We start from the raw sequence: 567,477 nt of genomic DNA, 5'->3' as shown, positions 1-567,477 counted from the left end.
ACTAATTCTGTGTGTGTCTTATATCCTTAAGAAGAGTATAAACTCTCAAAGTAAAAGACACTCTCTTAGACTCCTTTAAAAAAAGAAACCAGAAAAGGTGCCTGGCTGGCTCAGTCAGAAGGGCTTGCTACTCTTTGTCTTGGGGTCATGAGTTTGAGCCCAACATTGGGTGTACAGTTTCCTTAAGTAAAACTTAGGGATGCCTGGGTGACTCAGTCTGTTAAGTGCTGGACCCTTGGTTTTGGCTCAGGTCATGATCTCACAGTTTGTGAAATAGAGCCCCACACTGGGCTCTGTGCTGACAGCATGGAGCCTATTTGGGATTCTGTCTCTCCCTCTCTCTCTGTCCCTCTCCAGCTCCCCTGCATGCATTCTCATGCACACGTGCTCTCTCTCTCTCAAAAATAAACTTAAAAATAGATAAAACTTAAAAAAAATCCCCATAAAGACTTAGCACAAGCTCTGTTCTTTGTAGATGCTTAATATGAACCTTGAGTAATAGATTACTTTTTTTTTAATGTTTATGTATTTATTTTGAGAGAGAGTGGGGGGGGGGGAGGGGCAGAGAGAGGATGAGAGAGAGAATCCCAAGCAGGCTTCATGCTGTCAGTGCAGAGCCAAAGGTGGGGCTGGAATTCACCAACTGTTAGATCATGATCTAAGCTGAAATCAAGAATCAGATGCTTAACTGACTGAGCCACCCAGGCCTAAATTACTTATTTAAAAACATAGACCACTTTATTTATTTTTAAATGGTTTTTGAGGGAAGAGTTCTGACTAGAAAAACATTATATTTTAATTGTAAAAAATTAAAAACATAAAGACATTTAAATTAAAACATAACATTAAAAACATACAGAAAGTAATAATCATTTTAAACATATTATCCAAAGACAACTACTATTAATATTTTATGTAAAATACTCTTAATCCTTGTTCTAAGTATAAACATGTGGATTTGTTAAATTTTTGGTAAAAGAGATCATATATTTTTTTTTTTTTTAAATTTTTTTTTTTCAACGTTTATTTATTTTTGGGACAGAGAGAGACAGAGCATGAACGGGGGAGGGGCAGAGAGAGAGGGAGACACAGAATCAGAAACAGGCTCCAGGCTCTGAGCCATCAGCCCAGAGCCTGACGCGGGGCTCGAACTCACGGACCGTGAGATCGTGACCTGGCTGAAGTCGGACGCTTAACCGACTGCGCCACCCAGGCGCCCCAAAGAGATCATATTGAACATATTTTTGTGACACTCTTTTCATTTACAAATGCTGTATCATGAACATAATCCTATGTCATTAGATATAGGTTTTCAACATTATTTTTAAACTGTTTCATTGTATTCCATTGTTGTACCATAATTTATTTAGCTGATCCTGCACTAATGGACACTTAGGTTGCTTCCAAATGTTCACTATATAAACAGTGTAATGATGAATATCTTTATACTTAGAACTTTACATTGTGTGGTCTTTTCTGTACAATAAATTCCTTGAAATGGGTTAACATGTTTGTAAGACTTGAAGGATATGTTGCCAAATTGTCCTTTGAGTGTGAAACTATCCCCATCTAGGGTTTGAGTTTCAAAATTCTTTTTTTTTAACGTTTATTTTTGAGACAGTGAGAGAGCAGAGAGAGAGGGAGACACAGAATCTGAAGCAATCTCCAGGCTCTGAGCTGTTAGCACAGACGCAGGTCTCGAACTCACAAACTGTGAGATCATGACCTGAGCTGAAGTCGGATGCTTAACCGACTGAGCCACCCAGGTGCCCTGAGTTTCAAAATTCTAATTGAAGTTCTTTAGAGGCCAAATGCAGAGACCTATGACTTTTTAAAAATAAAAATATAACATGTATACATAAAAGTTCATAAAACTGAGCTTGATAACATTTTATAAAATGAACACACATGCACGAAACCCAGACAAAGAAACAGATAATTAAAATCACAGAAGCCCTCTTCTGCCTTCTAGTTACTACACACCATACCTACTTTCTTTCCAGGAAGTTCTCTGTAAATGCCTAAGCATGGCATAGGTACTAGTGTCTGGACATTTCTGTCCAATATAGGCCCCCCCTATGCTGGTCAGGATTTTCTCAGAGCTACACCTCTGTCTGAGGCTCTTCCTATTCAGTCCTCTTTACTTTCCCTTCTCCTTGTCCACATGTCAGACCTGCATCATGGTCTAAAAATCTACTCTGACTACTCCTTTAATAGATGTTACCAGCAATAAATCTCTTGCAATTCTAACTCTGCCTGATGTCTGCTGCCCAGAGAACCATCAACACAGATGGTACTAGAAGTGATCTGAAATGACAAGCTCAGTTTGGGGACTGGACCACATACCTCCCTGCTGGCATGGAGGACCCCATCTAAGTGGTATGTGGGCACAGACAGTCTCAGACAAAAGTGGTTGCCCAATTGTTAAAAATAGTATGTCACTCCCAGTAGTGACTTGGGAGTGACATCCCAGTGGAGAATACCCTGGTGGGTGAGATGATTTGAACATTTTTAATGCAGGCTGTCAGAGGAGGGAGAGACTACACATAAGGATAGTGGAATTGGCTGGATATTAAACAGTTGCATTGACATCCTACAGAGGAATAATTGAAAATGGAGGGCAGCTAACAAACATTTATGGTTAAATATGACAGCCAGCAGGCCTCTTTCATAGCTTATAAAGTAGAAAAGCTAGTGCAACTCAGGACCAAACTCAGGACCTATTAGTTAGGATCCCCCAAAACAGTGGAATTCTGTGCCATGGTAGGTCTGTTATACCCTGGTTCAGAAAACCTGGGACCCTGAGACATGGGATGGGAACATCTGGATGGATATCCTCAAAGATACTGGCTCTGCTGTCTTCCCTGAACCTTCAAAATCTATAGATGTGACCAACCCCTCTTTGTGCAGGAAGATATTGCAGAAGCCTCTCATCAAGGCAACAGATGCCCCCTCCAGAGCTGTGTCCACCTCCTCTTCTGGCTGCCAGGTTGATAATTACACTTATATCTCCACATAACTTGACTGGGACAGTGGACCTGATGAGGGCACTAGAGTTACTCCCTCAAGCTCATACCTCTGGCTGTAGTGGGCATCCAGTATAATCAGCTGAAGGAGGAAAAAGTCCAACCTTGGTTTACAGATGGGTCAGCTCAATTGTGGGTGCAAACTTTGTCATTGGAACTGGCACAATGGATACATGAATGGAGTGGCCATGGTGGCAGAGACAGAATCTATATATGGACTTAAAAGCATGGACTCCCACTTAGCAAAGCAGGTCTCATTATTACCACCTCTGAATATCTAACCTTTCAGCAACAGAGACCAACACCCATCCCATTATATGGCTCTATTCCTTGAGGAGACCCACCAGCAATAAGTAGACTAAATGGGTGAGAAGAATAAGAAGGATGGAGAGGAAGAAAGAATGGAGAGGCCTAGAGTAGTAAAAGGCAGGGGGAAAGGCTTTTAACCCCTCCACTTAATGGAAACTTTAGTACCAGGACCTTACCTTTAGATCAAGGCTGTCCAAAAGAGATATAATGTATGTCACACATTTAATTTATGTTTTCTAGTAGCCACATTAAAATTTGTTTTCTAAAAACAAGTGAAATTAATTTTAAATAATATATATTTAAGCCAACATATCAAAAATATTGTCATTTCAACATGTAGCCAATTAAAAAGTAATAAGCTATTTTACATTCATTTATTTTATGTCTTTGAGATCTAATGTATATTACATGGACAGCAAATAACAATTCAGATGCTCATTCTATTTATATTTCACAAAATTTTAAATTGAAAAAGTAGTTTCATAGATGATTGTTCAAAATATACTTAAAATTTTTCAATAACTGAATCAAGTATCAGTTTTTAAATTTAAACTAAACTTAGGGGGCACCTGGGTGACTCACTTGGTTAAGTATCTGACTTTTAACTTCAGCTCAGGTCATGATCTCACAATTCATGAGATCAAGCCCCACTTCAGGCTCTGTGCTGTCAGCACAGAGCCTGCTCGGGATTGGTTCTCTCTCGCTTTCTACCCCTCCACTGCTTACTCTCTCTGTCAAAATAATTAATTAATTAATTAATTAACTAAAATAAAAGTTAAATTAAAAAAAACTAATAAAATAAAATAAAAAACTTAGTGTTTCAATCACAGTAACTGCATTTCAAATGCTGATTAGCCATGTGTGGCTAGGGGCAACCATGTTAGCACAGAGAACATTCCATCAGCACAGAGTGTTATAGGACTATGCAGGTCTAGATGATTCTAGCCTTTGGTGTAAACTTAACTCACTACTTAGTCAAACAGAATCAGGGAAATGAGTTATGTACATAAAACAGGTTCCTTAACTTTCCAGAAACCTTGGGATGCCTCTCCCTTGACTCTCAAATGAACTTCTCCAGGTGCCTTCTCCCACTCTACCCCACCCACCCTGAAGCCAATAAAGAGCAAGGGCTCTGGAGTCAGAGATATCAATTTTAATCTCAGCTCATCACTTAGTGGTTGACTTCCAATAGTCAGTTAACTTCTCTGAGCCTTAGTTTTCTCATTAATAAACTGATGACAATATTTTAAAGGATTGTTGTACGAAGTAAGAGGTAATGTGCACAAGACTTTTAGCACACTGCCTGCCACTCAGAAAAGAATAAATGGTAGTTATTAAACAAAAAAACTCACTGTATATGCTTTGTATATGCTTCCACCACTTCCAGCCACCCGTGCCGGGTTACTCTTTGGTACTCTTAAGCAGAGCAGGAGTTAGCGAGGGTGGCGGTGAGAAGTGGGGAAGGGCCCTGGCATCTAGGTGCTGGCATGTGCCACAAGTCAACACTGTGGTTTAGGAACAGTGTTTGCTGCTACTGTTATCCTCAGCTCTTCCCTCCCCCTTATCAGTCAGATGGCTTTTGCTCTAAAATTCCAAGTCCCACATGGCCCCCCTCTTTCTACTCTGTACTAGAACAAATGATTAACCACACGAAACAGCCATCTACCCTCTTTCCAAGGACATCAGTGGCCTCATTAAGTCCAAGCTAAGGGGCACTCTTCTCTTCATCCTCTCTGCAGTGTGTGACACTGTTGCTTCTCCCTCCCTACCCTGGTTCTCCTCTAACATCCTGCAGATCATTCCTCCTCCTCCTCCCCCCTCCTTTGGCAAAGGCAAATCTCTTTACTGCTCCCCAGGCCTGAGCCTTCCCCGGGGCACAGTCTCATTTACTCCTGGGCTCGATTCCCCTAAATGGATGGCTCCCAAATCTATACACCAGCTTCCACTTCAACTTCAGGCCTAACTTACTGCTCTCTGCTAGCCTGTCCTCCTGTAAGACCCACCTCTGAATTCATCCTTGCTCCCCTCAAACAAAATTCCCAGGTTGCTCTCAGGGGGGAAAGAACACACACACTGATTCCAAGCTCCTGTGTCCATACCCTGTGGTAGGTGCTTCATTTAATCTTCACAACAACTCTGTGAGGAAGGAACTGTGATCTGCATTTTATAGCTGGGGGGCAAAAAGACTCAGAAGAAGAAGAAACCAAAATCTAGGTCTGTCTGAATCCAGACTCCATGTTCTTTCCAGTCCATAGGACCACCTCCCATAATTCATTCAATGAATTGATGTTCTCTGCCAGGATAAGTAATATACCACCTATCCCCTAATGATTTGTGGTTTAGTGAGAGAGACAGAGAAGATACAGGAAAATACAGTGGTGTGGTAGTAATATGATAGGCGATGTGGTTTGAAGTGTTGGGGCTCGAAGCCAATGGCCAAGAAAGAATTCTTGAAATGTCTTTGGTGCAAAAAGGTGGTTTTATTAAAGCACGGGGACAGGACCTGTGGGCAGAACGAGCTGCACTGGGGTTGTGAAGAGTGGCTGATTATATACTTTCAAGTTCAGAGGGGCTTAGGGACAGCACAAACCTCCAAGGTAATTTGGAAACAAGGTTTCCAGAGTCTTGAGGGGGCTAACTGTCATTAGGAAAAGGTCATTTATTACTCTTTAGTAAAAACTCAGGCATGAGACCCTTCAGATTTGTATCAGTGGGCCGTACATTTGGAGGACAATTGCTAACATATATTTGAGGGGTGGAGATAAAGGAAGTTTCCAAAGGAATTTTTATATGTTAAAGTAGACTTATAGGATCCTGGAGGTCAGGATAATGTTAAGCTAAATTTGCCTTTTGCCCTTAGCAAAGTGTCATCAGCAAGGCAGCTGAGTTCCTAGAGGAAGGCCACTCTGCCTGTTTCAAGGACTTGTCAATGGGCTGTAGGCAGTAAGGAAATTTGATTTTTCATTTGCCTTTGTTTCCCCCATCAATAGAGGCCTATGGTAATGCACAGAATTGGACCCTAACTTGGGCTTTGAGGTCAGAAAAAACCTCTACCAAAGAGAAAATACCTCTGCTGCATCAAGAAGGACTAGTAGGAATTACAAAGGAAGAGAACAGGGTAGGAAGCATGATCTCAGGCAGAGGGAGTAGTGAGAGAAAATATCTCAAAATGAGGGAGAGAGAGTTGGGAAGCTGCAAGCAGTTAATTATGGCAGGAGCCAGACCAGAGGTACTGTGAGACAGAGGTGAGCAGAAGCCAGCTGGAATCTAGGTGAGGTTACAGGAAACCATTAAATCCTTTTAGCAGAGGAGAAGCAGGTTCAGATTTGCATGGGAGAAAGAATCACTCTGTCTGCAGCCTAGAGAATGGACTCAAGAGGTAACCCAAGAGGGGAGGGCAGGGAGACCAGTTAGCAGGTCACAGTCATAGTCTAGATAAGAGATGAAGACAGTGCAAATAAAGGTAGTGGCCCCCTACATAAGAAGGAATGGAAAGAAATTCAGGATGGAGACTGCATGGGACTTGGTAGTTGTTGATTAGATGTCATAATATGTGGAGAACAGCTAAGGAATCAAGGATAATATTCAAAGTTGGAATATTGGGTAACTGTGTGGATGGTGATAGAGTCATTGAAAGAGAGATGCACAAGAAAAAACAAGTATGAAGGAATGTTGATGCATTTCACTTGAGATGTGTTGAGTTGAGGTGCCATTGGGACACCCAGATCAGGATGTCTGATAGACAATGGTCTATTGGTTTCTAGCTGAGGAGAAGGAACTGTTGGGATAGAGACAGAGGTTTGAGTTTCATCAACAGTAACTTAAGCAATAGGAGTATGTGAATACTCCAAAAGAATATAAAATGAAAGGAAAAGCAGGTTGAAGAAGGAACTGAGACATACCGATATTTAGGAGGTGAGTAGGAGAAGAAAGACCTTAAAAGAGACTGAAAAGAAGCCAGAGAAGCAGAAGGAAAACCCAAGAAAGTATATTTTTGTGGAAGCAAAGGGAGAATAGTAGAGGTAAAGATGCTGACAGTATAACTAGTTTCAACAGTAAGGAGGTTATGGGTACCCTTATTGAGAGCAATCTAAGAGTGTCTGCAGTGAGTTGATATTTGGATGGTAAGCAAATGTAGACGGTGAACGTAGAACACTCCTTCAAGATATCTAGTTGTGCTAAGTTCACTGTAAAGGTTAAATGAGACGATGAAAGTATAGCAGTTAACAGCCCATGGCACATCACAATAATTCAGTAAATGTTGGCTACTACTACTAATATTAAGGAATATATCTTAAGGAAGAGAAGAGACAGTAGTAGCCATAAGGAGGTGTAAGTTTAGGGAGGATATTTTTTAAGGCCTCTCTCTTTACCATATTGAAAAAAAAGGGGAAAAAAAGCTTTTAAAACCTCATCACTGGCACCTGGGTGGTTCAGTCAGTTAAGCATCTGACTTCAGCTCAGGTCATGATCTCACAGCTTGTGGGTTCGAGCCCTGCAGCGGGCTCTGTGAGTACAGCTCAGAACCTGGAGCCTGCTTCAGGTTCTGTGTCTCCCTCTGTCTCTGCCCCTCCCTGACCTGTGTTCTCTCTCTTTCAAAAATAAACAAACTTAAAAAAAAAATACCATGTCAAAGAAATACATGCAAATGATTCAAAGAAGCAACAATCTCTGAGCCACTTTTTGCCAGCCCAGAAGAAACCAATTTGAACTGCTTCTGTGTTATGGTAACCTCCTTATCACTAATTAACCTCCTAATGACTGTTTCTTGATTTATCATTCTTAAACATTATCTGTTAACTTCCTGCTATGCTGAGAATTTAGTTCACTTATACTTCTCTGTCATCCAGAGTAGTTATGTCACTATCCACTGGCCACCTTCAAAACCTACATAAGCTCTATTTTTCATTCCATTAATCACAGATAGCATTTCTTGACTCCCAATGTTTAAGATGAGGATTTTTGTAGCCTACTCTCCCCACCATCTCTCAATGGGAAAGATTTGTTTTTGTTTGTTTTGTGTTTTAAATATGAGAGATTATTAAATAGGATTAAATGGAAAGGAATCAATGAAAGTGAACAACTGAAGATAGATGGCAAAACAGTTGTTGCCCTGAGGTGCCTGGAGAGGTAGAAGAGGATGAGTTCAGAGTCCAGTATGGGACATCTTCTCCATAATGGCACCACCAATGTCCTAGCACAAGTCTAGGAAACTTCTGGAATGTGTGGAGCTCCTTTCACCCTAGATCCAAACAGCGATAAAATTCCATAGATTCCAACTCTTCAGTTACCATCTTTCTATTCATTTCTCTTCTGCCTATGCTTTTAGTTTGGCCCTTCAATATTTGTGACTTGGACAGTAGACTTCTAACTGATGTCTCTTTCTCCTCACTTTCCTCATTCACACAGTGTGTCCCAGCCCAGCATGGGGTATTGAAAAGGTCACCTGGGAGGAATGAGGTGGAGGCCAGTGCATAGTTTCATAGAAACATAGTTTCTCAAGACTGCCCAGTCATCAAGAGCTTCAGGGCCTGACCAGAAGAGGTAAAGACTGGTTAGGCAACCCGAAAGTGTCCATTGCAAAGTGAAATAACCATAGCATGGGCTCTGGTTGAGAAATTCTCTTAATGTTTCCTTCAGAAAATCACAAAAGAAGAAATACAACAGCCAATAAACATTTAAAAGCTCAACATCACTAGTCTAGAGTGACAGCCATGAGAAAATGTGTGTGCTGTCTTTTTAAAGGTCTTCCTTTGTGTCCATTATTAAATTAAATTAGTAGCTGGACAGTTTAGCTGGCAGCTGCTTTCCCCTCCTCCTCTGGTCTCAGTCCTTTGGGAACTGGATATGCCTGGCATAGGGCACTATGGAGAGCATGTGAGGCATGTACCTCTGTGTCACGGAAGCTCTGACAGTGAGCAAGATTATTTTTAGAGGTGACCTTCTAGGTACCAAGGAAAAGTAAACAGACAGATGCACATGATTTCCTCTGAGAGACTCACAGTAAACAAATTGGCATGTGTGCACTTTCTATTATCCCGTGTTCTGAATTCTCATCTCTTAAAGAGCAAGTTCAGGTGAAAAGCTTTATTGAAAACTCGAAAGCAACCAGAATGAAGAAAGGGGTAACTGAGTGAAAGTTCACAGTTTCTAGCTACTGGGTCAGAAAACCGTAGATGAAATGCCATATCTAGTCTAAATGCTTGGAAAACATGTTATTTAAAAATTTTTTTAAGTTTATTTATTTATTTTGAGAGAGAGATAGAGTTGGGGAGGGTCAGAGAGAGAGAGAGAGAGAGAGAGAGAGAGAGAGAGAATCCCAAACAGGCTCTACACTGTCAGCATAGAGCCCAATGTAGGGCTTGAATTCACAATCCATGAGATCATGACCTGAGCCAAAACCAAGAATTGGATGCTTAACTGACTGAGCCACCCAGGCACCCCATGTTTTAAATAAAATTTCAGTACTTTCTCATAAAACATGCTAAAACTTATTTAACTTAATCTCTTGTTTTTATTTTGTATTATTCTGTTTTACCTTTGTTGATTGTGCTGTGTGATGTTTATTATCTTTAAGTGAATGTCTGTGTCACTTAAAAAAATGTAAAAAGAAAAAAATCTCCATAATCCTGCCTGTTATTAATACTTTGCTCTGTATCCTTGAGATTTTTTTTGCACATACTTCTATCTATATATCAACAAAAGAAAAACATACTGTCATTTATAACTTTCTTTTGTCATCCAGTACTATATCTTGCCATCTTTTCATGTTCATATATATAGGTCTTTCTCATTCTGTTGATGGATGTTTAGGTCATTTGCAGTGTTTCACTGTTACAAACAATGCATAAGTAGGCATTTTTGCACAGATACCTTGAAGCACTTGCATGAAAGTTTCTGCTGGACAGCTTGTGGGAAAGAATTTCTGGATCAAAATGTTAACATATTTTTAAAGTTTTAGTTTAGTTATTGCTCTCTACTTGTCCCCTGAAACATGAAAATAAGTTAATTGCTCATGAAGACTTAGCACCTAACACAATGCTTGGCACATGTTCATTAACTGCTGGTTATAGTAAAGCATCAAATATTAGTTATTGTGAAAAAGTGATGCCTTTGACACTATTAAAACACATTTCCCTGCCTGTACTCTTTTCTTGGCCTAGACAACTGAGGTAAAATGTTAAATTCACAGTAGTTATCATCATAATAAATATTATAAAAAATAAGTGCATACCAGAATACATAGCACTTCTGATTGTCTCCTTGGTGACAAGCCATTGTTGTCACCTGAAATCATGGCATTCAATCATAGACAAGAGTCTAGACATCAAATAGTGTATTTTTGAAAAAATATATATGAATAAGTGAAATCCCAGAGAGGTAGTGATTGGTCAAAGGTTTGAGAACTAATAGATTCTACTTAAAACACCTCTTATTTTCCACTGTCCTTTCTTTACTTGAATGCACATATTTAGTATAATTTTATTACATTTGACTAGGTCATATAAACAAGGCACATTATTGACTGAGATATGTTTCCTCAAGTCTTCTTGGTTCTGTCAATTACCTGCCTAGAGCTTTCTTTCTTGCCCTTCTCTAATTTCCTACTTCAAGTTAGTCAAAGATTGGAAATAAGATAGGTTTAATAGAATGATATGTCAAGTGGTGGGATCTGCATGTGAGTCCAAGGTTTTCCTATGAGTGAAACATGGGAATCTTAGTATAACTTTTTGATAGTTATTTTAGCTACTCAGGAAAGCTTGTATGTGTGTATGTGTCTGGGTCTGTGTGGGGATGTAAGTACATATGCACTTCCCAAGTTTTATCAGCTTAGGAACATGTTGCCATGTTCTGGAAAGATGAGATGATATTGTATATAAATATTTATATAGCATATAATATCTGGAATATCTGGAAGGTACTCAGAACCTTTTAGATTTTTTTTGTATTTTTTCAATTTTTTTTTAAATTTCTTTTTGAGAGAGAGAGAAAGTAGGGGAGGGGCAGAGACAGAGGGAGACACAGAATCCAAAGCAGGCTCCAGGCTCTGAGCTGTCAGCACAGAGCCCGACACAGGGCTCCAACTCACAGAGCATGAGATCATGACCTGAGCTGAAGTCAGATGCTTAATGGACTGAGCCACCAGGTGCCCCAGAACCCTTTAGAATTAAAATTTTGCCTAATTAGGGGCACCTCAGTGGCTTAGTCAGTTGGGTGTCCAACTTTGGCTCAAGTCATGATCTTCCAGTTTGTGAGTTTGAGCCCCATGTCAGGCTCAGTGCTGACAGCTCAGGGCCTGGAGCCTGCTTTGGATTCTGTGTCTCCCTCTCGCTCTGCCTCTTCCCTGCTCGCATTCTGTCTCTCTCTCTCTCAAAAATAAACATTAAAAAAAATTTTTTTTTAATTTTGCCTAATTCTAAGGAAACAAATAGCCAAAGAGTTTGTTTTCAAATGCTGTTAGCATTTGGCCAAGGTCTATTTAAAGGACAGTGAAATAATCTTTTTCCTTCCCTTTGCTGATATATAATGCCAACTTTGATTTCATCATCAGTAATTTCAGGAATAGTATCTGTGGCAGGCAGAATAATAGCTGCCCAAAGACAACCATGTCCTAATTCCTGAAATCTGTGAATATGTTACCTTACGTGGCAAAAGGGACTTTGCAGATATGATTAAATTAAGCATCTTGAGATGGGGAAATTATCCTGGATCATGCAGGTGAGCCCAGTGAAATTACAAGGGTCCTTAAAGAGGGAGGCAGGAGAGTCAGAGTCAGAAAAGGAAATATGTTGACAAGAGCAGAGGTCAGAGTGATACTATTGCTGGAGGAAAAGACCATAAGCCAAGGAATGCAGGTGGCCTTTAGAAGCTGGAAAAGGCAGGGAAATGGATTCTCCCCTGAGAGCTTCCAGAAAGGAATGCAGTCCAGTGCCAACACCTTGATCTTAGTTCAGTGAGAACTTTTTAGATTTCTGAACTCCAAAACTGTAAGATGATAAATTTGTGTTTAAATCCCTAAGTTTATGGTCATTTCTTGTAGCAGCAATAGGAAATTAACACAATGTCTTACCATAAGGTAGTGCAAGTTTGAATTTTGACTGAAGGACAGCTGTTCTTTTTGCATTTTAATAAAATATATAAAGAATGTTTAAAGAAAAAAAGTTGAAAAAATAACCATATGATAATCGTTAATATTTACTGACCACTTACTATAAAACTGACCACTTACTATAAAAGGGCGCCTGGGTGGCTCAGTCGGTCAAGTGTCTGACTCTTTTTTTTTTTTTTAAGTTTTATTTACTTATTTTGGGAGAGACAGAGACAGTATGAGTGGGGAAGGGGCAGAGAGAGAGGGAGGGAGGGAGGGAGAGAGAGAGAGAGAGAGAGGGAATCCCAACCAGGCTCTGTGTTGTCAGCGCAGAGCCCAATGCGGGACTTGAACTCACAAACCGTGAGATCGTGACCTGAGCTGAATCCAAGAGGCAGATGTTCAACCAGCTGAACCATCCAGGTGCCCCAAGTGTCTGACTCTTGAATTTAATTAACTTTAATAAGCAAAGACATTAGCTGAACTCTCAAGTCGAAAGTACAGAACTCCATCTTCTCGAATTAAGAATGGAAAAATTGAAAGTAGTTACCATAAAAATTAGGCAAAGGTAAAATTTACAAGGGATAGATGATGCCCTGGGTTGTAAAAACAAATCACATCTGAAATAGTTTGAGTACCTACTACATAGTAGACAGTTCCCAGCTATTACAAAGGCCCAGCTTGTTAACTGGGAGACTGGGTAGAACCCTCAGACGGTACACCCCTTCCTCTCCCACCTAATCTCCCCCCATCTGGAATCTTTGACCAATAACCCTGAAACCATACATAACCCCATCTCAAGCCTTTGACTGACAACCCTGAATACATCAGGTTAACAGTGCCAAAATAAATCTGTTCCCCTTTCCATTGGATAATGTACTCGGTAATGATTGCAACCCCAAATAACATACACATGCTGAAGAAATTATGATCATTTTAATGACACCTTGTATTTATAAGATGTAGTAACTTTTAACTCACTTGTTGCTTGTGTATATATTCTCTGTATTTACTATATTTGATACATTTTAGAGAATCTCACAGGTTGGGGAGAAAATCTGACATTACATTGATTTTTAATTGAAATACTTAGGATTTGACCAATTAGGCATATAGTGAATATTTAAATGCTTAAGGGATATTGACTTAATGTATAGGTTTGATTTTTATGCTGCACAGATGCCTAAGAGAATTTGATCTAGTAGATTTACACTAACACTGTAAAATCTGTTGAGCATTTATTATCTGCCAGGTACTGTTTTAAGTGCTTTGCATGCACTAGCTCAGGTAAGGCTCACAACAACTCTGAGAGTTGTGTACTCTTGCTACCCCCACTTTCAGGTGATAAAGCAGAGGTACAAAAAGTTACATGACTTAACCAAGGTCACGTAGCCAGTTAGTAGTAGAGCAGTCTGGCTGGGAGCCCACACTCCTAACCAGTGTCCTTTCAGTGCTCAGGAAGACTCTTAACAGGAATACCCTGTAAGTGCTCTGGACTGGGCAGAAAATGGGCCAAGATGATTTAGGGTATAAATCTGCCTTGTTAGGGGTATGAAGTACCTGAGACAATCAGATACAGCACTGTGTGAACTTTACATAATTTAAGGGAATTTAAAAATTAAGTTTATAAACAGCATAAACGTGTAAGACAATTTGTTGCATTTGTATGCTTTTGTTACTTTAATAGGTAATGCTTAAGAAAATTCTATCACTTATAAATAGTGTTTAAATGAAAAGTCTAATATGTCAAATTTATAAGCTTACTGAGGGGCACCTGGGTGGCTCAGTCATTAAGCATCTGACTTCAGCTCAGGTCATGATCTCGCGGTTTGTGAGTTCTAGCCCCGCGCTAGGGACTCTGTGCTGACAGCTCAGAGCCTGGAGCCTACTTCAGATTCTGTGTCTCCCTCTCCCTCTGCCCCTCCCCTGCTCACACTCGGACTCTCTCTGTCTTTCAGTAATAAATAAACATTAAAAAAAATTAAAAAAAAAAAAGTTCACTGAGCATTAATCAAAGAACAAGTCAAAGTGTTTCATTTTTAACACAAAATTGATAGATTTATAAATGAATTTGAGATTTGTGTTTACATACTTAATAACAGCTTGGCTTAAAATTTACAACACTAATAAATTAAATATCGATTAAAAACCAAGCAGCTTTATGGGCTCTTTTCCATGCACTTTTGCGCAAAAAGTCCACTCTGATATTTAAAATCTCCACTGACAGTTGGTACAGTTATAGACCTATTTTGCAGAGGGGAAAACTAAAATAAAGAGAAGTAACTTCCCAAGTGGGAAGTGGAAGATCCTGCATTGCAGCCCAGGCAACACCAGATTGTCAAAGCCTGCACATTCAACCATTTTCCCGTACTGCCTCAGTGTATGGAGAGTCCATTTTTACACAAAACAATGTCAGTTCCGAATATATAACCCGGAGAAATATACACTAATATAACAACAGTGGTTTTGCCTGAAGTGGAATTCTAAAGGGCTGTTATTTCAATTTCTGTGTCACTGAAGATTTGAGTAAAAGGAGTTCTCTACCCCTTCACCCCATTTTCAACTTACCTCTTTAAAATTAATAGAATTCTGTACCTCTTTGTATTCTAATTTCTTCTGTTTCAATCGGCATTTTGTAGTCATTTATTGATATCTACCTCATGAGCTTTTTAAAAATTTTTACATTTCTCCTTGTGCTTCATATACCCCATCAAATGGACACCATTACTGAGTTAAATCCTTTCTTATGCCATTATCCCCATAAAACTGATAGAATTAGTCACTCCTTCAGTTAGGCTACTTTTGTACCTAGCATATGCTTTTATTAAACACGTTAACACTGAATTATAGTTGTTTTTCTATTTTTCTGTCTTCCCTATTAGTGTCTGTGATATATGTCTCTTTTCCCTGGGTCTAGCACAGAATTTGGTTGGTTAAACCAAACATATTTTGCAGTTACAGAAGCTGAAGTATGCTTCAGTCAAGAAAGCTTAAGTGTGAAGTATTTTGTTTTTATTTTTTTTATTCTCTAGGAAGATTCTTTCCCTTTTATTAAAGTCTCTGAATTATATATATATAATATATATTATATTTTCATCAGGGTTATTTTGGAGTCTGTTCAGAGCCAGTAACCAAAGACAATGTGGCTGTGGTTTATGAGGTATTAGAAGAGATGCTTAACAGTGGGTTTCCATTGGCTATTGAGTGGAACATCCTCAAATCCACTCACTATCCTTTGAGCAGTTGTCAACTCCATAATAGGTATGGAGGAAAGGGAAATCAACAGAAAGCTGCTGCTTAGTCCAGTGTGGCTTAGTCCAGTGTTGTGCATTGTTTCAAGTGCTTGTCTTTGGGAGTCTCAAATGTCAGGCGCTTTAATTTTGTTCTTTATAGTTTTTGAGTTGAAATGTGCACAAAAAACTAGTTTTTTCCCCCTTAAAAAGCTTATTAATCTGGGGCACCTGGGTGGCTCAGTAGGTTACGCCTCAGACTCTTGATTTTGGCTCAGGTCATGATCTCATGGCACAGAGCTTGCTAGGGCTTCTCTCTCCCTTTCTCTGCCACTCCCCCACTCACGTGTGCTTTCTCTTTGTCTGTCTCCCTCTCTTCTCTCTCAAAATGAATACACAACTTAAAAAAAAAAAAAAAAAAAAAAAGAACCAGGAGATCCTGACCAAAATTTATATTAAAAGAAAAAGGGGGGGCGCCTGGGTGGCGCAGTCGGTTAGGCGTCCGACTTCAGCCAGGTCACGATCTCGCGGTCCGTGAGTTCGAGCCCCGCGTCGGGCTCTGGACTGATGGCTCAGAGCCTGGAGCCTGTTTCCGATTCTGTGTCTCCCTCTCTCTCTGCCCCTCCCCCGTTCATGCTCTGTCTCTCTCTGTCCCAAAAATGAATAAACGTTGAAAAAAAAAATTAAAAAAAAAAAAAAGAAAAGAAAAAGGGATGGAGGGGTGCAGCGATGGACCTCAGCTCAGGTCATGCTCAGGTCATGATCCTGGGTTTGAGCCCCAAGTCAGGATCTGTGCTCACAGTGCAGAGCCTGGACACTGCTTCAGATTGTGTCCCCCTCTCTCTCTGCCCCTCCCCAGATCGCGCCCTGTCTCTCTCTCTCTCTCAAAAATAAACATTTAAAAAACTTAAAAAAAAAAAAAAAAAGGATTATTAATCTCTTTTGGTCCTTTAGCATTGGGGTAGGTGATACAATCAAGACTTAAATTGAACTAAAAGTGGAGGAATTCAGTTATGCTGTTACAAAACTAGAAAAATTGGATTATCTGAAAACAGGTATCATTTGTAAGGAGAGAGAGTGGAGCCAAATCACATTTTAACAACTTGGCAGGGAGGAATCTTGTCTTTGCTTTCCTGAGGTGCGCCATGTCCAGCTGTTTTCAAATTAGCCCACCCACCACATCTGGTATGTATTTCTAAGGGTCCAGTTTTCTATTTCAAAGAAGAAAAGGGCAGTTAATCACGAAGAATATTTTCAGATAGTTGGGGACCGGGAATACTTCAGTTACTTATCATGACCCCAGTATATTTGCATTTTATCCCGGACTGCTTCATTGGTGGAAACCCTGGGGTAGAGTTTTGGATGGTACAGCCCTTACAGACCAACTAGCCACCACACCACTGCCCCTGTGGAGGTGGTGACACGGGCGCTGGTCCTAGCCACTTTCTCCGCTCCAAGTCTGCAGGCCCCATAGGGAAAGTGAAAATGGAAACTGAAGCTACCCTGACTGTCTACGCTCCGGCTGGCGACCCGTACTGGTCCCTTAAACTATGTGGGAGGATGGGAAGCGCCGCGAGTTCACGGGCTGGTGACCCTCTTAAGAGTCTCCCTTTTCCTCTGGATAGTAGGAAGTCTCCTTTCTTACTTCGCGTACTAGTGCAGCTAGCACGCCCATTTTGGGCTCTGAAGACCCCCGCTCCAGCAGGCTGGCTGTCCCGCCCCAATAAGTCTCCACCCCGAAGAGGTTCCGCCCGCCCCCTGCTTCCGCCCCCGAGGCCACGCCCCCTGGAGGCTAAAGGGCACGAGGGCCCGACGAGCGCGGGCGGGGCTTCAACAAGGGCGCTTTCTTTTCTTCCTCATCTACTGGTCTCTCCTCCTTCCCGCTACGGCGGGGTCGCGGGATCCCGAAGGCCTGGCAGAGACTGGGTCCAGGCGAACCCACAGTTTCTCATTAGGGCCCTGTCCAGGCCTCGCCACCCCGCGGCGGGTGGCGTTGGCGTTGAGCGTTGAGTTTCTCCCGGGCGCATCTCTGCGCTGAGAACCTGTCCGGGAGGGCGGATCCTGAAGAACCGCTTGGGCACTTCTTCCTGGTGCGCCAGCACCACCCAACTGGAAGTGTTAAGGGGAGGAGGTAAATAGATTGTTGAAAGGAAAAGAATGCCCCTGAATTACGAAGTGCCTAGCCAAGTGCCTAGCCGAAGAAAAATCCGAGAGCAAGGACATGAGAGTGCTAAAAATATTTGAGGCAAATTCACAGTCAGTTAAAAAATACAAATGGTTAGAATTACCATTTCTAACCGCCTCTTAATTAATTACAACTAACAGGACGCCTGTTAATTACAGTAGACACCAGGACTGATACTTAGAGACCAAGCTCCGATCGGATTATTTAGAGAAATGCAGGTACGAAGCAGGAAACTGGGGTATTCATGTTTTCAGAATTCCTTTCAGGATTCTGAAAGATAGCAGGGCCGTGGCGGGGTGGGGGTGGGGATACCGCCAATGAATGTATACCCCAGACATAATCAAGAACAACCTAAAGCCACCATCATCTACGTTTCTCCATGTCTCACATCAGATTGTATTTATAAGTTATTCATTGGCTGGTGTGAGCCCTTACGATCAAAATGAAGCCAGATGATTTAGCACAGTTGTTTGCTTATGTTCTCAGATGCTGAAGAATGTTGCGTACACATTTGTAGGGAGTTTAAAGAGAAACACCTGCTTCATGTGCTCAGCCTTGTACTTGAACAATTATAGAAGCTATCACTTAGCTTCTGTGAATTTTTGCCCAAGTTAATGTGTAGTTGTGAGATTTACTTCATAATTACCTATTCCTAGTGAAACTTTGTCCTTTAGAAATTTTTTGGCAGTGGTAGCAGAGTGAAAGGTACACACAAATGTATCATATCTGTCAATGCTAACTAGGACACACTGAACATTCTGAGAGTTGTGGGTAAATGATATATAAGATCATGCTGTGTGGGGCACCCAGGGGTGGTTCAGTTGGTTAAGCATCTGACTCTTAATATCAGCTCAGGTATTGATCTCAGGGTTGTGAGTTCAAGCTGCGCATTCAGCTCCACACTGGATGTGGAGCCTACTTAAAAAAAAAAAAAAAAAAAAAATGCCATTTCTCCAGTTCCTTCTGCCTCTGACATAAAGAGTAAATGAATATGGCAGTCCCAGGAGCTTCAGGAGCCATAGGCTTCATGCAGACATGGTCAAGTCCAAGAACCACACGATACACAATCAGTCATGAAAATGGCACAGAAACGACATCAAGAAACCCCAGTAACAAAGATATGAGTCTCTTAAGGGGGCAGACCCCAAGTTCCTGAGGAACATACACTTTGCCAAGAAGCACAACAAGAATGGCCTGAAGAAGATGCAGGGCAACACCATCTAGGCCATGAGTGCTCGTGCTGAGGCTATCAAGGCCCTAATGTAGCCCAGGGAAATCAAACCCAAGATCCTAAATGGCGGCATCCACAAGTGCAATCAACTTGCCTACATTGCTCACCCCAAGCTCAGGAAATGTGCTGGTGTCATATTGCCAAAGGCCAAGGCCAAGGCTCAAACCAAGGCCCAGCCTATGGCTGTGCCTCAGGTCCCCAAAGGTGCTCATGCTCCCATGAAGGCTCCAGTGTAGCCTTGGTTTCTGTCTGCCAATGTAAGGACTACAGGTCTGGTGTGACCCCCTGAGCTTCTGACTGCAAGGGGCTGGTGTCCTCCTGTGCTATTTGTACAAGTAAACATGAGGCAGGATGTGTCAAAAAAAATAAATTAATATGGTGAACACTCAGAAGTGAGGAACAAAGGATGAATTCATAAATTTCCATTTGAAAGAACCCAGCTAGAAATTTAGAAATACAAAGTTAATTTTTTATCTTACCTAGTAATAAAAGGCAAATTGAGAACAGACTGTATTCTAGACACTTACTGTTCATTATTTCACTGTACTTTTACAATGCTGTGAGATCGCCTTCATCATTGTTTTACAGAGACAAGAATCAAGGCTTTGAGAAGTTAAGGTAACTTGCCAAAGGTGACTAGTAAGTGACCAGTTTAGGATTGAACTCAGGTCACCCATCTCCAGGTTAAAAACCATGCAGCATGTGGGTGTATCATTTATCTAAGTTCATCACAATGTACAGTTTAAATGGATACAATTTATATAAATTATACTCGTAAAGTTAATTTTAAAAAATAATGCAGAGTGGATGTAATGTTTTTATGATAAAGAAACAACATTATGGGGGCGCCTAGGTGTCTCAGTTCATTAAACATCTGTATTTGGCTCAGGTCATGATCTCACAGTTCATGAGTTCAAGCCCCACATCGGGCTCTCTGCTGACAGCTCAGAGCCAGGAGCCTGCTTTGGATTCTGTGTCTCCCTTGCTCTCTGCCCCTCCCCCCTCCCCCCCCCCCAAATAAACATTAAAAAAAAAAAAAAAAGAAACAACATGATGATTTCATACATGACAGTTTCAGAGGAAAAAGAGATGGAGCTAATATATATATTTATATATATTTATAAATATATATATATATATATTTAAGATATACACTGAAAGATTGATGATACTATAGTCAAGGATTGTTCATTTAGTTGACCTTCCTAAACTTAAGAAACAGATTTATAGAAATATCAGCCAGGATGCTATTGTGGGTAAGGGGCATGCAAGTCTGTTGTGGAAATGAATCAAGCAAATTTTTCAACAAAATTAAAAAAGACCTCTGAAGTATGTGATACCAAGTTTGTCTAACAAAAATATGTTCAAGTACAGTACATTAAAAAGTTAGCTGTCTCTCAAAATAAATTAATAAACTTTAAAAAAAATGTGGGGTTCCTGAGAGGCTCAGTTGGTTAGGGGTCAGACTCTTTATTTTGGCTCAGGTCATGATCTCAAGGTTCGTGAGTTAGAGCCCTGAGTTAGGCTCTGTGCTAGCAGTGCAGATCCTGCTTGGGATTCTCTCTCTCCCTCTCTCTCTGCCCCTCCCCTACTCATGCTGTCTCTGTTTCTCTCAAAATAAACAAATAAACCTAAAAAAAAAAGTTAGATATTTTTGCTGGTGGTATGCATTAAAGTCACATTTTCTTTGTATAATAATGTTTTATACTAAGCATTGTGATTATAAGCTGTGCAGCAGAATTTATACATTTTTATTTTCAGTGAAAACTTACTTGAAAAGTTTGTCACAACAATCAAGGCACAAAACTGCTTTTGTGTTTAAAGACTGTATTGGGGTGTTTCAAGAGAATATATTGACTCCTTTTTCATTGTATGATGTTCCATTTTGAAGTTTCACCAATTTCAGAAACATGTTGAATTTAAGGCTTTAATTAAAATTTACAAATCAAATATTTTGTGAATTGGGTATTCTGAACAATTATAGTTGCCCATACATATGTAGAAACAGGGCACAAAATAGCTCAGTTCCTTCCAAACTTCCTAGGATGCTTAAACTGCTAGTGACTATCCCCACCCAATACAGATATTTAACAGCCCCAATAATGGCAAACTCCACAAGGCCTCAGAACAAGATGTGACCAGTGAGATCCCACTGTTAGGAATTCTGCACAACCTTGAGTTTTCCAAGAGAATATTCTCTTCATTGGCCATCATGAAAACACTGACCTATCTTGAGTGAAAAAGAAAACGATGGTGAGAGAAAGCATGAGTCTTAAGACAATTTTATCAGGATGCATATTTAGCACCCTTTGTGAAATGCAGGAGGAAACTGACCCAGCAGCTTCCATCAGGAGAGTGTGTGAGTTTGAGCGTAACAATAAAAAATCACCACTCTTGTTAATTAGATATAACCTGGATGGATTGTTGGGGATTAGCACAGAGCCTGAGATTTCTGTGTGGAGTGCACCCAGCCTTCCTGATGGTTGTTACTCTCTTTACTATTTTACTACTTTAACATCTGTTTAAAATTAGTACAGCTTAATGACAAAGAAAGCAGCTGTGTCTTCTCAGACATGAATAAGCCTATAATTGATAAACTACTAAAAATGTTTCTACTCCAACTAATTTCTAGTATAGTTTTCTTAATTTATTCATAGAATTTATAATCATTAATTCCAGAAATATACAACTTACTAGAAACTGAACAGGTGGCAGCAACTTTAATACATGGACGTGTTATCCATAATAAATGCACATTTTTTTCCCCCGTCCAGCAGCATACCACCTTGAGTTCCTATATCTGCATGATAAAAATTGAAATAAAGTTTCAAAACTATACTTTAAATTCTTAAGCTACTTTTTGGCAAGATATATTAAGAATCTTGGGGCACCTGTGTGGCTCAGTCGGTTAAGCATCTGACTTCAGCTCAGGTCATGATCTCACGGTTCAAGCCCCGCTTCGGGCTCTGTGCTGACAGCTCAGAGCCTGGAGCCTGTTTTGGATTCTGTGTCTCCTTCTCTCTGTGCCCCTCCCCCGCTCATTCTCTCTCTCTCCCTCTCTCTCTCTCTCCCAAAAATAAATAAACATTGAAAAAATTTAAAAAAGAAGAATCTTTAGGGGTGCGTGGGAGGCTCAGTTGGTTAAGCATCTGACTCTTGATCTTGGCTGAGGTCATGATCTCACAGTTCATGGGATCGAGCCCAGAGTTGGGCTCTGCACTGACATCGTAGAGCTTGCTTGGGATTCTCTGTCTCTCTGTCTGTCTGTCTCTCTTTGCCCATCCCCCACTGGCTTTCTTTCTCCAAATAAATATTAAATAAATAAGTAAATAAATAAACCTAAAAAGACATTATAAATAAAAATATAATTTTTATGGAAATTTAAAAATGTGTTTCAAATTCATGTAATCTTATAGACTATCATCCTAAATTTGTAAAAATGCATATATATGCATAGAAAAAGAACAAGAAGCAACTACATAAGAATATTATCTGTGGTTATTGCTGAATAGTAAGATTATGGGCCACTTACATTTTCTTTATCTTTTAATTTTTTTCATACTCTTCATAGTGAACATTAATTTTTTATAGTCAGGAAAATAACAAGTGCTACTTTTTAAAAAGAAAATGATTAGAGGGCTTAATAAACACTTCTTGATTCATAACTAATAGAATTAATTATTAGTGCTTATGCAGGTAAATAACCCAGAAATAACTTCAAACAATGACTACTTTATTTTTTTTTTTAATTTTTTTTTTTTCAACGTTTATTTATTTTTGGGACAGAGAGAGACAGAGCATGAACGGGGGAGGGGCAGAGAGAGGGAGACACAGAATCGGAAACAGGCTCCAGGCTCTGAGCCATCAGCCCAGAGCCCGACGCGGGGCTCAAACCCACAAATCACAAGATCACGACCTGAGCCGAGGTCAGACACCTAACCTACTGAGCCACCCAGGCGCTGTCTCCTTTCATTCATTCTTATCCCGGTCTAGTTGTTATAAAAATGTTTCCTCTGGTTGAAAGCCTATTCCTAACAAAGTAGAATAGTATAAAATGAATTAAGTCCAAAAGCTTATACCTACATAAACCTAAAGTGCTAACTTAAAAAAAGATTAATAACACATGCCCCCAAACACATGTTATGTATCATGACATGTTTCCTTCTTTCTCAAAAGCCTCAAGGCCCTGTGCTGAATACAGCAGAATTGCCATAACTGAGGTTTTTTTCTATTAAAATACTCATATACATTTACTTTTAAATGTGTCCTAGGAAAATGTCTGGAAGGCTACACTTTGATGTCAAGGTGTATTAAGTCTCTGGGTTGGTAGAATCATTAGTGTTCAGGACATTTTTTCAGTATTTTCAGATTATTCTATAATGTGCAAACATGGCTGTTTGTGGGGGAAAAAAATATTACCCAGAGCTGTCAGAATTAGTCTCTTTGAGACCTTCCTAACTTGCAATTAGGAAAACAAATGGCCAATTATACTATGGAGTTTTGACAGACTAAATAATATAGCTTTATATTTTGTATCTGCCCAGAACTTGGGAAGAAAAAGAAATAATTCCTTTGCACTTATCTATGAAACAATTTAGGAAATCCTCTTGGAAAATTCAGTTGTGCAACAACTATTTGAAGAGATTAAATTAACGTCTTCCATTGGCAGTTGTTTCAGTAGACACATACATTGATGAATGATTTAAAACAAGACGGGTACTCCAACAGAAAATTAAACAAACACAAAATACCATAGGGAAACAGACAAGTTTCCTAAAAGAACAACATCAAGTTAATAACTATAGTGTTTAAATAAAAACATCTGGGACAATTCTGCATGTCAGAGCTTTTAGAGATGGAACATTACCAGTGGGCTGGTAACAAGGTCCATTTTACAAAGTATATTAGCACAGAGTTTGACATAAAGTAGATGTTCAGTATCTTCTTATAAAAATCTATTTTGTTCAAACCTATGCCATAGAAAGTGATTCCTAAGTTTAGTTTACAAATTAAGTTTGATTAGTCACTGAACAAAACATATGGTGCTAAGTTTTTTCCCTAAATTTGAACATCTGGAGGAAAATTTTCAATCAATTTAGTACACACCTAACAAAATGAAACAAAGCCATTAAGATGGAGGCACTATGAGGGGCACCTGGGTGGCTCACTTGGTTAAGTGTTGGACTTCAGGTTATGGCTCAGGTTATGATTTCATGGTTCGTGAGTTCCAGCCCCACATTGGGCTCTCTGCTGTCAGCGTGGAACCCCTTCAGATCCTGTGTTCCCACTCATCCATCCCTGCCCCTCCACTGCACATTGCGTTCTCTCTCTCAATTCTCAAAAATAAATAAACATTTAGCAACAACAACAACAACAACAAAAAGATCGAAGCAATATGACACACTAAAAAACACCTTGAACACTGGAATCTACTCCGAACTTCACAGCTAACTAGCTTGTAACCTTGAGGTTCATTTGCTACTACAGTAAAGTAAGGTGATTAAACAGGATCATCTCCAAAGATGTCTTCATTTTTTAAGTTTGCAATTTGAAAACAAACATAGGAAGATTCCAAAAGGTAGAGGGGCACCTGGGTGGCTCAGTCAGTTGAGTGTCCAACATCAGCCCAGGTCATGATCTCATGGTTTGTGGGTTCATGCCCCATGTTGGGTTTTGTGCTAACAGCGTGGAGCCTGCTTTGGATTCTCTGACTCTCTCTCTCTCTCTGTCTCTCCTCTGCTCGTGAATTCTCTCTCTCTCTCAAAAATAAACATTTCAAAAAAAATCTAAAATGTAGAGAGAAGGTAGATTAACTAGAGACGTTGGGACCCAAGACACAATAGAGGGATGAGTCTTCTGCATTATCTTTCTGCCTCATATAACCTAGACTTGGAGCTATAGAAACTAGCAACTAGCACAAATTAAAGGAAAACCCCAGGGCTACCCAGCTGGCTCAGTGGGTATAGCGTGCAACTCTTGATTTGTGGGTCCTCAGTTCAAGCCCCATGTGGGGTATAGAGATTATTTAAAAAAAAAAAAAAAAAGAAGGAAAGCCCCACCAAAACCTTCTTTCTTTAGCCAAAGGACCTGAAAAAGGGCAGCCTAGCAAGACAGAGCTTTAGGCAACAAGAGCTCTATTCCATCCAGACCCCAGCCAAACATGATAGTAAAACAGTTTGGTCCCAACCCCACCCATATTAGTAGAGGCCAAGTGGAGAGTTCAGACTTCTACTTTTGCCAGGCTGTAATGAAGTGGCTTAACCCTACTCCTGCACCACCACCACCAGTGTGGAATCAGAGGAAGCCTAGTGGAGAGTCAGGACTTTTATAACCACTGGTAGTAATGAGGCCAGAGGTCACTCACCACACTTCAGTGGTTGTCAGTGGAGTCCACATGAGGAGTAGTAAGGCCTAGTAAAGAGCTGGAACTCACATCTCCCCCATAAATAATGAAAATCACCTCCACCTCAGGTGCCAACACAGGCTGAGTAGAGGCTGAGAGAGTCCAGTACCCAGTCTTCTACCCCCCAACTGGCAATTATGAAGTAGCCACTCCCCTATCCCCATCCTTCTCCTGTTGGAGCAGTTTCAGAAGAAGCCAGCAAAAAACATAAGGTTTAAATGAGATCCATATGGTCTCCTTTGAAATACAAAAGTTTTAAATTTTGATGAAGTCAAATTTATCTTTTTTTTTTCTTTTGTTGCTCATGCTTTTGGTGTCATATCTAAGAATCCTTTGCCAAATCTCAAATCATGATTTTCCCCTATGTTTTCTTGAAAGAGTTTTATAGTGTTACCGCCTACATTTAGGTCTTTGATCCATTGTGAGCTAATTTTTGTGTATGGGGCAAGGTAAGGTTCCAACTTCATTCTTTTGCCTGTGTCTATCTAGTTGTCTCATTATTTGTTGAAAAGAACATTCTTCCCCATTGATAGTCTTGGCGCTCTTGTCAAAAGTCAATTGACCATATATATGTGATTTATTTCTGACTATCAATTCTATTCTATTGATCTGTGTGTCCCTCCTTGTGTCAATACCACATTGTCTTGACTACCGTCAGTTTGTAGTAAGTTTTGAGATTAGTAAACATGATTCTTCCAACTTTGTTCTACCTTTTCAAGATTAATTAGGTTATTCTGGGTCCCTTGCAATTCCATATGAATTTTAGAATCAGCGTGTATTTTTTTTTTTAATTTTTTTTTCAACGTTTATTTATTTTTGGGACAGAGACAGAGCATGAACGGGGGAGGGGCAGAGAGAGAGGGAGACACAGAATCGGAAACAGGCTCCAGGCTCTGAGCCATCAGCCCAGAGCCCGACGCGGGGCTCGAACTCACGGACCGCGAGATCGTGACCTGGCTGAAGTCGGATGCTTAACCGACTGCGCCACCCAGGCGCCCCTTATGTTTATTTATTTTGAGAGAGAGAGAGAGAGAGAGAGAGAGATCGGGGCAGGGGCTATGCTGTCAACGGAGAGCCTGACATGGGGCTTGAACTCACTAGCTGTGAGATCATGACCTGAGCTGAAATCCAGAGTCTGTTGCTTAACCCACTGAGCCACTCAGGTGCCCCTAGGATCAGCTAATAAATTTCTACAAAGAAATCAGTGGGGATTCTGATAGGTATTGAGTTGAATCTTAGGTCAATTTCAAGAGTATTGCATCTTAACAATGTTGAGTCTTCTGATCCAAGAACAGGCATTTTTCCATTTCCATAGATTTCCTTTTATTATTTTAACCAGTGCTATTTTCAGAATAGAAGTTTTGACCTTCTTTTGTTAAATCTCTTCCTAAATATTTAATTATTTTTGATGCTGTGTTAATGGGATTTTTTTCTTAATTTCATTTTGAATTATTCATTAAAATTGGATAAAACTACAGTTAATTTCTTTGTAACAATCTTGTGTCCTGTAACCTTTTGAAAATTTTTTCTAGTTCTAATAGTTTTTTAGTGAAGTCTATAGGAGTTTCTATATATAAGATTATGCCATCTATGAATAGAGATAGTTTTATTTTTTCCTTTCCAATCTGGATGCATTTTATTTCTTTTATGTATGTGTGTGTGTATTTTTAATTCTATTTATTTATTTTAAGTAATTTTTACACCCAATGTGGGGCTCAAACTCATGACCCTGAGATTGAGAGTCACATGCTCTTCTGACTGAGCCAGAATTAAGAATTAAGACACCCCAGTTTAGTTAATAGTTTTTTTTAACGTTTATTTATTTTGAGAGGGTGAGAGAGAATGTACGTGTGAATGGAGGAGTGTCAGGGAGAGAGGGAGAGAAAGAATCCCAAGCAGGCTTTGTGCTGTCAGCACAGAGCCCCACATGGAGCTCGATTCCACAAACCATGAGATCGTGACTTGAGCCAAAAACAAGAGTCAGATGCTTAACTGACTTAGCCACACAGGAGCCCTAGTTTTTTTGTTTGTTTGTTTTTGTTTTTTTTAATTTTTTTTAATGTTTATTTATTTTTAAAGGAGAGAGAGAGAGCGAGAGAGAGAGAGCAGGGGAGGGGAGGGGCAGAGAGAGAGGGAGACACAGAATCCGAAGCAGGCTCTAGGCTCCGAGCTGTCAGCACAGAGCCCGATGCGGGGCTCAAACTCACGAACGGCGAGATCATGACCTGAGCCGAAGTAGGACGCTTAACTGACTGAGCCACCCAGGTGTCCCCCTAGCTATTTTTTTTAATTGACTTATTGCCCTGGCCAGAATCTCACAGTGTTGGATAAACTGGTCACAGAGTGGAAACCATTGTCTCATTTCTGATCATAGAGGAAAAGCATCTAGTATTTCACCATTGAGTGTGATATTAGCTGGGATTTTTGTAGATACCCTTTATCAAGTTGAGGAAGTTCTCTTCTATTCCTGCTTTGCTAAGTGTTTTTGTTTGTTTGTTTGTTTTGTTTTGTTTTGTTTACAACATGAAAGGGTGTTGGATTGTGTCAAATGCTTTTTCTATATCTGTTCAGGTTGCCTTAGTCTGCTTGGGCTGCCATAACAAATTACCATAGATTGAGTGCATTAACAAAAGAAATGTTTTTATCTTAGATCTCGAGGTAGGGAGTGTAAGGCAGCAAGATAGATTCTGGTGAGAGCTTTCTTTCTGGCTTGCCTTCTTGCTGTATCCTCCCATAGGAGAGACAGACCAATTCTCTGGTGTTTCTTCTTATAAGGGCCCTAATCCCATCATGAAGGCCTCATTCTCATGACCTCATCTAAACCAAATTACTTCCTAAAGGCCCCATCTCCAAATATCAACACATTGGAGGTTAGGCCTTCAACATGTGAATTTGGGGGAGACTCAATTCAATTCATAGCAGAGATGATTATGTGATTTTTGTTTTTTATTTTATTTAAATTTTATAAAATGATTATTAGTTGATTTTCAGATGTTAAACCAACATTATATTTCTGGGATAAATCCCATTTGGTCACAGTGTATAATTCTTCCTATATGTTGTTGAATTCGCTTTGCTAGTATTTTGTTGAGGATTTTTGCATCTATATCATATGAGATATCGGTCTATTCTTTTCTTGTGATATCTTTGTCTGGTTCTCATATAAGGGTAATACTGGCCTCATAAAGTGAGTTGAGAAGTGTTCCCTCTTCTATTTTTTGAAAGATTTTGTGAAGAATTGGTATTAATTGTTCTTTAAATGTTTGGTAGAATTCAGTGGTGAAGCCATTTGCTTCTGGCTTTTCTTTTTATTTTGGTCTTATTAATATACACATTATTTCAGTTTTAGGTGTACAATATAGTGATTTAACAATTCTATACATGACTCAATGCTCATCACAGTAAGTGTACTCTTAATCCCCATCATCTATTTCACTCATCCTCTCACCTGCCTCCCCTCTGGAACCACAAATTTGTTCTCTGTAATTAAGAATCTGGTTTTTTGTCCCTTTTTTTCTTTGTTTTGTTTCTTAAATTCCACATATGAGTGAAATTATATGGTATTTGTCTTTCTCTGACTGACTTATTTCATTTAGCATTAGATCCTCTAGATCCATCCATGTTGTTGCAAATGGCAAGATGTCATTCTTTTTTTTTACAGCTGCATAATATTTCATTATATGTGTGTGTGTGTGTGTGTGTGTGTGTGTGTATGCACACACACACGTATATATCACATATTCTTTATCCATTCATCTATCAATGGACACTTGGGTTGCTTTCATAATTTGGTGATTGTAAATAATGCTACAATAAATGTAGGGATACAGGTATCTTTTCAAATTAGTGTTTTCATATTCTTTGGGTAAATACCCAGTAGTGGAATTACTGGATCGTATGGTATTTCCATTTAAAAATTTTTTAAGTTTAATTATTTATTTTGAGAAGGACAGGGGCAGAGAAAAAGGGAGAGAATCCCAAGCAGGCTCTGCTCAGAGTGGAGCCCAACATGGGGCTCAATCTCATGACCACAAAATCATGACTGAAGCCAATATCAAGAGTTGGATGCTTGACAAACTGAGCCACCCAGGCACCCCATTTGTGATATTTTGAGGAAGCTTCATACTGTTTTCTACAGTGGCTGCTCCAGTTTGCATTCTCACCAGCAAAGCATGAGAGTTCCTTTTTCTCCACATCCTCACCAACACCTGCTTCTTATGTTTTTTATTTTAGCCATTCTAACAGGTGAAAGGTGATATCTCATTGTGGCTTTGATTTGCATTTCCCTGATGACAAGTGATGCTGGGCATCTTTTCATGTGTCTCTCACCATTTCTTCTTTGTAGAAATGTCCATTTATGTCTTCTGCTCATTTTTAAATTGGATTGCTTTTGGTAATGAGTGGTATAACTTCTATATTTATTTTGGATACTAACCCTTTATTGGATATATCATTTGCAAACATCTTCTCCTATTCCATAGGTTGCCTTTTAGTTTTGTTGATTGTTTCCTTCACTGTGCAGAAGCTTTTTATTTGGATGTAGTCCCAATAGTTTATTTTTGCTTGTGTTTCTTTTGTCTCAGGAGACATATTTAGAACCATGTTGTTATGGCCAATATCAGAAATTACTGCCTGTACTCTCTTCTAGGATTTTTATGGTTTCAGATCTCACATTTAGGTCTTTAATCTGTTTTGAGTTTATTTTTATATATGCTGTAAGAAAGTAGTCCAGCTTTATTTTTTTTGCATGTTGCTGTCCAGTGTTCCCAACACCACTTATTGAAGAGACTTTCTTTTTTCCATCGCATATTCTTGCCTCCTTTGTCATAGATTAATTGACCATATAATTGTGGGTTTATTTCTGGACTCCCTATTCTATTCCATTGAACTTTGTGTCCACTTTTATGCCAGTACCATAGTGTTGTGATTGCTAGAGCTTTGTAGTATATCTTGTAATCTGGGATTGTGAACCTTCAGTTTTGTTCTTCTTTCTCAAGATTCCTTTGGTTATTTTGTGGTTTCATACAAATCTTAGGATTATTTTTTCCAGTTATGTGAAACATGCTGTTGGTATTTTGATAGAGATTGCATTAAATCTGTAGATTCCTTTGGGTGGTATGGACATTTTAGCAATATTTGTTCTCCCAATCCACGAGGATGGAATATATTTCCATATGTTTGTGTCATCTTCAATTTTTTTCACCAGTGTTATAATTTTCAGAGTACAGGTCTTTCACCTCTTTGGTTAAGTTTATTCCTAGGTATTTTATTATTTTTGGTGCAATTATAAATGGGATTGCTTTCTTATCCTCTTTCTGGTGCCTCATTATTATTGTATAGAAATACAACAGATTTCTGTATATTGATTTTGTATTGTGAAACCTTATTGAATTCATTTATCAGTTCTAGTAGTTTCTTGGTGGAGTCTTTAAGGTTGTCAATGTATAGTATCATGTCATCTGCAAATAATGTTTTAGTTCTTCCTTACCAATTTAGATGCCTTTTATTTCTTTTTATTATCTGATTGCTGTGGCTAGGACTTTCAGTACTATGTTGAATAAAAATGGTGAGAGTGGATATCCTTGTCTTGTTCCTGATCTTTAAGGGAAAAGCTTTCAGGTTTTCACCATTGAGTGCAATGCTAGCTGTGAGTTTTTTATACCTATCCTTTATAATGATGAGGTATGTTCCCTCTAAACCTGCTTTGTTGAAAGTTTTTATCGTGAATGGATGTTGTATTTTGTCAAATGCTTTTTCTGCATCTATTGATCATGTGGTTTTTATCTGTTCCTTTGTTGATATGATGTATCACACTGATTGATTTATGAATATTGAATCACCCTTGCATCCCAAGAATAAATCCCACTTGACTGTGGTGAATTTTTTTTTTAACACATTGTTGAATTTAGTTTGCTACTATTTTGTCAAGAGTTTTTCCATCTATGTTCATCAGCAACATTGGCCTGTAGTTTTCTTTTTTTGTAGTGTCTTTATCTGGTTTTGGTATCAGGGAAATTATGGGTTTATAGAATGTATTTGGAAGCTTTCCTTCCTTTTCTGTTTTTTGTTGTTGTTGTTGTTGTTTTGTTTTTGTTTTTGTTTTTGTTTTTTGGAATAGTGTGAGAAGAATAGGTATTAACTTTTCTTTAAACCTTTGGTAGAATTTGCCTATGAAGGTCATAGATGTTTGTTTGTCCCTGGTTTTTTGATTACTGATTCAATTTCATTACTAGTAATCAGTTCAAATTTTCACTTTCTTTCTGATTCGGTTTTGGAAGATTGTATGTTTCTAGGAATTCATCCAGTTTTTTCTAGGTTGTCCAATTTGTTGGCATATAATTTTTCATAATACTCCCTTATAATACATTGTATTTCTGTGGTGTCAATTGTTATTTCTCCTCCTTTTTCCCCCATCTTTTTCTTTTTTTTTTCTTTTTAGTTTATTTATTTATTTTGAGAGAGAGAGAGCACGCCCGTGTGTGTGCACACAGGGGAGGAAGGACAGAGAGAGAATCCCAAGCAGGCTCCACACTGACACTGGGCTAGATCTTATGACCCTGAGATCATGACCTGAGCTGAAATCAAGAGTCCAGGTCTTAACCGACTGAACCGCCCAGGTGCCCCACCCCACCTTTTTTCTAACCTCATTTTCCACCAGTCATCCCTGTACACTGTTGCATACTGTCTTTCATGCTATTTTTATACACCAAGCATATCCATCTCTTAGAACCTTCATATTTTCTGTTCCCTCTGTGCAGAAGACACTTCCTCTAGATATCTGCAAAGTTTCCTCTTGCTTTCAGGTCTCTGATAGAATGTGATGACTACCCTATCAACCTAGTTGCTTTCTAGCTCCCTGTTTCTACATAGCACTTACCAACACCATTACATATCTGTTTGCTTATCATCTACCTCCTTTACTAGATATTAAGTTCCATGAGGGCAGGGATTTCATTCACTACCAAATCCCTGGAGCCTACGATGGTATTTGGAACATACAAGATGCTCAGTATATATTTAGTAAAGAATGAGTTAAGATAATAGGGGAAATGAAGCACTAGATTTTCCATAGAGGCTGCCAACCAGAAAGAAAGAAGTGAGAAGAACATGAAGGAAAAATCATACCAATATGCATTGAATATGCTTAAAGTGAGCAGACTACTGCCTGAGTATCAAAGGTCTTGTTCCTGCCCTAAAGTTCAGGAGTTGACAAGATAATAGCCTGATAATATCTATAACAGAAGTAAGACCAATGTATAGAAGTAATAAAATTTTGTGAGACAATGGAAGTATCTGTTTATGTTTTTAGTAAATATTTCTATGGAAGTAGAAATGGAGAGGTATGAGGAAAAAGCTTGTTTTTGGTTTATATAATATTTAAGACAATTTGGTGTGATGGTTATGGCCATGGCTTGACATAAACTTTGGTCACGTTTTCTGAGTAGTTTTGATTCCTTACTAAGGATTGTGAAAGCAAGTTTGACTGATTTCACTAAAGTGACACCAGCTTCCCAAGACAGCAGTAAGCCACCTACTTCATACCAGCATCACCTACTTTTAGACTAATTTCTAGGCAGGTGGATGGTATTAAGGTCCTCCTGCAGGTGATTCTTGGACTTAGTATATTTATGACTGCTTCTGATACCACATTCCAGCTCAGAACTACTGGAATACCTCACAGCCTTAATATTCAATGTCCAGTCAAGCAGTAAATGTCATAGAACCTCTGGATCTGGAGGATCCAGAGCCAGGATCTAACCCAGTTGAGGAGTATAATTGACTCAGATGGCTCAGCAGCAGCTCTGTTTAGAAAGGGAAGTGATTTGACCCTGCCCTTATATTACTTAACTCTCCTAACCTTCAGCAGTTCATTAATGATAAGGTAAAGTATAAACTCCTACAACATCAGGCTTGTTTGTACCTATGGCACATATGTTTGGTGGAATTCAGTAGTGAAATCATTTGGGTCTGGGCTTTTCTTTGTAGGTAGTTTTTATTACTAATTCAATCTATTCACTTGTTGTAGATCTATTCAAATTGTCTGTTTCTTCTTGAGTTAGTTTTGGTAGTCTGTATCTTTTTAGGAATTTGTATATTTCATCTAAGTTATCTAATTTGTTGGCATACAGTTGTTCTTCGTAGTATTCCTCCTCATCATTTATGGCTAAACTGAAATAAATATTCCAAAAAATGGCCCATGGCTTCCTGCCCTTTCATTTTTTGTACTTGGAATGCACTCAACTTAATCTCTACCTATTAAAATGTATTGGATATCTACTGGGACCAAAACATTCTTCAGAGTTCTCTAGGGAATGCATGAACAATAGTTATGATAAGGTTTTGGCTTTGTTATAGATAGCTGTCAACAACGTCAAGTGCTGCAGAGAGGTCAAAGAGGCCAAGAAATGGCATTTAGATTTAACAATCTTGAAGTCAATGTCAGTTTTCAAAAGAACAATTCCAGGACAATGGTGGAAGCAGATAAGAAGAAAATAATGAGTAAGTAGAACAATACATGAGCTCCAAGAAGTAGGGATTTTTGTCCCTTTCATTTACTAATGTTCCCCATCCTGTAGACTATACCTGATATATTGAAAGCTCTCCATAAATATTAAGTGAACATTAAATAAGTGAATTAATTAATACATTGATAAGTGGTGGTAAAAAAGAAAAAAGTAGAGGCAATGGGAGTAATAAAGGAGAGACTAGAATAATGATGCAGTTGAAGAAAGGGGCAAGTTGAACATGCTTTTAGGTAGAGGACTCCAACAGAAAAGTGGAAATCAAAGATGTAAAAAAAAAAAAAAAGTAAAATAGTTGGGGTGCCTGGCTGGCTCAGTCAGTAGAGCATACAACTCTTGATCTTGGGGTTGTGTGTTCGAGCCCCGTGTTGGGGCTAGAATTTACTTAAAGAAAAAGATGCAAAATAGTGGAAACCAATGCCACACTATCATTAGAGCAACAAGGTCACAAATAGGAATACAAAGAGGCAAGTTGAATGGGAAGAGGCAAGTCCCACTTAATGTATGAAATGGACTCAGTTGCGACTCTTTGCAAAAAAAATTATTCCTCATTATGGGTTCCATATTGTCATTAACTGTGTGAAAATCCACTCAAGCATGCAAGCTAGAGACTCCAGTTTTCTTTAACACCTCCTTCTCTTTCATCTTCTTCAGTGCTTATAAGTGCTTTCATCATCTCAATTCCACTTCTGTAATGCTCCATTTCCACTCCCATCTTCCATCCACACTGGCCCTACCCTACGTAAGTCATTCAACATTTTCATGCCTGGAATGTGTTAATGATTTTCTGAACTATATTCTGAATTCAGAAGCTTTCAGCTCTCAGTCCTTTCTTTATACTGCCATCAGAACTACGGTCTTAAAACACAGATATGATTATACCATTTTCCTCTTCAAAAGAGCAGCAATAGACCATTCCTATCTATTATATTTCTTCATTTATTGAGTGCTTTGCATATGCTAGGTGCTGGGGATACACTGGTGAGTTATAATAAAGGGGGCATTTCAAACTAGGGGCAGAGAAATGAAATGGCCACAACAAAATGAAAATACACTTAAGAATGAAATGTCATGGGAATGCAAGCTGGTGCAGCCACTCTGGAAAACAGTATAGAGTTTCCTCAAAAAATTAAAAATAGAACTACCCTACGACCCAGCAATTGCACTACTAGGTATTTATCTAAGGGATGCAGGTGTGCTGTTTCAAAGGGACACGTGCACCCAATGTTTATAGCAACATGATCAACAATAGCCAAAGTATGGAAAGAGCCCAAATATGTCCATCAGTGGATGAACAGATAAAGAAGAGGTGGTACACACACACACACACACACACACACACACACACACACACGCACAATGGAGTATTACTCAGCAATCAAAAAGAATGAAATCTTGCCATTCACAACAACGTGGATAGACCTCGAGGGTATTATGCTAAGCGAAATTAGTCAGTCAGAGAAAGACAAATATCATATGACTTCACTCATATGAAGACTTTAAGAGACAAAACAGATGAACATAAAGGAAGGGAATCAAAAATAATATAAAAACAGGGAGGGGGACAAAGCATAAGAGACTCATAAATATGGAGAACAAACAGAGGGTTACAGGAGGGGTTGTGGGAAGGGGGATGGGCTAAATGGGTAAGGGGCACTAAGGAATCTACTCCTGAAATCACTGTTGCACTATATGCTAACTAATTTGGTTGTAAATTTTAAAAAATTAAATTAAAAATAAATAAATAAAATAAAAGGTATTGGAACAACAACAACAAAAAAGAATGAAATGTCATTTTTTCTCCTATGAGATTAGCAAAGAAGAAAAAGAATGAAAAAAGTCATTGTTGGTAAATATGTAGGAAAACAAGCAACCTTATTCACTATTGGTGGAAGTTATTAGATACAAACTTTTTAGAGGGCAATTTAGCATTATTTGTTAAAATTTTGATAATACCAAATTACCCTAACAATAGTTATATCCAGGTTGTGGAATTATGAAAGACTAACTTTCTACTTCTCACAGTATTATTCACTACTCCTCATAGTATTTAAGTATTTATAATGTATACTTATATTTATTTTTTCATTTTAAAAAAGGTGAGGCACAAAACTGGAAAAATATTTCTTTCTTTAATGGATTCACACTTTTTTTTAGGTCAACATTCAAGGCTACTCAAAATGAGTCCCTTACCCAGTCCAGCCCCACCTCCACCATTCCCATTTTTTACCAAGGACTGCCCCAGGTAGTGCTTTTCACTCTTCTGTGCCTCTGATGTGCTTCTAACTGGAATGCCTTCCTCCTCTTCTCTATTAATCAAAACAGTACTCATCTTCCCAGAGCAACTCCAGAGTCACTTCCCTTTCTCTGTGGAGCTTGTCCTCCCATCTGGTTTAAATTGCTCCTCCTTGGTGCTGAGGGGGTAGTTTGTTTACACTTCTAACAGAGCACAGCTTGGCTTGCCTTGTTACTTGTGTCTGGTGTCTCCCTTGCCATCTTTTATTACCCACTTTATTTGCCTTTTCTGTGAAATAAATGTTAATTTCAAAATATTACTCAGATTCCTGTATGTTCCATACATAAATCCACACTTGAATTATACAGTCTTTGGAGATGCATATCTCAGCCATGTGGGTAATTTCCTTCAAGTCGCAAAATGCCACTTTGTATTAATTTGTATTTGAAGAGAGTGCAGGAATTAATTAAACATGTCTATAGATGCCTGGTGTTTATTCACTGACAATGAGCCGGAATTATTACCTCACTTTAAGCCTTTCTCTAGTGATTTGTTGACAGAGAGTTGTGCTAAATAGCTGAATTGTTGTCATGACCCTTTGCCTAGATCTTTTCAAAACAGTCATTAGACTTGAGTTTTACATAACACACACACACACACACACACACACACACACACACACTCATATCAGAGAGAGAAACTGAAAACATTTCTTAGAATTTTAAGCTTGAGCTGCATTAAGGTTGGACTTATAGTAATAGGCATAGCCCATAATTTTGTAACTCAACAACAATTAAATCTGACCATTTATAAGTGCTGAAGTGTCTGTGGTTGCCAAACTGTGATAAAGTGTAAAATGAAGTAATGACCTTCCATGAACTTGATCAATAGGGCTCGTTTCAGTAAACCAAAGAATTAACCACTTTTTGCTTTTTGGTGACTACATAGTCACAGGTTCCCAAGTGGGAGTAGCTCTTAAAGCAAAAGTGGCAGCCCCATTATCATTTGTAAATTTCCACTAACAAGCCAGCCTTGCAGTGTCTGTTTGCCGCGCAGGCTGTGACCTTTCTAACAGCATAGTATTTGTCATTGTTTTGCTTAGGAGCATCTATATCTGCCGTGGAAATTCTGGGGAAAGTTTCAAAAAGAGAAAACTGAAACTAAGAAGGACATCAAAAGTAAAAAGCCAGAAATGACTTCTTTAGCTCTTTCTTTATGATCTCAGGACTTCAGGGACCTTGAAAAATTGATTTCCTCTCACTCAAGTTTCTTATAAAATTAGCTTTGGCTCATACATTTGTAACACAGTAGTTAATTTTACAAGATAAGCAGTACAGGGGAAATGTATCTGAGGGGAGAATCAAGTGCTGGGAGCTCAAGAGACACTTATAAGGTCACAGAACAAAGCTGATAAGTAAAGTGGTCCTACCATAGACCTGCAAATAGCAAAGGGTCTGCTTTGGGTTAATTTCAGTGTATCTTTCATCACATTTCACTTTTCTTCTCAGCCAGTATTAAATATAAGTGGGCCTACTCAAACCTGTTCCATGAGAGTCTTTTGAATTACTCAGTCACAGAGCAATTATGATTTAAGTCATGAAATTTGAACTTTGTTTTATTTTTTTTTTTTTTAATTTTTTTTTTTTTTCAACGTTTATTTATTTTTGGGACAGCGAGAGAGACAGAGCATGAACGGGGGAGGGGCAGAGAGAGAGGGAGACACAGAATCGGAAACAGGCTCCAGGCTCTGAGCCATCAGCCCAGAGCCTGACGCGGGGCTCGAACTCCCGGACCGCGAGATCGTGACCTGGCTGAAGTCGGACGCTTAACCGACTGCGCCACCCAGGCGCCCCTGAACTTTGTTTTAGCATCTACTTCTCTGTAATGGTCCCAGAGGCTGTACTAGCCACAGTAATGAGTGTATTAACCAGGAATTCATGTTCACAGTTATTTATGCCATTTCTAGAAACTAAATGTGCTTTTGGATAAGCACCATTGGTTATCTGAGCTGGAGGGAATATTACAGTCTTTTAATTCAATCCTTTCACTTTATAGAAGAGGTTTCTAAGGCTCAGAAAGACTCCTAAAGATGAAGTAGTTTGCTTAAGAGCAAGGCTAGAATTAGAACCAGGTGTCTCAGCTAATCTAGATTCCTAATCTAGAGCTCTTTATACTCACAGTGAGTAAACGCCAGAATAATTTCTCACTTATACAGAGAAAGTCTCTATGAATTAATTAATCTTTTTATTTGGATATGTTAATCTTTTAAAATATGCAGAAGACTCATTTCAATATATGTTAGCACTGGGAAAATGCTCATAAATAAACTGCCTTATGAAGCATCCTAAGAGATCCCTTCTGGGGTGCCTGGGTGGCTCAGTTAAGTGGCCCACTTCGGCTCAGGTCACAATATCGCAGTTCGTGAGTTGGAGCTCCGCATCGGGCTCTGTTGACAGCTTGGAGCCTGGAGCCTGCTTCAGACTCTGTGTCTCCTTCTCTCTCTGCCCCTCCCCAGCTTGCAGTCTGTCTGTCTCTCTCTCTCAAAAATAAATATACGTTAAAAAAATAAAAAAGAGAGAGATGCCTTCTAAGTTAGATGGGGCTGGCCTGTAATACGGTCCAATAATCCACAAATTATGAATTTTCAAGAGAACATTAACTGGGACGATTACATTTCTACCTGATTATCGAACTGCTGTGTTGATTAACTTCATCAAAATTCCCTTCAAGTCAGTCATATCACTGAAGTTCCTCTCTATTGTACTTCAACTGGATGCAGCAGTTCCCAGGCAAGTTCTGAGAGGTACAGAATTCCTGTGAAACACACAAGGCTACTTATCCTCACCTCATCTTTTTATTAATTAATTAAGTAGTTAGTTAATTTTTAAATTTACATCCAAGTTAATTAGCATGTAGTGCAACAATAATTTCAGGAATAGATTCCTTTCTTTTTAGTATATGTGCTGTCAAAGCGAGCACTCAAGAGTGGATTCCTTAATGCCCTTACCCATTTAGCCCATCCCCCCTCCCACAACCCCACCAGCAACCCTGTTTGTTTTCTATATTTAAGTCTCTTGTGTTTTGTCTCCTTCCCTGTTTTTATGTTATTTTTGCTTCCCTTTCTTTATGTTCATCTGTTTTGTATCTTAAATTCTTCATATGAATGAAGTTATGTGATATTTGTCTTTCTCTGACTAATTTCACTTAGCATAATACCCTCTAGTTCCATCCACGTAGTCGCAAATGGCAAGATTTCATTCTTTTGATTGCCGAGTAATACTCCATTGTATATATATACCACCTCTTCTTTATCCATTCATCCATCGATGGACATTTGGGCTCTTTCCATACTTTGGCTATTGTCGATAGCACTGCTATCATATAACATTGGGGTGCATATGCCCCTCAGAAACAGCACATCTGTATCCCTTGGATAAATACGTAGTAGTGCAATTGCTGGCTTGTAGGGTAGTTCTATTTTTAATTTTTTGAGGAACCTCCGTACTGTTTTCCAGAGTGGCTGCACCAGTTTGCATTCCCACCAGCAGTGCAAAAGAGATCCTCTTTCTCCACATCCTCGCCAACATTTGTTCTTGCCTGAGTTGTTAATGTTAGCAATTCTGACACGTGGGAGGTGGTATCTCATTGTGGTTTTGATTTGTATATCCCTGATGATGAGTGATGTTAAGCATTTTTTCATGTGTTGGTTGACCATGTGGATGTCTTCTTTGGAGAAGTGTCTATTCATGTCTTTTGCCCATTTCTTCACTGAATTATATGTATTTTGGGTGTTGAGTTTGATAAGTTCTTTATAGATTTGGGATACTAACCCTTTAATATGTCAGATAAGTCAGAAGACTGATCTTCTCTCATTCCCTCGGTTGCCTTTTAGTTTTGTTGATTGTTTCCTTCACTGTGCAGAAGCTTTTTATTTTGATGAGGTCCCAATAGTTCATTTTTGCTTTTCTTTCCCTTGCCTCTGGAGACATGTTGAGTAAGAAGTTGTTGCAGCAAATGTCAAAGAGGTTTTTGCCTGCTTTCTCCTCGAGGATTTTGATGGCTTCCTGTCTTACGTGTATGTCTTTCATCCCTTTTGAGTTTATTTTTGTGTATGGTGTAAGAAAGTGGTCCAGGTTCATTTTTCTGCATGTCGCTGTCCAATTTTCCCAGCACCACTTGCTGAAGAGACTGTCTTTATTCCACTGAATATTCTTTCCTGCTTTGTCAAAGATTAGTTGGCCATAAGTTTGTGTGTCCATTTCTGGGTTCTCTATTTTGTTCCTTTGATCTGAGTGTCTGTTTTTGTGCCATATCCTCGCCTCATCTTATTACTTTTCCCTAACACATGGATTGACATTTCCCAAGTGTGTCCCTTAAAATGTTAACTTAAATTTGAAAAAATGGTTCAGGGGCTCCTGGGTGGCTCAGTTGGTTAAGCACCCACTCTTGGTTTCCTCTCAGGTCATCATCTTATGGTTTGTGGGCTTGAGCCACACATCAGGCTCTGTGCTGACAGTGCACAGCCTGCTTGGGATTCTGTCTCTCTCCCTCTCTCTGCACCTCTTCTGCTCACTCTCTCGCTCTCAAAATAAATAAATAAATAAACATTAAGAAATAAAAAAAGGAGCACCAGGGTGGCTCAGTAGGTTAAGCGTCTGACTTTGGCTCAGGTCATGATCTCTCAGTTTGTGAGTTCATGCCCTGCGTCGGGCTCTGTGCTGACAGCTCAGAACCTGGAGCCTGCTTCGGATTCTGTGTCTCTCTTTTTCTCTGTTCCTCCCCTGTTTGCACTTTGTCTCTGTCTCTCTCTCAAAAATAAATAAAAACATTAAAAAAAATTTTTTTAAAGAAAGAAAAAAGATGGGGCGCCTGGGTGGCGCAGTCGGTTAAGCGTCCGACTTCAGCCAGGTCACGATCTCGCGGTCCGTGAGTTCGAGCCCCGCGTCAGGCTCTGGGCTGATGGCTCAGAGCCTGGAGCCTGTTTCCGATTCTGTGTCTCCCTCTCTCTCTGCCCCTCCCCCATTCATGCTCTGTCTCTCTCTGTCCCAAAAATAAATAAACATTGAAAAAAAAAAAAAAAAAAGAAAGAAAGAAAAAAGAAAAAATGGTTCCATGATCAAGTAAATTTAAGAAATATAGTTAACTTAGGGGAGCTCCAGGTGTCTCAGTTGGTTGAGCCTCCCACTTTGGCTTGGGTCATGATCTCATGGTTAGTAGGTTCCAGTCTGACGTCGGGTTCTGTGCTAACAGCTTGGAGGCTGGAGCCTGCTTTAGATTCTGTGTCTCCCTCTCTCTCTGCCTCTCTCCTACTCGTACTCTGTCTCTCTCTCTGAAAAATAAACATTAAAAAAATTATAGAAATATAGTTAACTTAGTTTCTTTTATTATGCTAATATGAAAAAATATTTATTCAGTACATACTATGTGTCAGACACTGTTTTAGATGCTTAGGATACAGGAGTGAAGGAAAAGGACACAATTCTCAGTCTTCACGAGGCTCATAGACAACATGATGTATGTAGCTTTTTTTTTTCTATTGAATTAATTCTTAAGTTAGTGCCCTCTTAAGAGTTAATTCTGTTAAGCATCTCACTCTTGATTTAAGCTCAGGTAATGATCTCATTGTTCGTGAGTTCAAGCCCTGCATTGGGCTCTGCACTGGGCATGAAGCCTACTTAAAGAGTTAAAAAGAAAAAAAAGAATCCTTAAGTTAAAATCCCAGAAATGAGACAATGAATTGCATAATTAATAATTTGCAGTAATGATAAGTGCTATGACAGAAAAACCCAAAGTGGTATGAGAGGATATAATAGGAGAATTTATTAAGGACTTATTACCTGTGGAGGGTTGCTCCCCTCAATGAGATTCTGAATCTGCCTGTGGATAAAGAGAACTTGGTAATTTAAAAGCCCCTCCTGACGTTTCTGGTCCCTTCCACAGCCCTCCTTTCCTCTGTAAGAACCCTCCACCACATCCTGGAACTCCATTCCTTGGCAGGGTAAAACCCCAGCACAGCCAGCTACTGTGGCCTCAGGAGTTTCTTGCTACCACCAGCTATTCTAGATGAGCAACCAATAACAATTGGCCCTGAAAGCAGGGCCAAGTGACAGAAATTTAAGCAGGAGAGAGTGACTCAAGGCTCTCACCATTAAAGACTGACATTTCTTTTTATTTTATTTTTTTAATTTTTTTAATGTTTATTTATTTTTGAGAGAGACAGAGACAGAATGTGAGTGGGTTGGGGCAGAGAGAGAGGGAGACAATCTGAAGCAGGCTCCAGGCTCCAAACTGTCAGCACAAAGCCCAACGTGGGGTTCCAACTCACAAGCCATGAGATCATGACCTGAGCCGAAGTCAGATGTTTAACTGACTGAGCCACCCAGGTGCCCCTGACATTTCCTTTCAAACTTGACATCTAAGCAAACTTCTTCTGAAATGTGAAAAATATTCACTTTTGTGTCACAAACCATGGAAGTGCTCACACCCTTTGATTCAGCAATCTCACTCCTGGGAATTTCACTTGAAAATTAATTTAACAGAAGAATAAAACTACATATACCAACCTGGTCATTGTAATGTTAGGGACAATAATAATGAAGGAAAAAGCAAACAATGTAAATATTCTGCACCTAGGAAGTTGTTAGATTGTGTTATATTAACTTGTGGCCATTCTGTGAATGGTGGAAAAATATGAATGAAGTAATGGCAAAATTATATGCTAAGGAATGTAAGCTACATAAAAATGGGTATATAAAACATAGGTGGCAAGGTAAAATGGAAAAGTGGAATCAATTTACTCGGGTAGTAGGACAACAGGATAGAAACTCATCATGAACTGGCTTACGCAAACAGGAGAAAATTCATTGGCTCAAATTACCATGTTTTAGGTAGAGCAGGGGTGGCACTGGCCTCAAGGATGTCTTTGAAAGAGGAACACATTGTGTCAGTGGGACTTTGTATACCCCTCTTTCTATTTTTCTCTATAGGAAAACCTTTTTTCTCTCAATCCAGCTTCTTCCCAGGATGAGATCTTTATCTTTCCACAATAAGTTTTGATCACCCTAAACTCACACTCATATCTTCCAACTAGGATGAGTTTAAGAGCAATTTAAGAACTCCAGTTTAAGAACAATTCTGGGAGTGGGTTGTGATTGGCCTGGCTTCAGTCATACGCCCATCCCTGGTCTAGTAATGGCCAGGTTATCATGATTGGTACCCACCTATCAACCTACCATATGGTCAAAGAATCTGGGTCATTTAAGAAGACAGTCACTTCTGTTAGGATCCTGTGTCTAGAAGAAGAGGGAAGCATTATCCTAAAAAGAAAGAGGTGCTAGTCTCAATGGAAATTAATTTGCCTGTTGTTCAAGTTAACATTTTATTTTATTTTTTAGTGTTTGTTTATTTTAGAGAGAGAGAGAGACAGAGGAAGGGGAAAGGCAGAGAGAGAGGGAGATAGAGAATCCGAATCAGGCTTCAGGCTCTGAGCTGTCAGCACAGAGCCCGACGCGGGGCTTGAACTCAAGAGCTGTGAGATCATGATCTGAGCCAAAGTCAGACGCTCAACCGACTGAGCCACCCAGGCACCCCTAATTTAACATTTTAGAAAGATACCTTATTCTGTTAGTACTATTCCCAATAGCAAGTTGTGATTTCCTAGTGCAGCATGTTTTATTATAAGGCCACATGGTACAGCAGAAGGAGGACTACAGTGAACACCAGGAAAATGGATTCTCCTAGCTCTACCATGAATCATCTGTGTGTTCTTGGACTAGTCCTTAACCTTCAGAATGGTGTCATCTCCATGAGGGCAGGAACCAAGTCTGTGTGAAATGGAGATTTGCATTTTGTAACAACCTCTGGGGCTTGGGTTGGGCAGAGGAAGAAGCTGAACTATGATATGGTTGCAACAAAGGCCTCTCTCTAATAGTCATGGGGAGCCCTGGACTTAGGACCATCTTTCATAGTTGTCACAAATTTCACCAAGTGGGCCTACTTTATATCCCCATTATAGACCAGATGTGCATGGTCCTCAGGGAGGGACCTTAAACTTGGGTGAGGCAATTTCTTGAGGCTTACACAGCCCTGGAGAAGGATTCAGCTGAGAGCTGTTGGCAGTTGATAACCCCAGCTGCTGGAAGAATGAGTGCCTTGGTCCTGAAAGAAGATCTGAGCACCACACTATCTCACCTACAACAATCAATATATTCATAGCACCAATAGGTATAATGCCGGGCACAGGGTAGGTGCTCATTAATTATTTGTTAAATGAATAAATTATGTAAAAAGAAGGGTGTGGATTAGATAATCCCTCCTGGAAATATTGTATACCTCTGTTTGTCTCCTAGAGGATATATGGAAAGGGTGGCTAATTAGAATCCTCACAATTTTTGTTATTGTTCTTTTTAAATAAAGGAGTGGGAATAGAACTAGGAGAAGAATGTTTACTAAAATTAATGTTGACTGACCTGTTTGGCTAGAGAGAATAAAACATTCTTTGTGACTGAGTTAGTAGTAGAAAGCATTAAGGAAGCAATTACTATAGATACTACATAGAGCCATACTGTGCTGTCCAGTACAGTAGCTTCCAGCCACAGGAGGCTATTTCACTTAAACCAATTGAAATTAAATAAAATAGCGGCGTTCACTTTCAAATGTCCCCTCTCTGTAAAGAGAGCTTTCCTACTATTCTTCCGTTCTAATCTTATACTTTAATAAACTTTTGCCTGATTCTCAAATAAAAAAAAAGAAATTAAATAAAATATAAAATTCATTTTCCCAATCATCTCACGTATCAAGTGCCCAGTAGCCATATATGGCTATTGGCTATCACATTAAACATGCAGAATGTTTCTGTCATCACAGAACATTCTACTGAACAGCATTGGTCTACACTGAGTAGTTAGTTCGTTACCTCCATTCAATAAAAATCTAATTTACTCTCATGAATTCCACTGTTCATTATAGCGATTGCTGGAACCGGAGGCAAAACTTTGAAAGGCTTGGTTGAAAAGGATTGCCCTATATCTGTGTTTCTTTTTGGAAATACAAATAGCACAGGACAGTATTAAAATGGAATATTTATTGTCATTTCATCCTGTTCCTGCCATCTGCATCATCTGGATGTAACTGGAACTAAAGCCCTAGGCTGTGCTCTGCTCCTGGCTCCCCACAGCAAGGGAGACATGAGTGCTCCTTCAAGCCTCAAACTGTCCAGATTTAGACATTCAATAACCAGATTTGTGTTCTTTTTAAAATGTCTCCTAGGAACACCTGGGTGGCTTAGTTAGTTAAGCATACCAACTTATTTTTAGTTAAGTGTCCAACACTTGATCTTGGCTCAGGTTATGATCTCACGGTCTGTGGGATTGATACCATGCTGAGCTCCCCCCTCCACCCCTCACAGAGTAGAATTCTCTCCCTCTCTTTCTGCTCCTCCCCTGCTCACACTCTAAACAAACAAATAAGTAAATAACTTTAAAATGCCTCCTAGAATCTAGGCATTAGTTCTGAGTCTGATATATTGAAACCCAGAGAAAATGTTGTCCCTTTCTTCTCTATTAATTTTTTGACCTGTTATATTATTGAAAATTTGGAACATGTTCAAAAGAAGTAGGTTCATGTAATAAATTCCCAAGTACCCCTCAAACAGTCTTAATAATTATCAACCTGGGGCACCTGTCTGGCACTGTTGGTAGAGCAGAGCACGTGACTCTTGGTCTTGGGGTTCTGAGTTTGAGCCCCAGGTTGGGACTAGAGTTTATTTAAAAAAAAAATAAATGGGGTACCTTGGTGGTTCAGTTGGTTGAACATCCGACTCTTGGTTTAGGCGGAGGTCATGATCCCAGTGTCGTGGGATCAAGGCCTACATGCTCAGTAGGGAGCCTGCTTAAGATTCTCTGTCTTCCTCTGCCCTCTCCCCTGCTCCAGCTCTCTCTCTCTCAAAAAAAAAAAAAAAAAAAAAAAAAAAAAAAAAAAATTATATATATATATATATATATATATATATATAGATAGATAGATAGATTTCTCTTTCCACCCAGACTTAATTAATTTTTTATTTTTTTTAAGTTTATTTATTTTGAGAGAGAGAGAGAGAGAACACGAGCAGGATCTGCACTGTCAGTGTGGAGCCCGATGTGGGGCTCAGATCATCACCTGAGCTGAAACCAAGAGTTAGGTATTTAACCGACTGAACCACCCAGGCGTCCCTCCACCCAGGATTAATTTAAAGTTAATTTCAGACATCATATTATTTCATCTGTAAATGTTTTCCTATATATCTTTAAGAGATAAAGATGTTTTTTAAAAATAATATTAACAGCAATACTATTATAATGTCTTAAATTCCTTAATGTCTTCAATATATTTGGATGTCTTCCAGTCATCCAAACAAGGTCCATCTAATGCAAAATGGTTGATATGTCTTTTAAGTCTTTATTTACTTTTCTTTTCTTTTTTTTCTTTTAAGTCTTTAAATCTTTCAGTTCTCTCCCATCTCTCATTTTATCCTTCCTAGGACTTTTTGCAGAGGAAATCAAGTCTTATGTCCTATAAAGTTTTCCAGAGCTGAGACTTTGTTCATTGCATCCCCATAGTATAATTTAATATGTACCTCTATCTTCTTTATTTCCTATAAATGGGTAGTTGGACCTATCTCAGATTCAGGTGTGACTTTTTTTTCTTGAAAGGCATTTTTATACATTGTGTGTGTCCTTCTGTTTGGTTGAAATACCACATAATGATGTTATCAGTTGTTGCTAATCATTGCCTGGATTTGTTAATTCCATTTAAGCTGCCAAACTGTGATATTCTAATGCTATCATTTTCTTCATTAGCTGGAACACATACATAAAAAAGACACTTCCTCTTATTAACTGTTCAGTTATCCAGAGGTAAAGTTAATATTAGAAAGATAGAATAAATGCTTGATTTTTTTTCTCTTCATTGCCAGTTTTCAAATGAATAAGTTTATTTTGGGGGAGCCTGGGTGGCTCAGTCAGTTGAGCATCTGACTTCGGCTCAGGTCATGATCTCATGGTCTGTGAGTTCAAGCCCCGTGTCGGACTGTGCTCTGACAACTCAGAGCCTGGAGCCTGCTTCAGATTCTGTGTCTTCCTCTCTCTCTACCCCTCCCTCACTCACACTCTGTCTTTCTGTCTCTCAAAAATGAGTAAACATTAAAAAAAAGCTATGCCAGGGGCGCCTGCGTGGCTCAGTCGGTTAAGCGGCCGACTTCGGCTCAGGTCATGATCTCACGGTCCATGAGTTTTGAGCCCCGCGTCGGGCTCTGTGCTGACAGCTCAGAGCCTGGGGCCTGTTTCAGATTCTGTGTCTCCCTCTCTCTGACCCTCCCCCATTCATGCTCTGTCTCTCTCTGTCTCAAAAAAAAAAAAAAGATTAAAAAAAAAAGCTATGCCAAAAAAATTATTAAAAAGTCAATTTCTTAAAAAAAAAAAGAAAAAGTTGATTTTTTGCCATCCTCCAGAAGATTACTGTAAGTTTTTATTCTCTTAGTATCAGAGGTTGTAACATATGTAACATGTTTGGTATGTTTTAATATATTGTAGTTATTTTTCTTACACAAATTGTTCCATCTTTGGCCATTGGGAGCATTTTCAAGTTGTCTCTAAAGTCCTTCTGGCATGACCTCAGCAGTCTTTGATAATTTCTTTACTATGTGTTGTAACAATGTGCACCATTTTCTAATCTGTTTGCTTTGATATCATCCCATATTCCTCTGCAAAGACACCAGTCACTCATGACTGTGCAGTCTCAGAAACCTGAGATATTTCTTGGATAAGAACATAGAGATGCAGTGCTTGTATCTTCAATACATTATGAATAATTCATATTCATTTATTTAACAAACAGTTATTGAGAATTGGCAATGAATCAGGCACTAGTACAATTCTCAGTCCAGCAGGAAAGACAATAAAAAATTATGTAAATAATTACATGTAATGGTTATATGCAAGCATGTTACAGTGACAGGCACTATAAAAGAAAAGGAGACGGCAAAATGAGAATGCATGGTGCTGGGAAAGGCTTTCCTGCAGAAGTCACAGAGAAGTCGAAATGTGAAGGGGAAGTAGGATGATGCAAAGGGGTAGAGACAGAATAGCATGTGCAAAGTCTGGAGGTGGAAAATACTGTATTTGGGGAACAGGAAGGCTGGCACGAGTTGGACTGTGGTGAGGAAGAAGAGGTACATGATGGAGCTGGAAATGCACACAGAAGTCAGATCATTCAGGGCCTTGTAGATCAGGGTAAGGATTTTAGACTTCATCCTAAAAAGGATGGGATGCCACTGGAGTGTTTTAGGAGAAAAACAACATGATCAGATTTCCGTCTTTATGAGGCCACTATACCTGTTGTGTGGAGAATGCATTGGTAGGGGCAAGAATGAAAATGAAAATTGAGGGTAATTACTGATGAAAAATCATAGTGTTTTGAAATAAGGTGATAGCTCTGGAAAACAGTGTGGAGGTTCCTCAAAAAATTAAAAATAGACCTACCTTATGACCCAGCAATAGCACTACTAGGAATTTACCCAAGGGATACAGGAGTGCTGATGGGGCACTTGTACCCCAATGTTTATAGCAGCACTCTCAACAATAGCCAAATTATGGAAAGAGCCTAAATGTCCATCAACTGATGAATGGATAAAGAAATTGTGGTTTATATACACAATGGAGTACTACGTGGCAATGAGAAAGAATGAAATATGGCCCTTTGTAGCAACGTGGATGGAACTGGAGAGTGTGATGCTAAGTGAAATAAGGCATACAGAGAAAGACAGATACCATATGTTTTCACTCTTATGTGGATCCTGAGAAACTTAACAGAAACCCATGGAGGAGGGGTAGGAAAAAAAAAAAAAAAAGAGGTTAGAGTGGGAGAGAGCCAAAGCATAAGAGACTCTTAAAAACTGAGAACAAACTGAGGGTTGATGGGGGGTGGGAGGGAGGGGAGGGTGGGTGATGGGTATTGAGGAGGGCACCTTTTGGGATGAGCACTGGGTGTTGTATGGAAACCAATTTGACAATAAATTTCATATATTAAAAAAAATTAAAAAAAAGAAAAAAGAAGAAAAAAAATGAAATAAGGTGATAGCCATGAAAATAGAGAGAAGCGGATCAAGAGATTTATGGATGTCCAAAAGCCAGCTCTGTGCTTAATGGGGAAACAGCAGAAGCATTCTAACTAAACTGAGTGTTTTTAACTGAGTGTCTTTTTTATAGGAGTAGAGACAGAACAGCATGTACAAAGGTCTGGCGGTAGGAAATACTTTGTCACATTCAAGGAGCCGTAAGGCCTGCTTGAAGGCCTGTGATAAGAGAAGAGAGGGTCTGTGTTGAAGCTGGAAAGGTAGTGAGTCCGTAAGTAGCGAATGGACAGTGAGGCAGTGGAGGCCGGGAATTCAGGCAGCTCTGCCAGGAAGAGTGGCGCTCGGGAGTAGGGTGCTAGCTGGTATTTGCTTAGTGAGGGAAGAACTCAGTCAGCCCCACCCCCCCCCAACTCCCCCCCAGAATCCCTCCAAGAGGGCAGCAGGGATTCTTCCCTGCTACCTTCAGGGCAATGCTATAGACAAACCAGACCTTCACAAATGCCTCCTGAGATCACTGGGCCGAAGGGCCTTGCTCCTTCCTGGCTCTCACTGGAAGCTGGTGACTTAGTAGTGTGTTTCTCAGCCCTTCACAGGATATATGCTGTTCTCTTCACAAGACATCCCCACATTTGACTTAATACCAGCAGGGGATGAACTTGGCATTGTTTATCCAGGAATGGGAGGCGTGCAAGAAACTCCACTCTCTCCAGGCCAGCCCTGCAGTGGTGAAATCTGCTGTAGATAGACCCGAAAGCCAGCTTATCCCAGGGTGCAGATTGTGGTTAGGAATAGAGGAAAGCTAACCTGATGGTTGAACAAGACCCTAACCTCATTAACCCAGTATCCTGTCCAAGAGAGTTAACAAGGATGTAGCAGTGTAGACCTAAGAAATGCAATTTAACACACCTAACTAATGCCTGATTTCCTGTCCCAGAGAAACTTGGGCCCTGGGAAGGTGACTTGAAATCCATTTCCTGAAACAAAGGCACACAGCAGTCCTGCTTCTTGAGCTGCCAAGTAAAACTATCAGAATCTATTTAAGAAAACCAGGCCAGTCTGGTTGTGTTTAGTGAGAATAGCCATATGAGACAAAGAAGAAAAGAGTTTTCATTCAGTTCATTCATAGATATTTACCAAGTGCCTGCCATGTGCCAAGTCTTGTTCTAGCTGGTAAACTTGGAGAAATGAGCCAAGTAGACAAAACCGTTGTCCTCACAAAGCTTACGTTCTACTAGGGGGAGAGACACAACAAAGATAAGAGACAAAATATGTATATATTAGGATGTGGTAAATGCTAAAGCTTCAGTTAGCATAAAAAAGTATATTTAAGGGGTGCCTGGGTGGCTTAGTCAGTTAAGCATCCGACTCTTGGTTTCGGCTCGGGTCATGATCTCATGGTTTCATGAGTTCAAGCCCTGTGTCAGGCCCTGTGCTGACAGCTCAGAGCCTAGAATCTGCTTCGGATTCTGTATCTCCCTCTCCCTCTGCCCCTGCCCCACTCATTCTCTCTCTCTCTCTCTCTCTCTCTCTCTCTCTCTCTCAAAAATAAATAATAAACATTTTTAAAAAGTATATGTAAAGCATTTTTAGGACACAAATGGATATTGGTAAAGAGTATAGATAAAGTGAATATTAGTTATTATATTAGATATTAGAGTGGTCAGTGAAGAGCTTCCTGAGAAGGCAATATTTAAGCTAAATATTGAAAGATGAGAAACCAGCCTTGTGAAGAGTGACAGAGAGGGAGAAATGTTACAAAATCCTGCGTTAGGCAAGAACTTGGAATGTTCAAAAGGCAGAAAGAAGGCCAATTTCTTCAGTGCACGAAGCTAGGGGAGAGATCCTAAACAGAGGACTGGGGAGGCAGGCATGCCATGATAAGGCATGTGGGTTTTTCCTAATTCTCTGTGCTTATTGTGGCATAATTATCTATTCCACTGTAACACTGCCTACTCAGAATTCACTGGCAAGCTCTGCTGCCTGGCCTTACCTCAGAGAGAGGACATCTTAAGAAAGTCCCAAGAATGGCCAAAACAGACATAATAAAGACCATACACAACATTCCTGGGGAGCTTCTGGGATTTTCATTCAGGTTCTTTACCTTCCTGTTGAATATCCTTTTAATAAATTTCCTTATCTGATTTCTAAGCCCGCAGCAGATTAGAAGGGTAGGGAAGGGCAGGCACTCTGCTCAGTTGACATTTTAATTTAGTGAGTCATTTTGCTTGGAAACCACCTTTCCCCATGACTGACCTCATCCTGTACTGAAGGACTCCAGGATTCATCTGAACACCCTCATGACATGTACATTTACTACACCATGATGCAGTGGTAAGAACACTGATACACATTAGTCTTGGACACAAATCCTGACTCCAGCATTCATAATTCTATGTCCCCACTAGGTTGTGAATGATTTAAAGACATTGTGTCTTAGTCAGCTTTGAATTCACCCATAACCCATCCCCCTACTCCAAGCTTGGGGTATTGCTAGTCATGTAATAGTACTTGATAAATGGATCTTGAATGAATAAATTAAAGTATGATTGGATAAGTTTTCCTCTCAGATCCTCAATTGCCTCATCTATAAAAGGATGAGCTTCCTTGGAATGTTAAATAACAATATACGTAGAAAGCACAATGTAAAGTGTAATGTGCAATATAAATGCAAGGTATTTTGCTACTCCGGGCTGAATCAGCGGTGTCCTTTCAAAGGGTCAAGGGAACCTTTAGGTCCTTGTGTCTATGACATGAAGTAGTTGCCACTAGATGGCAATGTTTTCTTAAGGCACATGAAGCCATTTTTGAGTCTACCTTAGTGGCCTTAAAACTGGGGGTTCTCTTGGGGCGCCTGGGTGGCGCAGTCGGTTAAGCGTCCGACTTCAGCCAGGTCACGATCTCGCGGCCCGTGAGTTCGAGCCCCGCGTCAGGCTCTGGGCTGATGGCTCAGAGCCTGGAGCCTGTTTCCGATTCTGTGTCTCCCTCTCTCTCTGCCCCTCCCCCGTTCATGCTCTGTCTCTCTCTGTCCCAAAAATAAATAAACGTTGAAAAAAAAAAAAAAAAAAAAACTGGGGGTTCTCACACCACTGGGAATACAGAATGCTTTCCAAGATGTGCTCAATTATGGATTGTTTTTTCCAGTTCTCAACTTCTATGTGTCTTCTTTCCTAAAACTAAACTGCTTGGGGAAGTACCAACTTTTCAAAAACAAAGACATACCCATTTATTCATCCCAAATCATATTTTATGGCACTAGCAGGTGAATAATACCCACCAGGGCATCAAACAAAATGGAAGTCTCCTTCACTGATTAACAAGGAACCAGTGTTTCCCTATCTTTTACATACTTCTGTGAAGAGTGAAACTTGGCTTTAGAAATGGGGTATTTTGGAGCATCTGGTTAGTTGTCAGTGGAGCCTGCAACTCTTGATCTCGGGTTGTAAGTTCAAGCCCCACGTCGGGTGTAGAGATTACTTAAAACTATAAAACCATTAAAAAAAAGTGTTACAGGAATGGGGTATTTGGCTCATGTTGTTAAGGTCTAAATAAAATATATGGTACAGTGGGGTGATGGGAATAAGGTTTCTTCCATCCCCTAAGAATTATCAAAGAAAACATTACTGGGACACTTGGGTGGCTCAGTCAATTAAGCACCCAACTCTTGATTTTGGCTCATGTCATGGTCTCCCGGTCATGGGATCAAGCCCTGCATCTGGGCTTATGCTGATAGTGTGGAGCCTGCTTGGGATTCTCTCTCCCTCTCCCTTTGCCCCTCCTCCCTCTCTCTCTTTCTCTCTTAAACTAAATAAATTAACTTAAAAAAAAAAAAAAGACATTTATTGTTTATTTAAAAAAAAGAAAGCATTTACCTTTAGGAAGCAAAAAGCACAGAGAACATCTTTTTTAAACATTCTAAACAGTCGTTTTTTCACATTCTTAAAATATTGTTTTCATCTATTCTCAATACTTATTCCAAAATTATGTCATAAGCAGGAGAGAAATATGTTGGAATGGCCCAAGTAGTTGATTACTTTAATTTTTTTTTTAAATGTTTATCTTAGAGAGAGGGAGACAGTGGGAGTGGAGCAGGGGCAGAGAGAGAGGGAGACACAGAATCCAAAGCAGGCTCCAGGCTCTGAGCTGTCAGCACAGAGCCTGACACGGGGCTTAAACCCACGAATTGTGAGATCATGACCTGAGCCAAAGTCGGATGCTTAACTGACTGAGCCACCCAGGCGCCCCAGTAGTTGATTATTTTAGATGTAACTAAAATATTTTTTAGGAAACCAAAATTTTCATGACCCATTAGTTAAAACCAAGTTTTTACATGGTCTTTTTCAAAGAGACTGGTACATTCTTCAATAAGATAGTTACAAACTATTTTTATCAAATCATGTGATATAATATTTTTTCTAATATTGATGATTTTTATTTTATCTTATTTGATTTAATATTATCTATTTCACATACAAAAATACAATTATGGAACACCTGGGTGGCTCAGTCAGTTAAATATTGGACTCTTGATTTCAGCTCAGGTCATGATTTCACAGTTTGTAGGATCAAGCCCTGCATCAGGCTCTGCACTGACATTGTAGAACTTGCTTGGGATTCTCTTTCTCTTCTCTCTCTCTGCATCTTCCCTGCTTGTGTTCTCTCTCTCTCTCTCTCAAAATAAATAAATAAACTTAAAAAGATACAATTCTATGTTACATGCAACTACAATTAATTTTTACAATCTGTACCTTCCATTTCATCAAATCATGGAAACATTTTATCACAATGTCTTATGAAATAATGGTGCTATTTCTTTTTAAAAAATTTTTAATGTTTATTTGTTTTGGAGAGACAGAGCACAAGTGGGGGAGGGGCAGAGAGAGGGAGACAGAATCTGAAGTAGGCTCCAGGCTCCAAGCTGTCAGCACAGAGCCTAATGCAGGACTCGAACCCATGAACCGTGAGATCATGACCTAAGCTGAAGTTGGATGCTTAACCAACTGAGCCACCCAGGCGCCCCATAATGGTGCTATTTCGGATTTTTATCTTGAGATTTATTTATTGTCAAAAGCAGAACCTCCGAGTTTGAAACAGAGAGTTACACCTGACCAAAGAAATATAAGGATTTGTATCATACTCCTTACTTTATAAATAGCTTATAATTTGGCCATACATAACATTGCAGTATTACAAGTTAGGCAGTGAAGAATAGCATATTGATTTGTTACTTTTTCTAAATTTAAAGGTTGATTAATTAAAAAAAGAAATAACTTCTATTAAATCTATCTTATATTAATCTTGGCCATTTTTAATCCTTATAACAACCCTTGAAATAGGTCCTATTCTTTAAAAAAAAAAAAATTATTCATTTTGAGAGAGAGAATGCAAGAGGGGCAGAGAGAGTGGAAGAAATCCCAAGCAGGCTTCACACTGTGAGCACAGAGCCCAATGTGGGCCTCGAACTCATGAACCATGAGATCATGACCTGAGCCAGAACTAAGAGTCAGATGCTTAACCAACTGAACCATGCAGGTGCCGCCTTCTTATTTCCCCCAGAGAGGTTAAGTAATTTATCCATTGTCACAAAAGCAAAAAAAAAAAAAAAAAAAAAAGGCCTCTGAGGAAGCCAATATAAAAGTTACCATTACTGTGTATTAAAACTCAGGCAAGTTATACTTTATATATTCCAATTTTATATAATAAAATAAACTTGATCATGTGGTTTCCAAGCTCACAGAAGAGTAGAAGAAAACTAGAAGTGGGGAGCAGATCTACTAGGGACAAACATTTTGGGACTAGTGAGAAATGATAGTCAATAACTAATAGCAAAGAAGAAATAAAAGAATAAAAGATAAAGCAATCCTCAAGATGAAAAATGGAACTATTTTAGTGATGGTACTAAAAATCCTACCCTATATTGTTGTCTTAAATTAATATTTAATATCTACATTATTATGACTATAGAAATATTTTTTTATTCAAGATTAAAAAAAATTTATTTTAAGGAGAGAGGGAGCAAAAGCCAGGGAGAGGGGCAGAGGGGCAGAGGGAAAGAGAGAGAATCTCAAGCAGGCTCCACACTCAGCCTGATGCAGGACTCCATCCCATGACCCTGGGATCATGACCTGAGCTAAAATCAAGAGTCATATACTCAATCGACTGAGCCACCCAGGCACCCCATAATATTTTTTATTGAGTCAAGCACCATACAGTTAATTAAGCTGGACAATTTATTATTTTCTCTGGAAGTAATAATTGCCTTATCTTTTCCATTACTTAGTTTTCTAGATACCTATTACTGATTAATTCTCAAACTCTGACGCTACTAGAAAATATATCACAATGCAATCAAATACTTGAAGTAATGTTTCATTTTTTTCTTAGAAACATCCTTCTGGAGACTTTCATTCTTCTGCTCCAGTCTGGATGGGTTCTCTGCCTATTACTCATCTTCCCTTCTAGGACTTATCATCACTGTTGTCCTATGCATTCTTTTATTTGTCCTGTGTTTAATCCTTTGTTTCTTGGATTCCTTCTATTTCTTGGCTTAATCTCTTGTTTTGGTGGAAGACATTGTCCAATATCTTCCTAAGAAATAAAGTGTAAGAGGTAATTTATTTGAGACTTTATATGTCTGAAAACAGCTATATTCTGCTCTCAAACTTGTTTAATAGTTTAGCTGGCTATAAAATTCTTCAGAATTTTGATGGCCTTTTTCAGTTGCCTAATACCAGTATTATTTACTTTTAAAATCAGATGCTGTCCTGATTCCCAAGACTTTACGTGTTACTGTTTTTCTCTATGGAAGCTCCAGGATTCTGAAGTTTCAGGATGATGAGTCTTGCTTTATTGAGATATTATATACTCAATAAAAAATACTTTTATAAAATATACTGTTTAAAATATATAGCTACAAGAGTTTTTTTTAAGTTGATTTGAATTGTCATCTCTTTGTTTTTAAGTTTATTTATTTTGAGAGAGAGAGAGAGAGAGAGAGAATAAGTGGGGGGGGGGGAGGGCAGAGAGAGGGGGAGAGAGAGAATCCCAAGCAGGCTCCATGCTGTCAGCACAGAGCCAACTCAGGGCTCAATCTCATGAACCGTGAGATCATGACCTGAGCCAAAATCAAATGTCAGACATTTAACTGACTACAGACTACAGGTACCCCTACAAGAATTTTGATACATGCATACAGTAATATAATCTCTACCACATCATTGATATAAAACATTCCCAGCGTCTCCCTTTGCAGTTAATCCCCTACTCCCAATCCTTGGTGCTTAGAAACTACCAATTAGTTTTCTATTACTATAGTTTTGTCTATTCTAGAATTCCATATAAATAGAATCATGAAGTATGTAGTCTTTTATATATAGTTTCTTTCCCTTGGCATTCTTTTGAGATTAATGCATTTTGTTTTGCATATCAGTTGTTTCTTTACATTTGTTGCTGAGTAGTATTCCATTTTATCATTATACCACAATTTATCCATTCACCAGGATATAGACATCAGGGGTATTTCCAAATTTTAGCTATTATAAACATTCACGTATAAATCATTGTGTGAATCTGTTTTCATTTCTCCAAAGTAAATACCTAGGAGTGAAGTTTCTAGGTTATTTGAAAAGAATATTCTGTATATTTTCCCCCAAGTTTTTATTTAAATTCCAGCTAGTTAACATATATTGCAACAATAAGTATGTATTAACTTTATAAGAAACTGCCGAACTGTTTTCCAAAGTGGTTATACCATTTTGCATTCCCATCATCAATGCATGAAGGTTCCAGATGCTTCGCATTCTTGTCAATATTTGATATTGCAGTCTTTTGAGTGAAATATTTAGGGTGAGGTCCCCAAATTAAGGTGCTTCTGACCTTATGGATTTGGGGATCCAGTACAATGGCACATGAAAGTGTTTTGGTTCCCCAACCTAGAAGCTCTCTGAACCCATCTTACAGGGTTTTTATGGAGACTTCATTACATAGGCATGGTTGAGTAAATCATTGACAGTTGTTGATTGGATCAGCCTCTAGCCCTCCTTGCTCCCCAGAGGTCAGGAAAGGTGGAGGCTGGGAAGGAAAATTCCAGCTCTCTAATCACATGGTTTGTTCTCCTGGCAACCAGCCCCCCATCCTTAGGTGGGGTCCCAAAGTAACTCATTAACATAACAAAAGATACATTTGTTGTTCTGACCACTTAGGAAATTCCAAGAGTTTTAGGAGCTCTGTTCAAGAAGGGAGGACAAAGACCAAATATATATTTCTCATATATACTAGGAACTACCAGCAGCTAGAACAAGCAAGGAAGGGTTCTTCCCTGGAGACTTCAAAGAGAATGTAACCCTAAGTTTGGACTTCTGTCCTCCAAAAATGTGAGGAAACATTTCTGTTATTTTAAACCACCTTGTTTGGGGTAGCTTGGTATGTCAGCCTTAGAAAACTTATATAGTTCAGGGGCACCTGGGTGGCTCAATCAGTTGAGCGTCTGACTGTGGTTCAGGTCATGATCTTGCAGTTTGTGAGTTCAAGCCCTACATCAGACTCTGTGCTGATAGCTGAGAGCCTGAAGCCTGTTTCAGATTCTGTGTCTCCCTGTCTCTCTGTTCCTCCCCTACTCATGCTGTTTCTCTCTCTCAAAAATAAACATTAAAAAACACCCTTTTTTTATTTAAGGAAAACTAATACAGTACAATTTATCCTTTTTTTTTCATAGTTCTTGCTTTTTGTGTTCTACTTAAGAAATTTTTGCCTTACAAAAGTGACTAAGATTCTCTTTTTTTTCCTCTAGAAGTTTTATGGTTTTAGCTTTTACATTTAAGTCTATGATCCATTTCACATTAATATTTTTTTTAATTAAAAAATTTTTTGGAGGAGGGCACCTGGGTGGCTCAGTCGTTGGGTGTCCAACTTTGGCTCAGGACATGATCTCCCCGTTCATGGGTTCAAGGCCCACGTCAGGCTCTGTGTTGACAGCTCAGAGCCTGGAGCTTGCTTCAGATTCTGTGTCTCCCTCTCTCTCTGCCCCTCTGCTCTGCTCGTGCTCTGTCTTTTTCTCTGTCTTTTAAAAATTTTTTAATGTTTATTTATTTTTGAGAGAGACAGAGATCACGAACAGGGAAAGGGCAGAGAGAGAGAGGGAGACAGAGAATCCCAAGCAGGCTCCACACCGTCAGTGCAGAGCCCTATGTGGGGCTGGAACTCACAAACTATGAGATCATGACCTGAGCTCAAATCAAGAGTTGGACACTAGGGGCACTCAGTCCCTGAGCTGGGTGACTTAGTCGGTTGGGCAGCCAACTTTGGCTCAGGCCATGATCTCACGGCTTATGGGTTCGAGCCCCACGTCAGGCTCTGTGCTGACAGCTTGGAGCCTGGAGCCTGCTTCAGATTCTGTGTCTCCCTCTCTCTCTGCCCCTCTCCTGCTCACACTCTCTCTCTCAAAAAATAAATAAACACTAAAAAAAAAAAAAAAAAAAAGTTGGGCGCTTTACTGACTGAGCCACCTAGGCGCCATAATTTCGTGTTAATATTTTATATGCTATGGAGTAAGAATTAGGGTTAATTTTTTATTCCAGCATTTTTAGTTGAAAAAATGTATCCATCCCCCATTGAATTACCTAGGAAACTTAGTAAAAAGTTAATTAGCCATAATTCTGTGGGCTTATTTCTGAAGTATTTATTCTGTTCCCTTGATCATCTTTCTACCAATATCACAATGTCTTGATTTCTATAGCTTTATAATAGGTTTTGAAGAAAAAAAACAGACAGTATAAATCCTCCAACTCTGTTATTTTTCAAAATTGTTTGGAGTTTTTCTAGGTCTTTTGCATTCCCATCTAAATTTTATGAACGGCTTACCAATTTTTATAAGTGGAATTGCATTGAATCAGTGGTTCTTAACTGAAGGTAATTTTATGCCCAAGGGGATATTAGACAATGTCTGGAGACATACCTGGCTGTCATTTGGGACATACCTGTCTCATTTGGGAGGTGCTACTGGAATTTAATAGGTAGAGGCCAGTGATGCAACTAAACATCCTACAACGTACAAGACAGCCTCTCATAATAAAGAATTATCTGGCCCCAAATGTCAATAGTTCTGTTGCTAAGAAACCTTGCATTGAATATACAGATCATTTTTAGGGGAAATGATATCTTAAAGATATGGAATCTTTTGATCCATAGGCATGTTGTTTCTCTCACTCTACTTAAGTCTTTATTTTTCTTAGCAATGTTTTGTAGTTTTGGGTATACAAGTCATGGGCATTTTATGTTAAATTTATCACTACCAATGATCACCACTATCTAGTTCTAGAACATTTTCATTATCCCAAAAGCTCTACCCGTTACACATTTGCTCCCCCTCCCCCTCTATCCCCTGCCTCTGTCAACCACTGCTTTCTGTCTCTATGATTCTATACAAATGGAATCATACAATATATGACCTTTGGTGTCTGGCCTCTTTCATTTAACATGCTTTCATAATTCATCAACTTTGTAGCATGTATCAGCACTTTATTTCTTTTATGGCTGAATAATATTCCATGATATATATACCAATTTTGCTTATCCATTTATTAGATGATGGACATTTGATTGTTTCCAGCTTTTGGCAGTTGTGAATACAGCTTCTATGAACACTGATATTTAAGCTTTTGTTTGAATACCTCTTTTCAATTCTTTTGGGTATATACCCAGGAGAGGAATTCCTGGGTCATATGGTAATTCTTTGTTTAACTTTTTGAAGAACTGCCAAACTCCTTTCCACAGTGGCAGTACCATTTTACATTTCTACAAGCAATGTACAAAGATTCAGTTTTCTCCACATCCTTGTCAACTCTTGCTGATTTCCTTTATTAATTTTTTTAGTTTTTAAAATCAGGGCACCTGGGTGACTTAGTCAGTTAAACATCTGACTTTGGCTCAGGTCATGATCTCATATTCTGTGAGCTTGAGCCCCACGTCAGGCTCTCCACTGACAGCACAGATCCTACTTTGGATCCTCTTTCCTTCTCTTTGCCCCTCCCCTATTCTCTCTCTCTCAAAAATAAATAAACACTAAAATTTTTTTTAATTTTTAAATTTTAATTTTTTTAAGTAAGTTCTATGCTCAGTGTAGGGCTTGAACTCACAACCTGAGATCAAGAGTTGCATTCTCTACTGACTGAGCTAGCCAGACCCCCATCCTTTTATTTTTTTAAATTGTCATCCTAGTGGGTATGACGTATCTCATTGGGGTTTTGATTTGCATTTACCTAATGACTAATGACGGTGAACATCTTTTCATGTGTTTATTGGAGATTTGTATACCTTTTTTTGGAGAAATATCTAGTCAAGTTTTTTGCTCATTTCTTAATTGGGTTATTTGTCTTTTTGTTGTTGAATTGTAAGAGTTTTTTGTATATTCTATTTCTAGACCCTTATCAGACATATGATTTGCAAATATTTTCTTCCATTCTATGAGTTGCCTTTCACTCTCTCAGTAGTGTCCTTTGATCCACAAAAGTCTTTAGTCTTGATAGAGCCCCATTTATCTATGTTTTGTTTTTTTTTTTTTTTTTTTTTTGTTATTTATACTTTTGGTGTCATATCTAAGAAACCATTGTCAAATCCAGGGTCAAGAAGATTTAGCCCTATGTTTTCTTATAGGAATTTTATAGTTTTAGTTCCTATATTTAGGTCTTTGATCCATTTTAAGCTAATTTTTGTGTTGTGAGGTAAGGGTCCAACTTCATTCTTTTACATGTGGATATCCAATTTTCCTAGAACCATTTGATGAAGATTATTCTTTCCTCATTGAACAGTGTTAACATTCTTGTTGAAAATCATTTGATCATAACTCTATGGGTTTATTTTGGGACTCAGTTCTATTCTATTGATCTATATGTCCATCCTTATGCCAGTACCACAGTATTTTGATTACTTTGAATATAACAGTACCACACTGTAGCTTTGTAGTAAGTTTTGAAATTGAGAAGTGTGAGTCTGTCTGTTTTGTTCTTTTTCAAGACTGCTTTGGCTATTCAGGTTCTCTTGCAATTCTATATGAATTTTGGAATTAGCTTTTCCATTTCTGCCAAAAAGGCCACTTTGATTTTAATGAATTACATTCAGTCTTAGATTGTTTTGGTTATTTTTGCCATCTTAACAATATTGTCTTCCAACCTATAAACATAAAAGTCTTTCTCTCTTTTTTTAATGTTTATTTATTTTTAACAGAGAGAGACAGAGAGCAAGCGGAGGAGGGGCAGAGAGACAGGGAGACACAGAATCTTTTTTTTTTTTTTTTTTTTTTTGAGACACAGAATCTTAAGCAGGCTCCAGGCTCTGAGCTGTCAGCACAGAGCCCAACAGGGGCTCGAATCCACGAACCGTAGATCATGACCTGAGCCGAAGTTGGATGCTTAACTGACAAAGCCACCCAGGCACCAAGAAATCTACTTATGTATCTTTTCTTTAAAATTTTTTTAATGTTTATTCATTTTTTAATTTATATTAAAAAAATTTTTTTAATGTTTATTTTTGAGAGAGACAGAGAGAGTGTGAGCTGGGGAGGGGCAGAGAGAGAGGGAGACACAGAATCTGAAGCAGGCTCCAGGCTCTTTGCTGTCAGCATAGAGCCCGCGGTGGGGCTTGAACCCAGAAACCTTAGATCATGACCTGAGGCGAAGTTGGATGCTTAACCAACTGAGCCACCCGGGTGCCCCTGTATTTCTTCTTTAATTTGTCTCTGTAATATTTTATAGTTTTCAGTGTACAGGTCTTGAACATTTTATATTAAATTTATCACCAAATGGTTCATTTTTGATGCAATTGTAAATATTTTTTATTTTAATTTTTTAATTGTTTGTTGCAAGTATATAGAAATAAAATAGCTTTTTGAATATTGACCTTGTATCCTGTGAACTTGCTAAATTCATTTATTAGTTCCAATAGTTTTTTGTAGATTTTTAAAGATTTTACATAGATAACAATGTCTTATGTGAATATAAAGAGTTTTACTTCTTTTTTACTTTGTGGAAGACAAATGGAAAAAATTTAATTTCTTTCTCTTTCTTTTATTTTTTCTTTCTTTATTTTTTTTGCCTTATAGAACTGTCTGGGACTGTCTCACAATGTTCAATAGATGGGACTAAAGTGGGCATTCTTGCTTTGTTCTTGATCTCAGGGGGAAACCATTTAAATTACACCATTTTTTCCCAATCTTACACCATTAAGTATGATGTTATCTTAGGTTTATCATAGATGCGCTTTACCAGGTTGGAGAAGTTCCCTTCTGTTCCTAATTTGCTGAGAAAATTCAGCCAAATAGAAGTTAAATTTGTCAAATGTATTTATTTTCATCTATTGAGATGATCAAATGTGGTTTTTTCTCCTTTAGTCTATCAATGTGGTGGATTACCTAATTGATTTTGAACATTAAATCTTACGTACCTGGTATAAACCCCACTTAGTCATAATGCATTATCCATGTTATATGCTAATGGATTCAATTTGCTAATATGTTGTTAATGATTTTACATTTGTGTTCATGAGGGTTATTGGTCTGTAGCTTTCTTTTCTTGTGATGTTCTTTATAGTTTTGGAATCAGGGTAATACTGACTTCACTGTCCTGGATTGGATACTGTATTAGAAAACATTCTTCTTCTTTCATATTCTGGAAAACTTTGTGTAGAATTGGTATTATTTCTTCTTAAAAATCTGATAGGTGTAGGGGCGCCTGGGTGGCTCAGTCAGTTGAGCGTCTGACTCTTGATATCAGCTCAGGTCATGATCCCAGGGTTGAGGGATCAAGCCTGGAGTCAGGCTCCATGCTGAGCGTGGAGCCTGCTTAAGATTCTCTCTCTCTCCCTCTTCTCCTCTCTCCTGCTTGTGCTCTCTCTCCCTAAAAGAATAAAATAAAATAAATATTTCCTAGGTTTCTCAGTGAAGCCACCTGGGCCTAGCATTTTCTTTGTGGGAGGGTTTTTTTTGTTTTTTTTTTTTAAGTTTATTTAAGTAATCTCCACACCCAACATGGGGCTTGAACTCACTATCCCAAGATCAAGAGTCAGATGTTCTTCCAACTGAGCCAGCCAGGTTCTCCTGTGGGAGGATTTAGAACAAATCGATTTCTTTAGTAGGTATAAGGCTAAATTATAGATTTTGTTTTTCAATGCACATTGGTACTTTGTGTCTTTAAAGGAACATGTACGTTGTATCCAAGTTGTCAAATTTATTGGCAAAAAGGTTTTATGATATTATCTTATCATCCTTTTAATGTCTATAGGTTCTATAATGATGTTTTTTCTCTCATTCCTGATAGTGGCAATTTGTGTGCGCCCCCCCTCCCCTTCCACCAACCCCTCAATCCCATGAATTTGGTTAGAGGCTTATCAGTTTCATCCCTCTCTCAAAGAATCAGCTTTTTGTTTCATGATTTTCTCTATTATTTTTATTTTCTATTTCACTGATCTCTGCTCTTATCTTTATTATTTCCTTTCTTCTATAACCTTTGGTTTTAATTTGTTCTTCTATTTCTAGTTTCTGAAGGTGGAAGCTGAAGTCATAGATTTAAGATTTTCTTTTCTAATATAAGTGTTTAGTGCTGTAAATTTCCCTTTAATACTGCCTTAGTTGCATCCACAAATGTTGATAGGTTGTCATTTTCATTCAGTTCAGAATACTTTCTAATTTCCCTTTTGCTCTCTTTTTTGACCCACAAGTTATATAGAGTATGTTTAGTTTCTAAGAATTTGTAGGACTTTACAGAGACCTTTCTGTTATTTAATTCTATTTTGGTCAGAGAAAACACTTTGTGTGAGTTAATTCCTTTTAAATTTATTGAGACTTGTTTTATGGCCTAGAAGAAGACAGGAAATATGATCCACTTAATGGGAGAAAATGCAGTCATTATTATGCTAATACAAGGACTAAGGTCTGAACAACAACTGAGCAACAATTTTCTCCTTCCTTCCTTTCTTTCTTTCTTTGATTTTATTTTTAAGCAATCTCCACACCCACTGTGGGGCTTGAACTCACAATCCCGAGATCAAGAGTTGCACACTCTACCAACTGAGCCAGCCTGGTGCCCCAATATGTTTCTTATCATAGTTCATATTGGAGTTTAGATTTTACACATCAGTCTGTTCAGCTTAGTGAATATGAGTTCCTTACTGAGAGAACAAGCTACCTCTTGATGTTCATTACATACAATGGCAAAGATCTTAGGTGAAAACTGAACATTTCAATCTTCCAGGTATTTTCAAATATTCATATGTTTTTATTCATATATTTGTTTTATCTTTAAAACATAAATGATGATTTTAGGTCTCTAAATAAATTGTCCTTTCTTGAATTACTTTATTTCTCATCTGAGAATTGAAAATTAACTCAAGTAAATTTAATTTACTATATTTATACATAAATGTATTTTGAGAGGAAATGTGGTCCACGTGGCTCAGTATCTCTGATTCAACAGCTTAAGTGGCCGGTAAATATGTAGAATTTGAGCCTCCTTGGAATCAGTCCCAAAGTTCTGTTCATGAATATATTGAAATTAAGTATTTTCAGAACCATTAGATGGTATGTAAATACATTATTGACACAGGATATTTTTCAGTGTGCTATTAGGGGTCATAACCGCAATATCTGAATAAAAATAATTGGCCTATTTAAAGAAGTTGCTGCGGGGTGCCTGGGTGGCTCAGTCGGTTTAGTATCCGACTTTGGCTCGGGTCATGATCTTGCAGTCCGTGGGTTTGAGCCCCGTGTTGGACTCTGTGCTGACAGCTCAGAGCCTGGAGCCTGCTTGGGATTCTGTGCCTCCCCCTCTCTCTGCCCCTCTCCCGCTAGCACTCTCTCTCTCTCAAAAATAAATAAACATTGGGGCGCCTGGGTGGCGCAGTCGGTTAAGCGTCCGACTTCAGCCAGGTCACGATCTCGCGGTCCGTGAGTTCGAGCCCCGCGTCGGGCTCTGGGCTGATGGCTCAGAGCCTGGAGCCTGTTTCCGATTCTGTGTCTCCCTCTCTCTCTGCCCCTCCCCCGTTCATGCTCTGTCTCTCTCTGTCCCAAAAATAAATAAACGTTGGAAAAAAAAAATTAAAAAAAAAATTAAATAAATAAACATTAAAAAAAAATTAAAAAAAAAAAAGAAGTTGCTGGGGCACCTGGCTGGAAGAGCATGTGACTCTTGATCTTGGGGGTCACAAACAAATAAGTACATTTTTAAAAAGTAAAAAATAGGGGCGCTTGGGAGGCTCAGTCAGTTAAGCGTCCAACTTCAGCTCAGGTCATGATCTCACAGTCTGTGAGTTCAAGTCCCACGTCAGGCTCTGTGCTGACAGCTCAGAACCTGGAGCCTACTTCTGATTCTATGTCTATCTCTCTGCCCCTCCCCCATTCATACCTCTGTCTCTCTCTTTCTCTCAAAAGTAAATACACATTTAAAAAAATTTAAAAAGTAAAAAATAAAATATTTTATTTTTTTATGTTTTATTTTTTATTTTCTAAAACATATTTATTTGTTTGTTTGCTTATGTAATCTCTATGCCCAATGTGGGGCTCCAACTCATGACCCCTAAGATCAAGGAGGCAAACCATAAGAGACTCTTAAATACAGAAAACAAACTGAGGGTTGATGGGGGTGGGAGGGTTGGGGGGCAGGGAAAATGGGTGATGGGCATTGAGAAGGGCACTTGTTGGGATGAGCACTGGGTGTTGTATGTAAGGGATGAATCACTGAAATCTATTCCCAAGGCCAAGACTACACTGTATACACTGTATGCTAGCTAACGTGACAATAAATTGTTTTTTAAAAAAATTTAAAAGAACCAGTTACATAACAAAACAGAACAAAAGAAGTTGTTGCCAGTGTCAAAAACCAAAGCAAGACAAAAGAAAACCAATGAAAAAAGTGATCCTCTGCTTCCCCCATAAAGCAGAGGGGAGTGGTCAGGGGAAGAAAAGCCTTGTCCTTCCTACACTGTCGCTGTCCTCGCAGCCAAGATTTAGCCTCTTCAGTGTACCTCTAGCCCTCTTTCTTTACGTGACTGGGGTGCAAATTCTTAACTCTGGTTAAGAGGGTATAGTGACAGTAGGATCAGTTTAACTCACCAGCCCTTGTGAAATTATTTTCTCTTACAAGGCTATCTGGCAATTTCAGCTCTAATTTTCAACACTATTTTAATGTATGTATGTAGGGAGCCAAACACCCTACGCTATAGGAGGCATTGGGTCTTTCAGTTGCAAACTGTAACACTATACAGAAACCTAAGTGGCACAGCACCAGCTCATAGGAACCAATCATCAGTTTGGGGAGGGGAAAGACTTTTGTTCTAAGATAACTACAAGTCTGGGGGCACCTGGGTAGTTCAGTGGGTTAGGGATCCTACTTCTGCTCAGGTCATGATCTCACCAATTGTATGAATTGTGAATTGGGCTCTGCGCTGGCAGCTCAGAGCCTGGAGCCTGCTTCAGATTCTGTCTCTGTCTCTCTCTGCGTTTTCCCTGCATTCACTCTCTCTCTTTCTTTATCTCTCTCAAAAATAAATAAACATTTAAAAAAATTAAAAGTAAAATAAAATGAAATAAACTAAAATAAGCACAAGTCTTGGGGTGCCTGGTTGGCTCAGTCAGCAGAGCACTGAACTGCACAATTAAAAATGGCTAAAATGGTAACATTTATGTTATTATATATTACCACAATAAAAAAAAAAAAAATGCCTGCACATGAATCTCCCTCAGGGTCTTTTTCTCTAAGGAACCTAACCAAACAACCTAGGTGAATATGGCAAAGATTGCTAGCTTTCATCGATAGCTATCCTTTCTTTCTTCTCTAGTAATGGAACTCAGCCTGAGACTGCAGGCAGTCTTGCTGCTGGTCATGGGATGTCAGACACGTGACTAACTTTGGCCAATTGGATGTGAGAAGTGATAAGAGCTACTTCCTGGTCCTGCTCTTAAAGTAATAGGCATACCCTCCACTTGTCTCTGCACTTTTCTACTGGCTGTGATGCAAATGCAGTGGCAGGAGATGGAGCCAGAGATGGAAGCCACAGATAGAGGATGACAGAGCTACCCTACCAACCCGAGGCTGATTATCTCTGGCTGTTACAAGGAGATAAAAATCAACTTCTGTATTGTTTAAGCCATGGAATTTGAGGTATCTTTGTTACAACAGGTCAGCCTGTATCCTGACACTTTGATTGACTCCAAAATCCATTTCTCTAATCCTAACTCCTTTTACATGCAGCTCCTATTTCACATCCCCAGTTTTGAAACTCAGCATGTCCACACCATAATTTATCCTAAACTCTGTTCCTTTTTTTGTTCTTAATTTCTAATAATGCCACAATTTCCTGCTTGGAAAGAGCCCTCAACATTCACACAGTGGAATACCATTCAGTCATTAAAAAGGAGGAGGCAGAAATCCAAGATACACTGATATGGAACAGTCCCCAAGATCTGTTAAGAAAGATCTGTGAAGAAAGCAAAGAGCAGTATGATGTCTGAATATACCACTATTTGTGTTAGGAAAAAAAAAAGACTACCTTTGTAAATTTTTGTATGTGCATAGAATATCTTGGGAAGGATAACCAAAGACTTGAGTTGCTGCTCTATTTTATTTTTAAATTTTTTATTTTTTATTTTTTTAAAGTAGTTTCTACACCCAACATGGGGCTCAAACTCATGACCCCGAGGTCAAGAGTCTTATGCTCCACTCACTGAGCCAGTCAGACACCCCTATTTGTGTCATTGCTCTAGGTAGGACAGCTGGGGGACAAAGTGACAAAAAACCTAATTTCTTACATATACCTATTGGAACCTTTGAATTGTGTGCTGTGTACAAAGTGCTGCTAGATTGTACAACCCCAGGGTGCACTATTCAAATTCTAATTTGTGTAACTGGTACCTCTGGAGTTGTGCTGTGTGTGGCCTGGGCAGCTGTTCATATCAGTCTTGTTATGCATGTTTTACATACTCAAAAACAAAGCTCAAGAAAATACACTTACTCTTTGTTCTATAGTTTAAATAGCACAGCTATTTTCTGAAACTGTCTCATTTAAAATATCCTAGGATTTCATAGATTTCTGTCTGGATTGTTATTTACATCTCTGTTACCAACATCAATTTAAAATGAGCTTTTAGGGGCGCCTGGATGGCTCAGTCAGTTAAGCATCCGGCTCTTGGTTTCAGCTCAGGTCATGGTCTCACTATTCAGGAGAATGAGCGCCGCGAAGGCTCCTCGCTGCCTGGGATTCTCTCTCTCTCTCTCTCTCTCTCTCAAAATAAACATTTAAAAAAATAAAATGAGCTTTTAATTTCATTTTAAGAGTTCCTATTTAAAAAAAAAAAAAAAAAGCGTTCTCACTCTTTTCAGGAACTTCCTTCAGCACCAAAATAACCAGGCCGCTCTTTCCTCCAAAGAACTCCAAGGTGAGATTGGGACCTCAAGATTTAACCCCCATAATTATCCTTCTTCTGGGAGCTATCAATGTTCAAGTATTTAATATGGACTGAGAACCTGAAAAATGTTCTTAACTTTTGATCCTGCAAATTCTGCTGCTATGAATTTCCCACATATCCTAAGGAAAGCATAGCCATACACACCAGATGTATGTACCAGAATGCTCACTGTAGCTTATTTCTCTTGTCTGAAAACAAACTAAAGAGCCATAGGTATAGGGTTAGTTAAATCTAGTACAGTTCATGTAGGTAATGGAATTCCAGATGTTAGAAGAATAATAAAACAGGGAAATGAGTATATTATATTGATAAATGATAAAAGCAAATTGCAAAGCAGTAGGTAAGAGTATTATCCTTAGACTATGCCAATGTTTTGTGTGTTTTTTTCTTAATTAAAAATTTTTTTTATTTTAAAAAGGCTCCCCACCCGACATGGGGCTTGAACTCACCACCCTGAGATCCAGAGTCACAGGATATACCCACTTGAGTCAACCAGGTAACTGCCCCCCCCCCCCCCCCGCCTTTTTAAAGTAAGCTCTGGGAGCCTGAGTGGCTCAGTCACTAAGCGTCAGACTCTTGATTTTGGCTTAGGTCTTGATCTCACAGTTGGTGAGATCGAGCCCCGTTTTGGGATCTTCACTGACAGCATGGAGCCTGCTTGGGATTCTCTCTCTCTCTCTCTCTCTCTCTCTCTCTCTCTCTGTTCTTCTCTCTCTCTCTCTCTCTCCCTCTCAAAATAAATAAATAAACATTTTTAAAAAAAAGAATCTGTTTCTTAAAAACATGAATAAGTAAATAAATAAATAAATAAATAAACAAGGAAATAAATAAAATAAAATAAAATAAAATAAAATAAAATAAAATAAAATAAGCTCCACACCCAACTTGGGGCTTGAACTCATGACCCTGAGATCAAGAGGCACATGCTCTTACCCAGTGAGCCAGCCAGGCACCCCTGCAATTTGTTTTTTAAGCAAAGTGTATAACTACATCTGGAAAAGAGATTCACCAATACGTTAATACTTCTTTGGCAATTGGGCTTATTATAGATTACTTTAATTTTTTTCTTTGTGCTTGCCTGAATTTCTGAAGTTACAATTAATCCATTTTCTCTCACAATTAAAAAGATATTACCCCCACCCAAAGTCAATTTGGGGGGTTCTATGAGCACTTCAGTGTGTTTCTCATTAGTCTCCCCTTGTACTCCGAGGCATATATACAAATTTTAAATGAGAAATATCGATTCTGGGTTATGTAGAGAATTTTTCCAATTCGATTATGTACTACAAGGAGGAGGTAAGTAGAGGGGTGGCAGATGGTAAGGGGGTGGGGGTGGGTAAAACAGCTTAAATGGTGTTGTTACCTTTGTTGTAAGTTTTCCTTCTAGAAAGAGTAACTTAATGATTTTCTAGCTAAATGAGCTACTTTACATTTGTAGAGATGACAAATTTCACTATTCACTAGGACCATATGCTTTTTTGGTATTCTTATAGGCTTTGAAGTCTAAAATACATGCTGTTTAGGAATGTTAGTCTAGACCAGAGAACAATAGCTCTCCCCTATATAATATAGAAGTATCTTTTTAAATTAGCCTTGGCGAGAGGAAATTTTAAAAATAGAAAATGTGGGTCAGAATCAAGTTCTATAAATTAGTGCATTCCTTATAAAACATTTATGGACTTGATTGATTATTTTAAAAAATTTTATTTAATATTTATTTATTGTTGAGAGACAAAGTGCGAGCAGGGGAGGGGCAGAGAGAGTGGGAGACACAGAATCTGAAGCAGGCTCCAGGCTCTGAGCTGTCAGCACAGAGCTCAACTCAGGGCTCGAACCCACGAACTGTGAGATTATGACCTAAGCTGAAGTCAGATGCTCAACTGACTGAGCCACCCAGGCGCCCCTGAAGGATTATTTTAGACACATTTGGTATAGCATAAATACAAATTAAATGTAAAAAAATTTAATAATGAAAAAGCGAGTCCTAAAAAGACCAGCAGGTGGCATAAATAATTTATTTAATCAAAACTACCTACATATATATATATATATATATATATATATATATATATATATATATATATGGTAAAAGATACCCTCCCTGACCTTTCCCCCATGAAAAAAATCTCATGAATATTTAGACCAAAACAACCAATTAAAGCATCACTAAAAAGATTAGCTTAGTTATAAATACAAAAATTAAAATTATAGGAGAGAGAGAGATTTCTTAGATATCAACCTGAAGCTAGATTGTAAACTTGTGTGCCCAGGTCTATCATTAAACTGAAACAACAACAAAAAAAAAACACAAAATAATGAGAGCATCTAACCTGGGTGCTCCACCCAGCACACTTCAGCATCTCTGAAGTAGGAAGAGTGTGCTGACCTCCAAGACTCAAGAAAATAATGTTTTTAAAAGCTGCGTGGGTGTACCTTCCCCAGTTAATTACTCTGCAAGAACAACATTAAGCCTCTCCTCCTTTCAGATACAACTGTAATGTTGGTCTCAACATTCAGTCTTTTTTTTTTTTTTCAGTTTATTTATTTATTTTGAGAGAGAGAGAGAGTGCACATGCATATGAGTAGGGGAGGGGCAGAGAGAGAGGGAGAGACAATCCCAAGCTCACTGCGTGGAGCTCGATGCAGAGCTTGAACTGACAAACCACGAGATCATGACCTGAGCCGAAAGCAAGAGTTGGACACTTAACTGACTGAGCCACCCAAGCGCCCCTCAGCATTCAGTCTTAACTGGGTACTAACAAAGTTCCAAGACACCCACCTATCAGATACCTGTTGACTGCCTTGTATCTGAAATAGGATATTTTCCTCATTCACCAACATCTGATAAAGTGACCAACAGGAAATGTTTGTCTCTTCTTGCTTTTGTACTTGCTCCCCTGAACATAGCTCCCATCAGAGAGACATGTGCCAGAGATATAGTTGTCCATGTGGTGGGATTGGCCTTGAATTACACTAGAATAGGAGACTTTGTCAAGGATGGTCCTGCAGGTTCTTGATTCTCAGTAGCATGTAGCTCAGAGGCTCAAGTCTGTGCAGCCAACACATCACCTAAAACGTCTAGAGCAGCGCTTCCTGATCTGGGACCCTCAGCTGGAAGGCCGGGGGCACAAACTTATCACCATAGGTTAGAATCCAGAATGTGTAAAGTTTAGAGCAAACTGTATCAAACTATTAATAATGCTTTCTCTGGAAGGTGACTTTATAGGATACTATTTTATGCTCGCTCTTCTATCTTTACTGCCTTGTCTAGAGTCACATACTTTAAAAATTTTGTAATGTTTATTTTTGAGAGAGAGACAGACAGACAGAGTGTGAGTGGGGGAGGTGCAGAGAGAGGAGGAGGCACAGAGAGAGAGGGAGACACAGAATCTGAAGCAGGCTCCGGACTCACAGCTGTCAGCACAGAGCCTGATACAGGGCTCAAACTCACAAATGGTGAGATCATGACCTGAGCGGAAGTTGGATGCTTAACCGGCTGAGCCATCCAGGTGCCCCCCTAGAGTCTGATACTTAGTAGGAACCAAATAAATACTTGTTGAATGAATGACTGCTTTTCTGTAATGTTTTAATTTTTTTTTTGAAATCCTTGTTACTTCTGAAATCATGATGAAAATAAAGGTTTTCTGGCATTCTCATACTTAAAAAGTAAAGAATCACTCTTTGAGAGAATTTTCCTCCAGTGAAAACCTCATTATTTTTCTTCCACAGTCTTTATTTTAATGAATTAAATTTTGAGTGCAAATATTACTCAATATGTACAAGCTTGACAAAACCCACCTAACCTAAAGAAGTGTCTAAATCAGATAACTATTCAATTATATAAATCACCAATGACTCATTTCAAAGACCTGGGTTTCTCTACTACCTGTTTCAGTAATCATGCCCCAGTGTTACTACACTGTTTGCTTTTCTGGGGACACCTTACACACAGCTGCATTTTGAAGCATTGCCTCTCACGGTCGTGGCCCCTTCCCCATATTTGCCAGTATCTTTCAATACTGAAAGATGGCCACTTTTTCTCAAGTGGGACATTCACTGTGCTATTCTGTGTTCCTTGCAACCTTGCATCCCAGGTAGGCCAGATATTAACTGGAAGGTGATTGGGGTAGAGGGATGTAGAACAAAGTTTGCTTTAAAACTGTTATAAATAATGGGGCACCTGGGTGGCTTAGTTGGTTAAATGGCCGACTTCAGCTCAGGTGATGATCTCACAATTTGTGAGTTCAAGCCTCATGTCGGGCTCTCTGCTGTCAAGGCAGAGCCTGTTTAAGATCCTCTGTCCCTCCCTCTCTCTACCCCTCCCCTGCTCACTCTCTCTCTTTCTCAAAAATAAACATTTAAAACAAGAAAAAAATTTAAAAAAAAACTGTTATAAATGATTAGAATCCAAGGCCAACCCTCAAAATTTGAATTTACACATAATAAAATTGAAACCGTTTAAATTTTGTGTATAGATAGAGTAGGCACTCAGTATGTATTTGCCGAATAAATGAATATTGGTAGTGCTTCTTAGCAAGAGGAATTTATATACGCTGAGACTCAGTCTCACTCTGCCTGCTCAGGGAGGCACTGCCTTTGTTCTGAACACCTCACAGCTATTGATACTGGAAGGTATCACAAGGGATTGCAAGTTGGGTGTTGATAACCAGGGAGATGCCTGTGTTGATTTCTTAAGCAAAGATCTTCTGGTTGAAAGTAACTTGAGGGGACTTACTTTAAGGGCACTCGCCTGGTGGTGCTCATACCTTCAGGTGTGGGCAGTTCTCAGAGAAGGATGGTTGTGAGCTGAAAAAAAAGAAGTATTTATTATATTTGGAGTTTTAGAGCATCCCATCATTTTAGTTTAGACTCATTTGGTGTTAAGGAATTGAGATTCACTAATGTTAGCTAAAATAAAGGGATTTATTGTAAGGAGTGATCACAAGTCTACCATTAATCCAAAAGGAATCATCACCAGGCTTCCTGTGGCTAGGGTGGAGCCTTTTGTGCTGATGCTCCTCCATTAATATGCTGTGAATACACATCTGCCCTGTTCCACCTGCCTCCCCTTAAAACTGGCAGAACCTATGGCATCAGGCAACAGGGTGAAGGTCATCGGTTAGTATGAAGATTGACAGCCCTCTCTGATGAATCAACTGTAACCCAATAGGACAGGGTGCACGGTCATGGAGAATAGATCATAGCTGTCTAGCAAGGAGGACTATGGGTGACCTTAATTTAATATCTCTCTTGAAACCAATAGAATGTGGCAGAAGTGACACTGCCTGACTTCTGGGTCAAAAAGACCATGCAGTTTCCACTAGTTCTCTTGGAACACTTTCTCGCAGGATGATCCCTTTCCTTGTAGTTATGAGAAGCCAAGCCACATGGAGAAGCCATCATAGGTGTTCCAGTCTAGCGATCCCAGCTGAGGCCAGCCTTTGCATCATACCAGCCCAGGCACCAGGTATGAGTGATGGAACCTTCAGATTAGCACAGCCCCCAGCTATTCAAGTCACCCCAGGATCTGAGTTCCTAGCAGAGGGCCCAGGTACCATTTATAAAATGTTTTACAAGACATCTCTGCTGCATCCGACCCACATTCCTGATCCACAGAGTTTGTGAGCATAATAAGATGGTTTTGGTTTTATGCCACTAAATCTGGGGTTGTTTGATATACAACAATAGAAACCAGAATACAAATCATGATACAAAGAGCCAAAAGAAAGTGGTATGGCAGACAAACGCAGGCTCTTACTGGATACCTGAAGTAACAACCATCTCTGCTGTTTTCTACTATGAGAAGTCAGAAATCAGATAAGGAAGAGAAAGGCAAGACCATCTGAAACAGGTGTGGTTGGAAAAATTATGGAGATGTAGCTTATACCTCTGTATTATCCCTAAACCAAGCAGAACACATTATTCACTTTCAGTCTTTCCCATTGAACATAGAGATAAATACAGAGGCCTCTGGTTCTAGCCAGGTTTTCTCTACATCAGCCCTATAGAGCAGGGAGGGCCCCACCAGGGCGGCTCTCACCCCACTCTGAGCAACCACCCAATAGGCATCTCAGCTGGCCCTCCACATGTCTCTGTTCTGCAGCTTGCTAAAGCCAGGCAGCTGCTGCAAACTCTGGCTGTGCGGCTGCTCCATCCCACCTCCAGCAGAATCACCACTCCCCCTCCTTAGTGGCCCTAGTTCTCTGAACACTGGAAAAGAAAAGGCAAGAAATTTTGTAGTTTCTTTTGGCCCAGATATGATTCCCCTGTCCCCTGGGCCATTCTACAATGGGCATCAATTTCAAGGACACCTTGCTGCGACTCACTCTACCCTATATTAATTGTATGGCTTTGTGTGAATTGTAAATCAGGAGGCATTAGATCTTTAGGTCATTTGCACATGGTTTTCACTTTGGAATGCACTCAGGGTGCAGGGCTAATGCCTGCTGACCCCATGTTTATTTTTTCAGCTGGCGATTGAAGTTCTGGTCCAGTTATAATAGATGGGAATGCCAATGTCTTGTCCATTTCCAACTTTAGTGCAAATCTTGCATTGCACAGGGATCATATTTCTACTCAGCATGTAAAATAGAAGTAATTTTCATGTATATGTTTCCAAAGTAAATATCATTGTGTTCACCCTTCCACCTCCACCCCTCTACATAGAACTGTTGTGTTGTTTTTTTTTTTTAGGACATGAACATGGAAAAATAATATTCCAAGCTTCTGGGGGAATGTTATTAATATAGGAGGCTTTTCTTTTAATTATAAAGGCTTTTAAATTTATTTATTTATTTAAATTAATCTTTACACCCAACATGAAGTTTGAGCTCACAACCCTAAAATCAAGAGTTGCACGTTCCTCTGACTGAGCCAGCCAGGAGCCCCATAATTATAAAGGCCTTTTAAAAAATATTGTACCCTAGGGGCGCCTGGGTGGCTCAGTCTGTTAAACATCCAACTCTGGCTCAGGTCATGATCTCAAGGTTCATGGGTTTGAGCCCCGTGTCAGACTCTGTGCTGATAGCTCAGAGCCTGGAGCCTGGTTCAGATTCTGTGTCTCCCTGTCTCTGTGCCTCCCCCTCTCTCTGCACCTCCCCTGCTCACACTCTGTGTGTGTGTCTCTCTCTCAAAAATAAAACATTAGGGGCGCCTGGGTGGCGCAGTCGGTTAAGCGTCCGACTTCAGCCAGGTCACGATCTCGCGGTCTGTGAGTTCGAGCCCCGCGTCGGGCTCTGGGCTGATGGCTCAGAGCCTGGAGCCTGTTTCCGATTCTGTGTCTCCCTCTCTCTCTGCCCCTCCCCCGTTCATGCTCTGTCTCTCTCTGTCCCAAAAATAAATAAACGTTGAAAAAAAAATAACATAAAATAAAATAAAACATTAAAAAAATTATTCTACCCTATAATCTGTGACCACTATTCTGCCTATAGTATCCCACACTTTCTTAATTGAATAGCACACTCATTCAACAAATATTGATTGAGTACCTACTGTGAGTCACATATTGGAGATTCAAGAGTGATCAAGATAGATAAAATGATGTACTTGTCTTAATAACAATGGCATATTTGGGTTCAGGGAGACAGGCAGTAAACAAGTAAGTAAATAGATAAGGCAATTTATTTTTATTTTTTTTAAGTAATCTCTACACCCAATGTGGGGCTCAAACTCACAACCCTGAGATCAAGAGTCACATCCTCTACCAACTGAGACAGCCAGGTGCCCCAAATAAGGTAATTTCACATTGAGAAGAATACTTTGAAGAAAATAAACAGAAGTAATGAACAACTAACATCACTTTAGGTAGAGTGGTCAGAGAAGGCCTCTCTGAGTCCTAGAACGAACCTATGAAGGAACCAGTCATGCAAAGAGCCTGGGACAGGAGCCGCAGGCAGAGAGAACAGCAAGTACAGAAGCCCAAGAGTTTGGAAAGAGGTTGGAAGAAGTCAGAAGGAGCTGGAGAGGTAGGCAAAGGCCGGATCATGAAGGATCTTATGGGCTTCCCCACTGAGGTGAATAGATCTATATTTTTATTTAGTTTTTCTTTTTTTTTCTTTTAATTTTTGAGAGAGAGCATGAGTGGGGTGGGCAGAGAGAGAGAGGGGGACAGAGGATCTGAAGTGGGCTCTGCACTGACAGCAGCTGGTCCCATGAGGGGCTTGAACTCACAAACCGCAAGACGACAACCTGAGCAAAGTCAGACGCTCAACAGCTCAACTGACTGAGCCACTCAGGTGCTCCCAGATCTATAGTTTTAAAGTTTCAGAGCTTTCTTTGGCTGATGTGAGGAATGGATGGGAGTAGGTTGGGGCTAATTCGGGAGGCTGGAGACCAGTGACAAGACTACAACCATCCATAAGAAGAGGCTGCTTCTCTTGTGCCATCAGCAACGTGTATGTTTTGAGTGTTTTTAGGCAGTGTTACAGATTTGCATTGATTATTTCACATGTTGGCTACTGCTAGCTGACTAGTCAGTACTCAATACATGTTATGTCCCTTCTCTTAACATCTTTGGTTCTGTGTTTCACCAGCTGAACAAATCACCATCTTAAACCTCTGAAAATGCAATAAAAATATTATTTCAGTGCTACAAATGTTTTGAGCACCTGGTATGTGTAAGGCACTGTGTTAAGATTTGGATATTCAAAAATAAATGACACCTGGTCACAGCTCTGCAGGAAGCTACAGTCTGAGAACAAGGCAGCCTACCGGAGGCAAGAATCAGTAACAAGATGGTGCTTTGCTTTCCTTGTGGGAGTAGAATAAACCCTTCAGAGCCCTGGGAGCAGAATGATTCTACAGACCTCTAGATGGGCTGGGGAGAGAAGAAGGATCAGAAAGACCCAGTTTATGTCAGAAATGAAAAGAGAATTTGTATCCTCAACTTCATTTCATCTATGCATCTCTCTCTGGAGTGGAGCCCTTGCACGCACCTGGTGTGGTTTTCTTTTTACTTCTTGATATCTGGAATGATAGAATTCAGTGAAAAACAGAGGTTCTCTGGCTTCATGGAAGTTTAGAGCTGGCTCATTCATAAAAAGTGACTTCAATCAGGGGCGCCAGGGTGGCTCAGTAGGTTAAGTGTCTGACTTTGGCTCAGGTCATGATCTCATGGTTTGTGAGTTTGAGCCCTGCCTTGGGCTCTGTGCCGATATCTTGGATCCTGGAGCCTGCTTTGGATTCTGTGTCTCCCTCTCTCTCTACCCCTCCTGGCTTGTGCTCTCTTTCTCTCAAAAATGAATAAACATTAAAAAAAATTTTTTTAAAGTAACTTCAATCAAAATATTTCCCACAATGCAATGCTACATGTGCTTCCCTTGTCAAATAAAAACTTCCACAAGTCATGACATTTAAAACATACTTTAAATAAAAAATGTATGGAAAAGCTCGTTTTGAAGAGGGACGCCTCCCCAACACTACAGCAAGCTAGAAATGGAAGTCTGCCACACCCCTTTGCTCTTAGCACTTCTATGTCTAAGTCTGTAAGGCAGAATTGAACTTGCAACAGTTTTTAACCCTGGCCACATATTGAGATCACCCACGAAGCTTTAGAAAAAATACTAATGCCTGGATCCCAGCCCCAGAGATTCTTTTTTTTTTTAATTTTTTTTAACGTTTATTTATTATTGAGAGACAGAGCATGAACAGGGGAGGGGCAGAGAGAGAAGGAGATACAGAATCGGAAGCAGGCTCCAGGCTCTGAGCTGTCAGCACAGAGCCCGATGCGGGGCTCAAACTCACAAACTGCAAGATCATGACCTGAGCCGAAGTCGGACGTTTAACCGACTGAGCTACCCAGGTGCCCCTAGAGATTCTTATTTAATTGGTCTGAGGTATGTCCTCAGCATCAGTATTTTTAAAACCTCTTTTCAGGTGATTTCTAATGCACAGCCAGGATTGGAAACTACAGGTCTGCTAGCCCCTCAAAGATTTGCTCTCAGGGCCAGAAACTAAAACTATAGACTCAAAATGTAGCAATTTGTTTCCACAGACTAGGTCTGGTTCGCAGTCATCATGCACTTCTGTAGTTCCCTGCAGTTTTCCTTCTTGGGATTTAAACAGTTTGTGTGTGTGTGTGTGTGTGTGTGTGTGTGTGTGTGTGAAAGAGAGAGAGGGAGATTGCTGGACTGTTAGTCTTCTCATTGGAATGTAAGCCTCATGAGGGCAAGACATCTGTGTACCAAGGCCGTACAGCATTGTGGTTAAAAATACAAGTTCTAGATGGGTGCCTGAGTGGCTTAGTCTCTTGATTTCAGCCTAGGTCATGATCTCAGGGTCAGGGGATTGTGTCCCGCATCGTTCTCTGTGCTAGGCATGGAGCCTGCTTAAGATCTCTCTCTCTCTCTCTCTCTCTCTCTCTTTCTCTCTCTCTCTGTCTCTCTCTCTCTCCCCCCTCCCTCCCCCTCCCTTTCTGCTCCTTTCCCTTGCTCTTGCTCTTGTTCTCTTTCTTTCTAAACAAACAAACAAAGAAGTTCTAGAGTCAATCTGCTTTGGAATCTCAATTCCATCACTTACTAGCCGTGGGACCTTGGATAATTTCTTAATTATCTGTATCTCAGTTTCCTCAGGTACAAAATGGGATTGTTAGAAAATTAGGGTGGTTGTAAGAATTAGATGAGATATGTGGTGGTTTTAAAATATGTCTGCAAATTCTTCAGCACTCTTCCCTTTAAATTATGGAGCTGAAGTACTCTAATATGACAGAAGTGATAGTGCCTTTGAAATTAGGACATAAAAGGCATTGTGCTTTGGATCACTTGCTCTGGGGAAAGTCAGCTGCCTTCTTGTGAGGATTCTCAATCAACCAATGGAGAGGTCCATATTGTGAGGAACAGAGACCTCCTGCCAACAACCTTGTGAGGGAGCCATCTTGGAAGTGGATCCTCCATTCAGTCAAGCCGTTAGATGTCTGCAACCCCTACTGACATCCCGACAGAAACCTCCTGAGAGACCCTAAGCCAGAATCAACCTGCTAAAGCACTCCAGATTTCCTTGCCCATTGAAAATGTGATAATAAATGTTTGTTGTTTAACCATTGTGTTTTAGGGTTATTTTTTACCCAGCATTAGGAAGCTAATACAAGATGATAATGATAAAGCATTTAAACATATACAGTGAATATTCAGTAAATGTTAGTCATTGTTGTTGCAGCTTTGTTCTTCCTTTGTATCCTTAGCACCTAACACCTGCTACCTGGTAAGAGCTTAAAAATATACAGCATGCGAGTGAATGAGTAAATGAATGGACACACAAAGTTAAATGAAGGGTTGAGGCAATCATCCATGGCAGTTGTTTCTGATGTTATTTGAGCAAGGACATTTCAAACAAAATATCATCCCATGTTATCAAGTCAGGGTTGAATAAAAAAAAACAAACTACTTTGGATATTTCAAACAGAGGAAATTTTTTTAGTTTTTTTTTTTTAAGCTTATTTATTTATTTTGAGAGAGAACATTGAGTGGTGGAGGGGCAGAGAGAGAGGGAGAGAGAGAATCCCAAGCAGATTCTGCGCTGATAGATCCCACGAACCATGAGATCAAGACGTGAGCTGAAACCAAGACTCGGACACTCAACCAACTGAGCCAACCAGGCGCTCCTCAAACAGAGGGAATGTAATAGTAGGAATTGGTTACATAGGCAATGGAAGAGTTGAGAAGCCAAATGGAGGAATGAGGCAAACTAGAGATTAGCTAGAGCTAAAGAGACAATGAAAGGAGCTGATACTGCCAGTCCAGAAGTTGGAGCTATCCATAGTGATACCCTAGAAGGAGGGTTGTTGGGCCAGAGCCGTGAGAGAAAAGCCACCTGAGTCGGAGACAGAGAGGAAGAAACACCTTGGTTTCTTTCTTTCTCTTGCCCTCCAGTCTTTCACCAGTGCATCCCATTGGCCAAACTTCCTGGAAAGCAAGCTAGCAAAGAAGTCCTGGAAAATGAATGTATTTCCTATGAAGCAGAGCAGGAGAGGGAGAGGAATGGATCTGAGAGCAAAGTTAGGTGTACGTAGTAATATTTGTAATAATACATGTATACTTGTGTTTATGTATATGTATGTATATAAATATATAGAAAATGATAAAGCAAATGTGGAAAATGACCAACACACACCAAAAAAGAAAACAGATAAAAGCATTATTTTATTTCGTAGGTTAAAATGTAAAGTATTTATGCTTTTTGTACAATTAATGAGAACACATGTGGAGCACCTGTTTGGCTCAGTTGGTTAAGCGTCCGACTTTGGCTCAGGTCACGATATCACAGTTCATGGGTTTGAGTCCCACATTGGGCTCTGTGCTGACAGCTCAGAACCTGGAGCCTCCTTTGGATTCTGTGTCTCCCTCTCTCTCTGCCTCTCACTCTGTATCTCTCATTAAAAAACAAAAAACAAAAAACACCACGTTGAAAAAAGAACACATGTTAGGGTGCCTGGGGGCTCAGTTAGTAGAGCATGTAACTCTTGATCTCAGGGTCGTAAGTTCAAATCCCATGTTAGGGTATAGAGATTACTTTAAAAAAATAAAAATAAAAATCTTAAAAAAAAAAAAAGAGCACATGTTAATATACTGTTAGTCTCCAGTGTGTTAAATTTTAATATGTTGTATATTTGAATGTGTTTATAGTTTTTATTTTTAATTTTTTTGAAGACTCTATTTTTATTTATTTATTTATTTTAAAGATTTTACTTAAAAAAAATTTTTTTAAGTTTATGTATTTATTTTGAAAGAGAGAGAGACAGAGAGAGCACGCAAGCAGGGGAGGGACAGAGAGAGAGGAGAGAGAGAGAATCCCAAGCAGGCTCCACACTGTCAGCATGGAGCCCAGTGCAGGGCTCGAACTCACAAACTGCGAGATCATGACCTGGGCTGAAACCAAGAGTCAGACGCTTAACTGACTGAGCCACCCAAGCGCCCCGAAGTTTTATCTAAGTAAACTGTACATTCAATGTGGGGCTTGAACTCATGACCTCAAGACTAGAATAGCAAGCCCTTCTGACTGAGCCAGCCAGGCACCCCTTATTTTTAAATTTTAAATATAAATCCTAGCTTTTGGAAACCACTGATCTAGATGACCAGTCAAAACATTTTTACCCTAAAAATTATTTTTTTCTTTGGTGGAAAGTGACAATATTAAGATACTTGATAAAATTCAAATAAACTCTTGATTTGAATAAGAATATTATCAGGATATAATATTATTACTTCCTGATTTGTATAATAGTGCTATGCTTGTGTAAAGAACAACCTTGTTTTTTTGGATGTACACATTATTTAGGGGTAATGGAGCATCATCATATATGTATCATGTGTGTCAAACTATTCAGAAACAAAGAGTATATATAAACGAAGTATAAATATATTTGAGTTTAAACAGATTTTATTTAGGTATACATTTATTTTGTAAAAAATATTATACTAAAAATATTTATGTTTGGTGAATCTGGTTAAAAGGAATTCTTGTACTTTCTTGCAATGTTTATGTAAGTCTGGAATCATTCCAAAATATAAGTTAAAAATAAAAGATTTTTGCTTAACTTGCATGTGATGGAGTTGGGGGGAGAGTTTGGGAGGGACTGATTAATAAACCTGTTAAGAAAAATAAGAGAAGAAAGATAAACTTTTAGCCAAATCTGAAAGAGGTCCAGTATGGTGTCTTTCAATCTCTGGAAAGCCACATGGTGTCTGCAGCTTTTTTTTTTTTTTTTTTTCTTAATGTTTATTTATTTTTGAGAGAGAGAGAGAGAGAGACAGCACAGGTTGGGGAGGGACAGAGAGAAGGGAAACCCAGAATCCAAAGCAGGCTTCAGGCTCCAAGCTGTCTGCACAGAGCCTGACACAGGGCTCAAACCCACAAACCATGAGATCATAACCTGAGCCCAAGCTGGACACTTAACCGACAGAGCCACCCAGGGGCCCCACGGTGTCTGCAACTTGCAGCTGATGGCCAGGGAAGTTCCTACAGCTGCTGACATCTTCAGCTCTCCACCAGCAAGCCTCTGAAAGGTGAAGATGGAGAGCAACAGCCTGGCAGGATTCACAGAGCATTCCAATGCTCTTAGCTCCCTCCCTACTGACAAGTCTCAAAATGAAAGACACCAGACCAGGGGAAGAATTTTGAGAAATATAGGACATTTATAAATGTAAGAAGATGAAGGAAATATGATTCACTTGGCAAGTAGAGGGGAAAAATAACCATAAATGATCTAGTAAATGTGTAAAAATGTGGGACGAAGCTTAAAACTCCAGAACTAGTCTTCATAAACCCAAAAGGCCACCAGCATATTGTAAATAAAATTTCCTGAAAGATCATCCGGTATTGAACTAGTATTCAGCATATGTGAACTTCATATAGGGGCAAAGAGCTTTGTCTGCTATAGGTTAAGAATGTTAATCTAGAAGTTTTTTTTTTTTTAATCAAGATGTAATATCTGAAAGCAAGGCTCAAAAATTTATCAACCACTATTTACCAATCTTTCAGAAAATAATGGCCACCCAGAAAAAATGTACGAAGAAAACCAATAGGCAATTTACTAAGAAGTGCAAAATGCCAAAAAAGACATAAACTTGCCTAATAAAAAGAAATATAAATTTATGCAATGATGAAATAATATTTTTATTAATAAATCAACAAATTGCTTTTATTTCTCAGTAAACTCTACACCACACATGGGGCTCACACTCATGACCCCAAGATGAGAGTCACATGCTCTACTAACTGAGTCAGCCAGTCCTTCCCCACCCAGGCAAATTGCTTTTTTAAAAATGTTGATATCCGGTGTTAGTAAAGGTGGGACAAAGGAATATACATACTTAATATACATACCAAGAAAGAGCATGAATTGGTGCTTTCTGGAGTGTAATTTTCCCAAATAGTGTTTTTTCCCCAAACAGAAAGAGCTGGAGATGCTTCTTAGGAAGCATGGGAGGGGCCACTTGGGAAGCTGAGGTCCCCAGCCCAGAAGACCAAGTCAATAAAGAGATGTAGATGGTGCAGGGTTTGGACAATTTGGGAAATTTTGAGAATTTATGAATTGGGAGAATCAGGAAATACGTGAGCATAGGAATCCTGGGATGCTCCCTCATTTAGGAAAAAGAAACTCAGGCCTTGACTTTTAAAATTGAAATCAAAGATGGGAGTGCTCATTATCATTCTTGGTACAAATCCTGAGTTTAATTGGCCTCTAAACTAGTTTAATGAAAACATATTTTTCCAAAATTATGTTACTAAAGTCTGAAAAGGAAGTTAAGTGCTCTAAGCCTAGGAAACTATTCACATACTTAACCGAGAGATCATATATAAGAAAGAATACGTTTTTTTAAAGGTTCACTTGAATAAAATCAAACCTCAAGTACTACCAATTTATTTAGACTTCCAAAGAACAGAGAGAAACAACACAATTCATTTGGGGTCAAAAAACTTCCCTGGACCACTCATTCTCTGCCTGGTCTTGAAAACCTTTCCAGACCCTTTCCAGAAGTCATCCTTTCCCAGCATACTCAGAGGTAGGGTGCTGAGGGGTAAGGCCCGTCCTTGACATCCTCAGAACTGTAGCCTAGCACAAACTTCTACTCAGAAAGAAAATCTGAGTATGATAGAAAAATCTCCATTCATCCTGAACTGGAATCAGAAACCTAAGCCATTTCTCCATCTTGGAAGAGATATTCAGATTTCCCAAAGACATGCTTGAAGAAATCAATTCCTCAAAACTGAAATTGTTACCCTCAATCTGGGAAATTTAATTTCATGCTTCCAAATGGATATTATGCTTTTTTTTGCAGGGCACACATAGCTCTAATTATACGGAAACTGTGCAAGAGGGAACCACATGGCAATCATCATGCAATTGGAGAGTAATTATCAGTTCCCTTCTGTTGTCTAAACCACCGCCACAAATAAAATATTAAAATTGTAAATAGTATAGTAATTAATCTGTCAACTCTTTGGGCAGTGTTTTACCAGGTGTATGTGCCTTGGGAGAGTGAAATATTTAATCATAAAAATTTCAATTTTCCCAAACAAAAGAATTTCAAAACAGAAGGAAAAAATCCTAAAATCCTACAAAGCATCTAGCTTAAAAAAAAAAAAAAAAAAAGCTGAACTGCCTGTTTTTTGCCTTAAGGAAACTATAAAGTATTAGACATCCAGCTTTGGAGACAATGGAACCAGAATGTTAGTCAACACTGTTAATTTTGCTAATTCATTCCAAATGAAAAGGATCCTACCCTGGAAAATGGGATCAGTCAAAACTGATTTGACAATTGAAGTGATTACTGTGTAAGCCTGCCTCAGGAGCTTTCTCCCTAAACTGTTTTCACACTCCTCTCAACTCTCCAGATATTTGTTATTCAACAAATATTTGTATTAAGAACCTACTAAAATGTCAGGTAAGGAGATTCCTAGAGAATTGCTTTGATCCCTCCAATTGCCTGGTGCAGTGCTAAACACAGAATAAGAGTCCCCAAATGGGTCATGGCAGGAAATTCTAAGATATCTGCTGTTAAGTTTCATGCCAGCTGTCTCAGTCACTGATTACATTAAGCAGTCGGTTTTCACTCTGTCTATCCTGGCCAAGCACTGTAGATCGATTGAGCCAATCAACTTGGCATTAGCTTTTTGGAATGTGGAGCTAGAAGTTAGACTTTTCTGTCAAAGCCTGCCTCTGATTCTGTGTCCTAGGCAGACAGCATGCATTAACAGGGCACCAAACTTGGCAGAAAGACCTGCATCATAGACATGCATGAGAGTAGAGAGTCTGAAAAACATAGTTCCGATGCTGTAAGAGTTTACAGCCATGCGAGAGATTAAGAATTTGGGTACTACTGTCAATTATGTTACAGAAAAACTTAAAGAAAGATGGGTGCCTGGGTGGCTCAGTTGGTTAAGCACCCAACTCTTGATTTTGCTTCAGGTCACTATCTCATGGTTGTGAGATCGAGCCCCACATGGGGCTCTACACTGACAGCATGGAGCCTGTTTGGAATTTTCTCTCTCCCTCTCTCTCTGCCCCTCCCCAGCTCACTTGCACGCATGCTCTGTCTCTCTGAAGGAAGGAAGGAAGGAAGGAAGGAAGGGAGGGAGGAAGGGAGGGAGGAAGGGAGGGAGGAAGGGAGGGAGGAAGGGAGGGAGGGAGGGAGGAAGGGAAGGAGGAAGGGAGGGAAGAAGGGAGGGAGGGAAGGAGAAATTGGTGCTGGAAGGGACTTTAGGGATAAAGAGATCAGTAAGATCAGCAAATAGGATTTAAAGTCCCATACTCTTGGGGTGGTCATTCACTATGCATGCCTACCTCCCACCCCTGGCCAGTCCAAAGGCTACATAAATGTTTGCTTCCATTTTATGTAAGTTATTCCATATTCTTATGTAGGTAATCCACATATTAATTTCAAAAGGCCCAAAAAGATATAGAGGAAAGTGTTTCCCTACCACTCTTGGTCCCTAGCCATCCAATTCCCCACCTCAGAAGCAACTCATAATAAAACTTTCTTGCATGTAATTGTAGAGATGGCCTGTACATCTATGAGCATGTGCCTGTGGAAGGAAGATATGGAGGTAGATGTATACAAAATAGTATATTATGACTACTCTTCTGCTCCTTGATTTTTTTCACTTAATTTGAAGATTATAATCTTGGAGATTCCATATCACAATTTATAGGCCTTCCTTATTTTTAAATTTAATTTTCTTTTTTTTTTTTTTTTTTAATGTTTATTCATTTTGAGAGAGACAGAGAGAGCCCACAAGCAGGGGAGAAGCACAGATAGGGAAAGACAGAATCCCATGCACACTGTCAGTGCAGAGCCCAAAACTTGAACTCACGAACTGCAAGATCATGACCTGAGCCAAAATCAAGAGTTGGATGCTTAATCAACTGAGCCACCCAGGCACCCCAAATTTAATTTTCTAATAAGAAATAGTTACAATGTCCAAAATGAATTTAAAAATAAGTCTCTCTCTCATCCATGCCTCCAATCACCAAGAACTAACCTTTATTATTTGTTCTTATATAACTTTCCACAATTTCTTTAGGCTTATAAGGCAATGAATTTCCTTTATTGCCCATAGTTTTACAGAAAAGGCAGAATACTATACATACTCTTCTGCACCTTCCTTTTATCCTTTAAAAATATATGGGGTGCCTGGATGGCTCAGTCAGTTAAGCATCTGACTTCAGTTTAGTTCATGGTCTCACAGTTCATGGGTTTGAGCTCCACATCGGGCTCTGTGCTGATAGCTCGGAGCCTGGGGCCTGCTTAGGATTCTGTGTGTGTGTCTCTCTCTCTGTCCACCTCCCCCTCCCCGCTCATGCTCTGTCTGTCTCTATCAAAAATAAATAAACATTAAAAAAATTAAATATATATATATACATACACCTTTGGCAGAACTCTGCATTTCAAGTTGTGGACAGCCCCTTCCTTCTTTTGTAATATTTCTATAGTATTCTATTACACACTGTACCATAATTGATTTGCTCTCACAAGTAATGCTATAAGTTAAGTAATCTTGTACTTGTGCAATTTCCTACATATGCTAGTATTTGTAGGTTAAATTTCCAGAAGAGATGGGGCACCTGGGTGGCTCAGTTGGTTGAGTGTCCAACTCTTGATTTTGGCTCAGGTCATAATCCCAGGGTCATGGGGTCAAGCCCAGTGTCAGGCTTTGCGCTGAGCATGGAGAGTATTTGGAATTCTTAATTTCTCTTTCTCCCTCTGCCCCTCTCCCCTGCTTGTGCTCTTTCTCTCTGTCTCTCTCTATCTCAAATAAAAAAAAGAAAAAAAAAAAAAAGAAAAAAAACAGTTAAATTGGTATCCATTTTACTTTTTTCTAGATAGCTACCCAGTGGTCCTAAAATCATTATTGAACAATCCATATTTTCCCCAATATAAATGTTACTTTATCGGGGTGCCTAGGTGGCTCAGTCAGTTAAGTGTCCAACTTCAGCTCAGGTCATGATCTCACTTCTCTGAGTTCGAGCCCCATGTCGGGCTCTGTGCTGACAGCTCAGAGCCTGGATCCTGCTTCAGATTCTTTGTCTCCCTCTCTCTCTGCCCCTCCCCCACTCACGCTCTGTCTCTGTCTCTCAAAAATAAACAAATATTGAAAAAAAATGTTACCTTATCATATATCAAATCTCTATATGTATTTGAGCCTATTCCTGCACATTCTATTTTTATACTTTGATTTGTATGTCTATACAGGCATCAGTGCCATAAATTGAATTACTGAGGCCTAATAATATGGTTCCTGTTCAGAATTTTCAATATTCTTCAATATTCTTCCTGTTCAGAATTTTCCTGGCTATTCATGTTTATTTATTTTTCCATATGAACTTTAGAATTGGCTTGTCAAGTTCCCGGAAAAATAATCCTCTTGGTATTTTTATTGGGATTGTGGTAAATATTTTTAGATTAACTTAGTGAAAATTGATATCTTTATGATGTTGAGTCTTCATTCCAAGAACATGGTAGTCCTATCTGTGAAGCCTTTTGATACTCTCTGAAGTGTTTCTAAGTTTTATTCAAATAGATCCTGTATATTTCTTGTTCAGTTTATTCCTAGGAATTTTATCTTTCTTTTTTTTCCTTTGTGCAAGTATAAATAATGTCTTTTCTCCTTAAATATTGAATATTTAGGACATATGTACATCTGTGACAATATTCTCTGATTTCATACATTGTATTATATCTCTGAAGCAAGGTGCTATCAACGCCAAAGCCTTCCAGGGTGTCTCAAATTATGAAACTTTCAAAGTTTCAAGCTAAATAAGTTTTAATTGATTTTAATTCTTTTAAATCCCCACCTGTTTAGAACCTGGCTTTAAAACTCAAGTGTAGGGGCGCCTGGTGGCTCAGTCGGTTAAGCATCCAACTTCGGCTCAGGTCACGATCTCACTGTCTGTGAGTTCGAGCCCCGCGTTGGGCTCTGTGCTGACTGCTCAGAGCCTGGAGCCTGTTTCAGATTCTGTGTCTCCCTCTCTCTCTGACCCTCCCCCATTCATGCTCTGTCTCTCTCTGTCTCAAAAATAAATAAACATTAAAAAAAATTTTTTTTAAATAAAACTCAAGTGTAACAACAACAAAACCATCTCTAGGTTAAAAAAAAAAAAGGTAAAATCAATGAAAACTTCCTTTTTTAAAAAATGTGGGATGCCTGGGTGGCACAGTCAGTTAAGTATCAGGCTGTTGATCTCAGCTCAGGTCATGATCACACAGTTCATGGGTTCGAGCTCCACTTCGGGCTCTGCACTGATGGTGCAGAGCTTACTTGGGATTCCTTCTCTCCTTCTCTCTGCCCCTTCACCCCTTGTGCTCTCTCTCTCTCTCTCTCAAAATAAATAAACTTAAAAACATAATAAAAAAAAAACAAAGTAAATAAAAATAAGTTTTTATTACCATGCCTCCAAGCATCCCTAGAGACAGGGGTCTTCTTAAAATGTAAACTGGATAGGGGCGCCTGGATGGCTCAGTCAGTTTAGTGTCTGACTTCAGCTCAGGCCATGATCTCACGGTTTGTGGGTTCCAGCCCCGCATTGGATTTTCCACTTTCAGCGCAGAGCTCACTTTGAATCCTCTGTCTCCCTCCCTCTCTGCCCCTCCCTCGCTCATGCTCTCTCTCTCAAAAATAAATAAACATTAAAAAAAAAAAACTGGACAGTTTGATTCCCATGCTTATCTTCAGTGGCCTCTCATTGCTCTGGAAATAAAATCAATATCTAAGCAGACCTGCAAAATCCCATTGAAGATCAGCCCCTTCCTACCTCTTGAATTTCATCTAGCTTGTTCTTGCCTCAGATTTTTGCTTCCTACTGCCTGGAACATTCTTCCCCATACTACTGCTTTTCATTCATGGCCCAATTTAAATGTCACTCTGGAGGCTTTGTCTAACCACATCTAAGGAGATTATTCTCTCTTAATGCTCTATGGCAACTCTTTGTTTCCCTCATCACAGGGATCACAATTCTTAATTACTTTATTTTACCTGTTGGTCTTTCCATTTATTCCTTGTATCTCTCTGGACTGTGAGCCTTGCATGAGCAGGGCCTTTTGGGTCTTCCTCACCCCTGTACCCTCAGCAACAAACACCTGGCCTCTAGTACGTACTAGAGGTTCGATAAATAATTGTTACAAGAGTAAATGCATAGATTCTCAAACAGGTCATCCATTTCCATTCCTTGTTATTTTTACTCAACTTCTTCCCCAACTTTCCCTTTGCTGTCTAAACCCTGCTCAGCCTCCAAGGTCCAGCTCAAAGGCCAGCTTCTCCAGGACTCTACCCTTGATGACTTGTTTACTAGACATTCCTATCCCCACTTTCATGCCAGCTGAAAAACTTTCCATACGCTTTCTTTTAGTCCCCATGACAGCTATTTTAACCCTTCACTACTTGTACAAGCTCCCAACCCTGTCGCCCATGGGAAGGACCTCCTACCTCTCTTAGATAATAGTTTTTAGGGCAAGGTCCTCTGAATATAGTAGTTTCTTTCAATATAATCATTCTCAAGTCTCTTCCATCATAAATACAAGCAAGCAAACATATAAACAAACCCTCTCCGTTTGTTTCCCCCTTGTGTGAGTTATCCACTACTGTGTAACAAACTACCCTAAAATTCCATGACTTAACAACAATCATTTATTTTCTGCACAATGCTACAATTTGCACAGAGATCAGCAGGGAGAGATCATCTCTGCTCCATGTGGCATTAGCTAGGCTGGCTCAACTTGGGGACAGAACGGTCTACTTCAAGTTGGCATGTTAATACTGGCTGTTAGCTAGGGCTATGAGTGGGGCCCTGGCTCTTCTCTACATGGACCACTCCACAGGCCGCTTGGACTTCTCACGAACATTGTGGCTTCATTCAAGAGTAAGTGTGTGAGGGGTGCCTGGGTGGCTCAGTCGGTTAAGCGTTCAACTTCAGCTCAGGCCATGATCTCACAGTCCGTGAGTTCAAGCCCCGCATCAGGCTCTGTGCTGACAGCTGAGAGCCTGGAGTCTGCTTCAGAGTCTGTGTCTCTCTCTCATCCCCTCCCCTGGTCATGCTCTGTCTCTCTCTGTCTAAAAAATAAATAAAAACATTAAAAAAAAATTAAAAAAAGAGTGAGTGTGTGAGACAAAAAGTAGAAGATACCAGTTTCTTGATGTCTGAGTCCAGAAACTTACTGCATCACTTCCACCATGTTCTAATACTTAAGAGTCAGGAGATGGGGGTATAATCCTACCTTGTGATGAGAGAATTGTCAAAAAATCTATTCTTTTTTTTTTTTTTTTTTTTTTAATTTTAGAGAGAGAGCAAGAGTGCACATGAGTTGGGGAGAGTGGCAGAGGGAGAGAGAGAGAGAATCTTAAACAGGCTTCACACTCAGCGTGGACCTAGACTCAGGACTTGATGCCACGACCCTGGGATCATGACCTGAGCCAAAATCAAGAGTTGGATGCTCAAACAACTGAGCCACCCAAGTGCCCCTAATTCTTCATTTAAAAAAAATTTTTTTTAATGTTTGTTTATTTTTGAGAGACAGAGCACAAGTGAGGGAGGAGCAGAGACAGAGGGAGACACAGAATCCAAAGCAGGCTCCAGGCTTTGAGCTGTTAGCACAGAGCCTGGCATGGGGCTTGAACCCACAAACCGTGAGACCATGACCTAAGCTGAAGTCAGATGCTTAACCAACTGAGACACCAGGCACCCTCCTAATTCTTCAGTTTTAAAGCCATGACATCCTTCTACATAAAGCGGGTTCTCTCCCCACCCCTTTTCCAGCCAATCAGGGTAGAACACTCATAAATGGGATTAGTCTTCATATAAGAGGCCAGAGAGGTAGCCAGATTTCATTCCACCAAGTGAGGATACAACAAGAAGTCAGCAGTCTGCAACCTGGAAGAGGCCCTCACCAGAACCTGACCATGCCGGCATCTTGATCTTGGGCTTCCAGCCTCCAGAACTGTGAGAAATAAATTTCTGTTGTTCATAAGTCACCCAGTTCATACTAGTTTGTTATAGTAGCCCAAAATGACTAAGACAGATGTCAAGGATCTAGCCCAGGTTACATAGCTGGTAAATAGCAACATCAAGAATCAACGCAGGCAATCTGGCTTTGGAGTCTGTATGCTTAACCACTACCCTGCACTGCCTTTCCAAATACCTTGACCATTTTAATAGCTAAATAGTATTCTAATGAGTTAAGAGGCAACAATTTTGGTAACCAGTCTCCTATCATTTTACACATGTGAAAATTAGCTTTCAGAGATGTTAATAACTTCTACTTGCAGCATAGTTGGTGAAGGACCCAGCTCATAATAATAGCTCATGGTCATTATTTATTAAGTGCCTGCTATATGCCTGGCCTTATTTTAGGCCCTTTGAATTCTTACTCTTCTATGTGATTAGTGTTAGATATAAGGAAACAAAACCCCAAGGAATTAAGTAATGCTGAAGAGCACACAGCTGGCAAGCATAACTTCCAGGATTAAATTCCAGAACCTGTGCCCTTTCTCTCTGCTACACCATCTCCCAGTTAATCACAGGCACTCTGCTTTTCAGTAACATTTTCATGAAGGGCCCTCTCTTATACAATGCTGGTGACAGTATAAATAGCTGCAGTCACCACGGAGGGCAGTTTGGCAATATCTGTCAAAATGACATGTGTACATTCACAGCAGTGTAAATATACTTAACACTACTGAGGTGTACACTTCAAAATAGTTAAGATGGTAAATTTAGGTGTATATTTTACCGCAATAAAAAAAAAAAAAACAGTAAAAAAAAAAAAAAGACATACATACATACCATTTAACCCAACAATGTAACTAGCAATTTATCCTACTGGTATACACCTATGTGGAAAATGATGTGTCTTCAAGAATATTCATTACAGGGGCGCCTGGTGGCTCAGCCAGTTAAGCAACTGACTTCGGCTCAAGTTATGATCTCACAGCTGTGAGTTCGAGCCCCACATCAGGTTCTGTGCTGCTAGCTCAGAGCCTGGAGCCTACTTCGGATTCTGTGTCTCCCTCTCTCTCTGCCTCTCCCCTGCTCACACTCTATCTCTCTCAAAAATAAATAAACATTTAAAAAATTAGAAAAAAAGAATATTCATTACAATATTGTTTGTATCAACAAAAGATTAGATGTAAGTGTCCATCGGAGGGAGACTAGTAAAATAAATTATGGTCCACGATACAATGGAATAACATGCAGCCTTTAAAAAGGAACAGGAAGATGTTTATACTGATAGGGAATGATTGCCATGATGTACTGTAAAGTGAAATGAGCTAACAGTTGTATAAACAACAGGTAGTGGGAGATTAGGGGATAAGAAGGAAGAGGAAGAAAATATATGCATATTTACTTGTTAGACCATAAATATAGACAGATAGTTTCTGAAAACACGAGAAAAAAATTTTTAGTTTTTTTAATGTATATTTATTTTTGAGAGAGAGAGAGAGCGTGAGTGGGGTAGGGGCAGAGAGAGAGAGGGAGACACAGAATCGGAAGCAGGCTCCAGGCTCTGAGCTCTCCAAATCTGTCTTTAAATGCAGATTTTCAATTGGCTCATGATATTTTAGTAAGGATCAGACCTACCAAATACTGTGGAAGGATTGTTGACCACGTTTTCACATTCCTTCCATTAAATACTTTCCTGTGTTAGCTTTTGAAAGAAAATCTTTTTTCTTTCCAGAGGAAGCATAGAGTTGAGAAAAGAGAAACAAGTTTCAAATTAGGAGACCCAACTTTTGAATCTCCATCTTCACCATCTACTGGCTGAGTAGTCTTTCCTTCATTTATTCGACACGTATTTGTTGAGCCTACTCTGTGCCAGGTACTGTTCTGGGTACTGAGGATAGAGCAGTTAACAAACAAAAGTCCCTACTCTCATGGAATTTACACTTGGTGGGGAGAGACCACCAATAAACAAAGTGAATAAGTAAAATATATGTCATCACCATAGAAGGTGATAAGTGCTATAGAGAAAAATAAAGAAAGGAAGATAGGGAGTATGGAGGGGCAGAGGGTGCAACTTTTAAGTAGAGTCAATAACATTTTTCTTGACAAGACCAAACTGATAAAGTGACAATTGAGTTACGACCCAATGGCTGTGAGAGAATGAGTCATGTGGATTTCTGGGGACTGAGAGAGCAGCAAGTGCAAAGGCTCTGGGGTTGTAAGTGGGCTTGATGAAGAAAAGCAAGGAACTAGTATGGCTAATGGGAAGTGAACAGGTGAGCAGGGCAGGGGAGTTCAGAAAGAGAGGAGGCTGTGAGGGGCTGGACGGTGACCTGTGACTGAGTGAATTAATTTCTGACAACTATAACAATTCCTTGTTCTCTGAGGTTTAAATAAAGTAATATACATGAAAAGTGTCTGTGGCAGACCTGAGCAGATGGAAATAAATTTAATTGCCTGCAAATCTTTGCATCTGTTTTTCAGGTTGGGGGGATCATTTTTTTCTAATAATTTATTCCCTGTGATTAGAGAGATGTCTGTTCTCAAACATCTTCATAGATACAAAAAAACAATGTGGCTGATGTCAATTATGGTGTTGGCCTGTATCCCAGAGTTGATGTTTTACATCTAAAAGATATCTGCAGATTACAAACCCACTCATCTGTGGCAGAGAGAATGCTTCCAGGATACCCTCCTTTAACAGAAGCCAAAGGTGAAGGAATAAAAGAGAAACAGTGGCCCATGGTCACTGGGAAATGACACAGAGCAATGTAGTTGATTCAGTGGAACATCTAGTCAATGAATGTATCTGACAGATTAATTCCTGCAATGTGGGCTGAACACTTTATCTAAGACTAGAGTATCCAAACTACAGTATTGCCTGACCAAAATGGGTTTTTCTCTACTACTCTTTCTGTTTATTTACTGAGAGCTCAAGATTTTAGTTAAAGAACAGGGAGAGTGGCAACCTGAGCCTTCAGCAACCAATCAAGTGACATTTGTCTGAGAACAAAGATGAAAGGAAACCAATGGAAAAGCCTGTCCCTGATTTCCAGATTCTAGAGGGCACAACTGCTTTCAATTGCTTCCTCCAAAAGCCCTTGTTTTCTGGCCTGTAGAATAGCCCTGCTGTTCTATCAACAGATAGAAACCTAGGTGGATTGAATTAATTTTGTTATCATCAATCCATCAATCTCAGGTCTGTTAAATATTAATGCCTCAGGCCAAGATGACTTCAAGTTCTCCAAGAAGTATCCAGTTAACACAGTTCAACTGCATCAGCAGCTAGAACCAACCTAAACACACATAGACACGTGTGTGTGCACCCACACACACACACACGGAGCTATATTGACAGATCATGAACTAAAATTAGTTATTTTAGGGCAGTAAGATTATTTGATCCTCTTTTTCAAAATATTGCTTTTGAAATTAAAAAAAAAACCAAGGTTTTATTAAATATGGATTACCAAAAACATGGGTAATTAATTTGTCTTAAAACTCCAAACAGGGTGCTTGGGTTGCGCGGTCAGTGAAGCATCTGATTCTTGGTCTCAGCTCAGATCATGATCTCACGGGTTCCTGAGTTTGAGCCCCACATCAGGCTCCATGCTGACAGCATGGAGCCTACTTGGGATTTTCTCTCTCCCTCTCTCTCTCTTCCCCGCCCCTGCTCATGCAAGCGCAGGAGCACTTTCTCTTTTTCTCAAAATAAATAAACTTAAAAGTTTTAAATAAAAACCAAACAAAAAAACCCTCTGCTTCCTACCTGTCTTCTCACTCTTAGCAGCTGATCTGATTTCAGAGAAAAGGAGAATCCATTTAGTTTCCTGCATCCTTCCCTAACTTGTCTATTCTTTTTCGAAGGGAGCGACCCTATATGTTTGCAATATCTGGGACATACGTACACTAAACAAATGATTCATTATTTATATCTGAAATTCAAATGTAACCAGGTGTCCTCTGTTTTGGGCAACCCTACTGAAAACAGATTCTTAGCTATCTTTTATCCCAAGTAAACACACCAAAACAATCTTAATTCCTCATTCACCTCCAAAAAAATCGATCACTGAACCAGGAGATGCCTATCATGCCCACCACACCCATGTCTCCTCCCAAGGAAAACTGTGAAGACAAAACCACCATCTCCTGTTGCCCCCTCCCCCATCTCCTGTTTGAATGTGTCAAAATCTGGCCTCCACGGCTGATTGGAGACTGGTCTAAGGAATTACTGATGCCTCCACGTCGTCTGAGCACATTCACTATTCTGGCCAAACTCCAGCTGCACCCCCCCCCCCAGGTTGTGGTGGTTTCAGTACACTAGGAGACCCCCCCCCCCATGGGAGACCCAACACCCATCACCCTTGGTTACTATCAAATGCAGTCTCTGCCTGACTCAGCACCTCTCCTTCATAACCCTGATGCTCATAGCCCCAGGAAAAATGAACTTTGTCCTGGGCTTGCTGCCATTGTTAGTGAGGTGGGGGGATGTATAATCACCCTGGAAAGGACTGGGGCATAGTGAATATTCCTGGGAAAATGGGGTTTGTTCCACACCTTAGAGAAAACAGTATTACGCTTGTTTTCCATGTCTGTCTTTCCTGTTCTATACATTCCTTGAGAGCAGGAGCTATAACTTTTATATTCATATGCTGAAAACAAGCCTGGATAGTTTTATCATGAATAAATGAATGAATCAACAAATAAACCAGCCAACAACAAGGAATAACTAAGCAAACTGTGACACCTTAGCTATGTGAGATACTACATATCTACTTAAAATAAGAAATAAATATATACTATGTTAATACATAGAAATATATGTGAAACCAATTAAATTCAGAAAATAGAATGTTAAATCATTTGTATTCTGGTTATAATTATGCTAAAATCTGCATACAGACCACAATCAAGACTGGCAAAAAATTTGGAGTTGTAAATAGTTTAGAGTATAGTACTTGTAGGGGATTTTTCTATAAATTTGCTTAATGTCAAAATAAATATTTCCTTACAGCTGAGAATCAAGAGGGACCTCAGCCCCTGAAGCAATGGTATAAATAAATATGAAGGTCTCAGAATTTGAGCTTCTATTAAAATTGGCTCAAGCTAAGATTTTCCTTTTCAGGGGGTACTGTTTGCTCTCATGCTGCCCATACACCAACGTGATAGAAACAGTATCTTTTCAACACAAAGGATACATCTAGCCATGACTTTGTTAGTTTGACCAGTAAAAACTCAAAGCGTGTATTTGCCTTCTACCAGATATTCCCTGTTGTCTTTTTGCATTTTATATTTGAATTTAGACTGTATTTAAGCAGTTAGCTTAGTTCCAGAACTATGGTCCTGTAGATCCATGTGAATCTCTCTCAAGACTGTTTTCCTCACGATCCTTTCCCAAAGCCCTTGATAGCTCCAGATTGCCCAATCCAAATTCTTTAGCCCAGCAGACTCCTACAGCAGCTGATTCCAATCTGCCCTTACAATCTTATCTTTCACTAATCTCTTCTGCTATAACTAAATTTGCCTCCGGTATTTTACTCATAGAAATGCCTGCTTTCTTTGTAAGCTCCTCTGGTCTTCCCAATCAGAAGAGACTTTTGGATCTCTCCTCCAAATTTCTCTGAATAGCATTTACTTCTGTATCTTCCTTCAGCTCTTATCACTCTTCTGGTTTGTATTGTTAATATTCTTTGTGTGTGTTCATTTGGTCTTTCCAAATAGATAATATCATCATTGAAGGGTAAACAAGCTAGCAAAATGATCTTCACGAGGTGGATTAATGGACCACTGGAAAGGTAGAGAAATTCAATTATGCACATACCCATAATCCAAGTAGCACATTACAATTTCCAGAGATAATCTATGCTCAAGTTCTAGGAGACTGAATCATGCTAACCAAAAGCTCCCAAGAAACTTTTGATAAGCCAGCTTCTTATTTTGCAGTGGGAATGGCCATTTGGGTAGGCTTCTTTCCTTCTGATAAAAACCAGATTCCAAGCTCTCTCTACACTGGGTTTGGTAAAAAAAAGAAAAAGAAAGAAAGAAAGAAAACCAAATTATAGATGAGAAAATAAGTATCTAGTAAGCAGAGATAAGGAAAAGAAAAGGGAATTGGTTCTATAACCACGTATTAGTTTTCTATTGCTGCTGCAACGTTTCCACAAACTTAGGGGCAACACAAATTTACAATCTTACGTTTCTGTAGGTTAGAAGTCTGACCAAGTGTCATTGGATTAAAATCAAGATGTTGGCAGAGTTCTATTCCTTTTTGCAGATGATAGGGGAGATTCTGTTCCTTTGCCTGTCCCAGCTTCTAGAGGTGTCTGCATTCCCTTGGCTAATGCCCCCCTTCCTCCATCTTCAAGGCCCGCAATGTCATTGCTGATTTCTTCACACCTCCCCTTGCCACTTTTAAAATTTTGTGATTAAATTGGACTCACAGGTTTTGTTTTTTTTTAAGTTTATTATTTATTTTGAGAGAGTGAGCATGAGCGGAAGAGGGGCAGAGAGAGAGGGAAAGAGAGAATCAAAAGCAGACTCCATACTGTTGGTGTGAAACTTGGGGCTCCATCTCACGAACTGTGAGATTATGATATGAGCTGAAATCAAGAGTCAGCCACTTAACCAACTGAGCCACCCAGGCACTCCTTACAGTTCTTAATCACATCTGTAAAGTCTCTTTGCCCTGTAAATGAACAAAACTGCATTTTCTGGGGATTAGGACATAGCATCTTTGGGAGGCCATTATTCTGCCCACCACAATCAAATTTCCAAAAATATATTCACATGAAACTTATGTATTGTATTTGGATTCTAACATATGTAAAATAAGGAAATATTACTTTTATTCCCAAATTTTGGCTCCCATCAGACTAAGGTGATGGGAAATTAATTAATAATCATTGTTGATTGCACTTTATGTTGTGCCTGAAATGCCAAAAAAAAAAAAAAAAAAAAAGTGATCTCAAGCCATGTGGTCCCCTAAAGTACAGTAGCACTCTATTCCCTGAGGTACAGGCATTTTTGCCCCAGCAGGACATCTTGGGCTTCTGTCATCCTAGATGCCCCAGTCCACTCTGAGGTGTTGACCATTTCCTGGGCCCCCAAAATAGTAATGAAATTCAGGCACCTGGGTGGCTCACTTGGTTAAGCAACCAACTCTTGATCTCAGCTCAGATCTTGATCTCAGGGTCTTAAATTCAAGCCCCATGTCGTGCTTTGAGCTGGATGTGAAGCTTACTTAAAGAAAAAAAATAGTAATGAAGTTCATGGTATTCCAGTATTCCAGAACCTTCCTTTTCCTATCCCAAGCAGATGCCTCTCTCTTTCTTCCCTCCTCTTCACTGGGCTTACACTTTTATGAAAAGACCTGAAGAGCACTTGGCTTTAAATTGCTTTTGACTTTCCCTCTTGCAGAAATTTCCAGGAAAAGATTTACAAAAGACCTAGGTACAGAGGACCTGTGAAGAGTGGGGTAGGGTGGGGTTGTATACAGGCTGAGAAATAATATAGTGAGCAAAATACATTGCTACATTTAACAAATTAACATCTCAAAAAATGATCCTATTTCATAAACATAGCCTACTATTCCATCTTTTTCTATAAGGACCTATTTCTATTTAGATAATTTCTTCCATTTCATCTTCTTTATAAATAGTTCTGCAGAGGCACTGGTAAATTCTGACTCTTTAATGGTCTTTTTTTAAATTGAGGTATAATTGACATATAACATTATGTTTGTTTCAGGTGTACAACATAATGATTCAATATTTGTATGTACTGTGAAATGATCATCACAACGAGTCTAGTTACCAACCATCACCATACCAAATTACCAAAAACAATTTTTTTCTTGTGATGAGAACTTTTAGGATTTACTTTTTTGTCAAGTTTCTTTTTCTTTTTTTTTTTAATTTAATTTTATTTATTTTGAAAGAGAGATAAAGAGCAAGTGCCTGACGTGGGGCTTGAATCTGTGGGGCTTGAACTCACAAACCACGAGATCATGACCTGATCTGAAATCAAGAGTTGAATGCTTAAACTACTGAGCCACTCAGGTGCCCCTCTTGGCAAGTTTCAAATATTCAGTACGGCATTATTGACTATAGTCACCATGCCATACATTACATCATTACATCCCGTGACTTATTTATTTCATAGTCATGGTCTTTTTTTTTTTTTTTTTTTTTTTAAGATCTGTATAAGCCATGAAACTTCTGTTTACATATGTCATTTTCCTGTGAACATTTCTAATGTGAGTTTTTAATGATAGTTTAACCTAGCTTCCCCCTTAAGGAATTTGGGGACACTCTCTAATCTATTAGTGAGATATTTATAAACCAAAATTAGGATAGTTTATTCTAGCTGAAGGTAATGAGTCCTTATTTGTGTGTGTGTGTGTACATGTGTGTGTGTCACATGTTTATTTTATTTTTAGATTTTTACAAGTTGTGGTAAAATATACATAACATAAAAGTTACCACTTTAACAATTTTAGAGTATTCAATTCAGTAGCATTAAGTTTTATGTTGTGCAACTATCATCACTCTCTAGTTGCAGAACTTTCCCATCACCCCAAACGGAAACCCTGTATTCATTAGTCACTTCCCCCCAATCCTTTATTTATAGAGTTTTTATGTTAATTTTTTCACTTGATATAATACATTCACAAACAATATAAAATGCATAAGCAATATAAAATGTAAAATAAAAAGCTCTTTCCTGTCCTGTCTTATCGGTTTCTCTGGAGTATATGCTTCCAGGGTTTCTTTATACATAAATAAGCAAATTTTCTCTCATTCTTACACAGAATGTACCATTCTATAAATAGTTCTGTACCTTTCTTTTTTCTTTTTTTTTTTTTTACCTAAAAAATATATCCTTATAAATTGTTGTAAAAGCTAATATGTAGGGGATCATAAGTCCTAATTTGCTTGAAATAGTCTCTGTTATGCCTGTTTTACAGGTGTTTGGATGACAAAATATATGTTCATCATATTTATATGGAGTCTGTGGCCCACTTTTTACCAAATACAAATAATCATTTTGGGATAAGGTCCATAATTGACTAGGTAATATATATTTGTTGACTGATTCACCAAGAATCCCAGGTGATTCCTAAATCAGACTTTAAAAATGACTATTCTAGGGGCATCTGGGTGGCTCAGTTGTTTGAGCATCTGACTCTTGATTTCCACTCAGGTCATGATCAAGTCCCATGTCAGGCTCTGCAATGAGCAGGGAGCCTGCTTAAGAGCAGGGAGCCTGCTGAAGATTCTCTCTCTCCATCCCTCTGTCCCTCTCCCCACTGACACTCATTCTTTCTTGAAAAGAAAAGAAAAGAAAAGACTATTAAAAAAAAAAAAAGATGGAAAGAAAGAGACTCTTCCAGTGAAATATATAGTGCACAAGTGATCTTTACTCCATCATTAATCTTATTTATTTATTTATTTATTTATTTATTTATTTATTTATTTTGAGATAGAGTGGGAGTGCAAGCAGGGGAGGGGCAGAGAGAGAGGGATAGAGAGAGAATCCCAAGCAGGCTTGGCATTGTCAGCTTAGAGCCCAATGTAGGGCTTGAACTCACAAACTGAGATCATGACCTGAGCTGGAACCAAGAGTCAGATGCTTTACCAACTGAGCCACCCAGGTGCCCCTGGTCTATCATTAATCTTGAAAATTAATTGGGATGGGGCACTCAGCTGGCTCATTTGGTGGAGCCTGTGACTCTTAATCTCAGGGTTGTAAATTGGAGCCCGACACTGGGTGTAGAGATTATTTAAAAATAATGCCTTAAAAACAAAAACAAAAAAAAAGAAAAGAAAATGAAGTGGGATGTGTTATTTATCTACTGCACAGAGGGTCTCCAGAAACAAAGTATGTTATCAATTATATTTGAAAGTACTACTTTTTTCTGGAAGGCAAGTTGGCTATACTTATGACAATATTAAATACACATACCCTCTGATATTGGAAATCCTCTGTTAAAAATTTATTCCACATATATATTTACACAGATATTCAAATATTGTTAGAGAAACAATCTACATGACCGTCAAGAGGGAACTGGTTAAACAATTTAAGATACTCAATGAAGTGCTATGGACCCATTAAAAAGAATAGCATCAAGAGAATGAGAAGACAAGTCCCATACTAGAAGAAAATATTTGCAAAAGACACATCTGATAAATGACTGTTATCCAGGGTGCCTGGGTGGTTCAATCAGCTGAGTGTCTAACTTTGGCTCAGGTCATGATCTCATGGTTCATGAGTTCAAGCCCCACATTGGGCTCACTACTATCAGTGTGGTGCCTGCTTAGGATCCCCTGTCCCCCTCTCTACCCTTCCCCAGCTTGCGTTCTCTCAAACAAACAAACAAACAAACAAACAAACATTTAAAAAATGACTTTATCCAAAATACACAAAGAACCCTTAAAAGTCAACAATAAGAAACTAAGCAACCCAATTAAAAAATGGGCCAAAGAGAGCACCTGGCTCTGTCAGTGGAACGTGCAACTCTTGATCTCAGGATTGTGAGCTCAAGCCCCATGTTGGGCATAGAGATTCTTTAAAAATAAAAGATTAATAAAATAAATAATGGGCCAGGGTGGCTCAGTTGGTTAAGCATCCAGCTCTTGGTTTTGACTCAGGTCGTGATCTCGTGGTTTGTGAGTTTAAGCCCATGTCAGTCTCTGTGCTAACGGTGTGGAGCCTGCTTGGGATTCTCTCTCTTTCCCTCTCTCTCTGCCCCTCCCATGCTCTTGTGCTTTCTCTCTCTCTCTTTCTCTCTCAAAATAAATAATCTTTTAAAAAAAGTCAATAAAGGGGCGCCTGGGTGGCTCAGTCCGTTGAGTGCCTGACTTCGGCTCAGGTCATGATCTCACAGTTTGTGGGTTCGAGCCCCACATTGGGCTCTGTGCTGACAGCTCAGAGCCTGGAGCCTGTTTCAGATTCTGTGTCTCTTCTCTCCCTGCCCCTCCCCCTCTCGCACTCTGTCTCCCTCTGTCTCAAAAATAAATAAACATTAAAACAATTTTTTTAATAAATAAATAAAGTCAATAAAAAAATAATAATGGGCCAAAGGCCTGAACAGGTGCCTCACCAAAGAAGATGTACAGATGGCAAGTAAACATATGAAAAGATGTCCAACATAATATGTCATTAGAGAATTACAAACTAAAACAATAAAATATCATTGCACACCTATCAGAATGGCCAAAATCCAAAACACTGACAACACCAAATGCTGAGAAGGATGTGGAGCAACAAGAACTCTTATTCATTACTGATGGAAAATGCAAAAAGATACAGCCACTTTGGGAGAGTTTGGCAGTTTTTTACAAAACAAACATATTCTTAACATACGATCCAGCAATCACATTGCTTGGTATTTACCCAAGTGAGTTGAAAATTTATGCCCATACAAAAACCTGCACATGGATGTTTATAGCAGTTTAATTCATAATTGCCAAAACTGGGAAGAAACCAAGATGTCTTTCATCAGGGGAATGGAAAATAAATTGTGGTATATCCAGATAATGGAATATTATTCAGTACTTTAAAAAAAAAAAAAAAAAAGAGCTATCCTGCAATGAAATGACATGGAGGAGTCTTAAATTCCAACACTGAGTGATTCCAATGATTCTGGAAAAGGCAAAACTATGAAGACAGTAAAAAGATCAGTGGTTGCTAGGGGTTGGAGGAGGAGGATAGGTAGGGATGAATAGAGCACAGTGGATTTTTAGGGCAGTGAAACTGTTCTGTATGATACTATCGTTATGAGTACACATCACTTGACATTTGTCAAAACTTATACAATATACAACACCAAGGGTGGACCCTAATGTAAACTATGGACTTTGGGTGATAATGGTGTATCAGTACAAGTTCATTATTTGTAACGAACATATTACTGTGTGGTGAGATGTTGATAGTCTGGGAGGCTGTGTGGATATGGGGACGGGATATATGAGAACTCTCTATATTTTCTGCTCGGTTTTGCTGTGACCCTAAAACTGCTCTAAAAAATACAGCTTATTAATTGAAACTTTTTTTTTTTTGAGTGTGGCACACTGGTAAGAGCCATGCTACTCAAGGTACAGTGTTGCATGAATAAAGGAAGTTCAGAACCATGCTTTTTGATGTATCTTCCTATTTTCTGTAGGAATAAATAAATAAATAAATAAATAAATAAATAGGGGGAGAGAGAGAGAGAGATTGAGAGAGAGAGAGAGAAATGGGTATGCTTAAATACACCCAGAATATAGACTATGGAAGGACCTAAAAGGATTTGCTAACAGGGGTTTCTTCTGGAGAGTGGGTTAGGGAATCAGGAATGGGGAATTTGATTTCCTTTAATATACAGATCAGAATTGTTTTGAGAGAGAGAGAGAGAGAGAGAGAGAGAGAGAGAGAGAGAGAACTTTAAGCAGGCTCTACTGTGGAGCCTGACTTGGGGATCGATCTCACGGCCACCCAGTTGCCTCTACAGTTTTAATATGAGCATGTAGTTCTGGCTTTCCCATGATTATTTACTTTAGTTATTTAAATAATAACAAGTGGATTTTTTTTTTTTTTTTGCAGAATATTCTAGCAATTCAGGTAGTGTAAAAGTGCTCTTGAACTTCCTCCACCTAGTTCTGTCCCCCTCCCAGGAGAGAACCTCTGCTAGCAGTTTATCTGTATCCTTCTTTTATGATTTTTAAAGGCATATGTAAATCACTTTGAGCTGCTTGAATCTCTGTGTTTACTATTAGTTGTAAAAGTCCCTAGTGACCACAGAAATACTCCTTACAGGGAAAGGGAAGTTTTAAAATAGGGGAGAGACAGTTTTTGTCACAAACCAGCCCAGCAGCAGGGAAAACCCCAGGCCTTTTTTAGATCTCGGAGAGCAGAAGGATGGCTTGAGGTGACCGGCCAGGAGCTGGGAGCAGACAAAGAAAGGAAGCCCAGAACAATAGGGTCCCTCCACCTCTGCCCTTAATGGAGGCGAGGCCACTAAGTAAGTGTGGAGTTGGCCTTATCAATGTAATTTAGGGATTAGAAAGCTGCCAGAGTTAAGATTTTAAGTTATTACTTTGAATTCTAAGGTAGGGTATAGTGTGAAGAGTTGAAAAGTCTGAGGGTCCAAACTCATCACTGGTGAGAAAGGGATATGGAAGATAGTGCCACTTCAGTTCCTTTGCTCCTTTACGATTGTTATAGGGGGTAAAAATACATGTGTTCTAGAATCCTGTCATTAAAGAAGTTGCTTTCTGGGGTGCCTGGCTGGCTCAGGCAGTAGAGCATGGAACTCTTGATATCAAGGTTATGAGTTCAAACCCCACACTGAGTGTGAAGTCTACTTAAAAAATAATAATAGGGGTTCTCGTGGTTCGTTAGTTCTAGCCCCGTATTGGGCTCTGTGCCGACAGCTAAGAGCCTGGGGCCTGCTTTGGATTCTGTGTCTCCTTCTCTCTCTGCTCCTCTCCCACTCACACTCTTGTCTTTCTCTGAAAAATAAATAAACAGGGGCGCCTGGGTGGCGCAGTCGGTTAAGCGTCTGACTTCAGCCAGGTCACGATCTCGCGGTCCGTGAGTTCGAGCCCCGCGTCAGGCTCTGGGCTGATGGCTCAGAGCCTGGAGCCTGTTTCCGATTCTGTGTCTCCCTCTCTCTCTGCCCCTCCCCCGTTCATGCTCTGTCTCTCTCTGTCCCAAAAATAAATAAACGTTGAAAAAAAAAATTAAAAAAATAAAATAAAATAAATAAATAAATAAATAAACATTAAAAAAATAATTTTAAAAAATAATAATTTTAAAAAATAAAGTTGCTTTCTGTGTTATTTTTGGATTATAAGGCCATTTACCCAAAATATTAATTTATTCTCCGATCATAAAAAAAAAAAAAAATCACTGAATTTTACCCTGTTCAGTAGATATGTCTAGAGAGCTGGGAAATTCCTAATCAGGGCCTCTGATTCAATGGGAAAAACTTGTGGCTTGGACCCGACTTCTGTCCCTCACTATTGTGTGATCTCTCACTGAATTGCTCAGTGCTTCCTTCATCTCATCTGTAAAATGAGACTGTTGGTACAAACTATTTCTATCATCCTACAGCTTGAAAATCTATTAGTTGAACCCATCTAGTTAATATAAGACTGTCAGACTGAATCATACATTGAAAATGAAGTGGGGAGCTGGATCAATGGTATGGATCATTCTGGAAAAAAATAAAACATAAATTGGACCTTGATTAGATATGTTTCAGGCCAAATTGTGTGTTCTGTTTTATTTTTCTGAGCCATGAGACCAGAATCCTACCTGATGGATCAACACAACTTGCTTGTTCTCGGCTCCATTTCACCTAGGTTGTCCCCCCAGATATTCAAACGTGTATACCTAAAAATGCCAGGCATAGTTTGCTTGCTCTATATATGTGCTAGAAAAACAAATGCGTTCTTTCAGCCTTAGTACTGACCAGGTCTCACATATAGGGTGTTTACCACCATTTACCTAATCAGCCCTTCTCAAACTTTAGAGTGCCTATGAGTCACCTGGGAATCTTATAAAATGCAGATACTGATTCATTCGTCTGGGGGGAGGCTCGGGAGTCTGTATTTCTAACAAGCTCCCAGCTGCTGCTGCTGCTGCTGCTGCCGCTCCTGCTGCTGGCCTGTGTTCTGCACTTGAATCAGCAAGGGGCTAAACCACCAGCCCCTTTCTGTCTTTTATAATCTTCTTTTCCAAATGCAAGCTATTTTTGATGAAAAATAATTAACTCCTTAACTGATAAAACCAATGCTGCTTTCAGATAGTATTTGTGAAATAAAGCCAGAATTAAGGTCATTCCTAAAATAAATGTGTTGGGTCTGGATGCATAACACTTTGTTAATAGGATAGGAAACTTACAAGCATGTTTCTTTTTCTTTCATTTTATAGATAGATACCGTACACAATAGCAGAGACTTATTAACATATATAAATCCCTTGCTCCAGAAAAAGATTCAAGGCAGTAGGCTGTGAGGCTTACTGAGATAACCTATGTGAAAAATCTTAGCCTCGTGCCGAGTACTTAAACAATAACTAACCAAAAGCTATATAACCAAGTAAGGAAAAACATATGAAGGAGCATTTCATGGAAGAGAAATCCAGTACGGTCAATAACATATGAGAGATGTACAACCTCATTAGCAGTCAGGGAACTGATGATCACTTTATGACCTTCAGATTGGCAAAATGAAAAAATCCATATACTAGCACATGCTGCTGAGTATGTATTATACTGCTTGTGGAATTTAAGTTGGTGCAATTGCTTTGGAAAACAATTGGGCATTACTTGAGAACGTTGAAGAATATAAATATCCAATGATCCAATAATTGTAATCATTGCTACAAATCTGAGAGAAACTCTTACACTATCCATCAGTAGACAAGCACAAGGAAACTCATAGTATCACTGTTCATAACAAAACAATGGAAACATCCCAAATGCTCATTCATGGTAGGGTAAGTAGTTTTCTATTGATGTGGTAGATATTACATAACAGTGAAAAGTGAAGGTACTACAGTCACATACATCATCATGGATGAATCTTACAAACTTAATGTTAGGGGAAAGAAAAGACAGAGAAGAATACATGAAATATGAAAAACACAAAATGAAAACAAGAGTTATTTAAGAAGGCATATATATATATCATAAAACTGAAAGAAAGTAAGAGAATGTAAGTATAAAAATCAGAGTAATGGTTTTACTGGGGTAAGGAAGACAACATGACTGAGGTTGGGCACCATGAGGCATTTCAAATATATTGACGATGATTGCTTTTTTAAATGTTGGATGCTGGATACATACATTTTTCTATGCAATTATTTTTTTTAAGGTTTAAATAGACTTTATTGTTACAAGGAGGGCCCTACCAGGCAGGGCCTTATAAACCAATATATGTGGTCCCAGGATATCACCGTGGAGAAATCAAGAGGTCATGATTGCAGAAGAGGTCACTGCAATTGAAGGGCATGATCCAGGAAAGGCCAGCCAGGAATGTAGCAGACATGATCAGGACAGGACGGGGGTGGTCAGGTGACAGGGTGAGGGACAGGCCAGCCCCCTTCACTCCCACTTCTTGCAATTCTCCAGATGTGACAGGACCCAGCCCCATGGTAAGAGGAAACACAGGAAGCAGGAGGTGAGCCCAATGGCGACATCCATCGTCCTGAGCTCCTCCCAGGATGGCTTGGAATGGATCTGGGCATCGGCAGCACCGGGAGCCACTGGGTTAGGCCTGTCAGGCTCCTCCACGGTGGCATCAGCCCAGACATGAACACACAGAATGACTACAGACAGTGGCCAGCTACAAGGTCAGGAAGTCAAAATGACCTCTATGGCAATTCTTTAAAAAAAAAATTTTTTTTAATGTTGATTTATTCTTGAAAGAGACAGAGAGAGAGAGCGTGAGCTGGGGAGGGGTAGAGAGAGACACACACATACACAGAATCTGAAGCAGGCTCCAGGCTCTGAGCTGCCTGCACAGAGCCCAACGTGAGGTTCAAATGACCTGAGCCGAAGTCAGAAGCTTAACTGACTGAGCCACCCAGGCGCCCCCATATGGCAATTCTTTAAATAAATAATACATGTATTTTATTTGTACTCATATATATAATATAATTCATAACAAAACTTTTAATATGCATATAGCCATATATTAAAAACACAGAAAGAATGAAAGAAGAGTATAAATTGGACCTCCATAACTTTTGGTATCATTGCGGAATATTTTCATTTATTCTTTTTTCAAAAGTATAAATGTATGTTGAAGCTTTTCCTTCCATCCCCTGTGTGTGTGTGTGTGTGTGTGTGTGTGTGTGTGTGTGTTTTAAGATTTTCTTTTTAAGTAATCTCTACACCCAAAGTGGGGCCCAAACTCACAACCCCAAGATCAAGAGTTGCAGACTCAACTGATTGAGCCAACCAGGACCCCCTTGTGTGTGTGTGTGTGTGTGTGTGTGTGTGTGTGTGTGTGTGTTTTAATAATTATAATCAAGGGGCACCTGGGTAGCTCACTTGGTTAGGCATCCAACTCTTGGTTTTGGTTCAGGTCATGATCTTGCAGTTGGTGAGATCATACCCTGCATCAAGTTCTGCACTGACAGCATGAAGCCTGCTTGGCACTCTCTCTCTCTATCTCAAAATAAATAAACTTAGAAAAACCCACCATTCCTACTTATAAATAAATAAATAAATAAATAAATAAATAAATAAAAATTAAGAGCGCCTGGCTTGCTCAATCAGTGGAGCATGCAACTCTTGATCTTGACCAGGTGTACTCTCCTCATTTTACATTCAGGCTTTCTAAAACAGAACTTATCATAGAACTGTCCCCTGTCTCCCACTTCCTACATTACAGGTAGTAGAAATGTGAGAAACCCAGGATGGCCAAACCCTGGTCCTAATTCCTGGAAATATGCTGCCAGAGAGAGACTGTCCAAAGTGGAGATAGGATCTCTCTCAAGGGCCTAGATTTTCTTTGGAAAAGCACACCCTTTCTCATAGAAGAAGGCATTTTAACATTATAATCAATACTAATAATGAGCATTTAGTTGGCACTTATTATAGGTCAGGCACTACTCACAATGCTTTACATTTATTAACTGTCAAATACTTCTAGAAACTCCACTATTTTCAAGGATTTGTAGAGCTTCAGTGATGATGCTAAAGAAACTATATGCTTCTCCCTTAATTAGCATCATATATGTTACTATTATTTTGGGCTGTGGTGAGCTTTATTCTCATATATATATATGCATAATTTTAATTATAAACTCAATATATATTCATTACAGAAAAATCATAGGCAAGTCCCTCTCAAATGACAAGCAAAAAATTTCACAACATTAAAAAAAAATGAGATCAAACTACTGTAAACAGTTTCTAAACTTTCATCTGTGAATATATATGTACTCATTTTTTCCCCTTTTACTAAAATGGAATCATGCTGCATAGACTGTTTTATAATTGCTTTTCCTACTTGAAAATTTACCACATCAGTTCATACTGACACTTACACCCTATTCTTCATAGGCCAGACCCTGTTCTAAGACTTTATATACATCAGCTCATATAATCCACACAACCACCCCAGGAGGGTTTATTATCATCTCCATTTTACAGCTGAGGAGATGCCGCTAGGAGAGGATCAATAACTCACCCAGGGCCATGAGGCTAGTTAAAAAGCAAAGACTGGGTTTGAACCCAGGGAGTTTGGCTGGTCCAGTGGCCCAGATTCTAAAGAACCACTGAACCTGACCTCTCCATAGGACTAAATTGTTGATCGTTCCTCCTTCTTGAAATTCTTGTCTTTTAGCTTCTACACCACCTTCTTCTAGCCCCCATGCCCCCTTTTACTGCTCCATTTAAGTCTCCTTTCCTTGCCTCTGTTCCTCAGACCATCACTAAAATGTTAGTCTTCCTCAGGGCCATCTCGCCAAGATCTCATTCACTCCATGATTCAACTGCGTACAACAAAATGACCCCCAAATCTCTGACTTTATAGTCCCTTTCTGTTGAAATCTGTTTGGGGGAGGGGGAGGGTTTGTTTGTTCTTTAAGTCTTCCTATGTATCTTTACATCAAAGTGGTATTTATTAACTGTGTACAACATTAAAGTGATTATGCTCACTTACCAATCTGTATCCTTTTCCTCTTGTCCCAAGCTAGACAGTTTGTTATCGTTGTTTACTCCAACCTATGCCCACATCATATCTGTTTCCTGCATTATCTATCTCAGTAAGGACACCATTAATTCTGTCACCCACACCAGAAATTTGGGGGTTGGGGTGCCTGGGTGACTCAGTCAGTTAAGTGTCCAGCTTGTGCCCAGATCATGATCTCACGGTCTGTGAGTTCAAGCTCCTCATGGGGCTCTCTGCTGTCAGCTTGGAGCCCCCTTGGGATCCTCTGTCCTCCTCTCCCTCTGCCTCTCCACTGCTCATTCTTTCTCTCCCTCTCTCTCAAAATAAATAAACTAAAAAAAAAAAAAAAAATTTGGAGGTCACCTTTGATTTCTCATCTCTACCTCAGCTACCATATCAATTATCAAGTTCTCTTATCTAAACATTTCTCAGATCTCTTCCTTCATTTCAGACCCCATCAGCACTAACATGTGTTAGGCCCTCAATCAAGGACTATTGGAATCACCTTCTAATTTTTCTCCCCAAGTCTAATTTCTCTCTCCAATCTTTCCCTCTATCCGTTTCTGTGGCCAATCTTTCTAAAGTAAAATCCATTATTATTCCTCCCCTAGAAATCTTTAAGAGCTCCCTGTTGTTTTCAGAATAAGATGCACACCCTTGGGGCGCCTGGGTGGCTCAGTTGGTTAACCTTCTGACTTCAGCTCAGGTCATGATCTCATGGTCCGTGGGTTCAAGCCCCACATCGGACTCCATGCTGACAGCTCAGAGACTGGAGCCTGCTTCAGATTCTGTGTCTCCCTCTCTCTCTGCCCCTCCCCTGCTCATGCTCTCTCTCCATCTCTGAAAAATGAATAAACGTTAAAAAAAATTTCAAAAGAAGCACACCCTTTATCACAAAAGAAGGCAATTTTTTTGTTTTATTTTGTTTTTTTTTAAGTTTGTTTGTTTGTTTTGTGAGAGAGAGAGAGAGAGAGCACGCGAGCAGAGGAGGGGCAGACAAAGAGGGAGAGAGAGAGAATCCCAAGCAGGCTCTGTACTGTCAGCACAGAGCTCCATCTCACGAATCATGAGATCATGACCTGAACCGAAATCAAGAGTCACTCAACTGACTGAACCACCCAGGCACCCCAAAGAAGGTGTTTTAACATTATAATAATTAATACTAATAACAAGTATTTAGTTGGCACTTACCATGGATCAGGCACCACTCAAAATGCTTTACATTTATTAACTTATCCTTACAACAACGCTATTAGGCAGGTGTTATTATTATTATGTGCATGGCCCATCATGGATGCTCAATAAATCCTGTTGGATAAGTGAATTCCTTTTTTACAGATGGGGAGGCAAGGCTTGGGATGTTCAGGTGCCCCAGATTTCATTGCTTGTAGTGGTAAATTAGTTACACAGGGCAGTCTGCCTCCAGGGCCTGTAAATGTCACCCACTCTACCTCAAGTCTCTTTAAAATTGGACCTTAACCTACTTTTCTGGCCTCCTCTCTGGATACTTCCAGTGTTCTTTTTCTATCCTAATGACCATCCTACAAATTTATGAAGCTAGAAGTTCCTACTGGCCCATCTGTATTCAGGCTCTTGCTCCAGAGTGCCTTTCTCTTCTTGACTCCTGTTCAGAGCTCTTCTCAACCTGTAATATCCAACTTTCTTATGCCTGTCTCTGAGAAGCCCTCCTTTGCCCTGAGGCCCAATTACTCTCTCCCCTCCTTTTGCACCCATAACACTTTATTCATGCCTCTAATTACAGACACTAACACTATATTATGATTTATTTATATGTTTGCATTTCACCAAGTTGTGTTCTCCTTCAGAGCAGAGACTGGGTTTCATTCGTTGTTTGTATCCTCAGCCTGGCATGTAATCAGGATTCAATAAATATTTGTTAAATGAATGAATAAATGGACGTCTTTGATTTGACTTTGCAAAAGAAACAGGAAATATTTCTTTGAAAGGACATTTCTTATAATCACCTTTCTATAAAAACTAAGGGCATAAGATTAAATCTTAACTTAGCAAAGGCTTTTGGCAGGAAACTATTTCAGTATCAACAAGGTTTCTTGCTTTCTGACATAACTTAATACAAGGGTAACAAGGAATAGTTACAAAGACAAATCTTAAGTGCACTTAAGTGGAGGAAGCTGAATAAATACATATGAATGGTTGGCTGATAGTAGAGTCTAAAGAATGAAACTTTAGAGAATTTACAAGCCAAAAAAGCCTCAAATATTTTATCTTTTAAATTTTAGACAAAGGAGTTGAGAATAGAGAAAAAAAACTACTAGGCATCTTGTGCTACATTTGATTTTATGACTTCTGGTTCAAATGCCTTCTCTAAAATATTTAGGACATCAAATCCCTTACTTTGGATTACGTTCTAAATCTTCTTTGTCTATGAGATGTGGATAGCAACAAATTCAGTTTCAGAGACCATTTAGTAGGTTATTTGGATCCCTGGGTCTCTGACAATTGTTAATTCCTGCCAACCTGTCTTGCTAACTACCAGCTTCTCAAGAGATGCATCTGACTCACCACAGATCCAGAAGTTGGGCCAACCTCTTCATTGTTATCCTGGTATAACACTTGACAATTATTCCAATATTATTTTCAGTAACTTGGTTAAGTATTTCCACCTTTCTCCTCCCCACCTTTTTGTGTAACCAAAAACATCAGTGGAAAAACTCTCAAAAGAACCTTGTCTGGAGGCACCTGGGTTGCTCAGTCTATTAAGCGGCTGGCTTCGGCTCAGGTCATGATCCCACGGTTCATGGGTTTGAGCCCTATATCAGGCTCTGTGCTGACAACTCAGAACCTGGAACCTGCTTCAGATTCTGTGTCTCCCTCTCTTTCTTCCCCTCTCCTGCCTGTGCTCTCTCTCTCTCTCAGAAATAAACATTACACACACACACACACAAAGAACCTTCTCGTAATTCCATTTCACAAACATGACCCAAAGCATCAACTCCATGGTGATTAAAAAGCTCCAAAAGAACTCTTTGCAGAGAGATTTCTTCTAGCTATTTGTCACTGTTTCTTTGGTAAACTTAATTGGCTTTCCAAAAAGAGCCAGAATAATGAGAAGAACGCTTGGGTCTGTGAGCACAGGAGCATCATGGACAGGAGCCTTTATGCTGACTCCATGGAACTGTTGAATTATAAGTGACCATGTTAAAGATTCGTGAACCAGAGAGAGATGCAAGATTCAGAGAGAGAGTTGATTAACAGGGCGAAGCCCAAGAGAAAGGGGGTGTGGTGTGTGATCCACAGCATAGGTGGGAAAAAATAGCCTTAATAGGTGGAAAGGAGGGATGTTATTTTGGTGGCAGGAAGTCGGGGGAGTTCCTTTTAGCATTCTGTTTTAGCTCAAGTAGGAGGTGAGGTCATTCTTGGAGAGTGAGGTGGGAGGGTCAGAGATTGTGGAGGTTTGAAAAGACTGTTGTGGATAATGGGAAACACTTCAGCCTGTCAGCCCCAAGGGACCCTTTGCAAGTGGAACCACAGAAAAGCAAGGGAACAGAGGGGTTAAAGTAAAGGGCCAAGAGCTAAAGGCTGGAGAAAGAAGAAATAAAGGCAGAAGGAACTCTGCCAAAAGGAGGAGAAAGGGGAGTAGAGGTCAAAGAATCCTGGTGAAAAGCAGTTGAAAAAAGGACAAGGTGCCTGGGTGGCTCAGTCGGCTGAGTGACCGACTTCAGCTCAGGTCATGATCTCACAGTTTGTGAGTTAGAGCCCCGTGTCAGGTTCTGTGCTGACAGCTCAGAGCCTGGAGCCTGCTTTGGATTCTGTGTCTCCCTCTCTCTCTGCCCCTCCCCCACTCATGCTCTGTCTCTCTCTGTCTCAGAAATAAGTAAACATTAAAAAAGAAAGAAAGAAAGAAAGAAAGAAAGAAAGAAAGAAAGAAAAGAAAGAGAAAGAAAGAAAGTAAAAAGGGCAGGGTGGGGGGAAGTTTGGTCAGAGACTAGGATGTCCAAATTATAATGATCATTGTAAGTGTGAAAAAATAGTATCAGTTTGAAACAAGATGAAATATATTGCAATTTTGTAATCCTGCATTTGAGTATTGGTTTTATTTGTGGATTGTGTTTTTCTTTCTTTTTTAAGTTTTATTTATTTATTTTGAAAGAGAGAGAGCAGGGGAGGGGCAGAGAGAGAGAAGGAGAGGGAGAATCCTAAGCAGGCTCCACACTGTCAGCACAGAGCCCGATGAGGGTCTCGAACTCACAAACCGTGAGATCATGACGTGAGCTGAAGTTGGTTGCTTAACCAACTGAGCCACCCAGGCACCCTACAAAACAACTTTTTCAGTCATCTACCTTGACAACAATATTGACAAGAAGGCCTTAAACATAATTCAAGGCAAATGTGGAGCACTTTATCTTTTTAAAAACTTTCACATACACAGGCTCAGTTGTCCCTCTAAGCGATCCTGTGCAGGGCTGCCTTATTCATGGATAAGGAGTCTGGGGCTCAAAGTGAGGGACATGACCATATACAAGACATACACTGGGGCACCTGGCTGGCTCAGTCTGTAGAGCTTGTGACTCTTAATCTCAGGGTCATGAGATTCATGTTGGGCATGAAGCCTATTAGAAAAAAAAAAAAAAAGAGGGGCGCCTGGGTGGCTCAGTCAGTTAAGCATCCAACTTCAGCTCAAGTCATGATCTTGCGATTTGTGGGTTTGAGCCCCGCGTGGGGCTCTGTGCTAACAGCTCAGAGCCTGGGCCCTGCTTCAGATTCTGTGTCTCCCTCTCTCCCTCTCTGTCTCTCCCCTGCTTGGGCTCTGTCTCTCAAAAATGAATAAACGTTAAAAAAATTTTTTAAAAGACATATACTGACCAATGTTGATTATGTCACCCTTTTTCTGATTCCAGCTCCAATGCTCTTTCTGCTACCTCTAGCATAAAGAGTTACAACATTCAAAGAAGGCATAAGCCTGATGAAGAACTTACTATGCTGGTCTTCCCCCCCCCCCCCCCCACTAGAGTTTGCTTTTAAAAACTCCACAGTTAAGAAATAAAGAGTGAAATCAACTCATAAGCTTTCTGATATTGGTAAAAATGAAAGAGATGAATCTGTCACCATGAGGCATTATTCATAGGGACTAACCAGAATCAGAACTTAACGAATTCAGCAGCTGGAATTGTCTGTCTCTCTAATATGATGGAGGTTAAGACATTCTTCTTTTTCAATGGATTTTTTATCATACTTTACTGAGTTAGTGAACTGAGTATTTTTTTCATTTCAGATTTTACCTAATGTAACTATGAAACTATGAGTTTGTTTTTTATAAGGTTTTTTTTTTAATGTTTATTTATTTTTGAGAGAGGGAGGGACAGAGTTTGAACGGGGGTGGGGCACAGAGAGAGACACACACAGAATCCGAAGCAGGCTCCAGGCTCTGTGCTGTCAGCACAGAGTCCAATGCTGGCCTTGAACCCATAAGCCGTGAGATCATGACCTGAGTCAAAGTCGGATGCTTAACCGACTGAGAGAGCCACCCAGGTGCCCCCAAACTTTGAGGTTGTTAGTAATGGGTTGGAGTTACTGTTTCAGCTTTGTAATGGCTTCCTACATATTCTTGTGGGAAAGGAGGAGTGACAGGGGTGTGTGAGGACTATGTGCAGAAATTTAAAATAAAGGAAAGTTGCTGATAAATACACTTTGTTTACTAGAATAGTTTTTAATACAGAGTTTACATAAGAGTTTGGGTTTACTAGCTCATTCCATTTGTCCTTTTACATATATATATATACACACACACACACACACACACACACACACACACACACGTATATATATACATTCGTACGTATATATATATATATACATATACATATATACATATACACACACACACACACACACACACACACACACACACACACACACACTGGGGCACCTGGCTGGCTCAGTCTGTAGAGCATGTGACTCTTAATCTCAGGGTCATGAGATTCATGTTGGGCATGAAGCCTATTAAAAAAAAAAAGAGAGAGAGAGAGGGTCGCCTGAGTGGCTCAGTCAGTTAAGTGTCCAACTTCAGCTCAGGTCATGATCTCGCAATTTGTGGGTTTGAGCCCTGCGTGGGGCTCTGTGCTAACAGCTCAGAGCCTGGGGCCTGCTTCAGATTTATAACGGATTTATAACGTTTATAAATAATAAACGTTAAATGAGCAGTGGAGAGGGGCAGAGGGAGAGATGAGAGAGAATCTCAAGCAGGCTCCATGGTGAGTGTGGAGCCTGATGCAGGGTTTGATCCCAGGATCCTGACCTCAGCCAAAATCAAGAGTTGGACACTCAACCAACTGAGCCACCCAGGTGCCCCCATTTGTCCTTTCTTGACAAACTTTATTCAATTCTATTGGCTGAACACTCTGCTGGGTATTTTTTCACCCTGCTGTTTTTAATAACTTCCATACACCTGAGAATCTGCATCTACACTGTCCCAAATTATTCTATTTTGTTCTTTAAATTATAGGGGCGCCTGGGTGGCGCAGTCGGTTAAGCGTCCGACTTCAGCCAGGTCACGATCTCGCGGTCCGTGAGTTCGAGCCCCGCGTCGGGCTCTGGGCTGATGGCTCAGAGCCTGGAGCCTGTTTCCGATTCTGTGTCTCCCTCTCTCTCTGCCCCTCCCCCGTTCATGCTCTGTCTCTCTCTGTCCCAAAAATAAATAAACGTTGAAAAAAATATATTAAAAAAAAATAAATTATAAAAGGATTTATAATTGTAGAAGGCTTCAAAGAACACAGAAATGTAGAGAGCAAAGCAAAGGAATTACATGGTAGAGGCTTTATGACATTCTATAGCAGACTTTCAAATATGCGTCATTGGGGCACCTAGCTAGCTTATTCGGTGGAATATGCAACTCTTATCTTGGGGTTGTAAGTTCGAGCCCCATGTTGGGTGTAGGGATTACTTTTAAAATTTTTCAAAAATTATGCATCAGTATAGTATTTTTTGCCTGTATTCTTATTTTTTTTTTTTTCCTTTTTACAAACTGTAATCAGTTATCCTAGTTACAAATGATTAAGACCACAAACTCTGGAGCCAAACTGCCTGGGTTTAAGTCCTGCCCTGTCACTTTCTAGCTATATGGATGACCTTGAACAAGTTATTTACCCTCCTTGTGCCTCATTTTCCTCATTAGTTAAGTAGCATCTAATAGGATTAAAATGAAATGACAATTAATTGGATTGATATACTTAAGGAATTTAAAAGAGTTCTAGGCAGAGAGTATATTCCACATAAGCAATAGTTTTTATTAGAATTACAAAGTTTTCCCTATTATGTTGTTTACCTCTTGTTATTATATATCGTCTTCCTATTTACAGTTGAGTATATTTCTGGGCTACTGATTTATCTGTTTAATCTTGCACTTAAACCACACTATTTGATTTATTATTGCATTATAATATATGTTAAAATCTGTTAGAGTGAAATCTACCCTTATGACTCTTTTGATTTTAGAATTAAAACACATGTATATGTGTATATCCTTGATTTGTTATTTTTATACATGAACTTAATACTTTCTCAAATTTTAAGTTATATAGTTTTGCTTTAATGGCATTAAACCTATGAAATAATTTGATAGGGGTGCCTGTGTGACTCAGTTGTTTAAGCGTTGGGCTCTTGATTTCGGCTCAGGTCATGATCTCACAGTTCATGAGTTCGTGTCCTGCGTCGGGCTCTGTGCTGACAGCATGGAACCTACTTGGGATTTTCCCTCTCCTCTCTCTCTGTCCCTACCTCTCCTCGTGTGTGCACACATACATTCTCTCTCTCTCTCTCTCAAAATAATAAATAAACATTAAAAAATAATTTGATAAGTGGTCACTTTCAAATATGTAATTTCCTCATCTAATAACCTGGTCTGCTTCTATTTATGCAAGTCTTCTTTTAATAATGAAGACTTGAATAAAGTTTTATATTTTTCTTCATATAGGTCATACTCTTACAAAATTACTTCTACTAGGTACTTTGTATTTTGTGTAGTTATTATAAAGAAAGTCTCTTTTTCATGTTTTCTTATTCCTACTACATAGAAATGGTCTTATTATATGCATTTTATCTTATATTCTTATTGGACCCAACACTATTTTCCATTTCCTTTATCTGTAAATATTCAATTGATTTTATTAATTTGAATCAATTTTTAAAGTTATCTAGCTACATAATCATGTTTAAATAATGATATATCACCTTCTCCTTTTGAATACTTTTATATCGTATCCAATACGTGTTTGGTTGCCTTGCTTAGACCTTCTAACACAATATTACGGAAAAGTGGCTGCAATTTAGGGAATAGGCAGAAGCTAAACTCCTTTGTGTAGAAAAAGCTCCTATTGAATCCGGGGGGAAAAAACCAACAAGAGAAAAATGGACAAAGGATGTGAATAGACAGTTCAGAGAGAAGGAAATACAAATTCTTAAACATAAAAAGAAGTTCAACTTTACTTATAATGAAAAGAATGCTGCAGTACCATTTTTCAGTCATTAGATTGGCAAATAACCAGAAGTTTCCTAACACTCTGTGTTGAGAGGCTGTGGGAAAACAGGTGCTCTCATCCACTGCGAGTAGGAATGTAAATTGATTTAATCCCTATAGAGGACAATTTGGCAATATCTATCCAAATTACAAATACATCTATCCTTTGACCCAGCAATAAACACTACTCCTAGGAATTCACTCTGAGGATGTGCTTGCACACGTGCTAATTGACCTATGTATGAGACTCTTCATTACAGTATTGTTTATAGTAGTAAAAAATTGGAAACAATCCAAATGTCTATCAATAAATAACTGGCCAAATAAATTATAGTGTATCCATGAAATGGAATACTATGCTGCCAATTATGTACTGATGATACAGAAAGATCTTCAATATATATGTATATCACTAACTGAAAAAATAAGGTGCAGAATGGTGTGTATGGTATACTATCTTTTGTGAGGAAAAAAAAGATGCCAAGTAAGAATATATATGTTTTTCTTTGTATGTTCATACAAATAAAATACTTAAAAGAGGCATTACTTTTTTGGCAATCCGGGTTATGAGCCAATAGAAGACAGGATCAGGAGACTTTTAACTGTAACTGCTTACTTTTTTAAAATGTTTGAACCATGAGAATGCATCGTCTCTGTTCAAGAAAAACATGCAGAGGAAAAACATGTGGATGCATTACATACTCAACATCTGAATTTTTTAAATCAGTTTTTATATTGGCTATTATGGCTTTTAAATTGTTAGCAGAGCATAGAGAAGTGGCTGGACATACTGACAAGGACTCACTGTATCAGCTGTTGTGTCTCTGTGTAGCTTTCTGCGTTGGTGCCAGAAGACTGGATAAGCTAGGCTCAAATATTGGTTGTGGTCTTAGGCAAGTTTCTTACCACCACATGGGGTTGTCATGAGGATTGAATGAGGGAAATAATGTACCATATAGATTTTAGTTCAGAGCCTGGCATTTGCTAAGTGGAAATGCTTGGTTTCATGTTTTCTGATAGTTGCAAGGTACCTGCCACCCACTTCCCTTCAAAGCAATTATGCTGTGTGGTAGCAGTTTGTTCCCAAGTCTGATCTCTTGAAGGCAGACCCCCCCCCCCGCCCCCCGCGTCTTACTCAACTCTATTCCTGAAGTACGCAACACATAGCCTTGTACGTAGTAGACTGGAGTGTGCATATAATAAATGTGTGTTCCTTCACTCAACAAAGATTTATTGAAGGGCGCCTGGTTGGCTCAGTGGGTTGAGCGTCTGACTTCAGCTAAGGTCATGATGTCAAGGTTCTTGGATTCCAGCCCCTCGTCAGGCTCTGTGCTGACAGCTCAGAGCCTGGAGCCTGCTTCCGATTCTGTGTCTCCCTCTCTGTCTCTGCCCCTACTCCACTCATGCTCTCTGTCTCTCTCAAAAATAAACAAACATTTTAAAAAATTTAAAAAAAGATCTATTGAGTACCTACTGTTTGGCCAGGTACTGTGCTTGCTGTTGAGCATTGAAGAGACATGTGGTCCTGTCAACAGTCCAGCAGAGAGACAGGCATTAGGCAGATACTTGATTGCAGTGGAATGAGTGAGAAGCACAGTGTCTCAAGTACAACGAGACCCTGCAGGGAGAGGCTAATCTGGGAGAGTCTCCCTTAGGAACTGGTTTTTACAGTAAGAACTGAAGATAAGTAGAATTATTTCAACTAAGATTTTGAAGAAAGTGTTACAGCCAGAGGGAACTGCCTCCCCAAAGAAAAGAGTTTTATGCCCTTAGGGAACCAAAAGGCCAGCTAACCCTTAGGGATTGAGGGGAGAGAAGCATCTGCAGTGGCCCTGGAGGTAGACCTAATAAAATCAGTTAACATTGGTGTGCTTGATACTGAGAACAGTGGGTTTCCAGTGAAGGTTTTTAGACCGGAGAAAAAATTGACTAGATTGGCATGTCTTAAAATCTTTCTGGAGGCTCTCGAAAGTTTAACAGGCTTTTATAATTGTTGAGGATAGTGATAGCGACGAAGTATTAAATAAATGAATAGATGAACACCAAGCAACAATTCATCACCAGCTAATTCATATAGAATATAATACAAATTTATTGGTTTGCATGTTCTTTTATATTTCGTTGAGACCCTGTCCTCTTTACTTTAGATCTGGGAATCCACAGATCTTTTCAAGCTACAGATTATTAACCATTTTTAGGGTGATTACCTCCACTGATGGATCTTATTACCTGTTGACATAATTGTGCTGCAGAGTAATCAAATCTTGAAAGTCTTGAAAGACCTTTCCATCTGCCCGTGTGCTCTGGTGGGTCCCACATGTCTTCTTTCCATCCTACCCCACCTGCCACAACCCCTCCTTGCTAGCACTGCATAGTTCCTCTACTCCTGAGAAGACTCAAAGGACTTTACAAGAAAAATAAGTGTGTAGTTCTGGCAGAGGAGCAAAAGCAAATGTGGAAACTGAGGAATATTGGAGTAAAGCCAGTTTCTATGTTAATTAGTGTGATTTTTACAGTAACTCTTTGGCTGCCTTAAGCATCTGAAATCAATCTGAATAACAGTTCAGAAAGTGCTACTCTTGGAATTCTAATGTCATTATAATGTTATTAGGGAGTTTCTTTTCTAACAATAGCTGTTAACTTGGCTAAAGTTAATAGAATTAAAGTGATGTTAACAACAGATTCCATTCTTAACAAAATAAAAACAAATTAATGCATAGTTTAAAACTCTGAAATCATTTTTATTCTGTACTTCATTTTATAAAGCATTTGACCTTATAACATAGGTTAGCAATAGTTAATAATGTTTGGAACATCTCTTTAGAAGGTTATGACTTTAGGGGAAAATATCTTTTTTTTTTCTTCCAGTGACTTTCTAAAAAAGGGGGAAAAACTTTGTTTTATGATATAATTAGAGCTGTAGATATCAAGTGTGATACTTCAAGCTGTGTAAATCTGAATAAATAAAAATTCTAGGGGCACCTGGGTGACTCAGTGGGTTGAGCATCCGACTCCTGATTTCAGTTCAGGTCATAATCCCAGGGTCGTAAGATCTAGCCCTCCCTGCATTGGGCTCCATGCTGAGCACGGAGCCTGCTTGGGATTCTCCCTGTCTCTCCCTCTGCCCCTCTCCCCCACTCACACACACACTCTCTCTCTAAAATAAAATGTAAAAAAATTCCAAAGACAAAGATTAAGATTTTAAATGTCTTATTAAAACACATTTCCTCACCAGAGGGAAGGCTGTAAACACCATCCGAGCACTGGAATCTCCTGTCAGGGTGACTTGATGAGGTTGATAAGCACCCTCTGTGACAAAATCATTCTTTGAATCTGAGAGGTATCTATCTGGTATTATATAGAGGTTGGGGTTTTTTTTTTTTTGCTTTTAAACCAAGGGAAACTGTATTTTGATGAAGTGGCAAACATTATATCTTACTACTATATAAAAGCCAATTTGTCATGGTTATAATTCATCAACAAATAAAAGATGAGTCATGACAGCAGTGTGTCTTTGTAATGCCTGAGAGTGCCTGGTACCAGGGACTGTACACAGACATTCCGAACTGTCTATCCCCACCTACTGACTGGTAAATCATCGTCGTCATCATCATCATCATCATCATCATCATAGTAGTAGTAGTAATAAATGTATTGAGTGCTTAACAAATGGTAGGTACTTTTTAAAGTTTATTTATTTAATTTTAGTACTCTCTACACCCAGCGTGGGGCTCGAACCCACAACCCCGAGATCAAGAGTCACACGTTATTCCAACTGAGCCAGCCAGGCGCATTGGTAGGCACTTTGATATAAACATTACAAGTATTACGTGTGTTAACCACCAGTTCTCACAATGACCTTATGAAGTAGGTTTTGTTATTATCCTCAGTTTGTAAATGGGGAGGCTAGGTCAACTTGCACAAAACCACAGAGCTAGAAGGTAGTGGAGCTGGGATATAAAATCAGACATCTGTCCCTAGAGTCTTTAATCACAGTACTGTTTCTTTTAAATTTTTTTTTTTCAACGTTTATTTATTTTTGGGACAGAGAGAGACAGAGCATGAACGGGGGAGGGGCAGAGAGAGAGGGAGACACAGAATCGGAAACAGGCTCCAGGCTCTGAGCCATCAGCCCAGAGCCCGACGCGGGGCTCGAACTCACGGACCGCGAGATCATGACCTGGCTGAAGTCGGACGCTTAACCGACTGCGCCACCCAGGCGCCCCAATCACAGTACTGTTTCTTAAATGTGGGTTGACTGAAGCTGAGGTTTTTAAGCAGCAGGCCATAGCCCATCACTTCAGTGGGTCTTTTAAAACTGAAATCGGATAGAATAGAACTGAAAATATCAGAGTCCATTGCAGTAAATGTGGAAAGCAATGTTTCATAGAACTACCATCCTGTTTCAGTCATTTATATGAGACATGTGGATTGGGTTACAATGTAAAATGTATTTTTTTTTTCCTTGCTGTGGGTTGAAGTAAAAGATCTTTGCAAGCCCACTAACCTCAAGTATGGTTGATGTTATTTTTGTAATTATCATATCAACAATATTGAATTGACTAGTCTCTTAAATTTTCTTTACAAAATAAATTGTAAAAAAATTGAGAAAGGTCATTTAAATTTTATCTACCATTTAAAAACTTGAGGGCGCCTGGGTGGCTCAGTCAACTGAGCCTCCAGTTCTTGGTTTCGCCTCAGGTCATGATCTCATGGTTTGTGAGTTCGAGCCCCACATCAGGTTCTGTCTGATAATGCAGAGCCTGCTTAGAATTCCCTGTCTCCCTGTCTTTCTGCCCTTTCCCGACTCATGCTTGCTCTTGCTCTCTGTCTCTCTGTCTCTCAAAATAAATAAACTTAAAAAATAATAACAGTAAAATAAGATAAAAACTGGAAGTGCCTGGGTGGCTGAGTCAGTTAAGCAGCTGACCCTTGATCTCGGCTCAGGTCATGATTTCACAGTTCCTGAGATCAAGCTCAGTATCAGATGTGCAGCCTGATTGGGATTCACTGTCTCCCTCTCTCTCTGCCTCTCCCCTTGCTTGTGCATGCATGCTCTCTCTCTCTCTCTCTCTCTCTCTCCCCCCCCCCCCCTCAAAAATAAATAACTAAACATTGAAAAAATAAAAATTTGACCAACTAAAAGTAAAAAAGCAAAAAATGATCAAACAAAAATGCTAGAACTAGGCAAAAAAATTAAGACCACAAAAATTAATAATTGAGAGTTGATATGGGGAAGCATTTATCTTTCAAATAAAACAAAAGTTTGAACATCATAGTCCAAACTGTTCCCATCTTTGGTCCTTTTTGTGCTTTTTAATATTTTCAAGCAAGTAAAGTTGGAGTAATGCATTTTTAGGTTTAATTTTTCAGGTAAGATAATGTAGTTGTGATAACTTCCCTTTTTGGAAAACTGATGATGTTAGGTGACAATTAAGTTTTATAATGTACTTTTTTTGTTTGCTACTGTGTGGTAGATTTTTTCCATATTTTATTTTTATTTTTTTAAATATTTATTTATTTTTGGGAGAGAGAGTGAGAGAGGGACAGAGAACGAGTCGGGGAGGGGCAGAAAGAGAGGGGGGACAGAGGATTGGAAGCAGGCTCCGCTCTGACAGCAGAGAGCCAGATGCAGGTCTTGAACTCGCAAACCAAGCCCATGAACGGAGCCATGAGATCTTGACCTGAGTCGAAGTCAGGGGCTTAAACGACTGAGCCACCCAGGTTCCCCTGCTTGTTTTAAAAATAATCTATGCTTCTTTTTCAATTTATCACCAGGAGTTATACAAATGGAAAAGATGGATTAGCATTTGTGACTTTGTTTCTTCTTTGTGTGTATGATTAATTAAGACCTTGTTTGAAATGTTTTTGACAGGATATTGAACTTCAAAATTTAAACTTTTGTCATCACTTCTTTGTGGAAATAAATAAGTAAAGGTTGAAGAATGAATGAAAGCTTTCATTATGTAGGCTAAATGTGTTCATTATGTTAATTGTTAAGATTATTGCTGATTTCCAAGAGCAGGTTATTGATTAATTATAATGACCTCCTCTACCATCTCCAAAACATCTCTTTGTGGTTTGGTTTGCCCTGTAACTTCAGGAATTATAGTTCAATATTTTATGAGTTACAAGAAGATTTCCAGAGGGAATCTGAAAAGTATGCAGGATTTTTCTCTGCAGAAAACACAGAACATCATTTCTGACATTTCTGACATATCTAAGTGACAGGATTTCTCCAAACAGATATAGCACACAGCATATAGTAATAGCATACAATATACTTTTACATTGCTTTGGACAAGGAATCTCTATGTAACAGGATTCTATGTGGCCAGTTGCACAGACTTTTCTCTTGGTACAAATTGTGTAAAATGAGATCCTTTTAAGCATTTACTTTAAAATAAGAGTCTCCAGGGGTGCCCAGCTGGCTTAGAAGGAGCAGTGTGCGACTCTTGATCTCGAGAGCACAAGTTTGAGCCCCACGTTGGGGGTAGAGATTACTTTAAAATATAAATAAAAACTCAACAAGAAAAAAAAATTAAAAAATAACAGTCTCCTTTCTTCCAAAGGGTAATAGGAAATTTTAGACCTACATTATATTTGCCTTTTTTGACAAAAATACCCCATAAGCTAACTTTTTCGGTCCTCTTTTCAGGCCTAAGATGACTACTTTGATAAACGTTTTTTTCAGTCTTTTCTAAATCCGAGTTGAGTTAGTTATATGTTTATTTGTTTGCTTTTTAAGAGTAAGGATTTATCAGCTCTACCTGTGGATAACTATAAAGTTTCATTCATTCATTCACTTATGTATTCAACAAATATCTATTGAACACCTAATCTACAGGTAGGCACCATAGGTAACTTAGTGGAATAAAAAAACATATTCTGCAGTATTTCTGATCTTCAGAAGTTTATCAGTCAGCTGGGGAGAGAAGATGTATAGCCAACACCACGTTAAGTTGACATAAACCTTAACATTTCCTGCCATCCCTAGAGGATGCTGCATCAGTTCAGCCCATTACCAGCTCTTCCTTGGTTTTCTGCAGTAGTCACTCTAACATACCTCCTTGTCCCCAGTCTTGCCTGTTTTTAATCTATTCTTTAAATGATCTTCCTTAAATGCTAATCTAATTACCCCCTTTGCCAAAACCCACTGGTGATTTGCTATTGTCCTCAGGATAAAGTCCAAATTGTCAAACTCCCTGGATCTCTTTTTGCTTCTCTCTTTTATCCCATTTCTAAGTATTCACCTTCCTCAAATATATTTTCCAGCCATTCTGAATTCCTTTCAGGAGCCCTAATTCACCATGCTTCTCTTCCCTCATGTTGTTCTCCCTGCTTGGAATGTCATCTGTAGATATGTGTTCATTAATTCATTTATTCACTCAAGACATCTTTTATTAAGGATGTCTACATGTCCAGTCCTGTGCACCACCCTGGAAGATGGTGTGCAAACATCGGAGAATGAACAGATGAACGGGATGGGGGGAGGCAGGGCACAGTCACCAAGGGCCTTGCCTGATGTGTTAGCGGGTTGGGGTTTCTTTTCTTGTGAGATCTGGGGTCACCACTGAAGAATTTTCTTTCTTTTTTTTTTAACTTTTTTTTTTTTTAATGTTTATTTATTCTTGAGAGAGAGACAGAGTGTGAGTGGGGGAAGGGTAGAGAGAGAGGAAGACACAGAATCCGAAGCAGGCTCCAAGCTCCAAGCTGTCAGCACAGAGCCAGACACAGGGCTTGAACTCACCGAATGTGAGATCGTGACCTGAGCCGAAGTCGGTTGCTTAACTGACTGAGCCACCCAGGCGCCCCAAGAATTTTCTAAAAGTGGAAGGGCGCCATCACATTTGTTTTTTAATGTTTATTTATTTTTGAGAGACAGACAGACAGAGCATGAGCAGGGGAGGGGCAGACAGAGAGGGAGACAGAATCTGAAGCAGGCTCCTGGCTCGGAGCTGTCTGCACAGAGCCTGATGAGGGGCTCAAACTCACGAGCCATGAGGTAATGACCTGAGCTGAAGTCAGATGCTCAACCTACTGAGCCACCCAGGTGCCCCTCCACTCAGAGCCTGCCTAAGATTCTCTCTTTCTCTCCCTCTGCCCCTCTCCCCGACTTGTCCAGCCCCCCCAAATAAAAAAAGAAAAGAAATATTTTCAAATACTTAAGATTTCATAGATCTCAGGATAGGTTAAACATTTTCAAATATTAAAACACATTAAAATGCTTTTTTACAGAATATGTTCAATAGGCTGGATCTCTATAGGCAAAGAAAAGTGTCATGAAATAATTATCTGGATAAATCAGGAAGAAATCATTTTAATTTGAATTTATACTGTCATACATTTTCTGTGTTCATGGAGTTATGGCTCAACCCAAATATCCCTGTATATAAGTATTTTTAAAATCTTGCTTTTTATTTTTTTATTTTTACATTATTTTTTATTTTTATTTTGAAACAGAGAGAGAGAAAGAGTACAAGTGGGAGAGAGGGGGGGAGGGGCAGGAGAGGGAGAGAGAGAGAGAGAGAGAGAGAAAGAATCCCAAGCAGGCTCCACATTTAGTGTGGAGCCCACCGCGGGGTGGGGCTTGAACTCTGGAACCGTGAGATCATGATCTGAGCAGAAATCAAGTCGGTTGCTTAATCAACTGAGCCATCCAGGCGCCCCAAATCTTGCTTTTTATTTTATCAAACATTCGAACATTTAGAAATTTGAGTTACCTCTGGCCTTATTTCTGACTTATCACTATTTACAAATATAAAGCATCTGGCAAATAGTAGATGCTGAAAAATGGTAAATTTACCAGGCAATTTTCTTATAAACAATTATTACTATTTGATTTCCAGCAGATGACTGTATCCAACTAGAAAAAACAGTAAACACTTTGCTACCTCCAAATGTATTGTAGAGATTTGTTGTTGCTGTTGCTGTTGTTGTTAAGTGTTGAGTAAGAGGAGAATTTTCATCAGATTTCTTCAATTCCATGAGTGCCCTCTCACTTTTTCTCTGGTTTTCTGAAAGTGTGAAGATGGAGAGAAAGAATGAATGTATGTATGTGTAAAGATTTTTTCTACTTCTGTTCAATTGAACAACTGTTATTAAAGGAACTTGTAGAGGAGGATATTATGATCTCATGCTTACGCATATATATCATTTTCTGCATTTCTTAGGTAAGTGGCATACAGCCTCATCCACAGAGGATTGGAATTACTGAAATTATGACTATAATAATCCATATAGTTATGTAACATTTTTCACTTCTCTTTTCATGTGAAAAGTGGTTTAAATATTATTCATTTGAAAATCTTCAGTTTCTAGTTACATTACAAATAAAGTGTTGTACTGGCAAGTCATACCAGATCATTCTTTTTTTTTTAAAGCTTATTTATTTATTTATTTAGTTAGTTAGTTAGTTATCTCTACACTCAACATGGGACTTGAACTCATGACCCTGAGATCAAGAGTTGCCTGTTCCTTTGACTGAGCCAGCCAGGCATCTCAAAAATATTGTATTTAAAAAAAATGTTTATTTATTTTTGAGAGACAGCACAAGTGGGGAAGGGGCAGAGAGGAGGGGCAGAGAGAGAGGGGGACAGAGGATCCAAAGCAGCCTCTGTGCTGACAGCAGACAGCCTGACATGGGGCTCAAACTCACAAACCGTGAGATCATAACCTGAGCTGACATCAGATGCTTAACCTACTGAGCCACCCAGACACCCCCAAAATAATGTATTTTTAATGAGCCCAGTATGAATTTGCACATACCATGCCCCAAACATCGTTTTGGGGACCCTCTCAGTACCAATTCTTAAGGAATCCCTGTCCCCATCCCACCCCAACAAGACACTACAATGGCATAATCTAGTGCCTTATTACTCAAAGTGTGGTCCATGGACCATCAGCATTAGCATCAGCATTTCCTGGGAGTTTGTTACAAATGCAGAATTTCAGGCCTTTCCCCAAACCTACTGAATCATAATCTGCATTTCAATAGGATCCCCAGGCAATTCATACATACAGTAAAATTCAGAAACATTGATCTAGTTGAGGTTCAGCTTTTTCTTTCCTCCATTGAACCAGGATAACTTCAACTATTTTATACACAGATCAGGGTTCCTCAACCTCTGCGCTACGGATTTTTTTTTTTTTTTTTACGGATGGTTGACACACAATGTTACATTAGTTTCAGGTGTTTCACAACACAGTGATTCCACAACTCTATACATTAGGCTCTGCTCACCACAAGTGTAGCTACCATCTGTCCTTAACACACATGCACTATTGAGATTTGGGGCCGAATACTTCTTTGTTGTGGAGGCCCGTCCTATGCATACAGGATATTTAGCAGCACCTCTAGCAGCAACCTACTAGACGCTAGTAACACCCTGTCCCCAGCCACTTGTAATTACCAACAATGTCTTTGTATTAGTCATTATTGCACTTGTTTTTATTATTACCTTCACCTTCTGATCTATCTAGGCTTATAATGTGCTGTGCCTGATTCTGACATTGGCTGACAATGTTGTTTTGTGAGGCAACGTTTAATTGCTAAACAAAATTGCCCCCTGTAGAGAATCACTGAAATAGATTCACTAATTTTGCTAGCTTCTTCATGTCTTCTAAAGTAAAAGCATGTGACAGAATATTTTTTATTGTTGTTATAATCTGCTTTCACATTATTAGATGAGAAAAAGGTTTTGAAACTTAATTTTTGACAAGATATTATCAGAATTTGATATTACTATTCTTGTTTGATTTTCAAGTTTTCTGCTAATGGTGATAATACCTGAACTTCTTATGATCAGACAAATGAATCAGACCTATTAAGTGTAGAATTAAAGGAAGTCAAATGGGCCTTCCTTGAAGTGGCAACTAGTGGCCTCTCTCCTTTTATTCAGAGTTCTGGACTTATGCAATTTTATATCTGGTAACATCTTCTCATAAACATTAATTTCCAGGACTTCGTTTTATTTTAAAAGCTAAAAAGATTAATTTGTGAATTCAACAAATATTTATTAAGCACAATTTAGAAGTTGGCACAAAGCCCCTTCCTTTAAGGAATGTATGGGTGATGGAAAATTGAGATCCTAATTCTGCCACACTCCCCCGAACTGTCCCTCTTGCAGCCAATCTCAGAAAACAAGAACTCCACCCTTCCAGTCACTGAGGCCAGACTCCATGGAGTCGTCCTTGGATCCTCTCTTTCTAACAGATCCCAGTCCAATCCTGTAGGAAGTCCTTTGATTCTACTTTCAAAATATATTTGGAATTTGAGTACTTCCATGACTACCACTCTGGGCCAAGCCACATTCAATCTCTGGATGAATGCAGTCTCCTAACTGGTCTCCCTAGTTCTACCCTTGCTTCCAGGCTATTTTTATCACAGCATCTAGAGTGATACTGTTAAGATTTGAAGTCAGGTCAAGTTGTCATGTCTCTGTTCAATCACTTGGGTGGTTTCCAGTCTCACTGAGAAAACAAGTCAATGCATTTACAGTGGCCTACAGGAAGGCCCTACACCATCTGCCTCCGTACCTGGCCCCTTTATTGCTATGACTTCATCTCCCTCTTGCTCAATCAGCTCTGATCACAACTCTGGCCTCCTCGATAAAGATTTAACAAGGGGTGCCTGAGCGGCTCAATCAGTTAAGCATCCGACTTTGGCTCAAGTCATGATCTCATGGTCCATGGGTTTGAACCCCACGTCCTGCTCAGAGCCTGGAGTCTGCTTCAGATTCTGTGTCTCCTGCCCTCTCTGCCCCTTTCCAACTCACACTCTGTCTCTCTGTCTCTCTCTCAAAAATAAATAAACAGAAAAAAATAAAAGATTTTACAGAAAAAGCTCTGAGGAGAAAAAGTCATGAATTTTAGCTGACTTCTATAAAATAAGTACTCCTACCATGGCCAACGTCAGACTACCAATATGATGTCACAATACGTGGAGAGATGCACAGTAGCACATCATTACATAGTATTTCCATCATGCCAACACCACTGATGTAAGTAACCTCAAGAGCATAGGTAATAGTAAAGTGCAGTAACATAATCAGGAAGTGATGACTTTTGAGGATTTATTATCTTTGTAATATAGTTTATTTAACAGTAAATTTATAGAATTTAATTTTTTTTAATTTTTTTAATGTTTTATTTATTTTTGAGACAGAGAGAGACAGAGCATGAGCAGGGGAGGGGCAGAGAGAGGGAGACACAGAATCCGAAACAGGCTCCAGGCTCTGAGCTGTCAGCACAGAGCCCGATGCAGGGCTTGAACTCACAGACCAGGAGATCATGACCTGAGCCGAAGTCGGACGCTCAACCGACTGAGCCACCCACGCGCCCCTAGAATTTAATTTTTTATACAGCAATGCTTGACAACCAGCTTGCGAAATTCCTGAAAACTTAACAATTGGCTCCCAGGTCCGACTCTAGCTCACCACTATAAATAACCCACCAAACATGCTGCTGCCTCAGGCCCTTCATTTTTCTATCTGCCCAGAAAGCTCTTTCCTAAATAGTTGCAAGGACTTCCCCTTTCATCTCCTTCATGTCTTTTTTTGAGTGTTATCTTTTAGGTGACACTTTCCCTAGCCACCTTGTCTAGGGACTTCCAACTCCTCATTTCAATACCTTGATTCATTTTTAACCTTAGCACTTATCTCCATACAACACACGATTTCTCTGACTTATTTGTTATTTACTTCCAGTGTCCTCTGTTAGACTCAAAACTCATTGAAGGTAGGGATTTTTATAGGATTTGTTTCCTCTCAAATCCTCAGCCTTTAGAACAGCGACCACTAAATGCTCAATATAATATTTGTTGAATGAATGGATTAGTGTCACTTCATTTCATTTTTCTAACTTTTCTTTTTTTAAATTACATTAAACTAAATTTTATTTTATTTTTTTAAGAGAAAGACAGTGCAAGTGAACAAGGAGCAGACAGAGAGAGAGAGAGAGAGAGAGAAAGAGAAAGAGAGAGAAATGATGCTCACCCAAAGCGGGGCTCATGCTCACCTAATGTGGGACTCAAGCTCATAAACTGTGAGATCATGACCTGAACCAACGTCAGATGTTTAACCAATTGAGCCACCCAGGAGCCCCTAAATTTTATTTTAGAGAGAGCACAAGCAGGAGAGGGGCAGAGGGAGAGGGAGAGAGAATCTCAAGCAGGCTCCATGCTCAGCGTGGAACCCAACAATCTGTCTCGATCCCACCACGACCCTGGGATCATGACCTGAGCTGAAATCAAGAGTCAGACAGATGCTCGATAGACTGAGCCACCGAGGCACCCCTTAACTTACTTTTCTTATGCCCATTGCCTAATAGATAATGATACATTTGCATGTGAAAGAAATGGCATATCTTTCCAAGCTACAGGTACTAATTCCACCTTCCCTAGTGTTTTGTTTTGTTTTATGTCTGACATATTTTTATTTTTGGCTTAGAAATACAGCTCTGTGGTTTCCTCTATTGTGCTTGAGAATGATCCTAGTTAAATGATATTTCATTTCTCATTTCTCCATGAGTAAGAGAGTCTGAGACCCATTGTTGAATGTCACCTAACAGAACTGTATAAATTTCTGACAGTCAAACTATAACTCTGAGACTTAGCAGCCTTGTCAGATTTTTTTGCTATGTTCTCAAAAAGGCAACAACTCACTTTCAGACAGTTGCTGATTCTGCTCCTGATTGATTGGAGGTTTCACAGACTGCATATAGATTATTTGCTGAGCTCTTGGACACAGAAGAGAATTTAGCTCTGCAAACAATTTATTCATAATTCTCCATAAACATTGTAGACATTGTAAATTGAGGTAGATAGGAATGGGGTGGTAACCTGGACTATGCCTTCCCAGGTTAATTTTTTCTTGAAAAGGGTATCCCTTCTCTCCCACCTCCATCTCTGAGCATCATACACAATTATGCTGCTGTCCAAGTTACATGAGTAACGTTTTTAAATCTATGGTTGTGATGTGATGTACTATTTTATGAAGCATTTTTTTTATTTTTTTTTTAACGTTTATTTATTTTTGAGACAGAGAGAGACAGAGAATGAACAAGGGAGGGGCAGAGAGAGAGGGAGACACAGAATCCGAAACAGGCTCCAGGCTCTGAGCGGTCAGCACAGAGCCTGACGCGGGGCTCGAACTCACGGACCGTGAGATCATGACCCGAGCCGAAGTCAGACGCTCAACCGACCAAGCCACCCAGGCGCCCCTTATGAAGCATTTTCAAGAGCAAATAGAAAAATAATTATTGCCGTATAAGATATTCACAGAGAAGTATTATTTCTTCCAGTGTTTCCTTTCAGGTCTTACAAAGTTACAGTCATGCCCTAGAGATTCATTGGAATAAAAAGCCCATGGAATTGTCAATTTGTGCTCAAGACATGAATACACCCAGTGAGTCACACTTGTGGTATATTCTGTCCAATGCCCATTTTTTGCTTCCAGTGTCCTCTGGTGGGAAGAAATGCATGTTGGAAGATCACTGCTGTATCTCTGAGTGCAAAGTGGTATCAGTTTTCTCAAAAAGAGTGAAATGACCAATTCTATTTTAAGATAATATAGTTTTTCCCTATCCTTTAACTTTTTTTTTTGCTGTATTATATGGACATTTAATCTTATTATTTATGCATTCCTTGAAGAGCTCACAGGGGAGATTGTCTTCAGAATCAAAAGTTTAAATACAATTCAAAGATTGTTTATTTGACTCTGGTGTGATCATAATAGCAAATATTTATGGCTTTGACAGGGAATAAACAGGTAGTATTCACATACTGTGGTGGGTATGTAAATTGACACAACCTTTTCAGGGGATAACTTGGCAGTACCTATCACAATAAGAAATATACGTACCTTTCATATAGCTGTTCCACTTTTAGGATGTTAACCTAGAGATGTATTCACATTTGTGCCCAAAGATTAATGTACAGGGGGCACCTGGGTGGCTCAGTCGGTTAAGCATCCGACTTCAGCTCAGGTCATGATCTCACTGTTTGTGAGTTTGAGCCCTGCGCCAGGGTCTGTGCTGACAGCTCAGAGCCTGAAGCCTGTTTCAGATTCTCTGTCTCCCTCTTCCTCTCCCCTACTCATGCCCTGTCTCCCTCTCTCTCTCAAAAATAAATAAACATTAAAAATTAAAAAAAAAGATTAATGTACAGGGATACTCATTGCAGCATTATTTCTAAGAGGAAAAACTAGAAACAGCCATTGGACTCAGTAGGGGAATGGTTAAATCATTTATGGTACTAAGAAGATGGGGAAGGCTATGGCACTGTTAACAAGGATGAGGTGGATTTATATATTCTGATCTTTTAAGTAAAAAGCAAATCACTGAACAATATGTATGGTATGATGTCATATATATATTGAACAAAACACAAAGCAAATACATTTGTAAATGCATAGAAAATACCTCAAAAAACACACTACACACTTAACGATGATTATTTGTGGGCAGGAAAAAGAACTGGGGGGATATACAAAGGGAACTTTTACTTTTTGCTACAGATACTTCTTTATAGTTTGAGTTGTTAGCCATGCTCATATATTTTTAAATTAAAAATAGTTTTTAAAAATAGAAATAAGTAGTGTTAAAAAGGAATTTAAGAGTTTCCATTTCTCTTACTTCCGATGAATGTTGTTTTGTAAGACAATGTGAACTAGTACAAAGAACACAAACATAGGCTCTAATATTGACTCAACCACTGTGGGGTGGTGTGTACCTGTGTGTATGTATATGCATGTGTGTTTGAAGAGAGGGAAATAAGTGTGAAATTGCAAAATAATAACTGACAGGATTGCTATGAGAGTTAAGTGAAATATTGTACAAAAAAGTCTCAGCCTGCTAGACAGCTGGCAGGCACTCAATACAGTTTACTTACATTTCCTTATTCATAGCCCACTCCAAGGTTTGAAATCTGTTTGATTCCAGTAAATGAAGGTAATGAAAGCAGTATCAAATGTGTCAGACCTTTGTTCTGAATCTGATCTTGAAAATACAGTCATCAAATATCTGCTCCTGTCACTTCTTTTTACACTTGTTAATAACAAGTTGATATTAAATACTCCATTTTGGTTAACTCCAGGCAAAAATGATGGGCTAAATTTTTATATCTGATTCACAGAGAGGACCTCCTAGGGAGGTATGATTTAAAGATGGGATAAAAACAGACAAAGGGAGGGGCGCCTGGGTGGCTTGGTCGGTTAAGCGTACGACTTCAGCTCAGGTCATGATCTCACGGTCCGTGAGTTCGAGCCCCGAGTCAGGCTCTGTGCTGACAGCTCAGAGCCTGGAGCCTGTTTCAGATTCTGTGTCTCACTCTCTCTCTGCCCCTCCCCTGTTCATGCTCTGTCTCTCTCTGTCTCGGAAATAAATAAACGTTAAAAAAAAAAAAAAAAAAAAAAAACAGACAAAGGGACAGCAAACTGAGACTATTTGAACTTTACAATCCACACAGTACTTTATGGGTCACACTGCTTCTTCATACCCATTTGATCCTTACATGGATAAGACAGGCATTGATGATGTCAGCCTCATTAAATGGGTGAGATGGGTGAGAAGGAAACCGAAGCCCAAAGAGGTGAAGTGACCTGCCCAAGGGCACACTCTGAGTAAAGCCAGTTCTCACTCCCAGTTTTTATTCCTATTATTCTGCCACCTAACAACAACAAAAGTGGCCTGGTACAAGAGCTGAAAATGTGGAAGGAAAAAGTTTTTTAAAAACAGGACAGGGGCGCCTGGGTGGCTGTCAGTTAGGTGTCCGACTTCCGCTCAAGTCATGATTTTGGGATTTACGGGTTTGATCTCCACATTGGGATCTGTGCCGACCGCTCAGAGCCTGGAGCCTTCTTCAGATTCTGTGTCTCCCTCTCTCTGCCCCTCTCCCACTCTCTCTCTCTCTCTCAAAAATAAATGAAAACATTAAAAAATTTTTTAAAAAAGGACAGCTCCAGTTGTCCAGTTGTTATAGAAGTATTCCAAATGACTAGTGTATGTTATATATTATGGTTTGATATTATTGTTAGGCAGTGAGTAAAAATCTTAGGTGTGAAATATTATGTTGGTAAAATATTATTTTGGTAAATCCAAGAGTTGAGTTACAATTTTTCTTTATGTGAGAATGAGGGAGTTTTTCTTAAGTAGTGCATTAGTGTTAGCTATTGTTGATTGTAATGAATATTTGCTGTTGAAATTGTGGCTTAATAAATCATGATTAAACCTCTCGGTGGCACAATGGGCCTAGAAGATTTTGGTGGGTTACTTTATGTTTCTTAAGAAAAATCAGTAAAGCTGATTTGGAGGGCAGTTGGGGACAAACGACAGGCAACCACGTGAAAGGCCACGTGCATGTGACTTTCAGGGAAAGTCACTATTTGGGATGATGAAGAATGTGAAGGGCAGCTATGTTGAAAAGAAAAGTCAAGGGCACCTGGTGGGAAGCTGTTGGCATGCACCCTAACCCAGCAAAAATACCGGTTACACCAATTACAGAAATTATAGTTAGTGTCTTAGTTTCTAGGAAGGGTTAGTCTTGGAGCAAACTCCAGCCTGGAGACACCTCGTTAAAATTTGAAGGAGCCTTCAAGAACCACTCAGGTACCTTTTCCAAGGCTCTGAGAAGATCACCAGGCACCAAGAGTGCACGCCCCCATATCTCACCCCAAATTCCTTCAAGGTTATTCTCCCCCTCAACTCCCTGGCCCCAAACGTAGGCCTTTAAAATGGCCTCCCCTCCTCCCTCCCCTGCGTTCCTTTCGCTCTTTTTTGCCATCTCCACCTCCTCGATTAAAAAAACAACTGAGTGTGCTCTCCATTCTCAAAGCGCTGCGAGGAGGTGGGTCCCGGTCACTGCGGGCTCGGGCCCCGCAGGTTGGCGGGAGCAGGCAGGGGCGGGCCAGCGCGGATCCGGAGAAAGCCGAGCGACTGCAGCCGCGCGCCGCGCTCAAACTCGCGCCGCCACCAGCTCACGAGCTGCGCCCCACCCTCTCCGTCACCAAAGGCGCCAGCCAATGAGCGGATCGGAAAGGCCGGGCCTGAGGGCTGAGCTTTGGGAGGGGGAGCAGCGGGAGGGGAACGGGAAGTCGAGGGCGGGCTGCGCTTGATTGACAGGTCGCTCGAACCAATCCTCCGCGCGGCTTCTCTTTGCTCTCTTCGCTGGGTACAGCTCTCCGTCCCACCTCCTCCTCTACCCCCCTCCTCACTCCTTTTCGACCCGCCCCACTTCCCTTCCCCCACTCTGCAGGCAAATCGCTGCTGGAAAGAGGCGGGGGCCGAAGCGGCGGGCTCGTGTGGAGACTTGAGGTGGGATTGACGGGGGATCTGGCCAATAAGAGGTAGGCTGATGGCGCGGCAGTGGCTGGAACCGGCCAATGGGCAAGCGGGCTGGGGGCGGAGGCCCAGGTTCCAAACGCTCCGCGGCGCCATGGGCTGAAAACTCAACCGAGATGGAATCTCCCAGTCTGAACCGGTTTCAACCGGTTCCGAGTTTGAGGCACTAGGAGGAGGGGGAGAAGCGGCTGCAGCGGCCGCGGCAGGAGCAGCGGGAGCTACAGCATCAGCAAGAGCAACAGTAGCTACAGCCCCGGCGGCGGTGCCTGTTCCAGTCTTTGCTGCTGCAGTCCGTGCAACCACCCAGAGGGGGAGGGGGGAACCACCAGTCGCTGAGGAGCAGGAGAAGGGGGGAAAGTTTAGGCGAGCCTGGGTGGGGGGGCCCAGCGCCGGAGCCGCGTGAGAGAGGGAGCCGTATTTTGGTAGGGGGGAGTCGGACTGCAACTGGCAGCAGAGCGTCCCCCGACCTTGTGGACTCTATACCCCCTACTCCTGCCGCTCCTGCTGCCGCCTGTGGCTGGAGGGTCCCCCTGGGGCTGAATCTTTGGGACTTGACCCCTTTCCCCTCCCCCTTCCCTCACTCCCCAGCCAGGCGCGAGCATTTATTCCACGGATTAATTCCCCTTCTTTTTTTGGGGGGGGCGGGTGGGTGTGTGTCGTGGGGGGTGTCCCTGAAATAGTAAATATTGTTGAGCTTTTTTTTTTTTTTTGCCCTTATCCTCGTTTTTTTAATTTCCTTTTTTAAGGTGGGAAAACTGTGAAACCCACCTTGATTTCCTCCCCTCTCCCCCCTCCCCACCTTCCCTCGCCCTAATCCCCCGACAAGGAAAGAAGAAGCAGTTGGTTCAATCTCTGGGTAAGTCGACTGTGTCTTCAGGGCCGAGGGTCGGGCGGCGGCCGGGCGGGAGGAGGCCGGCGTGGGGCGCGGCGGCGGCGGCGGGCCCACAGCAGAGCCTGCGATTGAATGGAGCCGCTTCTGCCGCTGGGGGATGGAGGCGGGGAGGCGGCCGCGGGAGGGTAGCGCTTGCTGGGTTATTCGCGTGTGCGGGTGGCGGTGGAGGAAGGCGAGGAGCGTGTGATAGTGAAGTGGAGCCGGCGTGGGGGTGGAAGGGCTTCCCCAGCCCAGGGGGCTGGGGAGAAGTTGGGGTGATTTCAGGAACATCTCTGTAAATTATTAGGAGTGGAAGTTTCCAGAAATATTTAGTGCAGCAGCATTGAAACGTCCGCCTGCATCACGTGGCCCCTCGGTGGAGAGCTTGGGATCGGGGGAGGGAGGGGCCGTTGAGTCCCTCCTCCTCCTGCAAGGAAACTCAAAATCTTTCTGGTTTTTTTGCAGGGTAGGATTAGAAGTAGGAGAGGTTAGTTGATTGTTCAGAGTCCTGCAATTGGGATTCCGTGCTGTAGTTTGTTGGGGGGGGGGGGGGTTGAGTGTGTTAAGTGATCGAATCGCTTGCTGCTGGCTTTGTACGGTGGATGATGCCCTGATTCTCCTTCATTTCGAGGTCTTCGAGTTTGGGGTGGGTGGGAAGAAGTGGTGTAGTAGAGGAAGCTTTAAAGATTTGCCCACCCCGGACCTCCTCTGATCACGCAGAGGCCATGCTGCATAGAGAATGGGGCGGTGAACTTCAGGCGCCTGGTCTAAATGCCTCCTCCGAGTATGGGCGGGGTGAGTGCGTGCTCCGGTATGCTATAGTTAGAAGTGCTGCAAATCGGTTCGGGTGGGAAGCGAGGGGAGGGCGGGCCTTAGTGAGGTGTGTTTCTACTGAATGAAGCAGGCATTTGCCCACACATCTAAGTAGCAGTCTCTCCTTGTAGCGACTTGTTTTTTGACCTACTACTTAGTAATCATAAAGCAACGGTTATAGTTTGGATGGGAGCTGGCAGTGTGTAGCTGCTTGCTTTTTCAGTTTGAAGTGGCACTGAAGGTATTTTGGTAGTCACTTGTAGAGTCACATTGCTGGATAATCCCTTGTATATGCTATCCAGTGAGTGGATTTTAGGATTGAGTGTCCCAAGGAGAAAAGAAAGCGTTTGTGGTTTCACCTCTCCAGCGATGGCTGTTTGCTATCGGGCTGATTGTGTATCGTAAGCGTGTGGGACACTGCTGTTAGTGGAAAGAATGTTTTGGAAGCTGTTTGATTTGGGGGACTAAATGTGCTTGGCATTGACCAGAAAGCCGCCATTTCTGTACAGTTCAAGAATAGGTAGGTCATTTCGAAGATAGTCGGTAGTTTTAAGGATGGCAAACTACTGTATTTAACACAAGCTTCTATTCTAACCCTGATTTTTCACAAGAATTTATCCAGAAGAACTCTGTAAGGACAGTGTACTTGAAAGTGAAACTTTTTACAGTCAAATTGTTCTTTTTGTTTGGGTTATTAAATTATGATAGGACTACTTAGAAAAGTTCGTTCAGTTTTTAACCAAAAATTGAAAACTTTTGTTCTGTACATCTTGGTGCTTTGTGGGGGCATTGTTTTTCAGCCTCAATTTTTAGACTGTTCTGATCTTACTGTACTTGAAGCGAGGAAATTTACGTTTGTTGGTGGAATATATATATTTTTGCTTTGATATTAGTATTTTAGTATTTAGAGCAAAGATTTTCATTAATGTGTGTCAGGCATTCTGTTTGTATTGAAAACCTTAAATGCTATAAAAAATTTTGAAATCTTAACGAGTTTTTACTGTCAGTAATGGGCTGAAAGGCGTCAAAAGAATAAAAATCCTTGAACTCTTCATTTTCACGTCATCTATAACTTAACTGACTCATTTTTTACACTTCTGGGTTTTTTTTGTAACTGGCATTATCATTAAGTAAAACATTTGAGTTAAAATTGAAATTGCTGCCATTGTTACAAACATTTTTAAATTGCTATCAAGTAGCCAAGAAATAATGTCTCTTTTCTACCAGCCTACTTTGTACAAACATAATCAAGCCACCCACCCATTTCCTTATCCTGGAAGGTTTTTAAGAGGGGGAGAAGTGGAGGTGACCATCTGAGCTTTTTAGGTCTAACTACAGTAAACCAGGGGTTCTTAACCTGAGGTTTCATGCATGGCTTTCAAGATGTCCTGCATTTTCTGTAATTGTATACAATATTGTGAGTTTTTAAAATTTGGCAGGCACCATCATGTTCTTCTGATTGTAATGCATCTTGACCCAAAAAGGTTAAGGAGTACTGATTTAGTCAGTCAGACCTTGAGTAGCACTGGCTTTGAAGAAAAAGCAAAGGAAAGATCTTTATAATGCTGGGCAATAAAAATGTGAATGTGTGCCAGCATCTTGATTAGAATCGTCTTAAAAAGATAACGTTGCATATGAACTGGTAGGTTTTAGCCAGTATATTATGTGAGGTGAAGAAGCTCATTTTTCTGTTATCATAGAATTTGTATTTATTTGGCAGATAGTTGGCAGGCTTTTATAGCTTTTCACCTTGCCAATGAATACCTGGAAGTTAAGAAAAAAATTCTTCTGACATATCATAAAGTATTTTTTAGACATACGTATGTTCAAGGAATTTGTACACTTGTAATTTTAATCTCCAAAATCATTGAGGGTTGAAAGAAACAAAATATATATAAAAATTTTAAGTATAAGTATACTGAGTATAAAAGTATACATAGACTGAGTATAAACATTTTAAGTTCTGTTGAGTATAAGGGTACCATATTTGACTTGTGGTTCTTGCCAATTATTGGTATATACAGTAGGAAAACTCGTATACCATGTTTAACTTTTAGCATCTTCCTATTGTTCTTCCCAGCATATCTTAAAAATTAAGGTAACATGCAATGCAGGGAAAGGAGTTTTACTGAATTAAAAGACCCTACTTAGGAAAGGGGAAATCCACTTAAACTTCATCTGTACCTAAAAATTTGAGATTAAGACTTTGAACTGTATCGATTTTTAGGGCCATAAATTCCTAATAGTTTCATTTAAAAATAGGTTGGGGGTGGTGTCTAGGTGGTTTGGTCAGTTGAGCATCCAACTTCGGCTTGGGTCATGATCTCACTTTGTTAGTTCCAGCCCCACATTGGGCTTGCTGCTGTCAGCGCAGAGCCAGCTTTGGATCTTCTGTCCCCCTCTCTTTGCCCCTCCCCCACTCCCACTGTCTCAATAAAAAAGATCTAAAAAATAAAGTAAAATAGGTTAGGAGTAATTCTTTATTTTTATAGTTAAGGTTTATTTTGAGAGTGCGCACATGCATGAGCAAGGGAAGGTCAGAGAGGGAGAGAGAGAATCAGAGGCAGGCTCTGCACGGATAACGGATAACGTAGAGCTCCATCGGGCTCAATCTCACAAACTGAGATCAGGACCTAAGCGGAGATCAAGAGTCAGATGCTTAACTCACTAAGCCACCCAGACACCCCCAGGGGTAACTTTTTTTTTAAATATAAGTAGAACAGTAAGAGTTTTCTGTGGTCTTAAAATAGATCTTAATAACTAAAGCAGTTACAGTATCTTCACCACTTATTTGCTTTTACTATTTATTTAGGTAGCCTTTAAAATATTTGTTAAAATATTTGCAAGAACATGGTTGAAGTAAAATAATATGAATAGAAAGTTCTGACTGGTAATATCAAAACTTAATAGGCACCTTAAATTTTTTTCTTTATTTACAGTAATCTATGCCAGCAATTATGACAATGTTAGCAGACCATGCAGCTCGTCAGCTGCTCGATTTCAGCCAAAAACTGGATATCAACCTTCTAGACAATGTGGTGAATTGCTTATACCATGGAGAAGGAGCCCAGGTAAAGTAGCTGATCAAAACTTTATAACATTCTTGTAGTATAATGAAGTTGTTCATTTAGAATTAGATTTTAAATTATTACCTTTTTAAAAAGTGTTCCATAGTTTGTATTAACTTGGAAGTATATATCAACCAATGAGAAGTGATCTGGAGGAATTGCAGTATAATTTGACATGGTTAGAGTGAGATATTTTGGAATATTATACTCGTTCTATCTTTCAGAAACCTTTACCGCCATTTAATGAAAGACCCCCCCATTTAAAATATTTATTAAATGCTTTGTAGATATAAAGGCTGTACATATTTTATGTGTGTAATATATTTGGAGTAAGGATTCTTGTATTTTTGAAATATGTAAATTACAGAAATACTTCACAGGTAAAACTTGTTTTAAAATTCCCAGCAATACAGAGCATCTTAAGTTATTTGAATTTAAGACTTGTAAAAGTGGTACTGTTAATGTAGGTAGTTATCTTACATATCCATGTTTTGAACAGTTGAAGGTTTGGGGATTTTTTTGTTAAAAACACCCAGTTGAAAGAAAGACGAGAGAGGAATGTTCATAAATGTTTTAATTGTTTTACGTTACAAGAAATTAGGCAATCTTGAATCTTCACTGGAATTAATCACAGAGTTTTAAATCAGTAAAGTTTTCTCTTGTTGGATTTAAGTCTTTTAAGGTGATGTAACAAATATTAGTACAATTTTGTTGCCAAAGCGTTATGTTTCTAGTAGATAATGTCTAGTACTTTTGAAGTTACTTATGTTCAAGAGATTAGTTTATATTTGTGTAAACCCTGAGTGCTATCATAACTTTAGAAACCTGAAAGGTAGAAATTCTTTCTTTTATGGACAGTATGAAAAACAGGATGTATAAGTACCAGCCTATGCATAAGTATTTCCATTTCTTTTTGAAATCTAACATTTGTGGTTTCGCTGTATATAATAAAGAGAAAATTTAAAAAGGGGGCCATGAAAGTTGTATGAGCAGTAAAAACTATTCTGCAGACTTTGTGATAAGCTTGTTGGTCCAGTTTTATAACTCCTAGGGGCTTTTGGTCAGCATTCTTGTCTCCAAAAGTCTTCCTGAAAAGTTATTCCATCCTTACCATGTAGTTGTTTCTTTGTGCTGTGCATTCACTGTGGAGCTGTAAGCTTCATTTCATTCTAACATGCACGTATGGAAAGCAGCTGCTTTTGGAAGAAAGTATGGAAGTAAGGTTGGGCTCAACTTTGAATGTATTCGAAGCACAAGTCTTGTCGCCTTTAGAAAGATGGGCATTTAATTTTGTCACGTTGCTCAGCTGCTACTGCTGTTTAAATCTTTGTTGTTTTTTAACATGGCTCACAACATCTAAAACTATGATGGATAAACAAAGAGACTGGTGTTTTTCTAGGCTTAAAACTAAGAAGTAGCAGTAATTTTTTTTTTTTTTTTTATCATGAAGAACATATTGGTACTGGGATACCTGGCTGGTTCCGTTGAGTTCAAGCCCCATGCTGGGTGTAGAGATTACTAAAAAAATAAAGATAAATACGTATCAGAGGTGATGCCACTTTTGGTAATGTTTCACAGTATTGAGAGTTAATGATTTGTTTTAAATTTGACTTTTGAGTAAAATGTAGGCCTAGAAAAGTTTTCATATTTTCTAATTTCTTTCTTTCTTTCTTTCTTTTTTTTTTTGAGAGAGAGAGTAGGACAGGGATAGAGAGAGGGGAGACTGAGAATCCCAGCCCGGCTATCAGCACAGAGCCCGACTTGGGGCTCAAATAAACCATGAGATCTCAACCTGAGCTGAAATCGAGAGTTGGACACTTCTGAGCCAACTGGACACCAACTGAGCCACCCAGGCACCCTTAAATTTTCTATTTATCAAGGCAAAATAAACTTTCCCCAAAATAAGAATTTTATGTTTAGTTATATCATAAGATGAATAGGTTGCATAAAGATAATTGCAAACTGTTATATTGTAGATAAGGAAATGGAGGCTGAGAGCTTAAAGTCAGCTGAGAACTTTTTTCTAAAAGTCATGTTTTTTAAATTCTAGTTCAGTGTATTTTACATGTGCCACCTTTTGAGGGTCTTATTTTGAATGAAAAGAAGCATAAAGCTGTTGTGGAAAACATGTTTTTAGTGATAGAATCTTGATTTTAGTCCAGTAAGGTTTCTAGTCACTACTCTAGAGTCTCAGCCACAAGGTTACCAACTTACTGAAGACAAAGATAGTGGGGTTTGTAAAACTACCTGTTATAGTACCTGATACTTACAAGGCATTCTATTTAAAAGGTACTTTGGGAAGTATAATGAAGATTTACCATATGTGATGTAAACTCATTGTGTTTTTGTTTTGTTTTTTTAATTTTTTTTTTAACATTTTTATTTTTGAGACAGCATGAGCAGGGGAGGGGCAGAGAGAGAGAGGGAGACGCAGAATCTGAAGTAGGCTCCAGGCTCTGAGCTGTCAGCACAGAGCCCAACGCAGGGCTCGAACTCACAGACTGTGAGATCATGACCTGAGCTGAAGTCGGACACTCAACCGACTGAGCCACCCAGGTACCCCTAAACTCATTGTTTTAAAATACAGTAAGGTTTCTTAATTTTTTCCAGTTTCAAAATAATGTACTAAAAAATGGCAACTAAAGGACTACATAAAAGTATTTTTCTATTTTTAGCCAAGTTAGGCAGCCAGGGGGGAAAAAGATATATAGAAGAGTTGGGTGTTTTCTCCAGTATTGTGTGAGGTGACTTGAACTCAATCTATTGCTTAGCAACTAAAATACTTTCACCATTCAGTAAGTAACACAGGGAGATAACAAATTTTCTCTTCCTTTAGTTGCCTTTTTCTTTTTTAGCTCCTTTTGGAGTTTTAACTTAATAAAAAAATATTATAGAAGGATAGTGTGGCTGGGGCAAAATTAAGACCCTAAGATGGAAATACTAGAAATAACTTCAGAGAGTAAAATGACCACTAAAAGGAAGGGACATGATTTATGCAGAGTTTTAATGAATGGTTAATAGTGTAGGGAGTATTCACTACGTGCACAATTGTCATCACTTCAAAAGTTCTGACAGTATCTTAACAAAATATTATTAGGCATGGATCTTTGGTATTCTTATTCTCTTGATATTTGTTACTATTTTATGTGCAAGACTATAACTAGTTATGGGGCGCCTGGGTGGCGCAGTCGGTTAAGCGTCCGACTTCAGCCAGGTCACGATCTCGCGGTCCGTGAGTTCGAGCCCCGCGTCGGGCTCTGGGCTGATGGCTCAGAGCCTGGAGCCTGTTTCCGATTCTGTGTCTCCCTCTCTCTCTGCCCCTCCCCCGTTCATGCTCTGTCTCACTCTGTCCCAAAAATAAATAAACGTTGAAAAAAAAAAAAAAAAGACTATAACTAGTTAGAAATGAATAGATCTAGTTAGATGCTCTCAGGGAGAGAATCAAAACATTTCTAAAGTGTGCTTTGGCCCTAAATAACTCAGTTCACTATTCTTTTAGCTTTTTGTCATCATATAGCATAATTATAACTCCATAAAACTATTAGTCCCTTAATGAAGTCAGATCCAAAATACTTACATGATAAGAATTTATACTCTGGCTTTAACCCTATGTATATTTTTAGGTTGCAACCCAGGCAACTGGTTTTCCTTCCAAGTTACATGGTGGTTCTGGTGGTGGTGTCAAGGTGCAAAACCACTACTTAACATAGTTGGGTGTATATTTCTCAGTTCTTCTAAACAGTAAGCAGTGTCTATTGCTATTGGGTGGTAGGGAAAATCACTGTATTTGCTACCTAAGGAAAATAATGCTTAACATTAAAGCCAAAATAAGGAGCATGATTTTTTTTCTTCTGTAAGTTTGAATAAAAGCTAAGTTAAAGAAGATTATGAGGTGTCGGTCAGAGAAGGTTCCAATTGGAAGGCTTCTTTTCCCCTTTTTGATGCTTGCTTATAAAATCTTAACCAAGTTGAATCAATCTGACAGAAAGGTAATTGGCATTCTAAAGCCATCAAACTTTTTGATTTCATGTGTTAGAAACAGGTAAAAGGTAATCAGGGAGGATCCAGTTGAGCTACAAAAGTGCCTTTAAAGGTCAAAAGATTAAGCTCTTCTTGAAAAAAAAAATCAGAATTAACAGCCTTTGGTAAAATGTGTTCATCTCCTGAAAAACTATAATGATTAAAATGAAGATACATAGTATCAATATGGCGAGATCTCAAACTCCATTGTCAGTCATACCTTGCAATAAAGCTGAAGGAAAGTGTCAAATGAAAAGAGCAAATTGTAGGATTTTTATAGTATGTTATTTATGTAAAATTTAGTGACCACACAACTGTATTGTTTATGAAATTTATACACATGCTGTGAAGACATGGACAGAAAAAGACACCAAATTCATGAAAGTGATTACCTCTACAGAAGGAACAAAGGAAGGAAATGGCATTGGAGAAAGGTATAAAGGTGATTGCCAAAAGTTTTAGATCTTCTACGTTTAAAAGAAAAACAGATACAAGTAAAACAAAATGTCAGTATTTATTCTAGATCATGGCTATATACTAGGTTTTTACTATTTCTGGGTTTGTATTTTAAAGATAATGAAACGAAGTTTTTGAAATAAGATCGGATTTAATATGACATTTAGAGGAATTTGAGAGAGTGTAAAACAGATGTATTTACCATAAACTTAGACTTTTTAAAAAGGGTTTAAGGATCTTCATGTTTTATATATATCTACAGGTATTTGAGGTTTGTGGCCTTACTTAGACCTAGTTTTTTTCAGTCTTCCTATGAGATCTATTTTTATAGTAAAGTTTGTTAGAGGTATCTTGGTAACTTGTAAGGCAGAGTGTACCATTACATAATTTATCTAAGTATCTGAATTTTTATATGTTGCTTTTGGTTGATTGTAAATGCTGAGAACTCATTTACATTAGTCTTTGTTAGCATTGGTTGAACTTAAGACCCATTTTGAGGATACCAAATAAAGTAGATTGCAAAAAAAAAAAAAAACCTATTGTTTCAAAGGGGTGAATATTCCCATTTTAAACTGAAATTTGGGACGACTAGGTGGTTCAGTTCTGCTCAGGTCATGATCTCATGGTTTGCTTTGTGAGTTCAAGCCCCACATCGGGCTCTGTGCTGACAGCGCTGAGCCTGCTTGGAATTCTCCCTCTCCCTTCCCCCATCCCCTCTCAAAATAAATGAATTAATTTTAAAAAAAGAAATCGGATTTTAAGAGTGATAATGGACATATTTATTTGTATATGGACTCATTAATTTCTTGTGTTTCAGAAAGTTAATAGAATCACTGCCCCATTGGGATTTGTGCCTTGCTCGGTACCATTTTAATGAATGATTAAAAAGAACAAGTGAGCTTAAAATTATTTTCATGTAATATTTTAGCAAAGAATGGCTCAAGAAGTACTGACACATTTAAAGGAGCATCCTGATGCATGGACAAGAGTCGACACAATTTTGGAATTTTCACAGAATATGAACACGAAAGTAAGCAAGTGGTGGTTTTAAAATCCATTATTTCTTCTTTTCTTCCAGTCATAAACTTTGAGGAAGGTATCTCATTTTTAGTATTAGTGTTTGTTATCTCAAACATTTAATATTGTTAACTTATTTCAAAATTTAGTCTTAAACATAGAATTAATTCTTGCAAATAGTCCTAAGAATTATGAATGAAGTTTTGTAATTGGGACTAGAATGCAAGGTGGCTTTTTTTTTTTGTTGTTTTTTGTTTTTGTTTTTAGAGTATGTATACAGATCTAAGTAGCATAAATTCTGGATGTTACTCAGATATGAAACATAACATCAGAGGAATTTTGGGCAAGTAATCAATATAATACAGGTTAGGCACCTCCAACACGAAGTTGTGTGGGCGCAATAAAACCCTGCTCCATGGTAGCAATGCTCTTAATGGGACAGCACTCAGTTTTTATTTGCAATTGAAAAATGTTATAATTTGGGTCCTTTTTTCCTAGTTTGAACAGAAGGGTTGATCAAAATGTGTTTTGACTGTTTTAGGCTTGATGATTCACACTTCTCTTTAAACTGCCTTGAAGTAATAAAATACCATGCATGGCATTCTGTTTAATACACACAAGATTTCCACTTGGTATACATTGTGTTAAAACAGAAAATAGCCATTTTCACATCTGTTTCTGAAATCAGACTGTATTAATTAACAGTTTTAAAATATTGATTAGTTTTGACATCTTGTAAATTTTAGAGCAAAAATACAGTCCAGAACTTCCTCAAAGTGCTAACCTTAAGTAACATAATAGTGTTTGCCTGTTTGCTTGCCTGGTAAATTTTGCTTTTTATACTGACAGACATTACTAATGTTTAAGTTGATTTATCAACAGTATTTTTAAAAACTCAAATTTGTCTTGTGAAAAATGAGATGATTAGAGGAACAGAAAGAAAGCAACAGGTAAAGAATTCTTCAATTTACATAAATTACAAATGATTTGGTGCTAAATTTATGCACTATGACATTTGGCTTTTATGCAATCATTTTTTTTTCTTTAAAGATGTTAACACTACCTGATATTAATCATAATGTTCCATTATGTTGATTGCTTGTAATAGGAAGAAAAGGGGTGTCTTCCTGTGCAACTGACACAGCTAGGCTTTGACGGCAGGCCTCCACAAGGTCTACCCTTTTGATTCCCTTTAACTGAATTCTGTTCATCAATTGTTTTTGTTTCATGGGCGGTGGGAGGGGAAAGGGGAATTCAATGCATAAAATAAGTATTTCTAAGGGCTCAGTAGAAATTTCTACCATAGGGATCATTTCATGCGTTTATTTTTTCATTTAGTCTTTGCTGTTATCTGTCCCTCATCTTCATAACTCAGCAGTGGATTTCTCAGGTCCTGAGATGTGACGCAGATACGTAAATAATTATTTCGAATGATGTTTGGATTATTTATCAGTATCTCCAAAGTAGTCTTTTACTATTGGCCCCCAGATTTGGCTAACACTTAAGATTTTTAATCAAAATACTCTTATTTCAAAAAAATGTGGGTTCTCTTCATATGTAGAGTCTTAAGGTCTAGGAGAGATTCGGTTTTGGGATATTATGATGATCTTTGTATCCCTTTGACTTGTGAAAGCTTTTATTGGGCTTAACTGCTTCAGCCAGGAGGGCAGAATGAGGAAAATATGAATTGTATCCTCCGCAAGCTTATGCTATCTTTTTACAGTTGGGGAAAGGACTTAGAGGTTAGTAAATAGGTAACTTAGGTAACAAAGTATCAAACATAAAGGAAGCAGGGTAATAGCCTTCAATTAAAAAGTGTAAGCTGGAAAATATGGGCTAAATAGGGCGAAGTTAAGAGATTTTGCTTCTTCCTGGTATATGTATGGTGGATTTTTAGTTTTTTAAAGATCTTTTTAATTGCTTGAGAATTAACAATATTCCATGTAGTAAGAAGTGCATTGTTTTGACTTAGCAAAACGTTGACAGTCTGATTTCGTATCTAGAAAATTAAAATTTTTAGGGTAGTATGTTCTTAAAAGTTAATTTAAAATTTCAATCAGAATATCACCTTTTTTTGCCTATTTTTCTGAGGTCTAGACCTATAAAGGAATTATAAATGAACAGGATAGAAAGTTTCCCTATTTACTGCTGATTATGAAACCCTTTAATGGTATCAAATTTGTAATTTCAGAATTTTGCTTTGGCTTTTTTATTTTGGAAGTCTTTTTAAGGAATGTTCTGCAAATGTAGGATTTTAGTTGAAATGGCAAAATTTTCTTGAAAAGTATGAAATGTTAAAATGAAAGAAAACAGCAAAAACGTTTACTATTTGAGCACAATGTAGTTTGGGACAGTCTATATTGTGCTTTGGATAAAATTAGCATTCACATGATCCCTTTGGTTGAAATACTAATGCTCCTATTTTATTGTGTGATGACTAACCATTTTAAAGATGAACTCTTATTCTCAGCCAAAACTTGCAATCTGAGGTTATATGTCTATATATGAATGAGTTTATCTTTCAGGTATTATAACTAATTCTTCCCTAATTCAACCAGTTGAGACGTACCACAACAGTTTTGTCCCTTTTCTTCCTCCTGTCTATCCACACTAATTGGTCATGGTAATAATTTTGTGTAGTAACTTGTATAGCATTATAAATTGTTGTGAACATTATTGACTATTTAGAGTGAGTAATGAGCAGGAGGGACAAAATGGCTTGAAAGTGGTATCTGTATTTATTAACGTACTTATATTTTTAGTAATGACTTTTATATTTAGGAAGGAATACCTGAAAGATAAATACAGATTGCAACATGCGTTTGTGTATTATTTTTGACTGTGCACAAAAGTTTATCTTTAAATTAGTAGAAATAGCAACTGTAAGGGTGGGATTAAAATTGAAAATTAAACCCTTGGGCTGTCTTGCTGCTCCTTAAGTAACACACCAGTGATGTTTGTAAACACTTTCTATAGAAAGTATCTGTGACAATACTTTAATACTTGGCCAAGAGCTTACAACTCCTAGAGGATGGTAGGGAGCTTGAGAGCATCCAAGCTGCTAAATTCTTAGGAGCCTGGTCGTGTTAAAGTACGTGAGCCTATGAGCAGTCATTTATGCTGTGAATTCATATCTGGCTGCTACTTTTCCTTCTACAGATAAGCCCATTTGGCTGCTAAAGGGCTTTTTATTTGGTTCTTCCTCCTGGTGTGAGCATGTATAAACAGCAGGACATTAAATAGAGTAGTAAACAATAAAATGAGGAAAATGCATGAAAACTCAGTATATGGGTGAATAGATCCTTGTTTAATATATGTAATTAAACTTGGTAGCATAATGTTTTTGAAACTTTAGATGTAAATGTGTGAATGTCTGTCCATTTGTGAATCCTGAAAATTGCCAGTCTTATAGCAATATGTTCACATGGTTCTATTCTCCAATTTTCAGTATTATGGACTACAAATTTTGGAAAATGTGATAAAAACAAGATGGAAGATTCTTCCGAGGAACCAGTGTGAAGGTAGGAAAATGCTTTGAAGAATTGTAAATCCAGAATTTTATTATTTTTGGCATTTGTATTATAGTTGAATATCAGATGGGGGATTGTTAAATCTTTAGTAGTTTATTATGCTTTAATGGAGATTATGGCTTTTGTCATGTAGCAAAGCAGGGGGAGGAATTAGTTTACCTTTTGGGGGAAAGAGGAGGCCAAAGTGGTTGAACTGTTTACAATAAGTACCGTGATAAAAAGTATATATCAACTTCTAATTAATTGGGACCATGTTTGAAGTGAGTGAAATTTGAATGTGTGTTCTTATACATGGGTTTAAGTTTGCCAAATGGTAACTGACAAGTGATAAGTACTGTAGTACCTGAAATAATACGTCAATTTAACAAAGCAAAGGAAAAATGAAGTTTTAAAAGTCACAAGGCTTTACCTTTGGAAATTCTGGGCGAGCGCTAGAAGATATGGACTTCTAACTTAAGGAAAGAAAAGAAAATTAGGATGTGATGATGCTTGCTATTCATATTTAACTTTTGCCTTTGTACTGTCTCAGTAACAGTCCTGTTTAAGAAACTTGGGGCAAGCTTAATCTCTTGGAGTATATTGATGTAGTTACTTCCAGTTTTCATATACTGCCTCTGTCACCTATTTTATATCCCTTGTTAACCTCTGAAAAATATATAAGTACAAGCCTGAACTTTATAATGGGGAGTATGCTACTAATGGTGGCAGTTTTTTCTGTTAAAACCAGTCTCCTGTCTTGGACTGTTGATCTTTAATATGTCTTTTTTCACTTGCTTTTTCATGTCTTTTTTATGGTGAAATAATGACCTGGATTTACTCAGCTGGTCTTTCTCTAGAAAACTGACATCTTTCTGGCATGTTTATAGGTGAATAAGACAGTTTTTAATGGCAGTATCCTTAATGTACCATAAGCCATAGAGTAAGAATGAGAGTACAGGGGGAAATACTGCCTTCAAAAAAAGTTCCTATTTCTTTAAATATTTTATTTGGGGTTGAAACTATTTTAGATCATGTTGTGTGACCTTCTCAGAAGTTAGTAAGTCCAGTTTGTTTGGACCAAATAGATCCTTCATATCTCGTCACTGCCCTTTAGGGATCTTCGGAGCACTTCTCGTTCCTTTGCTGCTGTTAAGTCCCTCTTTTGTTTCTAAACATATAGTCCTCTGCCTCTTACCACATAAGGATTGCACTAGATGATTCTTCGACATTTTTCTGACTTTAAAATGAAACAATTTATAATGATACTAGCTGATCATGGTTCTCCATGAAGAAATTTCTGCATGAAAAAATTGGAGGCTAAAGGGTTCTCTGAGGATTTGACATTTTTAGCCTTCTGCATGAATGAGAGTAGTAGTAAGTTTTGGTTTTTATCATAAAGTCCCAGTGCTTCTCATGTTTATGTGTGTCAAATGTGCACATACTCCAGGGTATGTAAAACTGTTTACTTTTGAAAACCTGTCATGTTTGAAAAAACCGGAGAGAGACATGGTGATTATTCTGCCTGTAACATTTCTAGACAAAAGAATATTATTAAGAAAATTGAAGTGAATATATATTTACAGTATTATACTGTATATAATTTTTTAAATGCACATATGAATGGACCCATCCACTTCAAGCCTGTGTTGTTCAAAGGTCAGCTGTTATCTATAAAATGATTTATCAGGGGCACATGGTTGGCTTAGTCAGTTGAGCATTTGACAATTTTGGCTCAAGACATGATCCCAGAATCATGGGATGGACCCTGGAGTTGGGCTCTGCATTGAGCATGGAGCCTGCTTAAGATTCTCTCTCCCAAGGTTCCTGGGTGGCTCAGTCAGTTAAGCGTCTGACTCTTGATTTTGGCTCAGATTGTGATCTGACGGTTCATGAGTTGGAGCCCCATGTTGGGGTCTGCACTGACAGTGCCCAGCCTGCTTGGGATTCTCTCCCCCTCTTTCTACCCCTCCCCACTCGTGCTCACTCTCTAATTGAATAAATAAAAAACCTCTCCCTCTGCCCCCCCTTGCATGTGTGCTCTCTAAAATAAAATAATAAAGATTTATCAGAATCCCCTTTCCCCTGGTATTTCTCTTAAAGACTAATGATAACGATTAAGTGGGATCTAAACTTTATAAAAACCATTCACATGATGGTTGCCATTGTCAGTGAGGTCATTACATGGAGGAAGAAGTGGTATAACTTCTAGGATCTTTCACAGGCTTGTTGGAAGAGCATGTAATGTGCCTCCCAGAGAATGTGAATTCCAGATTTAAATAGGCAACAACTTTGCATGATGCATTTAGTGTGATCGTGTTTTTAAAGTAAAACATTGGGGGGGAAATTCAGTACTCTTCTGAATTTTATAATTAATTTAAACGTTGTCAATCCTGGTAGGGTTCTCCAATCTTAAGCTTTCTTATCCCCCAAAGTACACTAAGTTTTCTGAATGTTACTTTTATTTCATCTTTAAGTAACTTAAGTATTGGGAATAAGTTTGTGTAACCCCCAAAATAATGTATATTCTTTTTATCTACAACTGTCATGTTTTTTAAAGCTGTTGTCTCCACTTGGTAGCTATTCCTTGTCCATCTTCCTTAGCATATATATTTATTTACCTAGTACATATATTGTGTTTCTGCTTAGTACAAAGCATTAGTTGGTATTAAGTCTATGTAAATGTATCCCTATACCAACATGCAGTAGTTGGGAAGATATAGAAAAGTTAAATAAGGTATATATAATGAGTGCTACTCTCACTGTAAAAGAAGGGGATGATGATCAGGTTGAGCCCTTTAAACCGCTCCTTCATGTAAATGGTAATACTTTAAAGGAAGAAAACATTTGCACAGACAGCAAGCCAAAATAACTTTTACATTTTCCCAAACTAGTTTTTTTTGTTTATGTTTGTTTGTTTGTTTTGAGTGAGAGAGAGAGAGTGCCTGAGCTATGGAGGGGTAGAGAGAGAGAATTCCCCAAGCAGGCTCCGTGCTGTCAGTGCAGAACCCACAGAGACTGACACGGGGCTCAGTCTCAACAACCATGAGATCATGACCTGAACCAAAATCAACAGCTGGATGCCTAACTGACTGAGCCACCCAGGCGCCCCAGAGAATTTTTGTTTCAATTAAAATTTTTTTATTGAAGTTAAATTGACACACAGTTTCAGGTGTACAATGTAATGCCATGCTCACCATAAGTGTAGCTTCCATTTGTCACCATACAATGTCACATATAATATCATTGAGTGTATTTTCTATGCTGTACCTTTCATCCCTATGATTTATTCCTTCCATACTGGAAACCTGTACATCCCAGTCCCCTTTAGTGTTTTATTCTTCATTTTTGAGAGAGAGCATGAGCAGAGGAGGGGCAGAGAGAGGGGGAGACACAGAATCTGAAGCAACTCCAGGCTCTCAGCTGTCAACATAGAGCCTGACACGGGGCTTAAACTCACAAACCGCAAGATCATGACCTGAGCTGAAGTCAGACGTTTAACCAACTGAGCCACCCAGATGCCCCACCCCTTCACCCCTTTACCCCTTTTGCTTCTGTGTAACCATCTGTCCTCTAGGTAGCACTAGTTTTCTCTTTATATATGGGTATGTTTCTGCTTTGTTTTGTTGGTTTATTTTGTTCCTTAGGTTCTGCATATAAATTAAATCGTGGTATTTTGTCCTTTTCTGACTTAGTTCACTTAGCATTATACCTTCAAGAACTCATTCTTTTTTGTGGCTGAGTAATAATCCTTTGTGTGTGTGTGTATTTAACCCCACATCTTTGTCCATTCATGTGTCGATGAGCACTTAGGTTGCTTCCGTATCTTGCCTATTGGAATTAATTGCTGCAGTAAATACAGGGGTGCATAGATCTTGTGAATTTGTGTTTTCCATTTGAGTAAATCCGCGGTAGTAGAATTACTGGATCATACGGTATTCCTATATGTAAGTTTTTGAGGAACCTGCACATACTTTTTTCCACAGTGGCTGCACCAGTTTACATTCCTACCAACCATGCAAGAGGGTTCTTTTTTTTCCATATCCTTGCTGTGGATTATTATTTCTTGTGTTTTTGATTTTACCATTCTGACAGATGTAAGATGATCTCTCATTGTGGTTTTGGTTTGCATTTTCCTAATGATTAGTGATGTTGAGTATCTTTCCATGTGTTTGTTTGCCATCTGTATGTCTTCTTTGGAAAAATAACTATTCAAGTCCTCTGCCCATTTTTAATCAGATTATATGGGGGATTTTTTGATATTGAGTTGCAGGCTTTTATGTATTTTTGATGTTAACCCCTTATTGGATAGATCATTGGCAAATATCTTCTCCCATTCAATAGGTTGCCTTGTTTTGTTGATGGTTTCCTTTGCTATGCAAAGTTCTTTTATTTTGGTGTAGTCCCAATAGTTTAATTGTGGTTTTGTTTCTTTTGCCTGAGGAGATATCTGTGCTAGGTGTAAGAGATTACTGCCTATGTTTTCTTCTAGGAGTTTTAGATTCATGTCTCATATTTAGGTGTAACTCTCTGTTAAGGTGTGTGTGTGTGTGTGTGCGCGCGCGCGCGCGCGGTGTAATAAGAAAGGGGTATAATTTCATTCTTTTGCATGTAGCTGTCCAGTTCTCCCAACACCCATTTGTTGAAGAGACTGGTTGCTAGACACTGAAGTAATTAAAGGTACACTAGGACTGTTAGTGATGTTGATTATCTGGGCTGCACATCAACATCAATTTTTCCAGCTAACCCTCCTCCTTTTTTAAAAATGTTTGCTTTTGGATTAGAAAATTCTAATTAGAATTAGAAATTCTAATTTGATCCTCCCTGGGAAAAAAAATTTATCTGTATAAAGATAGCTTTATGTTTTGTTTTGTTTTGTTTTGTTTTGTTTTGAACCAGAGGATCATGATTTAATCTGTTAAGGCATATGGCTTACATGTCCTTTCATTTCATGAGATAAGAACTTACTATAGTTGAAAAGTCGTGGTCAATTTATGAGTAGTCCCAAGTGATAAAGTCATAATTGGACATTTTGAAAGTTTGGGTGCTTAATTAAAGGTAGTTGGGCAATTAAGTTCCTGAGTTGTATACTTCTGTGTTTTAATTTGAGTAAGTTGACAAATCCAGTTACCCAAAAGATTTTTACTCAGTGCCCTTCCTATGGAATGAGGCATATGGTACATTTATTTGTTTGTTTTAAGTTTATTTATTTTGAGAGAGAGAGAGAGAGCAGAGGAGGGGAGGAGAGAAAGGATCCCAAGCAGGCTCCGTGCTCCCCACGCAGAGCCTGAACCAGGGCTTGGACTCACAAACTGTGAGATTGTGGCCTGAGCCAAAACCCAGAACCGGACACGTAACCGACTGAACCACCCAGGTGCCCCCATGGTACAATTATTAGTGTGATCTTTATGCAAAATATTTTACTCCTCTGAATCTTGACTGCTTTGCAACCATTTTGGGATATGATAGAAAAGGTAATGTGTATAAAGCCCCTGGGCCCTTCTAGGTGCTAGGTATGAATAAACATCCGGCATGTGTTTCGCCAGTCTCTTTCCACAAAAATGTATTCGTTTCACCAAATAACCTTGAAATTTCTGCAGTAGCTTCCTAACTAGGCTCCTTAATACCTACTTTTGTGTGTCCCCTATATTTACCACAAAGGATTTACCCATGTTTCGTTTATTATTTTCCCAAACAAGGGATTTTAGTGCAGAGAATTGAGGGGGTTGGTAAGGCCAGGAGAGGGCCATTGAGGTAACTCAGATGTTAGTAAACACAGGAAGCAGCTACTAACCTTAGGGAAGGGGGAACAAAAGGAAAGAGATGGTTATCAAAACCTAGAAGCTGTTCACTTATACAATTTGATAAGAAGTTTGACTTAAGCATATACCCATGAAACCACCACTGTAATCAAGGTCTTCATCTTTGTGATTGCCTTCTTTTTTACCCTTCCTCCTCCCCAGTCTTTCTGTCACTTACTTGATTAGCTGGAGTAGAATGGCTGGATAATATGGTAGGTGCATGTTTAACTGCCAAACTATATTCCAAAATAGTTGTATCATTTTACATTCTCACTAGCAGTACAGTTGACCCGTGAACAGTGTGTGTGAGGGGTTAGGGAAGCTGACCCCCTGGCAATCACATATCTGTGCAAAACTTTTGATCCCCCAGAATTTAACTACTAATAGCCTACTGTGTGTTGCCTCATTTGATAACAGTTGATGAATACATATTTTGTATGTTGTATGTGTTTTATACTGTATTCTTAAAGTAAGCTAGAGAAAAGTGTTAAAATCATAAGGAGAGTACATTTACAGTACTGTACTGTATTTACCTAAAAAACCCACGTATAAGGGGATCTGTGTGGCCAAACCTGCATTGTTCAAGGGTCAACTGTAATCAATGAATCTTAAATAAACGGTTGTTTTGTGATAAAATATACATAAAGTATACATAACCATTTTAAGTGTGTAGTTCAGTGTTTGTAAATACATTCATAATATTGTACAACCATTATCACTATCAATCTCTAAAGTTTTTTCATCCCAAATTGAAACCCTACCCATTAAACATGAGCTCTCCCATTATACTGTCTCCCCAATCTCTGTTAACTACTTAACTACTGTTATGCTGTCTCTGTGAATTGCTTATTCTAAGTAACTCCTGTAGGTACAATCATTTTTATGTGTGTCTGGTTAACATCACTTAGCACATGTTTCCAAGGTTTGTCCATGTTAGAGCCTTCAATATCTGAATTTCATTTTTTTAATGACTGAGTAATATTCTTTTGTAGTCTATACCACATTTTTATTGGTTCATCTGTGGGTGGATGTTTGGGTTGTTTCCATCTTTTTGCCCATTATAAATAATGATGCTATAAATGTAATAAAATTTAAATTCCTTATGTATCCTTTATAGTTCTTGTTCAATATCTGAGGCCATAAAACCCTTTTAAAGAGTGATCGATGTTCTGGGGTACCTGGGTGGCTCGATCAGTTAAGCTTTGGACTTTGGCTCAGGTCATGATCTCATGGTTCAGTTCATGAGCTCAAGCCCCATGTCAGGCTCCACACTGGCAGTGCAGAGAGTCTGCTTGGGATTCTCTCTCCTCTATCTCTGCCCTTCCCCACTTGTGCTTTCTCTCTCATTGATCTTACAGCTTGTTCCTCCTGAAATTACTAAACATGCAGGTAATAATCGTTCTAGCCTATCTGTGTGAGCCCTGGGTTAAGAATTCCCGCTTTTGAGGGGTGCCTGGGTGGCTCAGTTGGTTAGGCGTCCAACTTCAGCTCAGGTCGTGCTCTTGCGGGGTTCCTGCGTTTGAGCCCTGCGTCGGGCTCTGTGCGGGCAGCTGAGAGCCTGGAGCCTGCTTTGGATTCTGTATCTTCCCCTCTCTCTGTCCCTACCCCACTCGCACTTGGTGTCTCTCTCTCTCTCTCTCATTCTCTCTCTCAAAGATAAACATTAAAAATTTTTAAAAATTCCCACTTTTGAATTGATTTAGCTGTCTGTCATTTTGCTGTTTGTTATCTGAAGTATTGAATTGAGTGAAGAGTAGAAACCATACTCTGGATTCATCTGTACAAGAAGGTGTAAAGAGGATAGATAACTATATTTTAGTGTCTGTCTTTCTGATGGTCACTGTTGGTGGTTAGATGGACAGATATTTGTGATAAATTTATGGCACAGGGAAAGAACCTTACTTTCAATTAAAATGGCTCTGAATGGAGAAATGTACCAAACTTGCATTGTTAGAGCTTAAGAATGTAAAGAAATATTTAAAGTGGAATTGGAGGGGCACCTGACTGGCTCAGTCAGGAGAGCATATGACTTGATTTGAGGGTTGTGAGTTTGAGGCCCACATTGGGGTAGAGTTTACTTAAAATAATAATGCATAAATAAATTTATAAAGTGGAATTGGATACTTTTAAGTATTGCACAGTGGTTGGAACTGGGGTGAACTCAGTTTTGTCTGTAATTTTGCTTTTATAATAAAAGTGTGGTGAGATTTTGTTTTCTGTAATATGTAAAAATTAGCCACTGTGAAAGAGGAATCAGAATGTGCAACTTTTTTTTTTAAATACTTATTTTTTTTTTTTTTTTTTTTTTAAATTTTTTTTTTCAACGTTTATTTATTTTTGGGACAGAGAGAGACAGAGCATGAACGGGGGAGGGGCAGAGAGAGAGGGAGACACAGAATCGGAAACAGGCTCCAGGCTCTGAGCCATCAGCCCAGAGCCTGACGCGGGGCTCGAACTCACGGACCGCGAGATCGCGACCTGGCTGAAGTCGGACGCTTAACCGACTGCGCCACCCAGGCGCCCCTTAAATACTTATTTTTGAGATAGAATGACTGGGGGAGGTGCAGAGAGAGAGGGAGACAGGTATGAAGCAGACTCTGCACTGACAGCAGAGAGCCCGTTGTGGGGCTCGAACTCAGGAACTGCAAGATCATGACCTGGGCCAAAGTTGGATGCTTCACCAACTGAGCCACCCATGCACCCCCAGAATGTGCAGCTTTTTTTATTCAACATATTTTATAATTTGTCTAGGAATGCAGTTTTTCTTAGTAGGTAGAATCATGTATTTGGTGGAAAAGTTGCTGACAATCTTATCACTGACCAGATAGGATGCTAAGGTAGAACCTTAAGTAAATTTTGAAAAGTAAGTCTTTTGCTCCCAGGGGAATATGACACCAACAGGAAGTTGTAGTCAGTAATAAGTTCTCATATTTTAAAGGTTTTAGTGAATCCTCTTTATGAAATTCAGGTTTGGTAATGGATTTCTTTTACCCTGTCATTATCCACTTTTTGGAAGATATTCCTAGATGCAAGTAGCTTGCAAGATGATGTGTAACTTCTAAGGCAGGATGATGTTTATTTTATATTTTCTAATGTTTATTTTTGAGAGAGAGAGTGTGTGAGCAGGGGAGGGGGGCAGAGAGAGAGGGAGACACAGAATCTGAAGCAGCCTCCAGGCTCGGAGCAATCAGCACAGAGCCTGGACACAGGGCTTGAACTAAGAAACTGTGAGATCATGACCTCAGCTGAAGTTGGATGTTTAACCCACTGAGCCACCCATGTGCCCCAGGATGAGGTTTATTTTAATCTTACCTTTTAACTAGCTAAAGTTGACATGCTCTCTACTTTCAATAAGTTTATGTTGACTGTTTAGCATTGCTTGTTTTTTTATTTTAATGTTTATTTTTGAGAGAGACAGACACAGCGTGAGCAGGGGAGGGGCAGAGAGGAAGGGAGACACAATCTAAAGCAGGCTCCAGGCTCTGAGCTGTCAGCACAGAGCCCAATGTGGGGCTTAAACTCATGAACTGTGAGATCATAACCTGAACTGAAGTCCGACTGAGTTACTGAAGTTACTGAGCCACCCACGCACCCAAATTGTTTATTGTAAATAAGACTGTCAGAAGACATTTTTCTTTACCTTGAGAAAATAGATTATAAGAGATAAATGCATAAACATGGATTTGAAAATTTTGCATCATAATATGCTTTTCCATGACTAGTTTGCCATTTTTATGCTAGTGTAGATTTTAAAGAAAACATACATGGCCAGTCTTTTTTAAAAAACAGCACTTAAAAAAATAAAATAACACTCTTCAGTACTTTGTAGGTTAATTTAAACTTTGGAGGTGAATTTTTGTTCAAATTGAGAAGAATAGAATGAGGAGCTATAGATAAAAATTTGTTAAAAGTGATTTTATGAATCCCTTGAAAAGCTTGATGACCTAGTAACAAGAACATAATTGTGCTGAAATGTTGATTTTTCAAAAACTTTTTAATTTTATCTATATTTGTGTGTCTTATCGTTTCTTCATTCCCAAAGAGGAGCTTAGAAATCTGCTGGAAGAAATATCCCAGGTTCTTCACATACACTTTCTGAATGATAGGAAACAGATAATTTTATATTAATAGGTTTTGACAGATAATAAAGTTTTATATGAATGTGTATAGGGAGTGCCTTATTTTAAGAAATTTATATTATGTGAATGTCTCTTTTGCACGTGACAGACATGAATTCGTTTGGTACAAAGAATAAGACACTGAGAATATATAATTTTCTGTCAAATCTCAGATAATTTTCTGTTAAGTTTCAGAAGCTGAGCTTCTCTAATAGTTGTCAACATTTGGCTTTTCTGCCTTGATAAGCACGATGTCATTGTGCTATTTCTTTAGTTTTTATTTAAAAGTTTTTTTTTTTTTGTTTTTTTTTTTTTTTAAGCTTACTTGAGAGAGAGACAGAGACCATGCGAGTGGCAGAGGGCCAGAGAGAGAATCCCAAGCAAGTTCCACAATGCCAGTGTAGAGCCTGACTTGGGGCCCTAACTCACAGAACCGTGAGATCATGGCCTGAGCCAAAACCAAGAGTCGGACACTTAACTCAGCCACCTAGGCGCTCCATTGTGCTATTTATTTACAGTTGTAAAACTCCTCCTCATGGAGCTGCTTTTTTAAATTTTGGGTAAGCCATGGAATGTACTTGGGGAAGAAGTTAGAGTACTTAATGAAATAAGCTTTGTACCTAGCAATAGGAGATTCCAGACACTTTATGTGCAGCAGTACTTGATCAGAAAAGGCGTTGTTCCGGTGTTCTGAAGGGATTGAAGTACTGTCATTTCAGAGTGACATTAAATTAAATTAATATTATATTGTCTGTGAGAAATTTCCATTTTTGTTTTCCTACTATTTTCATCATTTACGCTTTGCTTCATCTACAGGTGAACCTCAGACCTCTGAAAACAGGGAGAAGATACTTAATTGATTTAATTGGTAACAGAAGAGTTGAAGGATCTATTTGATCCTATTTTACTGTTCCCTGAGGCTGAGAAAAGCCTCCAAACAGATAATATGTGTTCCAAATAGAGGCAGCAATAATGGTTTTAGACATTGTTTCATTCCTTATGACAGATTAAGAAGAAAACTACTAAATCTCATTATATGGTATTGTCTCTCCTTTAACAGAGAAGGCAATATATTTGTTTCTGTTTTTAGGCTGTTTCCTGTGTTAAGAGGATTCAGAGGGATGTTTATTGTTGTTCATATTTTTTTAGAATTGTCATTTAATTTTTTAAAGATGCCTTAGTAGTAGTAATTGATGTAAAGAACAGAAGGACCAGCGATACCATATTTACGTTTTGGTTAAACCTCCTGGACACTAAGGATATGTGGGATTGTTTTGTGGGTTAGCCTAAATAATTGGTAAAATTTAGCTTTTTTTTTTTTTTTTTTTTAAGGTTATTTATTTTGAGAGAGAACACTGGGGAGGAGGGAGGGAGAGAGAGAGGATTTCAAACAGGTTCCATGCTGTCAGCACAGAGCTCTACACTGGGCTTGAACTCACAAGACTCTGAAATCATGACCTGAGCTGAAATCGAGTTAGATATTTAATCAACTGAGCCACACAGGTGCGCACCTAGCTTGTTTTTTAAAACTGATGTATGGTTGTTAAATGATTCATGTACAGAAGCACTTGTTTTAAAATAAGTTTGATACTCAGAGCACCTGGGTAGCTCGGTTGGTGACAGTGCAGAGCCTTCTTGGGACTCTCTCTGCCTCTCCCCTGCTCATGTGTGCTGTTGCAGTCTGAAAATAAATGTTAATAAAACAAATTTGATGATCTTATTTCCTTTTTTTAGTAGTCTTATTAAAACTAGACCTGATTTTGTGTCCACATAGCCTTCTTCTTGTTTTAAAATAATTTTAGACTGTAGAAATGTTGCCCAAAAAATATAGAATGCACTTAATACCTTTTGGTTTATTCTAATACTAACAAGCTTCTGCAACCATAATAAAATTATCAGAACCATAGCAGGGGGGGTGCCTGCGTGGGTGGCTCAGTCGGTTAAGCATCCGACTTCAGCCCAGGTCATGATCTTGCAGTTTGTGAGTTTGAGCCCCGTGTCAGGTTCTTTGCTGACAGCTCAGGCTGGAAGTTGCTTCACATTCTGTGTCGTCCCCCGCCCCCCACCACCGTGTACTCCTCCCCGGCTCAATGTTGTCTCTATCTCAAAAATAAACATTAAAAAATTTTATCAAAACCATGAAAAGAACATTGGTTCGGTACTATTAACTGAAACATGCCCATTTAAATTTCACGTGTTTTTTCTAAAGGCCTTTTTCTGTTCTACAGCTTAGTGTGTTTTTTTTAGTGTTCTTATGTGTGATGGTTCTTAATCCTTGCTTGATACATCTTTGACACTTTTGATGAGTTTTGATCATTTATTTATTTTGTAGAGTGTATTTCAGTTCAGGTTTGTCTTAATTCCTCGGGATTAAATGGAGGTTCCATGATTTTTTGATAAGAATGTCATAATGGTGTTGTATGTCCCAGGTGCCTGGGTGGCTCAGTCGGTTGGGCATCAGATGTTGGCTCAGGGTCATGATTTCACAGTTCATGGGTTCGAGCCCTGCGTCTGGTTCTGTGCTGACAGCTCAAAGCCTGGAGCCTGTTTTGGATTCTGTGGCTCCCTCTCTCTCTCTCTGTCCCTTCCACACTCATGCTCTCTCTCTCTCAAAAATAAATAAAACAATAAAAATTTTTTAAAAATAATGGTGTTGTGTCCTTAGTCCACCAAGACAGGGTATGTAATGCTAGTACATTTATTTATTATTAACATTTATTATCTGGTTATGGTGGTTCCTGCTGTTTTTTTAACAAAATTACTGGGTTTTTTCCTTGAAAACGATCTTGGGATAATTCAGATCACACTGGTAGCTTATTTTTTCTGAAAGGTTTTCCCATTCTTTTTTAGCATTAATTGATTTTGTCTGCAGCATTTAGTATTGTGGTCTTTGCCTAGGGTAGAACTAGCTTTTAAAAATGTAAATGAAGAGTGCCTGGGTGGCTCAGTTGGTTGAGAATCCCGACTTCAGCTCAGGTCATGATCTCATGGTTTGTGGGTTCAAGCCCCATGTCAGCTGTGCTGACAGCTCAGAGCCTGGAGCCTGGTTCAGAGTGTGTGTGTGTGTCTCAAAAATGAACAAACATTAAAAAACTTTTTTTATTAAAAAAAAACGTAAATGAGATAGTTTAGATTGTATAGAACAATTAAATTTTTGGCACTTATCAAACAGTTTTTTAAATGTCTCTTAATCTGTGAATATTGATACCTTTAACATTACGTTTTCAGTTGATAAATAGCTCTCGTGTGACTTTATTGGACTAGTAGTTTTTTTACAATAAGGAAATTATTTACATAATTAGTGTATTTTAATGTTTAGTTGCTTGGAATATGAAAGAAAATGGAGGAACAAATAGAATAAATTTAATACTTCAGCACATGAAGTATTGAGATGATTTTACAATCAAATCAACATTTTACTGCCTTCATGTCAGCTGTATTTCCTGCTTAATATTATGGGTAAATTTCTTAGCAAATCCCCTCTCCCTGAGTTCCAAATTTGTTAAATAAAGCTTGGGGCAACATAGTTCCAGAAGCTCTTGAACTGTATTTCCAAAGGTCATAGCTGTCAAAGATGATGATCGTTTGGTACCAAAGCCTAAATTAAATGTGAGAATAGTTTTTATATGGTAGGAAATCATAATTTGTTTATTTAAGGGTCCTACCTCTCAAACCCATTGGATGTATTGATGTAGGAGCACTGTGTAATTTTAAAACTGAAGGGAACTTACAATAGGTGTTCTGTAAATTTTGAATGATGTGAATTAAAATCACAGGCAAGAAGTCTTTGTTGTTTAAAGAATAGGTTGTACTATTAAGATATCCTTAAGTGGGGCGTCTGGGTGGCGCAGTCGGTTAAGCGTCCGACTTCAGCCAGGTCACGATCTCGCGGTCCGTGAGTTTGAGCCCCGCGTCAGGCTCTGGGCTGATGGCTCAGAGCCTGGAGCCTGCTTCCAATTCTGTGTCTCTCTCTCTCTCTCTCTGCCCCTCCCCCGTTCATGCTGTGTCTCTCTCTGTCCCAAAAATAAACAAACGTTGAAAAAAAAAAATTTAACGTTAAAAAAAAAAAAAGATATCCTTAAGTAAATAACATTATAAACAAAGCTTTCTCCTTAATTCTTGTGTATTGTAGTGGAGAGGACAAGTTAAAATCATTTCCACCTCAGGAGCCTGGGTGGCTCAGTCGATTAAGTATCCAACTTTTGATTTCAGCTCAGGTCACGATCTCCCAGTTGGTGAAATCAAGCCCTATGTCAGGCTCTGCGCAGACAGTGAGGAGCCTGCTTTGGGATTCTCTGCCCCTCTCCTGCTCAGGTGTACTTTCCTCAAAATAAAAAGTTTCTAGGAATACCTTAATGTTACAATTAAATTTGTAAAGGGAAACAACATCTAATCTTGATTTAGAAATATTTTCAATAGGGGCGCCTGGGTGGCTCAGTCGGTTAAGCATCGGACTTCAGCTCAGGTCATGATCTCGTGGTCCATGAGTTTGAGTCCGTGAGTTCGAGCCCCGCGTCAGGCTCTGTGCTGACAGCTCAGAGCCTGGAGCCTGTTTCAGATTCTGTGTCTCCCTTTCTCTCTGACCCTCCCCTGTTCATGCTCTGTCTCTCTCTGTCTCAAAAATAAATGTTAAAAATTTTTTTTCAAAAAAATATATTTTCAATAAACTTACTTAGAATGCTTTTCAGGGGTTTTGTAGTTTTAACCTTATAAAAATAAGTTTATGTTTATTTAAATGAGCAACAAATTAATCCCTGGTGGGGGTTTTTTTGTAATTACATGTTGACTGATATAGCATTAAAGAATATCTTAGAATATAATCTGTAGTCGTTAAACCTATACATGTGGTAAAGTTAACAAAAGTTAAAATTTAAAGGGTAGTACACAAAAATGATGGGCATCATTCAAAAAGTAAATATTTCTGATGGGATTGGGGTTTATTATCTGACCTTTTATCTTCCCCTTCCTCGGTTTTTTGTTACTGATGATTTATTGGCGTGCTATGAAAGTGTTGAATATTTTTTTTTAATAGGAATTAAAAAATACGTTGTTGGCCTCATTATCAAGACGTCATCTGACCCAACTTGTGTAGAGGTAAGACCATTTTTGGAAATTAGTGTGAGAATTTAAAATCATTTAAATAATGAATCTTCAGCTTAAATCTACTGTCACAGACATACAAACATAAATGTACAATCATTTACAGTAGATCTGCATTCATTTTTTTCAGAAGAATTCCTTTGCTTGTGTTCTTACTATTTCTTATTTTAGACATTCATTTAATCTAAACTTTTTTCTTTTCTTAGAAGGAAAAGGTGTATATTGGAAAATTAAATATGATTCTTGTTCAGGTAAGCTTTTACTTGATTTACTGTTTTCCATAGAATAATTAATGCTTCAGTTAGGCTGATTACTGGAACAAAATATTCAAACCTACTTGGTCAAATAGCTAGACTAACATCTTAAAGTAATAATAGTTTTTACAATAACTATAATCTACCGTTTTCGCATTTGAAATTGTAATTTTGCTATGGTTGAAAACTTTATATACTGTAAGTTCATCACTTCTATGGCTCCAGTATGGATCAGACCCATTACAGTTTTTTCATTTGCCTGTTCCTGTGCATACTTTTTTTCCATGTCATCTGTCTCCATTTTAATTCATAAATCATTGCTTTTGAATTCAACATTCCTTAAACCGATCTCTACACCTAGTCTGTTTTTCAAACTTATCTAATAATCTCACTTTTGAATTTTGTATTTACATATTTTTTATAATACTGCAAAAGTTTTCCTGAGAACATTAATTGGTATGTGAGGAAAAAATACAGGTTTTTCCATTTAGTAAGTGATGAAAACATTTGGGCTTTCATTAAGTTATGCTTTTATCCTGGGGACTTTTTGATGTCAGCCTATCTTTGGGATGGAGAGAAGTACAAAGAAGTTAGTTACCTCTTATAGTAACAGGTACTATATGGAATATCTGGTTGGGAAAATCCTACTATGCATAATATATAGTATAGACTTTAAAATGTAATACAGTTCATTAGACTTTGATCAAAGATGATTCCATCCCCAATTATACTGCTGCCTTCCAAATTTATATGAGAAAATGAGCCTCTCTGCCCATCATGTTTTTACTGCTTAGAGTTAGATCTTTATATCTACTAGGATAATATGTACGTGTGTATCCAGCTTGTATTGATATGCATGCGTATTAGAACCAACTAGACCAGGGTACCTGGCTGGCTCAGTTGGTGGAACACGCAAGCATGCATCTCTTGATCTTGGGGTTATGAGTTCATGCCCTATGTTAGGTGTACAGATTACTTAAAATCTTTAATTAAAAAAGAAAAAGGAACCAGACTAGACCAATTGGGAAAACTGAGAGGAGTCGTGGGCATTTGAAGCCGAAAACTTTATCTGTGTTATACTTTATCTATGTTATACTTTATCTAGTTGATTCTATAGAGGCTGGCACATTTCAAGGGGGAAAAAATGAAAAGTGGTTGTTATTCACTCTTGCTTTATCTGCCATTGAGAAGTAAAATGAAATTAACATTTCCTATCTTATTTCAGATACTGAAACAAGAATGGCCAAAACACTGGCCAACTTTTATCAGTGACATTGTTGGAGCAAGTAGGACTAGTGAAAGTCTCTGTCAGAATAATATGGTGATTCTTAAACTCTTGAGTGAAGAAGTATTTGATTTCTCTAGTGGACAAATAACTCAAGTGAAAGCTAAGCATTTAAAAGACAGGCAAGTAATTATTTTGCTTTAGAATTTAAGCTTTTCTGAAAGGGTGTCCAGGAATTTGGAGGTAGATTATAAATTTTTGAGATTGTAAATATGTTAAATTGCTTTTAATTGTTTTTGTGTACAAATTTAAATAGTCCTAGAGTGGACCTAATAATTCTAAATCTGGAGCCTTGAAAAATTAATGTGTGATGATAAAGATAGGATGTCATACTTCATTGTCCAAAATAACTTCATACATCTCATGCAAAAGGAGTATAGGTGTGGAGTTTCTAGAAACCTTTGGGATCTGTTTTTATATGGTGACTAAATATAATTCAAGGAAATGACTTGGGTCCAAATGTCAACTGAATTGTTACCAGTCCTGTGTCCTGGGAAGCAGGCCACTTTATTTTTTCACTTAGTGATAAAAATTTGTTCTCGTCGGTAGGGCACAGCAGTATTTCACATTTATATATTCAAACTAGCTTCAGACTTCACAAGTTTGTCTCTGTTTTGGTGTATAAGCATATTTTAGGATTTAGGATACATATATATAATGCCACCCCTCTTATTTTGCAGAGTTTTGTTTCAACTGTCTTGATTTAAAAGACAGATTGATTTTAGGTGCTTGGCTGGGTCAGTCAGTAGAGCATGCGACTCTTCTTGATCTTAGGGTTGTAAGTTCACATCTCATGTCGGTATACAGATTACTTAAATAAAATCTTAGGGGCGCCTGGGTGGCTCAGTTGGTTAAGCACCCAATTCTTTGTTTTCAGCTCAGATCATGGTTTCATGGTTCATGGGACTGAGCCCTGTGTCAGCCTCTGTTGCTGACAGTACAGAACCTGCTTGGGATTCTCTCTCCCTCTCCCTCTCTCTCTCTCACTGCCCCCCTCGCATTCCCTCCCCCACTCCTCAAAATAAACAATTTTTTAAAAATAAAAAATCACTAAAAAGACCAGATGGATTGAAATTACTCACATTAGAGGAAGACAAAAATCTCCACAAAATCAAATTATGTGCTCTTTATAGTATTCTTTATGGGTAAGCTTTGAAAGAGTTATACTACATGTAGTTTTAGTAGCTTTTGTAGCTTTTGATGAAGTTATTGATATTTGTGTTTAAATAGAAGTGACTCAAATTTTTAGCGACCAGATTGGTGACATTTTTAGTAATTTTCTTACTATGTAAATAATTACAGTGTTTGTGTCTTCTAAACAGTTTACTTTTTTCTTTTAGCATGTGCAATGAATTCTCGCAAATTTTCCAGCTGTGTCAGTTTGTGATGGTAAGTGCTTTTGATTTCATTTTTTAAGTAACAGTTAATTGTAGGAAGAGGATTATTTACCAGGTATGTTTTCATTAATAGGAAAATTCCCAAAATGCTCCACTTGTACATGCAACTTTGGAAACATTGCTCAGATTTCTTAATTGGATTCCACTGGGATATATTTTTGAGACCAAGTTAATCAGCACATTAATTTATAAGGTATAGTGAATACATTTCAGTTCTTTATCACTGTCTAGTTGGCATATGTTCATAATTTGTAATGCTCTGTGCTATAGAAAAACCATTTTGCATTTATAGGTATAACTAGTGTTATTTCTAAGATGAGAAAACTGCTCAGGAGAATTTTTCATTAGTTGCAGCTGGTAATTCTTTGAAATGGTGTCAGAAATCTTAGAAATCCATGTGAACCACTGTTTAACAGATGTGATTTGATTTTAGTTGATTGTATAGATCACAATAAGGTAAATCAAGGGACATTTCTGTAAAACAAAATCTGGGTTTTTTCCATTTTGTTTTTTTTTAAACCAATAGTGTGTAATGCCTAGCCTATATGAGGTCTTAATAATTGTTCATCCAGAGATGACTGGGTACCAATTGGTGTATTGTTTTTCCAGATGTTTTCTTGGCAGATACAATGAATAAATTTGTATGCCTAATTGAGGCCTTATTATAACTTAACATTTGAGGCTTTATAGTTCAGTTCATTGAGGTAATACTCTGTTCTAATATGTGAATTTATAATACTTGAGACATTGTATTGGTAGACAATTATATATAAAACTTATTGTCAGTTGTACTGCAGAGGAAACATTGTTAAATAATAATGACACAATCTACTTTTCTAAATATTTATTTTGCATAAATTTTATACATGTATCAGGGCAATAGGCATGTCTGTTATTTCTTTTTTAAGGTTTTTGGTGCTTACCAAATTGCCATCCACAAATGGTATGCCAATTTTATCACACGTTCGTTAATCCTAGGTGTGCTGCCCATCTCTTAAAATCCTAAGTAAATCCTGGGACTTTCTTAGACTATGGATAAAACATAATGTCCTTAATTAAGGCATATAATAGATTCTGGGAAAGTCACTAAGCAACTTTGTGTTTTAGATGTCTGAAGACCTATCAAAATAAAGCACAGTTTGCTCCTGAAGCTTTTACTGTCTATTGGATGTATAATGAAATTTCCTCAAAATATATGTGCAAACAAAATGTATCTATCCATTTATCTGTTTTTTTTCCCCTCTTATGTTCTCAATTGTTAAAACCTTTATTTTTTTAATTGTTAATAAAGTATTAATGGCCATTTAATTTTATGCTTCGTTTATTAAAATAGTTCCTGAATGTTCCAATGTTTCGAAATGTCTCTCTGAAGTGCCTCACTGAGATTGCTGGTGTAAGTGTAAGCCAATATGAGGAACAATTTGTAACATTATTTACACTGACAATGATGCAGCTAAAACAGGTAATACAACACTTAACAACAGACTAAATAATTTTAGTGCTTTGGAAAAAGTTGGGTTGAACTGCTTTGTCACAACTAATCAACCATAACAGATCTGCTATAATGTGATTGTGTGTTTATTATATAAAATAAGATTAGGTAGAGGTTTTAGTGAACGTTTTGAAAATTCCTTGAAATAAAGATTCTGGGAGTATCATAGTAATGTATTTAAACAGAATTTAAAAACTTGGAAACCTGAGGTTTAAGTATTAGCTTTTCTTCTGAAAACTTCTGTCTCTAAACTAAAGAGATGGTCCAGTACAATCTTGATTAGGTATGTAGGAAATTATTCGGAATGTTACTCATAATACTACATAACAGTTTGTGTTTACAATACAAATGAATTACTTGAATATTTTTGTTTCTAATAACATTAAGGAAGGAAAAGTCTGATAACGGAAAAATTGAAAAGAAATCTTATCACTTGTAGCATTTTTAAAAATCAGAAGCCAGAACACAAAAACAACTATAAAGAACCAAAGGTTTCTAGTGAAGAATAATCTATTTAAGTCTATGGTTTAATATTAGTAACAAGGAGATCAAATTTTGGGCTTAGAAATAATGTCTTTTGCGGGTTTTAAAATACAGGCTCAGACTAATGGTCCATATTTAAACTTGTAGATGCTACCTTTAAATACCAATATTCGACTTGCGTACTCAAATGGAAAAGATGATGAACAGAACTTTATTCAGAATCTCAGTTTGTTTCTCTGCACCTTTCTTAAGGAACATGGTCAACTTATAGAAAAAAGGTTAAATCTCAGGGAAACACTCATGGAGGTAGGCTTTATGAAGCCTCTGGCTTCTGAAATTCTTCTCTACATAATGAAAGCTTTTTCAGAAATGCCTTTGTTCTCAAATGTCTACCCTTTTATTAATGTCTGTACCTTTGATGTATCTTCTTACCTCTTACTCGTCAGTGCATAAAAATATGTTCTGAGTTACAAGCTGAATTTGCTTTTTTATATTCTCAATAATGCCAGATCAGTAATTTTATTATCAAAATTAAATTCCTAAAGGGTACTCAGACATTTCTGAGATGGAGTCTAAAGATAGTCTTTAAAATTGAAGTGTGATGCATGTAACGTAAAACTGTATTTTATAGTGTACAGTTCAGTGACATTCACAGTGTTATCAACTGTCACCTTTTCTAAAACCTTTTCATCACCCACAAAGGATGACATACCTATTAAAATAATCCTTCATTCTGCTCTCCCCCCAGCTACTTAGCAACCACTTATTTGCTCTCTGTGGGTTTACCTATTCTGAACCGTTCATATAAATGGGCTCATGGTTTTTGTAGTTAGCTTCTTTCACTTAGCATGTTTTTAGGGTTCATTCATCTTGCAGCGTATATATTTCATTTCTTTGTGTTTCATTCCATTATTCTTTGAATAGTGTTCCATTGTGTGATTGTATCATATTTTGCATGTCCACTCCTGAGTAGATGGATATTTGGATTGTTTACACTTTACTATTGGTACTAAATGTCCATACCTTTTTAGGGGACTTAATTAACATATGTATTGGCTAATAACTACATAAGGTTTTTGAAGTATTCCAGGACCTGTCAGAAGACACAGTTTGGGGTCCTTGGGTGGCTCAGTCAGTTAAAAGTCCTAACTCCTGATTACGGTTCATGAGATTGAGCACAGAGCCTGCTTGGGATTTTCTCTCTCTCCCTCAAAAACAAATTAATGAAACATTAATAAAAGGAAGAAGAAGGGTACCTGCTTTGCTCAATGGGTTAAGCATCCAACTTCGTGCTTAGTTCAGGTCATGATCTGGCTTGTTGGTTGAGCCCCGTGTTGGGCTCTGTGCTGACTGCTCAAAGCCTGGGGCCTGCTTAGAATTTTGTGTCTCCGTCCCTCTTTCGGCCCCTCTCCCACTTGTTCTCTGTTTCTCTCAAAAATAAACATTTAAAAAAAGGGATGAAGAAGAAAGCACAATTTGTTCCTACAGAATATCTGTAGTGTGTTAGATGAATGATGAAACAGAGTTGTGTAAAATGAAGCATGAATTTTTATTTCCTGTTAATGTAACGAGTGGAAGGCAATTTGTGGCAGGATAATAATGTCTAAGGATTATTTTGATAGTTTTGGTCTTCTTTGTAGGCCCTTCATTATATGTTGTTGGTATCAGAAGTGGAGGAAACTGAAATCTTTAAGATTTGTCTTGAGTACTGGAATCATTTAGCAGCTGAACTCTATAGAGAGAGCCCATTCTCTACATCTGCTTCTCCGTTGCTATCTGGAAGCCAACATTTTGATGTTCCTCCCAGGAGACAGCTGTATTTGCCCGTGTTATCCAAGGTAACTCAATTGGGTGGTTGATTGCTCACTCTTCCTTTTCCTTGCTGTGATTTTGAAGACTAAATGCAAATGGTGGGTTTTATTTTATTTTGGCTTTTATGATCTATCCAAATAAAAGAGTTGCAAAAATTGAATCCAACTTTTTCATGCCCGTTCAAAACTAGACCATTGAAAAGGGATTGGTTTAAGAGCTTTGGTTTTTAGTAGTGTGGCCTTACGAGTATACTGCATCAGCACCACCAGTGAGTTTGTTAGAAATGCGGATTAAGAGGTGCCTGGGTGGCTCAGTGGGTTAAGCGGCCTACTTTGGCTTTGGCTCAGGCTCAGGTCGTGATCTCACCTTTTGTGAGTTCAAGCCCCGCATCAGGTCCTGTGCTAACGGCTCGGAGCCTGGAGCCTGCTTCGGGTGCTGTCTCCCCCTGTCTCTCGGCCCCTCCCCTGCTCGCACTCTGTCTCTCTCTCTCTCAAAAATAAATAAACAGGGGCGCCTGGGTGGCGCAGTCGGTTAAGCGTCCGACTTCAGCCAGGTCACGATCTCGCGGTCCGTGAGTTCGAGCCCCGCGTCGGGCTCTGGGCTGATGGCTCAGAGCCTGGAGCCTGTTTCCGATTCTGTGTCTCCCTCTCTCTCTGCCCCTCCCCCGTTCATGCTCTGTCTCCCTCTGTCCCAAAAATAAATAAACGTTGAAAAAAAAAAATTAAAAAATAAATAAATAAATAAATAAATAAACATTAAAGTTAAAAAAAAAAAGAAATGCAAGTTAAGAGATCACTTACCAATCTAGTGAATCAATCTCTAGATGAGACACAGGAAACTTAACAGTAGATGTTTATTCATGATAAATAACATTAGAAAACTTACTGTAGAATTCTATTTTCTAAATGTCTATATTTTATATTGTGAGAACAATTTTGGGAGGTATGTTGGTCTAAATATAAAGTGCTTATTCTTAATTTTTTTTCCTATGCTGGATGTGGCTGATTTCATAGAGGTAACAGGTTTTTCTTGTGTATTTGTTGAATAGGTCCGTTTATTAATGGTTAGTCGTATGGCTAAACCAGAGGAAGTATTGGTTGTAGAAAATGATCAGGGAGAAGTTGTAAGAGAATTCATGAAGGATACAGATTCCATTAATTTGTATAAGAATATGAGAGAAACATTAGGTAAGTTAATAAATGCTGTCAATTTAATCTTCATCTTTGGAATTCTCTTGGGGTGAAAATACTAGGAAATGTATAGTTTTCTGAATTTGTCAACAACCATCTTTATTAATGTACTGTTATTTCTTAGTTAATATTTCTATTCATAGAGTTTTGCTATTTGACGTTTTGGAACCTTTTCCCTTCCTTTATAGTTTATCTCACTCACCTGGATTATGTAGATACAGAAAGAATAATGACTGAGAAGCTTCACAATCAAGTGAATGGTACAGAGTGGTCATGGAAAAATTTGAATACATTGTGTTGGGCAATAGGCTCCATTAGTGGAGCAATGCATGAAGAGGATGAAAAACGATTTCTTGTTACTGTTATAAAGGTATGCAAGTGGTAGCAACTGGAACCTTTAGGTCACTGTATTTTATTCTAAATGACTCAAATTTCTCTTGTTTTACAGGATCTATTAGGATTATGTGAACAGAAAAGAGGCAAAGATAATAAAGCTATTATCGCTTCAAATATCATGTACATAGTAGGTCAATATCCAAGATTTTTAAGAGCTCACTGGAAATTTCTGAAGACTGTAGTTAACAAGTTGTTTGAATTCATGCATGGTAAATCCTCTTTAATATATATTACTTAGTTATTCTATGCTTCTTGAACAAAAACATTTTTTCTTGAAAATCTTATGATAAATGTTTTTGTTTTGTTTAGAGACCCATGACGGAGTCCAAGATATGGCTTGTGATACTTTCATTAAAATAGCTCAAAAATGCCGCAGGCATTTTGTTCAGGTTCAGGTTGGAGAAGTAATGCCATTTATTGATGAAATTTTGAACAATATCAACACCATAATTTGTGATCTTCAGCCTCAACAGGTATGTAGAGCTCTGAGTATATCTCTCTTAGAAAATGACTACTGTTTTAATCGGAATGCATTTAATGGGAATAGGGAGTTCCTTACATCACTCAGGACCCATCATAAGTACACGTGTTAATCCTCCTCCCTATTTCACCTATCCCTCCACCCACCTCTCTGTTGGAGTGGTTAAATGTTCATAATGAGACAAAAATTTAACCAGAAGTTTGTTAGGCTATTTGTCTACCTGATGCAAGTTATTTCTCACACTCATAAAATGAGTTCCACTACAAACATGAATTGCTTTCCTTATGATGCATTAAAGTAAAATATCTGGGGGCACATGAGTGGCTCATCTGGTTAAGCATCTGACTCTAGATTTCTGCTCAGGTCACGATCTTTGTGGTTCATGGCTTCGAGCCCCATGTCAGTGTCTGTGTTGACAGAGTGTAACCTGCTTGAGGTTTTCTCTCTCTCTGCCCCTCCCCTTCTCCCGTTCATGTGCTCTCTCTGTCTCAGTCTCCTCCCTGCCTCCCCCCCAAATAAATGAACTTTTTTTTTTCTTAAGTAAAATGTCTGCCTTTTTACATAGGTCCATACATTTTATGAAGCTGTGGGGTACATGATTGGTGCACAAACAGACCAAACAGTGCAAGAACATTTAATAGAAAAATATATGCTACTTCCTAATCAGGTTTGGGATAGCATAATCCAGCAGGCAACCAAAGTAAGTTTTACTGCTTTTTTTCAAAGTTCTAATGGAATGTAAGACATGTTATTTACAAAAAGTAATGAATTCAGTACCTTGGATGTGTATTCGTTATCCATGAATGGTTTCTGCATTTTTGCACATTAAAAAGAATTACACTATAATCTTACTCTGTTTTGATGGTTTAGTGGGACACTTTCTATTCTTGTAGACATAGGCAATAAAGATTTTTGTATTTGTTTTACTCTCAGATTATAAATGTGCGGGTGGTTTGGAGTAAGGTGTAGGTAGTGTTTTTTCCTTTAGTAATTACAAAGGTAAATTTCATGTGATAAATGAAATTTTGTTACTTGTCTTTCACAGAATGTGGATATACTTAAAGATCCTGAAACAGTCAAGCAGCTCGGTAGCATATTGAAAACAAATGTTAGAGCCTGCAAAGCTGTCGGACACCCCTTTGTAATTCAGCTTGGGAGAATTTATTTAGATATGCTTAATGTATACAAGTGCCTCAGTGAAAATATTTCAGCAGCTATCCAAGCTAATGGTAAGTGATTCTGAACTTTTGTGGAGTGGTGTATGACAAGTCAGTTCTTTAAACATTCATTTCTCACAGATTTAATTTAACTCTCCCAATGTCCCACATGACCCCAGACAATTATTTTTAACCAGTTGAATTCCCTTTCCCTTGTAAAATTAGTCTAATTTTGTTTTCCCGGTACATTTATTTCTGTGCCTCTGTCTTTAAGTTTTTGTGTGGTAAATGGGAGCTAATAGTGTCTGAAACAAACTACTGATGTAGAATTTTAGTTGTCAAGTTGGATTCCACTGGATTGTATTTTTTAGGTGAGATGGTTACAAAGCAACCGTTGATTAGAAGTATGCGAACTGTAAAAAGGGAAACTTTAAAGTTAATATCTGGTTGGGTGAGCCGGTCCAATGATCCACAGATGGTAAGTGAAACGTTACACTTTTTGTTTAAGTGGATGTTGTATTTTCCTATATATGCATATTGCCCAATTAAAGGTAATTTCGATGCACATATTGGGGGGGATTATTTTAGTGTCCTATTTTTTTGGTCGTCAAATACTTTAAAATATTAGTTAATATATACCATGTTCCTAAGAAATTGCTCTTAGTGGGGGACAGTGGTGATATGTAACAAGGTGGTAGCTCAAGCCATTTCATTTTTCTACGGATAGGGTAAAATTTTTTGTGTTCTTTTGGGATTTTTCAGAGCAATTTACAAAGCTGTCATTAGTTTGCCTCTGCAGTGAGAGTAAGTGCTTTCCCAGTTAGAGGGATTAAAAATCTCTTTTTTTAGGTTTTTTGTTTTGTTTATTTATTTATTTTGAGAGAGAGTGTGTGCGTGCAGGGAAGGGACAGAGAGAGAATCCCAAGCAGGCTCCACACTGTGAACGCAGAGCTGGACTTGGTGCTCAAGAACAAGACCATGACCTGAGCCGAGATCAAGAGTTGCATGCTTAACCAACTCTGCTACCCAGGTTCCCCACTTCTTTTGGTTTTAATTGGTTCTCAGAAATTAAACCAGGATCTATATGCCTCAACTTGGGAAAAAGTTCATTTTTTTTTAAATGTGTATTCTTTATTTATTCTACCATTTCATTCTCTTTCTTTGGAACATTGCAAAAAATCCTTTTCTGTTCATCATTGCTACGTGGAAACACTGGTTGACACATGTGCTGTTTACTTTCATAATGTTGAAATTTCAGTGTTGTTCCTTAACATATTTTCAGGAAATTTGTTCAGAAAACTGTGCAGTTCTCACGATAAAATACTGAAAAACACACTGAAGATTCAGTTTGTGGAAAAAGAATTATTACAGTGTTGAGAGTAAAATGAGAAACCAGTTCTGGTCTAAGAACAAGTGGCTTATTGGAAAAATAATGTGCTTATTCTTAAATTTTTACTAGATCTGTTTTGTATGGTAGGACACTACTAACACTGGTAATCTTCAGTTACAAGAAACATTGCTTGTATTTAATGTCCATGTCTTAGTAGAGAAACTATTAAAAGCATGTAAGTTACACCTTGAGATCCTGTTTATTGAGACTCATGGAAACCCATGGTCTTTTCTGGTACAGTTCCAATTCCTTTTACAAGTGTAAGGGATGGTTATTATTTTTGTTCATTAAGATACTTACCAGTTAGTATTCATTAAGTTAAAAAAAATCATTGAATGGGTGTCTATTTTTTATTATATATGAGCCTGCATGGTTTTTACAGATACTATGCATTGACGAAACTGATAGTATTGGTTAGGAGGAATTTTCTTTCCATTTAGCTAAGTTATCTCACATAGGATCCTGGTCCTATCATAGTAACATGGAGCCACTTGCTTGATATGGGGCTGCAGTTGCCTTGGTAATAACAAACTTGTAGTCTACAATAGGTTGTTGGCTCTTCCCAGCCTATTACAATTTCTTGGTTTCTTTTGCTAAAAAAAGTTTTAGTCTCCAAAACCAAATTAAATTGTGCAGTTTTCCAGTCTTAAGCAGATACTTAACTTAAATGTCAGTACAACACCCATCTAACTATATTAGTTAGCAAATACACATAGAATATAACTTTTTTTTTTTTTTAACAGGTAGCCGAAAATTTTGTTCCTCCTCTACTGGATGCAGTTCTCATTGATTATCAGAGAAATGTCCCAGCTGCTAGAGAACCAGAAGTGCTTAGTACTATGGCTATTATTGTCAATAAGTTAGGAGGACATATAACAGCTGAAATACCTCAAATATTTGATGCTGTTTTTGAATGCACATTGAATATGATAAATAAGGTATGTGGTTTACCTTACAGTTGTAGTGAGGAATTTTGCAGTATGTATCCTTGTAATTCTTGAAAGCATAAATGATACTTATGTGAATCGTATAAGTTTTAAAATCTGGAGTTAAATATTTGAACTTGCAGACAAGACAAATACTTTTTAAAATTTTTTTCTGTTAAAAGAGAATCTTAACAGCCAAATAGGGGTAAATTTGATAGGCTGTATGTAACATTCAAATAGCAGCCAGCATTTATGCTTATAAGAAATGGGAAAATCTATTAAGCAAGAAGGAAAAATGTAGATGTAAGTCTGAATTTACACAGTAGGTAAAATTTCAAATCTCTATTAGCAGTCTCAAAGTCCCTATCATAAAGTGGTAGTAATACTCGGAGTTACTAGAAAATGTGATGTTCTTTATGTGGGTTTTTTTGTTTTGTTTACTTTGAGAGAGAGAGCATGCACATGCTAGCTAGCATGGGAGGGGCAGACAGGTAGAGGGACAAAGAGAATCCCAAGCCGGCCCTGCACTGTCAGGGTAGAGCCTGACACCTGAGATCTTGAACTGAACCTAAATCGGGAGTTGGACATTTAACTGACCAAACCACCAGGGGGCCCCTAACAACTCCAAACTTTTGTAATAAATTAGTGTTTACTTCTTCTGTCTTACTTAACATAATTAAGGCATTGAAACTTTGTTCTCACCATTTATTTCTAGGACTTTGAGGAGTATCCTGAACACAGAACAAACTTCTTCTTACTACTTCAGGCTGTCAATTCTCATTGTTTCCCAGCATTTCTGGCTATACCACCTGCACAATTTAAACTTGTTTTGGACTCCATTATTTGGGCTTTCAAACACACTATGAGGAATGTTGCAGATACAGGTAAATACATAGAAATTAGGTCCTTTTATTCATTTGCCCTACCAATACATAACCTATAGACTCTTACAGGTAGGGCTGTATTTGTAGCTAGGTAGCTAGCACTTGTTATCAGGGATTTGTTTGAATGCATCAGTTGTATATATAGGTTTAAGAAAGTCCTAAAAGCAGTTTAATTATCTCTTCCATAGTGAGTCCATAGGCAGGATTGAATTATGGGGAAATGGGCATAAAATTCAAAGTAGAGGAACCTCTCTTATCCACTGTTTGTTTCCTTTTCCCTCATATGCTTTGCCTCTGTGCCACTAAGGGTCAAAATAAGGATAAACCACGACATCTTTAGCAGGAAATTTGCATCTCCTGCTAGAGATGTCGTGGTTTATCCTACTTATTTTTATTTTAGAGAGAGGGTGCAAATTGAGGAGAGGGAAAGAAAGCTGTCATCCTGAGCAGGCTCCGTGCTCAGTGTGGAGCCCAACACTGCTCCATCCCACAATTCTTGGATTATGACTTGAGCTGAAAATCAAGAGTCTAATGTTCAACTGATTAAGCCACCTGGGTGCCCCTATTTTGTTTTTAAACAGTAATTGGTTTCTGTAATAGATGTGTACTTGGTAATGCTGTTTTTAGAGTTGATAGGGAGAGAATTGACTTTTTTGGTCAATTTTGGTGTTCTATACATTTCAGGCTTACAGATACTTTTTACACTCTTACAAAATGTTGCACAAGAAGAAGCTGCAGCTCAGAGTTTCTATCAAACGTATTTTTGTGATATTCTTCAGCATATCTTTTCTGTTGTGACAGACACCTCACATACTGCTGGTAAGCACATAAACCCATGAAAATGTTAAGGGTTTCCATTGCTATTACATGATGGAGTTTATAATGTTCTTTTTATCAACAGGCTTGACAATGCATGCATCAATACTTGCATATATGTTTAATTTGGTTGAAGAAGGAAAAATAAGTACGCCATTAAATCCTGGAAATCCGGTCAACAACCAAATGTTCATTCAGGAATATGTGGCAAATCTCCTTAAATCTGCATTCCCTCATCTACAAGAGTAAATATGCTTTTTTTTTTAAATGTTTTTATTTGTTTTTGAGACAGCATGAGGAGGGGAGGGGCAGAGAGAGAGGGAAGACACAGAATCCAAAGCAGGCTCCAGGCTCCGAGCTGTCGGCACAGAACCTGACACGGGGCTAGAACTCACGGATTGTGAGATCATGACCTGAACCCAAGTCGGACGCTCAACCAACTGAGCCACCCAGGCGCCCCAATAAATATGCTTTTTTTTTTTTTTAACGTTTATTTATTTTTGAGACAGAGAGAGACAGAGCATGAACAGGGGAGGGTCAGAGAGAGGGAGACACAGAATCCGAAACAGGCTCCAGGCTCTGAGCTGTCAGCACAGCGCCCGACACGGGGCTTGAACTCACGGACTGCGAGATCATGACCCGAGCCGAAGTCGGCCACTTAACCGACTGAGCCACCCAGGCACCCCTAAATATGCTTGTAAAAAAAAAATTTTTTTAACGTTTATTTATTTTTGAGACAGAGAGAGAGAGCATGAACGGGGGAGGGGCAGAGAGAGAGGGAGACACAGAATCGGAAGCAGGCTCCAGGCTCCGAGCCATCAGCCCAGAGCCCCATGGGGGGCTCGAACTCACGGACTGCGAGATTGTGACCTGAGCTGAAGTTGGACGCTTAACCGACTGAGCCACCCAGGCACCCCTAAATATGCTTTTTAATACGCGTACATTTTTCATTTTAAAAATAGTGATTATTTAATTGTTGTGTTTTGATTTGCAGTGCTCAAGTAAAGCTCTTTGTGACAGGGCTTTTCAGCTTAAATCAGGATATTCCTGCTTTCAAGGAACATCTTAGGGATTTCCTAGTACAAATAAAGGTACGTATTTTCTTTGCACTTGGCAGAAGTATTAAGACTGAATATGATTAGTTGTTGCTTTGTGGAATTAAACACTTTTTTGTGAAGCAAAATGGACTTTTTGAATAATATTCAGGTTTACCTAGTTTGAGACTGATTCACAGTGAATAACTATAAAACATAGTTGACAAGAGGATAGGTTTAAAATGTTTTTGGAAGTGTGTTACTAACATAATTCATTTTAGATGATATAAAGGTCTGTTGCAATATTGTGAATATATCCTACAGATGATTTTTAAATTGTGGAAAATGGGGGAAGAAATATATTGGCAGTCCCTTTGAGGATTTATACCCATTTGGTTAGTTAGGAGTCCATTTTAGGGAATTCTGACAAATTAGGTAATTTTTTTTTTAATTATTCATTTATTTTGAGAGAAAGAGGGACGGGGGGAGGGAGAATACCAGGCAGGCTTTACACTGTCTGCACAGAACCTGACACGGGGCTTGAACTCACCGCAAACTGTGAGATCATGACTTGAGCCAAAATAAGTCAGATGCTTAACCAAGACTGAACCACCCAGGTACCCCATGAAACAGGTTTTTAAATCTTTGTTTATGAAGCATATTCTGTATATGATATCAGACATGCCTCTTCTTATATAACCTTTTTTTAATCCCCAGAACTGCCACCCTTGGTTTTAATTTAGCTACACAGAATTGTATAAATATACCATAAATTAAACCCAGCCAGTGGGGGCACCTGGGTGGTTCAGTCGGTTAAGCCTCTAATTCATTGATTTCAGCTCAGATCATGATCTCACAGTTCGTGGGATCAAGCCCCGTGTCAGGCTCTATGTTGACAGTGCAGAGCCTGCTTGGGATTCTCTCCCTCTTTCTGTACCCTTCTCCTGCTCTTATGTGTACCATGCACACGCATTCTCTCCCCCCACCCCCAAAATAAATGAAAAAAAAAAAAAAAAAGAAGAAAGAAAGAAATTCAACCAATGGAAGGATAAATTCTATTCCTGTGTAAGCAAAAGAAGGTGCTTGTCTATGCTTTTTTTTTTTTTTCCAAAGCAGGTCTTTTTCCAAAATTGAAGTTTTGGTTTTTTTGACCGCTCAACTATCTTGTTTTCACAGGAGTTTGCAGGTGAAGATACATCTGATCTGTTTTTGGAAGAAAGAGAAACAGCCCTTCGACAGGCTCAGGAAGAGAAACATAAACTTCAAATGTCTGTCCCTGGCATCCTTAATCCACATGAAATTCCAGAAGAAATGTGTGATTAAAATCCGAAGTGATGCTGGGTTTTTTGGGGTTTTTTTGTTTTTGTTTTTGTTTTTTTTTTTGGGGTTTTTTTTTTTGTTTTGTTTTTGTTTTCTGGTTTTTGTTTTTTTCCCTCTCTGCAACACTTGTTAGCAGAAGAAAACAACAGCATCTGGATATTTGTCGACCAAAATGATGCCAATTTGTAAATTAAAATGTCACCTAGTGGCCCTTTTTCTTATGTGTTTTTTGTATAAGAAATTTTCTGTGAAATATCCTTCCATTGTTTAAGCTTTTGTTTTGGTCATCTTTATTTAGTTTGCATGAAGTTAAAAATTAAGGCATTTTTAAAAATTTTACTTCATGCCCATGTTGTGGCTGGGATGGGGGGAGGAGGTAAATTCAATTTGAACATATACTTGTAAATTCTAATGCAAAATTACACAATTTTCCTGTAAACAGTACCAATTTTTAATTAGGGAGCATTTTCTTTCTAGCCTGTATTTCAGCCTAGAAGAAAAGATAATGAGTAAAACAAATTGCGTTGTTAAAAGGATTATAGTGCTGCATTGTCTGAAGTTAGCACCTCTTGGACTGAATCGTTTGTCTAGACTACATGTATTACAAGTCTGTATGGCAAGTTTGCAGCAAGATCATGTGCATATCATCCCATTGTAAAGCGACTTCAAAAAATATGGGAACACAGTTAGTTATTTTTACACAGTTCTTTTTGTTTTTGTGTGTGTGTGCTGTCGCTTGTCGACAACAGCTTTTTGTTTTCCTCAATGAGGAGTGTTGCTCATTTGTGAGCCTTCATTAACTCGAAGTGAAATGGTTAAAAATATTTATCCTGTTAGAATAGGCTGCATCTTTTTAACAACTCATTAAAAAACAAACAAAACAAAACTCTGGCTTTTGAGATGACTTATACTAATTTACATTGTTTACCAAGCTGTAGTGCTTTAAGAACACTACTTAAAAAGCAAAATAAACTTGGTTTACATTTATTCTCTCCCTTTATTGGCTCAAGATTATTCCTGTATTAATGAAAGTGGTTTTATTACGTGTTTTACATTTTAGGTAACATTATTAAGTGAAGTTTGACACTTGTTGGTTTACAAATATTATCTCTAGGGTTTCTGGAGTTAAGGGGTAACAAAGAGAATGAGAACCCAAGTGTAAGAAGCTTGCGGATAGCCTTAATTGTATTCTTGTAAAATCTAACACTTCGAAAGTTGCCATATCCCTTTAAGAAAGGGAAGAAAGAGGACAATGTGTAGATGTCCTGTAAAACATGAAAGGGCAACAACTAGGGGAATAGAAACAGAAAAGTGGCTTGGGTGAACCTGTTTCCAGAGGATTGAATCTAACCATCTATAAACTTAAACCAAAAGGTAAACGTTTGAAGTGCCTCATGTTCATGCAGAGTCAGCAATATTGTGTAATTGCTGTACTCCTCTTAATTTTTATAGGCTTTGGCAAAACTATCATTTCAATGGAATACAATCCTGCATAAAACTTTTTTCCAGGGCAATAAATGGTAAGAGTTTAAATATATTAAAAGAACATTGGAAAACTTGTAGACTTTAGCTTTGTTAAAATCTTTGCTTAGTTCACATTGGTGTTTGCTTAAAAACACCTTTTAAGAGGTTGTCTTTGATCACACAAGAGTTTAAGTTCAGATTGTTGTGTTTTTGTTTTTTTTTAACATTTATTTTTGAGACAGAGCATGAACGGGGGAGGGGCAGAGGGAGAGGGGGAGACACAGAATCTGAAACAGGCTCCAGGCTGAGCAGTCAGCACAGAGCCCGATGCGGGGCTCGAACTCACGGACCGTGAGATTGTGACCTGAGCCGAAGTCGGCCGCTTAACCAACTGAGCCACCCAGGCGCCCCTAAGTTCAGATTGTTTATGCTGTATTTGTGCTGTAAAATCTATCGTTTCTGAATAGCTGTTACCATTTCTGCCTATAATCATACAGAATTTTCTTACCTTCCAGCACATCCACTGTGTACCCCTCCCCCCCCACCCCCCCCATGCACTCTTGGTAGGTTTTAGATGTTGCATGGAAACAGGCCTTGGCAGTAGTCTGCTTTGAATTAGAAATGATTGGCAACTTGACTCTTTAATGTTTTTTTGGGTTTTTGTGGAGAGAGAGATAACTTCCCTCCCATTTTTTTGGATTGAGAATAACTTACCTCCCATTTCCTCTTCTGACTTCTGTTACTGTCCTGTATTTTAATAAACCCTGCATATTATTTTGAACTCCATGAGATATTAAATGTATACCTTAATAAGGGTAATTAGTTACAGAACCATAGCCTGGAAAAAGTATTTCTTCAATGTTTATATAAAGTAAATACATTCAATGAGAATCCATAAATTGAACTAGAAGCCTCAAACTTGTTTTCTTTACACAAAGATTTCATCAGAGGTATGCTCTTTCCCATAGTTGAGTCCCTTGCATGAAGCTTGTGTTAGCTATTGAACAAAGAATTGACCAAAACTAGAGAAAACTAGTGATAACAAATTTAGACTGGACATTTCTTTTCCTTGCTTGATTTTATTTTGATCATATTTGGATTACCCTCAAGGTATTATACAGCAAAGCACACTGATACTGGCCATTTTGAGTATTTGGCATGGTGCTATTTAACTTAAGTTTTCATTTATTTTGAGAGAGAGCATGGGGGCAGGCAGAGACACGGGGAGAGAATCCTAAGCAGGCTCTGTGCTGCCAGCAAAGAGCCCAATGCTGGGCTCAAACTCATGAGCCATGAGATCATGATCTGAGCCAAAATCAAGAGTTGGACGTTTAACATACTGACACCCCTGGCACCCCCCAGTCTCAATTGTTGTGAGGGAGAAATGGAATTATCTTTCATAGTCAGTGGCACTGAATCATCGTCTAGGCGCTCATTAGATGGACAATCTTGGGTAACTCATGTGAACTTTCAAAAATGGGAACCCAGAGCCAAGTCCCTGGATGGTTCGGAGGATTTATATAGAAACTTGCCAATATGCCTGATGCCATAGATAACTGTAGGGTGCATTTTTTCACATTTTAGTTGCTCTGAAATTGGAGTATATCTGGGTTGTGTGTGTGTGTGTGTGTGTGTGTGTGTGTGTGTTTTAAGTGTTTATTTTGAAAGTACAAGCAAGGGAGGGACTGGGGAGATAGAATTCCAAGCAGGCTCTCCTGTCGGCACAGAGCCTGATATGAGGCTCAATCTCAAACCATTGAGATCATGACCCAAGCTGTATTCAAGAGTCGGGACTCGAAACTGAGCCACTCAGGTGCCCCAAATTAGAGTATATCTTAACAGTCCATGCCCTCTTAATTTCTGGTATCCCAGCAATACCACTTTCTCCACATGTGAACTTAGTCATCGGCTTTTGTGTGTATTAGTTTAATTGCTAAGTGTCTTCAGAAGGAGGTCCAACATCAAAATGTTAACTTGTATGTACAAAAAGGCACACAGAAGCAGCAGGGCATAAACGTTATTAAGGAAGGATATCTTATTGTTCAAAGGGTAACCACAATTCTGTATTTTTGTGCAAAGTGGCAACCAAATTTTTCTCGAGGCCTGAGCAAGGGAGCTGTCCATATCTGTAATGCAAGGAATTGTCTACCAAATACCAAGCAATGCATTTTTATTCATGAAAAGTGTGAACAGATGGATGAAATTTCAAAAAGAGGCTGCTGTAGCCAATTTATGCATTTTGCAGGACTATCAGATACACTGAGTTGGCAGTGTTTTCTCATTCTTGGTACGTGTTGCAGCTGATGTCCTCTTCGAGTTGTAATAAAGAAGTGAGTAAATCACGTGTGAGTTCAGTCTTCACAGGCATTTCCTTATCTCACTTGGAGTCTAATTATTTTGGTAGGCTTACATAGGATGCAGACATTTCATGTTTGATGCCAGCACAGATAGGCAAGCATGGGTTTGAAAAACATTATTAAAATACCAAGAGGAACTAAATGGCCGATTTGGTAGTGTGTGTTCAGTTTTCCTCCAAAAAAGTTAACAGCAGAATTCATTCTGTAAAGTTGTGAAGGTAAATCTTTATGGAAAAGAGGTTCATAAAAGAATCCGTCACAGGCTGCTGTGAAACATACAACTCTGGGTCTCAGGTTGTGAGTTCAAGCCCCACATTGGGCTTAAATAAAGGGGCATCTGGGTGGCTTAGTCGGTTCAATGTCTGTTGATTTTGGTTCAGGTTGTGATCTCATGGTCGTGAGTTAAGCTCCATGCTGAGTGTGGAGTCTACTTCAAATTCTCTGCCCCTCCATCACTCGCGAACACACGTGCTCTCTTTATCTCAAACTAATAAACTGTAAAATAAAAATACATAAAGCATGTTTACCTACTACTTGTTAGTACTTTTTTGTTTAAGATTTTATTTTTAAGTAATCTCTGCACCTAACGTGGAGTTTTAATTCAACAACCCTGACATCAAGAGTTGCATGTTCCACCAACTGAGCCAGCCAGGTGCCCCTATAAATAGTACTTTTGATAAGTGCTATTCTGATAAAGTTTCCCTTACCATCTTTTGTTTTTTTTGTTTGGCAGTTCACATTTTTAAAGATTTACTTATTTTTGAGAGAGAATGTGAGCCAGGGAGGGGCAGAGAGAGGGAGACAGAATCCAAAAGTAGGCTCCAAGCTCTGAGCTGTTAGCATAGAGCCCAAAACAGGGCTTGAACTCACAAAACCGTGAGATCCTGACCTGAGCTGAAGTTGGACACTGAGCCCCCCAGGTGGCCCTCCCTTATCTTTTGTGCTTTCCATTTCTATGAGACATGCTGGGTAAATTCAAAAAATTAACAGTAATTCCATAATCTCTAGTCCATGTTCAGGTTTCCCCAAGAGTTCCTAAGAATGTCTTTCATGGCCTGTGTTCTTCCAAATGGGAGTTCAATTTAGGTTTATGTTTTTTGCATTTATAGTTAATGAGTTTCTAACTTTAGTGGTATTTTTTTTCTTAAAATTTGTATTTGGTTATTTTTTCATTATTTTTTAAAAGTGTCTTATTTGTCACATGTATTATAGCATAGCTTGCATTTTATATCCTCCACAACTCAGACTGATAAAAACCTTCTGCCCTACCTCTCCACTGGTAACCTTTAAAATTTCATTGTGGGGGCCCTAGGGTAAAAACAGTGGCTAGCAAAGTGTTAGTATAGTAGTCCCCCTTTATCTGGGTTTCACTTTCTGTGGTTTCAGTTACCAGAGATCAACTGCGGTCCGGAAGCACGTGATCCTCCTGACCAGTCCTCAGAAGGTCAGTAGTAGCCTAACGCTAAGTCATAATGCCTGCATCATTCACTTCCCTTTATTTTCACATCTCACATTATCACAAGAAGGGTGAGTACAGAACAATAAGATAATCTGAGAGAGACCACATTTACTAATTTTTTTAAGGAATAAGTTTATATTATAATTGTTCAATTTTATTCTCAATCTCTTACTGTGCCTAAGTTTTAAATTGAACTTTATCATAGGTATGTATGTATAGGGAAAAATCTAGGGTTTGATACTATCTGTGATTTCAGGCATCTCCTGGGCATCTTGGGACATATTCCCCTCAGATAAGGTGGCACTGTTGTATATTTAAGAGAGATATATTACAACATATTGTTATATATATTTTTTAACTTAATATTTTTTTTGAGAGAGAGAGTGTGCAAGTTGGGGGAGAGGGGCAGAGGGAGAGAGAGAGAGAATCTTAAGAAGGTTCCCTGCTCAGCTTGGAGGCCCACATGGGGCTTGAACCCATAACCCTAGGATCATGACCTGAGCCAAAACAAGAGTGTTGGATGCTCAACCTTAAGGGACTGAGCCATCCAGGGGTTCCTAAGAGAACGTTCTTATAAATAAACATTTTAATGTGGTTCCCCCCTCCATGTAACAATAACAATGACAATGTTTATTTTTCACTTGTGTCAGTGAAGTCCAGAGTTAAATAATATAGACCTTGTGAAGCTAAGCTTTATGATATCACTAGAATTCTGGCAATTTAGGAATTTTTTCTATACCCAACATCAAATATGGCTGCAGGAATTTCAACTACTGCATTTGCATTCTAGACAGGGAAAAAGAAACTTCCCCTTTTAAGACTTCCAGTCTCAGAAACTCCCAGAACACTTCCAAGTACATCTCCATACCCCACCCAACAAGAGAAGCTCAGAAATACAATCTTAAACTTGGATGCATTGCTGTTCTGAATAAAATCGGCACTCTATTTAAGAGGAGGGGATTGGGTGTCTGGGTGGCTCAGTCAGTTAAGTGTCTGACTCTTGGGTTTTTGGCTCAGGTCATGACCTCACGGTTTGTGATTTCCAGCCCCATGTTGGGCTCTGCACTGCCAATGTGGAGCCTGCTTGGGATTCTCTGTGTCTCCCTCTCTCTGCCCCTCTCTCAAAATAAAAACACTTTTAAAAATAAATAAATACAATTAAGAGGAGGTGGGAGAGTGAATTGAAGAAACTAACATCCTCTACCACAAGTTCAAAAAGTATTAAGTGAAAATAAAGGAAAAAAGGCAGTTGACTCCGTTTGAAAGGCAAAATCTTCCCTAAGCATTCAAGTACTGATAATGCCAAAGAAATTGCTCCTGTGGCAGTGACAGCTGCCTTTGTCATTCACTGACCATGATTTGAAAAAAGCCCCATCTCTACAGGGTGGCAGACAAAACCATTTATTTACTTCTGGTCTTCGTTACTAATTGCTGTGTCCGTTTTCAAGATAAGTAAAAAGAGTATTAAAACTAATATCCTGACTTTACAAATGAAAACTTCAAAAGCTTCCTAAAGGAAAGGAGAACTTACAGAGTTTGGAGGGGAAAGGGTCCTAAGAGTTAGGGAAGTTTATTTGGGAAGTCTTTTATTTCCATTGCAAAAAAAAGGCCTTTTGAAAATTCCAAAATCCTTTCTGTGGTGCACTCGTAACTGACCTAATGCCCAAACAGTACCACTGCTCTCTCTACTCTGTTTGGATACCCAAGAAAATTGTGCCTTTTACCCAGAGTTTGCCAACTAAAGTAGGCTTTTCTCTTCTGACATGGAAGCCACTTGATCCACTTACAAAACTTTCTTTAGGGCACCTCGCTGGCTTGATTGACAGAGCATGTGACTCTTGATCTCAGGGTTGCGAGTTTGAGCCCCACGTTGAGTGTAGAGATTACTTAAAAAAAGAAAGAAAAGGGGCGCCTGGGTGGCGCAGTCGGTTAAGCGTCCGACTTCAGCCAGGTCACGATCTCGAGGTCTGTGAGTTTGAGCCCCGCGTCGGGCTCTGGGCTGATGGCTCAGAGCCTGGAGCCTGTTTCCGATTCTGTGTCTCCCTCTCTCTCTGCCCCTCCCCCATTCATGCTCTGTCTCTCTCTGTCCCAAAAATAAATAAACGTTGAAAAAAAAAATTAAAAAAAAAAAAAAAAAAGAAAGAAAGAAAGAAAAGAAAAGAAAAAGAAAATCTTCCTTTGTCCTCTCACCCTAGGAGGATTTCTTTGGAGCCTATTATGGGTCAACATGCACTTCAATTATTAAGTCTCTCTTCTTAGCCTATTGAACAAGACTAGAGTTTTATGCAAGCTAGGATATACTATATTTTGTACTACAGGAGGAGTACATAAGAGATCCAGCTTGAACATTAATTCTCTGAACTTGGTACCTTAACAAGTCTCTGACCCAGAATGTCCTTTTCCCTGGGTCTTGAGTCTCATACACTGCTGAGATCAGATCTTCAAAATGAGATCAGCCTTATTCAATATGTCCAATCAGTTAAGAGCAAACTATTCTTTTTTTTTTCTTTAAGTTTATTTATTTTGAGAGAAAGAGTATGAGCAGGGGAAGAGCAGAGAGAGGGAGAGAGAATCCTAAGCAGGCTCCATGCTCAGCGCAGAGCCCGATGTAGGGCTCAGTCTCACGAACCTCAAGATCATGACCTGAGCCAAGGTCAAGATTCAGACGTTTAACCAACTGAGACATCAATGGGGACATCTTTAAAAAATAATAACATCATGGGGTGCCTGGGGGGCACAGTCAGTTAAGCGTCGGTCTCTTGGTTTCGGCTCAGCTAATGATTTTGCATTTTTGTGAGTTCAAGCCCTGAGTGGGGCTCTACGCTGGCAGCATGGAGTCTCCTTGGGATTTTTCTCTCTCCCCATCTCTCACTCTGCCCCTCCCCCACTTGTGCTATCTCTGTCTCTTTAAAAATAAACACATTTAAAAAAATAATATCATGATACTATTCAACAATTTAAAAGAAAGAAACCTGCTGATACATGCAACAAAAGGGATACATCTCAAAAACAATATGTAGGCGGAGTAAGCCAGACATTAAGGAGTATATATGTACAGGAGCACCTGGGTGGCTCAGGTTCAGCCTCTGACTCTTGGTTTCGGCTCAGATCATGATCTCACGGTTCATGAGTTCTAGTTCTACATCAGTAGAACTGACTGTGCAGAGCCTTGGAATTCTCTCTCTCCCTCTGTCTCTGCCCCTCGCCTGCTTGCTCTCTCTCTCAAAATAAATAAACTTAAAAAAGGAATTACATATGTACAATTGCATTACTATGGTATTCATGAACAGACAAAACTAATGTAAGATAATAGAAAGTGATTATATGGGTGTTGTACAACTTTCAAATTAATCAAAATGATACCTGATCTGTGCATTTTATTTACATTAATTGTACCTTAATTGAAAACTGCAATAAAAGTTAAAATATAAAGCATGTTTCTATGCATGCAGTCTACTTGTACAATAAACCATTAGGAATAATGACCTCCAAGAGGTTATCAATATATTGATAAAAACAACAAAAAAGGTGTGTATTTACCTATGTTTGTATATATTTAAATATTTATTTTTGAAAGCGAGAATGCATGCAAGTGAGCGCACCCATGCTCGCATGTGAGCAGGGGGGGGGGCGGAGAGGAAGGGGGAGACAGAGGATCCAAAGAGGACACTACGCTGCCAGCAGGAACCCAATGTGGGGCTCAAACTCATGAATAGTGAGATCATGACCTGAGCTGAAGTAAGTAGTTTAACCGACTGAGCCACCTATAGGCACCCCTGTTAATATATGTCTAAATGTATATATATAGAGTACGTACAAATTGACTTTTTAATTGGATAGTTAAGATAAGTGAAATTGGACACTCAGATATAAAATATTTTTTTAACAAAGACTTCCAAAAAATAGAATGTACATATAGTGTATCATTACAGTCTAGATTATAAGAAAACTTACAGAAAAACATATATCAAGATGGTAAAATTCCATCATTATGGATGAGACTTCAGGGGCGCCTGGGTGGCTCAGTCAGTTAAGCATCCAACTTTGGCTCAAGTCATGATCTTGCAGTTGTGAGCTCACGCCTGGTGTCAGGCTCTGTGCTCACAGCTCAGAGCCTGGAACCTGCTTCGGATTCTGCGTCTCCCTCTCTCTCTGCCCCTCTCACGCTCTGTCTCTCTCTCTCAAATATAATGAAACATTAAAAGAAAAATTTGTAATGAAATAAAAGTTAAAGCATTGTAATTATTTACCTTAAAAAATGGAGAAACAATATATAAAATTATTTATTGAAGTTCAAAGCAAAGCTTTAAGATAATTTAAGGTTATTATTGATCTTATGAAAATACTAGAAACATCTAAAATAATATTGAATTTTGCTGTTGCTGTAGTAAAAATGAGTTCATTGAGAAACTTTACATAAAATTCTGATTGAATTTTACACAGAACAGGTCAGTGTTAGACAATCTGGATTTTCAGCCAAAAGTTTAGAAGACTTTTTAGATATTTTAATTCGGCACTAATTCACTGTATTCACCTATCTCTGGATGATGTAATAAAAGATGTAAATCAAATAAATCACTTTTTTTTTAACTTTATTGATTCATTTTGAGAGAGTGCACATGTGAGTGGGGTAGGGGCAGAGAGAGGAAGAGAGATCATGACCTGAGCCAAGATCAAGAGTTGGACACTTAACCGACTGAGCCAGCCAGGAGCCCCTAAAATAAATCACTTTAAATAGTGTTGAATGTTTGATTTTATACCATATATAAAATAATCAAAGAGAATTAAATTATATGGTTGAAAAGCAGGGAATTGTGGTGCCTGGCTGGCTCAGTCAGTGGAACTTGAGACCCTTGATCTCGGAGTTGTGAGTTCGAGCCCCTCATTGGATGTAGAGATTGCTTAAAAATAAAATTAAGGGGCATTTGGGTGGCTTAGTCGGTTAAGCATCTGACTCTTGGTTTCGGCTCAGGTTATGATCTCGTGGTTTGTGAGCTCAAGCCCTGCATCAGGCTCTGTGCAGGCTTGGAGCCTGCTTGGGATCCTTTCCCTCTCTCACTCTGCCCTCTCTCTGTCTCTCTCAAAATAAATACACCTAATTTTTTTTTAATACGTAAAAATAAAATCTTAGAAAAGAAAAGCAGGGAATTGAAATAAGACATATCAGAATATTTGGACCTGGACGACATCCTATGCTGCAAAACCTTAAAAGGCTGTTCAGACATTGAGTCAAGCCTTGTATATTTGGTTTAATAGAAATTATGAAATTGAAGTAAACCTTTGGAAAATGAAATTTTCTTTAAAGATTTGGCTCTAATAATAAAAAAAAAGACTTGACTCTAATAAACAGTATTCTAACAGATGTGATTTTTTTCCCCCCCCCAGCTTCACTGGAAGCTAGTTTTGGTTATTAAGGCTGACATGTTAATCCAATAATTGGTAAAAATGATTAAATACATAAAATTAAAGAAAGGAAACTATAAAAGACAAGTAAAAGATGTTACAGAAATGAAGAAATATGAAATATAAAACAAATACTCGATTCTATGAAAATTAAATTATCCAAGAAATTATATGAACATGCGTTGTTGTTTGATCATTAAAGTGAAATGAAAAATACAATGAAATTTCAAATTCTTTCAGTCTTGGCCAAATTATAATTATGATGTGTTGGGGATTGAAGGTGAACAAGAATCAATAACATTAAGCTAAGTAATTAGTTATGGGATTCTAATAAATGACTTTTTGACTTAGTTGATAGTAAAACTATTATACATAGATTTCAGTATTATAAGGATTAAAACATTTCTTTTTTATTTTTGAAAGAGTACAAACAGGCGAGGGGCATAGAGAGAGTGGGGAACAGAGAATCTGAAGTGGGCTCTGTGCTGACAGCCGTGAGCCCAACGTGGGGCTTGAACCCACGAACCATTAGATCATGACTGAGCTGAAGTTGGACGCTTAACTGACTGAGCCACCCAGGTTCCCCTACGATTTTTCATTTTTAAGTAATCTCTATACTCAGCATGGGATCAAGAATCATATGCTCTACCAACTGAGCCAGCCAGGTACCCCAGTTTGAACATTTTCAAAGCATTTTTTTCTTTTCTTTCTTTTTTTTTTTTTTTAACATTTATTTATTTATTTTTGAGAGACAGAGGAGTGAGAGAGGAGCAGAGAAAGAGGGAAACAAAGAATCCGAAGCAGGTTCCAGGCTCTGAGCTGTCAGCACAGAGCCTGACGCGTGAGATCACGGTCTGAGCTGAAGTCAGACGCTTAACCGACTGAGCCACTCAGGTGCCCCTGAGTATTTTTTAATATAATTCCGTAGAAGCTGAGCTATAAATTCTCTACGTCTTGAAACTATATCATTGGCTCTTGATTGAAGGAGGAAGTTTTTGGAAGAGTCTGACTATTCCCTGTGTTAAACCATTGCAGGGCTACATTTATCTAAGTAACAATTGTATCAAACAAAAAATAACATGATAATTTCTCAAAATCAACCAAAGACTTGGCAATTAGGAAAATAATTTCATAGGACACCTGGGTGGCTCAGTTGGTTAAGCGTCTGACTTTGGCTCAGGTCACGATCTCATGGTCCGTGAGTTCAAGCCCCGCGTCAGGCTCTGTGCTCCGAGCCTGGATCCTGTTTTGGATTCTGTGTCTCCATCTCTCTCTGCCCCTCCCCCGCTCATGCTCTGTCTCTCTCTGTTTTTCAAAAATAAATAAAACATTAAAAAAATTAAAAAAAAAAAGATGATTTTATTTCTTTTAGGTGCCTGGGTGGCTCAGTCCCTTAAGTGTCTGATTTCTGCTTGGGTCATGATCTCATGGTTCATGGGTTCGAGCGCCACATTAGGCTTGCTGCTGTCAGCACAGAACCTGCTTCAGATCCTCTGTCTCCTTCTCTCCCCCACTTGAGAGAGTGCTCTCTCTCTCTCTGTCTTTTATTTTCATTTATTTATTTTACTTGAGAGAGAGAGAGAGAGAGAGTCCCCATGGGGAGGGGTGGGTAGAGGGAGAGAGAAAGAGAATCTCAAGCACTTAGCACAGAGCCTGACTCTGGGATCAATCCCGTGACCCTGGGATCATGACTTGAACCGAAACTGAGAGTTGGATGCTCAACCAACTGACCCACCCAGGCACCCCAAGATTTTGGTTTTAAAAGGTCTCTACACCCAATGTCGGCCTGAACGCACAACCCCGAGATCAAGGGTCACACACTCCACAACTGAGGCAGCCAGGGGCCCATCTCTTTTTTTTTTTAAGGTGGCTTTTTGAGGGACGCCTGGGTAGCTCAGTGGGTTAAGCGACCGACTTCGGCTCAGGTCATATCTCAGTTTGTGAGCTTGAGCCCCACATCAGGCTCACTACTGTCACTGCAGAGCCTGCTTCAGATCCTCTGTCCTCCCCTCTCTCTTCCACTCCCTCCCCCTCAAAAATAAACATGTAAAAATAAATAAAGTGGCTTGTTGACTGGGATGTTTTGAGAATTTTCAAAGACAGAACTGAGTCTGATAAAAACTACAAATTACCTTGCTTTCATTTGGTGCTTTATCCATTTGACTCTGCTGTATTTTCAAATTGCACATTTTCATCTTCATATGCTTCTTTGCTGTTATCGCAATTTGGGATCTTTCAAATCAGTTGAATAGCTAATAGCGTCCACACATCACAAGTGAATTCACAGTCTCATGTTATCTTTTAAACTTATCTAACAAACTGCAAGTTTGCTGTCATTCTCTGCAACCCAAAAGTGGGTTGGTGGCCTTATGGTCGTGGCCAGACCGCTATGGCAGCAATATGAGCCCCCGAGATTCCTGAGGAGGTCAAGTTCAGGAAAATGCTTGGTGAGTAAATGTTCTTCAATTCTACAAATGTGTACAGACTAATTATATGCTGGGTCCTGCAGTTGCAACAATGAGTAAAGTAGCTAGGGCCCAGATAAATATTAAAGTGCTAAGTGCTATGATAGGGGCAGGCACAAGCTGCTATGGGGTATGAAGGAGGGGCGCCTGACTCAGAAGTGACTGGCTATGTTGGGGGAAGGCAGGGAACATTATTTTGAATAGCCTTAAAAAGTACCACCAAGAAGTCAGCTTTTCATGAAGAAGACAGAAAGGGCAAACAGGAGGAGAAAACAGCAAGAGTAAATGACCCAAAGCAGAGTGTCATGATGTGTCTGGGAACACAGAAGTGAAAAGAAGGAGGCAGAGCGTGACTCCTCACCTTCCAGTCGGCGATCCCACTAGGCAGATCAGGTTTTCACTTGCCTGTGGTGACAGAATTAAGGAGTGACAGAGCAGCTAGGATGCAAATCCAGACCTTCTGGCCCCATGTACACTTTACACCATTGTTACCTAGGCACAATACAGTCCGAGAGAGGAGGACTATTCTGAGTTAACATCTAACAGGAATACAAATACAATGTTACAATAGTGCTTTGATGTCAGATCTGTCTGAAAGTGATGGCATAAAGTCTTTTAACAATGATCTGTGGTTCGGGTGCCTAGCTGGCTCAGTTGGTGGACTGTGTGATTCTTGATCTTTGGGTTGTGAGTTTGAACCCCACGATGGGTGTAGAGAATAGTAAAAAAAATAAATAAGCTTTAAAAAATAAATAAACAATGAGATAGCGTTTCACAAAGAGATTAAAAAAGTCTGGTAAGACCAAGTTTGGTGAGGATGAGAAGAAACAGAAAGTGTTGTGTTTGCTGTGGAGAGTATGAAGTAGTGAATCCACTTTGGAGGGCAATTTAGCAATACCTGGAAAAGCCGAATGGGTATATATTCTCAATCCAGCAATTCCAATTATAGGTATATATTCCCGAGATTCTTCTGCACACATATCCAAGGAGACATGAACAAGAATGTTCATTTCACCATTGTTTCTAATAGCAAGAACTGGAAATAAACTAAATGTCCAACAGGGGAATGGACAAATTGTGATATATTCATATACAGGGACACCATACATGAGTTAAAATGAATGGGTCAGGGACACCTGGCTGGGCTCATTTGGTAGAGTGTGTGACTCCTGATCTCAGGGTGGTGAGTTCCAGCCTCATGTTGGAGTAGAGTTTACTCAAAATAATTTTGTTTAAGAGCACGTGGGTGGCTCAGTCGGCCAAGCATCTGACTTTGGTTCAGGTCATGATCGCACGGTTCGTGAGTTCGAGCCCTTCAACAGGCTCTGCACTGACAGCACAGAGCCTGCTTCGGTTCCTGTCCCACTCTCTCTCTGCCCCTCCCCAGCTCGTGCTTTCTCTCTGTCTGAAAAATAAATAAAAACATCAAAAAAAAATCAAAATAATTTTTAAAACAATATGTGTTAAAAAGGGGTGCCTGGCTGGCTCAGTCAGAAGAGCATAGGACTCTTGGGGCACCTGAGTGGCTCAGTCGGTTAAGCGTCTGACTTCGGCTCAGGTCATGATCTTGTGGTTTGTGAGTTTGAGCCCCATGTTGGGCTCTGTGCTGACAGCTCAGAGCCTGGAGCCTGCTTCAGAGTCTGTGTCTCCTTCTCTCTCTGCCCCTCCCCCACTTGTGCTCTGTCTCTCTCTCTCCCTATCAAAAATAAATAAATGTAAAAAAAAAAAATTAAAAAAAGAGCATAGGACTCTTGATCTTGAGGTTGTGGGTTCAAACCTCAGTCTGGGTGTAGAGATTACTAAAAAAAAAATAAACTTAAAAATATAATAATATTTGTTTAAAAAATTAAAATAGAATGAACTAAGCTACATCAGTCAATAAGCATAAATTTAAAAAATATGTTGAGTGAGGATGGGTCACCTGGGTTGCTCAGTGGGTAGAGCATGGGATTCTTGATCTCAGGCTCCTGAGTTCAAGCCCCACATACAACTTAAATTAAAAAGATAGGGGCACCTGGGTGTCTCAGTCAGTTAGGGGTCTGACTCTTGATTTTGGCTCAGGTCATGATTTTATGGTTCATGAGATTGAGCCCCATGTCAGGCTCTGCACCTGCTTGGGATTCTCTCCCCCTCTCTCTGGCCCCTCCCCACCTCTCAAAATAAATAAATAAACTTCATAAATAAATGAATGAATGAATAAATAAATAAATAAATAAATAATATGTTGAGTGAAAAAACCAATTTGCAAAACATGTAAGGTATGCCATCTACATAAAACTTGGAAAATAAAACTCATTGTGCTATATATTTTTAATTAATACAATCCTTTGGATTAATAATATAAAGACACGTGTGGGTATGGGAAAATGCTGAGTTTAGATAAGAGATTATGATTACTTGGGGGAGGTGGGAGGGAGAAAGGCTAATGGAATAGGGAGATAGATGTTTTATTTCATTAAGAAAAATAAAGCAAATATGGATAAAGAACTTAATAGAAGAGTGGTTGATAAAATGGTGTTTGTGTTATTGTCTGTATTGAAATACTTTACAAAATTTTGAAAAACAAGGAAACTAACAGTTTATCTGTAACATGAGGGTGTTGCCTTATCAATGTTTTCTAAAACACTAGTTTGCAGCCCATTAGAATGTTGTGAAATCAATTTAATATTTTTTAATTACTAATTTTTTTATTTTTTATTATTTGACATATAACATTGTATAATTTTAAAGCTTTTTAAAATGTTTTATTTATATTTGAGGTTGAGGAGGAGCAAAGACAAAGAGGGACAGAGGATCCGAAGCAGGCTCTGAGCTGATAGCACTGAGCCTGATGCTGGGCTGGAACTCACAAACCTTGAGATCATGACCCAAGCTGAGGTCGGATGCTCAACCAACTGACCCACCCAGGTACCCCTAACATTGTGTAAATTTTAAGTTTACAACATGGGGGTGTTGTCTGTATTCATTCTAATGTACATTAGATCTATAGTACTTATTTACCAATGGATGCAATTTTGTACTCTGAAACATCTCTCCTATTCCCATACCTCTCAGCCCATGGCAATTAGTTTTACTCTGTTTTTATGAGTTTGGCTCTTTTAGATTCCACATATAAGTTATATCATACAGTATGTCTTTCTCTGTCTGACTTATCTCACTTAGCATAATGTCTATAAGGTTCATCCACGTGCTGCAATGGCAGGATCTCCTTTCTCAAGGCTGAATAATATTCCATTGTATGTATATACCACGTCTTTATCTATTCATCCACTGACAGACGCTTAGGTTGTTTCCGTATCTTGGCTATTGTGAATAATGCTGCAATATACCTGGGAAACTTTTCATTTCCTTTGGGTATATACCTAGAAGCTGATTTGCTGTATCATATGGTAATTCCATTTTTTAAATTCTTTGAGGAGCCTCCATATTGTTTTCCATAGTGGCTGAACCCAGTTACATTCCTATCAACTGTATACAAGGGTTCCCTTTTCTCCACATCTTTGCTAACATTTGTTATCTCGTCTTCTTATGCTATCCATTCTCATAGGTATGAGGTGATATCTCACTATGGTTTTGATTTACATTTCCCTGATGACTGGAGATGCTGAGCATCTTTACATGTACCTGTTGGCCACCTGGAGGTCTTCTTTGAAAAAAAAAAAATTTAATTTCTTTGCCTATTTTTTTTCTAGATTTTATTTATAAACAAGCTCTACACCCAACATGGGGCTTGAACTTACAACTGAGAGATCAAGAGTCGCATGCTCTGTTGACTGAGCCAGCCAGGTGCCTCTCTCTGCCTATTTTTAAATCAGATTTTGTAGTGTTATTAAGTTGCATGAGTTCTTTATTTTGAATATTAACCTTTTATGCCGTGTATGCTTTACAAACATTTTCTCCCATTCAGTAGGTTGTCTTTTCATTTTGTTGATTGTTTCTTTTGTGGTGTAGAAGATTTTAAGTTTGATATAGTTCCACTTGTGGACTTTTGCTCTTGTTGTTTGTGCTTTTGGTGTTATTTAAGTGACTATTAAAATAAAATAGAAGATAGGAGCTGCATTGCACATAGTAAGGATAAATAGCTCTTGAAAATTTTGTTTCAATTATGTATAGATTGTGTGTGTGTGTGTGTGTGTGTGTGTGTGTGTGAAGATGTGTGGGAGGATAAATACATGTCCTGGTTGGCCTGTGAAAGTCCTAATTTATGCTTATTAATACAGGGTGATTTTATTTTTTATTTTATTATATTTTTAAAATGTTTATTTTTGAGAGAGAATGTGAGCAGGGGAGGGGCAGAGAGAGAGGGAGAGAGAGAATCCCAAGCAGGCTCTTCACTTGTCAGCACAGAACCTGACGCGGGACTTGATCCCACAAACTGTGAGATCATGACCTGAACCGAGATCAAGAGTCAGACATTTAACCTACTGAGCCACTCAGGTGCCCCCAGGGTAATTTTTAATAGTGTTCTCTTTCAGTCTAAAAGTTTCTGGTTCATATCCTCTATCTCTCTCTCCCTCTCTCCGCCCTTCCCTTACTCATGTTCTCTCTCTCTCAAAAAAAAAAAAAAAAAAAAAAAAAAAAAAAAAAAAAAAAAATTAAAAAAGAAAAAAAAGATTTAAAAGAGTCCTGTTTTAGGGCAATAAATTATATGCTCACTCTGGTTCTAGATCTTGATGTAAATTTACTATGGAGTGCAGTTTAAAGAAAAGGACATGAAAAAAACCTAGCTTAGATGACATCTGAAGCACCATTCTTTCTACACATGAGTGGGATTGCACCAGAATTCCATTGTCCAAAATGCAGAGGAAGTCCATGTATCAAAATGCTAGGCGGTGAAATCTCCTACAATCATGGGTCATATTTACATATTTATTCATTATGTGCATATTTTCTAACATGAATAAAAGTTCTCATTTACTGAGTGCTTACAATATACTAATTATCACGCAGTTTTTTTACATGTATTATCTCAATTCTCACAAGTCCTCTCACACATGGATTCTATTCTTTTCCCCATTTTACAGATTAGGAAATGGACACAATCAAATGACTTACCCCAAATCACACAGATGGTATGTGGTTGAGCATCTGACTTTGCTGTGAAATATCATTTTGGAGTAGAGGGGAATTTCTAATGAGTCCTTAGAAACTGGGGCGCCTGGGTGGCGCAGTCGGTTAAGCGTCCGACTTCAGCCAGGTCACGATCTCGCGGTCCGTGAGTTCGAGCCCCGCGTCAGGCTCTGGGCTGATGGCTCAGAGCCTGGAGCCTGTTTCCGATTCTGTGTCTCCCTCTCTCTCTGCCCCTCCCCCGTTCATGCTCTGTCTCTCTCTGTCCCAAAATTAAATAAACGTTGAAAAAAAAAAATTATAAAAAAAAAAAAAAAAAAAAAAGAAATTATCTTCCTTTGGAATATTATAAGGGTTGATTGTCTAAAAAGTACCCATCACCCTTACATGAATGGTTCTGGGTTGGAATCGTCCAAAAAAGATTTGGTGAAAAACGGGTGGAGCTTAAGACTCTTGATTTTGGGGTTGTGAGTTCAAGCCCCAGGTTACCTGTGGAGACCACTTAAAAATAGAAAGAAAGAGGGGCACCTGGGTGGTTCAGTCTGTTGAGTGTCCAACTTTGGCTCAGGTTGTGATCTCACAGGGAGTGAGTTCAAGCCCTGCGTCGGGCTCTGTGCTGACAGCTCAGAGCCTGGAGCCTGCTTCAGATTCTGTGTCTCCGTCTCCCTGCCCCTCCCCCACTCTCTCTCAAAAATAAGTAAACACAAGAAAGAAAGAAAGAAAGAAAGAAAGAAAGAAAGAAAGAAAGAAGAAAGAAAGAAAAGAGGGGAGGGTATGGGGGGGGAGGGAAGGAAAGAAATATGTGGTGGAAATGAGGCTTGCTCTCTGAAGGCTATCTTGACTAGATAGAGATGGTGAGAGACAGGGATTCCAGATCGTCCTTTCCTTTTTGCTTGGACTCATGCTCTAGTTCTTGCCTGAGGGCCCTGCTGACCAATAGTGACCCCATTTTGACCACCAGATGCAGAGTCAGTAGTCTTTGCTGCTTCTCCCACAATTATGGGTGCTCTTGTTCTTATAATGAATCCATTAGTTCATAATATTCATAGTGGTTCTGTTCCCTAATTGAATCCTAATTGAGCTATGGGCTTTATTCGTGTAGCTTAAGTATGAACAAGAACTTTTATTGTTTTAAAACTATAATAGTAAGACTTCATTGTAGAAAGTGTGCCAAATGTAGAGAATCAAAAAGAAAAAATATTAACTGTAATCCCTCCAACAAAAGTTAACTGTTAACTTACTGTTAACCCATTGTTTCTCAACCTTTTTTTAATAGAGTGGAACCATATAGTTCATACAGTTTCATTTATTTATATTTCTTTTATTTTTATTTTATTTATTAATATTTTTAAATTATTTTTAATGTTTATCTTAGAGAGAGAGAGAGATGGAGAGAGAGAGAGAGAGAGAGAGAGAGAGAGGGAAAACATGAGCAGGAGAGGGGCACAGAGGGGAGGGGGACAGAGGATTCATAGTGGGCTTTGCGCTGACAGCAATGAGCCTGAGCCCGATATGGGGCTTGAACTCACAAACCGCAAGATCATGACCTGAGGCAAAGTCAGATGCTTAACCAACTGAGCCACCCAGGTGCCCTAATTTATTTTTATTTTTTAAATTTTTCTAATGTTTATTTTTGAGAGAGAGCGAGAGAGAGCAAGTGAACAGGTGGAAGCAGGGGAGGGGCAGAGAGAGAGGGAGCCAGAGAATCCAAAGCAGGCTTCAGGGTCTGAGCTGTCAGCACAGAGCATGACGCGGGACTTGAACTCATGGACCGTGAGATCATGACTTGAGCTGAAGTCAGATGCTTACCTAACTGAGCCACCCAGGGGCCCCCCAATTTATTTTTATCTTTTAAAATGTTTTATTTATTTATTTTGAGAGAAAGAGAGATAGAGTGTGAGCAGGGGAGGAGCAGAGAGAAAGAGAGTATCCGAAGCAAGCTCTGAGCTGTCAACACAGAGCCCGATATGGGATTCGATCCTACTAATGGTAATATGATCTGAGCTGAAATCAGAAGTCAGAGGCTTAACTGACTGAGCCATCCAGGAGACTCTGTTTCATATATTAAAAAAAAGTTGTATGCATTACTTATAACATATTTTCAGGTTATTAAATACTATGCAACATCTATTTTAGTGACTGCATGATATTTCTTTGCAGGAACATGTTTTAATTTACTTTACTACTAAGACATTTAGATGGCTGCTGGTTTTTTACTATTTAAGCAAAGCTTTCATGAGCATTCTTATAACTAAGTCTTAGCTCTCTGTCCTTAGATAAATTACTAGACAGAATTTCTGGGTCAGAGCATATATAAAGTTAAAGACTTTATCTATTTATTTATTTATTAAATGTTTATTTATTTATTTTGAGATAGAGAGAGTGAGCATATGCGAGCAGGGGAAGGGCAGAGAGCAGGGGAGAGAGAATCCCAAGCAGGCTCTGCGATGTCAGTGCAGAACCTGATGAGAAGCTTGAACTCATGAACCATGAGATCATGACCTGAGCTGAAATCAAGAGTCGGTGCTTAACCAACTGAGCTACCCAATCGCCCCCCAAATTAAGGACTTTAATACATATTGCCAAGTTTCTCTCCGGGTAAGTTGAAACAATTTTATATTCTCACCAATAACATATTACAGTTTGTGATTTCTCTCTACCTCAGCCCAAGCTAGGAATTATCATTAAAAATATTCTTTGAGGGGCTCCTGGGTGGCTCAATCGATTAAGCATTCAACTTGGGCTCAGGTCATGATCTCATGGTTCATGGGTTTGAGTCCTGTGTCAGGCTCTGTGCTGACAGCTCAGAGCCTGGAGCCTGCTTTGGATTCTGTCTCCCTCTTTCTCTGCCCTTTCCCTGCTCTCTCTCTCTCACAAAAATAAATAAACATTAAAAACAAAAAATTAAAAAAAATTTTTTTTCTTTCATGGTATCTAATAAGGTTGAATTTTTTTAAAACTTTTGTTTTTAATGTTTATTTATTTTTGAGAGAGAGAGAGAGCTCGTGCAAGTCAGGGAGGGGCAGAGGGAGAAGGAGACACAGAATCCAAAGGAGGCTGCAGGCTCCAGGCTCCAAGCTGTCAGCACAGAACCAGACACAGGACTCAAACCCATGAACCATGAGATCATGACTTGAACTCACTAACCGTGAGATCATGACTCATGACCTGAGCCGAAGTTGGATGCATAACAGGCTGAGCCACCCAGGTGCCCCGAGGTTGAATGTTTTTTACTTAAGAAAATATAGTTCCAATTTATGCCAGCTTATTTTTTGTCGTATTTAGGTTTTTGTACTTTGCGTTTACTTGTACAAGTGGAATAGTATTTGTAATGTTAGAATAGTTTCCTCAGTTTCTGGGGTTTTTTTCAATTTTATTTATGGTGATTAGATATACAGAATTTAAAAACTTTTATTTTTTTATTTTTTAAGTAATCTCTACACCCAACATGAGGCTCAAGCCCACAACCCCTAGATCAAGAATCACATGCTTCACCTAATGAGCCAGCCAGGACCCCCATATAAACAGCTTTTTTCAATGTAGTCAAATCTAGAGGCATCTGGGTGACTTATTGGTTGAGTGTCTGACCCTTGATTTTGGCTCAGGTCATGATCCTGGGTTGTGGGATTAAGCCCCACATCCAGTTCTGGGCTTACAGTGTGGAGCCTGCTTGGGATTCTCTTGTCTTGCAAATAAATAAAATGACAGAACATATTTTAAAAATGTAGTCAAATCTATCAATGTATGGATTTTATTTTTCTTTTTTTTTCTTAAAAAAATTTTTTTTTTATGTTTATTTATTTTCTGAGACAGAGAGACAGAGCATGCGTTGGGGAGGGACAGAGAGAGAGGGAGACACAGAATCAGAAGCAGGCTCCAGGCTCCGAGCTGGCAGCACAGAGCCCGACGCGGGGCTCGAACCCACAAACCGTGAGATCATGACCTGAGCCGAAGTCGGTCACTCAACCGACTGAGCTACCCAGGCGCCCCTGGATTTTATTTTTCATGTCATGCCTAGAGTAAAGGCCTTCTACAATCTAAGATTATTTTCTCTTGGATTTTCTTTTAGTACCTTTACAGTTTAATTCTGTATTTTTGGTAAATGGTATGGGAAACATTTTTCACCCCAAAAGACTAAGCACTTTCCCCCTAAGCCACCTTTTTAATAACGTCTTATATACATATTCTGTTTGAAGATTGTCTACTTCTTTGCTTTTTTTTTCTATTTCTGTATACATATTACTGTTTTATACTTTTTAAATTTTAATGTTTATTCATTTTTTGAGAAACAGAGAGAGAGACACAGCATGAGCAGGGGAGGGGCAGAGGAAGAGGGAGACACAGAATCCGAAGCAGGCTCCAGGCTTTGAGCTGTCAGATGAGCCTGATATGGGGCTCAAACTCATGAAGTATGAGATCATGACCTGAGCTGAAGTCGGATGCTTAACCAACTGAGCCACCTGGGTGCCCCTACTGTTTTATACTTTATTCTTCATGTTAGTATTTATTATGTTCTAGTCAATACAGGAAATTTTGTAGTAGGAAAATTTGCCTTTAACAATTTAATATCAGATGGCTCAAGAGGCACCCTTGGGGCACCTGGCTGGCTCAATCTATATAGCATGCAACGCTTGATCTTAGGATTGTGGGTTCGAGCCCCACCTTGGGTGTAGAGATTACTTAAAAATGAAAAAAAAAAATCTTAAAAGAACAAACAAGTAAATAAAAAGAAGCTCCCTTGACATAAATTCTACCTTTAAATGGATCTTTGGATGAGTTTTTTGTTACAATTGTCCTGGTACCCTGCTTCCTATTTAACTTGCTTTGGCTCCTTATACTAAAGAAAAGAAAAAGAAACCTCCAGAAGTGTGGTCTTGTTGAGTTCATTGACAAATTCTCTGCCTCCTTTGCTTCAGTTCATTCACCCAACCCCACACAACAAACACAAACCCATGATAGCATTTCAGAACTATTTTTAGACATTAATTCTTTTTTTTTTTTCAACGTTTATTTATTTTGGGGACGGAGAGAGACAGAGCATGAACGGGGGAGGGGCAGAGAGAGAGAGAGGGAGACACAGAATCAGAAACAGGCTCCAGGCTCTGAGCCATCAGCCCAGAGCCCGAGGCGGGGCTCGAACTCACGGACCGCGAGATCGTGACCTGGCTGAAGTCGGACGCTTAACTGACTGCGCCACCCAGGTACCCCTTAGACATTAATTCTAATGAAAGCAGTAGCTTGCAGGAATCTCTATTAAGCTTCTAGCAGAATTAGAGGAAATGAAAAAGAAGAAACAGTCTCATATCTGTGGAAGCTCAAAAAACTTCAGTTATGCTGACATGAAGAAATATTTCTTTATTTAGGTTTCAGTTAAGGAAAAGACTAGGCAGAGCAAGAGTGGAAAAAGACTTAGAGTGAAAGTATTAAGAGTAAAAGTAAAATTATGACAAGTGTTCAGAAATGAAGAGAGATGGATCATGTAGCAACTTCTATGTTGAATGTTAATTCAACAAATGGTAAAAGTTTATTTTATTTTTAAATGTTTATTTATTTTGAGAGAGAGTGAGAGAGTGCACACACACAAGCGGGGAGGAGCAGAGAGAGAGGGAGAGAGAGAATCCCAAGCCGACTCCTTGCTCAGTGCAGAGCCCGACACAGGGTTGACCTCACAAACCATGAGATCATGATCTGAGCTGATATCAAGAGTTGGATGCTTAACTGACTGTGCTGTCTGGGTGCTCCCGTGGTAAAGTTTAATTCATGGAATGTGCTCTGCTGTTCAATTGGGCTGTGGTAATTAATTTAACGACTGTTAAAAATGGTCCTCAACCTTTAAAAAAATTTTTTGTTTTTACATTTATTTATTTATTTATTTATTTATTTTTTTAAATTTTTTTTTTTCAACGTTTATTTATTTTTGGGACAGAGAGAGACAGAGCATGAACGGGGGAGGGGCAGAGAGAGAGGGAGACACAGAATCGGAAACAGGCTCCAGGCTCTGAGCCATCAGCCCCAGAGCCCGACACGGGGCTCGAACTCACGGACCGCGAGATCGTGACCTGGCTGAAGTCGGACGCTTAACCAACTGCGCCACCCAGGCGCCCCAAAAAAATTTTGTTTTTACATTTATTTATTTTTGAGAGACAGAGCACAAGTGGGGGAGGAGCAGAGAGAATGAGACACAATCCTAAGCAGACTCCAGGCTTCGAACTGTCAGCATGGAGCCTAATGCAGGGCTCGAACTCACAAACCATGAGATCATGACCTGAGCCAAAGTCTGACACTTAACCGACTGAACCATCCGAGCGCCCCAACCTCAACATTTTGATCAGTAATGAGATATACTTATTAAATTTTCAGTTGTTTTACACATACTGAAAGATCCATTGTTTTTATCTGACAGTAGCTGGTGCCTAATGTCTCCTAATAAGGCCAGGTGAAATAAAGCTGAAGTATTGTTCCCTGAATCACGGATGAAATTTAACATAAATTGGTCTTGGACCAACCAAACAGAGTACTTTCTAGAAATATCTCACATAATAACCAACTATTTTTTTTTAAGTTTGTTTGTTTGTTTAAGTAATCTCCACACCTAATGTGGGGCTTAAATTCATGACCCTGAGATCAAGAGTCACATGCTCTTCTGACTGAGCCAGCCAGGCACCCTAATCTACTTTTTTTAGCATGGATTGAGGAGTAGAATTACAGCTAGGCATCACATCTTGATTTAAAGGGTAGTATAATTTAAATTTTATTTTCTGCCTTATTCCAAATTTCTGTTACCAAAGATAGTTCTGCTATGTGATACATGAAGGCAGTGAATTTGTAGAAAATAGTTAAAATATATCAATTAGTTCAGAACATTTTTACTAGAGAGTTCTTCATAATTTAGAATCACAGACTTTAAGGAAAGCGCCTAGGAGGGCATTTACCCCAATTTTCTGTCTGACACATTTCAGCTCATTGGTCAGCTAGCCTATGCTACTACTGCATGCCTCGCTAATGCATTAACCTGTTGCTACTGTGTAGTCCAGGGGCAAGTTGTGATCTTGGATCAGTACTTCAACATGATGAAATTCCTGGGACAAACATTTCTAAGATCCTTCTTGAATGAAATGAAGTGAGAGCAGTTTTCTTTTCTTTTTTCTTTTTTTTTTTTTTTTTTTTAGTGAGAGCAGTTTTCCAAACACTACAAGTTTGACAGTTCTAAAGTGTTTATTGGGCCATTTTATTGGGTCCCTTCTCTTGGCCTCAGTCTCCTTTGACCCATCTATAACCATAGTTTGGAGTTTCTGTTACTTATTTTTTCAGCATTTAGAATTCCTTTTTTAAAAATTATTTATTTATTTATTTATTTATTTCAATGTTTCTTCATACTTGAGAGAGAGAGAGAGACACACACACACAGAATCTGAAGCGGGCTCCAGGCTCTGAGTTGTCAGCACAGAGCCTGCCTGACATGGAACTCAAACTCACCAACTGTGAGATCATGACCTGAGCCGAAGTTGGATGCCTGACTGAGCCACCCAGGTGCCCCAGGATTTAGAATTTCTAAAGGAAGGAAACAGGAAGCAGAACATAAGAAGATGGAGGAGAGCAGTATGAAGGAGATGAAAGAATTTAAGTGTAAAATGTATGAGGACAAAGTAATCAATTGAAAGCTAAAGGAACTCCTTTTTTTTGTGCTCCTACTGTGTACAGTAATTAATTACTATGTAGTGCCAGGAGAAACTTGATTGTTGTAACTTGTGTACATTGGACAGCTAAACAAGTGAGAAAATGGCAACCTCATCAGGCCCTGGTAAATAGTATATTATAATTAATATGCTTAATTAGATTCACCTCAGTAAGAACTATATCCCATTGAATATAGGTTCAATTACCTTTAAGTTTTGCTAGAGTAGGTGTTTGATGAGCCTTCCAGAGGTTTTTATTTGATTACTAACAGCCCCAGGTTTCATTGGCTTATGATACATTTCTTTTTCTTTTTTCTTTTTTTTAAGTTTATTTGCTTTGAGACAGAGTGAGGATGTGCAAGTGGGGGAGGGTCAGAAAGAGGGACAGAGAGAGAATCCCAAGCAGGCCCCGCACTGAAAGCACAGAGCCCGAAGCGGGGTTGGAACCCACAAACTGTGAGATCATGACGTGAGCTGAAGTGGGACGCTTAACTGACCGAGACAAATGAGGCACCTCTCTTATGACACATTTCTCACTCAAGTTGCAAGTTAAGTGCGGCCCTGCTCCATGTGTCTGTCATTCTGCAGTTCAGGCTGAGGGAGGACTCCTTCAGTCTCATGGCAGGGGAAAAGAGCAATGATAGAACTATGTGATCAATGACTCCTCAGTATAGAGGAGGATTCTGCTACTCAGAACTGAAATCACTACATTCTATTGGCCATAGCAAGTCACAGTCCAATGCTGCCATAAACAGGCAGAGGAATTCTCTTCTTCCCATAGGCATCCAGTGTAAGTCACCTGGAAAGGGCAGGGAAGAATATTTCTTTAACTGGGAGGGTGGGGTGGTGAACATTGGGAACAATAAGGCAATTTATCAATAGCAGTGTGTTGACACCAGTTTGCTAAATAAGCTTTTTTTCCAATAAACTATTAGATAACATGGTGAGTTTTTTCACAATGCTTTTATGTACCTACTGTGTGCCAGACACATACTTTCTGTCTGCAGTTGACAAACTCTCCTTTTGATGACAAAGGCGGATAGTGAAAAAGATAATCTGCAATAAAGAATATGAACAAAATACTATGGGAGCTACATGGATTCTACTGCACAGGGCTGCCCTGTGCATTGTGAATTGTTTATAGCAGGATACCTGGCCTCCACACACTACATGTCATTAGCACACCTCCTTTCTTGTGACGACCAAAAATGTCTCCAGACATTGACAATGTCTCCTGGGGAGAAAATATCTTGGGCTGAAAATCACCATGTTAGAGGAACAAGGTGTTTAGTCAGGCTAGGGTGGAATGAGTGAGGAGGAAGTGGTAGAGAACTTCGAGAGGGGAGAGAGATCAGATCATGAAGGGACTTACAGGTCATGGCAAGGAGTAAAAACAGAAGCCATTGGAAGTTTTGATCAGAGAAGTGGCATTATTCAATTTGTAATCTAGGCAAGAAGTGATTGTGTGGTTTGCACTAGGGTGGGAGTACTAAGAAGTGGCCAGATTGTGGATGTATTTTCAAAATTGGATATATCTTGAAATCCTGTTTGATGCCAACAGGATTTGCATCACAGATGGAACATGAGAGAAAGAGGAGTTACTCAAGATTTCTGGCCTAAGCAACTGGTTAGATGAAGTTACCATTTATTGAAATGGGGTAGGTTTGGCAAAGATCACCAAAAGTTCAGGGGCACCTAGCTGGCTCACTTGGAAGTGTGTGTGACTCTTGATCTCAGGGTCATGAGTTTGAGACCCATGTTGGGTGTAGAAATTACTTAAATAAAACAAAAAAAAAAAAGTGCAAATTTGGACTTAAGTTAAAAATACTCCTTAGGTAAGTGGAGATTTCAAGACAGCGTTTAGCTTCAGGGGAGAGGATGGGTTGGAGATATGAATTTATTAGTTGTTAGGTGGTATTTATTTATTTATTTATTTAAATTTTTAAAATGTTTTATTTCTTTTTGACAGAGAGAGAGAGACACACACACACACACACACACACACAGCATGAGCGGGGGAGGGGCAGAGAGCGAGGGAGACACAGAATCCAAAGAAGGCTCCAGACTCTGAGCTGTCAGCACAGAGCCCAACGTGTGGTTCGAACTCACAGACTGAGAGATCATGACCTGAGCCGAAGTTGGACACTCAACCGACTGAGCCACCAGGTGCCCCAAGTTGTTAGGTGGTATTTAAATCCATGGGACTGGATGTGATCGCCCAGTAAGTAAATGAGAAGAGGTTTAGCACTGGGCCCCAGGCACACCAGTGTTCAGAGATGAAAAGAAGCCAACAGAGGAGACAGAGAACAAACATCCAGGACACAAAGGGTCCATTTGAAGATGGTTGTATTCAATAACTTTATTGCTAATATTTATCCTAAGAGAATAAATGAAATAGTACACAGAGATGAACATATTAGTTTATTGTGGTATTGCTTATGTTCATCAATTAAGTCCAGTTTAATGAAATTATTTTGACTATATAATGCAATGTTATCCTATGGGCAATAAAAGTGATATGTATCTGTACATGGGAACATGAAAAAAAACTTAATGTTTATCTCATCTAAACAGTTTAGTCCCATTATAATAAAAAGATTTACATGCCTATTAAAGAATGAAAGGACGTGTGTCAAGATGTTGATAGTACCTATGATTGGGTATGGGATAATAATATTTAGTTTCTTCATATTTTTCTATAGTTTTTACAATGAGTAATATTACTTTTATAAACAGAAAAGGGGCTACAACAGGAAGAAATCATTGAAAAATATTGCAAGTAGTTAAAAAAAAGCAATTGCACAAATATAAGGAAAAATTTGGTTTATGGGCAGGACATGTGGAATATTTTATATTATATTTATTTTATATTAAATATTTTATTCAGTGTTTCAATACTTATTTATTTTAGAGAGAGAAAGAGAGCAAATATGAGCAGGGGAGAGGGGCAAGAGGAAGAGAGAGAGGGACAGGAAGAATCCTAGGCAGGCTCCATGCTCAGTGCAGGGCCTGACGTAGGGCTTGATCCCACAACCCTGGGATGATGACCTGAGCCAAAATCAAGAGTTGGATGCTTGACCACGGAGTCACCCATGTGCCCCAAGACTTAAATATTTTAATTAACTAGAGAGTGGCCAAATATTATGTGGCTACATTAATTGAAGTACATTGTCCAGAACAAGAGAGATTATAATTTGATGCTATTGTATGCTGTTAGACTATATTTCTAGGTACCATGTTTTGTAAAAACATTGCTATTCTCTAGACAAGGCTTAATTTCTCCATCGGGTTCCTGTATAGAACTAAAACCATATTATATGAGGAGAAGGTAAAAAAAGTTCTGGATATTATGAGCCAAAGAAAAGTCGGTTACAAGAGAAACCAGACCTCCTACTTTCAAATATAGGGAAGCGTATGTTGAAGAAACTGGATGAAACCTATCTCAACTGTTTCTCATAGCATCAGGCAAGGACCACCTATACCAGAATTACCTGGAGTGCATGTTAAAATAGTTGACTTCTGGCCCCAGCTCAGGCCTACAGAGATCAGACCCTGCATCGGGCTCTGTGCTGACAGTGTGGAGTCTGCTTGGGATTCTCTCTCTGTCCCTTCCCTGCTCACTCTCTACCCCCGCCCCAAATAAATAAATAAAATATAAGCATTTAAAAAACACAAACAATAGAAACAGTATTTTATTGTATAGCTTTAAAAATTTTAATTATTTTACTTTATTACTTTAGTTATCTAACCTGTAAGATGTTCCAAAATGTATTTTTTGGTGTCTTTAATATTCCTCAAAATATCCAAATCTATAAAATATACATTATAAAATATATATTTATTAATTTGAAGAATGAAGCCAGACATTTTATTGGTTTGATTTGGCTTAGTTGGCAGTGAGGAATGACTTTGTCAATTATGTTAACATACAAAATATATATATTTTATACATTTATATATATGTGTGTGTATATATATATACATACACATACATACATAGAGCTCAAGTGTATATATGTATGTGTGTATATATATGTATGTATATCAAGTAATATATGTATGTGTGTGTGTATATATGTATATATATATACACACATATAGAGCTCAAGCTTTCCTTGAGCTCTAAGGGTGGCCATGTGACAGAGTTCTAGGTAATGAGAAAGTAAAGTTAGCCAGAGGGGCTTCTGGAAAGTTTTTGCTTTCCTGATAAGAGGGGACAGCTGAGGGAACTGGTTCTTTGGTTGTTCTTCATGCCTAGAACTTATAATGCTAGAGGTATAGCAGTTATCTTTCCCCATAAAGAGCTACCATGCTAAGGATTGATTTTATATTTGCAGTCCTGAGTTTTATTTTGAGCTTTAGATTCAAACAACTGCCTGGTCAACAACTCCTAGTTACCTCACAGGCACCTCAAACTGAGTGCTTCCAAAATAGTACTTGTCATTATTAATCCCATCTCCCTCTGGTCCTCCTTTAAGTGATCCCTAATGTGGTGAATGGCAGCATCATTTACCCAGTTGGGCAAATCTCTTATTTGGAGATAGCCCTGATACTTTCTCTCCCCATACCTATCAATCAAGTCTTGTTCTTTTCACCTCTAAAATGTTCTTAGAATGGACTCCCTTTTCTCCATTCTTTGTTATCCTAGTCCAAGCTTATCATCATCTTTCTGGATTAATATTAATAACCCCCAGTTGTCCCTATCTTTAATCTACTCTCTACATATTAGTCTGAATATTTTTTTTTTTATTTTTATTTTTTCCCAACGTTTATTTATTTTTGGGACAGAGAGAGACAGAGCATGAACGGGGGAGGGGCAGAGAGAGAGGGAGACACAGAATCGGAAACAGGCTCCAGGCTCCGAGCTGTCAGCCCAGAGCCCGACGCGGGGCTTGAACCCACGGACCGCGAGATCGTGACCTGGCTGAAGTCGGACGCTTAACCAACTGCGCCACCCAGGCGCCCCTAGTCTGAATATTTTAAACAATTTTTTTTTTTTTTAAGTAGGCTTCATGCCCAGTGCAGAGTCCAGCACAAGGCTTGAACTCATGACCCTGAGGTCAAGACCTGAGCTGAGATCAAGAGTCAGATGCTTAACTGACCGGGGCACCCAGGTGCCCCATTAGTCTGAATATTTTATTTTATATCTTTATTTTTTAAATGTTAATTTATTTTTGACAGAGAGAGAACCACAGCATGAGGGGGGGTGGGGGCGGAGCAGAGATGGAGGGAGACAGAGGATCCGAAGTGGGCTCTGCGCTGACAGTGGGGCTCAACCTAACCAACTTCGAGATCATGACCTGAGCTGAAGTCAGATGCTTAACCAATTGACCCACCCACGCACCTCTAGTCTGAATATTTTAATAAAAACCTGATTGTGTTGCTTACACACTTAAATGCTTTGTATTGCTTTTAGGATCTAGGCCAAAATCTTAACAATGTTTGCAGTGCTCTGTTAAGTCTGGCATGGGCCTTCTCTCCCAACTATGTTCTAGTCATACTGGCTTTATTTCTGTTCCTAGAAAGAAGCAAGGAATTTTGTATCAGGAGTTTTGCATATGCTATTCTCTAGATCTGCACATCACTTCTATTAGTTTTCTATTGCTGCTGAAACAAATTACCACAAATTTATGGCTTAAAACTAAATTTAACAAACATCGTTTTACAGTTTTGTAAGTCAGTAGTCCAACATGGGTTTCATTGGGCTAAATCAAGATGTCAACAGGGCTGGCTGGGTTCTTTTCTGGAGGCTGAAAGGGAGATTGTTTCCTTGTCTTTTCCATCTTCTGGAGACCACCCACATTTCTTGACTCAAGGCCCACTTCCCTTCATCTTCAAAGTCAGGAATGTTGCATCTCTCCAACATTTCATTTCATTTCAATTCATCATCTATCTTGAAAGAGAGAGAGAGAGAGATCACGAACTGGGGAGGGGCAGAGAGAGGCGGGGAGAGAGAAACCCAAACAGGCTCTGCACTATCAGTGCAGAGCCTGACATGAGGCTCAATCCCACGAACCCGTGAGATCATGACTTGAGCCCTAATCAAGAGTCAGATGCTTAACCCACTGAGCCACCCAGGAGGCCCTCTCCAACCATTCTCATGTAGTCACAGTCACAGCTCCCTGTGCCCAAAGCTGGGAAAGGTTCTCTAATTTTAAAGTCTCATGTAAAAAATTGAGTCCACAGGAATAGAAAATAATCTGTCTCAAGGTCCTTATCTGGAAAGTCCCTTTTGCCACTTAAGGTACCATATTCACAAATTCTGGGGATTAGGACATAGGCATGTATGGGGGTTGGGGACATTATTTTAACTACCACACTATTTTTCATGACTGCATTTAGGCTATAAATACTTTATGGTGGCTTTAGAGTTTTGTATTTGTTAGATAACCAAATATCTTATGCAGCAACAAGTAGGCAGTTGCTAGCACCGATTCAGCAGCTCAGCAAAGCCACAAGGGACTCAGGCCTTTTCTTTTTCCACTCTGCCATTTCCGGTGCCTTGGCGTTTGCTTTTTGCTCACAGGTTTATTGTTTCAAGCTGGCTGCTGTTCTCCAGATTTTCGTAACTATATTCAAGAAAGACAGAAGAGGGAAGAGGGGTGTACCAGATCCTGTCACAGTGCTCTGCTCATATCCTCTAGTTCTTATCACTTCAGCATACAGTTGGTGGCCAGACTTCCAACTGCTGGCACCTGCATCTCTATGCCTTCCTGGTTGAGCAAGGAAGCCTGCTTTGCTGCCTGCCCACAACCCCTCCCCTAACAACAATTAAAGAGAGTACATGTAAATACCCAGCTTCCTTGTCCCTTGGGTAGGAGGTTTTGTTTTTTGGGGTGGGTGGAGGGGGGTAGGGTAAGACGATTTTAAGGCACATGTTTTATATTGGTTTGCAGAATTTACCAGGGGGATTAGGCTTCAGTTACCTTTAGGATTAAGGGGCTTGATAATGAATCTTTTATTGGACACTTACTCTCCCAGTTCCTATCTCATTTCTCCACTATCCTACCAATGTTTCTTGGATGCTAACAAAATAAAACTATTTTCACTTGTTATTTCAGGGCTTGCTTTGTGGGGAATCCAAACCAAGACAGACCATCATCATCTTTCCTCCTTCTTTCTTTAAAGCAGACAGTTGGTGCCGTAGTGGCCAGTTTACAACTAGGAGGTGACAAACCAATGTGTGGAAGGTGAAATGGAAATAAACAACTTGGGTTCATAACCTTGAGCCACTGTACCAGTCCTGACTGAACTGTCTACTGCCATTCTTACTTTAAAAATTGTTTATTTGCAGTCTATGTCCCCATTACAAATAAACAGAAATAAAGTAATAATAAAGGTTAGTAAGAGCTGTGAAGGAAACGAAGAGAGTATTATAGAATATTCTAGGGGAGGGGAGTTATTTTTTGAGATGATGTCTAAGTTGAAACTGTGAGGACACAGCCATTTCAAAATTAAGACAGCATGTCCTAGGAATAAACAACATTCACCAAGACCCAGAGCAGAAAAGATTTTATGTTTGAAAGCAGACCAGTGTGGCTGGAATGTAACAAGAGTGAGGTTGGAAACCACAGAGGTTAGGGAAGGCTCAAATAGAGTTTATTCTAAATGCAACAGGAATATTGAAGGGTTTTAGGTAGGGAAGTGTAATAATCCAATTTATTTATAAAAACAATCACTCTAGCTAGTTAAGAACCAAACAGTAGTTTGCTGATCTTATGCACAAAGCATTGGGCTGGGTGCTGTGGAAAGAATAAAATAGCATACTTGCGTCTAATAATGTTCCTAAGTTCCACAAAACAGGGATAAGTGTGGGTGTGAGGGACAAGAGTAAATTCTGCGGTAACTCTGGCCTCTGACAGTAACAATCAGGCTTTAACGCCAAACTCCCGACAAAATCCTGTATTCAGCAATAACCAGAATGCTACGAAGGGCAAATAATTTCTATGGCAAGATTAGTTTTCCAAAGCTGTTTACGTGAGGCTGGTTTTCAGGTAAGGAGCTAGGAATATACTATGTATATATTACAAAACTCAAGAATTAAAAATTTCATAGATTGTATAATTTTACTGAAAGCATGATTCTACCACTAGATGGTGACATGTATACAAAGTATTGAAAACAATCTTAGCTGTTGAAGGTGTATAGTCATTGCTGATTACTGGTCGGAAAATCCAGATTTATAAGGACTTAGGGGTATTTTAGCAGAGATTCTGCTTCATCATACTTTTAGAATGTACAACTTTCAAATACATTAAAATGTCTTGTTGATACAGATACTAAATCAGCACAGAAGAGTGAAAATTCTAGTTAGAAGGCAATCTTGTTTTTCATGGTCTTTTATGCTTTTCTCTGTTAACAAGCAGTTGAAGTAGATAAAGGGTTGTTGGTAAACTATAGCCCATAGGCCAAATCTGGCCAGTTCCATTTCTGTATGGTTTGCAGGTTAAGAATGGTTTTCTATTTTTAAATAGTTGAAAATATCAAGAGAAAAATAGTATTTTGTGACACATGAAAATATGAATTTCAAATTTCAGTGTAAGTTAAATTTTATTGGAACACAGCCATACTTTTTTCACCACGTACTGTCTATAGCTGGTTTTGTTCTAACAGTTGAGTAGTTGTGATAAGGAAGTTGGCTTGTCTATAAAGCCGAAACTATTTACTATCTGGCTCTCTACAGAAAAAGTTTGTTGAGCATTTAAGTGGTGACTGAAGAGCAATGATCATTTATGACAACAATACTCTAGATTCTCAAAGCATTTTATTATTTTATTTATTTTAGAGAGAATCTTAAGCAGGCTCCACGTTCAGCACAGAGACCCAACGCGGGGGCTCAATCTCACGACCACAAGATCATGACCTGAGCTGAAATCAAGAGTTTCAGAGTAGGAGGCTTAACCAACCGAGCCACCCAGGCGCCCCTGTCCCCTTCTTTTATTAGGAATGGGCAATTCTTTCCAAAAGATCCACTCTGCAGATTTCTGCTCACGTTTCACTGGCAAGGACCCAAACATAGGTTCAGCCCTACCATGACTGTTTTAAACCTGTAACAAGTACTCCTTGGGGCTTTCCTGCCAGAGACGAGTCTCTAGCTGCCACCTGAAAAACAGAACAAAATTTGGGTTTGGCAAGTTTCCTTGTGGGCAGGTAAGAGGGGTGGGTGGGAATGGATGCTGGCTGGTCCATCTGCTACGGATGCCAAAAGTCAACTGTGCAGAAACCCGAGTTTTACAGTAAAGATGGGAAGAAGGGGAGAGGATGGCAGAATCTCTCTACAGCTCGGAAATCTCACCTGCTCATATGGAGCAGTGTAAAACAGGTGGGCAGAAACTTTGTAAGAACACTGGCAAGGTGGTCCTGGCATGGAACGACGGTGGGACCCAACCTCGACACAACCTTTAAACCAATTACTAGTCTTAATAGCTGCTTGGGTGACACAGTTATAAGATTACGTACACGCCCTTTCGGTCTCTTCAGTCACATCTCTATAAAACGTACTGGGTATGGAAATCAGTGAGGACGTATTAAGGGCTGGTGTGAGGAAAATTTTCCTAATGCTAACTAGTTAACACTACCAACTTGAGCGGAGTGTCCCCTTTCCTTCCGGTTCTTCATTCTCCGTTTCCCATCTTAATACCCTGGCGATCTGCTCTTCGCAGAGAAGAATGTGCTATTTCAGGTGAAGAGTTGTAGAGTGGCAGGCAATTGGTGCGGGGCCCTCTCGCGTACAAGGGAGGCGATGCCATGTGAACGCTCCTCACTCCGCCATTTCTAGTCACGTCAAGGTGTCTTACTGCTCGAGGACGGATGAGCCTTACAGAATCGAGGGTAGCGATCGACATGCATGCAGGTTACGCCGCCCCTGGGCTGTTCCATTCTCACAAAGCCCCGCGGGGAGAGGGCCGTGTGCCCCAACTTGGGCTGCGGCGTCGCTTCGGCCCGGCTTCTCCGTGAACCCCCTGCCTCCCCCACCCCCCAAAAACCTGAGCGCTGGGAGGGAGGAATCGGCATCAAACCCCCCCTTCGTGGGCCCGGAGGAAAAATGGCGAAGCGCAAGGGCGGGGAACAGGGCGGCGCGAGTGACCCGGCGCTCGCCGGGACCTCGCAGCCCGCGGAGTGGGCCGCTGTGGGCGACGCCGCGCAACCGCGAGCCGCTCGGTGCCTCCGCCATCTTCCCCTACTCACTCGGACTCCCCCCGCGGCCGCGCTGGCTTCGTGTTTCCCTTCCGGCCGCTGACAGAGATCCGGGCTGGGCGGGGTGGGCGAACGCGCCGAGGGGGTGGACCGAGGGCGGGGAGGCCAGACGGAAGAGGAAAGGGAGGGCGGCGAGCCGGCCGCGGCGGGGTGTGGAGCGTGCGGCGTGTGTGCGGAGGGAGAGGTGGGAGGGCGGGAGGCGAAGCGAGGGAAGGAGGCGGAGGAATGAGAGCGCGAGGCGTTTCTCGTCGGCTCCTTCGCTCGGGCGGAAAGAGCCGAGCGCAGCCCGAACGCTCTATTAAAATGGCGGCGGCGTCAGCGGTGGCCGCGGCGTCTGGTCGGTGAAGTGACTCTGCTGCTTCTCTCCCCACCCGCCCCCTCCCTCCCTCTCCCCTCCCCCCGTCCTTCCCCCCCTTCCCCGCCGCCGGCGCCTCCGCGCCCCTCCGGCCTGCGCACCTCCCCTCGCCCCCCTCCTCTCCCCCGCCCGCTCCGGGGACCGCCGGCCCCCTCCCCCATACTCCTGCTCTCCGCCCCGTCCCCGCCGCCGCCCGCCCTCGTCGCCTCCCCGCCCCGCCGGCCGGCCGGCCCCCTCCTCCGCCTCTCTCCCCTCCCCCCCGCCGGTCGGGATCAGTCACTGCGATCCGAAGCGGGGGAGGGGGGGGGCGGCGGCCGAACGATGTGCGAGAACTGCGCAGACCTGGTGGAGGTGTTAAATGAAAGTAAGTAGCCGCGGCGGCGGCCTGTGGGGGTGCACGGTTTGGGGGCCCCGCGCAGCTCCCCGGGCTGCCGCGGCCTGCGGGAGGCGACGGCCGAGTCAGGCGGCGTGCCGGCCTAGCGCCCCGGGAAGGTGCGCGGTGGCGCGGCCGCCGCGGCGCCTCGGGCCCAACCCGGCCCGGTTACCTGGGCGCTCGAGAGGGGGCCGCCCCGGAGCTTTGGCCAGGCAGGGCCTGAGCGGTCTCGCCTCTCGGAAAGTTTCCTCATTACAGGTGTCAATTAACGAAGGCACTAATGAGCCTTCGCCTCCCTCGCCCTGCCGGGAAGGTGAGGGGAGGTGGGGTCCGAGGACGAAGCTTTCCTCCGCAGTCCGAACCTTTCGGCCCTCCGGCCGCCCTCTTTAAATTTCAGCGTGCTGCCGAGGCCTCTCTTACCTGCTAATTTTCATTAAACTCCCTGGGAGGAGGTTGGTGGTTTTCCTCTCCCTTGGGGGTGTGTGGGTGTATGAAACCCTTCTACCGGCCCTGAAATAGCTGAAAATGAACTGTAATAGTCATGATTGGAACCTTCATACCTATTTTGTAAAAAATTAATGATGGTTCTTCGTGTACCGTTCGTCATTTTAATGGTAAATTTTATTATATTAAGGAGAGCACTGTACTACAGATACCATCCCGGGATAGTCATGGCCTGTCTCCTGGAATGAAAGGCCTATTCCTTATACTTTTGATTGTTAAAGAGCGTACCCTGATCTTTTCTAGCCAGATACTTATATTTATTTTATTTCCGACCCTCGTAAGATAGTATTTGAGGCTAAAGAAACAAGCTGTATTGCAGATTAACTACTTCTGGGCCCAAAGGCCTAGTTGGACGAGGTGCATTAGATAAGATTAATTTACAAAAACTTGATTGTTGAGAAAATGCTCATGTAAAGAACTGCTTATGTGGGTTTTGGATTTCTGTTCTGATATTTCCGAAGATTTCCAAACTACCTCTTTTCTAATACGATTCTTTAAAACAATGGTTTTAAAAAATGTTTGTGTTTGAATTTCACTTTATTTATGTGCTTGAATTTCACTTTATTAACCAAATGCAATAAGAAAAGTGTTAGAGTTCTAGTTTACTTTCAACTGGGCATTTATTTTCTGACAGGTGGAAGCAGGTTTTGCACATACTCAAACTGTACTTTGCAATATTTGTGTTACTGTAAATTTTCCTAGAATTTTAAGGTTGTTTTGAGATACTTTTGGTGCAGGTGATTTATGATATGATGATTACATAAGTCTTTAGTACTTATTTCAGTAAACTGTATTTTATATCCCAAACATAAGTTGTGTGGTTATTGTTATAGTAAATTGGGAAGAGCATTATCTTTGCTGTCTAATAAAAAAAATAAGTGCTTTTAATAATGTTTTGGTGTTTTAAAAGTTAACTAGGAAAACCAACTTTAAACATAGTATCTAAAGAAACTAAAGTCTGTTAATCTTTATTACGTTGTGAAAAGAGGCATCATGATAGTTGTTATTGAAAATTATTTGGGAAACCCCTAGAACTTTGCTTAGGAGCACTCAAAAATGCGATGGATTTATGGAAACTTAGAAATGTAGAGAATCTTGAAGTAGAATTTAACTTTTATTACCTTTAGGTATATACAGTTAGTAGAACCAGGTTTGTATAAGCCAGTGGTCTCTAAAAATACTTAAGACGACTTCTTAATATTTCCTCTATTTATTTTTTTATTGTAGAGAGAAAGAAAGTGCCCACACATGTGGGTGTGGGGGGCGAGGGACAGGGAGAGAGCGAGAGAATCCCAAGCCACTCAACGCGGGCTCAATCTCCTGACCCTGGGGTTATAACTGGAGCTGAAATCAGGTTGGCCACTCAGCCAACTGAGCCACCCAGGAGCCCCTCTTAATATTTCCTTAAAAGCTCAGTTTAAAAATTTGCCTCCTGAACACTAATCTCACAATGAAGCTTCCTTTTTTTATTTTTTTAAAATTATTTCAGCAATTTTATTTGTAGGTTATACCAAACTATTACAAGTTGCTTTTTTTCCCTTGTAGTTTTAAAATTGTTTTCATTTTTCTTTTGTGTTGTATGCCAAACATAAGATGTTTAAGTTTCTTAAGAACAGAGGGTATTACTTTATCTCATTATAGTAATAACATTTATCCATGACTGGATAGGAACATGATGGTTGGACCTTGATAAACTTGTTGAATTGAAGTAGGTTATATGTCTTTCTTGTAATCTTGCTCACAATAATTATTAAGTCTGTCCTTTTATTCCCCTAGAGGTTGTGCAAAGATGAGCATCAATTCATCTTTGATTAGATATTCAGAACTAAAGTCCCCAAATAATGTGCTCAGAATTCATCTCTCAGTATATCTCCCCATAAGAGTTTAACCATGACAAGAAAGAAAATGATGTATGTGATGTGTTTCAAGTTGATTTTGAAAAAGAATTATTTAAAAGATACTAAAAACCTATTTCTTGTCAGATTTAAAAATACTGATGAAACTGAAAAGTCTGCCTGGACATATCAGTGTAATATAAAAATGTAGTGTTTTAAATGAAAGGGTAGATAAAATGTGGATAGTATTGTTTTGTATCTTGATGTGCAGAGAGATTTTAATAATGGTAGGGACTTCATATGAAGTGTTTACTTAAAAATCTGGCAGAATGTAATTTAGCTAAAATAAAAATTGGTAACAAAAGGTTGTAAATAGTTTCCTTTTGTCATCAGTTTTTGATGAGAGAATTAACATTACCATTTATATCTCTTGTGCTGGGAATCTGAAGTTGTAAACTCTCCCCATGGAAACATACAGGTACACAGACACAATTTTTCATGCACTGTGAGGACTAATTGAAACCTGTCCATGGAACCAGGCTAAGAACCCCATAATAAGGATCCTTACATCCCCTTTTATTTTTTTATTTTTTTATACATTTTTTTTCTTTTTTTTAACGTTTATTTTTGAGACAGAGAGAGACAGAGCATGAACAGGGGAGGGTCAGAAACAGAGGGAGACACAGAATCTGAAACAGGCTCCAGGCTCTGAGCTGTCAGCACAGAGCCCGACGCGGGGCTTGAACACACGGACTGTGAGATCATGACCTGAGCTGAAGTTGGGCGCTTAACCGACTGAGCCACCCAGGCACCCCTCTCACATCCTCTTTTAAAATACGGTCTTGATAGATATCCTAAAACTTAAAATGACATTTCAAAATAATTTTTGGCTTTAATGTTAGAATAAGCAATCCCAGCACTACTAACATGCTTGAATTTCTCTTTCCCTTCAGTGCTTTGTTTTTAAAAAGACATTGTCAAGGCTTGGGATGTATTAATTTGGCTACTATCAGTTTGTGGGTTCACATTCAGTTTAGGAAATAATTTTCAGTTTTTAATCCTGTGCTTGTTTGGCTGAATTTGTATATTTGCTGCTTTTCTAGATTTTTTGTGAACCACTTTAACTCCAGAGCATTTCTGGATGTTGATGAGAAGTTGGAGGCCTGAATTTACGTTTTGGACCATCATCATAGCTAGTTCACTAGTAAATTGAGGTCATTATTTGCCTTGGTAAGGTAAATTTCTTTGAGAGAAGAGTGAGAATGGCTTAAAAATTTTTTCTTAATGTTTATTTATTTTTGAGAGAGAGAGAGCAAGCAAGCAGGGATGGGGCAGAGAGAGAGGGAGATACATAATCTGAAGCAGGCTCCAGGCTCTGAGCTGTCAGCACAGAGCCTGATGCGGGGCTTGAACTCATGAACCGTGAGATCATGACCTGAACAGAAATTGGACTCTGAGCCACCCAGGCGCCCCGAAAATGGTTTTAAATATAGATGTTATTCTGTGTGTGTGTTTAGTAAATTACAGTTTACCAAATGTAGCAGTTAAGTAGACAATTTATTTGCCCCCCTCCTTAGCCTTGGAGATAGGCAGGAGCAAGCATTGGTACCTAAGTTTTAGAAGCAAAGAAATTGAATCTCTGAAAGGCTAAGTGGTTTGCCAGATAAAGGTCACCTGTTACTTGCTTAGTTAGTAGCCCTATCTAAGCTTGAACTCAAGATACTGTGATAACAGTATTTGCAGAATAATTCTGTTTGTATTATTTTTATTTTTTTTATTATTTTTTTTTCAACGTTTATTTATTTTTGGGACAGAGAGAGACAGAGCATGAACGGGGGAGGGGCAGAGAGAGAGGGAGACACAGAATCGGAAACAGACTCCAGGCTCTGAGCCATCAGCCCAGAGCCTGACGCGGGGCTCAAACTCACGGACCGCGAGATCGTGACCTGGCTGAAGTCGGACGCTTAACCGACTGCGCCACCCAGGCGCCCCTGTTTGTATTATTTTTAAAGCAGAATACTTTATTGAGCAGTTTGTGTTGAGTACTTTATCAATTCTTTGAGGTAGGTACTCACTCTATCACCCCTTCCAGATAAGAGAACCTAGATTTAGAGTTTACATAATTTGCTCAGAGTCACATGACTGTATTTGGTGGAGCCAGGATTTGAACAGGACTTAATCTCAGGTCAGGCTAAAAAAGCCCATGTTCTTAACAGTTATGCTATGCTGTGGAAACTTTGTGATGATCTATTTGAATGGAAGACATTATTATGTTTAACTGACAAAAAATTAGTGTATATTTATGTATTTTAACAATTTCAGGCATGATGTTACTGTAGTTGTGGTAAGATTTTAAAAGTGGTGGTCCTGGGGTGCCTGGGTGGCTCAGTCGGTTGAGCCTCCGACTTCGGCTCAGGTCATGATCTCAAGCTTGTGAGTTTGAGTCTTGCGTTGGGCTCTGTGCTCACAGCACGTAGCCTGGAGCCTGCTTCGGATTCTGTGTCTCCCTCTTTCTCTGCCCTTTCCCCACTTGCATTCTGTCTCCGTCTCTCTCAAAAATAAACAAACATTAAAAAAAAAAAGTGGTGGTCCTTATGTAGCTGAATGGAATCTAAATGTTGTCTGTCAGCAGGGAGCCCTTTAGTAAACCATACATTTCTAGAGTTTTTTTTTTATATCATAAGTATATGAGTGCTAAATAGTTAAATCATTAGTAACATAATATTTTTTGGTTGACCTAGTAATTCTAAAATTTGAACTGATTTTTAAAATTGGAAATCGGATTTTACTATAGTATGAAGTCCCAGATTATGAATTTTTATTTGATGATCTAGCTAAGTCTATATCCTCTTAAACTAATTAATGTTTGAAGTAGTGTTCGTGATTTCAATTCACATATTTTTCTAATATAACTTAGAAACCATAAAGCACTACAAACGTGCAGGATATTACGTAGGCTATCTGCATTGTCAATGATAACTGTTAATAATTAGCTTTAGCACTCTTCGTGAAACATGTTAATGTTACTTGTATGTTTAATGATAGTACCTGTATATCTGATTTCAAAGTATTTGTAATGTGTTGTGTATTATTAAGAATTTTTATATTTTCAGAAAGAGAAAGAAACTTTTCAATCATAGCTTGACCAAGATGTGACATAATCTAGCTAAATGGGTTGGCCTACCTTCTTCTCTCTTTAATTTTTTTGTAATTATGAAGATTGCGTATTCTCATTGTAGACATACTGAAAACTGTAAATCTCATCATCCAGTGATGATTCCTGTTGATGATCACCTTGAAATACTTTTGGTACACATTTATTTTTGGTACACATTTTTAAAATGTTTATTTATTTGTATTGAGAGTGAGCAAGGGAGGTGCAGAGACAGGGAGAGAGAGAGCATATCCCAAGCAGGATCTGTGCCGTCTGCACAGAGCCCATTGCAGGGCTCAAACCCCTGAACTGTGAGATCATGATGAGCTGAAACCAAGAGTCAGACGCTTAACTGACTGAGCCACCCAGGTGCTTCTACACATTTACGTTTAAAAAAAAAAAAAATTTTTTTTTAAAGTTTATTTTTGAGACGATGTGAGAGACAGGGTGCAAGCAGTGGAGGGGCAGATGGAGGGAGACACAGAATCTGAAGTGGGCTCCAGGCTCCGAGCTGTCAACCCAGAGCCTGACGCGGGGCTCGAACTCACAAACTGTGAGATCATGACTTGAGCCGAAGTCGGATGCTTAACGAACTGAGCCACTCAGGTGCCCCTACGCATTTACATTTTTAAGAATGAGATAAATGTAGTTCAATATGTAGCTTGTTTCACCTAATGTTTTATTTGATTGTTTCCTTTATTAACTCTTTTGAAAATACATTTTTTGTCTGTATGGTATTTCATTTTGTATTAGATTTAACTTCTCATTCTTATATGTTTTCAGTTCTTTTATATTATAAAGCTGCAAATGAACATCCTGTACATAAATTTTTAATAACATTTTTTTTAGATAGATTGCAGAAGTGATCACTCAGTCAAAAATATAAGCATACTTTTGTTTATATTGTCTATTTGCCTTTTCAGAAAGGATGTATTGATTTCCACTCTTCCGTATGGGCACTTGTACTGAATATTATCCTTGAAAAAGTGTTATTTTGGCAAAAATTGTAATAGCCAAATACTAGTAAGTTTAAACACTAATGGATGCCTGGGTGGCTTAGTCAGTTGAGCGTCTGACTTTAGCTCAGGTCATGACCTCATGGTTCGTGGGTTCGAGCCCTGCGTGGGCATGGGGCTCCGTGCTGACAACTCAGAGCCTGGAGCCTGCTTCAGATTCTGTGTCTCCCTCTCTCTCTCTCTCTGCCCCTCTCCCTCTCATTCTCTCTCCCTCTTCTCCCGCTCTCCCCCCCCCCCGCCTCACTCCCTCTCCCTCCATCTCCCTCCGTCTCACACACACACACAAATGAACATTAAAAAAATATTTTTTCAAAAATAAAATTATAGAAAAACATTTTTATTGGCTATTTGCATTTTTTAATACATTGCCTGTGTTTTCTCATTTTTCAGGTTTTAATATTTTGTGTTATTACCTGATAACGAGTTTGGTCACTTATTTTTTTTTTTTTTTTAACGTTTATTTATTTTTGGGACAGAGAGAGACAGAGCATGAACGGGGGAGGGGCAGAGAGAGAGGGAGACACAGAATCGGAAACAGGCTCCAGGCTCTGAGCCATCAGCCCAGAGCCCGACGCGGGGCTCGAACTCACGGACCGCAAGATCGTGACCTGGCTGAAGTCGGACGCTTAACCGACTGCGCCACCCAGGCGCCCCGGTCACTTATTAACAATAGCAACCCTTGGTCATATTCACCACATATATTTTTTTCCAGCCCTCCCCTTTATTTATTTACTTACTTAACTTATTTTTGATATAGTGAGAGTTGGGGTGGGGCAAGGAGAGAGAATCCCAGGCAGGCTCTGTGTTGTCATTGCAGAGCCCCACGTGGGGCTTGATCTCACAAACCATGACATCATGACTTGAGCCAGAATACAAGAGTCAGATGCTTAACTGACTGAACCACCTAGGCACCCCCCCCGCCCTTTTTAAAAGTAATCTGTACACCCAGTGTGGGGCTTGAACTCATGACCCTGAGATCAAGAGTTGGATGCTCTACTGACTGAGCCAGCCAGCTACCCCTTTGCTGCTTTTTTTGTGTGCTTTTTCATTTTTGTGTTTTTAATTTATAGATCTTTAAAAAATGTTTTATGTTACAGCTTCTTCTGCAGAGTTGCCTAAAACAATATATGATTATCACATTACCTGCTTAAACTGTTCTAGATCTTCATTGCTTGAAGAAACTAACTTCTTAGTGTGACATATATCATGCATGGCACAATTTGGCCGAAACTCCTCTTCCTAGCTTCACTTCTCACTTTTTTGGTGAGGCCTACTTTTTTTTTTTTTTTTAATGTTTATTTATTTTGAGAGAGAGGGAGAGACAGAATCCCAAGCAGGCTCTGACTGTCAGTGCAGAGTTCATTGCAGGGCTCGATCCTAGAAGTGGTGAGATCATGACCTGAGATCAAGAGTTGGACACTTACCTGACTGAGCCACCCAGGTGCCTCTTGGTGAGGCATTGAACCTTTCCCAGCCTCTCTTAAAATGACTTATATCCTTTAGTTTAGATTAAGAACTTAGATAATAGTCCCTCTTCCTTTTTTTTTCTTTTTTTATTAAGTTTACTTATCTTGAGAGAGAGAGAGCACACATGCGCATGTGCACAAGTTGGGAAGGAACAGAGAGAGAAGGGGGTAGAGAAACTCCCAAGCAGCCTCCGTACGGTCAGCACAGAGCCCAAGACAGGGTTCAAACTCATGAAATGAATTCTGAGATCATGACCTGAGCGGAAATCAAGAGTGGGATGCTTCACTGACTAAGCTACCCAGGCGCCCCTTTTTCTTTCTTTTCTTTTTTTTAAATGAGAATTTCATTTTAATTTTTTTTTTTAATTTACATCCAAATTAGCATACAGTGCAACAGTGATTTCAGGAGTAGATTCCTTAGTGCCCCTTACCCATTTAGCCAGTCCCCCCTCCCACAACCTCTCCAGTAACCCTCAGTTTGTTCTCCATATTTATGAGTCTCTTCTGTTTTGTCCCCCTCCCTGTTTTTATATTTTTGTTTCCCTTCCCTTATGTTCATCTGTTTTGTCTCTTAAAGTCCTCATATGAGTGAAGTCATATGATTTTTGTCTTTTTCTGACTAATTTCACTTAGCATAATCCCCTCCAGTTCCATCCACGTACTTGCAAATGGCAAGATTTCATTCTTTTTGATTGCCGAGTAATACTTCATTGTGTGTGTGTGTGTGTGTGTGTGTGTGTGTGTGTGTGTGTGTGTGTGTATATATATATATATATATATACCACATCTTCTTTATCCATTCATCCATCGATGGACATTTGGGCTCTTTACATACTTTGGTTATTGTTGATAGTGCTGCTATAAACATGGGGGTGCATGTGTCCCTTCGAAACAGCACACCTGTATCCCTTGGATAAATGCCTAGTAGTGCAATTGCTGGGTCGTAGGGTAGTTCTCTTTTTAGTTTTTTGAGGAACCTCCATACTGTTTTCCAGAGTGGCTGCACCAGCTTTCATTTCCAGCCCCCCTTTTTTTTAAAATTAACAACAGCTTTCCTTCCTGAATGATGAACTCCTTACAGTCAGGGCCCATGTTTTCTTCTTTTCCGAGTCCCTCCTATAGTGCCTTGTACAGACTAGGTGCTTAGTAAACATTTTAGTTCATGCAGGGTTTTTGTAGAAGAAGAATGTGATTGCCTAGTTAAATCAGTATTCTTAGGCCTATAGTCAGTAGTGATTTATTTATTTTTTAAACTAAGCTCTACACTTTTCGTGGGGCTTGAAATTACAGCCCCAAGATCAAGAGTTGCATGCTTCACTGACTTGAGCCAGCCAGGTGTCCCTAGTCAGTAGTGATTTAGATATGAGAGTTTCTGGCTGAAGTATGCTGTAGGTGAGGATTATTATCATATATACTGGTTTAAATTATCTTTTTTTGTGAATTACTAGGTATATGCTTATAAAAAAATATCTATCCTAAGTAACTGTTTTCTAAATTAATATGCATTGCAGAAAGGCAGAAATTAGTTGTTTTTATGTAGGTGGTGAGATTTGTGACTGTGGCATGAAATTTAACTAAATTACTTTTATTTAGGAGTTTATATATGAGGAAAACATTGGGCTTTTTATCTTTCATGTGATTAACACTTGTTAATGATATTTTCCTCTCAAATTCCATAGAAATTAAAAACTATCTCCAAAGGTGTTAGTTGAGAATTAATGTAGTGTAAACTGGGCATCTTCTTGCACTTCCCTTACTGTGGTTGAAGACTGGGTATTCTTCCTATCCTGGCTATAACCTCTTCCAGAAAAGTTAAGTTGCTTATATTCTCTGGAAGAACTTAAGCCAGCCCCCCCCCCCCCCGCCCCGTTGCTAGCTATTGCTGATTGGATTCCAGATAGACTCCTGACCTGATGTTGATCAATCAGATTTTTCTTGTGAGAATGTTTGAACTAAAGAGTGAGGTAGCTGTGAGCAGCTGAGCTAGAGTGGGTGCTTTTGCAAGCTGATGGGTAGGAGCAGAAAAGTTGAGGAAGTAGAGACTGCTGTTTGCAGAAGAGAATTGGGGCAATCTGTGGAAATTGTTGACACCGAAGCTCCGTAAAGAGATGGAAAATAATACCGAGGCTAGAGCTCCTTTTGAACTGTCTCCCTTATACATATCATTTGAGTTAATGTTCAAGCAAAAGAGTTTTGATTCTAGTATTGTACCTTGATGACCTCTCCTTATTGGAGCATATACCTAGTGATTCATGAATAAGGTAAAAAAAGCAGTATATATGATATAATCCTCAGGTACAGCATACTTCAGCCAGAAACTGAGTGCTTCATTATAATCTGGTGTAAGTTCTTGGAATGTGTTGGGCAAGTGTCATCAGTAATATTTGGTGGCAGGAGAAAACTTAACTCCTTTTGTTAATTACTTACCTCTCTACCAGGATATTTAGTCTTTTTTTTTTTTAACGTTTATTTATTTTTGAGACAGAGCATGAATGGGGGAGGGTCAGAGAGAGAGGGAGACACAGAATCCGGAGCAGGCTCCAGGCTCTGAGCTAATGCGGGGCTCGAACTCACGGGCCGTGAGATCATGACCTGAGCTGAAGTCGGACGCTTAAGTGACTGAGCCACCCAGGCGCCGCTGTTGAGTCTTTTTAAAAATAATGCAAGTAGCTTTGTTTTTTCTAAAAAAGATAACTGCTTTTTTCAGGAAAAAAAATTTTAGTAAGAAAATTTGGACAATCCGAAGCTCTGCCTACCAAAGAAATTGTTCATGTTTTAGTAAGCATCTCTTTTTTTTAATTAAAAAATTTTTTTTTAACGTTTATTTATTTTGGAGAGAGAGAGAGAGAGGGAGAGAGCATGCCTGTAAGTGGAGGAGAGGCAAGAAAAGGAGACAGAGAATCTGAAGTAGGCCCCATGCTGTGAGTGCAGAGCCCAATACAGGGCTTGAACTCATACGAACCCGTGAAATCATGACCTAAGCCGACTTACTAAGAGTCAGCTGCTTAACTGACTGAGTCACCCAGACGTCCCTAGTAAACATCTCTTAAGTCATTCTTGCTTTCCTTATACATAGCTTTTCTTACATATTTTATGTAAATAAGCTAATTACATGTTATTATTTATTTCTATATCATTTTATTAAGATGTAAGCATCTTTTTATGTTAGTATGCACTTACATTATAATTTTTAATGGCTTCACTGTAATACTCTGTTATTTGGTCCAACTGTAACCTAACCAGTCCTCTGTTGATGGGCATTTGGGTTTTGGTAGGTCTTTGTATAATTGTCTGAATATTACCTTGAATATAGTGTGTGAAGTCAGATTGCTGAGTTGCTCATATAGCATATCTGGAAGGAAATCTGATAATATGCTAAAACTTAACAGTAGGGCATCAGTATATATACTTTATAGTCTTCAAGTGTTTGATTCCAAGGTCTGTGGGGCTCTTTTAGCAATGAACATTAGCAATTCATTAATGTGCTGGTTTTAGGCCACCATAACACAAAATAGGAAGGTACTCATTCTGATTACCGAGACAGGCTCAGTAACCAATCATGAATGTGGAAGTATATGAGCACAAGCTCAATAAATTTAGACTTAAGAAAATGCTAAGATAATAGGGAGTTTGAAGTTGTGTTCGAAGTAAGAGTATAAATAAGGGGACAGTGGGCCCACTGCTTGGTAGAGTGGTATGAAAACAGCAATGGTGGTCAGTAGAATGTTTTTTTATTCTAATCTTATTTTGTTCCCATTTTCCCTTCTAAGAGGAGTCCCCAGACCTATAGGATAAATCATATATTAAGAGGGAATTTAACCTCTAGATTGGTAAGGAATGGTGAGAGCTTTGTTAGTGGTGCTGAGTTAAAAAATCTCCAGGTCTGGGCAGATTCCATCCAGTGAAGATGATAGAGCTTTGGTTGTGTGTGAGTGTGAAGCTGTAGCTAAGTTTCCTGGAGAGCAGAAATTGGCAAATATTGTGAGGTTATTTTTTTCCCCCTTATTTTGGGACTTACAAGAGAAACTTGGGACTTACAAGAGTACTTCCCAGTACTGAATAATCACTTAGTAGAGAGTGAAATGATAATAAAAAATTGGCATGGCCATAACCTAAACCAGTGTCATTTTTTTTTTCTTTGCTTAAGGAACCAATATGATAAAACATGGAAATGCTACTATAGTTAATTTGATTACATCAGTGTGATTGACGGAATCTGCTGCCATCCTGGTGGAAGAGATGAGATGTATTTTGTACATCCTAGATGTATTTTGTCATCCATAGAGGGACTTGACTGACGGCAGGCCACAGGATCTTCTCTTTAGGATTTTCAGTAATGATCCTTGGTTTAGGAACTGTTCCTTGGAGGGCTGGTGCTGGCTGGCTTAGTAGAGCATACGACTCTTGATCTCGGGGTTGTAAGATTGGGTGTAAAGTGGTGACAGGCACATAGGTAACCTGTGTATAGAGTTTGGTGAATCTTCATCTTCCATGATTTCTGGACATCTGCACACAGAAACAGTATGGGACATTCATTGTTACTTTGGCCCAGAAAGCTTTGTTGAGCCAGGTGTCAATGTGCATGTCTGGAGTTCTAATCTCTGGGAAACTTGTGGGTCTCTTTGAGTGCCCAAGGATCATACGTGTTGAAGTCCACACCATAGATGGACTTGTTGATGGTGTGTTCTGTAGTCACTATCTTGTTGATGGCAAAACAGCCCGCCTTCTCCCCATCCTTCTTTGTGGGAGCCTTTCTGCTGGGCCCAAGATGAAAAGTTGAAAACCATTTCTTTTTTTGCTTTTTTGAAAACTATTTCTTAATGTTTGATTTACTGAGTACATTATTTTGTGTGTCTTACTTTCACTTTACCTTCACTCTATGTTTAAATGTTTTATTCAATATATAAAAAATATATTGAATGTTTACCATACGTAAAGCATTGTGCTGGACACTGTGGTAGATATAGAAATACATTTAGATGGATCTCTTATCTTGAGGAGGGTTGGAGTCCAATACAGATGAGGCAATAGGATGGTAATTGAGAGATTGATGTCTGGAATCTGATAGACTTGAATTCAAATGCTATTCATGTCATTTATGGCATCTCTGGCTTTGGTTAAGTTAACCTTTTTGTGCCTTCTTCCTTACTTGGAAATGAGGATGATAATACCTTAATTACATTTGATAGGGATTTTGTGAGGATTAAGTTAGATAATGCATATAAACAATTAACACAGTGAGATATACTGGGATAAACCGTGTGTGTGTGTGTGTGTGTGTGTGTGTGTGTGTGTGTGTGTGTGTGTGTGAGAGAGAGAGAGAGAGAGAGAGAGAGGGAGGGAGGGAGGGAGAGGGAGGGAGGGAGGGAGAGAGGGAAGGAAAAAGGCAAATTCCATAAAGACATGTATAGCTGAAGTGCAGTGGGAGGAGTTTAGTTTTTGGTAAGATTGGAGAAGGCTGCATGGAATTGTTAGAATTTTAGTTGATCTTTGAGCAACTTTTTTTTTTAATGATTAGAATTGGAGAAATGGTTAGTCAAGTTTTGAAGGAATAATAAACATACTATGACTTCTGTGAAACTTAACTGTTTCTGGTTTGTTTTCTATCATTCCTCTAAGATCGTGCACTTAAGCTGTCTCTTTTTTCCTCCAGTGCCTTAAATTCTCTTGAAGCTTCTGCAACCTTGCTTCTGCTTTTTGCCTAAAAACTTTTTTGTCACAGGTCACCAGGGGCCTCCAGTTGGCCAAAGCAAATGGGGAGGTTTTTTTTTTTTTTTTTTTAAGTTTATTTATTTTGAGAGAGCGAGAGAGAGGGAGAGAATGAGCAGGGTAGGGGCAGAGAAAGAGCAAGAGAGAATCCCAAGCACTGATAGTCCAGAGCCTGATGCGGAGCTCGAACTCATGAACCACGAGATCATGACCTGAGTGAAAACCAAGAGTTGTATGCTCAATTGAGTGAGCCACCCAGGTGCCCCATGGGGAAGTTTTTCATATAATTTTTCACATAACCAATGCTTTTCCTTTCTGTTTCACTTAATTAAAAAAAAAAATATGTTTATTTTTGACAGAGAGTGAGCAAGCAAGGGAGAGGCAGAGAGAGAGACCACATCCCAAGCAGGCTCCACACTACCAGTGCAGAGCCAGAAGTGGGGCTCAAACCTACGAACTGTGAGATAATGACCTGGGTGGAAATGCTTAGCCAACTGAACCACCCAGGCACCCCTCACTTAATTTTTTTGGTGTTTATGATTGTATATATGATAATTATATACATCATATATATGGTAAGTTTCCCCATATGTATGTGGGAAGTTTGAAAAATACTGACATACATCAAGAAAACATTTGTAATTACTCTGTTAAAATTGTGGTATATGAGGGTGCCTGGGTGGCTCTGTCCTCTAAGCATTTATTTTGGCTCGGGTCATGATTTCATGGCTCGTGAGTTTAAGTTCCATGTCGGGCTCTGTGCTGGCAGCTCAGAGCCTGGAGCCTACTTTGGCTTCTGTGTCTCCCTCTCTCTTTGCCCCTCCCCACTTGTGCTCTGTCTCTCAAAAATAAATAAATGTTAAGATTTTTTTTGGTATATGTTTATCATTCTATTTTTCTATGAATATATAAAATTGAGTTCATATGTACTGTTTGCTTTTTTTTTTAACGGGCATTTTCTCATATCCTTATGTCTAAGAACAGAATTTAATGGCAGCCTAATTCTAGTCTTTCAATGTAACACGTATTTCACTAGTGTTTTCCTATTAAAAAAAAACCTCTAAACCAAGAAATAACAAAAATGTCCTTAAGCATAGAAATCCGGATTATATTCTGGGTCAAAGGGTAAAAAAATTTTAAGGCTTCTGATTACTAAAAACCTAGAAATATTATACTAACTTATACCCCATCAGTAGTATTTGAGGGTGCTTTTTTATTTGTTAGATATTCTATTTGAAAAAATTCATATAGTAGGGGAAAAATGGATACAGTTACTATCTTAAATTATTTGGTTGCTGCAAGAGTTTGGATATTGAGGATTATTGCATTACTTATATTGACATATTTGGTTTCTGAGTTACAGTATTGAGTTGTCTGTTATTTAGAAAGGCTTTTCTTGGGGCATCTGGGTGGTTAAGCATCTAGACTCTTGATTATGGCTCAAGTCATGATGATCTCACAGTTTGTGAGTTCGAGCCCTGAGTGAGGCTTTGTGCTAATAGTGTGGAGTCCGCTTGGGATTCTCTGTCTCCCTATCTGTCTGCCCTTCCTGGCTTGCTCTGGAATTTATTTTGTTCTAAGTTATGAAGTGGGATCTAGCATTTGCTTTTCCAAAATATTACTCAGTGGTCTTAGCATCTGTCTCTTTCCCAGCAATTTGAAATGCCATCTCTGTTTTACACAGAATTCTTGAGTGCATTCTGGGTCTCTTTTTAAAACTTTTTGTTTATTTTTTTGTTTATTTATTTTGAGAGAGTCCGCACTCAAGGAGGGGACCAGAGGGAGAGGGAATCCCAGGCAAGCTTTGTGCTGTTGGCGCAGAGCTGGTTGTGGGGCTCGTTCTCAAACTGTGAGATCATGACCTGAGCTGAAATCAAGAGTAGAACACTTAACTGACTGAGCCACCCAGGCGTCCTATCATGTGGTTTTAATTTAATCGCTGTGTGTGTATTTTAGTACCTGGTAAGGAGTTATGTACTTTTTTATAAAGTTTTAAAAAAATAATTATTTTTGAGAGTGCACGCGGGAGAGGGGTAGAGAGAGGGGGACAGAGGATCCAAAGTGGGCTCTGTGCTAACAGGCTGACAGCAGCAAGCCTGATGGGGGGCCCGAACTCAGGAACCATGATACCATGATCTGAGCAGAAGCCGGACTCTCAACCAGCTGAGCCACCCAGGTGCCCTAGGAGTTGTGTATTTTTTGAGATAAAACTTTAAAATCCTTTTGTTTGGAGCAGTGTGGGGGGGAGGGGGCGCAGGGGTTGTACAACATTCTCTTGGAATTTTTACTGAAATGCATGTTTATAAAGAGGGACATGAGTTGATATCTTACAGAAATAATCCTGCCCCTTCAGGATGCATGATGTATTTTCCCATTTATATAATTTTTTATATTTGTGAAATTCTGTGGGTTTTTTCCTTTACGTAGGTTCTGCGCATTTCCTTTACATTTATTCCTAGGTATTTTTGTTTCTTGCTTTTATTATAATTCATATATTTTTATTCTTATTTTACTTTATTTTTAGTAACAACTTTATTGATAAATATACTTTAGGTTCACCTATTAAAACTCTACAACTGACTGGTGTTTACTATATTCACAGAATTCTGCAACCATCATCATAATCAATTTTAGAATACTTTCATCACCTCAGAAAGAAACTCCATACCCTTTAACTGTCACCCTCAATCCTCCATCCTTCCACCGTTAAGCAACAATCTATTTTCTCTATATATTTTCATATAAATGGAATCATAATATATTGTCTTTTGTGACTGACTTCTTTCTCTTAGCACATTTTCAAGATTTATCTGTGTGGGAGCACATACCAGAATTTCATTCCTTTTTATGACAATAATATTCCACTCTGTGGAGTTGACACATTTTGTTTATTCATCAGTTGATAGACATTTGGGTTCTTTTCGATATCATAAATAATGCTTCTATGAACATTTATGTAAAAAGTTTTTCTGTGAACCTGTGTTTTCATTTCTTTCCTGTCTGTATCTAGGAGTGGACTCACTAGGTCAACTAGTAATTGAATTTAACTTTTTCAGAAACTGCAAGATTGTTTTCCAAAGGGCTACACCATTTTATATTTCCTTCATGAGTGCATAAGGGTTCTAGTTTCTCCACATCCTCACCAGCATTTTTTTTTTTCAAATCAATATTTGTTTATTTGGTGGGATTTTTTTGTGGGTGAGTATACTGAGGCAGACACTTGCTATTTTGAGTATTCTAGCCATCCCAGTGGCTATAAAGTGGTATCTCATTGTGGTTTTGTGTATTTTTGGAGAAATGTCCATTCAGATTCTTTGCTCACTTTTTAATTGTTACTTGTCTTTTTATTACTTACTTGTATGAGTTCTTTATATGTTCAAGACATAAGTCATTCAAAAAACACGATTGAGAAACTGAAAAAATAACTCACAATATGAGAGGAAATATTTTCTTAAAAAATGTTTTTTTAATGTTTATTTTTGAGAGAGAGCGAGAGAGAGAGCACACATGTGTGAGAGGGGGAGGGGCAGATAGAGAGGGAGACACAGAATCTGAAGCAGGCTCCACGCTGTGTGCTGTCAGCACAGAGCCTGATGCAGGGCTCAAACCCGTGAACCATTAGATCATGACCTGAGATGAAGTCGCATGCTTAGCTGACTAAGCTCCCCAGGCGCTGCTGGACTTTCTTCATATACTTTACTAAAACCATATATAGCAACAGAGAAGGCAGAAGCACTTAATGAGAATCCACCGGTTTTCTATTAAGCCCAACCATTAAGAGATTTTTAAAAATTTAAAAACTTGTCACTCAAGTCACTGATTTTAATAATGGAAACTAGGCAATGAATTTATTGTTTATAAACTAATGAATAAGTAAATATTTCTAAGTTTTAATTTATAACAATAAATATTGCTATAAACCATGTAAACATAAGCCCTTTGAAGTCTTCTTCTAAGTATGTTGTAAAGGAGCCATAAAGACCAGAAGTTTGAGAACTACTGGCCTTCATAGTCTTTTTTTTTTTTTTTAATTTTTTTTTTTTTTCCAACGTTTATTTATTTTTGGGACAGAGAGAGACAGAGCATGAACGGGGGAGGGGCAGAGAGAGAGGGAGACACAGAATCGGAAACAGGCTCCAGGCTCTGAGCCATCAGCCCAGAGCCTGACGCGGGGCTCGAACTCACGGACCGCGAGATCGTGATCTGGCTGAAGTCGGATGCTTAACCGACTGCGCCACCCAGGCGCCCCCATAGTCTTAAAATTTTATTTTTCCTTACTTCGGGTTGTGTTATTCTAATCCTTTAAGTGTGGAGATTATCCAAGGTTTAGTCTTTTGCAGTGTATTTTATGAAGAAGTTGAAGGAAGGATTCCTTCATAACTACCATAACTTTATCATCTATTAGTCAACTTTAAATATATATCTAACCCTGGCCAATTTTCCAAGCATCAGTCCAATATCCATAATTTAGTGCTGGACAATTCTATTTAAGTATCTTCTTTTGTTCTCAAATTTCAACAAAAGTGAAACCGAGTCCTTCATCTTGTACTCATATAGATCTTGTTTGCTTTTTTACCTGCATCTAAGTTAAGTGAATTTCTCCCACTGCAATCCATTTTATTTGCAATTTATTTTACTACTTTCCAGACTTTAGTGCCTCTGGAAATTTAATGTACATATGAATCACCTGGAGATTTTCTTTAAAATGCAGATTCAAACTCAAGCAGTCTGGAATTTTGCCTGAAATTCTTTATTCTAATTGTTTTCCAGATGATGCTGATGCTATTGGTCCTTGGAACACTCTTTGAGTAGCAAGGCCATAGAATACTTTAACTCCATTTATTCCATTCCAGTCTTTCATACTGCTGTTACAGTGTTCTGTTTTTTAAGTTTACTTATTTTGAGAGAGAGCGTGCACGTGGAGGGCAAGGGAGAGAGGGAATCCCAAGCAGGTTCTGTGCTGTCTTCACAGAGCCCAACTCAGGGCTCGATCTCACAGACCATGAGATCATGACCTGAGCGAAACCAGGAGTCAGATGCTTAACCGACTGAGCCACCCAGGTGCCCCTATGGTGTGTTTTAATTACTTAGATTTTTAAAATTAAGACCTTATTAAAGTTAATATTTATTTAGATTTACTCTTTCGATTGCTCTTCTTTATTTCATCTTTGGGTTTTCATCTGGGATCATTTTTCTTTGAGCATTTCTTTTGGTGTGGTTCTGCTGTTGATAATTTTTGCCAGTATTTGCTTGTCTTCTAAAATGAAGATAAATGCTTGCATTTTCATACATATGCACACTCACATGGTATATTGAATTACAGATTGGCAGTTTCTATTGCTTCTTTCATGAAGTCATTTTTTTTTCTCTTTTAAATTGTTTCTACTATGAAGTCAGCCTTCAGTTTTGATTTTTTATTTATTTTTAATTGGTTTTCTTTTTTTTTTAATCTTAATTTATTTTGAGAGAGAGACAGACTGTGAGCAGAGGAGGAGCTGAGGGGAGGGAGACAACAGACTCAGAAGCAGGCTCTAGGCCCTGAGCTGTCAGCACAGAGCCCAACGCGAGGCTCGAACTCACGAACCATGAGATCATGACCTGAGCCGAAGTCGGATGCTTAACTGACTGAGCCACCCAGGTGCCCCATCTTTCTTTTTTTAATGTTTGTTTATTTTTGAGAAAGAGGGAGCGTGCGAGGGGCAGAGAGAGAAGGAGACAGAGGATCAGAAGCAGGCTCTGTGCTGAGAGTGCTGAGCCTGATGTAGGGCTAGAACTCACAAACTGTGAGATCATGACCTGAGTCCAAAGTTGGATGCTTAACCAAGTGAGACACCCAGGCATCCCCAGTTTTGCTTCTTTAAAGGTAAATTTTTTTTTTTCATTTGCTGATTTTAAGATTTTTCTTTTTGTCTTAGGACTTTAGCAATTTTGCTCTGATGTTTCTGTATCAGTTTTTGTATTTGCTTGGGATTCATTCTTGATTCTGGTTTGAGTTTTTTTTTTTTTTTTTTTTTTTAATTTTTTTAACCTTTATTTATTTTTTTGAGACAGAGAGAGACAGAGCATGAATGGGGGAGGGTCAGAGAGAGAGGGAGACACAGGATCCGAAACAGGCTCCAGGCTCTGAGCTGTCAGCACAGAGCCCGACGCGGGGCTTGAACTCACAGACCCTGAGATCATGACCTGAGCCGAAGTTGGACGCTCAACCGACTGAGCCACTCAGACGCCCCGTGGTTTGAGTTTTTAAAAATAAGTATGTAGCCATTATTTCTTCATATATAGCTCCTGCCTCATGCTTTCATCACCTTTTGGGGCTCTATTTACATAAATGTTATGCTCTTTCATCATCTTGTCATCTTGGTCTCTTTATTTTCTATCCTTTTGTCATTTGTGTTTCTGTACTATATTTTTGACTGAATCCTCTTTTTTTTTAATTTAATTTTTTATTTTAGAGACAGAATACAAGTGGGGGAGAGAGCGAGAGAATCTTAAGCAGGCTCCGTGCTTAGTCCAGAGCCTGTCGTGGGGTTCAATCCCCATGACCTGAGCTGAAATCGTGAGTTGGATGCTGTTTGACACTCAACAGACTGAGGCACCCCTCCTTTTTTTTTTTTTTTTTTTTAGAGATTTTATTTTTAAATCTCTATATGCAAGGTAACCCTGAGATCAAGAGTCATATGTTCTACTGACTGAGCCAGTTGGGCACCCCCCTCCCTGATACTGTTTTAAGCTATTTGAGAGAGGACACACGCTTGAGTCGGGGAGGGGCAGGAAAGGAGGGGGAGAGAGAATCTCAAGCAGGTTCTGCACTGTCAGTGCAGAGCCTGAGGCAGGGTTCCAACCCATGAATCATGAGATCATGACCCTAGCTGAAACCAAGAGTTGGATGCTTAACCAATTGAACCACCCCCCAGGTGGCCTGAGTTACTATATATTTTAATTCTAAAGTTTGTGATTTCCTTTTCTTTTTGTTTGTTTATTTTTATTTATTTTGATGGAGACTGAGACTGCCTGGGGTAGATAGGGAGAGAGAGAGAATCCCAAGCAGGCTGTGTGCTGCCAGCTGTGGAGCCTGATGTGGGGCTTGACTTGGTGCTCGATCCAATGAACCATGACATCATGACTTGAGTGGAAACTAAGAGTTAGTTGCTTAACTGACTGAGCCACCCAGGTGCCCCTTGATTTCCTTTTTAATAGTTTTCAGAACCTTGCTGAAATTCTGTATCACCTGATACCTTGAATATATTTCTATTATAAAGTTCAGGTCTCATGAGTCTAATATCTGATTTTCTAATTCTTTCTGTTTGACTATGTGGTTTTGGTCTTGTTTTTTTGGTATGCTTGGCAATTTTTTTTTTTACTTCACTATAGAAACCTATAGAGTCACGTGCAGGAGAAAAAGGGTGACAGTGATTTTATGTACCCTTAACCCAGTCAACACTTAGCAACTCATGGACAATTCTATTTCATTTGTATGCTACCCATTCCTTTTCCCCACCCGTTGGATGATTTTGAAGCACATCCAGGTATTACATGTTCTTTGTATGTATTTCAGTATAATTCTCTAAAAGACAAATATTTGAAAAATAACCGCAATATCGTGACAGTTAAAAAATTAAGAGTACTTTTTTTCAGGGTGACTCGGTTGAGTGTCTGACTTCGGCTCAGGTCATGGTCTTACAGCTCGTGAATTTGAGCCCTGCGTCGGGCTCTGTGCTGACGGCCCAGAGCCTGGAGCCTGCTTCGGTTTCTGTGTCTCCCTCTCTCTCTGCCCCTGACCCACTTGCATTCTGTCTGTCTCTCTCAAAAATAAACTTTAAAAAACAATTTAAAAAAAAAAGACTACTTTTTTCTTTATTATTTATTTTTAGAGTAAACTCTGCCATTAACATGGGGCTCAAACTCCCGACTCTGAGATCACAAGTTGCATGCTCCACCAACTGAGCCAGTCAGACTTCCCAAGAATACATTTAGTAGTCAAATTTTCCTCATAGTGTAAAGTTTAAAAATTTTTATTGAATATTTCCTTTAAAATTTGAATTAGGATTCAGATGATGTAGATGCTGATGTTATTTTAAAAATAAATACATTTTATGGATACATAATTTACATACAGCAAATTATTTTATTTTATTTTTATTAAAAATTTTTTTTTGATGTTTATTTTTGAAAGAGAGACAGCGTGAGTGGGGGAGGGGCAGAGAGAGAGGGAGACACAGAATCTGAAGCAGGCTCTAGGCTCTGAGCTGTCAGCATAGGGCCTGATGTGGAGCTTGAACTCACAGACCATGAGATCATGACCTGAGCTGAAGTTGGACACTTAACTTACTGAGCCGGCCAGGTGCTCCCAAACTATTTAAATGTATGGTTTCATTCATTTCGGTAAATGTATATATCCATGTCAGCAGCACCACAATTGGCTATTTCTACCAACCCACCATCCTTGTGACTATTGATGTGCTTCTCCCCTCGGCTTTATTGAGATATAGTTGACATACAATAATAACATGAGTTTAAAGTATGACGTGATGATTTGATGATATGCATGTATTGCAAAATGATTACTACAGTAAGGTTAGTTAAAACATCTATCACCTCACATAATTACCTTTTTTTCTTCCTTTGGCTGTGAGAACATTTAAGATTTACTCTTAGAGGCGCCTGGGTGGCGCAGTCGGTTAAGCGTCCAACTTCAGCCAGGTCACGATCTCGTGGTCCGTGAGTTCGAGCCCCGCGTCGGGCTCTGGGCTGATGGCTCAGAGCCTGGAGCCTGTTTCCGATTCTGTGTCTCCCTTTCTCTCTGCCCCTCCCCCATTCATGCTCTGTCTCTCTCTGTCCCAAAAATAAATAAACGTTGAAAAAAAAAAAAAAGATTTACTCTTAGCAACTTATATATGTACACATAAAGTATATAATGCAGTATTGTTTGTTTATTTATTTTTTTTGGACTTTCTGCACCCAACATGGGACTAAAACTCCTGACTCCGAGATCAAGAGTAGCATGCTCTTCCTACTGAGCCCGACTGGCTCCTTGTGTAATACAGCATTGTTAATCATGGTCCTCCTGCTGCCACCGTGGTGTACATTAGATTCCAAGAACTTATGCATTTATAATTAGAAGTTTGTACCCTTTGACCAACATCTTGCCATTTCTCCTGCTCTCCAGCCCTTGGCAACCATCAGTCTACTCTCTTTTTCTAGGGGTTCAGTTTGTTTAGATTGCACATAGTGAGATAATCCAGTATTTGTCTTTCTGTCTCTGACTTATTTCACTTAACATAATGCCCTCAGGGTCCATCCATGGTGTTCCAAGTGACAGGATTTTTCTTCTGTTGTGTGACTAAATAACATTCGATTATATGTGTACCACATTTTCCTTGTCCATCCACCAGTGGATGCTTAGATTGCTTCCATTTCTTGGCTATTGTGAATAATGCTGCATTGAACATAGGGGTGCAGATATCTCTTTAAGAAAGTGATTAAATTTCCTTCAGATATATACCCAGAAGTGAGATTGCTGGATCATATGTGGTAGATCTATTTTTGCATACTGTTTTCATACTGTTTTACACTTTGGCCGTACCAGTTTACATTTCCACCTACAGAATAAGGATTCCCTTTTCCACATCCTCACCAACACTTGTTATCACTTCTTCTTTTGATTATGGCCATTCTAACAGATGTGAGGTGATAGCTCATTTCAGGTTTTTTTTATTTATTATTAAAAAATTGTTTTTAATGTTTATTTTATCTATGAGAGAGAGACAGCATGTGAGCAGGGGAGGGGCAGAGAGAGAGGGAGACACAGACTCTGTAGCAGGCTCCAAGCTCTGAGCTGTCAGCACAGAGCCCGATGTGGGGTTTGAACCCATGAACTACAAGATCGTGACTTGAGCCGGAGTCAGGCGCTCAACTGACGGAGTTACCCAGGCGCCCCATAGTTGTTTGTTTTTTAATGTTTATTTTGAGAGAGAGAGAGAGAGAATGCATGCAGGGAGGAGCAGAGAGAGCAGGAGAGAGACAGTCCCAAGCAGCCTCCACATTGTCAAAGTGGAGCCTGATGTGGGGCTTGATCTCATGAACCATGAGATTGTGACATGAGCTGAAACCAAGGGTTAGACGCTTAACCGACTGAACCACTCAGGCACCCTGTTTGTTTTAGTTTTGATTTGCATTTCTCTGATTAGTGATGTTGAACATCTTTCAGTTACATGTTGGTGATTTGTAGGTCTTTGGAAGAATATCTCTGTAGGTCCTTTGCACGTTTTTAAATTCTTACTATTTTTTTTTTAGAGAGGGAGAGCATGAGCGTGGGGAGGGCAGAGAGAGAGGGAGACACAGAATCTGAAAGTAGGCTCCAGGCTATGAGCTGTCAGCACAGAGCCTGATGCAGGGCTTGAGCCCACAAACTGTGAAATCATGACCTGAGCCAAAGTCGGACACTTAACTGACTGAGCCACCCTGGCGCCCCATTTTTAAAAGCAGGTTATTTGATATCATGCTGTTGAGTTGTATTAGTTCTTTATGTAATTTGGATATTAATCCTTATTAAAGATAAATGGTTTGCAAATGTTTTCTTCCATTCTATAGGTTATTGTGGCTGTGCAGATGTGCTTAGTTTGATGTAATTCTACCTGTTTGTTTTTACTTCTGTTGCTTGTGCTTTTGTTGGTGTCCTATCCAAAAAATCATTGCCAAGACCAATGTCAGGGAGCTTTTTTCTATGTTCTTGATTTCAGGTCTTACATTGAAGGCTTTAATCCATTTGGAGTTAATTTTTGTGTGTGGTGTAAGATAAAGGTCCTGTTGTGTTCTTTTGCTGTGGATATCCGGTTTTCCCAGCATCATGTATTGAGTATCCTTGGCTCCCTTGTCAAATATTAGTTGACTATATATGCATGGGTTTACTTCTGGCCTTTCTGTTTTGTTCCTTTGATCTGTGTGGTGCCTAAATGAGGTGTCTCTTCAGATCAGTTGAGGGCCCACAAACGTGGGGCAACTTATCAGGTGAAAGCTGGTGATGTAGGCGGTGACAAGAATTCACCTGAGGAAGAACAAAGGATATAGTTTATTGACTACACCACACGGGATTGGAGGGCAAGATAGCAGAGGAGAGATGTCAGGACACAGTGGGTGGGAGCTGTTTTTAAAGGGGGAAGATGAGGAGGTATGGCAAGGACATATGGAATTGTCCCTTTTTGGTAACTGTGCCTAGTTGTAAGGCCATTGGTCAGTTAGGGCCTATGGATTATTTAAAAAAAATTTTTTTTTTTAACATTTATTTATTTTTGAGACAGAGAGAGACAGAGCATGAACAGGGGAGGGGCGGAGAGAGAGGGAGACACAGAATCTGAAACAGGCTCCAGGCTCCAAGCTGTCAGCAGAGAGCCCGACGTGGGGCTCGAACTCACGGACTGTGAGATCATGACCTGAGCCGAAGTCGGACGCTTAACCGACCGAGCCGCCCAGGCGCCCCGTGCCTATGGATTATTTTAAAGTGGATCACTTGATGTGCATGTCTGTATTCTGTTACGTGGTGGTTGTGGGCCCTTTTTATATTCCATAGCTCAACCCTGTTTGCCTGAAAGTGGCCTCTACAGTTTGTGTCTCTTTTGATGCTAGCATCATACTGTTTTGATATTGGAGCTTTATAGTATAGTTTGGAATCTGGAAGTGTGATGCCACTACTTTTGTTTTGAGAATGGCTTAGGCTGTTAGGGATCTGTTGTGGTTTTACTTGGACTTTACAGTTTTCTATTTCTTTAAACAAAATCCATGGAGATTTGAGGGATTGCATTAAATCTATAGATAGCTTTGGGTAGTATGAACATTTTTACAGTTTTCTTCTGATCATGAATACAGGATATTTTCAGTTTCCTTCATCACTGTCTTACAGTTTCCAGTGTACAAATCTTGCACTTTCTTGGTTAAGTTTATTCCTAAGAATTTTAATGTTTTTGATGCTATTGTAAATGGGATTGTTTTCTTTCTCAGTTTGTTGTTAGTCTGTAGAAATATAATTGATTTCTGTATGTTGATATTATATCCTGAAACTTTACTGAATGTATTGAGTTTTTTTTGTCAAATGTTTAATATTTCTGTATAAAAGATCATATCATTTGCAAACAGTTTTATTTCTTCCTTTTCAATCTGGGTGCTTTTCATTTATTTTTCATATCTGATTGTTCTGGGTAGGACTTCCAGTACAATATTGAACAAGACTGGTAAGAGTCGGCTCCCTTGTTTTGTTCCTTATCTTAGAGGGAAGGCTTTTAACTATTCAACACTGAGTGTGATGTTAAGTGTAGCCTTGTCATCTATGGCTGTTTGGGGTTTATGGATCCAACTCCACTGTGTGTTTGTGTGAAGGCTTTAAAACGCTAACAGGCAATTCTCAGATACCAGTAGGGTGTCCAAGAATTCGCCTATATGATATAGTGTGATATTCGACACTATATCATGAGATAGTCTCAGATTCTATAGGTAAAGGGCTCAGTCCCACAAGACTGCCCTCCACTTCAGATGCCACTTGCAAGCCCAGGTTGTTATCTTCTTACCTGTTGGTTGTAATCCCAAAGCTCCCATGACCCCCTCCTTGGTTTCGATTAATTAGCTAGAACAGCTCACAGAACTCAGAAAACCTATTAACTCACCAGATTACCGATATTAAAGGATATGAATCAACAGTCAGATGAAGAGAGACGTAGGGTGAGGTCTTAAACAAAGGATTTTCTGCCCTTGTGGAGCTTGGGCCACAGCATGGTGGAATGTATGAGCGTTCTGGTTCCCCAGTGAGGAAGCTCTCTGAACCATGCTCTCTCTTGGGTTTTTATGGAGACTTCGTTGCATGGGCACGATTCATTAACCACTGGCCATTGGTGATTAATTCCATCTCTAGCCTCTTTCCCTTCCCTGGAAATCAGGAGGGTGGGACTGAAAGTTCCAATAATTTTTTCATGGTTCCTTCCTCTGGAAAATAACCCCCAAAAGTCACCTTCATTATTATAAACCCAGTTGTGATGGAAAAGGATTTGTTATGAAGAAAAGACACCCATTTCATCGGTATGGCTTCGAAGTATTTTCAGAAACTGAGGACAAGAGACCAAAAACTACAGGGGCGCCTGGGTGACTCAGTCAGTTAAGCATCTGACTCTTAATCTTGGCTAAGGCCATGGTCTCATGGTTCTTGAGATCAAACCCCATATCCTGCTCTGCACTCTGCTTGGGATTCTCTCTCCACTCTTCTCTGCCCCTCATCTGTGCACGTGCATGCGTGCTTTCAAAAGAGAAAAAAAAAAAAACCCAGATACTATAATCTACTATAAGATGCTCCCATTACTTTGGAAAAATCTCAGGAAATTTCAAGGGTTTTGGGAGCTGTGAGCCAGGAACTGTGTATGAAGACTAAATATATTTGGGAAATACATTTTGGTCATCTGAGTGGCCAAAATACATACATATTTCTTATAAATTACAGTATTGCAGTGACCTTTCTTATGTTGAGGTACATTTCTTCTGTCCCTAATTTGTTGAGTTTCTGTCATGATGTTGAATTTTTGTCAATTTTTTTTTTTTGCATCTATTGAGATCCTAAGGTTTATATCTTTTGTTCTGTCTATATCATGCATTGTATTTATTGATTTGTGTATATGTTGAGCCATGTTAGCATCCCAGGGATGAATCCTACTTAATCATGGTGTATGATCTTTTTAATGTGATATTGAACTTGGCTTGCTAGTATTTTGTTGAAAAATTTTGCATTTGTGTTCATTAGGTTATTGGACTGTATTTTCCTTCTCTTGTATATATAGTTTTTAAGTTTATTTCTTTTGAGAGAGAGCGTGAGTGGGAGTTGGGGGGAGGGGCAGAGGAGTGGAGTGGGAGAAGCAAGAATCCCAGGCAAGCTCCGTGCTGTCAGCGTGGAGCTTAGTGCAGGGCTCGAACCTACGAACCGTGAGATCATGACCTGAGCTGAAAACGAGTCAGATGCTTAACCGGCTGAGCCATCCAGATGCCCCCCTCTTGTAGTACCTTTGTCTGGCTTTGGTATAATGGTAAGGTTGGGAGTGTTTTCTCTTAAATTCTTGAAATTTAAGAGTTTGAAAAGGTTTGGTGTTAATTCTTTAAATGTTTGGTAGAATTGACCAGTGAAAGCATCTGGTGCTGGACTTTTCTTTGTAGGGAAGTTTTTGGATCACTGATTCAATCTATTTACGCATTATTTAAAAAAAACAAAAAAATTTTTTTTAATGTTTATTTTTTGGGAGAAGAGAGAGTGTGAGCAGGGAAGGGGCAGAGAGGAGAGGGAGACAGAAACAAAAAGCAGGCTCCAGGCTCTCAGCTGTCAGCCCAACGCGGGGCTCAAACTCAGAACTATGAGATCATCACCTGAGCCTAAGTCGGACATTCAACTGACTGAGCCACCCAGGCACCCCTGCTTGCTCATTATTAATCTTTTCAGATTTTTTTGTTATTTCTTCATGATTCATTCTTGGTCGGTTGTATGTTCCTAGAATTTATCCATTTTTCTAGATTGAACAATTTGTTGATTTATAATTGTTCATAGTAGTCTTTTATTCTTTGTGTTTGATACCAGTTACAGTATCTTAGTTGTCTGCCTCTTCCATTTTTGATTTCGATTTTTTTTTTTAGTCTAAGGTCTATTTTTTAAAACTAAAAAAACAGTTGTTAGTGTCATTTATTGTTCCTGTTATTTTTCTAGTCTTTATTTCATTTATTTCTGATCTCACCTTTGTTATTTCCTTCCTTCTGCTACCTTTGGGCTTAGTTTGTTCCTTTTTTAGTTTCTTTAGGTGTACAGTTAGGTTGTTTGAAAAAAATTTTTTTATGTTTATTTTGAGAGCACACCCAAGAGTGGGGGAGGGGCAGTGACAGAGAGAGAATCCCAAGCAGGCTCCATGCTGTCAGCGTGGAGCCTGATGCAGGGCTCAATCCCACGAACCATGAGATCATGACCTGAGCTGAAACCGAGAGTCAGTTGCTTAACTGACTCATCCACTTGGCACCCTTTTCTTCCTTCCTTCCTTCCTTCCTTCCTTCCTTCCTTCCTTCCTTCCTTCCTTCCTTCCTTCCTTCCTTCTTCTGTCTTTCTGTCTTTCTTTCTGTCTGTCTTTCTGTCTTTCTGTCTTTCTTTGTCTTTCTTTCTTTCTTTCTTTTGTATGTATGTATGTAGGTATTTATTTACTTTTAGTATGATTTGTTGACAAATTGGTTTCCATACAACACCCAGTGCTCATCCCAATAAGTGCCCTCCTCAATGCCCATCACCCACTTTCTCCTCTCCCCCACCCCCTATCAACCCTCAGTTTGTTCTCAGTATCCAAGAGTCTCTTATGGTTCACCTTCTTTTTCTTAATGTAGTATTTCTCACTGTAAGTTTTCCTCTTAGGACTTGTTCTGCTGCATGTAAGTTTCGGTATGTTGTATTTCCATTTTTGTTTGAAGATACTTTTTAAAAATATTTTTTTTTGAGAGAGAGAGAGAGAGCGCACATTGGGGGAAGAGCAGATAGGGAGATAGAGGATCTGAAGCAGACTCTGCACTGACAGCACTGAACCTGATGTAGGGCTTGAACCCACGAACTGTGAGATCATGACCTGAACCGAAATCAGATGCTTAACCAACTGAGCTACCCACGTATTCCTTCACTGCTGTTTTCTTTAAATAAAGTACTGCCCCATTTTCCCTCTCTTCTCCTTCTGGGACTTTGCCAAAAATTCATAGATTGTTTCTTTTAATGTATACTTCCCATAGGCTTTTTTCATTTCTTCTGAATGTATCATTTCAAAATGACCTGCCCCTATTCTTCACAGATTCTTCTACTTGATCAAGTCTACCGTTGCTTTTATTGCATTTTTGTTTCATTTGTTGTATTCAGTTCCACAATTTGTTTCTTTTTTTATAATTTCTATGTCTTTTTTTAAGACATCTCACTTTTGGGGGCACCTGGGTGGGTGGTTCTGTTGGTTAAGCATCTGGCTCTTGATTTCAGCTCAGGTCATGATTTCATGGTTCGTGTGATTGAGCCCCACGTTGGGCTCTGTGCTGACAGTGCCTCTTTCTGTGTTTCCTTAAAACAACTGTTTTGAATTCTTTATCAGATAGATTGGAGATCTCTATTTCTTTGGGATTGGTTACTGGAAAAGTAATTGTTTATTTGGTGGTTTAATGTTTCCTTGTTTCACGTTCCTTGAAGTTTTGAGTTCCCCTTTTTGCATTTGACAAGATGTCACCTCCGGTTTTTAATGACTAGCTTCAGGAGAGACATACCTTCTGTTAGCCTTGTTAGGAATTCTGAAGTTTTTTCAGACCTTTGCTGTGGATATGCCTGTTCCTCATTTCTTATTTTCTCTTGGAGGGGATTTTTAAGTTTGTATGCCTTCTCTTGATCATGCAAAGCTGAATCAAGTGTGACTGCCTCTTACTTGCTTTCTGTAGGGCAGTGCTGAATTCTCAGGTTTGTATGCTTTCTCATAGTTCAGAAGAGACTGGATAGCTTTTTGCACTTTCTTACTAGCCATCTATAGATGCTTGCAATATGTCCTTAGGGGTGAACACAGGGAGCCAGCCACAGGGTGAGAGTGTATGTTTGTGGGTGAGGTGTGTGGAGAGTTGGGGCTGCCCATTTACCAGGTGGCGGCATCTTCAGACAAGGCAACTTGTGAGTGGGCTTCCTGATGAAGTCTGCATTGCAGTTAGTAGGATCCATATCCCATTTTATGTTCTTTGAGAGTCCTGCTGTTCTTCCAGCCACTCCCCTCCTCCCTAGTTATGTTGTGAATGTCAATATTCTGGGTGGGGTAAGAATGAAAATGCACAACTGGGGAAGCTGGGTGCTCACTTACATGCTCTCATTTTCCCCCACGGGAGAAATCACAGATTAAGAACATCTCTCTTGGCACTATACTGTGGAGACTAGAGGGAAAGAATGTTCCAGGTACGGTGAAACTGTTTCTTTTACCCTTTTCAATGTGTTCAGTTTTGGATTTATTTTTGTTCCAGTGCTGTGCTGGAACTTCCCTGGACTCTCAGACTTACACAAAGCCACTGTTGTTCATAGGTGATAGTCAAAATCAGTGTTCTTTGAGGAATATGATAGAAAACTCCTGTTTTGCTGTTTTGATGCCATCACTCTTCACTGACATGCTTTATGCCAACCATACTTAGATTTGTCTTTTGTATAGTTACATTAAAGTGGAAATAAATTTCATGTACTGTTTGTATTTGGCATTTTTTTCATTTAGCGTATGGTTATAAACTATTGTTTTTTAGTGTAATGGTAGTCTTTTGACTTTTATTGCTGAATAGAATTCCTTATGGAGATTTCTCTCTACGTATATAAATTGATCAACTCTTTGAACACTCAGTTCATTTCTAGTTTGAGGCTCTCTGAATAATTTGTTTTTGTTCATTTTACTTTTTGTGTTTTGTTGGGTGACCTACCTGTTCTAATTCTATAGATTCTAGCTACTCTGCAGTTTGCAGGCACTGATGTCTCGCTCTCTTTTTTAAAGTATGTAATTCTTTCATTCCTGTTTCCATTTAAAAAAAAAAATTTACTGGGGCGCCTGGGTGGCGCAGTCGGTTAAGCGTCCCGACTTCAGCCAGGTCACGATCTCGCGGTCCGTGAGTTCGAGCCCCGCGTCGGGCTCTGGGCTGATGGCTCGGAGCCTGGAGCTGTTTCCGATTCTGTGTCTCCCTCTCTCTCTGCACCTCCCCTGTTCATGCTCTGTCTCTCTCTGTCCCAAAAATAAAAAAATAAACGTTGAAAAAAAAATTAAAAAAAAAAAAAAGAAAAAAAAATTTACTTATTTTGTGGGAGAGCACAGGAGGGGCGGAGAGAGAGAGAGAGAGAGAGAGAGAGAGAGAGAGGCAGGGAGAGAGGGAGAGAGGGAGAGGGGCAGAGAGAGAATCCCAAGTAGGCTATGCATTATCGGTGCAGAGACTGATGTAGGGCTTGATCTCAAGAACCGTGAAATCATGACCTGAGTTGAAATCTAGAGTCAGATGCCTGAGTAAGCCAGCCAGGCACCCCAATCAGTGGCTTCTTTTAAACTGCAGTCTGAGTTTCCCTATCTTTTTTTTTTATTAATGTTTTTAAAATTTTTTTTTTTCAACGTTCATTTATTTTTGGGACAGAGAGAGACAGAGCATGAACGGGGGAGGGGCAGAGAGAGAGGGAGACACAGAATCGGAAACAGGCTCCAGGCTCCGAGCCATCAGCCCAGAGCCTGACGCGGGGCTCGAACTCACGGGCCGCGAGATCGTGACCTGGCTGAAGTCGGACGCTTAACCGACTACGCCACCCAGGCGCCCCTTTTTATTAATGTTTTTAATTGTAAAAAACAAAAGTTACTATCACAACCATTTTTTAAATTAAATTTTATTTTAAATGTTATTTTTGAGAGAGAGAGCGTGAGCAGGGGATAGGCAGATAGAGAGGGAGACAGAGGATCCAAAGTAGGCTCCGTGCTGACAGCAGAGAGCCTGATGTGGGACTTGAACTCGTGAGATCATGATCTGAGCTGAAGTCTGATGCTTAACCCACTGAGGCACCTAGGTCCCCCCTTCTCCTCCCCCATTACAACCATTTTTAAGTGTATAGTTCGGTAGTGTTAAGAATATTGTCATTGTTGTGCAACAGATCTCTAGAACTTTTTCATGTTGAAAGCTGACTCATTTCCCTGACAGCCACCATTCTACTTTGTTTCTATGAATTTGCCTACACAAGATATCTCATTTAAGCAGAATAATAATCATAAAGTATTTGTCTTCTTGCAACTGCCTTACTTAGCATAATATCCTCAAAGTTCATTCATGTCGTAGTGTGTGATTTCCTTCCTTTTTAAGGCTGAGTAATATTCCTGTGTATATATACACTTATTTTGTTTATTCATCTGTTGGACATTTGGGTTGCTTCTACCTTTTGCCTGTTGTGAATTGCTATGAAGATAGGTATACAAGTATCTCTTTGAGATTCAGTTTTCAATTCTTTTTAAAAAATATTTATTTTGAGAGAGCGTGAGAGATTTTAGTGCATGCTTGACCATGAACAGGGGAGGATCAGAGAGAGAGGAAGAGAAAGAATCCTAAGCACTCCCTGCACTGTCAGCACAGAGTCGGATGTGGGGCTTAATGTCATGAACTATGAGGTCCTGAACTGACCTGAAACCAAGATAAGGATGTTTAACTGAGCCACCCAGGTGCCCCTCAATTTTTTAAAATATATACACTTAGAAATGGGATTTCTGGATCATAAGTTATTGTGTGTTTAATTTTTTTTTGTTTGTTTAAGTAATCTCTACACCCAACGTGGGGCTCAAACTCGGCCCCACAAAGAGTTGTGGAAAAGCAAAAAGTTGTATGGTGAAGCAAAGAGTTGTATGCTTCACCCACCAATGGAGGTAGCCAGGCACCCCCTATGTTTTTTGTTTTGTTTTCTTTTTGTTTTTTGAGTAACTACTATTTTTCATAGCAGTTATACCATTCTACATTCCTGGTAACTGCACAGTGGTTTCGGTACATCCTTGCCCATACTTATTATTTTTTCTAAATAGTAGCCAACCTAATTGGTATGAAGTGATATCTCATTGTGGTTTTGATTTGTGTACTTAGGTTTGAGATCAGAGTGTTGATTCTTCAAACTTTTTTCTTTTTCAAGATTGTTTTGGTTGTTTGGGGTCCTTTGAAATTCCATATGAACTTTAGGGTGGAACTTTTTATTTTTGCAAGAAAACTGTGCTCCTCACCCCATTATTGGGACTGTGATAGGGATTGTATTGTATTGACTTTGGGCAATGTTGACATTTAACAATGTTAAATCCTCCAATTCATGAATGTGAGATTTCTATTTATTTGTCACTAATTTCTTTCAGTGATGTGATTTTCAATTTACAAGTCTTGTAGCTCTTTGGTTAAGTTTATTCCTAAGACCTTTATTTTTTTTTATTTTTGAAGTTTATTTATTTTGAGAGAGAGCACGTGAGCGGGGGAAGGACAGAGAGAGGGGGAGAGAGAGAATGCCAAGCAGGCTTGGTGTTACCAGCATAGAGCTCAACATGGGCTTGATTCCAGGAACCATGAGATCATGACCTGAGCTGAAATCAAGTCAGATGCTTAACTGACTGAGCCACCCAGGTGCCCCATAAGTCTTTTATTCTTTTGATACTATTATAAATGCAATTGTGTTCTTAATTTTCTCTTCTGATTGTTCATTTTTGCTGTATGGCAATGCAACAGATTTTTGTATGTTGACTTTGTGTCTTGTTACTTTATTGAATTCATTTATTCTAACAGTTTTTTTGGTGGACTTTTCAGAGTTTTCTCCATGTAAGATTATATAATCTGTGAACAAGTGGTAATTTTACTTCTTTCTTTCCAGTTTCTTCTTGCCTAATTGCTTTGGCTAAAACTTTCAATACTGTGTTGAAAGGAATTTGTGAAATTTGGCTACTTTGTCTTGCTCCCCATCTTAGAGGAGGTTTCAGTCTTTGACCATTGAGTATGATGTTAGCTCTCTGGCTAGAGAGCTCTAGTTTGTCTGGCCCTAATACCATGTCCTTCCCTTCCCTTACTGGTTATGGGGTAGATATAACGGAATGAATTGGAAAGCTTGTGTTGGTGAACTGTTAGGCTGCTAGGTGGCCTTAGCGGGGAGGACAGGTGTCTGACTACACATAGGCTTTTTCCACAAGGTATGTCATCTGTGTTTTGTGTTACGGAGAGAGAGGATTGTTGCAGCCATTCTGATCCCTGTGTTTGTAGGCTGCGGAAGGAAAACTGGCATTGTGTACTATGGTTTCTTTTTACCTGGTCAGGTGGTTGACCCTTTAGTGTTGTGATATAGTTCCTTACAGATTTCTTCTTTTATTTTTTAATGGCTTAGGTACATTTTCTTGTTTTTTTTTGTTCTCAGAATCTTTCTACAGAAGAGCAAAGTTAAACACTAAGTTTCTGGCAAGAGAAATTAGAATCCTTCTTTTAAAAAAATTAAAAAAAATTTTTTTTTTTTAATTTTAGATTGCATACAAGTGGGGGAGGAGCAGAGGGAGACAGAGTGAATCTTAAGCAGACTCCATGCTGAGCACAGAGCCTGATTCAGGTCTCGATCCCAAGATCATGAGATCATGACCTGAGCCGAAATCAAGAGTTGGCTACTTAACTGACTAAGCCACCCAGGCGCCCGAGAATCCTACTTCCTGAGAGCCCTCCACCCCTTCTCCTCTTTTCCATCTGTATCATTGCTTCAGTTCATGGGGTTGGAGGGCTTGCTATTGAAATCTACAAACCAAGAGTTTGTTTTTAGTAGTTGCCTTATCTCTTTCCCCAATATATTTTATTCTGTAATGGATTTGTTGTCAGAAACTTCTCCCTGATGGATGGTGTATGTTTGGCTTGCAGGATATCAAGTGTTGTTACCTTGTTAGGATTTTGTTTGGCATATACTTCTGCTTTATGCCTTTTCCTTATCTTCCTGGTCAAAAGGATTGTTTTTACGTGTCTTGGTCCAGCTAGTATTACTGGAGAAGAATATTTCAACCTCCTGCTTGGACTACCAGAATTTCTGGAGCTGAGTAGGGGAAAAGTGCCATAAGGCTCAACATTGAGTATATAGTTTGATCTAGAACAAGGTATTCTCTTTTTAGACAAAAATTAAGCTCATACACAATTAGAGGAATAATATTAATAAAAATGTAACATTCTTACTGGTTTTTAGGGGATTTCCCCCCTTCGTATTAATGTTTTACAGTGATTGATGCAAGCTCTTGTATGATTAAAGAGAAGACCCTGGGGTGTTGGTTGTGTGGGGGAAATAAATAGAAGATCCTATTAGTACATGAAGAAACTATAATAAAGCTGACAGTCTTAAGAAATGCCTTAGGGGCTCCTGAGTGACTCGGTTGAGCATCTAACTTCAGCTCAGGTCATTATCTCACTGTTCGTGGTGTTCAAGACCCACATTGGTCTCTGAGCTGACAGCTTGGAGCCTGCTTCAGATTCTCTGTCTCCTCTGTCTCTGTCTCTCTCTCTCTCTCTCTCTGTCCCTCCCCTGCTCGTGCTCACTCGCTCTCTCAAAAATAAACAAACATTAAAAAAAAAAAAAGAGAAATGCCTTCTTGTGCATATAGTGATTGGTTTGTTGCCTTCATGGACCCCTCTGTTTGCTAGTTTGTAAAGCTGTGGACAAGGTGAAGTAGGTGTGAAGTCATTAAGGTGATGGATTCACGAGAATGGTTATGTTCAGTTTTTAATTTTGGGGGGGAAATCATTATTAGAATTGAATGCCCTCAGGCCTCTTTATATCAAAAGATGAGGCATTAAATCTGCAGAATATTGACTGACACTGGTTTGATGCAAATGCCAATGGGGATTTAACTGTGCTAGTATTTTTTAAATTTTAAATCAGACAGTTACTTTTTTTTTATCAGTGGTCTGGCCATAAAGTTTCATAGGTTTTGAATAGTTTGCTCCTAACCTTGTTTTATTGTTGTTAGCCTTCTTCTTCTTTTTTAAGATTTTATTTTTAACTAATCTCAGCACCCAATGTGGGGTTCGAATTCATGACTCCCAAGATCAAGAGTCACATGTTCCACAAACTGACCCAGCCAGGCGCCCCAGCCTTATTATTCCTTAGGGCAAGATTTTGTATCACATGAGTCTTCTCAGGAATGCTTATGTGACATACTAGGAAATGCTTGTACAGAGACATATACATGTTTTCAATATGACACTCATGGCTTTCAGCTGCATGGTTTCCCGAACCAGATCTTTCTGGTTCAGCATCTCCAGAGAGAAAACATAATTGTTTGGAGAGTGTGTGGTGTGTGTGTATGTCTGTGTGTGTGTGTGTATGAAGGGGGAATTGAGGGGATGTCTTAACTGCTTCTTAATAAGATTTTATTTATTTATTTTAATTAAAAAAAAATTTTTTTTTATTTTTGAGACAAAGAAAGAGAGCATGAGCAGGGGAAGGGCAGAGAGAGAGAGGGAGATACAGAATCCGAATCATGCTCCAGGTTCTGAGCTGTTAGCACAGAGCCCGACGTGGGGCTCGAACTCACGGACTGTGAGATCATGACCTGAGCTGAAGTCAGACGCTTAACCTACTGAGCCACCCGGGCGCCCCTTCTTAGTAAGATTTTAATATCTTTTAGCTCAACCTGTATTCCTGCTATCAGAGGTATTCCATGTTTCCAATTCCTGAGCTTTTCTGAGGTTTCACGGGAAAAAAATTAGCCTATTTCTATTCCTCAGTCTCTGGTTGGTTTTACTAATAAGGGTGGTTTTACTAATAAGTCAGATGTCCTCTTCTTACATGTTTAGTTGTTTTTGCCCTTGCATGTTAGTTTTCTTTTGTTGTTTTAGTAGAGTTTTGGGCAGGAAGTGGAAGGAAAAGGGTATGTTGAATCTGGCATATTTAACTGGAAAAAATTAATTATGAAAATAGGTTAGACCCATTAAAAAAAAAAAACCCTAATAGTTAGATATACATGTGCTTGCCAAATTTAATGTCTGTTAATATTTTATATTGGCTTTCATTAAAAAAAATAAAAATTGATACAGCTAAAAGTACTTCTTGCCTATCCTTGTATCTTTTTACCCAGATGGGACCTTTCTCTTGATGAGGATGTGTATCATTACAGTGTATGTAATTATTCTGTAATTGTACATGAGTCCATACAAGACAGTTGGTTAAAAGTTAACAAATGGTATTATACTGTATCCTTTTACAAGTTTATCATTAATCATTTTGAATTTGTATGCTAGACATTTTGATGTATAGAGATTTGGTTTATTAACCTAAATACCCCTTTACTTAAAAAATTTTTTAATGTTTAATTTTGAGAGAGAGAGAGAGAGAGACAGACAGACAGACAGGGTATGAGTGGGAGAGGAGCAGATGAAAGAGGGAGACACTGAATCTGAAGCAGGCTCCAGGCTCTGAGTTGTCAGCACAGAGCCCCATGCAGGGATCGAACCCACGAGCCATGTGATCATGGCCCGAGCTGAAGTTGGATGCCCAGCTGACTGAGCTGCCCAGGCGCCCATACCCCTTTACTTTCTAATAGATAGTACTTTTCATTTTACTCATTTGTTTGGGTTCTTCTATTACTCAACTAAAACTAGTCTTAATTTTAATTTTAATTAATTTATTTATGTATTTATTTATTGTTTTTGGGGGGGGGGGGAACGGCAGAGAGAGAGGGAAACGCAGAATCTGAAGCAGGCTCCAGGCTCTGAGCTGTCAGCACAGAGCCCGATGTGGGGCTCAGACCCACAGACTGTGAGAGTATGACCTGAGCCAAAGTCAGCCACCCAGGCATGACTTATTTTTTTTAAAAAGACTCCCTTCCTCCAGTTAAAGTTTTGCCTTACAGTATATTTTTGCAAACTGCCCAAGAATAAGGAATACATATGGTTGATATTTAAACTTTAATGTCAGTCCTGAAATAGGTATAGTATGAATGCTGTTTATAAGAAATATCTTCTGGGGCGCTTGACTGGCTCAGTTGGTAGAGTATGCAACTCTTGATCTTGGTGTTGTGAGCTTGAGCACCACATGAGGCATAGAGATTACTTAAAAAATAAAATAAAAATATAGGGGCGCCTGGGTGGCTCAGTCGGTTGGTTTAATGTCCTTTGGTTTTGGCTCAGGTCATGATCTCACGGTTTGTGTGTTCGAGCCCTGGGTTGAGCTCTGCACTGATGATGTGAAGCCTGCTTGGGCTCCTCTATCACCCTTTCTTCCCCTCTCTCTGCCCCTCCGCCACTTGTTTGTTCTCTTTCTCTTTCACAAAATAAATTTTAAAAACCTTAATAATAAAATTTTAAGAAAAAAATTAAGTTCTGGATAATGGGCCCTTGTTCCTTTTTTGTTTTTATTTATTTTATTTTTTTATTTTTTTTAAATTTTTTTTTTCAACGTTTATTTATTTTTGGGACAGAGAGAGACAGAGCATGAATGGGGGAGGGGCAGAGAGAGAGGGAGACACAGAATCGGAAACAGGCTCCAGGCTCTGAGCCATCAGCCCAGAGCCTGATGCGGGGCTCGAACTCACAGACAGCGAGATCGTGACCTGGCTGAAGTCGGACGCTTAACCGACTGTGCCACCCAGGCGCCCCTGTTTTTATTTTTTAAAAGATTTTTATTTTATTTTTTAAAGTTTATTTATTTATATGGGGGGAAAGGCAGAGAGAGAGAGGGAGAGAGAGAATCCCAAGCAGGCTCCTCGCTGTCAGCACAGAGCCTGCTGTGGGGCTTGATCCCACCAACAGAAAGATCATGACCTGAGCTGAAATGAAGAGTTGGACACTCGACCAACTGAGCCACCTAATCGCCCTGAAGTTTTTTAATTTTTTAATTTATTTTTATTTTTTTATTTTTATGTTTGTTTATTTTTGATAGAGAGAGAGAACAAGTCGGGGAGGAGCAGAGAGAGAGAGAGAGGGAGACAAAGAATCTGAAGCAGGCTCCAGACTCCGAGCTGTCAGCATAGCCTGTTGCGGGGCTTGAACCCACAAGGTCATGTGAGGTCATGACCTGAGCCTAAGTCAGACGCTTAACCACTGAGCCACCCAGGTGCCCCATGATTTTTTTATTGTTAGGAAATCTTGGTATCCAACCACTCTGTGAGTGGTACTCACACTCATCACCCCAAGATCAAGAGTCATGTGGTCCACTGAGTGAGCCAGCCAGGCACCCCTGTGTTAATTTTAATTAAATAATATGTGCCTTATTTGAAATGTCATATAGTTTTGCCAGGCTTGTAACAAAACTCAGCAGTCTCTACCAGCAGTCCTACTTTTTCTCTCTTAGAGGTAATTACTTTCTGTTTTATCTGATTTTCCCCCCTAGATTTTACCTTCCTGTGTAATAAGATTATATTGTTACATGTTAATAGGTATTTTCAACTGTTGACTTGCTCCTATGAAAGATTTGTTGGTCTGTTTATGTCCGTTTATGGAAGAATTAGCATTTTTTAAAAATATTTTTTTTTGTTTATTTTTGAGAGAGTGCAAGTCGGGGAGAGCAGAGAGAGGGTGATAGAGGATCCAAAGTGGGCTCTGTGCTGACAACAGAGAGCCTGATGCGGGGCTTGGACTCATGAATGGTGAGATCATGACCTGAGCTGAAGTCACATGCTTAACCAACTGAGCCACCCTGACACCCAAAGAATTAGCCTTTTTACCCTTGCCACCTCTTTCCAATTCTTTTAGAATTAGTATTGTGTATTTATATTATTAGGATCATGTAAATACTCACTCTTGAGCAGAGTATTATACTGTAGTTACATTTCTTGTACAGTGTCTTTCATTCCTGTAATTAGTAGTTGCCAATTTGTATGCATGAGTTTGTCTGCCCCTGCAAGCTTGAGATGTTTTAAAAATCTTTAAGACTAAATTACATGTAAAGTATATGTTTAATCCCCTCCCCTCTGAACCATCTTACCTAAAGTCCTTTTATTATCTCTTTTAAAAATTTTTTTAATGTTTTATTTTGAGAGAGAGCGCGCGAGCACGAGCAGGAGAGGGGCAGAGAAAGGGAGAGAAAGAATCCCAAGCAGGCTTTGTGCTGCCAGTGCAGAGCCCAGTGTGAGGCTTGAACCCAGGAACCATGAATCGAGTTGTATGCTTAACCGACTAAGCCACCCAGGCATCCCGGTCCTTTTATTCTCTTGATCCTATTTGAACTAGTATCCTTGGGATGTGTGCACAGTAGTCTGTCTTGGATCTCCCTTCACATCATCCTGGGGATTCTCTTTGAACATGAACTTGGAGTGGCTGGAAGGCTCTGTCATTTGAGCTATTGACTCTTGATTTCAGCTTAGGTCACAATCTCAAGGTTCTTGATTTTGAGCCTCGTATTGGGCTCCTCCTCCTCCATGACAGGGCAAGACGCGAGTATAGTGGAGTCTGCTTGGGATTCTCTCTCACTGTCTCCCCTGCTCCCCCTTTCTCTGTCCCTCCTGTGCACAGATACTCTCTCAAAATAAATAAACAAACATGAGCTTCTTTACACATAGTGCTTTCGTTTCTTTTTCTTTCTCTTTTTAATTTCTGAACTCTTAACATCAGGTTTTTTCTTACAAATCACTTACTTAGAGACTCTCTTCATGACTTCTTCATTCTGCGGTGGGTTATGCTTATATTTGATACACAGTACTCTATTTGGTTTCTTCTTGGCATTTATCACAATATATGTGAGTAGTTTTACTTACTCATTCACCTCTTTTTGTCCTTACTCTTCATCACTTGACTAAGTTCCATAAAGTGGGGACTGTTACCATTTCATTTACTGTCGGATATTTACTACTGAGGGTATACAGTATTCAAAAAATATATGAATGTATGACTTTTAGATACAGTGAAGACTTAAATGCTGAGGGTGATATTATCTTGTTGGACTTTGTCTAGAATGGAGTTGGCAAACCATGGCCCAGTGTACCACATCTTGTCAGCTGCTTTTTTTTTGTAACATGGCTGATGCTCATTTGTTTACACACGGTCTGTGGCTCCTTTCAAAATACTATGGCTGAGCTGCTTAGTTGTGAAAGAGACTGTATGGCCTGCAAAGTCTAAAATATTTGCTTTCTCACCCATTAAAGAAAAGTTTGCTGACTTCAGTCTTATACAGATAAACATTTTACATTAGAACACTGATTTGGACCATTAGGCAAACTGTAGTTTTTGAAAACACTTTTCCCTTCTGGATTTAACTTTGGATTCCTTTTATAGTTGTATATACTGTATATGAAATGCCAGTATGTTAGTCAAGGTCCAGTCAGGGGCTTGAAGAAGCAATTTATTAAAGAGAAGTACTTATACAAATGTTAGAGGTTTAAAGAATGAATGGTACCAGGAGGACAACCAGAGATGATGAGGAAGACGACGATGAAGATGAATGACAACAACTACGATAACTGAGGAAGCAGCTCTTCCCTGAAGCCTGGGGAAACAAAGGAGGAGGGTTGTCAGAATCTAAGAGTCACTCAGAGTCACTTAGAAGTGGGCCCTGTGAAGGAAGCTCAGATTTAAAGTTAAGAGATGCTACTTGGCTATTTCTTGTACCTCTGAGAGGAGTACCATGAGATTGGTTCTTGGAAGCTGCCCTTTGGAATCAGTGCTGCTTCTGAGTGACTAACATTTCGTGGTCTCCTCCTGCCTTCTAGTCTTTTAGTGCCATGCAGGCAGTGGAGGAAGATCTTAACAGGAAGCCAGCTGGAGATGAAAAATATAGCTTGCAGAGTTCCAGCCCCATCATCACAAAGCATAGAACAGAAGGTGGATTTGAAGTAGAGAGACAACATTAGAATAACTGGCAAAGTGTCTTCTCCCTCACTCCTTCAATACATCTGTTAAAAATATCTGAAATATTTGCACTTGTAAATCTAGGTTTTTTTTTTTTTTTTGGTAAGTATTGTCTTTAATACTGGTTTAACATTATTTATTCCTAATTTTAAAAAGTATTTTTTCTACTTTATTTCAGTATCAGATATAGAAGGTGGTGATGGACTGCAGCTCAGAAAGGAACATACTCTCAAAATATTTGCTTATATCAATTCCTGGACACAGAGGTATGCATCTTTAAGTACTTTAAAGACTAACTTTGTGAGTTGTACTTTAAATTAGCATTGGTTGTCATGAAATTTACTTTTTAGGATGTTCGATTGTATACCTTTGGTCATTAAGTGACAGTTGATCGATATTTATTAAATCTTCTTCCCTTCTTAAACATGGGGCCACTGATGGTTTTATTTTTAAAACATGAGAATAAAAATCAGGTTCTTTAACTCCTCTTTCATTATTTAGAAATAGAGTGAATGAAATTCTAACAATAATTATTTTGAGAGATAAAAGAATTTTTATGGCATAGATTGAGACCTATAACAAAATTAATGTTACAAAAATCAGTTCTATGGTAGTGGACACTTTGACCCTTGTGGAGGCCACTTCTTATTTGTTCCATTTGCATAATAAATAGGTGTATTAGTCCAATTTTTAAGAAATACATATATTGAGAGTATATATAGAATCAAAATTTGTAAATTCCTGTTCTCTCAACATGATGTTAGTCTGTCATGGCTAAAGATTCTTTTTTACTTGTTTGCTGTCCCATTAGTCCTAAAATTTTTATGGGTAGAAAAAAATTTTTTTCTTATGGATGGGTAAAGAATGTTTGAAGCTTTGTGTGCAGTGATTAGTGAACATGTTAAATGCAGCTAATGTAAATAAATGTCCTGAGGTTCACAGTCGAGCTGATCATAGAGTATATCTTCAAATAGCATTTGCTCTAGGTAGTAATCCATTTTTCTTATGTTTTTTCCTTCTTTGTCAGTAAAATTGGTACACATATTTGTTCTACAAAAGATTGAGATTGTAGTTATTTAAAACTTAAATGCCAAGCTTTGCACAGTGGCAGTATTGTAGCCAGTGAGTTTTATCTGAGGCGTGATTATGGCTGATTGAAAACTTACATGCCATCATTATTGGTGTCTCTTTTCTGAGTCTCAGCCAGCTGATTTACTTTTGGCTAAGTTTAGGAATGGTTGCCAACACCTCTGTTCCTTTCCTTATGGGTAGAGTAAATGATTGGATATTTCCTAATACTAATGTTAATGATTTAAAATTAACGTTAGTAGTCCAAAGGATTTGCTGAGTAATGTTGCATTTGAGTTATAATTTTGGATGTATTTGCTGTAACTACAGCGAGGTGGCAATGTGAAATTCAGAGAAAGTGAAATTCAGAGAAATGATTTTCATGTTTCACCTCTAGCTATTGGTGGTGCTGGGTGGAAGTTACATTTTCCATTCTTAGTCCACTTTTATCATTGATGTATACTCTTAATCCTTAGATCAGGAATTTTTAACCTAGAGTATGTGGATGGGAATGAAATTACAAAGGAAGTATTGATGTATATAATTTTAGGCATAATTTGTAGGTTTTATCATAATATCAAAGGATGTTTGTCCCCAAACTACAGAGATCCTCTTAACTTTTATCTCTTCTTGTTCTAGACTATAGTGGTTAAGAGTGTGGCTGTGGAACCAGGTTGATGTGGCTTTGAGTCTTTCTTTTTTTTTTTTTTATAAAAAAATTTTTTTTTAATCTTTATTTATTTTTGAGAGAGAGAGAGAGTGAGAGTGAGTGAACAGGGGAAGAGCAGAGAGGGAGACACAGAATCCGAAGCAGGCTCCAGGCCCCAAGCTGTCAGCACAGAGCCTGACGCAGGGCTTGAACTCAGGAACCGTGAGATCATGACCTAAGCCGAAGTTGGATGCTCAACCTACTGAGCCACTCAGGTGCCCCTTGAGTCTTTCTTTATCACCTGTTTACTAGATAATTATGACAGATTAGTTAGCTTGTAAGTAAGTTCTTAATTCCTTACTGTGGAATGAGAATAATAATAATAAAGGTACTACTATCTTAGGTTGTAAAGAGAGTGCTAAGCCTAGTATCTGACAAAAGATCTTTTTTGTTTTGTTTTATTTATTTTGAGAGAGTGCAAGTGGAGGAGGTGTGGAGGGGGCAGAGAGAGAGGGAGAGTGTAAGAATCCCAAGCAGGCCCTGCACTGTCAGCACAGAGCTGGTTGCGGGGCTTGAACTCATGAACTTTGAGATCATGACCTGAGTCAAAATTAAGAGTTGGTTGCTTAACCAACTAAGCTACCCAGGTGCCCCTCTGATAAAAGATCTTAATAAACACCTATTTAAAAAAAATTTTTTTTTTTCAACGTTTATTTATTTTTGGGACAGAGAGAGACAGACAGTCTTTGGGACAGTTGAGAAACTTTGAGAAAATAGAGAATCAACGTGTAAAACAAAAAGGCATGCTACCACCCAGAGTAACAACTGGTAATTTTTTTGGTATAGCCCTGGCATGAACTTGTGAAGTATACAGTTTAAAATTTTATAAAATATGATTTTATTACATTTATGTTTTAGAGTCTGATTATAGTTGACTGTGTATGAAAAATCAGTCTCTCCATGTCATCAGGTATTATCTGTCATCATTTTTAAAAAATTGTTTTAATATATTTAAAAAAATGTTTATTTTTGAGAAGAGAGAGAGAGAGCATGAGCAGGGGAGGGGCAGAGAGAAAGGAAGACATAGAATCCGAAACAGGCTCCAGGCTCCAAGCTGTCCGCATAGAGTCTGATACGGGGCTCAAACCCATGAACCATGAGATCATGATCTGAGCCGTAGTCAGATTATATATGTTAGTTTAAAAAGTTATTATTTATTTTATTATTGCTACTGGGAATGGAATGGGAGGAAGACTAATTCAAAGTAGGCAGAGAAGATTAAGTCAATAAATTGAAGAATACAAGTTAAGAAAAGAGCATATAAAGGTCTGAAAGTAATACCATGGATGATAAAAACGTTGGCTGATAACAACGGTGCCTATTGTTTTTGTTTTGTTTTTTTTTTTTGGACTTGTTTAGAACTTACCACAAAACAGGCTTAGGTTTCTGTCTTGTAAATTCCACATTCCTTACCAGACATTCAAGGCTCTTACTGTTTCCTACAAAGTCTACTTTTAAATTTTATTTCATGTTTTCTCTCCTGAAAGAATTCTGGGTATCAGCAAGGGGGAGGTTCTATCGGTTTTTTTATTTTCAGGCCAAAAATTGTGTCTTTCATACCTGCCATTTGTGGTTGATAAATGTTTGAGGATGTTGCTTTTATTTTTTCATTGTTTTAGTAAACTTTTATGTTTTTTTTTTTTTTTCAATGTTTTATTTATTTTTGGGACAGAGAGAGAGAGACAGAGCATGAACGGGGGAGGGGCAGAGAGAGAGGGAGACACAGAATCAGAAACAGGCTCCAGGCTCTGAGCCATCAGCCCAGAGCCTGACACGGGGCTCGAACTCACGGACCGCGAGATCGTGACCTGGCTGAAGTCGGACGCTTAACCGACTGTGCCACCCAGGCGCCCCTAAACTTTTATGTTTTTAAGTAAATTCTGCACCCAGCATGGGGCTTCAACTTGTGATCACGAGATCAAGAGTCGCATACTCTTTTGACTGAGCCAGCCAACTGCCTCAGTAAACTTTAAGAACAGTTTTAGAAGCTGTTGCTTTTGAATAGATGAGTGTATGTTCTACACTCTTTAAGGCTCTATGTTTTCTTTTGGCATTAAGAAATTTGGCGATATTGATAAATTGAGTGGGATATGGATATTGACCATTACTTATAAAGAAGTGCTTTTCATAAATTAGTTCATAAATAAAAAAAACCTTTTGCTGAGGTTGGATACTGTGGATTAACGGTGTTTTCGTGTGTTCCATAGCACCAGGCCAGGAAAAACATTAGATCCATTGGAATATATGTTGTTAGATGGAATTATAGAATGCAAGTTAAAAAATAATTTAGTTTTGATATGTAGATTCCTCATGAATGTTGAGTTAAAATTTTTTTCTTAATTGGAGCTATGTATTTTATGCTAGACATTTATAGATTTTATCATGTTACGTTCTTTTTTAAAAATTCTTTTCATTTTTTAAAAAATTTAATTCTGGTATGGTTAATATACAGTGTCAAATTTGTTTCAGGTATACAGTATAGTGATCCAACAATTCTGTATATTACTCAACAATTCTACATATTACTCAGTGCTCATCAAGATAAGTGTACTCTTTTTTAATTCCCTACACCTATTTCATCCATCCCTCTACCCACCTCCCCTATGAAAGTCATCAATTGGTTCTCTAGTTAAGAATCTGTTTTTTGGTTTGTCATTTCCCCCCCCTTTGTTCATTTGTTTTGTTTCTTAAATTACATTTATGAGTGAAATCCTATGGTATTTGTCTTTCTCTTACTGACTTAATTTCGCTTAGCATTACACTCTCTGGATCCATCCATGTCCTTGCAAATGGCAAGTTTTCATTCTTTCTTATGGCTGAGTAATAATCCATGTGTATGTATATGCCACCCTTTTATCTGTTTACCCATTTGGACACTTGTGCTGCTTCCCTAATTTGGCTGTTGTAAATAATGCTACAGTAAATACACGGATGCATATATCCTTTTGAATTAGTGTTTTCATATTCTTAGGGTAAATACCCAGTAGTGCAATTACTGAATTGTGGGGTAGTTCTATTTTTAATATTTTAAGGAATCTCCATACTGTTATTTTTTTAATTTTTAATTTTTTTGGTTTATTTGTTTTGAGAGAGAGAGACAGAGGGAGAGAGACAATTCCAAGCAGGTTCTGCACTGTCAGCATGGAGCCTGATGTGGGGCTTGAACTTACTAACCATGAAATCATGACCTGATCTGAAACCAAGAGTCGGACACTTAACTGGTGCCCACGTACTATTTTCCACAGTAGCTGTACCAGTTTGCATTCCCACCTGTAGTGCACGAGGGTTCCTTTTTCTCCACATCTTTGCCAGCAATTTTTTCTTATGGTTTTGATTTTGGCCATTCTGACAGATTTGAGGTGATAGCTCATGGTGGTATTGATTTGCATTTCCCTGATGATAAGTAATGACATGTCTTTTCGTGTGTCTGTTGGTCATCTGTATGTCTTCTGCCCATTTTTAATTGTGTTATTGTGTGTATGTGTTGAGTTGTGTAAGATCTTTATATATTTTGGATATTAACCCTTTATCAGATACATCATTTGCAAATATCTTTTCCCATTCAGCAGGTTGCCTTTTTTAGTTTTGTTGATTGTTTTATTATCTCTGCAGGGACTTTTTATTTTGATGAAGTCCTAATAGCTTATTTTTGCTTTGGTTTCCTTTGACTCAGGAGACATACGTAGAAAAATGTTGCTATGCCTGATGTCAGAGAAATTACTGCTTGTGGTCTCCTAGGAATTTTGTTTTTAAAGTTTATTTTGAGGCAGGGGGATGGTGCATGTGTTTACACGTTGGGGAAGGGAAGAGGAAGAGAGAGAGAGAATCCCAAGCAGGCTCTGGGCTGTCAGCTCAGATCCTGACAAGGGGCTTGATCCCACGAAGTGTGAGACCATGCCCTTAGCCAAAATGAAGAGTCAGATGCTCAATCGACTGAGCCACCCAGGTGCCCTTTTCTGGGATATTTATGGTTTCAGGTCTCACATTTAAGTGCTTGCTCCATTTAGAGTTTATTTGTGTGTATAGTGTAAGAAAATGGTCTAGTTTCATTCTTTTGCACATAGCTGTCCAGTTTTCCCAACACCATTTGTTGGAAGAGACTGTCTTTTTCCCATTATTTTTATCCCACTCCTCCTTTGTCGAAGATTGATTGACCCTCAAATCATGGGTTCATTTCTGGGCTTTATTCTATTCCACTGATCTATTTGTCTGTTTTTGTGCCAGTACCATATTGTTTAGATTAGTACAGCTTTATAATATAACTTGAAGTCTAGAATTGTGATATGTCCAGATATGTTATTCTTTTTCAAGATTGCTTTGGGTTTTTGAGGTCTTTGTGGTTCCATACAAGTTTGGGGATTGTCCTAGTTCTGTGAAAAATGCCATTGGTATTTTGATAGGGATTGCATTAAATGTGTAGATTGCTTTGGGTAGTATGAATATTTTAACAATATTTGTTCTTTGAACCCACGAGCATGGAATGTCTTTCCATTTCTTTGTGTTGTCTTGAATTTCTTTTCTTTTTTAATGTTTATTTATTTTTGAGAGAGTGAGAGAGAGAAAATGCAAGTGGGGGAAGAGCACAGGTAGAGAGGGAGACAGTGAATCCCAAGCAGGGTCTGCACTGTCAGAGCAGCAGTCTTGCAATTTTACTGAATTCATTTTTCAGTTCTAGTTTTTGGTGGAGTCTTTAGGGTTCTGTATGTGTAGTATCATGTCATCTGCAAATAGTGAGAATTTTACTTCGTCCTTACATTTTGGATACCTTTTATTGCTTTTTCTCGTCTGATTGCTATGGCTAGGACCTTTTACTACTATGTTGAATAAAAGTAAGAGTGGACATGCTCATCTTAGGTGGAATACTCTTAAGTTTTTCACCATTGAATATGTTGTTAGCTGGTAGTTTTTCATTTATGGCCTTTATTATGTATGTTTTTCTAAACCTACTAGCTTGTTCTTAAATGTAACCATATTCTACTCAGGCAGCATGTAACTCTACTTGGATAAGAAAGTCTTAATCAGGGTGGTAATAATAGGAGTAGGACTAGGAAAAACATAGGATAAGCTTAGATAGGGGAAGGGTATGTAAGAGATTGGTATATAAATAGAAGTAGTATGTACAGAGTTTAAAAAGTAAATGCAAAAAGGCCTGTAATAAAGTTCATTGTCCCCTATCTCTTCAGTTCCCCTTCTGCTTTCAACTCTTTCAGATGTTGGGTTTTTTTTTTTTTATATTAAAAAATTTTTTTTTAATGTTTTTATTTATTTTTGAGACAGAGAGAGACAGAGCATGAGCAGGGGAGGGGAAGAGAGAGAGGGAGACACAGAATCCGAAGCAGGCTCCAGGCTCTGAGCTGTTAGCACAGAGCCCAACGCGGGGCTCGAACTCACAGACCGTGAGATCATGACCTGAGCCAAAGTCGGACGCTCAACCGACCTAGCCACCTAGGCGCCCCCAGATGTTGGTTTTGATATTAACTTCTATATTCTGAAATAGTTTTATTATATTGCTGTTGCTTCATGTATCAATTAAAAAGATTTTTTTTAATGTTTATTTATTTTGAGAGAGAGAGAGCACAAGCAAGGGAGTGGCTGAGAGAGAGGGAGACACAGAATCTGAAACAGGCTCTAGGCTCTGAGCTGTCAGCACAGAGCCCGACGCAGGGCTTAAAGTCATGAGTTGTGAGATCATGACCTGAGCCGAAGTCAGACAATCAACCGTGTGAGCCACCCAGACACTCCTCAATTTTAAGTCCACCCTGTGAACTTCCTTTTCGGATACATAAAGATTACATTCTTTTACCCTTTCCCTTTCTCTCAGGGTAATTGATGAGCCAAAAAAAGTTCTGTGGCTTATTTTATATTTTACAAGAAATAAGTTCTTGTTTATCTTTTGTTTCCAAGAGTTTCCTGGCGTGTTTTAAAATTTTCCAGGTGTGAGTCACTGATTCATTCCAAATTCTTCAACTCTTCATAATACTTAGTTTTATATTTTTGTATATCATTATATGATTAGTTTTTTCCCTCCCTTTCCCCTCTCCCAAATCTCCTTTGTCCTTTATCTTCCTACTCCAATTATTGATTTTTCATTAGGGATACTAAATAGCTATCTTCTCTTCAGATCATTCTTGAAATTCCTTTTGCTTTTATATTGTTTTGGATCTCCAGTTTCCAGAATTCTACGTGGACATTGTTATTGGTTTACTTCTTTGTTTTGTTAAGATGACGTCTTTTCTGAGAAAGGGTGCATGGGAGACAGGTGTTTTTTATACCCTTCAGACCTAAAAGTTTCTGTTCTACCCTTAATCTTGAAGACTTCAATACAGAATTCTGGGTAGAAAATTACATTCTTTAAAAAATTTAAAAATATTGCTCCATTGTATTCTAGCTTCTGATATTGCTGTGAGGTTTTTTATTTTTTTATTTTTATGTTTTTTGAGAGAGCAAGTGCGAACAGGAGGAGAGGGGATGGGGAGGTGGAGAGAGAATCTCAAGCAGGTTCCATGCTTAGTAGGGAGCCCATTGTGGGGCTCCATCTCACGACCCTGGGATTCTGACCTGAGCTGAAATCAAGAGTCAGATGCACAACCTACTACTGAACCACCCAGGTGCCCCTTCTTTGAATTTTTTTTTTTTTTTTTTTTAAAGTAAGCTCTACTTCCATCATGGGGCTTGAACTTCTGACTCTGAGATCAGGAGTCACATCTTCTGCAGATTGAGTCAGGCAGACCTCCTCCACCCCCATATAGCTTTGGAGAAGTATTAGCTATTTTTATTCCTGAGCTCCTTCTTGTCACTCTTTCCACTCTCCCTGAAAGCTTTTAGGATCTTTATCCCTGCTCAGTTTTAGAAATTTCATGATGAGGGGCACCTGGGTGGCTCAGTTGGTTAAGCATCCAACTCTGGGTTTCTGCTCAGGTTACAGTCTCACAGTTCGTGGAATCAAGCCCTGCATTGGGATTCTCTCTCTCTCTCTCTCTCTCTCTCTCTCTCTCTCTCTCTGTGTGTGTGTGTGTGTGTGTGTGTGTGTGTGTGTGTGTGTGTGTGTGTGTACCTCCCTCCCTCTCAAAATAAACTGAAAAAAAGATTCATGATGGTAGGTGTTTTGGTGGGTTTTTCAGTTCTGAAATATTTTGTAATTTCATCATTTCCAAACCTTCAGATTTTGTATTATGTCTTCTTGGAAGTATTATTAGTCAGATATTATGTCTTCTTGGTTGATGGTATACTTTCCTTTTTCTCCCCATTATTTTTCTTTGTCTCTGCCACTTTTTGGAGATTTTTTTACTTTTACCTTGTGGAACTTTTGTTGAATTTTACAAATTGGCAAATTTTAATTTTATTTCTTATTTATTTTTAATGTTTATTTTTGAGAGAGAGAGAGAGAGAAAGCGAGCATGAGTGGGAGAGGGACAGAGAGAGAGGGAGACATAGAATCTGAAGCAGGCTCCAAGTTCTGAGCTGTCAACGCAGAGCCCGATGTGGGGCTCGAACTCACAAGCCGTGAGATCATGACCTGAGCTGAAGTCGTATGCCCAACTGACTGAGCCACTCAGGCACCCCATCTTATTTATTTATTTTTAAAGTTTTATTTATTTATTTAAGTAATCTGTGCATTACATGTGGGACTCCAATTCACGACCCCAAGATCAAGAGTTGCATGCTCTTCTGACTGTCAAATTGCTATAATTTCTAATGGGGTTTTAAAGTGTGATTGATGTGTATGCAAAAGCTATATAATGTATATTTGTACACATTGAAGGTCTCTTTTGTAGTTTGAATGCATTTTTTAATAGTATTCTCTTCTTGTTTCAGTAATCCACTGTTTGTTTCTGAGGACATACATTATTAAAACCTTTTTTCTTTCTGCATTTTATCTACATTCTTTGAATTTCTTTTTACCATTTGTTTTGACCTACCTTTAGTGATGCAGCCTTCCCTGCTTGTCTTATTGGTTATCTTTACATGGTTAAGAGATGAGCATTCAAAGATGGATTAGAAGTTCTTTGTTGGGGCCATCTCAGATGTTGGCCCACGCTGTAGATTGGAAAATGGTGAGCAAGCTTCATTACCAGGGATAAGTAGGCTTTTCTCTTAGGTCATTCATATTCTCTAAGAGAAATGTCTTCAAGTCTTTGGCCTTGAGTTATTTTAGTCTGGTTGTTGGGTGGGGCATGTTAGTTGGAGAGATTTCCCAGTCGTAGTATCACATAGTTCTCTTCCTTTCAGTGTCTTTTATCATCCCTGTCTTCAGCATCAGTTTTTCCTGAACTTAATCTTGTTCGTTTTATGTACAGGAGGAAACTTCTTGTTTCCCTGGATCAAGTAGGAATAGTATCCTGGCTACCTAGGAATCTGCAGGTTTTAACCGTACCTTTCATTTAGTCCTATTTTCTGCCCAATGCTTCATCTCTGCCTTTAGAGGTATCTGATGGTCTTTGTTCTTGAGCCTTTTCAGTGTTCTGTGGTGTGGATATTTTTTTTTCAACGTTTATTTATTTTTGGGACAGAGAGAGACAGAGCATGAATGGGGGAGGGGCAGAGAGAGAGGGAGACACAGAATCAGAAACAGGCTCCAGGCTCTGAGCCATCAGCCCAGAGCCCGACGCGGGGCTCGAACTCACGGACCGCGAGATCGTGACCTGGCTGAAGTCGGACGATTAACCGACTGCGCCACCCAGGCGCCCCTGTGGTGTGGATATTTTTGTTGATAAATCCTTCTATAGCCTCTTCCAAGTTTATTTCTCCTGCTCTCAGTTACTATTACTCCCTTTGCTGTCATCCAAAATTTGTTGCCATTTGTTAACTGTTCTTCCATTATCTCTTACCGTATGGAGTTAAGTCTTTTTTCTTTCAGTATATTTGTAGTGAGGTTTAGAACAGAGAAGAAATAAACCTAAGTGTAAAATCAAGCTGGGCTTAACTGAAAGTGATGTTTTATTTAAAAAACACACATTCTCTTCCCCCCGCCCCCCACATTGTGGGTAGGGAAATATAGAGAAATGCTCTGTTGAGAATTAAAATGCCTAGACTTTTCAGAATTGAGTGTCATACAATAAAATGTATAAGTTATGTAATAATTAAAGATAAATGTGTGTATGTGTTTATTGTCACTTCGATTCTTAGTTCTTGAATTTGTATATTTTTGGTCTGTAAGAACCTAGATGCAGTTTGCTCTTTGTTCATACATAAGTTTTGTCTTTTTAAGATTAGTTTCCTGGTCAGTTAGATGCCCATTTCCTGCCAATGAATTTTATTTTTTATTTTTTTAATTTTGTTTATGTGAGAGAGAGAGAGCGAGTGAGCGTATGCACGTGTATGAGCAAGGGAGAGAGGTGGAGGGGAGGAAGGGAGAAAGAGAGAATCTTAAACAGGCTCAGGGGGGAGCCTGATGTGGGGCTTGATCCCCCGACCCTGGAATCAAGAACTGAGCCGAAATTAAGAGTTGGACGCTCAACTGACTGAGCTACCCAGATTCATGAATTTACTTTTTTAAAGTTTTTATTTAATTAATTTCTACACCCAACATGAGGCTTGAACTCACGACACTGAGAACAAGAGTTGCACGCTCTTTCGACTGAGCCAAACAGGCACCCCCTTGGCATTGAAGTTTTAAAGTAAATTTGACTGTTTCTTTGGCTTTCCTAATCTAAATCTGACCTCAAGGTCTTTTTTGGGAAGGAACTAAGATTCTTTTCTTGCTAAAGAAAGATATTCCAGTGTATAATCCTTCACTTTGAACTTGATTTTTCCTGAACCTAAAGAAAAGCTATTTGTCAGAAAAATACCAACAGTAATATGTTGATTTTTTTTCCGGAGGAAATTGTAATAATATAGAATTTTAAAGGTGGAGGAGTTCTTAGATATAAAATCTCTTTCATTTTGCTAACTGAGAAGACAGGCCTGATGTATTATTTATCTATTTCTGTGTAACAAATTACTCAAAAAGTAGTATCTTAAAACAACAATAAACATTTATTATCTTTAGAGTTTTTATGGGAGTGGAATTTGGGAGTGGTTTTGCTGGTTCTTTGTGGCTTGGATTTCTTATGAGGTACTGTTGAGGTTTTGGCCAGGTTATGGTCATCTCAGGCCTCATGTGGGGCTGGAGGGTCTGCTTCCAAGTTGGCTCACTTACTTGGTTGGCAAGCTGGTGCTTATTAGTAGTGTGAGCTCTGTTTTTGTTGTTTTTTTTTTGTTTTTTTTTTGTTTTTTTTTTTGTCATCTGGACCACTCCAAGGGCTCCTGGACTATTTAAAACATTTTTTTTAACATTTATTTATTTTTTGAGAGACAGAGAGCAGGAGCAGGCGAGGGGCAGAAAGAGAGGGAGATACAGAATCTGAAATAGGCTCTAGACTCTGAGCCATCAGCACAGAGCCCGACGTGGGGCATGAACTCACGAACCATGAGATCATGACCTGAGCCGAAGTCGATGCTTAACCGACTGAGTCACCCAGATGCCCCCTGGACTATTTTACAACATATAATTGGCATCTCTCAGAGCAAGTGATTGAAAAGAGAGCAAGGCTGAGTGGCACTGTCACTTATGACCTAGTTTCAGATGTCACACAGTCATTTTTGCCACATTCCACATAGATTTTAGTTATTAAGTATGTTCCACATTCAAGGGGAGGAAAAGTGGGCTTCACTGTTTAAAGGGAAGAATATTAAAGAGTTTATGGCTATACTTCAAATTTGCCACACTTGGAGAAATGAGATGATGTCTACATGGTCATAAAGGGAGTTGGTGCTCTATTTGGACTACACTATAGATGATTTAAATTGATGATATAACTAGGTAAGTAATGGTTTTTCAGTTGTCATCCATCATTGGAAAGAATTATTCTTATAATCTGGTACTTGATGATCATTTATTTATTGATTTACCAGACTCTTTGATTATCCACAGTGTGCCAGGCATTAATGCTAACTGAACATGTCTTAACTAGATTTGTGTGTAATAAGTTACTCTTACTGTATTTATTTATGTATACACACACACACACACACACACACACCCACACACGCTGAAGAGTGTGAGTGTATATTATTCCTAAATGCTTTTCATTAGCCAAAGAGGGTAGGAATGCCCTTCCCAAGTTAGCCTTCAAGCAAATTACTAATGTTAAAATACATTTTTTTTTTACTACTTGGCTGCAAATCCCTTTATGTAAAATAAAACAGCTTTACTAATAAGGTTTTTATTTTAGCCAGTTTCCTAATATTTACTAAACATATATGAAGTACTCAGTGCTTAGAGAAGCAAAGATAGATGCGACAATTCTTGTTTTTAAATGGTTCTTTATGTGGAAAAGCAGATAAATATCTAGATAACACTGAAGACTATAGGTGTCAACCTAATTTGGTGACTTTTTACTAACCGAAGTACCAGTTTTTGGTGTGATGCTATCTTTGTAAATGACTGTAGTGCTACCCTGTCAGGAAAAAGGAGACCAAAACTTAAAAAAAAAATAAGAGGTACTTTAGGATTTGCCGATTTGTAATTTTTATATTACTTGAAATATACAATTGTCTCTCTAGAAAGCATTAATTTATTGAAAAATTTTCTTTCTCTTATAGGCAATGTCTATGCTGCTTCAAGGAATATAAGCATTTGGAGATTTTTAACCAAGTAGTGTGTGCACTTATTAACTTAGTGATTGCCCAAGTTCAAGTACTCCGGGACCAGCTTTGTAAACATTGTACTACTATTAACATAGATTCCACGTGGCAAGATGAGAGTAATCAAGTGGAAGAACCACTGAGTATAGAAAGAGAGTGTAATGAAGGAAGTACAGAAAGACAAAAATCAATAGAAAAAAAATCAAACTCTACAAGAATTTGTAATCTGACTGAGGAGGAATCTTCAAAGAGTTGTGATCCTTTTAGTTTATGGAGTACAGATGAGAAGGAAAAACTCTTACTATGTGTGGCAAAAATTTTTCAAATTCAGTTTCCTTTATATACCGCGTACAAGCATAATACTCATCCTACTATAGAGGTATGTGAAAATAGGTATTGTGAATTTTAAGTAATACTAAGTTATAGTTATGTTGTCAATTTTTCCTGAATAAAGACACAGTTATTATTGATGGAAAAATTTATAAAAATAACTACTGTTAGGAAAAAGTATTCCAGTTTTCTCTAAACCATTTTAGTAGCAACTTGGGTTGAACATTTGTTCAACATAGTCCTATTAAGGAAAGATTCACAGATTGAACTCATAAGAATTAAACTGTCAGTGATATAAAACATTTTGCTGATGTACACTTATGCTGTAGTGTGATACTTTCAGAAAGTAATAATTGAGGAAAAAGAAGCAGGTGGAATTTTGAATTTTATTCTTAGAAACATTGGTAACAGTATTTGGAATTTCTCACATTAAGAAAACAAAGTATCCTTAACTACAAAGTTTTTTTTTTTTTTTAATGTTTATTTATTTTTGAGAGAGAGAGAGAGAGAGAGAGAGAGACAAGAGTGAGTGGGGGAGGGTCAGAGAGAGGGAGAGAATCTGAAGCAGGCTCCAGGCTGTGAGCTGTCAGCACAGAGCCCGACGCGGGGCTCGAACCCACGAACTTTGAGATCATGACCTGAGCTGAAGTTGGACATTTAACTGACTGAGTCGCTGAGGTGCCCCTTTAACTACCTGTTCTAAATGATAGTACTTTCTTTTATAATAAGTCAAGATGCTGACATACTGCATTAGTGATAACTTTTATAAGCCTTTCAAAGAGTTTAGAAACCCACCTTAGGTTTATTTAGATGATAGCATTACTTTATACACATGGTGGGAATTGAGACAGTTAATATGATAATGTGTTATGTAAGTGGCATAAAAAAACAGATCTGTTATTTCTCATGCTTGTCTGAGTTGGCTGGGCAATTCTATTGGTTTTATGTGGCCTCACTTAGGCAGTTGTATATTTACTTTGAGAGATGGAAGAGTTTAAAGGTCCAACATGGTTTCACTCACATGTCTGACAGTTGGTGCTGGATGTTGTCTAGGGCTCCTTGGGTTTTCTCCACATGGCCTCTCATTCTCCACTAGAGTTGATTGGCTTCTTTACGTGGTGATTTTAGAATTTCTCCAGGAAGACAAATGTGTAAGCTTGTATATAAGGCCTCTTAAGGTCCAGCCTCTGAAACAGTATAAATTCTACCACATTCTGTTGAAGCACTTAATGAGGGCAGTTCAGATTCAGGGGGGTATGAAGTAGACTCCATCTCTGGATAAAATACCTCATTTTAAACTTTAACAGATCTACCACATGCTTTTTAAAAAAGTCTGCCTATTTTCTCTGGCTTATTCTGTAATCTTCATATTGACTTCTCTAAACTTCTTTCTTCATCTGGAAAAAAGTAGTTCCTTACTGAAAATGTTTCCACATTGAATTGAGACTATTTAAAAACAGCCTAGGAGGTGCGTATTTCCCCTATTGGAATTTTCCATAAAAATATTTTAAAACATTGTGCTCTACTTTCTAGAATTCTTTGTTATCTTTCCATATAGAAACCTTTTAATGAATCATTTAGTAAACATCCTAAAAAATGTCAGCCCAGCATCCTTTTTATTTAAAAAAATTTAATAAATTTTTATTTTAAATTAATTTAATTATACTTATTACACTATAATTAATTTAAATTTAATCTTTAAATAAATTTTAATAAATTTAACTTAGTAGTTAAATTTAATTTTTGATTAAATAATTTAATAAAATTAAATTTCTCCAGTTAAAAATTTTTAACAGAACTAAGGTAATACTAAATCTGCTATTTTCTTCCTCAAATCAGTTTGCTCACCAGTTTATCATTTTTTAATGTTATTGGAAAAAAAAATCTCCAAATATAAGCATAGTCCCACTCCCCTACTTTCCCGTTTGAAGTAAAGTGCCTCATTATTACTGTTATTGAGGATCAGTCATTCCATGTGACTCTTTGGTGAAAGCAATAATTTCATGAGGTCTTTGAGGTAAAATTCTAGTTAAAAAAAAAAAAACACCTTAGATATAATACAATGTAATACAGTGCTACACAGAATTGTCATCTCCTTATACAGAATTTGTGTGCTTCTGTAATATTCTGTTCATAATATAGCTGTTTCCCAGGTTTCTGATATGTTAGTAATGTTTTATTACAAATTCTTGAAAAACGTATGGTTTCTGTCCTAGTGGCCATGTGGTTCTATGTGGTAGCAGTCATATTTAACTTTGATTTTAATTTGATCTTGATTTTGACTTTTCTAAAGAAGCACAAATTGGCCAGGACTTTTCAGAAGATGATTCAGTACTCATGTGTTAATATTTAGATAGCTATGACTTTAGAAAACTGTCAACAACCTGATTTTATATAAAGGGAATTGGCTTACACGGGTTAAAAGTTTTGGTCAGGTTTGCAACGTATATTGCTGAGAATTGTAGAATTCAGGTCTTATTCTGGGGTGCCTGGGTGGCTCAGTCAAGTTAAGCATCCGAGTCTTGATTTCGGCTAAGGTCGTCATCATCACACGGTTGTGAGATTGAGCCTTGTGTTCGGCTGTGTGTTGAGCATGGAGACTACTTAAAATTCTCTCTCTTTGTTCTTCTCATCCACTCATGCTGTCTCTCTCTAAAATAAAATTAAAAAAACAAAAAAGAATTCAGGTCTTACCCTGCTACACTGCTTCTCACATCACTTCAGACTAATCTCTGCAGCTATTGCTCTCTTGCCAGTAGTGAATAAAGTAGGAACTTGGAGCCCCTCCTTCTCCCCATCCCTTCCTGTCTATATCCTGCTTTTCTTCCTATCAAAGTCGATAATATTTGAAAAGATGTAGTAATTAGAAATAGGTATATTTAATTGAGGTTAAACTTTTTGGGGATGGGAACAAGGAGCTGTTGCATTCTTTTCTTAATTCTGAATCATTATGTGTAATTCTGTGAGGTGTTGCCCTAGTATTCTAAGTTTTTTTCCTAAGTAAAGTGAAATGAGTATAAAAATTAGAGAAAAGAAGAGAAACACTGCCCTTGTTAAATATGTGAGATATGATTAGATAGACTTAAATATATACACTATGTTCCAGATTTCTGAATCTGGTTGGGTTTTCTCTTGCCACTTTCCACTGACTTTTTAATTTATGCTTTATTAAATTAAATTAAGTATTTTAAATTCACCCTTTTAACGTATACAGTTTAATAAGTTGTAGTGTATTCCTACAGTTGTGCAACCATCACTAACTAAATCCCATACTGATTTATGACTTTTTTTTGTTTTATATTTATAGAATTCAGACGCTTGGATTTGTCTCTAATTTTGATAAACAGATGTACCTTATTCAAACTATTAAAAAAATAAACACTGACCATCTATTCTAGGAACTGCACTATTTATTGTGTATACAAAGATGAATAATCTACAGTACTCACATTCAAGGAACAATCCTAAACAACTCAAATAGCTTGTTTGTCTTCTACTCATTATCTTCCTTGTCACCAATCTGTGTGGATGGCTTACTTCTGTAGATGCGAATAGAAGCTCTGCTTGTTCATTTGCAAGCAATTATAAGCCAATGGAGACTTTCTTGGATTGCATTTTATCACTATCCTCTCCTGAGCTTCTTTACTTTAAAGCTCTACTGCCCAGTATGGTAGTGAACAGACAAATCTGGCTATTTAAGTTAACTAAAATTAAAATAAATTGAATTTGTTCTTCAGTCACACTAACCATATTTCTTCTTACCCTTTCTTTCCTTCCTTCCTTTCTTCCTTCCTTCCTTCCTTCGCATATTTTAAAAGCTCAGTAGTCACATGGGGCTCATGGCTAGTGTATTGGACAGTGTAGACAATATTTCCATCATAGCAGAGTGTTCTGTTTTGCAGAACTGTTTGAGAGTATGGCTTTGTTTGATTAGGTCTAGTCATTGGTGGTAAACTGTATGCTCTCCAGAATTGGTAGTCTTAATTTTCCATAACAGCAGATTATTTGATACGCTGATGACTTCTTTTTAAGCAAAAATTCTATTCCCAATTCACTGGCCTTCAGTTTTTCGTGGTTTGGTCATGGAGCAGCATTTGTTTGTTTGTTTGTTTTTATTTATTTATTTTTTATTTTTTTTTTAATTTTTTTTTTCAACGTTTATTTATTTTGGGGACAGAGAGAGACAGAGCATGAACGGGGGAGGGGCAGAGAGAGAGGGAGACAGAATCGGAAACAGGCTCCAGGCTCTGAGCCATCAGCCCAGAGCCCGACGCGGGGCTCGAACTCACGGACCGCGAGATCGTGACCTGGCTGAAGTCGGACGCTTAACCGACTGCGCCACCCAGGCGCCCCTTGTTTGTTTTTAATTAAATTTTTATTTTTCTTAATGTTTATTTTGAGAGAGTGCATTTGTGGTAGGGAGGGATAGAGTGAGAGAGACTCCCAAGCAGGCTTCCCACTGTTGGCTCAGAGCCTGACCTGTGGCTCAGTCCCATGAACTGTGAGATCATGATCTAAGCCGAAGTCAAGTGTCAGATGGTTACCTGACCGAGCCACCTAGGCTCCCCCTTGTTTAATTAGATGTGGAATTACTTTTTTTTTCTTTTTTAAAAAAATTTTTTAACGTTTATTTATTTTTTGAGACAGAGACAGAGCATGAATGGGGGAGGGTCAGAGAGAGGGAGACACAGAATCTGAAACAGGCTCCAGGCTCTGAGCTGTCAGCACAGAGCCTGACGCGGGGCTCGAACTCACGGACCGCGAGATATGACCTGAGCCGAAGTCGGCCGCTCAACCGACTGAGCCACCCAAGTGCCCCAAGGAATTACTTTCTGATTACTCATTTATTTCTCTTTATTTTCTCTTTTTTTTTTTTTTTTTATTTTTTTTTTTAATTTTTTTTTTTTTTTCAGCGTTTATTTATTTTTGGGACAGAGAGAGACAGAGCATGAACGGGGAGGGGCAGAGAGAGAGGGAGACACAGAATCGGAAACAGGCTCCAGGCTCTGAGCCATCAGCCCAGAGCCTGACGCGGGGCTCGAACTCCCGGACCGCGAGATCGTGACCTGGCTGAAGTCGGACGCTTAACCGACTGTGCCACCCAGGCGCCCCATCTTTATTTTCTCTTTTAAAGTAATAGGTCCCTCTCTGTAGTTCTAGAAATAGAGTGCCTTTATCTTATGTAATAAATGAGAGATTTTCTAAAAAGACAAAAACTAATAGGTTTCTTAAGGCCTTTTTAGGGATCAATTTAAAATTGGAACTTTTTTTGTTTTAAGTTTATTTATTTTGAGAGAGAAAGTATGAGTTGGGGAGGGGCAGAGAGAGAGGTAGAGAGAGGAATACCAAGCAGGCTGTGCACTGTCATTGCAGATCTCAATGCAATGGGTTCAGTGGGCTTGAACCCATGGACCATGAGATCGTGACCTCAGCTGAAGTCGGACACTTAACCGACTAAGCCACCCAGGGGCTCCTAAAATTAAAACTTTGAAACAAAATTGATGTTGATTTGGATTTCAGGGAGGCTTCTTAGTATTGTTCAAAATGTTGTTACCTATAGGTCTATGTTAACTCTTTATATACTACTAAAGATGAGATTTTAAAGACACCTTAGAATAATGTCTTCATGTATTAAGAGTAGAAACAAGAAAGGATAAAATAGTTCTTTTGAGGAGTGAAAATAGAAGTAACCAAGTCCAAGAGCTGACATTTTGCATATCAGAATAGAATTCTGTTAGGACATTTTCTAGCTGTGTTCATGTTAGGCACTAGAAATCTTGACTCCAGTCTAATATTCCAGCATGGTTGATCTGGCCCATGAATCTTTAATACCACAGGTGTTCTTACATTCTGGACTTGTTGAAGACAGAAGGTTTGTTGAGAATAATTTAAAGCTTTACCTGTGGCCCTGCTAGTAGAAGCTCAGGAATAAATTTAAGTTTAGTATACTCACTTTGACAGGTGTTTTGACCTGTCTTAGGACAGTTTTTGATTAGTTGGAAATGTTCTGAGAGTTTTATTTGATGCTCTCAATCAGTTGTTTTCGAACTTCATTTCAGCAATGGAATTTACATAAAGCAAGCAGGTAACAGCGATGAATGACAGGTTTCTTTGGTAGTATTTTTCAGATGAAAGTATTAAACTTTCTGATAGAAAGATTTTCATTGTGACTAAAAAATACAGAATATACAAAATATAGACTTAAAAGAGCCTTGAACCTCTCCTTTCTCTATCATCTCAGAAAAACCATTGTTAGGAAATTAATTCAGATTATTTCCAGACATATAAAAAGTAAAGAAAATCAGATCAAGTTCGTAAATCCTAAGTTTTAAAAATGTAATACAAGGCAGTATCTTTCGGTGCCTGTACATGTGGACCCACCTTAGCTTTTTTTTTTTTAAATTTTTTTAATGTTTATTTATTTTTGAGACAGAGAGTATGAATGGTGGAGGGTCAGAGAGAGAGGGAGACACAGAATCCGAAGCAGGCTCCAGGTTCTGAGCTGTCAGCACAGAGCCTTACGCGGGGCTCAAACTCACAGATCGTGAGATCATGACCTGAGCTGAAGTTGGAAGCCCAACCGACTGAGCCACCCAGGCGCCCCCCACCTTAGCTTTTTAAAGGAATAACTTACCATAAAAATCAATTGCTTAAAATATATAATTTAAACATGTTTTAGTAAGTTTACAGAATTGTGTTCCCATTACCTCATTGCATTTTTACAATAGTTCCATTGTCCCAGAAAGATGCCTCCTGGCATTTCACCTTATTTTTGAAAGCTGTTTAAGACCCTAGATGGTTATATCACATTTTAGCCATCCAGTTGATGGATATTTAAGTTGTTTCTAAGTTTGAGATATTATAAATAATTTCAGGTAAGCATCATTAAACATTTTCTAGCACTGCTTTTATTAGTTGTTAGGATAAATAACCAGAAGATGAATTGCTGGGTCAAAGAGAATGTGCATTTTAAATGTTGGTAGATATTGCCAAATTGCCCTCCAACAAGGTCATACCTGTTCATATTCTCTCCAACAGTGAATGAATATGCTATCAAGTAGTTTAAATCATATGTATACAAAGCACATTGTGGAATTTTTAGGTAAAAATTAAGTGGTTTTAAAATGTTATAATCTATTTTTGTGACAATTATCCCAATTCTTTATGGAGACATTTTTTATTGAAAAGGCAATATATAGTATATAGTGTAGAGAGATTTCTTTGCAGAAGAGTTAAAATACATATTAGAACTGAACCGTATAAGCTTCAGTTAGGAATATCATTATTCATGATGAGAAACAATTGCAAAAACCTGTTGCATGTTGTGTAAACTCAATCTATAGAATATTGTCTTTTTTTGAGTATATTTGATGCAGAAATTGTATTTTTTTCTTCAGAGATTATTATCTTGTAGGGTGACCTAATTGTGTTTACTTTGTTTTTGTTTTTTTAAATCAGGATATATCAACCCAAGAAAGCAACATATTAGGGGCATTCTGTGATATGAATGTAAGTGTTTATGTTTTTCTTATTCTCAGGTTTATGGAAAATTCAGTTTTTTATTCATATAGGTCTTTGAGTTTATTTTTATATTTGGTCAGTATCTATTCCATATTGGTAATAAAATGAAAATTATTCCTGATGAGTTTAAATTTTTTTTCCCCCCCCCAGGATGTAGAAGTACCATTGCATTTGCTTCGTTATGTATGTTTGTTTTGTGGGAAAAATGGCCTTTCTCTCATGAAGGATTGCTTTGAATATGGAACTCCTGAAACTTTGCCATTTCTTATAGCACATGCATTTATTACAGTTGTATCTAATGTAAGTATTGTTTGGAATTGGTTTTAATCTTGGGAATTAATGGCTTTGATAATATGAGTTTTATGTCCAGAAAAACAGGTTTTGAGTGGCTTGCATGTACAAGAATTTTTTTCCTGGGTTATATTTTGAAAAAAAATTGGGTACAGAAGCCTTTATAAAAGGTCTTATAATAAAAATGGAATTTGTATAAAGTAACTAATTTAAGTTAAATAAGTAAATTTAGACCTTTACTACTTCTGTGAACAGAAGTCTTATGTTAATTTTACTTTCCTTGCCTGTGATTTTGTACTGGGAAATTTTTGGCATTTTAGACTTTTAGTTACAAGATTGTTTGCTTAGGGTGCTACTACAGTGTGCCTGACTTTCTTCTGTATTAAAAGACTTAATAACATTTTTCTGCATTTGTAAAGAAGATAATTATTCTGTGTTGTAAATGTCAGTTACTGTGAAGCACAGTAAGTGTGGAAGCAGAGATACTTTGTTTTATTGAACTTTCTTTTTTTTGAGCTTCCCAGATACTGAGAGTTTTACAAAGGGATGGTTTGTGGCAACCTGTGTTGAGCAAATCTATTGATGCCTTTTTTCCAATAAGTGGTTCACTTTATGTCATTCTTGTAATTCTTACAACATTTTAAACTTTTTCATTATTTTTATATTTGTAATGGTGATCAACGATTACAAATCACTAACCATCATAGGATGGTTAGTATTTTTTAACAACAAAGAATTTTAATTAAGGTTTATGCATTTTTTTAGGTATATTTTTTCACATTTAATAGACTACAATATAGTATATACACAAGTTTTATATGTACTGGAAAACTAAAAAATTAGTTTGACTTGCTTTATTGTGACATTAGCTTTATTGTGGTGGTCTAGAACTGAACCTTCAGTATCTCCAACGTGTGCCTATAATGAAATTCAATACTGTTTCATAGGCATATTCACCGTTTGGTTATTTTATGAGAAGTACTTTTTCACGTCGTTTACTTGTTTTAAAAAATCACATTGTCTGCTTTTCCTTAAAGATGTGTGAAGATTCCTTATGTTTCATATGCAGATCCTTTGTCTGACATACATATATTGCTAGTATCTTCTTCCACTCTGTGGTTTGCTTTTCATTCCCCTGTGTCTGTTAAGAGCTATTATTCCTCAATCTTAATGGTTTGTAATTTATCAAAGCTTTTTTGTTAGGGTTGTGTTTTCATTTGTGGATGAAAAAGTCTTCTCACCCTAAGGTCATGAAGTTATTTTCTGATATTCTGGAAGTTGTATTGTTTTTCTTTCACATTTTGATTACAGCTCGATTGGAGTTGATTTTTGTGTATGGTGTGGGTGGTCAAGATTAATTTTCTCATAGACAAACACTGGTTCTAGCAATTCAACAAAGACCGTCCTTTATTCTTTGTTTCCCAGTATAACTTTTGTTATAAATTAGGTGTGTTACGGGTCTGGGATCTCTAGCATATTACATTAGTCTCTTTGCTTAATCACATCATTTTAATTTCTGGAGCTTTATAATAAGTCTTACTATCTAGTAAAGCAAATTCTACTTTCCTGTCATTCTTCTTCTACGTTTTTGTTTTTGTTTTTGTTTTTGTTTTTGTTTTTTTTTTTAGGTGTAATTGACATATAGCTTTATATTAGTTTGAGGTGTAGAATGTAATAATATTTGTATATATTGCAAAATGTTTGCTACAATAAGTAGTTAACATCCAACACCATTCATGGTTAACAAAATTTTTTTCTTGTCCTGAGAACTTTTAAGAACTATTCTTACTTTCAAGTATGCAATACAGTATTGTTAAGTACAGTCACCATGCTGTACATTACATTACCATACCCTGTCATTCTTAAAGAGTGTTTTGTCTCCTCATGGACCTTTCCATTTGGAATCAACACCTAAGCTCTGCACATAAACATTTTGGGTTGCCATGAATCTATACATCATTCGGAGAGAACTGTCATCTCTTCAGTATTGAGTCTCCTTATCTGTAAATATGGTAAATGTGTTTTTATTTGCATGTTTTAAATTTCTCTCATTATAATTTTTTGTATTTATGTGTGGAGGTATTAATGTGCCTTTTTAAAACAATTTTTATTTTTTTTATTATTTTTTAAGTTTATTTTGAGAGAGAACATGCACGTGTGTGGTGGGGGGAGGGACAGAGAGAGGGAGACAGAGAATCCCAAGCATGCTCCATGCTGTTAGCACTGAGCCCAATGTGGGCTCGAACTCATGAACTGGGGCTTGAACTCACAAACCAGGAGATGATGACCTGAGCTGAAACCCAGAATCAGACGCTTAACCAACTAAACCACCCAGGCGTCCCTCTTCTGCCCATTTTTAATTGTGTGTGTGTGTGTGTTGAGTTGTGTAACTTTTTTTTTTTAATATGAAATTTATTGTCAAAGTGGTTTCCATACAACACCCAGTGCTCATCCCAATAGGTGCCCTCCTCAATTCCCAGCACCACACTCCCCTCCCTCCCACCCCCCATCAACCCTCAGTTTATTCGCAGTTTTTAAGAGTCTCTTATGCTTTGGCTCTCTCCCGCTCTAACTTTTTTTTTATTTCCCCTCCCCCGTGGTCTTCTATTTAGTTTCTCAGGATCCACATAAGAGTGAAAACATGATATCTGTCTTTCTCTGTATGACTTATCTCACTTAGTGTAACACGTTCCATTTCCATCCACGTTGCTACAAAAGGCCATATTTCATTCTTTCTCATTGCCAAGTAATATTCCATTGTGTATAAAAACCACAATTTCTTTATCCATTCATCAGTTGATGGACATTTAGGCTCTTTCCATAATTTGGCTCTTGTTGAAACTGCTGCTGTAAACATCAGGGTACAAGTGCCCCTACGCATCAGCACTTCTGTATCCCTTGGGTAAATTCCTAGCAGTGCTATTGCTGGGTCCTAGGGTAGATCTGTTTTTAATTTTTTGAGGAACCTCCACACTGTTTTCCAGAGCGGCTGCATCAATTTGCATTCCCACCAACAGTGCAAGAGGGTTCCCGTTTCTCCACATCTTGGCCAGCATCTGTAGTCTCCTGATTTGTTCATTTTAGCCACTCTGACTGGCATGAGGTGGTATCTCTGTGGTTTTGATTTGAATCTCCCTGATGAGTGACGTTGAGCATCTTTTCATGTGCCTGTTGGCCATCCGGATGTCTTCTTTAGAGAAGTGTCTATTCATGTTTTCTGCCTATTTTTTCACTGGATTGTTTTTTGGGTGTGGAGTTTGGTGAGTTCTTTATAGATTTTGGATACTAGCCCTTTGTCTGATAGGTCATTTGCAAATATCTTTTCCCATTCCGTTGGTTGCCTTTTAGTTTTGTTGATTGTTTCCTTTGCAGTGCAGAAGCTTTTTATCTTCATGAGGTCCCAGTAGTGTGTATGTGTTGAGTTGTATAAGTTCTTTTTTTTTTTTAAGTTTTTTTATTTTTGAGAGAGACAGAGCGCAAGTGGGGGAGGAGCAGAGAGAGAGAGGGAGACACAGAACACGAAGCAGGCTGCAGCTCTGAGCTGTCAGCATAGAGCCCAATGCAGAGCTTGAACTTGGGAACTGAAAGATCATGACCTGAGCCAAAGATGGATGTTTAACTGACTAAGCCACCCAGGCGCCCCATAAGTTCTTTACATATTTTGGATATTAATTCTTTTTAATTTAATTTTTTTTAATGTTTATTTTTGAGAGAGACAGAGACAGACCAGAGGAGGGGCAGAGAGAGAGGGAGACACAGAATCTAAAGCAGGCTTCAGGCTCTGACCTGTCAGCACAGACCCTGATGTGGGGCTCGAACCCACGAACCTTGAGATCATGACCTGAGCTGAAATGCTTAACCCACTGAGCCACCCAGGTGGCTGGATATTAACTCTTTATCAGATATGTCATTTGCAGATATCTTTTCCCATGCAGTAAGTTTGTCAAATTTTTTAGTTTTGTTGATTGTTTCTTTGCTGTACAGCAAAGAAGTTTGCTTTGCTGTACAGCAAAGAAGTTTGATGAAGTTGTAATAGTTTATTTTTGCTTTGGTTTCCTTTGACTCAGGAGACATATCTAGGAAAATTTTGCTATGGCTGATGTCTGAGAAATTACTGCCTGTGGTCTTTTATAGGATTTTTATGGTTTCAGATATCACATTTAGGTCCTTAATCCTTTTTGGGTTTATTTTTGTTTATGATGTAAGAAAGTGGTCCAGTTTCATTCCTTTGCATGTAGCTACCCAGTTTTTGCAACACCATTTGTTGAAGAGCTGTTTTTTCCCCAATGTATCTTCATTCCTCGTTTGTCAAAGATTAATTGACCCTATAATCGTGGGTTCATTTCTAGGCTTTCTATCCAATTCCATTGATTTGTGGGTTTCTTTTTGTGCCAGTACTGTATTGTTTTGATTACTACTGCTTTGTAATACAACTTGAAGTCTGGAATTGTGATAACTCCAGATTTGTCTTTCTTTTTCAAGATTGCTTTGGCTATTCGAGGTGTTTTGTGGGTGCATACAAATTTTGGAATTGTTCTAGTTCTGTGAAAAATGCCATTGGTCTTTTGATAGTAATTGTATTAAATGTGTAGATTTCTTTGGGCAGTATGAATTCATGAGCATGGAATGTCTTTCCATTATTTATTTATTTTTAAAAAAAAATTTTTTTTTCAACGTTTATTTATTTTTGGGACAGAGAGAGACAGAGCATGAACGGGGGAGGGGCAGAGAGAGAGGGAGACACAGAATCGGAAACAGGCTCCAGGCTCTGAGCCGTCAGCCCAGAGCCCGACGCGGGGCTCGAACTCACGGACTGCGAGATCGTGACCTGGCTGAAGTCGGACGCTTAACCGACTGCGCCACCCAGGCGCCCCAAGTCTTTCCATTATTTTGTGTTAACTTGAATTTATCCGTGCTTTATAGTTTTTGGAGTATAGGTCTTTCACTTCAGGTTAAGTTTATTCCTAGGTGTATTTTATTAATTTTGGTGCAGCTGTAGATGGGATTGTTTCTCTTAATTTTTCTTTCTGCTGCTTCATTATTAGTGTACATAAATGTAGTCAGTTTCTGTACATTGATTTTGTATCTTGCAATTTTATTGAACTCTTGTTCAGTTCTGTTACCTTTTTGTGGAGCCTTTAGGGTTCTGTATATGTAGTGTCATGTCATCTGCAAATAGAATTTTACTTCTTCCTTAACCAATTTGGGTACCTTTCTTTTTCTTCTCTGATTACTAGGATTTCTTTCTTTTTCTTTCTGCCTTTTCTTTCTTTCTTTCTTTCTTTCTTTCTTTCTTTCTTTCTTTCTTTCTTTCTTTCTCTTTCTTTCTTTCCTCTTCCTCCCTCCCTTCCTTTTTTAATGTTTGTTTAGTTTGAGAGAGAGAGAGTGTGTGTGTGAGCAGGGAAGCGGGGGAGAGAGAGGGGAGAGAGAATCTCAGGCCAGCTCCGTGCTGTTAGCACAAAGCCTGGTGCTGAACTCAAGAACCTTGAAATCGTGACCTGAGCCGAAATCAAGAGTTGGACGCTTAACCGACTGAGCCACTCAAGCACTCTTGGTAGCTAGGATTTCTACTACTATGTTGAATGAACGTAGTGAAAATGGACATCCTGTCTTGTTTCTGACCTTAGGGGAAACAAGCCAGTCTGATGCTGGCTCTGGGCTTGTTTAATTTCTTTTAAATGTTTTATTTATTTTTGAGAGTAAGAGCACAAGCGGGAACAGGGAAAGGACAGAGAAGGAGAGAGGGGGGAACAGAAGATCTGAAGTGGGCTCTGCACTAACAGCAGAAAGCCCGATGCAGGGCTCCAGCTCACAAACTGTGAGATCATGACCTGGGCTGATGTCGGATGCTCAGCCAACTGAGCCACCCAGGTGCCCTGGCTCTGAGTTTTTCATATAAGACCTTTATTATGTTGATAATATATGTCCTCTAGACCTGCTTTGTTGTAGTTTTTTATTGTGAATGGATGTTGTAATTTTCAGTAGAAGCAGAGAAACCATTTAACAATGATATGTTTTATCCTTTCTCATTGATTGATTTCATGTGTCAGACTGATTGATTTATGAGTATCGAACCATCTTGCATCCTGGAATTAAATCACACTTGATTGCAGTGTATGATTTTTTTATTGTATTATTTATTTGGTTTGACAATAATTTTGAGGACTTTTGCATCTATATTCATGAGGGAGATTGGCCTATAATTCTCTTTTTTTTGGTGGTGTCTTTGTCTGGTTTTGGTATCAGGGTGATATTGGCGTCATAGAATGTGTTTGGAGATTTTCCTCCTGCTTGTATTTTTTGGAATAGTTCCAGAAGAATAGGTATTAACTCTTATTTAAATGTTTCATAGAATTCATTTGTGAAGCCATCTGGTCATGGACTTTTGATTTTGGGGAGTTTTTTGATTACTGATTCACTTCATTGTTGGTATATGGTCTTTTAAAATTTTCTGTTTATTCCTTCTTTAGTTTTATACAAACTGTACAAATACAGTTGTTTGTATTTCTGTAACATTGTTATTTCTCTTCTTTTATTAGTGATTTTTTTTCTTTGAGTTTTCTCTTTTTTTTAGGAGTCTCCCTAGGGGTTTATTAATTTTGTTGATCTTCTCTAGGAACCAGCTCCTGGTTTCATTTCATTGATCTGTTCTATTGCTTTTTTAAATTTGTGTATCCTTTATTTCTGCTCTGATCTTTATTATTTCCTTTTTTTTGGGCTGGGTTTAAGTTTTGTCTGTTTTTCTAGTTTCTTTAGGTGTAAAGTTAGGTTGAGATTAGTCATTCTTCTTGAGGTAGGCCTGTATTGTTATATACTTTCCTCTTACTTTATTTTATTTTAAAATATTTTGTTTTTAAGTAATCTCTATATCCAACGTGGGGTTTGAATGCACAACCCAGAACTCAGCATCGCATGCTCCACCAACTGAGCCAGCCGGCTGCCCTTCTATACTTCCCTCATAGAACCACTTTTGCTGCATCTTCAAGATTTTGTTGTGTTTTCATTTTCATTTGTTTCTGTGTAATTTATGATCTCTTTTGTTATTTTTTGGTTTACCTGTTATTTAGTAGCGTGTTATTTAAACTCCTTCTATTTGTGATCTTTGCAGATTTTTTCTTGTGGTTGATTTCTGTTTTCATAGCATTGTTGTTAGAAAAGATGCATGGTATGACTTTGATTGTTTTGAATTTGTTGAGATTTTTTTTGGCCTAATGTGTGATCTGTTTTGGAGAATGTTCCATGTGCCCTTATAAATAGTGTTCATTCTGTATTAGGGTGGAATGTTCTGAATTTGTCTGTGAAGTCCATGTCCAGTTTTTCATTCATTGCCACTGTTTGCTTGTTTATTTTGGATGATCTATTTATTGATGTAAGTAAGGGATTGTTAAAGTCCCCTACTACTATTACTGTCCGTTGTTTCCTTTGTTATTAACTGTTTTATGTATTTGGGTGCTTTCAGGTTGGGTGCATAAATATTTACAATTGTTATATCCTCTTGTTGAATTGTCCCCCTTATTATTATATAGTGTCTTGGTCTCTCATTATAGTCTTTGTTTTAAAGTCTTATTTTGCTGAGTATTCTACCTCAGCTTTCTTTTGACATGCATTTGCATGATAAATGTTTCTCCATTCTCTCACTTTTAATCTCCAGGTGTCTTTCAGTGTGAAATGAATCTCTTATAGTCTGTATATAGATGGATCTTTTTTTTTTTTTTTTTTTGGTCTATTTCATCAGTTTGGTCTTGGAGTGTTTAATCCATTTACATTCAAAGTAATTAATGATTAGCTGAACTGATGCTTTCAGGTTTGGCCAATTTATCTATATATATGTACCAACATATTCTCAAACAAGACATCTAAATTATTAGATAAATATTCTTTTTATAGTAATTCCACACCTCTGTCCATTTTGCATACAGGTCACCTGCACTAATTTATGACATTCTTCATACTCTTGAGACTCTCCATAGGGGTTCACTAATGACAGTCCAGGTGTGAGGAATAAAACTTGGTTTCCCTGCTAAAAACAAAAAACAAAAACAAAAAAAACCAAAGTAATTATTGATAGGTATGTATTTATTGCCATTTTGTTACTTGTTTTGTGGTTTCTGTAGATTATTTCTTTCTAAAAATTTTTTTTCTTTACTTTTGAGAGAGAGACAGAGTACATGGCGGTGGGGAGGTGCAGAGGAGAAGGAGACAGAATCTGAAACAGGCTCCAGGCTCTCAGCTGTCAGCACAGAGCCTGACGCAGGGCTTGAACCTGTGAACGATGAAATTATGACCCAAGCTGAAGTTGGACACTTAACCATCTGAGCCACCCAGACACCCCTCTCTAGATTTTTTCTGATCCTTTCTTCCCTTGTGCTCTTCTCTGGTTTGTTGGCTTTAGTGATATACCTGGATTCCTTTTACTTTATTGTTTACATATTTACTACTGGTTTTTGATTTGTGGTTCCCATTAAGTTTGTATATAACATCTGTGTATAGCAATCTGTAAGTTAATGGTCACTTAAATTTATTTTTTTAGAGAGAGAGTGTGCACATATGCAAGCAGGGGTGCGGCAGAGGGAGAGGGAGAGAGAGAATCTTAAGCAAGCTCCACACCCAGCGTGGAGCCTGACACAGGGCTTGATCTCACAACTGTGAGATCATGACCTGAGCTGAAATCAAGAGTCAGACACTTAACTGAGCCACCAGGTGCCCCAAGTTTATTTTTTTAATGGTTTTATTATTATTACTTTTTAAAATTTTAGGTTCCCAGTCTAGTTAACATACGTTATTCTATTAGTTTCTGCTTAAGTTTAAATCCGTTTTTACTCTTCTTCTCTCGACGTTTTAGGTGTATGATGTAAGTATTCCATCCTTTTATTTTATGAATCCCTTGACCAGTTTTTATGGAAATACTTATTTTTATTGCTTTTGTGTTTGTTTGTTTTTGTTTTTACTTTTCATCCTCTCACAGTCTTTCCTTGTTACTCCAAGAGCCCCCTTTCTTGTAGATCTGGTTTAATGGTCATAAAACCCTTTACTTTTTCTTAGAGAAACTATCTCTCCTATTCTGAATAGCAGAGCACTTTGAATATATCATGTCACTCCTTTCCTGTCTACAAAGTTTCTGCTGAAAAATCTGGTGATAACCTTATGGGTTTCCCTTGTATGTAACTGTCTTTTGCTGGTTTAAACATTTTTTCTTTATTGCTACTTTTTGCCATTTTAATTAATATGTGTCTTGGTGTGGACATCTTTAGGTTGAATTTTAGGGGGAATTTGTGCCTCTTGGATTTGGATATCTGTTTCCTTCCCCAGATTAGGGAATTTTGCAGTTATTATTTTTTAAATGAGTTTTCTGCCCTCCCATTGCTCTTTATTCTTCTGAGATCCCTATAGTTCAAATGCTATTAACACTTAATGGAGTCACTGCGTTTCCTAAGTCTATTTAGTTTTCATAATTTTCTTTCCTGTTTTTTGCTCAGCTTAGTTACTTCCCATTACTGTCTTCCAGGTCATTAATTCATTCCTCTGCTTCCTCTAGCCTGCTGTTTATTCCATCAAATGTATTTTTAATTTAATGTAATTTAATCTTGATCTCTTGATTGGTTCTTTTTTATATCTGTGTTAAGGATCTCACTGATATCCTCCACTCTTTTCTCAAGCCCAGTGAGTATCTTTATGATCATTACTTTAAATTCTGTATCAGGCATATTTCTTAAGTCTGTTTCACTTTGGTCTTTCTGTGGTTTGGTCCTTTTATTACATTTGGGAGATATTTCTGTCTCTTCATTTTGTCTCATCTCTTGTATCTGTTTTTCTGTGTTATCAATGTCAGTTCTTTATCTTGCTCTTCATGATAACAGCCTTATGAAGAAGAGGTCTTGTAGTGCTTTGCAGTGCTGTGCAGTTCAGAGTCCCCTATTCTCCAGGGCCTGGTCCTTTTAGGTGTGTGTCCTATATGTGTTGCATGTGCTCTCCTATTGTGTCTTGGTCTCTTTTTCCTTCAGTACAGTTATCTGCAGATGCTGTCTTTGTGTATTGTGGTGATGTTTGGTCCTCAATAGGGGCTGGGCACATTTTAATAAAGTGTGGGAAATGACATTTGCCCCTGCAGCCACCTCTTGAACTGAGGTTCTGCAAAATGGGCAGCTGATTGGGAGATGTGTTGGCCAGATACATGCACTGGTATGTTGGGGTAGAGGCCTGTAGCATTGGGACTAAGGGAATGTGATGGGGAAGGGTGGGTCTAGCAACATGTGGGGTGTGGGGTGGTGGTAGGCAGCTTGGTGCAAGTAAGGTAATGATTGTTGGCCCCGTTTCAGGTTTCTGCAGCTGCCTGTATGCTGGGTGGTGGGGGGAGGGAAGTGGTGCTTGCCAGCTCCTCTGTTCCTGGAGGGGTCTCCTTGTGGTGACTGTCTCTCTGGCCATGCTCCAAGATGAGCAGATCACTCCCACTCCTGTCTGTTTCCAGTGTCTTTCAAATTTCTAGTTTTGTGCTGTATCTGCAGGGATATTTGTTATGCTCTCTCTTTAAGGGTGGGGACTTTACTTCCTAATGCCATTTGGCCTCTCCTTTAGCTGAGCCCATTGAGTTTTAAAATTCCAGGCATTAAGTTACCCTGTTTTTTTTTTTTTTTTTTTTTAATTTTTTTTTCAACGTTTATTTATTTTTGGGACAGAGAGAGACAGAGCATGACCGGGGGAGGGGCAGAGAGAGAGGGAGACACAGAATCGGAAACAGGCTCCAGGCTCTGAGCCATCAGCCCAGAGCCTGATGCGGGGCTCGAACTCACGGACCGCGAGATCGTGACCTGGCTGAAGTCGGACGCTTAACCGACTGCGCCACCCAGGCGCCCCAAGTTACCCTGGTTTTAAGAACCCCCCAAATTCAGCCTCTCTTCCTTTCAGAGGCAAATGTGTGAAAGTTTTTTGTCCTTCTCTGTGCTGACTCCTTCCCCAGTATGGTTAGCTCGAAGACCATGTCTTTGCCCTTCCTGGTCTCTCCCTACCTTGAGTTGTGGAGTTTGTTCTCCCAGTGTTTGGTTGTTTTCTGGGTTATATATGCTGTGTTATCTAGTTGTATCTGTGAGGCTGTATGATCTTAGAGTCCTCCTACTCCATCATCTTCCCAGACTTCTCCAAGGTGTTACATGTCTTTATTAGATTTTTTGTAGACATAAATTTTTTTGATACTTGTTTAAGGAGAATATTTTTGAAAACTTTATTTAGTATTTGTTCCTGGTAATTCAGAAAACATATGCTTATATATAATATGGGTTGTGTATGTACATGTATATATGTACGTATGTTAATTACTTGGATTAACTTTCTATGCAGCATTCTTGACAAACAATTTAATTCTAAAAACACTTACTGAAAGTTGTTTTGGATTGTTCTGTTCACATAATCATATTATCTCAGAGTAATAATATTATTTGTAATTGAACTATAATTGACATACAACGTAACATTAGTTTTTAGGTGTACAGGATAGTGATTTGACAAGTCCATATATTATGCTATGCTCACCACAAGTATAGCTACCATCTGTCACCGTACAATGCCATATAATATCATTGACTATATTCCCTATGCTGTTCCTTTTATCCTTGTGACTTACTCATTCTGTAAGTGGAAGCCTGTATATACCACTCCTCTTACCCCATTTTGCCCACCCTCCCACACTCTCCCCTCTGGTAACCATCATTTCTCTGTATTTATGGGTCTGTTCCTGGTTTTTGTTAGTTGGTTTACTTTGATATTTAGATTTCACATGTAAGTGAAATCATAAGATATTTTTGTTTTTCTGTATTCTATTATTTAGCATAAAATGTTCTAGGTCCATTCATGTTATTTATGGGAAGATCTCATTATTTTTTGTTGCTGAGTAATATTTCATGGTATGTACATGTATATGTGTGTATAATTAATTCTTTGAGGAACCCCTATACTGTTTTCCATGGTGGCTGCACCAATTTACATTCCCACCAACAATGCATGACGTTTCATCTTTTTCCGCATTGTCACAAATGTTATTTCTTATCTTTTTGATTCTAGCTGTTCTGACAAGTATAAGGTGATAACTCATCGTGGTTTTGATTTGCATTTCCCTGATGAATAGTGATGTTGAGCATCTTTTCGTGTGGCTATTGGCCATCTGTAGGTCTTCTTTGGAGAAATGCCTGTTTGGATCCTTTGCCCATTTAAAAAAAAAAATTTTTTTTTTAATTTAAATTTTATTTTTGAGAGAGAAAGAGTGAGTGGGGTAGGGGCAGAGAGAGAAGGAGTCACAGAATCCAAAGCAGGCTCCAGGCTCTGAATTGTCAGCATAGAGTCCGACATGGGGCTTGAACTCATGAACCATGAGATCATGACCTGAGCCAAAGTTGGACACTCAACTGACTGAGCCACCCAGGTGCCCCCTTTGCCCATTTTTAATCAGATTATTTTTTGTGTTGTATGAGCTATTTAGATATTTTGGACTTTAACCCTTTATCAGGTATATCATACACAAATGTCTTCTTCCATTCAGTAGGTTGCCCTTTAGTTTTGTGAATTGTTTCCTTCACTTTGTAGAAGCTTCTTATTTTTGTATAATGACAGCAGTTTATTTTTCCTATCGTGTTTTTTTTTTTTTTTTTTTTTGCCTGAGGAAACATATCCAGAAAAATGTTGCTGAGAACAATGTTCAGGAGATTACTGCCTATGTTTTCTTTTTTGGAGCTTTATGGTTTCAGGTCTCACATTTAGGTCTTTAACCTATTTTGAATTTATTTTTGTGTATGGTGTAAGAAAGTGGCCCAATTTCATTCTTTTGCATATAGCTGTCAGTTTCCCCATTACCATTTATTGAAGGGACTTTTCCTCATTGTATGTTTTTGCTTCTTTTGCTGTGGATTAATTGACCATATAAGTGTGGGTATTTTTCTGGGTTCTCAATTCTGTTCCATTGATTTATGTGTGTATTTTTGTTCCAGTGTCATACTGTTTTGATTGCTACACTTTGTAATGTATTTTAATATCTGGGATTGTGACACCTCTAGCTTTGTTATTCTTTTTTAAGGTTTCTTTGCCTATTTGGGGTCTTTTGTGGTTCTATACAAATTTTGGAATTATTTATTATTGTTCTGTGAAAAACGTAGCTGTTATTTTAGTATAACAGCATCTGTGGATTGCCTATGAACATTTCAACAATATTCATTCTTCCTACCTGTGAGCATGGAATATCATTTTATTTGTGTCATTTCAACTTTTTTGTCATTGGTTTTTTTTGTTTTTAATTTCTAAAAAATGTTTCGTGAGAGAGAGAGAGAGTGTGAACAGCATGCAGAGAGAGAGAAGGAGACACTGAATCCGAAGCAGTCTCCAGGCTCTGAGCTGTCAGCACAGAGCCCACTGTGGGGCTTGAACCCATGAACTGTGAGATCGTTACCTGAGCAAAGTCAGATGCTAAACTGACTGAGCCACTCAGATACCCTGACATCAGTGTTTTGTAGTTTTCAGAGTAAAGGTCTTTTAGCTCCTTGGTTAAGTTTATTCCTAGGTATTTTATTGTTTTTGGTGCAATTGTAAATCAAATTTTTTGTTTGTTTTTCTTCTATTTTGTTAAGTTAGTCTTAGTTTTAATTCTTCCGTTTTAGTCTTAGGACTTTTATTTACTTTCTTAACTTTTGTACTATCCAGGACCTTCAGGTCAATTTGAATTAAAGACATTCATGATTGCTCCTAGTTTTAGAAGGAATTTTTATTTTTATTCATTATTATTATTATTATTTTGAGAACGAGAGCACAAGCAGGGGACAGGCAGAGGAAGAGGGAGAGAGAGAGAGAATCTTTTTTTTTTTTTTTTTTTTAATTTTAATTCTCAAGTTAGTTAACATACAGTGTAGTCTTGGCTTTAGGAGTAGAACCCAGTGATTCATCTCTTATATCTAACACTCAGTGCTTCATCTTTCCCCTGTGTTCATCTGTTAGGTTTCTCAAATTCCACATGGGTGAGATCATGATATCTGTCTTTCTTTGACTTATTTTGCTTAGCATAATACCCTCCAGTTCCATCCACATTATTGCAAATGGCAAGATTTCATTCTTTTTGCATTGCTGAGTAGTATTCCATTGTATATATACCACACCTTCTTAATTGGGCATTTGGGCTCTTTCCATAATTGCCTATTGTCGATAGCACTTGTGTAAACATTGAGGTGCATGTGCCCCTTCGAATCAGCATTTTTGTATCCTTTGGTTAAATTCCTAGTAGTGCAATTGCTGGGTTGTAGGGTAGTTCTATCATTAATTTTTTGAGGAACCTCCACACTGTTTTCCAGAGTGATTGCACCAGTTTGCATTCCCACCAACAGTGCAGTAAGGTTACCCCTTCTCCACTTCCTTGCCAAAATCTGTTGTGTCCTGAGTTATTAATTTTAGCCATTCTGACCTGTGTAAGGTGGCAACTCATTTCTGGTTTTGATTTGTATTTCCATGGTGATGAGCGATGTTGAGCATCTTTTCATGTATCTGTTTGCCATCTTGATGTCTTCTTTGGAAAATTGTCTATTCATGTCTTCTGCCCATTTCTTCACTGGATTATTTGTTTTTTGGGTGTTGAGTTTGGTTAGTTCTTTATAAATTTTGGATACTGACCCTTTATCCGATATGTTATTTGTAAACATCATCTCCCATTCCATCAGTTGCCTTTTAGTTGTGTTGATTGGTTCTTTTGCTGTGCAGAAGCTTTTTATCTTGATGAGGTCCCAGTAGTTCATTTTTGCTTTTATTTCTCTTCGGGAGAGAGAGAATCTTAAGCAGGCTCCGTGCTGAACTTGGAGACTGATACAGGCTTGATCTCACAACTATGAGTTCATGACCTGAGCTGAAATCAAGAGTCAGATGCTTAACTGACTGAGCCCCCCAGGTGCCCCTAGATGGAAAAATTTTAACCTTTTACCATCAGTATAGCATTTTGTATGGAACTGACATAATGGTCTTTGATTAGAGTGGAGTCATATATTTTGTATTTTCAAATTTGTTTTTAATTTGTGTCCCTTGCCTTTGCTAAGGCTTAGTATTATAGCTTGTTGTTAGATAATTTGCTTAGGATTTTTGTTTTTATGCTACGTGAACCATTATTAGAATAAAGTTCTAAGGTAAGCATATTTAGAAATGGTTTGGAATATCATGGAGACAAAAGAAAATAAATTATAATTTATTATATCTTAGATTGGGGTATCTACAGTAATAGCTTAAATGTTATAATCATTATGTGTGACTATAAAATGTATTTCCCATAGATGGATATTGACAAGAAGGAAGGATGGATTTTCTGTTAAAAGCTAAGATAGTTTATTAGAAAGCTAATTTATTAAAATAATTTTTTAACGTTTATTTATTTTTGAGAGACAGAGAGGGACAGAGTGCAAGCAGGGGATGGACAGAGGGAGAGGGAGACACAGAATCTGAAGCAGGCTTCAGGCTCTGAGCTGTTAGCACAGGGCCCGATGCAGGGCTCAAACTAAAAAACTGTGACATCATGACCTGAGCCACCCAGGCACCCCTAGAAAGCTAACTTCGTGCTATTGTATTTAGGTTGCTGTCATACAAAGAGGCATATAGTACCATGTAGTAAGATGAAATTACTTGGGTAGGTAGGTGATTCTCCCTAGAAAAAGGTTATGGTCTTTAGGATGATTTTATGTATATCTGTAACAAATATATATAGGTTACTTACCTGATATGTGTGTAATCCTGTTTCTTAGTTTATTGTTTTTAAAATATATAAAATGTGTGTAGTTTTAGCATCAGCAAAATACTAAATGCTCTTGTTTGTAATTAATTACAGTGACATGTATTTCACATATTCTTTATAGATTAATGTCATATTTATGTTTCTTTATAGATTAGAATATGGCTACATATCCCTGCTGTCATGCAGCACATTATCCCTTTTAGGACCTATGTTATTAGGTAAGTTTATAAAATCTTTTTCCCTTCATTACCAATGTGATATGTTTAAATAGTTTATAACATAGTGTAGATTTATATTGTTTTAAAGTCCCTTGTATTCACATCCTTTAGAGAAAATTGACAGTTTAGTGTATAATATTTTTAATGCTCATGTAGGCTTATATTTAATGTTTACACTTAAGCAGTTTATGTTGGACCTTTTTTTTTTCTTTTTTCAAAGATTTAAAAAATTTTAAGTATTATCTACACTCAGCATGGGACTTGAACTCAAAACCCTGAGCGAACCAGGCTCCCCTGGACCTTTTATTTTCTTATACATGAATATATAAGGAGTTTAACAATGGTTACATGGTATTCCACAGTATGCAGTCAACAAAGATACACGAAGTATTATGTTCTAGGCTTTGGGAATATAGCAGAGAAGAAAGGACTTCTCTTTTTGCAGTGTCTGTACCAAGTAAATAAGTAGATGGTAATAGTTCATCAGAAAGTCATGATAATTACAGAGTAAAGGAGGAGCAAAGGTGGATTGAGAGTTCTAGAGGGTGGGTCACAATTTTAAACAGGGGTTTAAAGAAGGTCTCTTTGAGAAGAGATGACATTTGAGTTTAAGTCCCAGCCTCAGAAGGAACCCTAAGAGGATGGAGAACAAAATGTATTGATTAGAGTTGGAGTGTGAACTTTTGGGAGTTCTAAGATTGTACTTCTTGGTAATATTTATTACTTCTTTCTACTTTTTCTCATTTTATTTGCAAAAATTTGAGTACCTATTTTCCTTATATTCGAGTTTTTGGAGAAAGTATCGAAAAAAGAATCTGACAGTGATGAATCCTTTGTCAGGTAATGTGATAGAGAGGAAATGTGAGGTCTTTCTGAAAGATGGCATTTGAAGATCATGAATCCGCTAATCAGGTGATATTTGGAAGAACGTATTCCCGGTAGAAGGAACATAGGGAAGTTAGCTTTGAAGTTGGAAAGAATATGACATTCAAGAAAGTAGAAGCAGACTGGTGTGGAACATAGTGTGTAAGGGAGGAGTAGTTATGATAAGAGGTTGGATAAGCAAGGGCAGATTGTACAGGACCTTAAAGCTATTAAGAGTTTGGATTTAATTTTAGCAATGGGAATCTATTGCTAAATCTAGGGTTTTAAGCAGGTGAGTCATGATTATTTTTAGAAGATCACTTTGGCTTTTAAGTGGATCATAAATTATAAGTTGTTGGGGTAGAAGCTAGGAGACCAATTGAAAGGTTAATGCAGTAGTCTTGGAAATAAATGATGTTTATAAGGATTGTTTATGGTGATTTTGAAAATTGAATGGATGTAAGTGAAAATAAAATGGACAGGATTGGTGATTCTGGAATTTAAAGGGGTAAACATCCTGGATGACACATAAACCTCCCTCCCTCAATTTCTCTTTTGTGCTGTGGGCATCATTCACTGAGATGTGAAGAACTGGGAGAACTTCAAGACTTAATTTCGAGATGCCTGTGGGACATTTAAGTGGCACTGGTGAACTGAGAGCATACATGTATAATTAAGGACAGTATTGTTGGAGAACAAACAGAGGGTTACAGGAGGGGTTGTGGGAGGAGGGATGGGCTAAATGGGTAAGGGGCATTAAGGAATCTACTCCTGAAATCATTGTTACACTATATGCTAACTAACTTGGATATAAATTAAAAACAACAACAATAGTATTGTTAATTGAGTAATCAGCATAAAGACCTCAGTTATTCAATACCTCCTGGGAGTGAATGAGGTCATCTGGGGGAGAGAATCTAGAAAAGAATAGAAGTGTGTTGAGGTACCTGGTTGTTCCATTCGGTTAAGCATCTAAGTCTTGGTTTCAGCTCAGGTCATGATCTCACAATTTGTGGGATCAAACCCCAAGTTGGGCTCCTTGCTGACAGTGCAGAGCCTGCTTGGGATTCTCTCTCTCTTTGTCTCTCTACCCGTTCCCCCCCCCCCCCATTCTCTCTCTCTCTCTCTCTCCCTCCCTCCCTCCCTCCCTCCTTCTCAAAATAAATAAATAAACTTTAAAAAAAGTGTGTGAGGATGGGGCCTTTGTATCAGTTTGCTTTTGCTGTGTAAGAAAACAACACCCAAATCTTAATGGCTTAAAATAACAACCATTTATTATTTCTCACAGTTCTCAGGCTAAGTAGTTCTTTTGATCTGGGTTGACTTGGCTGGAACTGCATGCTTTAAGAATATCACCTCACTTATGTATTCTCTGGTTGCCCGCTGATTGTTGCTGGAAGTGGAGGGGAGTTCATATTCATCTTGCAGTTGGGGCATCGGCTGTGTGTCTTTCATCCAGCAGGCTAACCTGGGTTCTGTTTTTTTGGTGATGGAAAAGTTAGAGGTTAAGCACAGACTTTCCAAGCTTCTGTTTATGCCACATCTCTTAATGTTCCATTTATCAAAGCAACTTGCATTGCAAAGCTCGGATTCAAGAGAGAATGTAGATGAAATAGGGAGAATCTAGAGAAAGAAGGTGATACCTCTTTTATTTTTTTAATGTTTATTTAGAGAGAGTGTGAGGGAGGGAGTAGCAGAGAGAGGGAGAGAAAGGGAGAATCCCAAGGACTCTGTGTTGTCAGCACAGAGCCTGACATGGGGCTCGATTCCACAAACAGATCATGACCTGAGCTGAAACCAAGAGTCGGACGCCTAACGGACTGAGCCCCCCAGGTCCCCCCAAATAGATGATACCTCTTGATAGGAAGGGTGGCAACATTGCATTGCAAAGGCCTCTGTGTAAAGTGATGGGAATAGTTGGGGCCATTTTGCAATCCATTACAAACCCCGAGGAGCACTAATGTTGAAGGTTGGATAGGGAAGGAAGAACCATCAAATAGAATAGGTAGGACCTGAGGAAAACCAGTGGTTTGTGATATCTGGAAGCCAAATAAGAATAATGTTTAAAATGTACTTACTTTGAAGAATTTTGGCTGTGTGGGGAGTAAATATATGATTTTATATGAAAGTAGGTGAAATTTACTAAAATAGGACCTGTATACATGATAGATATGAGAGATTAATAAAGCTTTATCAGAGGTGCAGAATCCGATGTTAAATATCTTGGCTCTTGGCAGTTTCTGATTCAAGTTGGACTCTGCAAAGAACATGCTACTTCAGGTCACAGTCTTTGAAGCAGCACTTAGAAATAACTTAAATTGGGAATGTTAATCTCAGGATGCCAGGTTCTACTTTATTAAACATTTTAGAGGTATGGAACAAAGGAATATTACTGAAGTTTTGAAGGGTCTTTAGGAATATTTTACAGGTTTTTATGTATGTTTTATTTTGAATCACTTAAGGTATTTATGCAAGCTCTCTGATCAGGAGTTAAGACAGAGTGCGGCTCGCAACATGGCTGACTTAATGTGGAGCACAGTGAAAGAACCATTGGATACAACATTATGCTTTGATAAAGAAAGTTTAGATCTTGCATTTAAGTACTTTATGTCACCAACTCTGACTATGAGGTTGGCTGGACTAAGTCAGATAACGGTAAGCTATATTCATTTTGGGTCATTTTTTATTTGCCTTCTGCACTTCACCATCATCATCATTATCCCTACTATTTGTGGAGCACTTATATGAGGCGTTGTGCTTGTTATTTTACATAGATTACTTTGTATGGTCTATATAAATAATTTTAGTATTTTCCCTATTTTAAATATGATGAAACTGAAGCTTAGAATTACAAGGATTTATACTTTAGGTCATCTTTCTTTTCTTTCTTTCCTTTTTTTTCTTTCATTTTCCACGCAAAAGCCAGAGATAATTAGGCCATAGACCATATTTGATTAACAGAGATTTTGTTTGAATTGGACGGTAGCGAATAATGTTGTAAATAGAGAGAAATATATATTATTGTCTTGGGGATGAGATGGGGAGGAAGACCTGATACCATGAGTCTGTATTCTTGCATAATAACAATTTGCTAGAGCTCAGTAGTTAGCTGAATCCTTTAGAGTGACTATGCTTTTTCAGATTTACCAAGGTTTCCATGAGCTTTACTCCTTTGTATTTCCTGCCTGTTTTATTCTTAAGTAACCACATTTACCCATGTATTAGGCTTCGTAAATGTAGAAAATACTTATTGACATTTTTTCTAAATTAAATCTTAAATGTATTTATTGAGGGAGCCTTCCTGACATTTTATGTCTGTAGTGACATATTACTTGCTGCCTAGCATTAGATTTTTTAAATTTTTCACCTATTTAGTTTTGTTCTCTCATTTTCTCTCATGTACTTAGTGGAATAAAGCACGAGTATTACTTGTAGAATGAAATTTTTTACTATTTCAATATGATAAAGGAAATAACCAGATTAATTAGTGTGTGTGAGAATCTTATGTTTTATAATTTTGATTTGGTTATTGACTAATATATATATAACCATGTTTCTTGGCAGTTGGTAACATACTAGAAAAATTTTGTAAAAAAAACTTTAAATTTCTTTAATTATAGAATCAGCTTCATACCTTCAATGATGTATGCAATAATGAATCCTTGGTATCAGACACAGAAACGTAAGTAGGAACGTCAGTTTATATATAAGTATATTAACTTATTGTGCAGCTGCTTATATGGTATATATAATTGTGACTTTATTAGTTTGGAAGTGTTTGGTAGGAATTCTTTGCCTTGTGACTTGATTAATAAGTTTTCGGAACAATATATTGAAACAATTCTCTTTTTTTTTTTTTTTTTTTTTCAATGTTTATTTATTTTTGGGACAGAGAGAGACAGAGCATGAACGGGGGAGGGGCAGAGAGAGAGGGAGACACAGAATCGGAAACAGGCTCCAGGCCCTGAGCCATCAGCCCAGAGCCCGACGCGGGGCTCGAACTCACGGACCGCGAGATCGTGACCTGGCTGAAGTCGGACGCTTAACTGACTGCGCCACCCAGGCGCCCCGAAACAATTCTCTTTTTTAAAAGGATATACCAACACATAGTTTTAGTGGCACAAAATGCAAAGGTGTACTATTTATAAAGGAAAATTCAGTAATAAAGAATATCGGGGGGCACCTGGCTGGCTCAGTCGGTTAAGCATCTGACTCTTGATTTTGGCTCAGGTCATGTTCTTACAGTTGTGACATTGAGCCCCACATTGGGCTCTGTGCTGACAGTGTGGACCCTGCTTGGGATTCTTTCTCTCCTTCTCTCTCTCCCTCTCCCCTGCTCATGGTTGGTCTCTCTCTCAAAATAAATAAATAAACATTAAAAAAAATAGAATATGGTACTGATAGTTTTCAGAAAGCACACTTGATGCAGATAAAGAAAAGACCTCATTCAACACATTTTATGAGGAAAAACCAAGTTAATGATGCTCATGTGTGAAAAGAAGTAGTTGTTACAGCTTAGTGCTTTTCAGTATCTTAGAAATATTTATTTATTCCAATATCCCATTTAGGTGTTTGTCCAGTATACAAATCCATTTTAAAATCTCAATTGAGTGGTAATATCTTTTGCTTGAAAATACCTGTATAGTTTTTTGTTCGTTTGTTTTTGTTTTTTTAATGTTTGTTTATTTTTTTATTTTTATTTAAAAAAAAATTTTTTTTTTTCAACGTTTATTTATTTTTGGGACAGAGAGAGACAGAGCATGAACGGGGGAGGGGCAGAGAGAGAGGGAGACACAGAATCAGAAACAGGCTCCAGGCTCTGAGCCATCAGCCCAGAGCCCGACGCGGGGCTCGAACTCCCGGACCGCGAGATCATGACCTGGCTGAAGTCGGACACTTAACCGACTGCGCCACCCAGGCTCCCCAATGTTTGTTTATTTTTGAGAGAGGGAGAGAGAGAGAGAAGGGCAGAGAGGGAAACACAGAATCTGAAGCAGGCTTCAGGCTCTGAGCTGCCAACACAGAGCCCAGTGCAGGGCTTGAACTTAGAAACTATGAGATCGTGACCTGAGCTGAAGTCGGACCAACTGAGCCTGCCAGGTATCCCGACCTGTATAGTTTTAAGGTGTTAGAAAAGTCATAATTATATGAATGACTTATATTTTTGCTTTACTAAGTAAGTAACTTTTATGCATTGATTTTAGTTCTGCCCTATGGAATTAACCTCAGTTGAACCGAACCCTTCGTGAATTTGAAAACCAGAGATGATGTCTTTTGACTCTTTTTCTTCTCCAGGCTAAAAAGTTCTTATTCTTCCAACATGATAGGGTGTTTAGATTTATTACCAGACCACTCTCCCATCTCTGGCAACATTCTTTGTCAGTAATTTCCTTAAAATAATGTTGCCCAGAATAGGTCATAGCTGTATAAATTCTGGGTCATACTAGGAGTACTATTTTCCACTGTCAGGATATTACATAGATTATATCCAGTAGTAAAACTACACCTTTGGATTTTAACCCCTTAGTTTGCCCTTCTCTCACCTCTCTACTCCATAAGACAGACTAGGAGAATGTTAAATTTGCCGAGGCAGTAATCACCCCCACTCTGCAAAAAAAAAAAAAATCCTAAAATCATCAGTGCAGTAACTTCACATGTCCATACAAGCTAGATCCTTATGTTGCTAAAACAGTGCATAGAGAATAAGGAGTTCCATTAAAAAAAAGTATAAGGAATATGTGTCCTAAAGGCATGATTAAGAAAAGAGGGAGGAGAGTCAAAATTTTGAGTAATAGTAGGTAGAAATAGTTAAAATTGGGAAGAGAAGGGTTCTTACAATGTGGGAAAATTGGAACAAATAGAGAAAAGGTGATAAATACTGTTGCAGCCTATGAATTGTGTCTCTCTTTTTTAGCAGATTTATTAAGGTATAGATACTGTACCTATCATAAAATTCACCTGTATTTACAGTGAATTTTAGGAGATTGGCAGGGCTGTGTGAAAATCATCACAGTCCAATTTTAGAACATTTCTATCACTTTAGAAAAACCCCTTTTACCAATTTGTAATCAATTCCTAGTCTTATTCTTAGCCTCACTAATATACTTTTGTCTTTTTTTAATTTTAATTTTTTTTAAGTTTATTTATTTATTTTGAGAGAGATACTCAGAAAGCACGATGGGTTAAAGGGAGAGAGAGAATTCCAAGCATACTCTGCACTGTCAGTGCCAAGCCAGATGCGGGCTCGAACTCATGAACTGTGAGAACATGATCTGAATGTAAATCAAGAGGACCAAATTAAAAAAAAAAAGCAACACTGAGAGATCTTTGTAGTACCAAATGAGATCCATGTCTGTTTTTCCATAGGGAGTAGGGTTGAGGAAAGGATACTACTGGTCTATGGTGGCATTTTTACATGAGGGAAAAAAATTTCCCTTGCGTGGCCCATATTGAAGTGGGAGCTTCCAAACAAATTTTAGTTCTGTGAAGTATCTGAGTTCTTCATATGGATTGTAGAACATCTTGTATACCTAGATCATATAAGATTTGTGTTTAATCAAGCCTACTGTCTTCCATCAAAGTCAGATGGCAAGTCACATTATTGCTTCTAAAGAGAATCCACTTTAGGATACACTTGATACTAATGATACGTTCTTACCAATTAAAGTGGTAGGTGACAGTAATTTAAAAAAGAATTCAAGGGTTCAGTATTAGCTAGTTTAGTCTGGCTTTATAGATTGTAACTGCCATAGAGAGTAACAAGAATTGGCTGTATTGTTTGTTTTCTTCTCCGTTTATTTCTGTTGCTTTTTATTTCATATATTTTGGGAGTTGTGGTTTTTTTTGTGTGTTTGTTTTTAGTCCCATATATGTTTATAATTGTTATGTTCCTGATAATTTCATTCTTTTATCATTATAAAAAGACCCATATATAAAGCTATTTTTGGCTTAGAGGTCCTGGGTGGCTTAGCTGGTTAAGTGTCCAACTTTGGCTCAGGTCATGGTGTCATGATTCATGGGTTCAAGCTCTACTTCAGAGCTTCTGTCTGTCTCCCTCTGCCCCTTCTCGCTTACTCTCTCAAAAATAAACATTAAAAAGCAATCCCCACATTTTTTGGCTTAATGTTTATTTTGTCTGAGTTACTATAGCCACTGCAACTTTGTTTTCATGGTATATCTTTTTCCATGCTTTTAACTTTTAATTTGTTTTTTTGTTTGTTTGTTTGTTTTAAGAGCGAGAGGGAGCGAGAGCACAAGTGAGGGAGGGGGGCAGAGGGAGAGAAAGAGAATCTTAAGTAGGCTCCATGCTTAGCACAGAGCTCAACATGGGCCTCCATCACATGACCCTGGGATCATGACTGGGGCCAAAATCTGGAGTTGGACTCTCAACTGATGAGCCACCCAGGTGCTCCTGTTTGTGTTTTTGGATCTAAAGTATTTATCTCAGCATATAGTTGGATTTAACTCTCCCCTCCCCAAATATAATCCCATAATCCCTGTTCCCCGCCCCCTTAAAGTAGTCTCTGTGCCCATTGTGGGGCTTGAACTCTCGACCCTGAGATCATGTTTTATGATCAGTTGCATGTTCTACCCACTGAGCCAGCCAGGTGCTCTAATCTCTGCCTTTTGATTGTAGTATTTAATCCATTTACTCTTAATATCATTGTGTAGTTGGATTTACTCCTATTTTGCTGTTGGTTTTATGTATGCCTTCTGTTTTGATTTTCTGTTTCTCCTTTATTGCCTTTATTCTTGTATACCATTTTAATCCATTGATTTTTTTTTTTTAATACTTCAAAAATTACTTTTTTAGTGGCTGCATTATGGGTTATAGTATGCATATTAGTTACTGTCTCCTTCCAATTAGTAATAATGGAATTTTAGTAAAATATGGAAACATTGTTCCAGTATAGGTCTGTTCCTTTGTTTCTGGTAAGTTAGCTGTTAATCTTACTGTGGTTCCTTTGTACACATATGTTTCATTTTCTTTTGCTGATTTCAAGATTTTGCTCTTTATCTTTGGCTTTTAACAATTTCATTATGATGAGTCTAGCTGTGGATCTCCTTGTGTGTATCTTAGTTGGAGTTTGTTGTGATTCCTGGATGTGTAGATAAACATTTTTCATTAAAGTAGGATATTTTGGCCATTATTTCTTCAGCTTTTTTTTTTTCCTCCTCCTCCTTCTGTGAGTCTGGTTATATGTAGGTTTCCAGAGCCCTGAAAAGTTGTCACTGATAATGTTGTTCAGTTTCATACTTGGCTCAGTTATAGCTACAATTCTGAATAATTAGAAAAGTCCCTGGGTATCCTTAGACTTAAATGGCTTTTTAAATTTAATTCTGTGGATAAACAAGAAAAAAAATTATTTCACCTTTTCAGTTTTTCTATGTATAATTCATGTGGATGGAACATGTTGGGAGCTCATATGGCAAGTCCTATTTTGAAACCTATTTTCTTCTACTCAGAATATATCTGTAACTACTTTTTTATTCTTTTATATAATTTTTAAATGTTTATTTATTTGAGAGAGCACGATCAGGGAACGGGCAGAGAGAGAGAGAGAGAGAGAGAAAATCCCAAGATTCTGTGCTGACAGCGCAGAGCCCAACGTGGGGCTCGATCTCACAAACTATGAGATGGTGACCTGAACCAAAACTAAGAGTCAGACACTTAACTGACTGAGTCACCCAGGTACACCTACTTTTTTCTTCTTTCTTTCTATTTTTTATTTAAAAATTTTTTTTAAATGTTTATTTTTTGAGAGACAGAGATAGAGCATGAGCCAGGGGAGAAGCAGAGAGAGAGGGAGTCACAGAATCTGAAGCAGGCTCCAGGCTCTGAGCTGTCAGCACAGAGCCCAACACGGGGCTCAAACTCACGGACCGCAAGGTCATGACCTGAGCCAAAGTCGGATGCTTAACCAACTAAGCCAAGGTGCCTCTTTTCTTTTTCTTTTTTGATTATTTTTTTAACATATATTTATTTTTGAGAGACACAGACATAGCGTGACTAGAGGAGGAGCAGAGAGAGAGGGAGACACGGAATCTGAAGCTGTCAGCACAGAGCCTGATGTGGGGCTCGAACTCACGAACCGTGAGATCATGACATGAGCCAAAGTTGGATGCTTAACCAACTGAGCCACCCAGGCGCCCTTTCTTTTTCTTTTTAAATGTTGTTTTAAATTTTATTTTGAGAGAATGTGAGTGTGGGAGAGGCAGAGAGAGAGAGGGAGACAGAAGATCTGAAGTGGGCTCTACACTGACAACAGCGAGCCTGATGTGCATCTTGAACTCGTCAATCGTGAAACCGTGACCTGAGCCAAAGTCAGACACTCAACCAGCTGAACCACCCAGGCACCCCACTACTTTTTTCATTAAATGTTCTGTAATAGCCATTTAAAAAGGTTTTTGAAGAAATAGGCAATCTGAAGAAGCCTGTATCAATGAAATTGAATGAAAAATTATTGACTTTCCAAAACAAAGCACCAGGCCCAGATGTCGTCACTGGTGAATTCTTCCAAATATTAAAAGAAGAAATTTAAGGGGTGCCTGGGTTGCTCAGTTCGTTAAGTGTCAGACTTCAGCTCAGGTCATGATTTTGTGGTCTGTGAGTTCAAGCCCCATGTTGGGCTCTGTGCTAACAGTTCAGAGCCTAGAGCCTGCTTCGGATTCTGTGTCTCCCTCTCCTTCAGCCTCTACCCCACTCATGTTCTGTCTGTCTCTCTTTCTCTCAAAAATAAACATTAAAAAAAAAAAAAAAAGATAAGAAATTTAAGGAAGAAATTACCCTAGGGGCGACTTGGTAGCTCAGTTGGTTAAGCATCTGAATCTTGTTTTCCACTCAGGTCATGATCTCATGGTTGTGAGTTTGAGCTCCTCATTGGGCTCTGTGCTAGGTGTGGAGCCTGCTTGAGATTGTCTCTCTCCCTCTCCTTTTGCCCCTCCTCAGCTTATATGCCTGTGTGCATGCACTCTCTCTCAAAAAAAAAACAACAAAAACAAAAAAAAACAAAACACCCTCCCCCAATACCAAAACCAAAGACATGTAAAAACTACAGACCAGTATTTCTCATGAACATAAATGTAGAAATCTTCATAAAATATTAGCAAATCAAGTCCATCAATGTACAAAAAGAATTACATGCTGCAACCAAGTGAGTTATACCCCAGGTATGCAAATCTGGTTCATTTCATGTAATCTGTCACATCAACAGGTTGAAAGAAAAATCACATGATCATATGTATATAAAGAAAAAGTATTTGACAAAATTGAATACTTAAGATAAAACTCAGTAAACTAGGAGTAGAGAACTTCCTCAGCTTGGTAAAGAACATTTACAAAAAAGCTACAGGTAACTTTGTATTAATAGTGAGAAACACAAAGCTTTCCACTGAAATCAGGAAAAAGGAAAGTCTGTTCTCTTACCACTGTCTTTCAACACTCTACTCAAAAGGCCTACCTAGTGTAGTAAGGCAAGGAAAGAGAATAAAATGTATATAGATTGGGAAGGAAGAAATCGGTCTTTGATTGGTGATGACATGATCTTCTATATAGAAAATCTGGGAGAATTGACACTTGTGGAACCTAGTGAGTGAGCAAAGGTACAGCAAGGTTGCAGGATACAAAGTTAATAAAGAAAACTCAGTTGCTTTTCTATATATCAGTACTGAACACATGAAATTTGAAATTTAAAATATAATTTCATTTACATTAGCACAACATATGAAATACTTAGATATAGACCCTGTTCATATCTTATTAGATTTATGTGAGGAAAATTACAAAACTCTGACAAAAGATACCAAAGAACTAAATAAATGGAGAGATACTCCATGTTTATGAATAGAACATGTAAAATTGTAAAGATAACAGTTCTTCCCAACTTGATCTATAGATTCAGTATAACCTCAGCCAAATCCCAGCAGGTTATTTTGTGGATATCAACAAAATGACTCTATAAAGTTTATATAGAGAGACAAAATACCCATAATTGCTAAGACAATATTGAAAAGAACAAAGTTGGCAGACTGATGATACCCACCCTCAAGACTTTAAAATTGCAGTCACGACAGTGTGGTACTGGTGACAAATAGATGAATGGAACAGAATAGAGAGCTCAGAAATAGACCATATAAATATAGTCCATTGACAGAGGAGCAAAGGCAGTACCATGGAGCAAAAATAGTCTTTCCAACAAATGGCACTGAAACAATTGGACAACTATGTACAAAAGAAAGAATCCAGACACAGACCACATACACTACTCAAAAATTAACTTAAAATGTGTCACACACATAAACATAAAATACAAAAATATAAAATTTTGTATTTTATAAAATCTTCTAGAATATAGGAGAAAACCTAGATGACTTTGAGTATGGCAGTGACCTTTTGGATATAACACCGTGATCCACCAAAGAAAGAATTGGCAAGGTGGAGTTTATTAAAATTAAAAACTTGTGCTCTGTGGAAGGTAATATAAAGAGAATAAGAAGATAGCCACAAGCTGGAAAAAAAATTTGCAAAAGACATGTCTGATAAAGGACTGCTATCCAAAATATTCAGAGAATCTTGAAATTTAACAGTAAGTACCTTGGGCACTCTGACTAAAAAATATACCAAAGATTTTATCACCCTTCAAGCCTGAATCAGAAGATACAGAAATGACAAATATGCACACGAAAAGATGCCCTATATCCTCTTTCATGAAGGAAATGCAAATTAAACTATCAGTGAGATTCTACTGCACATCTCTTAGAACAGTCAAAATTTAGAATCCTGATAACACCAAATGCTGACAAGGTTTTGGAGCAATAAGAACTCTCATCTGTTGCTGGTAGGAGTACACTCCACTTTGGCAGGCAGTTTGGTAGTTTCTTACAAAATTCAACATACTCTTAACCAATTATCTAGCAGTTGTGTTTTCTGATATTGACCCAGAGGAGTTGAAAACTTAGGTCTACGCAAAAACCTGCATAGGTGTTTATATTAGCTTTATTCATAATTGTTGAACTAGAATAAACCAATGGGATATTGCTAAATGAAAAAAATGGTGAGTGAAAGAGGCCAGATTAAAAAAAAATTACTTAATGTATCTTTTTTTACACATAAAATTCCAGAAATGAAAACTATAATAAAGCAGAGTATGGGGAGTGTGGTTGTGGAGGCTGGAGAAGGGGCAGATGACAGAGGGGAATAAAGAATGTTTTTGGGTTAGTATATGTGTTTATCATCCTGATGGTGGTGATGAATTCATAGAATATTCTTAAGCTTAAATTCATGAAACTGTATACTTTAAATGTCTTCAGAGGCACCTGGGTGGCTCAGTCGGTTAGGCGGCCGACTTCAGCTCAGGTCATGATCTCGTGGTCCATGAGTTCGAGCCCCGCGTCGGGCTCTGTGCTGACAGCTCAGAGCCTGGAGCCTGTTTCGGATTCTGTGTCTCACTCTCTCTCTGACCCTCCCCCGTTCATGCTCTGTCTCTCTCTGTCTCAAAAATAATGTTAAAAAAAAAAAAGTAAATGTCTTCAGTGTATTATATGTCATGTATATCTCAAAGGTGTAAAAGACAATTAACTGATAAACTCTCATACTACCTTATTGGTAGAACTAATATAATAGGTTAACTTCTATTCTAAAGGAGACTTGATGGCTCTTCTTAAAAAATGAGGGGTGCCTGGGTGGCTCAGTCAGTTAAGCCTCTGACTGTTGATTTCAGCTCCAGTCGTGATCTCCTAGTTCTGAGATTGAGCCCCATGTTGGGGCTCTGTGCTGAGCATGGAGCCTGCTTGGGATTCTCTCTCCCTGTTTCTCTCTCTCTACTCCCCTTCTGCCCCTCTCCCCTGCTCATATACGTGCACACATGCTCTCTGTCTAAATAAACAAACAAACGTTAAAAAAAATCAAGAGTAATCTGGAACTGTTATAAAATGTTCATGGTTTGCAATGAGATTTTGGTAAATATAGTTTATTCTGAATGATCAATTGATATATTTAAGGAACAATAATCTTTATTAATATCAGGCAGGAGACTTTTAGTTTGGCTTTTAGATAATTTTGTTTTTTCCTTTTACCCTTTTAGTAACCTGTTTTCCTAATGTTACCTTACTGTAGGGGGCATATTGGGAAACCTTCTCTGAATGCTTGGGTGCCTACTATGGAAATTAAAAAGTAGAAGTCAAGTCTTTGAGTAAGAAAATAAATTGCTTATTGTTATGCTTGGTATTTCCACTTGTATAACTGTTGTGAGCTGTTATCTTTTCAGGTTTGTTTTGCTTGTTTATAAATTCAGGCAGTATTACCATTTCTTTTGGTTATTCTTTGTGGTACTCTAACCAGTTAATTGTATATAATCATTTCTTTATAATTTGTATGTGCACAAAGTTAGGTTTGTGGGTGCCTTGCTGGCTCAGACAGTGGAGCATGTGACTCTTGATCTCAGGGTCATGAGCTCAAGCCCCACACTGGCGTGGAGCCAAAAACAAAAACAACAACAACAAAACTCACTTTTAAAAAAAATTAGGCGTTCAGCTGATCTGCATTTTAGACTTGGGAAAGAATGATATTAATAATTTTTTAAATCACTAACTATTTTGATTATTTGACTTTAGGTCCATTGCAAAAGAACTTGCAGACTGGCTAATAAGCAACAATGTGGTAGAGCATATATTTGGACCAAATTTACATATTGAGGTTTGTGGACAATTACATGACTTCTCTGCTCTAGTAAAAGAAGAATACTTTAGAAAATTGACTATAATAAGTTTTTTTCCCCCCCCAGATTATCAAACAGTGCCAAGTGATTTTGAACTTCTTGGCAGCAGAAGGGAGACTGAGTACTCAGCATATTGATTGCATATGGGCTGCAGCACAGGTAATATTAACAACTCATTCATTAAGTGCTTCTTAATTATTTGTTCTAAGTGTTTTATTCCCCTAAGAGGTAAGTTCTGTTATCCCCATTTTATAGCTAAAGAAACAGAGACATAGTGAAAGTTGGTCATGGAATCTATGGAGTCTGGCTTCAGAATCTATGTCTGACTCTATTATAGGGAGAATTGAAGGAAATGAGAGTCATTTGGAGGGTCTTCATGAAACCATCTTGGTTTATTAAGAGATATTTGCCTATTTGTTGATACAGTAAACCCTTCTGTATGTTGTATTCATAGTTTTCTATTATACTGTTTTCTTTTTTAATTCAGTTATTTGAATAGGCATATATCAGCATGGTTCAAAATCCAAAAAATAAATAGTAAAGTGTATGTTATATCTCAACCCTTCCCCCCACGCCTGTCCCTACATTCTAGGCATGCAGTTCTTATCTTCTCAGGTGCATCAGAGATTTTCTGTGTAAATAGCTAATTGTAAGCTTTTTTTTTCCCCCCCTTTATTACAAATGTTGCATACTAAATGGACTTGGCTTTTTTCACTTAATTTATCCTGAAGATTATTGCATATCAATAAATAAAACCATTTTTAAAAGAGGGCATAGTGTTTAAATATATGCATGTATGGTAATTTATTTAACCAGTTCCTGTTCATAGGCATTATTTTTTCCCATTCTTTTCTATTATAAACAATGCTAAAATCAGTAAGTTCTAACATACTCATTTCATTCATGTGTAAAATTATTTTGTAGGATAAACCTTTTAAGTAGAATTTTTAGGTTAAAGCATCTCTGTGGTTTACTTGTGGTATATAATGGTGTGATAAAGCCTCTTTTCCCTCATCTTCCTCAATACGCTGTGTCCTTACACTTGATGTTTGCTAAACAGATGGGTGAAAAGTGGTATCATTGCTATTTTAAATTTGCATTTAGTTTATATGAAGCACATTTCAAGTCTTGTGTTTAAGAGCCACTTTTGTTTCCTTTACTGGGAATGTCCGTTGATATTCTTTGCCATGTAGTAGTGGTTTTCTTGTTCTTTTTTGTAGGAGACTTTTCTATATTAGTGACATTGGACTTGTGTCTATGTTAAGAGTTATAACTGTATTCTACTTTGATATTTTTTGCTTTGGTTAAGGTGGTTTTTGCTGTTCAGATTCACATTTGTGGTTTTCAAACTTGTGGTTTAATTTTTTTATTGCTTGTGGATTTTTTTTCTTATGGTTTGAAATGCCTTTTCCACTCCCAGGTTATAAGAAAACTCTCCTTTAGTTCCTTTCTGTACATTTTCTGTTTCAATTTTATATTTTAGTCTTTGAGTTGGAATTTTTCTTGGTTCAGGGTGTCCTGCATCTTAACTTATTACCCCATTTTTTTGTTACGTAGTTGTCTCCTTTCCACTTGTTCAGCAATTCTTTTATTCCTTACTGAACTGAGATACCACTTTTATTTTGACTGTTTTTATTTCTGGAGTCTGTAGACTGACCAGTAGTATATGTAGTCATGATCAGTATACCATGGATTAGTAAATTGAAGGCTTTCAGGCCAGCCACTTCATTTTGTAAATAAAGTTTTTTTTGCACCATAAGCTTGTTGATTCTTGTGCATATTGCCTGTTGCTACTTCCATATTGTAGTGGTAGAGTACAGTACTTGTAGCAGAGACCTTATCACTTGCAATCTTGAACTGTTGACTCTCTGGTCCTTCAAGAAAACATTTGCTGATCCTGGGTTTATACTAATGTCTTACCCTTTTTTTTCCCCTGGTGATATTCATGTCTGGCAGGGCTGGTTCTTTTTATATATTTTTTCATGTAAATTTTAGCATTCTTATTTAAAAATGTTGGCATATTAATTGTAATAATGATTAATTTGAAAAGAATCGAAATGGTCTTCCTACTCAGAGCTTGCACTGTTCGTTCTCTTTTGTATCATTCAAAAATGTAAAGTTATTTGTATATAAATTTTGTGTTAAGCTTATTTTTAGGAATTTAAGTTGTATTTGTTATTGCTATTATAATAGCCATTTCTCCCATTATACTTACTTTTGTTCATTATATTTCTCTTCCTTCTATTAGATTTGATGATTACTGCACATATTCATAAACTTTTTGTATAAAGATTTTCAAATTTTTGATAATTGTGTGCCTTGAGACCTTAATTCTTAGATTGGTTGTGGTAATTTTTTACTACTTTTTTTTTTACTTCCCATATTTAATAATGTATATTTATATATTACTGTCATTTTAGTAAATTAATGAAGCACTTTCCATTTCAGAATAAAGGGAACTTTTCTTTCATAATTTTCTGAAAATGTTACTCATTTTAATAGACATAAAATTTTTATTTTGTTCACATCAAGAGTAGGAAAATATGAGAACAATGATATATTAAGTAATACAGATTAAGTAGCTAGGAATAGTGGAGTATTATTCTTTATTGAAACTGAAACTTATCAAATTGATAATTGAAAATGTCATCTGTTCATGTTTTAGCATTCTTCCCTAGCAAGAATTTGAAGTAACCTGGGAAGGGAATAATTAAAAATTGTGGCATAATTTGTGATACAGTTTGAAAACTTAAGATATTTATAAAAGATTAACATAAAATAAGTGTCTCCTAAGGGTTATTTTAATTGGGTGTTTCTGTGTTTGTTACTGCTTTATTTTTGAATCTACCACAAATTTAGAATGATCAGAAATTTTTACGTTTTGAGATTTTAACATTTGAGCACTAAATATAATGAATTTTAAAGTGTCTAGGGTTGGTTAGTTTCATACAGTCTTACCTGAGTTTTTTTCATTCCATCTAGAGTAAGTTTTTGACGTTACTTTGTCCACCTCAGAGACAGACAGGCACACACACACACACACACACACACACACACACACTTCACCCATACTAATTGGATTGGCTGCTGCTCTTTTCATTGTTTGTATTATAATTCTTGTGCCGGAATCCAAGAAGAAAATAGACACAGGTGACAAATGGATTGAAATAGGTAGAAAAGTATTTGCAAATATTTGAAAAATGCTTATCTTTGTAATTAAATACAAGTTCAAATAATGTAATAGAATTTTCATGTATTGGGTAATTCCCATTATGTTTAATAATGCACTGTATTGACCAGAGTATGGTATAACTTATGGCAAGCAATACAGAGTTCTATTTCTGGTAATTTATTTTGTAAATACAAGTACATTAAGATGTTTGTTGCAGCATTGACTGTGCTAGCACATGAGGAATGTCTGTCACTGTAGGACTACTTAGATAAGTTGTGGGAAATTCATATAATAGAATGCTGTGTAGCTGTGAGAAGGACTGAAGTAGTTGAGTTTTGCTCAAGTGGAATAGTATGTAAGAAATAGTTTTACTAAATACTGTGTAGGTAATCGATCTTTTATTGAGAGAAGATTTCAAGTACACCTTGTATTCTCCCAGTGTGTATTTAAACAATTATAAAAAGAGGATCCATATATACATATATGTACATATACTTCTTACTTGTAAATGCCTGGAACTTTTTGTAAAAAATACACAAGAAATTTTGATAGGTTTGCTTTTAGGGAAGTTGCCTGGGATAGATGGGAAACTTCCTTCTTACTGTCTATGCTTATGTAAACTTTGAAACTTTTCCATGTGTATATCAGGTTTTCAGTAAATACAAAGACTAGTATATAAAGTTAAAGCAAATATTTTGGCATTTAAATCACTCTCTCTACCATTTAAAGTTACTATTCTGATTTGGCTTAGTTAACCTCTCTATATTTCCCTCTACACACCCTTCCACTCTGAAATGTTTTAGTCAAGGGACATCAAAAAAACCCTTGAGAATCTTAGCACTCCTTTGGAATTTATTGTTAAATGCTTTCCATATTTGAAGAATGTTTGCATACATGTATGCAACTTATTGATATAATAATTTTATCTTAAAATGGAGCTGATTTTTGTGAATAGATTTTCATGTCAATGACAAAAGTCAGATTCTCTATGATTTAGGACTTAAATATCATCTGATTGAGATATGTATTATGCACATAATTGTCATTAGATTTTCAAAAGGATTAGTGATGACCAATTTTATTTTTTTATTTTAATTTTTTTTAAAGTTTATTTTGAGAGAGAGTGAGTGTGCACACACACGTGAATAGGGGAGGGGCAGAAAGAGAGGGGGAGAGAGGATTCCAAGCAGGCTCTGCACTGTCAACATGGAACTTGATGCAGGGCTCAAACTCATGAACTCCGAGATCCTGACCTGAGATCAAGAGTTGGTTACTTAATCGACCGAGCCACCCAGGAGCCCTGTTGTGATGACTAATTTTAGAAATGCTGATCTTTATTCGAATGGTTATTAGTTTCTGCATATGTACTTGTATGCACATTTGGATTACTGCTTTATGAGACATTGCATGCAACTACTAGCATGTGAGGTTATGACTATACTTGAGTAATGTGGGCACTGAAATTTCCTTCTGTGTCACATATTATAATTTGAATTCTGTTCCTTCCTGCCTTTTTAGAAACTCTTAACATGAGCTCTGTTCTTTTTTTATGTTGTTGGATGTCTTCACATATGACTTTCTTATCCATTCATATTTAAGAAAGTTGTCTAGGTAAATGGTCTAGATAGTCTTGGATGTTGTGAAATATTTTTTCAATAGAGCTGTCTCAAATGGGTCTCCTGCTTAGTGACATTTTTTAGGGTGGCAATGGTAAAACAACTTGAACTTTCCTCATTTGAGTCACTAGTTTTTCTGCTTGTGGGATTTCTAAAAAAATTTTTTTTCAACGATTATTCATTTTTGAGAGACAGAAACAGGGAGTGAGTGGGGGAGGAGCAGAGAGAGAGAGGGAGACACTGAATCTGAAGCAGGCTCCAGGCTCTGAGCTGTCAGCACAAAGCCTGATGTGGGACTCAAACCCACGAACCATGAGATCCTGAGCTGAAGTTGGATGTTTAACCAACTGAACCACCCTGGCACTCCTCTGCTTGTGGAATTTCTAAGAGAGAGTGAAAGGGGATACCAGTATCTGCTTAAAAGCTATGGCTTTATATAATTTTTACTCAGGGAAGAGCATTGGTGGATGGCTGTTTGTATTTTTCTGACCCATTGATGGCTGACAAATAAAATTATTCTTCAAGAATATTCATTGAAATCCTGTGTTTTTATCTTCATACCTCTTGGTGTCCATCTGAGTCCAGTATCTTTCCCATTTACATTGGGAAGGTTAACTTAGCTCCTTTACAGCTCACTCACAAATTACTCTGAGCTACACCTTTCTCAGTCTGTACATTTTAAAATGTATTCCCTTCATTTTATTCAGAAGTTTGTTGAAATTTAGTATCTGTTATTAGCTCTCATTTTGTTTGTGGGTGTGTTTCTTTTCATTCTAAAATACAGTGATGATAGATTCTCTTCTGTAGAAGATGAGGGAATCTCATCATTTTTCTTTTCTCATTTTCTGCTTTCCAGTTTTTGCTATGTGTTATGTATAGTTTATCAAATTATTTGTTTTAAATTTTATAACCATAATTTGTACAGTTGTTTATTGCTAAGTTTGTATTTAGGTTATAACTCAAAAAAATTCTTCCCCTCATTTCTCTTTTTCTCATTCCAAAATTAATGAGTATTTATTCTTACGGTCTTCACAGAGTAGCTTTTTGTTTTCCCTAAAGAGGAATCCTGATGTTCTGTTCTGGGTTACTACACGCTTGAGATGTCTGTTTTCTTTGTACTCATGTTTGAATGTAAGATACTAAGATTTCCCTCAGAACTTTGTAATAGAGGTGAATAGTAGTTCATTGTTTCCTCAATGAACAGCTTTTATGTTTTATTTTATTTTTTGCTTTTTTTGGTAATGTTTTATGAAGATAGGTAGGTGTATCCCATCATTTTTCCTTCCTTCCTTCCTTCCTTCCTTCCATCCTTCCTTCCTTCCTTCCTTCCTTCCTAATTTCTACACACCAATGTCCAACTGAGCCAACCAGGTGCCTCTATCCCACCATTTCTTGTTGGCAGAATTTTTCTCTTATGTAGGTTTTCATGTGTTAAGTAATCCATGCTGGTTCGTTTGTTTATTTTGATAGCAAGAGTGTGCCTGAGCAGGGAAGGGGCAGAAAGAGAGGGAGAAAGAGAATCCCAAGCAGGCTCCACACTGTCTGTGCAGAGCCTGACTCAGGCTCCATCTCACAACCGTGAGATCATGAGGAGTCTGCTGCTTAACTGCCTGAGCCACCCAAGTGCTCCGGGTTTTTTTTTTTTTTTTTTTTAAACTTGATTTGAGTTTTGGTATGATGCCTGTTAACACATATATTTATTTTTTCTCTTTTTTTAATTAACTTCTTTATTGTGGCACAAATATATATAAACATAAAACTTAACCATTTGGAACTGTACAGTTCAATGGCATTAAATATTTAATATTGTGTAACCATCACCACTGTCTATATTCAAAACTTTGTCACTATCCCCAACGAAAACACTGTACACATTAAACAATAACTGTCCCTCCTCCAAGCCCTTGGTATTCTACATTTTGTCTATATATGTCTATTTTAGGTACCTCATTTAAGTAGAATCACAGTATTTGTCTATGTCTGGCTTATATTACTGAACACAGTGTTTTTGAGGGTTATCCATGGTATAGCATATGTAAAAAGTTGTCTTTTTACAACCAAATAATATCCCATTGTTTGTGTATACCACATTTAATGTTTTCATTTCTACATTCATAAACATTGGAGTTGCTTCTACTTTTTTGCTATATATTGTGAATCATGTTTCCATGAACATGGGTGTACAAGCATATGTTTGAGTCCCTGCATTCAGTTTTTCTGTATATATACATAGGGGCAGATCTACTAGGTCATACGGTAATTCTCTAATTTTTTGAGTTATTGCCAAACTTTACTACAGCAACTGCAGTGTTTTACATTCAACCCATAGTACAGGAAGAGTCCCATTTCTCCCTATCTTTGCCAACACTTGTTATTTGTCCTAAAATTTTTTTTAGTCCTCCTAGGAGGTGTGAAGTAATATCTCACTGTGGTTTTAATTTGTACTTTTTTGCATTTCCTAATGACTAATGACTTTGAGCATCCTTTTGTATGCTTATTGACCTTTTGTATATCTTTTTTGAAAAAATGTCTATTCAAGACCTTTGCCCATTTTGAATTGGGTTGCTTGGGAGATTTTAAAGTTTAGTAGTACTTATGGGGCATCTGGTGGCTCAGTTGGTTAAGCATCTGATTTCAGCTCAGGTCATGATCTGACCTGATAGTTTGTGAGTTCAGGCCTTGCATTGGGTTCTCCTCTGTCAGCACAGAGCCTACTTTAGATCCTCTCTTCCCCTCTCTGTCTGCCCCATTAAAAAAAAAATAATAACAGCAGTACTTTTTACATTCTGGATATTAATCCCTTATCAGATATATAATTTACATATATTGTCTCCAACTCTATGAGTTTTCTTTTGCTTTCTTTAAAGTATCCTTAGATTCGGGGGAACCTGCGCACTCAATCAGTAAGGCGTAATCTCAGGAGTCATGAGATCAGGCCCTATGTTGGGCGTAGAGCTTACTTTAAAAAAATAAATAGGGGCACCTGTGTGGTTTGGTTGGTTAAGCATCTGACTTTGGCTCAGGTCATGATCAGGTTCATGAGTTTGAGCCCCACATTGGGCTCTGTGCTGACAGCTTGGAGCCTGGAGCCTGCTTTGGATTATGTGTCTTCCTCTTTCTCTGACCTTCCCCTGCGCGTGTGCGCGCTTTCTCAAAAATAAATAATAAAAACACTAAAAAATTTTTAAAAAATAAAGTATCCTTAGATGCATGAAAACTGTTAATTTTGATGCATTTCAGTTTATCTACTTTTTTGGTTGTTACCTGTTTTTTTGGTGTCCTAGTGATGAAACCATTGGCGAATCTAGTGTTGTGAAGATTCTCCCCAGTGTTTTCTTAGTGTAGTTTTGTGTATTTATCTCCTGAGTTTAGGTCTTTGATCAGTTTTGGGTTGATTTTTGTGTATGGTGTAAGGTAAATATATATCTTCATTTTTCAATTTGTGAATATCCAGTTTTCCCAGCACCTTTTGTTGAAAAGACTATCCTTTCTACATTGAATTGTCTTGTGAGTCTTGAAAATTAATTGATGATTTATGTGAAAGTTTATATCTAGGTGTTCTGTTCTATTCCATTGGTCTATATGCTAATACCATACTGTTCTAATTACTTTTATTTTCTTGTAGGTTTCACAGTTTTCTTTTTGAAAATCGTTTTGGCTTTTCACAACTCCTTGCAGTTCCCTATGAATTTGAGGATTGACTTTTCCATTTCTGACCAAAAAGGCTCTTGGAATTTTGAAGGGATTGTATTGAATCTGTATATCACTTTGGGTAGTATTTAACATCTTAACATGTTAAGTCTTCTTATCCATGAACATGGGATGTCTTTCCATTTATTTAAACTATAATTTCTTTCAGCAATGTTTTGTAGTTTTCAGTATACAAGTCTTTTTCCTCTTTTATTAGATTCATTCTTAAGTACAGTTGATCCTTGAACAACATAGGTTTGAACTATGTCCACATACACATAGGTATTTTATTTAAAAAAAAATTTTTTTTTTAACATTTATTTATTTTTGAGAGACAGAGTGTGCAGAGAGAGGGAGACACAGAATCTGAAGCAGGCTTCAGGCTCTGAGCTGTCAACACAGAGCCTGATGTGGGGCTTGAACCCATGAATTGGGAGATCATGACCTGAGCTGAGGTCGGACTCTTAAACTGACTGAGCTACCCAGGCGCCCCCACATAGATTGTTTTGATCAATACAGTATGGTGAATGTATTTTCTCTTATGATTTTAACATTTAAGAATGTGGTATATATAGCATACCAAATATGTGTTAATTGACTTTATGTTATTGATATTCTGGTTTATGTTATTGGTTAGGCTTATGGTCAGCAGTAGGCTATTGATAGTTATGTTTCTGGGAGACAGGGTTACACTCAGCTTTCTGACGACACAGGGGATCAGCACCCCCTATCTTCTTTGTTGTTCAAGGATCAATTGTATTTTATTCTTTGTATGCTGTTGTAAATGGAATTGCTAGATTAAATTCTTTGTCAGATAATTCATTGCTAGTATATGGAAACAGCTTAATTTTGCTTGTTGATCTGTACTCCGTTACTTTGTCTGTTTGATTTTTAGTTCTACTACCTTATTATATGTAGGGGTTTTTTTGCATATAGGATTGTGTCATTTTTGAATAGTTTTACATCTTCCTTTCCAATTTGGATGTATTCAGTTTTATGGGGTAGAGTCCAGTAACTGGCTAGAAGTTTGGTATAGTGTTCAAACACAGAGGTAAATAACGTGCATCCTTATCTTCTTCCTGATCCTATGTGAAAATGAGTCATTTATCATTGAGTATGCAGTTAGCTGTGGGGTTTTCATAAATATCCTTTATCATGTTGAGTCTATCCTCTGAGTGTTCTGAGAGTTTTTATCATTTAAGGATGTTGGATTTTGTCATTCTTTCTTTGTCAGTTAAGATGACTATGTTGCTTTTTTTCCGTTGGCTAACATGATACGTACAGTAATCGATACTCTTTTTGAACCACACTTGAATTCCTGAGATAAATCTCACTTGGGCATCGTGAATAATCCTTTTGGTATGCTCTTTGATTTGATTTCCTAATAGTTTCTGGAGGACTTTCTGTCATTTATGAGGTACTGCTTAGTAATTTTTTGTTCTTAGGAAGACCTATAAAGCTTCATAGAATGATATAAGAAGTGTTTCCTTCTCAGAGCCACCTGGTTGACTCAGTCAGTTAAGCATTCAACTTCGGCTCAGGTCACAGTCTTCAGGTCCGTGAGTTCGAGCCCCACGTTGTGCTCTGTGTTGACAGCTCAGAGCCTGGAGCCTTCTTGGGATTCTGTGTCTCCCTCTCTCTCTGTCTCTCCCCCACTTGTGCACGTGCTCTCTCTCTTTTTCTTCTCCAATTTTATTGGAGCGTTTGAGAAATATTGATGTTAATTTTTTATGAAATGTTTGTTAGAATTCTCTGTTTAAGCCATGCATTTTAGTACTTTTTTTCATTGGGAGGTTTTTGATTACTGATTCAATGTCTTTTTTTTTTTTTTTTTTTGATTCAATTTCTTTTTATTTCTTCTTGAGTTAATGTAGGTAGTTTGCAAGGAATTCCTCCCTATCTTCTAGGTTATCTAATTTTTTAGTGTACTGTTGTTCATAGTATTACGTTTGATAGTAATATCCCATTTGAATTTGTCGATTTAGCTATTTATATCTTTTTTTTTTCAGTCTAGCTAAACATTTGAGAATCTTTTAGAAGAACCAACTATTGGTTTTGTTAATTTTCTGTTGTTTTTCTAATCTGTATTTTGTATGTCTATTTTATTTCTGTGCTTTTAGCTTTGGGTTATAAGGTATGGTTATAAGGTAATGTTATTATAAAAATATAATGTTTATACTACATTGCTGTAACCTGGACCTTTTATTAATAAATTACATCACTCTTTATTAATCTTTTTTAAAAAAGACCTAATTGTAGGAAAAAGAAAACTTCATAAATTTATCCTCTGCACCATTTTTAAGTTGTAATAGTGGATACATTCATATTGTTATGTAACAGATCTCTAAAACGTTTTCATCTTCCGAAACTGAAAGTCTGATTTCGTTGAACAACATAAGGGTGTCATGCTGGCAGATTATGTGATTCTTGATCTTGGGGTCTTGAGTTTGAGACCCTTGTTGGGCATACAGTTTATTTAAAAACAAAACAAAACAAAACAAAACATTAAATCATTGAGCAACAAATCCTTTATTCTCCTTACAGCTCCTGGTAGCCACCATTCTACTGTTTCTATCGTTTTGACTACTCTGTATATTTCACATTAGTGGAATCTAATAGTATTTGTCCTTTTGTGACTGGCTTACTTCACTCAGCATAATGTTCTCATGGTGACCCATATCATAGCATGTGACAGGATTTCCTTTCTTGTAAGTTTGAATTATATTCCATTTTATGTATATGCCACAATTGTTTATTGTTAGACATTTACTTTGCTTTTATCTTTTGACTGTTGTGAATGAACGTACAGTGTACAATTAATATAGGTGTAAAATCCCTTCAAAATCCTGCTTTTAATTATTTTGGATGTATACCCAGAAGTGAGATTGTTGGGTCATATGGTAATTCCATTTTTTCTAGTAACCTTTAAAAAATTTAGAGGCTATCTTATTTGATTTCAGCATAGTCAGCCCAGTTCTCTTTTGCTTAATATTTGCACAGAATATCTTTTTACATCCTTTATCTTTTATCCTGTTTGTGTCTTTGGATGTAAAGTGTGTCCTCATAGACCACATACAGTTGTGCCATGTTTTTAAAATCCATTCTAGCACTCTCTGTCTTTGATTGCAGAGTTTATACTATACATTTACATTTAAAGTAATTATTCAAAGAGTGAATATACTTATGCCTTTTTTCTGTTTTTGTCTATATGTCTTAACAGTGTTTTTGTCTATCATTTCTGTTACACCCTTTTGTTGGTGTTGTTCCTAGTTGATTTTTTGTAGTGTTTGATTCTCTTCTCATTTCCTTTTTCTTTAAAAATATTCTGTAGATATTGTGTTTAGTGTGGAAATTACAATTAACATCTTGAGATTCTTATAATCTAATTTGAATTTGTCAAATGTTACACAAAATTTTGCTTGTATATAGCTCCTTTTCCCTCATTTTTATTATTGATATGACAACTTTCAACTTAATACATTGTGTGTACAGTTATTTACATTAGAAATAATTGTTTTTGCATTTCTTTTTTAAATCATATAGCAAATAAAAGGTGGAGTTAGAAATGAAAATAATAGTAGCTTTTAATTTTCCTGTGTATTTTTCAGAGGTCTTAATTTCTTCACTGTTTAGCTTGTTTTCATTTCATTGTAAAGGGCTTCCTTTAGGTTTTCTGGCAAGGCAGGTCTAGTTGTAGTGAACTCCTTTATTTTTGTTTATCCGGGAATGTATTCATTTCTTTCTCATAAGGATAGTTTTGCCAGTTACAGAATTCTCCATTGGAAGTTTTTTCTTTTAGATTTTGAGTATATCATCCCACTTTCTCTCGTTTCCAATCTTCTAATCAGAAGATTAGGTACTTGCTGATACTCTTATTGACTGTCCCTTATATGTGGTACATTGTTTATCTCTGTTTTCAGGATTATTTTACTGTCTTTGACTGTTGACAGTTTGGTTATGATAAGTCTTGCTCTAGGTTTCTTTGAGTTTACCCTACTTGGATGTGTTGAACTCCTTGGATTTGTAGATTCATGTTTTTCTATTAAATTTGGAAGTTTTCAGCCATTGTTTCTTCAAATATACTTTAGTCCTTTCTCTTCTGGGATTCCCATAATGAGTATGTTGGTAGGTTGTGGTTCTCACAGGTCCCTTAGAATCTATTTACATTTCTTTATTTTTTTTTTCCTTATTTCCTTTATTTTATTCCTTAAACTCAGCAATTTCAGTTTCATGACCTGAGCAGAAATCAAGAGTGGGCTGCTTAACTGACTGAGCCACCCAAGTGTCCCTAGTTCTTTGTACATTATGGATACTAACTTTTATGAGATAGGTCATTTGCAAATATCTTCTCCCTTCTGAAGGTTGGCTTTTAGTTTTGCTAATTGTTTCCTTGACTGAGCAGAAGCTTTTTATTTTGATGAAGTCCCAATAGTTTGTTTTTGCTTTTGTTTCCCTTGCTTCAGGAGACATAATTTAGAAAGAAGTTGCTATGGCTGACGGCAGATGAGATTACTGCCTGTGTTCTCTAGGATTTTAATGATTTCATGTCTCACATTTAGGTCTTTCATCCATTTTGAATTTATTTTTGTGTAAGGCATAATAAAGTCATGGACAAAAACCAGCAAGCTAAAGAAGAATTACATATTACTGTCCCCACAGCTATTTGACATAGGGGCATCGAGTGGGGAATGGGTAGCTGCTATCACACTGCAGGTTGAAATATGCCATTATTAACCACAATTTACTGGCTAGCCTTTCCCCTTGGAAGTGTGTCAGTGTGAAGGTTCAGACTGACTCCAGAGTTTCAGAGTGGTTGCATCAGACAGTTCTGTCTATATAACTGCTGTCAAGATGCAGACAGGGATCCCTGGCACTTTCTCCTTTACCATCTTTCCTGACTCCTTTTCCTCTTTTTACTTTGTGATAACTAATAAAGAAGAGTATGAACTGACTTCACACTGCAATCTTTTTAAGCTGTGTAATTTTAATATTTTTTTGTCTTTACTTTCTGAATTTGTTTTCATGATGTACATCTCTAAAAGAGCCTTCTATTTAAAAAAAAATTTTTTTTTAATGTTTATTTTTGAGAGAGAGACCAAGCATAAGCAGGGGAGGGGCAAAGAGAGAAGGCTACAGAATCCCTAGCAGGCTCCACACTGTCAGTACAGTGCCACCCCTCAAAGGGCCTTATATATTTATAGGATTACAGGATTACATAATTATCTTTCAAGGGTTTTGTCACTTAAAGATAACCAGTAAGGTATTTGATTATGAAATTTGAGTCTATTATGGAAGTAACATTTTCTGAATGATCAAAGTGGCAGCAAGTCAGAAAGTTATTTTTTACTATGATTCATTACATTTTAATTAGGAAAAGTATAATTATACTTATAAGACCTATAAAAGCAATAAACTTAAATTTTTTTTTTTTTTACTGTTTACATTTATTCTTGAGAGAGAGAGAGAGAGAGAGAGAGAGAGACAGAGGATGAGTGGGGGAAAGGCAGAGAGAGAGGGAGACACAGAATCCAAAGCAGGCTCCAGGCTCCAAGCTGTCAGCCCAGAGCACATCCAGGACTCAAACCCCTGAACCCAAGATCATGACCTGAGCTGAAGTCGGACATTCAACCGACTGAGCCACCCAGGCACCCCTAAAAGCAGTAAACTTTTAATTGATTATTTACTTATCCTTCATATCAAATGATATAAATAGTGTAGCTTATAGAAAGTCACCCCAATGTGGAGGAATTACTCCAAAGTTATTTTCCTACTTTTATTTTGTCTTCTGGTTCAGAATTCTGTTGTGCATATATATCCTGGTAGGGGAGATAGCATAAAAAAGTTCATATGTTTTATGCCTGAACAATATAAAAGTCAGTATTTTAGAATAGAGAAACATATATTTTCTGATGGAATTTTTATGTGTAGAAAGTAAGTTGCATCCCTGAGATTTTTACTTTTGGAACCTTCAAATTGGGAATTACTGGCTTGCTCTTATTTGTTGCATATCTTGAATTTGCACTTTGCAGCTTGATGGCTTATTTTAAGGTGAAGATACTTATTTTACATGATATTGTAGTATTTAATGTTACACTTTCATTTATTATTCTGTTTAGTATAAGGAGATTTTGTGTTTCTTGGTTTATTGCTATGTAGACGTTTATTTTAAGTGAGTTTCTATTATGTACTCTAGTAAAATGAACATTGTATACTTTTTTTTTTTTAAGAGAGAGAGAGAGAGACATATTGTGAGCGGGGGAGGGGCAGAGAGAGGGTGACACAGAATCCAAAGCAGGCTCCAGGCTCTGAGCTGTCAGCACAGCACCTGATGCGGGGCTTGAACTCAGGAGCTGTGAGATCATGACCTGAGCCCAAGTCAGACGTTTAACTGACTGAGCCGAAGTTGGACGTTTAACTGACTGAGCCACCCAGGCGCCCTGAATACTTTTTTTTTTTAATGTTTGTTTATGTTTGAGAGAGAGACATTGTGTGAGTGGAGGAGGGGCAGAGGGTGGAGGAGACGCAGGATCCAAAGTAGGCTCCAGGCTCTGAGCTGTAAGCACAGACCCTGACTTGGGCTCGAACCCATGAGCCATGAGATCATGACCTGAGCCAAAGTCAGACGCTTAATCAACTGAACCACCCAGGCGCACCTGTATGAATACTTTATAACCATTTAATATGAAAAATGTGTTACACTTAGAATAGTTAATTTGGATTTCTCTTCTAATTGCAATTTATTTTATTTGCAACTACTTACATTTTAATACACTAATTTGTTTATATTTTAATGATCTATATTATAAATTTAATTGGAATCCTCTTTATACTTGGATTCCAGAAATTTTTTTATTGTGTGCTTCCCTCTTGTGGCTGGAAAATTAAACTTTGGTTTTTTTAGATAAGATAAAGCTCTGCTTCAGTGGAATTTTATTTTCACAATGTTATGTACTGCCATTTATGATATATGGTAATGAATATTTTCCCAACATATTAGAAAATATTGTTCCAACTGCTTTCTTGACTTTTAAACTGTAGAAGTTTTCTGTAGAACTTTTTGGTATCGGGTTGTTTATTAATGTAGTATAATTATTTTTGATTATTGTCTCTACCTTTATTTTATAGTTGAAACATTGTAGTCGGTATATACACGACTTATTTCCTTCACTCATCAAGAATTTGGATCCAGTGCCACTTAGACATCTCCTTAATCTGGTCTCAGCTCTTGAGCCAAGTGTTCATACTGAACAGGTAATATATTTAAAGCATTAAATAATGGTGGGTGTTTTTTTTTTTTAATATAAAATTTGTGATGCAGATAATTGGTAGGTTTTTAACGTTCACGTTTCATTTAGGCAAAAGAATATTAAATTTGTTATGAAACGCTAATTTCAACCTCTCTCTTTTTTTTGAAAGACCCTATACTTGGCATCGATGTTAATTAAAGCATTATGGAACAATGCACTAGCAGCTAAGGCTCAGCTGTCTAAACAGAGTTCTTTTGCATCATTATTAAATACTAATCTTCCCATTGGAAATAAGAAAGGTTAGTAAAGTGTGATGTATTTTTTAAAGTAATATTTCTCCATTTAATAATTCAAACTTGAAGTAGTTTCTTCTCAGTATTAACTTCAAAATAAGTTTGAGGTGGGAGGTAGGGTATTTGTTAAAGGGTTAATAAATAGTGGTTAGCTAATATTTTTGGTTTACTCTTCAAGTAAAGAACAGTAATGAAGTTGTAGTAGTTATTGGATATTCTCTCATTAGTTCTTCCCATGGGGTGGGGGGAAACCATTTCCTAATAGCTTTGGAGCTTTTGGTTAGAAAACAAACAGCATACTTTGTTTTAGAAACAATTTTTATAGCAGATCATAGTGGTACAATTCTCTGTGTTTTCTAATTCAAAAGTTGTCTCACTTCAGGCATTTTATGGGTTTTATGGAAAGCTTTCCAGAGCTTTCTAAAACTTTATCAACTTTACCCCATTTTTTGGTCTCCTGACATCATATAACTATGTTTTTATTAAGGATTTTCCATTCAGGCACACACAACTACTATTGTAGGTGTTAGGGACTTCATTATTTCAGGTTTCTCTGCCTGTATTTTGTTGATTTTGTAATAATAATCAGAGCAGCTGATAATCTTCCAGAGAAGATCAGTCACTTAGAATATTTCCCTCCTGTTTTTTCCTTTTCCTTCAGAGGAAGAAGAGCTCAGAAGAGCAGCCCCATCACCTTGTAAGTTGAGTCTTAGAAATGCATGGCAAGATGACTTGTAGTTTTGTTTCCATGATCACATAGAATTCATTTTATATAATATATTTGTATCAGGGCTATAAAGTTTTTTTGAGTAGATATGAACACTTAACTGGCTATCCATCTTATTTTCAATTGAAATCATCTATGTCCTCTTGAGAGATAATTAATGAGTGTTAACATATTTCCAGATTATATTTTTTGGCTATTTAGCATAAAGGTTTTATAAATGAAAGAATCAAAGGATTGTGTCATTCTCATAAATTCCCATGTTAATACAAATTAAGAGTAACAATGTAAAATCTGTTTAATATAGGGTCACCTGCTGCTAGTCCTCAAAGCAGTGATAACAGTGATACACATCAAAGTGGAGGCAGTGACATTGAAATGGATGAGCAACTTATTAATAGAACGAAACATGTCCAACAACGACTTTCTGACACAGAGGTATGAAAACAGTTTTCCCCCCACTTTAACAAGATTTTTGGATTTTGGGGATTTTATCATGTTTATCCTTTGAACTGGAAATATAAACATAGTCCATGTTCAGGCCTCTTCTGTAAGTCGTTATTGTTAAGGTTCTTTAAATTTTGTGTGTTTTAATTCTACTGTATATTTTTTAGAGGAGTCTGTCATGATTACAGCAGACTCTCTTTTTTTTTTTTTTTTAAAGGAAAGTTTGTTTTACATTAACAGAGATGGGTGTGGGAGGAAAGTTAAAGTGTCACTTTGCAGACAGGGCTAATGTTTCTGCGGTGATGGGTTTGCACTTTATTTTTTTATTTTAGAGAACATGTGCACTTGTGCAAGTGATTGGGGAAGGACAGAGAGAGTCCATAGTGAGCCTGGAGCCCAACACCAGGTTTGATCCCACAACCCTGGGATCATTATCTGAGCTGAAATCAAGAGTTAGATGCTCAACTGACTGAGACACCCAGGTGCCCCTTGCGTCAACCTTTTAAAAAGTCAGGGTGTTCATGTCAGTTACTTTTTTCTTACTAGTTTAAATATTTATTTAAGTCTGTTTCTTTCTAAATCTAGGAATCTATGCAGGGAAGTTCTGATGAAACTGCCAACAGTGGTGAAGATGGAAGCAGTGGTCCTGGTAGCAGTAGTGGGCATAGCGATGGATCTAGCAATGAGGTGAATTCTAGCCATGCCAGCCAGTCCGCTGGGAGCCCTGGCAGTGAGGTACAGTCAGAAGACATTGCAGATATTGAAGCCCTTAAAGAAGAAGATGAAGATGATGATCATGGTCATAATCCTCCTAAAAGCAGTTGTGGTACAGATCTTCGGAACAGAAAGTTAGAAAGCCAAGCAGGCATTTGCTTAGGGGATTCCCAAGGCCCATCAGAAAGAAGTGGGACAAGCAATGGAACAGGAAAGGACCTGGTTTTTAACACTGATTCAATGCCTTCAGTAGATAATCGAATACGAATGCTAGATGCCTGTTCACACTCTGAAGATCGAGAACATGATATTTCAGGGGAAATGAATGCTGCTCATATAGCACAAGCATCTCAGGAATCTTGTATTACACGCACTGGGGACTTTCTTGGGGAGACTATTGGGAATGAATTATTTAATTGTCGGCAGTTTATTGGTCCACAGCATCACCACCACCACCACCACCATCATCATCACCACCATGATGGGTAAGTCTCCTTAAAAATAGATTGTATTGTGGTGCTTGGCTCAGTCCATAGAGCATGCACCTCTTGATCTTGGGGTTGTGAATTTGAGCCCCATATTGGGCGTAGAGATTAAAATGTTTACCAAAAAAAGTCTATTTCCTTTAGGGAACCAATTACAGCTTGTGTTTATTGAATTGCAGTATATTCTAGATTAGTGCAAATAAGAATATAATGTAAATTCAAAAGCATGCTGCAAGTATATAATTGTTAATTTGCTTCTGGGCACATTTTAAAAAGCAAAATGGAATAGGTGACATTAATTTTAATTATAAGTTTTATTTAAAGCAGTAATATCTAAAATGTCCATATGTAATCAGTAAAAAAACAAAGATATTTTTCTTTCTTTTGTAATAAGGCTTCAATATTCTGTGTATGTTTTATATTTACAGCGCATTTCTGTTTAAATCAGCAACTTTTCAATGTGTGCAATGACCATAGTGGCTAGTTGCTATCATATTGGACAACACAGATCTAGATCTTTATCTCCTTGTAATAATTACCTTAAAGCAGTTATAAGATTGCTTGTGGAAACTCCATTAAATTGTGATCATTAAAAGGAAATTTTACATGCATCTTAATTTTAGGGTATGAATAAGGATAAAGCTTTTTGAGTATTTGTGAAATATATTTGTGGTAATTAAAAGTAAGTGATTCTGTCATTAGGTGTTATTGGGGAAAGTACTTAATTTTTGTGTCAGTCATTTTCTCATCTATAAAATAGGAACATTAGTACTTACCTCTTGGGTTTTAATGTGAACATTTTATGGGCCGATGTACTTGGTACATAATAGAGCTCAATATGTGTTAGCTCCTGTTTATTACCGTCATGTAAGTAGTAAATTTTAATTGACAATAAAATACAAATATGTGGTTTATCAGTATTAGTTTTCTTAACACTTGGCAGTGTGTCAGGACTTTCAGAATTCAGTGTGGTTGTTTGGGAGAACTATATATCCATATATTTACTACTTTATTTTCTTTGCCTTTATTTCTTATTACTGACCCATATGAATTTAAGGTGATGTCTCTCAATCTTGGCAGTATTGACATTTTGGATCAAATAATTCTGTGTTTTGAATTTGCAGCAATGTGAATGTATTATAGGATGTTTAGCATCATCCTTAATCTTCTATCTCTAGATGCCAGCAGCATCTCCCACCTTGTGATAACCAAAAATATCTCTAAACATTGCCCAGTGTCCCCCTGTGATTGAGAACCAGTGGTTTATAGTCTGACGTTTTACATATACACATTCAAAGTTCTTCCCAGGATAGCTTATAAGGAAGACAAAGCAATTAGTTTGTAAAACTGAGGTGAAATATATTCATTTTGGCACATTGCAGATCTTTTAGTTTTCATACCCACAACAATTCCCTACTTCACAAGACCTACAATTTTCATATTAGCACTTCCCATGTTCTCTGTGCAGGGTACCTCTTGTGAATCTCTAAATTAATCCTGACCATTTTTTCTTTGTGTTATTTTTTATCTTTTTTGTTTTCCATCCTTAAAGTACCCAGTATGGTATGTTTCAGAAGTAAATTGCTTACTAGGTATTGTTTTAATAGGAGTTTACATTGAATAAAAGTCTCCTGGTTAATAACCACATCTAGATTGCAGCCTTAAAATGAAGTATTTTCCTGGTTGTAATCTCATTCGATTTTGGAGTTGTACAGGGTTTCACATTGTGGTTTGAGCTCAGAAAATATGTAACAGTGAGTTTACAGATTTTCCCTAAAATTATCTTTGAGTTGGTTTTAGTGAAGTGTGTTGATGGGTCAGACAATATGTGGGTATATTGTGTAATTAATTTATAATTCTGACATAGTGGGGTTTTCAGTTTTTGAGACAATTTTTGTGTGTTTCGCAGCATGTGTTTTAACTTTGTGCTTTTCTCTGTGTTAATAGGCATATGGTTGATGATATGCTAAGTGCAGATGATGTCAGTTGCAGTAGCTCCCAGGTCAGTGCAAAATCAGAAAAAAATATGGCTGATTTTGATGGTGAAGAATCTGGGTGTGAAGAGGAACTAGTTCAGATTAATTCACATGCAGAGCTAACATCTCATCTCCAACAACATCTTCCCAATTTAGCATCTATTTACCATGAACATCTTAGTCAAGGTAAGGTTTTGTAGTAAGTAAAATATTTACTTTCTTTAAAACAATTTATATTGATAAAAGGATTCAATATTTAATGTTATACTTGAATATTTTTGCCAAATCATACGTGTGTGGTTTGTTTTCTTTCCTAGGGAATGAAATTATTATGAATACTCCATCATGAATATAAAGGCTACATTTCTATCAAGAGATATTTAGCTAGGAAAGGAAATACATAATATATAAAATTATAGTCTTGTATGTTAGAAAATAAATGGCTGTATTAAATTTTATATTTAGAAATCTAAGGAGCTAAAAGTAGGAAATTACACAGGGTCATATGTTGTATGAGTCCATTTATGTAAAATGTCTAGCATAGTCTTTAGTGAGTAGAAAGTAGATTAATGGTTGCCTTGGGCTAGGGAGGGTTGGGAGGATATAAGAGTAGAGCTAACTGCTACAGGGCAAGGTGTTCCATCCGGAGTGATGGAAATGTTCACAAAATGATGGTTCTAATCATTTCAAATCATTCTTTAAAAAGTAATAGGAAATGACCATACTTGGAAGAATGGAGGTTAGAGGAGGTTAAAGAATAATAGAAGAAAAAGGAGGAAAGGGAGACAAATTAAGAGGGAAAAATAGTATTAGAATTAGCAGTTTAAAGGTTCAACTTCCTGAAACTAATGGAACATTGTCAAGTACACTTCAAAAAAAATAAAGTGCTATATACACTTAAAAAATTAAAATAGGGGCACCTGATCAGTCAGTTAAGTATCTAACTTCGGCTGAGGTCATGATCTTGTGGTTTGTGAGTTTGAGCCCCACATCGGGCTCTGCGTTGACAACTCAGAGCCTGGAGCCTGCTTCGTCTCTTTCTCTCTCTCTCAAAAAAAATAAACATGAAAAAAATTTTTTAAAGTTAAAATAAAGATCCAACCTCATGCTTCTTAAGGTACTATCAGCCCCTGCTAGCCTAGGGAATGGATTTTGGTGTACCAGTACAGACTGAGTAAACCTGATAGATAGGTTTATGTTAAAAAGCCATAATCAAATTTAGAGATATAACTTACGGACTTTGGCAACAGTTTAATTGATTTCAAATTACGTGTGCATGATGTAGATAAGGGTATCTTGACTTTTTTTTATTGTTGTGTTATTGTGGTTTTTTGAGAAATGAATAGGTTAAGTAAGATTGAGGTCAGTTGAATTTGATACCATATTTACTAAATTTTCACCATTATTTTTATTCTGTTTTCCTTTTACTCAGTATTGTACCTATTTTTTACTATGTGAAGTTAGAAATTGAGCAGAATTATTACGTATATTAATGTTTTCTGAGTCTATCTTGTATAACTATTTAGTACTATGAAGAACTTTTCAACACAGTAACACAATTCTGTTTAAAAATAGGCAAAAAAAAAAAGGTGTGGGGGGGTCCCTGGATGGCTCAGTCAGTTAAGTATCTGATTCATGATCTCAGCTCGGTCTTGCTCTCACAGTCATGAATTCAAGCCCCATGTCGGGCTCTGTACTAGGCGTGAAGCCTACCTTTAAAAAAAAAAAAAATGGGCAAAAGATTTGAATAGTTAAAAGAAGATACAGAAATGTGGTCAATAAATACATGAAACTGATGCTTAATATCTCCAGTTACCTGGGAAATGCAAAAAATTACTACCACAATGCAGTACTACTATATACCTACTGTAATGGGTAAAATTAAAGACTAACGATATTAAATGACACTAACTTCTAGAGCAACTAGAACTCTCCGTTGCTGTTGAGGAGTATGAATTAATTCAGCTGATTTGGGACCTGTTACACCAGTTTCTTATGAAGTTGAACATGTATCTCTCTATATGACCCAGCAATTCCTATTCTGGTTTATTTACCCGAGAAATGAAAACATACGTACACAAAAAGATTGTACATTGAATGTTCATACCTGTTCCAGAATAATTTCAACTGGAATTAACTGGTATATTAACAAAATATGGTATATTTACACAAAGTAATACTACTCATTAATAAGAAGGAAAGAACTAATACATGCAACATAATGGGTAAATATCAACATTCCAAGCAAATGAAATTAAAAGGGTGTACTACATACTGAGTATCACTAAAAGCAATTCTGGAATGTTCAAAAGTACAGTAAAACCTTGGTTTGCAAGCATAATTCATTCCAGGAACATGCTTGTAATCCAACTCGTATATCAAAGCAGAGTTCAGGAACCATTGGCTCAGTTGTGATCATGTGACATTTGGTGCCGCATATTATTTGTGTTGCAAGTTAAAATTTATTAGAAATGTTTGCTCATCTTGTGGAACACATGCAGAACAAATTACTCACAATCCAAGGTTTTATAAATTAGTTTATAATGATTGAAATCTTCTTAATGATTACCTAAGGTTTGGTGGTAGAGAATGATTGTAAGAGGTCACAAGGGAACATTTTGGGGTGATAGAAATGTTCTATATCTTGATTATGTGTTTACATTATACTTTAATAAAATTAAGCTAAAAAAGAAATAGTAAAACAAAACCACCAAAAGGCAGGCCAAGGACTGGGAGAAATATTTGCAAATTATGTATCTCATAAAAGGCTTATATCCAGAATATGCAGGAACTTTTACAACTCAGTAGTAATTTAGCAAAGAGAGAAGATACACAAATGAATGATAGCACATGAAAAGATGCTAAAACATCATTAGTCAATAGGGAAATGCAAATTTTAAAAAATACTTGTTTATTTGAGGGACTCCTGGGTGGCTCAGTTGGTTAAGCATCCAACTCCTAATGTCAGCTCAAGTCATTGTCTCACAGTTTGTGAGTTTGAGCTTACACAGAGCACAAGTGAGTTTGAGCACAGAGTAGAGCCCCTTGTGTGACCAGATCCCCCAAATGGGAGATCATGATCAGAGCCAGGATCAAGAGGGACACTTAACTGACTGAACCACTTAGGCATCTCACCAAATGAAAATTTTTAAATCACAATGAGATTCTACTGCACGCCTATTAGAATGGCTGAAATTAAGAAGAGTGACCCTGCTGATGTATTGTGGGGATGTAGAGGAACAGGAACTGGTACTCTAATAAACTATTGTTGGGAATGTAAAATGGCACAAACATTTTGGAAAATAGTTTGGCAATTCTTCAGATGTTAAATACACATTTATCTTGTGACTCACCAATTCCAGTTTACCGAAGAGAAAGGAAAGCATGTGTCCATATAGACTTGTTACACAGATGTTTATGGCAGCATCATTCATATTAGCCAGAGCCTGGAATCTCTGAAATGTCTATTAACTGTTGAATATAACCAAAATGAAGTATTTCCATGTAATAGAATATTATACTGTAATTAAAATGAATACTATATGTGCTTTGATATTGATGAACCTCAAAACATATTTTGGTAAGTGAACAAATTCAGATGTAAGGCTACACAAATTGTATGATTCCATTTACAAAAATTTCTAGAAAAGGCTAATTTATGTGGATGCAAAAATGGATTAGAGCTGAGGAATGTGATAGGAATTGTAATTAGGTATGAAGGAGTGTTTTAAGGTGGTGGAAGTGCTTTAAACATTAATGTTGATGGTTGTACAATTCTTGTTTCAATGAAATCAATGTATATGTACAATTAAATAGGGAAATTTCATGGTAAAGCTGTTCAAAAAAACAAGCATTTTTACGTATTAGAACTAGTGAAAATTTATTTAGCTTGGCACACAAAGCCTAAATTATTATACTAGAATCTTTGCATTTAGTTGAATGTTGTAGGTAAATCATCTTTGGTACAAGTTTTTAAATGTAGGGATATAAAACATTATACAGAAGGTAATTTAGAAGAATGTTTCTTAGCTATAAAATTATTCCAAGAAAATTATCTTTATGCTTAATTTGAGTTTCAAGCATTTATATATAGTTCACTTGACATGTGAAAAACGATCATAGTTACTAGAAATAATGAAGAGACTATGAGAAGAAAACTCTTCTTAAACTTTAGTCTTATCAATCTCTAAGCAACACTGCAGCTCACAAAGCAACTGTTGTGTTAATCTTGTATTGTTTTTATTTTGTGGTGTAAAAATAAATTGTTACACTTTACTTTGGATTTGTTAACATTACGAATGCTATAATTTACAATTTCAGTCAGTTGCATTCCTCTATAGTGTGTTATATTTCATCCCTTCAGGACCTGCAGTTCATAAACATCAGTTCAACAGTAATGCTGTGACAGACATTAATTTGGATAACGTTTGCAAGAAAGGAAACACTTTGTTGTGGGATATAGTTCAAGATGATGATGCGGTAAGTTACTTGATAGAATGAAAAGACTACAAAATTACACCAAAATGCAAACAGGATAAACTAACTTTATGTGTATACATTTTTTGCAGGTTAATCTTTCTGAAGGATTAATAAATGAAGCAGAGAAGCTTCTCTGTTCCTTAGTATGTTGGTTTACGGATAGACAGATTCGAATGAGATTCATTGAAGGTTGCCTTGAAAATTTAGGAAATAACAGGTAAATGGGAATTTAAAAAAATTTTATATAGTAGTCAAAGTTCCTTTTGTGTATTCTTTACTGACTATGGTATGTTGGATTCATAGCATTTAATGAAACATTACCAACCAAAAATTTTTTTTTTTTTTTAAGTAATTGTTTTCTTATTAGGTTCGAAGATTTTTTACCTCATAGGGTTCTTTTTTTTTTTTTTTTTTTTTTTTTTTTTTTTAAATTAGACCTCCTTTTTTGGCACTTGTGACACCCTTGATTAGATATCCTGCAACAGAAACAAAGTAATAATAACAATACTTTCTTCTTGATTCTGGAAACATAGTGGTGACTGCTGTGTTTTCAAATTTCAGTTAAATGTTCTTGAACTGTTTCATATATAAAACAACCTAAATAAGATAAATGAAGTTAAACTTAAGTGAAATGCAAACATTTTGATAATGGCATTGTTCTTCCATCTGGGTCGATCTTTTATGTCTTGACTTGTGTCATGCATAAAGAATTAGGCTGGTGGTTTTTTCTAGTTTGAATTCTGCCATGTACTTCTTACTTGGGCTAAGATGATTACCGCAACTTTTGATTTTCAGTTCTTTTTCATTGGTATAGTTTCAGGTTTCCTTTCTCTTACACTGCTTTGGTAATGCCATCTCTATTATAGGGCATTCACTTACTAATTGAATGTATTGTATTCTGTTCTATTCATACAATGTTTTCAGCACACTCTGCCTAAGCCTGATACAAATATTTAATTTTACTGAATGCTTTAATAAGCTTTAAAGTTTAAATGCTATAAACTTTTTTTTTAAAACTCAGTTGAATTAGAAAAAGTATGTGTGACAGTTTCTGCTTTTTCTTTTAAACGGTTATATAGTTTGAACAGTTTCTTCATGCAGGTATAAGAAACCACTTAATAAATAGACCTCTGTTAGCACATTAGTTACATCACTTGACATAAATTCTTTAAAAGGAATGCTTTTAATGGCTAGATTAATTTTTTAAAATTTATGTAGGTAGTATAGCAGTTAATTTTAAAATGTTAATTGTCTTTTAGACGTCTTTGTGAAACCAGTAAACAGTTTTTTTAAGTGGTTGTGACAGTTTATATTTCCCATATGTGCATCTGCATACCCTAAGACCCAGCAGTTCCACTGCTAATTCCAGCAGTTCCACTGCTAAGTATGTGCCTTACAGAAAGACATCCAGATGATTGCCAAAATGCACATTCAAGAATGTCCGGGGGCACCCGGGTGGCTCAGTTGGTTGAACGTCCGATTTCTGATCAGGTCATAATCTCACGGTTTGTGAGTTTGAGCCCCGCGTCGGGCTCTGTGCTGACAGCTCAGAGTCTGGAGCCTGCTTCGGATTCTGTGTGTGTCTCTCTCTCTGCTCCTCCCCTGCTCACACTCTGTCTCTCAAAAATAAATAAAGATTTAAAAAGTAAAGTAAAAAGAAAAGAATGTTCATAGCTGGGGTGCTTGGAGTGGTTCAGTCTGTTAAGCGTCCAACTTTGGCTCAGTTCGTGATCTCACAGTATATGAGTTCAAGCCCCACATCGGGCTCTTTGCTGTCAGTGCAGAGACCACTTCTGATCCTCTGTATCCCTCTGTCTCTCTGCCTCTCTCACCCCCCCACCCCAAAAATAAATAAATAAACAAACAAACTTAAAAAGAAAGTTCACAGTAGCATTATTCAAAATAACTGAATAGTCTTTATATAGCTATCCAAGTGTCAAAAAAGAATAGAAAGGAAAACTAAATGGTGGACTCTTTGTTGAATGACATTATAGCAGTAACATTGAATGAACTACAGCTGCATGGAATAGTATGGATGAACTTCACAGATACAATGTTGAGTGTAATAAGCCAGATATAAGAGAGTGTATCACTGTTACTCTAAGTAAAGTTTAAAAACAGGAAAATGATTGTATTTAGTAGTCAGGATAATGGTTACTATTGGGTTATGTAGTGACTAGAACAGAGGCACAATGAAAGCCAGATGTATGTTGGTAATGATTTATTTCTTGATGGGGGTGCTCATCATACAGATAGGTTCACCTCCTATTCTGAGTTATTAGGTATACACTTTCTCCATGTATACTTCAGTAAGACTGTGTGAAATATGAAACATCATGCAGCCTTTAAAGATTTTTTTTTTAAGATTATATCAATATAGAGGCATATAATTACAGGCTTGTCTGTTAAAAAAGATTGCAAGCAATATGTGAGACTATAAAATGGTTAATTTTGAGAGAATTGAGTACTTTTTTCTTCCTTATGCTTTTTGATTTCTTATTTTTCCACAGTCATCACACCTTTAAAAGTAGGAAAACTTAAAAGGGACAGAAGGAAAAATAAGTGTGTAAAACGGAAAATAGTCAATCTGGATTTTTTATTAAGCTTTAATTTGTCCACTCCCAGATTAGTTGAAATTAAAGCATTTTTCCTTTGTTCAGTTCCTGTATCCTGATACAGTTACTTAATGTTTTATTGAGTATGTTGTAAACATGATTACTGTGTTGCATTTAATTTTGCCCTCAAACTTGACTCTTCAGATGGTTGCTGTATCATGCTAGTTTTGTAGTGAACGACAGTCATATGTGATAATATGTAGAGCATAATGGCATTTTTTAGCATAGGAAATACACACCACATCCAGTATAAACCAGTTAAACTTACCAACATTATTATGCAAGTTGAAAAATTTTTGTACATCATTGGTCTGGGTTTCTTGATAAACCAGTGGTTTTCAGTGGGAGTGATTCCCCCCCCCACCCCCTGGCAATATCAACCAAGATATTTTTTGGTCGTTAACACTAATGAATGGTATTGGATGTATTAATACAGGCCAGGGACACTGCTAAATATCCATCAATGCAGAGAACAGCCTCTCCACAACAAAAGGATTACCTGGTCCAAAATAGTCAGTAGTGGCATCTGAATTATAGAAACCCTAAAGAATATAAGAATTCTTTTTCAAATCTAGCCCCTGGGTTTACCATCAGAAAGGAGTGTTGCATAAGGATGCTAATATTAATGGTAAAGCTCTTCCTTATGTTGAAACAAATGGGCCACTGCAACCTTATTTATCATTTTCCTGACATTTGACAAAAGAACACAGAAGTCTACTTCTTGGTGATGTCAGTTTTTTATGTACTTAAGGAAGCTTTATCTTTTTATTTTCTCTGTACTAACTTTTATATTTTCTTTGCAGTTCCTTACATGGTTTATAGACCTATCAGCATTGTTTGTTTTTCCTTTTCTGTTGTCATATTCCAATTTATTTGATAAAATGAATCTAGTTTTTGGGGCACCTGGGTGGCTTTGTTGGTTCAATGTCTGACTCTTGATTTTGGCTCAGGTCGTGATCTTGTCGTTTGTGGGATTGAGCCTTGCATTGGGCCCTGCACTGACATCATGGAGCCTACTTGGGATTCTTGCTTGTCTGCATGTGTGCACTCGCTCGCTCTCTCAACTATAAAACATTAAATAAACATTAAAAAAAATAAACTTAGCTTTTTTTTTGAACAGTAATATGGGCCTATTCTCAGGAAGCATAGAGATCTGAAAAAGAAAATTAAAGCCTTCTATAAATCACCCATAATTGTACCATTTATATGGAACCGTTGTAAACACTTTTTTTAAATGCCTTGCCTAGTCTCTGATATGCAGCATGTGTGTGCTTTGTGCACATTTAGCCTCGGGCAGATTGTTTTATAAGACACAGAAGAACATTTCAAGAGTGCAGGAAGTTAAAAGTTACAGAAACACACAGTAGACTGCTTTGCAGAATGTTTTCATAAAGTGAGAGTGTGAGGCAGATGGTAGCTCCCACAATGAAAAGTCCATTTCTTTTCAGGCTTGTCTCCAAGGCTGGGTGAGATAAGACTGCTGTCCATTGAGTAGGATGGATTTAGGGGTTGGGTTGTAATCAGCCCCTTTGGTTTTTTATGTTTATTAGAAGGCATTTCCTGTACCTAGGCACCCCCTGAAGATTTGTGTCCTCCCAAGAATTGAATTGAGACTGGAATTCTGTCTCCTATGCTATTCTTGATCCTGTGTATGTACTTTACCACATATGCTCAAAATTTTTGCCTTTGTGTACAAAAGATGTCTTTAGTAAAGTGATCATGTGTCAGGGTCCCTGTTTATATAAATAAAGGTTTGTAGGGGCGCCTGGGTGGCTCAGTCGGTTAAGCGTCCGACTTCAGCTCAGGTCACAATTTCACAGTCTGTGAGTTCGAGCCCCGCGTCGGGCTCTGTGCTGACAGCTCAGAGCCTGGAGCCTGCTTCGGATTCTGTGTCTCCCTCCCTCTCTGCCCCTTCCCCGCTCATGCTCTGTCTCTCTCTGTCTCAACAATAAATAAAAACATTAAAAATAAATAAATAAATAAAGGTTTGTATAATTAACAAATGGATGGTACTATATACTCCTTTTTTTTCTCCTCTATAAAGACTATATTCCATATAGCATTTCATGTCAACTTTTGGTATATACTATAATTTATAATGACTGAAAAAGAATTTTGTAGAATGCATCAGTCTTAAAACATGTAGTCCAGGATTAGGAAAAAAATCATTCAAACATAACTTTGTGAATAACATCAGCAAACGTGTTCATTCTGCTAAGGCAACATAATATTGGTGATAATTACAGGAATATCATACTGTTACCTAGTAATAAGCTTCTGGTAACAGCAGTAACTCTTGGATTGAAGCAAAGAGCTAGGGCATTTTAGGGTAAAACATCTTTTATTAAGTCTAAAATTAGTATCTTGTCACTCTGGATTGTTGAACCATTTTATCCTTAAACACATTGTTGCTTATGATTGTGTTTTGGTATTTGAAATTTTCACCCTTAGAAGAAATTGTGAAATGTAGGTTTAAATATAACAGTCCTTTTTTTTATGTTGAGTTTTGTAAGCATATCACCAATCAAAACTGGGCAAAAAAGTTGATAAGTCAGTTTAACATGTAGTTGTTACAGGAAAAAATCTACAGTATAATTTTAATTGGAACAGGTTGGTGTATATCTTGTGACTTTTAACATTGAAATATAAATTATTATCACCAAATTATCTTCCCTGATTTTGTAGTTATGTTAATAATTTTCAGTCTGTAATCACTTTATATCATTTTTTCCTTTTAAATTTAGCAGTTTAAATAAAAAGTATTATTTTGGGATCATTTAGATCATTTGATCCAGATTCGGTCATTTCTTAGAAACTATTAATAGTGCTTTAAATGTGTGTATTTTATGTTCTTAGGAAATTAAAAAAAATTTTTTTAATGTTTATCTTTGAGAGAGACAGCGTGAGCGAGGGAGGGGTAGAAAAAGAGGGAGACCAAGAATTCACAGCAGGCTCCAGCCTCTGAACTGTCAGCACAGAGCCCAATGCAAGCCACAAGATCATGACCTGAGTGAAAGTCACACACTCCACTGACTGAGTCACCTAGGCACCCTGATCAACTTTTAAAGAAATGTTTTAGTCCTATAAAATGTAATCTCTCCCTGATAACTCACAGTTTGTAAAATGTCCTATTTTTCTGCATTCCTATTTTTTGGTTATTCAGTTATATGAACCATACCATTATCCACTCATCTAAACCAGTATCCACTCAACCCCTGGCTCCCTATGCATTATTGTCAAGCAACATTACATTCCATGAAATGAAAACATGTTTATTGTAGAAAATTTGGAAAGTAAATTTAAATAGTCTAAACCTTTAACACCATTGACTGCAAGAAATAATAAGATTTTCAGAAAATATATACCTATTGCACACTATAAGACTTGTCAATGTCTTCTTAAAGTAAGATATATCTCTTTCTAGATTTTGTTTCTTTGTATTTTAAAACCATTGTTAAAATCACTGGGCAAACAATTTTGAAATTTGCTTTTGTGATTTTAGATGAAAATTTTGTAGCTATGTTAATAATTTTCCGTCTGTAATCAGACTGAAATTTTTTTTTCTTTGTGATATCTCTTACTGATTTTATGCTTATAAAACCTCAGGTCAAGTTAATATGTATCTTTTCATTCTATTTTTTTATATCTTAATGTTTCTAAAATTTTGTCAAGAGCTTTTAGATAAAAAATCTAAAATTGATTGCTCCTGATTCTCCATGGTCCATTTTTCCAATTATCATTATTGTGCAACTTGTTGAAATATATTAAAAAGTTTAATGTTAAAAAACACACTTAAATATTTAAATGTTTGTAAATATTTAAAGAATATTTACTTGACACTTAGTGGATATTAGTCACTTACTGTCTCCATGACTCAATTATGTACTCCTTAATCTGTATCAGTGTGGTTTTGATCCTTTAACATTCTATTAATATGCTGTTTCTTTCGTCATCTCTTGGTATTTTTTTTCTGTCCTCATCCTTCATGACTGTATTAGATTTTTACACTTGCTCTTCCTCCTTCCTTGAAAATCTTTCCTTTAAGTTCTTTGCTAGATCATTATTTTAGATAATCTATATTCATTGTGCACCATACGCAGGGTTTTTAAATGAATAAGACAGTCATTGCTCTCATCAAGCACATAGTAGTGGTAGACACATTAAATAAGGGATTATTCATTAGGTGATGATGAATGAAAGAAAATTGGGAAGGAATAAAGAGGTTTCCTTGGGCAGTGGAAGAGTGTTCAGGGTTCATCCTCTGTTGACAGTTGAGGAAACTTGAATAAAGCCAGGGAAGGAGTTCTGCACTAGGGATAATAAAGAGGAAAATTGGAAGGAAATTCTGTTAGACTGATAAGAGAAATGGGTCAGATCACACATGGCTTTGTACTCCCAATGTAATGCAAAAAGATAATGCATTTCTCCAATTTTGGGTTTTATTCAGAAACAAGAAGTGTTTGGGGTATCTGGCTGGCTCTTTTGGTAGAGCCAGAGTCGTGATCCAGGTTGTGAGTCGAAGAGCCAGGTTGCGAGTTCAAGCCCCATGTTGGTTCATGGAGCCTACTTAAAACAAAAACTAATTTGAAAAAAAAAAAAAAAAGAAACAGGAAGTTTTCTTTTCTAATTTCTCCTACTTGGTATTTACCATGTTTCTCTTCCATTCTGAAGTGCAGCCCTACACTCTGATTTTCTTGGTACTCTTCTCAAAAAGAGTAGGCATTTTGGGGAACTTAACTTATATGGCATACTTTGCCCTTTTTAAAATTTTTTTCACGAAGTAAGATAAGCCTTAAAAAAAAATTCACTATATCATTGGAGTTTGTCCTGCTTCTTTTAAGGCTCATGCAGCCGACCTCCTTACCTATTGAGACTTCTGGGATGTGTGCATCTCTATCTTCCCTGTACCCCTTTCTTTCAGAAGATAAACACTCTCAGATCTACTTAAAGTTGTAGAGCGATTTCATAATCAGTTTTTTGCTCCTTCATACTTGAGGTATATGGTTTGTTTGCATTGTTAACATGGCTCATAATGCAGTGATTTTCAACTTGGGTGCAGATCATACTAAGTGAGAATTAAGGAGAAAAGGATAATTTGCATAGTTTAAAAAATGCTCTCTATATTATTGCTGCTCAGAATGTGGTTCACAAACCAGTTTGAGTATCACTTGGGAGGTTAGAAATGCAGAATTTCCAGGGCGCCTAGGTGACTCAGTCAGCTGAGCATCCGACTTTGGCTCAGGTCATGATCTCACGGTTATTGGGTTCGATCCCCACATCAGGCTGTGCTGACAGCTCAAGCCTGGAGCCTGCTTTGGATTATCTGTCTCCTTCTTTCTCTGCCCCTCCCTGACTTGTGCTCTGTCTCTCAAAAATAAATAAATGTAACAAAAAAGTAAAAATAAATTTTAAAAAAAGGAAATGCAGAATTTCTTACCTCAGACCTGCCAATCAGAATTTGCATTTTAACAAAATTCCAGGTGAATCAGCGCACATTAAATTTTGAGAAGCCCTGTTCTAGGTAACTTACTTACGCTGCTTGTCCCTATTTTCCTTGATTAAGTTCTCAGAAGTACCCATGATTTCTTAATTTTTTTTTTTTTTTTTTTTTGTTCATGAAAGTATTCTTTATTTTTAAATGCTCTTCATTTGTTTTTCTGCTCAGGTATTTATAGTGTATTTTACTTTATTTTAGATTGGGATTTTAAAATGGGTTTCTTGCCTACTGTATAAAATAAATTTAAACTTTAAGGAAAAATTTTTCAATGTTATATAAGAAATATAGTTATAATGTAAAGTTCATTAAAGTGCTTTTATATTTAAGATTTTTAATAGCTGAATTTCTGTAAAAAGCTAGAATTAGCAATAGTATCTAAAATTGTTTTATTCTATAAATACCTGTTTTTGCTGTTTCAGATCAGTAGTAATTTCACTTCGTCTTCTTCCAAAGTTGTTTGGTACTTTTCAGCAGTTTGGAAGCAGTTATGATACACATTGGATTACAATGTAAGTAAATAAAAGAAACAAAAGTATTCATTTAAAATTTGCTTGATTATCATAGTCATCAAAGTCCCATGGATATTTTATTACTATCAGGAAGAAAATCTGACTTTTGTTTTCTTTGTAGTTTAAGAAAAATCATGTAGCAAGTAATGCTCTAATTTTAGGGTGAAGTTTTGTAGTATATCTGCCAAAGTAAAGGACTCCTGAAACAAGAGACACACTAAAATAAACAACATAGGGTGCCTTTTATTTTTCTCATTACTAGGAATTGATTATAGACACTACATCATGTTAGGGATAATTTCGACACCACCCTGTTACTCTTTCACATTTCCAGAGAATTTAGGATTAATGAATGTTAAAGAATGTTTTCAAGGGTAAGTAGTTTGATGTGAAATTAATCCAAGCTTTGGTAATATTCTTGAGAAAGTTGGCTAACAGGAATTTCATTAATCTGTAAGAATGTGTTTATTTGCTTTATTCAAAATAGACTTTTGGAGAGATTTCAGGGACATTTAGATTTTAGGAAAAATCTATTGAGGGATTCATTTTTGAGGTCAAATAAGATAACTTTTTACCTAATTCCTTCTCACATCTAAGATTAGCTGTTAACAGCACTTGTTTGCTTTCAAAGTGAATATCATTTAGAAAAATTCTTAAGACTTCACGGTAGTTCTAAATAGGATGAAGCCCTCAAAGCCCTTGCTGTTTTTTGCTCTTTTAAATGAGATCTATTTAACCTGAACCTCTATTAAAAAAAAAAAAAAAAATCCTCTACTTTTAGTTAATATTATAGTATGACTCTAGTGACAATTTAATTTGTAAGTGTAGGGAAGGTCTTTCAAATATTATATGACTCTAGTGACAATTATAGTATGACTCTAGTGACAATTTAATTTGTAAGTGTATGGAATGTCTTTCAAATACTTAACAGAGGCATAGGGAAAAGCATTTAGCATACTTTAAGTATAAGAAGAATGTGAATCTAGTTTCATTGACTCTTCAAATAGTTTTTAAATGGTTGAATGATAGAATTCTGATGTATTAAAAGGGATTTTACTTGTGGCTAACCTGGGTAAGTTGGTGACATATTTGAGATGTCATTTGAGGAGATTTATATTAAGGAATAACAAAGAATTACATCTTATAGAAGTGGGAAACTTTGTATGGTCAGTTACTTAACAGGTACCTGAACCTAAGTGTATAGAGTTAACCCTTTTAGCTTAGTCCTTAAATTAAATGTAAATAAGCTCAGTTGCTGGCATTTCACAGGGTTTTCCCTCCTGATGACTGGATCCTACATCTTCAGTGGGTCACTTAAAAGAACTCTGAGCTCCTGGGGTTAGTTGGCAGCAATAATAACAAAAAAAATCCTGTGAATTTATGTGCAGCAGCACTCAACATTTGGTATATATTATCTCTTAAATTCTTATGGCCCATATTTTACAATTGGAAATTGTTATTCCTTATCCACTTAGTAAATCTTTGGGTAACCAGCAAACAGACTTCAAAAGCTTCGGTTACTTGCCCAAAGCCATGCTCAAGTGTATTGGAACTGGTTTCAAACCGGAGGCTTACTGGATGTTTTCTGTGTTAACTTCACCTTCATCAAGGGATTGTAAAGGCGAGAGTAACTTATTTTGAAAAGAGGGTTATGGCAAAAATATGTAAATTTTATCAGAAGTTTTGGAATTTTAATACTTCCGTACATTTTAGCAGATACATTGGTAGTATTATGTGAAATACATTCTGTTAGTTATGGATGCTGTGGACCCTGGGATCTGTGATTGTATTTATCACTTTTCTTTTTTTATTCTAGTGTTTGTAGGTTATTTTGGAGTTTAATACCTGATTTTTTTTTTTTTTAACAAATACTCCACAATAACAAAAAGTCAAGTGACTTAGTAAGGTTATGTTGTATGTGTACTCTGTGCCAAGCATTCTGCTAAATTCTAAATAATGACCAAGGCACATAGTCCATTCTTGTATGGACTGAATCCTACTATTTTTTAATATTAACTCACATTAGTCATTTATAATTAACACTTGTCAGACATTTTATCCTCTTCATAGAGATTGAATATTTTGAGATTAAAAAACAATAATGACATTTTAAATTCATAAAAATTAAGACCTATTGCTTTGTATCTTTCACAGTTTAAATATAAATAGAACCTGTAAATTTTTGGTAATTAGAAGAATTTTTAGATCTATATTTTTTTCTTTTCCTAGAATAGATTTATTCTCTTCCCCTATGCCTTTAAAATTACTTTTGCTTTCATTTGGGACAGGTGGGCAGAAAAAGAACTGAACATGATGAAGCTTTTCTTTGATAATTTGGTGTACTATATTCAAGCTGTAAGAGAAGGAAGACAAAAACATGCACTGTAAGTATTTAACTAGGTTTAGTTATGTTTAAATACTGATTGTCTTTTCTCTGAAAGATAATGTCCCAGTACTTTTATTCCTTTTCTTTCATATAGTAAATAAATGTGATGAAAATTTTAGTTGTAAAAATTTTAAGAGAAAGAAAGGCTCTTTTTTGTTTTAGTTGGAGAATTTTATAACGTTATTTTTATAATTTTTACCCTTAGGGACATGTAGGTTGTATAACTTTTGGGGTTGATTAACCTTCACTGTTTAGTTCTGTTCAAAGTCATTGTTTTCAGGAATTAAAAATTAACTCCCCGCCCCTCTCCCCCGCCATCAGCAATATCCTTGTGTTACTATATTAGGGCATTGATGCTGAAATTTTAAAATATTTCATCATTATGTGACTTTGGATAAGAATTGGTAGAAATGGTTCAGTGGTATAATGGTATTTAAAGCTTCTTACAGGGAAATGTCTGCCGAGAAGGAAATGTAAAATTCAGAAGGTTTCTGCTTATTAGTCAATTGGTGGAGATTGATGGCTAAGTTGAGAAAACCAGTTTAATGTCAATATCAGCTAGCCTTAGTATTTATTGAGAAAATATTGATGTAGAAGACTTCCACATAGATGAAAACTGAGCAGACTGTTCAGAAAAGTCATTCACCTTTAAGGCATACTTACTGACCTCCAAAATTGAATTATTTTTCCCCATAAATCCATTCTGTCTCCAGATTTTACTATGTCCTTCAGAGTCCCACCATCCTCTCAGTCACCTGACACTTGGAGACTTTGGGGCCTTTTTTGTTGTTGTTCGTGTTGCTCTGTCATTCCCAAACATGAGAGATGATGATGATAAAAATAGCAGTGTTCATTGATGTTTACTATGTGCCAGATACCATTTAAGTATTAACTTCACGATATGCAACAACTCATTTGAGGTAGGCAGACTCATTTTAAAAATGAGAACATTTAAGCTATGAGATGATAAGTAACTTGCCCAAGGTCACACATTTTATAAATAGTGGCACCAAGGTTATAATTCATTTTATAAATACTGGAATAGTCTGCTTTCTCTAATATTCTTGAGTTCTGCATTATAACTGTCGTCATTGTCTAGTTATCTTAGTGCTAAAATATATCCCATGTCTTTTCACAAGTTGACATTCCCACAGACACTGTGCTAGACCTATTTTCCAACCTCTGGATCAGGCTTCTTGCCTCATTCTCCCCTATGCTCATTAATTCCTTATCCTTTTTTTTATTAGGAATGTAATACAGTACTGGAAGAAAGTACCTGGGCTTGACATTATTTTGATTAGTTCCCTCCCTAATAGACGCTAATTATTTACCTCATGAGTTTTTTTTAAGAATTAAATGAAATAATTTAGTAAGTTGCACCTGGCACATAGGTTATCTATAAAGTATAGTTACCTGACTAAAACAAACTATGGTATAAAACAGACAACAAACTTGCCCTTTACCCTCATCTAGATTCTTCACTGTATAAAAAATAAATTTCCAGTTTCTTCAGCCTAGTATTTTTGGCACTCTAAAATCTAAACTCAGCCAATGTTTCCTGTTTTATTACTCAGTGATTTTTTTTTTTTTAGACATCCTATTCTATAAGCCTGTCATTATTTCTGAAATACCTCCTTAAATTTATTCTATAGCTTTGTTTACAAAGTTATCTCTACACAAGATGCATGTCTTTAAGTGCTATTAAAATTCTAAGTGTTCTTCATAGTCTGTATCTTCCTTTTAATTCTTCTTGAAGCAGAGGTTGAAGATAATCATGGTTTCCTGAATCTGAGCATCCCCATAGATCTGTAAAAACCACAACAACAACAAGCAGCAGAAATAAAACCACACATGACCCACATCTTGAGCATCTTTAGGAGACAGAATTCAAGTTACTTGTCAGTAGAAAAATGCTAAGTTACAAAAGAACTTTCACCACAGCTATAAGCCTGTGGGCTTGAAGAGCAGGGATGGGAGGCTTAAGAAAGGCGTGTGGAAGACAAGACATAGGTGAATCATCCTCAGAAAGAGAAGGTCCAACATTAAGTGCCAAAAAATAAACACAGGTCTAAGTCTTGATAGTTCATAGCATTGTGTACAGGGAAGTTGCTCACTTTGTTAGTGGAATGATAGGTAGATCATCATATAAGCATTGCTTTTGTGGTGAAAAAGGTAAATAGTGGAGTGGTGCTCTCTGGAGATGAGTTTTATACTTAGGGTACACAGTATCCTTCCAATCCTCCAGTCTGCCTTGTTGCCTGGCATCTTAAGGAGAATAAAACCATAGAGAGATGTTGTCTGGCCTGTTTTGATAGAACTCCCTGGTTCCATCAGGCTGTAGAACAGAGTTGTACATTTGCTACCCTTTGTTAAAGCATACTGACCTCTTGAGTTTGTGGCCCATTATTTTCTAATTGTTCAGTAGGAATTTTAGTAGGCAAGTTCTAAGATGGTCACCTAGGATGAAAAGATTCTTGTGGTATGAAAGCTTTCCCAAATAGACATGTTACCTATTCCTCAAATCCAGTGGCCTCTCGAGAAAATCTATCTGCATCAATATTGAGGCTACAATTTTTTTTTAAGGTATTAGTTTGCTGCTAAAGTTTCATGCCGTTAGGGAGATTATTTTTGTCCTATATTTCCTGTAATGTCAGAAGCCATGGACATGCCCATGAGAAGATTTCTGTATTAATACTATCTTTGTTTTGCATCTCAAGAAATTTCCTGCTGGTGTTATCAGTAGCCAGTGAGACCCTGACAGAGCAGACAGAGTCCTTTGAAGTGTGGAGCCAGTGGCTCTAGTATGGAACCTGAAGAAGAGAGGACAAAGGGACTGGGTCCATGGCTTCTAGGGTTCTGGGTCCGTTACTCTGAGTTGTATGTATAGAAGAAGGAAGTATTCAGGAAATCAAAGCACTTTGTACAGGACAAGACTTCATTTCCCCTTTATGTCTGTGACCAATGCCCCCCCAGACTCAGGCTCAGAGAAGTATGGTAACTTACTTAAAATCACAGAACTGATGGATGCTACAACTCGAATTTGAACCTGTACTCCAAGCCTTCTGCTATCAAATCTGTCCTTTTTAGTAGAAGGTTGAGAGCTGTTATGAGCTGTTCTTGAATTTTATCTGGATGGCATTCTGGTCTGTGAGTTGCTTACTGTATTCCCTCCTCCCCACCCAGCCATCTTGCCACATGTACTTTCATCTTCACAAAGGGCACTGCGACAATAATGACACAAAAGTTGATCTTTTCTTTGCCAACATTAACATGGGACAGTAAGGAACAGCAAAGGTATATCCACCAAACTTAATCTTTAAACCTTAGAAAACCTTAACTTTAAACTTGAACAGTGAATGTAGGATATTTTGAAACCAGCTAATTTGGGAAGCTTTTAAAATTTTGCACTTGCTTGAAGGTGATAGGAAATTGATTTAAGCTCTTTGACTCTCTGTAACCTGGGATATAGATCAGGGCTCAGACTGGTTGCTGCTGTTTGTTGGCAAAGCAGTTTGGACAGTTCATCCACAACCAGCCTTTGATTTGTAACAGAGAGAGAAGAACTCATGATTGATTTGGGGGGATGGGCTAAATGGGTAAGGCACATTAAGGAAGACAGTTGTTGGGATGAGCACTGGGTATTATGTATAGGGGATGAATCATCGGAATCTACTCCCGAAATATTTACTGTACTATATGCTAACTTCGATATAAATTTATAAATAAATAAATCTATTTATAAATAAGTAAATAAATCCCCTCATGATTGATTTAGTTTCATTGATTGGGTGCTCAGATGCCTGTGGGAATTAGAGCATTGTATTACCACAGTTCTCAGGGTTGGTAAAGGAATCCTAAAATGCAAACCTGATGTCAGTCCTCTCTCCCCTCCAACACCCTTCTGCGACCTCCTTTTCCATCCAGAATAATACCACATTCTTCTGTTTGATATTTCAGGCTGGCCACAGTCTGGCCCCTGACTACTGCTTCAGAAGCATCTTCTACCCACCCTTCCTCCCTCACAGACCAACCTTTGCTTCTTAAAATACTGTTTCTTTCCGTATGCTTACAAACTGAATTCCCAGAGAACCATGTGAAATCACCAACTTAACAAGCCTCCAATTCTTACATTAACCATTGATTTTGTGCACATGAATTATAATCATTTAGATTTGAGGTAACATTCAAAAATGCCAATTTTGTATTAGCTGCATTCTTTATGAACTGGATTTATGGAACTGATATTCGTTAAGCATTTCTTGTTTAAGGAATATAGTGTTATCACTGGCGGGACAGTGATAATGAAACATGCAATTTTTAGATGGAGATGCAGTTTTTTATTTATATATTCTAATCTATGTGCATATTGCATAATTTCAAAATGGCATATTTCTTTTGTTCCACTGTTACATTCTTACAAACTTTCTCATCTAATTTAAAAGTATGTTTTCTAATGTTTGCAGATTTTTATAATTTATTAAATAACATAAATCTCAAACATACCATTTGGCTTTATGACTTTTTTTTGTATAACCAAAGTTATATACAGTTGACCTTTGAACAACACGGGTTTTAACTGCATGTGTCCACTTACATGCAGATTTTTTTTGATAAATATAGTACTGTATGTGTATTTTCTCTTACAGTTTTCATAGTAACATTTTTTTCTAGCTAATTTTATTGTAAGAATATAGTATATAATAATACATATATAACATACAAACTATGTGTTGATCAACTGTGTATGTTACCAGCAAGGCTTCTGATTACCAGTAAGGTATTAGCATTTAAGTTTTTGGGAAGTCAAAAGTTACATACAGATTTTTACCTGCATGGGGTTTGGCACCCCGAAACCCCATGTTGTTCAAGGGTCAAGTGTAACTAAAATATTTAATAATTATGATACGAAAGTGGAATTTTACTTCTTCGGTATAATTTAAGATTAGGGCCATTAAATCTTTAAAAATAATTAAGAAGTAGGATCTTTCAGTTAATTATTTTAATGACTTTTTAAATATAGGTACAGCCATAGTGCCGAAGTTCAAGTTCGACTTCAGTTCTTGACTTGTGTGTTTTCAACTCTGGGATCACCTGATCATTTCAGTAAGCTTTTTAATCAGTCTTTTAATCAGTTTTTAGGTCTGTATTGACTCTTGGAAGAGTCGAGTTAAATGTGCTCATGACTTTAGATTTCTGTAGTGATTAATTAATATTAATTCATATTCTTAATACCAAATGTCCTCAGTATGTATGGCAATATGCGCGTGACCCTGACACATTTTTGCTTCAGTCTCTGAAAATGCCAGTTTCTCAGTGGATAAACAACTCATCTCAAGAACAAGATATTTAGAGTAGGAGAACATACTGTGTTTAGGAGTACCTGTTTTTTATTTCTTTTAATTGTAGAATCCTTCTTTCACTCTCGTTAGAAACAGCCACTGTCTATGTATTATTATTATTAGAGGTAATCTTACCCAAATTTGCTTGGCTTCATGGGTGATAGAGACATTTAGAAGACCTTCCTTTTACTTAGATTAATCTCAAATTCAATTTCATTAAAAATTAATCTTAAAAATTAGCCTGGTAAATTCAGGGTGTGGATCATATCTAAATCCACATGCTAAATGTTCTCAGAAGAGAAGAGGAAGCTTGATTTATTTTGGCCAGAGCTCGTTTTCTCTTGCTAGACAGATTGTGTTATTTTTCACCGTCCACACTCTTTCTGTGTGTCCATGTCAACCCAAACCAACCCAAACTTGGGTTAGGACATTCCCTTTCTTTAGCTATGGTTAATATAGTCAAACTGTTACAAAGTGTTTTGCTAGCTGAGAGGTGTCATTATGGCTCTCTTAATGTCCACATCTTATGCTTGAGATACACTGCTTATTTTACTGTTTAATTTCTTCAAGTTAAGCTCTTTGTAACAAATGCCACTAAAATGATACCACAAGATTATAAAATGAAGATACCTGTTTTTGATAGGAAGCTTTTGTTTCATATTATTAGGTTTTTTATCATACCCATTATGACTGATGATATACAAGAAATAAATAATGTAAAATATAAAAAACCAATCTTATACATGGATAAGTCAGACCAAGACAGATACTGTCCGCAAAAATAATTTCATATGACCTTTAAGTTTCATGTTTATTTAGTATAGATTCTCACTGGAAGCCATTCACTACTCTTATCAGTATTTGAATAATGAATTATATATTTTGCTGTTCCCATCTCAGCATGGTGTAGATTCTTTGTGTATAGTCTTAAAACAGTTACTGTTGAGGTAGAATCAAAGCGAAGACTTCAGTTCTCCCATATGATAATTGTTCTTCTCTTATTGGCACAGTTCCTTTCAGGGATGATATAGTTATTCCAAAGTTATATTCAGTGAGTGAATACTGATTTAATATAGCAATATCTACTTTCTTAAAAAAATTTAGTAAAATCTTATGCATTGCCTATTGAATGTGAATTGGTGATTTCAGTCATTTATGAATACACTTCTGTTTTATCATATAGTTTACTGTAATTAACCTGGATACTGTTTTTTTGTTTTTTGTTTTTACAACTCTTTTCTTCTTAATTATTGAATGTATTTTAAATTAGATACTAAAGTTGGTTCTGGATTTTTTGTTGTTATTTTTTAATATTGTCTCCCAGGGGTATAAATTCTTCAACCTGTATGGTTATGTGAGAAACTGATAGATACCTATTTTCTGATCAGATTCTGTAGACTGATACTGCTACTAGGTAAATATTTTCTGAAGCCTTTTTCCTATTCTGGATCTCATCTACTTTTCCCAAGAAAGAGGTTTCTTATGATTGTACCGTATTTTCCCATCCTTTCTGATTCGGGAGCAACCCAGGCTTTGGAACCCTTTATGATATACTTTAAAAATCCCTGTGATGCTTTTATTCTACCCTTTCAGATTTTCTCCTTTATCCACATTCATATTTGTGATTGCTTATAATACCTTCTTTTTGGTTCTGAGCCTTTCTTTTGCCTTCTTCCTGCCAGACTTTGGAATCATTTAATACTTGGGTCAAAGTACCACACAGATTTCATTTCATTACATTGGCTTCCCAGCTAATTGAATACCCTGACATGTTGCTGTTTTCTTTTTTAGGCAGTCAATTACATTTTGCTTTATTCATCATACAGATCCTTTTTTTCCCCATCGTTTCCAAAAATAATGCTCATTGATATTTATTGTTTCTCTTCTATGTGCACAGAATGATCTTTAAACGTGATGTGTGTGCACTGTTAACCCTTAAACCTTAGAACTGACTCCTCAACTTTGAGGATTACCTCACCTTAATCATGTTTATTGTAATACAATGGTATGTCCGTATTACTTATATTTTGCCTTTTGAAAGCATAAATTGTGTGAAATCTCTTGTAAGATAATTTTTATAAAATGCTATAAAATATTTCCTTGATATTTTTGCATATAGTGGTGCTTCTAGTACATTGAATTAGGACTAAAACATTGTATGTACCATGATTCAAAATTTGTAATTTTCATCTAGGGTTAAGTTTAGAGCAAGTCGACATTTTATGGCATTGTTTAGTAGAAGATTCTGAGTGTTATGATGATGCACTTCATTGGTTTTTAAATCAAGTTCGAAGTAAAGATCAACATGCCATGGGAATGGAAACCTACAAACATCTTTTCCTGGAGAAGGTAATTTTATTTCTTGACAGTTTTATTGTTTATGTTCTTTTTCCACATTTCCTTTTTATCTCTTGAAATACAAATTCTGTAATGTTCATTTTTTCCTCTTGTGACACAAATTTTTAAAATAGATATGTACTATTTTTCAGCAGTCCTTACATAATTTTGCCACTTAGGTTTTACTTTAATTTTATCCTCTGTAGTCTTTATATTGATAATATGAGTAAGAGCTGTATTCTCTGAATCTTCCTTAGTTAAATGGCTGTGGTTTTAGCCAGTCCTATGGGAGATACAAGCCAATCTCCAGATTTTTTGTAGATTCCTAGAAAGTCATTTTTAGGAAGCACTGTCATGTCACGTTGTTAAAGATATTTTTCTATCCAGTTTTTGTTCTTTTTTATCAGATGCCACAGTTGTTTCAGGTAATAAAACTCCATTTTAATTTTGAAACATTGATGATCATAAAGCACTAGACTTTATTTTATATTTATTTTTGAGATTACATAGACTGCAGAATCTCACATTACTTCTGTGGTAGAATTGAATATATATGAATGAGTTTTGGTACGTATAAACTAAATCACTTAATAGATCTACTACAAAGCTACACATGACCTTTGGGTATCTTCATTTCAATCCCTGACCTATACACAAACTGTACATGTAGCTACACATCTAATGAATGTATATAGGATAGGTATACAATAAGTGATAAAATGTTTTATTCATGCCCTCTGATTTGGAGCTAGTTATAGATATACCTTAAAAATTGAAACAGATATTAGGTTTCAATTATGACCTGAATAAAATTTTCATTAAATTAGTATCTATTTTAATTTTTTAAATCAGCACTAAAAATTTGAGCGGATACATTTTCTTCTTCAGTGGTTTCAATAAAATTAACTTTGTTAAATTAAATTTGTTAATCTAAATTCAATAAAATGCATTAATCATCACACTAAACTAGCTTAAAAATTTTTTTTTTTAGATGCCCCAACTAAAACCTGAAACAATTAGCATGACTGGGTTAAACCTGTTTCAGCATCTCTGTAACTTGGCTCGACTGGCTACCAGTGCCTATGATGGTGGTTCAAACTCTGAGGTATGGATTTAGACCTGTTATTTTATTAGGTCAGCTTAAGGAATTTTTCTTTTATTTCTCAAAGTAGATTACTGAATTATCTTACGTAGTCTACCAAGCAGAGAGTTTACTAACTATGAAGACTGTTATTCTTAGGTTTTAAAAAGCTTTATCTTTTGGTTTTTAAAAAGCTTTATAAAGCAGATATGGTGATTTTTTTTTTAACAATTTCTTTTCATGTTTATTTATTTTGAGAGAGTGAGAGTGAGACACAGCACAAGCAGGGGAGGGGCAGAGAGTGAGGGAGAGAGAGAACCCAAGCAGGCTCTAGCTGTCAGCGCAGAGCCTGATGTGGGGCTCCAAGTCACCAACCATGAGATCATGACCGGAGCCGAAACCAAGAGTCGGACGCTTAACTGACTGACTGAGCCACCCAGGTGCCCCAGATTTGGTGACTTTTTTGTTATCAAAGGTAACCCTGGTTGTGCTTAATGATAACTTATTACACATTCCTTAGAGCAGAAGAGGCAATCTGAGTGTTCTTTTAGTCCCCTAAAAGCTCCTAGATAATATAATCAAGTAGTTTTGTCAGTTTGAAGGTTGATTTGTCTAAAATCTGATTTTTATGCCATTTGTTGTTGCCAGGCTTTTACTTGCTCTTGGACAGCACTATGGAATAGAATCTACCTTAAATCATCTCTGACCATGAGGCATGACCATCCTTTCATGAATGCTCCTGAATTGCTAGACTTATTTCTGGCTTACTGTTCTGTTTGCCTCATTGGGTGGCTTCTGGGTTTTCTTGAATGCATTAATTCTTAGATTCTCCTAATACAGACTAATTATTTGAAGTCTTCATTGGACGTTCCAGTTTATTAATGCTAGCTTTGATTGAGAGTATCTACTCTTATTTTTCATGAATTTTCATTAGAAATTGAGGCTGTGTTTATAAAGACAGGGAAAACTGATGTTAACCTGTGTGGTAAAGAATAATTTTAATTGGATCTGCAATGCTTTCATAGGATCTTCTTACCTTTTTTCTTTGTTTGAATAGTTTTGTTTTGTTTTTTTAATATTTTGGTCTTAATTCTTACTTTTATACATTTCAACTTGGTAATTTCAGGCAACCAGACAGATCTGTTTTACCTAAGTATTCATATTCTACTTTTGAGGTAATACTGCTTTTTAAGTGATGATATGAATGCTGAGGCTGTTCAGTTACCTATCAGAAGGGTACCTTGCTTCAGCCTGCCCAACTTCTGAGAATTTTGATTCCACCTTTTCTGTTTTCAGTGAAAACACTCTCTTTGTCATCTCATACTTAACATCATAAATTTAAGTGACATTTTGGGTTAGCATATTTTTAAAATTTTTCTGTGAATATCTTCAAGCAGTGGTTTTGTCACAGTAAGTTGGATGAAAGCATTGAAACTTTTTTCTGCTAATTATGTGTGTTTTGTTTTTATTCACCTATAGCATGTTGTGGGGATTTGAGTTTTTCCCTCTACATAGTCACAACTTTTGAGTGAAACATTATGCCCCCTCCGCACACACAGAGTTAACTGCTTTATAAATAAGTAGTTTTAGAACCAGTAGAGATATATTTCAGTAGTTGAGGAAACTTCCAAGGCTCTTATCATAATTTTTATTATTTAGTAACTCTGTAATAGGAATTGCCTCTGAGTACTGTATAGGTTATTAAAGGTCTTTGATAATGTGTGACTTTAAGACTTGTTATTTCAGTCTTCTAATCATTTACGTTGTTTGGCAAGTGATAAAATTTATAAATGTCATTACATTTTCTTTCTTAGCTTTGTGGTATGGACCAATTTTGGGGCATTGCTCTAAGAGCACAGTCTGGTGATGTCAGTCGAGCAGCTATCCAGTATATTAACTCCTATTATATTAATGGTGAGTGATTTGAAATACTGTCTGTGAGGATTTTTATGTGAGAATCTTTTGTTTGGCTATTTTTTGTTTAGTTTTTTTAACATAGCTAAACATTTGATTTTCAGGTAAAACGGGTTTGGAGAAGGAGCAAGAATTTATTAGTAAGTGTATGGAGAGTCTTATGATAGCTTCTAGCAGTCTTGAACAGGAATCACACTCAAGTCTCACTGTTATAGAAAGAGGACTCCTTATGCTGAAGACACATCTGGAAGCATTTAGGAGAAGGTAATTTTTTTTATACCACATTATTAACAGTGAATTTCAGGCTTTTTTTTTTTTTTATTGCTGACATGTACAAAAGTATTCTTAAAATTAAATTAAAGGTTTTGTTGGGGCAGGTAGAAAGCTTAACTTACCACAGGTGAAGGGTTAGTAATAGAGGTATTTTTATTCATGATATGTACCGCTTTGCCATGAAATAGGCAATATAGGTTCCCAGTAAATATTGTGGAGCTTTAAAAATTCTCAAACACTGAGAAGATATGCATGAATAAGAATCTCTAGAAAGAATTCCACCTCTAAGAAAGTATTACTATGATTGAGAAGGCAGAACACCACCACCAAAAAACGTTTCTAAAACCCTCACCAAGAACATCAAATAATCTCTCATAGTTGAATCAAGTTGAGTCATTTGTTTCATTTGCTGTTTTTTTTTCTTCCTGGACTAGGAGACAGTATTTTAATTTTGAATTTCCATTTACCATGGAAACATGATCAAAAAATTCTGTGTTAATGAATATCTGTATAATTAATTTAGACATACCCTGTGTAATACAGAAATAAAGCAAATTAACATTTATGAATATATCGACTGAAATGAAAGGTGAGTAGATAGTTTTAATTAAGAAATTCTGTTTGTTAAAAATCATGAGTAAATGTAAAAATACAAAGAACTGTGTTGGAAAAAATTGTTAAAATTAATCTCTCAACTTCAGAGGTTAGTTTGATAATGAATTTTACAATTGATATTTATTGAGATTCTACTTAAAATATCAGGAAATATTGAATAAAAGATATTCTACACATTCCTTATAAATAACATGGCTTCATGATTTCATATATTTGGGCATTGCAAAATTCTTTATTTTGATTATGATTGCAATTTGTGGGAATTATACTTAAGTAATTCCTTGTGTTTTTAAAGAATGTGTAAGGGAACTCTAGAGTTTTTTTGAACAGAAACATCACAGTGCCTTGTAACTTTTACCACTGTAAAAATAAAAATAAATAAGCAAATGTGGTGATGTGTCTTATTCAAATTCATTAAAAAATTAATACATACTATTTATAATAAATTCAGATATTTTACTAAGGGAATACTACAGAAAATTAAAGTCATTGTAATCTATCTCTTCCTATTGGAGATAGTTACTGTTAATGAGATGATATATATTCTTCCAAAATATCCTTTTTTGCTGCAGAGTCTACAAACCACAAACCAAAAAGGACCTATTGGTTCAAACCCTTAGTCTTCACACAGTGTTACCTGTGTTTTTCGAATAAGTATTTATTTTAAAAGTCTTTAAAAGTAAATTAAATTTCAATGGTGCTTTTTATAAGTTGAATGAATTTCAGTTCAAAAATCCCTTCTCAGATATACAATTTTTTTCTAACTCATGAAAAATGATTGTAGTATCCTTCGATAGAAATCTTTATATTTGTTCATGTTTCACTCTAGAAGTTAATGTTGGTATTAAATAACTTACATAAATACTTATTTTTTGGGTGCCAAGTAGAGAAACTAGGAAACGAATATTCAAAAAACTAAGATCTAGTGTAAAAATGTCAGGTATTTTTATGCACATCTTTGTGTATTATCACTGTACAATTTCAAGTGCTTAATGTGCTTAGTTCTGATTTAAAATTGCCTAACATTTATAGAACTACAGTAGAAAGTAATTATTGTGTTTATGTGTTCTTTATATTAAGAGAGTAAATAAAACTGTCTTTTAAAAAAGCTTTTCTTTAAAAAGAAAAAAGGTTATAATTTAAACCGTGGTTCTCAGCCGTAGTGATTTTGTTTCCCAGGGTACGTTAGATAATGTCTGGAGACATTTTTGATTACCACAGCTGAAGGGAGAAGGGGCTACTGTTGGCATTATAGTGAGTGGATAGAGACCAAGGATGCTGCTAAACATCCTGTAGTGCAGAAAGCTGTTTCCCCTATGTCCCCCTGCCCACAACAAATAATTATCTGGCCTCAAAAAAATTAAGATCACTCTTTTGCTCAGCCATAAAAGCTGGACATTGAATACCTTCTAGGAAATCAAGTCCATTTATTCCTTTACTTTATGTCCTATTCTAGAATTGCTGGGTAGTTTTTGACATTGGTAATTCTTTTCTTAACTGAATTCAGGTATCTTGGATCCTGTCTTCAACGACTGAAAATCAGTTAGAAAACTGACAGTATTTAGTGAGTCACCTGCTAGATGCCTTTCTTCCTAAAGATTAGTCTTTGTGATTTTATTTTATAATTTTAGCCGTCATGGAATCAGTACTCAAATTCTGTTAGGCTGGTTAACATATATTTACTAGGATACATTTCTGTCTCTGAAAAATGTTTCCTAATCCTTTTTTTTCCTCTTCTGAATGTAGGAATGAAAACTTGCCATTTCACTTTCTGGATTAGTTTGTTGCTTTAAATTCCTCCTGCCTCTACTACTTCCCTCCACTCCCCCCTTTAAAAAAAATAAGTAATCTTCTCAATGGGTTTTTTTTTCCCCCTCAGTAATTTTTCTTGGAAACTATTTTTTAAAGGAACTCTTAGCTGTATTTATGCATTAAAGTTTAATTCAGTGTGATGAATCTAAACTTAGTGCTGTAGAGTACATTGGAACATGCTACAACCTTTTGTGGGCTTTTTCATTTTGTGAAATATTAACAACTTCTGTAACATTAATATGGGTTAAAATGATATTCTTCCTATGTGTGGTTTTTGTGTGTTTTAGGTTTGCCTATCATCTCAGACAGTGGCAAATTGAAGGCACTGGTATTAGTAGTCATTTGAAAGCACTGAGTGACAAACAGTCCCTGCCGCTAAGGGTCGTATGCCAGCCAGCCGGACTTCCTGACAAGGTAGTTACACAATTTTAGTTTCAAAATTGATAACATTTCCCAGCTCAAGTAACTGTTTTTGTTGTATTTTTAAATTGGTTGCATCTCATATTTCAGATGACTATTGAAATGTATCCTAGTGACCAGGTAGCAGATCTTAGGGCTGAAGTAACTCATTGGTATGAAAATTTACAGAAAGAACAAATAAATCAACAAGCTCAGCTTCAGGAGTTTGGTCAAAGCAGTCGAAAGGGAGAGTTTCCTGGTAAGTCCAATGTTTAAATTTTCATATTTTCTAGGTTCTGTTATATATGAACTTAGAACCTTTGGTATCGAAGGTTCTAGATACCTTTTGGTATCATGCCATTGATTCATAGGGAAGTATTAAGGGTTGCTTCAGATGTTATTTGCAAACATTTTTCCTCATTTTTCTTAAAATTTTATTTTTGAAGTTGTTTGATAAACAATAAGAGAGTTAGAAGTTTAGGTTTCCCTGCACTACTTAAGTACCCAGTTGTACCCAATAAATTTTCTTTGCTATTTTGATATATTTTGTTTCCCTTTTTTCCCCAGAGCATATGAAAATAATACACCCTTAAATCCCACCTGTACATCTCCCCTTCCCTCCAAAAGAGTATCATACTAAATTTTTCATATAGGCCTGAAAGGTATATTCCATTCCTCCTTTATTGTTACCACTAGTGCATTTTTAGTGTTTTTCCATAGTACATAAAATATGAGTTAATCAGGAACAACCATGAAAGGAAGCTGTTATAATATCAGATCTTTAAATTTTAAGTAAAATGTAATAGGCTAAGTATATATTTAGAAAAAAAAATCTTAAAGTTTAAAAGCTTAAGGATTTTCAACCTGCCTATGTGCAGTAATTCTTTGGCATCTTTTAGTAAGGTGGATCATGCTTAAGATGGAACCACAAGTGTCTTCTCAAGTATCAGATCTTTAATTTTGTTCCCGATTAATTAATAAATATTCTTGGTACCATAGAAGAGTTGTTGAAAAGTGTCCCTCCTACCCCTATCTCTAAACCATCCATTTCCCTGCTTCTGAGGCAAATGCTGTACATACCCTTTAAGATATACCAAGATTTAATGTAAGAATATTCATGTACTTAAAACACAAATGGTAGCATTCTATTTATACTGCATGTGGAAAGTCACCTCATTCTTATTAAATCTACATATCCTATTATATGGTGGTTCCATGATATGTTTTACTAATCCTCTGTTAATGGATATTTAGGTTGTTTGCATTTTTTTTTTTTTTTTTTTTGCCATTTACAAGCATGGTCACAGAGAATATCCCCACACCTATCTCATCTAATGTACATTGGGTAAATACCTAGTTATGGGATTTTCCGGTCAAAGGTATTTTCTTTAGTTATGTTGAAATATATTTTACATAAAGAGAATATGAAATTAGTAATAATAAAATGAAATGTGTCCATGTACATACCATCCAGATTAAGACCTGGAACGTTATTAGAAGCTACTTGTGTATCTCTCTTTAATATCCTCTTTTCTACTTCTCTTTAATGATGTCTTGACTTTTTAGTTTATTGTTTTTTTGTGTGTTCTTTGTAGTTTTACCTCTAATGTATATATTCCTAAAAAATGTATTTTGTGAAAATTATAAGCACAAATTTGATAAAGGAAAAGGGGAATACAGTTGTTATTAGAGGATCACAGAAGGAAACAAGCTAAAGAGAGTGTTTAATTTTCTCTTAAGGGGTTATAAAGCTTCATCTGAGGATGTCAGTGGGAAAGTTCTCAAGTATAGGTCTTGTGCTGTATACACCATTGTGCTGTATAATGTTGGCAAGACACTGGAATACATAACAGAAATATATTGGGTATTTATTACTTTTTCTAATCTCTTCATGACCTACTTCAGCTCTCAGGAATAGACTAAGAATTTCTTCCATGAGATATGAATGTTTTCTTCTGATTCAGATAAAAGGACATGGAGATGAGAGTAGACACCTCACCACCGTATGGTGAAGGTAGTTCAGGTACAGATAAGAATCCAGGTCAAGTCCACTTGCCATTCCTTCCACAGGGAAGATATCATGCAGGTAACAGGGAGTTTGGTCATGATGGCCCCTCAGTAATGCATTTCTGTATTATCACTGATCCTACTTTTATTCTCCAAATCTGATACATAACAGTATGATACATTTTATCATCCTCTTGGTTTTTCTCTTTGCCTCTGTCTTATGTTGGATATCCTTTTTTTGATATCCTATACCTTTTTTATTGGTTCACTTTTTTTTTCTTTCTGGAATACAATGCAATTGTTCAGTAGCTTCTTGAGAGATTGGATGGTGTAAAGTTTTGATTCTTTGAATAATCAAAAATTTTCATGTTTTTATACTTAAATGGTAATTTGGCTGGGTACACAAGTCTAGATTGGAAATAGTTTTGTTTCGGAATTTTAGAGGTATTGCTGCATTGCATTTCTTCTGTTGCTGCTGTTCCAGAAGCCATTTGCTTTCCAACATTTTTAATATATTCTGTTTTCTTCTTTTGTAGGGTTTAATTAGTCTTCTCCTTGTTCTCAAATTTTGTAATACGCGGTCTGAGTATTTGGTCTATTTTCAACTAATGTGATGGGTACTTTAGTTTTTAGTTTGGCAACTTGTATCTTTTAATTTGGGGAAATTTTCTTGAATTAGTTTATTGTTTTCCTGTCCACTATTTAATAATTTCTCTTTCTAGGAATTCTTTATTATCTACATGTTGCATCTCTTGGACTATTCCAAATTTACTTTTTTCATGTTTCATTTCTTTGACTTTAACTGAACTTCCTGTGAGATGTTTTCAGCTTTATTTTGCTCAACCTTCTTTTGAGTTTTTCATTTTTTGCTGTCATGTTTTTAGTATCTAACATCTCGTTTTTGTTCCTTGAGTACTCCCATTTTCATGGTTAACATATCTTTTTGAGGCTATTTGTTTTTAATCGTTGAATCTTTAAAAATCCAGACTCATGTTTCTGCATTTTAAATAGAATGTTTAGCAAATTATCTGGTTATTTTTTATTAGTTTCATGTCATCTTTTCTCTTTTTTATCATATATTTACCATTTTGGCACTCCTTATTCCCATATATAGATCAAAATTTCCATTTGATTTCTTTCTCTTTATTTTCTTTCTTCTAATAAACTTCCTTTAAAAATGTTTGTACTTCCAAGTCTTTTGGTGGTATATTTTCTCAAGCTTTTGTTAAGTTCATTTTGCCTTCTCTTTTGAAGGATATTTTCACTGGACATAGAATTTTAGGTCAGGAAGTGTTTTCTTTCCAGGACTTCTTAAGGGGCTACCCAGTGTCATTTGGCTTGCAGAGTTTCTGATTGAAAGTCTTTTTTTTTCTGTCATCCTTTGTGTACGGTATGTCTTTGTAACTGTGGTTGATTTTAAAGAATATTTTTGCTGTTGTTTTGGTTTAAAAATTTTTTTTAAAGTAAGCTGTACTCCCAAGGTGAAACTTGAACTCAAGACCCTAAGATCAAGAGTTGCTTGATCTCCTGACTGAGCCAGTCAGACAGCCTGAGAATTTTTTTTGACATTGGTTTTCAGGGGATTGATTTTAACGTGCCTTCTTGTTTCTTTGTGTTTATGTAGTTTGGGTAAGTTTAACTTGTTAGGTCTTTGGGTCTATAGTATTTACCGAATTTGAAAAAGGTTAGCAATTATATGTATTTTTCAAATATTTTTTTTCTTTTTCCTTTCCCCTCAGCCTAACTTCTGGGCCTCTAATTAAATATATCCTAGACTATTAATGTCTCATAGATCACAGACTTGATTTTCTTTTCCTTTTCTTCTTCCCCTCTCTTTTTCTTTTTCTCTTTCTCTCCCTCTCCCTCCTTCTCCCTCTCTGTTTTCCCCTCCCCCTTTTCCTAGTCTTTGTCAGGTGTTGATCTTATTTCTGTGTTAAACCAGTATAAATCAAATGACAGGTTATAAGCCTATCTCTGGTTTGACATTTATCTTTTTGGGGTCTTGCTAGTTACCACTTCATTTGTTTTTCAACTTACAAACTTGGTTGATATTATCTCTTCCCTTTTTTCCCCCCTGTCCAATAATTAGTAAAAATTTTCAAATTCAATTTATTGGAGTTTCAAAGGATAAAAAGTGTATATATTTAATATACCATCATAAGAGGGTTTTTTCAGATTTTTTGTTGCTTATTATTGGTTAGAAACATTTATTGAATTAAGACTTAAAATTTTTGGGGCACCTGGGTGGCTCAGTCGGTTAAGCGGCCAACTTCGGCTCAGGTCATGATCTCGCGGTCTGTGAGTTCAAGCCCCGCGTCGGGCTCTGTGCTGACAGCTCAGAGCCTGGAGCCTGTTTCAGATTTTGTGTCTCCCTCTTGCTGACCCTCCCCTGTTCATGCTGTCTTTCTGTCTCAAAAATAAATAAAAACGTTAAAAAAAATAAAAAAAAAAGACTTAAAATTTTTAAAAGTTGGTAACTCTTTCCAGAACTCTTAAGGACTAAGCAGTTCTTATGTTAAAAAAGACGCTTTCAAAAGTGGTAAAAGAGGAGCACCTGGTGGCTCAGTCAGTTAAGCACCCCACTTTTCCTTTTGGTTCAGGTTATGATCTCATGGTTTGTGAGTTCGAGTCCCACGTCGGGGTCTGCACTGACAGTATGGAGCCTGCTGCTGAGTCTCTGTTTCCCGCCCACCACCCCCCCCGCCTCTCCCGCATCCCCCTCAAAAATAAATATAAAAAAATAAATATTTTTTTAAGAAACTGGTAAAAGATGGAAACCTCCGTTAATTATCAAAGCCAATTCAAACCATTATAATCAAAAGTTAACGTATAGTAAGTGTAGGCCTGTCTCATACCAAATAGAATTCAAGAGCCTAAATCAAGTACTAGCCATCTTAATTCTTTTTGGAACAAAGTTATGTGTGCTTAGAGTATCTGACACACTGGGAACCAAACCAGCTATATATTGTCTTAGCATTCCATCACAACTAAGGATTTTTTTGTCTCAATATTGTAAAAAATATAAATAATCATAGATTGTATTATCTCAGTAAGGTAGAAAAGACATTTAATAAAAACCTGCCAAAGTATCAGAAGTTGAATGTAGAGTTTTTATTGAGATATATAAATGAACACTTGACTAAGTGGGTATGCCTAGCATGTTTCTGTACACATATTATAATAGAGATACCAAGTTAATTTATGTCTTAATGTATTCTATCTGAAATCTTAATGGAATTTTTATTTTAAATTTGATGAAATTATTCTGAATAATAAACTGTGAATACACTAAGCAATATCAGAAGTTCTGAGAGGAAAACCAAAAAGGGTAATAGATGAGTTTTGGTACTAGCCTTTAAACATTTAAGGAATTATAGTAACACAGTTTTGGTGAAGAATTGCATCATTATGGAAAGCAGTAGGCCTACCTCACTCATTCTTGAGCTGTGTAGTGTCCATCCAATGGAATTTTTCTACATGAAGTTTATAAAATTGAACAATACTTAAGTTTAAATCATTCCTCTGATATTTCATCATGTTGCTTAATTTCCTACTCTGTCAAGCATTTCCTTTTTTAAAAAAAGTTCATGGATTAAACAATAAAATTTGAATGCCTGTTATGTTCTAGTACTGGGAATACATCTCTGAATGTAATAAAATGTCTGCCTTTATGGAACTGGGATTTTTTTTTTGGAGGAGAGAAAGATACATAATGTCAGATGCTCGTTAAGTATTTAAGAAAGATAAAGCAGAGTAAGGGATTAATTTAGTGAAATGAGGCTCTTTAGGAGGAAGGCTCACATACTGTAACCATGTATTCATGTCAGCAAATAAGTTTTTATAAAAATGTTCATTTAATGTTTTCTGCTGTTTTGAAGGAGGCCTTATGGGACCTGTCAGGATGATTTCATCTGGACATGAGTTAACAACAGATTATGATGAAAAAGCACTTCATGAGCTTGGTTTTAAGGATATGCAGGTACACACAAATGTGGTTTGACTTTTAATGTTTATTTATTTGGGGGGGCAGTGTGCATGTGTGAGCAGGGGAGAGGCAGAGAGTAAGGGGGCAGAGGATCTGAGGCAGGCTCTGCACTGACAGCAGAGAGTCTGATGTGGGGCTCAAACTCACAAAGGGTGAGATCATGAGCTGAGCCAAAGTCAGACTCTTAACTGACTGAACCACCCAGGTGCCCAAGTTTTAATGATGTGTATTGACTATTAAAGTCAACAGTTGAATAGTTGAAGGTATCCTTCAAAAACAATTATTGCTTTTGTTTTAATTGTGTGTGAAGTTTTGTGGGGGGGTTTGTGAAGTTATTTTATACATAATACTTTAATTTTATACTTAATATTATACTTTTCCCCTTTGCTCTAATTTTATAGATGGTATTTGTATCTTTGGGTGCACCAAGAAGAGAACGGAAAGGGGAAGGTGTTCAGCTGCCTGCATCTTGCCTACCACCCCCTCAGAAGGACAACATTCCTATGCTTTTGCTTTTACAAGAACCTCATTTAACTACTCTTTTTGATTTATTAGAGATGCTTGCATCATTTAAACCACCCTCAGGAAAAGTGGCAGTGGAAGATACTGAGGTGACTATATCATTTTATTTTTACAGTATATTGTTTGTCTTTCTGTTGAGTGGAAAATATTGTACTTGTAAGTGCAATAAAACCTATGAGTCCATTTATTTATTCATTAGGTATTTAACGGCCTAATATCCAAAACTAGTGTGTTTTAAGTATTGTTTTACAAGGATCAAAATAGGCAGTTTCAGCCTTCATTCGGTCTAGTGGGAAAGATAAATAATTGATATGCCTAGCAGATAGTTTTGGTTAAACAGCTAAAATTTAGACACAGATGGCTGCTAAAACTAACGTTATTAGGGAGTAGGGATAGGCAGAAACTCATATATATTATTTGGTCAGGGAAGGTTTCTCTGAAGGAAACCATATGTAACCTGAGCTAGAAGGATGAAAAGGAGCCACCTAAATGAAGACAATTGAGGGATTGCCTGCATACAGTAATCTGATTCCTGAAGCCCTTCATATAAGGAATCAGGCAGGTGTAGGAATTGTTGGAGTGCTAATAATGAGTAGAATGTGGAGGCTAGTAGGAGAGAGGAATGAGAGGAATAAGATAGGAAAGGTGAATAGAACCAGTCTGGCCATGCAACGTGTTTTTATTTTACTCCTTTTCACCTTGTAAGGTGATCAGCAGTAAGATGTTTTAAGCAGAGGGAAGGAGCACACATTCTGATTTTGGTTTTTAAGGTAATAGGTTTGTTTGGTAAAAGTAGAAAAAGTAATAAGGAACCTAATGCAGTAGTTCAAGAAAGCCCTGACGGTGCCCTGGAATAGAATGAAGGGAGTGGATAAATTAAGTGGACTGCAGGTCAGAACAACATAATTTGGTTGTGGATTGGATTAGGAGTGGAGATAGGCTCATGTTCAGGAAGAAGGAAAACAGGACATGGCATCCAGGTTTCTGTCTTGAGCAACTGGATAGATTCCATTTGAGATGAAGAATGGATGCTCCTGGGACATTAAGTGGTAATGTCAAGGAATCATATATAATTGTGTTTGGAGCTCAGAGAAGGGGTTTGGTCTGAAGAAGTAAGGTGTGGGTGATCACTGTGAAGATGGTATGTAAAAAGAGTGAGATCACCTGAAGGATTCAGTATTAGTCTGCTGAGATAGATATATATATATACATATAGGTATATATATACATATATATATATATGTATATATATATGCATATATATATACATATATATATATGTCTATGTATACGTATATTTTAATGCCTTTAAATGGACTTATCCTAAGATGATATTCATTCATGTGTCTCATGCAGTGAATTATTATTTTGAGATTGAGTGCCAAAGAAAATAGTGCTTATTGTTTCTTTCCCAAGAATGTTAAGTGACTTTTTTCCCTGTTTCCAAAATATGTTTGATTGTGGATGCATTGGTAACTGCTGTGGAGCCCTATGTTCCTCATAGCTTGGGGTTTCTTGTGGTGGCAAGTTTTTAAATTCCTAAGAAATTCTTCTTTTGTTCAAGCAGAATAATTAGTAACAGATCCCTATGAGCCTCCATTTTTTTTTTTTTTAACCTTTTGTATTTTATACCACAAATACTTAATGACCTTTTACTTCATGTCAGCACTGTATGGGCAGTTTAAAAGAGAGAAGGATAATTAGAAGAATTCCGTTTTCTTGGGGGTTGCTATACAGATGTGGGAACATAGGGAACAAAAATTTGGGGAAGATTTTGCAAAAGGAGAGTCTTTCAAATTGGGTCCTGCTGCTAAGAGCAAAGAGAAGCATTATAGATTCAGAGAAAAAGTGAATGGCATGTTTGAAATACTGGGAGTGTGAATATAGTGTAATTAAAAAATGAAAAGGAGATTGGAACCTATACCACAAAGGGCCATATGAGATTTTTCTTCTGTGTAAAATGCTTGCCATTATCGTGGAACATTTTAAAGCAACAAAATGAAATCTTTTATGGGGTATTAGAAACAAAGTGTAGGTGTTAGTGTGATGGATGTATTAGAGAAAACAAAGACTTGGAGGTAGGAGGCCCAGTGAATAGGCCATTGTAATAGTCCTGATGAGGCCTGAACTGGAGAGGAAGAATTCAGTTTTGAGCAGGTCTTTTTTTGAACTTTGTGGCAAGTATACCATTGTTGATGTGGGGTTCCTTTGTTTTCCCAAAACTGGTTTGGTCTTGTGGAAGGTTACAAAAATAAAAACAGAGGATCTTTGCTATGAATGACCCATGTTGTGGGGCTTTTTAATCATAACCTAGCACATACATTTGCACCTGGGATTTTTTTTTTCCTTCAAATTGTTTCTTTGCACAGAGTACAGCCTTACTTTTCTGTCTTTTAAACTTGGTGTTTACAAAGGAATGAATTTATGTTACTGAAGAATTTTCAGTGCCATTTCCCCAACTGAACTAAAAATGTTACTTTGGGTTGCTTCTCTTCATTAGGGTTGTGAAAAGCAAAGGATACTTTGAGACTCTTAAGATTTCCTTGTTTTCAGATATATGCTAGCTTTATATCATTATACAGAAAGAACTATTTATAGATCTACAGAAGATTCCTTTGGCATCCATTGTATCCTAGCAAAAAGTCATTATGACAGCAGTAGTAATAGAATAATACACAAATTCATACCCTGGAAAATTCCAAAATTGTAAATTTTAGCTTTAGCTGTTTATTTACTTCTTGGGGTTGTGCTGTAATTTTTTTAAAAAAAGGAAACTTGCCTATTTCTTACATATTTTCTGAAACCTTTTTCAGGTTACTATTATCTCAGCATCTTACAGAGTTCAAATTTAACAAATGATAATGGAAAAAAGTAGCTTTTAAAAAATTGTTTGCTTTCCTCTTAATCTCTGCTTATGTGAGACTGGAAAATAATATATGGATTAGCAAAATAAAAAAGATGTACTCTTTTACCAAATGTGTAAGGTCAAGGATTTAATTCACCAAGACTTTGTTGTAGTTAGAATAGTGACCTGATAATGTTCTTGAAATTTACTTGAATGGCTTTGTAAGACAGATGTTTTCACTTCTATTTGAAAAGTTTCCTGAATTAAAGTATCAAGATTTACAGGTCACTTTTTTTTTCCCAAAAGCATCCAATAACAAGTTTAAAAACTACTACTTTGACATAATCAATTTATTGAATAAATATATCTGTTGTTTATAAGTAATAATTAAAAAACAAATTGTTGGGATGCCTGGGTGGCTCAGTCAAAGTGTGCAACTCCAGCTCAGGTCATGATCTTACAGTTCGTGGGTTCAAGCCCTGCGTCGGACTCTGTGCTGACAGCTCAGAGCCTAGAGCCTGCCTCGCATTCTGTGTCTCCTCCTCTCTCTGCCTTTCCCCCACTCACCCTCTTTCTCCCTTCGTCTCAAAAATAAACATTTAAAAAATTAAAATTGTTTACTATGGAACAAATGGCTTATTTCTTACTTTTAGAGTAAGACTAGGGTCGTCTGGGTGGCTCAGTAGGTTAAAGCGTCCAACTTTGGCTCAGGTCATGATCTCACAGTACGTGAGTTCAAGCCCCGTGTCAGACTCTGTGCTGACAGCCTGGAGCCTGCTTCTAATTCTGTGTCTCCTTCCCTCTGCCCATCCACTGCTCACACTCTTGTCTCTCTCTCTCTCTCTGTCTTAAAAATAAATAAACATTCAAAAAATTAAAAAGTAAAGTAAGACTAAAAAATGTTACCAAATTTGATAATCAAGGATTTTATGCAAAAAAGTTAAACTTAAATTTAGGTTTATTTTTTTAGTGATCTGTCTTGATAAGCAGTTATTCTTATTTGTGTAGAGCTTAAGATGTGAAGAACTTCATCTTCATGCAGAAAATCTCTCTAGGCGTGTATGGGAGCTACTGATGCTTCTTCCTACATGTCCTAATATGTTGATGGCATTCCAGAATATCTCAGACGAACAGGTAAACCCATAACATCTTTTTGCTCTCCTAGAGGATGGTACCATTTTATATTCCTCCTGGCAGTGTATAAGATTGCTTGTGTATCCTTAGTAAAATTTTGCCCATTTAATGGATAAAAAGTGACAGTTCATTTTAATGTTCATTTACTTGTTAGACTTAATAATGTGGGCCTAATACAAGGCAAGGATGTTTTCTGAAATTATATTTAAAAAACATAATTTGCCTTTATATTAGTGTTTCATACTGCTATATGTTTTAAATATTCCTATTGGGGCATGACCTCACAAGTGTAAGTGTTAGATATCTTTGTAAAGAATTATTCTTTCAAAGCTATATAATAAAGGGTTAGGTGGAGATAGCAATAGAACACGTACACGATGAATGAAAAAACAGTGTCCTAATGTTGTTCGCTAATGGTTTTCTAAGACTTGGGACTTGGCCATGTGATTTCAGAAGGTCACGTATCTCAAATGATTTAGATGTGAACAAGGTAAGCCTGAGAAATGTTGGTTGATGACTCAGAGTAGGTCTAATAATATTATCAGAGATGCACATTGTGTGAATATCATTTCATAAATTGTGAGTAGAGAATAACAGTATTTTAAGGTTTATGTATTTGCATATGACTTCTAAATGTGCAGGTGTAACTTTTTATAAGTATTAAATAATAGACTTTACTGCTTCTGTATCTTTAAAAGTTGTTGCATTCAGCTAGGCTGCATAGGTTTTTTTCATTGGGAAGATGTTGCATTGCCTCATCTGTTTTAAAAGTTAATAAGATAGAGTTGTTTTTTTTCCTGTGCTGCTGTTTGCATATTAATTTTAATAAAATTTAATGAAAAATTGGTGTTTTAAGCATACCATGAATACTAGTTAATACAGTTGGTCTTCATAGGTTTGAACATATTTCAAGGTATATGTAATATTTGAGTTCTTATATAGTGTTCATTTCTTTAAATTTTTTTTGATGGGGAGAGATCCCTTAGTAAGTTGGCTTGAGAAAACCTGTGTTTTTCCTTTCTTAATTTAAGAGTAATGATGGACTTAATTGGAAAGAACTTCTCAAAATTAAGAGTGCTCACAAGCTATTATATGCCCTGGAAATTATTGAAGCACTGGGAAAACCTAACAGGAGGATAAGGAGAGAGTCAACGGTAATTGCATTTCCATTCTTATGGTCAAATACTTGTATTTTCTCTGGAGCCAAATTCCAGAACGTGTTATATTCTTTTATTTTTTATTTATTTATTTTTGTTTGTTTATTTGAGAGCAAGCGATTATGTGAGTGGGGGAGAGGGAGAGCGAGAGAGCAAGAGAGAAAGAATCTTAAGCAATCTTCAGGCTCAGTGCGGAGCCTGATAGTTGGCTCTATCCCACAACCCTGGGATCATGACCTGAGTGATAATCAAGTCAGATGCTCAACTGACTGAGCCACCATGGTGTTCCAAGAATGTGGTGGGTTTTTTGTTTCTGTTTTTATTTTTTTGAGAGAGAGGGAGGGAGGGGAGAGAGAGAATTCTAAGCAGCCTCCATCTTCAGCATGGAGCCTGAAGCAGGGCTTGATCTCACGGCCATGTGATCATGACCTAAGCCGAAATCAAGAGTCAGTAGCTTAACTGAGCTGCCCAGACCGCCCCTATTATCTTTTAATTCTAGAATAATTTTTTTCTCCTGCCACCTTCTCTCATTTTTTTTTAAACATTTTTTTGAAGTTTATTTATTTACTTAGAGTGCAGGAGGGTCAGAGAGAGAGAAGGAGAGAGACAGAATCCCAAGCAGGCTCCGCACTGTCAGTGCAGAGCCTGATGCGAGGCTCAGACTTGCAAACCGTGAGATCATGACCTGAGTTGAAATCAAGAGCCAGATGATTTACTGACTGAGCCACCCAGGCACCCCTCTTACCGTTATTTTATTTTATTTTTTTATTTTTATTTTTTGCTGTTCCCACAGGGAAGTTACAGTGATCTTTATCCAGATTCAGATGATTCAAGTGAAGATCAAGTGGAAAATAGTAAAAATTCCTGGAGTTGCAAGGTTTGATCATATGTGTTAAATAGTGTGTTGATAAAAATTATCCCTAATTTTCCAAAAGTAGGTATCATAATTAATAATTTTAAATTTAGTAAAATAAAGGATAGTTTAAAAGTCATGTATTACTGTAAATCACAGTAATAAGGTGAGATTATTTAATGCCTTGGTACACTTATTTTCTTCCTTTATTGGAATACTTTGTTAGGACACTTCAGTGTCTATAGTTAAATTGTCAATGGAATTTAAAGATACGTTTATGGATTTTTGCAAGAATCTTGTTTTAAAAATTTCTTGAAAATAAGGTATGTTATCACTTTACATAGAAGTTATTTTGGTTATTTAAATCAGAGTAATTTCCTAGATTAAAGATGCATATTTTACACACACGTATACATAAATACACATCCAGTTACTGAATCAAAAGCAGGTCTTCAAGACATTTTGTAGCTGCATCTCTCTTACTGGTACTCTCACAATTGCTTACAGTTTGTTGCTGCTGGAGGGCTTCAACAGTTATTAGAAATTTTTAATTCTGGAATTCTGGAGCCTAAAGAGCAGGAATCCTGGACTGTGGTAAGTGAAACCAGTTTTTAACCAGTTAATAGTGTCCTATCTTAAGCACTTCCATTTTTTGTTAGCAAGTATATCTTTTGCCGCATGCTTTGTTGTAGTAAGGAAGATTATAGAGTGTAGTAAGACTAAGTTTTGAAAAATACGGTATCTGATAAAAATTATTCATAAGAATTCTCCATGACACCTGTTAAAATTTAAGTGCCAAAGTTCATGACTCTGAATTATGGGTAATTTGTAAATCTTTTTCCTTTAGGTAAATAAATTACATATTAGTATTTATACAGTCTTAATGTTTGGATGCTTTTAAAAGAACTGGTTTATATGTCTTCAAATTTTGGAAAACATTCTTTTTCAGTGTTTCATTTTGTTTTGAGTATTTCTTCCTTTATAGTAGTGCTACTCAAATAAGTGTCTTTAGACCATTTGTGACTGGTCTGAAATGAATTAGGTGCAGGAATTGAGAGTAAGCCCTGAGAAGATTTTACAGATATTGAATTTGGCTACAGATTTTTTTTTTTTTAATGTTTATTTATTATCAAGAGACAGACACAGAGTGTGAGCATGGGAGGGGCAGAGAGAGGGGGAGACACAGAATCTGAAGCAGGCTCCAGGCTCTGCGCTTGTCAGCACAGAGCCCGACGCGGGGCCCGAACTCAGAAACTGTGAGGTCATGGCGTGAGCCGAAGTCGGATGCTCAACCGACTGAGCCACCCAGGTGCCCCTACAGATTTTTTAAAAAGTATTTCACAAAATCATTTGCACTTAACAAAAAGGAAGTTTGTCTTTTTTTTAAATAAACTATTAACGTGAAGAAGCACTATTCTATATATAGTATTAAGAAAATAAAATTGTGGAATATTAAAAAATTGATACTGCTATACCAAACTGCAGAATCTGGCTTTGAACTAAATGGAAAGGATGCTCCCTTTCCTGACTTCCAACAAAGTAGAGTAGCATTATCAAACATTCCATTCAAATACTAACTTTTTAGTACTGTGGTTTAGAATTACCTTAGAACCTAGGAGTCAAGTGTTCTTAATTTAATACCAAGTTAGTAAAAGAAAATAGATTTAGAAAACCTGTCATTATGTACCAAGTTGTTATTCTTACCACTGGTTTCAGTACTTATTTTTCTATTTTTAAATATATTTTACTATGATATTTTCCTTTTAGAATAGATACCTCTCTTCAGTTATTAATTAGTATAGTTCTGTGACTTATAACATCTGTTGCGTTTTATTAGTCATGTCTACTACCCCATTAATTCTCTTAGAATTCTAATGTGCTTTTTAGTTCTTTGGCAAAGTGGGAGATTTTAAATGTGTTAACAAGTAGTTATGTGTCATTTATAGGAATTTTGTTTGCAGACTTGCTCTAAGTTTAGTTTGGAATAAGGCTTACAGGAAATCAGTCATAAGCTAAAGGTTTTTTCTCTGTTTCTTTTGAAATTGTAGATATTTTTATGAAGTATTACTAATAAGATAATGTTAACTACCAAATATGACACATTGTAGCCTGGCAATGCCTGAGATGCTACTAAGTATGCCTGAGACACAGTTTGCAAGCCAGCTTACACCCCTATTTATAATGCATCTCTCTTCACATATTATAGAATACTTACAAATTCAGTCATTCTTGTTTCTTAGTTTTTTTTCCTTTTAATTGAGGTATAGTTGAGGTATACTTTTAAATTAAAAATTTTTGAGATAGAATTCACATATAATGAAATTCAGCCTTTTAAAAAGCAGTGATATTTTAGTATATTTACAGACTTGTGCAAACATTACCACTAATGCCAGAACAGTTTGATCCCCTCAGAAGGAAACACCCTATGCCATATTCATTAGCAATCATTCCTCATTTTCCCCCAAACATTTCAGCCCTGGGAAAACACTAATCTAATTCTACTTTCTATGGATTTGCCTATTATGGACATTTCATATAAATGGAGCCATACAATATGTACATGGTCCTTTGTGACTGGCTTCTTTCACTTAAGCATAATGTTTTAAGGTTCATTCTTTTTTTTTTTTTTTTTTTTTTTTTTAAGTTTATTTATTTTGAGAGGGAGAGAAAGCACCAGTGGAGGCAGGGGCTGAGAGAGAAAGAATCCCAAGCAGGCTCTGCACTTAGTCCAGAGCCTCACACAGGGCTGGAACTCACCCCAAGAGTTCATGACCTGAGCCAGAGTCAAGAGTTAGACACTTAAACGACTGAGCCACCCAGGCACCCCCAAGGTTCATTCTTGGAAGTAGTATATTATCCAAAGTCACAGATATTGATGACTCTGTTTTCTTTTAAGAATTTCATAGTTTTGGGGTGCCTGGGTGGCTCAGTCAGTTAATTGTCTGACTTCAGGTCATGATTTCATGGTTTGTGAATTCCTGCCCCACATTGGGCTGTGTGCTGTCACTGCAGAGCCTGCTTTGGATCTTCTGTCTCCCTCCTCTCTGCTCCTCCCCCACTCAATAGCTCTCAAAAATAAATAAACATTTAAAAAAATACATTAAAAACAAGAATTACAGTTTTGGGGGTGCATGGGTGGCTCAGTCCACTAAGCGTCCAACTCTTGGTTTTGAATCAGGGTTTGTGAGATGGAGCCCTGCGTTTGTGAGATGGAGCCCTGCGTTTAGGGTTTGTGATCTCAGGGTTTGTGAGATGGAGCCCTGCGTTAGGTGGGAGCCTGCCTGGGATTCTCTCTCTCTCCTCTCACATGCTTGTGCATGCTCTCTTTCTTTTTCTCTGTCAAGATAAAGAATTTTATAGTTCTAGTTTTTAAACATTTAGGTCTTTGATCCATTTTAAGTTAATTTTTGTAGGTGATGAGTTGAGGTATACTCAGTACATAATGAACTTATTTATTTTTTAAATGTTTATTTTAGAGAGAGAGAGACAGGCAGCATGAGTGGGGGAGGGGCAGAGAGAAAGGGCGACACAGAATTGAAAGCAGGCTCCAGGCTCTGAGCTGTCAGCACAGAGCCTGATGCGGGGCTAGAACCCACGAACCGTGAGATCATGACCTGAGCCGAAGACGGATGCTTTGACCGACTGAGCCATCCAGGTGCTCTGGTAATGAATTTACTTTAAAAAAAAAAAAAAAAAGAACCTTTAAGTTCTGGAAAATGTATATAATTGTGTAATCCACCAACACAAACAAAATATAGAATATTTCTATTACACCAGAAGTTCTGTCCTGCTTTTTTACCATCAGTTCCTCCCTTCTTCCAACCATCCAGCCCTAAGCAACTACTGATCTGCTTTTTGTTGTTAAAAGATTACATTTGCATTTAATAGAATTCCATGTAAATGGAATACTACAATACGTATTCTTTGTAACTGGTGTCTTTTAGTCAACATGTATTTTGAGCCTGATAAATGTTGCATGCATTGGTTGGTTGTTAGTTTTTATTGATGAGTAGTATATCCTTTTATAGGTATACTATTCCTTATCCATTCACCTCTTTTTTTTTTTTTTTTTTTAATTTTTTTTTTTTTTTAATGTTTATTTTGGGGACAGAGAGAGACAGAGCATGAATGGGGGAGGGGCAGAGAGAGAGGGAGACACAGAATCAGAAGCAGGCTCCAGGCTCTGAGCCATCAGCCCAGAGCCCGACGCGGGGCTCGAACTCACAGACCGTGAGATCGTGACCTGGCTGAAGTCGGACACTTAACCGACTGCGCCACCCAGGTGCCCCATCCATTCACCTCTTGATGGACGTTTGAGTTTCTGGTTTGGGGCTGTTATGAATAAAGTTGACAGATGTTCATATACAAATCTTTTTGTATACGTATGTTTTTGTTTCTTGTGGGTAAATACCAAGAAAAGAAATTGCTGAATAATATGGTAAATGTAAGATTAACTTTGTAAGAAACTGCCAACGTGTTTTCCAAAGCAGTTGTACCATGCGACTTACGGGAGTTCCAGTCGCTTCATATCTTCAACAGTTGGTGTGGTCAGTCTTTTTAATTTGAGCTATTCTACTGGGTATGTAGTGTTACCTCATGGTGCTTTGCCCTTTTTAATTTTGGTAAAATACACTTAAGGTTTACTATCTTAATTAACCATTTTTAAGTGTGTATGTAGTTCACTGGTGTTACATACCTTCACCTTGTTGTGGAATCATCACCATCATCCAACCCCATTACTATTTTCATCTTGTAAAATTAAAACTATACCTATTAAACAGTGACTCCCCATCGTCCCCTCTCCCCAACCCATGACAAACCACCATTGTACTTTGACTCTGAGTACCTCCTTTAAGTGGAATCATGTGGTATTTGTCTTTCTGTGACTAGCTTATTTCATTTAGCAAAATGTCCTCCAGCATCATCCTTGTTGTAGTCTATTGGAGAATTTCCTTCCTTTTTAAGGCTGCATACATAATATTCCATCGTATGCATGTGCTACATTTTGTATATCCATGCATTCATGGGTTGCTTCCATATTTTACCTATTGTGAATAATGCTGCTATGAATATAGGTGTATAAATATTTTTGAGACCCTGCTTTCATTTCTTCAAGAGTAGAATTGCTGGGTCATATGGTAATTATGTTTTTAGATTTTTTGAGGAACCACCATGTCGTTTCCCACAGCAGTTAAACCATGTTACATCTCTGCCAAGAGTGCACAAGTTTCTGTACATATTTGCCAACATTTTTATTTCCTGGTTTTTTGATATCAACCATCCTAATGGGTGTTGAGTGCTATCTTGTTTTAATTTGCATTTCTTAATAAACAGTGAAGTTGAGCATCTTTTCTTATGTCCTTTGGCCATTGAGAGAACTGTCTTTTCAACTCTTGGGCTCGTTTTTGAATCAGGTTGTTGGGTTTTTGTTGAGTTTTAGAAGTTCTTTATATATTGTGAATATTAAACCTTTATATAGTTTGCAGATGTTTTCTCCCATTTGTGGGTTACCATTTTACTCTGTGGATAGCCTTGTGCATGAAATCTTTTAATTTTAATGAAGTCTAGTGTGTCTGTTTTTTCTTTTGTTACCTGTCCTATCCAAGAAATCATGTGTCCAAATCCTTTGTCATCAAGCTTCTATCCTACTTTTTCTTGTAAGAGTTTTATTGTTTTAGCTCTTAAATTTAGGGCCTTTATTTATTTATTTATTTATTTATTTATTTATTTATTTTTAACTAATTTATTTATTTTAATTTACATCCAAGTTAGCATATAGTGCAACAATGATTTCAGGAGTAGATTCCTGAATGCCCTTTACCCATTTAGCCCATCCCCCCCTCCCACAACCCCTCCAGTAACCCTCTGTTCTCCATATTTAAGAGTCTCTTGTATTTTGTCCCCCTCCCTGTTTTTATATTATTTCTGTTTACCTTCCCTTGTGTTCATCTATTCTGTGTCTTAAAGTCCTCATATGAGTGAAGTCATATGATACTTGTCTTTCTCTGACTGATTTCGCTTAGCATAATACCCTCCAGTTCCATCCACGTAGTTGCAAATGGCAAGATTTCATTCTTTATGATTGCATTCTTCAAGATTTCATATCTTTATGGTATATATGTATATATATACACACACACACATACACACGTACACCACCTCTTCTTTATCCATTCATCCATTGATGGACATTTCTTTCCATACTTTGGCTATTGTTGCTAGTGCTGCTATAAACATTGGGGTGCATGTGTCCCTTCGAAACAGCACACCTGTATCCCTTGGATAAATGCCTAGTAGTGCAATTGCTGGGTCATAGGGTAGTTCTATTTTTAATTTTTTGAGGAACCTCCATACTGTTTTCTAGAGTGGCTGCACCAGTTTGCATTCCCACCAGCAGTGCAAAAAAGATCCTCTTTTTCCGCATCTTCGCCAACATCTATTGTTGCCTGAGTTGTTAATGTTAGCCTTTCTGACAGGTGGGAGGTGGTATCTCATTGTGGTTTTGATTTGTATTTCTCTGATGATGAGTGATGTTGAGCATTTTTTCATGTGTCAGTTGGCCATGTGGATGTCCTCTTTGGAGAAGTGTCTATTCATGTCTTTTGCCCATTTCTTCACTGGATTATTTGTGTTTCTGGTGTTGAATTTGGTAAGTTCTTTATAGATTTTGGATACCAACCCTTTATCTGATATGTCGTTTGCAAGTATCTTTTCCCATTCTGTCAGTTGCCTTTTTCTTTTGCTGATTGTTTCCTTCACTGTGGGGAAGCTTTTTATTTAATGTGGTCCCGATAGTTCATTTATGCTTTTGTTTCCCTTGCCTCTGGAGAGGTATTGAGTAGGAAGTTGCTGCAGCCAAGATCAAAGAGGTTTTTGCCTGCTTTCTCCTCGAGGATTTTGATGGCTTCCTGTCTTACATTTAGGTCTTTCATCCACTGTGAGTTTATTTTTGTGTATGGTGTAAGAAAGTGGTCCAGGTTCATTTTTCTGCATGTCGCTGTCCAGTTTTCCCAGCACCACTTGCTGAAGAGACTGTCTTTACTGTCTTTATTCCATTGGATATTCTTTCCTGGTTTGTCAAAGATTAGTTGGCCATATGTTTGTGGGTCCATTTCTGGGTTCTCTATTCTGTTCCATTGATCTGAGTGTCTGTTTTTGTGCCAGTACCATACTGTCTTGATGATTCAAGCTTTGTAATACAGCTTGAAGTTTGTAGGGCCTTGATTTATTTTGAGTTAATTTCTGTATATAGTGTTTTAGTGTGTTAGGGTCCAACTTTATTCTTTTGCATGTGGATATTCAAGGTTTCTCAGCACTGTTTTTTGAAAATACTGTCATTTCTCCCATTGGATCGTCTTGGCACCCTTGTTAAAAATCATTTGACCATAGGGGCGCCTGGGTGGCGCAGTCGGTTAAGCGTCCGACTTCAGCCAGGTCATGATCTCGCGGTCCGTGAGTTCAAGCCCCGCGTCAGGCTCTGGGCTGATGGCTCAGAGCCTGGAGCCTGTTTCCGATTCTGTGTCTCCCTCTCTCTCTGCCCCTCCCCCGTTCATGCTCTGTCTCTCTCTGTCCCAAAAAAATAAATAAAAAACGTTGAAAAAAAAATTTTTTATTAAATCATTTGACCATAAATGTGAGGGTTTATTTCTGGGTGCTTTATTCCTTTCCATTAATCTTTTTTTTCAAGTTTATTTTTATTTCTTTTGAGAGAGAGATAGAGAACAAGAGGGGGAGGTGCAGAAAGAGGAGACAGAATCCCAAGTGGGGCTTGAACTCCCGAACTGGGAGATCATGACCTGAGCTGTAATCAAGAGTTGGACACTTAACCAACTGAGCCACCCAGGTGCCCCTTTTCCATTAATTTGCATATGTGTCTGATGCCAATACCGCATCATGTTGATTACGGTAGGTCTGTAGTAAGTTTTGAAATCAGGAAGTGTCAGTCCTCTAGTTTTGTTCTTTTCTTTTAAGATTCTATTGGCATTGGAGTCCCGTGAGATCCCTTTGAATTTTAGCGTGGGTTGTTTTGTTTTGTTTTTTTTTTTCTCTGCAAAAAATGTCATATTTTGTTACGGATTGTTTTGAGTAATAATAAGTCTTCCAATCCATGGACATGTGATGTGTTTTCATGTATTGTTTTTAATTTTCTTCAGCATTGTTTTATAATTTTCATTGTAGAGGACTTTCATATTCTTGGTTAATTCCTAAGTATTTTATTCTTTTGATGCTATTGTGAATTGAATTATTTTTGTAATTTCCTTTTCATATTGCTCATTGTTCACCTATGGAAGTGAATTTTGTGTGTTGGCTTTGTATCCTGTACTTTGCTGAATTCATTTATCTTAAGAGCTATTCTTTGGCATCTTTAAGGTTTTCTATATATCCTCTACAAATGGATAATATTACTTTCTAACTTAGATGCCTTTTGTTTCTTTTCTTGCCTAAGTGTTCAGGCCAAAACTTCCCCTACTATGCTGAATAGAAGTGAGGAAAGCCGGTATTCCTCATCTTAGTGGAGAAGCTTTTAGTCTTTCACAATTTAATATGATTTTCACTGTGGGTTTTTCATATGTGGCTTTTATTTATGCTCAGGTAGTTTGTTTTCCTTCCTTCCTTCCTTCCTTCCTTCCTTCCTTCCTTCCTTCCTTCCTTCCTCTCTTTTCTTTTCTTTCTTTCTTCTTTCTTTCTTTCTTTCTTTCTTTCTTTCTTTCTTTCTTTCTTTCTTTCTTTCTTTCTCTTTTCAATTTTAGAGTTTTTGCCTGCTCACTGCGTGAGCAATGGTGGAGGGTGGGGCTGAGAAAGAGAGAGTCTTAAGCAGACTCCATTCTCAGCATGGAGCCCGAGATAGCCATCAGTCCCATGGCCCTGGAATCATGACCTGAGCTGAGTTCAGGAGTCCAATGCTTAACCTCTTTCTATTTTGTTGAGTGTTTTTATCATGAAAGAGTGTTGAATTACTTCATGTGCTTTTTCTGCATGTAATCAATTGAAATAATCAGGTGGTCTTTTTTCTTCATTTTGTTGTGGAGTATTGATTGATTCTTGTATGTTGAGCCATCCTTGCATTCCAAGAACAGATCCTACTTGGTCATGTACAATTCTTTTATTGTGTTGCTAAATTCTGTTTGCTAACGTTTTTTCAAGAATTTTTGCATCATTAATCCTCAGGGATCTTGGTCTGTAATTTTTTTGTAGTGACTTTTTCTTTCATTGATACCAGGCTTGTGCTGGCTTCATAGAGTGGGTTGGGAATGCTCTGTTCTTAGAGAATTTGAGAAGGATTGGTATTCATCTTTAAATATTTAGTAGAATTTACTAATGAAGTTATCAGGTCTAAGGCTTTCTTTATTGGGAGATTTTTATATACTGATTCAATCTCATTACTAGTTATATATCTATTCAGATTTTCTGTTTCTTCAGGATTGAGTTTTGGTAGGTTTTGCGTTTCTAGGAATTTGTCCATTTCATGTAGGTTATCTGGCTTTTTGGCTTACAATTATCTATAATACTCTTACAATCCTTTTTATTTCTGTAGAATTGGTAGAAAAATTCCCACTTTTATGTCTGATTTTACAAATTTCACTCTTTTTTTAGTTCTAGCTAAAGGTTTTGTTTTTTTCAAAGAATAAACTTTTATTTACATTGATTTTTTTTGTTATTGTCTTTCTATTATGTTTTATTTACCTCTGCTGTGTATTATTTCCTTATTCTAGCTTTGGGTTTAGTTTTTCTAGTTCTTTTTTTTTTTTTTTTTTTTTAATTTTTTTTTCAACGTTTATTTATTTTTGGGACAGAGAGAGAGACAGAGCATGAACGGGGGAGGGGCAGAGAGAGAGGGAGACACAGAATCGGAAACAGGCTCCAGGCTCTGAGCTGTCAGCACAGAGCCCGACGCGGGGCTCGAACTCCCGGACCGCGATATCGTGACCTGGCTGAAGTCGGATGCTTAACCGACTGCGCCACCCAGGCGCCCCATAGTTTTTCTAGTTCTTAAGTTGGAAAGTTAGATTCTTGATTTGAGATCTTTTTCTTTTAATGTAAGTGTTTATAAATTTCCTTCATTAGTACTTCTTTCACTGAATCTCTTAAGTTTCATACTTTTTAAGACCATGATTTTTTTTTTTCTTTCATGAAGTGTCTGTTCATGTCGTGGACTTTTTTGTTGTTGTTGTTCTTCCTTTCCTTTTCCTTTTCCTTTCCACCTTAGCAAAGAGTTGTAAGACTTTTTTTTTTTTTTTCCTTAATTTGGACAAGTTTTTCCACTACATGTATGTATGGGAATATTTGTATTCAATCTGTGGCTTGCTTTTTTCATTATTTTGACAGTGTCTTTTAAGCAGAGAGGTTTTTAATTTTAACAAAATTGATATTTTATTTAGAAATCTCTGCTTCAAGACCGCAAGTATGTTCCCCTTTTTTTTCCTACTATAAGTACTATTTGCATTTATTTCTGTGATGCATTTTGAGTTAATTTTTTTATATGTAGAGTGAAGTTGAGGGTTTGTTTCATTTACTTTTTTCAGTATGACTATTCAGTTTTCTAGGATCATTTGTTAAAAAGACTATTCTTACTGAAATGTCTTGATAACTTTCTTGAAAATCTGATGTAGTATTGCTGCATTACCTGGAATATTGGTATAGCTATACAATTTGGAAGTTGGATTAGGAAGAGTGGAAAATAACTGTTGATGTGAGCACTCTGAAACTTTCATCTTGCACATAAATGATACTAATTTACTCACAGGAGGTGTTTTTAAAATTCTAAAGTAGAGCTTTAAATCAGAAATTAATTTTCATATGAAATATTTTACCAAAAATATTTTTATTTTAAGTCTCCTTATGTAAAGTGCAAAATCTTCTGTTATTTTTTACAATTTTGGGGAATTGCTTTGGCTCCAGAATATTGGAGTATATGTCATTTGCATGGAAAAACAACAGTACTTCATCTCTTAATTTTATTTTCTAGCTTTCAATTTCAGGTTATATAGTGGCCATATTAAATTAACCAAAATAGGGAAATGACATTTTCTTCTTCTCCACAGTGGCAGCTAGATTGTCTTGCTTGCTTGCTGAAGTTAATATGCCAGTTTGCAATAGATCCATCTGATTTGGATTTAGCTTATCACGATGTCTTTGCCTGGTCTGGTATAGCAGAAAGCCATAGGAAAAGAACTTGGCCTGGTAAATCAAGAAAGGCTGCTGGTGATCATGCCAAGGGTCTTCATATACCAAGATTAACAGAGGTAAAGTACAGAAGTTCCCATTAGATTATAGTAATGAATTCTGTTTGTGTTTTATAAAGTTAAGAATACGCTAATGCATAAGGAATATGATCCCAGACTACTACAATATGATGTAACTGCTGAAGTGATACCTTCATTTTAAATTTAGTAGTAATTATGAAATAGTAATGTTTTTCAGTTTATTATCCAAATTTCAGGAATGAATGTCATTCTGCTGTACTCCAACTGTAGTTAGTTAGTCATTTACACAGTAATTTATATACTAAATTTGTCAGGGTCCATTTAAGGAAATAAGCCCCACTAGGTGTTTGAACAGAGGTGATTTAAAGTAAATAATTGTTTTTACGTGTATATATTGGAGGACTAAATATATAAAAGGAAAATGTTGAGGTAACCCAAAGGAGTAACCATTCACCACCTCTAGGGTTTGAGAAGCATATGGAAAACGTTTGGGGTTATCAGAAATGAGGAGGTTATAAGGATCTTGTTGGCCTGCAGTTTAGGCCTCTGAGGAAGGGGTTCTGCTACTGCTTCTGAAATCAATGGCTTCTGAAATCAAATGGGTTAAATACTTATGTTTCAGTGCTGACAGAACAAGCAAGGAAGTAATCTCTCTAGTGTCCCAGGTTAATGGAACCTCATAGAAACCAGCTGGCAAAAGAGGAATTTAGTTTATGATGTACCAGCCCTAACATCACAAAGCAACTTGATAGAATGGTATATTTAGAGCTGAATGAAAATGGCACCATAACCAGGATGACATCCACAAGTATAATTAGAATTCTTTCTGGCTGTGGATTCTTTTGTTCATGTGATCAAATATTTGCCGTTCGAATTGTTCCATCCCTGAATTGGGAAATGGGGACAGATGAAGACAGGTTTTTAGTGAGATCTCTTCCTCATTTGTAACCTTTTGAGAACAGCATCTTACCTCATAGCTGCCCCTAAAAACTCTAGAATTGTGAGTTGTTTCTGATTAGAGAAATAGGTTCTGTAGTGAACATAGGTTGGAAACTACTGGTGAAAATTGAAACCTGAAGCATATTTCCCTTTTGGAATTTTGGAGATTAAAGGGGCCAGATGATTTTGTTAGTATTCCAAATCATTTACAGCTAATACAATAGACTATGGAGACTACAGTGTAATCTAAATGTGTTTTCCAGTATTGCTTATTGCCAATTACTTACTTTAACCTTGCATTGCTATAATGTTTCAGTTAATTTTTTTTCCAGAATAATCTTTCCAAGTTATAATTTGAAAGCTCCCCTTTCCATTAACTCATTAAATAACTCACAGCTTTGACCTTGATTAGCGGTTTCCTCTTGAGATTTTTTTTTTAATGTGTTTTTTTTTTTTTTTAACGTTTATTTACTTTTGAGACAGAGACGGAGCATGAATTGGGGGGAGGGTCAGGGAGAGAGGGAAACACAGAATCGGAAGCAGGCTCCAGGCTCCGAGCTGTCAGCACAGAGCCCGACGCGGGGCTCGAACTCGTGAACCACGAGATCATGACCTGAGCCGAAGTCAGACACTTAAACGACTGAGCCACCCAGGCGCCCCATCCTCTTGAGATTTTAATAATAAATATATATAGTATAGATATAAACTACATACATAAGGAATTTAAAAATATTGTTTTTTAAAAAGTATATGCAAGTACATGCTTATTGACAATTCGGAATATATAGGTGAACCTATCCTCCTAGTCATAGGTGACTACCATTAATAGTTATGATTTTTTTCTGTGCACATACTTCTATAGTTTAGAAAAGGTGCTTACTAAATATTTTTTTCCATTGGTTTATCATAATCAGAACTTAGTGTATTAAGCTATTTGGGAACAAAAATCTTTGTTATATTAATTCTAGAGACAAAGTTAGCCAGTTTTGATATTCTATAGATAGTGAGGAAGAACACTAATTTTTTCATAATTTACTGTCATGCATTATTTCATTTGTTATCCTTAAAAAGCTTTTCAGAACGTTCAGATTTCAAGTTGAACTTTCAAATTCCAGCCTAGACCGCTTTCCTTAAAGCTGTTCTGATTTCACCAGGGACAGGTTTAGTTGCTGCTCTCTTTTTTTTGCTCATGTGGCACATTGTATTCCTTGTGTTACAGTGCTTTCTATGTTATCTGCTGCAGTGGATTCAAACCTCCAGGATGGGAACAGTGCTTATAACATAAGTGCCCAGAAGGGTTTCGATCTGCAGAAGGGAGTCAGTAATTCTTTATTTATATAAATTAGCAAATTATTTTCTACCATTATATAGAACTCTATAGAACATTATATAGAATTCCCATTATATAGAAGAACTAATACCTAAAAATTAAGTAGTTTATTAGAATCATGCAGCTTGAAAGTCTGCAAACTAAATATTGATCCTCAGGATTTTTAATCTAGAATCTATGCCCTGTATTCATCTTTTTCTCTGTTTCAGGATGGTTGAGATCTCTGTTGCTGCTTGGCCTTACTTGCTTATTTCAAAATTAAAAAATGTATAATTCTCCTTCACCACCCCAATAAACCACCGACATGTGTAATATATTTTTTTCACCCATGTGGGTGACATGTAAAGAATTTGTGGGTCAAATATAAAGAATAGTTTTGTAAAATAATAATAATACTAAAATAGTTTGGCCTCTGTATTTCTAAATTTTCATTTTTTTTAAGTTGCTATTCTTAAGTTTGGTCACAAAATTCTGATTTTCTAATATTGATATTTTTACTGTATGATTTTCTTTGTCATAGATAAAAATCAAATTTGGAGTTTGGGGTTAAAAATGCATTTTTGTGTTTTAGCATATTTAAAGATTTTTTTGTAATGTTTTTGTTTTGAAGGTATTTCTTGTTCTTGTCCAAGGAACCAGTTTGATTCAGCGACTTATGTCTGTTACTTATACGTATGATAATCTGGCTCCTAGGTATGAAGTTTTTACATAATTTATGTATGTATTTGTAGTAAGAATGGAGTGTTTTAAAATTTCATGTTGAAAACATTTAAGTGAGCAGAAAAACTGTTAGGGCATCTTAACTTTTCTACTGTTCATCTTCATTTGTGTATTGTCAACATTTTGTCAGTTTTTATTGCATAATCACGAACGTTCATTTTCTGTGTGTGTGTATGTGTGTGTCTTTGTGCACATATTTATTTATATATTGTCCTGAATTTTGTGAGAGTAAGGTTCAGATATCATGACCATTTACCCATAATCCTTCGATACCAGGACATTTTCTTAATAATTGGAGTAAACACTCAAATATAGTAAGTTTAACATGGTTATGACAGTGTTATTTAATATATAGTTCACACTCAAATTTTCCCATTAATATTCTTTATAGTGTTTCCCCCCCCTCCCCAGTCTAGGATCATGTACTGCATTTGGTTGTATTTCTTCCATTTCCTTTTACCCAGGGATACTTCATTAGCCTCTCATGATACTGACATTTCTGAGTAGTGCAGGCCAGTTGCTTTATAAAGCACCTTTCAATTTAGGTTTTCCTGATTGTTCTTCATGATTAAATTCAGATTATATACATTTTTAGCAGGAGTATATACATTTTTAGCAGGGGTACTCTGTAAGTAAAGTGTCTTTCTCAATACATAACTGGTGATGTCAGTTTGTCCCATTATTAATGATATTAATTTTTACTAGTTTATTTTGTTTCCTGCAGGTTTCTTTACAGTAAGGTTTCTAATTTTTCTAATGAAAAGTAACCCGTGGGAAGCTACTCCTCATAAAACTTTCATTCATTTTCAGCAGAGATGATTCTTGCCTAATTCAGTTATTAGTAAATGTTTGTAAACTAGTGATTTTCTGACTTACAACCATTCCTTTTATGCTTATTCGTTGACATTCTGTTTTGAAGAAGAGTTTTCTCTTCTTCCTTTTACTTCATATCAGTTTGAATTAATGGATTATTTTTCATTCGGTTTGTTACAGTTCATTACTATTACTATTCACTTTACTCAAATTATGCCTGAGTTGGCCGCCTCAAGCTTGTTCATGGGTCATTTTGACATATCCCTATTATTTGGGGTGGAGGGAAGGAGTCCTTTTTTATTTTTCCTGTCACTGTAAGATCCTCAAGGCATGTAATTTCTCTACCTTAGTCCTGGAATCAGCCATTTCTTTAAGAAGCTGTAGTTCCTGTTGGGGAGGAACAAAATATGGGTTCTTGGTATACTCATTGCTACTGAGGACTCCTTGTTTCTAGGCCCTTGGTGGACAGAGCTGGAAATATGTGTATATGAATATAGTTTAGCCAGGTGATATCCCATTTAATTTGGGCTACAGTGGAGATTTCTTTTTTTGAAAATAATGTACAAAATTTTATTGCAAAAATTCAACTGTGGTAATTGCTGACTGATACATGGGTACCTGACTGTATGCCTTTAATAATCACATAAGTTAAAGTTGTGAAATTAATTTTTAAATATTGTGTAGGTATTTATGTTGGGCTGAAGTTTGCCATCATACTCAAATGATTTATAAAGCTAATGTAAACACGTTTGAAATTGCTTGACCTTATTCATAGCTAATAGCTGATAGCTGTTTTTAGATGCTTTTAAAAGTCACCTTCATAGGCAGTGGTTGCATATAAATAGCATGATTATTTTAAGATTATTTCTTTTATAATTTACCCTGTTTTTTGGGTCTCTGTCTCAGTTGAATTCACGTTCATTGCTTAATATCTACCTCCACTAGACACTGAGTTCTATATGAACTATATCTGATCTTGCTCAAGAATGTATTTTTAGTACCAGATACCTTGTCTCATTGTTTGTAAAACTTAGGAATGGACAACGTGTAGAAATGAAGAGATTACTATAACATACCTTTGATTGTATGATCAGATAAATTTTATACCCTAACCACCAATACTCTTCACTTAAATAATTCTTAACTCTTCCTCTGTGTCCTCACTAACCCACACTCTACCTCACTCTTCCAACATACCACAATACAATGAGGTAACAAGGCAATTCAGTAACTGCTTTAATCTGGTTTTATTTCTTGAGAATTAAGAAATGTTCACATGACTTTGTTAGCCTCACACGAGAAAAAATAAACATGCAGGTTTGCTACCAACTGCTGCTATTCAAGCTGGTTCACTCTGTGGCAATTCTTGTTTTCATTCTACCAGTTCCATTCTTAACTTACTACAGTCTTTGTAACGTGAACCCCGCTCCTCATCCTTGTTTTTTCTCAGTGCCTGTTCATGCACCGTTATCTTTTCATAGGCCCCCATTTTGAGTTCATATGATGGTAGGTTTGTATTAATTAAGGCAGTTAGAGCAAATATTTTGCCGGTGTTATCAAAAATCTTCTTATGATATATATTTAAAAGATAGATGGGTAGGTTGCTTTTGGTAAAGTTGATTATGCCAATATGATAATAACTAAACATGAAATACGGACAAATATATGATACATAAGTTGTATCTTAGTACTTTTTACTTTCTTTTTGAGAGTTTGAAAGGTACTTTGTTAATTATAACAAAGTGAGGATGCTAGAGATCAGTGTTTTTTCTTTTCCAAACTATTTATTTATAAGACAAATAATCCCCATTTATTGGTTTTGTTACAATGAAAGTTTTTAATACTTTAAATTGTAGTAGCACATTTTCTACTGAAGTAACTAAATGTATGGAGAAAAATGGTTCTAAAATAATACAGAATTAAGTTAGTTTTCTCTACTTTTTAATAATTTGCTTTTAACCATTTCTGATAGAAATTGGCATTAACAGTACTAAAGGAAGGGCATTATATGTCAGTGTATGATTTTATTTTTAAAATTGGAAGTCTGAAGTTTGCAGTCGAAACCATTATAACTTCTCTTTGTAATATACATTTTTTTAGTAACTAAATCCTGAGTATTTCCTTAGGGTTCACTTATTTCAATCAATACTGTATTCACTCAGATATTGTTCATTAAATCTGAACAATCATATGGAGTGGTCTATAATAATTTTTTACCAGTGTTTCTTTAAAAGATAAAGACTATAGGAAAAATAGATATTTTTCTTAAAATTTATTCTTTTGGGGGAGTACATTGTATAACTTGAAAGGATTTGTGGTAATAAATTGAGTCATTTTTATTGTATTGCTGAATTTAATTGGTGGTGGTGGATTTTTTTTTTTACTTTACAGAGTTTTGAAAGCTCAGTCTGATCACAGGTCTAGGCATGAAGGTAAGGATTCTACAAAAGTAGTTTTTAATAGATAAAGATTTGCATAACTAGATAATGTTTAATGAACATTGTGTTTTCTTTACAGTACAAATCCTTATAGTCATATTTTTTTCTAATTTCTCTTTAGTTTCACATTATTCAATGTGGCTCTTGGTGAGTTGGGCACATTGCTGTTCATTAGTGAAATCTAGCCTTGCTGATAGTGACCATTTACAAGATTGGTTAAAGAAATTGACTCTCCTTATTCCTGAGGTAAGATAAGGATTGAAGATTAGAACTATTATTCTTCATATTATTTGATATTATTAGCATTGATAATAAAAAAAAGAGTTAATGGAAACAAATGGACTTGATTTCGTAAATATATTCCATTAACTGGAATATACTTACTAATACTTTAAGATTCATTATGTTTTAACTATATACACGTAAATGTGAATGTTAGATAGTCTGTAACATTCATATTTGTCTTTTTTCTGAAATAAAACTGATTATTTTGCTTTAGAATTTTGAAAATCTTTTTCTGGGAAGGACTCAAGTGTTTATTTTGGTAACTTATATTTTAGAGAATTTGTTTTTCCTTTTCTGTTTAATTAGAGTGTATCCTTAGATACAAGAGATAATAAAAATTAGTCAAATATATTTTGATTTTGATGTCAACACTCAGGTCAATATAATTTTCACTAACCATATCTCGATGTTGCTTATACCATATTCCTAAGTAAAATGGTAGAAACATATTCTTGATAAAACACTTAACCACAGTAGTCAATATTATTTTAGGTCACTTCGTCTTAATACCTTTAGCTCTGAGTTGAATGCATATTCTTGTTCTGGCTGTGTCCCAGGTAATGATTGTGACATTTGGGCAAGTCCCTTAGAAACTGTAAAATGTTCTGGTTAAGTACTTTCTAAATTGCTTCTTGTTTTGAAATATTTTCTCTTTTTATTTAGTTTTGTAAATAAATTATTATGAATATCCTTTCCTTAGTCCCTTTTGTATTTGTTGTTGTTGTGTTTGTTTGTTTTTATCATGACCATATTTGGGAATTTCTAACATGTTTCTACATATTACTGTATACTTTGGGGTACTTTATTTGATATTTATGTGCGTGAGTATGTGATCAGAATATTGCATTTAAAAATATATTACTAAAGAAGCCATCTAACATGTTATTTCTGCTGACATATTTAAAGATTAACTTTTAAATACTTAATTCATACTGTCTTTGGAACTTTCTTTTTCATTTAGACTGCTGTCCGTCATGAGTCTTGCAATGGTCTTTATAAGTTATCTCTGTCAGGGCTGGATGGAGGAGACTCAATCAATCGGTCCTTTCTGCTATTGGCTGCTTCAACATTGTTGAAATTTCTTCCCGATGCTCAAGCGCTCAAACCTATCAGGGTAAGTTTTACTGTGTTTAGTAGCTGTTTCTATTTCTGCAGTTTTCTTTGTGTCAACTTTTAATCACTGTATTATATACTTGGAGTAATTTTGAGTACTTGTTCACTGTATGTAGTTTTTACCAAGAGGATAGTCATAAAGTTCTTAAAGTGGCAGCATTGTGGACATATTGAGTGACACATTACACCTAGGAATGGAATTTGTATGCTTTAATTTCAGCTCTGTGGACTCTCTCATGGGTATTCTGTTTTGGAAATAGCATTTGTGCTTACTGTGTTTTGGACCTTGTGTTAATAAATTGAATGATAAAGGGGCGCCTGGGTGGCTCAGTCGGTTGGGCGGCCGACTTTGGCTCAGGTCATGATCTCGCGGTTTGTGGGTTTGAGCCCTGCATTGGGCTCTGTGCTGGCAGCTCAGAGCCTGGAGCCTGCTTCTGATTCTTTGTTTCCCTCTCTCTCTGCCCCTCCCCTGCTTACTCTCTGTCTCTTTCTCAAATAATAAACATACATACATACATACATACATACATAAAATGATAAAAACATGATAAATGAAGCTTTCTTATTTACTAACACAGATTTTTGCAGTATTCTATCATTATGATATTCTAAATTTTCAGTTTTCTTTATTGTTCCAGTATATATCCTAGCTTCGTAAAAAATTCTTCTACCACGTAATAAATTCAGAGCTCATTAAGTAAACTTTACTAATTTCAGAAGTATGATTCATTGTAGGATTTACATTTTTCTCCTACATATTTACTTGTCATTAAGTATGTGAGATATGTAAAATATTTTTTATGTTTTAGATTTCACAACTATAAAAGACCACTGCATTTGCGTAGGTTTATATATATTCACGTTCTGTAGGTTTCTTTTGTTGATACATTTTCATTGAATTCTTAATTCATCACAGGTTATAAGAAATTTGAGTGTAATATTTTTCTGAAAGTTCTCGTTTATTTATGGACGTAGTTATTCTAATTTTACAGGAACTAGAAGTGTTCTCTCCATACTTTATTAAATTCTGAATACTGCTTTTACAGGGATTTAATTTTTTTTGTAAGGTCTGTAGTTTCTTAGATGTATTGTAATTTCAAATTATTCCCCCTTTTAAAGTGTTTTCACAGAGTTTTAATTTTTTTTAACAGATAGATGATTATGAAGAAGAACCAATGTTAAAACCTGGATGTAAAGAGTATTTTTGGTTGTTGTGCAAATTAGTTGACAATATACATATAAAGGATGCTAGTCAGGTATGTTCAGAAAATTATGCATTAACTTGCTAATAGAGATGGATTATACACGTGTATGTTTATGACTTTATATAGGTCCTTATTTTTAAGGGCATTTTTATCATTTTATAAGAGTTGAAAATGCCGTAATTATTTTACTGTAGTTGTACTGTTCTGCTGTAATTCCTTTGTTCTTTTTACTTTGACCTTTGTTGAAGTGTCTTCATCTGGTACCTAGAAGTAATTTCCTTTCTTCTGAGTAAGATTTGTAGATGTAAAATCTTACTTGGAATGTGAAGTTCAGATTTTAAATGTAAATATACAGGTTTCTGTAATAGCATGTGGATTTGGAGTTTTGAATATGTAAAATAAAATTGCAATTCAGATAGAATTTAAGGTAAACTATCAGTTTACTGATCTAATTTTCTTAGACTAAAATATTTTGAGATGGTTAAAACAAATTAACTTCAAAGACAAACTTGCCGCCTAAGACTTTTGTTTTTTCTCCTTCATAAATTTTAGTAAGCAAAAATGCATCTAACAAAATGAGAAAGAAGATACATTTAGGTATTTAGGAAACATTTTCCCTCTTTTTAAAAAATGTGTTTTAATTTGCGCACCTGGCTGGCTCAGTTAGCAGAGCATTCAACTCTTGATCTTGGGGCTGTTAGATTTGAGCCCCACCTTGGGTGTAGAGATTACTTAAAAATTAAAAAATTTTTAAAAATGTGTTTTAATCCCAGTGCCTTTCATATACTTTACATTTTAAAAAATCCCATAGTGTTTGCACTTCTTTTAAGGAGCAGTGTACGTTGAATTCTTAAAGTATTCTACTTTTTATTTGAGAAATAATTTTAAAAAATTGAATGTGTTTTAATTTACTTGAGTATTCATAAAATATTGATGTCAGATAAACAGCGGAGGAGGGGCAGGGACAGAGGGGGAGAGAAAGAATCCTAAGCAGGCTCCATAGTGTCAGTGTGGAGCTCGTTGTGGGCTTAAACTCACGAACTGTGAGATATGACCTGAGCCAAAACCAAGAGTCGGACACTTAACTGACTGAGCCACCCAGGCACCCCTACAACTTTAATTTTATTAATTGACATCATGTATAGGTAAAGAATAACTGTATTATTTATAATTTAAATGGTATATTCATGAATTTGGGAGACTAAATTCTTCTTACAAGGAAAGGATGTGTTTTGTTTTAGTAATCTCTGGCTACTAAACAAACAAAAAAAAAATACGTATTTGAATTTTGTATTTTCTCTTTGTATTAAGACCACACTCCTCGACTTAGATGCTTTGGCACGACATTTGGCTGACTGTATCCGAAGGTAAATTTAAATGTGAAATTGACAGTTATATTGTTGAAAAAAGATATAAAGGACATAATTATGTGAACTATCTTGCTTTGTGTGTGTTCTTTTTTGTGTAGCAGGGAAATCCTTGATCATCAAGATGGTAATATAGAAGATGATGGGCTTACAGGACTCTTAAGGCTTGCAACAAGTGTTATTAAACACAAACCACCCTTTAAATTTTCAAGAGAAGGACAGGTACGTATTAAGACATCAAATGTCTATATGAAATATGATTGAAACCTTTTTTGTTGTTGGGTTGTATGTGGATATGTTAAAATTATCTTAAACACGCAAACATAAACGTTGCTAGAACTTTATTGCTGGTAGGAAAAGTGAACATTGAATAAAATGAACCCTAGAAATATAAATCTTAGGCTTAAATTTAGAATGCAGAAACAAATTTTAATTCCTGTGACTTGTACATAGAAAGGCAACCCCTGGCGCCTGGGTGGCTCAGTCGGTTGAGCGTCCGACCTTGGCTCAGGTCACGATCTCGCGGTCCGTGAGTTCAAGCCCCGCGTCAGGCTCTGGGCTGATAGCTCAGAGCCTGGAGCCTGCTTCCGATTCTGTGTCTCCCTCTCTCTCTGCCCCTCCCCCATTCATGCTCTGTCTCTCTCTGTCTCAAAAATAAATAAACGTTAAAAAAAAAAAATTTAAAGAAAGGCAACCCCTACTTCAGTGGTACAGTTTCTGTAGGATTGAATATTTTGAATTAATAATTTGCACAGTGGAATTAATAAGTGGTCATTATAGAGTATCTGTTTTATTAGTTTCGTGTTTTAAAAGCGCATTTGACATAAAATCTATTGAATACTAGATCATGCATAATGATTCTATATCTATAAATGTCTAATTACTCTTCAGATTAAGTTATTTACTTTGCCATTAGCACTTTTGTCATTGTCTGCATTAAGGGAGTTAGTTTTGGTTTGGATGGTTGTTTTCTTGAGGTTACTAACTGTGGTAAGAAACATAGGAATAACCACGATGGAAGATAGTCCTCATGGGGATGGTGTAAAGGATTCTGGTGATAAATCTGTGGTACTTCCCCTATTCAGCAAAGCCCCTTCTTGTACTCTTTCTTTTAGGTCCTAATTTTTAAATTTTACCTTAAAACTCACTGGGAATAATTTGATTTAGTTTTGCTGGTTGAAGTATTCTGTTACATAAACCAGTATGTCATTTTTATTCCAAAGTGTAAATATATTGATTTTTCTGATAACATATTATAACATGAAAATCATTGTAAAGAAAGAAAACATGTTTAGATAGTTCAAAAGAAGATCCCCATGTAGTTTGATTTGCCATGATGCTCAGCTGATGGATGGCTTCTAGGAGTTTCCATGGATATATTAAATACTCAAATAATTTATATTACAAAAATACCATTCTGTGATCTTCTTTCTTCACTTAAAAAAGTGAATGTGTTAAAAAATACATTTAAAAGATTGAATACATAAAGAGGAAAATAATATATTACTGACATTTATGTTACTGGTTGTAAAAAAAAAACTGCAACTGCAGGGAACATCTTTGCATACCTGTCCCATTATATACTCACTTAAGAAAATTTTTTTAAATGTTCATTTATGTTTGAGAGAGAGAGAGAGAGACAACAAGCAGGGGAGGGGCAGAGAGCGAGAGACACAGAATTTGAAGGAAACTCCAGGCTCTGAGCTGTCAGCACAGAACCCAGTGCGGGGCTCGAACTCATGAACTGTGAGATCGTGACCTGAGCCAAAGTTGGCCGTTTAACTGACTAAACCACCCAGGCACCCCTATACTCACTTTTTTTAATGTTTATTTTTTTTTATTTAAAAAAAAATTTTTTTTTCAACGTTTATTTATTTTTGGGACAGAGAGAGACAGAGCATGAACGGGGGAGGGGCAGCGAGAGAGGGAGACACAGAATCGGAAACAGGCTCCAGGCTCTGAGCCATCAGCCCAGAGCCCGACGCGGGGCTCGAACTCACGGACCGCGAGATCGTGACCTGGCTGAAGTCGGACGCTTAACCGACTGCGCCACCCAGGCGCCCCGTTAATGTTTATTTTTGAGAGAGAGAGAGAGACCGCATGAGTTGAGAGGGGGGCAGAAAGAGAGGGACAGAGAATCCCAAGCAGGCTCCGTGCTGTCAGTGCAGAGCCTAATAAGGGGCTCAAAGTCATGAACCGTGAGATCATGACCTGAGCCAAAATCAAGAGTTGGATGCTTAACTGAGCCACCCAGGTACCGCTCCTATACTTAGGTTCTCTTTCATTCTTTTGTCCGCCCTTCCTTCCGTCCTTCCTTCCTTCCTTCCTTCCTTCCTTCCTTCCTTCCTTCCTTCTTTCCTAGAACATGAATAGGGGAGGGAGGGGGATACAGAAGGTGAAGCAGTCTCCAGGCTCTGAACTGACGCTGGGCTCAAACTCACAAACTGCAAGATCATGACCTGAGCCAAAGTTGGACAGTTAACCGACTGAGCCACCCAGGCACCTCTATACTCATATTCTTAAAAGTAAATTTGATTGATTTTAATTGTAATACCTTAGTTTACAAAAGGTTCCTTCCGTATATTCTTCCAGCTGCACTGTATTAGAATGCTCCTAATATCTCTGTTTCTCAGATATCCCCACATTCCTTACATGTGGCAGTCTCGTTGCTTTAGTTTTATGTTTTTGATTACTATTGAAGATGAGTGTCTTTGTATGTATGCTATATATTGTGTATTTGTGTTAACTTGTGAATTTTTCTGTTCATAATCATTGTGTATCTTTTGTCATTTTTCTTCTCATTTGTAAAACTCTGTACTTTGCAAGTATTAAAAAGAATTAAAAATTCTTTTTCTCTCTTTTCCAGAATTCTTGTTTTTCTTACCCATATTTTTAAAAGACTGCTTATTTTTTCTTTCTTTTGTTGATTTAAATAATAATCTTAGGCAAAGTTTTGAGCCCTTTGTTAGTAGACCCCATGTGGACAAATTATGAAATTAAGGCATAGCCAGTTTAAGCAACTTGTCTCACTGAGGTCACTCATACTCTTCACTTGGCCGAGCTTCTGACCATTATGCACTACTGTCTGTAGATTTTAAAATCCTAAACACGTGGCTCTATAGTTTGCTTTTTTCACCTACCTTAGAGATTCTCTGTATCAGTATATACTGTATACAGTTAATTCATTCTTTTTTTTTAAATTTTTTTTTTTTCAACGTTTATTTATTTTTGGGACAGAGAGAGACAGAGCATGAACGGGGGAGGGGCAGAGAGAGAGGGAGACACAGAATCGGAAACAGGCTCCAGGCTCTGAGCCATCAGCCCAGAGCCCGACGCGGGGCTCGAACTCACGGACCGCGAGATCGTGACCTGGCTGAAGTCGGACGCTTAACCGACTGCGCCACCCAGGCGCCCCAATTCATTCTTTTTAACAACTGCATAATATTCTTTTTTCTGTGTGTGTGTGTGTGTGTGTGTGTGTGTGTGTGTATGTGTGTGTGTGTACACCCACACACTATCTTCCTAGTGATGAAAATGGTCTTATGCTCTTATAAGTGATATTGCAGTGAAGGTGTATAAACATCTTCCACTTAGGAAATCTTTAAGAAAAAATTTTGGAAGTAGAATTGCTGATTCATAGGGTATGTCCCTTTATGATTTTGGTCAATATAACCATGTTGCTTTCAGTGGATGCTGAGCCAATTTATGACCCCACCTACACTGTTTGTGGATGAATGCCCATTTCCTCACATTCCTGCCAACCCAGTATAATATCAAATATTTCATTTCTGCCAGACTGATAGGTGAAAAATATTCTCTTGGGTTTTTTAGTTGTGATTATGAGTAAGGTTGAGCTTCTTTGCATGTTTTGAAAGCCATTATTTTGTATTACTTTTCTGGGATCTAGACTCCATGTAGAAAACTAGGAGTGCGGCAAATATGTTGGGGATCTAGTTAGGAAGTTTGGAGTGGTTCTGAAGAGGGTTGATGGTGAAAAGTGGTTGGATTTGGGATGTTTATTGAAGGTAGAGCTCACAGACTTAAATTTGGATAGGATTGTGAGGTGGGAGAGAGAGAAATTAAGAATGACTACAATTTTAAGCCTCAGAAACTAAGTGAATGATAATTCCGTTGAATAAGAAAGGGAAATCTCAGGATAGATGGTTTTAGGGGAGAAGTGTGGGTTCAAAATCAGGAGGTCCATTTTGGACATGTTAAATTTGAGATGTCAATTAGATATGGAAGTGGAGAGGTGTTTAAGGTGGTTGGTTTGGTATAATATATTTTTTTTAATTTTATTTTTTATTTTTTTAAATTTACATCCAAGTTAGTTAGCATATAGTGCAACAATGATTTCAGGAGTAGATTCCTTAGTGCCCATTACCCATTTAGCCCATCCCCCCTCCCACAATCCCTCCAGTAACCCTCAGTTTGTTCTCCATATTTATGAGTCTCTTCTGTTTTGTCCCCCTCCCTGTTTTTATATTATTTTTGTTTCCCTCCTTAATGTTCTTCTGTTTTGTCTCTTAAAGTCCTCACATGAGTGAAGCATATGGTTTTTGTCTTTCTCTAATTTCACTTAGCATAATATTCTCCAGTTCCGTCCACATAGTTGAAAATGGCAAGATTTCATTCTTTTTGATTGCCGAGTAATGCTCCATTATATATATACACATACATACACACACACATACATACACACACATATGTATGTATATATATACACGTGTATATACACGTATGTATATATACGTGTATGTACGTATATACACGTATACATATATACACGTATGTATATATGTGTGTATATACGTGTATACATGTATACGTATATACGTGTATACATGCATATATATATAGTATATATACGTGTATATACGTGTATATACCACCTCTTCTTTATCCATTCATCCATTGATGGACATTTGGGCTCTTTCCGAACTTTGGCTATTGTTGCTAGTGCTGCTATAAACATTGGGGTGCATGTGTCCCTTCGAAACAGCACACCTGTATCCCTTGGATAAATGCCTAGTAGTGCAATTGCTGGGTCGTAGGGTAGTTCTATTTTTAGTTTTTTGAGGAACCTGCATACTGTTTCCCAGAGTGGCTGCACCAGCTTGCATTCCCATGGTTTGGTGTAATATTAAGAAAAGTTTTCATTTTCTCCTAGATATTTAAAATACCTTTTCTACTTTAACAATTTTGCTTTATTGATTAAGAATTCTTTAAAAATTTCATGGACAATTTACTTTTGTTTAGGAATCAGTTAACATTTTGTGTAAAGAGCCTTTTAGTAAGTATTTTAGGCTATGTAGGCTAAATGTGGTCTTGGTCACCACTATCACCACTACTGCTACTTCTTTTCCTTACTCTTTATGCCCTCTTCCTCGAGTTTTCTAATTCCCCTTTAAAAATATAAACCCTATTCTTATCTCTACTACATTGCATAGTATCTAGCAACAAATATATATATATTGAACAGATTGATGGTTAAGACTCAGTCCTTGTGGTGGTGCCTGGGTGGCTCAGTCAGGTGAGCATCTGACTTCGGCTCAGGTCATATCTTATAGCTCATGAGTTCGAGCCCCGCATTGGGTTCTCTGCTGACAGCTCAGAACCTGGGGCCTGCTTCGGATTATGTGTCTCCCTCTCTTGTCTGCCACTCCCCTGCTCATACTCTGTCTCTCTCTCTCAAAAATAAAATATAAAAACATTGAGAGAAAAAAAAAAAAAAAAGACTGAGTCCCAATTGTTAAGAACTGACAGTGGTTCATTTTTTCAGGAGATAATTATTGAGAAACCTGCCTTATTCAAAATTTGTATGTACCTTCTCAAATAATGGTTGCTCAGGATATTTGCAATTGCTCAGGTAAAAAATAAGAGCTTAATATTAAAGAGACCATCAGGGTTATGAAAGATCACATAGCACTTACATGATTAGGAAAATTGAAGAAGGTACACCTTTTGTAATACAGGATAAAGTATTTTTAAGTAGAAAAGTGCAGGAAACATTTAAGTCCCAGAAAAGACTATGAGTAAAACTAAGTCATAGGAAACCACTAGATATGTGCAGGAAATTTATAAGTTCAGTTTGGCTTGAGTTTGAAGAAGTATAAGAGGTAAATTTGGAAAACTAGATGGTCCATCTTTTGTGTTCACAGGAGATTATTTATTTATTATTATTATTATTATTACTGCTGTTATTTTACATTTATTTATTTATTTTTGAGAGAGATAGAGAACACAAGTGGGGTAGGGGCAGAGAGAGAATGAGACACAGATAGTCTATCAGCACAGAGCCCGACATGGGGTTCGAACTCACAAATTGTGAGATCATGACCTGAGTTGAAGTTGGATGCTTAACTGACTGAGCCACCAAGGTGCCCCCACAGGAGATCATTTTTACAATATTGGTCTTCAAACTTGTATTGCTCACATAGCTTTGAAGAATTTTGAGAAACCATAGGTGTTTCCGTGCATATTTTTAAATTTAAAAAAAATTTATAGATTTTTCAACTCATGTTTTTTTGTTTGTTTTACTTAGTTTTTATTTTAATTCCAGTTAGTTAATATGCAATGTTATATTAGTTTCAGGTGTACAATACAGTGATTCAACAATTCCTTATTTTAGCCGGTGCTCATCACAAGTGCACACCTTTCCCATCAACTCTAATTTCCAGCGGTTTGTTGAAATAGAAAAAAATATTTATTTCTTATGACCTCATGGTGTTGTCTTAAATTTTTTCTGTTTAATTATTATTAACATTACATTAATTTGGACATGGGCAATCAGAGCAACATAAATATGTTTTTTTCATATACACATAAGACTTTATTTGTAAAAAATTGTTTTTAGTAACATTTTATAGAAGGAAATTTGTATCTTGATCAACTGTCCAAAGTTCTTCATCTTCTACATTAAAAATAGTTGGTGGTCTATAGCAATAATTTTGTCATACTTTCTTTTAAAATTTTTTTCAGTCTCAAAAATAGAAGCAACTTTATCTTGAAATATTTTTATAAAGGCTCTTTTGTAATTTGATTAGTAACAACAGAATGGGTTTAGGATATCTCATTTTTTCTCCGAAACTTTCTCTTTTTATTCGTAGTATGTGTTCTTCGTTATATCTGGGTTAAAGCTGTTTTAGGATAGTTGTTCTTTTACATGATTTTAGAGATTTCCTTCTCATGAACTTGTGGGATGGCAAAGCTGATGTTCTCTTCTGTGTAAGTCATCCTAGCAGGATATGTAGAATTCTCAAAGGGGAGCAGTGAGCCCATTTGGCTCTGTTGGTACTGGCATGTTTTGTTCACTAGCCTCGGAGTTGTTAGGGGGTCTTTGCATTCCACTTCTGATCACCACGTAATATTAACCTTAAAAAACAAAATTGCCAGGGGTGCTTGTCGGTTAAGTGTCCATCCAGCTTTGGCTCAGGTCATGATCTCATGGCTCATGGGCTCCAGCCCCACGTCAGGCTCTGCTAACAGCTCAGAGCCTGGAGCCTGCTTTGGATTCTGTGTCTACCTCTCTTTCTGCTCCCCCCCACTCATACTCTTTCTGTGTGTCTGTCTGTCTGTCTCTCTCTCAAAAATAAATAAAGGTTAAAAAAAAATTTTTTTAAACCTGCCAGTTATTTTAAAATCAGCAAAAATGGGTTTATTTGGGAGTAGCCGAGAGTCGCAACCTGAGGCATGCACTCTTCTGCAGAACCATAGGCAAGTCCAAATATACCTCAGATTTTGCCAAGAAGTATGAAACACTAAAATGAAATTTGAGGGGCACCTGGGTGGCTCAGTCAGTTGAGCGTCTGACTTAGGCTCAAGTCATGATCTCCCTCTTCCCAAGTTCGAGCCCTGTGTTGGGCTCTGTGCTGACAGCTCAGAACTTGGAGCCTTTTTCAGATTCTGTGTCTCCCTCTCTGTCTCTGCCCCTGTCCTGCTCATGCTCTATCTCTCTCTCTCAAAATTCAATAAACATTAAAAAAATTTTTTAATGAAATTTGATTGAAAATGACTGTGTTAACAAGAATGAGCCTTTTAAAATTATTTTATAGGGGCGCCTGGGTGGTGCAGTTGGTTAAGCGTCCGATTTCAGCCAGGTCACGATCTCGCGGTCCGTGAGTTCGAGTCCCGCGTCAGGCTCTGGGCTGATGACTCAGAGCCTGGAGCCTGTTTCTGATTATGTGTCTCCCTCTCTCTCTGCCCCTCCCCCGTTCATGCTCTGTCTCTCTCTGTCCCAAAAAAAATAAATAAACGTTGAAAAAAAAAATTTTTTTTTTAATAAAAAAATAAATAAAATTAATTTATATAGTTATAGGTGGATATTATTTGATAAGGGAGAATGTGTATTCATTAATTCTCCTCCTACTTTATATTTTTATAAACATAAATTCTGGGAAACTTTATTTACATAATGGAAATTTAAGCCTTGTTTATATGTTTACAGTGAGAATGGAAGTTTTGGTTTTTATTCATTTTTTTTAAATGTTAATTTTTTATTTTGATAGATTGAGTGGGGGAGGGACAGGGAGAGAATCCCAAGCATGCTCCATGCTCTCAGCACAGAGACCCATGTGGAGCTTGATTTCACAAACCGTAAGATCATGACCTGAGCTGAATTAAGAGTTGTATGCTTAATCAACTAAGACACCTAGGCACCCCGGAAATTTTATTTTAACTATGTTATTTAATCTTTGAATTTCTTCTGAAGTACATGTTAAAAAATCACACTGTGATCTATTATCAGAAACTATTTTTAGTATTCTCTCAGCAATTTGAGGTTCTTCTTTCTGTGAAATATATCAAAATGGTCTTACCATTATTTATCAAATGGGCATATATATAGGTTACTTTTTCACATAGAGACACCTGCTTTTCCAGTAAACTCAGAGTAAGGAAAATAAAAATAGTGTTCATTTCATTATGCTTTTACCAGCCTAATATTTCTGATAAAATATTTTTTATCTTATCAAAAGATTTAAATATATTTTATTAAAGCTTTGGAGCTGTAGGTATTTAATACTTGTTCAATTTCTGGGTTTAAACTGATTAGCAAAGATAGTTCATTTTAAACTAGTTACTAGCCAATTCCACTTCTTTTTGAGTGAATTTGCCTGTTTTTCCAGTTGAAGTAAATGTGTTATCTTGTGTCTCGAAGACAGTCCTCTAACCTCTGAATTCTAATATAGGCAAGATACAGTCTTATCAGTCTGTCAGCTGTATGAAGTAGACCCTAGTCACTTTCCATATTTCTTATTTATTTATTTATTTATTCATTCATTCATTCATTCATTCATTCATTCATTTATGAGAGAGGACATGAGTGAAAGAGGGAGAGAGAGAGAGAATCCCATGCTGACAGTGTGAAGCCTGATGCGGGGCTCAAACTCACAAACTGTGAGATCATGACCTGAGCTGAAGGTGGATTCTTAACCGACTGAGCCACCCAGGTGCCCCCACATTCCATATTTCTTAGCCAGACATACTTTTCCTTGCAAAGACAGGACTTTGTACTTTCTTTGACAATAGTGAGATGGAAGAGGTGAGATCATTAATGGGAAAATATTTCAGATTGTCGTTTATTTGGTGCCTGTCTCAGAGGCTCCCAGGACACCACCAGATTTAGTGATTTACTGAGGGAATCACTCCCAAGGAATCAGCATGTGGTTGTACTCATGGCTAATATTTATTACAGCAAAATAATACAAAATGAAATCAGTGACAGAAAAAGACAGGATTGGGCAACTCTGGTGGAAAACAGCTACATATTTCCAAGAGTCCTGTCTTCTTGGAGTTGCACAGGATGTGCTTAATTTCCCCAGCGATGAGTGTGACAACATGTGAGAGGTTTTGTCTACCGGGGAAGCTGTCTTGAACCTACAAGTCAGGGTTTTAGGCGGGGTGAAGTGGTGGGGATTGTCATTTATAGTACCTGTGTAACCGACCACAGTATCTGAAATTCTAGACTCCCAGGTGAAAAGCAGGTATTCAGTATAAACCAAATACAAAAGGCACAGTGAGCCACTTTTATCACTTAGGAAAAGTTGTATATCAGAGGAGGGAACTATTCACCATTCAAATTTTCACATTACAGCCAGGGGCCACCTTACAATCCAGACTTTCTAAGGCTAGGAGAATGTCAGTGTTAACTACAGTACCTCTTTTCTACTCAGTACACCAGGACATTTTATAGCCCAGAACAGTGTACCATAGTAGTATTTGAGGTGTGTGAGAAATAACTTTCTTTGGTAAAGTAGCAAAGAACCAATTAGGAAAACAGGTTGGAAAGGTGACCTGACCCTTTCTTAAGCAGATCAGATTTAGAGAAAAATACGTCTAGGATGATAAAACCTTGCACTTCAGTTCACTAGAATAGAAAGTGAGAGCTTGGTGTCTGAAATCCTGACTCTGGCGTCTTTAAGCTCTGTGACTCCAAGCAAGGTTTTTGGTCTTCTCTGTTTTTGGTATGGGGGCCTTTGAGTAGTATCTGGCACAATAACTGCTCATTAGGAGAAGTTGCTACTTTTGGTGCTGTTACTGTTATTAGAGTGAAATACAGAGAAACTGAAGGAAATGCAAAGGCAGTCAAGATAGGACATAATGAGTCCTCAACAAAAACTTTTGGTCATTTAATGGAGTGGAAAATAATAGCATTATAGATGGGAATCTAAGAAAGAGCCTATTAGGTATTGAGAGGAAGGAAGAGTAAAGGTGATCCTTACTCATTCTGTTTTCTTTAAGAGAAATGAACATTGGGGAAACTTTTTATATGATGCTGCTCTAAGTTTTTAAACAGACTTTTAGAAAATTGTAGATTGTCATGTAGTCTAGTTCACTGTGTGTAAGTTATTCGTTATATTTGGAATATAATTGAAATGTAATTTTAGATAATATACTTGGTCTTTCTCTTTTTTCCAGGAATTTTTAAGAGATATCTTCAATCTCCTGTTCTTGTTGCCTAGTCTAAAAGACAGACAACAGCCAAAGTGCAAATCACATTCTTCCAGAGCTGCTGCTTATGATTTGTTAGTAGAGATGGTGAAGGGATCTGTTGAAAACTACAGGCTAATACACAACTGGGTTATGGCACAACACATGCAGTGTAAGCATTCTTTTCCTTTTAATCTTTCTAACGTTTGGATGCGGAAAAGAGATTTTGAAGGGCATGTCTTAAAGAATCCACTGTTAACACACTTTAACTTTATAAACTGTTGTTTCTAAGATGTTAAAAAAATAACATCGATTTTTAAAAAACAGGTGTAAAGGACTTTTTGTAGGTATCTGAAATACGTAGGGATTTCTTGGTTAAATAATATAGTGCCAAGTAAAATCAGATTTTAACATTCTTTTGGATTTTTAGGGAATGAATGTTTTTATAATTGTTTTTACTAATTTTGTATCTTATTCTTTTATTTGAGTATAGTTGAAACCCAGTGTTACATTAGTTTCAGGTTATATATAATGTTTTGTGTATATTAACTAAAGTGATAGTAGTGGCCATCATTAAAAGCAAAATACATTATGTTTAATAGTTTGTTTCGGCGGGGGGCGGGGGGATCCTTTCCTCCCTTTTTGTTCAGCAGCCCATGCACCTTATAAATGGGACTACTGGCCTCACGAAGATGTTCGTGCTGAGTGTAGATTTGTTGGCCTGACTAACCTTGGAGCTACTTGTTACTTGGCTTCTACTATTCAGCAACTTTATATGATACCTGAGGCCAGACAGGCTGTCTTCACTGCAAAGGTACATTTTTCCTCACTTTCAGAATTAAAAGTATTAAAGACAAGTTTTAAATTTTGTTAAGAAATCTTGATTATTTCAGTTTAATAAAACATTGAGAAAATAATTTATGAATTAAATGACAATATTTGATTATATAGCTAGGTAGCTTGTGTATGTCTTAATTATTTTTACAGTTTAATAGAGTACTCCTAACATAGTAGTATAATTTCTTTATTTCTCAAGGGGAAACATAGTAGTAGAATATATATACTCCATGTAGACAATGAACATATTTTCAGTAAAAATAAATACAAATTTTCTTCACATACAAAATAAGCAAAGCCTAAAACAAAGTAGGGGAATATACCAGAACCACTTATTTCTTTTATTTTTATTCCAAAGTAAATTTGCCAGTGGGCCTAGTTTATTTGGGTAAGCGCTGCTTCGTGTTATTTTTCTTAACTTGTTATTTCTGATGTTCATTCTTTTTATTCTTTTTCATGGACTGTTTTTTAGTTTGCCTTCTGCACTACTTACATAATTTCTTGGCAAATTTACTTTATGCCTGTCCTTGCTTTTTTGTTTTCCTTCATCATGTCATCTTAATGTCCTGATTTATTCTCCCTAAAAAAGTATTGCAATTCTTTATGTACCTTCATTGAATCCTTAATATGTTTTTTTTTTTTTAATATTTATGTAGTGTTTTGATGGGAAGGACTTTTTTTGTTTTTTAATTTTTTTTTAATCTTTATTTTTGAGAGAGAAAGAGCCTGAATGGGGGAAGGGCAAGGAGAGGGAGACACAAAATCTGAAGCAGGCTCCAGACTGGGAGCTGTCAGCACAGAGACTGATGCGGGGCTCAAACTCACAAACCATGAGATCATGACCTGAGCTGAAGTCAGAAGCCCAACCCACTGATCCACTCAGGCACCCCGAATCCTTAATATGTTTAAGTTCAGCTTCAAAGTCTCCAAGTTACAGTATAGTCAGGTGGGTTTTTTTTTGCAGGGGATGGGGAGCTTTAGTTATATTAATGCTTTTAAGATTATCATCTGAGACTGATCATGCTTAGAAGTAGTTGAATAACTGACTCATTTAGCATATGGAAATTTTTGTCACAAAATTTGTGGCCCCATCTGCTTAATTTTATAGAGCTAGTTATGATCAAAGAGTTTCATGGTCCCATAGTTTCAGTGTTTTGTTTTGTTTTGTTTTTTTCTAGTTGTTAACATGACCATACTTTGCGATTTCTCTTCTTCCTATTAATGATCACCGTTTAGCTGTTAGCAGTTTCAGGAATTAATACGTAGTGCCAGATAACACTCAGAAGGTCAGATGTGCTAATTGGGAGTAGGTCTCATAAATGGTGTTTTTGGTTAAAAATTAAACTTAGGGGCGCCTGCGTGGCTCAGTCAGTTCGGTGTCTGACTTCATTCAGCTCAGGTCATGATTTCGCCATTCACAGTTCAAGCTCTGCTTTGGGCTCTGTGATGATAACTCAGAGCGTAGAGCCTGTTTCAGATTCTCTGTCTCCCTCTCTCCCTCTGCCCCTCCCCCGCTCATGCTGTGTCTCTCTCTCTCTCTCAAAAATAAATAAACGTTAAACAAATTTTTTTTAATAAAATAAATAAACTTAGGCTTCTCTCTACATAAACAATTTGGTGGGGGGAGGGGCGAGAAAATGCACACACACGCAGGGGAGGAGCAAAGGAAGAGAGAATCTTACGCAGGCTCCGTGGATGTGGGTCTCAGTCTCAGACTGTGAGTTCATGACCTGAGCTGAAATCAGGAGTTGGACACTTAAACTGACTGAGCCACCCAAGCACCCTCTATATGAAAAATTCTTAATAGAATTTGACATGACTTTGGAAACTACTCTAGTCAAATGTTCACTTGATTATTTACATGAAAACATTGTTTTCATTTCCTTATCTGATGTTCACAGAAAGATTAAAGAAAGTTTTACATGTATTTTAATTGTGGTAAAATATACATCACTAAAATTTACCATGTTAACCATATATAAGTATGCAGTTCTGTGGTAGTTAGTACATTCACTTTGTATTCACCACCATCAGTTTCAGCGATTTTTTTCACTTCCCCCAACTAAAACTGTTTCCCATTCTCCCTTCTCCCAAACCCCTTGCAACTTCTATTGTACTACTTGTCTCTATGTATTTGACTGTCCTAGGTACCTCATTTAAGTAGAATCATATAATCTTATTAGCATAGTGTATTCACGTTTTCATGTGGTAGCATGTATCAGAATTTCCCGATTTTTTAAGGCTGAACAATATTCCATAGTGTGTAAATGCCACGTTTTGTTTATCCATTCATCTGTCAGATGCTTTTGGGTTGCTTATATCTTTTGGCTTTTATAATGTTTCCATGAACATGAGTATCCAGATACCTTTTGAGTTCCTGCTTTCACTTCTTTTTTATACATACCCAGAAGTGGAATTGCTGGATCATATGGGAATTCTGTGTTTAATTCTTTGAGGAATCACCCTGCCGCTTTCCCATAGTCGCTGTGCCATTTTATATTCCTACCAGCAATGCACAAAGGTGCCAGTTTCTTCACACACCTTGCTGAAACTTGTTTTCTGTTTTTTTGACAGTAGCCATCCTAATGGGTACAAACATGTATTCCTTAAGTAGTAATACATATGTAGGGTATATATTTAGAACTTACACATAATAAAATATTCTTGGTTTTTCTTAGTTTAGAAGAATTCTGTCACTTCTGTTCTTCAGCCAACTAATACTTCACCTCCAGCAATGAAAATATAAATCCAGGTCTTTAGAAATATAAATCCTGGCCATTTTTGTATTCTGAATTTTGAATAATTTGCATGTGTCAGTTCTGTTCCATATTGGAAGATGTTGTTTTGTGTGACTGCTACTCTAATCTCATGGAGTATTAAGCCTCCCATATGCCGGGAATATTACTATTGTTGTTTTGCCAATAATGTTGGTTCCTTTTATTCAATTCCCATTGTACTTCATATCATATAATTTTGTGGTAACTATATGTTGAATAGACTCCTATTTCAGTATCCTTATGTCCTCAGTTTGATTATAAGTTCCAAAATAGCAGAACCACATTACTTAACACTCCCCACAAAATTGACGCAAATAACTAGTGTATACTTCTGGCATGTGGGAGGCTTATTATTCCATGAGACTATCAGAGCTTCTTCAAAATTATGACAGGCAGTTTGTAGTGAGGATAGTACTTCATAGGTTTAGGTTGATTTTAATATTTGGATGAAATATATAGGTTTAGGTTTATTTTAATATTTGGATGAGATAGAGTATATCTAATAAGTGGCTATAAGACTGGTGTTGAAGACTAAGTCTCTAGTGAATGAGTCTAGTCAAGATACCTGAATCGCAGTTAATGATACTTGAATATATAGAAGATTTTCAAGCATCTTGACCAGTAATTTTTCTACAGTATTAAAGATACACTCTTCTAGAAAAAAAGAAAGATACAACTAGATGATGGTGAGATGTCATGTATTATAATGAATTTTTTAAATGTATGGATTTATTTGTAGAAAACAGGTTTTTTGCACACCTAAGATGTTTTCTGTTTTTGCAGTCACCAACTTGTGAAATCAGCATTGCACCAAATGAGTGTTCATCTAGGAAGCAATTATTTTTTAAGATCTCTTTATTCCATTTGCTTACAGAATAGTGATGGCTATATTTATATAATGAGCAAAATCTTCCAATTTTTAAAATGCTAACTTGCTAAGTAAAGAATAGACTGTATTTTTTCCTACACAAAGCTAAAATAATGAAAACAGATATGGTATTAAACACATTGTAATACCTTATTTACTAGAATGTCTAATTTGCTATCAGTATGTTTTAATAGAGAATTTTCTCTTGATCTCCAGTATTCAGAAGATATGAAGCATAAGACCACTCTTCTGGAGCTTCAAAAAATGTTTACATATTTAATGGTATGTTTGAGAACTATGTATGGAAAACTAATTAGATATAACCTGTATAAGTTGAAAACATTAAATGAAGTTCATTTGTATTGGATTTGCCCCGACTGTATACTCTTATTTTTCGAGTTGAATTTGTCAGTAATTTGTTAAAAGTAACTTTTAACAGTTACATCTCCATTATCTGCATTCTGTTAATTTGTCCTTTGAAAAATTCTTTGTGTCCGGTCCCTTTCCCATCACAGTGTCACATTCACCCCCATAGTTTTCTGATTGATTTCTCTTTGTTCCTCTTAATTCCCACTCTCAAAAGTATAAAACTAATCAATCTTTAAAAATTAGCAAATCTTACAGTGTTTATTCTCCTGCTTAAAAGTTTTCAGTGATTTTTTTTTTATTATAAGCAGAATCGTATTCAGATTCATCAGCAGTGGCACATGTCTTCTGATTTTGCCCCTTCCTTTTAACTTCCTCTCTCCTTTCTTTCTTTCTTTCTTTCTTTCTTTCTTTCTTTCTTTCTTTCTTTCTTTCTTTCTTTTTTAAAATTTTTGTTTTGTTTTTTAGATTTTAGTTTTATTTTTTAAGTATGCTGTACACCCAGTGTGGGGCTTGAACCCAAGCCCTAAGATCGAGAGTCACGTGCTCTTCCAACTGAGCCAGCCAGCCAGGTGCCCCTACAACTATTAAACTGAAAATGCCACGAAAATCAAACAACAGTGAAATAGAAGAGCAATTCCTTGTAGATTTACTCCGTTTTGTTGTTGTTTCGTTATTTATGCAAGAACCTTGTGATAATGCTCTTTTTATTTGAGACACAGATTTGTTTGTTTCATGATCTACCCCTCCCCCTTCTCCTTTGCAGGAGAGTGAATGCAAAGCATATAATCCTAGACCCTTTTGTAAAACATACACCATGGACAAGCAGCCTCTGAATACTGGGGAGCAGAAGGATATGACAGAATTTTTTACTGATCTGATTACTAAAATTGAGGAAATGTCTCCAGAACTGGTTAGTACCAGGATACTGAAGTTTCTTTGAAATTTGTACAGATTTGCCCAATTTTAATTACTCACCTTTGTTTGTTTTTAAAGAAAAATACCGTCAAAAGTTTGTTTGGAGGTGTAATTACAAACAATGTTGTGTCCTTGGTAAGTAGTGTACCTGTTCTTCACTTTTTGGAAATCTTATCGTATATTTTAGCTTATTGTAATAAATTACTAATATTTGTTGGTTGACCAGGATTGTGAACACGTTAGTCAGACTGCTGAAGAATTTTATACTGTGAGGTGCCAAGTGGCTGATATGAAGAACATTTATGTGAGTAATGTATATATTGTTTAGACTTTTTCTGCTTTTAATTTCTTATATACAGCAAGTTTATTTTTGTTATCTTGATAGAAGATTAACTTTCATGTTTTCATCTATTTTCTTCTCATTATGCAAATCAAATAAGAATTAGAGATAGGCCAAAAAGCTGGTATTTTTTCCCCATTCAAAACCAAAATACTTGTACTTTTGAAAAATTTAGTAAGATTAATGGAGCATCTTGTCATTTTGAGGGAAGACATTTTTTACTAAAATTTAGTGTTTTTTAAAATAGAAAAGTTTGTTTTTCTGTGTGCATTCTGCCCAAATTATAATTATTGCTTTTTGTAATTTTACATACTGTGAACAGTAATATGAAACTTTAAAATCTGCTTTAATACACAGGAATCTCTTGATGAAGTTACTATTAAAGACACTTTAGAAGGTGACAACATGTATACTTGTTCTCATTGTGGGAAGAAAGTACGAGCTGAAAAAAGGTATGATTTTTGAAATGTAACATTTATCATTTTGATACATCATCAAATGGTAGTAAAACACAGACTTAGAGTAAATTCATGTTAAACTTTTATGAAAATTATGTGGTTAAGGTTAAGGTTAGCTGCTTGGTGCTCATTCTTACCAGCTTTTCATTCAGTTATTCAAGTATACTTTTAAGCATCCTTAAATTTTTCCAAATTATTTTTGTCCTTTTAATTAATCAAATATTTACCAAGGTCCAGGCCCCTGGCTGGCTCAGTCAGTAGAGGACGTGACTCTTCATCTCCAGATCGTAAGTTTGAGGCCCACATTGGGCATGAAACCTATAAATATTTACCAAGGTCTGATTCCTTTAACCCTTTGCTGTGCAGTCAGTCACTAAATCATGATAGTGAGTCTCCTCATGAACTGAAGATGTCTTCCGCTGAATCTCTGAAGTGAGAGACTTTTTTCTTAAGAGCTAGCCATAAGATGGCCAGTTTAGGACAGACTTGTTGGCTAAAGATGTTTTGATTCTACAGGTGAACTTTGAATGGCAAATAGAAATTGGATTGAGAGAGCATCATATACGGTTAGTTATTAGGAACAAGGGCAGAGAAATAGAAATGACCTTGTACGTACAAGAAGTCCAGGATTAGGCCAGCCTGCCTTGAAGTGGAGGACTTGCATTGACCAGTAATAGAAAATATGATTAGAAACATACAATGACATGGGGCGCCTGGGTGGCGCAGTCGGTTAAGCGTCCGACTTCAGCCAGGTCACGATCTCGCGGTCCGTGAGTTCGAGCCCCGCGTCAGGCTCTGGGCTGATGGCTCAGAGCCTGGAGCCTGTTTCCGATTCTGTGTCTCCCTCTCTCTCTGCCCCTCACCCGTTCATGCTCTGTCTCTCTCTGTCCCAAAAATAAATAAACGTTGAAAAAAAATTAAAAAAAAAAAAAAGAAACATACAATGACATAAAATCGTTAACATCTAGATTTGGGGATTGTTTGCATAATTGGTTGATGCCATTTGAACATGTGCCTGAGAAAGACCGTAACTTCTGCAAAGGACTGACTGTGAGATCTAAGCCAACCTAAAAGTGCAGAGGAAGAAGTGACGGAATTGAAGCCAGGAAAGAAAGAAAATCGGGATAGGACGGTAACCTAGAAATTGGGGCAGAGAATCTCATGAGGAAGGTATTCAATTGACATAGTAGTCCACAAAAAAGGAAAAATGACAGCTGAGTAAAAGCATTGGGTTTTACAAAAGACAGTTTAGTGGTATGTTTTTTTCAGATTGTAGCAATTAGAAGCAGGGTTGTCAAGTTACATGGTATCTATCAAGTACAGATCATTCATTTTAGAAATTTGGCAATAAAAAACAAGGAAAATGGAATCTAGAAAGGGCTTTGAGATCAAACAACAGTTTTCTGGATGACATAAATCTGAGCATGTTGGAAGGCAGAGAAAGATTGTAAAGGTAGACATACTTAAATGAAACCACAGGGAGAAGCCAAGCTCATCTGATGAGAATTGGGTTAGGATATGAGTTATAAGACTTAGACAGAATGGGGTCCATTAAAAATTTGTTACTATGGAGGGATATGAGGAATAAATAAAAGATAATTGAGAGGCATTTTCTTTGGAGAATGTCATTTTAGTTGTAATTTTATAAATAAACTTACTGAAAATATATGTCATTCTCAATAACTTACTTCGTGAAACATTCCCTACTTTTGACTAATATTTGCCTGTTTTTCTAAAATAGTGTCTTGTCTCTCAGGCAAAGTTTTACTCAGTCCTTTATATTATTACCATACTTTTGGATGTCTATAATAACCTAGTAAGTGTTCACCAGAAATGGGCTAAGGATCATCTTTTGCTCTATGTTTAAACCTTTGTTTTTCTCAGTTTATTCATTCTTTCCTGAATAATTTTACCACCATAACTTTAGTCTCTACTGATATGCTTATGATTCTTAAATCATCTTACCTAATTCAGAATGCTGTGGTGTGTCCTCCCAGCTGTGACTTGTGTGTCTCATAGATTTAGTAGGTCTACAACATAATTCTCCTCTCTTTTTAGTTCCATTTATGTCTTGTATCCTCTGAATCGTGCATGGTTCCACGGTCAACCACAAGTCCTTTAGTGACTCTTAGCTCTCAGGCTAAAGTTCATAGTCTGACAAGGCACACAAAGGCCTTCATCATTTGACTCCTTTATACTTCTGTAACATCATCTTTTGCCAGTTCAAAAAATCCATAATGATGATTTTTAGAGTTCTTACTTCCTCTGCTTATGAAATCCTTCAGTTACCTGGTCTCCCTAAATTCCTTTTTTTCCTTAACTAAGTTTCTGATTCAAACAGAAACTCTTTTTGATTCAGAATCTTAGAATCCTAAGTATGATGAAGAATTATTCTCCAAAATTCATTATTTTTCATGAATCCAAGCTTTTATATATATATACGTATATATATATGTGTATATATATATATATATGTATATATATGTATATATATATTTATTTTTTTGTTGTTGTTTAAACTGAAATATTGGTGTTTTATTACTTTTTTTAAAATTTGAACTGGCAATATTTATTATAAGATTTAGGTAACCAATTAACTTGGTGCTGCTGCATTGTTGTAACATCCAGCCTTGTTTATTGAATGCTGTCAGGCAGCGTTCTAAAAGTAGTAGGAAATAGGCAGTTTAATCTCCATTTTAGGAATTTCCAAATTAGGAATTAAGCTCAGAGAGGTTAAATAACTTGTTCAGGGTCATATGTCTGGTAAATAAAACAGCCAGACTTTGCAGTTCTAATTTATAAAAATAAATAGGTCACTTCCTGTTACTTAAGATAGAAGAGAAAACTCTGAACCAGAGACCCTCCCCCCATATCTTTGGAGTATGTATGGTGTGATGCCTTTTTATGCTTCAGTAGCACCTTTAATTTCATGGAATTTACCGCAGTGTACTGTAATTTTTAATTTTTCTTACCTAAACACAGGGAAACCCTTTCAAAATGGAAGAAGTCATGTAAGAGGGGGATATATGGTTACAGATACATTTAATAAGAACATGATTTAGAATACTTTTTATTATTTACTCTGAGTTGAATGTTGAAATGTATAGTAAATGATACCAGTTGAAGTACGTTTTGAAAGAGATTTTTAACAGTTGTTTTTTTCATGTCTTTCAGGGCATGTTTTAAGAAATTGCCTCGCATTCTGAGTTTTAATACTATGAGATATACATTTAATATGGTAACAATGATGAAAGAGAAAGTGAACACACACTTTTCCTTCCCATTACGTTTGGATATGACGCCCTATACAGAAGATTTTCTAATGGGGAAGAGTGATAGGAAAGAAGGTAATTTTTTATCTTTCTCTTGCCTATATTTATCGTAGGTCTCCATAACCAGACAGTCATCATTACAAAGTTATAACCAACTACACATTTAACAAAATGAAATTAAATTTTAGAAAGGGGAATGTATTGAAGTACAGTGTGGCACATCAGTCATTAGCCAGTAAATATTTAGTATTTACTAGGATTGCGTTCTAGGCACTCCTCTGGGTGTTAGGGACATGGCAGTGAACAAGTAAACATGGTTTCTTACCTCATAGAACTTAAGTCTAGTAGGCACATCTTACTGAAAAAGAAATTACTGGGATGCCTGGGTGGCTCAGTCGGTTAATCATCCGACTCTTGGTTTCTGCTCAGGTCATGATCTCCCGGTTCATGGGTTCAAGCCCCTTATTGGGCTCTGTGCTGCCATTGTGGAGCCTGCTTGGGATTCTCTCTCTCTTCACCCCTCTCTCACTGCCCCTCCCCTGCTTGCATGTGTGTGTTTGTTCTCTCTCAAAAAATAAAGTTAAAAGAAATTACAAACAGAATGTGTCATCAGATAGGATGGTGAATGTATCTCATATCTAGCGGAATCAGAGATGGCTTTCACCAAGGTAACGTTGAAGTAGAGACTGAGTAAGGACTAGATTGAGAGGAATGGCTAATCTCTTTAGGTGGGTAGGAGGTGGGGGTGGAGTTGATAAGATGGACAAAAGGCAGTGACCAGATCATTTTGTTGGTAGGCCAGGTCTTTTTTTTTTTTTTTTTTTTTTTTTTAAGTAGAAAAAGCAGAGGCAAGCTGGGGAGAGGGGCAGAGGGAGAGCGAGAGAATCTTCATCAGGCTCCATGCTCAGCATAGACCCTGATGTGGGGCAATATCCCACAACCCTGGGATTACTACCTCAGCTGAAATCAAGAGTCAGATGTTCAACTGGCTGAGCCACTAGACACCCTAATAATTTTAATCTCTCTCTCTCTCTGTCTATTTCTCTCCCTCTCCCCTTCCCTCCCTCCCTCCCTCCCTCTTTCCCTCTCTCTCACTCTCTGTCTCTCTCTTTTTTTTTAATGTGAAACCTTTGGAACATTTTAAGTAGGGAACTGAGATGACCAGGTGGGTCTGGAAAAGGTTATTCTGACTACAGCAATAGAAATAAATGAATTAGGGGCGCCTGGGTGGTGCAGTCGGTTAAGCGTCCGACTTCAGCCAGGTCACGATCTCGCGGTCCGTGAGTTCGAGCCCCGCGTCAGGCTCTGGGCTGATGGCTCGGAGCCTGGAACCTGTTTCCGATTCTGTGTCTCCCTCTCTCTCTGCCCCTCACCCGTTCATGCTCTGTCTCTCTCTGTCCCAAAAATAAATAAACGTTGAAAAAAAAAAATAAATGAATTAGAGGATGATGAAAGGGATGTAGGGAGGCCATTCTGATAAACCACAGGGAAGGTGGTAGCTTGATGAGCAAGTGTACATGGAGAGTTAATAGAATTTGATGATTGAATGAATAAATGAATCTAACAAAGTTACTGAATATCTATCTACTGTGTAACTTATTCTCATAGTGATGGCAGTAGAATGACAATAAAGAGCAAGGTCGGGATACCTGGTTCAGTGTCCAGCTCTTGATTTTGATCTTGGCTCAGGTTATGATCCCAGGGTGGTGGGATTGAGCCCTGTGTCAGGTTCTACACTGAGCGTGGAGCTAGGTTAAGATTGTCTCTCCCTCTCTGTCTCTGTCTCCATCTCCCCCACTCACACTTTGTCTCTCTCAAAAAATAAACATGTAAGTAAGTAAGTAAATAAATAAATAAATAAATAAATAAATAAATAAATAAGTTTTTTGTCCCTTTGGAGCTTACATTTTAGTCTGCTACTAGAGGGAGGGAGAAAAGTCAAGAATGACACAGGTTTGTGGCTTGATCAGCTAGGTGAATAGTGGGGTCAGTATTTCAAGATCTCAAGAAAAAGGGAATGTGGTCAGAAGTATTGAATGCTAAAGAAAAGGAATAGTTCAGTAAGAACATAACTGAAAACATGTAAAGACGTTGGTTATCTTTATCATAGCATTTTCATTTGAGTATTACAATAGAGAGGCAGATTGCAATGAGTTAAAGATGACACTTGGTTCATATCTAGTTACCTCCAAATTATTACTGCTTTTATAAGACCAGTGATTTTCAAACTTAGGTTTATGTGCCTCAAGGAGCACAAACAGGTGAGAGAAAAAAGCAGAGAACTCTTTGTCTTTGCATTCTTTAGATGGAGAAGTTCTGTTTTACGTAATAGCGATCTGGCAGTGTTTTCTTTGTATAAAAAGTTCTACCGATTAAAAATTTTAAGGTGTGAAGAAGCCACTGTATTTTACGATTTGAGAAAGAGAACTGTGTTTTTAATCTTTATACTCCATTGCCTGGCACTTGAACATTCAGTAAATGTTTTACCAAATGGTATATGAGAAGCGTAGACAATGAGGGTAGGCTGTTCTTTAAGAGAAGAATGTGCTCTTTCTTTGAAGAGAGAAGAGAGATTGGTGACTGTAGCTGTAGAGGAGTATGGAGTTCAGAATTTGAATATGTTTAGAGGTGCTTGGGTGGCTCAATCAGTTAAGCTTCCAACTTCAGCTCAGGTCGAGATCTCGCAGTTTGTGGGTTCTAGCTCCACATTGGACTCTGCGCTAACAAGCTCAGAGCCTAGAGCCTGCTTTGGTTTCTGTGTGTGTGTGTGTGTCTCTCTCTACCCGTCCCCCCACTTGTGCTCTTTCTTTCTCTCTCTCTCTCTCAAAAAATGAATAAACATTTTAAAAATTAAAAAAGAATTTGAATATGTTTAGAAGTTGCAGAAAATGAGCCAGAAGAAGATGATTAACTTTGAAAATACTTTATAGACGAAGTTAAGAAGTAGGTGTTGTATATATACATCCTACTGTTTAGAACTCTTTCCAAACCATTTCAAAAATTATAGTGAGACTGCCAAGTTATACTTACTGGTATTTTTCATGATGCTTCCATGTGTAGAAGTAGCAGAAATTTATGCCAAGATGAAGGATTTTTTTAGGCCACAAGTGATGGGTTCAGAGTGGGATCCTACCTAGCACATCCAAACTTCTCGGCTGCTACTTTGACACTGTTAGCTATTTCCTTCCCTCCACAGTTATTACTTTCTTTCCAGTTTAGACTATGCGCTCAAGTTAACTTAATCTGCTTTCACTCACTTATTTCTGATGATACTTTTCCCTTTCTAAAGGATGCTGAGAATACAGATCATAAATCTTTGAATTTACTGGATTATTCTGTAATTTTTCCATAGTATCTTTTATCCCTTTCAGATTTAAATCTTTAGCGACAGAAAGCATGTCTTTTATTTTCTGTCTCCTGATACAAAATGATAAACTGTAACTTGACATTAAGAGACATAAGTACCTTAATGCCTTTTCAGATCTTGTATTTGCTTGCTCCTAATAAGATGAATGAAAAATTTTGTATTCTGCTATTTCAAAAGGAACAAGATTAGACAAAACATATTTTACATTTCTACATTATGTTGAGGTTGCCCATAGTCATGCAGTAACACATGGTTGTTTTTCCAAGTGATTTGTGTAAATGTTCCTTGAAATTGTAGACTATGAATGGGGAATGATTAGCAAATATTTGTACCTCTTATAATACATAATGTATCTGTGCCTTTTTCTGTATATATTACGTAAAGTGATTCTAAGGTGTCACTGTGCAGTATTCAGAATTATTACCATTATCTTATGTAAATCATTTCAGGTTTTAAGGAAGTCAGTGATCATTCAAAAGATACAGAGAGCTATGAGTATGACTTAATAGGAGTAACTGTTCATACAGGAACAGCAGATGGTGGGCACTATTATAGCTTCATCAGAGATATAGTCAATCCACATGCTTATAAAAACAATAAATGGTGAGTTTTAAATATTTTATTCTTGGGATTAAATTCTTTTTCCTGTTTTTAAAGTTTAAACTTGTGATTGGTTTTGCTTCATATGTTTCCTGATTTTATTTTTCTAAAAACTTTCTATAAAATTAGGAAATGTTAAATGAAAGTAACTTTCATAAGATGATAAAAATCAATTGTTCTTAAACTTCTTTTGAGAACTTGATGATGGTGTCCTGAGACAAATGAATATCCAAGGTTTTACACAGCTTTAGATTCATAGACAATATTGCACCTTCCGAATCTTCTCTTTATTCACTCATTCAAGAGTTGTTTGCTGAGTGTCTTCTATAAAGGTGGCTTCAGAGTCCTTGTATACGCCAATTCGAAGTTGCCTGAATGCTCCACTCTGTCCACCTTACTTTTCCCCTTCCAACCCGTACTTTTTTTTTTAGCAACTTTTATCAAGGTAATGGTTGGAAGTCATTAAATCAGTGCTTAATAGCTGTTTTTTGCTATTTAGATATTGTTAGGTAGAGTCTCAAGTATAGTGGCTATATCAATAGTAGGCACTGTTCTATTGTTGGGAATATTGCTTTGAACAAAATGTACATTGGTAAATTGATCTGCAGTTAGCAGAATAGTTTGGTTCCACTCTTTAAGCTGTCATGTCCATGCTATCTTACCTTGTTTGCCCATTTGAATATAATTCCATATTTGGGATCCATTTTGATCATAAATTTTAAAATGACGTCTTTATTTTTGGAAGCTCTCCCATCTCTTAATCTTTTCTGTCTGGTAGCTTTACATATTCTATTAATGCAAACTTGTTATTTGTTTTTATGAACTCTTTTGTTACCCCTAGTTTTTTATAAATGCGTTTATTGGATTTTAGGACAGTTAAGATTTGTACAATTATATTCTAGTTTTTAGTAGATTAGCGTTGTCAAAACAAGAACATAGAATTTATTTACTTCATGTTAAAAATAGTCGGATCACAAAAAAAAGTTTGATTACTTCTTGTAATTTGTTACTATGTAATGTAAATATTTTTTAAATAGGTATAATACAGAGATACTCAGTACATATATACTTGGTCAACACTATATGCTCTGTTTTAGGTATCTTTTTAATGATGCTGAGGTAAAACCTTTTGATTCTGCTCAACTGGCCTCTGAATGTTTTGGCGGGGAGATGACGGTGAGTTTTATTCAGAAATTATAAATGTTTTGTGACTTTTCATGTGTTATGCAGTATTATAAAATCCAGTAGTAGAATCACTAAACTTTCTTTTAATTGCTATGATTAAAACTAAAATTTATTCCTTTGTTGCTTATTGAAGTCGAGACTGTTTGGAATAGATACCAGGCACTGGGAAATACCTTTTAAAAGACTATTTCTGCATTCAACTAATTAAGAAGGTTAAGACTTAAAATTGAAAATTTAAAATAGTAGTATAGGAATTGAATTACATTGCTGTGAAACATTATGATGGAAGAAGTTGTTCACTTGAATGCTTTGGGATTCAAGCAAAAAGAAATTACTCTTTATGGACATAATATGAAAAATCTTTGTCAAGGACATTGGCTTGAGCTGAGCTCGAAGAAGTATTCTTTCAGTACTTTTTTGTAATGGCAGCAGCAACCTGATTATTACTATTGACAGGATACACAAAAAATATCTTACCTGTTATGTTATTATCTCTAAGACATGAGAAAAGACAATTAGGTTGGAATACTAGTGTTTAATTATAATATAACAATTACAATAAAATAGGCATTTTATCCAAGTATCAATTTTCTGAAAACTGTTAAAATACTGTTTTGATTCTCAAAAGACCAGCGTTAGTCATTCCCATTTCACAGATAAGCCCACGTAAAGTTATTTTTCACTTTAATAGCCATGTGTATTGTGAAATCACTGTTCACATTCTGGATTTTAATGCTCTTTGTTGCACTTACATACTACTATTAATAGAAAAGAGGAAGTAGGCAAATTGCTAACACTTCAGAAATGGATAGAAGGAGGATGTAAATAATGAGTTCCTGATGCCATCATTAAACTGACTGCATCTCTAAATGTTATTTGTAAAATATTTCCTCAAAACAAAAAAAGAAGAAAAAGAAAAACAAGTACATTTAGCAAAGTTCTCTTAAAATGTAGTTTTTAAATTGCAAGTACATTTTCTTAACTTTATATACATTATGGTAAAGTATCTTTAAAAATGTTTTGAGGGGCGCCTGGGTGGCTCAGTCGGTTAGGCAGCCGACTTCGGCTCAGGTCATGATCTCACGGTCCGTGAGTTCGAGCCCCGCGTCGGGCCCTGTGCTGACAGCTCGGAGCCTGGAGCCTGTTTCAGATTCTGTGTCTCCCTCTCTCTGACCCTCCCCTGTTCATGCTCTGTCTCTCTCTGTCTCAAAAATAAATAAACGTTAAAAAAAATTAAAAAAAAAATGTTTTGAATATTTTCAGGTGTAGTTGACCCTTGAATAATGTGGGGGTTAAAGGTGCCAGCCCCCCACACAGTCAAAAATCCAAGTATAACTTGTCTGTTGCTCAGAAGCCTTATTGGGCACGCCTGGGTGGCTCAGTCGGTTAAACATCCAGCTTCAACTCAGGTCATGTTCTCATGGTTCATGAGTTCAAGCCCTGTGTTGGGCTCTGTGCTGACAGCTTGGAGCCTGGAGCCTGCTTCGGATTCTGTGACTCCCTCTCTCTCTCTGCCATGTGCATGTGCACTCGTGCTCGCTCACGCTCTCTCTCTCTCTCTCTCTCTCTCTAGAACAAACATTTTAAAAAATTAGAAAAAAAAGAGGCCTTATTGATAACATAAATACTCAGTTAATACATAGTTTGTATGTTACACATTATGTACTATATTCTTTTTTTTAATTAATTAATTTTAAAATTTATATCCAAGGTACTTAGCATATAGTGCAACAATGATTTCAGGGGTAGATTCGTTAATGCCCCTTACCAATTTAGCCCATCCCCCCTCCCACAACCTCTCCAGTAACCCTTTTTGTTCTCCATATTTAAGAGTCTCTTATGTTTTGTCCCCTTCCCTGTTCTTATCTTATTTTTGCTTCCCTTCCCTTGTGTTCATCTGTTCTGTGTCTTAAAGTCCTCATATGAATGAGGTCATATGATGTTTGCTTTCTGACTGCCTGATTTCGCTTAACATAATACCCTCCATTTCCATCCATGTAGTTGCAAATGGCAAGATTTCATTCTTTTTGATTGCCGAGTAATACTCCATTATACATATATGCATACACACCACCTCTTCTTTATCCATTCATCTATTGATGGACATTTGGACTCTTTCATACTTTGGCTATTGATAGTACTGCTATAAATATTGGGGTGCATGTGCCTCTTTGAAACAGCGTACCTGTATCCCTTGGATAAATACCTAGTAGTGCAATTGCTAGGATGTAGGGTAATTCTATTTTTAATTTTTTGAGGGACCTCCATGCTGTTTTCCAGAGGGGCTGCACCAGTTTGCATTCCCATCAGCAGTGCAGAAGAGATCCTCTCTCTCAGCATCCTCACCAACATCTGTTGTTGCCTGAGTTGTTCATGTTAGCCATTCTGACAGGTGTGAGGTGGTATCTCATTGTGGTTTTGATTTGTATTTCTCTGATGATGAGTGATGTTGAGCATTTTTTCATGTGTCAGTTGGCCATGTGGATGTCTTCTTTGGAGAAATGTCATGTCTTTTGCCCATTTCTTCACTGGATTATTTGTTTTTTGGGTGTTGAGTTTGGTAAATTCTTTATAGATTTTGGATACTAACCAACCCTTTATTTGATACATCGTTTGCAAATATCTTCTCCCATTCTGTCAGTTGCCTTTTTCTTTTGCTGATTGCTTCCTTCACTGTGGGGAAGCTTTTTATTTAATGAGGTCCCGATAGTTCATTTATGCTTTTGTTTCCCTTGCCTCTGGAGAGGTATTGAGTAGGAAGTTGCTGCAGCCAAGATCAAAGAGGTTTTTGCCTGCTTTCTCCTCGAGGATTTTGATGGCTTCCTGTCTTACATTTAGGTCTTTCATCCACTGTGAGTTTATTTTTGTGTATGGTGTAAGAAAGTGGTCCAGGTTCATTTTTCTGCATGTCGCTGTCCAGTTTTCCCAGCACCACTTGCTGAAGAGACTGTCTTTACTGTCTTTATTCCATTGGATATTCTTTCCTGGTTTGTCAAAGATTAGTTGGCCATATGTTTGTGGGTCCATTTCTGGGTTCTCTATTCTGTTCCATTGATCTGAGTGTCTGTTCTTATGCCAGTACCATACTGTCTTGATGATTACAGCTTTGTTTTTTATGTTTTATTTTTATTTCTTATGGTTACTTATTTTTGAGAGAGACAGAGTGTGAGCAGAGGAGGGGCAGAGAGAGAGGGAGACACAGAATCGAAGCAGGCTCCAGGCTCTGATCCGTTAGCACAGAGCCCGACACAGGGCTCGAACCCACGAACTGTGAGATCATGACCTGAGCTGAAGTCAGACACTCAACCGACTGAGCCACCCAGGGCCCCCATTATTACAGCTTTGTAATACAGCTTGAAGTCCGGGATTGTGATGCCTCCTGCTTTGGTTTTCTTTTTCAAGGTTGCTTTGGCTATTTGGTATCTTTCTGGTTCCATACAGATTTTAGGATTATTTGTTCTAGCTCTGAAGAATGCTGGTGTTATTTTGATAGGAATACTGTATTCTTACAATAAAGCTAGAGAAAAGAAAATGATATGAAGAAAATCATAAGAAAAATAAATTTACATTACTGTACTGTATTTATTGGGGAAAAAAAAAAAAATCTGCCTTTAAGTGGACCTGTGCAGTTCAAGCCTGTGTTATTCAAAGGTCGACTATACTTTTAGCCAAAAACTTTTGTCAAGGATTTTTATGATGTAGTACTATTTGAACACTATTTACAAAGTTACTATAAAGAATAAAATAGGTATTTATGAAATATTTTATATATAAATACAACTGAGATAAATACAAGCTGAAATATTGTCTTTTAAAGTAGCAAAACTTTTATTTTTTTAAACAGACCAAGACCTATGATTCTGTTACAGATAAATTTATGGATTTCTCCTTTGAAAAGGTAATCATTTCTTTGCATATATCATTTTACATAGTTTTCTTTCTTCCATGTTATCTAATTTTATAGTTAAACTTGGTCAAATTGAAAATATACTTATTTTTTCATCCTTTTTTTTTTTTTTTTGGCCCCTTAAAGACACATAGTGCTTATATGCTGTTTTACAAACGCATGGAACCAGAGGAAGAAAATGGCAAAGAATTCAAATTTGATGTTTCATCAGAGTTACTAGAGGTATAGTTAATTTAACTTAAACAACAGTTTACAAGCATGTCAAGAATTTATGTAAGTAATAGAACTCCAAGAGCAGGCTATGGCAATGTTAGGATTTGTAATCTGGGATGGATTTAACAGTGTTTATAGATAGTCTTGGTAATACTGATACATGACAGATGCATGTGAAGTGAATGAGATTAAAGTGAGTGGAAATAATTAGTAATATTAAAGAGAAATAAGAATAAGACAGGTAAAATAGTTGATGGAATTGGGGCAAGCTCATAAGTAACTTGTATGTGTGGTAATGGATTGGGTGATTGGTGTTCGTTCCTTCTTTGCTTCATGTTACATATAAATGTACCATATATTTGAAATGCACTTAAAATACTATCAAATGCTTTAAAATATGTCTTGATTGTAGTATTGAGGTTTTCTTTGTTTTATAACGTAATAAGTGGTAGTGTTACTTTAACGTCTTAAGAGTTATAAAATACATTCACACCTCTGTGTGTGTTGTGTCAATGTAATAAACTCAGCTGAAAGTACAAAATGTAAATCTTCAAAAAGGTATACCTGGTAAAAATGTAATCTTCCATCTAAACAGTTCAGCTTTTACTATTTAATTGGTTAATATTTGCGCTGTTGCGGTCATGTCTTAAAACCAAGTGGAATTTTTTCCCCCAAACAAATAATCTTAACAGGTGTCTTGCCTACCCATAATATTACTGATAAAAACACAAGAACATCCACATCTTTTAAACCTTTGAATTGGATTTACCAGCAAAATTAGGTGCTTCATTAGATTTCTTATTCTAGATAAGGACCCAACAGTATTTAATGACAACCCAGCCCACTTGTGAAGTAAAATGAAATTTTAACTGAAACCTTAAAGATGTATTTTGTTGGGGCATCTGGGTGGCTCAGTCAGTTAAGCATCCAACTTCGTCTCAGGTCATGATTTCACAGTTCATGAGTTTGAGCCCCACATCAGGCTCTGTGCTGACAGCTCAGAGCCTGGAGCTTGCTTTGGATTCTGTGTCTCCCTCTCTCTGTTCCTCCCTCACTTGCTTCTCTCTCTCTTTCTGTCTCTCAAAAATAAAAATGAAACATTTAAAAATTTTTTTTAACATTTGTTTGTTTTTGAAGGAAAGAGAGAGCATGAGCGGGGCAGGGGCAAGGAGAGAGGGAGACACAGAATTCAAAACGGACTCCAGGCTCTGAGCTTTCAGTGCAGAACCCGACGCAGGGTTCAAACTCCACAAACTGTGAGATCATGACCTGAGCCTGAAAATGAAACATTTTTTAAAAAGATGTATTTTGTTTACATCAACGGTTCTGAAACTTCCTATTCTCAGAACTTTTATATTCTTAAAAAATATTGAGAACCTGGGACACCTAGGTGGTTCAGTTGGGTCCGACTTCATCTCAGATCATGATCTCACGGTTCCAGAGTTCAGCCCCGCTTCGGGCTCTGTGCTGACAGCTCAGAGCCTGGAGCCTGCGTTAATTCTGTGTCTCCCTCTCTCTCTGCCCCTCCCCCACACATGCTCGGTCTCTCTCTGCCTCTCAGAAATAAAACTAATTAAAAAATTTTTTTCTTTTAAATATTGAGAACCTTAAAGTTTTTTAAAATATTAGTTTTAATGTGGTGGTTATATCTGTCAATACTTACTATATTAGAAATTAAAACAATTTTTAAAATTTACATTAATTTATTTAAAAATATCAGAAATAAACTTGTGACATCCTAATATAAATAACATTTTATTAAAAAATATTTTTCAGAACAAAACCCTGTTTTACATGTTGGCAAATCTTTTTAATATCTGATTTAATAGTTGACAGCTAGAGTCTCATAATAGCTTTTTGCATTTGCTCTGTTGTGATCTCATTCATCATGTAGCCTCTGGGAAACTTCATTCTATGCTCAAAAAAGAATGAGAGCTTAAAAAAGGCAGATAGCATCATCGTATTACTAAAAAAATGGTGTAGATCTTACATATACCCTAAAATGGTCACAGGTACTCCACAGCTCTCTCAACCATTCTTTGAGAACCACTGATTTATGTGGTGACAAAAGGAAATCCATCCTTTTGCTCTACCAAAACAAGAAAAATAAACTACATCAAAATATTCTTGATTGCACATCTAAGCCAACCCTTTTTTCCTGGCATTGCTTTAGCTTATTAATTTAAAATGAGTTTGCTTGCATATACATTTTACTGAAAATATTAAAATATGATAATACTGTTACTTAATATTAACATAGATTTTAGGTAAAAACTAGAATCTGGTCTTTTAAATTTGTACAGTTAAAATATAGCTGGTAGCAGACTTTCCCAAAGAGTAAATTGAAAATTTAGAGCTATAAAATTTATTAAGTAAACAAACATTATATAATGACTATTATGGATAAAACAAAATGCCCAGAAAGAGTAGTTGATTTGAATTGCTGGGGGAAGTGATTAGGAAATGCTTCAGATTAACCTTAAGCTGAGACTTGAAAGGTAGCAAAGAGTTAATCATGTGAAGATTACTCCAAGCAAAGAGTAGATTATGTACAAATGCCCTTAGGAAAGAAAGAGTTTATTGCCATGTTTTAGGAGCTGAAAGATGATCTCTGAGACTGTGATGATTAGTAAGTTCAAGGAAATGTGAGCCAAGATGAAATTGAATGGGATACAGAAAATACCTGGGAAAAATCTGATCATTGTAGTGAAGAAATTTCACACTTAGACACACCCAGATTGCTCCACATATGTTGTATTGTTAAAACATAAAAAGGATTGTCAAAAAATAGGGTGAATATTTCTGTAGGACAGAAATGGAACAGATATAAAAGCACTGAGTCTGGTGGAAAAACAGGACTACCAGGCTCTAGGGTCCCCTTTAGCTCTTCTGGGGTAAAGGGGACAAAAATTATAACAGAGGATCTAGAGCTGAGCTCGTGGCTAGAAGTTGAAAGCTGGGAATGGAGCTCCATTGCTGTGAAAAAGCATTGATGGTTGAATGCTGCCAAAGTTTTCTTGAAGCTACAGCTTTCTAGAAAGCTGTGTGCATAGAAATGCTAGAGTACCAAGAACTCTGAAGCAAACCATTCAGTGACTAGGTCTGCATCAGCGTGGAGCAGGAGCCCTAATACATAATTCTAAGAGCTGGTTCTAGACTAGAGTAGTGGGCTGGGAAGCAAGTAGAGGTAGTTGAAAATCTTTAGGAAGGATCAACACAGGCAGTAATGTCAGTAATCAACATAAATATGTTCCAGATAAAAATAACTTATGGAACTAACAACAACTCAGAGCATGTTTAGGGTATTCACAGAGTTAAAGGAACACAAAAACTAAAGTGAGCAGAGAAGTTACTCTAAAGGCTCATGTCAGAAATAATTATTTTTCATAATTGTTACAGAATAAGCCAGGAAATCACCTCTTAAGTCAGCCAACCTGAATTGTTTTTATTTTGCCAGTTTTCGAACATAAACCTTTCTCATAACCTGTTTTTATCAAAACATGACATAATTTTATTCATTTATATATTCGCTCTTGAGACAAATGATATTTCAGAGTTCTTCCTTTCACAGTCTGTATAATTGCATTTTTAAAAAACTAATTGCGGGGCGCCTGGGTGGCGCAGTCGGTTAAGCGTCCGACTTCAGCCAGGTCACGATCTCGCGGTCTGTGAGTTCGAGCCCCGCGTCGGGCTCTGGGCTGATGGCTCAGAGCCTGGAGCCTGCTTCTGATTCTGTGTCTCCCTCTCTCTCTGACCCTCCCCCGTTCATGCTCTGTCTCTCTCTGTCTCAAAAATAAATAAAAACGTTAAAAAAAAAAAATTAAAAAAAAAAAAAAAAAAAACTAATTGCTTGAGGTAGCCAGATACAGAATGATAACATTGGAGCAGGCTTAGTAGCCATTTTCATATTCTTGTATACCCAGAAAAAAATCAACATGAATTTTAAGTGCCTGTATTTTTTGCTTTTTTTGTTTCTTTTAGAGCAAATCTTTTTTTGTCTAATAAAAATACTAGTAAAATGTAATGAAGCAAATGCTTTCTGATATGTAATGTTAACATTTTCTTTTACTTCAGTGGATTTGGCATGATAACATGCAGTTTCTTCAAGACAAAAACATTTTCGAACATACATATTTTGGGTAAGTTTTGTAAATTTAATAATAGATTTTTGTTACACATTTAAAACAAATCTTCTTCTGTAAGAAATGTAACTTAACTTTTTTTTTAATTCTAGGTTTATGTGGCAGTTATGTAGTTGTATTCCCAGTACATTACCAGATCCTAAAGCTGTTTCCCTAATGACAGCAAAGGTAATCTATAAGCCTTAGATAGTTTTTCAAAATTGACTACTTTAAGATAATTAAATATTTTTTGCTTAATCTTTTCTTACAGTTAAGCACTTCCTTTGTCCTAGAGACGTTTATACATTCAAAAGAAAAGGTATGTGTTGTGTTTTCGTAGATTTTTGTGTCATTTATCAGATAACTTCTGGTTTTCATGATCTTTAGCTCAGAAGTAGATGCCTTAAGTGACTTCTTTCTTTTTCTTTTTTAGCCCACAATGCTTCAGTGGATTGAACTCCTGACCAAACAATTTAATAATAGTCAAGCAGCTTGTGAGGTGAGAATAATTCAACAAACAATGCATAATTTAATGTGCACTTTTTTTATTTACTTTTCTTCTTAGATGCTACAGCAAAATTATTGTATTTTATAATAGGGATCCCAATGTAAATTGTTCCTAAAATTACTTAACAACTGAGAAAGTTGTCATTTATGTGTCCTATCCATTACACTGATTAAATAATTGATTGTTAAGGTATTTAAAAATCCTTGGGTGCCTCTCCCCCCATGTATTAGAATTAAAAATACAGAAAATTCAGAAGACTGATACCAGATATTTCTTAACTAATTTTGAATATTATAAAACAATAGTTGACAACAAAATCTTCCTTCCCCCCCCAAGATAAAAATGCATATATCCTAGTATATCAGTTTATGTCCAATTTTATCTTCTATATTGTGGTCTAATATATCCCGGTAACAATATATCCTTAAGGATAATCTGCTCACAAGTAATGATCACTTAACCATATGGCATCTTACTGTTATTTTATCATTCCTTGATTAGTTCCCAAAGTGATATAAGCCTTTCTAGGAATGCAAGTCTTAAAATTTTCCTGAGGTGGGAGATAGCAGCATAGTGTACAATAAATGAAATTAGTTGAAGACTTTTTTTCTTTTTTTCTTTTCTTTTTTTAATTGTTTATTTTTGAGAAAGAGAGAGAGGGAGGGACAGCATTAGCAGGAGAGGGTCAGAGAGAGAGGGAGACACAGGATCGGAAGAAGGCTCCAGGCTCTGAGCTGTCAGCACAGAGCCTGACGTGGGGCTCGAACCCACAGACCGCAAGATCATGACCTGAACTGAGGTCAGACAACCAACTAGCCACCCAGGTGCCCTGAAGATATTTTTCTTATGTATAAGTTCATCTGATTATGCCTTGAAGCAGTGGAATTAGAGAATCTGATTGTTGTAGAATACAAATACAAAGCCATGATTTTTTAAAACTTTGTAATGAGCATTTCAAAATGAGCACAAAAGTAGAAAGATAATGAACTCTTGGGTACCTATCACCCAGTTTCAACAAATAGTAACATTATTTTGTTTTCATCTCTTCCTCGTGTCTGTTTTGAGGTATCTTAAAGCAAACCCAGATAGCATATCATACACATCCATGAGTACTGAGTATGTATCTCTGATGAGAACTTTAAAAAATATATATAACCATGATTCCATACTCCTAGTAAAATTAGAAGTGGTTCCTCAACATCATCCAATACTCACTTTGTGTTCACTTTTCTCTAGTTGTCTAAAACATGATTTCGCAGTGCCTGGGTGGCTCAGTCGGTTGAGTGCGGACTTAGGCTCAGGTCATGATCTCGCTGTCTGTGAATTTGAGCCCCACATCGGACTCTTTTGCTAATAGTTTAGAGCCTGGAGCCTGCTTTGGATCCTGTCTCCCTCTTTCTCTGCCCCTCCCCCACTTGTGCTCGGCCTCTCTCTCTCTCTCTCTCCCTCCCTCCCTCCCTCCCTCCCTCCCTCCCTCTCCCTGTCAAAAATAAACATTAAAAAAATTTTTTTTTAACATTTTTTGGGGCCACCTGGCTCGGCCCAGTGGTCTAAGCATCCAACTTTGGCTCAGGTCATGATCTCAGTTCATGAGTTCGAGGCCCATATCTTGCTGTCTGCTGTCAGTGCAGAGCCTGCTTCAGATCCTCTGTCTCCCTATCTACCCCCACCCCCAAATAAACAAACATTAAAAAAATTTTTTTAATGTTTTTCTTCTCTCAGTTTGCTTGTTTGAAGTAGTATTTAAACAAAGGCTACATTTTGCTTTTGTCTCATAAATCAACTTTCATCTGTAGCAGTTATTAACTTTTTTTTCTCTTTGCTACTTTGTCATTTGATCTGCAGAATTCTCTACGTGCTTGTTTTGACTGATTATATCCTCCTGGTGTTAGTTAACAAGTTCCTCTATTCTCTACCCCTTTCATGTTTTCATATATAGTGTTGCCACTACACACACACACACACACACACACACACACACACGTATATACACGTATATACGTGTGTGTGTGTGTGTGTGTGTAGTTAAAATTCTCTACACTTGTCAGTAATTGTGTATATGTACACAGTAAAATTCAGTATTACAGGAGTTAAGTGATTAAGAGATATCTGGAAATCATTGAGAATTGTCTTAGCATAAAGAAGTGTTTTTTGTTATCAAGGGAACATAATTTCTTTTCAAACAGAAAAAAACGAATCAATACATCATGTTATTAATAGGAACAAAAGATAACTGCAGTCTGACATCTGTGAGAAATAAGAGGAAAATAGTATTCCATTTTATTATGTTAAGGGCTGTAGGTTGCCATGATGCAGGTTGTACACTGTGATGTAGATGGCATTCATGAAATTCTGTAGTTAGAGGACCCTGATTGTGACTTTTGGCATTTTAGAGTTTTGGACTTTGTAACAGTTAAAGAATCTGTTTTGGTAAGAACTTAAACTAATCGAAACATTGACTAGAAGTAAAATCCTTATGTGATTTTTTTTTTTTTAATCCTATATTTAACAAGTATTGGTTGAATGTTTATATCACACTATTTTTCTACAGTGGTTTTTGGACCGTATGGCTGATGATGACTGGTGGCCAATGCAGATACTAATTAAGTGCCCTAATCAAATTGTGAGACAGGTAAGAAAAAGAGTGTTTGAAAAAGAGGTAGCCTTCAAACTAATAATTCTAATTTGCCTGTGAATGTATTTTAACCCAGCATTGAAAAGTAGTTTGAAAAGATTGACCTCTTATCAAAAAAATAATTTTGCTGTTGTTTCATCAGCTTCTTTTAGCAAATCAACTATCTTTCCAACCAAGTGATTAAAATCATTCACATTTCCTGGTTGTAGGAAGATAGCTTTAACTCCCTGTTCTCTCAGATCCTACTGTGGCTGCTTTCTGAGTTGTACTGATTCTTTTTCAGAACCTTAGATATTCTAACCATGGTAGAGTGTTGTAATGGCCTTAAAAACTAAATGAATAGTATATTACATTTCTGTGAAAGATTTTGAACTGTCACATGAAACAATTTGTGTCTCCTTAAATCTTTGGGAAAATTAGACAAAAAAAAAGTAAATATTTTATATTCACTTATGACACAGAACCGAAAATTTAATCTGAAAATGCCACTTTTCCCTTATTACTGACAAACAATTTTTACACCATAAAATTAATCAAAACCTTTCAAAGTGTAAAATACAGTAGTTCTATTCCCAGACTTACGCACCCATCATCTAATTTTTATAATCCTGCTAAGAGAAACTCCATACCTATTAAGTCACTCCCCATTTTATCCTGTTGCTTTTTTTCAGCCACTAATGACAGCCCCTTATCTATGAATTTGCCTACTTAATGATATGGATTTGCTTATTTAATGATAATTGGAGTCACACATTTTGTGGTCTTTTATGATTGTCACTGATTTAGCAGTGTTTTCAAGGTTTATCCATGTTGTAGCATGTATCTGTACTTTTTTGCCAAATTGTATTCCATTGAATGGATATACTAAATATTGTTTATCCATTCAGCAGTTGATGAACATTTGGGATGTTTTCACTTGGCTATTTTGAATAATGCTGCTCTGAACATTTGTGTACAAATATTTGTGTGGACATATGTTTTCAGTTATTTTGGGTATCTACCTAGGAGTGGAATTCCTGGGTCATATGATCACTCTAGGTTTAATATTTTAGGAACGACCAAAAATTTCCATGGTGTCTGCACCAGTTTATGTTCCCACCAGCAATCTATGAGATTTCTTTTTTTCACTATCTTCTTCAGCATTTGTTACTGTCTTTTTGATTTTAGCTCTCCTAATGTGTGTGAAGTAGTTAGTATGTCATTGTGGTTTTGGTTTACATTTCCCTAATACTTAATGATAGTGAACATCTTTTCATGTGCTTAGTGGCTATTTGTATATTTTATTTAGAGAATCCCAATCCTTTTTAATCCATGTTTCTTTTAGATAAACTTAAATCACATTTCCTTCCCCTAGTCATTGACCTCTGATAAGCAGCTATCCTTCCCTATTCCACTCTTTTAAAGAGATGGATGCTAAGTTTTCTGTTTTGTATATCTCCATTAATCAAGAGGTTTTTATGAAGCTTTGTGGGTTTTTTGTGTGTTTTCTATTACTGAAATGTATAGTTCATTGTTGTTTTTTCATTTATTACAAAAGTGATTATTTTTAAGCTACCTTTACCTTATATTTTTAGTCCAGGTGAGATGTCAGAAGAGCTTTAGAATGTCAAAAGATAATCTGTGGGGAAAAGAAATGGTTGGCAGAGAGTTTTGAATCATGTTAATTTTTTAGTATCTCTATTACCTGATAAAGTTGGCTCTTAGATTGTTATAACTTTTCGTTTATAGATGTTTCAGCGTTTGTGTATCCATGTGATTCAGAGACTTAGGCCTGTGCATGCTCATCTTTATCTACAACCAGGAATGGAAGATGGGTAAGAAGTGCCTTTTGAACATTTTATTTTTAAGCTTTTTAATTATCCACCTACAGAGTATTTTTAAATATCCACAGTGAAACATTTGGATTCTTCTATTTAAAAATAATCTGTAATGATACCGATCAAGGAGAGAAAACTTTTATTTTTGATCTTCAAAATTGTCTACAAGTAACTTCATGATTGAGTTAGCCAGACACAATAATTAGAATCCACCTACTTAAATTATTATAATTCGTACTGCAGTCTATTGCAAAGATGAAAGATAAATTTGGGTTTTTAAAAACATCTCTCCTTCCAGAATATCTGTCCCCAGACTTCATACTGTCTCTGAGATATTAAATTATATTTTCAGGTCAGATGATATGGATGCCTCAGTGGAAGATATTGGTGGTCGTTCGTGTGTCACTAGATTTGTGAGAACTCTGTTATTAATTATGGAACATGGTGTAAAACCTCACAGTAAACATCTTACAGAATACTTTGCCTTCCTTTATGAATTTGCCAAAATGGGTGAAGAAGAGGTAAAGCTATATCTTATTTATTTCTGGGATTATGTACCTGTTTTCAGTATTTAAAACTTCATTGTTTTTATGTTATATTTTTAAATCAATGTTTTTATTTTTAGAGCCAGTTTTTGCTTTCACTGCAAGCCATATCTACAATGGTACATTTTTACATGGGAACCAAAGGGCCTGAAAATGTAAGTGCAGTTCTCTCTCATATTGGGGGATTTAGGGGTCCATGTTTTCAAGTTTGTATCATGGAAAGTCCTTAGACATTAGAACCCTTTAAAGTCTCTTCTGGCCCTGATATTAGATAATGTTAAGGGTCTGAGTTTGGTTGATATTTTTAATGAATGTAGCAAGAGAAGAAATAATCAAATAATGATTTCATTGGCAAGGCCCTGGAACAAAGCAAATATATTTAGGCAAAGTGGCCACCACCTGTTTTGGAGTCCTATCAAACGTATGTCATCTCAGTGAACATTTTTGCTGGCCGTATTTTTAAGCCCTTTGCTATTGAGTTTGTAAAATCTTCCAAAAATTTAAGTAGCTGGTCTATTCATAATTATGAAAGTATTATATGAACTTTGTCTTGTCTGTGACAACCACATTGGCTTGTGCCCTATTTTTACTGTTGTTACCTCCGTTTTACAGATCAGGAACTTGAGGCTTAAAGAAGTTAACTTGTTTTAGACCACAGTGAATTGGGCTTTGATCTTTGGTCAGACTCCTGAGCTAAACTGTTAAACCATTATACAGTAATGCTTCTCAGAATATGGGCTTTTACTACCTAATTCCTGCCTGTATTGTGACCTGTTCAGACTGCTTTTCTTTTGCTTTTTAAAATCATAAAATGTCTTCAGCCTCTTGCATTTCAAAGCCCAAGTGCATATCTCTTTGGAAGACTTACTATTTGGATTATCTGAACACTATTAATTTGTGTAACTGGCATTTTTATTAAATAGGAAATGCTGTTTTATCATACTCATATAAAAGTTGATCTTGATTTATCTTCCAAGGGACTTGCCTGTAATTAAAAAGAAATTGTTAAAAGATTTATCCCTGTAGGTGAGGTGTAAATAGTCACGGTGTTGAGAATCATTGTTCTTTATAGTTCTGCCTGCTGTGTCTAAAGTTGTCGTGAATGTTGTTTAGACTCTTAAAAGTTAAGGTTAGGCCTTTGTGTGGTTGTTCTTTAATACATGCTCCTGCCACCATTTACATAGGGTAGTTTTGTAAAAGATTCAAGTTATTTTCTCTCTGGATAATTCAGTATTAACATATTTGTTCTAACATTTTGTTCTGTTCTAGCCTCAAGTTGAAGTATTATCAGAGGAAGAAGGGGAAGAAGAGGAGGAGGAAGAAGATATTCTCTCGCTGGCAGAAGAAAAGTACAGGCCGGCTGCCCTGGAAAAAATGATAGCTTTAGTTGCTCTGTTGGTTGAACAATCTCGCTCAGAAAGGTGAAATGTTTCAACATTCAAAATGCTTAAAGCATGTTTGATTTTATTCCTTCTACATACTTGTTTTACCACTACTAGCTTTTGTTACATAATTCCTTTTAAATAACACCACTATTTATCAACTCTTGTGGCATAAGTATTTCAATCTTTTGTATCAAACTCTTACTTTCACTGAGTCATGTTAGAAATATACGTTGAAGAAATATACAGTAAAATATTTAGCAAAATTATATGTGCGTTCATCCTTTGACCTAGCAATGCTACTTCCAGAAATGTGTGCCCCAAATACAGAAAGATGTATGTACAGTGATATTTATTGAAGTAGTTAGTTTATAACAGCAGAAGACTGGAAATAACCACCAAAAGGGGATTAGTTGACAAAAGCCAGCATCCACTCAGTAGAATACTCTATTGCTGAAGAAAAAAAGCATGGGAAATTATCTGTACTACCATGGAGAGGTGTTTAGGATAAATATTACTAAGTGAAAAAAGCACGGTGGAGAAAACTGTGTATAGTATGGTACTTTTTAAGAAAGGGGAGGCTATAAGGGGAGAGTGGGGGGGAGAGAGAGAGAGATTGAGAGCATGTACACCCAATTTCCATTATTCCTCATTATGGATCTCCTATTTCCAAATCTGCCTACTTGCTAGGATTTATTGCAATCCCAAAATAAGTACTCATGGCGCTTTTACAGTCATTTTTTTGTGGGCTGCAGATGTACATGTGCAGAGTGGCAAAAAATTAGTTACCTGACACATATTTTTCTAGCCAAGGTCAAACATGATGACACTGTGCCTTCCTGTTTCACTTCTCATGTTGTAAACAAATATCTTTTTCATGGTTTATGCCATGTTCGTCACATTTGTGCTTTTTTAGTGGCTTGGTATTTAAAATTGCCCCCATATATAGTGCTAAGTGCTATCTAGTGTTTCTAAGCCCATTAAGTCCGTAATGTGCCTTAAAGAGAAAATGCACATTAGACAAGCTTCATTCAGGTATCAGTTATAGTATTATTTGCTGTGACTTCACTGCTAATGAATGAACAACATATATTAAATAAAGTATCTTTAAATAGAAACACACATAAAACAAGGTAACGTATTGATTGGTTGAAGAAAATGTTGTGACCAGAGGCTCACAAGAGCCAACCTTGTATTTCCCTTATGAGCAATGGTTAAATAATCACTAATTCAATGTTTGCAGCACTTTATAGAACATAAGTACTACAATAACAAGAATTTACTGTATTTTTTAAAATTGAAGTCTAAATTAAGAAAAAAAAAGTAGGTTCCTGTGGTTGGGGGAGGGGAAAACAGACTAGAAAGGACAGAAATGAAAGCTTGACTTCTATGAATATATGTTGTTGTTTTTTTTTAGATTTAACTTGTAATCATGTAAATGTTTTATATAAGTGAATTAATAAAATGCAATCCCTAAAAACCAAAAGCAGACTGAAATAAATGAACTATATATTGACCTGGTGGCATAGTCATTGGAGAGGAATTCATTAAAATGACTTTAGAGCACATTAACTGTAAATTCCTAGTTGTACATGAAAGACAAAATTGTAAAATTATCCTAAACTGTTTTACTAAGTATATTGTTAATAATGTAATTGTGATTATTATTCTGAAACAAACGTATATTATAGAATAAAGCAAATAATAATTGTCAATGTCATTCGAAACGAAGATTTTCAGCAAAAGAAGGAAGAAATAGAGATAGAATATTTTAGGTTTTTAATATAAGTTCTTTAAAACTAAATTTGAATTTGGGAAGATCAGTAGAGTTTATGGTGTATTTTGTCTTAAGCAAACAAAAAATGTTTTATATACTCCGATTTTCTGAAAGGGCTTAGAAATCTTGCCCAACCCAGAATCCATGTGTGCCACTGGCATCTGGATTATAGTCTCCAGATATCATTTCCTGTGGTAAAAAAAATCAGGATTCCTTGAAAAAAAAAAAAAAGGCCAATTCCAGGTCTTGGGCAAGAAAGAAATGGGTCGTTTTGCAAAGCAGAGACCATCAGAGACTACTGAGATTATTTATGTTAAAAGGACTCAACCAATTTAAGGATATTTCTACTGGTTATAGATTGGACAACCCGAGTATCAGTAATATAAGAATAATTACAAGTGGACAAAAATGTAAAATGCATCACAGATGTTTAAATCCATGAGTTTGTAATGGTGCCTAAAAATTAACAAACAAAATACTTGTAACCTTTGGAGTATAGTAGGAAACCAAATCATAATTTTGGAAACTTATTAATAAAGGAATGATATCAAGCATTTATCTTATCAGCAAGAATTATCCCTCATGGCAACCAATGGGTAAATGAGAGGAAGTTTGCTGTCTTGGAGGTATTTGAGCTAATAAATGAGCAAGTAATGCTGGAATTAGTATGTCTGTATTTTGCAACCTGAATGAAGTAATGGATCTAGGAAATGATCATCATTGACTGAAAATGCTACAAAAAGACAGCCTTTCATTGTGTGCTTCCTGATGAAAGTCAATACCATCTCCTATAAAGCATGCTTGATTAAAAAGATCAAACCTAGATATGATCAAGTCTCTAGATCTAAACTACCAGTTTACAGGAAATACGGCGTCAGAGGAACATGTTAAAGCAACACCCCAAGGATACAGTGAACAAAATGGAAATGTGGGATATTCTTCAAGACGAACCACCTACTTTCTTCAATTCATAAATTTGCAAGATAAAAATAAAATTGGAGGGGAAACCAGTAGTCTCTAAGATACTTAAAAGACATTTGAACCACTTGGAACAGAGGACTTTATGTGGATCTTGATTCAAACAGATTAAATATTAAAAATTTTTTTAGAAACTTGAGGTAATCATACACTGGATATTGTATGATAGTAAAGAATTGTGGATTTATTTTAAGTGTGAGTAATGGTAGTATGGATGTTTTTTAAATTTTTCTGTTAGAAATATATACTGAAGTTTTTGGATTAAATGGTAAAATACTTGGAATTGCTTTAGAATAGTCCGTATTGAGTGAGTGAGAGGTACAAATGAAACACACCTGGTCATGAATTAGTAATTTGAAGCTGAGTAATGGGATACTTCCACAATCTTACTGTTTTCCTATGTGTCTGAAATGTTCTATAAGTTATTACAGAAATTATAAACTGGTAACTGAAAACTCTTTAGTATTTCTTATAAGTTCATTTTGTTTTAAAGGATCTCATGTAAAAAAAAAAAACAAACTAAGACCCATTCTAGTGTTTATAATACACAAAAATATAGCGTTAATTAAATGTGAAATAAAGTAGATTTGGGCTTCCACAATTCTGGTATCTTGAAAAATTGTCTAAGAGACATCTAGCAAGTAAGTTTAGCTAGCAGAAGGTTCAAAAGTCATTTTGTGTTAGTGGTTTGGTACAGTTGTAATTGAATTGGCAGTTTTGATGCATGTCATGATGCAAACAGCTGTAATGTAGCACAGAGGGAAGAAAAACTTATTTCCACTAATGTTTCCTTTCAGGCATTTGACATTATCACAGACTGACATGGCAGCATTAACAGGAGGAAAGGTAATACTTTCTATATTAGAGGATTTGATAATCACACAAATAATAATGGTTCTTAAATGAACAACTTTTACTTTTAACAGGGATTCCCCTTCTTGTTTCAACATATTCGTGATGGCATCAATATAAGACAAACTTGTAATCTGATTTTCAGCCTCTGTCGATACAATAATCGACTTGCAGAACATGTAAGTGCTGAGATACAGTCTTAAAGTTTTTTGGTAATTTTTAAAAGAATGTTCTGAAATCCTCCTTTTTCTGTTTTAGATTGTGTCTATGCTTTTCACATCAATAGCAAAGTTGACTCCTGAGGTATGTACACATTAGCTAATTCATGTTTTTAAGACTACTAGAGCTTTCAAATAAACCTTTCTAATTGTTCTTGAAAAAATATCAAGGTTTCTCCCATAACATAACTTAGTTTTATTTATTTGTTCTAAATGTTTGTTTATTTTAATAGAAAGAGCACAAGCAGAGGACTGGGGGGAGAGAGAGAGAGAGAGAGAGAGAGAGAGAGAGAGAGATTGATTGATTGATTTTGCGGGGCTGAAACTCACAAACCATGAGATCATGACCTAAGCCAAAATCAAGAGACACTTAAATGACTGAGCCACCCACGTGCCCCACCACAACTTAGTTTTAAGTGTGTAACTGAATACACTGAATTACCCCTTTGTATTTTGTTATCATAAATGTAATTTTCCCAATTAAATATAAATTTACATGTAAGTTTAACATACTAGAATGCCACCTAGATAGTAACCTTTGAAGTTTGATTTGAAGCATATATCATAATTGTGTTTAAGGAAAAAATAGACCAACCAGGACTCGGCATAGATGAAAAAAGATGTGGAAAATATAGTAATATAGTATTATATAAAAGTATTTTTGTAAAATGGTAATGTTACAGCCACTTTAGTGATACATACTTGTCAAATATTAATGTAAATTACACCTTAGTGATGAAGGGATGCTACACGAAACTTTTAACCTAAATTGTTCCAAGTACCAAGCTTGTCTCAATAATGAGTTTTGATTTGCTTTTTTTCCAAATTGACATCCAGAAGAATATGTGTTTTCTGTTACATGTGGTACCCTTGCAGTTGACTTTGTATCCCAGTTTGAGCCTGCTGCTTTATGATAGTTCAGTTTATATGCAGGAGTTCTGAGGTCTTGTAACACAGATTTAAATGTGATCTGTAGAAGAGTTTTACGTGTTTCTTTTCTGCAGAAACAGAGGGGTTCAAATACATTTAAATGCACAGGTATATATGTGTCTTACAGGCAGCCAATCCTTTCTTCAAGTTGTTGACTATGCTAATGGAGTTTGCTGGTGGACCTCCAGGAATGCCTCCCTTTGCATCTTACATTCTGCAGAGGATATGGGAGGTAAGTAAGTCTTGCAATAGATATTTTAGTATTTCTTTTTCTGAGAATTTTATTTTCGTAATGAAGTCATTAGCAGTTTAAGTACCAGTTTCTTCTTAGGTAATCCAGAATGGTTTAAGTAAGTCACAAGCCAGGGAAGAAGTCTTTAGTCAGGAGGTTTGGGGTTAAAAAGAGTTCTTGTCTAGTCTCCCACTCACCTTAAAGAAAGTCTTTAAAGACTTTCTTGTAGAGTCATAGAAAAAAGCCTTTAGCCAATCTAGGGTGCTCATTCCCCTCCCCTCAAAAAGGATTCTGTGAAGTGATAGGATCTTAGAAATACAAGCCAAGTGTTTTCAGCAGTTGACAGAAATGGTAGAGGAAGTACCAACAGCTTCCTCTCTTTCAGAGTTGCTGTTGTGGTCACCGAATTTCTTTTTAGTGAGCGTGAGGAAACCTACTCTCTAGACCAGGGGTCAGCAAACTTTTTCTCTAACTGGTCAGTTAGTAAACATTTTAGGCTTTGTGGGCCCTGTGATCTCACTTGGAACCACTCCACTGCTACTTTAGCATAAAACTATCTAGACAGTACATAATGAGCGGGTAAGGCCCAAAAGCCATAGTTTTCCAACTCTAGATTCCTAGGTTTCCTTTTCCCATGAAAAAAATCTCTCTAGCAGTGCAATTACTATTTTTCATTCTCATGAGCAGTAATAGATTAGGCAAGCAGTAAGAAAAATAAAGATGAGAAACTTTATAGAATTAAAAGCATTGTTAATTAAGTTTATAAATTTAACAAGACCTAAAAATCATTGAATTCTCTTCCTGGTTCTGTGTTAGAGCCCTTGGTTATTTTAATTTTATTTTGTAAACTAATGTCAGATTTTTCTGAATGATAGACATAGCTTTAAAAGTGGAGGAAAACATGGGTGAAACTTCTTTTAGGCTCTAGTTTTCAAAAGTCTGTCTTGGCTGTAAGTGTTTAATGGTATATACCAAAAGTAAGTAAAACAGTAACTGTTCAGTTGGTTTTATATTCCGTTCTTGTCATTTTATTTGTAGGTAATTGAATACAATCCTTCTCAGTGTCTGGATTGGTTGGCAGTACAGACACCCCGAAATAAACTGGCACACAGCTGGGTCCTGCAGAATATGGAAAACTGGGTCGAGCGGTTTCTTTTGGCTCACAATTATCCTAGAGTCAGGACTTGTAAGTCACATATTCAGAACTTATCGAACCATTTGTTCCAAGTTTTGCTTTTGTTTGTTTTTTAAGGTGACTATAGTATGCCCATTGTTGTATGGAGCAAAGGCTCTTGGAGATACTGTTCTTAAAGGCCAAAGTTACATTAGTATTTGGAAACCTATGACTATGTTTTGCAAATATCTGCAATGTTTTTGGTGTCTTAAGGATAAGAAACTGTCCTGTTTTGGGTGACCTAACCACCACTACCATTTTTGTTTCCTTGCTTAATGGACAACAAAAGATGATCAGCATTAAGTGAACAGAATAAAGGATCATAAAATCCTATTTTAAAAGTGACATCAAGGCTAAGAGTAAAGTAATAATAAAAACATAGAGCAAGCTGAGAGAAAATATTCACTGAAGTTATGGGAGTTAAATGATAAATCCTTTACACAGGCTGGAAGGGAACAAACAAAGATCTTGGAAGACAAGTGGACAAATACGAAGAATAGATATTTCACAGATTAGAAAATTGCTTGTAAATAAATAGAATATTTCCTCTTTTGATAATATTCAAAGAAACAAAAATCAGAATAGTATTTTTAAATTTCTTTAATCACTAAATTTAAAATCATATTTCCTAGCTGTCTGCTGAAAAGGCCTAGAATCAGTGACATTGCAGTAGCAACAAGCACATCAAATACCCAGATCTCTGTTTCTAAACACTATTCTCTGATAAAACAAATAATAGCCCTTTGAAGAAATGGCTGATTCTAGGACTGGGGCAAGTAATCTGCAAGATGAGCCTGAAGCACCTTGTAAGACCAGAAAGTAAAGAAGTTTTCAAAAAACAAAATAATGGGGGTATATCAAAGGGACACAAGACCAACCTGAAAGAATTCCCAGTGGCTAAAGCTGGAACAATTTGGGTAAAAAAATAAACAACATATCACTGGATTGTACCAGCAGTGTAAAATAAATAGCCCTGAATCCGTACTGATAAATAGTTAAGTAAATAAATGGAGACAAATCTCCCATACAGAAGAATCCTAAATAATTTATGTACATCCTTCAAGAAGGTGGAGCTTAATCTCCCAACCCCTTGAGTATGAGTTTGGTGACTTGCTTTCAAAGAGTAGATGGTGGCGGGGGGGGGTGGGTTGTTAGTTTAAGTGAAGAAATTTGACAAACATAAACTCAGCCAGGTGATTAAGGTTAACATCAATAATATGTGTTGATAGCATGTACCCTTGATATCCTTGATGTAATACGATGTATAAAGGGCACCTTACCTGTGTGTTCTTCCCTACAAAAACCCATAAGTTAAGTTGAGTCTAATAGTGATAAACAAGAGACAGACTCCATTTGAGGGACATTATTCAAAAATACCTGACCCCAGTAATCCTCAAAACTGTCAAGGTTTTCGAAAAGCGAGGAGAGCCTGAGAAATTGTCACAGTTAAGAGGAGCTTAAGGATTCATGATAACTAAATGTAATGTATCCTAGATCCAAAATAAAAGAACATTAAGGCAAAACTAATAAAATCTAAAGTATGGAGGTTAGTTAAAAGTAGTGGTTCCTTAGTTACAACAAATGTACCATAGTAATAATAGATGTTAATAATAGGAGAAAGGGGGAAAAGAGTGTATGGGAACTGTGTTTTCTGCCTACTCTAAAATTTTGTTTGATGTTTATTTTTGAGAAAGCATGAGCAGGGGAGGAGCAGAGAGAGAGGAGACACAGAATCCAAAGCAGGCTGGATCCAGGTTCCGAGCTGTTGGCAAAGAGCCCGACGTGGGGCCCAAAGTCATGAACCATGAGATCATGACCTGAGCCAAAGTTGGAAGCTTACCCAACTGAGCCACCCTGGCACTCCTGTTCTACTTATTGTAAAATTAAAAGATTACTTGGGGAAAACATCTTAACTTGTGGGTACACGTGGATCGGCATTGGTACTCATAGGCTCATTTTTCCTGCCACTTTATGTAACTCAATAGTAATGGGTTATTTGTAAATGCTGACATATATGTTGGTGGCATTCATGTCCTGACTTCTCATCATAAAGCAATAAAAAAAACTTACACTAAACCAAAAAAAAATTTTTTTTAAACAAATGGTTACTCCTAATATTCATGACAGTACTGAGGATATGGTATTCTCATACACGGCAGTGAAGTAAGTTAACATTACGGTATGAAAGGCCATTTAGCAGTATGTATCAAGATACTTCAAAATGCTTTGCCCTTTTTAAATTCAGTAGTATCATTTGAAGGATTCCAATAGAAGTAAGTCATCTAATGTATGGATGCCTAAATAGCATTAGTTATAATTGTGAAAAATTAAAAACTGGATGTTCAGCTGGGAAATAAATTGTTATAATGAATCATTTAAAAATTATAATAGTTTTAGGGGTGCCTGGGTGGCTCAGTCTGTTAAGTGTCCAACTTTGGCACAGGTCATGATCTCACAGTTGAGTTTGAGCCCCACTTGGGCTAGGATTTTCTCTCTCTCACTCTCTCTCTCACTCGGTCTCTGTCTCTCTCAAAATAAATAAACTTTAAAAAAATAAAAATTGTAATAGTTTTAGACTATAGTAATATGAAAAAGTGCTTTTGATAATGTAACTTGAAAAAACAGCCAAAATATTTTCATAGAACAATAAACCTTGGAATAAGAATTAGAGTAACATGTATAGAAGAAAAACTACAGAGAAATACTATTAAATCTTACAAAATAATTTTAAGGAATGCTTTAGAATGTTTAGAGAAAAGAAGAAAAATGGAGGCATGATAAGTGTCTTAAAATAGTTGAAGAGTTGCCATATAGAAATGGAAGTAGATTTGTCCTAAGTTGTCTCTAGCATAGAACTTAAATAAAGGAACTCTTCAGTCATAGCAAGGCAGTTTTTAACAAAATGGTCTGTTCTTTCATATTGACCTTCTTAACTGTTCTCAGTGATAAACATAATTTAAAAGCTGTGTATTTCTCCCAAGGAGAACTTATTTTTTATTTAAAGCAGATAGCTCTTCAAGAAATAAATAGATGGTTTGGTATATGATAAAGCAAAGCTAAATGTTAATTGTGGAATTTAAGTGGGTCTTTATTTTATTTTATTTTATTTTATTTTTAATTTTTTTTTTTTAACGTTTATTTATTTTTGAGACAGAGAGAGAGCGTGAACAGGGGAGGGGCAGAGAGAGAGGGAGACACAGAATCTGAAATAGGCTCCAGGCTCTGAGCTGTCAGCACAGACCCCGATGCGGGGCTGGAACTCACAGACCGTGAGATCATGACCTGAGCCGAAGTCGGACGCTTAACCGACCGAGCCACCCAGGCACCCCTTAAGTGGGTCTTTAGTAAAGTTTTTTAAACCTTTCATTGTGTTTGAAAATTTTGCATAATAAAATATTGGGATAAAAATATATAACTTAATCTAAGTAAGTTTTTGCTAATCACAAATTGTCTCAGTAGCAGCTTAAACAAAAATTGAACAGAATGACCCTTAAATGCCAAGTTTTAACTTTTGAAACACATACCAAATTGAGCCTAACTGGAAACAGACTAACCAGAGCAACGTATAGAGGGAAAAATATGTAGAGATGGAGTATTGTGCACAAAGTTGTGCATAAAGTTTAATTTGAAATAAATCTTTAAAACAGGTTACAGTTAATCTTAGAAACTAACTTTATTTGCTTTGACAGAACACTGGAAATTATCAAATTATAGGTAGAATAGTAGGAAACAATTAGTAGGCATAGTGAAAAGAGTTAAACTAAGGCATTAGAGTCCTTGACGTGAGGAGGTTCTATGATGACTTTTTAGGAGCATTAGCTCGTGAATCGGGTATATTTGGGTTTGAATTCCAGCTCTGCCACTAGATGTGTAATATGGGTATAGTCTTACTGTTTTAAGTCCGAATGAAAGTGAGTATAATAAAAGTAGTGCTTGCTACATAAAATAACGGTGTTAAATAGTATAAATGTTCAAGAAATGTTAGCAGTTCTTGTTGTTGTGATTATTGTTGTTTGACCATTATCATTACTGTCATTGTCATCCTTATCATTTCCCAAGGCTAAATCTGAGCTCTACCTCTTTATCTGTGTGACCTTGGTCTTTGCTTCTCCAAGATTCAGATTTTCCAATGTAACATCACCTACCTCCAGGATGATTGTAAGGATTAAATAAAATAATATTTTTAAAGTACCTTGCTCAGTGCTTTGCACATAGTAACTTTTTACAGAGGGACTCAACTAATGAGTTATTTACCTCTCAGAATTAATATACTTAATAACCTTTTTCAGGTATGTTGAAGGAGGGATTCTTTCTTTGCATTCAGAGTCAGCCTAGAAGCATCCAGTTAGGGAATGAATAAGTCATGGGGATAAAAGAGACAGCATAGGGAACATAGTCAGTGATACTGTAATAGTGTTGTGTGGTGACAGATGGTAGCTACACTTGTGGGCAGCATAGCCTAACATAAAGAGAAGTTGAATTACTATGTTGTACACCTGAGACTAATATAACATTGTATGACAACTGTACACAAATTAAAAAAAATTTAATACAAATTTAGCCCAGAAGACTTTTAAAGATTTTCCAAAGTTAATGTTCTATAGTTGGCATATATATAATCTTCTACATTATAATGAACTTTAAAATAGAAGGTCTCATTCTATTTTTGTAACTTTACATTCTACTGTTAACTGTAAATCATTACAAAATAATTTATCATCATTTTGTAAAGAAGAAGAAAAGTAAGACGCTAAAACATCGAATGATCTGACCATGTCAGACAGCCTTAGCTAGGTCTTCTGGCTCCAAATGCTATATTATTCCTGGTAAACCATATTATTTCCTAAGAAGAAATGAAACGATAAAATAAGTGGAAAATTCTGTATCTTGGGAAAGCTAACCAAGAAGGTTAAAAACTGTTTCTATTAATGCAGTTATTGTCACTACTTTAAAAGTAACAATGACAGAATGGAAGGCGTCTGTTTTCATCATTCCTTGGGATCTTTCTTTGGGGCCAGTGGTAGAGCAGAACGATATTAAGAAATGTTCATGTCCCTTAATTTTTAATCATTTTGATTTTTTAAGAGAAGAGTGGCTTTGTGTTTAATGACTGCTCTTCAGTCTGTTTTATATCTTATAAGGATCTGACAGTTTTGTTTTACATTTTATAGCTGCAGCTTATCTTCTGGTGTCCCTTATACCAAGCAATTCATTCCGCCAGATGTTCCGGTCAACAAGGTCTTTGCACATCCCAACCCGTGACCTTCCACTCAGTCCAGACACAACAGTAGTCCTACATCAGGTCTACAACGTGCTCCTTGGTTTGCTCTCAAGAGCCAAACTTTATGTTGATGCTGCTGTTCATGGCACTACAAAGCTAGTGCCCTATTTTAGCTTTATGACTTACTGTTTAATTTCCAAAACTGAGAAGCTGATGTTTTCCACATATTTCATGGATTTGTGGAACCTTTTCCAGCCTAAACTTTCTGAGCCAGCAATAGCTACAAATCACAATAAACAGGCTTTGCTTTCATTTTGGTACAATGTGTGTGCTGACTGTCCAGAGAATATCCGCCTTATTGTTCAGAACCCAGTGGTAACCAAGAACATTGCCTTCAATTACATCCTTGCTGACCATGATGATCAGGATGTGGTGCTTTTTAACCGTGGGATGCTGCCAGCCTACTACGGCATTCTGAGGCTCTGCTGTGAACAGTCTCCTGCATTCACACGACAACTGGCTTCTCACCAGAACATCCAATGGGCCTTTAAGAATCTTACACCACATGCCAGCCAATACCCTGGAGTGAGTAAAATTGATAATTATTTCTGTATCTTCAAATTGATTGGAAATAACCAATTTGTCCCCCTGGTGGGAAGTGGTGACAAAATATGGAAATATGTATAGTCTAACTTTAACTGTTCTTTCTTAAGAACTTACTGTGTATTTGTTTTCTTGAATATATGTATAAAATGCTGTAGTACTATAACATTGGTAAGTAATACGGATAATTCTTAGGTTGCTGTTGAAATTTTATCTCTAATTGAACTTCGCTATTTTAATTTATTTAGATATTTATTATCAAGATCTACATGCTGTGCTAAGCTGTGAACTATGCAATATTTTTATCTTAGCTGTAGTATTCCCTAGTGTTTTTTTCTTAACTGCATTCAGAGGAATGAAATGGTTAAGGAGTCCATCAGAATACAAATATATGCGGTCTAAATCTGGTACCTTTATTTCTGCAGACTGTTTATAAGTTTCATATTAAAAACTCCCCCCTTCATGTATAGCTGTCATTCCTGGATATTCCGTTATACTGTTGCTTCTTAACACTGTTGTAAACTCAAGATGACATCAAGAGGGTTTAAGTCTGGGAAAGGGGTTGGAAGAAGAGTGAAGAACCCTTTTTTCAAGCTGTCAACCTAGAGGCCACAAACTGCTAATATGAGAAGTTTTTTGCTAAATGGGAGATGGTGGGAGTGGAGAGTAGTGGCATTTTCAATACATTCAACATTTACTTAAGAGTTCAGTCAAATGAATGCAATGAAGAGTATTTTAATTACTGGTATCCTTGAATTATATACTACTTTTTCCTGTTGAAAAAAAGCACCTTAATTAAGATCCTTTAGACATGATGTAGTAAATTGTTCCACACGCCCGCCCCCCCCCCCCCCCCCCCCGCCAAGAAAGAATAACCTAATTTCCAGCCAAGAAATTTAGAATGCCTACAATAGAGGAAATGTTCTAAAATGTTGTAGGGTTAAAAGGTCACCAGAATGCTTCTTTGCCCTTTTTAGGCAGTAGAAGAACTGTTTAACCTGATGCAGCTGTTTATAGCTCAGAGGCCAGATATGAGAGAAGAAGAATTAGAAGATATTAAACAGTTTAAGAAAACAACCATAAGTTGTTACTTACGTTGCTTAGATGGCCGCTCCTGCTGGACTACTTTAATAAGGTAAAAAGATGTTTTCTGGTGATTTTTTAAATATGTTTTGTTTTTCCAAGTGAGGAAATGGGCACTATCCTTTTGGACCTTTTGAAGAGTTATAATTAAACTATAACTGAGAGTTTGCCAATTCTTGAAAGTTATTAGGGAAGCATTTTCCATGTAGTTACCTTGGAAGGATTTAGCTCTTAAAAATTAACACTACTTTGTTTTGGTTTTGGATTGTTTGTATGTGTTTTATCAGAATCTTAATGTATAATCTTAAATCTGAAGCTTGAATCCTCCTCTGTGTTGCTATTCATCCTGACTTATGCTTAGACAGTTCAGTTCTAGAGGCCTCCAAAAACAGCTTTCTCCATCTTTGGATGAGTCTTACTGTTAATGTTTTAAATTGTTTAGCCCAGATCTACCTGTCTTTTTTAACTATAAGAATTAGCCAAATAACAAAACATCATTATAATTGTTCAGAGCTACAGAAGTTATTGAATGGTTGTAAAGGAACTCTGCAACAAATGACACATAATTCCCTTAACTGTAGAAAGTCCAAGTTAATTTCTTAAAACACTTCTGTGTATTACATTTAAGACTTGGAGGTAATGTCCTTTATGGGGCACATTTTGGCAGTATTTCTTTGAACACTATAATATTTTAAGCTTGATCAACCAAGATAAAGTTATTTCAGGTTTTCTTGAGAAAATTTTCAAATTTGAATCTTTATTAGTACACAAAATGAGTTAACTTATGCTTTTGCTCTAAAGGAATTCTTTTAAAATGTTGGCATTAATTTTAAATACATTGTTTTCCCAAGGTTTACTATTTATCTTTTTCTTAAAAAAAAAAAAAAAAAAAAGATTGAGCTTTCTTAATTCTTTTTTGAAAAAGTAAAGAAAACATCTAACTAAAGTAGAAGGAATTCTGGTTGTACTTCTATATAGCAGCAGTTTCCAGTACGTGATAATGAAATTAGGTCTGTTAACAGGAGCAATACAACTACTTTTGAGGATTATCACATAAATTATTTTCAAGGCCATGGTGTGTTTAATGTTTCCCCTTCATGTTTCTCTTTCTTCCCAAGAACCAGCTGATGAGTGCTTGGATAGTATAAGTGTATTTTGTTATTATCCAGAAGATAAACCCATTATAAAAAATAAACATTATTTATACTGAAACTTTAAGAATATTCACATGATACCTCTCTTCCACTGTTTCGAGCAATTGTTGACTAGATACTAGCATATGCAACTTTTCTCCATGTTATTGAGAGCGTTTCTTAATATTATCTCCTTTTATTACATTACTAAAAAACAGATATAAACAGTCTCTCCTGTAGGTAGAAAAGTAGAGAGTCTAAATGACCATTTAGTTCTATTTTTTTGTCACCTGAGTTTTCCATTCTGATGCAGAGTTCTCAACCTGGACTTTATGTATTCTTCTAGTGCCTTCAGAATACTATTAGAATCTGATGAAGACAGACTACTTGTTGTATTTAATCGAGGGTTGATCCTGATGACTGAGGTAAATATTTTATTCCATTTTACAGTAGACGTATCTCATTTTAATGTTTTCACCAAGACTTCTTTTTTTATGGATATTTAATATTCATGCTAGACTGTTTTATAGGTCTTTAGATTTTGGTTATACAGATCAATAAATGCAATGTATATTCCAAGAATAATAAGGTGACAGTTTTTAGGTTGTTGTTTTCTTTGTGCATTGTAATTCCATACTTCTTATTTTGTATTTAGAACAACCACTGTTTTTATTGATTCCATTTGTAAGGGTAGAAACAGATGAAATTCATGTGATTTAATCACTAGCACAATTTTTCAAGATCTCACTTATTTGACAGTTAAGAAACTGAGATTACCATCATCAGAGGAAGCCATTGATACTGTTATAGGTGGTTAAAATCACCTGTTCATTCTTCCCACAATTCTTGAACATCCACAACTATGAGATGATTTTAAAGCCATAGAGGTACAGTTTACCCCTTAGTCTAATAATGGAGAGAAGACAAAAGAATATATGCCAAGAATACCATGAGAAATAAGAGTTAGGATAGCTTTTTCAGTTAATGGTGTTACAGAATAGGAAAACCACATTTTTGAAACTGCACTTATGAAGAATTTGAACTTGTAAAGATAAGTGGGAGAGTATTTAGATAAATGATGTGGTCACCACAGGGGCAACAAAGTATTGTCATATTTGAAAAAATGCCACATATTTTTGTTTGGCTAGAACAAAAGGTATGTGAAGAGTAGTGAGAATTTCATTCTTTCATTCAACAGATGTTTGAATGTCTACTCTGTGCCACGCATTGTGCTAGGCACTGGGTATACAGCAGTGAACAAGACAGACATGGTTCCTGTCCTCATGGCTTATAGGTTAAGTGCCATACAAGTACATTGTTTAGTTAAGGTACCACTACAGATGCTAGACGATGGATTTTGAACTTTGAATTATGGATAGTATATAGGTTATAGGGAACTGATTTGAGAGGATTAGAAAAAAAAAAGCTTTGTGTAAAATGAAATAGGAAAAAAAAAGCTAAGGATTTGGAATGAAAAGATTTAATAAGCTAATATGATTAAAGGAATTCTACCTTTTGGAGCCCTTTTTCCTCATTCAGGTGTACTGTTTTGGCTATAGCTGACAACCATTTCACTATTGTCTTCCTTCCGAAGCCCTAGAATGTTAGAGACAGCAGTTACCCATTCTTCATAATCTTGTTGCCTGCTGCTTTGCAATCTAAGGCTTGTGGCCTTAGAGTAAACAGTAACCAAAAACAAACAAAATGATTAAACGAATTATTCCTTCAGATCAAAATGTATGCATAAAATATCAGCTCTGCAGGTGAGCACTGTTTTTGTATTTTAAGGAAGAGCTGAATTGGGAGAATTTGACTTTTAGGTAGAAAGCAAATACATTTGCTTTGGGCACATGGGCACACACATAAAGTCTGGAAATATCTGTCATAAAGGGTGAGCACTAACATTTTGTGGCTCAGTAAAGTAAAAATGAAATGAAAATTTCCATCTTTTTAAATCACTTGTAGTCATTCAACACTCTGCACATGATGTATCATGAAGCCACAGCTTGCCATGTGACTGGAGATTTAGTAGAACTTCTGTCAATATTCCTTTCAGTTTTGAAGTCTACACGCCCATATCTTCAGAGAAAAGGTTTGGTCATTCTTCTTATTTTTGTTACCTTTAACTATTACAGAACAAAATAAGGGTTTCAAACCACATGTTTCAGAGATTTTTGTCTTTATCTCTAGTTGATGGTACAGAAGATGAGAATGCTCCCTGTCATCAAATATTCATCATGACCTCCCGATATAAAGCTGGAATGCTCTTGTTTATTCTCTAATGCCTTCCTGGAAAATAGGCAGCGTCTTACAAGTGTTAAGATTTAGGAGACTAGAAAATGCTTCCAAGCAGTGTAACAACATGGGTATTTTGTGAAGGTTCTCCAGCTGGAAACCTCCATGGCTTAGGTTAGATTATTTTTAGTTTCAAGAGAAATAACTATAAAATATATCTCTCCCCCACAGTGTGAACTCTGAACTTCATATAAATTTCTAGAAAACGGACATATTCATGACTAAAATAATGTGTTTTAAGAAACCTAACAGGTTTGGGGCGCCTGGGTGGCTCAGTGGGTTAAGCATCTGGCTCTTGGTTTCAGTTCATGTCTTGGTCTCGTGAGATTGAGCCCTGCATCAGGCTCTGTGCAGAGCCTGCTTGGGATTCTGTCTCCCTCTCTCTGCCCCTACCCCACTCGTGCTCTGTGTCTCTCAAAGCAATCTAGTTGGTTTAACAGTTAGTAGCTATCTCATGAAAATAATCACTTAGCTTTCACCAAAGATGTTTATGTCATTAACTTGATTTTCTTAGTGTTAGCATTCTGTAGGTAATAATAGAAAATAATTGTGAGGAAGTTTGAACTCAAGTGGCATATTTATGTATGCTTTTGTATTTGCAGATGTGAAACAAGCATTAATCCAGTGGCAGGAGCGAATTGAATTTGCCCATAAACTGTTAACTCTTCTTAATTCCTATAGTCCTCCAGAACTTAGAAATGCCTGTATAGGTAAGTTACTTGGAAAATATACCTGTGTGAAAACCTAGTGGAAGATTCTTACGGAATATTTTTTGCAAGATGTGGTATTAGTTCTGTGGTATTAGCTTCAGAAATAAGCTAATACCATAGATGTGGTATTAGCTTCAGAAAACATTTTTACTTTTTATGTGTAACTCATACTGGCCAGCAAATCCTAGAAAATCTAGTTATATTTTTCAACATGCCAGTAATTATGTGATCATGGGCAGGTCACATAACATATCTAGGCTCTTTAAGCTTAGGTTATTTCTAGATCTTTTGCAGCTCTGAAATCTTCTAGTCCTATATAAACAAGGTAGAATCACACAAATGTTTACAAAGGAGAGCTGATAGTATAAAGAGTTGGAGTAATTATTTCACTGTCCGTTCTTTTGCCTAAAGATACTTCTTAGTAGCTGTTCTCAGACTCATGAGTATTTTACCTTTTTAAAGTCCTCTTTAGAGACTGTAACTATTTATGGTTTTTTGTTTTTTTTTTTTTTCATTCACAAAATGATGTGAGTAACTGGCTGTCATGTATAAGTAATCAGTTTTGGTCTGATGTTCTGTGGAATTACTGGCCTGTAACTTCAGTAACTTCTGACTACCAGTAGCCTGTCATCATCACAAGGTTTACGTCTGTGTGATGTTGATTTTATGAAGACACGACATCAGTGTGCATGAAATATTTCCATTAGTGTACTTATCCATGGTGCTTCTCTTGGATAAATAAAATACACGTAAATAGTTTTAAACTTTGGTTTCTAAATGATATTGTGGTTAATAACTCTGCTGATTCAGATTTGAGCATCAGACAGAATTTCTCCCAATGTCAGGAGCTAAAACCGTTTTAGACTCATTAAAACTTTCCACCTGCCATACTGCAACCAATCACCCTAACAGGATTTGTGAGTTTCAAAGTAGCAGGTTAGATATATACTCCAGTTTTACTTTAAACTCACACTGTGTTTTTATTTTCAGATGTCCTCAAGGAACTTGTGCTTTTGAGTCCCCATGACTTTCTTCATACTCTGGTTCCATTTCTACAACACAACCATTGTACTTATCATCATAGTAATATACCAAGTACGTATTCCTCAAGCACAGTACTTGAATGTGGTTGGCATTTAATCTTTCTGCACACTGAAACATGGAGATTTATTTTTTCCATTTATTCTTATTGTACACTTTTAATGTCTTAGTGTCTCTTGGACCTTATTTCCCTTGTCGAGAAAATATCAAGCTAATAGGAGGGAAAAGCAATATTCGGCCTCCGCGCCCTGAACTCAATATGTGCCTCTTGCCCACAATGGTGGAAACCAGTAAGGTATGTTGGGATGCCAGGAAAACCATGTTTCTGTAGTACACAGTAATTTGAAATTTCCCCTCTAGCAGTTATATTAGATTTAAATGACCATTTTGTGGATCCTAAGAAGATTAGACTCATTTGGACTTTTTCCTTTTAGTGCTCTGAAATGTTGGTTGAGTATTTGCAAAATCAACAACAAGCACAAGTAATAAGTTTTTTCCCTCCCTCAAAAAAATACCCTAATAGAAAGTCTTAGTAGTATTTTTCACTAGGCTAAATTATAACTGGGTCATATTTCTAAACCTGAAGAGTCAAGTTAGGTGTTTATTATTGTTTAAATTTGACCATATAATCAATGACTTCATTTACTGCCCTTTCCTTATAATCCCTTGACCTAAGCCTAATATCACTGATAGATTTATCATCATTTGTAGTCTGATTCTTCTCTTCTAATTCATATTCTAAAATAATGCTAATTCTAAATTATAGAGAACATTGAACAGAGGATAATTTATCTTAGTTTCAACATTTTTTTTAACAATTTTTCCCTTTATCTATCTTCACCCCACTTCATTCACACTCCCCCTGGCCCACCGTCTTTGGATCTTAAATATACTTAAGTTCTTATAAAATATTAAAAATAATTAACACTGTAGTAACCATTACAGAAATCATTTGAAATCTATTTCAAAAATCAAATTTAATTCAACTCTTCTTGATGATGTCTGTAGAACTAAAGTGTCACATTTTAAAATCCTACAGTAATTTTACTTTATTAAAGTATATAGAAATAATGGGTAATTTAATTGATAGCATTTGCACACTGAAAATAAATTTGTGACAATTAAGATCTTAACATTACTAGAAACTTGGAATTTAAAACTAGGTTCTTATAGAATTTAAATATTTAATCAGCTTTTTAGTTTAAACTTATTACATTTGCACAAAATATGCTCTTTAATTTATTATACAATTTAAGTGCAACCATTTTATCATCTTTAACCTTCAGGGCAAAGATGACGTTTATGATCGTATGCTGCTAGACTACTTCTTTTCTTATCATCAATTCATCCATCTATTATGCCGAGTTGCAATCAACTGTGAAAAATTTACTGAAACATTAGTTAAGCTGAGTAAGTATAAAAGATGAGCAGTAAATTCCACTGAATTATTTTAAGCCCCTAGCCACTCAGGAAGGGGAGACCAAAATGAGACCATCCTTTTTTTCTTTTTTAAAGTGACTGTTTAAAAATATTAATTATTCTTGGGAACATTTTTATTTTTATTAAGAAAACACCAACTTACTGGTTTCCATTGAATAGTTCTGCCCAGAGTTTCAGCTGGCCTATAAAGGAGTGTGGAGTAGGGCTGATCACTTTGTACATAGAAGCCCAAGCCCTCCTCCATCTGCCCAGCAGAATTTAAAAACAAATACCAAAAACTACTCTGCTTTAGGGAGGCAGGCTTAGAGAGGTGGACTTTCCCAGCCCTGATCTTGAGGATAAGATGAGATCTATAGTGCCAGCTGTGCTTTGGAGCTGGCAATGCCAAGAGCAAACTGAGTGGGCTTGCCAGGATGAAGCAGAGGTGCATATATGAGTAAATTAGGAGGTAAGTCTCATGAAATAGAGAGATGAGTGAGAAGAAAGGAAATTTGATAAGATATGAGAAATATAAACAAAACCATCAGTGAGTTATAAAAGGGCAAAAAACTCAAATTATTCAAGAATGTGCCTGAGACCTATAAGAGAATTGCTCCCTTTGGGTGACTTTTTCTAGCTGAAAAGTCTTTAGAAGATATGTCCCCTCTCTTAGGACCTCCAGAGTTACCAGGGTCTGTGTGGCCTGTGAGTCTTACTTCTTTACGGATGGCCCAGGATCCTCTCCCAGTGTTCTGTAGTTTTGTTTCAGAGCATAGGAAGTGAAATGCTCATGGAACCACCACCCAGGTCAAGAAACAGAATATTGTCGCACTCTAGAACTCCCCATCGTGCTCCTCCTTAATCACAACCCCTTCCTTCTATGGAAGACGTTTTGATCCACTATAAGTAGGGCAAAAGATGTGAACATACCTTAGGTTCCATTATCCAAGAAGAAGGAAGTGGTAACAGCTGTCAGGGATAATTCCTCTTCAGAAAAACCATCTTATTGGTAAGTGATTAGAGTGTCTTCAGATTTGGAAGATTGTTCCTTCCACCTGTTATCATTAGCTGGTTTTATACATATGTGGCTGAAGTGCCACGTGGGGGCTGTGGGTGGGGAAGCACATGATGAGATTGGCCATTTCATGATTACACAGTTCAGTCATGGCACTTGGTAAAAAACTAAAACCTAGCAGTGGCAGTGATCGAGTGTGAGAAAATGTCCAGGAATTCTGGTAACACAGCCTTGTTCCCAGATAAGAAGGGGGACTTCTTAAAATGCTGACCTTCCGAAAAGTTCTTGGTAATTGTGTTCACGTGATTTATACCAAAAGTTATGTGAGGAACTATTTTGGCTGCTTGAACAGCTGTGATCAAATAGTGAATGTTGTACCCTCTTTGGGACTGTCTTTCCTCATCAATACAAATACATGTTTCAGGGAAAATAAACATGGAGGCGAGGAGGAAGGGAAAGAGGACATACACTTAGCCATCAGCATTAGCTAAATCAACTTTCATATTTTATATTCCCATCCCTTTTATAACCATGAAGCACTGTTGATGCTGCCTCCTAGCGGTTAGTGTATGAGGATGGAAATACTCTCCCAACTGCATCATCGTCCACATTATGATAGCCGCAAGCCATATGTGAGTGTTGAGAACTTGAAATGTGATTTAAGAAATGGAATTTTCATTTCATTTCAACCAAACTTAGCCAGATGTGGCTGGTGGCTGTATTGATACAAAACAAAGCCTTCACAAGTTGAGCAGGTTGTACCTTTTTTTTTTAATTAGTTAATTCATTTATGTATTTTTATTAGGATCCTCCTACTCTGCCATCTTCCCCAGAAGTCATGGTTATCTCTTAATGCAGAAAAGTAGACATTATTTTGAATATGAAATAAAACAAAGACCTAAAAGCAGTGCTTTCCTTATGTGTCATCTGAATAGCGAGAGTACATCCCAGTGTTTCAGGTTAACTCCTGCCTTCAGTTGCAATGATTATTTCCAGGGAGAGGCACCTAGGAGAGAGCTTGAGAAAGCAAAGCCCACATTGACTGTAATAGGGAGCAGGCAAATTGATAAGGAGTTTCAACTTGTATAATTTCTTCAAAAACTTATATTTGGCAACAAGGAAAGAGCAAATTTAAACTGGTTGTGTCCTTAATCATTTGAGCCTTGACGTTAGATGGTCCAAGGGCCAGAATATTGTGACCACAGGTGGGGTTGTCTCAAGACCTATATGATTGTAGGTCACTTCCAGTTTTGAGGAAAAGTCTCTGTGGTAATTCTTATGGATAACTAAGCAGATTTTAAGATTTGTTGGGAGACAAAAAGGAATTGTGTAATAATTGTATATTAGAGTTACAGGTGCAAAACAGTAAAGTGTGGGTTGGAGTGCTTTTGAAGTGGAGGTAGGCATGGGCTACGGAGACACAAGTGGGGAGAGAATTTGGGGAGAGTGAACAAAGCTACTGACTTCATGTGAAATAACTGTGTCTGAAATTACAGTATTTTGATATTTAAAAATAGTGGAATTTAGCCAAAAAAATTCTAAAAAAGAATAAGAGGGACTGGCACTATTGATTTAAAAAAAAAAAAAAACTTACCAAAGATCAGTAATTTTTTATTTTATTTTTAAGATTTAATACATACACATATTCAAAATAGCAAGAAGTACACATCACAATATCACAGACCTATCCCCCACTTTTATTAAATTTTTTTATCTTTTTTTGCATAAAAGCAGCAAATACAGGTTTATTTTCTCTTCTTTCTTACATAAAAGTGAATTACAATGTTTAAAACTGTGTGAAGCAGATATGAAAATACATGGGCAGAAAAACATACACAAGCAGTGGAAAACAGCCCCACATAAACATAAGGATACGTGGGGATTTGGAGTCAATTAAGATGACCTGTCAGATTTGTGGACATTGTATGGTATTGAGAGAATCAGTCAGCTACTTAGGGAGAGAAGGGGCAGGACTTTAATATCTTACACTTAAATAGATTACAGGAGGATTAAAGATTTAGCTGTGAAAAATAAAGTCATAACAATATTAAAGAAAAACACAGAATCACATAGTTAGCACCTTGAGATTTGAAAGACCATTAAGCAGGACACAAAACCCATAAACAATAAAATAAAATCTTTGGCAATGTAAAAATTGAAATTACTACATGTTGAAAAATGCCATCGATGAAAATATAGCTAGTGGGGAAAATATTTGCATTCTTAACAGATAAGTGGTTAGTATTGGCAATATATAAAGAATTTTTAGGATTCAGTGAGGTGGGAAAGGACATTAAGTAAAATAAGTAAAAGGCCATCAACAGGCACCTTCTTCACATACAAAACAAGTAAATGTGTTGTAACCATATGAGGATTTTCCCTGCCTTACTAATCATGATTTCTCTTTTCTCTCTTTTTTTTCCCCCCAACTATGAGATAAAGTTTAGATGGTATGCATACTTAAACAGTTTTGGGAAAGAACAGATGTTTTAATGGAGTCAATTTGAGGAGGCATATTATTACCATTATCACTTTAGATTGTTCATGACCCTTGATCCCGCAATACCAGATCTAAGAATCTACCCTACTCTACTCATAAAAGTGTCCAACAACATGCATAGGGTGTTTATTTTCACTCAGTTTGTATTGGATAAAAACTGGAAACAACCCAGATGTCCAACAATAAGAGTTGAGCTGAGTAAACCTGTAATTTATTGTATAGTCTTTAAATAATTCATCTGTATTTTATGGTCTTTAAAAAGATAGGACCTTAGATTACATGAAAAAAAAGCAAATTGGAAAACAGTATGCAGAATGTGACCACAGACTTAGAACAATAGGAAAAATCACTTAGTACATGTTTAAAAAAAAAAAACCAAACCTAGAGGCTTATACTCTGGTGGTATAAGAATAAAATTATGGGTTGCTTTCATTGTCTGGGTTAAATGTCTGTAAGTTTGAAATCATTTGCAATGATCATTTGTCTTGGGGGTGGCGGGGGAACAAAATTTTTTAGTAGTAGTATAGGAAGATCGCCTGGCTGGCTTATTAGTCAGTTAAGCATCCGCTTTTTTTTTGTAATTTTTTTTTCTTAATGTTTATTTTATTTTTGAGAGACAGACACAGAATGCAAGAGGAGGAGGGACAAAGGGAGAAGGCGATACAATCTGAGGCAAGCTCCAGGCTCTGAGCTGTCAGCACAGAGCCCAGTGTGGGGCTTGAACTCACGAACCTTGAGATAACATGACCTGAGCTGAAGTCAGATGCTCAACTGACTGAGCCACCCAGGTGCCCCAAGCATCTGATTCTTGATCTCCGTTCAGGTCTTGATCTCAGGGTCATGAGTTCAAGCCCTGCATGGCTCCACAATGGGCATGAAGCCTACTTAAAAAAAGTGGGGGTGGGGGGTGGGAGGGGAGTAGTATAGGAAAAAAAAAAAAGTATAGGAAACTGCTATTGCAGACTCCCAATATTTTTTTTTAAGTTACCAGAGTTGACATGCAAAATTAACAGTGAGATGCTCAAATAAAATTAAATGACAAATTCCTAGATTTATAAACAATTTTCATTTTCAGAGATAAAACAAGAATCTATCACCTTTATTATTTAACATTGCTTTTGACAGTTTTGTTAATGCCTTAGTAAATGAAAGTAAAAAATGGTAAAAGGAAATTTTTGCAAGTAACATTGTATATACCTAAAAATCTAAAATCTTCAAAATCTCTGGAATTAAAAAATGAGTATATTTGGTAAAAGTAAACAAATCAGAAATTCAGCTTATCAAAAAGACAGCTGTGGGGGCGCCTGGGTGGCGCAGTCGGTTAAGCGTCTGACTTCAGCCAGGTCACGATCTCGCGGTCCGTGAGTTCGAGCCCCGCGTCGGGCTCTGGGCTGATGGCTCAGAGCCTGGAGCCTGTTTCCGATTCTGTGTCTCCCTCTCTCTCTGCCCCTCCCCCGTTCATGCTCTGTCTCTCTCTGTCCCAAAAATAAATAAACGTCGAAAAAAAAAATTAAAAAAAAAAAAAAAAAGACAGCTGTGGTTCATGCTTTACCTTTTTTGATGTCCTGATGCTACTGACAACCAGTTAGCTGTTCCCAAAAGACGTCTTAGGGTTAATGAATATACCAGTTATTCAGTACAGATCAGAAGGCAGCGTCTACCAAGGGCAAATCCATCTATCCCAGGCTAATACTTAGTAATTGCATTTAATAGATATATTTATAATTAGCAGTTCATTACAAGTTAATTCACAAAGAGGAAGAACTGGCACAGTGATCTGAATCTTCTGTGGTAGGGCCAGCAGATTTTTTTCCAGTAACCAACATGGGAAGCCAAATAAATAGCAATAGGTTGCTTAATGGGTATGAGTGAGAACAGGGGGAATCAGAAGAATCAGATGTGTGATATTCTGTGGCTAAGATGTCTTGATGATTCAGTCCTGTAGTGAACCATTAGTTGTGGGCTTTCATCCATTGACTCCCACTTCCCATGGATAATGCTTGGATGGGCTAAACACTGCTACAGAAAACTAGACAAATAATCTTAACACAATTCAGATAGGAGAGACCCTAAGCAGTAAATATACATATACAATACTTCATCCTCAAAGCAATCATCTGAATTACCATTCTACCTACAAAAGCAGTTTTTAAAAGATTTTTAATAACTCATCTAGTAGCTTCTACAGTATAAAGTGTTATTAATGAGGAAAAGTTATTTGGAATAGTTTTTGATTATTGTATAGTACTTCATGGATGGGGTGGGGTAAGGACCCGTTGAGGATGCCGAAGTCGCAGGATAAAGAAAGATAAGTGGACAGAACCCAATATGTCTTAGGCCTATTCTTCCTGATTCTTGAAACAAGGCTTGGACGTGTGCCTTGATTGCGTCGGGATGCCTGTGCTTTGTACCCAGTAAAGCACCCCAGAACGTATTGGGGGAATGTGTAGAGTAGGATGGCATTGGCCTCTACCTTGAGTTACAGAGCCAAGATACCCCTGATCCCTCAGTGCTTTGTGAAAATGCTAGACTAGAAAGAAAGTGATACTTTGTTGCTCTGAAGGGATGGCCCTCCTTCCAAAGGAGGTGCACCTCAGAGAGGAAATAGGGCTGCGAAAGAGGTTTCATTAGTTCACCATGGTGGCACAGTGTTTTCCAGAGTGTAGTGTATATATAGTAAGATGGTCCAGGGAAAATAATTGTATATTCATAAATAGGTATGGATCTTACAGTGTCACAAAAATACAAAACTAGTATACTAAATTTATGACTTCTTAGTTCTGTTGCCTAAGGCTGATGTAGTATTAGCCTCCCTAAGTGAATCTAAAGAATAGTGTTAAGTAAACAGTGTACGTGATAGGCACATATGAAAACACTTAGGAAAATGGCATGAATGATTGAAGTTTGGGGAAACACTGGTTATTGAAAAGATTACAGTTTTCACAATCAGATCTACCTGGGGTAGATGTTTTGCTCCCTGGCTTTTGGGATGAACCTGAGCAGATTACATAGTCTCTCTAAGCCTAATTTCTTCATTGAAAAAAAGGGAAATGAGGATAAAACAATGCTTTTGAAACATTGGAAGTGATGTTAGATTAGGGAAGACCTCCACAGTTTTTTGTTTGTTGTGCTAGTGCTGGCTTTTTGGTAGTTGTGGAAAATAGGAATAAAGATTGTTTTGTTTTGAGGAATAATTGAGAAAAAAGAATAAAGACAAAGACTAGAGAAACTTACATTGTAATGTGCAGTCTACTTTCACCTGGGAGGGTTTAGGTCAGGGCAGGATTTAGGGGTTGGCAGACTTCCTGCAAAGAGTGTACTTTGCTGGCCATATGTATGATCTGCATCACACACTCTTCTTTGTTTCACTATTCTTTTGCAATCCTTTAAAAATACAAAAGCCCTCCTTAGCTCACATGGCCATACAAAGATAAGTTGTGGACCAGAATTGGCCTGTAGGCCAAAGTTTGCCACCCTTTGCTGTACTTTTATGGGTGATTATGATGCACGGACATGGGAGCATAGAAAGTCTTACCTGTACCTGACAGTTTTGATGACATACCCTTGTTTGCTTATATATATTGTGATCTTATAGTGGGTAAATGCCTCCAGCCCCAACCAGATTAAGTTAGGATAAAAGAGAAAGATGACAGTTTGCTTGGGGATCTCTCTACAAAGGGTTAATCTTGACAGGAAAATAAACTTAACCCACAAAAGGGAATCTTGGCATCCTTGGATGACTAAATTGGATGACTGATCTGACTTTCTTGTCTGTCTTAAGATTTTCTTGAATCCTTGGCTCATCCCAGAGGTTGGCAAATAATAATAAGCCTGCATTCTCACGTTTTTGTATAACCAGTGAGCATACCTGCACGCTGAGAGTTTTTACATTTTGTAATAAATACTGTTATTCTAAATATTTTTGTGACATGAAAATTACATGTGAGTCAAATTTCAAAGTTCTTAGGTAAAATTTTACTGCAAGACAGCCACACCCGTTCGTCTAGTGTTGTCTTTGGCTGCTTTCACACTACTGCGGAGTTGAGTATTTGCAACGGGGATCATTTGGCTGCAAAGACTGAAATATTTATTATTTGGCCCTTTACTTTAAAAGTTTGTTGACTTCAGGTCTAACTCAATTTTTTCTTAACTGGAGGAGGATAACTTTTATTACTTTTATTATTTCTCCTTCTCCATGATCAGATTTTCGCTGGAAGTGGGAGTGTGGAAGATGGGAAATTTACTTACAGTTGTGCTTTGAGAAGTAGGGCATAGGGCAGGGGAACACATTTCTTAAAGATAATACTTGACATTTGGAATAGTCAGAGGAAAGGTTAAAACTATTCAATAGAGGTTCCAAATAGAACACTGACATACAGCTAAGTATGGTCTACCCAGAAGAGCTTGGGGACAAGACTAGAAGCTGTTAGACTCAAGAGCAGTGTCTATGTAAATCCACCATAATTCTCCGTGTTTTCGGGGAAACAAGGTAAAAGAGGAAGGACCAGTATATTTTCTAATTCTCCTCATCCTCTCTTTGACCTTGCACCTCTCCCTTCCAGCTTAGCTAGTCCATGAAAATTATCTAATATGCAGGGTGGTACCTTAATCCAAGAAAGCTTTGGAACCACTTGCAATAACCTTTATTAAGTTGTCCCAGATAAGGTTCTAATACTTACAAAGCAAATTGGTTTAAGTTACCTCAGATCCTTTTGGGAATGAGGTGTGGAATATGACTAAATTCAAAGTATACTGCATTCTAAATTATTTCACTGGTTAAAGCATTGGAATGAATTCTTCCCCTTTAGGTATTCTATAGATTTCTAAAACATGTAGAAAATATTCATAGTTGTGACTAGAAATACCTGTAGAATTGTACCTACAAAGTTGAATACCTCAGTAGTATAATTTATAATTATAACCTATTCTGATTTCTTTCAAATATTAGGTGTCCTAGTTGCCTATGAAGGTTTGCCACTTCATCTTGCACTGTTCCCCAAACTTTGGACTGAGCTATGCCAGACTCAGGTAAAGAAAATGAGTTTTAGATGATTTGGTCTTTCATCTCCTCACCATTTGGTCAGTAATTTTAGGAACAGTGGGTTAAACACTAGGTGGAAAAATTGGGGAGGTTTTAGAATCTTAGTAGGTAAAATATGATTAGTGGAAATAATAGCTATTAAGTATTGGGCATCAGGTTGCCCTTTGAGGTTTTTTACTTCAGTAGATTTGTATCACAGGATTTTCAAATAAGCTAATATATTTTAATTTGTAATTTATAGGTCAATATAAATAGTTGTGGTAAAAGTCCAAAACAGGGAGGTATTTTGGGGGAACTCCTTTACCTGTCCTTTACCCTTACCTCTTACCTGTTACCTTGGAGTAGGTTTTCAAGGGTCTGATGTACTTTTTTTTACCAGCATGGTCATTGAGAACAGGAAACACTATATCCTACCTACTTTATCTTAAGAGCCAACTCTTTAAAGCGGGCACCTAAATAATGCTTGTTTCATTCTGGAGGAGAATGGCAGAGAAGTGGGGAGAAACCAGATTGGTCCTAAGATTTGATTCATTCCTTGGACCAGGCGCATTTAGATCCTGAGAAAACTTGGTTTCCTGACTGGTTGCAGCTGCCCATCCTCAGAGGAAGAGATGAGTTTGTTTACTTTAGCCTAAACTTTACCCACATTACAGTATCTGAAACACTTTATGCCTCTGGTACAGCCTCCTGCCTGGGCTGTAATGCTCTGTTTATTCTCCCGGTGGATGTGTGTCACACGGTGCTGTAATAGTTGTTTATCTCCTCACAAACTGAGCTCCTCAAGTGTAGAGATGGAATCCTCTCTATCCCTTCAAGAAATGTCATTTTATTCTCTGTAGTAGGAATCTTTAAAAGGCTAATTTACATTGATCACATGGCATAGTACATAGGAGACTTTGAGAAAATGACTTCCTCGGTTTTTTTCTTTGTTTTGTTTTTTTGTTTTTGTTTTTAGCTGAGTGGTTAATTCAGTAAATGGGAGATCTCTGCTTTTTCCCTCTGCCATTGCTGCTATTCTTTCCATTCTTGATTTGGGTAGTCGCTTTTTTTGATTTCTGTACTCTGCCACTGGCTATTGCTTCCCTGTTGTTTTATCTACTCCAGCACTTTACTGCTCCCTTAATTGGCTTGTTTTCCAAAGAATCCACCATCTCCAAAAACTTCCTTTAAAACAAAGCCAAACTGTCCAAGGCTTCCAGTCTGCCAGCGTGGTAGAAGCAGCCGTCAAGAAACACAGGCAGCAGGCAGAGGCTCTGGCTGGTAGAATTAGGCAGATTTTCCTGACACCAAGCATCTGAAGAGCTGGGTCCTGGTCCTATTCGACTTCTGATTTTTTGGGGTGAACTTGAGTGACTTACCAAGTTGCTTACTCGAATAAAATAAGCATATACCTGTACGTATTATCTAAACTTTGTCCTGTTTTATTAAATACTCCATTTTATCTCCCATATAAATGATCTTTTATTAAAATACCTATAGTCTAGAGAATAGATTTACTTAAAGATATACTACTTGTGTTGAAGAGCCATGACCATTTAAAAACGGGAATGAAATTTTAGTAAAATTTCTTCTGTATATTGGGAACCACTAATTCTTGTGAGGTAATTAAAGGAGGTTTGCTGTTTACTTTGCAGTATTCATGGGGGGTGGGGAGGATATTTCCAAACAAATTACTATTGCTTAACATTTTAATTCCTTTTATGGAATAAGTTTAATTCTTAAAATTTGTCTTTTTTCTGTATATAGTTTGCTTACCTATTATCCATTAATTGGTCCTCTGCAAACATTTTCATCCTATTTGCTGGTCTTAATTTGTCCAGTCCTTATTCCCTCATTTAATGCTAGATAATAAAGTTGCATTTCTTTGGAAACCTATTTGTTCCTTTTGCCCTTCAGACTTGTTACAAGTCTCTCTTCCTCTTATACTTACATGTAGAGTCCAAGTGACTAAGACTTGTTTTATCGGGAGGACGGTTACTATAACTGGAGTTAGAAGTGGTCTCTGAAAGGACTTAAATGACTTTGGATGTTCATCATAAGCAGTGTGTAAGCCTTGCAGTTGTTTCAGTGCTCAACCATCAGTACTTCTTCTCCCCTACTGTAGTCTGCTATGTCAAAAAATTGCATCAAGCTTTTGTGTGAAGATCCCGTTTTTGCAGAATATATAAAGTGTATCCTGATGGATGAAAGAACTTTTCTAAACAACAACATTGTGTACACATTCATGACACATTTTCTTCTAAAGGTATGTCCTACCTTTGAAAACTCATTGTGTTACTTCTACCTAGTTAGTGGTTGTGTTTTCATGGTGTTGGTCTTTTGGAGATTTGTTTTTAATCTCTTTTTCTCAGGTTCAAGGTCAAGTGTTTTCTGAAGCAAACTGTGCCAATCTGATCAGCACCCTAATTACAAACTTGATAAATCAGTATCAGAATATGCAGTCTGATTTCACCAACCGTGTTGAAATTTCCAAAGCAAGTGCTTCTTTAAATGGGGTAAGAACTGGGGGAGGGAACAGTCATGTTGTACTTAAGAACTTTCCTTAAATCACCTTTGGCTTTAGTACTATTTTACTATCATGACTTCTTCAAACTCTGGAAAAACTACCAAATTTCTAAAAACATGTGTTTTTAGAAACCATTAAGAGGAGACATTCCTTTTATCTCTACTTGTTTACATTTTTTGAAAACATTACTTGTGATGTTTCTGTTATTGCCTGTGGCTCATAAATAACTGAAACAATCAGATTAATGATCCATTGATTATAAAGGCAATTATAAACCTAGGGAATTAGGTGCCTTATATAGATTTCCATGATACCCAGGTCATACAATAATGGAATGCTAGCACATGTCCAGCAGCAGTTTTCCAAGTAACAAAATGTTGCTTAGATGCCAGAACAGGTTGCAGAGCTAGGTGAGTTAAGACCTTACTATTTGTGACATTCACCAGAAATCAGCCTATTTGAGAAACTGATTTCTAGATCGAGGCCTTAATTTCTCACGGATAATATCCTAATGCTGGCTTTCTAGTTTTAGCATTCTCTAAAAATGCAAAAGAAACCAGAATGGATTCCTGGAAAAGTAAATGTGTGTTAAACTGTAAACAGCTGTGTCAAAATGTTAGCTTTAGAATTTGACATGTTCCTTTCTGGGTTTACAGGATCTGCGTGCACTTGCTTTGCTCCTGTCAGTCCACACTCCCAAGCAATTAAACCCAGCTCTAATTCCAACTCTGCAAGAGCTTTTAAGCAAATGCAGGACTTGTCTGCAGCAGAGAAACTCACTCCAAGAGCAAGAAGCCAAAGAAAGAAAAACTAAAGGTTAGCTTTGTGGACTAATATTAATTATACCTTCAGGGTGGGAGAGGGGGAAGAATACACTCAGTGTAATTGACTTTGTAATAGCTGTCTGTTCAGTTGGGTCTCCTAGGTATAAATGCTAAGAACAAAATTTCCCGCAAACACCCCCCCGCCCCGGTGTGATCTCAATGACTCCTTTCAGAGAATGATGTTCATTTTTACAGATGATGAAGGGGCAACTCCTGTTAAAAGAAGGCGTGTTAGCAGTGATGAGGAGCACACTGTAGACAGCTGTATCAGCGACATGAAAACAGAAACTAGGGAGGTCCTAACCCCAACTAGCACTTCAGACAATGAGACAAGAGACTCTTCAATTATTGATCCAGGAACCGAGCAAGATCTTCCTTCCCCTGAAAATAGTTCTGTTAAAGAATATCGAATGGAAGTTCCATCTTCGTTTTCAGAAGACATGTCAAGTATCAGGTCACAGCATGCAGAAGAACAGTCCAACGAAGGTAGATTTGAAGACTGTAAAGAGTTCAAGGACCTCCACTGTTCCAAGGATTCTAACCTAGCTGAGGAAGAGTCTGAGTTCCCTTCTACTTCTATCTCTGCAGTTCTCTCTGACTTAGCTGACTTGAGAAGCTGTGATGGTCAAGCTTTGCCTTCCCAGGACCCTGAGGCTGCTCTATCACTCAGTTGTGGCCATTCCAGAGGACTCTTTAGTCACATGCAGCAACACGACATTTTAGATACTCTGTGTAGGACCATTGAATCTACAATCCATGTGATCACAAGGATATCTGGCAAAGGAAACCAAGCTGCTTCTTGACATTAGATGTAGCATGTCTACTACTTTTAAGGTCCCTTCTCTCCATCCCCCACCCCCAAAGCTGTTTGTATAAGTTTTGCTTATTTCTGTTTTTGTGCTTCAGTTTGTCCAGTGCTCTCTGCTTGAATGGCAAGATAGATTTATAGGCTTAATTCTTGGTCAGGCAGAACTCCAGATGAAAAAATTTGCATCTTCAGTATACTTTCTAAAGGGCAATCAGATAACGGATATGTTTTATGTAATTAAGAGTTCACTGTAGTGGCTTTCATTTAATATGGCTGTCTGGGAGGAACAGGGTTCCCTGGCCCTGTACAATGTAATTTAAACTTACAGCATTTTTACTGTGTATAATATGGTGTCCTCTGTGCCAGTTTTGTACCTTATAATAGAGGCAGGTCGCCTCCGATCGCTGTGGTTCTTATTATCAAAATTAAGTTTACTTGTATACGGAACAACCACAAGAAATTTGATTCTGTAAAGAATCCTCTTTAGCTGTGGCCTGGCAGTATATAAATGGTGCTTTATTTAACAGAATACCTGTGGAGGAAATAAAGCACACTTGATGTAAAAATAATTGTTTTATTTTTATTGACATGACTGATTGATTGCTATTCTGTGCACTTAATTAAACTGATTGTGATGACTTTTCATTTGTTTACATTTAACATTGCTTTAGTCTTCTCAGATGAAAGTAATGAGGACACTGAGGGGGAGGGAAGCATTTCTCCATTATACTCTATTTCCTTAGTGCTGGCGGTGATCCAGAACGTAAGCTGCCCTGCAGCCTGTCGGTCCTCCGCCTGGAGTGCATAACCACTGCGGGGAGTAGCCTGATGACAAGGCCCAAGGCACCTCACTCCAACATGCTTCTGAACACATGGCTGCTATGCTACCTAAAGAGCTACAGACCTTAAAACCCTGAAGTGAAATAAAGGAAAAGTATCGACATGCCATTTATTTTTTTGTCTTCCTGAACTAAAACTACAGCTCAGAGTGGCTTGCCAGGACAAGCTTTAGTGGAAAACTTCAACTATCTGTACTCAGAGGCTCAATCTGTTCCCAGAGGAGCATCTATGGGAGGTAAGGTTAATACCTAATTTCCACATTGCTTGCTACTTTTAACCCAATGAGAGTCCAATTGTAGTAAAGATTCAAACAATGTTTTGAATTCTGTAAGAGGTCATGGATTTCATCCAATATAAATTAAGGGTGTTTTCTTTTTTAAAAGGATTGAGAAGAGGTAGACTTACAAAATCTTCTAACTAATTCAACCATTTAGGGTAGTCAGCTTCAGTAAACATTTTATTTCTTCAAAACGCTGCTTCTGCCAACAGGATTTCATGCCCTCTTCTTTACAAACAGGAACTCCTTTACAGTCCAGCTGCAACTCCGTTTGCCCTGGAGTAGGCACAAAATTCAGTGCAACTGTCGCATGGTGTTCTAGAAGAAAAAGAAGGAGCTTATTACTGCATTATGAAAACTATCCATACAGTACTACAACTGGCTTATTACAGTGGGGGTGGGGGGAGAAATCTTGAGTGTTTCCCAATTCTTATAACAAAGGATACTACTAACATCCCTTCTGGCCAGTTCCTATATCTCCATTTCATGCCGATCTTTTTATTTGTCAACTAAAAACACAGGGGAAATTCCCTTAAGACATCTTTTAAAACTTCCAGTGCAACACAGAAAATCCTTTCATTAAAACTCCTGAGGTACTAAAGGTAATCAACAAACAACATACAGTCCCATCTTCCAGGTTATATGCCAGCATCACTGAGAATCCATTGTTCTAGGTGCCACAATGTCCTTAACAGCAGTAACATCAAGGACAGAAGTATAGTGACAGTGGTAACCAAAACTGGGCTGATGTCAAGGGTGACACTGGTCAACACAGACCCTAGTGATTTAGGTGGCAGAAATGTGAAACTTCTAGACCAAGAGTTGAGGGGAATTAACTATACTTCTCTCTTCTAAAACCAGTACAATTACTATGCAACTAAAGCTTCATCTTTATCCACTACTTAGTATTTGTAACATTTACTTGTTCTACACCAAGTATACGTAACTTTTTACCATAACCAGTTTTATAAATTTCTCAAGTTTCTGTGAACTCAGATAAAAAAGCAAATTAAAAACAGCACAGATTTTTAAAAAGCAGTGTAACAGAAGGGTCAGTCCCAGCTTACTTTTCTTTAACCCTAAAGATTACTTACCAATTCTACATATTCGCCGGTGATGTTCCCATCAAACATTTGGAATGTCCCTCCTTTTTCAGCTTCTAATATAGCAAGAGATTTAGAAAATTTCTGCACCAGCTAACCAAGTAAAACATACAAGAGACATGTCATCCCATCATGCCCTATCACCTTTTGAACCTACAGGCAAAGTATTAACAAAATCATCACTGTGGTTTGGGGTTTTTGTTTTTTTCCTAATCCTGAATAGCATTTACTTACAGCTTCCTCTCCCTTTCTGAAGGAGAAAACCCAGTATTGTATCCCCTAAGTGCAGACATATTTCCCTAAAAATGCCCATCTTTTAGCCCCTTAAATTTTTTTAGAAGTTATCCTAAAGACCTCTGTCACCACCATGCTAGGTCTCTTCAATCATAAAGACATGGCTATCTGGGAAACCCAAAACCAGCTCCAGTTCTTAGTGGCACATTTTCTCCCCACATCAGCACTGGGGGCCCTAGCTTGGGAAGTTACTTACATCTTTCACAGTGAAGATGCTGTACAGCTGCTCTACAGTTGGGTCAAACAATTCGGTCATGTGCAGTGTCACCGTGGGGATCCTCACACCCAAACCCGTTGGAGATGAAGCCTGAATCTCAAGAAGAGTAGATGTTCCAAAGGATAAATAGCATGCCAGGAGATAAAGCTACTTAGATTTAAAACTTCAGTCTTTCAGTCTTACCAAAATGTCCTCAAATTCCACACTATACCTTCCAGACGCATGGAAAGAGCATGAAAAGCCTTTTTAGCACCACCAACCCCAGTTACTGTGAAACCGCTCATTGTGGCTATGAGCTAGCTCCTCGGCTCTGTTCTACTCCCAGGCCATGGCTTAACACCCCAAATCCTACTTGGACAAGTACATATGGCCCAGAGGGCACAAAGATAAGCAGATGAGGGACAACAGCACTTAAGGCCAAAGGCTGTCAATTCCCACCACCAGATTCCAAGAATGGGATCCCAAACCTCCTAAACCAAAAGTCTGAAGCGGTGTTTTCCACTGTGGTAGGTGAACCACAACATCACCAGGTTTTGTAATCTGCCTACCAAAAAACCCTGCCTTTGGAGCATTGAACTAAATTCAGTATTTATCCCACAAGAAAGCCTATTTATACATTCCCTTCCCTCAAGGATGAAAGTGTCATTTCATCATTTCCCAAAACAATGGCACGGGATACAAAGATGGATGAACTGGCCTTCCTCACTAGCCTTTGCAGCTCTCCATCATTTAGAGCTTTAAATATTCTCATTAAGCACTTCTTCTTCCCTCCCTATGTATTGGCCACCACAGCTCATACCTGCAAGGTATTCTCCATTTCCTTTTAAATGTCAATTTTAGGGGCGCCTGGGTGGCACAGTCGGTTAAGCGTCCGACTTCAGCCAGGTCACGATCTCGCGGTCCGTGAGTTCGAGCCCCGCGTCAGGCTCTGGGCTGATGGCTCAGAGCCTGGAGCCTGTTTCCGATTCTGTGTCTCCCTCTCTCTCTCTGCCCCTCCCCCGTTCATGCTCTGTCTCTCTCTGTCCCAAAAATAAATAAATGTTGAAAAAAAAAATTAAAAAAAAAAAAAAATAAATGTCAATTTTAGGGAAGAAGACAATAACCTCACTTCCACGCAGTGCAGGAATTATCTAGGAGTTCCTCAGGAATTAACTATACCTGTAATACCTTTCATTCATTCGATATTCAACAAAGATTTATTAATAAGCACCTACTATGTGTCAGGCACTGTGCTAGAAGCTGGAGATACAGCAGTCAATAAGACACCTTCCATGCCACCTGAGAGCTTACAGTGTAGCAGGGAAGATAAACAATTATACAAACAACTGAATAAATTATTCCAGAAAAGTCTTAGCAATTCTGTAGGCAAAACAGTTCACAATGTATACAATGCCGATAGTCACTAATCATGCGCTTACTTGTAACTAGCTCTCAACCTCCAGACTACAATTTTTATCCTGCAGCATAAAGAGTTGTTTCGGAAGCCTCAGACATAACCCTAACCTGGAAATCCAAGTACAGAGCAGAACTTGGGTAACTAGAAAAGGGACACACTGGTTGACAAGGGTGGCCTTCTACCCGTCTTAAGTGCCTTCATGTAATCTCCAAGGGCCTCTCTGACCTTGGCGGTGCCTGCAGTTTTCATAAGATCCTTCCGTATATCCCCATCTCCTTTCTTTTTACTCACGTTCATCTACAAATCAGAAACATACAAACATAAAAATCTGGTTTGATGTACTCTTACAACATCAGGACACATGGTTGGGAGAAGCACTATGACGGTGAGGGAAGGGGAAGAAGTGGATGTGAGAGAGATGTGCCAGGTTTCTTCACAGACTGAAAAGCTGTAAGGATTTTTTAATCCAAGGTCCACTGACTGGGTTGATGGCCAGATCTTGAGGGGACTTCTTAGAAATGTGAACTCCTTAATTTGCATACAAAATGTTGTGTGTATATGTGTATGTATTCTATTGATAATGTAGTCACACCCCATGGCTTTTATCAGGGTCTAGAAATGCGCTGTCCAGTATGGTAGCCACTAGCCACATTTGGCTATTGAGCACTTGAAATGTGGCTGGTCTGATTTGAGATGTGCTACGAGTGTGAAATAATACACACAACAGACTTTGAAGATTTAGTACAAAAAAAGACTGTAAAATAATCCCAATAATTTTGATACTAATTACATGTTTAAATGGTATTTTTATACATTCGGTTAAATAAAAATAAAAATATTAAAATTAATTTCATTTGTTTCCTTTAACTTTTTTAATATGGCTACTCGAAAATTTTAAATTCCATATGTGGCTTGCATTGTATTTCTATTGAACAGCGCTGGTCTAGTACCCCAAAGCCAGTGTAATTAGGAAAATCGAGTTCCCATGTAACACGGCCTTGGGCTACACTTTTTTGGTAGGGAGGAAGAAAGGAAGAGGGAGGGAGAAAAAGGGACAGTAAGAGTGGGGAGGAGGCAGACAGAGGGAAGCATCAGAAGGCCATTCTGGCTCTGGCAATGCCTCTGGTATTCTCAGAATAAAAAGAGATGTTGGTTTAAAATATTTCGCATCCCTATGATTCACTTGAGATGGGTATGGTCCCAGATCCTGGGTCCCACTTTATTCTGTAATGCCACCAAGGGTTGAACCGAAAAGACCAGTTTAATATGCTGATGAAAAACTTTTCATCATGCTGAATATAGCGACGTGAAATCACAGTGCTTAAAGGCATCAACCACATGTCTGAAGATGTGTATGAGACAGCGCCCCCCTCTTTTTTTTTTTTTTTTTTTTTTTTTTTTGAGAGCGAGCAGGAGAGGGGCAGAGAGAGAAAGGGAGACACAGAATCTAAAGCAGGCTCCAGGCTCTGAGCTGTCAACACAGAGCCCAACGCAGGGCTCGAACTCATGAACTGTGAGATCATGACCTGAGCTGAAGTCAGATGCTTAACCGACTGAGCCACCCAGGTGCCCGAGACAGCCCCACCTGTATAGCATTTTATAACCTTTAATAAAGGGAGGTTGTATGTTTCTCAGTATGATTTAATTTTTATGTCTTTGTAAGCCTTCATATTTAAATACATTCACAAATCAAAACCCCTTTGTCAAATTATCTTGGTTTGGAAAATACGGCTGCTGTACAAATGGTCCCTCCCCAGAACCAAGCTTTCGGCTCAAGAGGGCAATCACTGAGAATCAAGCCTGGGTGTTCCACAAGGCTCTAGCTCCCAGGAGAACTAGGAGAGCTAATCAAAAGCAACATGGACTAACTAGTTTATGAAAAACCATGCGATACAATCACAGCTAAAAGCTGAATATTTTCACATTCAAAGGAAACAGCAGAGATGCAGAAACAAAACCCCGTTCACCAAGCTGCACATCCGCCTAAGCACTTAACAGGACATACACTGTCACATTTATCTGATGCCACCCCTGAAAGATGAATTAGTCCCACTTCACAGATGAAAAGGCTGTGGAGGGCATGGTCACCTGCCCAAGGACTACACCTGGTGCATGGGGCAGTCTGGGACTTCCTCTTCTTTCCTACACACCCCACACTGCCCCCCACCCACCCAGCATAGTAAACCTTGGCAAACAAACCCTTTACAGTACACCACAACCACCGCACAGGAATCACAAAGTGTATTCAATAGTTTTTCAAATGCCCAACGTATACAGCAGAAGCTTGGACTTAAAAAACAAAACAAAAAAACAGATACCTCTCCTCGCTGTCATCTGTTTCATTTTCTTCAGAAAGGCTGAGTATTTCAATCAATCCCTTGTGCTTTGCACCAGATTCTTTAATTACACTTAAAATGAATAAAATACATTCTTCAATTGTAAAGTAACAACTGGTTTATGCCAAACTGCCTTAACTAAACAGCTCACCCTCCACACAGGGTGCACCACAGATGGTGACAAGGCAAGCTCAAGGCCTTCCCAGCACACAGGTGTTCTCCTGGCCCACAACAGAGATAGGCAAACAGCAAATGTGGAGGTAAAACCCAGCCAATGAAAATGCACACAAAATTAGGGGCCAGGTGGAGGCATGAGACGAGTAAGTGGACCTTTAACCCATGTTTCTGTTTTCCTCCCCCAATAATCTTTACCAGGATCAAAGCAGGATAAAGGGCTGTCTTGAAGAGCAGTCACATAAGGGATGGGAGGCCAGAAAGGGGCACGGAGTTGCGATCATGGAAAGCGTGAAGGGAGACAGGCTGTGACTTAGGGAAGTTGTGCTTGGGCCCCACGCAGCTAGATTTCTTTCAATACCGAAGTGCTGATTTCAGTGACAACATCAAGATGGCAATATAGTTATTCCCAACTTCAGTCCCCCTCACAAGACCAACTAGCAGCTATCCACAGGCAAGACACCACTGAGAATCCCAGAATGCAGAGGCAAGGTAGATGCACCCTTGGTGGACCAAAGACAAAAAAGGACCAAAGAGAAGGGTAAGAGAAGTGGTAACACTGACCAAACTGCCCCTCCCAAGGCCAGCACAGAGCTGTGGTTTCTTCAATGGGAAAAAAGTGGACATCCAGATCCCCGAGCATTGTGGGATGCTTCCCAGGAAGCCCATCTGGGTCTCAGCTAACAGGGACCACTGGGAATCAGAAGCGGGGGCAGGGCTTTCAATAACCAGAGCACAGATCTTGTTGGACGGTGTTCTTGCTTGCAGCAGTGCATGAGCAAAGATCCCAGCCAGTGACTCCGCCCATCTGCAGAGCTCAGCTGGTACTCTATGTGACCAGGGCGCTTGGTTGGCGATTATGCCTGATTTGGACTCCTAGTCAACTGGCTGAAACCAGCTGTAGAGCCCATTCTACTGCCCCACCCAGGCAAAGAAGCAAATTTGCAGACCCACTCAACTGCTGACGGAAGCCCGACCACAGAATCTGGGCAGCCACAGAGCCCATCCTCTAGCCCCACTTGGGCAGGAAGCCAAACCAGCAGCCCTGCCCAACTGTTCAGCACAGCTTCTGGTCCTATAAGCAGGGAGCCTGAAGAGTGTCCCTAAGCAGCCTTGAAGCCCAGCCTACAATTCTGCCCAAATGCTGGACACATCTTGTGGCCTTGTCCAGATAGGGAGCCCAGGCAGTGACCCTACCCAGCCACAGAGCACAGTCCCTAGCCCCAACCAACTACAGGATACAGCTGGAGGTCCATCCCCACCAGAGAACCCAGCCAGCAATGTTGCTCAACGAGAGAGCACAACCAGAGGCTACCTGTTCTCGAAACCAAGCCTGCAGACTTCTGGGGCACAGTCTGATCACAGAGCACAGCCTGAGATCAGGTCCAATCATGAAACTCTGTGGCCTGACCTCAACAGAGTCTAGCCAGCAGAACCATCTGGTCAGGATGGTCTAAGACCCCATCCAACCAGGAGCAATGGTGGAGACCCACCCATATTCCTGCCCTATCAGAGCCCAACCAGTGGCACTGCCTTTCCAGAGGACACATCCAGTAACCCCACCAGATCAGAGGTAACTACAGAGCCCAGCTAGTGACCCCAAGTGACCATGTAACACAGCCAACAGCCACACCCAGTCTGAAAGCCTGCCCAGCAGCCCTGCTTGAACACAGAGCCCAACAAGCAGACCCACCCTACCAAGGAGCCCAGCTAGTAGAGCCCTGACCCCCAACCTCAGAGCATGAGCAGTGGTCTCACCCAACTAGAGACCCTGACAGCATGCCCTGCCTACCATGAATGCGACTAGCTGACCCACCCAGTAACCCATTCAAGCTAAGCTGAATGGTGAAGATTTTTCCTACTGAAACAAACTGGTTAAGTCTGGAAAAGGAAACCACTTATATGTGCAGATACCAATGCAAGGAATTAAGGCTCAGGAAGAATCAGGTAAACATGACCCCACCAAAGGAAACTAACAAAGCTCCAATAACAGATCCTAAAGAAATGGAGATCCATGAACTATATAATCAGTAATTAAGAATTAACCTCTGGGGCACCTGGGTGGCTCAGTCAGTTGAGCATCCAACTTCAGCTCAGGTCATGATCTTACCACTTGTGGGTTCGAGCCCCAAGTCAGGCTCTGTGCTGACAGCTCAGAGCCCGGAGCCTCCTTCAAATTCTGTGTTTCTGTCTCCCTCTGCCCCTCCCCAACCCTTTCTTTCTCTCTCAAAAATAAACAAACGTTTTTTTAAAAAAAGAATCAATTTCTTGGGGAGCCTGGGTGGCTAAGTTGGTTGAGCGTCCAACTCTTCATTTTGGCTCAGGTCATTGTCCCAGGATCATGAGATTGAACCCCGCATCAGGCTGCACACTGAAGCCTGCTTGGGATTCTCTCCCTCTGCCCCTCTCCCCCACTTGCACTCTTCTCTCTCTAAAATAAATTTAAAAATTTTTTTAATTAAAAAAAAAGTTATGTTTTAACTAGAAGGACAGACAACTAAATAAAATTAAGAGAATACATGAGCAAAATGAGAAGTACCACAAGGAAACAAAGCAGAAATCCCAGAGCTGAAGAATACAATGACTGAAGAACTGCACAGAAAGCTTGAACAGCTAAATTGACCAAGCAGATGTAAGAACTAGTGAATGAGAAGATAGGTTATTTGAAATTGGCATCATAAAAACATAAGAATGTGACGGGCTCCTGGGTGGCTCAGTTGGCTAAGCACTGGCCTTCGGCTCAGGTGATGATCTCAAAGTTCATGAGTTTGAGCCCCACATCAGGCTCTGTGCTGACAGCTCAGAGCCTGGAACCTGCTTCAGATTCTGTGTCTCCCTCTCTCTCTGCCCTTCCCCCACTCATGCTCGGTCTCTCTCAAAAGTAAATAAATACAAAAAAAAATTTTTTTAAACATAAGAATGTGTAAAATCCACCAATAACAGTAATACACATAGTATATATATATTAAGAGTAAATATATAGTCAAAGTTAGATCTAATATTGTAATGGTGTTGCATAATTCAATTACAACTCTAATTTAAGGGGCGCCTGGGTGGCGCAGTCGGTTAAGCGACCGACTTCAGCCAGGTCACGATCTCGCGGTCCGTGAGTTCAAGCCCCGCGTCGGGCTCTGGGCTGATGGCTCGGAGCCTGGAGCCTGCTTCTGATTCTGTGTCTCCCTCTCTCTCTGCCCCTCCCCCGTTCATGCTCTGTCTCTCTCTGTCCCAAAAATGAATAAACGTTGAAAAAAAAAAAATTTAAAAGCTAAACATACTAAAAATGATCCTAACTACAATAATTTACTAGATACAGAATATAAAAATATGCAAATTATAACATCAAGAACCTAAAATATGAGGAAGGCAGAAGTATAAATTTCTGTATGCTATCAAAGGTCTTAGTAGTTTAAATAGCATGTTATAAATATAAGACATTTCATGTATGTCTCAGGGTAACGACCTGAGGAAAACCTGTAGTAGGTACACAAAAGATTATGATAAAGGAGTTAAAGCACACCACCACAAAAAGGCATGAGATCACCAAGGAAGACAGCAAGAGAAGAAGCACGAACATTGGATCTACAAAACAGGCAACAACAAAATGGCAAGTGTAAGTTGTTACCTATCAAGAATTACTTTAAACATAAACCATTAAATTCTCCAATCAAAAGACACAGAATGGCTGAGTGGATTAAAAAGAAATAATAGAGACAACATCCAATAATCTGCTGCCTGTAACACAGAGGCTCACTTTAGCATGATAGTGAGAGTGAGGGGGTGAAAAAGATATTTCAAGCAAATGGCAACCAAAAAAAAAAAAAAAAAAGCAGGAGTAGCTATACTTGTGTTAAAAAAAATATTAAGAAAAAAAGATGGTCAAAAAAAACCTAAGTAAGGTTGTTATATAATGGTAAAGGGATCAATTCATCTAGAAGATATAACAACTGTAAATATTTATGTACCTAACATTGAAGCACCTAAATATATAAAGCAAATACTGATAGATTAACTAAAAGGAGAAATAATTGGCAATATAATAATAATTGGAGACTTTAATATCCCATACTCAACAGTGGAGAGATCACCCAGACAAAAAATCAATAAGGAAACAGCAGATTTGAACATTATAGACCAAATGGAACTAACAGACATATACAGAACAATCCTTTAAATATCAACAGAATATACATTCTTCTCAAGGATCCACACAACATCTTCTGGGATAATTCACATTGGACACTAAACAAGTCTCAACAAATTAAAAAATATAAAAATTATAATAAGTATCTTTTCAAACCACAATGGTATGAAGCTAGAAAGCAGTAACAGGAGGAAAGCTGGAAAATTCACAGATACGTGGAAATTAAACATTTCTGAACCAATGGCTCAAAGAAATCAAAAGGGAAATTTTAAAAATAACTTGAGACAGGAGTGCCTGGGTGGCTCAGTCGGTTAAGAGGCCAACTTCGGCTCAGGTCATGATCTCACTGGTTCATGAGTTCGAGCCCCACGTCAGGCTCTGCACTGACAGCTCGGAGCCTGAAGCCTGCTTCAGATTCTGTGTCTCCCTCTCTCCCTGCCACCCCACCCCACGCCCCCGCCACACACTGTCTCTCTCAAAAATAAACATTAAAAAATAAAAACTTTAAAAAAATTAAAAAAAAATAACTTGCGACAAATAATAGAAACACACACACCAAGACCTATGGGATGTAGAAAAAACAGTTCTAAGCAGGAAGTTTGTAGCGATGAGCACATAAATCAAGAAAAAGAAGATTTCAAATAAAGAACCTAACCTTATACCTCAACGAGCCAGAAAAAAACAAAGCCCAAAGTTATCAGAAGAAAGCAAATAAGAAGCATCTATAGATTCAATGCAATCCCTATCAAAATGCCAATGGAATTCTAAAATTTGCATGAAACCACAAAACACCCTGAACAGGCAAAGCAATCCTGAGAAGGAAAAACAAAGCTGGAGGCATCATAATTCCTGATTTCAAACTTTATTACAAAACTACAGAGATCAAAACAAAATAGTAGTGACATGAAAACAGACAAAGACCAATGGAACAGAATCAAGAGCCCAGAAATAAATCCATACATATATGGTCAACTTGTATTTGACAACGTAAGCAAAAATACTCAATGGGTAAAAGACAGTCTCTTCATTAAATGGTACTGGGAAGGTGTACCTGCATGGCTCAGTCGGTTAAGTGTCCAACTTCAGCTCAAGTCACGATCTCATGGCTCATGGGTTTGAGCCCCATGTTGGGCTCTGTGCTGACAGCTTGGAGCCTGGAGCCTGCTTTGGATTCTGTGTCTTCCTCTCTCTCTGCCCCTCCCCTGCCCATGCTCTCTCAAAACTAAATAAACATTAAAAATTTGTTTTAATAAATAAATGCTACTGGGAAAACTTAATATTCACATGCAAAAGACTGACACACTGGACCCCTATCTTATACCACTCAAAAAAACTAATTCAAAATGAACTAAAGACTGAAATGTTAAGATTTAAAACCATTAAACTCCTAGAAGGAGGATAAAAGCTCCCTGACAGCAGTCTTGGCAATGATTTTTGGATGTAACACCAAAACCACAAGCAACAAAAGCGAAACAAGTAGGACCATCTCAAACTAAAAAGCTTCCGCAAAGAAAAAAATCAGTCAACAAAATGAAAGGGCAACATGCAGAATGGGAAAAAATATTTGTAAACCTTATGTGATAAGAAGTTAATATCCAAAATTTATAATGAACTCCTAAAACCTGACAACCACCCAAAAAAAAAAAAAAAAAGAAATAATAATCCCAGTAAAAATGGGCAAAGTACATAAATAGACACTTATGCAAAGGAGATGTTTAAATGGATGACAGGTACATGAAAAGGTACTCAACATACTAATCATCACGGAAATGCAGATCAAAATCACAATGAGGGGGCATGTGGGTAAAGCAGCTGACTCTTGATTTTGGCTTAGGTCATGATCTCATGGTGGTAAGATCAAGCCGAGAGTGGGAGCTTGGGAGTCTCAGCGTGGAGCCTGCTTAGGATTCATTCTCTTTCTCTCTTTCTCTTTCTCTCTCTCTCTCTCTCTTTCTCTCTCCCCCTCCTCTCCCTCTCCCCTACTTGCACATGCATGCTCTCTCAAAAATTAAAAAAACAAAACAAGGGGCGCCTGGGTGGCGCAGTCGGTTAAGCGTCCAACTTCAGCCACGTCACGATCTCGCGGTCCGTGAGTTCGAGCCCCACGTCGGGCTCTGGGCTGATGGCTCAGAGCCTGGAGCCTGCTTCTGATTCTGTGTCTCCCTCTCTCTCTGCCCCTCCCCCGTTCATGCTCTGTCTCTCTCTGTCCCCAAAAAAATAAATAAACGTTGAAAAAAAAAAAATTAAAAAAAAAAAAACAAAACAAAACAAAACAAAAAGATCTATGGGAACAGGGGCACCTAGGTGGCTCAGTTGGTTGAAAGTCTGACTCTTGATTTTTGGCTCATGATCTCAGGGTCATGGGATCAAGCCCCCATTCGAGCTCCGAGCTGGGTGTGGAGACTGCTTGGAATTCATTCTCATATTCCCTCTCTCTCTCTCTTCCTCTCCCGCTGCCCCTCTCTCCTGCTCTCTCTCTCTCTCAAAAATAAAATAAAAAAATTTTAAGTTGAAAAAACAAAAAACCAAATCACAATGAGGGATCACCCTACATGTGCTGGAATGGCCAGGATCAGAAAGAGATAACAAGTGTTGGTGAGGATGTGGACAACAGGGAACCCTTGTGTGCTGTTGGTGGGAATGCAAATTGATGCAGCCACTGCGGAAAACTGGATGGAGGTTCCTCAAGAAAATTGAAACAGAAGTACCATATGATCCAGCAATCCCACTTCTGAGTATACCAGTAAAACCTTGGTTTGTAACCAGAATTCGTTCCAGAAACATGCTTGTAATCCAAAGCACTTGTCTACCAAAGTGTTTTCAAGTTGTGCTTGTTGTGGGCTCAGTTGTGATCGGTTGTGATCATGTGCCATTTGGCGTCACCTACTACTCGCATTGCAAGATACTGCTCATTTACTGAGTTAAAATTACTGGAAACGTTTGCTTGTCTTGCAGAATGCTCACAGAACAAGTTACTCACAATCCAAGGATTTACTTATATCCAAAGGAAATAACATCACTATCTAAGAGACATCTGCACCTCCATGTTGACTACAGCATTATTTACAGTTGCTAACACATGGAAACAACTGAAGTATCCACTGATGGATAAATGGATAAAGAAAATGTGTACACACACACACACACACACACACACACTATTATTCAGTCATAAAAAAAAAAAGGAAATCCTGCTGTTTGGAACAACATGGATGGACCCTGCGGGCATTATGCTAAGTGAAAAAAAGTCAGACAACAACAAAAATGATATCTCATTTACATGTGAAATCTAAAAAATCAAACTCCTAGAAACGGAGAGTAGATTGGTGGTTGCAGGGAGCCAGTGGTGTTGAAGGTGGTCAAAGGAAACAAACGGTCCAAACTTCCAGTTACAGGAAGAGTAAGTTCTGAGGATGTAATATACAGCCTGATGACTACAGTTAACATTATTATATTATATATTTGAAAGTTAGTAAGAAAGTAAATCTGAAAAGTTCTCAACATACACACACAAAAATGGTAACTACATGGGATGAGAGATGTGTTAACTAACCTTATTGTGATCATCATTTCTAATACATACATACACACACACACACACACACACACACACACACACACACCATCAGGCCATATACCTTAACCTTATACAGTGTTATAAATCAACTGTGTCTCAATAAAGGTGGGAAAAAATTAAAGTTTAATTTAAAAAAGAAAAAAAAAAAACGACCAGTGTTGACTCTTCCCCAGAGGGTCCCACTTGCCACCTCTGGGGCTCGCTGCTAGAGGAGAAAAGCACAAGGGGTGAGGGTAGGGCATCCTCAGCCTGCCCTCTAGCTGCTGTCTTGGAGTAGCTGAGTCTTATCTCACAAAGGAGGTGGTTGCCACTTTGAGGTGAGGGAGACATAAGAGACACAAGGCCACGAGATTCCCTGGGACACTCGGAGCCCTGTGCTGTGGGTGGGGTAGGGTGAGGGTGTAAGGTGCCAGACCCTGCCATGTCCAGCCAACAGCAGACAATGAAGGAGCAACAGAGAGAAAACCTCTAGCCAGAAGGTCCCAGGCAGGAGTGGACTTTTGACACTTGTGGAGCACCTTCCTGGGCTCAAGCCCAGCTCTAGCAAAGAGGCCAGTAGGGCAAAAGCCCAAGGCCAGCTTGCTGTGGAACTCTCTAACCCAACTCTCAAGAAAGGAGCCGACTCCTGGGCAAAGGCCCAAACTTTAACTCAGTACAATCTTCTACAACTAGATCTCTCCCTCTCCCCTCCTCTTCCTTTTCCCCTTTGTCTTCATATCCATGATTATTTCAACAAGTATTCATTGAGCCCAGACTGTCTGTCAGCCAGGAACTAGGCACCACGGCAGAAACTTACTCTTTTAACAAACACACAACGTTCCAGACAGTGATCTGGGCCTGGAAACAAAACCAATCCATCCCTAACCAAATGACTTAAAGAATGAAAACAACACAAATGTTCATCAGCTGATGAACAGATAAACAAAACATGCTATATCTGTACAACAGAATATCATTCAACCATAAAAAGGAATGAAACATGCTACAACATGGATGAGTCTTGAAAACATTATGCTAAGTGAAAGGAGCCAATCACCTCCGTGTGTGACCCAAAACTATAAAAGTCCTAGAAGAGCCCAGGCAGTAATTTCTCTGACACTAACCACAGCAACTCTTTTCTAGATATGTCTCCTGAGGTAAGGAAAATAAAAGCAAAAATAAACTATTGCAATTACATCAAAATAAAAAGCTTCTGCACAGCAAAGGAAATGATCAACAAAACTAAAAACCTACTGAATGGGAGAATATATTTGCAAAAGATATATCCAATAAAGGATTAGTATCCAAAAGGTACAAAGAAATTCTACAGGGGTGCCTGGCTGGCTCAGTCAGTACAGCCTGTGACTTTTGATCTTGGGGTTGTGAGTTTGAGCCCCACAATGGATGCAGAGCTTACTTTAAAAAATAAAAATATTTTTTTGAAAATAAAAAACTTCTATAACTCAACACCAAAAAATAAATAATCCAATCTAAAAATGGGCAAAAGACACGAACAGACATTTCTCCAAAGAAGACATACAGATGGCCAACAGACACATGAAAAGATGTTCAACATCACTAATCATAAGAGGAATGCGAATCAAAACCACAATGAGAGATCACCTCACATCTATCAAAATGGCTAAAATCAAAAATACAAGAAACAGGGCACTGGGCTGCCTCAGTCAGAAGGGCAAGCTTGATCTTGGTGTCATGAGTTTGAGACCCACATTGGGTGTAGAGATTACTTAAATAAATACATATTTTAAAAAACAATAACAACAGGAGAAATAACAAGTGTTGGTAAGGATGTGGAGAAACGGGAACCCTCCTGCACTGTTGGTTAGAATGCAAACTGGTGCAGCTACTGTGGAAAACAGTGTGAAGTTTCCTCAACAAATTAAAAATAGAACTACCCTATGATCCAGAAATCACACTACTGGGTATTTACCCAAAGGAAATGAAAACACTAATTCAAAAAGATATGCACCCCTATATCTATTTCAGCATTATTTACAATAGCCAAATTATGGAATATTTTATTCCAATATATATATGTGTATATATATGTATATATACACACACAGACACACACACGATGAAGTATTATTCAGCCACAAAAAAAAATGAAATCTTGCCATATGCAACAACAGAGATGGATCTCGAGATCCATCCAACATTAATAAGTCAGAGAACGACAGATACCATATGATTTCACTCATATGTGGAATTTAAGATGAGTCCGAGTAATATATACAATTGTTCAATCCCTATATTGTACATCTGAAACTAATTTAACACTTATGTTAACTATACTGGTGTTAAAATTTTAAAAAAAGGGGGTCATTCACAAAAGACCACATACTCTAGGATTCCATTCATAGAAGTGTCCAGAAGAGGCAAATCCACTGAGACAGAAAACAGATCAGTGGTTGCCAAAGACTGGGAAATGACTGCTAACGAGTTCAGGGGTTTTTGTGAGTGATGAAAATGTTCTAAAATCAACTGTAGTGATGGCTGCACAACTCTGTGAGTGTGCTGGAAACCACTGAACTGCATACTTTACATGGATGAACTATATGGTATGTGAATCAGATCTCAATAAAGCTGGTATTTTTAAAAATCCCTGCCCTGATGAATGGGGGCTGGAGGGCAACCAGATAAATAAAATATTTAAGTAACCATATAAAGATACCAAATAACAGTGCTGTGGGGGAAAATAAAGTGGGAAGGGAGACAGTACAAGGAAGGGACCTGCGATCTTTGTATAACATAGATAGGTGGCTTCACTCAGGACAAGGACCTGAAGGACCCAAAAGAGTCCGCATGCAGAGAAGAGTGTTCCAGCAGCTCCAGAAAACTCTAGGGCTCACAAGTGCCTGGCAGACAAGAGTCCAGCTGCAATCAAAGAGCTCTAAGCAGGGGCGCCTGGGTGGCTCAGTCGGTTAAGCGTCCGACTTTGGCTCAGGTCATGATCTCGCAGTCTGTGAGTTTGAGCCCCGCGTCGGGCTCTGTGCTGACAGCTCAGAGCCTGGAGCCTGTTTCAGATTCTGTGTCTCCCTCTCTCTGACCCTTCCCCGTTCATACTCTGTCAATCCCTGTCTCAGAAATAAATAAACATTAAAAAAAAATTAAAAAAAAAAAGAGCTCTAAGCAGCTGTGTGATGGGAGAAAGGGAAGCCCCCAGCTTGTCGGACATGACAGAAGGGTATCCGTAACTATGAAGACCAATTCAGGGGCCAGTAAGTGCTAGGCTCATATCAGGAGTTCTAAAAATATCTGCTGAACAAATGAATGATAAATGAACCAACTCTGCCCCAAGGCTGCCTCCAGCCCTAGCTGTCCCCTGAGCCCCGTTACCTTTCCAGCTCAGTCTGATGTTCCACTCAGAAGAAATCCTTTGCGGCTGCTGCAAGAAACCTCACCTTCTACCTGCTTCAGCTCACTGATCACACGGTGTCCACTCTCATTCTCCACGACGATACCCACCAGGAGGTCGTGGAGCTTCCCCTTGGACAAGCTGGTAGCATCCCGCTCTGTCCTGCCAGGGACCAGAAAGGAAGAGCCGTGAATGGAAGCCCCAGCTGGTATCCACATGCCCAGGCTGGGGCATCAGGGCAGTGAGATCCTCTCATCTCCTCTCAGGCAGCCTTGACAGACCTACCAATCTCAAAGTTCCAAATGTGCTTCTTAAATCAGATTTCCACCAAATATCTTTTCATATTCCCGCTCAGTTCCTTAGGATACTATTATCCACTATGTAAAGTAGTATTTTGTCTTCAAAACACTAGCTTATTTGGGGGCAAGGGGTCTAGCAATCTCACCCATTGGAAATGGATGGGCAAAGCGGCCATACAAAAAGTCAGTAATAACCGAATTAATTTTAATCACAAGACAAATGATCAAGTGTTTTCACACATATATTATCTCATGCAATCTTCCCAAATAAATGCTTCCATTTTAGGGAGTGGAAACGAGGTGAGAGAAGTCCCTGGTGTGTCATGGTGACAGTGCTGGGAAAGGAGAGGCCAGGGCTCCCTCAATAAGCCGCTCACAAGCTGAAGGCTTTACTCTGCCCTGACCTGCCTCAACATCAGCTTGATGGCCTTGAGGTAACACAGCCCTCAGTGATGCTGCATCACCTCCTGAAACTCTGGGGCAGAGAGGGAGGCAAGTATCATGTTCCAGATGACATCCAAAAAGGATGTACAACCGCTCAAACTCCTAGAAGGCGGGGCTCACTAAAAGCCAATCGAGTTAGATCTACAGCTGAGATCCAATTTCCTGTTCTTTCCACTACACGCAGACCAACGGATAAGCGCGCCCACACGCGCACACTCTAGCTCCTTTTAACTTCTAGAAACATCAAGAGGGGTGGGGGGTGGGGGAGTCTTAAGGTCACAGACTGTCAAAGTTGAAGAGGTAAGTCAGATACCATTCGTGGGGCCCAAACCAAGTTTCACAAGAAGGAAACTGAAGTTCCACAGCCAAGTGCAGATAAGCCCCCAGGTCTCCGGACTCACCTGAGGCTTATTTACAGCAGCGCTCTGAGCAGCTGCGGGGGCGGGGAGAATCCTCTGCACCTGTGCAGGCCCCGCCCTACGGAGGGAGCGCCGCGGCCCGAGAGGCCTGGCCACCCCACCCCGCAGGGCACCCGGAGCCCAGTGCTCGCAGAGGGGCCCCACCATCCGGCCCGCCGCTGCGGAGGAGGAGGCCCGAAAGCCCCGGCCCCCGCCCGGCCGCACCAGTGCCAGTTGTTCACATTGGTCCCGTCCTCCCGCTCCTCCACGATCCAGCGCGGGTCCCCCGGCCCCATTTGGCCATGTCTACGCTGACGGAGCGGCCTCCGCGGAGAACAAGAAAGGGCCTCCGTGCGGGATGCCCTGCGGCTCCGTAGCGACGTTTCCGGCCTCCGAGCCCGAGATCCGAGCGTTCGCGGCGCCCAGAAGGTGCCAGAAAATCCCGCCCCCTACGCCGCCCCGCCCCGCTGCGGGGCGCGGAGAGAGCAGGAGCCCTGCCGGGGATCCGGGGGCGGGGTTGCGCGGAGCAGTGCAGTGTTGGGGCCTGGAGGCCGCGAAGGCCAAACGGGGTCGCACGGTCTGGGAGGCAGGGGTGATGGGGGCAAGGCGTCCGAGAAGTACGGCTGGAGAGGGGCGCGATCCAGGAGCCCCGGGCCCGCCAGGGGATTGGCAAGTGCAGAGCCCAGGAAGGGGACCTTCGGCCGCCTGCAAAAAACCGAGACGCCGTTTAAGGATTCTTTATTACTATCGCAGTGATTATTTTCAGTGCAAGCAAGTGGTGGGTAAGGGACGCCTGAGGGAGGTATTGGGGATGCAGCTGGCAGGTTGTCAGCGGCCCCCCTAACGGTATTCGGTGAACCTGGTCCTGGAGGATGCGCCCCGAGCACTTGATCACCCTGTTCGCGGTGCGACAGACTCCAGCTCGGAGCGCGCGCACGGTGCGCTGTGGTCTGTGCTGTGCGCACGCTCTTCACGCCGCAATCATATTCTGTTCCTGCAGAGTTGGTTCACCCTGGTTCTCACGCCTTTCCAACACCTATGCAAGCAGCACGAACTGCCAAGTTCTGTTACTTCAGAAATGTTTATATTCTATGCACGTAATAATCCTTCATAGATGACCAAAGAATGTGATTGCAAGCAAAAAAAAAAAAAAAAAAAAGTGATAGCAAGCGCCTATTATTGGAGCTTACAGCAATTTTTCAATAATTAAGTCGATGTTGATGACTTCTTTCACAAATTTTCACCGTCCTACAAAAACTTTGCACCAACTATATGGACACTGTTACTAAGATGTCAATGGATATTTATTTAGCAGGGAAAACGAATAATGACAATGAAAGGGTGGAAGTACCTGACTGTTTTCTTCCTTTGCCTGTGTTCTGTGCTCATCAAATTTACTGGGGGAGAACATTTTCTCCATTTGCTTACTGGAGCTGCTGCATTCCAACATCATCTTCAGAAAAGCTATCCCAGTTGAGTAAACAAACAAAATAACATTGATCCCCAAACAAAATAACATTATAATTTCACCTTTCATAGCTTTACTTCACCAAAGGCATGAACACTGACACGAGGTGTCAAATAAGGAAGAACTGCAGTGGCAATAGTAAGTGGGCATCGTTTTCTTGTGGGTTCGCTGTTTCATCTTTTATCTAATTCATAAAGACGGGCACCTGGCTGCCTCAGTCCATAGAGCATGCCTGTCTTGGTCTCGGGGTCCTGAGTTTGTTCCCCACATTGCGGGTAGAGATTACATAAAGAGTATTACTAATAGAACATTACATGGTAAGATTTATATATATATAAGCAACCTAGGGGAAAACAAGACTTACCAGAAAACATACAAAGGCAGAAGCTATAATTACTAAAATTTTATGTGAACAAAAATATTTTCTAACATTTATACAAAAAGAAATTATCCCAATGGAAGTGACTTTATTAAAATGGAAATGGAAAAGGTATTATTCTTTGTAGGTAATTGATCAAGAATTAAATTGACCTGGGGCACCTGGGTGGCTCAGTCAGTTGAGCACCTGACTCTTGGGTTTGGCTCAGGTCATGGTATTGAGCCCTGCATCTGGCTCTGCACTAAGCGTGGAAGCGTGGAGCCTGCTTGGGAGTCTCTCTCTCTCCCTCTGCCCCTCTCCCCACAGCTTGTGCTCTCTCTCAAAAAATATAAATAAGTAAATAAAAATAAAATTTTAAATTGGCCTAAAAGAAATTGCTCCAAAAAATAATTTTCACAAAGAAAATCTTCAGAATTAATGTAATTATTATTAAAATATTTGTCTTTGGGGCACCTGGGTGGGTACGTTGGTTAAGTGTCCAACACTTGATCTCTCTGTTTAGGTCACGACTTCACGGTTCATGAAACTGAGCCCAGCATCCAGCTCTGAGCTAACAGCTCAGAGCCTGCTTGAGATTCTCTTTCTCCCTCCCTCTCTGCCCCTCCCCTGCTCTCGCGTGTGTGTGTCCTCTATCTCTCTCAAAATAAATAAAAATTAAAAATAAAATATTTGTCTTTAAAAACCAGTGAAGGGTCTCAAAGAGATATCTGTACACCCATGATCACAGCAGCATTATTCACAACAGCTAAAATGTGGAAGTAACCCAGTGTACATTCACAGATGAATGGATAAGCAAACTGGTATATACATACAGTAGACTATTATCCTTACAAAGGAAGGAAATTCTGACATATGCTACAACATGGATCAATCTTGAGGTTCACTTTATGCTACTAATGTGAACTTAGCATATTAACATTATGTTAAGTGAAATAAGCCAGTCACAAAAAGACAAATACTGATTCCCCTTATCTGAAGTGTTTAGAGTAGTCAGATTCACAGAGACAGAGAGAATAGTGGTGGCAAGGGGCTGGGGGGAGGGCGGCATGGGAGTTACTGTTTAATGGGTGTAGAGTTTCAGTTTTACAAGATAAAAAGAGTCCTGGAGATGGACAGTGATGATGGTTGCACCACATTTTGAACGTATTCAATACGTTCAAATACACTGACCTGTACACTGAATGGTTAGGATGGTAAATTTTGTTATGTGTGTTTTGCCACACACACAAATCAATGAATCGATGAGTAAAAGACTGTTGGAGAAGAGCATTTTCACACAGTATGAAGGTGCCTCACACACACACACACACACACACACACAAACTCATACAGTTTGCCACTTAATTACAAAAGGGAGAAGTGATCTTTACAAAGGAGAAATCTGGATGCAAGAGATGAATCAGAGGAATCTACCCCCAAAACCAAGAGCACATTGTATACTCTGTATGTTAGCTAACTTGACGATAAATTATATATAAAAAATGAAGTTTTTTTCCATTTCTAGGAAAAAAAAAAAAACAGTCACTGCTCTACATCCTACTTCTTACAGCACGGAAAAAAAAGAGAGAGAGAAAATGAGACTAACAACCTTAACCAAATGATCAAACTCAGCATCACCAACAGTGGAGCAAATGGACATGGATACACTGTCACCCATGCAGTATTCCTGTGCAAAGTGCTTAATCTGAATCAAAGCATGCAGAAACAACCAGAAAAGCCCAAATTGAGGGAAATGCTGCACGATGGGGCTGGCTTGGACTCTTTGCAAATAAACATTTCGTGAATGTCAAAGGAAGACTAGAGAGGGGTGCCAGGCTGTGGCTCAGTCAGAGCATCCAACTCTTGATCTTGGGGTGGTGAGTCTGAGCCCCACCTTGGGTGTGGAGACTACTTTTTAAAAAGGGGGGCACTTCTGTGGCTCAGTCAGTTAAGTGTCTGGCTTTGGCTCAGGCCATTATCTCATGGCTCGTGGATTCAAGCCCCGCATCAGGCTCTGTGCTGACAGCTCAGAGCCTGGAGCCTGATTTGGATTCGGTGTGTGCCTCTCTCTCTGCCTCTCCCCGACTTGCGCTCGGTCTTTCTCAAAAATAAACATTAAAAAAAAGAAGAAGACGATGACCGAAGAAATGTGACAACTAAGTGCAATGCACAATCCTAGAGCTCCTGAATCCAAAACAGTTTAAAATGACAAAATTCGGGAAATTTAATTTGCATTTAAATTGCATTTCAGACTGCTTATTGAATAACATTGGGTCAATGTTAAATTTTCTGAGCATTGAATTTTGGTTAGAAAGGAGAACATTCTTGTTCGTTGGAGAAAAGGGCTGATTATTTAGGGGGTAAAGTGTCATGACATCTGCAATGAACTCAACTGATTCAAAGAAACAGATAAAGCAGGTGTGGCAAAATGTTGACAATTTGTGACTCTAGGTGAAGAATATCTGAGGGTTCCTTGTACTACTCTTGCAACTCCTCTGTAAGCTTGAAATTTTTTTTCAGAGTAAAAATTGAGGGAAGAAGTTCAGTCAAAACATCTTCAGGCTCGGGGCGCCTGGGTGGCGCAGTCGGTTAAGCGTCCGACTTCAGCCAGGTCACGATCTCGCGGCCCGTGAGTTCGAGCCCCGCGTCGGGCTCTGGGCTGATGGCTCAGAGCCTGGAGCCTGTTTCCGATTCTGTGTCTCCCTCTCTCTCTGCCCCTCCCCCGTTCATGCTCTGTCTCTCTCTGTCCCAAAAATAAATAAACGTTGAAAAAAAAAAAAAAAAACATCTTCAGGCTCAAAGCAGTGGGCTCCACCCTTTGTAACCATCTGTTCCTAAGATGGGTAAATATCACACCACAACATTTACTGAACCGCTACTGTGTGTCCAAGTGTGCTCAATGATGTAGTGACTGCAAAAGTGAAGACATGGGGCTCCCGCTCTGGTAGAGGAGACCAGTGTGACTTCATCTTCATGGCAAATACAGAGCACCCTGGGAGCATGGAGGAGAAAGTGCCTAATTTGACTGCAGGGAGTGTGGTGCTTGGGTAGGTCTTTTCTCAGAAGAGGTTTGAAGAGTGAGTAAGAGAAGGAACACCCGAGGGAGTAGCTGTTCCCAGAAGCGCCCAGGCACAGAAGCCTCAAGAAGCACACGGTGCCAAGGTGGTGATGAATGGGAGTGATATAAGGGGATAACAGGAGATAAGCATGCAAGGGGCCAAAATGTCCAACATGAAAAACCTCGTTTGCCTGGCTCAGGAGCTTGGACTTTGTAGGATAGACAACCACATGGACGGAAAACTGTTCAGGTGATCTAAATGGAGAAATGTCATAATCGGACTTGTGTTTTAGAAAAATCATTCTTGGGGAGTCTTGGTGGCTCAGTCGGTTAAGTGTCCAACTCAATTTTGGCTGAGGTCATGATCTCATGGTTTGTGGGATTGAGCCCCATGTCGGGCTCTGCACAGACATGTGGAACCTGCTTGGGATTCTCTCTCTCCCTCTCTGCTCCTCCCCCATCCTTGCTCACACATGCAACCTCTCTCTCAAAATAAACTTCAAAAAAATTTTTAAAAAAGAAAAATCGTTCTTAAGAAACTTTGCACAATGGACAGGCATGGGTCAAAAACTGGGAGGAAGGAGATTTCTTAAGGTGGAGATGAGGCCACAGATTAGGGAGAGATTTGAAAGTTGAGTCTGTGAGCCAGTCAGATATTGGAGTGTAGCAGAGGAAGTGTTTTTCAGTGGCTGAGACTTTCCACTTGATTAGTCAATATCACCCTGAGAGACAGGAATGAAAAGAGGCTGGGAGAGGGTTTAGGTTAGAACTCCAGAGAGCAACATTCAAGGGATGAGCAGAGAAGGTGGAGTCTGAAAAGGAGCAACTGAAAGAGGAAGAAAACAAAGAAGGCATTTCATCATGGAAGCCAAGGCCCCTAACAGAGGGAGTGGTCAGCAGTGTTAGATATCAGAAAGTGCAGGTAGGATAAGAAATTGTTCTCTGGATTTAACAAGAATGTTGATGGGCCCTTTGCAGAGAGCAGTGTCAGTGAATGATGGGAGCAGAAGCTAGGTCACACTATACAGAGGAGTTATGGGAGGTGAGAAGGTGGAGGGCGTGCTTTCAAAATGTCTGACAAGGATAAGAGAAATGGACAGTAGCTAGGTGGGCATATGGGATGGAGGGAGGTTTTGCCTTTTCCCTTTACAAGTTTTCATATGCTGATGTGGAGTAGCTGGTGAGAAAAAGGGATCCCTGTCCAGATGGTGGGGCAAAGCCCCAGAAGCAAGGGGAGGAGAGGAATCCAAAGGCAGGTGAGGTCAACATGAGATAGGAAGACCCAGAGAAAGGATAAGAATGGATGTTTTGGGGGCACTTGGATCGCTCAGTTGGTTAAGCATCTGACTTCAGCTCAGGTCATGATCTTATAGTTTGTGAGTTCGAGTCCCACATTGGGTGAACTCAAGCCCTACTTCAGGTGAGCTCGAGTCCTGCTTTGGGTGAGCACAAGCCCTGGGTGAGCCCCACTTCTCTCTCTCTCCCTCCGCCTCTCTCCTCTCCTCTCCTCCTCTCTCCCCCCACCCCGTCTCTGCTCCTCATGGGATTCTCTCTCTCTCTCCCTCTCTCTCTCTCTGCCCCTTGCTCACTTGAGCCCTCTATCTCTCAAAAAAAAAAAAAAAAAAAAAAAAGAATTGATGTTCTTGGGTTTGTTTTGAGAGGGAGACAGAGCTCACACACATGTGAACTGTGGGAATGCGGGGCAGTAAAGGGGGGAGGGAGGGAGGGAGAGAGAGAGAGAGAGAGAGAGAGAGAGAGAATCTTAAGCAGGCTCCATGCCCAGTGCAGAGCCCTACTCGGGGCTCAGTCTCACAACTGTAAGATCACGACCTGAGTGGAAATCAAGAGTCAGAAGCTTGACCGACTGAGCCACCCAGATGGCCCTGGATGGATGTTTCTATACCAAGCTTGGTTTTTCTCAGTTTGATTTGGGGATGGGGAGAGAACAACTTTAGGTTCAGGCATCTTGCCTAAAGTGAGCATGATGTCCTGACAGGCTTTGGGGGGAAGAAATGCAGAATGTTCTAAGTATGTGTTTCTTCCCATCTGCCCTGGGGTAAGCCCAAATCACTGTCACCTTTTCTACACATAACTGACTCCACCACATTTTCTCTATGTCTACAGAAAGGAGTTGAAAAGTCTATGTCCAGGATTGACTCTTACAATGCATTAGAGAATCAGAACTTTGATTCAAGTTTCACATCACAGTAGATCTATGAGCTGCTAAGATTCTGCTGTTGAGAAAGTCACTATTCTATTTTTATAATCCTAATGCCTATGCTGCAGTATGGCTTCATTACACTAACAGTTATTGAGTTACCAATATACACATCTGCCCTAAGCACACGATAGCCCATAGGGCACTTTGTATGGCATTGGCTCTCAAGCCATGTTCCCTTCACCCACCAGCTAGCCATGAGGAAGGAGCCCTTCCTCCTCTTCACCCCAAGGCCAGAGCTATGCCAGCACACACTGCAATGTGGGAAAACATCTGATGACTGAATGAAGAAAGGGAAACATACTTCTCGAACCTGAATGTTCCAGCCTATTTACCTAGGCTATAAAATCAATTCAGTAGGCATCTGCCATCATTTTTATCTTAATGAAATAGAATAGAGTTTAAATTATTGGAGTGATTCCGTATGATAAAGGCAAATGTTGTTCCTTAAATCATTCTGTGTGTGTGTGTGTGTGTGTGTGTGGTTACACTAAGGTGTTGCTTTTTTTTCTAATTGGAAAGCCACAGCTGTAGCAAACACAAAGACAAATACAACAGCTTACAACTACCTGTTGATTTGCTTTGCTCATTGGAGAATCCCCAGTGCCTAGCACACAACAGTTCTCAGTAACTATTGGGTAAATGAATAAATTCATAAGAGTAAAGGAAGACATTGAAGGGATTATGAAAGGAGGGAACTGGGCCTTTGAAGGATGGATGGAATTTTGACAGCTAGAAGATGGGAGAGGTAGGTCCAAACCAAAGAAAAAAAGCTTTAACAAAGATGGGAAAGTAATTAGGGGAAGGAGAACATGGTGGGCAATCAGGCTATAATGAGCCGCCCCCCCACCCGGGCTTCCTTCCCTCAGAGTACGTGGAGCAGGGGCGGCAGCGGTAGGTTGTGAAGCCAAGGCCAAGATTAAGGCGAGACCCTGGTGACAAGGAATTGCCGCTTAAACAACTAAAAGAGCTGAAGGAGGCACTGTCCCAGCTGCACATCGCTTAAGTGACAGGCAATGTGGCTTCCAATCGCTCCAAGATTCGATTCGATTGTTTGCAAATCCATGGCCTGTGTTCCCACCGTCATTAAACAGGCTCAGCAAAAGAAGTTCAGCCAATTCTACGAGGGTGAGAAGTATGAGCCCCTGCACCTGCGGCCCAGGAATATACGCGCCATGAGCCTCCCGCCCCGGAGAACCCAACAAGGCCAAGCAGCCCGGCAGCGGGAGGAGGCGGTACCCACCGCATGAGGCCTCGGCCTGAGCATCGTCGTCAATAAAACGCAACTGGGGGAAAAAAAAAAAAAAAAAAAAAGCCTACAAGGAGGACAATTTGAAGACAGTGTGAAAGCCAATGTGAAAAAGGCTTTTTAGGGGCGCCTGGGTGGCTCAGTCAGTTAAGTGTCTGACTTCGGCTCAGGTCGTGATCTCACGTCCGTGGGTTCACGCCCCATATCCGGCTCTGTGCTGACAGCTCAGAGCCTGGAGGCTGCTTCGGATTCTGTGTCTGTCTCTCTCCGCCTCAGCCCTGCTCCCACTTGCTCTCTGTCTGTCTGTCTCTTTGTCTCTCTCTCTCTCTCTCAAAAAAAATGAATAAATATTTAAAAAAAAATTTTTTTTAAGTCTTTTTACACCAAAAGTTAAGTAAATGTGTGCTGGGTTCTTCTCCTGCAGCAGTGTGAGACCATGCTAGCAGGCTGGAAGCCCATGTCTGAGCCCAGGTCTTGGATCCGCCACTTAAATTCCTAACCTCTCTGTACTTTACCATTGTAAAATGGGGATGGTGTTACCCCTTATTTAAATAATTAGATACGACTACTAGTAACAAAATAGCAGTAACAAAATAATACCGAACAAGCTATTTTCCTCTCATGTAAAAACAGGCAGTCCATGGCAAATATGGAAGCTATGCAATCATTGGAGCCCTGAACTTACATCTACGATCCTCCACATGGGGCTTCCACATCAGGATTCAAGATGGCCCCCCAACACATCCACATTCCAAGCAGCATGAAGAAGAGAGAGCCAAAATACATCCTCAACCTCTTAAAAAAAATTTTATGTTTGTTTATTTTTGAGAGACAGAGAGAGAGGCTGGAGGAGGCGTAGAGTGAGGGAGACAGAGGATCTGAAGCAAGCTCTGCATTGACAGCAGAAAGCCTGATGTGGGGCTTGAACCCATGAACGGTGAGATCATGACCTGAGCTGAACTCAGACACTCAACCAACTGAGCCACCCAGGCGCCCTACCCTCAACCATTAAGACACAGCTGGGCACTTCTGCTTAGACCCTGTTGGCTATAACATGTCACATGGTAATTCCTAGGGAGGAAAACTGGGAAATACAGTCCTTATTCTAGTCTGCCACAAGCCCAGACCACATTTGGGAATTCTGTTACCAAAAAAGAAGGAAAAAATAGATACTGGGGGACAACTAGCAGTGTCTGCCACCCAACCTCATAGGCAGTGTGAAGTTAAAGAAGCTAATACAACTAAAGCTATTAGAACAGTTCCAGGCATGTAGGACGCACTTGATAAATGTTTTCATTGTTTTCTCCTCAGCCTCCCTGTGATTTTCTCTACTCCTATACACCGCTACCACCAAACTCCAAATCTCCTAAGTTGACATTCTAGCCTAGGTTTCCCAGCCAAGCCAAAGGCGACTCCTGTAGCCAATGATCTGTTTTGTCAAAGACGGCTTTACAACCACTCCCATATCCTTACCAGCAGGAATAAGGAGAGATAAAAGGGGGGTGTGCCTCTCTTCTTTTAAGGGCATGACTCAGAAGTGGCAGACATCACTTCTACGCTTACCTCAATGGCCAGAACTTACATGCCACTAGAGAAAATATGGAGGAGGGGGTTGTTACTATAAAAAAGGCAGGTAGAATGGATATTTAGAGAATAACCTACAAGCTCTGGCTCACCGCCACTTCCCTGAACCTGCTCCTCCTCCTATTTCCCTCCTGGTTTCTCTCTGTAGGCCGTGGGCATCGCCATCTGTAGTAATTTAAGGACTGGATGTGCCACTCAGCTGTGACTCTGCCCCGGCCTTGTCTCCAGAGCATCACACTGCACAGCTCAGGCACCATCCATGTGCCAATCTACACTTCACACTGAGTTGTAATATAGTGAGTGAATGAATGAATGAATAGGAGAGAAGGGAAAGCCTACCTTTTAGTAGAATGCCAACTAAAATTGTTTCTCAATAAGTAAAAACTACTTATTATTTTTACAGTGGAGAAATCCAACAGACACCATATATTTTTTTTTAAACAACAGATACCATCTTAACCAAGTGATAAAAATTAAATTACATTATATCTATGGGACAAATTGGGAGCACATGCCTCCTGATATGATGCACTGAGATCACAGAATCACTTCTAGAATATTTCTGCCAAAGATCCATGACCTGAACCTAATCATAAAGGAACATCAGGCAGGCCTCTGATTCTTGGTCTTGGCTCAGGCCATGATCTCACAGTTTGTGAGTTTGAGCTCTGAGTGGGGCTCCACACTGACCTTGTGGAGTCTGCTTGGAATTCTCTCTCTCTTCCTCCTTCTGTGTCCCTCCTCCACTTGCGTTCTCTCTCTCAAAATAAATAAATAAATAAACTTAAAACAAAAGAAACATCAGGCAGACCCAAACAGTGAGGGACGTTCTATAAAGTAACTGGCCTGCAATATTCAAAAAGGTCAAGGTCAGAAAAGTCAAGGAAAGGCTGAGGAACTGGTCCACATTGAAGGAGATCAAAGAGATGTCACAACAAAATGAAAAACGTTATTCTGAATTGGATCCTGGATTTTAGAAAAATGTAATGGGACAACTGGCAAATCTCATATGTAGGTTAAATGACAATAGTGTATCCATGTTAACTGATGGTCGACCTGTGGTTATATGGAAGAATGTCCCAATTTTTAGGAAGTATGGGCTAAAGTACTAAGGGTAAATGATACAGCATGTTTGTGTCTTACTCTCAAATGCTTACAACACACAAATACGTATACACGGAGACTGTGAATAATAAAACAAATGTGTACACTGCTAACCTGGGAATCTGAGTTAAGGCACACGATTTTGTACTACTCTTGCGACTTTTCTGTAAATTTGAAATTACTTCAGTATAAAATTTTTTTTTTCTAAAAATCATCCCAGTTTGCTGTCAGCGTTTTGATGTTATTTTTTGCTGAACAGAAGGCTTTTGGTTTTTTTTTTTAATAGTCCAATATCAAACATTTCCCTTTTGGCTTTTGGATGATGTGTCCTGCTTGAAGTAGTCATTTGAAGACAGTCCCTGGGTCAACAGCTAATTAAAGAGGAAAGGTAGCAAGTTTGCAAGAGAAGCACCATTAGGTATTGAGAAAGAATTGCTCAACTTTTCACTGAATCCATGGCTTAGGAGATGGAAACAGACTCTGAAAGCTTTACTGATCACTGAGCATCTTCAGTTGAATTTCTGGCAAATACCTCAAATTCAACAGATCTAAAAACCAGCTGATCTCTTTTCTCCAATTAGTCCCCTCTTTGGACTTTCCTATTTCGGACAGTCCCTCAAGTATCCCAGCTCAGAAGTCATCTTGGTGCCCTCCTCATTTTCCTCCCACATCTCACCAGAAACTGACATTCGTTACTCTCTTCATAATCTCTTTGTGTGCTGCCACTTCCCTATCCTGGATCCTCATCCTTCAAACCTGAATTGTCCCTAGAGCTATCTCTATTTATCTTCTGGTTGCTACTCTTGATAACCTAATCTTGGAGGAAAGATCTCATGCCTCTGCCCCCTCCCATTACTATGTAGAAACATGAAACCAGGTATCAACTTCTAATCCTTAGAGCTCTCATGCAACCAGAAGACAAAACAAATTTACAAATCAAATACAAACAAAAGCATAAAACCAAGAAAATACAAATTAACATTTGTTCTTTGACTGTTCTACTGTTCACCCCATAGTTGTGGCACCAATGACCTACTGGAAATTCCGTGTGCCTGTACTAACATGGGCACTGATGGCCAACGATCCCACCATTTTCTTCTACTGGAACATTTACAAAACCATAATTAGTATAGTCAATCACCAGGAAATTGGTCTTCATTTGACATAGATGCATGATTTACATATTAATTCCTCCTCTAATCTTTTCTCTTCAGCTTGTGACAAAGTAATTTGGTGCCCTAAATACAGATGCAGATATGGTCAACGAAACCATGACATCATATAGGAATACACACCAATAAATCATCATCCACATAACTCTGAATTGTCTTATATTAAAATTTTAGATAGGGGTGTCTGGGTGGCTGAATTGGTTAAGTGTCCAAGTCTTGATTTCAGGTCAGGTCATGATCTCATGGTTTGTGGGATTGAGCCCTGTATTGAACTCTGCGCTGACAGCACAGAGTCTGGTTGGGATTCTCTCTCCCCACTCCTCTCTCTGCCCCTCCCTCAGTCATGCTCATGCACATGTGCTGTCTCTCAAAATAAATAAATTTATAAATAAATAAAGATGTAAATATTCATAGCAACATTATTCACAAGAAAAAAGAAGCAACACAAGTGGAATGGATAAACAAAATGTGGTATGTACATACAAATGGAATATTATTCAGGCTTACAAAGTAAGGGAATTCTTTATATTATAGGGAAAGGACAGTCTCTTCAGTAAATGGTGCTGAGAAAACTGACAGCTACATGAAAAAGAATGAAACTGGGCCTTTCTTACACCAGACACAAAAATAAACTCAAAATGAATTAAAGACCTAAATGTGAGACTTGAAACCATAAAACTCATAGAAGAAAACATAGGCAATAATTTCTCTGACATCATCCATAGAAACATTATTCTAGATATTTCTCCTTGGGTAAAGGAAGCAAAAGCAAAAATAAACTATTGGGACTACACCAGAAAAAAAGCTTTTGCACAGCTGAAGGAAACCATCAACAAAACAAATGAGAGAATACAGAATGAGAGAAGATATTTGCAAATGATATATTCAATAAGGGCCTAATACCTAAACATATAAAGAACTTATATAACTCAACATCAAAAAAATAAATAATCCTTTTAAAAAATGGGCAGAGGACCTAGACATTTTTCCAAAGATAACAAACAGATGGTCAATAGACACGTGAAAAGATGCTCAATATCAATAATCATTAGGGAACTGCAAACCAAAACCAAAATGAGAGATACATTTATATCTATCAGAATGGTTAGAATCCCAAAGATAAGAAATAACAAGTTGGTGAGGATGTAGAGAAAAAGGAACCCTTGTTCCTGTTGGTGAGGATGTAAATTGGTACAGTCGTTGTGGAATAGAGTATGGAGGTTCCTCAAAAAATTAAAAATAGAAATACTATATGATCCAGTAATTCCCTTGGTATTTACCCAGGGAAAGTGAAAACACTAATTTGAGAAGATAGCTGCATGCCTATGTTCATTGCAGCATTATTTATAATAGCCAAGATATGGAAACAACCCAAGTGTACACAGATATAGATGAATGGATAAAGAAGATGTGAGATGTGTATGTATATATTACACACAAACACATACACATATACACAGTGGAATATTACTCAGCCATCAAAAGGATGAGATCTGGCCATTTGTGACAACACGGATGGACCTAGAGGGTATGATGCTAAGTGAAATAAGTCAGTCAGAGAAAGGCAAATTCCACATGATTTCACTTCTATGTGGAATCTAAAAAACAAAATGAATAAATGAAAACCAGAAACAGACCCAGGAACACAGAGAACTAACTAATGGTTGTCAGAGGGGAGAGAGGGGGGATGGGTAAATGGGTGAAGGAGAGGGGCAGGTCCAGGCTTCTAGTTACAGAATGAATAAGTCACAGAGATAAAAGGTACAATATAGGGTATTGTGATAGTGTTGTGTGATGACAGACGGTAGCGACACTTGTGGTGAGCACCGCATAATGTGTTGACTTGTTGAATCACTATGATGTACACCTGAAACTAATGTGACATTGTATTAACTATACTTTAATTTTTCTTAAAAAGGAGGGAAATTCTTGACCCATGGATGAATCTTGAGAATATCATGCTAGGTGAAATAATCACATATACTGTGATTCCACTTATATGAGGTACTTAGAGTAATCAAATTCATAGAGACAAAAAGTAGAATGGTGCTTACCAGAGGTTGGGGTAGGCTGAAAGAAGGATTAGGCTTACTAGGCACAGAGTTACAAGTTTTGCAAGATGCAAAGAGCTCTGTGGTGGTGGTTGTCCAAGGTAAATGTACTTCACACCATTTACTTTTATTTTTATTATTACTATTATTATTTTTAAATATTTGTTTTTGAGAGAGAGAAAGAGCACATGAGCAGGGGAGGGGTAGAGAGAGAGGGAAGCAGAGGATCTGAAGCAGGCTCCGGGCTCTGTGCTGACAGCAGAGAGTCCAACTCGGGGCTTGAACTCGCGAACCATGAGTTCATGACCTGAGCCGAAGTTGGACACTTAACCCACTGAACCACCTAGGTGCCGCTGTACTTTACACTATTAAACTACGCACTTAAAAATAGTTAAGATAGTAAATTTTATGTTATGTGTACTTTGCCACAATTTAAAACAAAATTTTAATATTATCATCAGGTGAAAGACCCAGATTTTTAAGTGCTGGTAGAGAGCTCATGGGCTCTGAATATTTTTGTAGACCATCCCCCCCTCTTCCCTGAAGTCCATACTGCTTTTATCCCTTCTCCACCCTATACCTACAGCCTAGAATCCCAAGAGTGACCTTACTCTGACTCCTCACTACACTTCACTGTTCTCTCTCAACTCTCAATGACAACCTACAGCCCCAGGTAACTGGGGTCCACCAAACTTGACCCACATTCTCACTTTGTTTTGGCTTATGCCTTTCCCCAGCTGAAAAACACTCTTCCTTCTGCTTGTATTATCCAATCCTTCCATTCATTAAGTTCCTTCTCACAGTGGAACAACCCCAGACTACAAGGACTTCTCTCAATATCAAAGGGTGTCAGTACTCTTCATTTAGAATTAGTCACATTCTAAATGTATCACTTACTCTTTCAATTACTCAACATTGAGCATGTGTCATACACATGACAATGTGCTAGACCCTGAATCAAATGCTATGTCTTCTGTCTTCTGCTTTTTAAAAAAAATGTTTATTGTTGAGAGAGAGAGAGAGAGAGAGAGAGCAGTAGGGGAGGGGCAGAGAGAGAGAGAGAGAGAGAGAGAGAGAGAGATAGAATCTGAAGCAGCCTCCAGGCTCTGAGCTGTAAGCTCAGAGCCCAAGGCAGGGCTCAAACTCAGGAACTGCGAGATCATGACTTGAATTGAAGTCAGCTACTTAACTGACTGAGCCCCCCCCCCCCCCCCCCGCCCCAGGCTCCCCTTCTGCTTTTTTTTTTTTTAAGTTTGAGAGAGAGAGCGCACATGAGCAGTGATTGGGGGAGGGGCAGATAGAGAGACAGAGAAAAGGAGAATCCCAAGCAGGCTCCATACTGTCAGTGCTGAGCCCGATGCAGTGCTTGAACCCACAAACCTCGAAATCATGACCTGAGCCTAAATTAAGAGTCAGAAGCTTAACTAACTAGGCCACCCAGGCACCCCTTCTGCTTTTTATCTCTCTCATGGCCTCTTACACATTTAACAATGTTTACTGCAGCAGTTTGGATGATTTAATGGCCTATACTATGTTATTCCACATATGGACAGCAGATTTTAAACTACTGAAACCAAGAATAGTGTAAACTCAGGACTTGCCTGAAGCAACAGGATGTTTTGTTGGTGACGGTAGGGTTTTTTTTCTAGCAATCTTACAAAGCAGCTGTCAGTTCGGGAGCCCGGGTGGTTCAGTGGTTTAACTGCCCAACTTCAGCTCAGGTCATGATCTCACGGTCCATGAGTTCAAGCCCCGCGTCAGGCTCTGTGCTGACAGCTCAGAGCCTGGAGCCTGCCTCAGATCCCGTGTCTCCCTCTCTCTCTGTTCCTCCCCCACTCATGCTCTAACTCTCTCTCTTAAAAATAAATAAACGTTAAAAAAAAAAAAAAAAAACCCAAAGCAGCTGTCCGTACAATAAGGGTTTGAGGACTGAGTTCAACAGGGATTATGTGGTAGGAGATCCTAGTCCTTGTTATTGGAAGTTTCCATGATGATAACAGTAATGTCATTTGGTCATGAATGCCTGTGATGACAGCATCAAAAACATGCTATCCCCAAAGTTCCCCTTAAATATGACTTACCTAACAGACATCTGCACAAACACAAATAACTTTATTCACATGTTAGAACAGTGTTTGAGTAGATAGTGTTTTAAGGACACTTAATACAATACATTTCTTGAACTCAGATTCGAGTTAAAAAAAAACTATATTCAAGCTCTGGGTATTTTACTTAAAAATTTTGCATGTAGCCCACTTGTTTCTGCACAAAGGTAAAATACTATCTGTATTTGCTTAACTCCCCATACTTTGCCATTTCATCATGATCTTGCACCCCCAGTCATTTCATTGTTCATCTAAGTTTACATTTCATTTACCCACACTTTTCTGAGCTAATTTTCTCTCTTTATGTTCTAAAGGGTAGCTTTGAGGTTTCGGGTATTCCTTCCCAAGGTCCACAACAATTACCTCCCTAGAAAATGTCACTCCTTTTAAAGGTCTTCTGTGGTTTTCAACAGCTGATTGACTTGTGGTGACAGGTATGGGTGGTTTTTGCAAATCATCATCCTGCAAGAGAATGGGGCAACAGTCAAATGCTTAATTTATGAAAGCAACAAGCCCTTCTTTAAAACACCTAAGTTTATATTTTTAATTTAATTTATATTTTAAATTAAATATAGAAGCATTGTTCGTGAGAAACAGAAGAAGTGTTTCTAAGCGATACAGGAAAGCAGCGGTAATCCATCATGATCTCATTTTCGTATTTCTATGGTTACAAAGGAGCCCCCTGCACTGTCATTCTGCCTCTGGGCTTAGGCCTTGTGTAAGGGAAGATGTGAACTGTCCCTATCAGGGAGCCCCGACAGGGAGCTCGAGAAGGTGCAGGGGTGATTGTATGCTGTTGTATAAGGAGCCTGGAACCAAAACGGGGGCGTGGGGCCTGGTCCTGAGCTTGGCTATGGGGGAAGAATGACCTTGAGCAATTCATCTCATTTTCTCATTTGTAACATGAAAGGGCTGGATCCCTAGATGATCTTCAAGGACTCCTCCAGCTCTGAGATCTCAGGATTCTGGGGAAAGCACAATGAAGGGGAACTATTAGGAACAACACAAATGTAAGAGTAAAGAATGGGAAAGTGTCTAGATTTGGCGCGTATGACTGGTTTAATAACACAGACTGATTGGCTAAGAAGATGGTTTGGATGACTGCAGACACGATGCTCCTTTCAGGTAAAAACTTAAGTTGCAGGCAAAGCCATGTCATTGGACCCAGCCAAGTCATTTACCACCTTTTCAATTAAACAAATTCTAAACGGCCCCTTGAGAGTAAAAAAGTCCGTCACCTCTTGACCATTTCCTTCAGCATTCTTAGGTTCTTGCTTCTCTCTTACTATGTCCTCCCCCTCTTCTTCCATGTTTTCTTTCTCTTCTAAGGGTGTGATCAACGCTTCTTTACTCTGTCTCTGGACAAGAATGCCAGGCCTCATGGGTGCGTTCAAGTCTATGATTTGTGTCAGGAGAGTCCTAGATAATCGATCAGCAGGATTTTTAGAAATTCAGGCGTGTTAGCCACCATTGCTATACCCCAAAATGACTTTCTACAACATTCTACGATACAGACTTACTTTTCTTGGTCTCTTGAAATGTTCGCCTCCACATTAGCAGCTAAACAACCTTCACCTCCATTACCATCTGCACAAGGGCGTTTTTCTGTCTGTACATCTTTCTTGCTTTGGAAACTGAAAATGAATAAGCAAAAAAATTCAGAAAAGGGAGAATGGCCTCGAATTGAATGCTTGGCATAGAACATCACTTTTAAACAGGAAATTAGATTTCCTAAAATTCCTAAATGGACAAAGTAGGTAGCTATGGCGTTACTGGCTCTATCATAAATTGACTTAGATTATTTCTAGATACATTTGCTAGCATGACTTGAAATCTGATCCCAATTTATCAGCATGGATTTATACCATTTATATAAAAAAAACACCAATAAAAGGAGGATGCAAATGAAGCAAATTAGAAGGAGGATGAAGAAAGTGATTGCGGTGATTTCAAAGGCCAGAGGATTAGCCAGAAGACTCATCTACTCTCACAGTCACAGATCATGCAAATATTCTTTTCCAGCTTAGTTTGAATGTAGTTCTCTTGTTCTTTACGTTTTCTAGAAACAGAAGAACACAAGGCTATTTTCATTGTTGTCCTTTTGATCCACTTCATAAAAGATGCTCTGCTTGTTTCGATGAAGTTGACTCACACTGGCTAATTTCTCTCCATAAATATGGTGGGGGCTCAGGTGGTTGGAGGGGAGACTGAGCTGGGACACGTGGGATCGGCTCAGCTCACCTCCCCTCACCCCGAAAACTATCAAGAATCCAGAGGAGAGGAATTGGAGCTGCTGGAGCCAAGCCCAGCTCCCCATTCTTTTCTCTTCAGTGACATCATAGAATCATGGAACCGTTCAGTTAGCAGGACCAGAGTGCCAGCCCAACCCTGCCCATCACCGGAGTCAGGAGAACTACGAAACTCTCCTCTGGGCTGCTATCTGTCCTCTCCTCTCAGAGGGCTGGGGTGGAGGCCATGTGGCACCACCATGACTACTCTTTGCACAAGGATTTTCTTTCTGCTCTCTGAATACCAGCTTTCCTTTCTTAACCCGAGCCTGTTTCTTTTATGCTTCTTTCACAGACAATGAATAATCAGCCCACTTCCTTCTTATAAAATCCCTTTCTAGAGTAATCTACTTACCTCCTAATGGGTGCTTTCCAGGCTAAATAGCCTGTATCTTTCTAATCTCACATCCCTGGACCTACTTTCTGGACAAATAAGCAAACTGGCACCTCTAGTAGCTATGGCTGAGGAAGCAGGAGCAGAGCAAGATGATCAGAGTCATGATGATCCTGCCCCCAACTTCACTTCAGGTGAGTGAGTGATGCCCACAATGGAGCAGAGCTAGGGTTTTCTGAGAAGCAAAGGAAGGTACAAAGGAATATGGCAGGTACTGCCAACCACATCTAAAAGAGTCAGAAAATGAGCCCTTGGGGGTCTCTGGGCTGTAGTAACACTGGCTCTCCTTCAGAAGGGCGAGGACTACAGCTTTTTTTTATCACTGGATACTCCACCAAATCAGAACCTGCAAAGCCTACAAATGTTGAATGGATGGGTCTGTGCGGCAGGTGTGGTATGTATGTATGTGGTGTGTGTGTAAGTACAAGTAGAGCTTGTTGGAGGGTTCAGGCCAACCCTGATTTCTAGAACATGGGGACATCTAGGCCACTCCTGGCAGAGCCAGAATTCACAGATGCTTCCCGCAGCAAGGCTCCCAGATAAAGACTCAGAGCCCATATCACTCTCCTTCCTCTACACTGCTGCCAGACTGAAACTTTAAGAGCCCAAATCTTCCCATGTCTCATGTACACATAAAGGATTTTCCTGGGAGATGGGACTACTTTTGATCTACTGTTAGTTACACACATTTAGACTTATGTAAAAACCCATCAAACTGTATCCTTAAGACTAGTGTGCCTTGTGTCATCTACTGTGTGGATACCACACAGAATAGAAAGTAAAAAGGGGCCCCATTCCTACACTGGGCTTGAGTGTGTGTGGTGCCATGAGCAGTGCTGGACCAGATGGCACTGATGCTAGTTGGTCCTGCCTCCAAGACTTTGTACCAGATATAGTCTGAGACCAGAGACCTTTAGCAACAAGTAAGGGCTAGTAAGACTATCATAAGCATTTTCCTTCATTGAATGTAACTTGGAAATCGATGTTAAATTTATATATATAGTTAACATAATTCTGAAAAGTGTAAGGTTATCCAACTTTGTCCATAAATCACATTTTTAAGTACACTGGACTAGAAGTTTCTGATGTCATGATACTCGAAGATGGATTCCAGAACCTAACCCAGGGCACCTTGCACATGGGTGTGTGCTCAAAAATTACACATGATGGGAAATTACTACCAATTCTACAGAAATTTAAAAATATTCTAAGAGAGTATTATGAAAATTGTATGCTGACAAATTGAATAATCCAGATGAAATGGAAAAATTCCTAGAAAAACAATCAGACAGAATTGTGAAGATATACAAAATCTGAATAGAAATATAATAATGAGACTGAATCAATAATCAAAACCTTTGAACAAAGAAAAGCCCTGGACCAGATGGCTTCATTGGAGAATTCTATTAAACATTTAAAGAAGAACTAACCAATCTCTTTCAAACTCTTCCAAACAATTGAAGAAAAGGGAATACTTCCTAACTCACTGCATGAGGCCAGCATTATCCTGATACCAAAGCCAAAGACAATACAAAAAAAGAAACCTAAAGACTGATCTCCCTTATGAACACTGAAGCAGAAATCCTCAACAAAGTACTAGCAAACTGAATTTAGCAGCATATTGAAAGGATTATGCCACAACATAGTGGAATTTATTCCTGGAATGCAAGGATGGCTTAACAGAAAAATCAATGTAATATATCACATTAACAGAATGAAGGGGAGAAAAATACATGATCATCTCAATTGATTCAGGAAAGGCATCTGACATAATTTAACATCCTTTTCATGATGAAAAACACTAAACAAATTAGGAATAGAGTGTACTCCAACATAATAGAGCCCATATATAGGAACCCCTATATATAGGAACCCATATATAGGAACAGCTAACATCATACTCAGTGGTGAGAAAGTATTTGCAAATCACATATCTGATAATGGATTAATATCCACAATAAATAAAGAACTCCTACAACTCAACAGTAACAAAAAAAAAATCCAATTCAAAAATGGGCAAAGGACTTAAATAGACATTTCTCCAAAGAAGATATGCAAATGGACAATAAGCACATGAAAAGATGCTCAACATCACTGATCATTAAGGAACAAATCAAAATTGCAATGAAATAACCACTACACCCATTAGTAAAGCTATTACTTAAAAAAAAAAGAGGGCGCCTGGGTGGCACAGTCGGTTAAGCGTCCGACTTCAGCCAGGTCACGATCTCGCAGTCTGTGAGTTCGAGCCCCGCGTCAGGCTCTGGGCTGATGGCTCAGAGCCTGGAGCCTGTTTCCGATTCTGTGTCTCCCTCTCTCTCTGCCCCTCCCCCATTCATGCTCTGTCTCTCTCTGTCCCAAAAAAAAATAAATAAACGTTGAAAAAAAATTAAAAAAAAAGAAAAAAAATAACAAGTGTTAGTAAGAATGTGGAGAAGTTGGAACCCTTGTGAATTGTTGGTGGGAATGTGAAAGGTACAGTCACCATGGGAAAAAATATGGCACTTCCTCAGAAAATTAAATATAGAGTTCCATATGATCCAGCAACTTCACTTCTGGGTATATTCATGAGAGAAGGAAAGCAGGGACTGGAACAGATATATTTGTACACCCATGTTCACAGCAGCATTATTCATAACAGCCAAGCAAGGGCGGGGGGGGGGGTGCCAAGAGAGAGAGAGAGAGAGAGAGAGAGAAAGAATCCCAAGCAGGCTCCACATCATCGGTACAGAGCCCAACCTGGGGCTTGAACTCACAAACCATGAAATCATGACCTGAGCCAAAACCCACTGAGCCGCCCAGGTGCCCCCCACCCCAGGAGACTTTTTGACCTTGTGATTCCAACCCAGGGAAGAAGTAAGAGGACATTCCATCTCACCTCAGAAGAGCAAGTTTCCCCCAGGGTGTGTACAGACCAAGCCTTTTGCACATTACGTTGGTCCCACCCCTGTGACAACCCAGCACCCTTAACAAGAAGTAGGAACCATTATCAAGAGGCAAATAGGGGACTTCCTTTGGTGTTTTATTTTGGAAGCTTGAGCTTGAAAGGATGAGAGCACTATCTCTTTCTGGGGATGCTGCTGTGGGAGGTGAAGCCAAGCCCACCTCTGCTGTCTGTCTAACTGGAACACGAGTGGTTTTTTCAATTGATTTTGTTCAGCCAGTAAGCTTTTTGCTTTTATCTCTTTTAAAAGACACAATTTGCTCTAATCATTTGTACTGTTATTGTTATTTACATATTTTATTTTAATCTGTTTTAGTTTTTACTTGCTTTCCTCAACCTCTGTACTCATAGCCTTTGATCTAAACATTTTCTTTTTAAAAAAAATTTTTTTTTCAACGTTTATTTATTTTTGGGACAGAGAGAGACAGAGCATGAACGGGGGAGGGGCAGAGAGAGAGGGAGACACAGAATCGGAAACAGGCTCCAGGCTCTGAGCCATCAGCCCAGAGCCCGACGCAGGGCTCGAACTCATGGACCGTGAGATCGTGACCTGGCTGAAGTCGGACGCTTAACCGACTGCGCCACCCAGGCGCCCCTAAACATTTTCTGATAAAACATTAGGAATTTTCTAGGGCAGAGCTTCTCTATCTGTAGCAAAGAAGCAGGTTTCAATTTTTTTTCTCCCAATCCACTGAGGACCAATACTTGTGCAAAACAGAATTATTAGAGTGATCATATGTTTGGATGTTACAGCAATGTAAAATAGTTATTAAAAGTTTCTAGGTATTTACTTTCAATTTCTGTATTGTGTTGCAGACCAGTGGCAATTTAAGGACAAATACCTACCCAGAGATTACACCTGGATTAACACTGATTGAACAACGATTTGTTTAAAAATTTTTTTTCAATGTTTATTTATTTTTGACAGACAAAGACAGAGTGCGGCAGGGGAGGTGTAGAGAGAGACGGAGACACAGAGTCCGAGGCAGGCTCCAGGCTCTGAGCTGTCAGCACAGAGCCTAACGTGGGGCTCGAACTCACGGACAGCAAGCTCATGACCTGAGCCAAAATCAGACACTTAACTGAATGAGCGACCCAGGCATCCCAGTAACTGTTTTAAATAACATTTGTGTTGGGGCACCTGGGTGGTTCAGTCGGTGAAGAGGCCAACTTCAGCTCAGGTCATGATCTTGTAGTTCATGAGTTTGAACCCTACGTCAGGCTCTGTGCTGACAGCTCAGAGCCTGGAGCCTGCTTCATATTCTGTGTCTCCCTCTCCCTCTGCTTCTTGCCTGCTCACGCTGTCTCTGTCTCTCAAAAATAAATAAACATTAATAAATAAATAAATACATAAATAAATAAATTTGTGTTTTTTGCAGAAAATTTGGAAAATGCCAAAAAAAAAAGGAAAATAAAATCTGATGTAATTCCAACATCTAGAAGTAAAAACTATTGAAATATACTGACATTTTGTATTACATATACTGACGGTTGTACAGCCCCCTTCAGTATAATTTTAGAATATTTTTATCATCCCCAAACGAAGCCCCTTACCCATTAGCAGTCAGACCCCAGTCTCTGGTAACCACCAACTATTGCCTTTTTTTTCTTTTTAAGATTTTTTTTTTTTTACATTTATTTTTTTTGAGACAGAAAGAGACACAGCATGAACGGGGGAGGGGCAGAGAGAGAGGGAGACACAGAATCAGAAGCAAGCTCCAGGCTCTAAGCCATCAGCCCAGAGCCCGACGCAGGGCTCAAACTCGCGGACCGCGAGATCGTGACCTGAGCTGAAGTCGGACGCTTAACCGACTGAGCCACCCAGGCGCCCCTAAGATTTTATTTTTAAGTAATCTCTACACCCAACATGGGGCTCAAATTCACAACCCCGAGATCAAGACTCTCATGCTCCACCGACTGAGCCAGCACATGGCCCCCTGATCTATTTTGTTTCTATTGATTTGCTATTCTCAATATTCAAAATAAATGGAATCATACAATATGTGGCCTTTTATGTCTGGCCTCTTTCAGCTTAGCATAATGTTTTCAAGATTTATCCATGTTGTAGTATTAACAGTACACCATTCCTTTCCATTGCCAAATAATGTATTTTATGAATATATCAAATTTTGTTTTATCCATTATCAGTTGATAAACACTTGGATTGTTTCTACTGTAGCTATTGTGAATAATGCTGCTCTGAACATTCATGTGTATGTTTTTACAGAGACATAAGTTTTCATTTCTTTTGGATATATATGAAAGTATATATATATATGACTCAGGATTACTGAGTCATATGGTTAAGTCTATGTTTAACATTTTGAGGAAACACATATGTATTTTTATAACTTAAAAAAATTAGAATCACTATATATGTACTTTGTCAAACTTACCATTTTTATTATAAACATTTCCCCAATGTCTTCTGATAATCTTCAAAAAGATGATTTTTTTTTTAGGGGCACCTGGGTGGCTCAGTCGGTTAGTGTCTGACTTTTGATTTCTGCTCAGGTCAGAATCTCACAGGTTCATGAGTTCCAGCCCTGAAAAGGGCTCTGCGCTAACAGTGCAGAGCCTGCTTGGGATTCTCTCTCTCTCTCCTTCTCTCTCTGTTCCTCCCCCACTTGCGCTCGCTCCCTCTCTCTCAAAATAAATAAATAAACTAACAAAATTTTTTTAAAAGATGATTTTTTTAAATACATACACATTTCCCCAATTTATAAAAGCATTACAATTATTTTCTTCTTACTGGACATCTTACTGCCTTTACAAATAGCATCGATGGTCATATTTATACATAAATATGTAGATTAAACTCTGATATTAAAATACTAATTTTTTATTTGCAAAAGTTTATTGGCTTCTGGCTCTTTATATCTCATCCATTTGTTTCACTGTTTTTGGGCTCCAAATATCTTTTGTTTTGATTTATTACTTTTAACTTCTATTTATTCCCTTTTTTTTTTATACCTTATTTCTAATTTCTTGGCTTTAGTCTTCTATTAATCTTAGTTGAGGCAAAAGCAATTTCTGCTTTAGGTTTATAAAACTGTTAAAAAAACACTTTGATTTTGGGGGGTGGGTGTGCTCAGCCAGTTAAGCGTCCAGCTCTTGATTTTGGCTCAGGTCATGATCTTACAGTGAACCCCACACTGGGCTCTGTGCTGTCAGCACAGAGACAGCACAGAGCCTGCTTGGGATTCTCCCTCTTCCTCTCTCTCTGCTCCTCCCCTTGCTTGCACTCTTTCTCAAAATAAATGGATGAACATTAAAAAAGAAGCTTTGATTTTTTAAAACAATTTGTCTTATTAACTTGTAAAAGGGGAATCATAATCATCTGAAGAGCCCAACAGTCTTGTTTCTTTGTTTGTTTCCTTTGGGGAGGCGAAAATGTCAGAACAAAACATGCCTTGGTGATGTGACTTAAATTTTAAGAAACATGTTTTGGGGCACCTGGGTGGTGCAGTCAGTTAAGTGTCAGACTCTTGATTTTGGCTCAGGTCATGACCTCTTGGTCATGAGATGGAGCCCTGCTGAGCGTGGAGCCTGCTTGAAAATCTCTCTCTCCCTCTGTCCCTTTCCCTCACTCATGTGGGCTCTCTTTCTGAAAAGAAAAAAAAGAAAGAAACATCTTTCAGAAAAAAAGAACTATTTCTTATAAAAGCATTTTTCCACTGATTCTAAGCAATTGTCTTAGGCCTAGAAGTTAAAGTTTCTCTTGCAGATGTCAAGTCTTTCTGATCACAAGAGCCTTTATTACTCTGTTTGAATGAAAAGAAACCCCAGAATCACAACTCTGTCATTTGAGCAATTTAATTTTAGTAGGAACTTACTTAAATTTGATTAATAACTTTTAATTTTTCTGTTACCTTTTCAAGCTCAAAGCACAAATGTTCACGGCACATCATTGATAAGCCAATGCTCAGAGAGATGTTCTCCTCTCTGTATAAAATTCTGGTCGGTATTGGGCAAAAACACATACTAGTTTCAGAAGCCTTCTTAAAGAACATTTTTAGAGGGGCACCTGGGTGGCCCAGTTGCTTAAGTGTCCAACTTCAGCTCAGGTCATGATCTCATGGTCCATGAGTTTGAGCCCTGTGTCGGGCTCTGTGCTGACAGCTCAGAGCCTGGAGCCTGCTTCAGATTCTGTGTCTCCCTCTCTCTGTCTGCCCCTCTCCCACTTGCGCTCTCTTTCTCTCTCTCAAAAATAAATAAAACATTAAAAAAAATAAAGAATATTTTTAGATTTGCAGAAAATTTGAGAAGATAGTACAGAGAGTTCTCATATACCTCACACCCAGTTGATAATTAACACATTACCTTAGTATGGTACATTGGTTATTATTAATGAAGCAGTATCAATACATTATTATGAACTAAAGTCCATAGTTAATTCAGATTTCCTTAGTTTTTCATACTTTTTATCTAATGTCTTTTTCTAGTCCAGGATTCTATGCAGGATATTTCATTACAATCAGTTGTCTTGTTTCCTTTGATTCTTCTTGGCTGTGAGTTTCTCAGGCTTTTGATGACCTAAACAGTTTTTAGGAGCACTAATCAGGTATGCTGTATATCTTGTAGGATGACCCACTACCGGAATTTGAGAGACACATTTTTTTTATTCCACATTTTCTTTAAAGTAAAGGAACATACATATTTAAAAATTTTAATTCCATATCTTCTACCTTTCCACTATTGATTTACTCAAACGTTTTAAACCATCTTCCTCCTCTTTTTCTTCACCTATGTTTTTCCTTTATTTATAGTGATGTTTGGTAATGTTTGATAAACAGCACAGCCAGTCTACAGTGGTAGCTATAAGAAGAAAGCCCACCCTACAAACAAGGGGTTGATAGCATCCCTATCTTATACATTCCAACCCATCTCTATACCCTGTCATTCTACCCCTAGTCTTTAAAGCACAGCTTTCTGAAACCTCACTCTGGGGGAATTGGAAGCCTCCACTTTGTACAGACCCCAAAACAGATTCACCCTCAAATCCTAGATCTCTAATCTAAAAATGGGAGAAGTTTCATGGTTTAAAATTCATGGTCTTCGAAAGACTGAATCATTGGATCTGGGGCAAACTAGGACAGTATGACCTTTGCTAAAATGCCCTTAGGCTTACTTTGTGGAGATCAAGTTGGTGTTGGACTTTGTGATGGTTTTACTTTTTTGATACCCCTTCTATCTCCTTGAGTGTGAACGAGACCTAGTGAATCACTTCTAGCAAATGAAGTGTAGCAGAAGCGAGGAGCTGTGAGCTCTGAGAGTAGGTGATAAAATGCATTATGACTTCCTCTTTGCCTCTTCTCTTGGATCGCCTGCTTTGGGGAAAGCCAGCTGCCATGTTGTGGGAACAGTGAAGCAGCCTATGGACGGGGCCATGTAATGAGGAACTGAATCTTCCTTCCAATCATTAGCAAGGGAAAAAGCTTCTTGCCAATATTCCTATGAGTAGCCTTAGAAACTGATCTTCCTTCAACTGAGCCTTCAGATTACTGTAGACCAACATCTTGACTGCAACCTCCAGAGAGACAGAATCACCAAGTTAAACCATTCCTGAAATCCTGACTCACAGAAACTATGAGATAATGTTTATATTAAGCTGCTACATTTGGGATCATTTGTTATGCAGCAATAGCCTGTGTTGTTTATATTTTTTATTTCCTGTATACTATGATGTTTTGATACCTTGAAAACCTTCCTGGCTGGGGAGACTACCTATCCTGAGGCTAGCCAATTCTTAGAGACAGCGAAGGGCTCAGCTGGGAGCATGTCTTTTGTTTGCAAGCTAACCAATCCAGAGCCATACTTCGCCTTGATCATCCCAGGGCCGGGCACTAAGCAACAAGAAACCATCCCTATAGCTTAGAGCCCATAGAAACTGTTCAGATTAGGGGCACCTGAGTGGCTCAGTTGGTTAAGTGTCTGACTCTTGATTTCGGCTTAGGTGATGATCTCATGGTTTCATGGGTTGGAGCCCTGCATCAGGATCTGTGCTGACCATGCAAGGAGCCTGCTTGGGATTCTCAGTCTCTCTCTCTCTCTGCCCCCCTTCCCTGCCTGTGCTCTCTCTAAAAATAAATAACTATATATATATATATATATATATATATATATATATATATATATATGAAATTGTTCAGATTAGCCAATGCTAAGCTGTTTACCCTGCCCTGCCTTGTTTTTCCTACAGAAACTTTGGTAAAGTCTATGGCCTCAGCTCTCCCCTCACTCTTGTCCCTTTTGCCTCTTAACGGACACTGGCACTTTCCCGTGTGGCCCTGCATGGTGTGCTCTGTCTCCTGAGTCTCCAGGACTTGTGAGTATAATAAACATTGTTTTCCTGAGCCTTTCCTGTCTTTTCTTCTGTAGCCACACCTGACTGACTTCACATAATAGAACCCAGAACATAGCTTTGGTGATGGAATATGTGGAGGGAGGACCAACAAGACTATAGCAAGTAGTGATCTGTCTCCAAGTGGATCTGTCCAGGTGGGTCCATTTTCTCTCTCAACATCACAAGATGATCCTTTCAATATGTGACTCACCATGGCTTTCATTTATTGTAAAGATCACTAAGGTACATTTAAGAATTAGGGTTCTTATGAATGGGGGTTTATGTATTAAAGTCGGCTATGCTTTTCTTACAGGTGCTCTTAATATGTTCAGAAAACCAAGACCTCTCTAGAATCTAAAAGAAAAAAGAAGCCTAGTGTACCTCCATCCCAAGAGTCTTACATCTCCTGAGGCCCAGAACTTAGGTCAAAGGAATGTGGCTAAGTTTTAGTTTTTTCACTCTTGGCAGAACTAAGAGCTATCCCCAAAGGACAACCTAATCTACCCTTAACACCTGCCCCTAAGGAATGCCCATGCCTTGCTATAGCATTCTTCCTAGGATCCCTAGCAGGACCCAGTACTGTGCAACCTGACCCTATCTCCTACTTACTGTCAGGAAAGCACATCACCTCCAACTCTGGCCCAAGAGGGGCTGGACTCTAAGCCACTCATCCAGTGACTTAAATATGCCTTCATGAAAATTACTCTTGAGACCCTTCTTTTGGGCTGCCCTATTGGAAAGCCCAACCACTTGGCCCATAAAATCCACAGGCCCCTATTTCCAGGAATCAGTTGCACATGCTCTACTTTGGACCAGTGCAGCCTCACACGGGCTAAGACAGATGGAAGGATTAAAGGTTTCATTTTTCTTTCTTTTTTTCTTTTTTTTTTTTTTAGTTCTGGAGACATCTTTCATAGATACTTTCATAGGCAACTCAAGCAGCTGTGGACTTGGGCTTTGGCACACACAGTGGTCTGTGGGAAGCATTACTATAGTACCCAGGACTGTGGAAACCATGACATGAGGCATGCATTATGGACCTGAGACATCCACCCTCCTACCTGTTGGTTAAATTACTTGCTACCCCAGAGAAAACCGCACTCCCTCCCACAAAGAACCTTGTTCTTCATTAATACAGACCCAGGTGCCATACTGAGAGTTGGAGAAGAGACATGTTTGTTCTACACAGTGGTGTCCAATAAATCAGGGTGTTGTGGATACACTTTGTATCTGAAGCAGTGCTTTCAAGTTATACCTGGGAGGGTCAGAGAGAGAGGGAGACACAGAATCGGAAGCAGGCTCCAGGCTCTGAGCCATCAGCCCAGAGCCCGACGCGGGGCTCGAACTCACGGACCGTGAGATCGTGACCTGAGCTGAAGTCGGACGCTTAACCGACTGAGCCACCCAGGCGCCCCGAAAATACATATTTTAAAAAGGTAAATAAGTTGCTCTTTATTCCAGCATCCAGAAATAGCCACTGCTAACAAAAGTATCCTTCCTAATTTCTTACACATATGGAACTAGAAGACAACAGTGCTTACCTGCCCAGAGGCTCACCCTCACCAGAGGATTAGTTTGTCAACTGCTGACTTTCTTACAGAGAAGTTGGTAGGAGAGGAAGCCCTGCAAAAGAGAGGCTGCATGGTTCAGGCTCACGAGTGTGGTTCTGGGAATTATCAGGCTGTGAATCCCTGCTTTTCTACTGATTACCTGTGTGACCTTGGAGAAGTTACTTAACCTCTCTGTGTTTCACTGTCCTCACATCAAGGATGGAGATAATATCTGTACCCAAAGGATTGTTGTGATATTTTTTTTTTCAACGTTTATTTATTTTTGGGACAGAGAGAGACAGAGCATGAACGGGGGAGGGGTAGAGAGAGAGGGAGACACAGAATCGGAAACAGGCTCCAGGCTCTGAGCCGTCAGCCCAGAGCCTGACGCGGGGCTCGAACTCACGGACCGCGAGATCGTGACCTGGCTGAAGTCGGACGCTTAACCGACTGCGCCACCCAGGCGCCCCGATTGTTGTGAGATTTAAATGCACTAATATAGATGTGGTTGGAAAGGCATCTGGTACACGGAAAGTGGTCGACAATTTTGTTATTGCTATTGCTATTAAGAATTTAACCTAGTTTAATAGGGTAAAAGAAGATGGTAATTTCACAACACCTGCTGGTTCTCTGAGCAGCTGAGAGTGACAGGCTCATTGTCTGTGAAGGCTTTATTTCTTACCCACACATGGGCATCTTGGCGTGTGTGAGTGTGTATGTGTGTGTGTGTGTGTGTGAGAGAGAGAGAGAGAGAGAGAGAGAGAGAGAGAGAGAAGATGTGCACTGGGAAGGATCAAAGATGGAGTGCTTTCTTTGAGAGGAGGAAGTAAAAGGTAGATTTTAAGACAAGAAAGCAAGACTAGCACCCCTGTAGAAGGGTTCTTTTTTTTTCCTTTTCCTTGGCCTTTGGGAACCATCATATTTAGTATCCAATTTGAGGATCCTCCACCATATTGTAATTCCCTCTAGTTACCCCAAGCCTTCAGTAAACCCTTTACACAGAGCTGGTAGGGGACTTGGTCTGGACAGGAAAGGGTTTGGGTTCCTATCCTCCCTCCATTCCCTGTTGCTTCTGCCGTGCTGGAGGGAGAGGCAGGGAAGCCAATACACCAAGAATAACATTTGCCAGCGCTTGAATTCTATTCCCTTAGTAAGTATTCAGATGATAAATACTCTCTCCCTTCTCTGTGTGTTTCAAGCGAAATACATTGCTAAACCCTTCTTTCAGAAATTATATCCCTCCCTCTCTTTTCTCTCCTCCACTTTAACGTGGCCAGTCAGCAACTCTCATCCTCTCAAGTATAAAATTCCCCAAAAATGATTTCTTTAGAAACATTTTTTTATTTTTATTTATTATTTTTTAGAGAGAGGGTGCGAGTTGGGGAGAGGGGCAGAGGTAGAGAGAGAGGGAATCTTAAGCAGACTCCAAACTCAGCACGGAGCCCGACCGGGGCTTGATCCTATGATCCTATGATCCTGGGATCATGACTTGAGCTGAAATCAAGAGTCAGACACTTGGGGCGCCAGGGTGGCTCAGTCAGTTAAGTGTGGGACTTCAGTTCAGGTCATGATCTCATGGTTCCGAGTTTGAGCCCTGCATCGGGCTCTGTGCTGACAGCGTAGAGCCCCCTTAGGGTCCTCTGTCTCTCTCTCTCTCTCTCTCTCTCTCTCTCTCTGTCCCTCTCCCACTTGTGCTCTTTCTTTCTCTCAAAAAGAAACAAACATTAAAAAAAAAAAAAAAGAGTTGAACACTCAACCAAGCCACCCAGGCACCACCTCTACCCCTGATAATGACAATGATTTCTAATCTCTTTACCCTTATTATTTCCAAGGTAGTTGTTTCTTAAATGGCATTTTGTTTGTCTTAAAATGCAAATAACCTCAGCTAAATTTTGAAAGCAAAGATTTGCATCCCCCACTTCTCTTACTGTGGTAGATTATGTATATGCACGCCACTCCTCCCACCAAGAGGGGAAGTCATTTCTCTTGCCCTTGAATCTGAGTCAGCAAGTGACTTGCTTTGGCCAATAGAATATAACAGAAGAAATGCTGTGTCAATTCTGGCCTGGCCCTTTAGAGGCCTGTCAGCCTCTTCGTCCTCTCTCTTGGAACCCTGAAGCACCAGGGAAGAAGCCTTACCTTGCAACTAGAGAGGCCCAGCTCCCACGAGGCACTGAACATGTGAATAAGGCCATCTTGGAAATTCCAGCCCAAGTAAGTGATCCTAGTTGTCTTAGTCTGTTTGGGATGCTTTAACAGAAATATTGTAGCTTATAAACAACAAACACTTATTTCTCATAGTTCTGGAAGTCCAAGATCATGGTGCTGGCAGATTTAATGGCTGGTGAAGGCCCTCTTCCTGGTTTAGAGACAGCTATCTTTTTGCTATGTCCTCATATGATAGAAGCAGGGAGAGAGAGCCCTCCTGGGCTTCTTTTCTAAGGACACTAATCCTATTCCTGAGGGCTCTGACCTTCTCATCAAATCACCCACAGGTCCCACCTCCTAATAGCATACCACAGGTGTTAGTATTTCAACATGAATTTTGGATGGCCACAAACATACAGACTACAGTACCAGCCTATGCCAAGTGGGACAGAACAACCACTTACCTGATTTAAGACAACCCATAGGGTCATAAAAGGTAATTACCAAACCCAGCTTCTTAACATATCAGAATTACAGGTTTTCTTCTATATCTGAATATATGCAAATCCCCTTTAAGATTTGCCTTTGGAGGGGCACCTGGGTGGCTCAGCTGGTTAAGTGACCGACTCTTGATTTTGGCTCAGGTCATAACCTCAAATCTAGTCCCTCGTCAGGCTCCTCACTGAGTGTGAAACCTGCCTGGGATTCTTTCTCTCTCCCTTTCTCTCTGCCCCTCCCCTGCTCATGCTCTCTCTCTCTCAAAATAAATTAAAAAAAAGAAAAGAAGGGAACTCATGGTATTTGTTCAGATAAACAAAGGAAAGTATGACATTGAAGATTTGTAAATGGATCATGTTTGTTCACGAGGGTAATACACTAAGAATAATTTTTAAATTTTTAACTAAATATGTGAGAAGAGATTTTGTTTTGTTTTGATTTTTGTTTTGGCTTACAGATGGGCTGATTTCTTTATCTTTATAATTTATCACGTTCACAGTGGCTGTTTCTAGTGGGTGGGACCAACCCACCCACTAGAAATTCTGCTATACTTATTCTTTTCACTCTGACTTCTTCCTCAGTACCCCTTTTGCTATGGGCCCTTCAAGTTCACTGGATCATTGTCAGTAAGAGGGAGAGGACTCTTTAGAAGACTGACACCGATTTGCTTTCGGGCATGTATCCTCCAAAGATGTCTACAACTAAATATTGGCATTTTGACCAAGACAAGTCCTATCTGAGAAGGAATAATTTCTCACAGAGAATAAAAAGATGTTGTAAGTAACATTGCTCTATTCCAGCTGATTCTGTTTATTATGAACAAATGGGGCAAATTCAGTCACAACTTGCAGGGTATCCATAGTCAGACCAGGTAGGACACAGAATATTTCCTATAATTAACATATGCATAGTAGTTTGACATTTGAATACACTGTCTTTTGTAGAATATTTGAGCTTTCAATGTTTAGGACTTTTAGTAAACATTATTTAAAGTAATGATGTCAGTTTTTCAATAATTGTTCCATATGTCATATTTCAGGATTGTCAGAAAAAAGAGGAAAAAGGTTGGGAAACAAACACTAGACACCTGTGTGACAAAAAGCAGGCTAGATCAATTTGAAGATAGGATTCTACTAGGTAAACAATTAAAAAAATAATATATTCACACAGCTCAAAAATTTTTAAATATGAAAAGGTTTTATGGCAAAAACGTCTCCCGACCTGCCCTGCCCTACCTCTCCCCAGACCACTGATATTAGTTTTTTTGTGTTTTCTTACAGAAAGTCTTTATTCATGTAAGCAACACAGATATATATCCTTACTTTGGTATTCCTTTTTTTTTTTTTTTTTTTTAATTTTTTTTTTCAACGTTTATTTATTTTTGGGACAGAGAGAGACAGAGCACGAACGGGGGAGGGGCAGAGAGAGAGGGAGACACAGAATCGGAAACAGGCTCCAGGCTCTGAGCCATCAGCCCAGAGCCCGACGCGGGGCCCGAACCCACGGACCGCGAGATCGCGACCTGGCCGAAGTCGGACGCCCAACCGACTGCGCCACCCAGGCGCCCCTGGTATTCCTTTTTAAAAAACTTTTTATTGGGGTGCCTGGGTGGCTCAGTTGGTTGGGCATCCAACTTTGGCTCAAGTCATGATCTCACAGTTTATGGGTTTGAGCCCCACATCAGGCTTTGTGCTGACAGTGAAGAGCCTGCTTCAGATTCTCTGTCTCCCTCTCTCTTCCTCTCCGCCCCCCCACCCCAATTAAACATTAAAACCTTTTTGTTGAAGCATAACTTATATATAGTAAGTTTTGGCTACTGGAATATTAGCAATACTCCCCTAAGCCCTCCTACTCCCTCCTAATTAGTATCTGTCAAAGATGACATTATTCTGACCTCTATCACTATAAATTAGCTTTGCCTATCTGTTAGTCCCATATAAATGGAATAATACAGTATGTACTTTTTTTGTGGATGGCTTCTTTTGCTCAGTGTTACATCTGAAGTTCATCCATATTGTTGTATATGGCAATATCTTGTTCTTTTTTTTCTTTGATATGTTTATTCCATTATATGATTATACCTCAATTTATTTATCCATTCTACCGATAATCATTTGAGTTGTTTCCAGTTTGTGGCTATTATAAATAGTGCTGCTATGAACATTTTTATACGTATCTGATGATAGATATAGCACTCACTTTCATCGGCTATACAGAATGGTTCAGACAAGTCGCAGGTAGATCTCCAAAGTGGTTGTATCAGTTTATACTCCCACAAGCAATGTATGAATCCCTCTTGCTCCCTACCTACAGCAACCCTTAAAAGGTCCACCCTTCTAAACAACGTGAAACAAAACTTCCTTATTCATCTTGGAAGGGTGCTAGGGAGCCAACTCATTATCTTTAAAACTAGTAAATAAAGGTGGGGCGCCTGGGTGGCTCAGTGGGTGAGGTATCTGATTTTGGCTCAGGTTATGATCTCATGGTTCGTGAGTTCAAGCCCTACACTGGGCTCTGCACAGTGCAGAGTCTGCAGAACTGCTTCAGATCCTCTGTCTCCCTCTCTCTTTCTGCCCCTCCTCTGCTTTCTCTCTCTCGAAAATAAACAACAAAAACTAATAAATAAAGGGGAGAAATCAGACCCTTTTCTTTTTTTCTCTTATAATCGCTACCTCGGGATAACGGAACTGAGAGATTTCTTCTCACAAAGGAGTTTCCTATAAGAAATAGAGAATTTGACTAATATCATTTTGCAGGTTCTGATGCATCAACGGATATTGCTGTTAACGTCCCACAAAAAAGAGCCAGACACCAAATGTCTCATGATGGAATTACACATCAACACTTAGAAAGCAGTCTTAGTCCAGCCCCTTGAAAAATCTCAATTGAACAAGTCTCTAGATCTAACCACCAGGTTACAGGAAACACAAGGGTCAGAGAAACATGTGAAACTACATGGTAGAGGCAATCATCTAAATGCAGGCTATGGAGAAAGTGTAGGAAAATAACCTGGTTTTATCAACAGGAAGAAATAAAGGAAAAACATTTTTTGAGAGAGAGAGAGAGAGAGAGAGATTGGGAGAGGGAGAGGGGCAGAGGGAGAGAGAGAATCTCAAGCAGACTCCACACCAAGCAAGGGCTCAACACGGGGCTCAACCCCACAAACCTTGATCACTACCTGAGCCAAAATCAAGAGTCAGGTGCTCAACCAACTGAGTCATCCAGGTGCCCCTAGAAATAAAGGAAAAATTGTTTAATGTTTATATATTTTTGAGAGAGAAAGAGAGAGTATGTGAGCAAGGGAGGGGCAGAGAGAGGGGGACAGAGGATCTGAAGAGGGCTCATGCTGACAGCAAAGAGCCTGATGCAGGGCTCAAACTCATGAACTATAAGATTATAACCTGAGCCAAAGTTGGATGCTCAACCAACTGAGCCACCCAGGCTACCCAATAAAGGAAAATTTTAAATGATGTAAAGGGAGACCATGGATCAAAAAAGATTTAAGATAATTATCAAACAAGTACAACACGTGAACTTCATTTATGTCATGATTCAAACTAAAAAAAAAAAAGAAATTGTAAGGCATTCAGACAAGTGTGAACACTAATTAGACATTTAATATCAAGGAAATGTTGTTAAAACATTCTTTAGGTGTGATAAAGTATTGTAGTTATGTTTGAAAACAATTCTTATATTTTAGAGAAATACACAGGAATATTTACAGATTAAATTAAAACTGGGCTGGTTTGGGGCGCCTGGGTGGCGGAGTCGGTTAAGCGTCCGACTTCAGCCAGGTCACGATCTCGCGGTCCGTGAGTTCGAGCCCCGCGTCAGGCTCTGAGCTGATGGCTCAGAGCCTGGAGCCTGTTTCCGATTCTGTGTCTCCCTCTCTCTCTGCCCCTCCCCCGTTCATGCTCTGTCTCTCTCTGTCCCAAAAATAAATAAACGTTGAAAAAAAAAATTAAAAAAAAAAACTGGCTGGTTAAAAAATTTTTTTTAACATTAATTTATTTTTGTGAGAGAGAGCAAGTGAGCAAGGGAGGAGCAGAGAGAGAACGAGGCACAGAATCTGAAGCAGGCTCCAGGGTCTGGGCTGTCAGCGCAAAGCCCGATGTGGGGCTGAAACCCACAAACTGTGAGATCATGACCAGAGCCAAAGTCAGACATGTTTAACCAACTGAGCCTCCTAGGCACCAAAACCTGGGATGGTTTTAAAAATAATCTGAGTGGAGGAAATGGAAGGTTTGGATGAAATATGATTATCCATATGCTGACAATTGTTGAATCTGGGTGATTCAGACATTAGTATCATTTTTTTCTCTCTGCTTTTGTGTATATTTGAAATTGTACATAATAAAGCTTTTAAAATACCTAAAAAATTGTCCTTAGAGTATTCTCTGCAATAGCAAATATTTGGAAACAAACTAAATGTCCACAATATGAGAACAGCCAAAATAAACAGGGTATATTGAAATAATATAATGGGGTATCGTGAAATAATACAGAGTGTAGTTCTCAAATTTTTGATCTTAGGAACTACACTATTAAAACTTATTGAAGACCCCAACAGCTTTGTTTATGTTGGTTGTAGTTATTAATATTTGCTGTATTGTATATTAAAGCTGACAAATTAAAAAAATTAACATTTATTTATTTTTGAGAGAGAGAGACAGAGAGTGAACAGGGGAGTGGCAGAGAGAGAGGGAGACACAGAATCCAAAGCAGTCTCCAGGCTCTGAGCCGTCAGCACAGAGCCTGATGTGGGGCTTGAACTGATGGACCACAAGATCATGACCTGAGCCGAAGTCGGACACTCAACACGCTGAGCCACCCAGGTGCCCCAAAGCTGACAAATTTTTAAATGTGTACTAATCATTTATTTTTTTTATGTTTGTTTGTTTGTTTGTTTTGAGAGAGAGAGAGGGAGGGAGGGAGCAAAGGAGGGACAGAGAGAGAGAGAAAGAGAGAATCCCAAGCAAGCTCTGCACTGTCAGCACAGAGCCCAATGTGGTGCTCGAACTCACAAACCATGAGATCATGACCTAAGCCTAAACTAAAAGTCAAACGCTTAACCAACTGAGCCATCCAGGCACCCCAACATGTGACTAATCATTTAAAAGTACAAATAATACAGGGTGCTTGGGTGGCTTAGTTTGTTAAGCGTCTGACTTCGGCTCAGGTCATGACCTTGTGGTTCAGGAGTTCGAGCCCCGAGTCGCGTTCTGTGCTGACATCTCAGAGCCTGGAGCCTGCTTCAGATTGTGTCTCCTTCTCTCTCTGCCCTTCCCCTATTTACGTTCTGTCTCTCTCTCTCAAAAATAAACATTTAGAAAATAATAAAAAAAATTTTAAAAATACAAATAATAAACCCATAAAAAGTTACTAAGTAGAATGAGACATATGTTTTGCATGTACAGGATGCTTTCAAATGCAATATAAAATGGGAATTAAAAATAGCTTAAAAAAACAAGAGATTTCTCACCTCACATGACAACATGGCTCCTAGGTTGCTTAATTCCAGAGTCTGGTGACATCATCAAGGGTCAAGGTTCTTTCTATCTTTCCACTCTGCCAGCTCTGTGCATCAGCAAGCCTCCTTGTGGTTATGAAAAGACTACCACTGCTCTAGACATCACACAAATGTCACAGGCAGAAAAATGGGACCATCTGGGGTTAGACATAAACATCAAAGAGTGTGGCTTTTGTTTCATGTAAAACACCATAGGCCAAGTTACAGGTTTGACAGTAAGAATGATGTCACTCTCTTCCTAACATTTCCCTTGACTACTAGAAAGGATACCAGCAATTCCACTCAATGCCTCAGGCTAGTAAATATTATCCAAGTGGAATATTAGGATAATAAACAAGAAGAATCCTCAGAATTAGGGAATAGACGGATTATTTTCTTTATTTATTGCATACTTTTGCATTTATACCAACATTTCCATCTATAGCTTCCATTTTACCAAAGGTTATAAGTTACACTACCAACTTGGAAAGGCTACCACTTGTTGCCAGGTGTTTTATATATATTTGGCTCCTTTGATCCTCACAACAATCCTATGAGTTAGGGATTATTATAATCCCCACTTTTCAGATGAAGAAACTGAGGTATGAAGAGGTTTTGTGACTTACCCAGCTCCTATGCACCATATGTGTGAACTAGGATTCAAATCATAGTAGTCTGGCTCTAGAGTCTTTGCTTTCAACTATATGCTTACCTTTATATGCTTTTAGAAAATATGCTCAAGTACATGAGTTGAAAAATTAAGCTAATTGATAGAAGAATAGAGTTTATCATTTTTAAAACAATAGAAGAAAATAATCAAGTATACAAAAGGGGGGAGGGGAATCTTTTCTCTCTGGCTGATAATTAACCACTGTCATAAGTGACAGAGCAATTATCTGGAACAGGAAGTTCACAACCTTTGACCTTCAAAGGGTCATAGATGTCCTCCACCCTGGAAGGGCAACAGGACCTGAGACATTAATTCTGCAAAAACTAACAAATATGTGTAAAACCACAGATGTCATCTGTGTCTTTAGATTCAGATCCATTTTGGCCTGGCTTTGGCATAACCTATTATTTGGCCTATGTTAAAAGAAAAAGACCTCAAGCAAATAGCAAAAGTATTATAAGACTAGATGAAGGAAGTCAGGGAATATAAAAACCAACACTGGAGCTATCAACAAAGAAGGATTAAAGGTACTGCCATGCCTTGATTTGTAGACATTGTGCAGATGTTTCACTAGAGGATTAATAAACTAGATAACAACTTACCTAAAAGGGAGTGGATGCAATGGTGAGAAAGGAAGAAAAAGGACAATGAATGCTAAAACGTACCCAACTACTCCAAAACTGAACTCTTGTCTTACTTAAAAGCATGTCTTGCCCCTGAGCTCAGACCTTCATGATCCACTCAGTCCCCAAGACAGAAATCTGGAAGTCAGCACAGACTCCTTTCTCTCTCCTCATCTAATCAGTGATCAACCCAGCTGCCTGACATCTTAATCTTTTTCCAAACTATTCTTCCTTTCTATCTCTACCACCCAGGGCAGCCAGGATGCCATCACCCTGCCTAAGCTATTGAAGGAGCTGACTGACTGGCCTTGCTTCTGAATTTGTTCCTCTTCAACTCACCACTTACCAACCCATCGAAGTTATCTTGGTCAAATACAATGCTGGTAACACCATTCTTGGCCTAAATTCAGTGGCTCCCCATCACCTACTAAGTAAGCCTTCCAGTTCTAGTCTCTGCGTTTGAGTATCCTTTCTCTGGCTCTGTTTCCCATCGTTTCCCATCGCACCGCTTAGCATTCCCTACACTGTTGCACTGCCCTCTTACTGCATGTCTTTCTGGGCTCTGGTCGCTCCAGCCTGAACTCCCAGTCATACCTCATTGTTCATTTCATATTCCCCAAGAAGCCTTCCCTGCCACCCCCCCTCAACGCCCCCAGTGCTCTGCACTGCTTATCGCATTGTACTAAAATCATTTCTTTTCCTGTCTGCAGTGCCCGCTACGCTGAGTTCTCCGAGTCCATTGAAGGGGTTGAAGCTTATCTACTTTTGTATATATAATCCAAGTCTGGCATCCTTTTGAAAAATATTTACTGAGGACCTACTATGTGGCAGGCACTGCTCCATGGGCTGGGATACAGTGGTGAACAAGGCAGACAAGACACCTGCATTTCATGCCACTGACAGTCTATTTCTTTTTTTATTAAAAAAAAAATTTTTTTTAACATTTATTTATTTTTGAGACAGAGAGAGACAGAGCATGAACGGGGGAGGGTCAGAGAGAGGGAGACACAGAATCGGAAACAGGCTCCAGGCTCTGAGCTGTCAGCACAGAGCCCGACGCGGGGCTCGAACTCACAGACTGTGAAATCGTGACCTGAGCTGAAGTCGGACGCTTAACCGACTGAGCCACCCAGGCGCCCCTTGACCGTCTATTTCTGAGAGAAACACAGGAGGCACATTCCGTGGAATGAGCTGGATTCTATAGGTGCAAAGAGAAAGTGGCTTTCTTCTTTCCTATCAATCCCAAATAAACTCTGCCCATGCCTCTTGAATAATAAGTGGATAAGTAAACGGATCTTTCTCTGTTTTGACTTTAATCTTAGCCCAATGAACTGATGAGATCTCCAAACTTCTTTTGACTTAAGACCTCTCCCTTTCTGAAGCTGGGGTCTGCCACATGCTTGACCAGTGAATCACTTTTTCCATTCCAAATCCCTCGATCACTCTGCACTTCACATTGGGTGCCTTTAGAATGGCTGCAGCAATTTTTAAATCTCAGGAAGCTGAACTGGGGATATATTCAGGTAAATTCAAAAGGATACATTTGTATAACTTCCAGTTACTTCCATGTATGGTGAAATTATTGCTAGCTGTCCTGATATAGGAATGGCTTCCAGAATATTCCTCCCTGCTACTCACAGGGCTGACTCGTCTGGTATCATGAAACAAAGGGGCAAGGCCAGAGGCAGATAACAATATGAAAGTGTCCTAGAGTAGCTGGTGCTGGAAAATTTTTAACAATGGAACAGAAACAGGCTTGAAATGTACTGGGCTAGATGCTAGTCTATGGGAAAGATGTCTAATATTTGACACTTAAAACTGTAAGCAGAGTACTCAGTACTCACTGGTCAGATAGAAGTTCTCTCTTGGTCAGGAATGTATAGAGTCAATGTCATATGACATGGAGATTGAAGAGTATGCAGCCAAAACACATAGTAAAAAGTATTACAGAGATGTGTCAGGCAGTTCATTTTGAGAAAATATGATCCGTGTCTCTCTCTCTCTTCCCCCTCCCCCACTTGTGCTTTCTCAAAAATAAAAAAATATTGGGGCGCCTGGGTGGCGCAGTCGGTTAAGCGTCCAACTTCAGCCAGGTCACGATCTCGCGGTCCGTGAGTTCGAGCCCCACGTCGGGCTCTGGGCTGATGGCTCAGAGCCTGGAGCCTGTTTCCGATTCTGTGTCTCCCTCTCTCTCTGCCCCACCCCCCCGTTCATGCTCTGTCTCTCTCTTCCCAAAAAAATAAATAAACGTTGAAAAAAAAATATTTAAAAAGTTTAAAAGAAAAAAAATTCTTTTTTTTCTGGATTTGTGATCTTTGTGGTATCTGTCAGCTTCTTAAATTATATAAATTGTTTATTTTCTCATCTTAAGTAAATATTTACTTTCATACTTCATTTTATTCATAATTGAAATATTCTTTAAAAAAATTTTTTTAATGTTTATTTATTTTTGAGAGAGACAGAGACAGAGCATGAGTGGGAGAGGGTCAGAGTGAGAGGGAGACAAAGAATCAGAAACAGGCACCAGGCTCTGAGCTGTCAGCACAGAGCCCTATTCAGGTCTTGAACCCGTGAACAGTGAGATCATGACCGGAGCTGAAGTCGGACATTTAACCGACTAAACCACCCAGGCGTCCCAAATATTCTTCTTTTTAAACAAGTCCCAAATGTAGTATAGTTTTAGGTCCCACACAACCTAAATCCACCCCTGTGCAGGATATGTAATCAAAAGCTCTCTAAGAAGTCTTCTTCAAAGAGAGGTTAGCACTTCCTTCTCCACCCCCATAAGAGAGGCAGTGCTTACTGGTAACTGTCTCCTTGGAAATCCTCCCTCCAGAACCACCACGCCAAACTCTTTTATAGGTTACAGGCAGCCGATTGCTGATGCAGGAAGAGCCAGCTTCTCCATACCTTCCTCGTGTGGGGGGTCCTAGGAGTACTGTCACCTCTTATAGCATGCTTGGCCTTTGGAGTCTCTGCTGAAACTCCAAGTCAGAACCCTTTTCTAACATCGTATACTGTAGGTAAGCCAATAAACACGAATTTCAAATCTTGGGTAATACTGTAAAGAAAACAAAATGATAGAGATTAAGGATGGAGCCTGCTTTCTCTCCCAGGGTCTAAATGAGGAGGATCCACTACCAGAAGATATGGAAACAGAGAAACGAGCAAGCGCACAGCCCCTGAGCAGAAGCCGAGCTGGGCATATTACAGGGCCCCAGAGAAGCACAGCTAGACTGTAATAATCAAGGGTATAAGTAGTCTGAGCTGGAGTAAAAGTCTGGTAGAAGCTAGATCCTACAGGACTTAATAAGTCCACGGCGGTTTATTTTATTCTAAGTAATGGGAACTCATCAGGCACTTTTATAGGGATTGTGATGTGCTCAGAGTTTTAGGGGTTTTTTTAAAAGATCATTCTGATTGCATGGGAAGCAGACTGTAATCAGGAAAGAGAAAAAGCAAAAGGAGACTGGAAGCTACTGAGAGATAATGACCTGGACTCGGTTGGCAGTCCCTGTGGTGATCACTCAGGTAAAGAGTGTAACAGTCCTTCATCCAGACCTGGCTGTTCTCACAGTTGACGTCAGTCAAGCCTTCAGACAACATCACAGACCTTAGGCTGATGCCTTGACTGCAGCCTTGTGAGAGACTATTTAGCCGAGGACCCAGTTAAGCTGGGCCCAGAATCCAGCTCCCAGCTGATACTGATGCTCTTGGCCTGAGGACCACACTCTGACAAGGAAGAAGGAAGTCGAGAAGAGCGAGATCATCTGAAGAAGGGCTGAAATAGTAAAAGAAAAAAAAAAGTGCACCGCGTCTGTGGTTTAAGAGCATTTCAGCCACTGCACATGCTGCTGTTCATCTTCCTGGTGCAATCACAACCAGAATAAATAAAACAAATGTTTGTGTACACGTTTCTTTGTTCCAGAAGTTGCTAATGATTTGTAAGTATCCTGAATAAAGAAGATCATTGGGATAGGAAGTCAATCAAATTGGGCATATTCTCTTAAAAATTTACTTAGGATTGGAAAATGTAAATTTTCTATAAAGTTCTTTTTACTGGGGCGCCTGGGTGGCCCAGTTGGTAAGCGTCCAACTCTCGATTTTTGGCTCAAGTCATGATCTCACAGTTCGTGGGATCAAGCCCTGTGTCGGGCTCTACGCTGACAGCTTCGAGCCTGCGTGGTATTCTCTCTGCCACTCCCCTGTTCACACACACATGCATACACATGCATGCTCTCTCTCTCTCTCTCTCAAAATAAATAGATAAATAGATTAATAAATAAAGTTCTTTATTACTGATGATTTCAGTTATCACCACAGATTTGCATTCCTTCATCTTAGGTATCTGTTTTTAAATACCATTACTGAATTTAAGAACTTGGAAGAAAACAGAGTCAGAGTCACTGTTTCTCCCCTTAGAATGCTGTATTATATAAGCCAGCCAATCAGATCTTTCAAACATGTGGCAGGATAAAGAAAAATAAGTGTATATGTACATAAAAAATGTACAAAATTGTTCATAGCATTACAACTCTATCCATGATAGTCAAAAACTGGGGAAGGGGGAACATATCTAACAACTGAAAAATAAATAAAGTGAAATATTTACACAGTGGAATACTATGCAGTAATAAAAAAAGGATGCATTACAATATACAGAGCAACACAAATTTTTAAAAATTTTGTTGAATGAAAGGAGCCAGACAAAAAGATATACTGTATGATTCCATTCATATGAAGTTCAAGAACAGGTAAAATAGCAGTGAGAATAGTAAAGACCTCTAAGAAGAAGGGTATTGAATGAAAAGGTCACATGAAACTTTCTAGGCTGATAGAAATGCTTTATATCTAGATCTCTATGGACGGATGTATGCAAATGTAAAATTCATTGAGTTGTATGCTTAAGATTTGTGTGCTTTAGTTTACCTAAAATTTTTAATTTAAAAAAAAAAGGAGATAATAGAAGAAATGAATTAGGATTACTGGGAAGAGCTAGAGATATAAATTTGAGATTTTTCTGGACAGGAAATATTTTAATGCCAGGGGTCTGCATGAAATCAATTAGGAAGAGAATTGAGATAGAGGAGAGACCCCAGGATTAAGCTCTAGGGAACCAGAGGTTGGGAAAGAAAACAGGTCAGCAGAATAGACTGAGGTCAAGAATGGGAGAAGAGGAAGAGCAGATGAATAAGGTCTCAGAGAAAATGCCTTAAGAATGGAAGGGTCAGGGAGCCCCTGGGTGGCTCAGTTGTTTACGTGTCTGACATAGGCTCAGGTCATGATCTCATGGTTGTGAGTTTGAGCCTTATGTCAGGCTCTATGCTGACAGCACAGAGCCTGCTTGGGATTTTCTCTCTCTCCCTTTCTTTCTCTGCCCCTCCTCTGCTCACGCACTCTCTCTCAAAAATAAATAAATAAAACTTAAAAAAAAAAAAAAGAACATAAAACTAAATATCTTTCTTTCTTTAAAGAAGTCTCAAAACATTCTTATGGGTTTAAAAAAATTTTTTTTTAATGTTCATTTATTTATTTTGAGAGAGAGAGATAGAGCATGAGCCGGGGAGGGGCAGAGCGAGAGGGAGACACAGAATCCAAAGCAAACCCCAGGCTCTGAGCTGTCAGCACAGAGCCCGATGGGCTCGAACTCATGAACCGTGAGATCATGACCTGGCCAACTGAGCCACCCAGGTGCCCCTCTTATGGCTTTTTTTTAAGTTCTAAAATAAAGTTCTGCATAATAGGCAATTTGGACTGATTTTTCTAGAGGACAACTAGAAAAGCTAGATAAAATATTTTAAAAATAGCTGTTTGAAAGCATAGGAGAGTAAATAAAGCCATGAAGAATTACACGCCAAGATCCAGGAGCAAACAGAAAGTGGAAATCCAGGTAGCTGAGCCCAGTATGTGGGGCCTGCCAATCTTCTAGTATCAGATGTTTCGCTGCGTCGAAGAACAGAGCTTTGAACCGACTCAAGAGGCCAGGGGAATATGAATTCAGGGCAAATCCCCAGCCTTTGCATTGGGACTTGAAAGGTCATACTCTAGGAATAGGGTCAAATAGATAGGCGCTAAAGCCCAATTCTGAATTATCTCAGTTTCTGAATGGATTAAGATGCTCTGAGATTGATGGTGTTGCTAGCCATCTGTCAGAAGCAAACATGCATTCTCTCTGGAGGAAAAATATCATTATTTAGGGTTCAAATTATCTCTATAATTTTTCATGATGACCACATTAAAAAAATCTGGGCATACAGGGAAACAAGTTGATAAATTCAAAAATTGAGAAGGAAAACACCGGACTCAAAAAAGAATCAGCTAATGGAATTAACAGAAACAGTTTTTTTTTTTTTAATTTTTTTTAACATTTATTCATTTTTGAAAGGCAGAGAGAGACAGAGCGAACGGGGGAAGGGGCAGAGAGAGAGGGAGACACAGAATCTGAAGCAGGCTCCAGGCTCCGAGCTGTCAGCCCAGAGCCCGACGCGGGGCTCAAACTCACGGACCACGAGATCACGACCTGAGCTGAAGTCGGATGCTTAACCGACTGAGCCACCCAGGCGCCCCAAGAAACAGGTTTTAAAATAACAATGCTTTTTGTTTTTGAGAGAGAAAGACAGCACACGTGGGGGCGCATGTGCACGCATGGGGGAGGGGCAGATAGAGAGGGAGAGAGAAAATCCTAAGCAGGTTCCATGCCCAGAGCAGAGCCCCATGGCAGGCTCTCTCCCACGACCAGAAGATCATCACGTGAGCCAAAATCAAGAGTCAAAGGCTTAACTGACTGAGCCACCCAGGTGGCCACCCATACAATTCTTAATATATTTAAGAGTAAAAGACAGCTTTGGCAAAGCACTGAAAACTATAATAAAGAAATAAATGGAAATTCTAGAACTGAAAAATACAATATAAGAAATTAAGAACTCAATACATAGGTTTAACAGCAGATTGGTTAAACAGGATGAGAGAAGAAAAGTACCATCCATTAAAAAAATTGATAATTGAACCACATTAAAATTAAGACCTATGGGGGTGCCTGGCTGGCTCAGTTGGAAGAGCTTGATTTCAGGGTCATGAGTTCCAGCCCCACATTAGATGTAGGGGTTACTTAAATAGAAACTTTAAAAAAATTAAGACTTTATGTTGTTCAAAACATATCATGAAAGTAAAAAGGCAAGCCAAAAAGTGTTCATACACAAAAGATACATTCAAAATTTATAAAAGACTCCCGTAAATCAGTAAGAAGAAGAAAATCCAATATAAAACGGGCAAAAGACCTGAATGGACACTTCACACATGAGGGTATCCAAATGCTACTACATATAAAAAGTGAATAAATTTAAAAATATAATTATAACAGACCAAGAGCTTTTGATTTAAACCTTCTGAAGCATGTGAATAACATAAATTAAAAAAAAAAAAAACTTTTTGAGACTGAAGCAAATAAGATGCCCAAAGAACATGCATCGGTTGGGCACCTGTGTGGCTCACCTGTGTGGTTAAGCTCTGACTTCAGCTGAGGTCATGATCACATGGCTCGTGGGTTCCAGCCCCAAATTGGGCTCAGTGCTGACAGCTCAGAGCCTGGAGACTGCTTTGCATTCTGTGTGTGTGTGTCTCTCTCTCTGCCCCTCCCCCACTCATGCTCTGTCTCTGTCTCTCTCTCAAAAATAAATACAAAACATTAAAAAAAAAAAAAAAAGAACATACATCTGTTAACAGCAGTTACCTTTAGAAGGTGAATTTATGGGCGATTTTTTTATATTGCATATTTCTGAAATTAAAGTTACTGTGGCTTTATTTTTGTTTTAAATGGATAACATTCACATGGTTTAAAGTAATATATAATACATACATTGAGAAGTCCCTCACCCTACCCTCCTAAGCACAGGACATCATGATTATTAGTTTCTTTTGTATCTTTGCAGAATCCCTGGGGAAACAGGAAGTGCTCATACAGTCTTATTCCCCATCCTACACAGAAAGCACACCTGCACTGTTCTGCATCTGGGCTTCTTTCACTTAGCAAGAAATCCTGGAGATCTTTCCTTGGCAGTACATAGGGGACTGCTTCATTCTTTCTCACTGCTGCACAATGCTCCGGTGTGCATACATACTATAAAAGGAGACTTCAAAACAGACCAAGCAAGCCTAGCTGAGTCTCTTTTTTAATTAAAAAAAATTTTTTTTATGTTTATTTTTTGAGAGAGAGAGAGAGAGAGAGAGACCAGGGGAGGGGCAGAGAGAGAGGGAGACACAGAATCCAAAACAGGCTCCAGGCTCTGAGCTGTCAGCACAGAGCCCAATGTGGGGCTCAAACTCACAAACTGCGAGATCGGACGCTTAACCAACTGAGCCACCCAGATGCCCCAAGAGTCTCTTTCAAAATATGGTTAGGGGGCTATAAAGGAGGAGGAATTTATGCACTCACTGAAGGAAACTATAAACTTTATGCACTTTTCAAGCCATCAGCTGTGATCTTCAGCCTGAACTTAACCCCTTTCTCACCATGGCAACTAGCTTTTCCAAATTCTTCACTCAGAAAGGAAACAAGCCAGTTTATGGGGTGCCTGGGTGGCTCAGTCAGTTAAGCATCCGACTCTTGATTTCCCTCAGGTCATGATCTTATGGTTTATGAGTTTGGGCCTAGCATTGAGCTCTATGGTAATGGTGCAGAGCCTGCTTGGGATTCTTTCTCCCTCTCTCTCTCTGCCCCCTCCTTCACTCATGCTTTCTTTCTCAAAATAAATAAAATATTAAACAAACAAAAAAGGAAACAAGCCAGTTTAATAAGTTTCAATCTCTCATTTGCATATTAACTCAACCAATCTGTGCCTCCTGGATTGCAAGTCCAACTGCCCAAATAAAAGTCTGTTTGCTTTAATTTTCAGTGAATTCTTCCTTGGTCAATAGTACTATCATTTTTTAAAATCAGTCCTCTGATGGACACTTGGGTAGTTCCCAATTTTTTGCTACTGCAATCAACAACTTCATACATTATTTCATACATAAGTGTATCTGTAGGAATAATTCCCCAAAGTGGGATTGTTGGATCAAAGTGTAAAATGCAGCTGTAGTTTTGATAACACAAGAGGGTTGTGACATTGTGCTCTCATCAGCACTATAAAACACCTGTTTCCCCCATCTTCCTATACTGAGCATATTGCCAAATGTTTCATTGTTTGCCAATCTGATGAGTAAAAAATACTATCTCAGTGTAGTTCTAATTTGTAGTAAAAAATACGAACTCAGTGTAGTTCTTATTACAACTGACCCTAAGGCACCTTTTTGTATATATTGGTAATTATTTTTCTATGAACTCTTTGTTCCCCAGTCCTTTGCCTTGTGAAAGATGAAATAAAACACACTCACTCATATCAAGGGGTTTTTAAATGGAGCCAGGTGGCCATTAAAGAGTGGACCTTATGCACATGCTCACATACACCATGGGATGGAACCAAGAATTTTTTAACTCGGCCAAATCGCATAGGCTTCAAGGACTCTGCACCAACACCAGACTTTTGCTTAGTGATAGCCTTAGCAACCAATTATGTTTAGCCAAGATTAGTTTTCTGCCACCAGCACTAATCAAAATTCTTTCTCAACAATCTATACAAGCATTCCCTTTGTGTCTTTAAAAACTGCTGACTTTGGGTGACAGCTAGCTCATTTGTGGTGAGCATAGTATAACTATAGACTTGTCGGATCACTAGCTGCACACCTGAAAACTAATGTAACATTGTATGTTAACTACACATCAATAAAACATTAAAAAAATTTAAAACTCCTTAATTTTGCCCCCTAGTGGGACATTTGGGTCGCTGCTGAAATCTATGTACCCTGAATTTGCAATTTTTTGATCCCAAATAAACATTTTTGTGTAATTATTGCCTCCTGACAATTTTAGGTTGAGAGCCTATTTTTCTTTTTTTAAAATGTTTTAAATGTTTTATTTATTTTTGAGACAGACAGAGACCGAGCATAAGCAGGGGAGAGGCAGAGAGAGAGGAAGACACAGAATCCAAAGCAGGCTCCAGGCTCTGAGCCGTCAGCACAGAGCCCGACGCGGGGCTCGAACTCACGAACCGAGAGATCATGACCTGAGCTGAAGTCGGAGGTTCAACCGACTGAGCCACCGAGGTGCCCCGAAGCCTGTTTTTCTATTGGATTGCTGATTGTTAGATATTTTACAACGAATATTTAATACATTTATATTCGTAAAAAATGAAAGATGTTAAAAAAAAATGTTAAAACTCTTGTCGAAAACAAACATACCAACCTTTGGTCCACGAGTCTAGAATCCGGCCAAGGAAGGACCCACAAACATCCTGCGACCTCTTAAACAGAAGCCAGGATCCCACAGCGCATACTCCGAAGAGTCTCACCTGAACCCAAACGCTTGCGTGCGCAAGGGAAATTTTGTGTGCGCATGCTCCAAACAGCCAGCGCCTCACCTGATTCCTAACGGAAAATCTGTCGTGCATGCTGATAAATAAACCTGCGCTCCTGGAGACTTTCCACAAAGACCTGATGGAGTTTGCTAATGATGGCTTTTGTAAAAGTATTTTCAATGGAGTTGCGGTGCAATTAGGGTGGATTTTAAGAGTGTATAAGAGGGGCACCTGGGTGGCTCAGTAGGTTCCGCGTCTGTGGCTCAGGTCATGATCTCACGGTTTGTGCGTTCGAGCCCCACGTCCAGTTTGTACTGACCGCTCAGGGCCTGGAGCCTGTTTCAGATTCTGTGTCTCCCTTTCTGCCCCTCCCCTGCTTGTAGTCTCTCTCTCTCTCTAAAAAATAAATAAACATTAAAAAAAAAAAAAAAGATTAAAAATGCCTAAGAGTCAGAGAGTAGAAGCAGGCACATCCCAGGGGCCTCCAAACTAGGTTACACAATGATTTTCCTAAAAATGCCCTTCCTGAGGGCATGAATGTGCTGTGGGCACAGCTTCTCCTTTCCCACCTCAGCTTTCATGTCGCCTTTTCCCTTTTTACAAAAGAAAGGCGTGCATCTCTTCCTCCTCATCTGACAATGGCTCATTGCCCCAGGGTGTGAAAATGTCCAGGGATGACAAGCAACAGGACAACTCAAAACGTTGCTATTGAATTGAGAAAGCAGTAACCCCAATAAATTATTTTGAAATTTTGGTGTTTTTTTTTAATTTTTTTAAATCTTTATTTATTTTTGAGAGAGAGGCAGAGACAGAGCACGAGCGGGGGAAGAGGAGAGAGAGAGGGAGACACAGAATCCGAAGCAGGCTCCAGGCTCTGAGCTGTCAGCACAGAGCCAGATGCGGGGCTCGAACTCACAAACCGCGAGATCATGACCTGAGCCGAAGTCAGACGCTCAACTGACTGAACCACTCAGGCACCCCATGAAGTTTTGGTGTTTTCTTATTCTTTGCTTTCAACCAAATTGAAGGAGAACCTAGCCGTCTGGTCATAGATGATAATGTGGTGATAGTTCACACAATGTCATTTTTGGCATTAAGAGTCCAAAGACATGACTGATATGGTTATAACAAAATCTCTTCCACATCTATTTAGTTTTATGAAGAAGTTTCTTATCACATAAAAATGAAAAACTGGGATTTTATTCATGCAGAGCCCCATCACTCTGAGCAGTAAGTTATCCTCAAAAATTAAAGCCAACTGAAAAAAAAATCCACTCACTCATTAAGATAGTATTTCCAATGAGATTTTACTTCAATGTGATTTTGATCAGTTGTATATTAGTATCATAATAAATCCACAAGACATTAACTTTTAGAAACTTCCGGTCATAGGAAAAAATTTAATTTCAAATACTTTTTTTCAGAGAAGCATGATAGGGTGATGAATAAAAGACTTTCAAGCATAAAGTATATTACATTAGGATTAAATTTTTGTAAGAGAAGTGAATTAGAATTAGGGCTTAAAGTAGAAAAAAGAATAATGTAAAACTTGTAAAAGAAGACTTTTTTAGTGGATGATGAGTATCAAATTGTATTTAGATTTATTGGATACATTTTAAAGATTGATGTGACTGTTAAAACACAACTATTTAAAATATTCTGGAAATTACAGCGTTAGCGACTATTTAACACAGTATAAAATATTTAGATGTTAACTTAAAAATGTGCAAAGAGGGGCACCGGGGTGGCTCAGTGGGTTAAGCATCTAACTCTTGACCTTGGCTCAGATCATGATCTCACAGTTGGTAAGTTCGAGCCCCACATCGGGCTCTGTGCTGATAGTGCAGAGTCTGCTTGGGATTCTGTCTCCCTCTCTCTCTGCCCCTCCCTTGCTTGTGCTGTCTCTCTCTCTCTCTCTCTCAAAAAAAAAAAAAATGTGCAAAGAAAGTACATAACTTTATAAAATTCTTCTAGGAGTTTCTTGCTGAAGGAAGCAGAAAAACTTGGAAGACCAGTGCTAAGGGAACTATTCTCTCAAGTTTTGCTGTGAGGGAGAACACAGAAATAGGATAGTCTCTGAAAGGTAAACACAGGGTCAAGAGAGATGTTTTAAAGTATGAGATTAAGCATGTTTATATGCTGATGGGAGTGTAAGGGAGAAAAAATTCTCCTCTACTCCGTTAGCATCTCCAGCTAGGTCTAAGAATTAAACTGACATAAACAGATTAGTAGGAGGAAGAGGCATACAGGTTTTATTCTTACATGATCATGAGGACCTTCACAAGAGAATGAAGACTGGAAGGAGTGACAGGATCAGAAAGCTCTTATACCTTTTAGACAAAGAATACAAATGACAAAAGAGTTTGGGCTAGGGGCAGTAAACTGTAGCAAAGTGACTAGGAGATGTGTGGGCAGAGGGCCGGCCAAACTAGTGGAAGATAAGAGTCACTTTAGTAAATTTGTACAGATTCATGTCAACGTTGATCCCCAGTCTTTGGTGATAAGGTTGTTTTCTTCCCTCCCAGAAAGGGAGGGCACCTTTCTCATGGAAATTCTATGGCCTGTTTTTAAGTAGATAAAGGTAGGTCAGAGAGCCCTTCCTGCATCTGCTGTTTCTCAAGTGCCTTCAGCTCAAAGTAATATGCCACAGCAGCATAGTTTAGGATGGTTGTTCTGAATTCCTTCAGGAATGATCTGGTAGATAGAGCTGATGTAGGAGAGGGGAGTGAAGTTCTTAGGAAGGTGAGAGACAAAGCCATCCAGGGCAGAAGCAGAGCGACTGGCCAACTTTGGTATAAGAGAAAAGGAGAAGGTAGCTGTGGGTGTAGGTAAATTATAGATAGGGTGGAAGGAGATGAAATAGTCTCTCTTTTTTTCAATAAAAAAAGGAATGAGATGGGGAATCAGCTGAGAGGGGGATGGGTTGTGGGAAGTGAGTGTTTAGGAAATGTTAAGAAGCAGAAGACAAACATATGTAAGCATAAGCTTATCTGAAATCCACATTTATAAACTAGAGAGACAACCAAATGTATTTGGTGGTCTGTGGAAAAAAATTTTTGTATTTGCTTTACAGAAGGGAACTTCAGTGATTCAAGGTGTTCTTACCTTAAGAGAAAACATTAAAATGATTTTTCCCCTATTAACCAACCCTGTATAAATATTATCATAGTTTTCATTTGTCTTCAATATTTTGAAATCCCCTCACAAATCTCAAAAAGTCATTAATGTTTGGGGTACGTGGGTGGCTCAGTTGATTGAGTGACCCACTCTTGATTTTGCCTCAGGTCATGATCCCAGGGTTGTAGGATCGAGCCCCTCATCAGGCTCCGTGCAGAGCAGGAAGCCTGCTTAAGATTCACTCTCTCAAGGCACCTGGGTGGCTCAGTTGGTTAAGTGTCCGACTTTGGCTCAGGTCATGCTCGCACTGTCCGTGAGTTTGAGCCCCATGGTTGGCTCTGTGCTGACAGCTTGGAGCCTGGAGCCTGCTTCAGATTCTGTGTCCCTCCTCTCTCCCTGCCCCTCCCCCCACTTGCACTCTGTCTTGTTCTCTCAAGAATAAATGTGCAGAGCCAAACCATAAGAGACTCTTAAAAAACAGAATAAACTGAGGGTTGATGGGGAGTGGGAGGGAGGGGAAAGTGGGTGATTGGCATTGAGGAGGGCATCTGTTGGGATGAGCACTGGGTGTTGTATGGAAACCAATTTGACAATAAATTTAATATTTAAAAAAAAAATCAATGTGCAAAAAAAGATTAAAAAAAAAAAGATTCACTCTCTCCCTGGGAATGCAAACTGGTGCAGCCACTCTGGAAAATAGTATAAAGGTTCCTCAAAAAATGAAAAATTGAACTACCCTATGACCCAGCAATTGCACTACTAGGTATTTATCCAAAGGGTACAAAAATACTGATTCGAAGGGGCACATGCACCCCAGTGTTTATAGCAGCACTATAGACAATAGCCAAATTATGAAAAGAGCCCAAATGTCCATCGACTGAAGAATGGATAAAGAAGATGTGGTGGTATACATATATATATATGTATATGTATATGTATATGTATATGTATATGTATATGTATATATATATATATATGTATATATATGTATACACACACACACACACACACACAATGGACTATTACTTGGTAATCAAAAAGAACGAAATCTTGCCATTTGCAACAACGTGGATGGAACTAGAGTGAAATAAGTCAGAGAAAGATAAATATGATATGATTTCACTCACATGTAGAATTTAAGAAACAAAACAGATGAACACAGGGGAAGGGAAGGAAAAATAAGATAAAAGAGAGAGAGGCAAATTATTAGAGACTCTTAAATACAGAGAACAAACTGAGGGTTGCTGGAGGGGAGGTGAGTGGGAGAATGGGCTAAGTGGGTGATGGGCATTAAGGAGGGCACTTGTTGGGATGAGCACTGGGTGTTATATGTAAGTGAGGAATCAGTAAATTCTACTCCTGAAATCATTATTACACTATATGTTAACCAACTTGGATTTAGATAAAATTTAAAAATTAAAAATTAAATTAAAAAAATGATTCTCTCCCTCTGCTCGTCTCCCCCTCTCTAAAATAAAAAATATATAAAATAAAATTTAAAAGAAGGAATTAAAAAATACAAACAGAAATGAAACAGGGCGCCTTGGTGGCTCAGTCAGTTAAGCGTCCAACTTCGGCTCAGATCATGATCTCATGGTCCATGAGTTTGAGCCCTGTGTCAGGCTCTGTGCTGACAGCTCAGAGCCTGGAGGCTGCTTCACATTTTGTGTCTCCCTCTCTCTCTGCCCTCCCCTGCTACTACTCTGTCTCCCTCTCATTCTCAAAAATAAACATTAAAAAAAATTTAATAATAAAATAAAAAATGAAAAACAAATACACTACAAATATTCCTACTATCTGAATCCTGAGTTTCAGATCCTAGATTTAGGTAGGAAATTTAAAAAAAAAACAAAAAACAAAAAACAAACTTATCTAAATCTTTTTGTTCCTGAGTTTCAACTAGCCAAACCAGGAATTTGGATAGCAAAGAAATGATAAAAAAAAATTTACTTGAGTTCCTTGTTCCTGAGTTTGGATAGCAAGGCTTGCCTTGAATATTTTTCTCCACACATATACACAATGATGTTAGAATCACTCATATCTATCAGAAATAATATGCATCATGCTCTACTTTTCTCTCTTCCTTATCCTCTAAATCCAGTCAATAAACTCTTGCAAGGTTGTATCTCCTAACTCAAATCTATTTTTCTCCATCATTCTCAGTGTCTTAATGGTTTCCCTGCAAATCATGTTACTCTTCAGTCCATTCTTTACACTGTAACCAGACAAAATATTCTCGAAATTCTCATCATGGCTCTGCCCCATTTATCATCCTTGAACTCATGGACTGCGAGATCATGACCTGAGCCGAAGTCGGCCGCTTAACCGACTGAGCCACCCAGGCGCCCCAAGACAAAGGTCTTAAACGGTTTCGTGCTGGGTGTCCTCAGCACAACAATGCAACTTAATTCACGAGATTTTGGCAACTTTTACTCTGAGCAAGAATAGGGGCTTTTGACAAATGAGGCTTTAAGAAAACTTGCCATTTTAGGGCTAAATTTTAATATAATGTTAAAGTTTAAAGTTTTAAACTTTAAACAAAACCTAAAAATTACTGATTGGTTCAAAATGGTTTTAGGGAAAAACTAACCTGTAACAAAAGTTTGGCATTGACTGGGAATTCTCCACCATCTTTGAGCAAAACCTACAAAGGTTCTGAGGGAGACAGGACAGGAGAGGGGCCCCGACATCTATCCATAAGAGCAGGCATTTATCTCTTCCTCTTCTTGACAGGAGGTGGGGAAAAGAACCGCTGGAAAAGCTTCATCAAACACTGTCTTTTTTTTGTTTTTTTACATTTTGAGAGACAGAGTGAGACAAAGTGAGAGTGGGGGAGGGTCAGAGAGAGGGAGACACAGAATCTGAAGCAGGCTCTGAGCCATCAGCACAGAGCCCGATGCGGGGCTCAGACTCATGGAGCGGGAGATCATGACCTGAGCCAAAGTTGGACGCTCAACCGACTGAGCCACCCAGGTGCCCCAATCAAGCCTTGTCTTGAAGCCTAGTTGCATGAGAACCTAGCACTCCAGATACCTTACAGCATCAATCTCCTTAGCCATGGCCACACCCTGCGGGTAGGTGATGAGAATCAACTTCTTCAGTTTCTCAGTTGTGTCCTTGTTGTCCCTGAGGTCAAGTTTAGTTCCCACCAAGATGATGGCGGCGTTGGGACAGTGGTTTCACAGTTCAGGGTACCACTTTGCTCAAACATTTTCAAATGATGCAGGATTCACGAGAGAATACCAAATTAAGAATACATCTGTTTGCGGATAGGATAAGGGACGTCATCTGGCATAATCTTCTTGTCCAGCTGTATCCCATAAGCCCAGATTCACCGGTTTTCCATCCACCATAACATTGGCAGAGTAGTTGTCAAAGACAGTGGGGATGGATATATTCTCCAGGAAATGCATTGGTTGTGTAACTGAGGGTAAGCACGTTTTACGTACAGCGCCGTCTCCCACCGGCCCACACTTAATGGCCTGCATCTGGGCCGCTAGCTCGGCCGCAGAAGGTGGGCGGGCACGGCTGCGGGCGGCCAGGGAGCCGGGTGCTGGGGGGTGGGGGTGGGGGCAGCTGTCCACACCATCTGGCTCTCCGCCAACCAGAAGCCGGATCCCAGCAGCTCCCCACCCAAAGCTGGGGAAAACTGCGGAAAGACAGGAAAATCAAAAAAGAATTTTTTTTTTAATGTCAAGATCATGAAACCCAAAGACTCAGAAACCGTCCCAGATTGCAAAAAACTGGAGAGACATGACAACTAGGTGCAAGGCATGATCTCAGATCCTTTACAGGTAATATAAAGGACATAATTGGGACAGTTCACAAAACTTGAATACGATCTGTGTGTGTGTGTGTGTGTGTGTGTGTGTGTATGTGTGTGTGTGTGTAGAGGAATTCTCTGTACTCTTCTTGAAACTTTTCTGTAAGTTGGCAATTGTTTCAAAATAAAATGTTTTTTTTTAAAAAGATAAAATCAATGGGTTTTAGAAATCTTTTTTTTTTTAAAGGTATTTGCTAGCTTGGCCAGAATCCTTGGATATGTTAAGATGAATTTGCTTGCCAGTAAAAGAAAATCAACTCAACGGTCTGAAACAATAAAATGCATTTTCTCACAAATGTCCAGATAGTTTAGCCAAAGGGTTAATTCACTAGCCCCAGGCTTTCATTAGGTTCTTCCCCACTTCCATTTACCAGTGCAGCAGCTTTGTCCTCCTCTCTTGGCTCTCGTCACAATTGCAGTATGGTTTCAGCAGCTCCAAACAAAATGTTCTGACATTAAAATATCCAGTGGCTTCAAGGGAAAGAAGAGGGTATCTCTTATTCGGCCTATTTTTATTTTTTATATTTATTTGTTATTTTTAAAGTAAGCTCTTTGCAGGGCTTGAACTCACAACCCTGAGATCAAGAATTCCATGCCTGGGGCGCCTGAGTGGCTCAGTTGGTTAAGCATCTGACTTCGGCTCAGGTCATGATCTCACAGTTTGTGGGTTCGAGCTCCACATCAGGCTCTGTGCTGACAGCTCAGAGCCTGGAGCCTGCTTGGGATTCTGTGTCTCATTCTCTCTCTGCCCCTCCCCTGCTTGTGCTCTCTCAAAAATAAATAAATGTAAAAGCAAAATTAAAAAAAATCAAGAATCCCATGTTGTACTGACTGAGCCAGCCAGATACCCCCATGCCTATTTTTAAACATCAGGGAAGATTTCCCAGAAGCCTTACAACAGACTTTCTCTCACCTCTCATTATCCATAACCACATGTGCATTTTTAAACCACTGCTAAAGGAGCTAAATCACCATTAGTAGTTTGGACTATTCAAAATTCATCTTATAGGGCTAGTGAAAGGCCAGCTTCCCTTAAAAACATTTGACTACTTAATATCTGAACAAAATTAGCAAAGACATTAGGGAATGGTTGCTGGGTAAGCAACCAAAATCATCTGCCATAATGCTCGTTAATTCAATTGAATAATATTTAAAGATTTCTTTAAAAATCTCTATTTTCAGGGGCGCCTGGGTGCGCAGTCGGTTAAGCGTCCGACTTCAGCCAGGTCACGATCTCGCGGTCCGTGAGTTCAAGCCCCGCGTCAGGCTCTGGGCTGATGGCTCAGAGCCTGGAGCCTGTTTCCAATTCTGTGTCTCCCTCTCTCTCTGCCCCTCCCCCGTTCATGCTCTGTCTCTCTCTTTCCCAAAAATAAATAAACATTGAAAAAAAAAATTTAAAAAAAAATCTCTATTTTCAAGTGTACAGGAAAGTTTAAAGAGTATATATTATATATAGTGGGTTTATGAATTTATTTCATAACATTGAGGTATTTGATTTTTCTAGACCCAATTACAAACTCAAACCTCCACTCAGTCCCCTCACCCCACTGATTCACATAAATCCCAGTGCTGGTGCCCCTGACACATAATCCATTTGTCTGGTCATTGACCTCCCCAACCTCACCATTCACTGAGATGTATGTATTCACACCTCCATCCGATCACCAACTATGTAGCCCAATAGAGACCAGAGTCTAGTATGAAGGGAATGGGAAAGAAGAGTGTTAAGAGAACAAAGGGATTATAGGGACAACCCCTGCCCCCTTCCCATATATACTGACTCCCATATACATATAACATCAGAAACTCAAAAACCCATTGTAGACATTATTAGATTGCATACGTGTTGTTCACTGAAGAGCCAAATACTTTACTGTGATTGTACTTTTTTATCTCTGGATTTAGTGCATAACTGAAAGAAGATCTGCTTCGTGTCCCTCCTCTGTTGGGTCCCTTGTGTTTGAGGAACCACATCTTCCTTTTCCTTTATATTACATTCACAAACAACTTCTGGAGAAAGTATGTGTGGGAGGTAAACTGAGTCACTGACTGACTCAAAGTCACCACTCTGCTGCCACACTTGAAATTTCACTAGTTAGAGAAATGCCACATTCAAAGCATTTTCTATTGTCTTCTTTGCATGGTTCCATTGTCCACAACCTTCCACTGTTGCTCTTGAGAATACAATGTCATTTCAATTCCCTATACTTTGAATATGCCCTGATTTTTTTTCTTTTGTAAAAGTATTTAGAATTTTTTCTTTATCTCTGGCAATGTGAATTTTAAAATGATATATCTTTTGTTTCTTTGGCATCACTTTTATTTTTTATTATAAAAAACACAAGAGGGGCACCTGGGTAGCTCAGTCGGTTAAGTGTCTGACTTCACCTCAGGTCATGATGTCATGGTTCATGGGTTCGAGCCCCACATCGGGCTCTCTGCTTTCAACGTGGAGCCTACTTCGGATTCTCTGTCTCCCTTTTTCTGCCCCGCCCCTGCTCACTCTTGAGCTCTCTCACTCAAAACTAATGAAACATTAAAAAATAAATTAAAACACACACGCACAAAAGTTTTAAGAAATGATTAATATAAGACAATTCAGAACCATGATGAGTTATTAAACTCATTTTCTAGGGGCACCTGGGTGGCTCAACTGGTTAAGTATCTGACTCTTGATCTTGGCACAGCTCACGATCTCTTGGTGGGATTGAACCCTGCATCAGTCTCTGCGCTGACGATGTGGAGCCTGCTTGGGATTCTCTCTCTCTCTCTGCCCCTTTCCTGCATGTGCACACACTTTCTTTCAAAATAAATAAATAAACTTAAAAAAAGTTTAAACTCATTTTCTATATACATATAACTTAAATTCCAAAAGCAGAATATCATTAAATGTGAAACACATGGTAGGACTGTCCATATATACATAGCACAGGCAGAAATCTGCCTGCAGTCATCTCTGAATCTTTCATGTTCATATTCATTGATGCAAAAAAACCTGCAATTAAACTTCTACACTTCAGTTGTCTTACTATATATATACATACATATATATACATATATATATATGTGCACACACTTTCTTGTGTATATGTATATATGTATGTATATATATATGTATGTATATATATAGTTTCAAGTTTTCATCTGAATTCCAGTTAGTTAACCTACAATGTAATTTTAGTTTCAGGTACAGAATCTAGTGATTTATCACTTATATACAACACCCAGTGCTCAACACAAGTGCCCTCCTTAATACCCATTGTCCATTTAACCAATCCCCACCCCCCATCTACTTCCCCTCCAGTAACCCTTAGTTTGTTTTCTATCATTGAGTCTGTTTCCAGGTTTGCCTCTCTCTTTTTTCCCCCATGTTCATTTGTTTTGTGTCTTAAATTCCACATATGAGTAAAATCATATGGTATTTGTCTTTCTTTGACTATTTGGCTTAGCATAATACTCTCCATCTGTGTCATTACAAATGACAAGATTTCATTCTTTTTAATGAATATTGAATATTGTATGTATGTATGTATATATACATACACCACATCTTCTTTATCCATTCATCAGTGGATGGACATTTCAGGTCTTTCCATAATTTGGTTATTGTTGATAATGCTGCTATAAACTTTTGGGTGCATGTATCCCTTTGAATCAGTATTTTTGTATCCTTTGGGTAAATACCTAGTAATGCAATTGCTGGTAGTTCTATTTTTAACTTTTTGAGGAATCTCCATACTGTTTTCCAGAGTGGCAGCACCGGTTTGCATGCCCACCAACAGTGCAAGAGGGTTCCCCTTTCTCTACATCCTCACCAACATTTGTTGTTTCCTTTGTGGTTAATTTTAGCCATTCTGACAGGTGTGAGGTGATATCTTATTGTAGTTTTGATTTGTATTTCTCTGATAATGAGTGATGTTGAGCATCTTTTCATGTGTCTGTTAGCTATCTGTATGTCTTCTTTGGAAACATGTCTATTCATGTCTTGTGCCCATTTTTTAACTGGGTTATTTTTTAGGGGGAGGTGTTGAGTTTGATAAGTTCTTTCTATATTTTGGATACTAACCCTTTATCAAGATATGTCATTTGCAAATATCTTCTCCCATTCTGAAGGTTGCCTTTTAGTTTCATTGATTATTTCCTTCACTGTGCAGGAGCTTTTTATCTTGATGAAATCTGAATAGTTTATTTCTGCTTTTGCTTCCCTTTGCTTCAGGAGACATATCTAGTAAGAAGTTGTTATGGCGGATGTCAGAGGTTACTGCCTGTGTTCTCCTCTAGGATTTTGATGGTTTCCTGTCTCACGTTTAGGTCTTTCATCCATTTTGAATTTACTTTTGTGTATTGTGTAAGAAAGTGGCCCGGTTTCATTCTTTTGCATGTTGCTGTCCGGTTTTTCCAACACCATTTGTTGAAGAGACTGTATTTTTCCCATCGTATATTCTTTTCCGCTTTATTGAAAATTAGTTGACCATATAGTTGTGAGTCTAATTCTGGACTTTATATTCTGTTCCATTGATCTATGGAACAAAAATAGTCTGTTTTTGTGCCACTACCATACTGTCTTGATGACTACAGCTTTGTATTATAGCTTGAAATCCGGAATTGTGATGCCTCCAGCTTTGGTTTTCTTTTTTAAGATTGCTTTGGCTATTCAGGGTCTTTTCTGGTTCCATACAAATTTTAGGATTTTTTGTTTTAGCTCTGTGAAAAATGCTGGTGGTATTTTGATCGGGATTGCATTAAATGTGTAGATTGCTTAGACATTTTAACAACATTTGTTCCTCCAATCCATGAGCATTGAATGTTTTTCCATTTCCTTGTGTCATCTTCAATTTCTTTCATCAGTTATTTACAGTTTTCAGAATAGAGATCTTTCATCTCTTTGGTTAGATTTATTCCTAGATACCTTATGGTTTTTGGTGCAATTGTAAATGTGATCAATTCCTTGATTTCTCTTTCTACTGCTTCCTTATTAGTGCTAGGAAATGCAACGGATTTCTGTACATTGATTTTGCATCAACTTTACTGAATTCGTGTATCAGTTCTAGCAATTTTGTGGGGGGAGGCTTTTGGGTTTTCTATATAGAGTATCATGTCATCTGCAAATAGTGAAAACTTGACTTCTTCCTTGTCGATTTAGATGCCTTTTATTTCTTTTTGTTGTCTGGTTGCTGAGGCTAGGACTTCCAGTACTATGTTAAATAACAGTGGGACAGTGGACATCCCTGCCTTGTTCCTGACTGTGGAGGAAAAACTCTCAGTTTTTCCCCATTGAGGATGGTATTAGCTGTGGGTTTTTCATATGTGGGCCTTTATGATGTTGAGGTATGTTCCTTCTATCCCTACTTTGTTGAGGGCTTTTATCAAGAATGAATGCTGTACTTTGTCAAATGCTTTTTCTGCATCTATTGAGAGGATCAAATGGGTTCTTATCCTGTCTTTTATTATTTTGGTGCATCGCATTGATTGATTTGCCAATATTGAACCATCCTTGCAACGAAGGAATAAATTCCACTTGATCATGGTGAATGATTCTTTCAAGGTACTTTTGGCTTTGATTTGCTAGTATTTTGTTGAGAAGTTTTGTAGCCATGTTCATCAGGGATACTGGCCTGTAGTTCTCTTTTTTAGTGGAGACTTTGTTTGGTTTTGGAATCAGGATAATGCTAGCCTCGTAGAATTAGTTTGGAAGTTTTACTTCTATTTCTATTTTTGGAATAGTTTGAGAAGAATCGGTATTAACTCTTCTTCAAATGTTTGATAGAATTCCCCTGGGAAACCATATGGCCCTTGACTTTTGTTTGTTGGGAGATTTTTGGTTACTGATTCAATTTCTTTGTTGGTTATTGGTCTGTTCAAGTTTTCTAGTTCCTCCTGTTTCAGTTTTAGTAGTTTATATGTTTCTAGGAATTTATCCATTTTTTCCAGATTGCCCAATTTATTGGCATATGATTTTTTTGTAATCTTCTTATAATTGTTTGATATATATATTTTAAGGAATATTAAAGATATGAACAAAATGTATTAAAGTCAGTTTCTGTTAAGGGCTTTCTGTGCTTTTTTCTGAACAATTGTGTACAATATCTTGAGAAAAACTTGTACCCCATTTCTAGTTAAGATAGTAGAGAGTTTTCTAGTTCTTTTTTTAGTCAAATTTTTTTTCAATCATTTGAGAGCAAAGTACAAAAATAGCTCATGAACCAAATCACATTTTTATATTGTCATGTTCATTATAAAATGCCACTCAATTCTCCAATGCCTGTTAAATTCTTTCCTCATATTAACATCCCTCTTTTGAAATACCTAGTGTGGTTTCTGTTTCTCTGACATACAATCTTTGTATAGTCGCTAATTTTAAAAACATGTAAACTATAAAAAAGAAAAAAAGAAAAAAATAGAGCAAAGTGGTTGGACTTACTCAACCAGATATAAAGATCTTTATAAAGCACAGTAATAAGATAGTGTACTTTTAGCACAGGACTAGACAAAGACCAATGGAACAAAATAAGAATCCCAGAGGGGCGCCTGGGTGGCGCAGTCAGTTAAGCGTCCGACTTCAGCCAGGTCACGATCTTGCGGTCCGTGAGTTCGAGTCCGTGAGTTCGAGCCCCGCGTCGGGCTCTGGGCTGATGGCTCAGAGCCTGGAGCCTGTTTCCGATTCTGTGTCTCCCTCTCTCTCTGCCCCTCCCCCGTTCATGCTCTGTCTCTCTCTGTCCCAAAAATAAATAAACGTTGAAAAAAAAATTTTTTTAAATAAGAATCCCAGAAAAACATATATACATAGAAACATGATTTATGTCAGGTAGCATTATAAATCAGTGGAAAAAGGATAAATGGGGCTGGAATCATTTTAAATTTAAGTGGGAAAAAAAAAGAATCAGATCCCCACTTTATCTCATACACAAAGTCAATAACAGGTGAATTAATGTGAAAAAACAAACTTTAAAAGTTCTGAAAGCAAATATTGGTATAAATATCAGGATATGAAAAGATTTTTTAAATAAGACACAGAAACTACCAACCATTAAGGAAAAAACTGGCATATATGACTACATCAAAATTAACTTCCATGAACAAAGGCACCTTAAGCAAAGTGGAATGCCACAGTCTGAAAGAAAATACTCATAATGTATCAATCCATAAAGGATTGTATCCTTCAGAATATAAAGAAATCTTACAAAATCAATTTTAAAACACTCAATAGAAAAATGGGCAAAGGATATAAATAGGCAATTTTCAGAACAGGAAACACAAATGGCCAATAAAAATGTGAATATATGCTTAACCTCAGTAATAATTAGAGGCATATAAATAAAAATAACAAGACAAGGGTGCTTGGGTGGCTCAGTCGGTTAAGCGTGCGACTTCAGCTCAGGTCATGATCTCACGGTCCATGAGTTTGAGCCCGCGTTGGGCTCTGTGCTGATGGCTCAGAGCCTGGAGCCTGTTTCAGATTCTGTGTCTCCCTCTCTCTCTCTGACCCTCCCCTGTTCATGCTCTGTCTCTGTCTCAAAAATAAATAAACGTAAAAAAAAAAATTAAAAAAAAACCAGCAAGACAATATTTCAGTTTCACTGGACTAGTAAATATTAGTCGATCAGTACTGTGGTAACCATTCACAAACATTCAGACCCTGAAGGAGAAATGGGAGCTCTTGAAAGTTAGATGTCATCACATGACTTGTTTTGGCCAATTAAATATGAGCAGAAGTGATGTGTGTCACTTCTGGTCAGACACTTTTTTTTTTTTTGTGCTTATTTTTGAGAGAGAGAGAGAGAAGGATAGAACAGGGGAGGGCAGAAAGAGAGGAAGGGACAGAGGATTGGAAGCAGGCTCTGTGCTGACAGCAGAGAACCTGATGTGGGGCTTGAACACACGAACTGAGATCAAAGTCTTCGCTCAACTGAGCCACCCAAGCGCCCCAAGGGCAGAAACTTTAAAAACCAGAGTGCAACCCTTTTTTAGTTTTTCCCTGCCTCACAGAAGCTTGTGTCAGGTTGGAGCCCCTGTCAGCGCAGGGCCCTGAGTGACTCTGATGAACAGAACTTCAATGCTGACCCGCACTGTACTTGCGGCATGAGCAAGAAATAAGACTGAATGAAGCCATTGAGATTTTGTGGTTGTTGATTATTGTAGCATGATTTAGTTATCCTGACTGATATAATCTTAATTCTTGGTGAGGAAACTGAACAACAAGGACTCTGATACCCTGCTGGTAGGAGTCTAAGCAGGCACAACAACTGTGGGGAAAAGTTTAGAAACGTTTGATCAAGCTGACAATGTCTTCAACTCATGTGTACACATGGATAATGATCAAAAGTTTTAACTGCAGCATTATTTTAAGAGAAAAACTGAAAATTACCTCAATGTCCATTGACAGGAAATGGATAAGTACACTTTGGTAGATTCATAGAATAGATTACTATAGAATAGCTAAAATAAATACACTTAACCTATCTCTCTCAAAATGTATGAGTCTCAAAAACATAATTTAGATTCTAAAAAATGATGTAAGGAGATGCACAGTATGATTTCATCATGTATAAAGGTTATATAGTATATTATGCTGTGGATGCATAATATATGTAGTAAAAGTACAACAATATGCATGGGCATAATAAACATTAAATTCAGGGAAGTGTTTACTTTGAGGTAAGTAAAAGTTAGAAGGATCATCTATAAAAGGGTGAAGGTATTTGAATTTTTTTTTTCAACGTTTTTATTTATTTTTGGGACAGAGAGAGACAGAGCATGAACGGGGGAGGGGCAGAGAGAGAGGGAGACACAGAATCGGAAACAGGCTCCAGGCTCTGAGCCATCAGCCCAGAGTCCGACGCGGGGCTCGAACTCACTGACCGCGAGATCGTGACCTGGCTGAAGTCGGATGCTTAACCGACTGCGCCACCCAGGCGCCCCAAAAGGGGGAAGGTATTTGGAATATTTCATTTCTTATAAAAATATATATCATGTTATTATGTAAAAATGCTGAACTGAGGGTACCTAGATGTTTGTTGTATTACCCTCTATGCTTTTCTGTCTACTTGAAATATTTAATAATAATTAAAAAGAGAATAAAGGCAGGCAAAAATGAAAAAGAAGGAGCATCTATAATTCTACCTCCTCCGACCTATCCCTGAAATAAACTCTAATAACGTATTGGTGTAAATCTGTCCGGTTGTCTCTGTCCAGCTGGAGAGGAGGAACAGGGTGGCAGGTCTTCAGACAACTACAGTGAGGACAGAGCACAGAGTTCAGCTGGCTAGGTAATCTGGACCTTAACTTACTCATTTAAAGGATGTTGTTTGTGGGGCACCTGGGTGACTCAGTCAGTTAAGTGTCCAACCCTTGATTTTGGCTCAAGTCATGATCTCAGGGTTTGTGAGATCAAGCCCCACAATGGGATCTATGCTGACAGCAGAGAGCCTGGTGCGGGACTCAAATTTACAAACTGTGAGATCATGACCTGAGTTGAAGTCAGACGCTCAACCGACTAAGCCACTCAGGCTATTTAAACATTTTTCCCTCTTAATTTTTCAGAACCATTATAGACGTCTAAATACCTAGAAGTATACTTCTTATGCTAGAACATTCCTTTGAGAACTGACAATTCTGGCATTGAAGAAGGGCATCGACTTTAAACTTTATCTGAAAAGTGGTATTCCTTGTTCTTTTTCTGTTTTGTTTTTTTTTCTCATTTGAATTCTAGGATTCCTTAGGTATTTTAGCTATAATTTCCCTTGTTAGTTATTTTTTCAATATTCTGTTTTCGTCTCCAAACAAGATGCACATGCACACTTGGTAAGGAGGCTAAGTTTCACGTGTGATTTAATTTAAGCTATGGTTTCCTTGCACTTTTAGTGCCACCTTGTGGCAGTGCTCTGGTGTCAGAATCTATACTTTCCTGATTTTTTTTTTTTTTAATGCTCCTGAACACATTTCCATCTGAGGTTTACAGTGTTAGTCATTTAAAGATATCATGTCACAAAGCAGTGTGGTTCTCAATCCATCTGCATAAGAGAGTCACGTGGTGACTCTAGGCCCACTCTGGAACCACTGTCCAAAAGTCATCAGCCAAAGCTAGATGTCATTTAACAAATACTTCCACCACTTACTACTTACTGGGAAAGAAGTCTGCTTTCTTCTCTGAATATATGACTACTTATGGTTAGAAATGAATACACTTCAGAGATCCCCTCAAGTATTTGTTCCTGATGTAAAATAATTGATAGTTGCCTACATTTATGGTTCAAGCTTTCTCTTAATTTTAAAATTCTCATAATTTTAATGACCAATAGCTTCTGGTTGGCTTATTTTTTTTTTTAATTTGGGAAAATATATTACCCATAGACAAGCATAGAGTCTAAAACAACCAACAGCTGTACCCCCCCATTCAAACTTAACAAATGTGGAGAGGCTGGGAAGATGGCAGAAAGGAGGACCCTGAACTCAACTCATCCCTTGGATACAAGTAGATAGTACTCATATCAGTGTAAATAACCCAGAAAACAATCAAAAGACTGGCAGAACAGATTCCACAACTAAAGTCAGAGAAGAGGCCACATCAAGAGGGTAGGAAGGGAGGAGATGCGGTGGGGATCCAAATGAACCACAGGAGGGAGCTACAGGCATGAAGAAGGGGGAGAAACAGACCCTCACTCCTCACAGGGGAGCCTGCACAGGGAAGAAAAATCCCAAAAACATTTGGCTGTTCTTTTTTTAACTTTTTTTTTAATGTTTATTTTTGAGAGAGAGAGACACACACAGAGTACAAGCAGGGGAGGGGTAGAAAGATAGGGAGACACAGAATCTGAGTCAGGCTTCAGGCTCTGAGCTGTCAGCACAGAGCCCAGTGTGGATCTCGAACTCATGAACCTCATGAGATCATGACCTGGGCTGAAGTCAGCTGCTTAACCGATTGAGCCACCCAGGTGCCCCAATTTTTTTTTTTTTTTAATTTTTTCTTGAGAGAGAGGGTGGGGGGAGAGATTGAGAGAGACAGATCATGAGCAAGAGAAGGGCAGAGTGAGAGGAGGACACAGAATTCGAAACAGGCTTCAGGCTCTGAGCTGTCTGAGCCTGATGCAGGGCTCAAACTCATGAATCGTGAGATCATGACCCGAGGCCCAGTCAGACGCTTAACCAACTGAGCTGCTCAGGTGCCCCCAAAACATTTGGCTTTTAAAACTAGAGGGAATGAATTTCTTGAGTTCTTACAATAAGTGAGTGGGACATAAGTCTGGAATTTTAAGTCAGCAGGCTTGGCTCTGAAAGAGCCCAGAGGAAGCTGAGTCCCCTTGCTTAAAGACACAGCACAACAAACAGCTCATGGAGATACAGCATAGAAGCAGCACTTTGAAAAACACATGGTGCAAATGGGAGTTATTTACCAATATCAGAGTGTGTCCCAGAAGGATGGGTTCACTGAAGGACTTCTACAGAAACAAAGGAGCTCACAGGTACCATTTCCCTCCCCTGTCCCCCAGCATAAACACACAGTTACCTACAGGAACCAGCCCACTGACATTCACTAACTAACTTGCTTACACAAAGCCTCGCCCTCTCACTCATTTCTCAAGTCCAATGAATATCTTTATGATCATGACTTCATTTATTTAAAAAAAAATTTTATTTACTGAAGTAATCTCTACACACAATGTGGGGCTCAAACTCATGACTCTGAGATCAAGAGTTGCATACTGTATTGACTGAGCCAGTCAGGTGCCCTGGTGACCTTATTTTAGCTTCTCTATCAGGCATATTATTTACATTCATTTTGCTTAGGTCTCTTGCTATGGTTTTGTCTTGTTTCATTTAGGACATATTCCTATACCCCCTCATTTTGTCTAACTCTCTGTGTCTGTTTCTCTGTGTTAGGAAAGTCAGCTACATCTTTTGCTCTTGAAAGTAATGGCCTTATGAGGAAGAGGTCCTGTAGTGCCCTCCAGGGCAGTCGGTGGTCACCTTTACTTGAGTTTAGTCAGACCAGGCATTTGCCAGAGATGTAGTAGTACCGAACTGCTTGGTACACCCCCTCTCTGGCTTCAGCAGATCTACCCTTTTCAGTCACCCCTCAATCCCTATGCTGTGGGTCCCTCCCCCAAGAAGACTGGTGTAAACCATGTTTCCTGACCTGAGCACTTTGCACTTTACAGATCCCATGGAAGCCCCCCACACACCTTGTTAAAACTGCATACCATGCATGCCCATGCATGCTTTGTGTGTCCACCCAGGCTGGTCCCTGCAAGGCAACAGGTCTCATTTCACATGTGGATCAGTGCATACCTTGTTAAAACTGCATGTTCCACCCCAGCTGGCCCACTCCCCTCTAATATGCTCTTTGTCAAGCCCATTCAAACCAGGGCCATAAGCCTGGCAGTGTGCAAACAGCTCTGACAGGGGCCAGTACCATCCCAAAGTTTCTCCTGCCCTGGGGTGAGGGGAAGAAAACCACACAGACAAGTTATACGGTGGCCCCAACAGTGGGCTAGGGGCAGAAATTTCATCTTCCTTTAGAGACCTAAAGGAAACAGATCTAAGTAATATGCTTGATAGAGAATTTAAAATAATGATCATAAAGATACTCACTGGACTTGAGCAAAGAGTGGAGTGAGACCCTTAACAGAGAAATAAAAAAGGACCAACCAGAGATGAAGAACACAATAAAGGAAATAAAAAATATACTAGATGGAATAAATAGCATGCTAGAGAAAGCAGAAGAACAAATTAGTGACTTGGAGGACGGAATAATGGAAGGTAATCAAGCTGAACAGAAAGAAAAAAAATATGCAAAATGATAATAGACTTAAGGAACTTAGTGACTCCATCAAGCATTATAACATTCACATTATAAGGAAGAAAGAGAAAGGGGGGCACAAAATTTATTTGAAGAAATAATAGCTGAAAACTTCCCTAATCTGGGGAAGGAAACATATCTAGATCCACAAGGCACAAAAGGCAAAATCAACCCAAGGAGGTCCACATCTAGACAAATAGTAATTAAAATGGCAAAAGTAGTGATCAAGAGAGATTTTTTAAACTTTTTTAAAGTGCTTATTTGAGAGAGAGAGAGAGAGAGAGACAGCGAGAGAGAGAGCTAGCAGGAAAAGGGACAGAGAGACAGGGAGAGAGAGAATCCCAAGCAGGCTCCTCACTGTCCTACAGAGCCTGATACAGGGCTTGAACTCACGAATTGTGAGATCATGACCTGGGCCAAAACCAAGAGTAAGACGCTTAACTGACTGAGCCACCCAGGCACCCCACCTTTTTTTTTTGAGAGAGAGAGAGACCAAGCAGGAGAAGGGGCAGAGAGAGAGAGGGCCAGAGAGGATAAAGAGAATTTTTAAAGCAACAAGAGAAAATAAGATAGTTACATACAAGAGAAACCCATAAGGCTATCAGTGGATTTTTCAGCAGAAGCTTTGCAGGCCAGTAGGAAGTACCATCATGTATTCCAAGAGCTGAAAGGACAAAAAATCTGCAGCTATGAATATTCTATTAGCAAGATTATCTTTCAGTATAGAAGGAGAGATAGAGTTTCCCAGACAGACAAAAGCTAAAGGAGTTCATGACCACTAAACAAGCACTGCAAGAAACATTAAAGGGAATTCTTGGAATGGAAAGATAAGACCATAAGTAAGAGTAAGAAAAGTAAGAAGCACAGAAGCAGTAAAAATATCTATAAAAAATCAGTCAAGGAACTCACAAAATAAAAGAATGTAAATATGACATCATACGGGGTGGGAAGGAATAAAGAATGGGTTCAAACTTAAGCGACCATCAACTTCATACAGACTGCTATATGCAGATGATGTTATACACAAACCTAATGGTAGCCAGAAATCAAAAACCAGGCATAGATACGCAATAAATAAAAAGAAAAGAATCCAAGTATATCACTAAAGAGAGCCAGAAAATTGTGAGAGAAGAAAGTAAGAGAAGAAAAAAATCAGAGAAGAACTACAAAAACAACCACAAAACAAGTAACAAAATGGCAATAAATACATACCTATTAATAACGTTGAATGTAAATGGACTAAACATTCCAATCAAAATACACAGGGTGACAGAATGGATAAAAAACCAAAACCCATCTGTATGCTGCCTACAAGAGACTCATTTCAAACCTAAATATACATGCAGATTGAAAGTGAGGGGATGGAGAAACATTTATTGTGCAAATGGATGCATGCAAAAGAAAGCTGGGGTAGCAATACCTATATTGGACAAAACAGACTTTAAAACAGATTGCAACAAGAGATAAAGAAGGATGCTATTTAATAATAAGAGGGACAATCCAACAAGAAGATATAACAATTGTTGGCACAAAAACAGACACATAGACCAATGGAATAGAATAGAAACCCCAGAACTAGACCCACAAACGTATGGCCAACTCATCTTTGACAAAGCAGGAAAGAATATCCAATGGAAAAAAGACAGCCTCTTTAACAAATGGTGCTGGGAGAACTGGACAGCAACATGTAGAAGGTTGAAACTAGACCACTTTCTGACACCATTCACAAAAATAAACTCAAAATGGATAAAGGACCTGAATGTGAGACAGGAAACCATCAACACCTTAGAGGAGAAAGCAGGAAAAGACCTCTCTGACCTCAGCTGTAGCAATCTCTTACTCGACACATCCCCAAAGGCAAGGGAATTAAAAGCAAAAGTGAATTGCTGGGACCTTATGAAGATAAAAAGCTTCTGCACAGCAAAGGAAACAACCAACAAAACTAAAAGGCAACCAACGGAATGGGAAAAGATATTTGCAAATGACATATCGGACAAAGGGCTAGTATCCAAAATCTATAAAGAGCTCACCAAACTCCACACCCGAAAAACAAATAACCCAGTGAAGAAATGGGCAGAAAACATGAATAGACACTTCTCTAAAGAAGACATCCGGATGGCCAACAGGCACATGAAAAGATGTTCAACGTCGCTTCTTATCAGGGAAATACAAATCAAAACCACACTCAGGTATCACTTCACGCCAGTCAGAGTGGCCAAAATGAACAAATCAGGAGACTATAGATGCTGGCGAGGATGTGGAGAAACGGGAACCCTCTTGCACTGTTGGTGGGAATGCAAATTGGTGCAGCCGCTCTGGAAAGCAGTGTGGAGGTTCCTCAGAAAATTAAAAATAGACCTACCCTATGACCCAGCAATAGCACTGCTAGGAATTTATCCAAGGGATACAGGAGTACTGATGCATAGGGGCACTTGTACCCCAATGTTCATAGCAGCACTCTCAACAATAGCCAAATTATGGAAAGAGCCTAAATGTCCATCAACTGATGAATGGATAAAGAAATTGTGGTTTATATACACAATGGAATACTATGTGGCAATGAGAAAAAATGAAATATGGCCTTTTGTAGCAACGTGGATGGAACTGGAGAGTGTGATGCTAAGTGAAATAAGCCGTACAGAGAAAGACAGATACCATATGGTTTCACTCTTATGTGGATCCTGAGAAACTTGGCAGGAACCCATGGGGGAGGGGGAGGAAAAAAGAAAAAAAAAAAAAAAAAAAGAGTTTATAGTGGGAGAGAGCCAAAGCATGGGAGACTGTTAAAAACTGAGAACAAACTGAGGGTTGATGGGGGGTGGGAGGGAGGAGAGGGTGGGTGATGGGTATTGAGGAGGGCACCTTTTGGGATGAGCACTGGGTGTTGTATGGAAACCAATTTGACAATAAATTTCATATAATAAAAAAAAAAAAAAAGAAGATATAACAATTGTAACTATTTATGCACTCAACATGGGAGTACCCAAATACATAAAAAAGTTAATAACAAACATAAGAACTAACTGACAGTAATACAATATTAGTATAGGAATTTAATACCCTATTGATATCAATGAATAAGTCATTCAAACAGAAAATCAACAAGGACTCAGTGGCTTTGAATGACACATTGAACCAGATGGATTTACCAAGTATATTCAGACCAGTCTACCCTAAAACAGCAGATTCACATCTTTTAGAGTGCACATGGAACATCCTACAGAATAGACCACATGTTAGGCCACAAAACACATCTCAACAAATTAACAAATGATGAAAGTCATACCATGCATCATTTCCAACGACAATACCATGGAACCAGAAATCAACCGCAAGGAAAAATCTGGAAAAAGCACAAATACATGGAGGTTGAATAACATGCTACTAAACAATGAATGGGTCAACCAAGAAATCAAAGAAGAATTTAAAAATTACATGGAGAGAAATAAAAATGAAAATACAATAGTCCAAATCATTTGGGATTTAGCAAAAGTTATTCTAAGAGGGAAGGTTATAGCAATACAGGCCTACATCAAGAAGCAAGAAAAATCTCAAGTAAATAACCTAAACTTTACACCCTACTTATACCCAAAGGAACTAGAAAAAGAAGAACAAACAAAACCCTAAACCAGCAGAAATAAGATTACAGCATAAATATTACAGTAGAAATAAGTGACATAGAAACTGAAAAACAGGGGCGCCTTGGTGGCTCAGTCAGTTAAGCGTCCGACTTCAGCTCAGGTCACGATCTCGCGGTCCGTGAGTTCGAGCCCGACGCGGGGCTCTGGGCTGATGGCTCAGAGCCTGTAGCTTCCTTCCGATTCTGTGTCTCCCTCTCTCTCTGCCCCTCCCCCGTTCATGCTCTGTCTCTGTCTCAAAAATAAATAAAAAACGTTAAAAAAAATTAAAAAAAAAAAAAAAAGAAACTAAAAAACAATAGAACAGATCAATGAAACCAGGAGCTGGCTCTTTGAAAAGATCAACAAAATTGGTAAACCTCCAGCCAGGCTCATGAAGAGAAATAGATAGAGAGATGGCAGGGGCGGAGGAGTGGGAGAAAGGTTCAAACACAATCAGAGATGAACGGGGAAATTAAAACTGATACCTTTTAAATACAAAGGATTATAAGAGAATATTATAAAAAATTATATGCCAACATATTGGACAATATAGAAACATATAAACTACCAAAACTGAAACATGAAGAAATAAAATTTGAACAGACTGATTACCAACAATGAAATTGAATCAGGAGTGAAAAAACTCCCAACAAACTAAAGTCCAGGACCAAATGGCTTCACAAGTGAATTCTACCAAACATTTAAAGAAAGGTTAATATCTATTCTTCTCAAACTATTCCAAAAAAATAGAAGAGAAATGAAAACTTCCAAATTCATTCAGGAAGCCAGTATTAATTAGTCTGATATGAAAACCAGATAAAGGCACCACAAAGAAAGAGAACTATAGACCAATATCTCTGGTGAACATAGATGCAAAAATTCTCAAAAAATATTGGTGAACTGAATCCAACAATACATTAAAAAAATCATTCACCACAATCAAGTGAGATTTATACCCCGATGCAAGGGTGGTTCAATATTTGCAAGTCAATCAACATGATACATCACAGGAATAAGAGAAAGTATAAAAAACATGTGATAATTTCAATAGATTCAGAAAAAGCATTTGACAAACTATAACATCTATTCATGATAAAACCCTCAACAAAGTAGGTTTAGAGGGAACATAATAATAATAATAATAATAATAATAATAATAATAATAATTAAAGCCTTTTATGAAAAAACCATAGTTAACATCATACTCAATGGGGAAAAACTGAAAGCTTTCCCCTAAGCTCAGGAACAAGACAAGCGTGTTCACTCTCATCACTTTTATTCAACACAGTACTGGAAGTCCTAGATATAGCAATCAGACAACAAAAAGAACTAAAAGCCATCCAAATTGGTAAGGAAGAAGTAAAACTTTACTATTTGCAGATGGCATGATACTATATGTAGAAAACCCTGAAGACTCCACCAAAAAACTACTAGAACTGATAAATGAATTTGGTAAGGTTGCAGGATACAAATCAACATACAGAAATCCATTGTATTTCTATACACTAATAATGAATCAGTAGAAAGTGGAATTAAGGAAACAATCTCATTTACAATTGCACCAAAAATAATAAAATACCTAGGAATAAGCTTAACCAAAGAGGTGAAAGACCCGTACTCTGAAAACTAAAATATTGATGAAAGAAGCTGAAGATAATACAAATGGAAAAACACTCTATGCTCATGGATTGGAAGAACAAATATTGTTAAAATGTCTATACAACCCAAAGCAATCTATAGATTTAATGCAATCCCTATGAAAGTATCAACAGCATTTTTCACAGAACTAGAACAAACAATCCTAAAATTTGTATGGAACCACAAAAGACCCCAAATAGTCAAAGCAGTCTTGAAAAAGAAAAACAAATCTGGAGGTATCACAATTCCAGACTTCAAGTTATATTACAAAGCTGTAGTAATCAAATCAAAACAGTATGGTATTGGCACAACAACAGACACATAGATGAATGGAAGAAAATAGAAAGTCCAGAAATAAACCCATAATTATATGGTCAATTAAACTTCAACAAAGGAGGCAAGAATATGCAATGGGAAAAAGAAAGTCTCTTCAAAAAATGATGTTGGGAAAACTGAACAGCTACATACATGCAAAAGAATGAAACTGGACAACTTTCTTACATCATACACAAAAATTAACTCAAAATGGAGTAAGGACCTAAATGTGAGACCTGAAATCATAAAAATCCTACAGGAGAGCACAGGCAGTAATTTCTCTGACACAGGTTGTAACATTTTTCTAGGCAAAAGAAACGAAAGCAAAAACAAACTATTGGGACTACATTAAAATAAGAAGTCTCTGCATAAAAGGAAACAATCAAAAAAACACAAAACCTACTGAATGGGAGAAGATATTTGGAAATGACATAACCAATAAAGGCATAGTATCCAAAATATATAAAGAACTTATAAAACTCAACACCAAGGAAACCCAAATAATGGGCAGAAGACATGAACAGACATTTCCCCAAAGAAGACATACATATGGCCAACAGACACACGAAATGATGGTCAACATCACTCATCATCAGGGAAATGCAAATCAAAATCATAATGAGATATTACCTCACACCTGTCAGAATGGCTAAAACCAAAGCAGAAAAAACAACAAGTGTTGGCAAGGAGATGCAGAAATAGGAACCCTCTTGTACTGCTGGTGGGAATGCAAACTGGTACAGCTACTGTGGGAGACAGTATAGAAATTCCACAAAAAATTAAAAATAGAACTACCCTAAAATTTAGTAATCACACTACTGGCTATTTACCCTAAAAACATAAAAACACTAATTTGAAAGGATATATACACACCTATGTTCATTGCAGCATTATTTATGATAGCCAAATTATGGAAACAGCCCAAGTGTCCATTGATAGATGAAGAGATAAGGTAGATGTGGTGTACATGCGCACGTGCATGCACACACACACACACACACACACACAAGAATATTATTCAGCCATAAAAAAGAATGAAATCTTGTCATTCGCAACAACATGGATGGATCTAGAAAGTACAATGCTAAGTGAAATAAATCAGTCAGAGAAAGACAAATATCAAATGATTTCACTCATATTTGGAATTTAAGAAACAAAACAAATGAACAAAGGAGAGAAAAGGACACAAACCAAAAAATGGGCTTTTAACTGTAGAGAACAAACAGATGGTTTAACATCTGACTGCTAAACTGTGGCAGTGCGGTGAGTATAACACAATTCGAAGAGAGAGTTCAGCAGGTTCATGGAGGAGGTGAGATCTGAGCAGGGACTTGAAGCAAGGGGAAAATTCCAGTGGGAAGCAAAACACAAGAAGAGCAATCCAGGGGAACAACACAAGGCAAAGCCAAAAATGGGAGCAAGCACAATATACTTATTTCTAAAAGCCTTTCATGTATCTTTCAAGCACTTACTATATATCAGGCACTATTCTAAGTGCTTTACCTGTATGTATTACCTCATTTAACACAGCAATACTGTCATTACGAGCACCCTGTTCAGATCATTCGTTTCTGTTGCTCTTAGACAAGTTGCCATCTCTGGGTCTCAGTTTCTCCATCTGTAAGAAAAAGCAGAAAACATACTGTTCTGTACATAAATACATGCATGGGGGTAAACACAAGAAGAGACTAAATAAAAAATTATATGCCTATTAGGATAAGTTGGAGGATAAATGATAAGTGCTTTTTGTTTTTGTTTTTGTTTTAGAGAGAGAGAGAGTATGAGTCGGGAAGGAGCAGAGGGAGGGGAGGGTGAGAGAGAGAGAGAGAGAGAGAGAATGAGTCTTAAGCAGGTTCCATGCTCAGTGTGGAGCCTGAAACAGGGCTTGATCCCACAATCTTGGGATCATGACCTGAGCCAAGATCAAGAGTTAGATGCTGTACTGAGCCCCTGTTTTTGTTTTTGTTTTTGTTTTTTGAGCAACTGCCAGACTACTTTCCAAAGTGGCCACACCATTTTGAATTCTCACTGACAGTCTATGAGCATTCCAATTTCACCACATTCTTTGCAACATGTTACTTGGCTCCTTTTTGGTGATAGCCATTCTACTGGGTGTCAAGTGGTATCTCATTGTGGTTTTGATTTGCCTTTCCCTGATGACTAATGATATTGAGCATCCTTTTAAGTGCTATTGGCTATTTGTAGGTCTTCCTTGAGAAATGTCTACTCAAACCACTTACCATTTTAAAAACTGGTTGATTTTTTAATGTTGACTTGTAAGTGTTCTTTATATATTCTGGATATAAGTCCCTTATCAGACATGCGGTTTGTAAATGTTTTCTCCCATTCTGTCTTCTCACTCTCTTGTGTCCAATGAATCACAAATGCTTTTAATTTTGATAAAGGGCAATTCATTTTTTCTTTTGTTGTTTGTGCTTTTAGTGTCATATCTAAGTATCCATTGCCAAATCCAAGGTTATGAAGATTTGCTTGTTTTATAGTTTTATAGTTTCAGTTCTTACATTTAGGTTTTTGATCCATTTGAGTCAACTTTTTGTACATGGAAGGAAGTAAGGGTCCAACTTTATTCTTTTGCAGGAGGCTATCCAGTTGTCTCAGCACTATTTATAGAAAAGATTATTCTTTCCCAACTGAATGGTTTTAAAACGCTGTATTGTTGCAAATCAATTGTCCATAGACACATGTCGTTTATTTCTTGACTCTCAATTCAGTTCCATTGTTCTATGTATCTCTCCTTATGCTAGTACTACATGTCTTGATTACTGTACCTTTGTGTAAGATTTAAAATCAGAAAGTGTGGATCCTCTTTGTTCTTTTTAAAAATTGTTTTGGCTGTTCTGGGTCCCTTGAGTTTCCACATGAATTTTAGGATTAGCATGTCAATTTCTACAAAAAGCCAGCTGAGATCCTGATACAAATTGTGGTAAATCTGTAGATCAAGTTGTATTAACATCTTAATAGTATTAAGTCTTCTGATCCATGGGCATGGATAACTTTCCACTTATTTAGCTCTTTTTTTTTTAATTTCTTTCAATGATATTTCATAGTTTTCAGAGTATACTTTTCTTCAAAAAATTTTCACATTTCTTTTTGTGTTTTATAAACTTATTTTTATTTTGCTGGAAAGGGAATTGTTTTCTTAATTTCATTTTCAGATTTTTCATTGCTAGTGTATAGAAATTGATTTTTGTATATTGATTTTATGTCCTAAAATCTTGCTGAACTCAATTATATGCTCTATTGATTTTTTAGTGGATTTCTTAGGATTTTCTACATATAAGATCATTTTTTCTGTGAATAGATGGGGAGTTTTACTTCCAATTTAGATGCAATTAATTTCATTTTCTGGCATGGCAGATTGCAAACCACCAAAAATTTTAAAATATCAAGTAATAATGTCAGACATGTACAGAAATA

The 567,477-nt window shown here is 38.1% G+C and overlaps 4 protein-coding genes, 3 long non-coding RNA genes, 1 other non-coding gene and 1 pseudogene across 21 annotated transcripts; 4 read left to right on the top strand and 5 right to left on the bottom strand.

Moving 5' to 3' along the window:
• The first annotated feature begins 137,261 nt into the window (after positions 1-137,261).
• On the top strand, positions 137,262-183,287 carry XPO1 (exportin 1). 4 transcript variants are annotated; one of them, XM_045446165.1, is made up of 25 exons: positions 137,262-138,069; positions 141,837-141,968; positions 147,370-147,471; positions 150,907-150,979; positions 165,916-165,977; positions 166,190-166,234; positions 167,463-167,644; positions 168,863-168,911; positions 168,993-169,112; positions 170,253-170,381; positions 171,042-171,200; positions 172,535-172,732; positions 173,755-173,893; positions 174,085-174,266; positions 174,345-174,501; positions 174,602-174,765; positions 175,339-175,473; positions 175,819-176,002; positions 176,302-176,408; positions 178,064-178,258; positions 178,962-179,130; positions 179,815-179,949; positions 180,032-180,191; positions 180,941-181,037; positions 182,157-183,287. In XM_045446165.1, exons 2-25 carry the CDS (start codon positions 141,843-141,845, stop codon positions 182,301-182,303), a joined length of 3,216 nt encoding a protein of 1,071 aa, XP_045302121.1. In that variant the 5' UTR covers positions 137,262-138,069; positions 141,837-141,842; the 3' UTR covers positions 182,304-183,287. The 4 variants fall into 4 exon arrangements, with proteins under 4 accessions (XP_045302121.1, XP_045302122.1, XP_045302123.1 ...); XM_045446166.1 differs by lacking the exon at positions 137,262-138,069 and adding an exon at positions 138,337-138,879; XM_045446167.1 differs by lacking the exons at positions 137,262-138,069; positions 141,837-141,968 and adding an exon at positions 148,567-148,630 and having other exon boundaries at positions 147,368-147,471.
• Positions 183,288-213,536: 30,249 nt separating this feature from the next.
• Positions 213,537-218,543, bottom strand: LOC123580834. The gene is made up of 2 exons (XR_006703485.1): positions 218,380-218,543; positions 213,537-214,080 (listed from the first exon to the last, which is right to left on the bottom strand). It is a non-coding gene; the product is annotated as an uncharacterized LOC123580834 (long non-coding RNA).
• On the top strand, positions 217,897-470,793 carry USP34 (ubiquitin specific peptidase 34). Of its 11 annotated transcripts, none has more exons than XM_045446153.1 (80): positions 217,897-218,044; positions 261,308-261,395; positions 274,490-274,910; positions 282,320-282,370; positions 282,533-282,682; positions 298,560-298,627; positions 301,954-302,146; positions 303,112-303,173; positions 313,103-313,184; positions 313,273-313,365; positions 328,810-328,935; positions 329,101-329,230; positions 329,886-329,921; positions 330,256-330,386; positions 330,981-331,594; positions 333,542-333,756; positions 337,934-338,049; positions 338,139-338,266; positions 346,581-346,670; positions 348,959-349,054; positions 354,077-354,159; positions 356,590-356,744; positions 357,724-357,837; positions 359,628-359,727; positions 359,832-359,991; positions 362,715-362,841; positions 362,938-363,085; positions 368,712-368,812; positions 369,220-369,429; positions 373,194-373,319; positions 374,351-374,473; positions 375,270-375,353; positions 375,837-375,923; positions 386,372-386,572; positions 389,413-389,495; positions 392,727-392,767; positions 392,895-393,019; positions 394,020-394,172; positions 395,323-395,427; positions 396,688-396,743; positions 396,845-396,965; positions 407,661-407,844; positions 408,323-408,486; positions 412,371-412,436; positions 413,287-413,433; positions 413,517-413,573; positions 413,665-413,742; positions 414,136-414,230; positions 417,411-417,583; positions 421,325-421,478; positions 422,573-422,651; positions 426,505-426,558; positions 426,694-426,789; positions 430,855-430,919; positions 431,015-431,090; positions 431,173-431,220; positions 431,335-431,400; positions 433,961-434,041; positions 435,773-435,858; positions 436,214-436,382; positions 436,487-436,561; positions 437,676-437,827; positions 441,341-441,389; positions 441,470-441,574; positions 441,654-441,698; positions 442,671-442,775; positions 443,814-443,961; positions 449,121-449,755; positions 450,751-450,908; positions 452,336-452,414; positions 453,955-454,081; positions 454,887-454,994; positions 455,985-456,089; positions 456,206-456,330; positions 457,322-457,445; positions 465,918-465,997; positions 468,115-468,255; positions 468,362-468,505; positions 469,173-469,332; positions 469,536-470,793. In XM_045446153.1, exons 1-80 carry the CDS (start codon positions 218,002-218,004, stop codon positions 470,141-470,143), a joined length of 10,647 nt encoding a protein of 3,548 aa, XP_045302109.1. In that variant the 5' UTR covers positions 217,897-218,001; the 3' UTR covers positions 470,144-470,793. The 11 variants fall into 11 exon arrangements, with proteins under 11 accessions (XP_045302109.1, XP_045302107.1, XP_045302111.1 ...); XM_045446151.1 differs by lacking the exon at positions 217,897-218,044 and adding an exon at positions 218,496-219,107; XM_045446158.1 differs by lacking the exon at positions 217,897-218,044 and adding an exon at positions 218,571-219,107 and having other exon boundaries at positions 363,016-363,085; positions 408,326-408,486.
• On the top strand, positions 262,223-262,366 carry LOC123581819. The gene has a single exon (XR_006704034.1). It is a non-coding gene; the product is annotated as a U4 spliceosomal RNA (small nuclear RNA).
• LOC123580836 lies at positions 379,289-379,765 on the bottom strand. The gene is made up of 2 exons (XR_006703487.1): positions 379,629-379,765; positions 379,289-379,381 (listed from the first exon to the last, which is right to left on the bottom strand). It is a non-coding gene; the product is annotated as an uncharacterized LOC123580836 (long non-coding RNA).
• Positions 470,709-489,308, bottom strand: LOC123581380 (activator of 90 kDa heat shock protein ATPase homolog 2-like). Its single transcript, XM_045447445.1, has 8 exons — positions 489,228-489,308; positions 487,908-488,023; positions 477,350-477,648; positions 474,501-474,572; positions 472,859-473,026; positions 472,360-472,461; positions 471,723-471,774; positions 470,709-471,583 (listed from the first exon to the last, which is right to left on the bottom strand). Exons 1-8 carry the CDS (start codon positions 489,296-489,298, stop codon positions 471,411-471,413), a joined length of 1,053 nt encoding a protein of 350 aa, XP_045303401.1. The 5' UTR covers positions 489,299-489,308; the 3' UTR covers positions 470,709-471,410.
• A 16,047-nt stretch (positions 489,309-505,355) lies between these two features.
• On the bottom strand, positions 505,356-507,635 carry CA3H2orf74 (chromosome A3 C2orf74 homolog). Its single transcript, XM_045446164.1, has 5 exons — positions 507,522-507,635; positions 507,235-507,428; positions 506,890-507,003; positions 506,608-506,788; positions 505,356-505,831 (listed from the first exon to the last, which is right to left on the bottom strand). The coding sequence occupies exons 2-5, from the start codon at positions 507,348-507,350 to the stop codon at positions 505,634-505,636; spliced, it is 609 nt and encodes a 202-aa protein (XP_045302120.1). The 5' UTR covers positions 507,351-507,428; positions 507,522-507,635; the 3' UTR covers positions 505,356-505,633.
• A 111-nt stretch (positions 507,636-507,746) lies between these two features.
• On the top strand, positions 507,747-522,323 carry LOC123580835. Its single transcript, XR_006703486.1, has 3 exons — positions 507,747-508,185; positions 517,198-517,323; positions 522,119-522,323. It is a non-coding gene; the product is annotated as an uncharacterized LOC123580835 (long non-coding RNA).
• Positions 522,324-544,436: 22,113 nt separating this feature from the next.
• On the bottom strand, positions 544,437-545,335 carry LOC123579702 (annotated as a pseudogene).
• Between the last annotated feature and the right edge of the window lie 22,142 nt (positions 545,336-567,477).

This window comes from Leopardus geoffroyi, chromosome A3, assembly GCF_018350155.1.
Source record: "Leopardus geoffroyi isolate Oge1 chromosome A3, O.geoffroyi_Oge1_pat1.0, whole genome shotgun sequence".
Lineage (NCBI taxonomy): Eukaryota > Metazoa > Chordata > Mammalia > Carnivora > Felidae > Leopardus > Leopardus geoffroyi.
The sequence above is the reverse complement of the archived record's forward strand: the minus strand, read 5'-3'. Positions and strand labels throughout refer to the sequence as shown.

Coding starts and splice junctions, on each gene's coding strand:
- XPO1 (XM_045446165.1), top strand. CDS start 141,843: ATGCCAGCAATTATGACAATGTTAGCAGACCATGCAGCTCGTCAGCTG. Junction 172,733..173,754: donor ATTTGCCCGTGTTATCCAAG/GTAACTCAATTG, acceptor TTTGTTGAATAG/GTCCGTTTATTAATGGTTAG. Junction 174,502..174,601: donor GTTGTTTGAATTCATGCATG/GTAAATCCTCTT, acceptor TGTTTTGTTTAG/AGACCCATGACGGAGTCCAA.
- USP34 (XM_045446153.1), top strand. CDS start 218,002: ATGAGCCTTACAGAATCGAGGGTAGCGATCGACATGCATGCAG. Junction 437,828..441,340: donor GAACAATCTCGCTCAGAAAG/GTGAAATGTTTC, acceptor GTTTCCTTTCAG/GCATTTGACATTATCACAGA. Junction 441,575..441,653: donor ATAATCGACTTGCAGAACAT/GTAAGTGCTGAG, acceptor TTTCTGTTTTAG/ATTGTGTCTATGCTTTTCAC.
- LOC123581380 (XM_045447445.1), bottom strand. CDS start 489,298: ATGGGGCCGGGGGACCCGCGCTGGATCGTGGAGGAGCGGGAGGACGGG. Junction 488,024..489,227: donor AATGTGAACAACTGGCACTG/GTGCGGCCGGGC, acceptor GGTCCCTGGCAG/GACAGAGCGGGATGCTACCA. Junction 474,573..477,349: donor GCCTTGGGAGGGGCAGTTTG/GTCAGTGTTACC, acceptor TCTGATTTGTAG/ATGAACGTGAGTAAAAAGAA.
- CA3H2orf74 (XM_045446164.1), bottom strand. CDS start 507,350: ATGAGTCTTCTGGCTAATCCTCTGGCCTTTGAAATCACCGCAATCACT. Junction 507,004..507,234: donor GTGTTTTTTTTATATAAATG/GTATAAATCCAT, acceptor ATTCATTTTCAG/TTTCCAAAGCAAGAAAGATG. Junction 505,832..506,607: donor CTGAAGGAAATGGTCAAGAG/GTGACGGACTTT, acceptor ATTCTCTTGCAG/GATGATGATTTGCAAAAACC.